At 40.7% G+C, this 576,716-nt stretch overlaps 7 protein-coding genes across 21 annotated transcripts in view; 4 read left to right on the plus strand and 3 right to left on the minus strand.

Annotated features, from left to right (window-relative positions):
- Positions 1-804: 804 nt before the first annotated feature.
- On the minus strand, positions 805-274,842 carry LOC145344976 (calcipressin-2-like). Of its 4 annotated transcripts, none has more exons than XM_080192391.1 (5): positions 274,822-274,842; positions 273,871-274,096; positions 48,783-48,956; positions 41,576-41,747; positions 805-3,775 (listed from the first exon to the last, which is right to left on the minus strand). In XM_080192391.1, exons 2-5 carry the CDS (start codon positions 274,093-274,095, stop codon positions 3,615-3,617), a joined length of 732 nt encoding a protein of 243 aa, XP_080048517.1. In that variant the 5' UTR covers position 274,096; positions 274,822-274,842; the 3' UTR covers positions 805-3,614. The 4 variants fall into 4 exon arrangements, with proteins under 4 accessions (XP_080048517.1, XP_080048515.1, XP_080048518.1 ...); XM_080192389.1 differs by lacking the exon at positions 274,822-274,842 and adding an exon at positions 274,774-274,810; XM_080192392.1 differs by lacking the exon at positions 274,822-274,842 and adding an exon at positions 274,551-274,602.
- A 14,216-nt stretch (positions 274,843-289,058) lies between these two features.
- cyp39a1 (cytochrome P450, family 39, subfamily A, polypeptide 1) lies at positions 289,059-331,774 on the plus strand. 4 transcript variants are annotated; one of them, XM_080192395.1, is made up of 13 exons: positions 289,059-289,330; positions 295,571-295,706; positions 296,476-296,650; positions 297,942-298,091; positions 299,858-299,951; positions 303,942-304,037; positions 306,643-306,733; positions 312,166-312,299; positions 315,299-315,394; positions 318,297-318,406; positions 321,180-321,267; positions 322,091-322,259; positions 331,581-331,774. In XM_080192395.1, exons 1-12 carry the CDS (start codon positions 289,127-289,129, stop codon positions 322,211-322,213), a joined length of 1,497 nt encoding a protein of 498 aa, XP_080048521.1. In that variant the 5' UTR covers positions 289,059-289,126; the 3' UTR covers positions 322,214-322,259; positions 331,581-331,774. The 4 variants fall into 4 exon arrangements, with proteins under 4 accessions (XP_080048521.1, XP_080048520.1, XP_080048522.1 ...); XM_080192394.1 differs by lacking the exon at positions 331,581-331,774 and having other exon boundaries at positions 322,091-324,883; XM_080192396.1 differs by lacking the exon at positions 331,581-331,774 and having other exon boundaries at positions 318,318-318,406; positions 322,091-324,883.
- A 2,554-nt stretch (positions 331,775-334,328) lies between these two features.
- On the plus strand, positions 334,329-359,943 carry slc25a27 (solute carrier family 25 member 27). The gene is made up of 9 exons (XM_080192398.1): positions 334,329-334,697; positions 336,923-337,111; positions 339,070-339,154; positions 345,165-345,287; positions 346,238-346,350; positions 351,006-351,090; positions 353,552-353,644; positions 354,782-354,884; positions 354,969-359,943. Exons 1-9 carry the CDS (start codon positions 334,601-334,603, stop codon positions 355,038-355,040), a joined length of 960 nt encoding a protein of 319 aa, XP_080048524.1. The 5' UTR covers positions 334,329-334,600; the 3' UTR covers positions 355,041-359,943.
- Positions 359,944-370,920: 10,977 nt separating this feature from the next.
- LOC145345466 (uncharacterized) lies at positions 370,921-375,444 on the plus strand. Its single transcript, XM_080193284.1, has 3 exons — positions 370,921-371,012; positions 371,844-372,113; positions 374,246-375,444. Exon 3 carries the CDS (start codon positions 374,287-374,289, stop codon positions 375,034-375,036), a length of 750 nt encoding a protein of 249 aa, XP_080049410.1. The 5' UTR covers positions 370,921-371,012; positions 371,844-372,113; positions 374,246-374,286; the 3' UTR covers positions 375,037-375,444.
- A 2,322-nt stretch (positions 375,445-377,766) lies between these two features.
- pfn4 (profilin family member 4) lies at positions 377,767-390,256 on the minus strand. Its single transcript, XM_080192410.1, has 5 exons — positions 390,147-390,256; positions 386,990-387,118; positions 382,550-382,684; positions 382,012-382,117; positions 377,767-378,139 (listed from the first exon to the last, which is right to left on the minus strand). Exons 1-5 carry the CDS (start codon positions 390,150-390,152, stop codon positions 378,111-378,113), a joined length of 405 nt encoding a protein of 134 aa, XP_080048536.1. The 5' UTR covers positions 390,153-390,256; the 3' UTR covers positions 377,767-378,110.
- A 195-nt stretch (positions 390,257-390,451) lies between these two features.
- Positions 390,452-413,302, plus strand: fam228a (family with sequence similarity 228 member A). Of its 6 annotated transcripts, none has more exons than XM_080192405.1 (8): positions 390,452-390,540; positions 393,400-393,552; positions 395,964-396,041; positions 397,550-397,732; positions 397,805-397,885; positions 401,941-402,028; positions 407,857-408,001; positions 409,348-413,302. In XM_080192405.1, exons 2-8 carry the CDS (start codon positions 393,424-393,426, stop codon positions 409,379-409,381), a joined length of 738 nt encoding a protein of 245 aa, XP_080048531.1. In that variant the 5' UTR covers positions 390,452-390,540; positions 393,400-393,423; the 3' UTR covers positions 409,382-413,302. The 6 variants fall into 6 exon arrangements, with proteins under 6 accessions (XP_080048531.1, XP_080048529.1, XP_080048534.1 ...); XM_080192403.1 differs by having other exon boundaries at positions 390,452-390,536; XM_080192408.1 differs by lacking the exon at positions 409,348-413,302 and adding an exon at positions 406,952-407,015 and having other exon boundaries at positions 390,452-390,536; positions 407,368-407,973.
- LOC145344979 (intersectin-2-like) overlaps positions 410,905-576,716 on the minus strand; it is a 213,215-nt gene continuing 47,403 nt past the window's right edge. The window contains exons 2-40 of one of the 4 annotated variants that reach the window (XM_080192399.1): positions 566,723-566,786; positions 524,187-524,279; positions 519,098-519,161; positions 516,721-516,884; positions 516,317-516,517; positions 511,688-511,784; positions 508,452-508,588; positions 507,788-507,851; positions 505,925-506,062; positions 504,447-504,538; positions 500,015-500,277; positions 498,953-499,102; positions 495,830-495,970; positions 493,978-494,065; positions 492,380-492,519; positions 484,428-484,508; positions 480,405-480,544; positions 479,278-479,723; positions 476,444-476,571; positions 473,395-473,570; positions 470,904-471,048; positions 469,090-469,295; positions 466,229-466,290; positions 464,747-464,913; positions 461,188-461,233; positions 460,623-460,744; positions 459,493-459,589; positions 457,914-458,105; positions 434,713-434,834; positions 434,103-434,209; positions 433,286-433,469; positions 432,312-432,410; positions 430,297-430,464; positions 428,260-428,475; positions 422,613-422,734; positions 418,530-418,612; positions 417,711-417,794; positions 415,977-416,150; positions 410,905-415,281 (exon numbers count right to left, since the gene is read on the minus strand). In XM_080192399.1, coding sequence (XP_080048525.1) covers positions 415,124-415,281; positions 415,977-416,150; positions 417,711-417,794; positions 418,530-418,612; positions 422,613-422,734; positions 428,260-428,475; positions 430,297-430,464; positions 432,312-432,410; positions 433,286-433,469; positions 434,103-434,209; positions 434,713-434,834; positions 457,914-458,105; positions 459,493-459,589; positions 460,623-460,744; positions 461,188-461,233; positions 464,747-464,913; positions 466,229-466,290; positions 469,090-469,295; positions 470,904-471,048; positions 473,395-473,570; positions 476,444-476,571; positions 479,278-479,723; positions 480,405-480,544; positions 484,428-484,508; positions 492,380-492,519; positions 493,978-494,065; positions 495,830-495,970; positions 498,953-499,102; positions 500,015-500,277; positions 504,447-504,538; positions 505,925-506,062; positions 507,788-507,851; positions 508,452-508,588; positions 511,688-511,784; positions 516,317-516,517; positions 516,721-516,884; positions 519,098-519,161; positions 524,187-524,279; positions 566,723-566,759 — 5,394 coding nt within the window. In that variant the 5' untranslated portion in view covers positions 566,760-566,786 and the 3' untranslated portion in view covers positions 410,905-415,123. Of the gene's footprint in view, positions 415,282-415,976; positions 416,151-417,710; positions 417,795-418,529; positions 418,613-422,612; positions 422,735-428,259; positions 428,476-430,296; positions 430,465-432,311; positions 432,411-433,285; positions 433,470-434,102; positions 434,210-434,712; positions 434,835-452,059; positions 454,943-457,913; positions 458,106-459,492; positions 459,590-460,622; positions 460,745-461,187; positions 461,234-464,746; positions 464,914-466,228; positions 466,291-469,089; positions 469,296-470,903; positions 471,049-473,394; positions 473,571-476,443; positions 476,572-479,277; positions 479,724-480,404; positions 480,545-484,427; positions 484,509-492,379; positions 492,520-493,977; positions 494,066-495,829; positions 495,971-498,952; positions 499,103-500,014; positions 500,278-504,446; positions 504,539-505,924; positions 506,063-507,787; positions 507,852-508,451; positions 508,589-511,687; positions 511,785-516,316; positions 516,518-516,720; positions 516,885-519,097; positions 519,162-524,186; positions 524,280-566,722; positions 566,787-576,716 lie in introns of those variants that run through there. The other 3 variants (XM_080192400.1, XM_080192401.1, XM_080192402.1) reach the window with 3 other exon arrangements.

Here is a 576,716-nt window from a genome sequence, read left to right on the forward strand (position 1 = left end):
GATGGGGGCTTGATAGAAATCTTCCCTAGTTCTTCTGAATAGCCTGTAGGCTTTAATTGCCTTTATTCATTCTTAGGAGCAGAGATTTGTTGTCTCCCAGCTTCATGTATGAATGTGGAAATGTGACCACAATGTGTCACATTTCCACAGAAAGATTGAAATTGGGCTTCAGGATGCATCTAAATAATTTTGGGGAAAAATAACTAAAACTTAGCTTTTCGATGGTGGCCAACTCCTAGGGCACTATCCACGCCATGAAATCTCGAGTGGCACATGCCCAGTGCCTAATCTACTCAAATTAGCTCAATTTCTCAGACAGATCCTGAATCTGGTCTTGGACTCCTTATTGCCTTATGAAAGGGACCTAACATCTGTTCTAGGTGAATACCCTGAATGCCTGAAAATTGTAGATGGGTCTTGACACAGATCACAACTCTGCAAAATTGGTCATTTTTATCCATGTTTTACATATGTTGCACTGATAACCAACTTCTACCCCTTAGTATTTCATGCTTTTGTTGCATGTCTTCAAGATTAAATATTCTGCAGTTTCAATGCTGATAGATGTATGTAGAAATGCAATTAGTTAAACACCCCAAACATTCTTTGTTTTGTACTGTTCTTGAAATAAGCAAAATAACATTCTGATATTTAGTCCACCACTATCCTTAAACTGTTTTTCAAATGTTGGGAAAGAGATGTAATTGGACAACAAGTGCTAAACATTTACCTAGTTATGCTAATTGTACCTATTGTATGTTGACATTTTAGGTGCAAGTTCAAAAACTCGTAACAAAGCAGTACTATGGAAATACGAAGAACTTTTTATTTACTTGAAAACCTTGCTTTTCATTTCAACACTCCTGAAAGGTTACAATCACCTTGGGGTGTTCATTAAATGTGTTCTGACATTCATGGGGGCATCTGTAGAAGAGCCCCCTAAAAAGCAATAACCTAATAAGGTGCAGTGTGATTAGTAGCGAAACACAGCTTAGTTGGTACACAAACTAACACACAATAGACTTCTTGCAAAGACAATGCTATGTTACAGAAACAATAAAAATAATATTTTTAAAAAAGAGACTTAATGAAACCATTGCTTTATATGACAAATAATCATGATTATTTAATCACAAAAATTTTCAACTTGTGTCTAAAGAGTTGATTATATTTGAGTAAAGGGATTTTTAAAGTTAAGTTGTGTTTGTGAGTGTGTGCCTTTTGCAAAATCTTAGAGAAGGCACAGGTACAATTCCGTCACAATGATCACAATTTTGAACAATAAGACACAATTCTGTGCACAACCCATATAACAGATATATACCAGACATACATATATAAGGCAATTAATTTATAAAGTATTATTACTAGCACCCATTCAGTGGCAAAGACAAGTAATAACACAAACAATGTCCAACACTAGTATTACTCATAATATTAATATTCTAACTATACACAAAAGCTCTAGGTACTTGGAAAAAGCAGTCAAATCTCATTATTACTAGCTAATTGTTTCTTTAGTTTTGCAGGTCTGTATTTTAGGAAGGGGGCTCTTAAGCATTTTTGACTTCAGACATAACTGTGATCCATGGAACTACTTCCAGGATGACTAAGACAAATCTCTTTGGCAGTAGAATGCCTCCAGACTTGGTTATTTTGGCTTGGATTAGATTTTAAAAATGCCAAAGCTAAGCAGAATTGAGTTCAAATAACAATGATCATCAAAAAGCCATCTGAATGGGCAGGGGGATGGGGGGGTGGGTGTCCAACATTGTCTTTGGAAATCACAGATTTCTTCACTTTAATGGAGTTTCATGGGATTGGTGCCTACAGATATTTAAATCATTGTTTTGATGCAATGAGGTTTGACTGTTTCAGCTTGCAATATTTCTTCATTCAGAATGGCCACATCTTAACAATGGATTTATTCACTGGCTCATTTTTGTATCCTTTCAGCATCATTTTCTCCATTTTCCTTTGTGGCATTTTTGTACACAGGCAACCTAATCCCAATATCTTTCCCTATAAGCATTTTCCTTCATGTGGTTTTAAAAAGGAAAATCCATGAAAGTATAGTAGCTGAATTGAAAGGCTGAGCAGAAACTCAGCAAGAAAGTTGTTTCTCACAACATGCTGGAACACCACAGAAGCACTTACTTATACATTAAACACAATGGTCATTACATATTTTTCATCATCTTTGATAGATACGATTAACTGAGCAAAGCAAAATATGTGTTTAACCAAATAAAAGCAATACTTATGGTATTAAAATTGATAGCTATTACAAATATTTTGTTACATGAAAACTGAAAATATGATTGAAAAGCATAAAACTTAGTTTATTTTACACTGGTTTCTAATCCAGTTTATCTAAATGTTAAATATTGTCTGTATTTCTCACAATGGAGTAGAATCGAAAAGGCTAATTTATTTGTTCTGAATAATGATACGGTTCAGTGTAGTTTTTAGGTTTACTCAATTATGTTACCAGAATCTACATTCCGAAGGGGATGAAGTGAGCCTTTTATTATTACAACATTAAGTAACTTATAGACCATATTTTTCCAAGCAGATACTTGGACACCTCTGATTGTCATGCTGAAGTGTATGTTACTAATGTTAAGTAGCACAATATAAGAAAATGTCAAAAGTTTTTAAAAATCCTATGTTTATGGAAATTTAGTTTTTTTTTAATGTATACCACAGTATGGGATAACAGGTCACCTTGCACAGATTGAAGCATAAATCTGTCATGTAGCAGCACGATAGGGGTCCTTCAGTGCAGCAGGTGATATCATAAATATGGTCTATTGATACTTATCCTGGAAAGATAAGTGCAGACTGGAAAACACATGACTGTGATAATACTTATTTATCTATCTGCCTTTATATTCATGTTATCATTCATTTTTGTTTTAGTAAGTATATTGTACATAGCTTCAATCAGTACATTGTATCAATATTAAAACAGAGTGATAAAATACAAATTACAGTTACACCCTTTCACAAGATTATATTAGAAGATGCTGACATTATGTACTGCACATTGATATAAATGAAAATTAGTCTTTCCCCCAGTATTGCCTATACGTTTTCTACAAATAGTCTCACAGGATTTTCATCAAGGATGTCATTGGCAATTCAGTGCCAAAAAAGTAAAACTCAGACTATTCATTAACCTTTTCAGTTTCTAACCAAGTCAGAGAACACAATAGATGTAAGCACAATATGCCTCAAGACTTAACATCTAATCTAAAGTTGGATCAAGCATTTATATCAAATCATTTAGAACATTAGGTTTCTATGTTCTGAATCACTGAAATGTATTTACCTTGGAATTATAATGCCAAACTTTTCAATTATTTGTGGGTTTTACTAATGTCATTCTGACATAAATGGATGCTTTATGATATGATCAGACACTAGTTTGTATGTTGCAAACAGGCATTCACAGAGTAACTCCTTCCATCCTATTTTGGTAGGCCTTAGAAACACAATCGGGGGCTTAAAACAAATGCTCCTGTGACTGACAGACAAACCTTCCTTTCAATAGAGTACGGCTGTAGCAGAGAGCACTAGATGATACTTGACTGAAAGTGTACACCAGTGTTTCAATTGGACATTGCTGGTGGCAGATCAGGGCGCCTGGTTTGAATTATTTTTGGTTTTGGAGAATTCTTCGGTTCATCCTCATCCTCTGCTTCACTATCACAGACGTGGACCACCACACTAGGAGTTGATTCTGTTCCTGCATGTAATTCGTACTTCTCTCCTGTAAAATCAAAGACAAAGAGGTTACAAATAGGTTAATTAGCTTCAAGGTGAATTCCACCTCAAAGAAAAGTCTTAGAGATACTTGGTTGACTTATTTTTGTGCTACTATCAGTGATGGTCCATAACTCCTGGTTCTCCAGTGTCACATTTAGAGGATACTCCCCCACTTCTCCCTACCAGTCTCCTCTCAGCACTCTCTAGTGCCCTCATAGTCTCCCCCACCCTTCCTCCTACACATGCTCCCCTTCAAACTGTCTCACTCCCAGTCCTCCGCCACTTTTCTGAACTACTTATCTTTAAAACTTAACTTTTCCCTTTCAATATCTCCTTTTAAAAACAAAGGAGGCATTTCTTTCATTCGAGCCCTAGTTACTTCTCATTGGGTGTGCTTCTCAACTCCTGTCTCACCCCTGAGTGAGAATAGTGAGACGAGATAGGGGCTTTGGAATTTCAACGTGGGTAAATCCATCCAGAGTGGCAATTTGCTGGAGATCAGCACCCTGAGGAAGTTTCAGGTTGATGCGTTTTCCTATTTTAGTGAGATATGTTGAAAATCACCATCACAATGCTGCTGTTCGTTCAGTGTGTATTACACATCTGTATGCGAGTTTGACAAAAGCTTGAATTTTTAAAATTATATGGGTGAAATTTGGTGAAACGCAGCAGCTCAAAAAGTGCTGTTTAAAATTGTGCTCTTGACAAATTATTTGCTGTGCCACAGGCAGGAGTGAAGCACAAACCTTCTGAAGTGAAGCCTTCTGAATCAGAAGGCGTTTGACGAGGTGCCTCACAAGAGGTTATTACAGAAGGTCAGGGGGCATGGAGTTGGGGGTAGGGTGTTAGCGTGGATAGAGGATTGGCTGTCAAATAGGAGGCAGAGAGTGGGGGTCAATGGGTGCTATTTGGATTGGCAGTTGGTGACTAGTGGAGTGCCCCAGGGGTCGGTGCTGGGGCCTCAGCTATTTACCATTTATATAGATGATCTGGAGGAGGGAACCGAGTGTATGGTGTCGAAATTTGCTGATGACACCAAGATTGGTGGAACGGCAAATTGTGCAGAGGGTGTGGAGAGTCTGCAGAAGGATCTAGACAGGCTGGGCGAATGGGCCAGGAAATGGCAAATGGAATTTAATGTTGGCAAATGTGAAGTTGTCCACTTTGGTAGGAATAACGGTAGGAAGGACTATTACTTACGTGGAGAAAAACTGCAGCATGCGACAGTGCAGAGGGACCTCGGGGTCCTTGTGCATGAGTCGCAAAAACCCAGCTTGCAGGTGCAGCAGGTGGTCAGGAAGGCGAATGGCTTGCTGGCCTTCATAGCGAGGGGGATTGAATATAAAAGTAGGGAGGTCTTGCTGCAGCTGTATAGGGCACTGGTGAGACCGCAGCTGGAGTACTGCGTGCAGTTTTGGTCGCCGCACTTACGCAAGGATATTTTGGCCTTGGAGGGAGTGCAGAGGAGGTTTACTAGGCTGATTCCGGAGTTGAGGGGGTTGAACTATGAGGAGAGGCTGAATAAACTAGGCTTGTACTCGTTAGAGTTTAGAAGAATGAGGGGAGATCTCATTGAGACATATAAGATGTTGAATGGGATGGATAGGATAGAGTGGAGAGGCTCTTCCCGCTCAAAAAGGACAGTAGGACTCGAGGGCACAGCCTCAAGATAAAGGGGGAGCGGTTTAGAACGGAGTTGAGGAGGAACTTCTTCACTCAAAGGGTGGTGAATCTCTGGAATTCTCTTCCCGTTGAAGTGGTGGAGGCTGCCTCGCTCAATATTTTTAAGACGCGGGTTGATAGGTTTTTGATAGGCAAGGGGATTAAGGGTTATGGGGAGAGGGCAGGAATGTGGAACTGAGCCACGACAGATCAGCCATGATCTTATTGAATGGCGGAGCAGGCTCGAGGGGCTAGATGGTCTACTCCTGCTCCTATTTCTTATGTTCTTTGTTCAAACTGTACAATATGAACACTGCAATAGTTTAAAATGAACAACAGCAGATCATACCCCTTTTCACATCTCTTCCCCTTTTTATTTCTAATCAATATATCTGGAATAGATGGGCAGAAACTAGACCTGGCATATGTGAATGTGGAGCCTCCAACTCCCCAAACAATGTCAGTCAACTAGGAGAGGGCCAGGGTACAGGAACTCTTAAATCAAGTATGTTGATTTCCTCATCCTCCAACACTATAGCTGGTGCTCTCTACTACACTACTAAAAATGGATTGAGGCGCATAAGTGATTTAGGAATTTTGTGGGATTGATACAGAGAAACTATTCCCCTGGTGTCGATCAGGGCACAGTTTCAAAATTAGGCCAGGCCATTCAGGAGTGAAATCAAGGAGAACTTAAGTATGCAAAAGGTAGTGAAAATATAAAACTCTCACCTCAAAGGTTGTGGATTCAGCATCAATTGAAATGTCAAAATTAGGTTGACATATTTTGAAGGGATATAGATCAAAGACAGGTAAATGATATATATTTTATATGTACACACACATATACTCAAGGGGCTTTACGGCCTAATCCTGTCCATATATTCCAAATTAGAAAAACAGTAATAACTTTAATGACCTAGCTATCAGATTCACAGGTCAATGTTTGTCTGGCATGTCTCTATTCACAGTGAGCATTCTCAGTGGCCCTGAGACCCAACAGTTCCTACCTTACATGGTTAAATTTGAGCACTCTATCCTAGACATTACAGAAATAGGGCTGTGTAAAATCAATCCAAAAGAGTGTGGCTATTGTGATTCTTTTCAAATTTAGAAAAAGGCAATTTTTTCCAAAATACTTTGAACAAACAAGTTCAAGATACCATAAAGTGGAAAACGTATCTGAAGAGGAGAAAGAGACGCTATTGTTTTAAAAATCAGCCTTATGGTGGTCTTATGACATATTACGTAGAATTATGGCCCACAATCAAAGATAAATGATGGCAGCAAAATAAAAGGTTATATTAGCAAAATGGAACAGCTACAGTTATGACAGGTTTCTTTAGATTAATGTGCGCTTCTGAGGTCAAGCAGTAAATTTGAAAGGTTGCAACTAATTGAGATTGAAACATATAAGTGATAGTTCGCCATACATGCCTGTGTGTCAGAATCTGTATCAGTCCAAATTTCATTGTAATATACTGGGATTATTTTGTGACTATCTCAGTGATATTCATTTAAGAGTCTCTTTTAAATATTTTATCTAAAGTTAATTAGAGCAATTTTTGTTAAATAAATTTTGTGACCAAAATGGATGCTTCATTAAAATGGAATTATGTGTACCTTGTGCATTACAGCTGCTGCAAGAAAGAAAGTATTGTATTTATATAGCACTTTTCTTGACCACAGTACATCCCAAAGCATTTTACAGCCAATGAAGTTCTTTTTGAAGTGGAGTCACTATTGCAATGTAGGAAACACAGCAGCCAATTTGTGTATAGCAAGCCCCCCAAACCAACAATGTGATAAGGGCTAGAAAATCTGCTTTTGCGAATTTGATTGCGGGATAAACATTGGTTAGGGCATTGGGGATGACTCCCGTTCTTGTTCAAAATAGTAAAGTAGAATCTATCGCATCCATCTGAGGGTGCAGATTGGGCCTTGGTATAACATCTCATCTGGAAGACAGCGGGTGAGATTCTCCAGCCATGCTTTCTCCAAAACCGGAGAATCCCATCCGAGGTCAGTGGACCTTTGTGGTCTACCTGCTAGCTTGTATGATTCCCATCGTGGGCGGGACAGGAGAATTCCCCCCAGCATCTCCAACCATGCTGCATTCTCTCAGTACTGCACTGGAATTTCAGCACTGATTTTTGTGCTCAAGTCCTAGAGTAGGAATTGAACTCAAACAATTAAAACTGAGGCAAGAGTTACAGCTGCTTCTGTAATAAATAGATTTTACAGCATTATGCATTCTAGTTACTTCTAGCCCATCAGCCAGTTGCTGGTCACTCCTGTATTTGCTGCTGAAATCATCATCTACGTATTTGTCTCCTTTGAACTGAAGGTGTTAGGCTGAACAGACCAGCTTAACATCCTCCATAAATTTCAGTTCATCCAATCCTGCCCATGTCCTATGCTGCACCAAATTCCATTCACTTGTCACCCCAATGCTCGTCTTCGAGCTTCGAGTCCCTTAAGGCCTCCAATTTAAAATTCTCACCCTTGTCTTTAAATCCCAATAAGACCTTACCTTCTTCATTTCCAACTGTTTTTTTAACTCTGCAATACTCCGACACCTTCACCTTCTTTTCATTCTGATGTTTTGTACATTCGCTTGTTATTTCATCTCACCATTGGCAGTCATGTCTTTAGCCATTCATACTCTGGAATGTTCTAACTGCTTCTGTCTCATATCTTAAGACCTTCTTTAAAGCCTGCAATCTTGACCATGCTTAGATTACCCCTCCTAATTTCTCTTCTTTCTGCCTTGCATTGATTTCTTGGCAGATTACACCATCTGTTCAGTGCTTGAGGACATTTTTCTACAATAAAGCTTCAGTATAAATGTTGTGGCTTAATTTAGCCACAGTTTGTGCATACTAATGACTCTCCCACATTATCAGTGGATGATCTGGTGATTAAATTGAGATTCAGCTGACATTTGGAATGGTGGCTCCTCATCAGAAGTGGAAGGATCAATCTTCCACATTATATTTATACCACCACCATCACATCTTTAGAGGGAAGTGTCCAGGAGTAGGTTAGAAAGTCAGAGGCCATACTTTAGGTTGGTACAAACTCATCTAGAATTCCATGTGCTGGTGAGTGGGGTCACTGATGCTGCTGATCCCAGTCTTGTGTAAACACCATTTTCAACCAGAAAAAATTCGTCCAGTTGCAGCTGACTCCCTCAATTACCCCAACCTCTAGCAGCTGTTGCCACTTTTTAGGAAATAGGCACACAGCATCTGGAAAAGAAATTAGAGAGTGCAGGTGGAGGTTGCTACTAGGTCTAAAATGAAGTTAGAACAACAGCCACAGAGGATGGAAGCCACTGCTTCTATATATTAACTACTGATTCACAGAACTGAACTTTTAGCCTTGAGTTGGGGGAAGGCATGGAGTGAAGCCAATGTGCCCGTTTGCTGACTCTATCAGTCATCTTTCCTGGTGACAGGATTGGGGGAAGGTTGTTAGGGCATTTTTTTATTTTAAATTTTAAGAAGTTAACAGGATTAAATTGTTTCCCTTGGCAGAGAATTCTAGAACCAGGGGACATAGATATAAGACATGAGGAAAAACACAGAAGGTATTTGGTGTCTGGAATTCACTGCCTGATTTGGTGGTGGAGGCAGAGACCTTGAACTCTTTTAAAACACACCTGAATCTGCTCTAAGCTACAGGGCTGTGGGCCAGATGCAGGAAGGCGACATTAGAAAAGACGCTCGGTGTCTTTAGGCTGGCATGGACAAGATGGACTAAATGGTCTCCTTCTGTGCTGTGACTTATGGTTCCAACTTGGGGAGAAAGCATTTTCATCTCAAGGCTTTTCACTGAAATGGCAGGCTGCAGCTTCTTCAGAGCTGGAGATCCTCCAATTGGCCCTACAGTTCCCTATAGCCAAAAAGAAATTCCACAATAGAGCAATTATCTATAATAGGTCAATTACCCTTCATGAGAATGATTCCTGCAGAAACATTGTTTCTTTGGATTTTTGCCAAAATTTGCTATCCGAATAGATGACGTTTTCTCTTAAACTTTCTGTGACATTGCGTTGTATTGTAACACATTACTCATGCTAAGTATGGCTTGGAGCAGTTTTTGGAGATCTTTGTGACTGATCAGTCAGATCTGTGCTTGCCTAACCAGAATGCCATGCTATTGCCATCATTCTTTCATTGCTCAGGTGTTCTTCCTACATTACAGTAGTAACCATTCTTGCTTTGGTTTATGATGCTTTGAGCATCCTGAAGTTGCGAAACAGTCTATATGAATCAAAGCCTTAATTTAAAACATTCATTTATTCCAATCTTTACATTTGTTCAGCCTAAAATAATCTTCCAATTTAATATAGCTGAATGTTGCAGATAGATGTCATTCCATCACAGAGGACAACAACTGTAACAACCAAGTGTGAACTCAGGGAGGAAGATCTTTAGGAAGTCTGGAATGCCATGGAAAATGGAGAAGATGAGAAAGTGGCAAATTTCCTGCCAGCACATGCTTCGTTATGAATTTCTGCTTCTCTTCTTTCTCATCCTATTCCCTAAATGACTTAGTGCCAGAAAAGTATAATGTTCAAGAACAAAAGTAACTTTCATTCAAAGAGACTTCCATGCACATGCAACAACTATCCAATGAGATAAAACTAAGCTGAAGTGCTGGACCAAGTTTGAGAATACAGAATAACACTACTTTCAGGAGGAGACTCGGATATGTTTGTTTGTTAAAAATCTGGTTTCACTGATGAAGAATGTTTTTGTCAGAACTTTATATAGAATTGCACAGCACAGTGACAGACCATGTTTATATCTATGTTTATACTCCATGCAAGCCTGCTCCCCATCCATAATAAAATTTTGCAATTGAGCACACGGCTACAAGAACTGCAATGTATAACTTCCTAGGATGTTCAGTTATAAAACCGCAATTTTCTCAAACTACTATTTGTTATCCATGGGGAATGAAATAAAATTGATTGCTCACTAAAATAAGGTACTGATCACTTCTGTTAACACACCTACAGACAGTGTATTAGCTTATGTTGCAAATACTCAGAGTGGTAGCATGAAATGACCTTACACCAGAAAATTAAAGAGCCGTTGTGACCTTGTTAGTTCCCAACAGTTCTCTGCCTGTGGAAAGGTTTGGTTGTAAGTCTGGTCGCAACGTGTAGCTTAACTCTTGTAATTGCATCATTTGTAAATCTGAAACTCCAGAGCCACAGCTCTTCGGCCTATTGGAGACATGTGTGCTTTTGTCTAGAGACTTGGGATTACTGGCAAGTGGTTCAGGCTGTTTGGCATCCTGTGATTGATCTTTCTCATTTTCCTCTGAAAAGTGCGTACATTAGGGCATGTCTTTTGAAAATCTAAGAGTTATTGGGAAAAGAGACAGTAACACAATTGCCACTAAAGGTCCTGAACACCTGAGTGAAAAACTGATACACTCATTCCTTAGCAATGCTGAATGCCCATATTAAAATTAAATGTTGGTGGCATAGATCATAGCAATTAATAGTGCTAGACTTCCTTGGGGCAGCAAGGGTCACAAAGCTGCACCAAAAAGCTGGGACTAATCACATTTCTGTTATCTAAGAGACCCTCAGCTGCATATTAGGTCCAGGCAACAGCTAATTAGCTGCCATTGGAGCTTCTGTCCCTTCAAAAGCTGGGAACCTGCCTCAAAGAGCTGCTAATCAATAAAATGGTCCTTCAATTAGAATATTGCCACTGGGAGGGCCCACCTGCCACTGATAACATGGCAGCAGTGGTGGGAAGAGTTCCTCATTGGCCATTTAAGTGGCACAACTGGTGTCTAGATGGAAGGGCTGTTTTCTACGTTCCCTGCCATTGGCAAAATTCCATGGTGACAGATAGCCAATGGACACTCCATGCCCCAACCCCACCTCCCTTAAACATTTTATGTGCCCCTCTCAGTCCATCACCAGGGGGCTGTTAAGATCCAGCCTATCACATGCATGCCTAAATTACAATTTTACTTAATTATTAGAATGAAGTGGCAGCTTCTTGGTCCACTAAATTTACCACTGGAAATGGATATTTTTCTGCAAGCAGAAGGAAAACTGTTGTGACTGTGTTCCTCTTTTTCTAAATGGTAATACTAATTCTAACTGGTATGAACATCAGATGTTATCAACTGGAAAATCCACCCCAATGTCGCAGATACTCTGAATCGTAATGCTGGAAGCAAACTGTTGGTGAAATATGTGATTCATTCAACAGTAATAGCTGAGTAATGCTACAATTTTTAGACGTATCCTTCACAGGGAATGCAGTTATTTATGCTGCTGTGTCTTGTGAATTAATATCTATGGAGGCTGAATTAAAATTGCCTAACGCATAAGTGTTTTTTTAAATCATTTCCTTACTGGGGATCAGTTTGAGGACAAGCCTCAAGTATGAAAATAACTTCACTAATTAATGTCAGGTAACAACTCTTTTCTGTCACATCACATTAATGGAAAAAGGAAAAACTTCCATTCATTATCCATTAATTATACAGAGCACTCCCAGGTCGCTGAATGCTATGAGTTTTATTTTTATTGGATTGCTTTTGAAAGGCTCTGCAATATACTCATAAGAAAGAGTAAACTGCTGTCTCCTCCTCCTCCCATGTTGTATTTAGATGAATTATGTGCTGAATTCTAGTCAGCTCTGTGTTGTTGACTCACAATGTATTTAATGTAGTCTGAGCTCAAACTGGCACTGGAATTAAAAGTATTCTGAGCCACAACAGCTGCTTGTGAAATGAACCTTTCATTGAAACCCAGAAATGAAGGGCAGTAACTGGGACAAAAGTCCTGCAGGAAATCCTTCCTGTATTTTCATATGCATATGACAGTCTGGATCTTACCAGAAAATACTTCTTCTGCTGGGTGTTAGTTTTGTGAATGCTGCACAAAATCTTGATTTCTGACAAACCCAATTCCTGGGTGAAAAATAAGAGTTGAAGAGTAACATTTCCAGACTTAATCTTTCTGCAGTGTGCCAGCTGTAAAACTGTAACGTCTGAATGCCAAGGGCTCCCACCTAAAACAGGTCTTCTGCCATATGAATATGCCAATCTGGCTCCTAATACTTCTCCCAGCACAATGTCAAATTTGGATTTAAAGTGACCTAACTAGTGGTCCTTAAAGGGACAACTGGAAGCAAATGAAGAGCAAGTAAGGTTTAGTTTTTTACTTACCTTAGTAAGGGCTTATGAGGAGCAGCAATGCTTCAGCTAAATTACAAGCCTGTGTTTGAACTTACTTTACTCACCAACCTGTAGGTTGGATCAGTATCATATTATCCAACACTGAGAATTAGTTCTTGAATAATTTAACATCATGCTGGGCATAATATGGTCTGTTGCTTCTTCTATTTCTTATGTACTTAAAGCATGGAAGCCCACTATAAAATTCATCACTGTGGTGAAACGCTCCTCACGTCTGGCATTTTTTTAAACCTGGCTTTTTTTTAAAAAAAATGATTATCCACCAACTTGCCCTCTTTTTCTCCACGTCATGTATTATTTTTAGCTGAGAGATTTTGTAGGGAATTTACTTGCAATCTTTGGCAATGTCAGTATTCAACACCTTTCATTGAGTCACTACTGCTTGTAGTGACTGTGATTCTATAACAAGGGGAGCAGAGCTGAAACACTTCCTCAGTAACAGAGTTCCTACAATGCAGAAGGAGGCCATTTGGCCTATCAAGTCTGCACCGACTGTCTGACAGTGTCTTACCCAGGCCCTCTTTCCTGCCCTATCCCTGTAACCCTGCACACACTTTACCATGGCTAATCCATCTAACCTACACATCTTGGGACACCTAAGGGGCAAATCAGCATGGACAATCCATCCAACCTGCACATCTTTGGACTGTGGGATGAATCTGGAGCGCATGGAGAAAATCCCCGCAGACACAGAGAGAACGTGCAAACTCCACACACACGGTCATCCGAGACTGGAATCAAACTCAGATCTCTGGTACTGTGAGGCAGCAATGTTAATCACTGTGCTTCCCAAAGGCTAACTGCGTTTGAGAACTGCACTTGTGTACACAAATTTATGTTTGAAAACTATGGCACACCAGTGTTCAACTTTGCCAGTCTTCCAATTGTTCCTTGGCAGAGAATGGACGTCCGCTTTCATAAGCTTTTGTGAAGCCACAGGTGCAAGTAGCAAAAGTTCATTTCTCAAATTGCCAGTTAATTTGGTAATATTTAAATTTTACTTCAGAGTCTACAAGCCAGAAAGAGGCACTCAGCTCAACTGGTCCGTGTTAGTATTTATGCTCCACACAAACCTCTCCCACATCTCTTCATCCAACCCTATCAGCACACCACTCTATTACTTCCTCTTTCATGTGTTAATCTAGTTTTCACTTAAATGTATCTAAGCCATTTGCCTCAAAGGTAATTATTATTCCTGTTTAATATAGTGAAAGTAATTTACATTCCAAGCATTACTTCTACTTCACTGCAGCAACACCTTCCACTATCCTGACAGAAACAGATGGCACACCATTCCAATAACAGCACAAGACATCACCAATACCTCCATGACAGAAATAAAAATGTTGCTTATTTTGTGTTTTCTTCTGTTACATAGACAGTCTTCAGTTTCTCTAAATAAATAATTAGTCTGAATGAAGAACTCAAAGGAGATTCTGTTTTTTCCTCCTGGCTAACATAAAGGGCACAAATCACTATTGTTCAATAAACTATGTCCTTAAAATTTTATTTTCTTCCCCTTTTGTCTTCTGGGCAGAATTAATTCTTTAGCCAGAGGATGTCGTCAAATTTCTCTGTATTTGCCAAGAGTGATACAAGCTGCTGGAAGTTTCTACCTTAATTCACCCTAACATTACCAAATCAAAGCGTATTGTATGGAAAGCAGACTGAAGAGTGCTAATCATGTAAGCCACACCATTTGTTAGACTTCAGGCTTCATACTAAGCCTGAGGCCTATGCCGAATGCATGCCCTGATCTCAAGGAATGTGGGTTGGAAGTAAGTATGGCTTCAGGAAGTATACATCAACTACACTGGATGCTCACATGTGCCCAGATGAAGCCAAAGGCCTCCACTAAATTGCAACCCGAGAGCTTGAGAAATATTCTGGTTACTGACTACTATAGGTGCTTTAATGAAAGGTCCACATAAAAGTTTTAACTCAAGGTTGAAGTTACTTTACAGTTCAATGATCAGATTCCGCATCTAATTCTTGAATGATGGCTTAGACAAGTGCATCACTGCATTTACAGACACAAATGGTGGTAATATGAAGGCTGGAGTCTTAGAAATGGTGTGACTTACATTATTAGTGATGAAAGACTCTTCACTAGCTCTGATATTTTCGTCCCTGACCAGTATAATACTGATACGCTGCAGGAAAGGATATCCCAAGGCATTGTACATTGGGGGGACCATGCAGACGCTGTGACAATGGTTGAATGAATACCGCTCAACAATCATCAGGCAAGAGTGTTCTCTTCCTGTTGGGGAACACTTCCGCGGTCATGGGCATTTGGCCTCTGATCTTCAGGTAAGCATTCTCCAAGGCTGCCTACACCACTCACAAAAGTGCAGAGTCTCTGAGCAGAGACTGATAGCCAAGTTTCGCACACAAAGACGGCCTCAACCGGGATCTTGGGTTCATGTCAGACTATCTGTAACCCCAACGACTTGCCTGGACTTGCAAAATCCCATTAACTGTCCTGTCTGGAGACAATACACATCTCTTTAACCTGTGCTTAACACTCTCTCCACTCACATTGTCTGTACCTTTACTACTTGATTACCTGTAAAGACTCGCATTCCAATCTTTATTTTGTAAATTGAGTTTATGTCTTTATATGCCCTGCTTGAGAATAGAACTCCCACTCACCTAACGAAGGGGCAGTGCTCCGAAAGCTAGTTGCTTTTGCTACCAAATAAACCTGTTGGACTTTAATCTGGTGTCGTGAGACTTCTTACAGCATGACACTGCCAGTGGGTGATGCATTATTGTCCAAATGCATTTCAGTTGAATGCAGGTAAAGGCAGCATTTTAACAGCACGAGCCCTGAGCATCAGGATCACATGATTTGTTCCACTGTTGTAGGTATCCAAAGATAAATGCGTAGCCTATGTATTTTGTTGTTCCAGGCTGCATTTTCATTTGATGGTGCATTTGTCCATTGTTTTAACTCTGGCATTAACACTCTTAATGGACAGCCTTTTTAAATGTGATTAAATGTATTCAACTCACACTAACGATACCCATTGGTAGTATACATTGGAAATCTGGAGCAAACTGTATACAATTTATTGGAAAAAGATGTCTAAATTCTGAAAATATGCTACAAGTTTCCTGTCCGCAAAACGTAGTTATTAAATTATTCCTTGAATAAAATAACTAGATGGTGGATCCTGCAATCCACACACAGACTAGTGAGGCCCCGCATTAGGTACGGAGAGTACAACTTCATACAATTACTCCATTAAGCAGAACATAATTTCAAAACATATATCTTGCAATATATGGGAAGCAAAATTCATGAATAAACATCTTGAATCAGTGGGTCCTTTTCTCTTTCAAAGAATTAATATTTTGTAGGAATCAATTAAGACAGTTTATCTGTTGAAATTACAATGATTATTTTCTTAGTTGAAAGAACCTTTTCTAAAAATTAATAAAAATATTGTTATTTAGAGGATCTAGCAATTTTTTTAATAGGATTTAATGAATTTAAAACTGAAATTTCTATCATATTCTGTGAATTAGGGAATCATAACCCTGCAGTTGGCTTTTTGTTCAACTGTCTTTGTTTCATTTTGAGTGACAGACATAGTGAGCTACCATATTCATCATTAATTATACCAAAACGATCAAATTGCACAGGGCATGAACGGAGAGAAGCAATATGCTCTACTCACATGCATAGAATTAGTGATCCTGCCAGGTAGCAGGAAGGTCCATGATCTGGTAATGAAAGGTTAATAAGGAGCATTTGAATCGAGAGTAAAATAATCATTTCATTCCGATCTTTGCTGTTAGCTGCTATCAGCCAAAATGATAAGAATTAAGAGGGTGGTGTGTGATATGGCTAAATTGTCTTTACTTCCGCCCAAGATTAATGGAGAGAAATCTGTACAAATGCCCATTTCAAACTGATACCCAGTGACTCTTGCTGTAAAGTGTACACATGTGGACCTTTGGTGAAGATGTTGAGGTGAAGCCTTGTTTCTTCTCATAATAATATAGCATTGACAATTAAATGGACATACTTTGAGCAAGGCTATGTAGGGCGTAGTGCCTGGTGAGACATGTTTCAGAGGCAGATCATGTCTATATGAAAGAAGGGAGGATAAGGAGTCAGGTTAGACAGAATGGTCAACCAGATGGCCAATGAAATTTAATGCAGAGCAGCATGAAATGATAGATTTTGATAGGAAGAATGAGGAGACACAATACAAACAATTTTAAAGAAGGTGCAAGAACAGAGAGACTTGAAGGTACTGACAGAAATTTCTCAAGATGGCAGAACAGGTTGAGAAGGCTGTCAAAAAAGCATGTGGATCCTTGGCTTTATTAATAGAGTAATCAAGTGCTAAGAAATGGAAATTATGCTAAACTTCTGTAAAACACTGATTAGACTCAGCTAGATGATTGTGTTCAATTCTGGGTATCACATTTCAGGAAATACGTCAAGGCCTTACAGAGATTGCAGAAGAGATTTACTAGAACTGTGCCAGGGATGAGGGGATTACAGTTACGTGGTGATACAGACAAAGTTGGGGTTGTTCCTCTTGGAGGAGAGACAATTAAGATGAGATCTGATAGAATGTTCATGATTTTGATAGAATAAATATGAAGAAACTGTCTCCAGTAGCCAGTACAAACATAAGTAAATTACTGTAACATACTATGAACTGGAAAAATAAAATCTTAAAACATTTATTTGGTAAAAGATGTTTTTAGTCTTTAAAGTTTTGGAAGGAGGCACAAAATTAGATTGGTTGGATTAAATATCCTTTTTAATATCCACCTCTGATACTTACTTCTACCCTCCCAGTTTATACTGACACTCGTCTCCCTCTGTTTCACTGCTGCTCCCAGTTCCTACTCGATGCCCTGCATGATGAAACTCTGCTGCACCCATGGAAATGAATTCCCCATTTCACATAACTATCACAAGAATTATTGTTCATTGAGGCAGCTAAGTTACATTCCCAGGAGGAGCAGTAACATTGTGAGGGGATGGAAATAATTTTGATTTCCAAGCATGGACCAGCGAATGTTATGTCCAAAACACTTACTATCCATACAGAACACAAGTAACTCAGGTCAGAGGATGAATGGAAAGAAGTTAAAGCTTTGAGGACTTCCAGATGGTGGTGCTCTGTCAAACGTCTTCGAAGTCCCAGTCGCATATCATTTCTTTTCTTTGGTTATATCATAAATATCAGATAACTTATCTGACACCTGTATTCGATGAGCAAAATTTTTCTCTAACTAAATGCTGGGAAAAAATTCCCTTCTCTAAACTCCGTTCCCTAACTAGTAACTGCATCCTGCTCCCTGGCAGCAATCCAAGATTAAGCCAGTGTACTTGAAATTTTGATGTCACATTCAATCCTGGACTGAGTTTCTGACCTCATATTCTTACCGTATTTACACTGTCTATTTCCACCTCTGTTAAGTCGCCCAACTTCAATCTTGTCTCAGCTCACCCACTACTGAAACCCTTGTGCATTCAGACAAAGCATACAGGTCATAAAGAGGGAAACGAGAGGGTGCAAAATGTAGTGTTACAGTCATAGCAAGGGTATAGAGAAAGATCAACTTAATGCAAGGTAAGTCCATTCAAAAGTCTGACAGCAGCAAGGAAGAAGCTGTTCTTGAGTTGGTTGGTACATAATCTCAGACTTTTGTATCTTTTTACCAAAGGAAGGTGGAAGAGAGAATGTCCAGGGTGTATGGGGTCCTTAATTATGCTGGCTGCTTTGCCAAGGCAGTGGGAAGTATAGACAGTGTCAATGGATGGGAGGCTGATTTGCTACATTCATGACCTTTTGTAATTCCTTGCAACCTTGGGCAGAGCAGGAGCCAGACCATGCTGTGATACAACCAGAAAGAATGCTTTCTGTGGTGCACCTGTAAAGGTTGGTGAGAGTCATAGCTGACATGCCAAATTCCCTTAGCCTTCTGAGAAAGTAGAGGTGTTGGTGAGCACTCTTAACTATAGTATTGGCATGGAGAGGCCAGGACAGGTTGTTGGTGATCTGGACACCTCAAAATTTGAAGCACTCGAGCCTTTCTTCTTCATACCCATAGATGTAGACAGGACATGTTCTCCTTTCTGTTTCCTGAAGTCAACTTTTTGTTGACATTTGAGGGAGAGATTATTGTTGCCGTACCAGTTCACCTGATTCTCCAGCTCATTCCTATACTCTGTCTCGTCATTGTTTGAGATCTGACCCGTTACAGTTCCAGCATCTGCAGAATTTTGCCTTTTATATTAACACCAACAGCTGTCTCAGCTAAGGCAAATGTCAGAGCTAAAATCTGGGATTGTTCAGGCCCCTAACGTTGAGCTACTCACTAAATAAACCAAATATGGCATCATTGAGTAAACATTCAACGTTCGTAAACCAAATTTCCTGTTGCATTGCTGCAGTTTGAAACAACACTTCTAAAAGCCAGAAAAGAACAGATGAGAAAAGCAGTATCAAATTGTCTGACCTTATAAAACACAATAGGGGGTCAAATTCTTTCAGTTTCTGATGCCATGTTACCCTATAAAAATGCTCAGAGCCCATAAACCTCTGCTTGTTAACTTCCCCATGTTCCTACCCCCTGTTGCTTTCAAGCAAATGTTTTTCCATCACATTTCAAAGCAGTTAAATTGGTAAACAAGATCGCACTGCCTAATTATTTTGCCTTAATGTTTCCAAATATACACTTTAAAGATTTTCCCACACATATTATTTATGACCACTCATAAAAACGCAAAACAATACAAACTTCTAATTTATTTTCTAGAATTGAAAGATAAGTTGGAAAACTTACTAGTAACATTAACCTTAAAAATTCTCAGATTTAGTGAAAGCACAATTTTGAAAGGGTTGGCATTTAATGACTTGAAGTTTACTTAGCATCTTGAATATACATCTCTGGTTGCAATATATCAGTACTTATTTTACACACCAAGACAACATTAAGGTTGCACTGGCCACCTGGAGTAAGAATGGAAAGGCTCAAATTGAGTGCATCAACAGAAGAAAAGGCAGTGCCAAAAACTGCTCATATACCAAGCAGCTGTCAGATTTCACATCTATGAAAGATGAAAAAAGTCATAGCAGAACAAATTAAGAAGTACCCAATTTTCCATTTATTTGGTTGTGTAAATGTTGCTTACACAGCATATGCAAGAACTACACCAATATGGCAAGCACTGCATTTCCAGCTTGTAATGAACACTTCGTTTCCATTACTTGGTGGTTGTTTAGTGGTCCAAAAACTGACAGCACACAGATTAATTTCCAGGTCGGGAAGCTTACTCATGATCTCATATAAGGACAAAACTTTGCACTTTATAGCAAATGTCCCCAGGAGGCTGGGTCTGGTTAATTCAGTTAGCTAAATGGCTAGCATGTGGTGCAGAATGATGCCAACATCGTGAATCCAATTCCCATTCTAGGAGTACAACCTCCGTCTTGCCCCACCACTGAATACGGCATAGAGCATAATTAATGACATCAGGGCTGGGAAATTTGGTGTGTTATCCTGCCAGCCTCCACTGTGGGGAAACACTACATTCCCTCCCCCACCATGGCACTTAGTCTCAAAGTGGGAGAATTCCACCCAATGTATCACCCTAACCTGCTGACCTCTTTAAAAAAATCAAATAGGCACTGCCTTCTTTTCTGGAAGCTGTGCTGCATGCCTCTGAAATGACCTTTTCTGTCTGGTCTCTTTTATCCTCCTTTTAATTGTTTTAAAACTATTTTAGCTTCAGTTTGATCAACACCAGTCTATTATCTTACTGCATGGTAGGCATAGCTATGAAGTGATGGTGCTGAGTTATACTTTATTACCTTTTGGTGGGCCAAAACAAAACTCCATTTTTAACTGAGAATGGCAGTTTAAAAAAGTTTAAGGGCAAATCATTTAAATCTTCTTTATAGCAGTTGCAGTTATTAGGTTTGAAGAATAATTTTAAAACAGCTCTCATATCCTCTCAAATGTATATATTTAAAATTTTGTGTCAAATGCTGTATAATTTTTTTTAAAAATGATGCGTATGTGAAATAGCCAACGGAAATCCTCTTTGTTCGCAGCTGGGATTCTTCCATGCTGCTGAAAGTGAATGGAGTTTAGGATGGAATGCCAAATTCTCCATTCTCACTTCCTGCCCAGCATTTCACTTATTTCCTTGAAAAGGTTTTGATGTCAAAGTATTTTTCGACACAGCTTTAAGAGGTTAACAGAAAGGATGTTCTGTGTCAGGTTAAATGTAACTTTATTGAATATTGTGCTCTGTCAATATTTTCCTTTGCCTTTACTGCTTGGAATTACAGCATTGTAAGTGCTGAGCTTAATCAAACGTCTTTTAACAGATTGCTACTCAATTCGTTTCTGCGCTATTTTGGGGTCTACTTAAATGAGTTATCTGTCATCATAAATCAAAACAAATAATATCCAAACAAACAGAATGCATTTCTCTTGAGAGTCTGGCATTATTTTAATAGGATATTTCCAGTTGCATAAGATTTTAACAGTGCCAACAAATATCACTTTATAAACAGGTTGCCAGAGTTTATATGAATCAGTAAATTGGAATAATGTTTGGCAGTCAGCAAGTGCTTGAGGGCAAGCAAAACTGAGGGCAGAACTTTTTGTTGCAAGGCTTCTTTTTGTAAATAATGATGTCTCATACTGTTACCATTAATCCAATCCACTGAGGTATTAGTACTTCAAAAGCACAAAGTTGAAACTAAGATGGCCTGTGTTGGAACTGAGAAACGTTATTTGACTACTGATACGTGATGTGTTTATTTCAGATCTTCCTCCCTGTGCTCCCAGATATACTGGAGTAATACGTCATACTGTTCATATTGGTCTCTTTCTAGAACTAGAAGGGATAATAGGTCTGATACCTGCTGTCAGAAAAAAATACCTCCTAGGCCAATGAATCCATAATAATGGCATGGCATTCAACCATACCTATGATTTTAAGCAACAATAAATCTGTATTTAATATGAAAAAGGTCATAAAGCACTTGAGAGAGGTGTAATCAAAAAAATGGACACTTAGCTTAATGTGGTGTTAATTGGGTGGTCAAAGAAATATTAAAATGAGCTGCTGAATACATTAGGCAGCTCCGTGCCGAATTCTAGCATGGATTTGATGGCACCGGAAGTCTGACACTGGGAGATGCGCGGAGGCCATGGCACCCAGCAGGTGACCACCGTTCGAGTCTCCTGGCTTGCTGCGCTAAAAAACCAGTGCAGCAGGATGGGAGAATTGCCCCCCCGCCACCTCCAGATTCTGCATGAGACATGTGGCAAGTGAGAGGAATGGAGCTGATTCCACGGGGCCAGAGGGCAAAAATGATAGCTTTGGTCTTCCCAATGTTTAAATGGGGAGATTCTTCTGAGGCCTTTGGTCATCATCAGAGTCGGTCAAGTTTGCTGGCCCCTTTACCCACATCCACCCCTAGTCCCCATTGAAACCAGTGAGCTGCTTCTGGTGACACAGGTTATGCCCACGATTCACTATATTACCATTGGTGAGGCCAGCGGACCAATCTACCAGCCTTCCCAGGTGCACACAGTGTATGGCTCACAAAGATCCTGCCCTGAGTCATGCTGCACAAGTTACATTGAAACAGACTATCACATCATCTCCATGTGGTATTCCAGGAATAAAATTCCTCCTGTCCTCCACGTATATCTATGATTTGTTTTGCTCTCAGGATGTGGCAAATGCTAGTAAGATCACATTTATTATCTACCTCTGGTTGCTGAGAAAGTAGCATTGATCCTATTTCTTGATACTGATCTCTTTTTACAATTCAGTACGTTAATGGGCTGCTCCAAGGGATATTAAAAATCAACCACATTTTGTGAACTGCATACACATATAAACCAGATTTGGCTGGAGTTGTTGTTGCCCTTCTCTGCAGAAACAGTTTTTGAACAACCTGCCAGCTTTTGTGGTCATGCTTTCTCGGTGGCAGACCAGAAATTGCTAGATTAATTAAATTCAATGTTATAACTTGGCATTGTGGGAGTTGAACATATCTAATAGATTGCAATTCTAGTACTATAACCACTACACAACAGAGCTTATTCCTGAAGGCAGTGCTTCTTTTATAAAATTGCAACAATTATTTGAAGTTTTGATTCTTGTAGGTAAAGTCAGTGAGCCAACAAATCAGTTGAGACTAGCCTGAAATACTGAAAACTTTTGCTTCAAATCAATAGAAAGCTGTGCAGCTATCCATACTTACATTCTTTGTGGAAAGGTCACTTTTTTCAGGTCAACAAGCAATGAGTTGTACTGAAGTATTCCCATAGCCCACTCTTGTGACTTTGAACTCTGAAACAATTTTCCTTTTAACAGGACGAGTCATGGGATAGGATCTCGTACATAGCAGACATCATGACTTGGATTTTCATCCTTGAGACAGAAGCAAGGGGGAGGAGGGGTGGAGAGGGAGTGCCGCTTCGAGGGAAAGTGCCTGCAAAGGCAGGATCTTCATTGTGAGCTGGAACTGGGCCGGCTGATGCACAAAGAAGTGTGCAGTCAAGTGCAGGAGCAGAGTTGGGCTGCTTAAAAGCCCCGCCTCAATGGTGTGGGACCTTATTCCAATGAAAAGAAAAACGTAAGGATACTCCAATCCTCATCCTTCACCTCCTCTTCCTCCTCCAAACATTTCCCATCAATACCACCTCATGCTCCCATCAACCTCTACATTCCCTCATGCCCCATAATGCCAAGTGCTTCTCTTCCACCCATCCACTCAGGCCTTTCACATTCCTATGTCCGTCTATCCAATCCCCCCCTATATACCCTCATGATCTTATGTCAAACACTGGAACTTCCATGCCTCTTGACTTTCTGTGCACTTTCTAGAATCAATGAACCCCATTGTATTTTATGGAATGTATAAAAAAAAGTAATCATCGATAACTTTTTCCTGTTTAAAAACAGAATTGTCAATCAAGCAAAATATTTCCTCTGGAGTACAGATGTTCTTATATTCTAATCGCTGTCCAAGCTGTCAGCCCTCGTTTTGTATACTGGGCTGAGAATCCAAACAGCTATTCTAACAGCTGGGATCTTCCTAATGCCTGGAGGGCCTCCACTGAGGCCAAAGCCCAGAAGGTGTTTGGAGCCCATGAGACCACCTACACTTGGCCCTCATCAGATAATTTCAACAAGTTTAAAAGTTTTCCGAGGGAATCTCAAAATGGAGTTGCCTTCACAATCCCCTCCCACAGTAGCAGTGCCCAATTCTTAATCGAGCTGCCATCCTTCCAAGGTAGCAAGCCTAATCAGGAATCTGCCTGCTATCCTGGCATTCACACTACCAGACATGCTAACCAGCAAGTGTGGAACCAGAATCCACCCACTGTCTCCAAGATCTGCAGCAATTTCTTCAATTTTCTCTGCCAATCTTATAGATCATCTCAGTGGCACAAAAATTCAGGCATGTCCATTTCTGTGCATGTATACATGACACAGGGTACAATCTCTGAGTAAGAATGGCAAAACCCAAGGTATCACTGATATTGGACATCAGGCATAGAACCATAGAAATCCTACAGTGCAGAAGGAGGCCATTTGTCCCACCAAGTCTGCACCGACTCTCCAAAAGAGATTCGATCCTCAGAAAGAGCATGATTTCCCTGAAGTAGGCAAGTTATGGAGAGTATGGGTTGGATTCTTCAGCTGCGCATCCGCCAAGACTGGAAGCTTCTGCTGAAGCTCAATGGACCTTTAAATTGTCTGCTGGATTTTCTGTCTCACCTGTTATAATTCCCGAGACAGGTGAGACAGGAGAATTTCGGCCAAAGGATCAGCTCATCCAGCTCTGTGTCAATAAAGGTCAGGTTACAGTGAGGTTACTAGGGACCCTTGGATAACTGAAGAAAGTAAGTGACAGTTGCCTGACATTAGCATTGGAATGATCTCTTTCTATGAGACACTCTTAAATACAAAGATGTAGATATGATAAAGCATTTGATATGATATGAAAATTGTTGGATTTAACTCTTTCTATTTGAGGTAGGAAGGACAAACATCAGAAGGTGTACTGAAATTTTCAAATGGCTGATAACATCAGTAGGTCTGACATATGCCTGACTTAACAATAGAAGGATGCAGCAGGATGGCCAGAAACTAGACATATGGTTGACAGTGGTAGAAGCAGAACCTCTAACAGGAGTGATATTTTTGGGAAATAATTATTTAGACCAGTTACAAAGTGCAGCTGCTGATTGTCGTGTTCCTAGTGGAGTGAGCTAGCTTTCCTCTCCCTTTTGAAGCCCAAACACTTCTGCCTAACATTTGAGGTTTTGCTAATGACAGGTATCTTTGATGTGCCTTAAATGGTCCAGGTGCCCACTTTGGAATGTTAGTGAAAGGACATGCACTCTGATTCCCACCAACTTTGGCAGATTTTTGGGGTAAAAAGGTTACTTTTTAATTAAGATTACTTGGCCAGGTCTACCAATCCATTTATCAGTTCAGATTATTTTAGAGAGTTGTGGAAAAGCTTTTCCAATGAGATGAATGAATTCTTCAGGACTGTGCAATTATTAGGAATGTTCTATAGCCGTCTGCACTGAGCGTGCCAGACGACTGTGTGCAAAGGTGCAAAAAAATTATAACCACCTGCAAACTGTAAGTTTGTAAATAAAAGTGTCACTGAGAATCAACATTGGTCTAAATTACTTGCTTTACATCCCTGGAGGGGAAGCTCAAAAAAAAGTAATTATGGATTAAATCACTGTACTGTAAACTTTTAAAATAAAGGACATGACTTTAGTTTACTAAATATCACATATCCGCAAGCCGACTGACTCCCAACATGATAATAAAAGCTTGACTTGGCCGTGGCATTAATTTTATATCAGAAATGTGAGCAAATCATAGAATAGATTCATAGAAGCACAGGAGGAGGCTATTTGGCCTATTGTGCCTGTACCGTCGCTCTGCAAGAGTTTTCCACTTGATTTCAGTCCCCTGCCCTTTCACTGTTCCCTCTTAAAATATTCCTTTTCAAATATTTATCGACTTCCTTTTACAAGCTTTTATGGATTGTACTTCCACCGCTGAGCTGGGCTTTTCAAGATTGAACAATTCTCTGTGTAAAAGAGCATTCTCCTTCTCCATCCATTCTCCCAACAATCTTTTGGTGACAACATTAAATTTATGCTGATAAGTTACCATTGGATGTAGTTTTTTTCCAAAATTGATATATGAATTTTTTTTATAATTTTGAATACTTTTATTGTATCTCTTATTGTTTAAAACAAAACAATATCAGTTTCTCTGGTGTGACCTCATAATTAAAGCCTCTCACATTATTTTAATGTATCCTTTCTGAAACCTTTCCATGGTCTTGATATACTTCCTCAAGTAAGGAGTCCAGCGTGAACACAATGGGTGGGTGTTTCTCGTAGCAACGAGATTGGGCTTCAACTCCCACAACCTTGTTCCAATTAAATTAATAGAAGAAAATTCAGCCCAATATTGTGGCCTGATAAGTGTTTAACGAGGGTATATTTACCAATCCTGTGTGTGCAACAAGGAGCATTTAGATATTCTAAGGATGTTCCCAAGCACTTCCCAAGGCTTATGATTGAAATTTAGTCACTATTAATCCGTGGGCATATATAGCAGCCAATTCATACAAAACGAGGTTGCATACACACAGAAAATGAGATGAAAGTAGGGGTGGCACAGTGATTATCACTGCTGCCTCACAGTGTTAGGGACCCAGGTTCGATTCCGGGCTTGGGTCACTGTGTGTGTGGAGTTTGCTTGTTCTCCCCGTGCCTGCATGGATTTCCTCGAGGTGCTCCGGTTTCCTCTCACAGTCTGAAAGAATTGTTGGTTAGGTGCATTGACCCGAACCGGCACCGGAGTGTGGCAACTTGGGAAATTTCATAGTAACTTAATTGCAATGTTAATGTAAGACTTACTTGTGACTAATAAATAAACTTTAACTTTTAAAACTTTACTTTAATCTTTAAACTTTAAAAGGCAGTTGATCCATCCGTTCTTATGTTATTAGTTGGGAAATAAATGTTAGCCAGCACACTGGAAGAACTCTCCTTGGATAGTGCCGTCGGATTCTTTTACATACCCCTAAACAGGCTTGAAGCTGAGACCTTGATTTAATGGTCCCAATATTTTGGGGCAGTGTTTTGGAACTGGGTGAGGGACATTAATGATCAGGAAACCCAAAAGCCCAGGTCCCTTCATATGCCATCAACATTTAACTCCAGAGAGTGCATGTTTGATAAAACAGATGCCCTGCCTGGAAGCCAACCAGATTAGCAGGTTTTGCTGTTTTTTTGAGTTGAGGGTGGTGGGAATCAGACTTCAGGAAAGGCCATAGTCAAAGATCAAGGGCAGGATTTTCTAGCCACGCTCTCCCCAAAACCAGAAAATCTCGCCTGAGGTTAATGGACCTTTGCATGGTCTGCCCCATCCCTGCTATGCTTCCTGTGGCGGGTGGGATGGGAAGATTCCCCTCACTCCAGGTATGTTTAGTGGTTGCAAAGATTGGAGTTCATGGGTAAAAGCAAATTACCGTGGATACTGGAATCTGAAACAAAAACAGAAAATACTGGAAAATCTTAGCAGGCCTGAAAGCATCTGTGGAGAGAGACCCTTCAAGGGTCATCCTGACTCAAAATATTAGCTCTGTTCTCCCTCTGCACATGCAGTCAGATTTTTTTTGGTAGACTTTATGAGTGTTCAGTGAATTGGGGGTAAAGTATGGTTGAGAGGGTCAGGTGGCTGTGGGTGGAGGGTGGGGGCGGGGGTTGAAGATTGAGAGATGTTAGATTGAGATCAAAGAGGATGGGAAATTGGGGTGAGATATGACGAGTCAGAGATGGGGGATTGGACAGTGATGGAGATTGTAGAGCCAGGGGAGGGGTTGTTTATTCATAGATTGTTAGATCAACATGAAGCATCCAGGCTCCTCAGTCAGAGGCCAGAGAGAAAGGCACTCGCCTGATGGACTCAGACCTTCTCATCTCATTCTACGAGTCAGTTTTCCCAAGTTCTAGAAAATCTGGCCAAGAAAATAGGAATCCTGTTACAAGATACCCAAGCTCCTTCTAAGGTTTCAGCAATTGACACCCCTCCACGGAGCAGATTGATCACCCAGCACCCATCGCCATCTGGCCTCTGTTAAAACCAGAATTGGATGGATTCAAGGCAAGTTTCATTCCTGCTTCAGATAGTCAACATTTAACTTCCCACCTGACTCAGGCCCATGTCTTTTTGATGGTTAAAATGATCCTCAATGTCTTTATCTGAAAGATAACAACTCTATTTCTGCAACGCTTATTACAGCAATGGACAGCATTGAAATTTATCTTCACATTGTTATCTATTTCCTTTTATATAATGTAGGTACAAAGGTTAAGTACTGTTAAGCTTTAGACTCCTTAACTGGTGTAATTACTCTTTCAGATCATGAACCAGTTATATTGGGCATTTCTTCAAAACACAGTGGGAAATGCAACCAAATTGGCATGAAAATAGTTCATTGTTACAAGATAGAAACAGTGAATTTCCTTTTGGAAGGAACTATATTTTATTGGCAGAAATTAAGAGTCAATTTTAAATAACACAGCTTATATGATATGCATGAGGCCGTGTTACTGTTTTCCTGTTCAAAAATGTGAAGGTGAATTATACTTCACAAATATGGAGGCCTCAATTTTAACTCAGGTTGTGAGGGCAGTGTAGAGGAGCTGGAGGAGAGAGGGGGAAGAGCAATACTCGGCCAAGCTGGCGTGTGGCTTGTGTTATTTTAACCCCCAAGTCTTATTATCATATGCCAGGAGAGAGTCACTCCAAGTCCTAAATGGATGGGGCCATCTCTCCAGCACAGCAAAGACAGAAAATGAGCCCAGTGACACATTTTCAAGTCAGATACAAAGCTGAATATGTTTATCTCAGTCAATTACGTTTTTGCATAAAGGAGTCAAATCTGGAAGGTTCGCTTTTGGACTTACGTAAAGGATCAAATGGCAGCAGTAACATAAAGACCATTCAGCTCGCCCTTTTGTCAGCAAATGATACCACTGATGAAGAATTTAAACATTGCGTGCTAGATTTTACAAGTCAGATGTCAGGAGAGGATGCTTCAAAATTCCATCTGAATCAATAGAATAATGAGTGGAGAAGATTAGAAGTTAAAAAACAATTATTCTTATGTCTCTACCAAACTTGTAAAGAAGGCTTTATGAGCAATACTCTGATTCCAACTGTTTTTAACTAAGAACCCAAGTATTGTTAAATTTAATTTCTAAATGCTGATTGCAAAATTCTGGTTGAGGATAATGGCTAATAAATGCTATCTGTAATTGGAATGTTTTCATTAAATCATGTTTAAATAACAAAAGGTCATTAGGTGATTCAGTGTTTGCTATCAATAACAGTGAGGCTAATTATGCTTGCCATTATTCTTCTATAAATGTCACAACAACTTCAGGTGAGAACAAACATAGAAATCCAATAGTTGCAGTCAGAGTTACACTGGTCCACAATTAGTTTCACAAAAATGGCATGTCACTATCTGGTTCCACAGTCAAATACATTGGGTGGCATGAAATTACTTTATTTACAAGGCAGATAGAATTTAAACGTGTCAAAAAAAAAGTTGCATCATTTCCAGCCCAAGCACCTTTTTAACAATGCAGTTACTCACTGCTATTCAACCTCTCTGGCACTGAAAATTAACTAATACAAAGGTGGAGTGTCATTCTTTCAGATTTATGTATTTGCATGAGATTGTAAGTGTAAAATGGATTTTTAAATTTTTTTCTCTGATACTTTTTCTCTCTCTTTACATCAAATATTTTGCTCCCTCTTGATTTTTTTCTATATATCTGATATTGAATTAGCCACCATAACTTACATTTGCTTCTCACTTTTCTCACTGTTAATTTCACAATCCCTTAGGCAATATATTGATGGCATGGCTCACTGAAATGCCCTATTTTCATTTCACACTTCCAGCAACTTGCGGAGCAACATATCCTTAACATTAAATGATCAAGGGCAAATTGAATAAACAGCAGGTGCCATTTGTTGCCTAGCCGCAACCCATTTTGGGCCAATATTTATCCACAGTAATAGTAATGGAGTGTCCTAAAATTGCACTATCCATTGTCACTGAAAACACCATTAAAGAGATATTTCCCAAAAATGTTTAGCTTGATAAGTTTACACTGGCATTTTCCATTAGAAACATGAATGGGTTTCTTAAAAAAATACTTAATTTCAACCTTGGCCTAGAAATTCAATTACCCTATCCATGCCTGATGCCTACAAAAACATCCAGTTTGGAGAATGACATGTGCACTCATATCCTCTCTAGGTCTACTGCCAGCAACTCAACATTCCAAAATCAAAATTCTCTTTGCAACTGGGCTGTTGCCTGATGTAAATATAGTTTGCAATTTCCCCAACATTCCCCGTGCCCCCCCCCACCTCCAACACAGAAACACAGAAAACAACTTCCAGGCATTATCTACTTCTTGATAGTGGGTGCAAGCTGACTGGACTAGATATTTCAAACATCTTTGGACTATCTGAGAGCAAATTTCCTCAAAGCATCACAGGTGACATGACCATAACATCAGCAGAAGCCTCCATTTACAAACATAAGCTGGGTTCCCATTCAACTTCCACCATAGTTTTAGAAGAGCAAAGAAAGAAGCCTCAAGGAAATTCATCCCCCATCTTTCTTTTAACATAGATTACATTGCAGAAATAGCTCATTCTCCCCAACTGATCCCTGTTCTCCTACGTTCCTGACTGGATTTATTAGAAGCCATCTTGTATTTATGGCCCCTAATTTCAATCTGCCCCACAAGTGGAAACATCTTATCTATCTCTATTCTGACAAACATTTCCAAAACATTCCACGTCACACTTGCCTATATTGAAATGAATTTGTCTGTTATATGCCCATTTTGCAAGTTTATACACAGATTTCCTTTAACTGAAGGCAAAAATCAATTAAGGACCTTTGCAATATTTACAATAAGCAAACAATACTTTGGCATAACAGAGAAATTGGCACATCAGTGCATTTTTGTTAGACATATTGCCAAATGGGAACATAAGTCTCATTTTTATGGAGCCTTTCATTTCCAGATGCATTGCATGTAGAACCTCCCTCCAATAATTTAAACACCCCCTTTCCTTTATTTGACAGGGATTGATCTTTACCAACAAGTTCACAGTGCTCCTAAAATAGAAATCTATCTGCTAATGGTATTTATTAATGGGCCCAGAGGCACTTATATTTGATGGCAAACATGACCTTGGTGGGAACAGCAGTCTTTAAAACAGTTTAATGAGTGACATATATGCTCAAGCATCCCAAAGCAATGATTCATTTTCCAGTAAACAAGCATAACAAAGGCTCACTGGGCTCATTCACAGTTTGGTGCACCCAGTGCCAACGCATTCCACCATAGAACCCTCAAATTAAAAACTTTGGTTCAGTAGCTGAAGCAGGAGAACACATTTTAATTCAGAGGCCCTGTTTTTTTCTGGGTATAATTTCATTAGCTATTGATTAGACTGTCAAATAATTAAGGGTAATGCCAGATGGAGGAAATTTAACTGCACACTAGCCCTGGCTTACAGGAATGGCCTCTTGGCTGCATTAATGGCAGGGTAGAAGTTTGAACGAGAATGTTCACACCATCGCAACTGAGTAAAAAAAGACTGATGCAGTCTACTGGGATAAAAAAAGGTCAACTCTACTACAAATCTTTTAGAGTTGACTCAATGGCTTAATTTTTGTTGTTTTATAGATTTGCTATGTAAATGCTGATGGATCATACATGCTATAATTATAAACATTAACCAAGTACCATCCTTCACGAGTAGTATGATATGTGATCCCAGTAGATGATGCTCCACACTGCTAGAATACTTTCAAAAGATCATCCCCAATAGAAGCATCAGCTGCCTATTTGGTAATGGTGGGGGTTACCACAGAACTTTGTTTTTTCACGTCCTGTGTCACTGGATAGAGATTGGGAGTAAATGGCACAGGTGATTTATGATACGAAGAGGCATGTATTATACATTAAAAGTACTTACCTCAGTGGCACACGCTGAAATGATCATATATTGAAAAAATTATAGAAAACTACTAACTGTGGGAAAATTTGACAAGCGCATTGGGCTGCAAACTCGTAGATTGCAATATAGTAAATTAAGTAATCAATCTGATAGCACATCAAGAGAATTATTTATCTAAGCAACTGCTTCAGTAAAAACTTACATAACATTAAAACATTTTTCATGTTTGAGGAAGGATGTCTCAGACCAAAATAGTGGGATAAAGTTGAAACAATGGGAACAATTTTTACTAAATGTTTTATTCAAGGTCAGCAATAATTTCTGTAATTATTTAAACTGCATAATATTAATGATGGTAAACCATGATTGCCAAGTTATGTTAACACTCACAACACATTATTCCTCCATAAGTAACTGATCCTTTTCACTTATTTAACAGATACCTTGGGCCTGAAATTCTGATCAAGAGAGAGCACAATGAGCATAGATTGCCTCACAAATTGGATATTGCAGGCCTGGCAAAGTGAAAATGTAAAGTGCTGAGAAGCTGGAGGGAAAGACAAAGCAATGTGAGAGGACAGCATGGTGGCGCAGTGGTTAGCACTGCTGACTCACAGTGCCAAAGACCTGTGCTCAATTCCTCACTTCAGGTGAGTGTGTGGAGTTTGCACGTTCTCCCCGTGTCTGCATGGGTTTACTCTAGATGCTCCAGTTTCCTCCCACAATCCAAAGATGTGCAGGTTAGGCTGGTTGGCCATGCTAAATTGCCCCTTAGTGTCAGGATATATTAGCAAGGTAAATATGAGGGGTTAAAGGGATAGGGCCTGGGTAGGATCATTGCCAGTCAGACTCGATGGTCCGAATGGTCTTCTATGATTCAGAAGGGAAAGGAGAGGGCAGAAATTAAAAAAGTAATTTAAATCAATTATGTGAGATCTAGAAAAGAAAGCAAGGACTACAGAATTGCTATGATGATACAAGGACAATAAAAAATGTTGAAATGTTGCAGTAAACCATTATCAACTAATTTCGATATCAGATGGTTTTAAAGTACTAATGTTTTGATAATTTAGCTATAATGCCTTCCTTCCTCAGTGAGTGTAAATGACAGCAGGTGGAACAGGAAGAGGGGTCTGTTTTCATGTTGGAGTTGGGAGTCAGGAGACGGGAAGATTCCTGGCATTGTGATCCTGCCTCCACCCCAGAGTGGAATTTCTCATTGCAGGGAGGGTGTAGTTAGTGTGGAGTTGGCCTACCATCTCTCACAGTAGCATGGAGGAAGAGTCAGAGGACAAGGCTTCTGTGGACTGCCCCTTTCAGAGCAGGAAGCAGCATCACAAAGATGTTCTGCTGGCAGCCTACAGGCTGCGGCTCAATAATTGGAAGAGCAGGCAGAGTTCTCTGAGGCTTTGTGATCTCTGTGAATAATGATGACCACGGAGAAAATGCCACATTGGCAACACGCATGGGAGGGATCCCCATCAGTCCTGCACTGGGACGTAAAAATCCGGGTCCATGGCTCCAGCAGATTTCCCATCAGGTTACCGCTATGATTCAGGTGACCAGATGGAAGAGAACAATCTGAAGCATTCCAAGTGGAGAGAGAGAGAGGGAGAATTCTTTGTAGCAGCCTCATCCCCATATAGTCTTAGTCCCATAATTTTTCCGTTCAAGACGTGGGATGATGTTTCTGAGTTTGGGGTACTGCTGCTCTCACTATTGCAATGCCATCCTCACTGTGTTATTATTCTATTCTTCACACTGGCAGAGTATCACATAGAACCAGAAATTGCCAACATTAGGTACTTCAAGATCCGCTTCAGCATGGTTAGATACAGCACTGTACCACAGGTTCAAGGAATAGGTCTCACCACCAGCATCGGAGGTCTTACAGCTCTGTCGGTAGCCTTGCCTCTGAACCAGAATAAGTAGGCTCAAGCCTCACTCCAGAGTTTGATGGACACAGAAGGAGAGTTCATAATTCTGTTTAGACAGGATGATAATCTGACTGCCAAGCTATAACCCAAGGGAAAAAGAGAGGACGTAGTGCTCCATTCACCTTAATCCAGAGACCCTGGCTCCATTATAATACTTGGAGTGGTCACTGCTCCCAGTGGCTCTTTTTTGTATTAAAGAGCTGCCAGCCTTTGATTGACTGACAGGTCTCAGAAACAAGGCATTTGACCTGCACCAGAAGGTGCAGTGGGAAATCATCCCTGCTGGAACAGTGGAGTTGCCACCAGCCAATGGACAGGCCCACTGCTCTGGCCACTAAATTCTGCTTATTATTTGAGAGGATACCAAACAAGCCTCTGTACTAGTGAAGTATTTTCCATTTCACTCATCTTGTGATTTATCTGATTGGGATTGCCAAATGAAGGAAAGTTTTTCTCTTTGAACCCATATCCACTAGGAACTGTATGAAGCTATTAACCATGGCAGCCACAGACTGAACTCTACTCAAGGCATTCAGTGGAGCTCATTGGGTCTGGCAGCCTTCCATCATTTGAAACCCAAGATTGTTTTTAAACTGACCCCTGTGGTAAACTTTCACCATACACACACAACGGTGGACAACAATAATTAATCCAAAACCTACTTCCTATCAAAAAAAGTCTAAAGATAATTTAAACAATGTTGGGTTCTAGAGCTCAGTGCTGTTTTGCTTGCAAGGTCAAAATTTACTTGCATCAAATTTCAGAGCTTTTCTCCAACTCAATGAAAGGCCAATGTCAATACCAGTTATCAAAAAGCCCCAGAATACCATTTCAAAATCATTCAAAATTATCACGGTGCGACCTTTCATTACTGTGAAAGTGCAGCACAATTCATTATTCTGTGAAGCTTAACTCTGAAATCTTTTTTGAGCCTTGGTAAAATCGATCCGTGCAGGAAAACTATTGGGAAGAATGCTGATCTTACATCAACATCTAAATCTGTTCTTTAACTCATAGACATACTCCTATTATAACTTTAATTTAGAGGCAGAAGATAAAATATCCCTTTGGTGCAGGATGAATGAGAGGCTGTCTTTGTAAGCCTGTGACTGTAGCCAGACTTCTTTGTCCTCCTGATTCAGCACTTGAAATTGTAAATGTCACAGCTGCAGAATCTTTTGAGCTATATTTTCACTTTGCTGTACCAGAAGGTGATGGCAGTAATATTTAATGCTACAACATATTGCCGGTTCCCTGTTTCTTTCTACTAGCAAACCTCAGATAAGGGGGCCAGGGATCTGTGACCTATGCCTGCCCATTTGTGGGTCTTCACATGGTAAATAATGAAAGTGAGGGAAGCACAGCCTCCACTGAGATCCCTACAACTTACACCGCAGGTACCATAATTGTCTATTCAGATGTTGGTAAGAGGAGCTCAGCCAAAACAGCGAAGAGGAGACTAATTATTTTTCAGAGCATGGCCATACTGAGGTTTCATCAGGAAAAATGAACATGGTAAGAAGGCCAAAAAATTGATTCCAAGTGCTAGATGCTTCTTGCTTTTCACTATGGCAGAACCCTGCAGCATAATATACTTCCCCAAAGTGTACGACTCCCTGGAAGAGGCAAGGAACCCTGCCTCCTATATATTAATGCTCCTAAGATTGAAAGCAGGCAGGCATTTCTGAGGTGTGTTGAAGGGCTCATCTGCCTCACTTCCACTAATACAAATGCCAAGCAGAAAGTTTATGCTATAAAACATGATCAGGCATTTAGTGATGGCTACTGTGTAACTACCCAGTGGAATGGAAGTATCTGTAGTACTCATAGCTAGATAATTACTAATGGCCATATCTTATCTAGTTGTTCATTAAATACCTCAAATTGAACATAGCTAAGTCAGAATTATGTTGGAGTCTTGTTTGGGAAATAAATTAAGTAAGCATCTCATGAGGTTAACCATGTAACACATTTAACAACTTGGAGACAAAGCGTAATGTTCCATCATTCAGGCTATAGGCATGATGCCAAACCGAGCCCCAGTATTATTAACAGAAACCAAAGCAAATCAAATTAATTAGCACAGATGAAAAGATGCATGACATTTCTTAAGACTACATTAGTTATGTATTTGTAACATTTTCAAGAATTTTCATCTATTCTACCAAAACTGTTCTCATTCACATAAACCTGTGCTTTATCCTATCTATACTGAATGACATATTCCATTTTCAGCTGTTATCCTTCCATAGAATTGTGTCTGTTTTATAATAATATCACAAGTTAAAAGGTTGCATCGGATTAAGCTGTTTGAAATGTGTTTCTGTTCATTTGTGGTGATTTTCTCAGTACAGGTCACGCCAAAATTGGGCCAATTCAGCACAAAAGACTGCAGAATTTTAAACATAAATTAAGTTCAATGCAACTGAAGTTCCTGCGATCTTCTCTGCTAATTTAAAAATATTGCACTATAGAAGCTGGTCCCATACCCTCAAAACTGGCCATGCCCCTGGATGAATTAATACCACCATTGAGAGTCTCCTCTAATTGTTTGCATTTTCATGCCTTTGAGGAGCCTCTTAAAATTAAACTTGTTCTTTTGCATGCAAGGAAACAAGTTTTAAAAGCTTACCCAAGATATTTTTCTGTTAAATTTACTGAAAACTGGCTTCTGCACCCAATTATAACCAGGAAATGATTCCTGCCTATTTTTTAAGTCATTTTCGGTAATTTAAAATTGGGTGACTCACAGGTAATGGTTGATATGGTCGTTAAAATGTTATTTTGTGTACACCCATTTTAGCTATATCTGTCAATCTGCGAGAATTACCACTTTAAAAATTTAAAATTTACCACTTTTAAGTTTATCAAGGCATTTTTTTCAAAACAATTTTTTTAAAAAGATGATGTTTTAAAACATTCCTGGGCTGCATGAAACGAAGCTCACTCAAAGTGGGTCCCTTAAAGTGAAACATCACCCATTCTTCTGGCAGGGGGAAACTCAAGAGGCAAAATATGAACGTGGAGTGGGTTTCACAGTAAAAAAAATCTACTTGCAATGACTGAATGTCCCACTGAAGGATCAGAGAAACTTCTTACTCTTCACATGTCAACAAGCATGGCCCAGTTAAGAACATAAGAAATAGGAGCAGGAGTAGGCCATCTAGCCCTTCGAGCCTGCTCCGCCATTCAATAAGATCATGGCTGATCTGTCGTGGCTCAGTTCCACATTCCCGCCCTCTCCCCATAACCCTTAATCCCCTCGCTTATCAAAAACCCATCAACCCGCGTCTTAAAAATATTTAGCGAGGCAGCCTCCACCACCTCAACAGGCAGAGAATTCCAGAGATTCACCACCCTTTGAGTGAAGAAGTTCCTCCTCAATTCCGTTCTAAACCGCTCCCCCTTTATCTTGAGGCTGTGCCCCCTAGTCCTACTGTCCTTTCTGAGCGGGAAGAGCCTCTCCACCTCTATCCTATCCATCCCATTCATCATCTTATACGTCTCAATGAGATCTCCCCTCATCCTTCTAAACTCTAACAAGTACAAGCCTAGTTTATTCAGCCTCTCCTCATAGCTCAACCCCCTCAACTCTGCTATCAGCCTAGTAAACCTCCTCTGCACTCCCTTCAAGGACAAAATATCCTTGCGTAAGTGCGGCGACCAAAACTGCACACAGTACTCCAGCTGCGGCCTCACCAGTGCCCTATACAGCTGCAGCAAGACCTCCCTACTTTTATATTCAATCCCCCTCGCTATGAAGGCCAGCATCCCATTAGCCTTCCTGACCACCTGCTGCACCTGCAAGCTGGATTTTTGCGACTCATGCACAAGGACCCCGAGGTCCCTCTGCATCGTCGCCTGCTGCAGTTTTTCGCCACGTAAGTAATAGTCCTTCCTACCATTATTCCTACCAAAGTGGACCACCTCGCACTTGCCAACATTAAATTCCATTTGCCATTTCCTAGCCCATTCGCCCAGCCTATCTAGATCCTTCTGCAGACTCTCCACACCCTCCGCGCAATTTGCCGTTCCACCAATCTTGGTGTTATCAGCAAATTTCGACACCATACACTCGGTTCCCTCCTCCAGATCATCTATATAAATGGTAAATAGCTGAGGCCCCAGCACCGACCCCTGGGGCACTCCACTAGTCACCAACCGCCAATCCGAATAGCACCCATTAACCCCCACTCTCTGCCTCCTATTTGACAACTAATCTTCTATCCACGCTAACACCCTACCCCCAACTCCATGCCCCCTTACCTTCTGCAATAACCTCTTGTGAGGTACCTTGTCAAACGCCTTCTGAAAATCAAGAAAGACCACATCCACCGGCTCTCCTCTATCCACCACCCTAGACACATCCTCATAGAACTCCAATATATTAACCTCAAGTGCATCTATGCCCCGATATTCACATTCACCCCAAATATGAAGGGTCAATACTTTGAGGCACTTGATGCTGCCATCAGCAGAATTCCCAGCATGGAGGGATGTACCTTCTGAGACAGTTCAATGCTAGGTTGGGTACCAACTAGACAGCTTGGTCAACATACAGAGGGCACTAGGGGATTGGCAGGGTGAATGAAGATGGATGAAGTTTGCTGTTACCATGGACTCCATGTGATGAACAGCTACTTCTAACGCAGGGCATTTCATAAGGTGTCCTGGAGGCATCTGACATCATGCTATTAACACGAGTTGGATTTCGTTATAATCAGGTCTCACAGTGTCCTCCTGACTCATATGTATCACATGGCTGACTGTGACACTAACCAGGTATATAACAAGGTCAGGCCCCAGCCAAGGAAACTATACCACTCCTACAAAAAGGTTGTCCTCGGATCAACACTTGCCTTAGAACTGATCCAGAAAGGACCCTGGAGTTCCTATGTTCCTCAACATTTTTTGATCAGGCTTTTTGGACAACAACACCAAAGACTAGAATGTAGCATCAAAATGGGATCGCCTGCACAACATCATCCATAACACTCACTGCTTACAGGAAAAGAGATCAGACGAATGCTGATTAATTTGAGGCTTGTTGGACTGAAATGGAGCCAATTACTGTAACCAAGAGTACAGCCCTTAAGAACCACAAGCAGGTGGTTCTTGAGGGCTAGATTTTCTAGGTGCTCTCTGAGTTGCCGGAATTAAGTCTCAACAGACTATGGCACTGAATCAATCAACACGAGTTGAAACTCTGCAACAGCAAACAATCTACTGCTGAATCCTGGGATGCTAGAGGGATGTACGAAGCAATAAAGAGAGTCACAAGCCCAACAACAGCCAAATCAGCCTTCTTGAAGACAAAGTTCGGGATGATCATTACTGAACCTAGCAAGCAGATGGAAAGTTGTGGGGAGAACTCTCTCTAACGCTATGCAATGGAGAACAATATCATTGAAGAAGCTCTCAATGCCTTCCAGACTTCTATCATGGAGAAGCTGGACAGTGAACCTGCCATAGTAGAGCTCAACAAAGGCCTTCAGCATCTTGCCAGTGGTTAAGTCCCTGGATATGGAATCATCAAATGTGGAAAATTGGCACTGCTGGAGCATCTCCATGAACTGTTACCCCTCTGCTTTTTTTTGGTAGCTTTCAGTAATTTTATTCCATCCAAAAAACTCCAATTCAAATTGAATCTAATTCATGGACCCACATAAGGGACAAACAAGATCCAAGTTGACAGGATGAGGCATTGCACCCCACCCAGGCTTGATCCAATGCTTCATCTTAACCAAAAGGCCAAGATACTTTGAAAAATTGCATCAAGAACAGCCTTGGTTTGACTTCATTGGCTGCCCTGATCCTTTACTCTACCCTAGCCTCGGTAGACCACCACCACAGGTGCCAGCACATCCCAAGTACAATGGGCCAGCCTTGTTACATGTTTGATCACAGTTTCACCCTTTCCAGATTTTGCTTAAGGAAAAATTTGTGCCTCTAAACATGCATAATACAAATTTAATCACCTTGTGCTAAAGCAAAGGAGACTATAACAATGACCGAGGCACCATCTTGTCAAGTATCATGGGGGAGGTCTTTGTTCTGACTAGATTGCACATCAACCTAAAGTCTCAGTGTGGCTTCAGAATTGGCAGATCAACATGACTTTCTCACTTTACCTATTACAGCAGAGTTGCTGCGAACAATGCTCACCACTCTACATTGATTCACAGACCTCTCGTGGCTTTTGATCTCATTGATAGAGAAGGATTCTTTAAACTGTTCTGGAAACTAGGCAGCCACCTAGACTCCTTGTAATTCAACGGAACATGCATAGTTCTGTCACTTATAACAGAGCAACATTAAATGGCTTTAGATTAGTAAAGGGTAAATAAGGGCTGGGTCCTAATCCCAATACTGTTAGGTATATTTTTCTCCATGCTGTGATTGTATGTTTTTGATGACTCAAAATGAGGGGATCTACCAGCAACACCTGTTCAACTTGCTAAGACAGTGCATCAAGACCAAAGTGCATAATGTCCTAGTTCATGAGTTACTGTTTGCTAATAATGAAATGCTGGCATCCCTTGCTGCAGTTTACCTGCAGCATTTTGTAGAGTAGCTTCCCTGGGCTTGCAAGGAGCTTGGACTGACAATCATTGTCAGGAAAACTAAAGTTATGGGCCAGGATGTAGTGACTCCACCTTCCATCAACAACCTCACTCTGGATGTTGTTGTCAACTCCTTGGATCAAGAATTAACAGAAACCTGTCCATTAATGCAGAAATCAGCACCAAGATTACCAAGGTCACAGCAGTCATGTCAAATTTGAGGCGATGAGTATGGTTCAATAGCAAACTAACAGGAAATACAAATCTTGGTGTGTATCAGGTTTGTGTTCTCAGCAACCTCCTTCAAAGTACTGAAGCATGGACAATTTATGCAAGTCAAAGAAAGTTGCTGAATAGCTTTCATCTGCTTCAAATGAATACTGGGCATCTCCTGGCAAGAACAGAGTACTAAAAATTGAATTCCACAAGTATCCAAGGATCCCCAACATGCTTACTATCGAGTCAGCAATGATTCTGATGGCTGGGTTATGTGCACCAAATGGAAATGATGTATGGCAAGCTTGTTATCAGCACAACACCAACAAGTCGCTCACGTTTGCAAGATCTCAACCCGACCGGGATCAGAGTAAATGCATTGGAAGTCCTGCTGCTAACCAGAATATCTAAAGCCAAATAGTCAGGGATGATGTGGAAAAATCAGAGGACAATGAAATGACCCAATAGCAGAAAAGAGAGCCCACCAGAATGAAAAATCATCAGCAGGATTTTCCCAAAATCTGGCAAGTGTCAGATTCAGATTGAAGGAGACTACAACAATTAGACTGTAAACTGGCGTGTATCTCTCCAGATGCACATTGCCGTTGTCCACTCCAGATTTTCTAGCACTCAGTGCACAGAGAATCTGGGGGAATGGTTTATGCCGTCACTCTGGCGGGGCAGGGCACCACCCCCCCCTGCCCTCCACTCACTGGCATCTGTGTGCGCACCACCCCCAACCCCCACCACATATAAGTGGAACCTTCCCCATGGGGCTTTCCTGAGGGCCTGCCCTGGCAATGCCAGCTTGGCAGTCAACACAGGCCACGAGGCAGGTTAAAAAAAATCCCATTATTTTTGTAGAGAATACAATGCAGAAGATATGAAACGACCAGCAACGAGTGTAAGACACTTCTCAGTTAAAACATTCATTGTCCTCATCTTCCTTCTCTACAAAATAGTTTCCTTATTCTTATGGCTTGCAACTCTATACATAGTGATACTATACAAAATGCAAAACTTTGCTATTATTTAATAGCAATTATGAAAGATGGGAAAAAACCTACCAGGTCCCAGTTTTGCCACTGCATAGAGGAGATCATAGTTGATGATTGGTGTGGCGTCATCAATTTGTTGCCAGCCCACAGGCGGTGATGCTGGAGGAGAGATGAGAAATTGTTTTGCTGGCTGAGGAGGTGCAAGATGCAGATTATCTCCATCTGGACCTTGATTTTGAACCTGGGAAGTAAATTGACATCTGTTTAAACCATAATGCAGACTGTATCAGGTGACAGCAGCCATTCACTTCCAAGGTTTGTGTGAACTATTTTCAATGTTACATTATAAGCCTGGTCCTTCTAGCTAGAAACCATAGGTAATTACTTTTTCCAGCTTTCACATTCTATCTCGCTGCTGTGGAAAAGCATTATGTTTAGGACTAAAAATAATCTGACAAGATTTTATTTCAATATAGTGGCTGATGATGAATTTGAACATGTATAACAGGTAATTTTGCACTCTAAAGCAGGTCTTCATCCAGTGGCAGCGATATTGAGAATTTGAACATGCTCCACCATCATGTTCCATTCATTAATCTTGCAAAAGTTACACACTATTATGTTTTATAATGCTTATTTTGCGTTGCAGAAATTACAAAGTTCTTTCAGTATTATGACTCGCAAATGATGGGTTCAAATTGGAGTTTGAAATTAAGAATACTTACATAGGACTTTAAATTTATATTCTTGAGGATTATAAAAACCTACATGCTCATAACGGTCTCTAATAAAATTACTTTCACAATCCCAAGGTAGCTGATCACAACTGAAGCAACAAATGTGGCTTGGGAGGTGAAATGGTATGCTGTGTTTCTACTGCTAAATACTAGCAAGTGAAACCTGCTGGAAAATGAGTGCTTGTGGATATTTGGTAAGGGTAGGATTGGGCTTGACATCAATACCACATATAATATCTTGTGGACAATTATAGTACCCTTTAAAATTACTAGGGGGCACAGGTTTAAGGTGCGGGGGGCAAGATTTAAAGGAGATGTACGAGGCAGATTTTTTACACAGACAGTATTGGAACTCGTTGCTGGGGGAAGTAGTGGAAGCGGACACGGTAGTGACTTTTAAGGAGAGTCTTCACAAATACATGAATAGGATGAGAATAGAGGGATATGGTCCCCAGAAAGGTCGGGGGTTTTAGTTCAGTTGGGCAGCATGGTTGGTGCAGGCTTGAAGGGCTGAAGGGCTTGTTCCTGTGCTATAATCTTCTTTGCTCTTTGTCTCACTATTACATCTCTTCCCCTTTAATTTCCTTATTAACACATTCCAACAAATGCTCGACTAGTTACAATATAACACCATAAGTTAATTATTTAGCATAGTCCATAATAAAGTCACTCTGTCAGGGGATTTCCTCTCCCTCTGGGAGTGACACAGTTTAACAGGAGGTCTCACAACAGCAGGGGCAGATTGACTTTCAGAAATCGGACTTCCGACTTCCAAAGGTGCATCAGTGCAGATCACTTTTCCAGTTCTCACAGGAACACTACACAACCCTTCCTCAGGCTGTCTCATTTCCATACTGCTTTCAACCATCATCACAGGTGGGCATACTCTGAGTGGACTGCCCACTGGTTCTCTAGATGAGTCCTTTCTTACCAAGTGATTGGGATGCTTCTTCAGTATTTTACCTTGAATATATTAGATCATCCACTTTGAATGTTCTCTCAAGCTCTGTTGAATCATAATGTATACTTTAGACACTGCTTCACTTCCACCCTCTCCGTCAAAATTGGAAACTCCAGGTCCAACCTGGTTTGAATATGCCTTCCCAGCAACATCTCAGCAGGAGTTACTCTGGTGGGGCATCGTTCTAAACGTAATTAAAAAATTGTGCTAATCTGGTCTACAGGAATGCTGGTGGTTGCTTTTTCATGGCTGATTTAAAGGTTCGCACAGCCCTCTCAGCTAGTCCATTCAAGGAGGAGTGGCATGGCACAATATGTACATGCTTAATGCCATTTGACGACATAAAATGCTGGAACTGCTTGCTGGTGAATGCTGTCCCATTGTCCGAAATCAACAATTCTGACAAACCATGGATGGCAAACGTTTGCCTAAACTTTTCCACTTGCATTTCATTTCATAGATGTGTAGCCATTTTGAGTACATGCCCACTATAAATAGGAACATTGATTTTGTAAACCCATTCTTGGGCACAATGTAAAGTCTCATCCATAGATGACCTGGCTACTCACAAGGGTGACTGGGGTTGCTGATGGTAACCTCGGTTGTACCTGGTACTGCTCATAGTGTTTAACCATGTTTTCTATGTTTCGTTTAACACAGGTCACCACACATAGCTGTAAGCCAACATTTTCATCTTGGACATTCCTGTGTGCATGCTGTGCAGTTCCTCCAATAATAACTTCTTGCCAGGTATGGCAACCACCCTCACACCCCACAGAAGGACACCATCTTTGTAGCTCAATTCATCCTTCCTTGTTTGATAAGTGAAATGACTTAGGAAGCCTGACTAGAAAGGAACATAACTTTTTATAGAATGCAAAATAAAACCACTACCATGGTGTATACATGCTAGTCTCTGCCTGGAACTACAGTTCAGCAGGCCTATTACCAGGGGAACTCATACTCAACGAGCCCCACAAGGAGATCAATCAATGCTTCCCAATGGAGCTTATGTTTTCATTGTTAATTCTATCATAACTCCAGCCATGAAGAACCATATGCTTAACTCTGGACAAAACTGGATCCCTCTGAGTCCAGTACTTGATCTGTTGCGATGATGTGGGTATAGTGTTGAAGAAATTTAAGGCAAGGATTATTTGTTGTGGCACTGGCAGGTTGGCATACTTTCCACCAAATCACAGAATTTTCAATATGAGCGCCTCGCAAGTAATTTTCCATTATGGGAGCACAAATTCATAGGCCGCAATTTTATTGTTCCATTTGCCACAGGAATTGGAGCAGGGGTGGACCATGGAAAGGCCTGCTGACCTCGGGCAGGATTTTACGCTTTCAGCATAAGCAAAGGCATAAAATCCCGCCCATAAGATCTATCCCAAAGGTGATAATATCCCACTAGCAATATAATTACACTGGTGAAATTAATAAATCCAGGAAATTGGCCATACAGCAATCTTGCCTGATCAGCTTTGAGAAATCCCTCCAGTGCTGACTCTGTGATTTGCTGTTACATCCACATGGCCTTCTTTTGAACAGTGTGCATTCAGACTGGACTGAGACAAAGATCTCCAGCAAATGTTTTTGTTTCCTAATCTATAGGTGCAAGTCCTAGCCAAGGTCACATGCACAGATTTAAATGTGGTGCCAGAAATAAGCTCTGTGTAACAAGGACAAACAAATTTTAATCATTTTCGGTCTGTTCTTCTGTTTTCCTTTTTTTTGCTGTCTTTCATCACTGTCCTTTTCTTGGGTCAGTGCAAATTAAAAATACAGATGCCATTGCCAGTGGTAGCCAAGGTTCATCCTTCCTCTACAGTTGTGCTTCCATTCTTTTCCTAACTAATGTGGGGATATCTGCAGTATCAACCAATTTGCTTCCTACATATGGGTACCAAACAAGTGATTGAAGCATTGCTAAGCATGGCAACTTTTGCAATTCATTTTCCATTGAATTGCAGTGCAAGTTTGATACATTCGTACAAATTCACCACTGAATTTCCAAAATACAGGAAACCATTCATAACATTTATCTGGGCATCTGGGCAACTGCATCCTGCTGTTCCTCTGCCGTAAGCACTTGCTTCTCCATTCTAATGTATACTTTCTGACTTGCTCAATGTTACCTCCTCAAGTCCACTAACTGCATCCTTTGAGATACATGTAGTTGTGCTGGGACTTGGAAATGTTCGCTAGCAATGTGCTATTGAATGCTGACTCATTCTGGGCCACAGGCAGTGGTGACTGGTTGTTCTTTCAGCTTATAATTATAAAAATGGAATGTGTTAGAATTGTGGCTCCAAGAGACATTCAAAAAAGGTCTAGGTTACAAAATGCCAGTGCAATGGTTTTATGATTGTGTAAGAAAGGGATAAGTCATAAAAAGAAACATTTGCAGTTGCATTTGTTTCCATTCTCCCACTATTCTCTTTGCTTTTATCAGCAATAACGTCTTTGGTGGCCTCATTGATGGAATTCAAAAGCTTGAAATCTCTGGTTTTGATCTGTACTTTTGTACCAGAGGGGTGATTTTGCAAACTGTTGCTCCCTCTGAGCATTGCTCCATGTTGGGAGCACTAGATCATGGAAATATTCCAAAATGCCTTCTTGTATTGATAGCAGAGAAGTAATGTTGAGATGTCGAGTAGCAGTCAAGGAGAATCTAACTTCCTATTGTAATCGTCCTCAGGCAGAAAAATGGATCAGAGACATATAGGAGTCAGACTGGCAGACAGAAGTCCCTCTCCATGTCACTTCCAGCCACAATGCCATTCGAAAGGAAAATCGAAGAAATATATTATATGTTTAGAAAAAAATTTAGCACTCATTGGCTTAAGCCTTTTTGTGGGGTTGATATATAGACATGTATATGTATTTTGTTTCCTCCTACCATTTAGCAACAAAATGTCTTTTCTTTTTATGTTCTCACAAGCCACATACATTCTCCCGAATGTAAGATATGCAATTTGCTTCAATGTTTCTGACACTGTGAGCCCGATTTTACCATTGCCCTTTTTCAGATGTGAAAGCTTGGTAAAGTTGGGTGTGAGGCGATTAGCGCGATCTGCGCCCACGTCCACGCAAATGCCCACTTTGCTAAGGCCCAAAAATGGCCACGATCAAAACCACACCCAAAACGGGCACAAATGCATTTGCATGCATTTAAATTGAATTAATGGAATGCCCGTCCAGCTTTACCAGCATTTCCCCCTTTACCATCATGTTCGCGCGTCCAGATTCGACACGACACAGACATGCTCAGCAACGATCTGTTTCTGGCGCTCCAGCTAATAAAGAGGTAAGTTCAGAGCTTCCAATGGCTCTCTGACTCAGGTCGATGGTGGTGGTGGTGGGGGCGGGTCAGATTTATCTCTGGATGGGTGGTGGGAGAGGAGGGAGGCCCAATCATTCTCTGGTGGGGAGAAGAGGGAGACCAGATCATTCTTTGGTGGGGGGAAGGGAGAAGGGAGGCCAGATTGCTCTCTGGTGAAGGGGCGGGCAGAGGCCAACTCATTCTTTGATGGGGAGGAGGGAGGCCTGATCATTTTCTGTTGGGAGCGGTGGGGGAGGAGGGAGGCCTAATCGTTTTCTGGTGGGGGGCGGGGGAGGTGGGTGGAGGAAGGCCCGATCATTCTCTGGTGGGGATGGAGGGAAACCACTGCCACTGTGGGTGATCGGTGGGGGAAGGGGGGGGCCCTGCGGCCACTCTGTGGCAGTCAGTGGAGAGGGAAGGAGGGGACAGAAGGTCACAATCGGTCTGGGTAGTGGTGGGGGTTGGTGGATAAGGGGGACAGATATGTTGTGGGGGTGGGGCGATTGCTCCCACTTTTTTGCTTCCAGGCCACTTTATCCATTTTTTACAGCCCAGGAGCGATGTGACAGGGGTGCATTTTCTATTTTTTTTCCCCCCACACGCACAGTTCAAAGCTCCGATTGGAGCTGCAGCGTTTCAGACGCAAATAAGCCCCACCTACAGCGCAATTCAGACCCTCAATCTTTTTTCAGGTTAAGTGCATTATGGGGGCGATTGAGAACAGGTTTCCAAGTCGGATTTGAATTACGCCCAGATTCAGCACTTAGGATCAAAATGGTAAAATCAACCTTTTCCTCTATAAGAGCACCAGGCAGTGAAGGGGCAACATAAGAGGATGTGACGGGCTCAGTCCTTGAACCCCCCTTTCTCCTTGTAGCAAAGTGGCCACTTCCCCTTTGCAATCAACTATCTGCAACCGACTCATCCACACTGCCACTCATCCTGCTAATGATAGTAACTTAAAGTGTGCAGAGAATTATGAAGTGGATCACTTTCTATTGTCAAAACACCAGAGAAGCACTTCCCAGAAATTTCTTTGTGACAGAAGTGCAATTTTATAAAATTATTCCATATGTTGCCAGACCACCACACTGGACAAATTAAAAACTTGTGGTTTCTGAGAATCTTCAAAACAACAAAATTCTTGTCAGCAAAGATGGCTATGGTCAAGGCACAAAAGGTGATGAATTTTTTTGGAAAAGATCACTCATCAAACATTGCCTTTGGCACCTGCTTGATGTACACTTCATGGTAACTTTGACCAAGACATCATGCAACAGTGTCATGTTAATTGGAAGAACAATGTGCTAACCTTGTATCAACAGTCTGGTCTGTACTGCTAAAATTATTATGTTAGTTACTTCATTATGAGAAGAAAACTTGTGTAGTAAATGAATGAATCACTTAGAAGTAAGTGGTTTTTTTTATAAAATTGAAAATAAAACAGTGGAGGACAGGGTTTTACAGTGCAATGGCACGCAGTCCTTTCAACTTTGAGATCTGGTTTCAAATCCAATGCACACTAATGGGAAAAATCTTTGGATTCTGTTGGTCATAAAATTCTAATTGACATGTGTTCGGGGCAGTCTCAATTACAGCTCACAAAACCATACTCAGTATTAACTGTAACTTCATGAAAAATAATTCAGTACTTCTATTTTGTTCAGATATGATTTCAATATGATTTACAGCAATGGGTTAAGAAAATTTACCAAAAACTTTTCAGCAAGACAGTACCTATGTAATAATTATCCAAACCTGGCCTGAATTAAGCATCCGGATAAAAAGGCAGCATTTTTAAACCTTGTCGGTAGATTTCTGTCTTTACAGCCCAGGTGTTAAACATCATCTGGGCAGCACATGGAAAGGAAAATCTGGCAGCACATTCACACTGTAGTAACAGCAATCATCTGTTTTTTCTTCCATTAAAATCAACAGAAGAAAAACCTAAGGATTCGTAAGGGGCGTATAAACCACAAGGTCCTTTATTTACAAATGTAATAACTAATTGTTTTTAGGTGCCCACCAGGGATACCTGAAACATAAATATTGCATCAGATATCTGTCCCCAAAAGCAGACCCCATTCTGCTCATATTGTGGGTTTTAACCAGTGCAGCTGTCTAATTTCTACCTTAATTGCACTAATTAAACACATCTTATCACATGAGTAAGCCTTTGTCTTCAGTCTCTTTTCCTAATGTATTAATGATCAATGGCTCTGTGATCATCCAAAGTACTGAATTTGTTACCTGTGCAAAGTAGAGTTTTAGCTTTTTCCCATTGAACTTTGTTTCGTGGAGCTCTATTCTGGCACGGGCTGCTACTTTGGAATTGCTGAAGTTAATTCGTACACGTCTGAAACTTTTAAACAGCTGGAATGTGGCATGGTCATCATAGGCCAAGAAAAGCGCCTCAAACTTCTCCTGCATTAAACAAACACAAAGAAAGCAAACTTAAAATCCTGATTTAGTTCACAATTTTAATCCAGATATTTCAATGTTTAAACAATGTTCTTTGACGATATCAAAATTTGCATCCAGCAAAATTGTACAGGTACAATTTCACATTCATGTGAATAATGATCAGCATTCATATATCTAGAACATTCTAAATCAATACAAAATATAAGTAATGAAATTGTTTACATAGAACAATTTAGAGTCTTATCCTTGCAATTGGAAAAATGTTGGAGACCCAGGCTGAGCCTATTAATAGCTGCAATGACTTCTTGAGTTAGATAGTATTTGAAGGGAAAAGCAACTCTGATAACAGATAATTGTAGCAAGCCGTTAAAACCAACGCACAAGTTTTCACTTTCAGCATCTGAATGCAGTAAGAAGTCTCACAACACCAGGTTAAAGTCCAACAGGTTTATTTGGTATCATGAGCTTTCAGAGTGCTGCTCCTTTATCTCCTTCCACAGAATTCCAAAAGCTTGTTATACCAAATAACTTGTTGGACTTCAGCCTGGTGTTGTAAGACTTCTTACTGTGCCCACCCCAACACTGGCATCTCCACATCATGGCTACCACCTGCATGGTAATAGATCAGAAGAGATCACCAGCTCATCGTAGAATCCAAAACCTTTAAATTCCATTGTCAGATATACATGCAAGTAATAAAGATGAAACTTAGTATCAATGGTGAATGCCATGTAAAACAAAAATAAAAAATTGGAAATACACAGCAGGTTAGGCAGTAATGTGGAGAAACATAGTTAACATTTCAAGCTGACAACTTGTCTGAACCAACCTGAAACACTGGGCTGGATTTCCAAATGGGGCACATTGCTGATGAAAAATGTGCCGTGATATTGTGTCAGCAATCCAAATCAGGGTGCGTAAGCTCCAAAAATGGCAGCCCGTCTGTCATTTAGAAGTCATTAATTAACAAGCTATTAAGCTTGTTAACAATTTTTCATTACCTGGTGTATTTTTCTGGTGTCGGACATGAAAAAGTTTAGAAGTCTTTTATGCCAGTTAAAACAAGGTAGCACAAGGACAACTGAAGAGGGCCCTGCCACCAGGGCCATGATTGATGGTACCAGCAGATTCTCTTGGGGAGGTTCGCAGCATCTGTATGACTTTTAATGACTATTTAAAATCCTCTTTGTGCCTACGATGAGTAATAAAGACTGGTTCTGAGGGTAGGGGACTTTATAATTCTAGCCTTGACCACGGCATTACCCCATGATTGCCAGTCCACAGTGCCTATTCTCAGACCACAATTTATTTATTCACACCAAGGTGTGATTGATTTTCCTCTGAGAATGTAGCTACAACAAAAATTCATCACTTTTTTAAAAATATTTACTCAAAGTCCCAATATTGTGGCATCTAAAAACAGGCATGAGAAAATTGCCCTGATAATTGTTGTGAGGGTCTGTAGTCCGGAAGCAAGCTCCCTCTGCATATATGATTGACCTCTTTCCTGTTGCACTGCCATCAGTTGGCCATCCTATGTCTGCTAAGCTGCACTATTATAGTGAGGAGAGGACCCCTCAGTTTTCGTTCCACCTCCTTCATCCCACTGAGGAACATAAAATCCATTCCCTTAACTCTCTACAGATGCTGTCACACCTGTTAAGTATTTCTAGTATGTTCTACTTCAGATTTATAATATCCATAGCATGTTGTTTTTGTGTTAACATAACACTGGTCAATAAAGTTGCTGAAAATAACAGTGATGTATGCTTTACATTGCTTGAGGAGAATTTTGAAATGCGTGCTTCAAAAGAAATGTTACTTTAAAATTGTATTCCCTCCCTCAGTGGTCTATTTTCTATCCCAGCCTTACTTAGCGTTTAATAATATGGATGCTGGTCAGCCTCCATGATTTGGTCAAGTGACCATTCTTCTGTGTGAACTCAGGCAGTGAACATTGACACATTCGACATGATCTTCTGGCTCTTCATGCTGACAGGATCTTCTGGTCCTGCCAACAGTGCACCTTCGTTGTGTGCTTCTGGTGGTATGGTGTGGAATCAATAGGAAATCCCATTGATAGCACCGGGATCAGAAGATCCTGCCACTAAGAAAAATGCCGCAGGGAAATTAGAGAATCCTCGTGATTATCTAGTGATGGAATTATCATTTGCAACCCAATCCACTACTTACATTCAATTACGCACAAGCACTTTCCAGAAGTAGCCACCAGATAGTGATGAACATCAACAATTTTACTTAATTTTTTTGTTTCTTTAATGGGGCATGGAGGTCAGTTATAACACCCTTGCATTTTTATGGGTGAGAGAAGATGTTAGTTATAGTAAAAAGAAAGTATCATGTTGTCCCTTTGAATGATGTATTGAACAGAGGTCTTATCTACCTGTTGAAATGGATATTTATGATCTAGTGACAAATTTTGAGGATGAGCAGGAAGTTCTCCTTGTAACCACATCATTTTTTTTTATCAACAAGACAGCAACAAAAACTGTTAATTTGTCATTTGGTTCAATGCTGTTCATAGGATTTTGCTATGAGCAAATGTCTGCTGCATTCAGCAACTTAACAACAGGGACTGCACTTTAAAGTGCCTCATTGTAAACTAAGCACTTTGGGACGTCCTAAGAGATGTGTTAGGATGCTGCCTAAATGCACATTTGTTTTTAATCTGATAACAGATTAAGTTATGATTATTGTTCTTCACCATAATTTTGTTGCCTTTCATCTTCATTAGCATTTCTTGGAGCCTTTGAAATTCCATCAAATGGTTTAGGAAATTAATACAGGTTTGTGGCCATCCTAATTTTTACCATCTGCATATGACTAATTTCCAAAGATCTTTTGCACCATCCATTCATCAATGGGCAGAAATGGGTTAATCAGGATTCTGTTTCCATTTCTCTGTTCATCCTGTATCCTGAGAATAATTTGCAAATGCATTTGTATAACTCATGTTCACTGCCAATGTCACAGCATTTGAAACCAATGGGAGTTACTTAATGATATTCTGATTAGTGTAAGGTAAATGCTTGCCTTGTCCTGCCTCCCTTTACTCTTGCCTTAGTTTCAAAGGGTGGAGCAGTGAAAAGAAACATATTTTTCTTTAGTCTTTAATATTCTCTTCAAATATATTAATTCTTCAGAGATGCTAAGGCCTCCATTTTCCTCTCATGGATGAAATATTGTTACTGTAAGTATATTCGGAAACATCTTTTATCTTGGCCAAATATTAATTTGCTCATTTGCAAGAACTAAAATGTTGTCTTCATTTGTGTATCAGTAAAACGTTTTGGAAAAGTTGAAAAGTTATACATTCTGAAAGTGTATTTCTGAAATTTATATCCAGTAAATCTGCAAAAAGGCAAAGGACTGGGCTTCTAATGAGCTTATTCTATTGCCAGAGGCTATTCAGTGTGTTAGTCTGAATACTTCCATAAAAGGAGGCTCAAACCAAACCCTCAAAACAACAGTCACCCCATTTTATCTTCATAGCAAGAATGGTAAACGCACCCTCAGTGTGACCTTCTGCAACAACCTTGTACAACATGAACCCAATGTGACTTACTTTGAAGTGAAGCTGAACCACATACTAACCTTCCACAAATACCTGAAGAAGATAGCCACCAACACAAGGTCAATAAACTTTGATCAATAAACTGGCAAACATCATTTTTAGGGGGGCCTCAGCACCTGTACAATGGACTTCTAGCATGGTCCTTGAATACTCCATAGCTGAGTACTGTGCACCATGTATGGACTAGAAGTAGCCACATTCGACTGGTTGATGTTCAAATGAACACTGCAATGAGATGCATCATGAGAATCTTCAAGTTAAACCCAACACTCTGGCTACTCGTGCTGACACACATTACACAATCCCCCACCCCATGATCTATCACAGTGCAGAGACCCTCCTTAAGCTGGAGAAGCACCTTCTCCATAAGGTGGAGAAAATAAACACCTCCCAATCCATCAGAACCTCACCAATGTCTCCCATCTCTACTTGAAGTTACATAAGCACGTTTGGATCCATGCACTTAACCTCATATAATGCAATTTCAACCCTTAAGAATCCTGAAAAAATGAATGGACCTCTCAAGAAGTTACAGCTCAAAGATCTCATACATAAGGTCTTTCATTTCAACCTCCCACAAAGTTCATAGACATCCCTAAAACCACATATGTACAGACCATGGCAGATGTGGATATCTAATGCACCAATAGAAAATTAAGAACTCACTTTGTGCGATGTGGTCACTTAGAACAGACCACGGAACATATAACGACTCAATGCCCAACTCGTAAATATGAAGGAAACGTTACAGCGATACACACCACAATTCCTGACATAATATCCTGGCTTGACCACCCTAATATAAAGTTATAATTGTTTTTCTATACTCAGCCATAGAAAAGAAGAAAAAGGAGAGGAGGCTGAAGTGGAATTCACAGCTACCCCTAATTAAACTCTGTGCTAAACTTTCACTGAATTGGAAGGGCTCTACAGCTTTATCAAAATGGTGCCAGGGAGCACGCTGATATCTGAAGCCCCGCCCCAGTCCCAAAGCCAGCACCCACCATTTGTTCTGTTGAGGAGGGGGAGGTATTTCACATAACCTCAATTCACAGAGGCAGCAGTTGCCTTCAAACAGAAGCAGCTTTCATTACAGGATTTCCAAAGCATGACTCCAGGGCTTTACACATTTGAGGGACCCATTCTGATCAGGGTGGATGATAGAATAGCACAAAGCTGCTTCACCAGGTTGTATGGGTGTCAGGCAAACAGAATAACAGTGAATAATCTTCATGTCCAGTAAGAGATGTAACTTTAGAACACAGTAAGACAATCAATTTCTTCTGGGATTGATTATCTTAATTCAGACAAGGTTTGCAACCTTTTTAGTGGCCTCAATGAAACTCACTCCAGCTTTCAGCGGGTACGAGTTGTGCTGAGGCCTTTTGTAGGTGATGGTGGAATTCCTGGAATGGTCTGAAAATATTCCCAAAGACATCCGTTGACATAAAAGGGCAGGCAGCAGATTTACTCATATTCCCTTCTGCAGGGAGCCCTCACTTCCATCAGAAAGTGGTCAGACTGAAAACACGGGTGGAAGCCGTGCACAACTTTTGTTCCGTCTCATTTCTGGGATTGTAGTCTGACATTCAGTGCAGCCCAAAGCCTTTGAAAATGTTGGAAATTGAAGTATGTATGCATAAGTGTTAGCTGGCCAGTTCATGTCAGAAAATGCTTGTCTACTGATGGATTATAAATGGAGCAATATTAACAAGGAATTACTGGGATAGTTCCAATAACTTTGAAATGACTTTATACCTCCACAAAAATAGCATAGGATTCGCAGCCCACTAATATTATGGTCTATAATGTGTAGTTCATAGCATAACTTCAACTTTAAATTTGACATCACTGCTGCTTGCAGAGGGCAATACTTGTTTAAAAAATTGCTTTCCCCTTAAAATGTTTCTGGCACTGATAAAGACAAAGAGATTCAGCGCAGGTGACAATGACACCAAACTTCTAATGCATTTATGCACATCAAAGAGATAACTGGTTAATGGCCATTTAATAGAAGAATTAATTAGTGGCACAGTCAGAAATAGTGTTCACCTTTTACAGTTTTCAATGAATGGGTGAATTAATTGCATGGGCGAGTGAGACATACGCAAACTAGGATTACATGCAGAAAAATCACTTGAGAATGACAGAGATAATTAAATAAATAGCATGGAACATAGCACTTTACGTGCTGCTGGGTCCTTGAATACAATGGCCAGAATTCTCTGGCTATTCATGCCAGTGAGATTCTCTGGTCCTGCTACTGGTGCACCTTCTGCTTCGAGTACCTCAGCATCATCGGTTGGCTTCAATGGTAATTTCCATTGACAGCGGCAGGATCAGAAGATCCTGCTGCCAGTGGTATTCTACGAGAAAGCATCAATGCAGCCTACTCCCTTAATTCAAAATCATCTGATAATTCATTCAATCTTTTTCATACTAAATTCTAACTTTTGCTTTTTTTGCATTATTTGGTGCACTTGCAACCCAACACCATTCCACCCAGACACCTCATCCTCCACCAACACCCCCACCCACTGGTAATTTTCAAGAGTTTTGCATTGTCATAAAAGCTTTTCTGACATCTGAATACATTACACGGACAGTTTTGTTTTGTCACGAATCTGTAATTTCCTCAAAGAACTCCAGCCTTTTGTCAGACATAATCCCCATCCTTTACCTATGTAAATGTTTCACTATACCTTCTTTCAGGATAGCTTCTAATTTTTCCAGTGGCTTGTAATTTCCTGGATTGTCCAAGTGTTCCTTTTTAAAGTTTGCTTCAGTTTGTTCTATTTCCAAATCTCAGCAGAAACCTTTCATACTGATGATTCCCTAAGGGTAGTGCCAGAACCAAATCACTTTGCTATCTGCCACTTTAAGTGTCCCGGTATAAATCCACCGAGGCCAGTGCATCATCTTCCTTAAACCTCTTCAGCTCATTATTTTATTTTCATCTGTACATCCTCTGGTATTTCTCTTGCTCTCCCACTATAGAAATTCAACTTCCATCCTGGTGATCACAACCTGTAACTTCTTCCATAATCACAGAGAAGAGATTTAATTTTGAAAAGTTGCAAATCCCTTGATATTATGCTACCTTTGTGATCTTTCAATGGCCCTACCATTTTCTTTTGTTAATCTGCTTCCTGAAAATGCATTAATAGAAATGTGTTATATTCCTTTTACTGCAATGTTCTGTTTTCTAACCTAGCTCCAATTCTATTTTAGTACTCCTGACTAGTTCAGAAGAAGGCCTTGCGCACAGTGGTAATATCCTTACCACTGGCCAGATGATCTGAGTTCAAGTCCATGGCTATAGAAAGTGTCCAAAATGGTTGAGGAGTAGCCTGTAAATCTTTCCAAAGTGCCTGATGATGAGTGGGAGAGGTCTGGTCAGTTATACTGCAGAAGGCAATAGCAAACAACTGCAGTACTTTACCAGGCATAATCATACACAAATCCCACGGTCATTAATGGTGTGTGAAGGAGGAGGTGTGGTTTGTTAGCTACTTTTACCTTGTCTTTATATTTGCCTCAATCTGTAACTCTCTCTGTAGTGTAATACTTTAAGAACCGACTCTTTTGTCTTTATCTTACACATTGCTTCCATTGCTGTCAGCATTTCCTTTTCTCTCAGTTACTGTTATTGCCTGTTTAGGCAACACTCCCTGTATAGAGACTGGATTCACTTTTCAGTGTTTCCATTGTACTCATTCACATTTCGATCATAACCTTTACCTACAACATTCTGACTGAAAAGAAAAGTCTAGATTTGTTTGGAGCTACAATTATCTAATCTACTGAATCCAATTAATGTAGGACCATAACTGTCATATTGCACTCTTAGATTTGGTTTATGAATCATTGCTGGCTTATCACACAATGTTTTTCCTCAGCGATTACTGTCATTGCATTGTCTTGATCAACATCTTCAGTGCTATCACAGGATTGTTTTTCTATAGATTGTTTACCTCTATAGACTTTGTGTGTTAAATTGCTTCAGAGATGATGGCAGAATAAGTAAATGCGCCATTTTGTTTCAAGGGTACTGCGCAATTATATATTGGGAGCATGAATTCAGGGAACTATTAAAATGGCACCATTACAGGAAAAGGAAAAAAAATGACTAAGAAAAATGGGGAAAGAAAAATGAAACAGAAGGTATTAAAAAAAGAAAAACCAAGAAAATAACAGAAGAAACAATAAACAAGTAGAAAATCAAGTAGCCTTTATATTAAGCCCTTCCACTTCACAGCCACCACTTGTCAAGCAGAATGGGTGGAGAAGGGGTTAGTAACATATATATGGGAAGGGCAATCATTTTAAACAGCACTGATGATTAGTGATCCAAACATCCCATTACTGAGCAGATCACTTCATTAACATACTTGAATCAAGTTTTCAAAGTACAATTGGAAGCCTGATTTAAAATTCACTGATCATAAGATCATAAAAAATAAGAGCCCATCGCACTTCCTCCACCATTCAATGAGATCATCACTGATCTGACTGTGGATTAAATATCACTTTCCTTCCTGCCTGCCCACAGCTCTTGATTCCCTTTCAATTTTTGCTGTTTTACATTCAGCACTAGCCCCTTTCTCTGACAATTCCCTAAAGACAGCAGCAAGACCTAATCAACCACTTTAAGTGCCCTGGTATAAACCTATCCAGCTACCTTCCAAATGTGTTCTCCTAACAGTATCATAAATTTAACATTTAGATGCAGCAGGATAGATGTGTGTTTTAATTCCATTTAAGGTTAGACGATGTAATTTGAACAGAGTTTTGGATTACTTGCATCAATATCAATAAAATGTACATGGAACGTTTGCCTGAATTAATGTAAATGACTATGTCAATCTTGAATTGATTTATTGTCACATGTATTGAGATGCAGTGAAAAGTATTGTTTCTTGTGAGCTAAACAGATAAAACATATTGTTCATAGAGTACATAGATTTAAGGAAAGGATAGGGTTGAATATAGTGTTGCAGTTACCGATAATGCGAAGAGAAAGATCAGCTTAATATGTGATAGGACCATTCAAAAGTCTGCAGGGAAGAAGCTGTTCTTGAGTTGGTTGGTACATGACTTCAGACTTTTGTATCTTCTTCCCAACAGAAGAAGGTGGAACAGAATATGTCTGGGATGCATGGGGTCCTTGATTATGCTGGCTGTTTTCCTGAGGCAGTGGGAAGTGTAAATAGAATCAAGAGGTGGAAGATTGGTTTGTGCCATGGATTGGGCTGCGTTCACAACTTTGTGTAGTTTCTTGTGGTCTTAGTCAGAGTAGGAGCCATGCTAACCTGTGATGTATCCAGAAAGGATACTTTCTATGGTGCATCTGTAAAAATTGGTGAGAATCATATGGACATGCCAAATTTCCTTAGCCTTATAGAGACATTGGTGGGCTTTCTTAACTATAACATCAGTGTGGAGGGACCAGGGCAGGTTTTGGTGATCTGAACACCTAGAAACTTGAAGCTCTCCACTACCTTCACTTCATCATCTTTGATGTAGACAGGGGCATGTCCTCCACAATGTTTCCTGAAATCTACAGGTATTTTCAGAAAGTATATCAAATGCATGTATCTTTCCTAATTTTAACAATATAAAACACTAGGAGAAACCCATTTCTAAAGTTTTACATGGCATTAGATAGCAACTTTACTTTTGAGCCACTGCATAATTACCCTTGCCCCAAAGTTGTCTGTGGCTGAAACAGATTGTTCTCGGTGTCATATTTAACCTCCAGGTGAGATTCTGAACACACCTACTTAACATCGCCTAACTCTGCCCTTGCCACATTTCATCTGATATGGAAACACTCAACCATGTCTTTGTTACCTCCAGACTTCATTATTCCAATGCTCTCCTGGCTAGCCTCTCATGTTCTACTCTCTGTAAACTTGATACCATCCAAACATTTGCTACCCATGTCCTAACTCTCAGAATTTCTTATTCATCCATCATCCCTGTGCTCACTGGCTTACATTGACTCCTGATTAAACAATCCCTCAATTTTATGATTCTCATCCTCATTTTCAATTTTTTTCAATGACCTAGTTCCTACTTATCTCCTAGTCTCTTCAACTTCAAGATATCTACAGTCCTCTAATTCTGACCTTGAACATTCCTGTGCCTTTAGCTGCCAAAGCCTGAATCTTTAGAATTCCTTCTGTAGACCTCAGATTACAGCTGGGGAGAGGTGGTAGGATAACCTTTCTCCTTTTTGCTCACCTCTTGGCTGACCACAACCATTTATATGCAGCCATATATATATCTTTGAGAAGAAGTGATTTAAACCTTTTGAATACCGAGGCTTTAAAGAATAAACACAGACAAGTTTTCTGGTGAGTTTAAATCAAATGAAAGGATACATGTTTATTTACACAGTAGCTGACATGTTGATGCAACAAAACACAAACACATGAGAAAAGATGGATTCAAGCGATGGAACATGCACCTGTAATGAACAATGTAACAAGAAACGAGTCATACAGGCCTGAAGGGTTGTCTCTCTTATTCTTTGAAGACAACGGAGGGTGGAAATTTCTGCTTTGTTCATATAAAATTGTGGCCAAACATCTGTAGAAAAGGACTATAAAAGGTAAAAACTGCCTGAAATGATTGTCTTTTAGAGACAGGGTTCTTTGCTGGGTGAGCTCCCTGTGTTGTCTATCCAGAATTCTTGGCTGAGTTCTCTTGCAGAATAATGTGTTGAACCCTCCTCTCCTGCTAATGTTGGTTATATGCCAGCAGTTTCAAAATATCCCATTGTCCAGATAATAGATTGGAACTGAAGTGTTTGGTACACAATAGAATGGTTGGTATACATCAAAATACCAGTTGAGACTAGCTCACTGAAATTATTTGACATTCCATCCTTATGATCTGATAGCCATTGTTCTTCAAACCTCCCCTCCATTGAAACGGTGAAGACAGTCAATTTGCACCTGGGAAACATCCCAGACATATTAGGCTGCATTTTCATGGATGGAGTCTCACGGTGCCCCTAGTTTGTACTCCTGACCTGGCTGACTCCATTGCAGGAGTAGGCATATCTTCATCCTCTGCAATTTTTGTGAAGTTGGGCTAGCTTTTTACAGGCTACTTCACAGCCCCTTAGAGATATCTTGAATCATTGGGAGGTAAGTTCAAGATATCTTTACCCTTGCATGCCTTCCCCCTTCCAACCACACCCATAACCCTGCATACCATACCCACCAACCATGCACAATTCACCCATCCCATGACCCTTCATATCCTCTATGCCGAACTATCGCTCTACAATGCCCATTCACCAAGTAAGAAATCTCACAACACCAACTTAAAATCCAAAACGTTTATTTGGAACCATGAGCTTTTGGAGTGCTGCTCCTTCATCAGATGAGTGAACTTCTTACTGTGCCCTCCCCATTCAATGCCAGCATCTCCACATCATTCACTAAGTATACACTCTCCACAGAACCAATTAACCATATAGTAACAATAGCATGTATTAAAAAAATCTTCTAAAAAGTTATTAATAATTTTCTACATTTTTAAAAAAGTGCTTTTACTAAAGTGTGATAAAAGCATCAATAGCAGAAACTAAGCACTTGACACTTCTTTATCTTGTGCCTATAATATTATGAAATTGATAATGAATCACAGAGAAAGAGTTGTCAATCAAACAATGATTTCCCTTGGGTGCAACAGATTAATGGTTATTTAGGCTCTCAGCTAATTGTGTCTTCAACATGTATGGGGTATGAGGGGAGAGGCATAGAACACTGGGCTTTGTTATAACTGTTGTTATTAGTTCAACTGGGACAGAGTCCCAAAGCACTGAGGTGGGCCTTTTATACTGCCTGCCACAGCACCTAGCAGCCCCCGTGGCTGTCTCCAAAATCTGATCATTGGAATTGGGCCTCCTTCCCTCAGACACACACAACCCCCTCCCATCTTTGCAGGCACTTTCTTCCGAAGTGGGCACACTAAGCTGGGAGATTCCAGCCTATTGCATCTGTCTGTCCAGAAAACACAAACAGACATCACCTGACTTTCAGGAATCCAACTTTTCATGTAGTTTTCTTTTTACAAGTATAGCGTCCATGACCCAATTATTTTTATGAGCGTGACATGACCATCACACTCTCTGCCTTTCTGCTTCACATTTTATTCTTAGATGCCCCTTAAAATCCATCACATTGACCAAGTTTTTGGTCATCTGTCCTTATTTGTTTCAGTGCCATATTTTCTCTTGTAATGCCCCTATAGAGTACCTTGAGGCATTTTATTATGTTAAAGGTGGTATGTAAATACAAGTTGTTGCTTGGCATGGTGTGCAAACACAACTAGTTCAATACTAAGCATGTTAACATAAGAACATAAGAAATAGGAGCAGGAGTAGGCCATCTAGCCCTTCGAGCCTGCCCCGCCATTCAATAAGATCATGGCTGATCTGTCGTGGCTCAGTTCCACTTTCCCGCCCTCTCCCCATAACCCTTAATCCCCTCTCTTATCAAAAACCCATCAACCCGCGTCTTAAAAATATTTAGCGAGGCAGCCTCCACCACTTCAACGGGCAGAGAATTCCAGAGATTCACCACCCTTTGAGTGAAGAAGTTCCTCCTCAACTCTGTTCTAAACCGCCCCCCCCTTTATCTTGAGGCTGTGCCCCCTAGTCCTACTGTCTTTTTTGAGCGGGAAGAGTCTCTCCACCTCTATCCTATCCATCCCATTCATTATCTTATACATCTCAATGAGATCTCCCCTCATTCTTCTAAACTCTAACGAGTACAAGCCTAGTTTATTCAGCCTCTCCTCATAGCTCAGCCCTCTCAACTCCGGTATCAGCCTAGTAAACCTCCTCTGCACTCCCTCCAAGGCCAAAATATCTTTGCGCAGGTGCGGCACCCAAAACTGCACACAGTACTCCAGTTGCGGCCTCACCAATGCCCTATACAGCTGCAGCAAGACCTCCCTACTTTTATATTCAATCCCCCTCGCTATGAAGGCCAGCATCCCATTCGCCTTCCTGACCACCTGCTGCACCTACAAGCTGGGTTTTTGCGACTCATGCACAAGGACCCCGAGGTCCCTCTGTACCGTCGCCTGCTGCAGTTTTTCACCACGTAAGTAATAGTCCTTCCTACCATTATTCCTACCAAAGTGTACCACCTCACACTTGCCAACATTAAATTCCATTTGCCATTTCCTGGCCCATTCGCCCAGCCTATCTAGATCCTTCTGCAGACTCTCCACACCCTCCTCACAATTTGCCGTTCCCCCAATCTTGGTGTCATCAGCAAATTTCGACACCCTACACTCGGTTCCCTCCTCCAGATCATCTATATAAATGGTAAAAAGCTGAGGTCCCAGCACCAACCCCTGGGGCACTCCACTAGTCACCATCCGCCAATCCGAATAGCACCCGTTGACCCCCACTCTCTGCCTCCTATTTGACAACCAATCCTCTATCCATGCTAACACCCTACCCCCAACTCCATGTCCCCCGACCTTCTGCAATAACCTCTTGTGAGGTACTTTGTCAAACGCCTTCTGAAAATCCAGATGTAATCTGTATGCTGTGTACAGGCACTCCCATATTCAGATTGTCACTTATCCAAATCAGATATAATTGACTAAGAAATGCAAATTTGCTGAATGTGCTAACTGTGTAATGAAATTTGTCTGTTTACAACCAATAGTATGCAGAGGAAACATCTGAGGTTAAACCTGTCTGTTTGTAACCTTCGTGTCATATTTGACCACTTATTTGCGCCATCACTAAGGCCACCTATTTCCACCTCCCACTGTTTTTGCTGTCATTTTAACCATGAGTATAACATTCAGGTTATAATATTAATCTATGGCCCAAGATGTTTAATAACCATGTCTGTTATTGGCATAAGTTATTTCACACCTCCTACTTTGAATGAGTGCCTAATGTTTGGCGGCTTTTCCTTCATGTGCATTTAATATTTCCTTACATACCACTTCTCCCAGTTTCCCTTTGTTCATATATAAAATTTCTTGTTGAGTGGAAATACCCCATTTTCCTTGATACTTAGATAGGCATCACTGTTCTCTGACTCAGCAATCAATTGTCTTGTCCTTAAATTGCTCTTTGCAGAGCCTCACTCGTACCATTAAATGTCTTTTTCTCTTTTGAATTCCTTACTTTCTTAATTTAATCTCCATTTTTTACCTTGCATGCATTTACAATCACATGTACATTCAAACATGTCCATAGATATATGTGTTGGTATCTTTTCTTGTCATTCAAATAAAGTTTTGACAAAATTTTCTGATTTATTCAGGTGCATGGTATCTCATCAAAGTGGTTATTCTTTGGCCAAGTACCTGGCTAAGAAATGTTAACAGGCTATTTAGCGTTGGAGGGCATCACAGCTGAGCCTCACTGATACATGAACACTTTGCAGCAGGAGTCACTGGATAGTGATCACGGTTGGCTGATTTTTTTTCCCCCCTGCTCAGGGACCAAATACCATTCATATTATCTAAACAATTTACCAGTGGATTATTATATTGATAGGTACAAGTTTGTTCAATATAAACTGAAGACTTGGATCTTGGCATGTTCTTAAGATGTCTTTAGTGACTCATTTGCCAATAACTATGTATGTATGCTAATTTAAGAGAAAATATTGCTGTAAATGAATAAGATAAAGGACATATGATTCCAATAACTGTATTAAGTATAACTAAGAAGTACCCATCTCATTTAGAAATGAAATAAAGCTAGCAAATAATTTTTAAAATCTTACCACGATATTGATTGACGTTTCTCATATCCTGAATATAAATTGTACTTCTGTTGAATGCAGTGTAGGAATATGATTGCTTCCTTAGGGCAGCAAAATTGAGGCATAGGTATATTGTTATGAAGAGGTGGTCTCGGAATAGGATAAATTTCTGCGTAGGTCAAGAACAGTTTGCATTGTAAAGCTATCATAATCCTCACTAGCAAAGTCTGCTAGAACACATAAGAAACTAATAAGCTTGTTCCATACAAGGACACAATTTAAATTTATATTCTAATATAACTTCCATTTCAAATGTTCTATAAAAAATCAAGGTGGGACAGATACAAGGTAAAATAATAATGTGATTCTGTCTCAATGGCACCATCATGTGTCTATAAATGGGGATAATTTAGTTGAAAGTTAAATGCAAGGCAACACAAGTATTTATTTTGGAATGTTAAAGATTAATAATATCTGATATCTGTTAATATAATTGGAGAAGATCCTATGGCACACTCTTGGAGTGCAAATAAATAATCAAACAAGTTATTTACACAGTCTACGTCACTTCACAGCTTTTATTGTGGTCTAATCCTGGGCCAGATTTATCACTTTTTATCAGAAGAGTGGCCAAGTCATGTTTGTGATTGGGAAAAAAAAAATTCTGGAGAAAGATCTCTCTTAGATTTTAACTTTGTGTCATGATTTCTGTGCAATTCTTCTCAACAATGTTTTCATTCATCTTTCCCCAGCTTTTATTGAGAATAAATGACAGAATTCCTATAAGGGAGATTTAACTAAAGGAATAATTAGGAGACATGTGAACAGTCTTGCTAAATTGAGGTTACATCTTGGGATGGAAAGATGGGGGATAAAGGTCAGGTCCATCAATCTTCTAACTTAACATCTGTTTGTCTATGAAGTACACTGAAAGTTCCTCACTTTCATTCACTCACTATTTTAACACTGATATTTTGGTTCCACTAATCAGTAATGCAAAATTTAAAGAAAAATTTTTACTTGGGGCCTTTCAAGTAAAGGCTCCATTTGATGGGCTCAGCATCAGCAAGGGAGTGCCTGCTAAGTGGCAACCCTCCTGCTATTTCATCTCATCTCTTTTCCCACGAGTTGCTGGTGATCCCCTCTTCCGCAATTCCTTTCCTGCCTTTAGTTACCTGCGTTCCTGGATCCCAAGGTGGGTTCATTACCAGCAGCAGCCACATTCTCGGGTGGCACTTGCGGGCAATGGAGGCCTTCTGGTCTCTGATTGGCCGGTGGCTCTCAGGAAATGGGAATTCCACCACCTAATCCTAAATCCTTGGGAAGGCACAATGCTGCCAAGTAAGGCACCTAATTTGGTTGGGTGCAGATCTCCAACCAGTGGGTGGGGTGTATATCAGGAACACTAAATCCAGTCCTATGTGTTCAAGTCTTTAGTGTTGAACTTATAAAACCAAGACTTTATGACTAAGAAGTGACAAAATGCTATTAGTGAGTATTGTGTGTCCCTTCCTAGCCTAAGGATGTTGAGATTAACTCCTCCTAAAGCCCTGGCAAAGATTAACTAGATGAACACAGATTGAAAATCTAACCTGCAACTTTCCTGTTCCTGCATTCCATATGCATTCATCAGCTGAGCCTTGTGCCCAGGTAAGACATAATACTAAATCAATAAAGTTCTCGACACCATAGATTTCCATGCAGAGTACAAAATGGATTTTTGCTGCATCTTAAAATATTTCATCTAAGATCCCACAAGATCTTTCTAAAATCCTATACAGCATTTTAGTACAAAAGAAAAGGAAGAAAATATGTGATATGTATGTGTGCATTTGGATGAGAAGAAATAAAGAAAAGACATTGAAGGGCAGACTGATGGGACTTGAAAATGGCCAATTTAATGTTCCAATGCACAGGCCCAACAAAAGCCTTGATATTGTCTGCCTGAGAGCAAAATGAAAATCTAATTCATGTTCAAGCATAGCACTGACAGCTACTGAGGTCACAGCATGGCACTCAATTGCCTCAGTCTGAAGCAGTTCACGTCTTCAATTTGCTTCAGTGAATGACGCACATGTCTGATATGCAGCTGGAGCCAGCTGGGAAACAAAGCTGCAACAGATGAAGTCGAAATTTTCTGTTTCATTTTATTTTGATTCGCAAATAGGCTGATCTAATATCTTTAGTCGCGAGATTTGTAAACTGAATTTGACTAAAGTGATAGACCTTGACTTACATTAGATTGCTGTGTCCTTTGCTGAATCAATGAAAACATAATAAAACACACACCATTTTTTCATATTCTAGTCTCTTACTAAAATGCCCTGGTACAATTCTGATTTTTTAAAAGCCTAAATATCACTTATTTGTGCTGCGTATCAGAAAACAAATTTATTAATTGTGAATTGGAAATTGCAGTTTATGCAGAATGTATTTGAATAGCAATGATTTCCTGACATTGTCTGGAATATGTTTAAGGGTTGATTCTCCCTGACTGCTGTGTTTTTCTGCAGTTTACATTAATTGAGTAGAATATTCAAATGAGATGATCCATTGTAAAGTTTAAAAAGGTCAATGAGAAAATAATTCTAATAGTTTTAGAACATGACTATCATGAAAAATATTAACTAAAACATACATTCAGACTCAGAGCAGTCATTTAATAATGTTACTGTAATCACTGTTCGTCCATACACTGTGAAATCTTATATAGTGGTGTGATATGAAAAAAAGCTGCTTGAAATACAATAGGATGCAAGGGAGAAAGTCTGATAATTTGTAAATGATTTTATTAAAAAAACACTAATCTTGATGTTTCAGAAGTAGTTTTAGTAAATCTTCCTGTACTGTTGACATGTAAACCACTTGGTTTGTTTTCCATTCATATGAAGCAGTCCTTGTATAATGTGCAATAAGCCTGTCCTCAATTTTTTTTTCAAAATGTCCTTCAGTCAAAAGCTGAGGACGTGCAATGATTAATGAGAATGCAGGAACTACTGAAGCTATAATCAGCTGCAATTTATTGTAGCCTTTTACTGGAACCACTTTGGAGGTTGCAAATCTTTTTATTAAGCCAAACAATAAATCAAATGTTGAGATTTACATAGCAGCATGTGGCATGTTATAATACAGAGGGCCCTTCTTTGCACCCTTCTTGAATTTGCCAAACAAATGTATGGCAGTATGCAGATTACAACCCACAAAATAACATGGGTATAAATTCATTTTGGGCAATAGCAGAAAATAAGCCATGGGGAATTAACAGCTTATTTTGCATGAAGCTCAACTCGCAATTGCTTGTTTGTTCAACTGCTCAAGTCTTTGCAAAAACTATCATTCAGATAATTAGCATGATTGCATGACATCATTCTGTTTGCTACTGAACAATGAAGAAACTCATTTATTTTAATTAATTAATGTGTATGTTAAGATGGCAGTCAGAATATCTTAGTATGTACATAAGGAGGGAGAAAGCGTAGTGCTGCTTCTAGCAGCTTTCTTCATTGACATCATTGAAGAACGCCATACAGGCCACACAAGTGGCAGCCTGCAGCTCTGCACTGGTCAATTGGCAGTGCTGTTATGCAAACAAATTTCTTCCCCTTTGCAGCTGAATGCCAATATTATATTTAGTACTTTACAACATATTGCAGATAAGATCATAAAGAATAGGAGAATGAATGGATCATTTGGCACTTTGAACTGCTGTCTCATTAAATACAATCATATTTAATCTACTACCTCAACTCCATTTTCTAGGCCACTCCCCATATCCCATTATTCCATTTGAAGTATATCAACCTTACTCTTGAACATTCTCAAAGAAAGAGGATCCACAGTGCGCTGGGGCAAATAAATCCAAAGACTCACAATCTTGGCTTTAACTGAAGATGTTTTCATTCCTGTCAGTCCCAAATGATAATGATAACATCCTTATTCTGAGGGGTTGTCCATACTACCGCACACTTCCCTCCCCTCCCCTCTCCCACATCCAGGTTCTGGTTCAGCCAAGGGAAATAACCTCTAAGTTTGTACAGTCAAGCACCTTTAAAATCTTGTATGATTCAAAAAGATCAGCTCTCATTATCATAAACGCTAAAGAATGTAGGCCCAATTTACTCAGCATCTCATTAGAGGACAAAGCCTTTTATCATAGGAACAAATCTCGTGAATTTTCATTGTACTGCTTCTAATGCAAGCATATTCATCCTTAAGTACGGAAATCAAAACTGCTCTCCACACCTACTCTTGTACTGCAATTTCAAGTAACTCACCAATTTCCAAGCCTGTGACTTCTTCCACTATGTAGGATAAGGGCAGAAGGTACGTGAAAACACCAACCTCTGCAAGCTCCCCTCCAAGCCACACAACACTCTGACGTGGAACTATATCGCCATTTCTTCACTGTCACTGGATCAAAATTCTGGAACTCCCTTCCTAACAGCGTTGTTGCTATACCTACACCACATTGACTATAGTGGTCTTAGAAGACAGCTTACCACTATCTTTTCAAGGGCAATTAGGGATGGACAGTAAATGGTGGCCTAGCCAGCAATTCTCACATAACGCAAAAGAATTTTAAAAATCCATTTGAAATAAAGGTCAAGATGCCATTTATTCCTGTCACTTTTATTGGCGAGGTGGTGGCAGAATGGTATTTTCATAAGTTTATAAGATATAGGAGCTGAATTAGGCCATTCAGCCCATCAAGTCTGCTCTACCATTCAATTGTGGTTGATATGCTCCTCATCCCGAATTTCCTGCCTCCTCCCCATAATCCTTCAACCCATTACCAGTTAAAAATCTATCCAATTCCTCCTTAAATTTGCAGCATCCACCACACTTTGGAGCAGCAAATTCCACAGATTCACAAACCTTTTTGAGAAGTGGTTTCTCCTCAACTGTGTTTTAAATTTATTACCGCTTATCCTAAGATTATGACCTCTTTTCCTTGAGTGTCCCACAAGAGGAAGCATCCGCTCTATGTCTACTTTATCCATACCTTTTATCATCTGTATAACTCAATAATCACTGGACTAGTCATCCAGAGATACAGGATTCAAATCCCACCATGGCAGATTCTGGAATTGAAATTACATTTTTAAAAATCTGGAATGAAAATTCTAATCATGACCATGAAACAATTGTCGTAAAAGCCCACCTAGTTCGCTAATGTCCTTTAGGGAAGGAAATCTGTTGCCTTACCAGGCCTGGCCTACATGCTGCTCCAATGTGATTGACTCCTAAATGGCCAGGCAAGTCACTCATTTGTATCCAACAGCTACAAAGACAACATAAGGAATTAAGATAGAGAGTCCACCTAGCATCAGCCTAGGCACTGGAAACTACGATGATAAACCAGGCCTGTCAATCCTACAACATGCTCCTTACAAACCTTTGGGGATTTATGCCAAAATTGGGAGAGCTGCCTCACAGATTAGCCTGATGTTGTCATAGTCACGGAATCATACCTTGCAGATAGTGTCCTAGACACCACCATCATCAGAGGTGGCGGAGAGAGCTTTGGCACCAGGTCAAGTATGGGCAAGGAAACCTCCTGCTGATTACCATGTACTGTCCACCCCCCACCCACCCTCAGCTGATTAATCTGCCTCCTCCATGTTGAACACCACTTGGAGAAAGTACTGAGGCTGGCAAGGTTGCAGAATGTACTCTGGGGAATGTCAATGTCCATCACCAAGAGTGACTCAGTAGCACTACCACAGGCCAAGCTAGCTGGGTCTATGGCAGGTGGCAAGGGGACCAAAAAAAGGGAAAAATATATATGACCTCATCCTAGCCTCGGATGCATCTGTCCATGACAGTATCTCTAGGACTAACCACTGCACAGTCCTTCTGGAGACAAAGTCCAATTCTCCATCATGTTGTGTGGCATTTCCACTGTATTATATAGGATAGACTTTGGAGATTCCACAAATGAATTAAAAAATATAGATTAGTAAATTCTCTGACAAATTATTTTATATTCCTGGCTAGTTTACTCTCGTTCAATTTTTTTCTGAATAACACATTTTTTTGTCATGTTTAGCTGGTTTCTTCAACTCTCCCAATCCTCAGGCTTGAATATGCTTTGCAACTTTATAAGCCCTTATTTTAATCTAGTATGAAGCTAACATCCCTTGTAACACATCTTTCTTGTTGAGTTTTTGCTTGGTATGGATTTCCTTTTTAAATGCTTCTTTAACTATTTCTCACTATTTATTTGCCATGGTACATTTTAGTTCAGTTACCCAAACAAATGCAGCAAGCTCTCCCATTATACTTGTGTCATTGGCTTTGTTTTAAGTTTTCAATTTTCATTTGAGATTGACATATATCACTTTCACACTTATAGTAAAATTCAATTCTGTTCTGATCACTTTTATTCCAGAGCATCTTTTACATTGAGGTTATGAATTAAACTTGCTGAATTTCACAAAAGCATTCCACAAACTCATCTTCCAGGTTACCTTTCCTAATTTTTTTGTCCAGTCTTTGTCAAGAGAAAAGTTCCCCACAATTCCTACATTGTCTTTGTTACAAGCTCTGGTTATTTCTTGCTTAATGCTGGATGCCTAATGGAGCCCATGAAAAAGAACAGGAATACAAACAACTACAGATGAACAGGTATTCAGTAACATCTGTCATACAAGGGCTACACATTTTATGGTGGTTCTGCCATCCATTGTTATTATGGCCTCGATAGTTCAGAAGAGGCGCTATTATGGAAAATGCAAAATCGCCTCCTGCATTTTTGTAAATTTGTAAAGTTTAAAGGGTGGTGAGATGCTACTAACTTGGTAAAACTATTGAAAGCAAAAATTTCAGCTTAGATAGGTAGATGTTTATTTTGTCATAATCGGCCCTCCATGTACTAGATCGGCTTTTAATCACTATCTAGGCAGCCTGTGGCTTAGAGAAAATAGTGAGGTGAAAAGAGAAGAGGTAAAAAAATGACCAAAAAGAGCTGATCTGTATCTTAACTTTTAAGAGCTGTGTCCCTTTGTTCTGGATCTCCCCACTAAGAGGAAAGCACTGTCTTTTAACGACTCTATTTACTAAAGCCTCAATCTTAATTCTACCACCCTCACACCACCCCTGCCATGTTCTGCCAGTAACACCCCCACACTATATATTCTCTAGGGCCCACGAGGAAGCCTCGGGTTTCAAGCTTCCCTACCCCTGAACTGTAACTACATTATCCCACCCCACACACCCCACGATCATTGATCTGACTGCATGGGATTATTCTCATAAGTTTCCTGATTCGACTTCTGACTCGAAGTAAAAATGACCCAAGAACGTTGGTAATTCATGAGAAGAGATATAAACTGCATGATCAGGACTGAAACGAGTGAAAAGGGGGTCTTTACTGAATTTACAAGACACTGCTATGGCAAAAACAAAATAAATAACTATTGGAGGGGCAGGTGATAGCAGCTTTTGTTGCTTTCAATGATTTTGAGCTTTGATAATGAGAGGACATTGATGTGACAAAATGATACGACAGATATAATTGGGGTAAAACTGGTCAATACAATTAACACAAAATGAACCAATAGCAAGCTGCCTAAATTCCATTTCCAACGACATCAGGTTATTGAAATTTCCTCTGGTACATACTTCTCAATAAATTCACTTGTAATTCCTCATAGTTTGATTTCAACAGTCATTAGTCGGTTTACTTTTAATGGGCTAACAAATTCATTAAAATAACACAAAATTTGCTTTTCACAAATAACTTAAGCAGCGCATTCCCAAAAGACATTAACACAAGCACAATAGCCTGATATTTCACTGTTAAAGGTAATTCAGATATGTTCACCTATTGTCTTTCTTCAATTATAGCAAATTCCCAATGCACAACATTCCAAATTTTAAAAAAAATGAAAACTTGTTGTCACATAGATCTTCTCAATCTAGTTTGCAATTAGGGCAACCAAACTATTAACTTGTGTTAGTGATAAAGCAGCAAACTTCCAACTAAAGGATTAGATTGTGAATTGTTGCCTCATTAATGTTGAGCTACCCACTTCCAGAGCTCATGGCTGCCTGCAACTGTCAATGTTATATCTGCTATCTTTAAAACTCACTTGCAGATGTCCGGGTATTAAAGATAGAAGGATGGTAGGAGTTGAGGGCCTGAATGCGATCACTGTCACTAGAGAGGTAGTGCTCCACAGACTAGCGGGACTGATGGTGGACAAGTCCCCAGGACCGGATGGAATGCATCCCAGGGTTCTGAAGGAAATGGCAGAGATGATAGTGGATGCCTTAGTGATTATTTTCCAAACCTCGCTAGATTCCAGGGAAGTGCCGGAAGATTGGAAAACGGCTAATGTTACGCCGCTGTTTAAAAAGGGTAGCAGGCAAAAGGCAGGGAATTATAGGCCGGTTAGTTTAACGTCTGTTGTTGGAAAAATGCTTGAATCCGTCATCAAAGAAGAAATAGCGAGGCACCTTGAGAAGAATTGTTTGATAGAGCAGACGCAGCACGGATTCGTTAAGGGGAAGTCGTGTCTGGCGAATTTATTGGAATTCTATGAGGATGTGTCTAGTGCGGTGGACGGAGGAGAACCAGTGGATGTGGTGTTTCTCGATTTTCAGAAGGCGTTTGATAAGGTGCCGCACAAAAGGTTGTTACAGAAGGGGGCATGGAGTTGGGGGTAAGGTGTTAGCGTGGATAGAGGATTGGCTGTCAAATAGGAGGCAGAGAGTAGGTGTCAATGGGTGCTATTCGGATTGGCGGTTGGTGACTAATGGAGTGCCCCAGGGATCGGTGCTGGGGCCTCAGCTATTTACCATTTATACAGATGATCTGGAGGAGGGAGCTGAATGTAGGGTGTCGAAATTTGCTGATGACACAGAGGTGAGTGGAAAAGCAAATTGTGCGGAGGGTGTAGAAAGTCTGCAGAGGGATCTAGATAGGCTGAGCGAGTAGGCGAGGGCCTGGCAGATAGAATACAATGTTGGCAAGTGTGAGGTTATACACTTTGGCAGGAATAATAGTAGGAGGGACTACTATTTAAAGGGCGAAAAGCTGCAACATGCTACGGTGCAGAGGGACCTGGGGGTCCTTGTGCATGAGTCACAAAAACCCAGCCTACAGGTGCAGCAGGTTATCAGGAAGGCAAATGGGATGCTGGCCTTCATAGCGAGAGGGATTGAATATAGAAGTAGGGAGGTCTTGCTGCAACTGTACAGGGTACTGGTGAGGCCGCAGCTGGAGTACTGTGTGCAGTTTTGGTCGCCGCACTACGCAAGGGTATTTTGGCCTTGGAGGGAGTGCAGAGGAGGTTCACTAGGAGTTGAGGGGGTTGAACTATGAAGAGAGGCTGAATAGACTGGGCTTGTACTCGTCGGAGTTTAGAAGGATGAGGGGGGATCTTATTGAGACGTATAAGATGATGAAGGGGATGGATAGGGTAGAGGTTGAGAGGTTCTTCCCGCTCAGAAAGGACAGCAGGACTAGAGGGCACAGCCTCAAGATAAGTTGGGGGGGGGGCAGTTTAGAACGGAGTTGAGGAGAAACTTCTTCACTCAAAGGGTGGTGAATCTCTGGAATTCTCTGCCCGTTGAAGTGGTGGAGGCTACCTCGCTAAATATATTTAAGACATGGGTAGATAGGTTTTTGGTAGGCAAGGGGATTAAGGGTTATGGGGAGAAAGTGGGAAAGTGGAACTGAGCCACTTCAAATCAGCCATGATCTTATTGAATGGCGGGGCAGGCTCGAAGGGCTAGATGACCTACTCCTGCTCCTATTTCTTATGTTCTTATGTTCTTATAGCAGAGGTATAGAAAACCAGGCAGTCATGAACCAACGGCCAATTCATAGTACAAAGGTCCTGGGTAAACCATTGTCATCTGATGATGAATGCAGCTAAGAGAGTGCAAATATCATTGTCTTAACAAGAGTGTATGTTGATGGAATTAGCACACTCCAGGACCTCTGAGTTGGTAACCTTGTTCTGCCAAAAGATACCAATGGTATGTCTGAGAAAGTGAAGGTGGAAACTGTTCAGCCTTTTCTACTGCATATATTATCTCAATCTCACCACTGTAGGTAAGTATGCTGAAGGTGCAGGTTTGGTAACCACAGTTTGGTATTCTCTGTCAGTTCCACATTCTTTCACTCAGCTTGGGCATAACAGCTGCAGCTTTTATGATGAATGTGTTGATTTCAGCATCAAGTAACAGATTGCTGATGATTGTGGAGTCTAGATATGTGGAGCTGTCAACAATCTCCAGGGTTACATTGTCAATGCTGATAGATGGCAATATGGCAACATCCTGGACCATGATCTTTGTCCAACTGATGGTCAAATAGATTGTCCATTTGCTGCTGCAGATGTTCCTTAGCATGGAACATTAGTGTAGCATCGTCAGTGTTGAGCTACTCTCTAATGTGGACTTGGCACACTTTCATCTTGAATCTCAGGTGAACAAGGCTAAACAGTTTTCTTGCAGTTCTGGTATGAAAGTAGACACATTTTGTAGATGGCCTGAAGGTTTTTAATAGCAGCAAAGAGAATATGCCAAAGACTATGGGTGGAATTTGCCAAAACTCCTAGAGTGGGTTTATCCATGACGGAAGCAAGTTCACCATTAGCTGCTGGCAGGATCTTCCAAATCAACAGCAATTTAAATAGTTCACACATCTCACCACCAGGGAACATGCGATGAGAGTCAACATCGGTGAGACAGGACGATCTTGCTAGTGGGAAAGGCTACCCTACCTTCTTGGTCCCAACGTGGATTTCCAAGATTCCAATGTTGCTCCTTCATAGCTGACTTTACCCATGATGTTGTCACAAGAAAAAGAGACCACATTGAGCAGTTTCAGTGGACAGTCAATAGCAGGTTCCAACACAACAATGATAACTGCAAACCAGGCAGCATTTTCCACCACAACAAAAACAAAAAATGCTGGAAAAACTCAGCAGGTTGAGAGCATCTGAGGCGAGAGAATAGAGCTAACTTTCAAGTCTGCTCCAGACTCAAAATGTTGGCTCTATTCTCTCTCCATAGATCTGTTTCAGATGCCAGCATCTGCATTATTTTGCCTTCGTCTTAACATTTTTCCACCCTTGCTTTCTAAATATTGAGAGTTCAGTATTGGATTTTGCTTCAGTACCCTGTGTGGGAATGCTGGCGAGCACCTGTTCAACTGAGTAATGGAACTATTGGTTTTGATCTGTAAAGATAGTATGGCTAACATTGATACGAGAAAGGCACGTCTGCTTTGAATGAAAAAAGTTAGAGCATAGAACTTTCTGTTCTCACCAGTTTGAGCTTGGTGGAAGAAAACAGGTTTGCCAGCTGAAGACATGCAAAATGCAAGGCACTGGGTGACAGAGCAAGAACAGCAACCAAAGGACAAATAAGGAGCAGGGAGTTGGCCATCCTTGGTTTCTAAGAATGTTCATAATTGTGAATGAGGTTTTGAAATTTTACCGCACTTTTTTTATTTATATAGGACATTTAACTGTTTTTAATGCATAAGTATGATGGTGTCAACACTCATCTCATGCTTTTTGAAAGCATGCTATTCAAATATTTATGAGTCACAGGGGAAATTTAAACAAAGTTTTGATATGTGATCTACTCACTCATTATGGCACATGCTTTCAGTGCATAGTCAGAAAGCTGGGCACCCTGGGTATGGGAGGACGATATTCAGTTCAAAGCTCACCATAAATTTCCTTGACAGTTTGGTGAAAAAGCTTCAGTTTTATTGGCCACATAAAATCCTTCAGTGGGGTCTCTCTTCCTGTTAGAATGTTGCAGTGCACAGCGCATTAGAGTAGGTTCATTGCAAACAGGCTGGGGGAGGCGTGAGGGGTCTGCAGAAGCAGGGGCTGTTTCAAACCAGACCCTGGGAAACTGAGCTACAGGCTAGCCATGCAAATTTTGAGAAGATTAACCACTTTAGGTAGAATTTTCTACTGCAGGCAGATGAACATCTGGAGCTAGATTTAAACTTTCATCTTCCAAAAATGACCTGTCAATCCCTTTTGAAAAATACCAGAACCAGCATTTGCAATATCCTAGTCAGCTTTCTCTTTTTACAACCACCAGGAGAAATCTATAGCCTGGGGATTTTGCTCTTGCTGTGCTGTAAAACTAATGCTATGAAAGGGGAGAAAAAGCAGACAGGGAAAAGCTGAGTATTTTTTAAACAGACGTATTGCTTTTTTGGAATTGTAAACATACATGCAGAGTCTGCACATTCTCCCCGTGTCTGCATGGGTTTCCTCCCTGGTGCTCTGGTTTCCTCCCACAGTCCAAAGATGTGCGGATTAGGGGGATTGGCCATGCTAAATTGCCCCTTGGAGTCAGGTGGATGAGTAGGGTAGATGCATGGTGTTGTGAGAATACGGCTTGGGTGCGATTGTGATCAGTGCAGACTTAACGGGCCGAATGGTCTCCTTCTGCACTGTAGGGACACTATATGTTGAAGAAAAAGTGAAAGTGTTACAGGAACAATACAGATGAGGTCAAACCAGAGTCAGACCAAGGTTAAGATGCCAGAATCCACAGCTTGCTGGGCACAGGTACAGCAAAACAAGTGAAGGGGTGGCAATAAATATGCTGCAGCACTTCATGAAAATAATTCAATTGACTGAAATTAATGACTCTAAAGGAACAAGGTTACTGCTGCTACTATCTTGGAAAGAAGGGGAAGATAGATAGAGAAGATTATACAGATAGAGAAGCCAGCAAAAAAAGGGGAAACTGTCAATGATGGGGATCTTTATTATCCTGATGGCCAAGGGAGAAATGGTAATGGAAAAATTGATCAATGTATGAAGCTGCTAATTAGTATTACCAGCAATAACATGACTGCTTACTGAATTTGTAAATTATTGTTTTAACTGGGAGGAGTTCGCCCAAGAAAATAAGGGTGAAAGTATGGAATTCAGGGAGACTCTGAGGTTCTTGATCAAACTGACATAGGGACAGATAAGGTACTAGAAGTGTTCGCAGCCTTAAAAGTGGACAAAACTCCAGGTCCAGATGAATTGTGTCCCAGGCTGCTGTTAGAGGCAAGGGAGGAGAAAGCAGGGGCTCTGACCCAAATTTTTAATTCCTCTCTGGCCACTGGGGAGGTGCCAGATGACTGGAGATCAGCCAATGTGGTCCTGCTATTTAAGGAGGATTGTAGAGATAAGCCAAGGAGCTACAGGCCAGCGAGTCTCACATCAGTGGTAGGGAAACTATTGGAGAAAATTCTGAAGAAAAGCATCTATCTCCATTTGAAGGAGCAAAGTTTGATCAGGGATAGTCAGCATGGCTTCATCAGAGGGAGGTCATGCCTATCAAATTTGATTGTCATTTTTGAGGAGATGACCTGCTGTGTAGATGAGGGTCGTGCAGTTGATGTAGTTTATATGGATTTCAGCAAAATCTTTGACAAGGTCCCACATCGGAAACTTGTAAAGAAGGCAAATGTGCATGGGATGACGGGTAATCTAATAAACTGGATTCAAAATTGGCTCAGTTGTAGGAGATAGAGAGTGATGATGGAAGACTGCTTTAATGACTGGAAGCCAGTGTCATGCCATAGGGATCTGTGCTGGGTTCCCCATTATTCATCATTAATATAAATGACATAGATGTCTACATGGGGGTTAGGATTCGTATGTTTGTGGATGACACAAAGATTGGCCATGTGGTTAACATTAAGGCCGAGTATCTTGGGCTACAAGAAGATACAGATGGGATGGTCAAATAGGTAGATATGTGGCAGATGGAATTTAACGCTGAAAAGTGAGAGGTGATACAGTTTGGAAGGAATAATTTGACAAGGAAGTATTGCATGATATTAAGAAACACTAGATTGGATTGAGGATTGGCTGACAGACAGAAAGCACAGGGCCAGGATAAATGGGTCCTTCTCTGGCTGGCGAAAGGTAACTGGCAGGGTGCCGCAGTCCTCGGATTTCAACTGTTTACAATTTACATAAATGATCTGCAAGCAGGGACAGAGTGTAATATAGCAAAATTTGTGGATGATACCAAAATAGGTGGGAAAGCAAGCAGTGAAGAAGATATAAAGATTCCACGGATGGATATATAGGCTAGGAGAATGGGCCAAAATTTGGCAGATGGAGTTCAACATGGATAAGTGTGAGATTGTCCATTTTGGCAGAAAAAATAGAAAGGCAAATCATTACCTAAACAGAATGCAGATTCAAAATGCATCCAGGCAGAGGGATCTGAGTGTCTATGTTCATGGATCACACACAGTTGGGATGTAGGTGCAGTATGTAATATAAAAGGCAAATTGGATGCTGGCATTTATTGCAAAATGACTGGAGTATAAAAGTAGAGAAGTGTTGTTGCAATTGTGTAGACCACATCTGGAGCACTGTGTCCAGTTTTGGTCTTGTTTGAGGAAGGACATGGTGACATTGGAGACAGTTCATAGCAGGTTCACCAGATTGATTCCGGGGATGAAAGAGTTGATGTACGAGGAGAGATTAAACAGTTTGGACTTGTACTTGCTGGAATTTAGAAGGATGAGAGGGGATGAGAGGAAAAGCAAATTGTGTGGATGGTGTGGAAAGTCTGCAGAGAGATCTGGATAGCCTGAGTGAGTGGGTGAGGACCTGGCAGATGGAGTATAATGTTAGCAAGTGTGAGGTTATCCACTTTGGTAGAAATAATAGTAGGAGGGATTATTATTTAAAAGGCAAAAAGCTGCAGCATGCTACGGTGCAGAAGGACCTGGGGGTCCTTGTGCACGAATCGCAAAAACCCAGCCTGCAGGTGCAGCAGGTGATCAAGAAGGCGAATGGCCTTTATAGCGAGGGAGATAGAATATAAAAGCAGGGAGGTCTTGCTGCAACTGTACAGGGTACTGGTGAGGCAGCAGCTGGAGTACTGTGTGCAGTTTTGGTCGCCGCACTTGCGGAAGGATATATTGGCCTTGGAGGGAGTGCAGAGAAGGTTCACTAGGCTGATACTGGAGATGAGGGGGTTAACGTATGAAGAAAGACTGAATAGACTGGGTCTGTACTCGGAGTTTAGAAGGCTGAGGGGGGATCTTATAGAGACATATAAGAGGACATATAAAAGGAAGGGGATAGATAGGGTAGAGGTAGAGAGATTCTTCTCGCTTAGAAAGGATAGCAGGACTAGAGGGCACAGCCTCAAGATAAGGGGGGGGTCAGTTTAGATCAGAGTTGAGGAGGAACTTCTTCAGGGTGGTGAATCTCTGGAATTCTCTGCCCGTTGAAGTGGTGGAGGCTACCTCGCTGAACATATTTAAGTCACGGGTAGATAGGTTTCTGATAGACAAGGGAATTAAGGGTTATGGGGAGAAAGCGGGAAAGTGGAACTGATACACCAGATCAGCCATGATCTTATTGAATGGTGGGGCAGGCTTGAAGGGCAAGATGGCCTACTCCTGCTCCTATTTCTTATGTTCTTATCTGATCAAGGCATATAAAATACTAAAAGAAATTGATTGAGTAAATGAAAACCAAATGTTAACTCTATCGGGCATTCTAGAATGAGAGGTCCCAGATATAGGTTGAGAGGTGATAGATTTAAAACTGAGGTGAGGAGGAACTACTTCTCACAGAGGGTGATGAATTTGTGTAACTTGCTGCCCCATAGTGCGGTGGAGTCTGAATCACTGAATGGTTTCAAGAGGGAGATAGACATATATCTACTTTAAAGAAAGGGAAAAGGGGATACGGGGAACAGGTGGGGAGGCTGATTTGAGACCAAGGAGAGATCAGCCATGATCTGGTTGCATGGCGGAGCTGGTTCAAAGGGCTGAATTTGCCTACTTTTGCTCCTAATTCTTATGTTCCTATGGAGTTCAGTGAAGCAAAGGCAGTTTAGCGTGTTTGTCTATATATCTCTTAAGGCAGAAGGGCATATTAGTAGGGTGGTGAAAAAGATATATGGGACACTTGCCTTTATCTATCAAGGCAATGTTTTTAAAAGCTGTGGGGTCATGGGGAGTTGTATAGAATTTTAGAATCATAGAATCCCTACAGTACAGAAGGAGGCTATTCGGCCCACTGAGCCTGCACTAACAGAAATCCCACCCAAACCCTACTCCCATTACCATACGCATTCACCCTGCTAATCCCCCTGATTCTAAGGGGCAATATAACATGGCCAATCAACGTGACCTGCACATCTTTGAACTTTAATGAGGCCGCAGCTAGAGTACTGTGCGCAGTTCTGATCGTCACGTTATCGGAAGGGTGTGATTGCACTGGAGGGTGTGCCGAGGAAATTTACAGGAAGCTTCCTGGGATGAAATATAAAAGTTATGAAGAGAGATTGGATAAATTTAGGTTGTTTATGCTGGAGCAGAAGAGACTGAGGGGCAACATGATCAAAGTGTACAAGATTATGAGGAGCATGGACAAAGTAGATAAGAAGCAGCTGTTCCCCTTAGTTGGAGGGTTAGTCACAAAGGTCCAAGGTAAGGGGCAGGAGGTTTAAGGGGGATGTGTGGAAAAATCTTTTCACCCAAAGAGTGGTGACAGTCTGGATTGCACTACCTGGGATGTTGTAGAGGGGATTGCTTCAGCCTTTAAAAAGTACCTGGATGAGCATCTGACATGTCATAACATTCGAAGCTATGGGCCAAGTGTTGGTAAATGGGATTAGGTGGGAGGTCAGAAATTCCTTGCATGTAGGTGCAAAAGCAATGGGTCAAAGAGCCTCTTCTGCACTATATGAGTCTAGAAATTAACCAATTTATTGTGAACAGGTCAACTCCATGGGCAAAGAAATATAATGTAAATGTGCTAAACTTTTATCCAATAATATTAACATACTAATGTATAGCAATTTCTAAGAGTGGTGTCAGATTCTTTTGATACATAATGTGTTGACTGCTCAGTCTTTCTGCATTTTTGGGCCAAAGATCCATGGTCCTGAACATTGGTGGGAGTGCATCGCAATGGCTCCAACTGCCCTTCCAAGAATAAATGGGGTGTGACTAGGGTGTGTGCTCCCATAAAGTATTGTTAGAGACTGCATTTAAAGTATAGCTGGAAGTTTCAGAGCCTCAAGCAGAGTAAACATTCAGATGTCATATATGAGTTCTGTTTGAGGGAACGGACCTCCAAAGAAATAATTTAAATACATTCCCTTTACAAAGTGAACTACTGGAGACATGTCAAAGTTCTTTCAATGGGATGGTGAGGTGTAAAGAAAAACCAGCATCTCCTGAACCAGTGTACCACAGTTAAGTTATGAAGAAGAGTCATACTGGACTCAAAGTGATACCTCTGTTTCTCCCCCCAACACACAGAAGGAAAATGGTAAAATCAGGCCCGAAGTGCTGAATCTGGGTGCAATTCAAATCCAACTTGGAAATCTGCTCTCAGGCACCCCCACAAGACTTAGCCTGAAAAAAAGTCACAAGTCTGAATCGCACTGTGGGTGAGGCTTATCACACTTGAAATGATCAGATCTTTGAACTGCACGTGTAGTTAGAAAAAATTGAAAATTGCGCCACTGTCACAAAGTTCCTGGGCTAGAAAAAGTGGAGAAAGCGGCTGGGACTGATGGGCCCCACAGACATTACCCCCATCACATAACTGTCCCCCATATCCATGCTTCTCCCCCTCCCCTACTACCCAGACCGATCTTGACCCCCTGCTCCTTTCCCCCCCACTGATCGCCCGCAGAGTGGCAGCAGACCCCTCCTCTATCCCACCAGCAATCCATCTGGCCTGTCCCCCACCACCACCAGAGATCCATCTGGCCTCTCCCCCCACCTCCCCCAACCACCAGCGATCCATCTGGCCTCCCTCCCCCTCCCCCCCACCAAAGATCCATCTGGCCTCCCTCCACCACTCCACCCGCTCCTTGAATGATCAAGCTTCCCCCATCCTCCCCCCAGAGAACAATCAGGCCTCCCTCCCCACCAGAGAATGATTAGGCCTCCTTCCTCCCTCCCCACGCGTCCCCACTGGATGACAATCTGGCCTTCCTCTGCCCTCCCTCCCCCCACCAGACAGCGATCTGTCCTTCTTCCCCTCCCCATCCACCAGAGATTCATCTGACCCACTTTCCTTCTCTCTCCCCCCCATCCTTCCTCACCACTGATCTGAGTCAGATAGCCGTTGGAAGCTCTGAACTTACCTCTTCTGGAGCGCCTGAAACAGACTTTTGCCGAGCATATCTGTTTTGCGTCGAACTTGGACACATGAACACGGCGGTAAAGGGGGAAAAGTTGAGCGGACAATTCTTTAATTCAATTTAAATGCATGCAAATGCATTTAAATCACCTTTGCACCCATTTCTGGGTGAACCGGATCATGGCCATTCCCATGACTCAGTAAAATGGCCATCTGCGTGGACATGGGCGCAGGCACGGGTCGCGTTAATGGCCTCACACTCAACTTTACAACGTTTTTGTGCCTGAAAACGGCGCGATGCAATGGTAAAATCATGCCCATACTGTCAGATCTGTTGTGTTTTTTCTGGTAGTATTTGAGATTTCCAATGTCTGATGAAAGTCTGAGATGGAGGTAGGTACCCTAAATGCATCCTTAGTAGCGCAGATGTTCACCAATGCATTCATTGAGTCAAGAGAGAACCTCTTGACTCTACGAGCTTTGATAGGGTGTTCAGGAAACAGCTGAGTGCAATTTTCAAGACAGAAGGAAAAGAAAAAAGGCATTTAGGCAAGGATCCATATATGAATTAGGGCAATCTTGTTTGTTTTTAAAAATACTTTCTAATTGGCCAATTAAACTCAGCAGAACTTTGGACTATTCTCTTTAAAATTTAGCTCCAGATGCATTCCACAGTAAAATATTTTCAGATTGTACAGGCAATCTCAGAGGGAATTAGTGAATTATGCTACATGACCTTATATAGTTCACAACTACAGACTTACCTCAGTACCTCAATTAGCTATGGTATAAATATACATTCATTGAAGGTCAAAGTTAAAGGAAGATCATGAAGAGCAGATTTAGTGTACAGAAAGATAGAGAATGGTCTTCATCTCCAAAACTCTGGGGATGAGATTTTCCTCTTTGGATCAGCTGCAAGAATCCAATGTGAAGTGGGTTTCTACAGTCCCAATATTATAACAGGGGTCCAGCATAAAACTGACAATGAATTAACAATCTGTCAGATCCTCTGAGAGCTGCTTAAGAAAAGGTTATTGTCTTCATAAGAGCAACATTTTAAATGATACACATCAAATAATTCTTCTCAGGCTGGGAATTCCTGTGTTTTGAAAGCATGAATTATCAATGAGTAAATGCCACAGAGATAAGGCAGATTTAGTGCATTAAAAACTGTTATTGACAAAGTGTTTGGGTGTTTGGATTGTAAGTGTTAACTTATCGTATCACAAAATAAATGTTTGTTTACTGCTTTTAATGGATTTCTACTTGGACACCATTCTTCACTATCAGTACTTTGACTGCTATTGGGTGCCATAGGAAATGTCTTTTTTCTTTCATTATTTTGTGTAGGCATGCTTCCATACATCATAAATGAATAAACAAAAAGAATGGCGATATACATCAATCGTGGAGTAGGAATATGTTTTTCCTACTTCCCTGGGATCAAAAACTGCTAACACTTTTTTTAAAAAAACCTCTGGAACAGTGTATTTAAAACTAAAATATTCTCTCTTTTCATCAACAAAAAATTCCAGTTACTAACAACACATTCCTGTACAAATATGGATAAAATTCCAAATTAAATTAGGAATTTGGCAGCACAGTTTTTCTAAAAACAGCTGCTACAGAAAATGGTCACTTTAGAAATGAAGCCAATTCTTCTCAGGAGGTACATATCTTTGCAGCAATTAGATCAAATCACCAGGATATAAATAGTTCAAGACTGATCCTTCCTGGGCAATGGAATAACATTCTAATCCAAATGCTCTTACTAAGGAAACAGTTAACGTTGTGTTTCTTTCCACTCTCAAAATCTCACCCTTTGAGTACCGGCTTTCAGGGATTCTTCTGTCATGCAACATCTGGCACAGGACCTTGTGTAAGGCTCTGCATTGTAAAGTGACTGTGAGGGAGCTGCTGGAAACATTCATCTCTTAATTTATGGTGTTCGTTTAATAAACTGTTTTGTTAGAATGTGCTTTCATCCTTTGTTCAGTGCTGAAATGGTGCAGCAGCTCCCAGCAGGTCAACATGATATATCCAGCGCACTAAAAGTCTCAAATACTTGATGTTAAAAGTAACTTTGCTCTACTTACTGATAAAACTTTTACCTTCTTTAAAGAAGCAAATTGTTAAAAAAAGACTTGTTAATCTGTAAGAAGCAAGTTGAGACACACATAGTTCCTCACTGGTTCTGCACTTATATCATGGATATCTTTTGAATGGAACGCTGCCATTCCTGCACATGTGGTGCAGGATTGAGCAGTGGCCCATAACTGCATTCCACTGCTGTGACTAGTTTGCAGTGACCTAACATACTGAGGATATGGGGGAAGGGGGAGAGGGGGAGGCTGTGACTGTTCTTCTGTTCACCATTCCTACCAAAATCAGAAACAGATCCAAAAGCATTCTTGGATGAATCAACATTTTATCTAATTTCACTGAGCTATTTATTACCAAACAATGGGGATTAAACAGAAGTGTTGTTGCAGTAAGGGATAACATAGTTACAGGGCATGGATAATGTTCTCTATAGCCCAAGTTTGAGACCCAAATACCATGCTGCTTGCCCATTTCAGGGATAAGGACATCTCCTCAGACAAGACAATCCACTGAGCCAAGAATTACACTCTCCACCACTACATTAACTATCCACTTTGACCAATGGTGCTTTCAGCTGAAACAGCAACCTAACGCTATAACTGGCGACCTGAATTCCACCGAGAATACCGGGTTGACAAATTGGATCAAACTTCAGTTGGAAGCTGTGTAAATGTGTTCCAACTTGTGTGTATGTGTGTGCATGTGCATGCACATGCACGTGTGCGTGTGTATATACACACATATACATGTGTATGGGGAAATTTTCCATTTTCCACTCAGAACCCTCTGAATGGTGTACACTGCCAACAATTATCTTCTGCTTTTTATACAGACTGAACTCAGCCAGATGGCTATTTTACATCTGTCCGAGAGGAACTTATCCTTCTCAGCAGCTTTTTTTTTAAACCAAGAACAACCGAAAGTCTGAAAGAAGGAAATGAGCCCTTCATACAAAGATAACCAGAGTCCAAGATTTGGACTAGTTAGCAGAAAAGGACAGATGTTACTAGATATGTTAATGGCATAGATGATCTGGTACTACAAATGTCCCACTACCAATGCCATTCTGGAGTTAAGATCTATACTTGACCCTGACCCAATGAGTTGTAGTGAGGAGACTTGATAGCAAGGAGTGGTTCCATCCAATCACACCCCAATGGAACAAAGCTGCTCATCAAGATAAGCACTGAATCTCTGCCTTGGAATGCTGTGTCTCACAACCTGAACAGTCTCTGTTTAATTCCCTTAGTGCCACTCTCCTCAGAGGAATTTCCTCTATTCTGCCAACTGGATTGGATGAGTGTCCCAAATGGAAAGATTTTTATGCTGGGATGCATCTTAGCACCACTGTTGACCTGCTGCAGAAAGTGTTGATAAACAGCACAATGCATGTCAAATTTACACTTCAGCCATTTTCCTTATGTCCAGCTATCAACCATTTTGCTGCTGAGTTCATTTGTTTTCCATATGTACAGAAAATGTTAGAGATTCCAGTTCGGATGTCAGAGGTAGGTTCTCTACTCAGAGGGTAGAAAGGGCGTGGAATGTCCTGCCTGCAGCAGTTGTGGACTCGCCAACTTTAAGGGCATTCAAATGGTCTGTGGATAGGTATATGGATAACATTGGAATAGTTTAGGTTAGAGGGTCATTAGATTCGTTCCACTGGTCAGCGCAATATTGAGGGCCGAAGGGCCTGTACTGTGCTGAAATGTTCTATGTTCTTTTGGCACTCAAAAAGAAGCTGTTCCCTGAACAGCAATTATAATTTTTGCACGTGTTCTTTATCTGGCACTTGGAAAAGCAACCAAATTGAGGAGCTGCTCTCGCCCCTGGTGAAATTCACAAATACATGGCATGGTGGCTAGCACTGTTGGGGGGTGGGGTGGCCTGAGCTAGTTAGATGGTCTTTCAGAGAATCGTTGCAGACACAATGGGCCGAATGACCTCTTGCTGCATTGCAGGGATTCTATGGTTGGATCTGGAGGTGCTTGAACAACATGCCTCTGTTCGGAGTCCTGGTGTGCATCTGAACAATCAAGTTGCACAACCATGCAGTGACCAGTGGTACACTAGAAGCTTTCTTTCACCAGCGAGCACCACCAGACATCACCTGTGATATTTGGCCAATAAGGCCAAAACACCTGACATATGTTTGAATGTGGCATTCCATCCCACATTCAAATTCACCCTTAACAAGGAGCAGTCTAATGATATTCCTTTCCTTGATGTACTAATTGAGAAAACTGCTAATGGGTTTTCTAATAATGTCTACTGCAAGCTACCTTCACTAATCAGTATACATATTGGGATTCTTACAACTTCATTTGCTATAAGATCGGCCTTATCAGCAATCTTGTAAATGGGACCAAAGACATTTGCTCACTCTGCAAGTCTGACATCAAAATGGCTGTATCAAAACTATCCTGCAGGTTAATGGCTACCGTGACCAGGTTAATACTCACTGTGTATTGCCTTTGCTCAAGAATGGGCACAAAGCACCACTTTGTCCCAAAAAACGTCCAGTTTACCTCAAATTACTCTGAAAGGTATCTCAGAAAAATTGAGCAACAAGTGGAACTAGCTCTTTCATGTTGCTACTGTGTACAATCCTGAGTGTGTTAACAGGCTCACAATGTAACTTGTTAGAAGCTACACATATTCATATCCCGTCCTCTGCAGGCAAAAGGAATGTATCCAGGCATTGCACCTTGAGGTTGGGGCACTGGAGGTACCTAAAACATGAGAACTTGCACACTGCCTTTCCACCCACCCCATTCTCTATAAAACAACAGATGGATGGGTGCCAAAATTTTTTTATTTAAAAAAAATTGTTGTGCTTATTAACAAGCCAATTGTCCAAAGGATTATGCTGCTCATACCATAAAACAGTTGGTAAGGCCAGGTGGCTGGAAGTCAGAAGGCTGTTTTTTTCAAACTACTTTGTTGAAAAGAGGTGGTGGCCTGTGCGCATTAAAGGCAACCTCCTCAAGAAGTTACCGCTCCCCTTTTGTTTTTCCTGACCTGGCCTCCAAAACTTGCTCCCAATCCCCTTTCCCCTCCCTCCCACCTCCCATTGACTCTGATCCCCACCTCCCTATCACCCAAACTCCTGGAACCAGATGCCATGACTGCCTACTTGCAGTCCCCATTCCTCAGTTCGGGACTGCTGGAATTACTAGAGCTGCTGACCAATCAAATTCACCAGCAGCTCTTGAAGATGGGCTTTCCCCCACTGAGGAACAGAAATCTCTCACTCACTTCCTTCAGGCCACATGCAACACAATTTGGCTGCAGGACAGCCTTGTTGAACATCAGTTGGGGCGGCACTGAAATTTTTTCCATGGGGCTATGCAGTAATGGGCCCTCTCCCCGGCCACTGTTACATTCCTCCCCACATTTTTTCTTTCGGCATTACTCGTACAAATAGATTGAATCTGAGAATAAGCTGTTATTTGAAAAAAAACAACAGTCGGCAGTGAATTAATGTGATGGTTCAAGATAGTCCACCTAAGCATTTTCTGCTGCCTTATACTGTTAACTGTTTATACAGTCAGATTCTGAGAAGAAACAGGAACTCATCCTGTTTCAGCAGATAATTGACACTGAACCTCTTAGTAAACCATCCAAGTGCTTTGTACTCTTCCTCTATCTATTCTCCAACCAGATATCCTTATGTGCAGAAATGTGGACGGAGGAAGAGGGTATCTTCATGAACCTGCGCTGCAAGGTCACATTAGAAACTTAGGAACACAGTGTCCTAAAATTTTCTTTTCAGTCATTTTAATGGTTGAAATATCATGGATGTATACTGGATTTCCAATCTGCTGAAGTTCATCACCAGGAGGCAAACTCATAAAATTACCCCAGGGGTTTCTACATATGATCCAATTTTGCACATTTTAAAAAAATATCCAGTCAGCCAGATTAAAAATAAAGATTACGTTAACATTTCATATTTTTGAAGATGTTCAAGAATGAACTTGGTCATTCTCATTTCAAATATATCCGAGCCTCCTGTTGTGAGAATATCCCTGGAAGCAATCAGTTCTGAATCATAGGAATTGATGCTGATATCACTTTATATCAAAAATCTCCCATAGCTTTCTTCCCTGAAAGTCAGAAATGCTTCCATTCACAGTCTAACAAGATTTAGTCTTACTTAAATAAAGAAAAGTCTGTTCATTCTTTTCCATGTATCTGCTAATGTATTTGTAATTCTACAGTTTGTAAATTTAACCAATCTATTTTCTTAACACAGGGTCAGTCGCTGTTGAAAATAGGAATTAAGGAAACAAATGCCTTAACCAAATCATTCAAGGTAATGCATGGAAAAATTATTCTCTACAATGTGTACCAGTCATCTTTAATTAGTGATTCAATTCAATAGGCCAGTTGAAACAGGTGGGGAAGAAACATTCCAGAGAGGTCAAAACAGGAAAGGCGTTGATTAATTAAACAACTTGTTCTTGAATGTCATATGTGAAAAAAATATGTGAAAGGAGCACTGAGCATGTTGGATTACCTGGGCGAAATACACAGGAAAATGGGAAACGTTTGTTATTGGTGGGTAATCCTCTCTGCCCAATTTTATCCCTTGTATTGCACTCTGATGGCCTAATATGCCCAAAAAGATTGACGACAAAGATTGTCCAATATGCATATAGAATTAATAATTCTGTACACGCTTTAAGATTGTTATATGTACCTCTCTCAGTGCATGCTGAATAAAGGCTCGCGGGTCAGAGGTTTAATTCATAGTTGACACTTAACTATCTGATCTCAGTCAGGAAAATATAATTGGTCTCAATACTGCAGGGCTGGAGGAAGTGGGTATCAGTCAGATCACTGTTCTTTATTGTTAACACTGAGCTCTGCTAGAAATACATCTTGGTAGACACTGCAAGAGAGAGGGATAAATTTTAATTGTAATATTCTCTATAGTCAATTAACCCGTTGAAACTAACATTAAAACAGGTAGCAAGATTTAAGCAGAATGTAGGTACCCAGAAGGAAAGAATGAGGAAATAAGAATACTGGTTTTGTATGCTTTAAAATGGAACACTACTAAAATGGGGAAATAAGAATACAGGTCCGAACTATTCTTTTTCCTTCTGGGTATCTATGGAAGTGTACTGCAGGGAGAGTCAGAATCGTCAGAGGAAGGGTTAGAGGCGAGTCACGTAACGTTTCCAGAGATAGTGTCACTGTTAGAAATGCTGGCAGCAACAAATTAAACTGCCTCTCTTTGGCATGTTTTTCAGTCAACTTGAATTCAAATATCAACCATTGAAAACAATTTCAAAGTGCATCACACAACTGGAACAGATTACCAGAATTTCTGGATAGGTAAATGATCCTTTCTGGAACCAATTACCTTTCTTGTGGGCTTTTATTGGGCCCATTGTGGAACTCACTCCAGCTCTCAAAAGATGCTGAAGTCCCATATCTCCAGAGAAAACGCAATTGGTAAAGCTACCAGCTTAGAGCAGAAATCTCCTATGTAATGCCCCTCCAGGTATGGGGGCGGGGGTGGGGGAGAGGTGGGGGAAGAGAAACTGGTGAAACCAGGGTCTACCCCAAATCTTCACATCTCCACCCTGCCACAAAGCTGCCCCATTTCTGCCAACCTACCCATGAGAGCAACAAAACTATATTTCTTTGTTTTAAAAGTACTTACCTAAGTTATTCCTTTCCAGTTTTTCATCCAGTAATTTTAGCCTTTTAAAATCCATGCTGTGATATTTTTGACATCGTTTAAAAGTGGAACAGCATACGATTGAAATCTGAGAAGTGTCCAGACACGCACAGAAACTACCATTTTCTCAAAGTTATTTATAAATCTGAAAAATTGCATTCGGAAACTTCAACTTCACCTTACTCATTCACACATTATTGCATTTTTCCCCCCAAGAGACATAACTTAATTTACATTTTCTGTTTACAGTGGGTTTAACTCCAAAGCATCCTGAATCAGTAATTTTTTGAATAAGCCTTACATGAACATGAGAAATAACAGCTCAAGTATGTCATAAAAACCCACCTTTTAATAAAATAATAACGAACATTTGCATCAACTCTACTTTCCCATCCTACCTCCATATCCCTCAACTCCCTTAGTGTCCAAAGATCTATAAGAACATAAGAACATAAGAAATAGGAGCAGGAGTAGGCCATCTAGCCCTTCGAGCCTGCCCCGCCATTCAATAAGATCATGGCTGATCTGTCGTGGCTCAGTTCCACTTTCCCACCCTCTCCCCATAACCCTTAATCCCCTCTCTTATCAAAAACCCATCAACCCGCGTCTTAAAAATATTTAGCGAGGCAGCCTCCACCACTTCAACGGGCAGAGAATTCCAGAGATTCACCACCCTTTGAGTGAAGAAGTTCCTCCTCAACTCCGTTCTAAACCGCCCCCCCTTTATCTTTATACTCATTGGGTGAACATCCACAGCCCTCTGGAATAAACAATTCGAAAGATTCACAATCTTCTGAGTGAAGCAATTTATCTTCATCTCAATATGACCCCCTCATCTTGAGACACTGACATCTAATTCAGAATGTCCAGCCTGGAAAACTCAGCATCTACCCTGTTAAGACCTTGAAGTATTTTATAAATTTCAAAGAGATTGTGGCCACGATTTTCCAGCCGAGTTGCGCCAGAATGTATTAGAGCAAAGTGGGGCCAGAGAATCTTGGGTGAGTAATTTAACATGTTTGGTGCCAGCATAAAACCTTGTCAGATCATCCCATGCAACATTCCTGGACATAATCTGGTCCCCATCCTTACAGATCAGCATTTTTAAATGAGCATTTAAATATGCTGAGTTCATTGAAAGGCTGGACCTTTCCTGCTCCGGGGATTTTCTGACCCTTGAAAGCTGCCATAACTGGCAAGAATCGCTTCTGATCTACAGCACAGGCACTCCTGGGCACTACAGTGGTTAGCACCTGGATTCAATTCCAGTCTCGGGTGATTGTGTGGAGTTTGCACATTCTCCCAGTGTCTGTATGGGTTTCCTCTGATTGCTCTGGCTTCCTCTCACACTGTAAAGCTGTACCGGTTAGGTTGACTGGCCTCCAAAAATAGTGTCCCAAGATGTGTGGGTTAGGGGGATTAATGGCATAAACATGTAGGGTCATGGGGATAATGCCTGATGGATGATCTGTCAGAGAGTCAATGCAGACTCAATGGGCCAAAGGGCCTCCTTCTCCTCTGTAAGGCACTATGAAGTGAAAACTACGCATCCTGGCCATCAGGTTTATTTGGTAGCAAAAGCCACTAGGTTTTGAAGCGCTGCTTCTTCATCAGGTGAGTGGGATTTCAATTCACAAACAGGACATATAAAGACACAAGCTCAATTTACAAAATAATGGTTGGAATGTGAGTCTTTACAGGTAATCAAGTCTTAAAGGTACAGACAGTGTGAGTGGAGAGAGGGTTAAGCACAGATTAAAGGGATGTGTATTGTCTCCAGCCAGGATAGTTAGTGAGATTTTGCAAGCCCAGCTCAATCATTTAACAAGTCTATAATAAAAGCAAAAATACTGAGGATGCTGGAAATCTGAAATAAAAGCAGAAATGCCAAAACAACTCAACAGGTCTGGCAGCATATATGGAGAAAGAAACAGCGTTAATATTTTGAATGTAATATGACTCTTTTGGTGATTGAAGTCTAACGTTTAATGAAGTTTAACAAACCTATATCCCTCTGCAGCCTCTTTGCATCATCCTCACAGCCAACTTTCCCATTGAGCTTTGTGTCATGTACATTGAATTATATAGCATCCTTGTTGGCAATCAATATTTGTTTGATTTCAAGTTATTCACCCAAGGATACAATCAGTCTAACTACACATAATTTATTTATGCTACCAATTACAGATCCTTCACTGTTGATTTGTGGCAGAATGAAGTTTTAAAGGAGATTAAGCAATTGTAAGTCTATTGATTGGATTCAATTCTGAGTGGGGTGGGATGGAGGTGGTGGTGTTATTATGGTGGCACTACTCAACTCCCAACACATTTGTCTAAGTTGAAGCTAATTCAACACTCCTATACAAGCTTCTTGGAGCAATTAAGAACTTCAGTCATGGCCAAGAATCTCCCCATGACTATACTGTATTCTTGATATTGTAAAACATCATGATCAGCAGAACTCTAATGCCTGTTAGAGAATTTGAAGCACACTGAGGATGACAAGTCTAAAATTGTTTGTACTATTTCCCTATTTGACCTTTCTTGGGTTAACTGCAATTTGATGTATAGATAGTGTTTCATTGCTTACCCAACAGGTTTGCAAAATAAATTGTAAATGTTTTCACCTCACCAGGCAGAAGACACAATCCAGCTGCCAATTGTAGAACTGACAGACTTCATTTTCCATAAACTTCATGGAATTATGTTGCAAAACTGTTAGAACACCAATTAAAAATGCAGAGTTGTTAAATCCCTAATTATTGAAGAGCACTGCTATAATTTTTAAATTTTGGGTTACGTGATTACAAAGTTTATGTGATCTGAATCCAAGCTTAAAGTTTGTTTTTAAGAATACCAGTTGTAAGACAACAGGAAAGTCAATACAAAATGATTACAGGTTGGTCTCCATGCCACGATTAATCCCATCTAATGGGGCTCAAATATCTGGGTTGGAAATTCAACTTAATTGTACCTATTTACAGATGTGAACTGGACAGTCCCAGTCTCAATTTTGAGAAATTCCACCTTTTGGTGAAGATCAAATGTCAGATCAAGCCCAAGATGGGGTGCAACGTCTTATCTTGTCAGCCAGGATCTTAATTGTCTCTCTTGTGGAAATCATGAATTGCATTCAATTGGAATTTGAATTTGGTGTTTTGGAGCAAACAAAGAATGGATTGGGTTTGACTGGTCTATTCCGAGCATTGGCTTTGTTACTTTAGAAATGGAGTAAAACTTTTTTTTTACAAATTTGGGAAAAAATGTCCCATTATCCAAAAGATGTCCATAAATGCCCAGTCTGAAATTGGGTCAACGCAGTTTTCAGATGCCCATGTTGGCTGCCTAAAACAAATATTAGGTCACTTGCATAATTCATATTTAAAAGACGAGTCAAACATCAGTGATAGGTCCTGCAGCAAAAATTGGGTTGCAATTAATGAGCGGGGCAGGCTGCCACGGACAAGGTATTTTAGTGTTTTATCCAGTCTAAGTAGCAGTCACCAACCAAAGATTTTTTTTTGTAAGACGGGATCATTTCTTTGGTGTAATAGTATGCTCTTCCCAGTTCCGTAGTGCTCCACAGCACTTTTGACAGTCTGCCACGATCGAACTCCCTCTGCCTCCTCCTTCCAACACTTACCTGAGACTGCGGCTAAGTTTGGTAATCTGAAGTTACTTTCTACAAAAATGCAAAACTTCCCATGGAGGCATATCATGTTCCAGCTGCTTACAAAACTTGCTCAGATGAGGCCCGAGGCCCATTGTTAAGTCAACCCCAGGTTTCCCTGTTTGGGAATGTGCGAATTCTGGACCCAAAAATAGACTCCAAAAAACTTTAGTCCAAAATGGGTTTGAAAGTACACTGGGAGTGAACCACAAAGATTATTCACATGTTGACTTCCCCCCTACTACACAAATCAATAGGTAAAATAAATAGAAAGTGTCAGAAAGCATGGTTATAAATAATTCACTCAACAGCAAGAATAGTTGGGGGTGTAATTGTTTGGCATTGACACCATTTTGTAAAACTTCTGCCTAACAGTATGTTGCAAATGGCTCTATTTGTCCCTCATTGGAAAAAACAAGTTTTCCCATTAGGAATATTGCAGAATTTCTGTAATAAATATGACAGAACATAAAGACAATCATGAATGAGGTGCCTCCAGCACCAACATCTTTTTCAAAATAACCTTTTTAAAGCACAAAAGACACAAATCTATGGCATTAATATCAAGTTGTTACCTTACACAATCTCATATATACGGATTTGTAATAATTTGAAATGTTACTGTACACTCCTTATTTGGGCATCACCACACATCGTCACACCTGGAACTACAAGCTCCTACCACTAGATGGAACTTCATATGCTCAGGACATTGCAGATCTCCCAATGCACATCCTCAGCATCACTAATGAACTTTGATAAAAATGTCCTGATTTTCCCAGGACAAAATCATGGGAGAACTATTAGCAGTTTGAATAAAGAAGAAAAAAAAACTTATCCTAAATTTCCACTTATCCATGAGATTGGGCCAAATGGCCTCTTTCTGTAATGAAGGGGTTCTATGATTAGGTTAGATGGTTTAGTCATGGTAAATGTGTGGGGCTATGGAGATTGGGGGTGGCGGGTGAAGAGGGTGTGGAGGGCCTCTGTAAGACACTCTGTCAGAGACTTGGTGCAGACTCGATGGCCCAAATGGCCTCCTTCTGCACTGTACAGTTCTATGATTAGGCAATGACAATATAAATCTGTGGATTTATACTGTGGATCTAGATTTTTTAAAAAGACTCAAAGTCTAGGTGTGGTGAAATTGTGAGGAATAGTCACTTAATGTATTTGTGGCATAAGGTTATTCTTCCTTTTAATTCTGGTGCGACTCCAGTAGCAATATGTAAGTACATGTATATCAGCCCATTATCTCATTCAGTCAACATGCATTCCATCTACAAAATAGCACTGCTTTATTAATGCCATGGTGCTATTGTCCAAATTATTGCTGTTTGTGCAGGTACAAAATGAAAACAGAAAATTCTTCCAATTTAGCAACTGCTATTGTTTGTTACAACTTACTTTTTACAGTACAAAGAAACTGAATTTGGAAATAATGCCAGAACAATCTTTAGAACCCAAAACACAGTCCTGTATGGATCAGGACCTCTTTATCAAATATACTTGTGAGAGGTGCTCTAACATTCCTAATGTAGGTAGGAGAGAGTATTAAAATGTTCAGATACTTTTGGCTATGAATTGTGGTGAGAGGGAGAGAGAAAAACTGGTTTCTGAAAATTTACATGAGGAAAATTTTTTTTGACATTTCTTAATCTGTACGTCCCATGGACATGGTTATTTTCTTCATCAATGCTGGGGATATTCAGGATGTTCAAATACCCTCCCAAAATCCGTATATATACTTTTAAATTGGACCACTTCCTCTTTCAAAAGAATGATTGTGAGGCCAGTTATTAGAAAACTGAAACGATGAAGGATCTAATCAGCTCAGCAAATTCAACCAGTGAAAACTGATTAGTTGGATGTATGTTTCTCAAAATTCATTGGAATATTGCAGTGTATAGTAGTGAAGTTATTGATACAGCAATGAAACATTGTGGAACAAGATACTTTTCCCCCTTTTCATGCACTCTATTTGTCTGGCTAAATTAATATTAGTTTATTATTATGAAGTACTGATATAAAAAAAATTTAAGTAGTTTTTTTTACTTTGGCAAGCTGAAACACAAACAAGTTCAGAATGAAGTCCTGCTTGTCTGTCAAAGAAGAGGAAAAAGGGTTTTGAAATATCCCACCTTTAACTTACTCCATATTCTCCATGTACTAAACAGAAGGCATTGTTTCCCTGACATAGTGCTGATCTGCATCGGTCCCTTGATTAGTAATTTTGCCCTGCTGTATTTTCATGTGATAAAAATTACACAGAAAGGACAGGGTTCATTAAAAAAAAAATGAGCCTGCTTCCTTCCATAACAACTTGCACTGAAATCTAAAAAACAAGCCAAATTATAAGTCTGACAGAAAATAAACCAAACCTCTGACAGAAGGAAGGTTGGGGCTTTGATTCCCTCATATTATTTCAAGATTATGCTTTATAAAAGGCTGACAGTAATTTTTACAGGGAAATAAAAGTATAATCATACAAAACAAAGATAAAATGAAGATTGGCCGTTGGAAAGTATTTTAAAATCATTTTCATATATTTATAAATAGTACGTCACTATACACACAATATTAGCATTGGTTAGTAACAGATGGAACTCTCTGGGGAGTGATAAAACTGAGTGAGTTATATTCCCTAATGTGATAAGTGCATTTATTTTCCATAAAATTAGTCTGCTTGTCTTAGATATTTATTTCAATGTTGTATTGTTTTCATAGCTCAGGCTCAGAACAGTTTTGTATTAGGAGTAAGTTAAGCACAGAAATGAAGGAAAACAAAAACTGGCATTTACGTAATGTCCCTAACTATCTCAAGATATCCCAGAGTGCTGTACCAACAATGAAGTACTTGAGTATTGCTTTAAGCGGAAACAGGGTCCCAGATGGAATATTCTAATGTTGAAGCTTGTTGAATTCGAAGCTAGTTGTGATAAGCATTATGCTGTAGACTTGATTATTTCATCATATTGCTAGTGCTTCATTGATACTGACCTGAAAATATGCCTTAATCTTTATTTGGGGACAATGTTCCCAACTGCACGAATGTGTGATTGTCAATTCACATGCCTACAATTCATTCATGGCCTGGGTGAAAGTAATAAACCATCAATGGTTTTTTTTAATGCTTTGGTCACATGCTCACCAAGAAATCATTTGCATAGGATTCCTTTTACAGGAGAGGAGCCAGTTCCATAATGAAATGGTGATGCCATAACTTTGTGAAACTTATTGTGTCCTCATACTGTATTTTAAATATAAGCTCTCAAGAGGGCCAGCAGGCAAAGTTGTTTAATGGAAACCTGAATGGCCTTGACATTCTATGTATGTTGTACATATTCTAACAAAGCAAATTAAATGAATTGATGGTGAATCATTATAGTTACATGAAATGTGTCTGTTTGATGCTTTCCAGTGTTTGTTCCATTTTAACCCCATGCAGTTGAATTAGTGAAATAATCCTTCTGAAGTTTTTTTTAGATTTGCTTTCACATCTCAGTGATTTATACAGAACACAGTGCAATAGAAGTGGTGATATAAAAGAATGAAAACATAAAACTTGTTCCTAACTGGATGTAAATAATGCAAAGGTGCTCATGCATTTACAGGTTAACACACACAGGTTTCATAATGTTAGTTAAGAGTATGTGCTATTAATATTTTTGGTTTCTTTCATTCCAAGCTTCCTCTTCAACTTTGTTTCTATGCTACTGATGCAGTCTAACCAGACTCCTTTTAAGTCTTCATCAAAACAAACCCAAATCAAATAAATTCAGAGGACAGCAAAGGGAGGGTTTTAGCCAAACCAGAGATTAAAGGATGCCATTATTTTAAGAATTGGGAAGAACTGAAACATCCAACTTAAGAGAAAATAACCTAATTTACACAATCAGAATCACATAGTCGGTTGTCAAGAGAAAAAAAAGTAATAACAAGAGTTAATCTACTACCAAAGGATCAAATCATAATTTATTATTTTACAAAGTACAGTTGCTTCCAGGAAAGTGGAAGGAAAATTCTAAACATGTTGTACAATTAATCACTGCTTCAGACAAAAAACTCTTCACTAGTCCTACACTATTTAAAGCATGTTGTGCACAAGATTGTAATACAGCTATAGAGCTGCATTCATTCCAAAGGAAGCATAAATATCACATTAAATATGTAGTCTAAACATTGAGATAGCTGACAAAGTAAAGGAATATTAAACAGTATACCTTAATCTCTTGACTGGTAAAAACTTCCACATCAACCAGACAGGCAAGCAGTGTAGAAAGCTCACAGTCCATGTTAAGGGCTGGCATCCTCCCACTCACCAAAACTGTACTGACTATAACTTCTTAGCTTTGTAAAGTGCACTTTACAAGCTAACAGACTAGGCAAGCTGCATCAAAAATTAAACCACAAAACTCTACTGCTAGGAGCTTTGTAGCTTAAAGCAAAAGTGCTGCTGCCTCTCAGCCAATAAGTGGCTGATTATTCCTCCGAGCTCTCACTCTGTCTACTGCAGCAGAGAGAGGACTGAACACCCTCTCTCGCTGATGACATCACTGCAAGACTGACATCAGCCAAATCTTTTTTTTAAGTCTTTTATCTTGAGGCTGTTCAGCGAAGCAAACTGAACATGATTATGTGCTAAACTTGAGTTAGGCCTATCCATCAAAACTGTGCTGTCTCCCACAATGCAGACTCTGATTCAGATCTACTGTAACACACCACTCAAATGTTTGCAACCACACAAAAGAACTGTTACAGCATTTCTCCTTTAATGTATGAAACAGATGACATTTATTTCAATATCAACTTTTGATATTTGGAACATTCTTCACCCTAAAATATGTAATTCTCATTGGCTGATTCCCAAAACATGAGAATGATTTCCTGTAAAATCACAGCCATTATAAAACTAATAAAAGCTCAGTTGCTATGAATTTCACTCTGGTAAACAGAAGCAGCTCTACCTGATTTCATTCTGTTATAATGACTATGCCAAGGAGAAAATTAATAAGTGTAAATTTGTAGCCAATGGACATTTTCTTTTGATGTTTTGATATTGCTTATTTTTATATGCAAGCTAAGAGACTGAGACTGTATTTCTTAAAAAAATATTTTGAAAAGCCTTTGCTTGTGTAGGCACTGCACCCAGCTTTCACAATGCACCAGGAACAAACATCATTTGCTCTCAGGCTAACTAGCCTTTGTGTTTCTGAAATGGGTGAACGCTTAGGCCAAGAGCATCCGCAGTTAAATGCTGATGTCTGAAAACAATCAACTCAAGCTATTTTGAACCTTTTTTTTCCAATCTCCCTTCCACCCTGATTTTCCATAATTAATCATCCAAGATACTAACACAAAGGACAACCTTTACCCCAACATACTTTCGCAAAAAATACACTATTTTATGATTCTTGTGGCACTCTTCAATGTTGATAATTTTACTGAACAATTCATTCTCCAACAAGGCTTTGGCATCTGATCATGATGCCTGACGTAAATCATTCAGCATGAGTGTACATTTTCTCTTTCATCTTTGGTGATTAAATGTGTGTGCCATGATGCAATGTGACAGAAATGACGGCAGCAAAAGATGAACATAAACCCTCTGCAGATTTGGATTTAATTGGGCTGCCACATTAGCAGCATCTCAAATACCTAGGCTATGCATTTCCTCAGGCTTTCTCCTGCTGTGCCACTGTCGTCAAGTTTGTGCTGTTATGGTGGTGGATGGTGGAGCAGCAGTGCCTTCAAGGAAATGCCTGGCCCGAGCTGTCACATGCTCATGTGCAACACAAAGCGACACATGCCAGTTTTCAGTGGCTCCTTTATTAAATAATAAAACTGACATTAGTTACAAGAATGTAATTCACCGTCTGACAGACATAATACCATTTTATTCTGACAAATGTTCCAACTAGATCTTAACAACATTCATAATATTAGAATTTCCCTAAAACACTTTACTGTAGGAAATCATGGCAACCAATTTATTCAAATAAAGTCTGGAATAAAAAGTTACTTTTAATAATGATGACTATGAACCAATGGATGGTCATAAAAAAAGACCATCTGGTTCATTTATGTCCTATAGGGAAGAAAATCTGCTATCCCTTCCTGGCCTGGTCCACATGACTCCAAACTACTATATCTATGTGGATGACTCTCAACTGCCTCTGAAACGGCCTCTGTTATATCAAATCAATATTGAAAAGATAAATGGCAATAGAATCGGTCAGTTCACCTGACATTGATAAAGTTCAGTCAACTCTGAAAAGTTCTCCACACTAACATCTGGGATTTCAGGGGAGCTTTCCCTCAAACTAGTCAGACAACAGTTCAACATAGTTGTCATACACATTGAGTCATACTTTACAGCCAAATGTCCCACACATCCTCACCACCATTCCTGGGCATATTCTATTCCACCATAACAGACCCACCAGCACAGTGATATACAGTCAGCAATGGGTGGGTCTTGTAGTCTTTTAACATTGATTTTGGATTCTTGAAGTCTCATGGCTTCAGATAAAATATGGACAAATAAATCTCCTGCTGATTACCACCTACCATCTTCCCTTGGCTAATGAATCCGTACTCCTCCATGTTGAGCGCCACTTGGAAAAGCACTGAGGTGGCAAGGACACAGAATGTACTCCAGGTGGGGGATTTAGAGATGGGAGTAGGAAGAGACCACATGTCCTGTTATACCTGCTCCACCATTCAATAAGATCAAGACAGATCATTGGCTACTCAACTCCACTTTGACGCCTTGTCCCCACATCCCCTGATTCACTGAAAGATCAAATATCTGTGCATCTTAATCTTAAATACTTTCAACAATGGAGCATCCAAAACCATCTGAAGTGGAAAATTCCAAACAATCACAACCCCTTGAGTGAAGAAATTTCTCCTTTTCCAAGTCCTAAATAATAATAAATAATCTAAGACTGTGCCCCCCATGATCTAGATTCCCCAGCCACAGGAAACAATCACTCAGGGCCTGCACTGTCAAGCTCCTTCAGAATTTTCTAAGTTTCAACGAGATCACCTTTTAGGCTTTTAAATTCTAGAGAATATAAACACAATTCATGCAGCCTCTCATTTTAGAGCAACCCTCGCAACCCATGCACCAATCTAGTGAACTTTTGCTTTACCAACTCCAATGCAAATATTATCCTTTCTTAACTATGGGGACCAAAACTGCACACAGTATTGAAGGTGTGGTCTCACCAAAAGGTCTATACAATTGCAATAGGATTTATTTATTTTTGTACTCCCATCTCCTTACAATAATGGCCAGTACACTACTTGCCTTCTTAATTACTTGCTGCAATTGCATGCAAGGGTTCTGTGGTTCCTGTGCAAATACACCCAAGTCGCTCTGAACATCAATATCAAAGAGTTTCATGCCTTTCAAAAAAAGTTGTCCTTTTCTGTTCTCATTACAAAAGTGAATAACCTCACCTACATTCTTTATTCTTTTATTCATTCAGGGTACATAGGCTTCTCTGGCTAGGCCAGCATTCATTACTCATCCCTAATTGCCCTTAAGAAGATGGTAGGTTAGCTTCCTTCTTGAACCACTGCAATCCATGTTGTGTAGGTACACCTACAGTGCTGTTAGGGAGAGAGTTCCAGGATTTTGACCCTGCAACAGTGAAGGAACAATGACATGTTTCCAGTGAGTGACTTAGATGGGAATTTCCAGGTGGTGGTGTTCCCAAGTATCAGTGCCTTGTCTTTCTAGATGAAGATATCATCTCCATATTGCAGAAGGAGGCCATTCAGACCATCAAGTCTGCATTGACTCTCTGACAGACTATCTTACCAAAGCCCTCACCCCTGTCCTATCCCAGTAAATCCACACATTTACTATGGCTAATCCATCAAACTTATACATCTTGTGACAGTAAGGCGCATTTTATTTTTACTATGACCAGCCCACCTAACCTGCACATCTTTGGACTGTGGGAGGAAACCAGAGCACCCAGAGGAAACCCACGCATATACTGGGAGAATTTAGAAATTCCACACAGTCACCCAAGGCTAGAGTTGAAGCCGGGTCCCTGGCACTGTGAGGCAGTAGTACTAACCACTGTGCCACCCTTCCTAGCTAGTTTATGCTCATATTCTATTTTACCCTTATAATCAATGTTTTGGTGACCCTTTGTTAGTTTGAAAAGCACTCCCAATTCTCAGACTTATCATTACTCTCTGTAACAGTATAAGCCTCTTCTTTTAATCTGCCACAATCCTTAACTTCCTTCGTAAGACAGAGATGAATCATCTTACTGAATTTATGTTTTAAATTGAATGTATTTTTATTGAACATTGTGAATTGCTTCTTTAACTGTTTCCTACTATTTATCCACAACATTATTTTTAGGCTATTTACTCAACTAGCCCTGGCCAGCTCATTTAATCTAGTAAATTGACCTTTTTTTAAGTTCTTGTTTATGATTGGAACATGTTGCTTTCACAATTAATATAGAATGCATCTGTACTATGATCATTATTTCCCTGTGGATCTTTTACTATGAGATTGCTCACTAATTCTACCGCATTGTACACTAAAATAACTTTCTCCCCTGTCGGTTCCATAATGTATAGCTCCAGGAAACTGTCACAAAAGCATTCTACAAACTAACCTTCCAGACCACTTCTACCTATTTGATGTGCTCAATCTAAATTAAGTTTAAAGTACCCCATAATTATTATATTGCCTTTGTCATAAGCTCCAATAATTTCTTTTGTAATGAGCTGTCCATTGGAATAACCACTATTAGGAGCTTATGAACTTCCCCCACTCGCATTTTCTATTGTTATTCCAAATTCCACCCATACTGATTCAACTTCCTGATCTCTGAGCTAAGATCCTTTTTCACTATTGTCCTTTTATCATGCACCATTGCAGGAGTCCATTCTTCCATTTCCATCCTACTTTTTAAAAAATGTTACTTCCTGAATTTGAATCATCTTGTAACCATGACTTTGTGATATCAATGTCCACCCATCACCAAGAGGCTTAGTGGCACCACTGATAACTGAGCTGGTTGAGTCCACATCTGCCAGGCTGGGTCTCTGATAGGTGATCAGTGAACTAACAAGGAGGAAAAGCCTGCTTCAACATTGTCATCAATACACCTGTTACAGATGCTTCTGTCCATGACAGTATTAGTGAGAGTGACCACTCTACAGTTCTTGTAGCAAGGCAATTTCATCTTCACACTGAGGACATGCTCCATTATGCTGTGTGGTTCCAACACCATGCTAAATGGAATAGACATTGAACAGACCAAGCTGCTCAAATCTGGGCATCCATGAAACAGTGTAGACCATCACCAGCACAGAATTATATTCAATCACAATCTGTCAGCTCATGGTCGAACATATTGCTCACTCTACCATTACCATCAAGCTAGGGCACTAATCCTGATTCAATAAGGAATGAAGGAGCGTGTGCCAAGAACAGCACTAGGCATGTCAAAAACTGAGGTGCTAATGTGGTAACTTACAACACAGAACTACCTATGTGCTAAGCAGCATGCAATAGTCTGAGATAAGCAATCACACAACCAATTAATCAGATGAAATGTTTGCAGTCCTGCCATATCTGGTCATGACTATGGTGGACAATTAAACAACTAACCAGAGGTGGTGGCTCCACAAATATCTGTATCCTAGTGCAAAAGAAGGTTGAAGCATTTGCCACAATCTTCAGTCAGATATGTTGAATGGATGATCCATCTCAGCTTTCTCTTTGAGATCTCCAACCTCATAGATGCCAGTCTTCAGCCAATTCAATTCACTCCATTTTATATCCAGAAATGGTTGGATACAGCAAAGATTATAGGCCCTGACAACATTTGGCTCTAGTACTGATGACCTGTATTCCAAAACTAGCCGCATCCCAAGTCAAGGTGTTCCAGTGAGTTACAACATTGGCATCTATCTGACATGGTGAAAAAAATGCCTTTGTCTTGTCTACGCAAAAAGCAGGAAAAATCCCATTCAACCAATTGCTGCCACATCAATCTATTTTCAACCATCAGTAAAGTGATGAAGCTGTCAATGGCAGTGCTATGAAGTGGCACCTACTCACCGACAACCTGCTAACCCAAACTCAGTTTAAGTTCTATCAGGAGCATTTGGCTCTGGACTCAATGCAGCCTTGGTCCAAATATGACAAAAGGGCTAACGTCCAGAGTTGAGGTGCGAGTGATCGCCCTTGACATCAAGGCAGTATTGACTCAGTGTGGATTGAACTAAATAGGAATCAGGTGGGATTCTCTGTAGTTGGAGTCATACCTAGCGCAAAAGAAAATGGGTGTGGTCATTGGACGCCAACCATCTCAGTTTCCAGACATCACTGTGGGAGTTTCTCAGGTTAATGTGCTGGTTCCAACCATCTTCAGATACTTCATCATTATCTTCCATCCATCGTAAGGTTAGGAAAGGCGTTGTTTTTGATAGTGATTAACAGTGTTCTGCTGCCCGGTGAAAATTGAGCACTGAAATCTTTTATATCCATGCATGGAGGAAAAATCGGAGGCCTCAATTTCAGATTTCATCTGAAAAATGCTGCAGAGAAATATCTGCAAACCTTATGTACTCACAGCTCTGAAGTAGGTTTAGACCTACCTCTCTTATTGTGGGTGAGCTTGCCCCCATTGAAGACAGGTGGAGAGAGTGTGAGCAGGAAGTATGTCAAGACAAATGATAAAGATGCCTGTCTTGTGTGGGAGTTGAGTGAAGCTGCATATGTGATAATGATGTAAATTGAAGAGATTTCTGCCCAGACAGAGACGTTAGGGCGTGAGTGATGTCTTTTAGTATGTGAGATCCCTGTGGACTGTCATCCTGCATATGAGTGAGGGGCTAATAAGAGTGTGAACTGAGAGGTGCCACTGACACCTCCTCCAAGTCGGGTTTGGGACCTTATCACCCACACTAGGCAGAGAAGGTACTGGCGGGCCTCAGGACCAGTCAGAAGATGACCCAGTGAGGTGTCATTAAACTGGCAGGCTGCAAGCCTCCTGCTTTTGGGGGTCATGCCATGGCTACAGAAATTGAAAGAACTGTCTGCAAGTGTAGTTTAAACATGTTGCCTGGAGCAAGGATCCGATATAGCCATGGCTGGGTAGATGAATCACAGGCACATTTCCAACTGATGCATATTTAGTGAGGCATGAGGCAAACACAGCCTCATTAATACAGTGAAAAAAACACAGCGAAAAAAGCACAGCATGGCAGTTAGCAGAGAAAAAGTCACTTTTCCCACCTACCACCACACTTAGTCCAATGGAAGGGAAAATCCCAATCATTGTCTTCTTCTGGTTTCCAATTTTAACTGTTCCAAGTAGGCAAGCTAGAAGCTTGTCAGAAGTCAGCAGAATCTTGCATTCTGCTGACTTCTGGCAAGTTTCTCGTGATATCAATCCAACCTGGCATTGAGAATCTGGGTGCTGAAGGAGGATGTTTAGGCTTCCATGGCCCAGAATTCCTGGCTATTGAGCCTTCTCCAACTCCCTTCCTATTGCATACCTGAATGTCAGGGTCAGTTTTTCCACTCCCCAACAGTGATCTCCTGCTGTCTTACATTCCTTTCTCGCCCACTGAGTAGTGACCATTTCCTCCAGGTTTGGAGAATGATTAGGCCTATCCAGATTAGGCTGGAGTTAGATTCCCCCCAGCCTTACTCTGCTAAGGTCAGGAGTGAATTGCTACATGGATGAGTCCTGCCCCTAGTTACAATAAGGCCTTAAATGTTGGCAAATCAAGTCTGTGCTTTCCCCTCACATGAAGCCCGTATGTGCCTATTTCCAAAGGGTACAATTGGCTAATGAAGCAGATAGTGAGGTCCGGTCAATGTTTTGCTTGTATCCTGCCCTGTTCTGCAGAGGGACAATTGGAGCATTTGCCATAACCAAAATTGGATAACTCAGCAAAAAAAGAAGTTTTGAACTTCCCGATGTGTATGACACCATTCAGTGCATTGTCACCTGCACCACCAGGGCAGCTAATCACAACAATTATATGTGATGTTTTCACAGTATCACAATAATTTAGAGGAGTGTTAGTGGCCTGCCTTTAATTATTTTAGTGCAGAAGCTGATCAGAGTAAGGAGAGGCTAAACATATGTTTTAAAAGGGCAGAATTTTACTCTTACAGAATCCAGCGATATAATCATTTGAGAACACAAGGACCTTTCTTCTCTCATATCTTATCTAAAGGAATAATTTCCAGTAAGTTTATAGTGCTGAGGGTCACAGAGTAAAGAACTCCAGAACATTGTTAGGACAGAAATGTCAAATCCATTTAAATATAAACTGGGTAGAAACAGATTCTTGGAAATTTTTTGACATAAGCCAATTGTTAGTAACCGTCTCTCTCCCTGACTCAGTACTGTTGTATTTATATAAGAAGAAACACCAGTTACAAGCAACATTTTTCAATCCTTACTGAGTGCAACATCAAGATTCCACTACATAAAATAAGATTTAATGGGAGTATTCGGACATGTGGTATTTATCATTATTGTGTGCTGTACTTAGAAAAGTAAACAGTTGAACAGTCATGCAGAAAATGCAGAATAGGCTTGGCTTCAAACCCAGCTTTGTGCATAACTGAGAAAGGAATGTGCAATTGGGATATTCAATTAAATTGTAAAGTTAGCAGAACTAAATACCACAAAAATCGACACTGTTTATACATTAACCTTATTCTGTACATTTCTGTATTTTAAATCTAGTCATTTTATTGAGCATTTATCAAGGTATCTATTTATAGATTGCACTCATTAAAACTCTATGGCCGGGATTTTCCAGACCCATTTTCAGTGGGCGCCAGGGTGGGCGGGACAGGAAAATATTTGGCAATCACAAAAGGCAATTGTCTGCTCCAACTATCAATGGCAGGCTGCGTTTCCTGCCGCATGTGTCAGGAACATAACATCAATGTATTAGCATCCCTTTAGAAGCCCTACTTGCCAGAATGAACCCTCCATGCTGGATCATGGGTGATTTTAACATGCTTCTTGACTGGATTAATCAAATTGGTATTAATATGGAGGTAGATCCATTCAAAAGTCCGATGGCTGCAGGGAAGAAGCTTTTTCTAGAGTCGGTTGGTATATCTTCTCAGACTTTTGTATCTTTTTCCAGATGGAAGGTGGTGGAAGACAAGTGTGTCCGGGGTGCATTGGATCCTTGACTATGCTGGCTGCTTTTCCAAGACAGCGGAAAGTACAGACAGAGTCAATGGACGGGAGGCTGGTTTGCATGATGGACTGCACTTCATTCGCAACCCTTTGTAGTTTCTTGCAGTCTTGGACAGAGAAGGAAGCATACCAAGCTGTGATACAACAGAAAGAATGCTTTCTATGGTGCATTTGTAAGATTTGGTGAGGATTATAGCAGACATGCCAAAATTCCTTAGCCTCCTGAGAAAGTAGAGGCATTAGTGGGCTTTCTTAACTATAGCCTCAGCATGGAGGGATCAGGACAGATTGTTGGAGGTCTGGACAATTAAAAACTTGGAGTTCTCGATCATTTCTACTTTGTCCCCACTGATGTAGACAGAGGCATGTCCTCCATACGCTTCCTGACATCAATGACTATCTCCTTCATTTTGTTGACATTGAGGGAGAAATTATTGCTGTCACACCAATTCACTACATTCTCTATCACTTTGTACTCTGTCTCGTCAATGTTTCAGATCTGTGGTGTTATCAGAGAACTTGAAAATCGAATTGGTGGGGAATTTAGTCACACCGTCACAGGTGTATAAGGTGTCTAGTAAGGAGCTGAGGACACAGCCTTATGGGGCACTGGTGTTGAGGATGACTGTGGAGGAGGTGTTGTTGCCCATCCTTACTGATTTTGGTTTGTGGTTTAGGAAATCTAGGATCCAGTCGCAGAAGGAGGAGCCAAGCCCATGGAGTTTGGAGATGAGTTTTGGAGGAAAAATGATGTTGAAGGTTGAGCTGTAGTCAATAAAGAGGAGCCTGACATCTAGGCTTTTCAGGGTTGAGTGTAGGGCCAGGAAGATGGTGCCTGCTGTGGACCTGTTGCGGCGAGAGGCAAACTGTAATGGAGCTGGGAGACCAGAATTGATTCATGCCATGTCTAACCTTTCAAAGTACTTCATAATGATGAATGTCAGAGCCACCATACGATAGCCATTAACGCACGCTGCCTGGCTTTTCTTTGGTACTAGGATGATTGTTGCCTTCTTGAAGCAGATAGGGACCTCAGATTGGTATAAAGAGAGGTTAAAGGTGTCTGCGAATATCTCCGCCAGCTAGTCTGCACAAGATCTGAGTGTTCGTCCGGCCAATGCTCAAGGCCAAGAGGCAGCTCTGCCTCCTCCTGATGCAGAGGATGATGAGAACAGAAACAACAGAGTGTACGGATGTCGGGGAGGACTCACCAGATGCTGACATGGAGGAGCTGCACATTTCCTCAGGGATGTTGGCTTGCATTTATTCTCACCTTACTATGGATGCTATTGCCTGCCAGATATCAAAACATTTCATCTTTGTCATTGTGCCTCATAGCTAGTCCGGCAAACTGAAACATACTCAGGGACCATAAAGTCCTCAAGGTAACATGTTATACAGCACAGTTTTGCTTCACCACATCTGCACTGCTATCCCACTGCTCCACGCACCATTGTGTGAAACAACAATGTGTGCTTCTAAAGCATGCTGAAAGTATCCATTGCCCACCAGGTCTGACCATTGGGAATTAGCATCAATGTTAATGTCAGGAGAGGCACAACACTGCATCAGTACATCAAAGAGAGAGATATATGGCCATGACACAGACAATTGCATGGTGAGAGATGCTCAAAGCTGTAGATTTGAGCACCAGGACAAGAGTTAGCTTCGTCAACCTGAAGTGATCATGAGCTCACACTTATTAGTCAGCTTAGAAATTCACAGATGCGGTTACCATACATGAGCGCGTGCATGCTTTGAGTATGGGCTCATGAAAGCCCCAGCAGTTGACAGCATTGATTGAGTTCCAGAATGTATGACCCTTATCCACGCATTAAAAGATCTATCCTTCGACACTACACCTTCACCTTTCAATCCTGCAGCTGAGATGGGAGAACCTCTGCCTCTATGCTACATACACAAGAATGAACATGATATGACCATGCAAAGCATGCGAAAGACATTCGTTGCACAGGTACACTTAAAAGAATGAGGCACCGATGTTGAAATGATCTGAAAACAGCCAGTCACTCTGGTGGAATGGAAGCTGACTACATAGACAAGATGCCCACGATAGCATCAGCAGCAGTAAATGGGGGGAGGAATGATAGTGTGTCATCTGGTTGACGACAACACATCTCATCATGAAAAGGCAGCAATCACAAAAGGAGATGTGGAATAAATGGGATAGGTACAGTTGAGCACATTAGATACATTTTGTGAACACCCATGCAACTATTGTATTCCTAACTTGCCCAAAGATTGGTTAGGTGGATTAGCTATGGTAAATGTACAGAGTTACAGGGATAGAATGGGTGGGGCAGGGGGCAGCTCTGCTTAGGTGAGATGCTCTTTTGGAGAGTTGGTGCAGAACTGTAGGGCTGAATGGCCTTTTTCTGCATTGGATTCTATGAAGAATGATATTTGACTTCCTGAAGTATAACACTATGGACCTGATTTTATCATTTTCATTCCAAATGCTGAATCTGGACGCAATTCAGATCCGACTTGGAAATCTGATTTCAGGCACACCCATACGCACTCAGCCTGAAAAAAATTCGCAGATCTGAATTGCACTGTGGGCAGGGCTTATTGCACCCAAAACGATTGGAGTTCTGAACTGCACATGCGCAGTTAGAAAAAAATTGGAAAAAGCACGCCCGTGTCAGATCACTCCCGAGCCACAAAAAGCGGAGGAAGCAGCCCCGGAGCGAAAAGCAGGAGCGATGGCCCCCACAGACATCACTGTCCCTCTTATCCAACCACAACCCCCTGCTACCCAGACTGATTGTAACCCCCCTGCCCCCTCCCCACCAATCGTCCTCAGAGTGGCAGCACATACCGCAGCACCCTACATCTCCCTCCCAGAGATACATCTTACCCGCCTCCCCTCTCCGAGAATGATCTGGCCATATTCCCGCCCCCAGAGAATGATCTGCTTCCCCCCCACCCCCTCCCCAAGAGAATGATCTGGCCTCACTCCCCCTAGTCTCCAAGAATGATCAGGCCTCATTGTCCTCACCCCCCCAAGAGAATGATCTGGCCTCACTGCCCCCCACAAGAGAATGATCTGGCCCTATCCAACACCACCTCCCACCCCTCAGACACTGATCTGGCCTCACTATTCTGCTGCCCCCTACCGCCACCCCCCGCCCCCCCCCCCCCCCCCCCCCCCCACAACCAGAGGTATATCTGACCTGCTTACCCCCCTAACTAGATAGCGATCGGTCCTCCCTCCCTCCCTCCCTCTCCCCCTGCCCCCGCCCTCACCACCACCGATCTGAATTGGAGAGACATTGGAAGCTCCAAACTCGCGTTGCCAGCAGCTGGAGCGCCCGATTCAGACTTTTATTCAGCATGTCCATTTTGGCGTGATTCTGGATTGGTGAATGCGGTGGTAAAAGGGAGAATGCTGACAAAGTTGGGCGGGCAGTTCATTAATTCAATTGAAATGCATGCAAATGCATTTAAGTCATCATTGCACCCATTTCAGGTGCAAATCGGATTGCAGCCATTTCCAGGTCTCGGTAAAGTGGCTATCTGTGTGGATGCAGGCGCAAATCACGTTAATGGCTTCAATTTGACTTTACCACGTTTGCGCATCTGTTTCGACGCAATGGTGAAATCTGACCCTCTGTCTGGGTGAATCCCTGACATCCACACTGGAGGTGGATGAAGCCAGCTGACTGTAAAGTCATGATATCATGATTATTGCCTTCCTAAGAAGTCTACCTTTGTGGCCATCCTCTTCAGTGCTGACATCTGGAGAACCCCGGCCTGCTGTGGAGCAGGTACACCCTTCTCAGCCTGTGGAGCTGGAGATGATGGAGTCACCTGGGTGGATGGCCCCAGGGTCTCCAGCTGCTTAACACCTTCCCTAGGACTGCTTGGTTGACTCCTTGGGATGGGGCAGCAGGAGTGAAATCAAGCAGCCCCGTATCCCTCTCACAGTGACACAGCTGGGGACCACCCATGGTGACAGCGATACGAGTTTAGTGCAGTGTACACAGCAGGGTAGGACCAATGTCATAGACCAAGGTCTCTATGTCAGCTGCAATCCTGCTAATGTTGACAGGTCAACACTATCACCTCAGATTGAAAAAGAATGGGCTCCTCCAACATAATATTGCAACCTGAGGACTGCAGCTGATCTCTCTTCCTGGTGCTCCCCTCCATGTCACTGAAGCTCCAGCAACTGATTTAGGACTGAATCATTGGACTTGGACTCAGATTCCTGGCCTCCAGCAGACCTCTGAGTGTCGATAACATCTGATGTCCCTGCCTCCACCAGCTGTGGACCAGACTGCACTCACCAGTTTGGGACCTTGATCCTGCTCAGGATCTCTGTCCCACCGCGATGGCTGTATTTGTGCTGTGAAGGCTGTGACACGTCTTCAAGTCTATAATTCCTCATCTGGAATGTCCTCTTGGCTGGAACTGAGAAGCCAACCTATGAAAGGCCCTATGAAAGAAAGTAGTAGAGATAATTACCCGCATGGTAATAACATTGATAGAGGGATAATTTGATGCAGGTTCTTCAGATGGGTGTTTGACACCTACCTCACTGTTGCCATAGGAACAGTCCAAGTCCTTTCTGGCCCGACCTTAACTGTGATGTGTCAAGAGAGTGAGGACCTTGATGTCCAGCACTCCACCCCTTGGTCTGGGACCTCTCCCTTTTATTCTGAATGATCTTGTTTTGCGTAAAAACACATGGATAGAAATTGAGCAAGATGAACGATGCCAGGCATGCCTTATGCCGAGTGAAGCTATGGGTGGGATGAGGTGGTGATCCTTGGAGGAGATGAGGCCAGGTGGAGATGTGAGAGTATGTTTGAGATAGTGGTGAAGTCCCTCAAGGTGGTAGTGAGTGAGATGTCAGTGAATATTTGATGAGTCTGTGAATTTAGATGAGATGGTTGACTTATCCTGGCATCATGAATGAGACTATTCATCCTCTTTTTGCACTAACTGGCTTACCTCTTCTGCTGCATTAGTTGCATGTAGAGCATTCTCTGGACAATTTTCTTCTTCTGCTGCTACTCAAGGCCCAGTACCAACAGTGAGCCACGCACTTATTAGCTGCACCTTCATGATAGTGCAAAGAATCTAACAGCATCTACAGGATTGGAAGCTGTCTGCTTTCTTTACCTGATTCTTTTGTGAATAACATGCCACTGAGAGTTCTATCAAGTATGCATCCCTAATTAAAAAAACTGCAAACAACAACATAATTGAGTGAATGCTTCCTGCATTATAAGGACCATTTTTTTATCTCCAGCCATTCTACTCTCAACAATTGGTTTCAATTCATCACAATAATTTGGAGTACCAAGAGTAACTAGTAACGCTATTGATGTTTATGGGTCATTATTGCCTTCCTAAGAAGTCTACCTGGCGGACATGTGTGTGGCCCAGCAGTAACAAGGGTATAGGCATGCACAGAACTTGACATTGTGATCAATCACAACGGAAGAGGTCAAGAATAATTGCATTGGGTCAGTCCATGACCTAAAACAGATGGACTCAGACAGATTTGTTGCCAGAACTGGTGCTGTAATATATCTTCAAGAAATTGATTGATTGCAATGTTCACATACAGGAGAAGCTAACGATTGAGTGGATGACATAACAAATAATGATACCATCTGTTGTGTGCTGGGCCCAAGATGGCAGCGGCTCACTGTCAAGGACTCCTTTCCAACAGATTATATTTATTGCTTCTACATACTCAAATTCTTGGTTCTGTTGTAACCCAGGCAAACCTAAACATATATCAGGCATGCAAAGTCTCCAGGTAAAAAACTTGCAGAGATGCTTCAGATGTTTCAACTTCTTAGTAACATACATACCCAATTTTGTTAAGGGAACATAATCACTTAGAGACAAAAATAGAAAATACTGGAAAATCTCAGCATGTCTGACAGCACCTGTGGAGAGAGAACAGAGCAAAAGTTTTGAGTCTGGATGACCATTTGTCAGAGCTCTGATGAAGGGTCATCCAGATCAAAACATAGGCTCTATTCTCTCACCACAGATGCTGTCAGACCTCCTGAGATTTTCCAGCACTTTCTGTTTTTGTTTCATATTCCAGCATCTGCAGTTTTCTGCTTTTATATTCACTTAGAGAGAGCTGCTAAGGAAGGATGTAATATATATGTGGCCAAAGGACCAATAACAGGTGTTGGAATCACTTAAACAGGCACTTTTGCTGCAATATTATGACCATCTTGGTCCCCTCTCTAAGGGAAGCTATACTGCATTGAAGAAGTCCAGAGAAGGTTCACTAGTTTGATCCCAGTTGTGAGGAATTTTCTTATGAGGAGAGTTTGAGTAGGCTGGGCTTAAAAGAACTCATTGGGGTTTTGAAGAATGAGAAGCAATCTTATTGAGGCATATAGAATTCTCAAGGGGCTTGACAGGGTAGATGCTGAGAGGTTATTTCTCCTTATGGGAAGTCTCGGACTATAGGGTATAATCTGAGTACGGGGAAACCCATTTAAGACAGAGATGAAGTGGAGTTTCTTCTCTCAATGGGTAATGAATCTCTGGAGCTCTTTACTGTAGAGGACTGTAGAGATTGGGTCGTTAAATATGTTCAAGGCTTTCAGATTCCCAGAAGTGCCAAGGAACTGTCTAGCTGCCTAGAGGTGGCCTCTCACTGACAGACTAAATGGTACTCCAAGGCACTCCAAAAAGTCTATGTGGCATTACCTACCTATCTGATTTCAGATACGGCCACAGGCCACCATGTACAGTAGTTCCCCCTCCTCAACAGTGTCCTGGCTGTTGAGGCCATTTTTTAATTCAGCATTAAAACAGTTGGAAAGAGGGTACATCAATCTTCCAATACACTCTCCCTTATTTTTGTTTCATTAATTCTTCAGATATGGGCATTGCTGGCTGGCTCATCCCTAATCGCCCTTGAGAATTTGGTGGTGAGCTGCCTTCTTGAACAGCTGCAGCTCATGTAGTATAGGTGCACCCATAGTGCTGTTGGGGAGCAAATTCCAGGATTTTGACCTGACAACAGTGAAGGAAAGGTGATATATTTCCAGTGGCTGGGAAGGGAAACTCCAGGTGTTGGTGTTCCTATGTATCTGCTGTCCTTGTCCTTCTAGATTGTAGTGATTGTGGATCTGGAAGGTGCTATAGTGCAACTTGTAGATGGTAGACATGGCTGCTAATGTTTTCAGTGGTGGAGAGAGTGAATGTTTGTGGATGGTGTGCCAATTAAGCGTGTTGCTTTGTCCTGGGTAGGGTCAAGCTTCTGGAGTCTTCTTAGAGTTGCACTCATTCAGGTGAATGCAGAGTATTCCAGCACATTCCTATCTTGTGTCTTGTAGAAAGTGGACAGGCTTTGGGGAATTACCTGACAAGACCACCTACTGCTTCTTCTGTGCTGGAGGGTCACCAATTGGCTCCTTCTGGTCTAATTCTGGAAGAACCACTGCCAGACATGTGGTCCCCACACAGTGCAGACTTTTGACATAATTTGACCATGACAGCAGGGTTCTGAATCCCATGGAGAAAAATCAGCCTGAACTATATGTCAAGCACTTTAAAGATTACTGCTATCATTTTCACCAAGTTAACAGTATTATATTCATCCCTACTTCCACTGCCCATCATCCGAAGTAGCAGATAAAGAGGATAAAGCTGCTTCTGTTGCTGGAAATGTGTCAATGACAACACTTGCACATTCCTCACTTGCAGATCGCGCATGGGATAACACAAGATGTTAGCAATACTGCAACAAAAACAGAAAACATGAGAAATAAAGAACAGGTCCAGCAGCATCTATGGAGAATGACATTCTTATCTCTTAAAACAGAACTGATGAAAAGTCATCAATGTCAATTTTTTTGTTCATCCAAAGGATATGGGTTTTGCTGGCTAGCTCAATATTCATTGCCCACGGAGGCAGATCATGTGATGAAACCTCCAAGAACACATTTAATCGCAATTGGCAACCTGCCCTGACGTCAGGGTCAAATGGGGGTCCCAACTCTGCACTGAGAACAGTCAGTTTTTCCTGGATCGGTTGATTAGTGACCAAGAGGGGTGTACTTGCTGTGCAATTAAGGTCCCAAAGATGCAGGACCAAAAGGCACCCCTCCACCATGTTTTTTAAATTCATTTCTGGGATGTCGTCATCAGTGGCTGGGCCAGCATTTATTGCCCATCTCTAATTGCCCTCAAAAAGGCAGTGGTGAGCTGACTTCTTAAACTGCTGCAGTCAATTTGGCATAGGTATACGCACAGTGCTGTTGCAAGATTTTGACCCAGTGACAGGGAAGGAAATATATCACTTTTCTTTCTCTGTCACTGGGTCAAAATCCTGGAACTCCCTCCCTAACAGCACTGGGGGTATGTGGTATATTTCCAAGTCAAGATGGTGAGTGGCTCAGAGAGGAACTTGCAGGTGATGGTATTCTATGTGTTTGCAGACATTGTCCCTCTAGATAGTAGTGGTTGTGGGTTTGGAAGGTGCTATCTCAGGAGATTTGGAGAATTCCTGCAGTGCACCTTGAAGATAGTACATACTGTTGTTACTTGTGGGTCAGTGGTGAAGGGAGTAAATCTTTGTGGAAGGGGTGGCAATCAAGCGGGCTGCTTTCTCTTGAATGGTGCAAGCTCCTTGAGTGTTATTGGAGATGCACTTGCAGACAAGGGGAGAGTATTCCATCACAACCCTGACTTGTAGGTTATGGACAGGCTTTGGGGGTGGGGTGAGGAGGTGAGTTGTTCGTCACAGGATTCCTAACGACTTACCTGCTCTTGCAGTCATGTATTTATAAGGCTAGTTCATTTCAGTTTCTGATCAATGGTACATCACACAATGTTTAAATAAGGAATTCAGTGATGGTAATGCCATTGAATGTTAACTCTGTTCCTCTCTCAACAGAGTATTTCTAGCATTTTCTATTTTAATTTCACATTTACAGCATCTGCAATATTTTGCTTTAATATTAGTAGTGCTACTCAGTCATGACAGCACAAGCTACATGAACAGAATTTTTGGCCCCCTAGGTACAATATACTAGGCATATGGCATGCTTATAGACATTGCCGAAAGTCATGGACTACTGGCTCTTCAATGATAACAAGGTTCTTACAGCCAGTTCTTACAAGGTTATTACAGCCAGTGATCATAATTAGATGGGACTACTACAGCAACAGACCTTTCTTCATGGTACCATTTCTAGATATGGTATTTTAAATCAAGTTAATCTAGAACAGCAAAAAAACTTATGATTCAAAAATATTGCTCGAGTAAGGTATGGAAGTCTAGCTATTTCCATTGTATGTTTCAGTGAAAGGTAACAATAATGAATTCCAAGAAAATACACACTTCCAATGTTCTGTGATGCCTAATCACAAATGGGATGTACTAGTTCATTCACATCATTTTCAACATGGAATGAAACAAAGTGCTCATCTCTTTCACATGTAGTTCCAAATCCACTATTTCCCAGAACATCTAGATTTATTCAACAGTCTGTGACTTTGTTACTGTAGATGCAGGTTAATTTTGAACATGAGGAGGCCTGCACCATTTGTGGCATACTTTGCAATTATTTTCAATTCTCACACAATATTATCCCCATGCATTACAAGTAACTTTTCATTCACTGCAATGTGATTTATCCTAATTCAAATCTTAGAATCAGATTATCCCTGAACTTCAATTGACATTGTCACAGTATGAAGGATCGGTGTTCACTCTGTTGACAGCTTCATGCCAACTTTGTGAGCGTTGATTGCTAGTGAGCTCTCCTCCCAGAACTACATTTATAATTTGAGGCAGAGTTGAATATGAATTGAGTTTTCCTTGCTTGTGGCTGAGATACAGACTGTGAAATTCCTTAGGCTTTCAATTGCTGCGCTGTCATAGCATCATCAGAAGCGTCAAACATAATCGGGGAAACTACTGCATTTGACAGCGTGACAGAAGAAAATTCAGGGCCAAAATATACCAAGAATTGCAATGTCTGAACTGGTTTAAGATTTGAATATTACTTAAAAGAATGTTCTTCTGGAAATGAGCCATGCTAATAAGGTGCACTTAGAGACTATCCCCAAATGGCCTGTAAAGTTGAGGTGAGCCTTCATCTTGAGTCACAGAAGTCATTGTAATGATGGTGCTCCTAACACGAAGTTGGGGAGGAGACTGCAAATGAGTAGCCCAAGAACAATGAAGGAAAAATGTTAAATGGATAAGGAAGGACCGTGGAGGTATTATATTTTCTCATTCCCAGAAATTCAAAATAATCACACTTTCAGACCACCTGAATGTTTCATTTTGAGTTGAGGGTCTTGATGTGGTTTCTTTTGGGTATACCTATTACTCTAAGAATGTGGCCATTGGCTATGATTCACAAAAACATTTTTGTTTATTTACAAATCTACGTACATCTCAGCATTCTACACAAGGCTACATCCAGGATATACTTTTTTTTAAAGATGCAATTTCTAATTTTATTCTTCTGGCTGGATTTTTAAAAACAAAGACTGCCAGAGGGCTACAATATACAGCCTGCATTCTATCAAGTGGGATTAAAAAAAGATACCCAACCTCTGGGAGCATGAAAGACCCGATATCCTGTTGATTTTATACTATACTGAAACTTCAAAAATGTTTCTGAAATGAGACATCAAAATGCAATTACCTGTTCCAAGACAATGAATACAGCAGACATGGACTGATTGAATTTCTCTGTTATATATAGCCAGCAGGGTACTTTAAGAAACAATGTTACCGAGCAGCAACAAAACTATCAGATGTGTACACTGTTCTGAAGGACTGGTATTCAATCACCTTCACAATGCAATTATCTATATCTAGCTTGATCACGGCTTTCCTGGTTCTCTCCTTGGTTTCACGTAGATTGTGATCATGATCTTTTTCATCTACAACATAGATCTGGATATCATTAGCTATGCCAACTACTTCTTTGCATTCGTTGTATGTCTTGTCTGCTTTCTGCTGAAATACATCACTTTAAGGCCAAAAGCATGAAGTTGTACCATCTAAAGGATATGTTGAAAGTTGTTAATGGCAACAATTTCTAAATAAGCTTCACATTCCACTGCCTTTTCTGGCATCAAATTTGCTGCAATGTTTTCCCCCTCTTCCAGAGTTGGAGTTGGATAGTTATTCTTCTTTAGTATTTGGAATCTCTTTGGCATCCAGACAAACTCTTGGGTATCTATTTGGTTTCTCTCTCAATTATTGAATTTATCCAATCTGTAGGTTCTCGAACTTTCGAATCACTTTTGTTAATTTTTACATCTCTCTTGCAAGCTTTCCTTTTATTTCTATTAGTATTTTACATGAGGGGGGCGGGGTGAAGCACTTTGTTTCTTCTCTAGATCAATGGTCTTCAAAGCATCCAAACATGTCATCAAAAAACTCTGGACACATTTGAACCAGATTTTTTTTTGCTTCTGATTGGAGGCTCCTTTCAACGGATGTACCATCCTCCATCTTCTCATTGTTCACTGATATCAGCTGCAACTCTTTGCAACCACTGAACCCCAAGATAGCAGGACTACCTGTTTCATAGAAAATACAATTAACATCTTTTCCTTTATGTTCCCCTCTGAATTGGATCATTCTGAGTTGTCAAATTTCAGTTTTACCATATGCCATCAGCATAAAATTGCCTGTTTACCTAAAGAAAGACGTTCTCAAAAATAAGAATATACAAATCAGGAGCAAGAGTAGGCCAGTCAGCCCCTTGAGCCTGTCCGCCATTTAATAAGTATATGGCTGATCTGATCGTAACCTGAACTCCACACTTCCCCCAATAACCTTTCATCCCCTTGCTGATCAAGCATCTACCTCTGCCTTAAAAATATTCAAAGACTGCTTCATTTTAAAGAAGAGAGTTTCAAAAAATCACTACTCTCTGAGGGAAAAGAAAATTCCCTCACCGCTGTCATAAATGGGCAGCTTATTTTTAACCAGGAAGAGGAAACATCCTCGCCACATCCACCCTGTCAAGTCTCCTCAGGATCTCATGTATTAGTCAAGTCTTCTGACTCTTCTAAGCTTCAGTGGATACAAGTGTAACCTATCCAAGATTTCCTCACAAAACAATCCTCCCATTCCAGGGATTAATCTAGTAAACCTTCTCTGAATTGCCTCTAATGACACATTATGGTAGCACAGTGGTTAGCATTGCTGCTTCACAGCACCAGGGACCCGGGTTCGATTCCTGGCTTGGGTCACTGGCTGTAAGGAGTTTGTACATTGTCCCCATGTCTGTGGGGGTTTCCTCTGGGTGCTCCAGTTTCCTCCCACATTTTGAAAGACATGCTGTTAGATGCATTGACCCAAACAGGCGCCAGATTGTGGCGACTAGGGTAATTTCACAGTAACTTCATTGCAATGTTAGTGTAAGCCTTGCTTGTGACTAATAAACAAATAAACGTTAAACTTTAAAACATCCTTCCTTAAATAAGGAGACCAATACTGTACACGGTCCTCCAAATGGTCTCACCAATGCCATGCATGACTGAAGCATAATGTTTCTACTTTTTATTCAATTTCCCTTGTAATAAATTATAATATTCTATTAACTTTCCTAATTACTTACCGTATGTGCATTTGAGCCTATTGTAACTCATACACCAGGACACCCAGCTACTTCTGCATCTGAAAGCTCTGCAATCTCTCACCATTTAGATAATATACTTTTGTTGTTTTTCTAAGTTTACTTTGAAATTTTCAGGAAAAATATTCTGGTGTAGTCTGAGCGAGTTCTTGTTACTGTGTTAATATATCAAGCTACTGCTTCAGATTCATAGCTGTAGGCTCATTTCCCATCTTTCTCCTGTCTAAATGGTTATGTCAATTTGGTTTTCCTGGAAACTGTCACATTATGATATTTCATACAGTAGTATGGTTCCTATGTCTATTGTGCCTTCAAACTCATCATCTTCTAAAAAATGTTGGTTTCTTTTCCTTCTCATTTACGCTGTTGCTCTGCCCCTCCACCACCATCTTCGTCTTTTGTTCTGCATATCTTTTCCCAGCTCTTGCACACCTGTTTCACTGCATCAACTCTGCTGCCTTTCCATTGACTTAACTGAAGCTTAGCAGTTTGGGTAGTTAATGTTTTCATCTGCATACTTGTGGCTTCATGTGCTCTGGCACGGTCAACAGTCTGTGATCAATCAATTCAATTTCATTTTACCGTCCATATGAAAATTAATTTTAGGTACACCGCTCATTTGTTAAAAAAAATATAAATTAATGATAATAAAAGAAAATTACCCTATAACATATTTAGTTTTAATTGAAATGTGTTAAAAACTATTCTAATGTATAATTAGTGAGTGAGTCCCACCCCCAAGTTCATTTCCTCATCCATACATCAACTCCTGTTTAAAGTTCTTATACAGAATGGCACAAACAAGTTCAAGGGCCAATTTGTTTACATCTGAGGGACGGTAGTCTTTTTCATGAATGTAACCAGTAATATTACTGAAACAAAAGAGGGAGGGGGGGAATTCTCATTGTTTATGACACTTCACTTCGATCCAAATTCTCAGAGCAGACTTAATCAAGAGTGACCCCTTCATTGAAAACCCTTCCGGCCTGGTTCAATGTTTTTTCTTAAAGAGTCTGTTTTCCTCAGACAACAGAGCAAGGCAAAACAGACAAAAAGGGTAACACGCTCAACAACAACAGAATAGAAGAGTATCATAATTGTACGATGCACTCAAAATGATTTTAGTTTTCTGAGGTAGCATAATCACATTTTGTCTTTGGTCATACACCTGTAACTGTTCCCTCCAACTCAAACTTTTCATCTACTTTTCATCCAGTTTGACCCACAACTACTGTATCATCAGCATATTTCAGGATCATTATGTCACCATGCTCCATACAACCATTTGTAAAAAGGAAGAAATGTAAAGGTGACAGTACAGAACCTTATGGAAATCCAGTAATTGTTGACATGGGCTCAGAGTAAATCCTGGGAACTAATGCCCATTGGGTCCTGTTGTGAACCAATTGCTGATCCAAAGTAGTAAAATTGACATTTTAAATTTCTCAATAAGCTTTAATGGTTGCATAGTATTAAAAGCTGAAGAGAAATCAACAAATGTAGCATGAACATAACTGCTGAATTATCCACACGCTGTTCGATCAGACGGACCAAGGTTAGAACAAAGTCATCCGTTGACTTCCGAGGTTGACAAGCAAACAGTAACTGATCAAATGTGGAAGAGTGTCAAAAAGACACTTTAACACAATACACATCATGACTTTTGAAGTAGGAGTAACAGGTCGGATAACATTCGGCTCAACAAATTGTGATTTCTTAGCAACCAGAATGATAGTGGCCGATTTCCAACTGCAAGGAACAGTATGCATGTCAAACAATTTCTGAAATACCAGAGAGAAAGAAACTGCCAACTGATGACCACATCCCTTCAGAATTTTCCTTTCTGGACTGCATGATTTTCATGGGTTCACTCACTTGAATTGCTTCTCCACCTCCCATTTGTTGTTAGTAACACCAGATCCTACTCATTCACAAAGTGAAGTTGGCTATGGAATCACACATTTCTCAAATTCATCATTTTTAAACCAGCTAAAAAACATTCAGTTTATTTGCAACATGACAAGGATTACCTGTTGACAAAAATATGCATACAATTGCATGCATCTCTGGGATTATTTATCTGAAAATAGTTCTGAAGCCTGAATTTGTATGCATCTTTCACAGTCTGAATTTCCTTTCCCACTTTGATTTTTAGTTCATCACATTTGTCTTTGACCCCTACACTAAATGCAACTTGTCTTTTGCTCATTATTGCTTTAAAGTCCTTTGTTGCCCGGGTTTCTTGTTTGGATAGATCTTAATCGTTTTAGTTTGGACACGAAGTTTATCAGAAGACGATATAATAATTTATGATAACTGTGCTTCTGTTTCTGCTTTCATCCTCCAAATATCCCAATTCCTGTTACCAAAGCAAATTTGCAGATCTTGAGTGGCACCCTACTCCAAACTTTAACCACTTTCGAGCCAGGTTTTACTGATTTCAGTTTTTGTGATACATAGAGAAGAGATCTACAACATTATGATCTGAATCTCAATCCCTGGTCAAATCAAAGGCACATAAGGGTCAAGTATGCAGCAGAAATATTGTCCAGTGTCTTCTCTTCATGAGTTGGTTTGCCAACACACTTAGTGCAGTGTCCATCAAAGCCAAGTCACACTGATTGATAATATCAAGGATAATCTTTGATGAATCTCGAAGACGAGCAGCCATTTCTCGAACTGCATTTGCATGAGATGGTATACATATCAAAATAATGTGTAATTGATTGAATTTAGACAGAAAATAACCTCAACCTATCCAATCTCTCCTCATGGTTACAGTTTTCTTCTCCTGGCAACATTCTTGTGAAACTCCTCTGCACTTTCTCCAAAGCAATTACGTTCTTCTTGCAGTATGGTGGCCAGAACTGTCCAAAATACTCCAGTGTTTTATAAAATTCAAACATTATATCCTTATGTTTATATTCTATACTTCTGCTGATGGAGAAGAACATTCCATATGCCTTCATCACAACCTTGTCTACTTGAACTACTGTCTTTAGGGATCTGTGTACTTGTACATCAATATCTCTCACTTCATTACTCTTCTCAGTACATTCCCATTTACCATATATTCCTTAAAACTGTTTGACCTCCCTAAATGCATTACTTCACACTTCTCTATGTTAAAATCCATCTGCCACTTCATCGTCCATTCCACCAATCTATCATTTGGATAATTATAGCTATCCTCTACGGTATCCAGTACTCTGCCAATCTTTGTGCCATCTGTGAATTTTCCAATTGTGCCCACCATGTCCAAATTGTTAATATATAACACATCAGCACGGGTCCCAACAACAAACTCTGTGGAACACTGTTTGAAAAACTTTCTATTCACAAGGGCATCCATTGACTATTATCCTTTGTTTCCTGTTTCTAACCCAACTTCTGATCCAGTTTTCCACATTACCCTGTATCCCATGACTTTTACTTTTTTGACTAATCAGCCATTTGGAACTTTGTCAAATACCTTGCTAAACTCCATGTACACAACATCCACTATCTTCATCGACACTTCTTGTCACTTTCTCAAGTAATTCAATCAGATTTATAAGGCAAGACCTTTCTTTAACAAGTAAGAAGTCTCACAACACCAGATTAAAGTCCAACAGGTTTATTTGGAATCACAAGCTTTTGAAGCACTGCTCCTTCATCACGTTTTGAAGTAGTGGGTGTCTGGAATTCACTGATGAGGGAGCAGATCTCCGAAAGTTCGTGATTCCAAATAAACCTGTTGGACTTTAACCTGGTGTTGTGAGGCTTCTTACTGTGCCTACCCACCGCCAGCATCTCCACATCATTCCTTTAATTAAGCCATGCTGACCATCCCTGACAAGTCCACGTCTTTCTACATGACAGTTAATCCAATCTCTCAGGATTGATTCTACTAATTTGTTCACCAACACAAGACTGGCCTATAATTGTTTGGCATTTCCTTTGATCCCTTTTTAAACAATGGAACTATGTTTACAGCTCTTCTGTCCTCCAGTAGCTCCCCTGTAGCTGGAGGGATTGGAAAATTATTCTCAGAGCATCTCCTATCTTCCTCCTGACTTCCCTCAGCAGCCTTGGAAACAGTCCATCTGGCCCTCATGATTTATCAACTTTCAAGCATTCCAATCCTTTGAATACTTCCTCTTTCTTTATCATTATCCCATCCAATGTCTCAATGTTCCTCCTGGACTACTAAATCTGCATCATCCCTTTCCTTTATAAGCATGAAGGCAAAATATTCATTTAAAACCCTTCCCACAACTCTGCATCTACACATAAGTTCCCTTCTTCACCTCTGATACACAATAAAACAATCATTTTTCATTTTAGCGAGGCTGATGGTTGCAAGGAGTGTACTTACTGCACTAATGTCTAATTTATGTAAAATAGAAGGGCTGATCAATATGAAAACTTCAAGCAGAGCCATACCATCCAGCTACGTGCTACTCCTCCTCTGCTGGCATTGCACGCTTTAGCAAAACAGACTCTGGCTAGCTTGAACTTCCAAGTGTAGTTAACAAGTGTAAGCTATGAAAATGGCAGGCTCTTAAATGCGCAGGAAGAAAGAGATGAAAGTCTATTCTGTGCATATGGCACACACACACGCGTACAAATATGCAACACACAATTTTATCTTTGTTGCTGACTCATGTGGCCTCCACTTTTGCTGCTTACTAATTGAGCAACTTGGTTTGTTTGCTCTGTGTTTTGCGATGTCACCAGCTGAGAAAGAACTTCAATTGTCTCTGCAAAGAACCTACTTGTGAATGAGAATGAGATTGGTAGGGGTATGGCAAGGGGGCAATGATGCACAAAGGTCTGTGGCACTTGGCTGCTTGTCATGTTTTCAAGCCAGGGCTCTCAAACCATCGGTCGTGACCCCCAATAGAATCACAGATGATGCTTTTGGGTTATGAGCTGCACCCCTTCCTGCCCATTCCCCCCTCTCCCCCCTCAGCAGTAAAAGGAGAGGTACCAGAGAATCCTGTCCAGAGGTACCAGAGAATCCTGGACCCACTGGATCAATTCTATTAAATGGGGTAGGCAGTAAGCCCAATATGCACTTTGATTTCAGAAAACACTTGTAGCAATGTGTTTGAGTAGGCCTGAGATGTTTCTGCATTGATTTTGTGCAGTTAGAGGCCCACAGGTGTAACTCAGTCACAGTCCCAGTATAAGGAAAAATGAGAGTTCATGCAGCTGAACTGGGAAGGTGATTGCACTTTTAAATTTCATTATGCTTCTGCTGCTGTCGTATGCACTCTTTACCCCAAGACAACAACTCTGTTTTGCAGGTACTAGCAATGAGACCAAAAGAGGAAGAGGACTGAATGAGTGAGAGAGAGAGAGAGAGTGTGAGATAGAGACAGCGATTAGGAAGAAAGGCTGCTGAGTGAGTGGGGTGCGGCAGAGGGGTGGTGGGGGGGAGGGCTGGTGCTGCACAAGTGCATGTGGTGAGGGGAGAGAGTTGGATTGCAATGTGTGTGCAAGGATGGGGGAAGAGAAAGGGGCTTCACTTTATCTTCTATCACTGGGAAATATAGAAAGTTTGGTTAAAGCCCACACAAATTCATAAAATAACATTTTAAAAAGTGCTTTAAAAAATTCAAATTTACAACCAATATATTTATTGTATGTTGAGCTATAATATGTGAGCTTTAATAATTATAGACCAAATGTTACTATGCTTCTTTTATTGCTGTTTTGGTGTTGCTGGCATCTGGGGTCAAATTTATTTTCAGAGGGTAAAATGGGGTCACATTGGAAAATAACTTGGGAAATACTGTCCTAGGCACATCACAGCCTTTATAGAAAAATGTTAATTATGTTCTTTCCCCAGGATATAGCTCAGTTTTTGTTCAGCTCCATGGTGATCCACAGTTTTGCAAAGCTGTCGACCACCACCTCCACAGCTGCTATTGTATCTTGCAGTGGTTTATATATAGTATCTACAACAGTCTTATGAGGAGGGTCCACTTCAAACAAAGTAAATAGCACCTGTCTTTGCAGATCTCCCTCAGCATTATCTCCAGAGTTGTCTCAGTGAAGCGAGCAATCCTCTCTCTGGGTGGGTGCTGCTACTTCCTTCAGCCATTTTTATTTGCTCTGAAGCATTTTCCAGCAAAATTCTTCAAGCAGTTAAAAACTGGACATCTCTCCTTTAACTCACAGCAACCTTGCAAAACGCGCTGTGAACTATTATTAATCCAAGAGGATTTGGGAACTTATCTTCCTTCCATGCTCAGTGAAACAGACAGTAGCTTCTAGTAGTTCCATGCTACTGCAACATGATTATAAAATTCTCCTTACATGATAAAGCTGAATCTTACCAGTGCTGACAGCATTAGAGTCACCAATCCTGGAGAAAATAGAAAGGCCCGAACCTTCCATTCAGGATCAGAACCCAGAATGAATAAAAAATACACACTTACCTTCCTCTGTTTATTCAAGGCAATCTTCAGACAGGGGATCCTGCAAAACTCAGTCAGTGCAGGAAACCTCAGAGGGAGCAATGGACAGAATCTATGCAGGACCGGATGGAATGCATCCGAGGGTTCTGAAAGAAATGGCGGAGGTGATAGTGGATGCCTTGGTGGTTATTTTCCAGACGTCGCTGGATTCCGGGGAAGTGCCGGAAGATTGGAAAACGGCTAATGTTACGCCGTTGTTTAAGAAGGGTGCCAGGCAAAAGGCGGGGAATTATAGGCCGGTTAGTTTAACGTCTGTGGTAGGTAAAATGTTAGAATCCGTCATTAAGGAGGAAATTGCGAGGCATCTTGAAGGGAATTGCTTGATAGGGCAGACGCAACACGGTTTCATTAAAGGGAAGTCATGTCTGACAAATTTACTGGAGTTCTATGAGGATGTGTCTAGGGCAGTGGATAGAGGAGAGCCGGTGGATGTGGTCTTTCTGGATTTTCAGAAGGCGTTTGACAAGGTACCTCACAAGAGGTTATTGCAGAAGGTCAGGGGACATGGAGTTGGGGGTAGGGTGTTAGCGTGGATAGAGGATTGGTTGTCAAATAGGAGGCAGAGAGTGGGGGTCAACGGGTGCTATTCGGATTGGCGGTTGGTGACTAGTGGGGTGCCCCAGGGGTCGGTGCTGGGGCCTCAGCTATTTACCATTTATATAGATGATCTGGAGGAGGGAAATGAGTGCAGGGTGTCGAAATTTGCTGATGACACCAAGATTGGGGGAAAGGCAAATTGTGCGGAGGGTGTGGAGAGTCTGCAGAAGGATCTAGATAGGCTGGGCGAATGGGCCAGGAAATGGCAAATGGAATTTAATGTTGGCAAGTGTGAGGTGGTCCACTTTGGTAGGAAGAATGGTAGGAAGGACTATTACTTACGTGGCGAAAAACTGCAGCAGGCGACGGTGCAGAGGGACCTCGGGGTCCTTGTGCATGAGTCGCAAAAACCCAGCTTGCAGGTGCAGCAGGTGGTCAGGAAGGCGAATGGGATGCTGGCCTTCATAGCGAGGGGGATTGAATATAAAAGTAGGGAGGTCTTGCTGCAGCTGTATAGGGCATTGGTGAGGCCGCAGCTGGAGTACCGTGTGCAGTTTTGGGCGCTGCACCTGCGCAAGGATATTTTGGCCCTGGAGGGAGTGCAGAGGAGGTTTACTAGGCTGATACCGGAGTTGAGCGGATTGAGCTATGAGGAGAGGCTGAATAAACTAGGCTTGTACTCGCTAGAGTTTAGAAGAATGAGGGGAGATCTCATTGAGACGTATAAGCTGATGAATGGGATGGATAGGATAGAGGCGGAGAGACTCTTCCCGCTCAAAAAAGACAGTAGGACTAGGGGGCACAGCCTCAAGATAAAGGGGAGGCGGTTTAGAACGGAGTTGAGGAGGAACTTCTTCACTCAAAGGGTGGTGAATCTCTGGAATTCTCTGCCCGTTGAAGTGGTGGAGGCTGCCTCGCTAAATATTTTTAAGAAGCGGGTTGATGGGTTCTTGATAAGAGAGGGGATTAAGGGTTATGGGGAGAGGGCGGGAAAGTGGAACTGAGCCACGACAGATCAGCCATGATCTTATTGAATGGCGGGGCAGGCTCGAAGGGCTAGATGGCCTACTCCTGCTCCTATTTCTTACGTTCTTATTATGTTCTTAAACCATGACATACCTACCTCCCTTCATCTTTTTACAGCAATAGCTACTTTATTCTGCTAAGTAAGAGTTTGAATATCCCAAAGCTTTTGAAAAGCTATGGAGGGAAGGTAATTGGGTAACCAGTTAGGGTGAGCGAGGAGGTGAGGCAAGTGACAGGTTAAGGTGGGTAAGAAGTCACAATTGGATTGGGTCAGGGTGAGCTGAGGGGTCAGGGGTGGGAATTATAAGAACGTAAGAACATAAGAAATAGGAGCAGGAGTAGGCCATATAGCCCCTCGAGCCTGCCCTGTCATTCAATAAGATCACGGCTGATCTGAAAGTGGTTCAGTTCCACTTACCCACCTGCTCCCCATAACCCTTAATTCCCTTATTGATCAGAAATCTATCTACCTGTGACTTAAACACATTTAACGAAGTAGCCTCCACTGCTTCAATGGGCAGAGAATTCCAAAGATTCACTACCCTATGAGAGAAGTTCCTCCTCAACACTGTTCTAAACTGCACTCCCCCCCCCTTATTTTGAGGCTGTGCCCTCTAGTTCTTGTTTCCTTTCTAAGTGGAAATAATCTCTCTGCCTCTACCCTATCTATCCCCTTCATTATCTTATATGTCTCTATAAGATCCCGTCTCAGCCTTCTAAACTCCAAAGAGTACAGGCCCAATCTACTCAAACTGTCCTCATAGGCTAACCCCCTCACCTCTGGTATCAGCCTGGTGAACCTTCTCTGCACTCCCTCCATGGCCAATATATCCTTTCGCAAATAAGGGGACTAAAATTGCATACAGTACTCTAGTTGCGGCCTCACCAATACCTTGTACAATTGCAGCAAGACCTCCCTGTTTTTATACTCCAACCCCCTCGTGATAAAGGCCAACATTACATTTGCCTTCTTGATCACCTGCTGCACCTACAAACTGAGTTTTTGTGATTCATGCACAAGGACCCTCAGGTCCCTCTGCACAGTAGCATGTTGCAATTTTTCACCATTTAGATACAAAGACAAAGAACAAAGAACAACCCAGCACGGGAAACAGGCCCTTCGGCCCAACGAGCCCGCGCCGCCGCATCATCCTACACCTATTCTACCCTGCGTGTCTACGAATGGAACCCCTAACTTAGCCAGATTCAGATTATTTAGATAATAGTCCATTTTACTATTATTCCTTCCGAAGTGGATAACTTCACACTAGCTAACATTGCTCCATCTGCCAGATCCTTGTCCAATCACTTAACCTATCCAAATCTCTCTGCAGACTTTGTGTCCTCCACGCAATTCGCTTTTCCTCTCATTTTCGTGTCATCAGCAAACTTTGTTACCCTACACTCGCTCCCCTCCTCCAGATCGTCTATGTATATGGTAAACAGTTGAGGCCCCAGCACCGATCCCTGCGGCACGTCACCAACTGCCAACCAGAAAAGCACCCATTTATTCCAACTGTCTGCTTCCTGTTGGTTGTCTATGGATAGTCAGGTGATATTGAGGAGAATCAGGAGATCAGGGGCTTTGGATGATGGACGGGGCGGGGGAGGTGGAATTGCAAGGTCAGGGGGAAGATGGGAGATGGGGACTAATCAGGTTGAATCAAGTGTACATGAGGCTCGTAGGAGATGGACAAGGGGTGTCTGTGAGGGGCCCATTGTACGATTACCCAGAAAATAGACTCGGATTTTTCTCTCTAATAATTCCTAGATCACTATCCAGATAAGTAGGTCAAAACAGTCCAAAGTCTCCAACTCTAGATCAGAGTTGGGGACTTTTTCAAAGGAAAGCAGAAAGCAGAAGAACTTGGAAATTCAAACATTGCGCAATTCCCTCACTGGGGGCAAGTAGGTCTGGTCTCCCACTATTCAAAGGCCGGAGGAACTGGGCCCAAATATCTGCAAGTGTTAACATGCTAGTTTGGGTGATAGGAGAGGTGAGGTTTAAAATGCCATCGGGAGGAATAGAACTGCCGAGGGAGAAAGAGCTCCATGGGAAATAATAAGTCATTACTATAAAATTGCACTGGGAACAATGGGTAACTAAGGGGAAACAAATCCACAGGGAAGTTAATGGGAAATAAAGGAATGAAAACTCTATGGCAAATAATGGAAATAACAAAGTTAAAAGATTCAGAGAAAACAATGGAGGGAACAAAGTGAAAATTCCAAATGTCCCAAAGGCATCAACAAAGGAAATAATAACAACAGTTACTGAAGTAAAAAACGTGTTTGCATTTTGCACTTTGAGCAGAAGAATTGAAAACGTTTAATGATTCATTGTGCTGAGCATCAAAAACTCAGTGTGAGGCCATTTTTATGCCTTTAATTGTTCTGTACGGATAATAGATAGGAAATTATCTAATGGTTTGGAGTTGTTTTGTTACATGTTTATCTGCAGTTAATGAAACTGAAGAATTTGACACATTTAGTATTTAGCTTTTCATTATTCTCAGTACAACGTATAACATACTCAGTACAGGCAACAGTCTTTTTCTTTGTTGTCATGGAACCTAACTATGTATAAAAGCAAATTACTGCGGCTGCTGGAATCCGAAACCAAGAGAAAATGCTGGAAAATCTCAGCAGATCTGGCAGCATCTGTGAGGAGAGGAAAGAGCTGACGTTTTGAATCCAGATGACCCTTTGTCAAAGCTAAAAGGCATAAAAAGTGGGAGATATTTATACTGGAGGGGGAGGGAATGAAAGATGAGTCATAGCCATAGAAAGCAAGGGAAAAGACTGCTCATGGCTGTCCACAAAGAGAATAAAGGGTATGAATGGCCAAATGGCAGAGAAGCTGTAAGCCGTGATAGATGGAGATGTTGGGGAGGAATGGGGGTTTGCTGGGGTGGGGGCCACATTTAATCAAGCAGCAGGGAGGTAGGAGGGAACCCAGCCACATTCCTGCAATTGCCCTGATTAAGCCCAATGCAGAAAAGTTCATAAATGGCCTTCCCACCCCATCACCAATTGAAACCTTTGAGTAATTGATGGCCAGAGAAATATCTCATTCTGCCGCCATTGGTATTCAATCAAATGGTCTTCTGGGTGTGGTGGGGCAAGAGGTCCCTTGTTGTCCAGCACTTGGCACCAGATTGAAGGATGCAGCATTGGGTACCTTCCTGACCCCTATCCCTTCCTCATCCACTGTGGACTGGGTCCCTTGCTGATCGGGGGTAGCAGCTACTGGTGTTGCCTACAATTGACAATCTCCAACCTCTGATTGACTGGCAGGTCTTGAGGGGTAGGATTTTCACCCCTGTGGTCCTTGGTCCCAGGGAAGATCTGCCACTGGAATGCCCAACTTAATATGACAGATCCTTTCCAAAGGAGGCGACTCAGGACTCTCATTGTTTCTCCAGCTGGCAGGCAAGATCCCTGTCAACTGAATTAAATACTGCCATTGTATTTTAAGTGGTGACATATTTTAATAGCCATATGTCATGTAAACAGAAGTTCTTCTTTTTCATATTTATGAAAAATATACTTTTTCCTTAGCTCGCAATCAAACAAGGCTATCCTATTATTGTATTTATGTGTAATGCTGTAATTGTATCAGATAGCAACAAAGCCTAGAAGCAATTTGTAATAAATAGGCACCATGCTAATTAGACCATGGGATTAGGGCTTGTTCCATTTGCGTGACTCTAATGTGGAAGCTAATGAAAGCTTTGAAGTCTTGGGAATTATTAGGAATGCAAAGACAGTGTAGCCTGTAATTTTAAAAAAGTCAGTTCTCTTTTGTTACTATTGAAAAGTTGAAATGCATTGAGTTGAATTTGCCTCTAATTTAGTTTAGGGAGCTGAAATTCTGAATGTCATGATCTGGACATTTATGCTGTGACTGTACCCCCTTGCCCTTCCACACTGACCCTTCTGAAGTATGCAAGATCAAAAGAGTGGGGGGGGAGGTAGAACGGGTAGAGAGAGAGGGGGGTGATTTGTCTGGGGGCCCGCAGATGCCCACTTGTTCCACAAAAACTCAAAATACAGGACTCCAGGCCTGGCGTGGGGAGGGAAGCGAGAGCGGTTCTGACCCACCCCAGAGCTGAAAGCATAAGATTGCACAAAAGAAAGTTATCTAATAAAAACTTTTTGAAAACTTACTGACAAATGCAGGTCCAAGCGAACTTTGTAGCCATTCTGCCCCTCAATATCCTGTATCACTTGAAGGTGCCAGGCAATGGCCAGGAACCACCTAGGAGCTGCTACTACTCCACAGCGAAAACTTCACCAAAAGCACAGCAGGAATGTTGAAAGGGATAATAAGTTTAAAAATCATATAAGCTGCAAATTTCAGTCACACAGGGAAAACTACGAGAAAACCACCGTTCTCAGTTAAAACAGATCCACATAAGGGTCAAGGACCATGCCCTCTTACTGTCTCTGCCCTCTTGCTGCTTCTGCCCTCTTTCTGCCCCTACAACTTCTGAATCTTGTGTGGCCTGGCACTACGTCAGTGACACCTCCCCCCCCACCCTCCCCCCACACCACGGTGGCCTGCAGTGTTGTGTGCCCTGTGGCCTTTGATAACCCTAAAGGGCATTATCAGATGAGGCGGGGGGAGGGGGGCAACTTATGGGTGTTACCATGCAGCCAAGCCACAGGGCCGGTGATTCCCATTTTGTTTTTCCTCCCTGCTGCCATTTTGCAAAGAAATGTGAAAATTCAGCCCACTGAAAACATCACTCCTTTTAGTCTCTAAAATGCAATGGATTTATTGAACACATTGTGGTCAATTTTCTCCTCACCATCAGGGCAATAATAACTTGCCTCAGATCCATCTCCACCATCATAAAAGTGGCCTGATTTTCATTCCACTGAACAGCTATTTTTAATAATCACAGAATTTTATCTTTTGTATAGAGTGGTGCAGGCTCCCACTTTAATTACAGAATTCAAGAAGTCCTGATGAGACTCTGAACACGTACTATTGCCAAACACAGGAAATGTTTGCAATAAAACATCAGCAGTTCTGAATTCCATTTGAAGAAACCAAGTTGTAAAATTGCTCAGTGCTCATTTCAGGCCTGAGCATGGAGCAGGCCCCATAACCAAGAGACTCAAGGTCATCCACAAATTGCACCTTGAGCCTCACTAACATTATTTTTGATGAGCTGATTCCACATGTAGCTCATCCATTTGAAATGGTTGATTTTTCGCCAGCAGTAAAGGTAAATCTCATCAAATATAATAATTGAGATACTTGAACAGTTACTGGAGAGCCTTTATCCTCCTGGCTCCACAGTAATTCTCTTTGAAATTATATTTTGCTTTGAAGTGATCTTTTCCTGGCAGCCACAGCAAAAAAAATTAAAAACCATTGAAAAAATCCTCAAGGATGCAGCCCTGATGCCTGCCCAGTTCTGCATAGACCAATTGGCAAAGGGCTCCTAAAACAAAGAAGGACCCTCATTTAAAGTGGCCTAACATCTGTCTTCAGCAGCAGCCAGGGTAGGTCTTTTAAAAATCAGCTGACCCAATTTCATGTTGGACATCTTACAGGACAATAGTCTTCAAAACTGATCATCACTAGCTGCATTAAAGCTAAAATTTGGGAATCACCTAAAAGATGACTGGCATGAAATTTGTGCAGATGATGTTTCATGTGGCCCCTGCTGCTCAGTTTAAAGCAGGCATTGCATCTATTACACATGTAAATGAGGGGTTTCATGTCTGTCTTAGGTCCTCAGCAGTGATGGATGAGACAAATGCTAGGTCTGCCCATTCAAGATTGTCAAACAGCAACTCTGACTACCAGAAAAAAATTAGCTGTTTTCAAGCCATTTTTAAAATAAATACCTTCCTGTGGAGGCTGGAGGAACAGGAGTACTCCTCGTTTAAAGAATACAAGTGCTTCAATATTATTTTTTAACTGAAGGGATTTAAATGGTATAAATCAAGGGTAGGGATTTTGATACATCACTCATTGATGATCTTCATTTGGGCGTGGTGAGCACTTCAAAATTTGAAGACAAGGCTGAAATAGGAATTAGGGTTAAGACCTGTTTAACCAATCTTAACAGTAAATGCCTTTGGCAGAATATACACAAGTTGGTAGGTAAAGGTCAGGATGAACCTCAAAGTGGAGAAGTGTGAGATGATAACAGTTTGAGAGGGAAAACAAGAGGAGGACAGGCAAGAACAGATGTTCCTGTTCATTGCCGCAGCACAACAAAATCACAGGGTCAGGCAACGAGCCCATAGCTTAAAGGATTCCATCTGAGATTCTCTTGTGTTCACTGCTCCCTAGCAACCCATGATCTTCAAGCACAGGAAGATCTGTTAAGACAAGACTTAGAACGCAAAAGAACAAATACATTAAGGGAGTCGGATTCAAGCCTTTTTTAAAAATGTGAGCACAAGTTGATTAAAGTTGTTAAGAGTATATGGGATCCTAAGATTACGCAGAAATTCAAATCAAAAACATAGATCCCGCTTATAAATAAATATTGGTTAGGCTGCAATTATAATATTGTGTTCGGTTTTGGGTGCCCTACTTTAGGAAGGCTGCAAAGGTCACGGAGAGAGTGGAGAAGAGACTAAGTCAAAGGATCAGAGGCTTCAAGTAAGCAAGAAAGACTTGAATAACAGTTATTCATTAATTCAATTCATTAAAATAAAAGGATGTTAGGAGAAAATCAAATGGAGGCTTTCAAAATTATGAGAAGTTTTGATAATGTAAATCAGAAAAAAAATTTCCATTATTCAGTGACTACAGAGCATTGTGAGAACATGCCTTACCAGAAACAGGGGTGGGAGGAAAATCTGTAATAATAGCATTTAAAAAATGAAGTAGGTAAATATTTGAACAAGAAACATTTTAGAAAATAAATCTTTGGAATGGAACTAATTGGATAACTCTTTTAGAGAATTGGCACAGCTACTATGGACCAATGATCTCTTCCTGCGCTGTAAACTCTGTATGACTCTATCTGTAACAAAGGCTTTGTTTTAAAATAGCATTCACACTGGCAGTACAGACACACAGCATAAGTTTGAACAAATCATGAAAAAACACAAAAAATGTTTATGAATTATTTTGGCCAGGAGCCATTTGGAGCAGGAAAAACATAATTGCATGCAAAACCTCTTTCAATTCTATTTGTTGTACTCGGGTGCTTTTGTCTTAAATCAAAGACAATGTTAACTTGTCAAAGAAAGTCAACAGTTCCAAATCTGTTGGGTAAACTATTGTTTTGTAAAGGTCTTTGTTAAAATGCTTTGATTCAGTTTTCAAAACAACTGCACCCATCGTCACAGTCTCCCCGTCACAATTAATTCCATTACTATCCTACTGCTTCATGATGAAAGGAGCATATCAGGTGCATGCTCGAATAATCAACTTGATTAGCATTTAGAAGCTTTCAGTTCCTTCTTCAAAACAGTCATTGTTTAATACAAGAGAACAAACTGATCTTATTTTGGAATATAATTTGTTTTTTCTTCAATAAGGGGGCAAATTTCTTTGGGAGTACTCCCATTGACTGCTGTGACACCACCGCCCCCCGGAAAAACTGAAAAAAGTGGAGACTTGATAAGAGGTCATCATAAAATGTATGCAGGTATGGCAAACTTGGGTCCAGGGAGACTCTTTAGTTCAGCACAAAATTCAAGACACAAGAAGTATAGACCAAGATTAAGGATGTGAAAAAAAAGGAAATTTAAGCAGCTCTTTTTGCAAAATGGCAACAGAATTTCGTAACAGATCACCACTGGCAGTATTGGAATTGGAGCCTATGGATGAATTCCTTTTGGAAGGAGAGTAAAGGATTAGTTTTTCAGAATATCTGTGGGTGGGTTGAAAGGGTAGACAAGATGGTGTTCATCTACCAAGCACTGTCATTATACTGTAAACTATGAGAATATGCAGTATCCATTGTAAAGTAGAAGTGCACTTTTCAATAATCCATTTGTTAGCAAGATATGGCCGGGGGGGGGTGGGATTGTCCCATCCTGCTGCGTTAATGTTTTAGCGTAGTGAACCAGGAGAATTTTGTGGCAACAATGCACAGGATTCACGCATGCATTCCCACCATGATAATGTCTCCTCTGCAACATCAGCTCTGCACCGGAAGTTGGCAGAGAGGTGCAAAATAATCTTAATATTACTTTGCATCCGATTTAAATGCAATTAGCAGTCCTGAAAGCAAAGTCTCCGGGCCCACCAGCCTCTCTCTCCCGTCAGAATATTTCACTCCTGTGAAGCTTGCCGTAACTCCCCACTTTTGGGGAAATAGTGGCCTAACCCCGCTGGAGTGAAGGGAGGGGGAGGAGATTTAATTGAAGTACATATCAAAATGAGGGGCTCTTGATAGAGCGGAAATGGAAGGACCTATTTGTATAAGCAGAGGAGTCACTAGGCGGCATCAATTAAAAGTGATAGGCAGAAGGATTAAAGAGGAGTTGAGGGAAAATTATTTTAACCAGAGAGTGGGGATAGTTGGGGGGAATAGAGGCACAAAGCTTCTAAAATATACAGTGCATGGTTATCAGTTAGAAGCACCATAATCTATGATGCCACTGCCAAGGGCTAAAAAATGAATCTCTTTCAACCGGCAGACATCTGATGGGCTGAATGGCCACCTACTTTGCTATTATTTTCTACAAAATCCATAGTCAATCTCCTCACTTAATTCAATGAGACCCTCAGAAGGACCATTTATATTGATTAACTGAGACATTAAAATAATTGTGCCATTAATACATACAACGAATGGTTGGAGTGAGGAGGCAAGTTGTGTAATGAAACATTTAATCACAGTCGGAAACCCTAGATAAAAGGTCAGGTTTGTAAGACCTCCTCCTCTTGCTCTATCAGGGGATTTCAGAGACTTCTCTGCATTATCCAGTGTCTATAGCAGCTTCACTTGGTGAGCCCCGAGAATTACAGTAAGGGATAGAACAGGCAAACACATGACTCATCTTCACTTGCAGCCGTAGGTGAGGAAGAGGCACAGAGAAATTAAAGTGAGTGGCCGCAATAAGTATTGTTGCCTGATTTTCTTCATTTTTGTACCTGTCTGATGTGATTTGTAGCAGGATGAAAGAGAAAATCCAAGCCTAGCGCAACAATGAATGAAAATCAGGCCCATTATCCAGTCTAATTAAATTTAACAGCATTTAAGATCTATAATTTGCACACAAGCAGGTAACAGAGAGCTTACAGGTATATCTAAAAACTTAGTACAATCTTACAAAGGGCATTGTGGCCTCAACAAATTGGTTGGCAAGCTACGTTAAATTGATAAATATGTGATACAATTATTATTATAAAATAGTATCAGTCTTAATGATAATATTGTGATATAAAACTACAAAATGTAAGAATAACATTGTTCTCATAACAGTAAGGAGGTTGTAGCAATATTATAGTAAACAGCTATGACAATTTACTTCCTTTAAAAGCTGCAATTAACAAATGTTCCACAGTAAATAGAAAGGAAAGTTCAGTCTTTGTATGAGTTACATTTGTTGTCTATACAAATGCTTTACAAGGGCAAATTATGCCAAGGAGTTAGAAAAAAAATTGCCAACATTTGCTCAGTGAAAGATTTTTTCATTCATAAACTACGTCAAACTGCACCATCAAGTATCAAGCAATTCCGAGCTTAGAAAATAAATTCATGATGACGCTGAAAGCTCAGGGCCTCACTGAAACTGTCCTTGGCATTTTCTGACAGATAAAGATACTGATTGGAAATATTTTTAATCGTCTTAATTAATTGGCAGAAGCTGGAATTTGGCTTTAACCTTGAGGTCTGTAATGGATATGAAGAAAAATCATTTGAAATTAGATATTACGAGAAACATTTACAATTTATCACAGCTATATGATTTCTTGTTTATTACCATTTCACAATTTAAACAGATCTAGTGTTACAGAAATTTGTTATCCATATGAAAAGGCGCAATGATAATGAATTCACAGGCAGCCTTATGAGTGGCAGTTTAATGCAGCAATCACAGCTGAACACTACCCTTTCTGTCTGCAGTGCTGATCAATTGGCCTGCACTTGACGTCATTTTCTGAAGCAGAGGGAAAATTGCTTGTTGTTCTGGATGCACTATGAATTATTAATGATAAAGGAAACAATCACCATGGCATAGCAGCAGCTTGACAAAAGTTACTCTTCAGCATACTAAATAAAAGGGTTTGAGGCATAGGCATTCTTTTGGTACTGCTGATTCAGATGAACCAGAGACCAAATCTATATAGCATTCCAATAGTCAGACATTCCTGTTCTACAAAGTTAATTAATACTTCTATAATATTAAGTAAAAATATCTCTAAAAACATCAAAATATACACTTTAACTCCCAAACGAACATGACTTTTTTTAAAATAATAGGGCCAGTTAAAATATTGTAACAAACAAGTTTATTCTGTTACGTGTTTTTGACCTATTGCGTTGAAGTCAAATGATGTTTACAACAGTAATGTAGAACACTGGTGAATATATAACATAAATTAGACAGCAAATCCTCAGAAAGTGAAACAGGAACAATTCCATGCAATATTGGAAAAATGAGCAATTTAGCGAGAAGTAAAATTATAAGAAATGTGGAACTGTTGTTTTAATTGTGTATTTCAGCCTTGATCAGTGCATTTCCCCCAGCAGCTAGAAACGTTGGTTCCAGGTTTCTATGTAGATTCATTTTAGAATCTTACAATCTGGCACAATAAGTACATGTACCAGAACAGATAAAACCAATTCTTACAAGCAACAACAGTCTTAATAAAATAATATACTTGCGCTAACAATGTGTAGGCATAAACCCTTTGAAAAAGTATTACCTGTTGTCATATTAAAATATGGAATGAAGAAATGAGGAAGTGCACTTGTCATGTCAAGACCCTCCTCCCACAGACCATATATTAATCGATCCTATAATCACAGATCCTGTTATCCTGATGAAGTCCATACCTACAATTCATCACTCTTGATTTTCATTACAAATGCCTACATTCCAGCAATTTCTGTTTTTTTGCTTTGTATACAATGTGCATTACCTATTCCATTTATTCTCCCAAGGAAAAGGTCTATGAACTTTCTTCCTGCCCCTCACCCTAAGTTTAAATCTAATAGTATCAGGGTGAAAAAGTTATTGGCATGCAGCAGCATTTTACCTGTCAGATTCAGGTAGTTTGCAAGTAGTCAACTCAGACACTACAACCATAGCAAGAGTCTACACAGTGGTCAGAAGAAGCCAAGTTAAGTTTGAAGCAATAACTTTATGTAAACTTAGAGGCTCAAAGGAGAAGTGCGCCCCTTTCCTCATTGGACTTGCTGGGAATCATTTCTGTGTGACCCCAGCAGTAGTCTAAACCACCCATAGCTTTCCATTCCCACCTGCCTACTGGTTTGATGAAACTCCCACTTTCTTCTGGTAGAAGACATTCAGCATTAGAGATCCCTCGGACCTTGGGCTCTGGGCAGTCAAGCAGATCATTGCTCAGTTTGACCCTTACCTCTCAATTTTTATATCTAAGTTAATTCAACCCTACTGTGCATCTGATGATATTAGTTGCATGACGAATGTTGAGCAGAGCATTTGCACCAATCACTGCTTTTCCTTGCTGTAGGAACTTGTCAAATAGACAGATGTGGCCTTGGTTGAACATTTCATTCAGAAAACCACCTACAATATTAGATCGATCCCACAACATTGCACTGAAGTATCAGGTTGGTCATTATGTAATTATGTCCTGGAATATAGCTTGACCTTCTCACACAACAGGAGAGGCCCATGAGATACCTGACATATAATGATTACTCTGTGGGAAGGAACACAGACCCCTATTTGAGACTGATAATTTTGTCATCTCTCAATTATGTTTCATTGAATATGAATCTCAAATTGTGGCTTTCTTCTACTGCTTTATCAATGCATCAAGGTCCCAATGAAGGAAAGATTTTCAAAACAGAATACAGTTTTCTAAATAAAGGAAAAGGTCATCTCAAGCTTGGATGTAGGATATTGTTCTGGGGATGATGTTTAGCTAATAAACAGATAATTTGGAAAAGAAATGCTGTCATTCCTACTAATAAATTGAATTATCTATGGGGTCAGTAACTGATGCAGGCATGACCTCAGACATCCAATAAAAGGCCCCAGAAAAAAAATGTCAGCAGAGCAGGAACTCAGCAGTATATCTAAAAACTCCATTTTAACCACCCTGTTTCCACTAAGTGGACAAAGTTAAAATCCTACTCTGCCTAAAAATCAAGGACAGGATTAGAGTTGAATGTGATTGTCCCCATGAATCAATTACATGTCTAAATCTTCTGATTACGCACATGAAGAATGGCCACTTGATTTTAGGTTATCAGGCATATACCTCATAACAAGTCATGTAATCATATGACGTGAGTTACTGCTTTCAGAGTATGAGGGCTGGAGAGGGAAATGCAGGAAGAAAAAAAGAGTCTTCACTAAACCGCGCAATACGGTGGAATACTGGTTAGCACTGCTGCCTGAGCACCAAGGACCTGGGTTTGATTCCAGGCTTGGGTCTGTCTGTGTGAAGTTTGCATGTTCTCCCTGTGACTGCTTGGGTTTCCTCTGGATGCTCCGGTTTCCTCCCACAGTCCAAAGATGTGTGGATTAGGTTGATTGGCCATGATAAATTGACCCCAATTTTGGCGGGGTTAGCAGGATAAATGGGGATAGAGTGGGATCGTTGTCAGTGCAGGCTTGATGGGCCAAATGGCCACCTTCTATAATGTAGGGATTCTAATCAGTTTAAATGAACAATTTGGGCTAAAGCATAAATCACCTTTCCCTTTTTTTAATGATGGAGGTAGGAATCAAGAGTCAGGAACTTCCCCAATATTGTGATCCTGCTTCTGTTCCAACAGTGCTAGCTGACAAGCTTTTTATCTCCTGCTGAGTACGGCAGACTGGAGTCGGGCCTATCTTTAAAGCCAATGCTGTGACAGCCAGGTTAAAAGGCCTGCCTCCATTCACAGAAACATTGGCCAAATTCTTCTGATCAATGCAAAGCCTCTCTCACTCTCTTAACCTCACTACCCATCATCCGTCCTTCATCCTTCTCACCAACTATCCCTTTTATATAGTAACTGTATGTATATTATTACGATAACAACATTTGGAAATCTTTGTCAAGCTCAAATCTATCAAAATAAACAAAAGTTACTTGAAACATGAAAAAACATTGTTCTCTCCAGAAGCTCATATATCCGTTAAAGAAATCAAACTCAAATTCCCTCACCAGCTGTGTTAACAAACCATGCAGTGCAAATCAATTAGTGCCTTTGAAGGTAACGTAAAGTTCCTACATGTGTTACAACTTTCAAATAGCCAAGCAAACGGCATAGCTCTTCTACAAAGAATGAAGGAAAGTCATGGGGAGAGTTTAAACAATTAGCTATTGATCTCAAAATGGGCTAACTTTTCAATATCATGTAATGCAGAACAGCACCTTGCCTATTAATCTATTCTAATGCATCTGAATATGTTTCTATTTTCACAATGTTGTTCTTTACTTGACAGCTTGCCAAAAACAACTACCTGAGAAACATGTTATTTAATGGTCACTTACATTTTCCTACCACAGAACATTTCCAGAATGGCATCAGCCATCTCTAAACCCCAGTGTGTCGGACTCCCAAACTACCCTTTTTTCTTGCTCCATTGAAAATTGCTGGAACACAACACAGGTGGGACTTCTGCCTTTGCCACTCAACGATCCCTTTTTATTCTATTTCTTGACTCCATGTATATCCCCAGCCCACATTATTTATAGTCACGTCGTGAAATCATGGCAGTTAACTGGTACACAACCTGGTCCCACAAGCAGCAACCAAATAAATAACCAGTTTTGGTGGGGTCATTTGAGATCTGAATGGACACCAGGAAAGGGAACTCCTCCGTTCTTCTTTGAATAACGTCATGCAAACTTTCTTATCTAAGTGAGAGAAACATGGTATAAAATTTCATCCAATTGACGCAATTCCTGTAGTGCAGCATTCCTTTAATAACTACCCTAGAGCGTCAGGATTAAATTATCGGCTCATGGTGGAGTTTGAATTTTCAACATTGTGTTTCAGGAAAGAGTGCTACAATTTAGCCAATACCAACATCTAAATTTATTGATTTCAAGGGGTAATGAACTGTAGGTTACAAGTCATTCTCCTATTATTTTGGGTAAATTATTCTTGATTCTCTGTATTTGGAGCAGAATTCTACTGCTGCAACAACAAAAATGATTTTCTTTCCTGTCAAATTTACCTCCATTAAATTTGTGATGTACAGTCCTATTGTTAACCAAACTATAAATCACTAACAAAGCCTTTCTCAAACACCATAGAATATCAGTTACTTTGAATTGACTACATTATTTAAATAAATATTACTCTAATTTTTATTTTTTCAGATTTTTTCTAACATTATTCTTGCAATCAAACCTGTTTGTAAATTACTTTGATTTGATCTATTATTGTCACATGTATTAACATAGTGAAAAGTTGTTTCTTGTGCACTATACAGACAAAACATATCGTTCATAGAGAAGGAAATGAGAGAGTGCAGAATGTAGTGTTACAGTCATAGCTAGGGTGTGGAGAAAGATCAACTTAATACAAGGTAGGTCCATTCAAAAGTCTGACAGCAGGAGGGAAGTCTCAAGCAGCAGGGTTGATCCATAAATCATGGAACCTCTGCGATTCACCTTTGGGGCCAGTGTTTGAATCCAGTCAAACTAATCAAGTGACATTATACTTCTCTGCTGGCTGGACAAATCCAGTGCAAAATGATATGGGCCCAAACACAAAACTGCCCATTCTTCAGGCTATATGCCGTGACCTCAGTTGGAGAAGACACAAAGATAACTAATATGAAGAGTGGTAAATGTAAACGGTGGTGAATTTTTGCTGCTTTGCTATGGGTAATTTAGAAAGTGCTAATATTCTTTACATGAGTGAACAGGCGCTCTGTTGTGTTCAGTGCTGGTATATTTTGTTCCTAAATGTTAACTTGTAAGGCTCATGGAATCCTGAAGTAAAACAGACTCTAGCTAATAAAAGACAAACTTGTGCAGGTTGGTTGGATTAGAACTTCAGATATTGTCTGTAAATACTGCACTCTAAGTGATTTGAAATTAATTCTTCTTGGTCATTTGATCATCCAGAAATTGAATGTTGCTGAAAAAAGAACATTTTGTTGAAGCTTTTTGTTTTGCACTGATGACAATTGGAGGAATATCAATATCAGAGGAAACAACAACTTTCTACAGTATGAGAAGGAGGTGCTGATTGTTGGCGAGTGGACTCTGATTGCTGGAGGCTTTGCCATTGAGAAGTCACTGATAGTTAACCACCAAGTATTGTTTGAAATTTAAAACAGGCAATTTGACTGATTGATCAAGGCATTACCTGTGGAAATAACCAGCAAGCGTCTATCACTTGTCTTGTTTAGCTGAATTAGATGCAATGTGCATACCTGTTCTCACTGCCTGCAAAGAACAGGGCCCTGTGTATTAATATATGTAGCTCTCAGTACACATAAGTGCATCACACTGCAAACCCAACTGACAATCGTAAATTTGTCTGTAGCATCACTTTTAGCACACTAAGGATTATTTACAAATGTTACCCGACAGAATCACACCTAATGTTGGACACAGTGTTTTGCATTTTGCAAGTATAGGGTGATTGGATAAAATCTATACTTTGCCTGTTGTGAACAGTGAAAGGGACATAATAAAGAACAAAGAAAATTACAGCACAGGAACAGGCCTTTTGGCCCTCCAAGCCTGCACCGACCATACTGCCCCACTTAACTAAAAAGTTAGATGTGATCTGCTAATCGTTGGGATGTAGGCTCACACTGGAACTAAAATCGTAAACCATATTATTCATTTGTGAGATAGGCAGAATACCTTTTTGGTTTGACAGCAAAACTAAGATCAGCATGTCCCTTCCATTGTTTGCAACGGGCAAACCAAACAGTGCTTACAAAATGTAAACAGTATCCAACACTGGATATGAATCAGTTTTTGGACAACATTTGGTAAATAATCCTCAGCATGCTAATATGACATTAGTATACCTTTAAGAAAAGGGTTTTTTTTAAGTCATGTTCTCTGCAGCTATCATGGCTTGGTTCTTTTTCCTATTGTTGCCAGGCCATCTGCAAGAAATTCTTTTATGGCTACTTCAATGGCTTAAGTGGGGTTTTGTTTATTTTTACTCTGGGACCTTTTATGACCCTGCATTGTGAGGAGAAGATTGATTGACAGTCAAAGTCAGAGGTTCCTCCCTCAAATTAAGAACTAAGGATTCACTTTCAGTTTTAGTTCCGAATGGGTTGAACATCAAGCTGGAAAGCCGTGTTTCTCTCCCTCTATCCCTGGTTTTGGAAATTCTACTCTTAGCTGAAAGCAAGGTTCCTGGCCTTCCAGTAATAGAAAAATCTGCTGTTGGAGATTGGCTTGACTAGAGTCTCTGTAGTATTTTGCGGAACTATTCTGACTCCAAGTTTGCCTGTGAGTGCCTCAAAAGAACTGTAGCATTCAACCAAAGGACTAAATTCCAGTATCACATGAGCATTAGTTTTTGCTGTGTTAAATCTGTGGCAAAGGTTTTGTTTATTGGATTTGTTTCTTTGGAATGGTGTTTAGTTATTAGAGTTTATACAATTTTTTTTGATTGTTATTGGTAAAAGTTATTGCTAATTTCCTTTCCTTACATGTTAACTGTACTCTTAAATAAACTTTGTTTGATAAAAGCTCCCTAGTGTGGTGGTGCAATGGTTAGCATTGCCTCACAGTGCCAGGGACCCAGGTTCAATTCCCAGCTTGGGTCACTGTCTGTGTGGAGTTTGTATGTTCTCCCTGTGTCTGTGTGGGTTTCCTCTGGGTGCTCTGATTTCCTCCCACAGTTGAAAAACATGCTGGTTAGGTGTAGTAGCCATGCTAAATTCTCCCTCAGTGTACCCGAACAGACGCAGGATATGATGACTAGGGGATTTTCACTGTGACTTCATTGCAGTGTTAATGTAAGCGTACTTGGGACACCAATAAATAAACCTAATGGGTCACTTGAATCTAGCTGAAGTGAGACATATCATGCTTACCCTAGCTAAATTCAAAGTGCAAAACCTATGAGCCACATGGACATCATAAAACATTTTGAAGTTTCTGACCTGAATTATAATACTAAAAGTTATGCTGACAAACAATTTAAGATTGTTGGTCAGATTCAGAGTGTGGCTCATTTGCTTGCGCTGGATGCTACACATATTAATAATATACAAGACTCTTTTCTTCACAAACAGAAAGAAGATGAACATATATTGCACCTGTTTCAGCAAAACAAATCAAGTTTTAGCCATTTGCTGGTTTATTCCACAGGGAAATACCTTGATCAATCAGGCTGTGGAGATGCCAGTGTTGGACTGAAGTGGGGCACAGAAAGAAGTCTCGCAACACCAGGTTAAAGTCTAGCGGGTTTATTTGGAATCACAAGCTGCTCGTTCATCAGGTGAGTGATTACTTGATCAGAGTCAAACTGCCTGGTTTAAATTTCAAACAATGCTTGACAGTAAACTGTCAGTCATCATCAACTGGTTCATTCTCCATGGCAATGCCTCCAGAAATCAGAGGCCACTTGTCAACAAATTAGCATCTTCTCATACTGTATAAAGTTGTTGTTTCCCCTGACATTAGTATTCTTGCGATTGTCTAAATAAGAACAAGATGAAAAGCTTTGACAAAATATCTTTTCAGCAATATTCTAATTCATCTTACTTAAACATACTTTATGAAAAGGATTTAAACATCACCATTTAGTTTTCTAAAATATATCTCAGAAGGTAACCAACAAAAAGCAAGAAAAGTGTAATTACCATCAGCTTAACACAAATTTAGCTGTCACCTTACACCAACACAAATCTGCCTATTGTCCCGCACAACCTTTAAAAATGCGGAGGAGGTCAGTGAACACAGCACTGCTATTATCTTAATGGATTCTCAATAAATTGCACCCAAAATGTTTACTGAAAATACAGTGGCTCATCTGAAATTGTATGGTATTATTCTTTCAGAAGTGACAGATGCTGCACACATCCAAACAGGAATATGTGTGTCATCGAAAATTGGGCTAATTTTCTCAGTCAATTTCCTGATGGCTGTTTGGTTAAAATATTTGTTACCTGATTCATTCATTGCCTTCAGGCAGTTGTTTGCTTCAATAATTCTTTTCACCTCTCTCATGGTGGTCAAATTAGTTTTGATCTCAGTTAAAATAGTCGCCATCTTTAACATGAAGCTTTTGAGGAAGCTAATTAAATCCTCTTATATATCTAAATCCTTACTCCAGAACAATTCTGTGTGTTTCTTTCTGTCATTACAGGTAGAAGAATGGCTTTCCAGTAACAAAAAATATGCACTGCTGCCATCATTCGAGCTAAGTTGCAGAACCGGTGCACAAGAAGAAATGAATTAGGAGTAAGCTATTCAGCCCCTTGAACTTGCTCTGCCATTTGATAAGATCATGGCTGATTTGATTGTAGCCTCAAAACTCCATCTTTTGCCTACCCTTTATATCCCTTATCAATCAAGAATCTATCTAACTCAGCCTTAAAAATATTCATTGATTCTAGCACCATTGTTTTCTGAGAAAAACATTTTTCATCTCAATCTTAGATAAAGAGACCTCTTATTTTTAAACTGCATGCCCTAGTTTCTCTCATAGTGGGAATGTGGCATGGTGGGGGAATCTCTCAGCATCTATCTTGTGAATTTCCCTCAGAATCTTCTAAATTCTAATAGATATAGATCTAAATTGTACAACCTTTCCTCATAAGATAATCTATCATCCCAGGAATCAATGGAGTGAACATTCTCTGTACTGCTTCGAATGCAATTATATCCTCTCTTATGAAATGAAGCCAAAACTGTACTCTACTTCAGATGTGGTCTCACCAACACCTTGTATAACTATAGAAAACTTCCCTACTTTTACATGCCTTAACAATAAGCAACAACATTCCATTTGCCTTCCTAATTACTTCCTTTACCTGCAAAATAACTTTTTGTGACTCAGGTACCAGGATACCCAGATCCCTCTCTCCCACCAAGTTCCACAATCGCTCACGATTTAAATAATACATTGCTTTTCTATTCTTCCTGCTAAAGTGGATGAGTTCACATTTTGCCACGCTTTACACTATCTGCTAATTTTTTGCTCATTTACTTAACCTGTTTATATCCGTTCATAGACTCTTAACGTGCAATGAGATTCACACCAGATCAAGGTTAGTCCATGAAGCAAACATTTCCGAAACAATACTTCTGCAGCTTGGAATAACCTGGTGTACTGAACAATATCCATCAACCATGTTAGAATAATTATGGCATGAAATTTTTGTACTTCATGGTGAAAGAGAGGAGCATTACCAACCTATCTGAAGTTGGATTCACAGGAAAAGAGATAAAATAACTTGCACCTATATTGCCTTTCATTTTCTCAGGATCTCCCAAACATTTAATCAACAATGAATTATGTTCTTTAAAAGTGTGGTCACTGGTGTGATTTAGGCAAAAGGAATAGCAGAATCCCACAAACAGCAAATAAATTATATTTAATCTGCCTTGATTGCATTGTTCTGATAGAACAACCTGTGCTTCTGCCATAGAGTCTTTTCTTCCAGCTGAGTGAAAAATTGGACCTTTGTTTAATATCTCAAAGGTAACAACATCCCCAACAGTGCAACATTCACATAATATAAAATGAATTACCATTCTGGTATAATACAACATAACTGAGAAGCAATCGGATGCAGCAGTCATTAGCAGTGGATAGAGGTGGAGAGACTCTTCCCGCTCAGAAAGGACAGTAGGACTAGAGGGCACAGCCTCAAGATAAAGGGGGGGCGCGGTTTAGAACGGAGTTGAGGAGGATCTTCTTCACTCAAAGGGTGGTGAATCTCTGGAATTCTCTGCCCGTTGAAGTGGTGGAGGCTGCCTCACTAAATATATTTAAGACGCGGGTTGATGGGTTTTTGATAAGAGAGGGGATTAAGGGTTATGGGGAGAGGGCGGGAATGTGGAACTGAGCCATGACAGATCAGCCATGATCTTATTGAATGGCGGGGCAGGCTCGAAGGGCTAGATGGCCTACTCCTGCTCCTATTTCTTACGTTCTTATGTTCTTATTCTACACAATATTAAAAGCATAGCCCAGATTTTCGCTCCTAGGTAAAGAGTGCTGAAGTGGGATATTTCCCTGCTCTGCCATACTGACAGGAGAAAAATAAAGACTAGGTGGTTGGATTTTCATTCTTGGAGGGCAGGTTGGATTGTATCTCGAATCGATGGCTCCTGAGATATGTTCAGAGGTTTCTGGGTGCAGTGGTGAGTTGACTAATGCTTTGGCACTTTACTGAAATTATTTAAAAATGTATAATCAAAAAAATCCCTCGAGCCCTCATCCGTCACTACTCCTCAAGCTTCCAGTGACCTATCCATATCAACCTATTCACTCTCAGTCTCCCCACTCATTCTGTCCCTATCCCACCCCCCAACTCAATGGCCCTTCATACCCATTATGCCCTTCTACTCGGTGGCACAGTGGTTAGCACTACTGCCTCCCAGCGCCAAGGACGCAGGTTTGATTCCCAGCTTGGGTCACTGTCTATGCGGAGTTTGCACATTCTCCCCGCATCTGCGTGGGTTTCCTCCAGGTGCTCTGGTTTCCTCCAACAATCTGAAAGACGTGCTGGTTAGGTGCATTGACCCGAACAGGAGCCGAAGCATGGCAACTAGGAGAATTTCACAATAACTTCTTTGCAGTGTTAATGTAAGCCTTACTCGTGACTAATAAATAAACTTTAATATTTAAACGTTACCAAACTCTCAAGGCCTTCATATCCCCATACAACCCTACGACACTCTACGCACCCCCCTGGTCCGCCTCATATCGCCAATGCCAAGCTATCCCCTTCTACCCACCTCACAAGGCCCTTCTTACTCCATGCAAAGCAAAACAACCCACATATCTCAGTAACCTTTATAGCCCATATGTCAACTGTTGCCAACCCAAGCTTTCCACCCACAACACTTTACCCTTGTCCCTTCCATGATAATGCAGCTGGCATCCACCATGGACAAACCTCAGGAACTAGGTTGACATAAAATGCATCTATAGATGATGTCACCATTTTTACAAAAATTCCCTCATCTATTAAAAAACTCAATACATTACAATTTCTTCAACTCACCTTTTACGAAAAGAAACATTTCTATTTATAATCGCTTAGAGCTGTCAATCAAACTGCTCAATTATCAGGCACCCCAATGTGATAATGTCAGGTTGTAAAAATCATGATGAAGCGCAAATCCTGTTAGAACAGACCTTCGGCTCATACAAGCAGATAGAATGAAATATCAGGCACTTCTTTTTTTTAACTTCACAGTTTCTTTAAATTTAAAATCCATCAGAGTTAAATCAATTGAAAGCTTAGGTAGCTCAAATGTATTAATACACTTTTTACACGCAATTGCTTTTAACAATCCCACAGGGTGCCTAAACTGTCCCAAAGGATACCATACATCTCCCGAAGGGTGCCTTCCCTCTGCCAAAGGTGTCCCAGGATCACCACCCTCAAAGTACCCTGCCTCATGAAAACAGTGAAGTCTGGGCTCAGGGCCAGAACTTCTGGACTCGGAACTCAGCCGGCCTATCGCACAGTGATTCTCTCCACCTGCGCAAAAATTCAGGTCTGTGCCTGCATGTCAGGTACAGTGATCTAGATGTCTATCTTTGAGAGACCTGAACTTTTTCATGATGGGATTTAGTTTAGTATTCATGGACAGCTGCACTTGGGGCATGCACTAATAAAATGCTCACTCCCAAGAAAAATGGTTGGACGCGGGGGGGAAAAGAATCGGTGTTGCCAGAAAAGTTCAGGACATGCTGCATTTCGTAGCATCACTAGGACGTGTGCTCCATCCACTGAAAGTAGGTTTGCATGTCCATCATCATAGAATCCTTTAAGCTTTTTATAATGAGGTTCCAGTTTGTTTCTAAAGGAAACTCTGGTCGTTTACCTAAAACTTCAGTGAAAATGTGAGTGGAAGGAATGGTGGGAGCAATGAGAAGACAAGCTCTGCTACTGTCCAAACAGTTTGATCCTGCATCTGACTCCTTTATGCTTACTCAGCAGCATCTAAGCAATGTCTTTAAATACCGGGTTCACAGTGGACATTTCATAACATTAATGTTAGGATTGTGAATTAGTGCTTCTTTTGTGACCACTCCCCGCTTTCTTGTGAAATTGTAAACATGTTCTAACAACATCATCAAAGGAACATGACCTTTCGGAAGAGTTATTCAGCAAATACTTATCATTTGTTTGCAAAGACATACCATTCATTAAAATACATAAGTAGTGATGGAAAGGGATAGGTCTATACCGAAGGGCAGAAGTTATAGCTGGGGGAAAGGTAATTATGAGACTATTAGGCGAGATTTAGGATACATAGGGTGGAGTAGGAAATTGCAGGGGCTGGGAACATCTGAAATGTGGAGCTTATTCAAGGAGCAGCTACTGCGAGTCCTTGATAAATATGTACCTGTCAGGCAGGGAGGAAGTGGCCGAGCGAGGGAACCGTGGTGTACTAAGGAAGTTGAATCTCTGGTGAAGAGGAAGAAGGAGGCTTATGTAAAGATGAGATGTGAAGGCTCAGTTAGGGCACTGGAGAGTTATAAATTAGTCAGAAAGGAGCTAAAGAGAGAGTTAAGAAGAGCTAGAAGAGGACATGAGAAGACTTTGGCAGATAGGATCAAGGAAAATCCTAAAGCTTTCTACAGGTATGTCAAGAATAAAAGATTGGTTAGGGCAAGATTAGGGCCAGCCAGAGACAGCAGTAGGAAGTTGTGCGTGGAGCCTGAAGAGATAGGAGAGGCACTGAATGAGTATTTTTCATCAGTATTCACGCAGGAAAATGTCAGTGTAGTCAAGGAGAATACTACGATACCAGGTAGTAGACTAGACAGGATTGAGATACATAAGGAGGAGGTGTTGGCAATTCTTGAGAGTGTGAAAATAGATAAGACCCCTAGGCCAGATGGGATTTACCCTAGGATTCTCTGGGAGGCTAGGGAGGAGATTGCAGAGCCTTTGGCTTTGATCTTCATGTCCTCATTGGCTACAGGTATAGTGCCAGAAGACTGGAGGATAGCAAACATTGCCCCCTTGTTCAAGAAGGGGAGTAGAGGCCATCCTGGGAATTATAGACCGGTGAGCCTTACTTCTGTTGTGGGCAAAGTTTTGGAACGAATTATAAGGGATAGGATTTATAATCATCTAGAAGGAAATAAATTGATTAGGGATAGTCAACACGATTTTGTGAAGGGTAGGTCATGCCTCACAAACCTTATCGAGTTTTTTGAAAAGGTGACCAAAGAGGTGGATGAGGGTAAGGCAGTTGACGTGGTGTATATGGATTTTAGCAAAGTGTTTGATAAGGTTCCCCACGGTAGGCTACTGCAGAAAATGCAGATGCATGGGATTGAGGATGATTTAGCAGTTTGGATCAGGAATTGGCTAGCTGATAGAAGACAGAGGGTGGTGGTTGATGGGAAATAGTCAACCTGGAGTTCAGTTACAAGTGGTGTACCTCAAGGATCTGTTTTGGGGCCACTGCTGTTTGTCATTTTTATAAATGACCTAGATGAGGGTGTAGAAGGATGGATTAGTAAATTTGCTGACGACACCAAAGTTGGAGGAGTTGTAGACAGTGAGGATGGATGTTACAGTTTGCAGAGGGACATAGATAAGCTGCAGAGCTGGGCCGAGAGGTGGCAAATGGAGTTTAATACGGAAAAGTGTGAGGTGATTCACTTTGGTAAGAGTAACAGGAGTACAGAATATAGGGCTAATAGAAGGACTCTTAGTAGTGTTGACGAGCGGAGAGATCTCAGGGTACATGTGCATAGCTCCCTGAAAGTTGGCACCCAGGTTGATAAGGTTATTAAGAAGGCGTACAGTGTGTTAGCTTTCATTGGTAGAGGGATTGAATTTCGGAGCCATGAGGTCACGTTACAACTGTACAAAACTCTGGTGCGGCCGCACTTGGAGTATTGCGTACAGTTCTGGTCGCCGCATTGTAAGAAAGATGTGGAGGCATTGGAAATGGTGCAGCGGAGGTTTACCAGGATGTCGCCTGGTATGGTGGGAAGGTCTTATGAGGAAAGGCTGAGGGACTTGAGGTTATTCTCATTTGAGAGAAGGTGGTTACGAGGTGACCTAATTGAGGCATACAAGATGATCAAAGAATTGGATAGGGTGGACAGTGAGAGCTTTTTGCTCAGATGGTGATGGCTAACACGAGGGGACATAGCTTTAAATTAAGGGGTGGTAGTTATAGGACGGATGTCAGAGGTAGGTTCTTTACTCAGAGGGTAGTAAGGGCGTGGAATGCCCTGCCTGCAGCAGTTGTGGACTCACCAACTTTAAGGGCGTTCAGATGGTCAGTGGATAGGCATATGGATAACATTGGAATAGTTTAGGTTAGAGGGTCATTAGATTGGTTCCACTGGTTGGCGCAACATCGAGAGCCGAAGGGCCTGTACTGCGCTATAATGTTCCATGTTCTATAATTAAATCACCACATGCAATAAACACTACTTATTGCTTTTCACACTTTTTTCTTCAACAAAGGAAAAGGGTTTGACAAAAAGTTTTATGTGAATAATTTTCTTTTAACAAGTAAATGAGATACGTGCAAAGCCATTTTAAGATAATAAATGTTTTCAGAGCTATCACCCATCCCTGCTAGCATAAATAATACCCAGCTGCCTTACCAAACATTTTGCTCATTGAGAGTGCTGGATTGTAGCTCTTGAGCATTTTGCTTTGTGTACCCTCAGGAACACAGAGCTAAGTCCCAACGCTAGCTGATATTTTGGTCTGCCCAGCCGCAGCTGTGATTTTGCAACAGTTCTCAGCCTGCTATAATGCATAAGTGGATCATTTCACCTTAGGACATCATTCAACTTTCCGCATGAAAAGAGTAGCTTCAGAACATACACTAGCATTGGCATCTGTGGTCACAGAAATGGACCTGACCCCAATCTGTCCTGCTCTACAACCAATGTGTAGAGGCAAATGGTGACGAAGAGCAATAATAAAAGGCAGACCATCAGGAAAAAATGTTAAATCAAAATGACATATTGAGTAATTGTCATAGTGTAACCATTGAAATGATTACATCCTGCTATGGTGGTCAGAGGCTTGAATTTGGTGCAAATATAAATCAGCATGAATAACCTTCTCTCAATGTACCAAAATCAGTATTTGGTTTGGTAAAACAACAAAGACTCATTTTATTATCTGAGACATGTAGAACCCAACTAAGCATTGGAAGACCAAAGACCTCAACAAACTTTGTTCCTAGCTAAGAAGCGATTAATGAAAGTAAACATGAGTCAATTCGAAGCTGACACAGCTGAAATTATAAGTGGGAATGAGGAAATAGCAGAGAAATCTAATAATGGCTTTGTATCTGTCTTCAGGGTAGGAATCATAAAAACCATTTTGTAAATATTGAGAAAATCAAAGGTCTGGTGAAAATGAGGAACTTAAAGAAATCCATACAGAAACATAAAGAAATAGTGCTGGAGAGATTAATGGGGATAAGTGTTGTCAAATTCCTCAGGCTTCATGACCTGAGTTTTAAAAGATGTAGAAATAGTGAATATGTTATAATTACTGCAGACGCTGGAATCTGAGAATAGAGCCAATGTTGAATCTGGATGAGCCTTCATCAGCGTGAATGTATTGTTCTCACCTTCCAGAATTCTTTAGATTTTAGAACAAGTCCAAGAATTGGAAGGTAGCAAACATAAGGAAATTTAAGAACGGAGGAAGAGCGAAAACAGGGAGCTATAATTAGTTTAACATCAGTTGTAGGCAAAATGTTGGAATATTATTATAAGTAAAGGCAAAATATCACAAATGCTGGAATCTGAAACGAAAACAGAAAACGCTGGAAAATATCAACAGGTCTGACAGCATCTGTGGAGAGAGAATAAAGCCAATGTTTCGAGTCAGGGTGACCCTTTGACAGAGCCAAATAGGATAATAGATTATTAGGTAACAAGAATCTTGAAAAATCATAATGAGTAAATGGAATCAATACAGATTTTTGAAAGAGAAATCTGTTAGTGTTTTCTGAGAACGTAAGTAGCCAGATAGATAAGAAACAGTGGATCCACTGTATTTGAATCTTCACAAAGCATCCGATAAGGTGCCACGTACAAAGTTATGAAAAAAGTTTTAACTCATGGATTTGGGACTAATGTATTAACATGGATTGAGGATTGATTATTGACAGAAAATAGAGAGCACAAATAAAAGGAATATTTTCCAATTTGTAGCTGTAACTACTGGGGGACTACAAAGATCAGTACTTGGACTGCAGCTCCTTACAATCTATAGTCATGACCTAGATGGCACAGTGGTACAGTGGTTATACTGCTGCCTCACAGTGTCAGGGACCAAGGTTCAATTCCCAGCTTGGGTTACTGTCTGTGTGGAATTTGCATGTTCTCTGTGTCTGTATGGATTGCCTCCAGTTTCTTCCCAAAGTTTGAAACATGTGCTGGTTAGGTGCACTGCCCATGATAAATTTTCCCTCAGTGTACCCAAACAGGTGCTGGAGTGTGGTGACCAGGGATTTTTACAGTAACTTCATTGCAGGTGTTAATGTAAACCTACTCGTGATGCTAATAAATAAACTAAACAAAGGAACTGAGTGTATTGTCTCTAAATTTGCTGACCATACAAAGTTAGGTAAGAATATAAGCACTTGGGTGAATGCAAAGAGGTTGTAAAGGGATAGAAACAGGTTGGGTGAATGGGCAAGAACACGACAGATGGAATACAGTGTGTTGAAGTTATCCACTTAGGTAGAATTTTTTTTAGTGGGAAGAATCTGGGAAGTGTTTGCATTCAGAGGGACCCTGGGTATTTTTGAATGTGAATCACAGAAAATTAACACGCAAATACAATAAGCAACAATAAATATCTTGCGTGGCTAATACGAAAGCTATACAGAAATGCTTCAGTGGTCATCACAGCTTATTCCCTGCTGCCATCAGACTTTTGAATGGACATACCTTGTATTAAACTGATCTTTCTCTACCACCTAGCTATGCCTGTAACGCTACATTTTGCATCCTCTTCTTTCCTTCTCTATGTATGGTATGTTTTGTCGGTATGGTGTGCAATAAACAATACTTTTCACTGTATACATGTGACAATAATAAATCAAATCAAAGAACTGGTGATGGGCACACAAACCAATTCTAGATTAAAGGAATCATTCATGTTGTTTAATGCTGCGCGAGAGAAGATAATGAGGATGGTGCAGGGAGAGTTAACAAAGTGGCTGCATCAGAGGAGGTTATAGTATGTGACATTTTAGATATGCAGACAACACCATACTCAAAACCAGAACAAAGGAAGAGCTATAGACTGTAGTAGACCTAGTCAAAATCATACTGTCTTCTGGACTGAACTGAATGAGGTAAAGACTAACATTTTGGCTCTAAATGGCAATGGTAAGTCAAGATTGGCAGCATTTCAAATACCTTGGCTTGATTACAACCACTAAGTTACATCCAACAATTAAATCCAACCTACATTAGCTATGGCAAGAAGATTGGCCAATGATTTAAGTAGTGTCTGAAAGTCCAGAAGTGTGAGCATGCAGCTGTATAAACCTCCAGTACAGTAAGTAGTATGGAATATTGTCCTCTATGGATGCAAGAATTGGACTCTGAAGAAAGAGGATGAGAGAAAGATAGCAACTTTTCGAATGTGACTATAGTGGAGGATACTCAAAACCAGCTGGATGGATAGAAAGACAAATTAGATCAAGAGTAGAGATTCAGGAATCAAAAAGTGTTGCTATGTAAAGTTGAAGAGAGAAAGATAGCCAAGTACAGACATTGGAAACAAAGAGCCAACAGCCTTTTTCTGGCATCAATTGAAGGTGAGATTATGAATAAAAACAGAAGTGAAAGAAGACATATTGGATGTGTGAATAACATTGAGATGTGGACTGAGACAGGCTTGAAGAAAGCCAAAGAAGAATGATGATGTTACCAACAATCCAATTACACCCACAAATGAACACAAACAAATGAACAACAAGCAATTAGGAAAACAAATAGTATTGCTGCAAATGGATTGGAGTACTAAGGTAAATAAGTCTTAAGAAAAATATGCAGGAAATTGATGAGGTCATACCTGGAGTCCCATATACAGTTTTCGGAAGTATGTTGTTTTAGGAAGTATCTTTGTTCTAGACCGAGTACAATGAGGGTTCATCAGACTGACTCCTTGGATGAGCTGATCTGCTCATGAAGGAAGGTTGAAAAGAGTAGGTCTATATTCCCCAGAATTTAGAAGAATGAGCGATAATGTAATTGAAATATTAAAATTCTTACGGGGCTTGACAGGGTAGATAAAGAGAGAAATGTTCCCTGTCTTGGGAGTCCAGAACGTCAGACCCCACAGTTTTAGAATTAAGTGTCAGCTATTTAGGACTGAGATGAGAAGAAATAACTTCAGAGGGTTCTGAATCTTTGGAGTGCTCTATCCCAGAGAGCTGTGGATACTCAGGCATTGCCAATATTCGAAATATGTGTCGATTGATTTTTGGGTACTACAGAAATTAATGGAAATGTGGATAGTGCAGGAAAGCGCAATTGAATAGAAAATCAACTTGTCTTCTTGAATGTTGGAGCAGTCTCAAAGGGGAAACTGGTATACTCCAGCTCCTATTCCTCCTGTTCTTTATAAGACCCTTGTCAGGCCTCATTTGGAGTACTGTGCGCAGTTCTGGTCGCCTCACCATAGGAAAGACGTAGAAGCTATTGAAAGGGTACAGAGGAGATTTACAAGGATGTTGCCTGGACTGGGAGGCATGCCTTATGAAGTTAGGTTGAGGGAGTTGGGTCTCTTTTCCCTGGAGAGACGAAGGTTGAGAGGCAACCTGATAGAAGTTTATAAAATGTTGAGAGGAATAGATAGGGTGGATTCTCAGAGGCTATTTCCCCGGGTTGAAATGGTCGCTACGAGAGGACACAGATTTAAGGTGCGGGGAGGAAAGTACAGAAGTGATGTTAGGGGTAAGTTTTTCACTCAGAGGGTGGTGAGTGAATGGAATCGGCTGCCGTCAGTGGTGGTGGAGGTGAACTCGCTGGGGTCTTTTAAAAGGCTTCTGGATGAGTATATGGGGTTTTATGGGATTGGGGGTTATAGATAGGTCTATAGATTGGTAGGTGTTGATGTGATCGGCACAACTCGTGGGCCGAAGGGCCTATTTGTGCTGTAGTGTTCTATGTTCTTACGTTCTTATGACATGTAAAATCTGTTAGTTTAAAACCTGCTGACAACAGAGGACACACAGTATTTGTTACTGAAGATTCCTTCTCACTGGCCTTTGTAGCTAAAGTCAGCAGGCCATTTGGCTAATTTAAAATATCAGCTCAATTTGATGCAACACAAGATTGCACAGTGTAATTATTTCTAAAAGGATAAATTGTTAATTGAAGACAGAAGAACAAAATGTAATTTGTATCAAAATCTGTGTGCACAGTGTCCTTCCCTTGAAGTAAATTAGAATAATTAAATTTGTTTACAAATGACAATATTTGTGGTAAAATCTGAAAATGCTAAAAATACATAGCAGGCCTATCTGCACTGGTAATTGAAGAGGGTTTTTTTTGGGTGTGAGTCTTTATCACCTAAGTATTGGCATGGCAAATCCCTTAAATAAAATCAGCTAAAATTTTATTTAGGAATGTGTAGAACGTTATTGATACAAGCGTGGAAATAACCATTAAAAATATTCACACAAATGCCTAACATGTTTGAATGAAATATGTCAATGCATTTTTTTTAAAACAAGTTTTCACCCATTTAAGATAAATAGCTTGACCTTGCTCAGATAATCAAGAGAAATCTGCTTTATGCATACGAAATTTATGTATTATTGTTCACAGTAATTTTTGGGCTATACACACAAAAGCATATTGATCATTTTAGTTATTCTCATAGAATAATTCTGTGAGAGAAGCTCTCAACATATTAAATTGAATATTGGTAATTATTGTAAATTATAACTTCATATTAAGGAAGGATTGTCCTTAACGGGTGAAATGGGCTTTCCTTGTTGCATACTTTATGTTCTGAGATCAAGACAGGGTTGATAGGTAACAACCAGCAGGAGGATTCCTTGTCCATCTTTGATCTGGTGTCATGAGATTTCATGGGGTCTGGAGTCAATGTTGAGGGCTCCCAGGCCAACTCTCTCCTGACTGTATACCACTGTGCCACCACTCTGGTGGGTCTATCCTGCCAGTGGTAGGATATGACCGGAATGGTGATGATGGTGTTAGGATATTACCTGTAAGGTATATTCCATGAGTGTGAATATGTCAGGTTGTTACTTGTCTGTGTGAAAAACACTCCCAATTTTAGTAAAAGCTCCCATATGTTAAGGGGGAGGATTTGATAGGATGGAGTTTCCTTTGTTATTTTTGGTGCCTAGATCAATGATAGGTGGTCCACCCAGTCCTTATTGAATTTCTCTAGTGGCCGATACTGAGTGGCTTGCTCAGCCAATGATTGCTGTGGGTCCAGAGTCATACTTCTGCCAGACCAGGTGAAGGTGGCAGATTTTCTTTCCAAAAAACATGAGTGAACCAAATGGGTTTTTTATGACAATTGACAATGGTAGCTTTTAGTTCCAGAATTATTAAATGAATTCAAATTCCACCAGCTGCTATGTTGCAATTTGATCCTGTGTTGCCAGAGCATTGTCCTGGTTTACTAGTTCAAGTGGTTTACTTGTCCAAGATGAAGGATAAGCATGGCAAGTTTTGGGAACCTTGGATAACGAGAGATATTGTGAGCCTAGTCAAAGAGAAAAAGGAAGCATTTGTCAAAGCTAGGAGGCTAGGAACACACAAAGCAAGTGTGGAATACAAGGAAAGTAGAAAGAAACTTAAGCAAGGAGTAAGAAGGGCTAAAAAGGGTCATGAAAAAGCATTGGCCAACAGGATGAAGGAAAATCCCAAGGCTTTTCATATATATATAAAGAACAAGAGGGTAGCCAGGGAAAGAGTTGGCCCACTCAAGGACAAGGGAAGGAATCTATGCGTGGAGCCAGAGGAAATGGGTGAGGTATTAAATGAGTACTTTGTGTCAGTATTCACCAAAGAGAAGGACTTGGTGGATGTTGAGTCTGGGAAAGGATGTGTAGATAGTTTGAAGTCATGTTGAGATCAAAAGGGAGAAGGTATTGGGGATCTTGAGAAACATTAAGGTAGACCATGCCCCAAGGCCTGATTGGATATACCCCAGAATACTGAGAAAGGCAAGGCAGGAAATTGCTGGGGCCTTGAGAGAAATCTTTGTATCTTCACTGGCTACAGGGGAGGTCCCAGTTGATTGGAGAGTAGCCAATGTTGTTCCTTTGTTTAAGGGTAGCAAGACTAATCCAGGTAATTACAGGCTGGTGAGCCTCACAACAGTGGTAGGGAAATTATTGGAAAGGATTCTTTGAGACAGGATTTATTCCCACTTGGAAATAAGTGGACGTATTTGTGAGAGGCAACATGGTTTTGTGAAGGGGACATCATGTCTCACGGACTTGATTGAGTTTTTCGAGGAAGATGATTGATGTTGTCTACATGGACATCAGTAAAGCCATTGACAAGGCCCCTCATGGCAGACTGGTGCAGAAGGTGAAGTCGCATGGGATCAGAGGCGAGCTGGCAAGGTGGATACAAAGCTGGCTCGGTCAAAGAGAGAGGGTAGCAGTGGAAGGGTGCATTTCTGAATGGAGGGCTGTGACAAGTGGTGCTCCTCAGGGATCAGTGCTGGGACCTTTGCTGTTTATAATATATATAATGATTTGGAGGAAAATGTAATGGATTGATTAGTAAGTTTGCAGAAGACACAAAAGGTGGATTTGTGGATAGTGATGAGGACCATCAGAGGATACAGCAGGATATAGATCAGTTGGAGACTTGGGCAGAGAGATGGCAAATGGAGCTTAATCTGGACAAATGTGAGGTAATGCATTTTGGAAGGTCTAATACAGAAAGGCAATATACGTAAATGGCAGAACCCTTATGGGTATGGATAGGCAAAGGATCATGATATATAGGTGCATAGGTCATTGAAAGTGGCAATGCAGGTAGAGAAGATAATCAAGAAGGTATACGGCATGCTTGCCTTCATAGGCCAGGGTACTGAGCTAAAAATTGGCAAGTCATGTTGCAGCTTTATGGAAGCTTAGTAAGGCCGCACTTGGAATATAGTGTTCAATTCTGGTTACCATACTACCAGAAGGATGTGGAGGCTTTGGAGATGATTTACCATGAAAAGATTTACCATGATGTTGCCTGGTATGGAGGGCATTAGCTATGAAGAGAGATTGGAGAAACTTGGTTTGTTCTCACTGGAACGACGGAGGTTGAGGAGTGACCTGATAGAAGTCTACAAGATTATGAGAGGCATGGACAGAGTGGATAGTCAGAAGCTTTTTCCCAGGGTGGAAGAGTCATTTACTAGGGGGCATAGATTTAAGGTGTGAGGGGCAAGGTTTAAAGGAGATGTACGAGGCAGATTTTTTTTACACAGAGAGTAGTGGGTGCCTGGAGGTAGTGGAAGTGGATACGATAGTAATTTTTAAGGGGCATTTTGACAAGGACAGGAATAGAGGGATATGGTCCCCGGAAGGGTAGGGGTTTTTAGTTAAGTCAGACAGCATGGTTGGTGCAGGCTTGGTGGGCCAAACTGCCTGTTCTTGTGCTGTAATTTTCTTTGTTCTTTAAGTGTTCTGAATCAATCTGAAATGGAAAGCAGTCGCATAATGTTAGTTGACCTCTTTTTAAGGGCTGACCTAATTTCCTTTCAGTAACTAATCTACAGATTCAGGTCACTGGAGAACTAAAGAATAACAGCTAATTTAGAATAAAACATAAAGTAAATTAGAATGGAGAATTATTATTCAGAATGCACTTCATATATTCTGTACTTTGTCAACAATATCAAATAGATATTTCTGGTGACTCATTGTCAGCTTGTATTGGCTGCAGTCAGAAACCCGACTTTAGAGATAAGGAGTGAAGTTATAATGATGAGGCTTATAAAATTGTTACCTATTTTACCATTTTGATTCTAAGTGCTGGGCAGGCTTGAAACTTGAGTGTTTCACATCCAACTTTTAGATCCGTTCTCAGGCGCCGTCATACGCACTCTGCCGGAAAAAATATCAGCAATTCCGAATTGCGCTGCACAAGCCTGTGGGCGGGGCTTAATGCGCCCAACATTCTGCAGCTCCGATCGGAGTCTCCAACTGCGCATGTGCAGAAAAAAAATTATATAACGCGACTCCTGTGCCACATTGCTCCCGGGCCAGATAATGCCTCCTCCAGTCTCCACAGACATTGCCCCACCCCCACAACATTACTGAGCCCCTTATCCCCCACCCCATCCACCGATCGCACACCCACTCCCCCCACCAATCTCAGGCAGAGTGGCAATGGACTCCCCTTCCCCCCCATTGATCACAGGCAGAGTGGCAGTGAACCCCGCCCCCCACCGATCTCAACAGAGAGCTGTTGAACACTCGGCACTAACTGGAGTGCCTGCTTCAGACTTTTGTGAAGCATGCCAGTTTCACGCTGATTCTGGATGGATGATCGCAGTGGTAAATGGGGAAGTGCCAGTAAGGTTGGGCGTGCAGCCTATTAAGTTGATTTAAATGCAGCCAAATACATTTGAGTGGTCATCATGCCAGTTTCGAACGCAGTCTTGATCACGACCATTTCTGGGCCTTGGTAAATGGCGGGGGGGGGAACCAGCATGGAGGTAGGTGCAGATCACGTTATTCACCTCATGCCCAACTTTACCACGTTTTTGTAAAATTTGGCCCTCTGTCTTTAACTTGAGATAAAATGAAGGGGTCATGTGACTTGCTCTCATGTCTACCTGACAGCAAGACTGCATGATTTGATTGTTAAGAGATTAAGGGGGCCCCAGATTGTTTTACTGGGAAGAAGGTGTAAAGTGTTTACACTTGGTGACAATGGAGCAGCTGGTGTGTTAACAATGAATAGACTGAGCACCTTGAAAGTCCCAGAGAGTTGTTGAAGATGACTGGGTTGCAAACAGTTGCACTTTAAATTGTCCATCTATTTCCAAAATAAGAGAGAAGAGGGATCTCAAAGATAGCTCATTTCTACCTGGAGACAAAGCCCATGAGATTCATGTTGTCATGGAGATGAGCTTAGAGGTGGGCATGTTTCATTTAAGACCCCAAATCCTACAATCACATATTACTTTATAAAAATTCATTAATGAAACATGGGTGTCGCTGGCTGGCCCAAAATTTATCACCGATCTCGAACTGTCCTTCATCTGAGCGGCTTGTTAGGCCATTTAAGAGTCAAGCACATTACTGTGGATCTGGGGTCACATACCATCAAGGGATTCACTTGGATGTCCATAACAGTATCACTTCTTTTGAATTTGAATGAAAGAATCATTTTATGTGACATGACCTCTTAATTTGTTGCATCTTTCATTGATCAAATGAATGGAATGAGCTGTGTGATGTGAGGATAAAGCTGTGAAACTGATGGTTGGCAGGGTGGGTGTAGGGAGAAGATTTGCTGGTGGGATGGGGGGGATTTGCACAGAGGATTTTGCAACTGCCAATTTCCAAGGAGGTTGTAAGCAGACCTCTCAGGTGAACTGGATCTGGATGAAAGCTCATCAAGCATTCATGTCTGCAGCTCCAGGCACCAACAACACATTAGGTTCCTCATCCTCCTTGGATGCTGGCACTCTCCACTTTCTTTTGGTGCCAGCTCCAGACTTTTCTGTAGCTTCATGTTGTCCAAGGCATAGCATAGCACTAGAATTCAAGAAACAATTGCTGAGACATATTGAAGGGCATTTCCAGATCAGCCAAGGCATTGAAACACTTGCAGTGAGCCAATAACTTGCTCTCCTATGGCTCTGGTGATAAGTTGGGTCAGATGGGAGGTGGTGGCTTATTGGAAACATCACTGGTCTAAAATCCAGATGCCGAGGATAATCCTTTAAGGGCATGGGTTTGAATCCCACTACAGCAGCTGGCAGAATTTAAATTCAATTAATTAATGTGGAATTGAAAGCTAGTCTCAGTAATGGTGATCATGAAACTATCATTGATTGTTGTAAAAACCCATCTAGTTCACTAATGCCCTTCAAGGAAAGAAATTGGCTGTCCTTACCTGGTTTGCCCTGCATGTGACACCAGATCCATACTCTTAAATGCCCTGTACCAGGCACAGATTTTAGAAAGTGCTGAGAGAGACTGATAAGGTAATGGAGTCAAACCCAGGAATCATTTAAGAAACAACTGGATGCAATGTGAGGAGGAACGATTGTGAGCATCTTCTGGATAAATGAACTAAGATGGACATAATGGCTCCCTTATCCAGAATCTAGTTGTGATTAAGAGAGAAATTTCAGGTTTTTGTAGCGTAAGATCCACATTTTGAATGTTTTGATCTGATTTGCAAACTAAGATTATGTACTTAGTGAAACTTTGTATGCGTGCAAGGAACTCTGATAGATGCTCCCTTGATTGACAAGAAACAAGGGTATCCCTTTGTAACCTCCATCAGTCTCTGCTGCATCATTTCACTGAATCAGCAGGGAACTCTAATGCACCAGCTACTGACATTTAGGGAACTATGGTAGTGCACTTCCTTCCTATGAATTATTAGGAAAAGCTGATGCCTCTGTTGTCAAATATTTAGACAAATTTATTTCTGCCCCACCACACCCCATAATGAATTACCAGAGAACTCAATGGAATCCAAGCTTCGACATCAGGAATTTCTAATACATCTCACATTAGGCCATCAGGGAGCTCTGAGGTAGTCTACTGTGAATCATTAGAGAGCTCCGAAGTATGTTTCATAAACTGCCAAGGAATTGTAGTTTGCTTCCTTTCCCTCGTAGCACTCAGTAAACATAATCCATCACCTACCACATCATGCTTCCCTTGAGATGTCCAGGACCACAGGGAGATTTCAGATGTCAATCTACTGTGAAAATACTGGAGAAGCAGATTGTTATGTTTTGGGGTTTCCTCTATCCTTCTGCTCCAACTAACTTTGACTTTCATGTTTCAGATTACACCCAAAGGTGTGTTCCTGATCTCCATTGTCCTGGCCATTAGGCACATAGAATATTACAGCGCAGTGCAAGCCCTTTGGCTCTTGATGTTGCGCTGACTTGTGAAACCAATCTAAAGCCCATCTAACCTACACTATTCCAATATCATCCATATGTTTATCCACTGACCATTTAAATGCCCTTAATGTTGGTGAGTCCACTACTGCAGGCAGGGCATCCCACGCCCTTACTACTCTCTGTCCTATATCTATCACCCCTCAATTTAAAGCTATGTCCCCTTATGCTAGTCATCACCATCCGAGGAAAAAGCTCTCACTGTCCACCCTATCTAATCCTCTGATCATCTTGTATGCCTCTATTAGATCACCTCTTAACCTTCTTCTCTAAAGAAAACAGCCTCAAGTCCCTCAGCCTTTCCTCATAAGACCTTCCCACCATACCAGGCAACGTCCTGGTAAATCTTCTCTGCACCCTATTCAATGCTTCCTCGTCCTTCCTATAATGCGGCAACCAGAACTGTACACAATACTCCAAACGCGGCCACACCAAAGTTTTGTACAGTTGCAACATGACCCCATGGCTCCGAAACTCAATCCTTCTACCAATAAAAGCTAACACACGATACGCCTTCTTAACAACCCTATCAACCTGGGTAACAACTTTCAGGGATCTATGCACATGGACACTGAGAACTCTCTGCTCATCTATACTACCAAGTATCATAACATCAGCCCAGTACTCTGTATTCCTGTTACTCCTTTTTTTTAGGGTGCTGGTAAACCAACCAGAGCAATCACATATGGAGAATTGTAATAGCTACTTCAATCCCAAGCCTCTACATGTTGCTCCTCACCTTTAAAATGCTGCACGGCGCTGCCACTTTAGCTCTAAGAGTCATATGGACTCAATATGTTAACTCTGTTCCTTTCCCCACAGATACTGCCAGACCTGCTGAGTTTTACAGCATTTTCTATTTATATTTCAGTTTCCTAGCATCTGTAGTATTTTGCTTTTGTACTCAAACTCTATGTTATTTTAGGAATCAATTACCAAACACATTTATTAAGCAGTAATAGAACAGGTATAGCAGTCATAGTAAAACATACAGTTTACAGCATTCTTGAACTTAACTAGCTCCCTCATGGCAATGGAAAATAATGGGTGGGATTTTATGGCCTCACTCATCCCAAGATCATAAAATCCCACTCAAGGTCAATGGACCTTTCTATGGTTCATTCCTCACCTGCTCCAATTCCTGTGTGGCGGGGGGCGGGGGGGGGGGGGGCGGGGGGGGGCGGGTTCCAACGATAAGTTCTACTTCTATAAGAAGCAATATTAGAATTAATTTTTTATACATCGTTGTACTTTTTCTTCCACGTCTCACCAAATATGCTCTGTGATTTTGTTAATACTCTTCACAAGTTCAGAATCTGAAAGTTACCAATAGCCTATTGTCTCAGCAAAAGCTCCTGACAGTGCTACTGCTTTCACAACAATAAGCTACTAATAAATTCCTCTGGAGCAGTAACCAGAGCCCAACAGAACTCATCAGTCTAATTCAAAAGCTCGCAATCAGATGCGCTCCTAAACAAATCACACAAAATTGAATTTGGTAACTTGATTCCTCCCTCAAGTAAATGAGCATGCATACATTGATTAATCACAAAACCGATATTAAGCTGGGAAATTATTTTTGAGTTAAAACAGTTTTATGACAGAATTGCAGAAGCCAATACCAAGCTAAAGTTTAGACAAAAAACAATTTATTTTTGTCACACAAACATCAAGCCTGATGAAAATCCAACACTAAACTAAGAGGGAAAGCTAAACATCAGTCATGACAATTTTCCACCCTGAGGCCCTGACAGATATTCATCCTCAGAGCATCTGTCAGGAAAAAGATGGTGACTTCACATCTACAACCATTTTTAAAGTTTGGGATTTCCAGGGGTCTCCCCTCCCCCAGTGGGAACAAACCTATGCCTGCCATCAACCCAATGGTCTCACAACAATGAATTATGAGGGGATAGCTTCCCATTTCTTGGGTGTCATTTCTTGCGAACACTCAAAGTCAATGTACAATTTTGAGATCTTCCATGTACAAGGGAATCAATGGGAACTGTAGCAAGGGCCCAAAAACATTGGGGTACTGTAGGTAAGAGACACTACCTACACTACCTGGGATGGTATTTGGGCCTTTGGACCATCAGCAGCAGGAAGGCCAAGCAAATGGCCATAAGCACAACCATTGCCATCCTTCTGTTTCCTGTGATGCTTTCTACAGGGAACAGGTCTGCTCTTGCAGTATGCCCGCAGCATACTAACAGCACAGGATAGAAAATCTAACAATGTGGCCTTTTAGAAAATACATTGCCACATTTTTTGAACCAGCATAATTCAGGTCATTAGTAAGCCCTGCTGTAAATTATTCTTCTTAATCCTGTTCTCCTTACTGATCACATTTATGATTCAGAACAAACTAGAAATGAAAATGGACACACAGAAAGAAAAATCATAAGCTCAAACCTAATTGACATGCATTGCTACACAGTACTGAAACTACATTTCAGTTAGAAAAATGATGACTAATTACCAGAAATGAAATTATTTGATAAGAACATGAACAAGATGGAAATGAAAAGGCCCATTTTTAATCACAGTTTAAGATTGTCCATATTATCTCATAGCACAAAACTGACCAAACCTGCAATCTCTTCTCAGACTATGTTCTTTAACAGGATCAAGGGGGTAAAACAGAAATATGAGCACATATATTATAGTAAAGTGTGCTGATCCAAAGGGACAGCTTGTGTAAAGGTGACAATATATGAGTATCTTAGTATTTTAGTAATTCAGAAATTATAGGCCAGTTCAGCCTAATGTCTGTCATTAGAAAACTGCTGGAATCCATTAGCAAGGGAGTAGTAGCAGGACATTTAGAAAATCATAAAATCAAGCAAAGTTAATGTGGTTAAAGCAAGGTGGATAAAGAAATACCAATAGATATATTATTTAGAATCCCAAAAGGCATCTGATAAGCTACCACATTGAAGGTTACACTGCACAAGATAAAGCTCGTGGTGTTGGAGGTACATATTTCCATGGATAGAGAATTGACCAACTAACAGGAAACAAGATAGTCAGGCTAATTGGGTCATCAGTGCTATGGGCTCAACCATTTCCAATCTATATTCATAACTTCAATGAAGGGACCAACTTGTTCCATAGCCAAATTTGCTGGTGGTAAAAAATAGGTAGAAAATCACGTTTTAAGAGTATACAAAAATTCTGCAAAGAGATATGGATTGGCCAAGTGAAAGTGCAAAAGAGATGGAGTATAATGTGGGAAATGTGATGTCCACTTTGACAGGAAGTATAGAGAAGCAGAAAATTGCTTAAATGAACGGAGACCACAGAATGCTGCAGTACAGGGGGATTTGGGTGTCCTTGCATATAGAAGTCAACATACTGATAAAGCAAATAGTTAGGAAAGGGAATAGAATGTTGAACTTCCTTGCAGTGTAAAGATAGGGAAGTCTCGCTGCAAATATACTGGGAATTGATGAGACTGCGCCTAGAGTCCCATGTACATTTTTGATCCCTTTACTTAAGGAGGGGTATAGTGTGTTGGGAGCAGTTCAGGGAAAATTCCTGATTTCTGGGATGAAGAAGTTATCTTATACAGCAAGGTTGAGACAATACTCATTGAAGTTTAGAGAATGAGGGGTAATTTTACAAAACATAAAATTTTGATGGGACTTGACATGGCAGATATTGACAGGGTGGCTCCCTTGTGAGGGTATCTGCAACTTAGGGAGCTGTTTAAAAATAAGGGCCCTTCATTAAGGATGGAAATGAAGAGGAATTTCTGCTCTTGGAGGGTGGTCCTTCGATTTCTCTTTCCCAGCGAATGTTGGAGTCTAGCTCATTGAATACATTCAAGATCAAGTTAGAAAGATTTTTGATCTACAATTAGTCAAATGTTACGGGGGAGGCAGGCAAATTGAGTTAAGCCCACAATCAGATCACCCTGTTCTTACTGAATGGTAAGAAGTCTCACAACCCCAGGTTAAAGTCCAACAAGTTTATTTGGTAGCAAAAGCCACTAGCTTTCAAAGCACTGCTTCTTCATCAGGTGAGTGGGATTTCCGGCCACAAACAGGCATATAAAGACACAAACTCAATTTACAAAATAATGGTTGGAATGTGAGTCTCCACAGGCAATCAAGTCTTAAAGGTACAGGCAATGTGAGTGGAGGGAGGATTAAGCACAGGTTAAAGAGATGCGTATTGTCTCCAGACAGTACAGTTAGTGAGATTTTGCAAGTCCAGGCAAGTCGTGGGGGTTACAGATAGTGTGACGTGAACCCAAGATCCCGGTTGAGGCCGTTCTCACGTGTGTGGAACTTGGCTATCAGTCTCTGTTCAGCAATTCTGCGCTGTTGTGTGTCGTGTGTCGTGTGCCGCCTTGGAGAAAGCTTACCCAAAGATCAGAGGCCGAAAGCCCATGACTGCTGAAGTGTTCCCCAATAGGAAGAGAACACTCTTGCCTGGTGATTGTCAAGCGGTGTTCATTCGTCCATTATCGTAGCATCAGTGTGGTCTCCCCAATGTACCATGCCTCAAGACATCCTTTCCTGCAGCATATCAGGTCGACAATGTTGGCCGAGTTGCAAGACTATGTACTGTGTACCTGGTGAATAGTGTTCTCACATGAGAAAATGTCGATGATCTGGCATGTCTTACAGAGATTGCGGTGGCAGGGTTGTGTGGTGTCGTTCATCGCCCAAGCACGACGCAACACCATCCGCGCTCTCAAGACCAACTGCAATATTGTCATCAAACTAGCAGACAAAGGAGGGGCCATCGTCATACTGAACAGAATGGATTACTGCAAAGAAGTATACCGACAACAGTTACCCACAGATCCAACCAAAGAACACACGTGTCAACTCAAAAGACTGATCAAGACTTTTGATCCGGACCTCCAGAGCACCCTACTTGCTCTCATCCCAGAAGGCTGGGTAGTTTGCTGCGGACAACGGCCTGTTTGAGCTTGTGCAGTTGTTTGAAGGCAAGAAGTGGGGGTGTGGGGATGGCCTTGGAGAGATGTTTGTCTTCATTAATGACATGTTGAAGGCTCCAGAGAAGATGTCGTAGCTTCTCTGCTCCAGGGAAGTACTGGACGATGAAGGGTACTCTGTTGTGTACTGTGTTTGTCTTCTGAGGAGGTTGGTGTGGCTTTTCGCTGTCAATCGATGAGTCGAGCGCCATATCCTGATCTTATGAGGGCATCTTTCAGCGTCTGGAGGTGTCTGTTGTGATCCTCCTCATCTTAGCAGATCCTGCGTATACGGAGGGCTTGTCTAGGGGATGGCTTCTTTAACGTGTTTAGGGTGGAAGCTGGAGGAGCATCGTGAGGTTACCTATGGACTTGCGGTACAATGAAGTGCTGAGATGACCGTCCTTGATGAAGATGCATGTGTCCAAGAATGCAGCATATTCCAGAATCCATAGTGAGTCTGATGGTGGGATTGAACTTGGTGATGTCATCATACAGTTGTTTCAGCGATTGTTCACCATGAGTCCAAAGGAAGAAAATGTAATCAATGTATCTAATGTATAGCATTGGTTGAAGGTCCTGTGTGGTGAAGAGGTCTTGTTCAAACCCGTGCATGAAGATCTTGGCTTATTGAGGTGCGAATTTGGTCCCCATGGCTGTTCCGTGCGTCTGGATGAAGAATTGATTGTTGAATTTGGTCCAGGATGAAGTAGGTGAGTTGTAAAATTGCATTTGGAAATTGGCAGTTGTCGGTGTTGAGTACTGAGGCAGTTACAGCAATCCCACCATCATGGAGGATGCTGGTGTAGAGTGCCAAGACATCCATTGTGGCGAGGAGTGCTCCTGGTTCAAATGCTCCATGCATGCTGAGTTTCTGTAGGAAGTCTGTAGTGTCACGACAAAAGCTGGGGGTTATTTGTACAATGGGTTTCAGGATGCCTTTGATGTTGCTGGAGAGATTCTCACACAGGGTCCCATTGCCCGATACGACCACAATGCCACACAACCCTGCCACAACAACCTCTGCAAGACATGCTGGATCATCGACATGGATACGATCATCTCATGTGAGAACACAATCCACCAGATGCACGGTACATACTCTTGCAACTCGGCCAATGTTGTCTACCTGATATGCTGCAGGAAAGGATGTCTCAAGGCATGGTATGTTGAGGAAACCATGCAGACGCTATGATAACGAACAAATGAACACCTCGACAACAGTGTTCTCTTCCTATTGGGGAACACTTCAGCGGTCATGGGCTTTTGGCCTCTGATCTTCGGGTAAGAGTTCTCCAAGGCAGCCTTCACAACACACAACGGCACAGAATCGCTGAGCAGAGACTGATAGCCAAGTTCCGCACACATGAGGACGGCCTCAACCGGGATCTTGGGTTCATGTCACACAATGTGTAACCCCCACAACTTGCCTGGGCTTGCAAAATCTCACTAACTGTCCTGTCTGGAGACAATACACATCTCTTTAACCTCTGCTTAACCCTTTCTCCACTCACAGTGTCTGTACCTTTAAGACTTGATTGTCTGTGGAGACTCGCATTCCAACCATTATTTTGTAAATTGAGTTTGTGTCTTTATATGCCTGTTTGTGAACTGAAATCCCACTCATGTGATGAAGAAGCAGCGCTTCGAAAGTTAGTGGCTTTTGCTACCAAATAAACTTGTTGGACTTTAACCTGGTGTTGAGAGACTTCTTACTGTCTTTACCCCAGTCCAACGCCGGCATCTCCACATCAGTGCTTACTGAATGGCACAGCAGATGCAATTGGCTAAACAGCACATTCAGTCCTAATGATTTCGCTGGTAAAAGGATACCAATTTCTGTTGTAATACAAAAGCATAGCCCACAGAATACAGTTGTCAATAACTTAATCTGAATTTCACTTACAGAACAGCAATATTCCATGTGCTCCACCAATGAATATTACCATTTTGTAAGCCAAGACTATAGAAAGATTAAAAAAAACTCCCTAATTAAATAACACATTCAGAAGATATTAGTGCTCTACTCATGTACCCAAGTTTCAGTTCAGGATGGAAAAAAACTTTGCTCATTTATTTCTGTCCCTTAAGGCAAGAACATTATTACTTTTCTTCAAAACTGTAAGCATTAGAGTGAGAACAAACTTACATTTGTTTGCAAGTACTCAGGCACCAATTACTGAAATGAACCGAGCAAAACATTAATACATGCCAGAGGCAAACAGCAATTCAGAAAACAGATTATCCTAAGAGGACGTCAATTGGATATTATCTGCCTCCCATTTACTCACCGTATGCTCAACTTGTTCATTTCTTGTGTTTTTAAGCTATGGAAAGTTTTGATATTTGGCATTGAGCAATGTTAAAAAACATTTAACAGTGCTCAATTTAAATAGCTAGGTTATAATATACTTGGTATGCAACACACCATAGTAAAAGCTTTTCCTGCATCCTATTTTACAGTTGCAGGTATCAAAGATTTAGGCTGTACAATGTAGCATAGATTTTGTACCGAGCTTTGCATATCGATTTTATCTCTGCAAGGTCATAAGAAGTCTAGGTCAACAAAATCTCCTGGGATTTGCAGTTTCCCTATTCAGACACTGTTTCCGCAGGTTCTGTGTAAGTTCTGCATCTTCCGATTCTTGGAAACAAGCTTCCAAGTATAAAATAATTTCCCATTCTAGAAATAAAAAAGATTTGCTGCACAGTCTGATAAAATGACACAAGCTACAATTCTTGATGCACTGCCATCTGCAGGGGCTCATTTGAATTATTTTAAACTTCATTTTTCTCTTTATCTAAGTTGAAATGCGCAGACTCCATTGCTAATCAGTCTTCCAGTAGTCCAAGATTCTAAAATTACCATGAAGGATCTCTCTTGCTGCCTGCTGCTGATATTCCACTTCCTAAAAGTTGACCCCATAGCCATGAAACACACACATGCTGTTTGTAACAGTTTGCAAGATCATTGACAGTGACCACCAAATTGTTATTAAACATTAATTGCACAGGCTGTTTATCACGTTTTATTGTGGCCCTTCTTCAGGAGTTGGGTTGGGGAGTACTAGTACGTGGAGCTTATGTCCAGTATCACTCTTATTAGAATTATTAAAACTAGCAGTGGTTTAAACTTTCATGTTCTTTTGATTTGGAATTGGATTCAAATCTAGGCCTCCAGAACTGAGTGACAACAAGACTGAAAGTGGCATCTACAATAACTGCACAATGCAACACATTGCAGCACAATATTGTCAATGCCACCTCCCTGCAGCATTCAAAAGCTCTTGCACAGAATCACTGGCACAATGCCCAAGAGAGTCTGACATCTAGCCAACTGGCAATATCTGTTGCCCTGTTCATAAGTACTAGGAACAGCGTATAATTATGTGTACAATCACACTTACAGGCCCATTAACAAGTAAATATATTAATTTATCATTTCATACAAGAAATTCAAATTTCATCTTTTACAAATTATTTTCAGTGAATACTCCAGCTTTCCCTCTATCTTGCAGCTGCCTGCATGACGTCAATTAGCTTAGTAGAGTATAATAGGATCGTTTTCTATTTCAGATTCTCTTGTTTCATTTTTGCCATGGTTTCAGAAAACTAGCTAGAACCTATTATCTATCAGCAGCTCCTGCCAGTCTCCCCAACCTGACTAGAAATAAAAGAATGTATTTGCAAATAAAAGGAATGATAGCCATGCAGTTATGCAAGCAGCTTTTTACTGTTTTGTTCAAGTGCAGGTTATTTATCATTTATGCAGAAAGATTCTGCAGCTATATTTACAATAGTTTAATGACCTTGACTTCATTTCACATGAATGCATCAGACTGGTCTTTTAAACTCTTATTAATTACTTCAACTTATTGCCATGTGGAAATGTCTCCAGATAGTCATTTGGGTGATATTTACACTGCTTTGCATTCCCAGACATAGATGGAAAAGGTGATTTTAAAGTCATGGTAAATTGCATTTCTACTTATATGTACAATAAATTGCAGAGCTATACTGCTAGATTCAGCAGCATTTAACTCTCGCACTACTGTACTCAGGATTTATTCTATCCTGATGAGACTGTATTTTGTACACTAAAATATAAGCAAAATTCTGGAAATCTGAAATAAATACCAAAATACTCAGCAGGTCTGGCACCATCTGTAGGCAGAAACAAAGTTAGCATTTTAAGTTTAATATAACTCTTTTTCAGTTCTACAGTCAGAACTTCTGAGTATTTTCAGCATTGTTTTTATTGTGATTGTACTTTGCATACAGTAGGTCATTTTGGGTGGCCTTCTGATAACAAAAGTGAAGACTCCTGGGCAGTGTCCTTTGTTCAAAGGCACTCAATGCCTGATTGGGGGAAGCAGGAGAGCTGAAATTCTGGGCACTCCTTCCCCCATCACTCACCTGAGATCCAGTGACAAGCCTCAGCCTCCAGCAGCAGCCACTGCCAGCTCAGCAGCCTCTGGTTGGCCAGTAGCTTTCAGTGGTGGAACTACTGTCGCTGGGGTCCTTTGGCTGATAAACTCAGCCACTGGCTTGTCAAATGGCAGAGTGAAACAAGATGCAGATGTTTTCCAAAAATGATTCAGCCCATAGATTGCAGCGGTTTTAAGCAAGACCCATCAGCAGTGTTGACCCCCCATAACCCATGACTTTAATTTTAATACATCTCTATACCTTCAGGGGCTATACTCATTGGAATTCAGAAGAATGATGGGAGATCTTGAGGCCGCAGCTGGAGTACTGTGTGCAGTTTTGGGCGCCGCACCTGCGCAAGGATATTTTGGCCTTGGAGGGAGTGCAGAGGAGGTTTACTAGGCTGATACCGGAGTTGAGGGGGTTGAGCTATGAGGAGAGGCTGAATAAACTAGGCTTGTACTCGTTAGAGTTTAGAAGAATGAGGGGAGATCTCATTGAGACATATAAGATGATGAATGGGATGGATAGGAAAGAGGTGGAGAGACTCTTCCCGCTCAAAAAAGACAGTAGGACTAGGGGGCACAGCCTCAAGATAAAGGGGGGGCGGTTTAGAACGGAGTTGAGGAGGAACTTCTTCACTCAAAGGGTGGTGAATCTCTGGAATTCTCTGCCCGTTGAAGTGGTGGAGGCTGCCTCGCTAAATATTTTTAAGAAGCGGGTTGATGGGTTTTTGATAAGAGAGGGGATTAAGGGTTATGGGGAGAGGGCGGGAAAGTGGAACTGAGCCACGACAGATCAGCCATGATCTTATTGAATGGCGGGGCAGGCTCGAAGGGCCAGATGGCCTACTCCTGCTCCTATTCCTTATGTTCTTATGTTCTTATTATGAAGGGAATAGATAGAAGCAGGGAAGTTGTTTCCACTGGCAAGTGAAACTAGAACTAGAGGGCATGGCCTCAAAATAAGGGGGAGCAAGTTTAGGACTGAGTTGAGGTGGAACTTCTTCACCCAAACGGTTGCGAATTTGTGGAATTCCCTGCCCAGTGAAGCAGTTCAGGCTATCTCATTGAATATTTTTAGGGCAAAGATAGATAAATTTGAACAATAAAGGAATTAAGGGTTACGGTAGCATACAGGTAAGTGGAACTGAGTCCACAAAAAGATCTGTCATGACCTTATTGAATAGCGGAACAGGCTCAAAAGGCCAGATGGCCTACTCATGCTCCTAGTTCTTACGTTCATGTCAAGGATAGTTATTCTCAACTCACCTCACATCTGGAATTCACCTTTTCTATGTTCATATATTATGATAAAGACTGTAAAAAGGTCTATGTTCTATTCCAGATGGCCAAGTGATGAAGGATAGAACTGGAGCCACTCATAATACACTTTTAAGCATTTATTTGCAGAGATACAGATACATACCTCCAAAAACCAGTTTCAATCTGTGCCTATTTATGGGGACACAAGTGAACACCCAGTTAATGGCTACTATCTGCATATAATTAAATAAAATTAACAATCTGGAGATAAGTGGTCCTAGCAGAATCCAAACTGAGCATTATTGAGCAAGTTATGGGTCAGTATGTACACTTTCTGGAGCTGTTGACCAACCCTCCATCACTTAGCTAAATTATCACTGAGAGGCACTGAAAACAGAAGTCAATCCCAATCTTCATTAGAAGAATGCTGACAGAATTTCTGCCACTTCTTCAAGGATGGTCTCATTTGTTTAACAAAAAAAACTTTTATTTTTATGTCAGCATAACACACAAGAAAAAAAAACAAACCCTAAAGGTGTAAATTAAATTTAGATTGCAACTTCATCATTCACAGCTTGTAATGTAACCAATGGATGATATCTTAAATCTGCATGTGCAGTGGAATTTAACCTTGTACCGACAATGATAACTTTACTCATTACAAATCTGCAAAAGGTTATTGTTGCTATTTTAATTCCCTGTCAGACTGCCAGAAGTAACTTACTTGTAATAATTTTTTTTACAATGAATTGCCAGGCTGCTCCAGAGTCTTATAAACCAAGAACGAAAATGTCAAATATTTTAATTAATGTCATGAGAGTATAAAAAATATTTTGTAAAGTAACCTTATTTATCATAATAAAGCAGGGAAAGAACAGCGACCCTCTCCCCCACCATGTATACACACAGACACACACCCTCCAAGGTCAAAATTGACTATACTGAAATACCAGCAAAAACTTTGAATTCTCACTAGAATATTGGGTGAGCTCAGATGGCACAGAATGACCTTTCTTCAACAATCACTTCAGCTGTGCATTTGTTTCTAATTGTGCTCTGGATTGCTGCTAAAGTTTGCATAGCACACCAAAAAACTCTGCTCCCTTATTCTTAATTTCAGGTTCTGGGTGCATTCATTGGTTACCAAGGTGACAACGTCCTTGCTTGGAAGTGGAAAAGATTTTCACAGAGCACTGACGTCAAGTGTTCTCAGGTCAAATGTAGTGTGACCAAATACACCATCCTAACAACACTTTTCAGCCCCAGAAGAGCTTGCCCTGCTGCATCAGTGTGACATACTTGAATTTATATATCACAGCTATCGTTATTTTAGTGAGATAACCGGTGTGAAGTGCTGTGGGTCGACACGCACTAATAACTAAATTGAGAATGTCCAAACCTTTCAGGAGAAGAGATGACTTCCATCCCTACAACATGGATTAAGTTACAGCTCAGACTATATAATGAAAAAACAGTGCGCAGAGCCACTGTGCAACTCAAGTCCCAAGCCATTATTATTATACCTAAAAGCAACAATATGCCATTTTTCAAATGCACAAGTATCACCAAGGGAGATTTTTTTATTTGCACAAACTTCACCTCAGGCACTCTTTTTACAGTTTTGTTTGGCCAGCTTGAGGCTAGGAAATGCACACAACAGCACTAAGTAATTTCAATTTTTGATTCTTGAGTCACTATTAAATAAGGCTGGCCACCCCTTTTTCTAAAGGGCATTAGTGAACGAATTGATGATTCAATTTAAAAATGAATTCAGATTTTTAAATTACTATTCTATCAGGTGCCATGGTGGGTTACTAGCCGAGTGACGTTATCACTATGCCACTCCTTCCCCATTTACAGTTGACACTGAGGGACTGGTGGCTTTCAGGTTATCAGCCAGATTAGGGGGAACAGGCCCCATTTGTATGCAAATGAGATCTGCTGAGCCTTACGCACAATTGGCATACAAGCTCCTGGTGCATCCAATTGCTTGCTCTCTGAATTATCCCACACTTAGCATATTGGGCACAGTGCAATTATCAGGTCTCAACAACAAATTCAAGGCCCAAATACCAAAACCCCACAGCTCTTAGGCTGCCAGTGGTTACATTATTAGCTCCATTGTATCACTTGTGTATCGTATCATGATAAGCGGCACGAAGATCCCAATGTGTCACTTCTGCGTCATATTGTGTCTTTTTCTTCCCCTGTAATTTAAGGTTCTAGCAAAATAATTAGCACAAAATTACTGTCCTGCTGCCAGAGGGATGGTAGCATATACTGTTTTAAAATATAACCCATAATCACTTTACTGAGTGAGGATACACAAAAGGACTAGGCACATAGTTTGGTTTGCACAAACAGAAAGAAAGGATCCGAGGTTTGCGTGTCAGCTCCCAGCCACCATTTTCAGTTCTTAAATTTTGTTTTTTTCTTTCTCTCTGGTATTTCCCTTTCCTTTCTCAGGGTAATCATTATAGTTAATATACACACATTTTCTGTCTTGGAGCTGCTTCTTTCCCAGCTCTTTCCCTATACATATCTGCAAATGTGGCTGAAACTGGAAGAACCAGTGACTCTCTGGCATACTAGAGAACTTAAAGCAAAATACTGCAGATGCTGGAATCTGAAACAAAAACAGAAAATGATGGAAAAAGTCAATGGGTCTGACAGCATCTGTGGAGGGAAAATAGAGTCAATGTTTCGAGGCAGGATGACCCTTCGTCAGTGCTGGATCTAGAGAACTTATACTGTGGCAGCATTCACACAAGCACATCGTTTTTATTCAAAAACATAACGTAGAATGTAATCAAGGGGGACCCAGAAAGACTGTCAGTACTGAAAAGTTTCCTGCATACCTTTCCTGTTGAAGAGTTTTGCTTGAACAGTTCCACAAGGTTTTTACGGTGATGGTATGATTTTTGAGCACTGTCTGATATTTCCAATTTTTATGCATCTATTGGAATTTTTCTCATACCACCAGAAATTATGCCCAAAATTTTATGGAAATCAAGATCTTTTCATTTAATGCTTCCATTACATGTAATTAATGGTAAGAAATAAAAATATGCTGAGCTCTGTGCTTTTCTTCCATTTAATGGAACATCTGAATTGGCAGGTGTAGGTGACTTGGCCCTTGAACCTGCTCCACCATTTAAAAAGATCATGGTTGATCTGATTGTAATCTCAACTCCACATTCCTGCCTACCTGGCTGTGTGCTGGTTAGGTATATTGGCCATGCTAAATTCTCCCTCAGTGCACCCAAACAGGTGCCAGAGTGTGGCAACTAGCTGATCTTCACAGTAACTTCATTGCAGTGTTAGTGTAACTTGTGGCACTAATAACTTAACTCTGATAACCTTTCACCTCTTGCTTATCAAGACTCTGCCTTCACTCTGAGAAAGGAAGTTCCAAACACTCTCAACCCTCTACGAGAAAACATTTATCCTCATCACTATCTTAAATGGATGAACCTTTATTTTTAAACAGTGACTCTGAGTTTTAGATTTTCCCACAAGAGGAAACATCCTCTCCACATCCACCCTGTCAAAACTTCTCAAGCCCTTGTAATGTTTTAATCAGGTCGTTTTACTCTTCTGAGCTCCTGCAGACACAAGACAACCCACCCAATCCAGATATTAATCTGAATGGCTTCCAACATACTTTCATTCTTCCTTAAATAAGGAGACTAATACTGCATGTTGTACTCCAGATGTGGTCTCGCCAATGCCTTATATAACTGAAGTATAACCTCCTTACTTTTGTAATCAATTAAATTCACAATAAACAATACATTCTTTTAGCTTTCCTAATTACTTGCTATATCCAAATACTAGCATTTTGTGATTCATGCACTAAGACACTTTGATCCCTCTGCATCTCAAGAGCTCTGCAATCGCTCAGCATTTATTTTTCTTTTTTCCTGCCAAAATGGACAATTTTACATTTGCCCATATTATGCTCCATTTGCCACATCATTGCCTACAGATGCAACCCTTCTCCCTTTAAAGCCCCCTTATATCCTCTTCATGCCTTATTTTCCTACCCATTTTGTATCATAAGCAAATTTAGCAATTATTTCTCTGGTCCTTTCATCCAAGTCATTCATATAAATTATAAAAAGTTGAGGTCAGACTGATCCTTGTGGCACAGCTCTCTTCTCAGATTGTCATCCAAAAAATGAACAATATGCCTACCCTTTGTTTTCTGTTAGCTAGCCAATCTTCTATCCATGCCAATATGTTAATCCCTATATGATGAGCTTTCATTTTTTTTCCAATAACTTTGGATGTGGCAGCTTATCAAATACTTTTTGAAAATTTAAGTATAGCACACAATCTGTTTCCCCTTTATCCACAGCAAGTGTCACTTCAAAGGACTCCAATAGATTGGTTAAACCTGATTTCACTTTCACAAAACCATGTTGGCTCTGCCTGATTAGCTTGATTTTTCCCTCTCAAGTGCCTTGCTATAACATATTTTATAATAACATTTTCCCCATGATAGATGTTAAGCCAACATGCCTGTAGTTTCTTGCTTTCTGTCTTCCTCCTTTCTTTGAATAGAGGAGTTACTTTTGCTACTTTCCAATCTATTTTCAAGAACCTTCCCTGAATCTATGTAATTTTGGTAAATTATAAGCAACACATCAACTATGTCACTAGCCATTTCTTTTAAGAACATTGATAATGTCCATCTGGACCCAGGGATTTGTCAGCCATAGCTCCAGCAGTTTCTTTAATACCGCTTCCCTGATGTTTTGAGTTTGTACCTCCCTTCCATTTCTTGATCTCGCAATTTAGACAAACTAAGTTCATTCGGCTTTTTTGGCATGCATTCAATAGCAAGATTCCACCCAGTCATTCATTCATTTCTGATTTGAACATTTTTATTTCCATTCTGTGGGTGCATTGGTAGAAAGTAGTGGTAATAACAAAGCTGTTGATTTCTCAAGTAAGTCCATATCCTTTTATACCCCCATAAAAATATATCCTAAATAGTCTTAAATTACACATGGTATCCGCTTTAGAGAGCATTTGTCAGTGGCCATTTATTTTTGTGGAAACATTTAGGTGAGTATAAACTGATAAGTAAAAGCTTTTACAACTTCCTTTGGAGTAAATTACAGTATTGCTTCCAATGCAATGCACTTCTGTGTCACACTGGCTACAGCGATGTCACAAATAAGGGTGTAATAGAAGCAGACCTTTAATTAAAAAGGTGAGATTTGTAAGGCATCAAGATAAGTCCTTAATGCTTCCTGATTAGTTAAGATACAAGCATTTTGTTTGATTTCCCTCAGCTCCTTTTGTCAAGTGCCTCGGCTGTCTTTTTCACAACAACGCCCTTGCTGAGCAAAACAACACATGAGTCACTGACTCACAGGCTCAGCTAAAGAACTGACCACTTGGGAGAATAGCAGGTGAGGCATTTATTGCTTCTACCTTGAACTAGGCTTTAAGCCTTTATTGAAAATAACATTTGGCTGACCGAATCTTCATTGAAAACAATAACCGACAACGTACAGATGCCACGATTCATTTTTAAAAATCGAATCGTGTCCACACCGGTCAACAAATATCTGACTACACTGATCCCATTTCCATGCTTGGCCCATAACCCTGCATGGTGGCACAGTCGTTAGCACTGTTGCCTCACAGCTCCAGGGATCCGGGTTTAATTCTGACCTTGGGTGACTGTGTGGAGTTTGCATGTTCTCCCAGGATCTGTGCGAGTTTCCTCTGGGTGCTCCAGTTTTCTCCCACACTGACAATATGCAAGTTGGATGAGTTAGTCATGGTAAATGCATGAGTTTAAAGGGATAGGGCAGGGGAGAGGGACTGGGTAATATACACTGTCAGAAAGTTGGTACAGTCAGCTCTGTAGGGATTCGACGATATTCTAGGTTATGGCAATACAAGTGAATATCTAAACACTGCTTATATAGTACAAGAATTTCTGATCTTTTCAGGCAGAGTTCCATATTCCCACCACCCTAACTAAGTTTATTAAGCTTAAGTTTATTTATTAGTGTCACAAGTAGGCTTACATTAACACTGCAATGAAGTTACTGTGAAAATCCCCTAGTCGCCACACTCAGCACCTGTTCAGGTACACTGAGGAAGAATTTAGAATGGCCAATGCACCTAACCAGCATATCTTTTAGACTGTGGGAGGAAACTGGAGTGCCCGGAGGAAACCCAGGCAGACATGGGAGAACATGCAGACTCCACACAGATGGTTATCCAAGCCGGGAATCAAACCCACATCCCTGGCACTGTGAGGCACAGCACTAACCACTGTGCCACCATGCCGCAAACTAGGCAGGTTACCAGCTCCTGTTTTCCCCCAATCCAGGGTAAAATCCAGCAGCAGAAACAGTGATCCTAAACTGGCACACCACCCAATGGCGTTACAATTTGGGCCACACACTTCCATACGTGCTCCCAGTGGGGCCCATAATTCCTAACCTTAGACTGAGGGGCCTTTTTTTAAGCTCCAAATATGTTTCTGTTCAAGACAATTATTTTTCTCAATGTACAGCATGACTAATATTGTTTTGTACTATTACTCATCTTCCACCCTAAATCATTGACTAAAAGATATGAACATAATATCATTTTATGATCAGCAGTCCACAGAAGAGGAGTATAAAATTAGAACAAAGACAAGTACCCAAGCATCCTAACAACTGAGAGAATTGAGTGCAAATGTGTGGGCAACCAAGCACAAACTAACAGATTTTGGCAATGCATTAAATTTATAAATTGCCTGAGGACAATCCTGATATCATTCGAAAGCACTTGAACGTATTTTGAAAAAATATCAGTCAAAAGAACCCTTGAGGTTTGTAACTGATTTATCTCAATTTTTTTAATCTCTTGCTTTGTGCACTGTGCTTCATGGGGAAACGGTTGCTACATTTCACACACCTGTCAGTTACTGTTAACTTAAATTTAAATATTTTTACTGTTTCATTTACTGCTTCATTCATTTTGTGAAATTACTTGTTGAATTTTGTTGAGTTGGTAAATGCTTCATTTGCCAAGGGATACAAATATAAATCTGAGACCATTTAGTAAACCCTGGGGAGTCACAGTCAATTGTCTAGTCATTAGTCAGTAGATGCAAATCAATTCTGGAATTTGAGTGAATTTTAATGAGACCAATTTGAACTCATTCACAAAGGTACAGCTTTGAAGCAATGGTAGAGTCATTTTAGCAGAATAGTGCTGTTCATTCAGTTGAACTATTTGTTTTCTTTTAGAGTATTTTGTGCCAAAGCAGCACCATTTGTTATAATAGTCTAACATATTTGCATATTGTTAGGAAAGTTGGAATTTTCTTTGTTCTTTGTTCATCGCATTAATTGCAGTGACTTAAGATATAACTGTCAGAGTATCTTGTCTTTATTTTGGAATCCAGCTGACAAAATTTTCCAGTGAGGTAGGGCATCCAGTAAATTGTTGAAAAAATATAATAGCTACTTAAATGGATTGATTGTCAGCCTGTAAATCCTTCCAATATGCCTGATGGCAGGTGCTAATGACAGGAATGTTTCCTGGTCAAACATACCATTTTTCATAAAGTATCTAAAAGAACATTATAAAACATTCCAAAATGTTCATTCCTAGTGACATATATTGCAGAAGATAATGGCAAACCATTGCAGTACTTTGCCAAGCCTAATCATGGACTAATCCATTAGAAGTCCTTGGTCACAAAATTTTAAAGCATTTAGAGAGACTCAGAAGGCTTCTCAATGGCATGAGCCAAGGATTAAAAGGCAACATTTTTCCATGATTCTTCCTTTGAATACTGATAATCTGGATGCTAAATTACATTAAGAATTTTAGCGCTCATTTACAAAAAGTTTCAAAGGCTTCAGATAATAAGTAAAACCAGCTAAATGTATAACTGTGCACAAGGCCACATTATCACACTCTTGCTTTTGATTGGTTCAACTGAGAATTTCTACACATTGCATGCCACCATTTGGAAATGTGGCCATGGGTTACTGGAATGGATGTGATGCACTTAGATGAAAGGCATTGGCTCCTGTGTATCAAAGATTTCTCTGTGAATCTGTGGTAATGTAGCCAAAATATCTGACTGTTTTCTTTCCATCCAGTGGCTGTATGATGTATTTGTGCTAAATCATGTAAAGCTTCTGGCCTAATGACAAGTTGTCCAAGACTTCTGTAATTTTCCAATGACTATGGCCTCAAATGTTGGCAGGCTGCAAATCCCTTCCAGCACTGAGCCTGCTGCACTGTACAGAACAGTGAAAAGGCATGCATTTCGCGTAGGATATAGGACACGCTTGTCACTGCAGCCATTTCTCTAGCCTTCTACATGCAGCTCAAAAATTGAATGCCAGCACTACCATTTCCTCCCCTCCCTCTTGAAAACATTTCCCTGTAAAAGGTGAGCAGAGTTCCCACATATTTCAAATCAGGCTGAAATATCCTGGAAAATGTGAACAAGTGCAACCAGAAGCCCATTCTATTTCCATGGGTCTGCTGGTGGAGTTACAGCAGCAGGCGTCAGCAGAACCAACACCTATATTCAGGCTTATATGCCTGAGGCACGTGAAGTAGTTCAAAAGGTGTATCTAGTGCACCAGTGGGCCAATAGAGTACTATGAGCAGTTTTGATCCCCTTTGGGGGTGATTCTACCAGCGAGCCGAAGGCACTAGCAGAGGCCGGGTTCCCTGCTAGGCACTATTTCACGAATTTCCAACAGCCAGATTTCCAGCACCATCAGCTCCGCACCAGAAATCTGCATACAGCTGAATAAATTATTCAAATCTTAATTTAAATGTCATTTACATTTCAGTCATGGGCCTGGGACTGAAGTCTCACCAGGAGTGTTTCGCTCCAACAGGGTTTACAATAGCTATCCCCTTGCAGGGAGCTGGTGACCTAACCCCACTGGAGTGATGGGGCCCCCCAGAGACTCAGGGGCAAGAGGGGAATACCTCCTGAGCATTGCGATCTTGGCTGTGCCAGTCCAGCCCCCTAGCACTGCACAAGGTGAAAAGTGCCAAATACCCACCAAGGGATTGGGGCCCTGTTGCCCATGAGGCTGGCCTGGGGGGAACGGCGATAGGGCCGGCCAGCTCAATCGCTGCCCAGTGATCAGGAGGCCAGCAAGTCCAGTGCACATGTGCCAATCTCAGCGCTGACAGTTCGGCCATGCACAGTCACCAGCTCAGTCCTATGCTGCTGGCCTCTCCAGCAGGAACAGGCCCCACCCCCTGATTTGTCACATGACTTACACCAGTGCACAGAGTGTGGGAGATTTATTTTGAAAATCCTGCTGAAAAAACGCGAGTTCCACACTTAGAGGTTTTTTGGGAGGATTATTCCCATTATTTCATTGGTGGCAGTTCAGAGAAGGTTCAGTTTGATAATCCCCTGTATGGAAAGACTGCTTTATGAGGAAAGGATAAACAGTTGAAACTCTGTTTATTGGAATTTAGAAGAATGTGAGGTGATCTCACTGAAACATATAGGGGCTTGACAGAGTAAATGCTCAGAGAACGTTTCCCCTCATAGGACAGTCTGGCACCAGAGGGCACAATCTTAGAATAAAGGGGCACCAATTTAATACTGAGGTAAGGAGGAATTTCTTCTCTCAGAGGGTTGTGTGTGTTTGAAGCTCCTTCCACAGAACTCTGGGTGCAGAGTGCTTGTGTATATTTAAGGCTGAGATAGATGGATTTTGGATCAGTAAGGGAATCAAGGGTTACGGGGCAAGTGCAAGAAAGTGGACATGAGGAATGTTGTTTCAATCATGATCGTATTGAATGGCAAAGCAGGCTCAAGCAACCAAATGGCCAACTCTTGTTCCTGTTCCTTATGCTATTCTCTTGGATATGTGAAGTAGCGGAATGGTAACCCATAAAATTTGAATGGTAATCTGACAGGCATTTTTCCCAGGCAAGTGGAGATGGGTTTGTATGTGTGTAAGGGAACCCTGTTCCCCTTTAACCTGTCAAAAAACCAATGAGTGTACTTAAAAAGCCAGTTAGGTACTGTGTTAACCGCAATTCTGGATTTTCAAGCCAGAAGACCTGTTTTGTGATCTGTCAGAAACTCTCACAGTCAGAGAAGAGAGCACAACAGAAAAGCTCCTTTTCTGAAACTGAAAAGCTGGGAAGGTTTTGATCAGTTATACTAAAGAGCTCCAACAATGACCAGGTGAGAGACTGCTGTTCATGGCACTTCTTCTAAGAGAGTGCAGTTACTCTTGCTTGACAGGTGATTGCTAATTTCTTCAACACATTTCACTCAATTTCTGCTGCACTTCCCTGCAGCCAACCTCCACCATGGCAAGGAGCAGCTCATACAGTTCCACCTTGCACCTCTGATAATGAACAAGAGGAGAAGTAACACCATCAATCTTCTCCTCAGTCACGAGATCCTCCACAGAGCAAACAGGATGGATACGGAGACTGAACTGGAAAGAGGCAGGACACCCAACCCGATGTTTACGTGAGCATCAGTTCTCCTGACAATATCTGAGCACCTGTGCCTCTGGAGGTTCAGGCTCTCACAACAGATCATTGCTAATATCTGCAGCCTCCTAGACAAAGATTTCTTTCCCTGTGGAACAGGTGGGCATGCATTGCCTATGACTAACAAGGTGACTTAGAAACATAGAAAATAAGAGCAGGAAGCCTTTTGGCCCTTAGAACCTGCTCCACCTTATTATGATCATGGCTGATCATTCAACTCAATAGCCTGATCCTGCCTTCCCCCCATATCCTTTGATTCACTTCACCACAAAACTATATCTAATTCCTTGAAAACAATATTCTGGCTTCAAGTGCTTCCTATGGTACTGAATTCCACAGGTTCACCACTCTGTGGGCTCTCTGGGTGAAGACATTTCTCCTCACCTCAGTCCTAAAAGATTTACCCCTCTCCTCAAACTCTGACTTTTGGTTCTATTCACCCCACCATTGGCAACATTCCTCCTGCATGTACCCTGTCCAGTCATGTTAGAATTTTATAGGTTTCTGAGATCCCACTCTTCCTTCTGTCTCTGAAGATCCATTGACCCGCACTCCCTCCATTCCCTAGTGTAAAAATTAAAATCATAATCACAGAGTTATTACGGAGCAAAAGGAGGCCATTTGGTCCATTATGAGTGCATGGGCCCTTGAAACAAGCATTACGGATTAGTGTCATTCCCCTGCCTTTTCCCTGTAGGCCTGAATATTATTCATATGCAAGAAACCATCTAATGCTCTGAACTGAACCTGGCTCCGCCACACTTCAAGGCAGTGGATTCTAGACCTGAACTACTTGTCTTGTGAAAAAGCTTTTTCATCATATTTGCTTCTTTTATAAATCAGCTTAAATCTATGCCCTCACATTCTTGACCCTTTTGCGAGGGGCAACAGTTTCTCCCTATCTGTTTTGTCCAGCTCCCTCGTGATGATGAATACCTTTATAAAATCTCTTCTCAGCCTTTTTCTCTCCACAAACAACAGTTCCAATTTCTCCCATTTATCCTCATAACTGAAATTTTTCATTCCAGGAACCATTCTTGCAAACCTCTTCTGCACCTCCAATGCATTCATATCCTTCCTATAGCATGACATCCAGTACCTGCAACTGAGGTCTAACTATTACTTTGTAAAAGTCCAGCATAACCTCCTTGCTTTGTACTCTTTGCAGCTATTAATAAAGCCCAGCATATTACACACATTATTAACTGCTCTCTCCACTTTCCCACCACCTTCAATGATAAATGCACATATACAGATAGGTCCCTCTGCTTCTGCATCCCCTTAAGAATTTTATCCTTTATTTTGTAACGTCTCTCCATGTTCTTCGCGCTAAAATGCGTCACCTCAGACTTCTCTGCATTGAATTTCATCTGCCACCTGTCTGCCCACTCCACCAACTTGTCATGCATGCCTTTTTGGTGTTCTACACTGTCAACGTCACAGTTGACAATACTTCCAAATTGATTGTCTGGAAACTTTGAAACTGTCCTCTGCACGCCAAGATCAAGATTATTAACATACATCAGGAAAAGCAAGGGAACTAAGAGGCCAGAATTGGAGAAGTACAGATATCTCAAAAGGTTATCAGGATGGAGGCAGTTACAGAGGTATGTAGACGTGGGTCATGGAAGAATCTGAAAACAGGATGATTTTTTTTTGAATGGAATCTGCTAAACCAGGAGCCATTGGAGATCAGCAAGTACAGGGGTGTTCGGTGAACAGAACTTGGTACGAGTCGGGTTCTGAATATCAGGCAGTTTAAAAGAAACTTCATAGAATCAGAGGTTTACAGCATGGAACCAGGCCCTTCAGCCCAACTTATCCATGCTGCCCCATTTTTAACCATTAATCTAGTTCCCAATTGCCAGTATTTGACACATATCCCTCTGTACCAATCTTACCCATGTAACTGTCTAAATGCTTTTTAAAAGACAAAATTGTACTCATCTCAACTACTATCTCTGGCAGCTCAGTCCAGACACTCATCACCCTCCGAGTGCAAAAATTGCCCCTCTGGACTCTTTTGTATCTCTCCCCACTCACCTTAAACCTATGCCCTCTAGTTTTAGACTCCCCTACCTTTGGGAAAAGATTTTCACTATCTACCTTAGCCATGCCCCTCATTATTTTATAGACCTTTATAAGATCACCCGTCAGCCTCCTTTGCTCCAGGGAAAAAGGTCCCAGTCTGTCCAGCCTCTCCTTATAACTCAAACCATCAAATCCCAATAGCATCCTAGTAAATCTTTTCTGCATTCTTTCTAGTTTAATACTATCCTTTCTTTAACAGGAAGACCAGAACTGTACACAGTATCCCAAGTGTGACTTTACCAATGTCGTGTACAATTTCAACAACACGTCCCAACTCCTGTATCCAGTGTTCTGACCAATGAAACCAAGCATGCCGAATGCCTTCTTCACCACCCTTTCCACCTGTGACTTGCTTTCAAGGAACTATGAACCTGTACCCCTAGATCTCTTTGTTCTCTAACTCTACTCAATGCCCTTCCATTAACTGAGTAAGTCCTGAGGTCTTACTCCTGTCAGTGTTGGACAGGAGTGGGCAGAGTAAGAATTCTCACAATACCAGGTTAAAGTCCAACAGACGTATTTGGAATTACAAGCTTTTGGAGCACTGCTCCTTCAGGTGTCTTCTGTCATCATGCCAATTTTGTATCCAATTGTCAACCTCACCCTGGTTCCCATGAGATTTAATCTTATGCAACAACCTACCATGTGGTACATTGTCAAACGCCTTGCTAAATATACTTTATAAGATCTGAAAAGTGATCCCAATTTTTTTTCATGAGATGTGGGCGTCTTTGGCTGGGCCAGCATTTAATGCCCATTCCTGGGGGCATTTAAGAGTCAACCACATTGCTGTGGGTCTGGAGTCACATGCAGGCCAGACAAGGTAAAGATAGCAAATTTCCTTCCCGACAGGACATTAGTGAATCAGATGGGTTTTTATGACAATTGACCATGGTTTTGTGGTCATTGTTCGACTTTTAATTCCACTTTTTTAAACTGAATTCAAATTTCATGCCACTGCCTCCCCAAATATCAAGTAATTGGGTTGATTTAGTTTTACATGGTTCTGCTATCTCTGACATCGACCTGTGTAAATATTTAAATCCTCAGCGCATAACTTTTGAATGTAACCATTATCATTCATAAAAGTAGAGTTTACCTGCATTATACTAATAACTACTCTTTAAAATTATTTGATGTAAAGCAATTGGGACATCCTTAGTTGTGCAAGGTCTGTCATTTCTTTCTAGAGCATATAATTGGTAGATAGCTGACTGAAAGTTAACTCACTGTCCTGCTAATTTTGTTGTTAGTAACCATCTTTCCAAACACAGATTTCTCCTTTACTGACATTCAAATGAAATTAAGTGAGCTGATAGTGACGAGGGCTCATTGTATTGAAGACTGTTGCACAAAGTTCTCTTATTAAAGGTATTTTGCTTTTAAAGATTACAAATTCAGAAGGGTGATGATTACGCATTTAAGTGATGCCACCCAGTGGCAATATACTGTAAAAGCGGAGCTAATCTGTAAATACTGAAATAAACAGAAGTAAGTGTAACCCATTCGGCATCCCATGCTTCTTCACCATTTCATAAGATCAAATCTAATCAGATTGTGGTCTTAATTGTACTTCCTCCCTCCCCAGTAACCCTCGACTCCCCGGTCAACCATTTTCCCAATGACAAATGTTTGCCGAATTGTCTTGCTTCCCTTGAGTAGAGTTTTTTGTTAATTAATTTAAGGGATGTGGGCATTGCTGGTTAGGCCAGCATTCATTGCCTATCCCTAGTTGCCCTCGAGAAGGTGACGGTGAATTGCCTTCTTGAACTGCTGCAGCCCCCAACCCACAATGCTGTTAGGGAGGAAATTCCAGAATTTTGAGTGCAAAGGAATGGGCGGGGGGGGGGGGGAATGGATATATTTCCATGATGGCACATTGAACCTACTGGGACATGTCTAGAATCCAGGGAATTTTCGAAGATTAGAATCAATCATCCACTATCTCTGCAGCCACTGCCTTAAAGACCCTCAGATGCAGGCCATCAGATATAGGAGACATGTCGCAGGTACCTTTTCCATAATGATTGTGAATATTTTAAGTTCCTCCCTCCCTTTCCTTCTTAATTTTCAAGTATATTTGGGAAATTTATCTTAAATTTATTTATTAATGTCACAAGTAGGCTTACATTAACACTGCAATGAAGTTACTGCAAAAATCCCCCAGTCGCCACCCTCTGGCACCTGTTCACCTGTACACTGAGGGAGAATTTAGTGTGGCCAATGCACCTAACCAGCACATCTTTCAGACTGTGGGGGGAAACTGGAGTACCCAGAGGAAACTGGAACACCTGGAGGAAACCCACGCAGACACGGGGGAGAATGTGCAGAATCCACAGACATTGAGCCAAGCTGGGAATCAAACCCAGGTGCCTGACGTTGAGGCAGCAATGCTAACCACTGTGCTGCCCCTTGTGTAAATAGTCACAAAATACCTGTTCAACACTGCCATCATTTTCTTGTTCCAATTATTAATTCCACAGTCTCAGCCTTTAAGAGAGCAACGCACACATTAGCTATACTTTTCATTTTCATAACCTTGTAGAAACCAAGCTTTTTCTTGTATTCTAATTTCTTCATCTTTGTTTTTTTAAGATGTTCATTGCTTCTTCCTAAAATTGTTCAATCTTCTGACGTACCAGTAATCTTCACATTATTGTATGCGTTTTCTTTCCATATGATACAATCTTTGACTTCCTTAGTTAGCCACAGATGGTACATTCTCCTCAGAGTCTTTTTTTCTCAAATGAAATATATATATTTCTGAGTATTCATATCTGCTTAAATGTCTACCACTGCTTTTTAAAAATTCTTTCACAGGATGTCAGCCTCACTGGCTAGGCAAGCAATTATTACCTGTCCCTTTTCCCTTGAGAAGGTGATGGTGAGCCACCTTGTTGAACCACTGCAGTCCAGTTTCTCCGCCGTACTTCTTTCTAACCAATTTTCCTGTCCATGTCAGCCAACTCCATCTTCATAGCCTTGTAACTGCTTGTATTTAAGTTTAAGACACTCACCTTAGAAGGTAAGAAATGTGGGTCTAAGTAAAAGTGAAAATCTATCACGTCATGACCACTGGTGCCCAGAGGCTCTTTTACTATGAGGTAATTAATTAAAATTTAAAGTTAATTTGTTAGTGTCACAAGTAGGCTTACATTAACACTGAAGTTACTGTGAAAATCGCCACATGCCAGTGTCCATTTGGGTACACTGAGGGAGAATTTAGTATGGCCAATCCAGCACATCTTTCGGACTGTAGGAGGATTGAACAATTTGTGGTGTACATGGACTTCAGCAAGGCGTTTGATAAGGTCCCCCATGCAAGACTTCTTGAGAAGGTGAGAGGGCATGGGATCCAAGGGCCTTTGGCCTTGTGGATCCAGAACTGGCTTGCCTGCAGAAGGCAGAGAGTGGTTGTGGATGGGTCTTTTTCGGCATGGAGGTCAGTCACCAGTGGAGTGCCCCAGGGATCTGTTCTAGGACCCTTGCTGTTTGTCATTTTCATAAATGACCTAGATGAGGAAGTGGAGGGATGGGTAAGTAAGTTCGCTGATGACACGAAGGTCAGTGGTGTTGTGGATGGTCTGGAAGGATGTCAAAAGTTGCAGCAGGACATAAATAGGATGCAGGACTGGGTGGAGAAGTGGCAGATGGACTTCAACGCGGATAAATGTGTAGTCGTCCATTTTGGCAGAACCAATGGGATGAACGAGTACACTACCAAGAGCAGAAGGATCTTGGGGTCCGGGTCCACAGGACTCTTAAATCGGCCTCGCAGGTGGAGGATGTGGTCAAGAAGGCGTATGGTGTACTGGCCTTCATTAATCGAGGGATTGAGTTTAGGAATCAGGAGGTAATGCTGCAACTTTATAAGACCCTTGTCAGGCCTCATTTGGAGTACTGTGCGCAGTTCTGGTCGCCTCACTATAGGAAGGACGTAGAAGCTATTGAAAGGGTACAGAGGAGATTTACAAGGATGTTGCCTGGACTGGGAGGCATGCCTTATGAAGTTAGGTTGAGGGAGTTGGGACTCTTTTCCCTGGAGAGACGAAGGTTGAGAGGCGACCTGATAGAAGTTTATAAAATGTTGAGTGGAATAGATAGGGTGGATTCTCAGAGGCTATTTCCCCGGGTTGAAATGGTCGCTACGAGAGGACACAGATTGAAGGTGCGGGGAGGCAAGTACAGAAATGATGTTAGGGGTAAGTTTTTCACTCAGAGGGTGGTGAGTGAATGGAATCGGCTGCCGTCAGTGGTGGTGGAGGTGAACTCGCTGGGGTCTTTTAAAAGACTTCTGGATGAATATATGGAATTTAACGGGATTGGGGGTTATAGATAGGTCTATAGATTGGTAGGTGTTGATGTGATCGGCGCAACTCGTGGGCCGAAGGGCCTGTTTGTGCTGTAGTGTTCTATGTTCTATGAAACCCACACAAACAGGGGGAGAATGTGCAGACTCCACACAGACAGTGATCCAAGCCAGAAATCGGACCCGGGTCCCTGGCACTGTGAGACAACAGTGCTAAGCATTGCATCACTGTGCTACCCCCAGTCTGTGAACACATTACCACATCTAAAATAGCCTCCTCCTTGATTAGTTCTAGAATATTACTGCTAATAACTTGTCTATAAACTCATCCTCCAGGTTGCCAATTTGATTTATCTAATACAAGTGAAGATTAAATTGTCCATGATTATTGCAGTACTTTTCTTACAAGCCCCCATTACTTCTTCTTGTATACTATGCAGGGATTTTTTTTTTCTTGCTCTTCCAAACCAAGATCATCTCTTATTACTGTACTAAACTTATCTTTTTGTAACACAGCTATCCCACCACCCTTTCCTTTGTTACTGCCCTTCTGAAATGTCAATATCCTTGAGTAATTAGGGCCCAAATTTGATCTCCTTGCAATAACATCTCTGTTATTAGTATTGGATCAAACTTAAATTTGTACTATCAATTCATCCATTTTGTTATGCAAGCATTCAGATACTTTAATCTGCCTTTTTCTCTTTTCTTCCAAACGCTGACATTATCTACTGCTGCAATCTTATGTGTATATGCTTTGTCCCTTCCAGTCATGCTCTGGTCATCATTACCCTTATCACTACTCTACTCAATTGCTTTGTCCCTTTTTCCTCACCAAATCTCCCCTCACATGATTTCCCCTAAATTATTTCATTTAAAGCCCTCTCCACAGCACTGTTTATACGATTCATCAAGACACTGGCACCAATGCGGTTCAGATGAATACTATCCAATGGTACAGCTCCCTTTTTCACTAGCACTAGTGCTTCATGAATCAAAATGCATTTCTCCCATTCCAATCTTTGAGCCACTCATTAAATTTTCTAATTATATCTGTTCTGGGTGAGTTTTCTGGCCTCCCCATCAGTGAGAAATGGCATGCCATTCGCCAGCTGTGGAATCTTCTAATTCCGCCGTTGTCAATGGAATTTCCCATTGAATCCATGTTGCTGGGAAACCCACGACAGGGGTGCACCATCAGTAGGACCAGAAGATCCCACTGGTATGAATTGCTGGAAAGTTCTGGGCTCAATGCCTATCTGCCCAGTTTCAGGTAGAAATCCAGTGATCCAGAACCTTTGTGGTTCTGTTTTATAATAAAGCTCCCGGCTACTTACATGCCGTAAACATAGTGCCCTCCCTATCCCTATATATGTCGTTGGCACCCACATGGACCACAGCAACTGGCTCCTTCCATTTCCATTACCAGTCCCTCCCCAGAACTTCGAGCAAATATCCTGAACCCTGGCACCAGGCAGGCAGTGTTCAGCACTTTTGCTATTGGTTACAGAGTGGAGTATCTATACCTCTAACAGTACCATCCACCACTGCAAATACATCCCTTTTTATTTCCTCCACTTGAGCAGCCTTTGTGCAAACGAGGGCAGTATCTGTTGGTGTCGAAACACATCGTAGCTACTGTGGGAATAGTAAGAACACACCTGCATGGTTTACTGTGTGTATTAGCTGCACATTGAGGGAATACAATTATTTTCTGTTGCTGAACACGTCTGGCTGCTTGGTTGATGCCTTGATGGCAACATGGGTATGATCAATAATAACTTGAACGCGCAGAATTCCATTGCGGTCTTCACCAGGCTGTTTGAAATCCAGAATCTGGTGAATTCTCCAGCACTCTTGTACGTGTATTTGTCTCCTCCTTAATGGAGCGGCAAGTGGTTCATTGGGAGATGTGACAAATGTCAGCTGTAGACTCCAGTAATGAACTTGCTGGAAAGAAGTTAAGAGCTGTAGTGGTCTCCAGTACAACTGGCATAGGGTACTCAACATATCCTCATTGCATTTAAGTGCATAGTTCTATGATGGCCTTCCTGGAGAAGCATAGTTTCTTCACTATCTCTGATTGGTCCTGCAAACATTCAGATGCACTGAGGGCCTCCACCTGCCTTGCTGTCGAGTCTCCAGTTTTACTGCCTTTTATTGCTGCTGCTGTGGCTGGGCTGCCTTCATTGGTTCTTGTGCAGTGCTGATCCCCTCCAGTGCTTGAGGATAAAGAACTACAGGGAGAATTATTTAAATTGTGAGGCATCCTCTCTCTTCCTTTCAAGTCAGCTTCCGAAGTCCCTCCTGTCAGAGACCAAGATTGTTAATGCCACTTCCTTACATTCTTCACTGAAGAAAGATTATTTCATTAATCTCCAAAGACAACACAGCTCTCTGTGACTCACTTTCCTGCAACTCAAAAGAGTCTGCAGTGAATCAGGTAAGCCACATTTAAGTCACCAGTGTTCAAAGTGCAAGCTTTCAAAGGCACAAGAGACTCGTATCAGTTTCATTTCATTGAGGAAGCTGCATTAAATCCCAGTGAATTTTAAATATTCATGAGTCTCCTGCTGATAAGGGCCAAGTTTCCCATTTGCTTATCCTTCTGTCACCAACATAAATCAAGAGCTGTTTTCCCACCACTCTGACGTAATGCTTTCTGGAAGACTTTGAGCCCCATCAGCATGCCTGCTCCAGCAGGCTTCACAAAATCCAATTCAGTTTTTCTCTACCTCCTTTTTATGTTCTCACTTGCTTTCACTAGTTTTCCATAACAACGCCTAGCAACATGTGACTCAAAGTGCAGAAACAAATATTATGCCAAACTCTTGTGAATTGTCCTTTCTCCACATTCCATGGATGCTCTTACTGATCAGACCAGACACTGATATCAGAAAAGAACTATTTCACTAAATATCAGGTTGTCTAAAGAGCAAGTAAGAATCAAGCCAACTGTGGTAGCATGGCCCCTTTAAGAGGGGAGTGATCCCTGTGGGCCATGTGATGGGCCAGGCCCTCTGGCGTGGGAAGCCAAGCCAAACGTTGCAAGGGTGTGCGACCTGGGTCAAAGAGCATCCTCAGCTGGAGTCAGAAGGAATGGAGAGTAGATGTGTTTTCAGTTCTATCAGACCCTTGTTTGTGTATATCTATTTATCATTGGTCATAAACTTTTCGTAACTTTAAGCCATGTCAAGTCACCCTCAAAATTATTACAGCAATCCATCCCAAGGCTCAAATGAAAGCAAATTACTAGAGATGCTGGGAATAAAAATAAAACAGAAAATGCTGCAAAAACTCAGCAAGTCTGGCACTACCTGTGGAGAGAGAAACAGATTTAAAATTGAGTTTGTATGACTCTTCTTCACAGCAGCACCAAAGGTGAACTTCCATCCCTTCCCAGAACCTCTGCTTGGGCTTTTGGCCAAATTCATGTCAAATATTCAAAATATGCCCCAAGGGTACATTACATTTAACAAGAATGAAGTGTGCCTTGTACATATTTGGTGCAGATTTACGTATAAGCAATCCTGAAGGATCAGGCTGAAAATCTACAATGTGGAGTGTGGTGGGGATAGGGGGTTATGGGGGACCAACCCAGTCTCAACTGGGAAAGAACCTGGGGAGGTTATGGAAGGATAGATTTGTAAATTTATGCTATATCTTAAACAAATTTGGAAAGTCCTGGCAGTCTCCAGTTCCATCAAATGATTGTCATTGAAGCTTCTTTTCAAAGTGGGAGTGATACAGGTTGGAGCCCAGGTAACCCACATCTGCGAATCAGCTTGCAGCCTTCGCACAACTATATCAAGTCCACTAATCCCTGCAGCAAAACAGTAGGGCAAATTGATCAAAGATTTATGATTCTATCACTGAGATAAGAGTGTTAATTTATGCAGTGTAAACACAGGAGCTGGCTCACAGATCCAATCTAAACAAGCAACAATATAATAACAGATTAAGGCACCTAATCTGACAGTAATTGCCTTATTGAGTTTATTGCCTTAGTAAACGATGCAAAAGAAAATGACATCAATTCAGACTTCCAGGAAGTTCCATCTGGTAGGTGATGAGACACAACAGGCAAATTTCTTAAATCACATTCTCAAGAATCTCATATTTCAATGCCACCAGTGCTTGCAATTTTATTAGCTTGTGAAAAGTAAGTCAGGTTCAATTTTTTATTAAGAACATAAGAAGTAGAAGGTCATCTTCTTCCTCAACTCCACCTTCCTGCATTATTCCCATATTACATAATTGTAGTATCCAAAAATCTCTGTCCTGAATACAGTGTACTCAAACTCAGTATTCACAGCTCTCTGGGGTAGAATATTCCAATACTTTGATTTCTCCTCATAAAATTCTCATAATCTCAATCCTAAATGGCTGACCCATTCATTATTCTGAGATTAAACATAAAAAATAGGAGGAGGAGGCCATCTGGCCCCTTGAGCCTGCTCCACCATTCAATAAGATCATGGCTGACCTGATAGTGGTTCAGTTCCACTTACCTGCTTGCTCCCCATAACCTTAATTCCTTTATTGGTTAAAAATCACCAGTGACTTAAACACATTTAACGAGGTAACCTCTACCACTTCAATGGGCAGAGAATTCCAAAGATTCACTACCCTCTGGGAGAAGTTCCTCCTCAATTCTGTTCTAAATTGACTCCCCCTTATTTTGAGGCTGTGCCCTCTAGTTCTTGTTTCCATTCTAAGTGGAAATAATCTCTCTTCTTTTACCCTGTCAAGACCGTTCATTATCTTATATGTCTGTATAAGATCTCCCCTCAGCCTTCTAAACTCCAATGAGTACAGACCCAGTCCACTCAATGTCTCCTCATAAGCTAATGCCCTCATCTCCGGAATCAAGCTGGTGAACCTTCTCTGCACCCCATCCAAAGCTAATATATCCTTTCTTAAATAAGGGAACCAAAACTGCACACAGTACTCTAGGTGCAGCTTCACCAGTACCTTGTACAATTGCAGCAAGACCTCCCTGCTTTTATATTCCATCCCACTTGCAATAAAGGCCAACATTCCATTTGCCTTCTTGTTCACCTGCTGCACCTGCAAACTGAGTTTTTGTAATTCATGCACAAGGACCCCCAGGTCCCTCTGCACAGTAGCATGTTGTAATTTTTCACCATTTAAATAATAGTCCATTTTACTATTACTCCTTCCAAAGTGGATAACCTCACACTTGCCAACGTTATACTCCATCTGCCCACTCACTTAGCCTATCTAAATCTCTCTACAGACTTTGTGTCCTCCGCACAATTTGCTTTCCCACTCATCTTTGTGTTATCCGCAAACTTTGTTACCCTACACTCGGTCCCCTCCTCCAGATCATCTATGTACATGGTAAACAGTTGAGGCCCCAGCACTGATCCCTGTGGCATGCCACTAGTCACCAATTGCCAGCTGGAAAAGCACCCATTTATTCCAACTCTCTGCTTTCTGTTAGGTAGCCAATCCTCAATCCACGCTAACATTTTACCCCCAACTCCGTGCACCTTTATTTTATGCCCCAACTTTTTGTGAGGCACCTTATCGAATGCCTTCTGGAAATCTAAAAACACCACATCCGGTTCCCCTCTGTCAACCCACCCAATACATCTTCATAAAAATCCAGTAAATTCGTCAAACGTGACTTTCCCTTCATGAATCCATGCTGCGTCTGCTTGATTGAACTATTCTTTTCCAGGTGTCCTGCTATTTCTCGCTTAATGACAGATTCCAGCACCTTGCCAACTACGGTTGTTAAGCTAACCGGCCTGTAGTTACCCACCTTTTGTCTACCTCCCTTTTAAAACAGTGGCGTTACATTAGCTGTTTTCCAATCAGCTGGCACCTCCCCAGAGTCCTGTGAATTTTGATAAATTACGACAAATGCATCTGCTATTACTTCTGCCGTTTCTTTTACTACCCTGAGACACATTTCATCTGGACCCGGGGACTTGTGTACCTTTAGTCCCATTAGCCTACCCAGCACTACCTCTTTAGTAATAGTGATCATTTTAAGGTCCTCACCCCCTACAGTCTCATGACTGTCAATTATCAGTATGTTATTTGTGAAGACCGACACAAAAAAACTTGTTTAAGGCCATTTCATCGTTTCCCATTATTAAATCCCCCTTCTCATCTTCTAAGGGTCCAACATTTACTTTAGCCACTCTTTTCTGTTTTATATATTTGTAAAAACTTTTACTATCAGTTTTTATATTTTTATATATTTTACTTTCATAATCTATCTTACCTTTCTTTATTGCTTTCTTAGTAGTTCTTTGTTGTTTTTTAAAGCTTTCCCAATCTTCTAGTTCCCCACTAATTTTGGCCATTTTGTGTGCATTGGTTTTTAATTTGTGACCCTAATTGTGACCCTAAATCCTTGACTACCCAGCCTGGGAAAAGATCCTTCTGGAAACAATGTTGAAGTTCCTTGAGAATTTTCTTATGCTTCACTTAAATCACATCTTCTTCTAAATTCTAAGAAACATAGACCTAGTCAACTCAATCTCTCCTCATGGGACAAAAATGTTACGCCCACAGTACAGTTTAGTGAATCGGTTGCATTTCTGAGGCAAATACATCTTTCACTAAAGCCCTATATAATTACAATAAGACTGCTTTACTCTTGGACTCCAAAAGAAAAAACTCAGCTTCTTTAGCATATCCTAACTCACCTGTATGGTTTAAATAGCATAGTTTGAAATAACTGCATTATGATCGAATAATATGACTGAGAAGGTGTCCAGATATTTGCCATGTATTGGCACAGTTATTTAAAAACTATGGGCAGAATTTTACATTGATCAAGTGGGTGGGCACACAACCTGGAAGCACCTGAAATTGTGCAAGGCAACGTCAGGCTTGCATAGCGACATTACTGTGCACTTGCACGATATTTTGGTCGGCAAGCCCAAACATGAGACCCTCCAAGACATAGTTATTCAATTCCATGCCAGGTTGGTACTCACCCTTGCAAAGCACATAAGATTACCACACTATTTCCAGAACTGCATCCAAATTCAGCCCACTACATCATGCCCACTCACGTGGACCTGCATCCAGGCCTCCTTCATCTGATCGGGTGGCACCATCTCACCATCCCAGTATTAGCATTTCAGGCCGGACACTCACTGCCTTCACTAAAGTGCACAGAGAATCATGAAGCTGCTGTCCAGCAGCATCACCCTCCCACCTACCACAGTGATGGCCTCAGCACACATCTGCAAAATCATGGAAAATCTCCTCCATGGCTCCCTTTGCCTTCTCTGCAACTCTAGGCAGCTGGACATTTTAAACCTTCCTCCAGGTCACCCCAGTCAGCCAATGTGAAAATCAGGTTGTTCCTCCATTCATGCGTGAAAGCAGACACTGCGACCACTTCCACTGATCACACAAATACTATGAGTACAAAGTTCAGATCTTTGAATTATAGAATGCTTACAGTACAGGTGGTGATCATCTGACCTCTCTCTGTAAGAGATACTCAGCTCGCCCCCTGTAATTTTCTTCTCTTTATATAATTATCTAGCTCTCTTTTTAAGGTCATATTTAAATCTACTTCCACCACACTCAAGCCGTGTATTCAAGATCCTAACCACTCACTGCATGAAAAAGATTTTCCTCTTATTGCCTCTGGTTCTTTTATCAGAGTCATCTGGTTTTTTGATCTTCCTGCCAACAGGGAAAGTTTCTCCTTTTCTACTCTGTCCAGATACCACATTATTTCTGAATAACCCTATCAAATCTCTTCTCAAACTTCTATTCTTTAAGTAATAAGCACGAGCTTTGTCAATCCATCCTCATAAATTAAGTCAGAACCATTCTCATGAATCTTTTCTGCACCCTCTCCAATGCTTTCATGTCCTTAAAGTGTGGTACTCCGCATTGCACGAGTGAAGGAGAACTGGTGTTTTATTAAGGTTAGCCATAACTTCCTTGCTTTTACAGTCTGTGCCTCTACATATAAAGCCCATAATCCCATATGTCTTATTAACAGCATTCTCAACCTGCCCTGCTATATTCAATGATTTGCAAACATGGTCACCCAAGTCCTTCCTCTGCTGCACTTTACTTTCAAACTGTGTCCTTTATTTTAAATTGCCGTTCCTGGTTCTTCCAACAAAAATGTATCATTTCATACTTCTCCACAGTAAATTTCACCTGCGCTGTGTCTGCACATTCCAGTTGCAGGTCTTTGACTTCAAGTCTCTCACTATCCTCCTCACAGTTCACAATACTACCAAGTTTTGTGTAATTTGCAAATTGTGAAATAATGTCCTACACTGACCATTCTAGGTCATTAATGTTGGTCAAAGTGTTAGCGCGAGTGGGCGAAACGACCACTACGGACTCAGGATGAAGTTCAATAACGGCACAGCTTTATTTTCTTTACGTCGACGGAGAAGCACAGTCAGGACATACAATCGGACTGTCCTGAAAGCGCTCTGTCCATCCCTTGCAGCAGGCTATAGTTATACCTGAACTTCGGTGCCATATGCGATTCAAATGCTAATACTATATTTACAGTATTCGACCTTAGCCATCCTGTCTCAATGTTTCCAAGTGTTGAGGAAATTGTTTTAGGTGTGTGTTAATTGTTTTGTCTGATTGGTTATTTAATAGTCTAGAACCTCCGGGGTTTGAACCATAGGTGTGTCATTGATCTCAAAAGATGTTTTGAGGGGCCAGGAATGTTTACTTCAGTATGCTAATTTTAGGTGTGCCCATGTGTTGTTTGACTGTTTTAAAGGTGCTGATTTTGATGGGGTGGATTAGTTCCTGTAGGTGCCATCCTGTCCAGCTTCCCTTATGTGCTAGCCCTCATTTGCATTCTAAAAGCATGCTTTTGCCTGCTGATCGGTGTCTGTTACTTTGTGATTCTTAGTGGAGAGCTCTGACGGTAACTTTAGTCTGCTTCCATTTTGTGTGCCCAATTTCATAAAATTTGTTGTCCGATAACAAAAGAAAGCAGTGGTCCTGATATCAAACACTGGGGGACCCCACCTCTACGTACCTTCCCTCCAGCCTGAAATCCACCCAACACTCTCCACTACTGCTTCCTGGCACTCCGCCAACTAATGATATGTACAGTTTCTCATTCAATAATGCCCTAAAAAAGTTTCCCTCAAAAGGCCATTGAGCTACAGCAGAATGTTGGTAGCAAATTTGAAATGACAAGAAAAAAGAAACTTAATTATAATAATTTAATTTGAAAAACACAGCAACTTGAGCCAGCAGGACACAAGTACTTTAAAAATAGGCCCACTTCACGACATTCCATTCTCCTGTCCAATACAAATTCAGTTCCTAAGATATATACATATATATAGCAACAACACTTGAAAATATATCTGTGCTGGAAAGGCTTTGCACGTTCTATTTGCTAAATCAAATTATCTAAATATCCCTCCAGAATTGCTTACTAATCCTTTGAAAATTATTTTTCAAGATTTTCATCTATATTCACTAGCTGGTAATAAAATGTCTTTTGAATGAAATCACATATTATTGTAGTACATATGTTTAATTTAAAAGGCCCATATAACACTAGTATTGTCTAATAATGGATTAATAAGTCTACATGATCAGATTGAGATTATTTTTATACTGGTGTTAATCTGCTTTCAATAAGTGGATTAACACCAATCAAAAAATCCAACTAACCTAGTGAATCACTCAAAGGCAAGATAGCACACGGTCTTGAATTCTTCTTTTTCAGTGTGGGGGCACATCGCTGGTGGAGCATACATCACAAAAACATGTCCCCAAACCTGGCTACTCTTTCATCCTCAGGTAATTGCAATATTTCCAGAGTCTTGTTGGATTGGGAGCAAAGATGTGCTGTGAAGGCCTCTTAGGTATAGTTGTGCCGTGGATGGCTGAAACAATGGTCTGATTTTCTTCCCCTTACCTCCATGGGCCTGCTCACTCCATTGTTCTGTCAGTGACTATACAGGTTTTACCACCAAGATAAAGGGAAAGGCTTCCCTTTGCTGCCTGGGTAACACTGAATATCAGCGAACAACCGATATCCCTTGCATGACAATGTCGAAGATTGTGACAAATACGTCACAGAGGACATTAATCCAATTTACATCTTAATCATAGAAATCAAAGAAACCCTACAGTACAGAAAGAGGCCATTCGGCCCATCGAGTCTGCACTTACCACAATCCCACCCAGGCCCTACCCCCATATTCTTAAGTATTTACCCACTAATCCCTCTAACCTATACATCTCAGGACGCTAACGGCAATTTTTAGCATGGCCAATCAACCTAACCTGCACATCTTTGGACTGTGGGAGGAAACCAAACCACCTGGAGGAAACCCAAGCAGACACAAGGAGAATGTGCAGACTCCACACAGACAGTGATCCAAGCCGGGAATCAAACCCAGGTCCCTGGAGCTGTGAAGCAGCAGTGCTAACCACTGTGCTACCGTTCTGGCCCAAATCCAGAAAACGAGAGAAAATAAAAGGCGGACTAATTCCAAAAAGAATCATCATGGCTGAGTGGGAGCACTAACCTTTACAGCCAATCTGATTGGATATATTCGTGGAGGCTTATCACATGACCATCCATCTCCAATTGTTTCACCCGATCAAAGAACTCTCTGCCCATTTCCAACATTTTTAGAACTTATAAATGGAAACGTTCAAAGAATTTTTGAAAACTTATTTTATAATGGGACAGCATTATTTTTCTATGGTTACTCGGACATTATTAAACTAAAAAGGGTACAGAAGAGATTTACAAGGATGCTACCAGGACTTGATGGTTTGAGTTATAAGAAGAAAATGGATAGACTGGGATTTTTTTTATAGAGTCTACAAAATAATGAGGGGCACAGATCAGCCAGATAGTCAATATCTTTTCCGAAAGGTAGGGGAGTCTAAAACTAGAGGTCATAGGCTTAAGGTGAGAGGAGAGAGGAACAAAAGGTTCTATAAGGGCAGTTTTTTTCACACAGAGGGTGATGAGGTCTGGAACAAGCTGCCAGAGATGGTTGTAGAGACACATACAATTTTGTATTTTAAAAAGCATTTAGACAGTTATATGGGTAAGATGGATATAAGGGATATGGACCAAGTGTGGGCAATTGGGACGAGCTTCGGAGTTTAAAAAAAAAGGGTGGCATAGACAAGTTGGGCCGAAGGGCCTGTTTCCATGCTATAAACCTCTATGACTCTACTTGTAGAATTGTTCAGCTTATTCATTTTTAATAATTTCTAATAATTGATAAGACTCCTGATTTCCAATTGCTTAACTTCAAATTTATTTGAAATTATAGTTGCAGGTTGATGGTTTTTGAGGAAACAAAAACATTCTGTTGATGTTTTGTTTGCATTTCAGTCCCACGCTCCTGATCTACGGACACCCAGTGTCAAGGTGTGGAGGAGAGAGGGGGGGCAGAGAAGATGGAAGACCTCCTCATGAGACTGCTCCTGTTCCTGGCAAAATACGCCATAAACAGGTCCAGGCAGCAGGCAACCGAGGAGGTCATCCAACCCGACTGTCTGCCCCTCTACTGCGGCTACATTCATGGCTGTATTCCTGGAGAGGGCACTCAGCTTACCAGCTCTTCTATTTGTATCTTATATTTAAATAATAGACGATCTTCTATAGAAAACCATTGCAGGGTTAGGGCAGCGGAGAGGGCCTGGATGAAATGCTCAGTGTAGGCTTGATGGGCCAGAGGGCATCTTTCTGCAATCTAGGAATCCGTAAAAACATTGAAGCAGAGAAAAGCAAAGTAGCTACAGCTATTAGCCAAACCTCTCCCATCTCACCCACCACGGAAATCGTAGCAGGTGAAGAGAAAATTTGGTGGACCATTGAGAGGTGCATTGAGCTCAGTCTTGGAATGCGCACAACTGAAGAATCCTGCCCATTGATCTTTTTTGAGCTTTAGCTGCCTTCATGGAACCACTGTTGAATATAAATCAGTTAATTGGTCTGAGTACTCCTGAACCAATGATCAAGAAGCTCATCATGTGAGCAGGGACCTTTGTATCACAAAAATATTTTCTCTATCTGCTCTGAGCACACTCTGACATCATTTATGTTCATATTTTTGCTACATCTTTGCAGCTCCATTGACTCTCTTCCAACACATCTTTCCTCACAGCTCTCATTGCAGAATGAAAGCATCCATTATTTTTCCCTGTTGCAAGTACAGTTGAATTTGACAAGTGTTAAATCTGTTGTGTCCTTTTTTCACTCACATACATGTTTGAATCTTTCCAATTGTGTTTCAGCCATGGATACAGCATTAAATATAGTCCAACTGAAGTCACAAACTTGAAGGAGGCAGTGACAAAGTGGTAATGTCACTGGACTAATACTTCAAAGGCTCAGACTAATAATTTGGGGACACTGGTTCAAATCCCACCATGGTAGCTGGTAGAATTTAAACTCAATTCATAAATCTGCAAGATAATGTTAGTCTCAGTAATGGTGACTATGACAACGATCATCGATTGTCATTAAAAACCCACCTGGTCCATCCACCATCTTCAACATTCACTCCCTCCTCCACCAACACACAGTAGCAGCAGTGTATACCATCAATGAAAGGTACTGCAGCAACTCATGAAGGCTCCTTAGGCAATGCCTTCCAAACTCATGATCTTTACCACCTAGGAGAGGAGATACATGGGAATATTGCTACCTGAACGTTCCCCTCCAAGCCACACAATGTCCTGACTTGGAACTACACTGCTTTTCCTTCACTGCCACTGGGTCAAAGTACTGGAACTCCCTAACAGCACTGATGTAATTACACTGCATGGACTGCAAGCAGTTCAAGAAGCTCACCACCACCTTCTTAAGGACAATTAGGGATGGGCAATAAATGCTGGCCTAGCCAGTGATGCCCACGTTCTGTGAAAGGATTAAAAAAAACTTTGTCTATATCAAGGACCATGGTGCATGCTCTCACCTCACCTTATATCCTCTCTACAATCTTAAAACAGACAACCACACTGTCATTCTCCATTGCTTCTCTTCTGCTGTCCAGCTGAATTGGACTCCCCTCTTTTGCTTGCATTCTCAACAATCCAATGCCAGCCAGAGAATCTACGGCAATGCCTTCACATCCCAGCCCTGACTCCTTCCTAGTCTCTCTCTGTTACATCATCTGAAGACGTGGGGCCAGATTTTCACCTTAGAGGTGGGAGTCAGGAGTCAGTAGATTTGCAGACATTGCAAACCTGTCTCTTGTTCAGTGGTGTTTACCCACATGGGATGGCACAGACAGGCTAGACTTCGGGTTGCAAGCTCCCACAGAAAGCCGAAGGCAGAAGCAGGCAGATTAAAAGGCTCATCTGCATTGGATGGGACACTCACCAGTTCTGGAGGTGAAAGTGAAGCCCCTTATCCTTTACACCTCATAACTCTCACCTACCCCTAATTAAAAAGGCATAAGGGATACTAGCCCAGTTTGAGCATCAGTTACCATCTGTGCAGCCCATGAAGTCAGTCACCATCCACCTTGCACGTACGTACAATGCCTGGCCATCTACAGAGTGGCAGCAAGATTTCAGTCAGTGCGAAGCCCTGCCACTGAAACAGGGTAAGCGTGAGCAAACACATCAAATTCTATGAAATGGCTGCTTGGGGATAGATCCCCTTTGTGAATTACTGCCAGCAGATAAATGTAAACCCTCAATGGAGTTGAAACTTGGATTTCCCATTGCAAATCTGACTCTGATGAATCGTTGATCTCCTGACACAGCAGGAAGCCCTTATGCCTTGATGAAAATCTCTTGCAGCGTGGAAAATTGCAGACAAGTAGGTCATTGCCAGCATTAATTAGCTGATCCTGCCAGTCCCAGGTGGTTTGCTGTCAAACCTGCCAGCCAGCCATTGGGGAAAAGTGCTCACAGAGCCGACTCAACATATAATTTTACCAAGTTCTTCATAAGCGTGCTTCCAATACCACCTCTGCAAGACTGGGAAAACTCCAGCCTTTATGCTTTATTTCTTTTGCATATTAAATGCCTTTCTGGAAAGTGTTCATGAGGAAATTTTGCCTGGTGTTACAGTACATGTTAATATTATAATTTTGTCCAGTCTGATGAAGTCTGATTTACAATATCAAGGGTAGGAGTCTCTGCTGTGTTGAAGAGCAGAGGGATCTTGGGGTCCGGATCCATAGGACTCTTAAATCAGCCTCACAGGTGGAGGATGTGGTCAGGAAGGCGTATGGTGTACTGGCCTTCATTAATCGAGGGATTGAGTTTAGGAGTCGGGAGGTAATGCTGCAACCTTATAGGACCCTTCTCAGACCCCACTTGGAGTACTGTGTGCAGTTCTGGTCGCCTCACTATAGGAAGGACGTGGAAGCTATTGAAAGGGTGCAGAGGAGATTTACAAGGATGTTGCCTGGATTAGGAGGCATGCCTTATGAAGATAGGTTGAGGGAGCCGGGACTCTTCTCCCTGGAGAGACGAAGGTTGAGAGGCGACCTGATAGAGGTTTATAAGATGTTGAGAGGAATAGATAGGGTGGATTCTCGGAGGCTATTTCCCAGGGCTGAAATGGTCGCTACGAGAGGACACAGATTTAAGGTGCTGGGAAGCAAGTACAGAGGAGATGTTAGGGGTAAGTTTTTCACTCAGAGGGTGGTGAGTGAATGGAATCAGCTACCGTCGGTGGTGGTGGAGGCAAACTCGCTGGGGTCTTTTAAAAGACTTCTGGATGAGTATATGGGATCTAATGGGATTGGGGGTTATAGGTAGGTCTATGGCTTAGTAGGTGTACAAGTGATTGGCACAACTAGTGGGCCGAAGGGCCTGTTTGTGCTGTAGTGTTCTATGTTCTAAGTACAGCAATTAGGTCAACTCAACTGGTCTACCCTTGGTCCTTGTAGCAAGATAACTCACTCAGAATGGAGGCACCAGTGAAAACTGCCAATATCCTTCCGACAAACTGGCAAAAAGTGTCTTCAGTTTTTTCTCTTTTCTGGTGCTGTTAGATTTGCTCTGCACTTTCATGCTTAAAATATTCATAATCTCCCCAATATAAATTATTTCTTGAGATTGAAGGTGAATCAAAATAGAATTGAAAATGTATCAAATAAAATGCTGAGAATCAATATTTTCTAGACATGGATATGAACCTCAGCTGATGAAAAGCTATATATATGGAATGTCAATGTTATTCCTTTCTTTACAGATCCAGACTGAGTACCTGAGTATTTTGGGCATTTTCTGTTTTGTTTCAGAATTGAAGTATTTGCCATATTTAGTTTCTTATTTCAGAATTTTTAAAAAATAGTTTTTTTGGTGCACTTTCATATATAAACATAATATTTTAAATGCAGATAGGAGCATTTGGATAGTGTAAAAAAAATCAAATGACAGCAAAAACAGGGAATGTAGATGAACTGGAAACAGAGACAACAGAAGAATAGAATTATTAAATTAGCACCGTATTTCTGATACTTGTCTTAATACATTATAGCCAAAATTATGGTATCAAAATTATTCAAAATATTTCAATAATTTTATCATTGTCATACGTACTGACACTGGGGTAATTATTAATCACTGCCTGGACTGCAAATTGGTAGAGTGAAACTCAAATTGAGAGACTGCAGAACTCTGTGATGTACAAAGAAAACAGAGAACAAAGAACAACCCAGCACAGGAAACAGGCCCTTCAGCCCAACGAGCCCGCGTCGCCCCTTCAACAAAGCATCTTCCTACACCTACCCTGCCCTGTGTGTATGTGAATGGAACCCCTAATGTAGCCAGATTCAGGGGAGAATAGTGTAGGGTCAATTTGGTACACCAATCAGCCCAAGAGCACATCTTTGGGGTGTGGGAGGAAACCGGAGCACCCGGAGGAAACCCACGCAACCACAGGGAGAATGCACAAACTCCCACAGACACAGGCCCAAATCCATGTATCTGCACAGCTAGCAATGATAGTCACTGAGCTGTTGTGGTGCCCGTTTGCCGGTCCAGGATTAAGCATACACAACAACACGGAGTACTAGGCCACTCTCGAAACCTCCAAGAGCAGCCCACGCACGACCCACCGTGTGCATGCCCCTCGTTTGACAACAAGGTGGACCGACACCTGTGGATTAAAAGAGATCTGTAGAAGGATCTGGGGGTCCTGGTCCTTGCTAAAGACACAAAAATAGATAGGAAAGCAGGCTGTGATGAGAAGATAAAAAGTTTACATTGACAGGCTAGGGGAATGGGCCAGAATCTGGCAGATGAAGTTTAATGTGGATAAATACAAGGTTATCCATTTTGGTCAGAAAAACAAAAGGGCAAGTTATTATTTAAATGGGAAACAAAGTCAAAAGGCGTCTATGCAGAGGGATCTGGGTGTCCTTGTGCATGAGTCTCAGAAAGTGGATATGCAAGTGCAGAATGTGAAAGGAAGGCAAATGAAATCTTAGTATTTATTGCAAAGGGTCTAGGATATAAAATTGGAAAAGTGTTGTTATAACTATATAAGGCATCAGTGAGATCACACTTCGAGTATTGTGTTCCGTTTTGGTCACCTTTTTTGAGGAAGGATGTGACGGCATTGGAGATAATTTAGGAGAAGTTCACTAGATTGATTTCAGGTTTGAAGGGGCTGTCATAGGAAGAGGAGTTGAGTAGCTTGGGCTTGTACTCGCTGGAGTATAGAAGAATGAGGAGGGATTTGATTGAGGTATATAAAATACTCAAAGGGATTGAAAAAGTAATTGTTAACCCAATGTTCCTCCTTCTAGAACAGTCTAGGACAAGAGGTCATAGTTGTAGAGTAAGCGGGGGAGGTTCAAGACAGAGATAAGAAGCTACTTTTCACAAAGGGTTGTGAATCAATGGAACTCAGATTGCATTGGATGCAGAATCAATCAATGGATTAAAGAAAGAGATAGGTAACTATTTCACCAAAAGCGGGATAAAGGGCTATGGGAAAAAGGCAGGGAAGTCGAGTTTGGATGAGATGGACATCAGCCATGATCATAAAGAATGGCGGAGCGGGCTCAAAGGGCTGAATTGCCTACTCTTGCTCCTAAATTCCTATGTTCCTGGTACATAAATCACTGTCTGCAGATACAAGTGATTAGTAAGGCAAATGGAATGTTGCAATTTATTGCAAAGAAAATTGAATATAAAAGCAGGGAAGCGCTACTGAAGCTTTACAGTGTCCTGGTGAGATAACGCCAGGAGTGCTTTGTGCAGTTTTGGTATTATTATTTTAAAAAGAAAATCATTTCATTAGAAGTAATACAGAGAAGGTTCATCTGATTCATTTCTAGGAAGGAAAGTTGAATGGGTTAAAACCATTTGAGCTTCAATAAGGTAATCTTACTGAAAAAGTTAAGGAGTTTAAAAATAAAAAGTCTCCCATTTAAAGGAGAGAGGAGGAAAGTCTTTCCTACCAAAGGGTCATTAATGTGTTGACTTCTCTTCCCCAAAAGTTAGTGAAGGTTGGACCATTGAATTTCTTCAAAACTGAGTTAGTTAAATTTTTGATAGACCAGGTGGAATAGAGGTTACAATCAGATCAGCCATGAACTTATTGAATGATGAATGGGCTTGAAAGGTTAAATAGCCTATTCTTGCTCCTAAGTCCTATGTTCTCAAGTATGCTACACCATTGTCCTCAACAGGTGAGTGATCCGTTCCCCAGAAAGCAAATCTGAAATTGATTTGTAAGATGACCATTTTTAAGCGCTAAGTATTTGCTTTCTTTAAAACTATGGTTTTTATTTAGAACTATTCTCACATTATCCTGTTAGCTTAGTAATCATTATAAAATTGTTTCTGTTTCACTTATGCTATCAGCAGATTGATTCTCTGATATCAAACTATGCACTGTTTCTGCAATGCTTCTATTCGTGATTCTGTTGAAACAGTCTTATAAATGCTTCAGAAGAGCTGCCAAGTGATTAAAGACAAGAGTTGCAGAAATGTTCACAGCTTTCTTATTATACATAAAGTAGCTATTAACAAAGAATAGCAGGTTCAATGTTCCACTTGGGGAAGTACTATAAGAGAAAATTTGCAGGTAAATCCATTGAATAATTATTATTCCAATACCGTGTAATTTAGTGCCATAATATATTCTGCATCCAAGAAAATTCTGGCTGATAACAGCTAATTGCATTAATCAGCCAAAAATAGCTACTTGGTCTTTTTGCAAATTCTGGAGCATTTCTGCCAGAAATGAACGAGCAGAATAGTTGTGAAAATCACTTGAAAGGAATGGAATGTTATCAGCTATTGAGATTTTTAAACATCAAGGCACAGGGTTTCTGCAGAGGATTGACTGATTGATTCAATGGTCCTGGCCTTATTTAATTGGTTTAAGTTGAAAGCTAGTTAGGTTATTTGACACTGGATTCATATGATCACAGGTACCTGTGTACCTGAGAATATGATGTGAATATAACAGCAATGTGATGAGCCCTAACAAACAAGTGCAATCATCGTAAATTCCCCATTCCAAAGTGCGAATGGCTGGTGTTGTGGATGAGATGGAGACTGTTCAATTAGCATAAAGAATCACAGAAACGCAAATGTAAAGAAGTTACGGAATTAACTCAGTTACATTTAAATACTGCAACTTCTTACATTACTTGATTTGTCTCCAGATAAAGCTGTAAAAGCTCCAATCCCATTACTTCAGATTTTGGGAAACATGTTTAGCCTTTTACATTGCAATTGCAACCTCGAACCTGGAGAAACAGGAGTATGTAATTTGATTCATCAAGCCAGTTCTGCCATTCTGCTAACTGTGACGTCCTTTAAACCCAATTGTCCACCCTCCCAACATCCCATAATACTTACTTCCCAAATAAATTTCTAAGCTAATTAACCTCAAAACAGTAGCCTTCTACAACAATGCATTCCAATTTCTCAGAAAATCATGAAGAGAATTTTGCAGATTTATTCTTAACTGGCATGGTTCCAATTTTAAGATTATATTCTACCATTCAGAATTACCCTGTTAAAGTGAACAGATGTTCCCCAGACACACTGTCAAGTTCCATTATATTTTAAACACCGCAATCAATTTTAACAGATCTATCCATATTCAACAATTGTTTGCATATCCAGCCAATTCTGAGCCCAAAAAATATGGTTCACGATTTCCAATTAGTTGAGTGTAAAGATGTACTTTCACAGACTTCATTGGTGAAGACAAAAGGTACTTATTAATAAGAATTGTACAGCAGCAGTATGGGCTATGGCTAGCTCCCAAAATATCCCTGCCTGGGAGCCATTCTCACCTTGAGAGTGATTGGTCACCCAGGCCAAGTGAGCCTTACGTCGCTGTGTTGCCCTTAAATGGATAATCACTGCATTGAGGTTCATTCATGTCTCACCTCAAATTAGATAGATGAAAGACTTTAGTTAAAGACCTTGTAATACAACCAATCCTCCAACTGATTGAGGAAAAATCTTTCTTAGCAATAGTAGTGTTTCATTTTCAAAGCTGTTTTTTTTTAACTCATTCGCGGGACATGGGTGTCACTAGTTGGCGAGCATTTTTTGACCATTCCAATTGCCCTTGGAAGGCAATTGAGAGTCAACCACATTGCTGTGGCTCTAGAGTCGCATACAGGCAGATCAGGTAAGGACGGCAGATTTCCTTCCCTAAAGTTTCTATGTAATCATAATACTTGTCAACTCAGAGTTATTCTCATCCGTGACCATGACGATTTGTTGAGAAAGAGAGTAAAAATTACCTACCATGTGGCAGGCATCAACCACTGTATGGGAACAAATACAGAAGCAAATCCTCAAATCTGTCTCCAAACAATAAATGGGCCATGAATATACCTAGAATATTTTGAAAATACCCACGATAGCATTAGTGGCATCACTAAGCATCTCCATCATCACTGAGTAAATTCATTTTTTAAATTTAGCTGGAGCTTTGGCTGCCTATACATAAATGCTGAGGGATCTTGTAAATGCAGATCAAAATAAAAATCTTGCCATGACTACTGCAGAGATTAAATAAAGAAATCTTATTTGTAGAGACACTAAATTAATAGAAAGAATGAAAATCTGAACTAAACTAGGAGGGGAAAAACAGTTATCTTCCAAATAAGTTTTCTGTGCCAAGTTTACAGGTAAGTAAATGGGCAGAGAGACCTGTGTTCTTCAATATTTCACCTCACTGAAAAGACCATTATTCAGATATGAACTTTGGTAAGTGAGGTTTGACCTGATTTTTGATCCTGGAAGTCAACTGCACTTCCCAATCTGGCCCCCACTTACCCACTTTCATATTCAGCAGGGATTGTTGTATGGTGACAAACAGCAAGAAAATGGGTTAGTTTCTGTCTCCTGTATCCCATACCTGAAATGTTCATTGATCTGTTCCCTCCATAGCTGCTGTCTTATCTGAGTTCCAGTATTTTCTGTTTTATTTCAGATTCCTGACACCTGCAATACTATGCATTTTGTGTGCTTCTCTGACCTCTGCCATTGTGAGCTGTCCCTCAAACATGAGGGGCTCACTTCTTAGCACATAATTACTATTGAAGGCCTAGATAAACTGGTAACATTAAATTTGAGGGCTATAATCATTTTGACTGGAGTAGCAGAGATCACAATTACATTCATATTTAAGTTCTGCGAATCATGACAAAGATCAGTCAAATCATTTTTCTGAATATAACACACATTAACCTTTTAGATTAGCCCAAGTCATTTCTGCTTTCAGGTGGTAGATTTCTCCCTAAGGTGAAGCCCTTCACTCATCTGCTCTTTTGATTTCTGGATACTGCTGTTGGTGCTGCACAAACAATCATAGCTATCAGAGTGGATTGTGCTTCTGAGGCTTACTTTAACAAAACATATGCTAATTCCTCTGGACTAACAAAATTCTGCTTAGCTTGCAGAGAATTATTTACAAAACATTTTCTCAACATTGAGTGACATTTTATCCAGGAGGAACCTGATGCGCTCACTGATTACCTCGAAAATGGAAAGCAAGTTGCTGGTAATTTAACCATCATTTATTACAAATCTGATTCATTTTATTTGTTGCTTTATAATTCACACACTAATACCATGAAACTATTTAATGAATTGAAATAGGACTTGCTCAGTAATTAAAGCAGTAATGCAACAATCATGGCAAGAAATTTGAAATAGGAGATAATATTTTCTCAAAGGGGTGACTGGAAGTCAAAGAGCACTAAACTATTTTCTTTATCTCACCAATTTTCTCTCCCCCCTGAAGGGCACTGACCTTCTACAATACCACTTCACATAAGTGACCTTTATCTGAAAGCCTCTACAATCACACCTCATTTGTGGGAATTAAAGTTTTTTTTAAGATTTATTTATTAGTCACAAGTGAGGCTTATATTAACACTGCAATGAAGTTACTATAAAATTCCCCTAGTTGCCACATGCCAGAGCCTGTTCGGGTCAATGCACATCTTTCAGACTGTGGCAGGAAACCAGAGTACCTGGAGGAAACCCATGCAGACACAGGGAGAATGTGCAAACTCCACACAGACAGCAATCCAAGCCCGGAATCGAATTCAGGTCCCTGGTGCTGTGAGGCAGCAGTGCTAACCACTGTGCCATCCCTTAAGATTACAATTACATATAAGATCAATCTGGTCTCAGTGGACACAAATCTAGCAGATGTTGTTGGATAATAATGAACCACAGAGACATTGGTTCATTTTCTTTTACTTCCCATCCGCCCCCCCCCCCCCCCAACACACACACACACACACACACACACACACACACACACACACACACACACACACACACACACACACACACACACACACACACACATTATGATGTTACTGGACCAATAATCCAGGGACCATAACAGTTAAACAGTTATATTTCAGTTTTCAAAAATACCTGAACAGAAAAAGCTGATATCAATAAACTGACCATGAAGCCATCAGAACGTTATAGAACACCAACCAATTTATTCACATCCTCAAGAGGAGAAGACTTGCTGCCCTTACCTGATGGAGCCTGGATCTGATTTCAGTCCCACAACAATGTTGCTTACTTTTAACTGCTTTAACTGTCTCACAGCCATACAGTTGTATTAGTGCAGGTAAGTCATTTACATTGTGATTTAATAATGTGCCATGATCAAGTCATCAAAGTAAAGCAATTCACCTAATTTGATTTTCTGCTTAAATGCGACTATTACTTGCCACTTATCAGCTCAAGCCTGGCTATTGTCCGGGTCTACCTACACGTGGACATGGACTGCTTCAGTATCTGAGGAGTCATGAATAGTGCTGAACTGTCCAAATATTAGCAAACTTCTCCGCTTCCGACGTTATGATCCTTTTGATGGAGGGAAGGTCACTGGTGAAATGGCTGAAGATGGTTGGGGCTTTGGACACTTTCCAAGAGAAACTCCTGGAGTGATGTCCTAGGACTGAGATGATTGACCTCCAACAACCACAACCATCTGTGTCGGCTTCCTCCAGGTGCTCCGGTTTCCTCCCACAGTCCAGAAATGTGCAGATAGGCTGATTCGCAATTGCTCTTTAGTAGGTTAGTCAGATTAGTGGGATAAATGTGTGGGATCACGGGGATAATGTAGGGGGTAAGCTTGGGTGAGGTGCTCTGTCAGAGTCAATGCAGATTCAATGGGACGAATAACCTCCTTCTACACTGTAGGGATTCTATGAACTTACTTTGTGCCAAGTACGACTCCAATCAGTGGAGAGTTTTCCACTGAGTTCAGTTGACTCCAATTTTGCTAGGCTCCTTGATGCCATACTGAGTCAAATGCTCCCTTGATGTCAATGGCAGTCACTCGTACTTTACCTCTAGAGTTCAGCTTTTTTGTCCATGTTGAGAATAAAGTTGCAACGAGATCAGGAGCTGAGTGGCACTGACAGAACCCAAACTGAGGGTGAGATTTTCTCCGATATTGGCAATGGCCAATATCAGGTGAGAAAATCAATGTTGAGGTCATCAACCAGCAAACTGATGACCTAGGTGGCATATTTAAAGGCTGCCCTAACACACACCAAGCATACCAGAAAATAATCTTCACCCAGGTGCACCCCTAGCACAACCATGACATCAAATTTTCATCCTCTTGGCATCACCGTGCCATCTCCTGACTTTACACTAGTCTGCCACCAACTGCCGCCGAGTGCTGAGTACTGCTCACCAGGTGCCTGCCCTTTGAAACTAGTGGTGTTTCATGCCATTCTGGCATCACACTGCCATGGACACATTTTTTAACATATGATATAATGTATGATTCCAGCATATGGGCCCAATAATGGTTTATTACAATGAAGTTCAGAACGTCAAACAGCGGGGAATGTGGTCCACCACCACTGACAGAGTGGGGGACAATCATTTCCTGCTTTTAGGTCAATGTGAATTGAGACTTTGGCCTTCTTAAAATATTTTCCACTCTTGTCGCCGTAAACCCACTCATTCACAGAATCATCTTGTGCCAAATATAACAAAACAAGAATTGTTTTTCAATGCATAGAACTCAAAAGTAGCTTAGTCTATGTTGTTCACATCAAGCTACAAGGAAGGACAAGTGAGAAAATAGGCAGCTGTTGATCTCAGTAGCTTGCCCTATTTCATGGAAGAGAAATTTGCAATTAAAAATGGTCTAGGTAGATCACAATCAGCACTTGCCATTGATAAAACTTGCTGAATGCTTAATTCTGATAGTTTTCTCAGAGCAGAGAGCAAATTAGATGTTGTCTACTTGAAGGAAGAAGAAGCCAGATGGACTCGTACTATTTGTAGCAATAAGTAGAAAGAACATGAAAGCCAGAAATCTAAAATTGAGACAGAAAAGTCTGGGAAAGCAATGCAGTTATCTTCTGAGAAAAAAACAAAAAAAAGCTTAGCATATTTGGTGAAATTCTTCACCCTAAACTTCTGTTTTTATTTATTCATGTAATTGTTCATTCATGGCATTTGTTGCTCATTCCCAAGAAGCAATTAAGAGTCAACCACATTGCTATGGATCTGGAATCAGATGTAGGCCAGACCACATAAGGACGGCAGATTTCCTCCCCTAAAGGGCATTACTGAACCAGATGAGTATTTACAGCAATTGACAATGGTTTCATGCTCTTCAGTAGACTTTTTAATTCAATTTTTATTGGAGTCAAATTTCACCATCTGCTGTGATGAGATTTGAATCCAGGTCCCTAGAGCTTTACCCTGGTCTCTGGATTACTCATCTAGTGACAATATTATTACACCACCACTGCTCCTAATGCATTCTGATGAAGGATTTTTCAGATTTTCAGACTATCTAACCTGTGTGCATTTCCAGCACCTTCAGTATTTATTAATATCCACCCCATGCCAGCCTTAAATCTGTATCCCAGAATGTCCATGCCATCTTAAGAAAATGACCATGCATGTTCCCTTTCTTTTGCAAGTAAACATCCCCTTGTGTATTGGCTTTGTTTCTTCTGCTGCTTTGTGCATTCAAATGAAAAGCAAGATATACTGAGTACAAAGATGTGATAAAAATATCTATGTGCACCAGAGAGATTTTTAAATGTGCCAGTAACAAAAGGAAAGAAGGTTAACAGAGACCAGTAGATAAGGGAAAACACATTGTCAGTTTGCCCTTGCAATGAGAAGGAAGAAATGGTGAGAATGGTATAGTAAAGTTTACTTGCAAAAATGCCCTATCAGAACACTACCTGCATCTAAATGAGCCCAAGGATGAGATCTATTCCAGAATAGAACTGTATTAAGATGACATTTTTAATGCTGGTTTATAATTGTAAATAATAATTTCTTGTTGAGCACTAAAATTCTCCATTCTCTTTTAATTCATTCATGGGATGTGGGCATCACTGATTGGACCAGCATTTATTGTCCATTCCAAATTGCCCTTAAACTGAGTGGCTTGCTAGGTTGTTTCAGAGGGTATTTAAGAGTCTCAGGTAATGATGGCAGATTTTCTTCCCTACAGGGCATTTGTGAGCCAGATGGGTTTTAAATGATATGGTTTCATGGTTGTCATTAGACTTTTAATTCCATCATTGAAGAAAGTACAGTGGAGACTCACAAGAATGATTTCATGGGTAAATAACTGTAGCTATGAGGATAGACTGGAGAGTTTGGGTCTGGTTTCCTTGAAGAAAAGAAGCCTGAAAGGAGATTTGATAGAGGTAGTCAACATCCTGAGAGGTATGGACAGGGTAAATAGTGAGAAACTGTTCAATCTCAAGAGCACATCAATATCTAGAGTGCACAGATTGAAAATAATGGGCAAAAGAAGTCAAAATAATACAAGGGAAATTTTTTTCACCCAGAGGTTCTTTGGAAACTGGAACAAACTTTGAGAGAGCGATGGAGATAGGTTTGAACAAAATATTCAAAAGGGAATTGAGTTTCTATCTGAAAAAAAAATTGCACATGGTTATGGGGATAAAGCAGGGGAAGGGGATGAAGTAGAATGCTGTTTCAGAGAGCCAGTGCAGATTCAATGGGCTGAATGGCCTCCTTCTGCAGTGTAAAGATTCTGTGATTGTGGTAGCTAAGTTGTAATTATTGAGGTATGGCGATGGACCTGTTTCTTTTGAACTGCTGCAGTCCTTGTAGTGACGATGCCCACAACGAATCCCATCCCACCCCCCCCACCCCCGTCCAAGCTGGTATTAAGTGAGAATTCCAAAAAAAAATCCAAAAAGCTTCACAGTCAATGAAGCACTTTTTGAAGCATAATCTTAGCTATGATGTAGGGAACATGGTAGCCAATTTATACACAAAGGTGCCACAAGAGCAATGTGATGACCAAACAATCTTTTCATTAGTGATAAAAATAAAAATGATGAGAATATTCAGGGCTGAATATTACGTTATGCTAAAACATCAATGGGGGACAGAGCCTACCCACAATCATGATGCCTGCCTCACAACAATTTAATGTTGGGAATAAAGTTAATTGCTCCAAGACAAGATTTCCACCACTCTCTTACCTTCGAGCAACCAACCAACTGGATGCTTGCCTCTCAGTCAAGTGCACACAAGACATCCATTAGAATAACACATTGTCTGCACCCCAGGGGAAGCACAGTTTGATTTACAGTCAGGTTCTCTGATGTCTCCAGTCAATTTCACAGTGTTTGTTTACATCACTCAAGTGATATCAAGTGTTTGTGGTTTGCAGTTTTTGAAACTTCAAAGTTCCTGGATGTTTAACACTTATTAGCTTGCTGGCCAGACTTTTTCTCATAGAAGAAAGTGATTGGTGCATTAAAGTGATCAAAACTTTTTTTTACACATGCCACTAAACATTGTAGCATTAATTGGTTCTAGAATAAAATGTACAGTGGATCAATGGACATGGAAGAAACAGAGTTTGGCATGGAGCCATGAGGGGCCTAAGATGGTATGTAGAAGAGCAGAGACTGGCACAGACAGCATGAGGGAATATAGGGGTCAGTGGAAAGGCAAATGCCTGCATAGGAAGCATGAGAGAACATGGGGGTGAACAGGGGGCATGGGCTGGTGTAGATATGGCATGAGGAGCGTTTGGAAGCTGAGGGTGGTGTGAAGAGTAAGGGCTGCAAGGCCTTTGTAATTTTATTTGACTAGGGCAAAGCCCCACAACACTAAGGTGGGCCTTTTAAACAGTCCGTCCTGGCTGCTTCCGCACTTCTTCCCAAGTTCTCAGCAACAAAGATCCTGCCTTGGTGGACAGTTTCTCCTGAGGTGATAGGTGAGCTGGCAATTTTTTCGACAGCTGCCCACCTTGAGGAAGAAAATCCAGGTCATTAATTCTGTTTGTCACCCTACAGATGCTGTCTGACTTCATTTGTCCTTCTTACATTTTCTCTTTCATTTCAGGCATCCAACCTGTGCAGTATTTTGTTTTATTACTGTTGATTCAAGGTTAACTTGTCAGGACACTGTTGAGAAGTGGTCTTTCTCCTGGAATATTTTACTTCCATCAGGAGGGCAGAAGGGACTCAGTTCAATTTCTCATTCAAACAAAGACGGCACTCCATCAAAAATGCATTGGAGTGTCAGAATCAATGAATTTTTACAGCATAGATAGAAATCATACAATCCAACATATATGAGACAACTCTCTGCAAGAGCAACTCACTTAGTCTCATTCCCCTGCTTTTTCCTTGTAGCCCTGCAATACTTTTTTCTTTCAGATGGGAATACAGTGGCATAGTGGCTGTCACTGGACTAGTAATTTAGTTGCAGAGGCTAATGCTCCAGGAACATGGGTTCAAATCCCATCATGGCAGTTGCTGGAATTCAAAATTCAACTAATAAAAAGTCAGGAATATAAAGTTAACCTCAGTAATTGTGACCATGAAACTATCCTTGATTGCTGTTAAGACCCATCTGGTTCATTATGGCCTGTTAGGAAAGGAAATCTGCCATCCTTATCTGGCCTGCATATGACACTAGAGGAGTGTAATTGACTCTTAACTGCCCTCTGAAATGGCCTGGTAAGCCATTCAATTTAAGGACAATTAGGGATCGACAATAAATCGCATCCCATGAAGAAAAGGTAACTCCAAAATGTTTTTTTAAAGGTGTTGAATCTGTCTCCAACACACTCAGGCAGGGCATTCCAAATCCTACCCATTCATTGTTGCTATTGCTTCTTTTGCCAGTCACCTAGCCTTCTTGTCAGCTGAGATACTTGTGCTCAACTTTATGGAGCGGGATTTGAACCCACAATCATTTAACTCTGAGAACTGAACCACAGCAAACTTAAGAAATTGGTGAAAAGGTGTCACTTAATGGCAATATAATTACTTCAGTTACTTTGCTGATGACTGAGAGCAAACTGATAGGTTGGTAACTGACCGATTTGATACTTATTTCTGTGGAAAGAGCATATTGGGTCATGTATTTCTACATTGTCAGGTAGATACCAGTATCCTAGCTTGTTGGAATAGTTTAGTCTGCAGATTGCTAATTTGGCTGTGTGAGTCTTCAATACCACACCTCAATTCCACCATTTAAGTTCAAACAAATCCTTTAACCCTTGAAGTGCAAAGGGGAGTGCGATGATACTCTATCTACTGGAGGTAGAATGATCTTCCTCTGACTTAGCGGTCCACAGGGATGTCAATTATTCCCCACAATGGAAAAAAGAATGGGTGTTTTGAATAAACAATTTTATAGAGACTCAAACTCTCCTTCTGCGAACTAAATTATAAAGAGATATATAATGACAGAATTGTTCAATTGAACAAATATTACCTACTCCCCCACAGGGTAGTACTCTTTATGCATCAGTTAATGAATGAGTACAGTACATCCAAGTCCAGCTAATGCAATTTACATTATACCATCTGTTACAATCCTGATAGAGACTATTAACTTTTAAAGAGAAATGCAAACACCCAGGACTGGATTTTATCACTCCACCTCCCACCCCACACCCCCCACCCCACTCTTGCAGGTTTTCAGCAGGGGGACACATATGACAGGTGGATGTCATTATAGCCTGGCTTCCTCTTTTCTTTCTCTAGGTGTATTAGAGGGAAAAAGCAGCAGGAGCAATTTGTGGCACCAGATGATGAAGAATCTGCTATTTGGAAGGCCATGCATGCTGTCTTTGCAGCACAGATGCATGCTGGGTCACATGAAAATTCCTGTACAAGTCACTGGAAAAAAATGAGCCGTTTTGAAAATGTTTGTCAAACTAGCAGTCGGCTTACCCTGACTAATAAGATGAATGCTATAGGTATCAAAAAATGTGCTTTGATTTAAAAAGGAGAACAAGGAATAATATTTATGTGGAAGTTTAATTTCTCAGGCTCCACTTTTCACTGTGATGGCAATTTTCTGTTACAAAAACAGGAAAGGCATTTTGTTAAGATTAGTATGATACTGTTTAAATTCAATGGCTTAAATGTTTAAAATGTACTAAAATTACTCTAAGTAATTTATTTTAATAATTTTTTGATTAGCAATTGCTACAAAATTTGGATCTATGCAGACTCAAAATGTTACTTTTGTGCTGATTCAATTGCATAAATGCAAAACATGTTTTGGATTTTAGAATTATTTAATATTGAAAATTTGTCTGTAAATGCAATTTGAAATTAATTAAATGGTTTAAAATAAACAAATACTAAAACTCTTACAAGTTCTGATAAGTGTTAGATCCTTGTATGCAGAATTATACTGCAAGTAGTATGAGGGAGAGAATAATTGAAGTCGCCTTGTCAATATCTGGAATTTTGTTTTCAATAACAAAAGATACTAGTTTACATTTTCCATTTTCCATTATATTAACACCCACAGTATTTTGAATGAGATGCAATGGCATTCTAATACCAAATCCAAGCTACCCTGTGCTTTAACTGAAGATGTCTCTTAAAGGGTGAATAATCTGTTATGAATTTTCCATATTTCCATATTATTTTGTACCTTTTATCTTATGCATTCCATTTCCATTTAACTGTAACATATGATGGGCTGAAGAGCCTCTTAACTGTGACATACTCCTACCTGTGTTGATGTCTGCCAAAGCAAAGCGAGTATGCACAACACCACATTTAATCCAGTAAGAAGATTACTGCAAGAATAGTTAACCATTAATGCTTGAGTCACATAATTTTAAAGTGCAGATTATTGGGGAAAAAATACAGTAAAGCTTCTGGAGACAATTTCCATTTACAAAAAGTGCTGGAAAACCGCTGAGAAAAAAAAGCATCTATAAAAATAGAGCTACTCGCTGATGAAATTGCATTTCAACCTGAGTCATTGCTTTCAGAAGAAGGGGAAATGAGACACCAAATAAAAACATATTGGAAAAGGAAAAACATATAGAAAATGAAGCACAGCATTAATCACTATGATAAAAATAGGAAATGCTGAAAATGCTCATCATCTTTTTGGGAGGGGGGGGGGGTAAAAATGGCCCAGATCCTCTGAACCTCTGATCTCCTTACCCAGGAGATATCCCAGAAGTATATTGGTGGACTGCTCATTCAATGATTGCAAGGGAATTGCCTGGGTAGTTTAAACTGATAGGCAATTACCCTGCACTGAGAACAGTCAGATACTCCAATTTAAATCGGAAACTTCAGATGATTCTGACTCTATCAGCAGAGTATTTATCCAGAAAATGTTAGAAGGATTAAAACACCTCTAATTACTGACCCAACATCCCCTCTTAGAGTCCCCTAGATTTCTACCAGCTTTGTTTTATCACTTGGACTAATGTACCACACTCAGCAATCACACTGTGCTTTCACTCAGTGACAGATCTTCAGTCTTGTTAAGAACCATAACTCATTTTATACCAGCAATGATTAAGAATTATGGGCCTCCAACACACACAAATGAACGATCATAAATCTCACCATTGCCATCATTTGTATTTATCATGGCAACAGTGTGAAACTTTGTGCATTTGTGGTAAACTTGAATTTATATCGCATTTTTCTAGATACATCAGTCAGTGACACAATAAAGACTTGAGTGGACATGCAGTTTGTTGATATTGATAGTTTCTTTATCAATCTGAATGGTTTTAATAGTTATGATGAGCTCACTTTTTGGCTCTTAAGACAGAGCTGCTGATTCTTCACCACCACAGATAACATTAAGGATTCTGCATTTTCTTCACCTCTACAATACTGTACTCAATGGGTTTATTGTTATTTTAGTTCAGCTGGGGAGATGAGTCATTTATACTTCATTTGACTCATCTGTAAATAGAGCCATTTTGGAGCAACAAACAGAATTTGAACCAGAATACTCATTTCAGGGCAAAGAAAGCAAATTGCACATGGTAATATTTTTATCATCATGATCTCACTAACAATTATCTGCCTTTCTATTATTAATACAAGTTAAAATATCATGTTTTTAAACAGCCTTTTGTCACTATAAATATCTTTAGATGAATAATGACTTTTTTTCCACAAATAGCTTATGCAAAACAATGTTACATATAAAAAACAGTAAAGGCTTGCTGAAGTAAATAACTTGAAGGCAATAACTAAGTGAGCCTGAAAGGGAGAATAAGAATGGAGAAGTAAAAAGTATGATACCAAATTTGGAAAAAATAGAAAGTATTTCAGCACCTTTATAAAACTTTGGGTCATCTTGAAAACATGGAAGGTGCTACATCATTCAATTTCTTTCTTTTTCTACTCCTGCTGCAATGCTTCACTCTTGTTCCAGGCAGCAGGATTAATTGGACTGAACTCTTGTGTCCACGACAGACAAGAAGGGATTCTCCCCCAGAATAGTGCTGCTGATCTTACCTCACAAAGAAAATCTATAAACATTGTAACTTTGTACCTACTTTTAAGGACAGAAAGTTGCCCACTTTTCTTTGACCTGGAAATTTTCATATCTTCGACAGTGTACAAAAAATGCTTGATAAATACAATGAGGGCAACTTTGAGCCCCCATTAGGCATCAGCATGAATGGTGACACGGGCCCAAAATCTCTCAAGAGTAGGAAAACAAGATTCTCGCCAGCAAGATCTTGTTTCCTGATTTTCCACACCCCTTGCCTTGTGATGAAGCAAGGCTCTCACCTGGAATTTAAAACTCATTACAGGGCTTCCCTGCAATATGTACAATGTCACCGAATACTCATACTTCACCAACATGATGTCATGTTGGCAAGGATTAAAATAACTTCTGCAAAACTTGGAGCTGTTGAGGGGAACCTGCCAGGGGTGCAAAAGTAATATTGCCCCAGCAGGACATGCCTGGGCAGCATCCTGGTATTGCTCTATGGCACCACTGATTTGGCAGAGCCAGAGGTGAGCCTTCACAGGCGTCCCATTGGGATGGGTTCCCCTTATGAATGGTGGGACAGTGGTGCCCCAATTCATATGGTGGCGGGTGGGATGCCCGATGCTTGTGGGGCAGGTGAGGTTGACCTGATGCTTGTGGGAGCATGTTTCTTTTTAGCTCAGATCGGGATGCTGTTTAAAAATGGCACCACAATCTCCGTGGAGCTTGCTGGATCTATCACATCCTGCCCCACCAGAGTGATGGCAAAAACCACACTTTCAGAATCTCAATGAGTGACAGAAAATCTGGAGAGAAAATCTGGTTGTGCACCTGGAGAGATGCACATCAGTTTTCTCACTGCAACTGACAATCTGGCACATTATGAGAAGATTCCACCCAAATGTTGAAACACTGCAATTTTTTTCTTTTCACTGAATGATAACAAATGCCAAATGGTCTTATCATTGAATTATCTCATTATATCTACCAGACGTTTATAAAAATACAGAAATAAAAATCAAAGCCAGGAAAACAGCCCTCTACAGCAATATGGGCTGGGATTTTCAATCCGGGGTCAACAAATCTGCTGTTCAGACAATTCCCAGATCCTGACCCGGTGCTGCATCTGTGTCACTCACACAATGTTATCTTCAAAAGCAGATGCTCCAATTGGGAAGCAAATGGAATGCTGTCGTTTATGGCAAGGGAGTTTGAATAAATAGAAATGTGGGCGTGTGATTGGGAAATTTGCAGAAGACATAACAATTGGCTGTTTAATTCTCTCCAGAACTATATCAATGCTTTGGTTGAGTGGGCAAAGTGGCAAATGGAAATCAATCCACAAAAGTGTGAAGCAATGCATTTGAGGGGACAAACAAAGCAAGGGCATACTCAATAAACAGGAAGATAGTGAGAGGCAATGAGAAAGTAGGAGACCTTGGAGTGCACAGATCCTTAAAGGTGGCAGGACAGCTGGGTGACTGTGTGAAGTTGTGAACCTTCTCCCCGTGAATATATGGCTTTCCTCCAGGTGCTTCTGTTTCCTACCACAAATGTCACATAGTCTTTTCACTGGAATTATCTCACTTTATGCACCGAATGTTTATAAAAATACAGAAAGAAAAATTAAAGCCAGGAAACCAGCTCTCTACAGCAGCATGAGCTGGGATTTTCATTCCAGGGTCAGCAAACCTGCTACTCAGATAATTCTCAGGTCCTGACTCTGTGCTGCATTTGTGCCACTCACAAGGCAAGGAGTGACACAGTGGTTAGCACTGCTGTCTCACAGCTCCAGGGACCCGAGTTTGATTCCAGCATCAGGTCACTATGTGTGTGGAGTTTGTACTTCTCCCCATGTCTGAGTGGGGCTCCTCCAGGTGCTCCGGTTTTCTCCCACACTCCAAAGATGTGCTGGTTAAGTGGATTGGCCATACTAAATTGCCTCTTAGTGTCAATGGGTTCAGTGGGATAAATACGGGGTTACAGGTATGGGTGGGATTGTTGTCGGTGCAGGCTTGAAGAGCCAAATGGCTTCCTTCTAAATGTAGGGATTCTATGATTCTATGAGTTTAAAAACGTGTAGGTTAGGTGGATTAGCAATGATAAATGCACAGGGTTATGTGGATATTGCAGAGGGCCAGGGTGGAATGCTTTTTTGGAGAGTCGGTGCAGGCTCAATGGATCGAATGGCTTCTGTCTGCATTGTAGGAATTCTATGGTTAGGCCACAGTGGGAAATTTGTGTACAGTTCTGGTCACCACATTACAGGAAGGGCATAATTGCCCTATAGTGAGTGCAGAGTAGATTCACAAGAATGTTGCCGGACTTGAAAAGTCCAGCTATGAGCAGAGATTGGCTCAACTAGGGTTGCCTTCCTCAGCACAGAAGATGTTCTATCCTAATTGGTGAGGGGTGACCTAATTGACGTGCATGAAATAACGAGGGGCCCAGACAGGAAAGACTGTTTCCCTTAACTTAGGGATCAATTCTAGGGGTCATAGATTTAAGGTGTTTGGTAGAAAGATTGGAGGGGAATGAGAAAAAATAGTTTCACACAGAGCATGATGAGCCTCTGGAATTCACTGCTGAAGTTGGTGGTTGAGGATGAAATGTTCAATACATTTAAAAGGAAGCTGCATCTGCATTTGACATGCTGTAACCTGCAAGGATATGGACCAGGTACTGGATAGTGGGCTTAAAATGAGTAGCTAGTTTCTTTTTTTCTCTCTTTCTTTTGGCCAACACAAACACAATGGGCTGAAAGATCTCTTTTTATGTTGTTATCTTTCTTTGGTTCTAAGGGACATAAAAGTAGAGATGTTTTGCTACAGTTATACAGGGTGCTAGTGACACCACATTGAGAAGACTGTGTACAGTTTTGATCTCCTTATTTAAGGAAGAGCATGAATGTGTTAAAAGCAGTTCAGAGAAGGTTCATTCTATTGATTCCTGGGATGGAGAGGTTATCTTATGAGGGTAGCTTGTAACCATTGGAGTTTGGAAGAATGAGAGAGATTTATGTAAGTACACAAGATTACATGGGGATTTGATAGGGAGGATACTGAGAGGATATTTCCCTTGTGGGACAGACAACAACTAGGGGACACAGTTTAAAAATAAGAGATGTCTCATTTAAGATGAAGAAGATGATTTCTTTTTCTAAGAGGGTTGTGAATCTTTCAAACTTTCTTCCCTGCGCAGCATTGGAGGCAGGGTCATTAAATAGTTTAGGTAGGTGTAGATAGGTTCTCGACCAAGAAGGGAGTCAAAGATTATCAAAGATTGGTGGAATGTGAAGTTGAAGCTGCAATAAGATTGGTCATGGCCTTATTGGGTGGCATAGCAGGCTCAAGGGGCTAAACGGACTATTCCTGCTCCTAATTCATAAGTAGGAAGTGGGAACTGTCTGCTGAGTGTAATACTCAAAGGCAGAGGGCAGCCATGACTGGGTCTGCTGCTAGCTTGCAGAAGAGAGGAGGCAGGGCATCAATGGGCCAGTAGCTTCATGGCACAGAGAAGAAGGCAAAAGACCAACAAAAAGATAATGTACCCAAATCTGAGACAATAATCCTTACTTCCAAAAATTATTCCTCAGAAAAAACATTACTTGATGGCCGCCCACAGTGAACAACTAACGTACGCCCAGAATGTTTGCGTTTGGCATCCAATATTTGAAAATTATTTTCTGGCCCTTCCCAGCCTATTAATAAGCAAGGAGCTTCTTGGCAGTTTACTTGAGGTGAGCAAGATACTGGCTCGTCCTCACCTTTGCCCACACTTTGAAAATATCAGTATGCCCAGGAGGCAGAATGGACATTGTGACGCCATCCAGCAGCACTACTTTCTAAATGCACACTCCCATTCTTACTCCCCATGGGCAACTGAAAATCAAACTCATGCTTTCAGCAAAGTACTCCAAACTAATAAGGTACAAAAACCGCTGCAATTTTACTTGGCTGTATGTTGCGTGACTGTGCCATAGCATAATTTTAATATATAAAAAATGAGGATGTTAATCAGGAGTTCAGAGCTGGGAAATTGCTTCTGCAAACCAATACTGAACTTGTCCTTTCCCTTTCCTCCAGAGAGGATAGATCATCAGCTCAGTAATTGGAAATGCTTTAAAAGAATGGGTAATTTACAAGATTCCATCACATCTCATTAAGGAGTTAGAACTGCTACTCTAATAAACTACATGGGGAAAGAAGCACTGAAATATCTCAGTCTCAGTGGAAGACAAGGTTGATCTAGAGGTTGTCCCTGTAAAATAAAAAATAGAAATTTTGTATTGGACATTAATGAAACATTTGAATTTGACATACTCAATTGACATGAAAATCTTAATGATACCAGAGAGTTGTTTGCAATATCACTGCGCGTTTATTGAAATGTGTAACTATCGGGGTCTCGAGATAGAAATAGTCATTAACTTACTGGGCAACATTGCTAGGAAGAGACCAATACAAGAACCAAATCTGGTATGGGAAGATTTTGCCGTCCTGTCAAACTAGAAAACCAACATAAAATAACTAACTGTGCAGCAATAAACATAAGCAAAATGGAAAGAGTGATCCAGTTATGAAGCTTAACAAATTTTTGGAAAGCTCCTAAAATGTTAGTTATGTGAAAGGCATCATGTCAAAACGTTGTCGGATTTTGAATGCAGAGAACGCAAGTATTCCTAAACCAAATGTCCACCGTCCAGAAGTCTGAACTAAGGCAAATAGCATTTAATTAAAATAATTTTGATTCCATAAAGCCATAAGAAATAGGAATGCAAGTAGGCCATTTGGTCCCTCAAGTCTGTCTGCCATTCAATAAAATCATGGCTGATCCAATATTTCTCAGGTTCACTTTCCTAACCTTTTCCCCTTAATTCCCTTACTGATCAAAAATCTATCTCAGCCTTTGCCCCACAGCTCTCTGTTTCCAGGAATTTCAAAGGCTCACAACCCTCTAAAAAAAAAGAAATTCCTCCTCATCTTAGTCTTAAATTGGCCCTTTTTATTCTGAAACTATACCCTCTATTCTCAGATTTGCCCATGAGAGGAAATACCTTCTCAGCATTCACCCTCTCAAGCCCCTTAGGAATCCTATATTTCAATGAGATCACGTCCCATTCTTCTAAGTTCTAATGAGTAGAATTTTGCTTAACATAAGTAAAAGGTTAAGCTTATGTTTAACCTTTCCTCATAGGACAATCCCTTCATACGTCTGAGCATTCTAGTGAACATTCTCTAAATTGGCTCCAATAAAATAATGGGGGGGTTGGGAGGAGGCAAAGTGTGATTCAAGCCAGTACAGAGAGTGGGAGGAGTCTATGCTCATTAGGAGGCCGGCTGATGACAGCTAGAGGATGCCACTGTGCATGCGCCAATCTCCAGTGTTCTGTATACAAGTGTCCACAGAACAGAGAGATCTGTCACTCCCCTAAATATCACCCACAACACTCCTCCCATCCCCCACGATTGTTGGCCTCACCGGCCCATCACCTGCTTGCCCCCCACCTCTGAATGCTGGCCTCCTTGGCCCATCACTGGCCTGAAACCCCTTTGCCAATTACCACCTCAATATCCTCCTGGCCGATCGCTGCCCCGACCAATCCCTTATTGCAGAGTACATAGCCCCCCTGCCCATCTCCCCTTAGGTTCTGCACTTCAGACCCTGCCCCCTCCCCTTAGGCCCAAACCCTAGACACTGAGCAGTGCCCAGTGGACAATGCCAGGGCATCTCATGATCAGTGCCAGACTGGCAGTGCCTGGATCCTACACTGGCAGTGCTATGCTGGCACTGTCCCTCCAACCCAACCACCCAACAGGCCTTGACGGCCTCCAGTCCTACTAAAGAGACCATCCCATTTGGCTCCCTTTCCCAGAGCAAAGCTGATTATGCTGGCAATCCAGTACAGGTAGAGTCATACAGTCTCACAGCATGGAAACAGGTCCTTCAGCCCAACTTGTCCATGCCACCCTTTTTTTTTAAAACCCCCAAGCTAGTTCCAATTGTCCCCATTTGGCCCATATCCCTCTTCACCCATTTTATCCATGTAGCTGTCTAAATACTTTTTAAAATACAAAATTGTATTCGATGTCCTGTATTTAATGTTCTGACTAATGAAACCAAGCATGCTGAATGCCTTCTTCACCACTCTGTCCACCTGTGACTCCACTTTCAAGGAGCTATGAACATGTATCCCTAGATCTATTTGTTCTCTAACTCTCCCCAAAGGCCTGCCATTGACTGAGTAAGTCCTGTCCTAGTTCAATCTACCAAAATGCATCACCTCGCATTTATCTAAATTAAACTCCATCTGCCATTCATCAACCCACTGGCCTAATTGATCAAGATCCTGTTGCAATCCAAGACAACTTTCTTCACTGTCCCCTCTGCCACCAATCTTGGTGTCATCTGCAAACTTACTAACCATGCCTCCTACATTCTCATCCAAATCGTTAATATAAAATGACAAATAACATAAACCCAGCACTGATCCCTGAGGCACACCGCTGGTCACAGGCCTCCAGTTTGAAAAACAACCCTCTACAATCATCCTCTGGCTTCTGTAATCAAGGTAGCATCGTGAGAGGTGAGAAACTGAGCATGATCCCAGATTTTCACTTCTCACAATCTTACCCGCTCACCATGCCAATCAACCGACGGGATGAGCTGGTAAGATCACCTCCTTCACAGTACTATAGGTGTGGTCTCACCTTGTTCAGTTGCAGCAAGACTTCACTACTCTTATACTCCAACCCCGAGATGAAGTTCTTGGTTCCAATAAGCAAAATCTGACAGTAGGGACATTGTTAATGTTTTACTAGAGAATGAATATGACACCAAATGATTCAAAAGGACATGAGCCTCAGTGTTAGAACAAATCACTTGCCACATTCAGTAAGTGGAAACAAAGCCAGTGGGGTGCAGAAGAGTCAGAAAATGCTGGAAAATCTTAGAAGGTCTGACAGCATCTGTGGAGAGAGATCAGAGCCAACGTTTCAAGTCTGGATGCTGAGACTTGCAGAGATTTTCCAGCATTTTCTGTTTTTGATTTAGATTCCAGCATCCATAGTAATTTGTTTTTATCTGGATTTTTGCAGAGTTGGGATAACTCCAGAGCCATTTAAAAATGGCAAGTGGAACCCAATTCCAGGATTCCCATGCCCATTCCCAACACTCATTGTGCGTGCTTGGCTGAGAACCCAGATCAACAGAAGCATTAGTTTAGCAGGGAATCTGTTTTGACCAGGAAATTGTTGACTTTGCTCAATTAACATCTTTCAGTGGTTATAAGTCTCGATGTTTATTTAGATAAGCAAAGGTGTTCCAGGAGGCAGAGTCATTGAGCATATGCAACTCATGATCAGAGCATGCAACCATGGAGCATTCTCAAAGTTCAATTTGTAGTGGCCAAGCCTCAGGAAGTCGTCAAGAAGCAAGGGGATGTTGGAAAGATGTCTGCATCCACAAATTGATCACAATCCAAATCAGAGTTGCCAGATGGAAAGCTATCTCTGGCTTTAAATGAACTAGTCAAGAAGAATATTAATGAGCCTGTGCACAGAACAGTTCTTGCACCAATCATTGGCCTGACTGATTGTGCCTCTCAAAAGTGTTGATAGTGAAAGGAAGTAATAAAGTGCACGTGTGCATTGATCCAAAACCACTTAGAGGCATGGATGATGTTCTGCCTCATTGAATAAAGCAATATTGAGAGCTGTGATCACAACTGCAGGTTTTGGCATGATATATTGGATGAATGCCACAGAATAAACTGTCTAATTTCTTGGCCAGGAACTCATGAAATTCATCCGCTGAATGCACAAAAATCTAAGTTCCTATTGAGATTGTACTGTGACCTCGAGATTTTCTCGTTACAGTTCAGCTCTTTAATGACTGGGATGAGCTTAGCTTTTGCAACAAATGCAGATCAGAAACTGGAGGTTCATTGATATTAAACAAAAACTTGCATTTGTTTATCTTCTCAGCAAAATGTTAGGAGAATGTGCTTCTTTTTTAAATTCCAGATTAAGATTCCAGTCTTTAACTCACTCCTGGGTATAACCTATTCTATTTATAAACTATCCCGGTCCACACACCCTGGTTAGTTTCCAGTTTGTACTCACTCCCTAATCTAAGACAAGCATGTATAAGTGGGAACTGATAACAGGATAAAAGGCAACAACCAGGGTTTTTTCTGTCTTAAAGTTTATTTTGGCTACATGGCTACTTTTGATGCAAATGAGTTTTAAAATCAGCCTGGGTTAAATTATGATTCTTTAACAATGAGAGGGTGGCATGGTGGCACTGTGGTTAGCATTGCTATCCCATAGTACCAGGTTCGATTCCAGCCCTGGATGACTGTCTGTGTGGAATTTGCACATTTTCCCTGCGTCTAAATGGGTTTCCTCCGGGTGCTCCGGTTTCCTTCCACGGTCCAAACATTAGGTGGATCGGCCAAGTTAAATGGTTATGGGGCTAGGGCAGAGGGGATGACATGGATAGGATGTTATTTTAGAGAGTTGTTGCAGACTCGATGGGCTGAATGGTCTCTTCCTGAACCATGAGATTTTGTGGGTCTATGGTATTCCATGGTATAAAAAGTTATAATTTATAATGCCTCTTTTTCTGGCTGGATTTTAATGAATTGTAATCCCATTAAGACAATAGAAGGACAGCCAGCCAGCTACAATACACAATACACATTCCACCTAAGTGGCATGAAAAGAAACAGCTTCTCAAAACCCTCCAGGAAGCATGAATGACCCCATCTCTTGTTGGCTTTTAGACTAGTTGGAAACTCTTCTAATGTTTCTGAGGTAAGACATCAAAATGCAATTCCCGGAGTATAAAACAATGACTACAGTGGACAGGATAATTAAATTCCTCTGGAATATACAGCCAACATGACTGTTGAGAACTATTTATCTAACCAAAGAGCAAAGATTAGAAAGTTTTACTGAAAAGCTACAAAGAATCATGTCATTCTCTCTCTCAGAAGTAGTGCACATCTATTTGCAAAATAACCATCTTGAGAACAGAAACCTACTGTAAACTGAGATCTTTTAGGAATGAAACATGGAAATTTGTGCCATACAATTAAACCCAGGAAGACAACTGAACAAAATGGCTGCAAAGTGGAGTCACCACATTGAGACCAGCCAAAAAAGTTAACTGCATTTTTCCTCAATTGTTAATTTTCTTCAAGAACTTTAAAACAAAACCTTAAGCTCATATTCTACTGTCAACAGTAGTGTGTGTGTGTGTGTGTGTGTGTACATGGATCCAAGGAATACGTATGAATGGTAGTTGCAATTTGGTGAGTAGTGTCAATAAACATAACTTATTCTTGTTATAAACTCAGAAAACTTGCCTGATTAATTCTTCATAATCTGAAAGCATATGTAGTGAATCTCCTGCAGTATTGGCAAACATATATCCACAGTAAGTTCACAATAAAACCCTGTACGGCCAGATTGAAGTGATAAACTAAAGAAGTCTGTTTTTACCCCTCCTCGTAGAGTTGTAATAATAAAACATTCAATGTAGGAGAGAGCTAAAGAAGCAACAGTAGATGTAAGAGTTGACCAAAGGTAAGTTAAAAAGGCAGAGGCATTTTTTAATGGCAGCCAGAGAAATAGCAAGATGAAAAGGGTTAGGGAGAGAATGGCAGAGGCTGATCCAATGAGGATCCAATGCGCAACATACAAGAATCAGAGTTAAAACAGCTTTATTTCATCTAAGGCACTGGACCTTAATTTTTACAACATAAATGGATCCTAAATTTCCTCTCAGTTTCAGTAGTGATTGATCTTTGGTAGAACAGACCTACTGTATATCTCCTCCATCATTTGTACTCCAGATTTTGTCCCACATTTCAGGCTAAAGACACTTACAGTAAGTCCCACTTAATGTTGACTTACCTAATGTTGTTTTGCTTTCACATTGTTCATAAAATAACGCCAATGTATTCATTTAACATTGCGAGTTTCACTTAACTCATTTGCCAGACTTCCTGTTTTGTGGCCTGCATGCATACATTCCCCCTATGTCTGTGTGGGTTTCTTCCCAGTGCTCTGATTTCCTCTCACAGCCCAAAAATCTGCAAGTTAGGTAGATTGCACATGGTAAAGTACCCCTTAGTGTCCCAAGGTGCATAAATTAGATGGATTAGCCAAGGTAAATGTGTGAGGTTATCAGGATAGGATGGAGGGGCCTGGGTAAGATACTCTGTTAGGGAGTCAGTGCAGACTCGATGGGCCAAATGGCCTCTTCTGCACTGTAGGGATTCTATGATCTTTTCCCCAGTGCTGCAACCCAAGCTCTCAGTGCCCAAGTCCCTCTTCCCCTAGCTCCCATTCCTACCCTCCATTCTTACTTGTAAATTCCTTGGTGTCCATTGTCACCATTGGCTTCTTTAGCTGTTCCTCTCCCACCTGTTCCCTTGCTCCCAGACTTGCCCTCAGTCCCTCTTCTCCCAGACTCCTCTTCCTGCTTTTTATTCTTACCCTTAAAAGTCCTCGGCGTCTGTTACCACTACCAGGGACTTTCTCAGCTGTTCCTCTTCTCCTGGCTCTCATTCCCACTCTGAGCTCACACTGAAGTCCAAATCCCCATCTCATGGCAGGAGATGGTTGACCAACTTCTGCCACTAGATGGAGCAGTCAATCCAAAACTAGGTTTTTTTTCAAAACATTTATTTACATTTTCTATATTTTATATGTATTTTAACATATATTTTAATTTAGAAGCTATTTCATTTACGAGCTGAGGAATTCAGGAATATACAGCATTTCCACTTATAGGTCGGAATTTTATCATCCCGCCTGCCATGGGAATCAGAGGCGAGCGAGGGGTGGAACATGGAAAGACCCATTGACCTCGGGCGGGATTTTATGGTTTCGGGACGAGCGAGACCGTAAAATCCCACCCATGAGTTTTAACTTTTTTTCTGCTGAGAAATATCCACTTCGATACTTAGTGATTTATTGTATTTTCCCCAGTTAGTGCCAAGGGAGAGCACCAATGATGCTCACTTGGAAGGGGGTGGACCTCAAACTGACCTTCCACACATCATTAATGGAACTAGTGACTGGCAGGGTTCCGGCCCTCAGTACACGTTAACCTGGAGAAATAAATGCACTTCTGGGTGCAGTTACGTCAGCTAGGAACACACAATACTGCACACATGATATAGTATTTCATCTTGTCCTTTATTTTTTCTGGGCAAGAATTGGCTTCAGGAACCTGACTCCTGTTTTAACATTATTTCCGGTGGGAACCAATGATTCACTTAAAGTTATTTAACTGAAAAGTCACAATTTTCAGGAACACAACCACAATTGAGGATTTTCTGTACTTAGTTCAGGAACCATTTATGGTATGGCTGGCATACTTGTCACAGGTGTTGGAAGGAAAATTAATGGTGATGCCTTTCTGCAGTAAGATTCAACTGACTGCGTTGCAAGCTTAATTGAAAATCGAAGCCCAAACATTGCCACCAGAACAGTTCTGTTCTGAAAAGCTGCTGGTTTAGCCCCTCTTAATTAATAATTTAATGTAACTCCAAAAATAGATTACCTGCCTCAGTAGTGCATGCCTATCCCAATGGGGCTGCCATGACTCCAGTGCTTGCAGCTCTGTGATTGGGCCAGCAGTACCCAGAGCTCTCCCGCTGTTCCTAATCAGACAGCAAATTTGGAGGTCGTCAATTTGAAGGCCACCCCCAGCGAGATAACTTCTCTAGTCCTGCTCCAAGCAAATGCAGGCTTGGGACCCCCATTTGGTACCAATATCAATTTCACAAAGCCAACTGGAAAATTCTGCTCAGTGTCACGGCAACGTTTCCCAAACATTTGGCAGTCATTTTATAAAAACAGCACTAATGTTCCTTGTGGGAAGCAAAAACTTTTGAACACAATTTGCTGGTCCCAAGCCAACTCACTAAAAATAGTTAAAGGTTAGAAAGTACTGCTGGTGATGTTAGTGGACAAATACTTGACGTGTTATATGACATTGCCCTGTTCACTATTTTAGCAGAAGCATTAACCAATCATATAAACAGCTTAAGTGTGCATTGCACAGAGGTAAGATTTTAAATGATATTAACTGCTCAACTCTCAATATGGTTAAGTTATTTCCATCCTCTATCCATTACATGAGATGTCATCTCCTAGTGACATTATGTGAATGAAGCTACAATTCATGCAATAATCACTGGTATTGTCCTGTAACAGTACTAAAACCACAGAAGACCAACTGTGTGTCACAACTGCAACTTATAAACTATTGACAAAAATAAAGATGAAATGGATAATTATCAAGTCAGAATTCCATGTGAGTATAAAAATTTGAGCTTTTTGTGACTTCCTGGAATTTGCTAACAAAATAGCTAACAAAATTTGCTAACAAAATCCTGATAATCAAAATCAAAAGCTCTTACGAGGAAAGGCTGAGGGACTTGAGGTTATTTTCATTGGAAAGAAGAAGGTTACGAGGTGACCTGATTGAGGCATACAAGATGATCAAAGGATTGGATGGGGCGGAGATCCTTTTACCTTGGATGGTGATGGCTAACACAAGGGGACATAGCTTCAAATTAAGGGGTGGTAATTATAGGACGGATGTCAGAAGTAGGTTCTTTACTCAAAGGGTAGTAAGGTCGTGGAATGCCCTGCCTGCAGCAGTTGTGGACTCGCCAACTTTAAGGGCGTTCAAATGGTCAGTGGATAGGCATATGGATAACATTGGAATAGTTTAGGTTAGAGGGTCATTAGATTGGTTCCACTGGTCAGCGCAACATCGAGGGCCGAAGGGCCTGTAATGTTCTATGTTCTGTGTTCTAAAAAACTTGGCAATGTAACAATCATCTTCATGTTCCTAAATTTAATGGTGAATGAGACTGAACTCATACATTTAGACTTTAAAACAAAATCTAAAACTTTTGCTAACCTGATCATTACCATCCTATCAGTTTATAGTGTCTCATAAGTGTCTTGCAAACTACATGAATTCAGAACCAACTATGAACAGAAGCTGATTCAGTTGAAATTGTAAGATTCAGACTTATTCAGGAGAAACATGTCGACTTCCCTTGGAAAATACACGTTAGGAGAGCCACCCCTGAAGAAAATTTCACAGCTAAAGTGCAATGAGATAGTTAGCCAACATGATACAACTATTCTTCGCTGCAAAGACTGGGCAAACTTGGAAAGAAATTTATCAAGAATTGAAGGCAAAGAGGTTATGTTTTAAACTGTCCATTTATTTTCAACATAAAATAAAGTTGGAGTGTCAAGTATGGCTAATTAGGATCACTACCTGAATACAAAACTCATGTGATTCATGTTGCCAAGATAATGGATTTCAATTTGGGAAGAGTACAGAGGAAGCCATTGTAACATCAGGCTTTGCTAAAATATTACTGATTATCACAATCAAGTTAGCCTATCAGTATCCAGTATGAGACAGACATCTAGAGGATCAGTGTCTTTATGGTTCATCGTGTTAGAATGGAGGGGAGAAGCTCAGACTTGGTTTAGAAAGCCCGAATGCGCAGCAAGCTAAAACAAAACTGCAAGATTTGCCTAACTTTAGCTAGAGAGAAGACTCCAGAAAATCTCTCAAAATGAAAGACAGTTCTGGGCCAGAATTCTCCCATCCCGCCTGCCACTGGAATTTTAGTAGGTGGATTGCGGACAATGTGAAATCCCACTGACAGTTGGGTGGGAATTTCCAGTTTTAGACCAGCACGGCCGGAAAATTCCGCCCCTGGAGTTTAAAGTTTCTAGGCTGGGAAAGGAAGAGATCAAAAGTAAGCCCTTGGAAACTATGATTCATTTTGGACCGATTCTAGGAGAATTGAATGTCTACATAAAGGGCAGTGAAACACATAGCTGATGATGGATTTTTGGATGAGCTAATATCACAATTCTGTGATTTAAAGTATAAGTTACTTACAAAAATAGTGTTTATTCAGTATAGCTTTTAGTCTTTTGCTACAGCAAACATCTTAAATTGTGAAACTTAGTTAATATCACACTTTTAATCATTAATTGGAAATTGAATTTCTTTTTAAAAGTATTTTGTCTCTGCAAACATCATAACAGAATGGAAAAGAAAAAGGCTACTTAATAATAAAAAAATTATATATCGGGTAGCTCTTTTAGTTGAAGGACTCATAGAACATAGACATAGAGCGGAATTTTACTGACATGCCAGCTGCGATTCCGGGGGCAGGCTCGGCTCGGAGAACGGCATTCTCCGTTGGCCTCAGGCGGGATCGTGCCGGTAAAATTCCACCCATAGAAACATAGAAGATAGGAGAAGGAGGAGGCCATTTGGCCCTTTGAGCCTGTTAAGAGCATAAGAAATAGGAGGAGTAGGCCATCTAGCCCTTCGAGCTTGCCCCGCCATTCAATAAGATCATGGCTGATCTGAAGTGGATCAGTTCCACTTTCCCGCTTTCTCCCCATAACCCTTAATTCCCCTGTCTATCAGAAGCCAATCTACCCGTGACTTAAATATATTTCGCGAGGTAGCCTCCACCACTTCAACGGGCAGAGAATTCCAGAGATTCACCACCCTTTGAGTGAAGAAGTTCCTCCTCAACTCTGATCTAAACTGCACCCCCTCCTTATCTTGAGGCTGTGTCCTCTAGTCCTGCTATCCTCTCTAAGCAGGAAGAATCTCTCTATCTCTACCCTATCTATCCCCTTCATTATTTTATATGTCTCTATAAAATCCCCCCTCATCCTTCTAAACTCCAACGAGTACAGACCCAGTCTATTTAGTCTCTCTTCATAGACCAACCCCCTCATCTCCTCTGCACTCCCTCCAGGGCCAATATATCCTTCCACAAGTGCGACAGCCAAAACTGCACACAGTACTCCAGCTGTGGCCTCACCCGTACCCTGTACAGTTGCAGCAAGACCTCCCTACTTTTATATTCTATCCCCCTCACTATAAAGGCCAACATTCCATTTGCCTTCTTGATCACCTGCTGCACCTGCAGACTGGGTTTTTGCGACTCGTGCATAAAGACCCCCAGTTCCCTCTGCACCGTAGCATGTTGCAGTTTTTCGCCTTTTAAATAATAATCCCTCCTACTATTATTTCTGCCAAAGTGGATAACCTCACACTTGCTAACATTATACTCCATCTGCCAGGTCCTCGCCCACTCGCTCAGTCTATCCAGATCTCTCTACAGACTTTCCACACCCTCCAAGCAATTTGCTTTTCCACTCATCTTCGCGTCATCAGCAAATTTCATCACCCTCCACTCAGCCCCCTCCTCCAGATCATCTATATAAATGGTAAACAGTTGAGGCCCCAGCACCGATCCCTGCGGCACTCCATTAGTCACCAACCGTCAACCAGAATAGCACCCATTGATACCAACTCTTTGCTTCCTATTAGACGGCCAATCCTCTATTCATTACGATCATGGCTGATCATCCGGCTCAATAGCCTATTCCTGTTTTTCACCATAACTTTTGATCCCATTCACCCCAAGTGCCACATCTAGCTACCTCTTGAATACGTTCAGTATTTTGGCATCAACTACTTCCTGTGGTAATGAATTCCACAGGCTCACCACTCTTTGGGTGAAGAAATGTCTCCTCATCTCCGTCCTAAATGGTCCATCATGAATCATCAGATTGTGACCCCTAGTTTTGTACTCCCCCATGAACATCCTCCCTGCATCTACCCTGTCTAGTCCAGTTAAATTTTATATGTCTCTATGAGATCCCCTCTTATTTGTCTGAACTCCAGCAAAGACAATCCTAACCTGATCAATCTCTCCTCACACATCAGTCCTGCCTTGCCTGGAATCAGCCTGGTAAAACTTCGCTGCACTCCATTGAGAGCAAGGACACCCTTCCTCAGAAAAGGAGACCAAAACTGCATGCAATACTCTAGGTGTGGCCTCAAGGTCCTGTATAATTGCAACAACACATTCCTGCTCTTGTACTCGAAACCTCTTGCATCGAAGGCAAACATACCATTTACCTCCTTTATCCCCTGCTGCACCTGCATGCTTACCTTCCGTGACTGCTGCACAAGGACACCCAGGTCCCACTGCACACCCCCTCTCCAAATTTACAGCCATTCAGGTAGTAGTCTGCCTTCTTCTTTTTGCTTCCAAAGTGAATAACCACACATTTATTCAAATTATACTGCAACTGTGATTGATTTGCCCATTGTCCCAACCTTGTGGTTGGCACGGTGACACAATAGTTAGCACTGCTGCCTCACAGCACAGGGACCTTTGATTCCCAGCTTGGGTCACTGTGTGTGGAGTTTGCACATTCTCCCCATATCTGCGTGGGTTTCCTTCAGGTGCTCCAGTTTCTCCTCACAGTCCAAAGATGTGCAGGTAAGATGGATTGGCCATGCTAAATTCTCCTTCAGTATATCTGAACAGACACCGGAGTGCTGGGGATTTTCACAGTAACTTCATTGCAGTGTGAATGTAAGCCTACTTTTGACTAATAAATAAACTTTAATTTACTTTACTGTCCAGATCATTCTGAAGGATCTCTGCAACCTTGTCACAGTTCACTCTCCCACCCAATTTGGTATCATCTGTAAACTTTGAGATGTTACATTTTGTTCCCTCAGCCAAATCATTAATATATACAGCGAATAGCTGCGGTGCCAACACCGATCCCTGTAACACTCCACTAGTTACAGCCTGCCAATTTGAAAAGCACCCATTAATTCTTATGCTTTGTTTCCTTTCTGCCAGCCAGTTTTCTATCCATCTCAATACACTTCCCCCAATCCCATGTGCTTTAATCTTGCATGATAATCTCTTATGCAGGACTTTGTCAAACGCTTTCTGGAAGTCCAAATATACTACATCGACTGGCTCCTCATTGTCAACTCTAGTAGTTACATCTTCAAAGAACTCTGACAGATTTGTCAAGCCTGATTTCCTCTTCATAAATCCTTGCTGACTCTGTCTGATCCTGCCACTACTTTCTAAATGTTCTGCTATAAAGTCCTTGATAATGGATTCAAGAATTTTCCTCACTACAGATGTTAAGCTTACTGGTCTATAATTCCCTGTTTTCTCTTTACCTCCCTTTTTGAATATTGGAGTGACATTAGCTACCCTCCATCTCCTTCTCAAATGGATTAGTAATCACAGATCCCCCATATAAGTTCTAATACTATATAAGATTCATGTTTTTTTTATTGTTGTACCAAGTGTGGGTGTTGCTGACTGGGCCAACATTTATTGGTCATTACCAATTGCCCTTGAGAAACTGGTGGTGAGTCACCTTCTTGAATTTCTGAAGTCCATGAAAGTGGCGCATGTAAAGCATTTTAATGATGCTTAACAGTGTCTGCTTCCATTTTGAAGCATGGAAAAGGTACAAGTACATAGGAATCAGGGACATATGGAAGCAGGAGCATGGAGAGAGAAGAGAGAAAGTACTAGGGGAGCAGGAGCACAGGGTTAGCACAGCACATCTGCAACTGCTGATGTTCATGCAGCTATTCACGACCACAGCTCCCTGAGAGGTCACCCATACCAACCACCTACGATCTGCATTATGGATCCTCTGAAAAGTCTCTACAGACTCTTTGGGGCTTGTGCACTAACCCCTATTTTAAGATCTTTCTCATGGGACAGAGAGGCCCATTTGTGATATTCACTTAGAAATAAATTGTGACTTGGTCAAGATTCATTTATTGCAGAGCTCTGCCAGAAATTGACTTCTGTCATGTTTCTATATTTGTGAATTTGACAGCACCCTGACCCTCCCAGTCTTTAAGTACTGCTGAAGGAAGCCAACACTTATACTTTTAATTGAAAATGTATACCAGATTTACACTAACACCCCACAAATCAGAAAGAAGCCACTGACATGGAGATCAGAGGTTCACTGCTGCCTAGAGTACACTGATACAGTTACAACAAAAATTGACCTTGAAAATCAAACCTCTTTCTAAAGCTCTGGAAAATTCTTCCTAATCCACAAGCTATGATATCGATGGTGGAATTAATCCAACAGCAGCTGCAGCCCTTAATAGCATTAAAGTGGATTTAGTGCACTTTGATTACTGTAAACAGGAGACCTGTAGTTATTGACTTTTGACTGCAAATGCATTACATTTGCTGCTGGTTTTGCTTTTTGTAAATTGCTTGCATGTGATTTAATGTTATGCGTGTTAAACAGAATCAATTGTTACATAATCCTCAACAGGAGAACATGGAAACAAAGAGAACATCCTAAACTTTGATTTGATTTATTGTTACATGTATTAAAATACAGTGAAAAGTAATTTTTCTTGTGTAATACAGACAAAGCATATCGTACTTAGAGAAAGAGAGAGTGCAGAATGTGTGTTACAGTCATAGCTAGAGTGTAGTAAAAGATCAACTTAATGTAGGTCCGTTCAAAAGTCTGATGGCAGCAGGGAAGAAACTATTCTTGAGTCAGTTGGTACATGTCCTCAGACTAAGCTAACAACTGAAACACCAGCAGCTACACTCAATAATTCAACACACTCCTAAATGGTCTCCACACTTTCTACCCTCTGTAAACCTGAAGTCATTCAAAACTTTACCATTTACATCTTATCTTCCACAAAGTCTCATTCCCCTATCATCCCTGTGTATTGGTTCCTAGGCAAACAATGTGTTGATTTTAAAATTCTCATCCTTATTTTCAATTCCCTCCATGAACACAGTAAGAAGTAATTTGAAGACATTGGCTCCAAAAATCTGCAGTCATTCTTGGATACTGTAGCTTTAATTTCAGCTAGAATCTATTGGAAACAAGACTGGGATCCAAAAAGGAGAAGTTCAAGCCTTGCTCCAAAGAATCATTATGGCAGATTTTCAGGGCCACTGCATTACAAGACATTGTTGATTAAAAGCGAGGAAATTGGTGATAATTGTAACAACTCATCATCTGTCTCTTGAATCAAGGACTATTCAATTTAGATTACAAAGTTCTACCATAGATCTTCACATTAATGAACAGGCCAAATTCTCACATGGAAGCTCTTTGGGCACATGGGGCAGGACGTCTCGAGAGAAAATGGGATCTGAAGTGCAGTAATGGCTTTTCTATCCTTTGTTCTCTGCTGCTGCTGCTTGTCATCATTAAGATGTCGCGACTTAAGGTATGATGCAGCTTGATGGACAACCTGTTGACATTCTGGATGATTGGTAGTAAGCTCCTTGCAGCCATTAATATTAATGAGGCCATGTTTCAACAAGAGCTTCAGAGTGTCATCAAAGCATTTACTTTGTCCTCTCCTGGAATGTTGGCCATTTGAAATTTGAGAAAACAGGACCTGGTAGGGGAGATGGCTTTTGGCCATCCAGAAAGTGTCCACTCCATTAAAGTTGATTTTGCATGAGTTTTGCCATGTTTATGAAATGGACTTCAAGAAGGACACTACAGTGTGTCCGATGGTCCTCCCATTGAATCTGAAGGATGCAGTGAAGATAACGCTGATGTGTTTTCCTTGCACTCTGTCTGTTGCTCATACACAGTCCAGGCCTCAACACTGCACAGAAACTTCAAAACTTTGTTGATCTGCAGAGGTCTTTATTATCAAAGACTCAGTTTGCAAAAAAGCTGAGCTAACACACCTGATCCAATGTTGGATCTCCTCATCAACAGTGGCCTTTGGAGACAGGTGGCTGCTGAGGTGAGGGAAGTGCTCAATACCTTAGAGTCTCACATGCATCATATATGGGAGTGGACTTTTTGGCTGATCAGTTGTGGATTGATACAACTTTGGTTTTGGCAACATCTAAAGGACAGGTGAAATTTCTAGGATACAGAATTGAAGAGATCAAGAGTGGCTTGCAAATCCAGTCCAGAGTGGGCATGACTCCACTGATCATGTATATCAATGATGGTTAATTTAGTTTTGGTACACAGGTGACATTTATGTGGTATTTAATACTGACACCAGAGGGCAGTTGATTTTTGATGATGTGACTAGCCACTGATTCAAACACTATGAGGGCTATCACACAGCCTTGCTTCAACTTGGTCCAGATTTTGAAGGCATCTGTTTTAGATCTCCCACCCTAGACAGCTACTGTCAAATCATTATACAGCTGGGGTAGGATTATAATAAGTTTCTTGGACATCCAAATATTTGGGGCACAATCTATAAGGCTTCATAATCGGAGTCAAATGCTTTGGCCAGTTTGATGAATGCAATGAAGACCTCCTGGTATTGTTCCCAAATTTCTTATTGAATTTGTTTAGCAGTAAAGCTCCTGTTAGAGATTTCTCTGGAAGGCTTAAAGCTACAAGATTTTGTCATGAAGTAGGTGATTCAAGAAAATGCATGTCAGGATTTCCCCTACTGTGGATAAGGCAGAAATACCTCAATAGTTTCCACAAGTATAATTTATCTCCCTTTTTCAAGATAGTTACAATTGTCATATTCCTGAAGTCAGGAGTTGGGAGAGCTCTTTTTCCTCCAAAATACATGAAGGAATCTTGATGTGAGAAAAGACCCATTAGCTATGAAGACCTCCACTGGAAAACTATCAGGGCTGTAGGCTTTATTGGTTTTCATTCAGTTGATTGCTTGTTGCATCTTCTGCATTAATAGTGGCTCACTCATGGATTCCACCACAGGATACAGGATACTAGTGGCCATCAGTACAGTGTGGATTCAGAGTTGAAGAGTTGTTGAAAATATTCTTACTTGTGTTGATGGATGGCATTGTTATCCTTAAGAAGAGGAGCACCATCCTGTGAACAAAGGAAATTTTGTCAATTTGACTTTGGTCCTTAGATGGCCTTGGTGACTTCAAAAACACTTTGTATGACTGGTTCGAAGAAAACAGTTCTGAAATACATGACCTTCTAGAACTAAAAGGAGCAGCCTTCATTGTCAGACAGAACAACCCAAAGACACATCTAGACAATAAGCTTTCTCTCTTCACCATATATCCTAAGAGATACAACAACATTCTGAAAATTGAAGGGATTGCTGTGTAGCTAGACAGAGCAGGTGTTTTTTACAAAATTTACCTCCCTGGTGGTAGACTCCAGCAATCTCTTTAAGCAGCCAGCACAGTGGCATTGGGATCCAGTTATCCTGGAAACAGCAGGCCTGACAGCAGACCAATTTCAGCAAGATAGCCCTGAAACAGGCATTACCATTACTTTTCTGAATAGATATTTTAAGCATTAGCCCCGAGTGTCATGATTTCAGCCTTTACGAATTTGGCAACTGATGCATTTAGAGTGTAAATGCACATGTGGACACCTCCAATCTTAATGGATGCTGTGCCATCCATTTTACACTTGTATTCACACAATCAACAAATTAATAGCCATCAAGTACAAGCCCAAGCTTTTAGCAACAGTGGGTGAAATTGATTCATGAAAATGGCACAAAGTGTTCATATCTTAAGGCCTTTAGTTGTTCTTAAAAATTTCTGCATTCTTAAGTGCTGCAATATTAATTTCAGCAATTAAAGAGATTCAACCAGCCCAACATTATTATATATGATGCAATTATATGGTCTTATGTATTTCAATTTAATAAACACCAGTTTATTAAATTGGACTGCAATATATTAGACATATTTTCTGCAACACATTTTGAGGGATTATTGATTTTGTTTTACATTTCGTAGCCTGTCAGTGTCTCTCCATGGAGGAACTTAGGAAAAAACATACCTTTAATCCTCACAATACTGAGCAATTTGTGCACTTTTTTAAAACTATTTACTTTCACAATTACAAAAAAATTATGAAATGGATATGCTAGTTATTCTGAAGCAGGACAACAGCAATTCAGAGAACCAATAAACATCGCACAGTTCATTACAGTCTCTGAATAAAACAAACAATTACCGAAAGTAAGAGTCCCAACATTTAAGCCAAGTGTCAGTGAACAAGCAAATATTTATTAGCAGTGAACAACCCTGTTTATTGACAGAAAGTGAACTTATTACCTGATTATGCTTCATGTTGCTCATTGGCACTAAAAGCCAGTGTTGGAAATAATAAACATTTGGTAAACATTACTTTCCGGGTAATCAATTGCTGTCTGAGCATTATAGTCAATGAGGAGAGTAAAAATAATCCTACAATCATTTTTGTAATATTTGTTATTTTTATCTTTGGCAAATGAGTCTATCTGTTGTAATTAATTGCAGTTGAATTTCCAGTATGTCTAGATTTACTTTAAATACTCTTGGTGAAATGCTCTTGCAAGGTAAGAAATCTTCTATTGAACATTTGTACTTTATTATCAGGAAACTGTACCCAATTTCACCATCGTGTTGTGCCCGTTTTCAAGCGTGAAAACTTGGTGAAGTTAGGCATTAGATGAGTAGTGTGATCTGTGCCCGCCTCCACGCCGGTTCCCCCTTTATCAAGGCTCGATCGGGACCGCGGCTGAACCAGGTGTGACAGCCATTTAAATGCATTTGCCTATCCACAATCAGTGCGAAACAGACACGTTCCATACAAGTCCGATTTGGGCGCTCCATCATTGAAGGTTAGTAAGGAGGTAAGTGCCGAGTACCCAGCGGCTCTCTGCTCGAGTCTGCTGCCACTCTGCTGCGGGGTGGAGGTGGGGGGTGGATCCGATGGCTCTCTGCTTGAGATCAGTAGTTGGGGAGACAAAGGTGGATCTGACGGCTCTCTGCATGAAATCAGTGGGGGAAAGGCGGTCCATTGTCACTCTGTCCATGATCAGTGAGGGTAAAACAGGATCCGCTGCCACTCTGCTGTGATCAGTTGGGGGTGGGGGGCACAAGAGGGGTCCACAATTAGTCTGGGTGGCAGAGGAGTGGAGGGGATAACGCAGTCAGTAATGTTGTGGGGGTGGGGTAATGTTTGTGAGAGCCGGGGGGAGGCATTATCTGGTCTGAGGGGGGTGTGGCAGAGAAACAGCATTCTATTTCTTTTGTGCATGTGCAGTTGGAGGTGCCAATCGGAGCTGCAGTGTTTTGAGTGTGTTAAGCCCCATCCACAGGCTGGTGTAGCACAATTCGGAATCGCTGATATCTTTGCAGGCAGAATGCGTATGGGGGCGACTGAGAATGGGTCGAAAAGTCAGGTCTGAAACAGTCCCAGTTTTGTCCACTCAGCCCTTAAAATCAAAATGGTAAAATAGGGCCCTCTGTTTACAGGAGGAATGCCTTGTCATTATTATAAATATTATCTTACAATGTAGCACAGAATGTTGAAGATTAAATGCACTGTGCCAAAGAATGAAAATGAAATGAAATGTCACCACTATCCCAGAGGAGCATCAGCTGTTCTATGCTTGTTAGCAAACCTAAAGCTCAAAATTTTGAGGGTCTTTAGCAGCATGGAGACAAAATTTCACAAAAGGGATAGAAAGCAAAGAATGAACAAAAACAGAAAATGCTGGAATATCTCAGCAAGTCTGACATAATCTGGAAAGAGAACAGAGTTAACATTTCAAGCCTGGATGAGTCTTCATTTTTTTGACTGGGAATTACCATTGACCAGCAACTGAACTGGATAGCCATATACATATTGTGGCTATAAGAGCAGGTCAGAGGGTAGGAATGGAGTTACTTGTCTCTTGACACCTCCCTCCCCCCCATAGCTTATTCATCATCTACAAGGCACATGTCAGGAGTGTGATGGAGTACTCTCCATTTGCCTGGATGATGCAACTCCAACAACACTCAAGCTTGACACCATTCAGGACAAAGCAGCCTGTCTGATTACTACTCCTTCCACAAACATTCACTCCCTGGCAATCTTCTCTCATGATCACCGAAGGCCTTCTGGTCCCCACCTTCCCAAACCCATTGAATCACGGCATATCTCAGCCCACTCCTACCACTAATCCCTCCAGCACAACATTGTTTTTTTTAAACTTTATTCCAATCTAATCGTCAAATTAAAGCCAATTCAGAGTCCCAACAAGTTGGGACATTCCCGATCCAAGCTGACAAGACAGGGCTCTCACCTCCTGTCTTGGGCTTGATCTACATGATCCAAGCTGATTGGAGTAGGTGTAGCTGCTCCTCCAAGGTTTGATCTCATTTGCATCTTAGCCAAAAGGCCGAGATGCCGCTTTAAAAAAATTGCTTCAAAAGAAGCTGAAATGTAATCCAATGACCTCAAGCAAGTGCAGCACGTCGATACTACACTTGATCTTAGCCAAAAGGCTGAGATAGACAGTGACCCGAGCCGAAAATCAAACCCAGGACACTATACAAATGATCCCTAAGAGTATAATCCAGCACAACATCTATCACTCTGGAAACTTCTCTCTACCTTGGAGTTTCCTTTTCCATGTCTTAAATTGCAGTAAATATTATTCAGAGTAATTTACTTTTAAAGTCAGTCTTAAGTAAAAGGAGGCTGGTTTACCATTAGCACAGCACTGATGAATACCCTGCTGAGCAGCCAGCAGCGCCAAGAAGAATTCAACTATGAGACAGACACTTGATCCCCCCACACTACAATCATGATGATGAGGTGGGAGTACAAAATTTTTGCACTGCTCACCTCCAAAAGAACCAGTGTAGATAGGTCATGAAACCTCATGCCCGAAAAGCAGGGTAAGCCAATTATTAGCCCAGCATGTTCAAGAATTGCAGTTGTGGAGGCTGTTCCACTGTTAAACCAGTGTAAAATCATTTGCACCCCAATTTTACAAATCTTTTATCCCAAAACTGGAACAAGTTTTCACAAAATTCCAAGTTAAAGATTTTACATCATTGTAGGAATTCACTCAGTTAATAACTAAGTTCATTCTACCAAAATATTTGAGTCTTTGAGATTCTTGAAGGAATTTTGAAGTGTTAGAAAGGATTCATTTACTAATTTTTCAGAAATGTGGCTCTCTCTCATTTTCTAGAGCATGTATAGCAAGTTCAGTTGATCCACACCTTCCATAGGCCAAGCCTCGATCAGAAGGACTTGGGCCCCTCAAGCATTGTCAGAGGAAGGTCTTCTATGTGCCACATTTCCCATGCCTGCCAGCTGATCCACAAAGGCCTGAAGTTCAAGCGTTAAATTCACCAATAAGCTCAGGCTCATTGTTGTGAGGCTATGCTGTATTATTTCTGAAAATGTGATTTTTTAACTTTCAACTGACTATAAATTTTGCTATTTGAACTAACACAGAGCAAACTACTTAAAATGCAAGGCTATAATCCAAGGTGGAGGTGAGAAACCAACAAATCAACCTCAGTGGAATGTGAAGAAAGAGGCATTTCCTGTAATCGAGACACCCATCAAAACCTGTAAAGGTGTAAGAAAGAGATATTAAATATGAAATGTACTGGATATTGAAACAATGGCTGCCACAGATAGACAGAACCAAAACCTTTTTGGAAATATACAATGTGTGAAGTATTTCAAGGCATGACAGCCAACCACTAAAGAGAGATTGCAAGTGACACAGGCAATGTCAAGAAAGTCTTCAGCAGGAAACTCCCTCACTCCCTTTTGCAGTAAGCCTGTTTCCAGTTCAAGAAGCCAACACAACCAAAAATCTACCATTGAACAGAGGTTCTACAATAATTACAACATTTTCTACATCTGACTTTTAACCCAAATCAGCTGTGATCTTTAAAATCTAGGTTTCAAGGACAATTAAAGGACACTTAACCATACATTCTTTTATCTTTTCTTCAATTAGACTCCTGGTAACTGTTTCTATCTGCGTGCTTGTGGGCCTGATTGACTGCAAGAGAGCCAATGCTTGACATTGCATATTTATGATTTTCCTTGAATAAGAAAACCGTTTTTGACTGGCTCCTTATTGTTCACAGCTTAAATAATTAAATACATTCTGATTTAAAAAGGGCATATCCAAATGTGACCAACCAAGGAGATTGAATAGAGGGGAGCCAGCTCACCCCTTCTCACCTGGACATCAAAATTGTGGACTCAAAGGGAGCACTGTAGATTTTACTTCCATACTTCAATCAAATTTGCACTTGAACAGCTCAGTGTAAAATGAAGTTCAATGTAGGTTAAACACAATATACTGCACTTAAATATTGGAATTAAAGATAGGAGAGTTGTACTAGTTCTCAAAATTACTTTTTATTATTTAGTATGAGATTACCATTGTACCCTTTAAAGCAGCTGTGAGAAAAGATATGGTGAAAGATGGTAGAATGTTGACAATGCAGTTTGTTCTTCTATCCAAATTATTAAGAACAGCCAAATTGCTTAATTCTTTCATCACTTTTACCCAACCACTATTCCCACAATAGGGCTCCCTCAGTGAAGATTCACGCTACTCATTTCCCTAGCCATTGGCTGAGAAACAAAAACTTCTTTATCAAACATGATTGTAATTAATTATCTTAAATACATAGAAAATATCTAGAACATAACTGCTCACAGTTTGGCTTACAGTATATGTTAAACTACTTTAGCAATAATTAGAATAGTTATGTGTGTATTGCTTTGCCAAATGTAAGATATATTTGACTGCAGGACAAGATGAAGGTTAAGTCCATCAACCTACTCACAATTAGACATTAAGATAGAGTACCCAACCAATTGTGTATTCCATCCGATCACATCTTAAACAATTTTGCTTCAGTTTTATGCTTTTGATTACTTTAAATTTTGGGAACTAATACCACGGTATTTGTAGGATCCTTTTATCTGCAGTGACAACCAATATGACACAACACTATTTAAATGACATTGTCTAAATATCTACAACTGAGCATTATCAATAACTTGCCAACGTACTGGCTGCAATCTTATCACCGTTCATGATAGCATGATCTTCCCATGCCACTGCAACGAATGGTGATTTGGCTGGCCACCAAATTCTCTGACCTCACTGCAGCACAAGCATGGTGTAAATGGCAAGTTGGATCATGCCCATTGTGTCTTTAACAGAATAGAATGTCCCAAGGCACTTCACAGGAGCATTATCAAACAATGTTTGACACAGAGTCAAATAAGGAGATATTAGGACAGATTATCAAAAGCTTGATTGAAGAGGTAGTGCTTAGACTAGAGTTTATCTTAAAGGAGGAGAAGAGATAGTGAGGTCTTAGGAAGAGAATAACAGAGCATAGGACCTCTGATTTGATTTGATTTATTTTTGTCACATGTATTAGCACACAGTGAAAAGTATTGTTTTTGTGCACTATACAGACAAAGCATACAGTTCTTACAGAAGGAAATGAGAGGGTGCAGAATACAGTGTTACGGTCATAGCTAGGGTGTAGAGAGAGATCAACTTAATGCAAGATAGTTCCTTTCAAAAGTCTGATGGCAGCAACGAAGAAGCTGTTCTCGAGTTGGTTGGTACGTGATCTGACTTTTGTATCTTGTTCCCAATGAAAGAAGGTGGAAGAGAGAATGTCCTGAGTGAATGGGGTCCTTAATTATGATGGCTACTTTGCTGAGGCAGCGAGAAGTGTAGACAGAGACAATGGGATGGAAGGCTGGTTTGCGTGATGGATTGGGCTACATTCACAACCTTTTATAGTTTCTTGCAGTCCTGGGCAAAGCAGGAGCCATACCAAGCTGTGATATAACCAGAAAGAATGCTTTCTATGGTGCATCTGTAAAAGTTGGTGAGAGTCATAGCTGACATACCAAATTTCCTTAGTCTTCTGAGAAAGTAGAGGCATTGGTGGGTTTTCTTAACTATAGTATCGGCCTAGGGGTACCAGAACAGGTTTCTGGTGATCTGGACACCTAAAAATGAGAAGCTCTCGACCTTTTCTACTTCATTTCCATTGATGTATGTTCTTCTTTACACTTCCTAAAGTCGATGATAATCTCCTTTATTTTATTGACATGGAGGGAGAGATTATTATCACTACACCAGTTCACCAGATTTTCTGTCTCATTCCTGTACTCCGTTTTGTAATTGTTTGAGATTCGACCCACGATGGTGGGGTCGTCTGCAAACTTGAAAATCGAGTTGGAGGAGAATTTGGCCACACAATAATAGGTGTACAAGGAGTACAGTAGGGTATTGGGAACACAGCCTTGTGGGGCACCAATGTTGAATATGATCATGGAGGAGGTGTTGTTGCCTTTCGTTACTGATTGTGGTCTATGGGCTAGGAAGTTCAGAATCCAGTCGCAGAGGGAGGAGCCACAGCCCAGATCATGGAGTTTGCAGACGAATTTCATAGGAACAATGGTATTGAAGGCTGAGCTGTAATCACTTAAGACAATGTTGCCAATCAGAGTATCACATTCTTCTAACATATAAAGGAGGCATGATTTGGGGATGTGGTCAGCTGTTTACTCAATTACAGATTTAAAAAAATTGTATATTTTGTGTTCTTAATTTCTTTTTGAGTCGATTTTGAAAGTGAAAATTAACTTCCATATTATTTTTATCTCAAATTTACAGGAGGGTGGAGATAGAATGTAAATTAGTAATTTAATATCAGGGTTATAGTTTCATGCATTAAACATGAACCAACTTGAGATTTGTCATGTCACAGGGAACACAGCATGCACATGAGATTAGGTTTTGCTCGTGGAAGGATAAACAAGACAAACTACTCGGGCTAATTAGTCTATTTCTGGGTTATAATTTGTACATCATCAATGTAATTCTATATAATCCCAACTCTTTGAATAAACTGCATTATCCCTAAGAACTTTAAGTGTCATATACAGATAAACGCACACATAAGAAGGGATCTTCATCGCAATGAGGAATCTGCAGAGTAGTGTCAGGCCAGTCAAGCCTGGAAAGTGGTTGGAGGCAGCCATGGGGCAGGCCAGGTATGAAAGGAGGCAGTTTAAAAAACCTGCCTCAGTGCAGTGGGACTTTTGTCCCAGCTAAGAGAGAAACAGAAAGGTGCCACAGCCTTCACTCTTCACCCCTACACATTCCCCATGCCTCATCAATGCCACCTGAGCCTGAGAAAAAACATTGCTTGATTGACTATTGTCAATTTCACAGTGATTATTTACACAAGGTTAAGAGATTTCAGGTGCCTGCAGTTTCAGCTATCAAAACTGCGATTGCCACTTTTATTGCTCTGTAGTAAAAAAGCTTTTTTAAGCTTGGAAATTTATCAATAAATCAGTTTTTAATTTTTTTGTACATACCTTTTCACTGTTACCATATCGTTCATTGCTTTTATACATTGCACTGCAGGTAAGTGCAGTGGCCCAGGGGGCATGAGGTGCTGTAGGTTGCGGATATGGCACATTTTTAAAAATTCATTTATGGAATGTGGGTATCACTACATTTATTGCCCGACCCTAATTGCCCTTGAAAAAGCCTTCTTGAATGGTTGCAGTCCTTGTAGTGTAGGTAAATCTGCAGTGTTATTAGGGACTGAGTTTCAGGATTTTGACCCAGCAACTGTGAAGGAACAGTGACATAGTTTCAAGTCAGGATGGTGAATGGCTGGGAAGGAAAATTCCAGGTGGTGGTATTCCTACTTGCCCGCTGACCTTGTCCATCTTGATAGTAGTAGTCATGGGTTTGGAAGGTGCTGCCTGAGGTTCCTTGGTGAATTCCTGTAGTGCATCTTGTAGATAGTATATGTTGCTGCCATGATTCATCGACGGCGGAGGGAGTGAATGTTTGTGAAAGGCGTGCAAATCAAGAAGGTTGTTTTATGCAGGATGGTGTTGAGTTTCTTGAGTGTTGTTGGAGCTGCATTCATCCAGGTAAGTGGAGAGTGATCCATCACACTCCTGACTTGTGCCTTGTAGATGGTGGACAGGCCTTGGCAAGTCAGCAGATCAGTTAATCACAAGACTGCTAGTCTCTGACCTGCTCTGGTAGCTACAACATTTATATAGCTAGTCCAGTTAAGTTTCTGATCAACATTCCCCTGTATTTTAATAGTAGGGGTTCGGCCATGGAAATGCCATTGAATGTCAAGGGGCAAGGTCAGATTTTCTCTTGTTGGAGATGGTCATTGCTTTGCACTTGTGTAGCGTGAATGTTATTTGTCAGCCCAAGCCTTGATATTATTCAGGTCTTGATGCATTTTAACATTGACTGCTTCAGTATTTGAGAGTCATAAATAGTGTTGAACATTGTGCAATCATCAGCGAGTATCCCCACTTCTGACCTTGTTGACCAGCAAGGGGCATGCATGCGGCAGGTTGTAGTGGGCTGCTCTTGGACGTTGCTTCGGGAGTTGCCTATTGCTTCATGTCGTTAGTGTGCTTAAACTGGACCATCTCGAGGGCAACATGACAGCTCAGAGACTATCTCTGTTGCTGTGCGGACACATGGATTTGGGCCTGTGTCTGTGGGAGTTTGCACGTTCTCCCCGTGGTTGCATGGGTTTCCTCCGGTTTCCTCCCACATCCCAAAGATGTGCTTTTAGGCTGATTGATTGAGTAACAAATTGTCCCTATATTGGACCTCCCTGATCCTCGCACATTAGGTGTAGACTAAAATCATGAATAGGTCACTGAGACAATGGGACGGCGGCGCGGGCTCGTTGGGCCGAAGGGCCTGTTTCCCGTGCTGTGTTGTTCTTTGTTCTTTGTTATGTTGGAAGGCAGGTCATCAAAGAAGCAGCTGAAGATGGTTGGGCCTAGGACACTAGGCATACCCTGGCATGGAGGGCACAAAGAGGTCCTTTTGGATTTACCTTTTAAACAGTCCCCGAACACAGGATGGTTCATGACTCCTCTGAGAAGGAGTTCTTTTAAACCTGGCCCACCTCCATGAAAATTGCATAGGTATAGGAAATATCTATCCACACAGTGGAGCCAGCCCTACCAGGGGTGCAGGGTCCAGGCATTTGACCCTTTAATACCCATCCCCAAAAATAGGACCACCTAGAAAAAGGGGTTCAAGAATACCAGAACCTGAACTATTCACCATTTTTAAAGGTATCCTGAGCCACCCCAGCTCAGTGAAAATCCAGGCTGTTGTTTCCAATTCTGTATCTTAAAGAACTCTAGTTTAAATATGCCACATTAACAATGAACATCCTTGAAACAAAGATAAGCAAATAACCAAACAGGCCAATGTCAAGTGTGCTAGGGAGATATTGAACATAAATGCATCACTTATTCCAACATCAGTTCTTGCAACATTACATCATCCCAGGGCACACCATCAAACACACTGTCTATTTATACATCAGAATGTGCAATGTGACTAGAGAAGTACCAGTAAGTCAGGATTTAAGTATTGATAATGCATCAGTATTTCTAATTTCAAGATTATTTATTTTTATGGCTATTTGAATTTATAGCTAAATTACAAGCTTTAATATCACAACGTGATTAGCTTCCAGATTAATCACCCACCACCAAAATTTACATATTATTACTCAAACTTGATGATCCATTGGCAACAAATGATATTGACGAGTAAAATATTTTATTACTGCTATAGTTATGTGGTACTGATTTTAAAAGCTTAATTAGTGTTTCGAGGGTGCAAGCAACTGACGAAAATTAGGTTCAGACGTTAATTAGATTTTGAACTTATGCAGCAATATTTGCCAGATCACCAGAAGTTAAAAAAAAGTTTTGTGCTAAAGAAGTAATAAAGGTACAGAATAGAAGGACTGATAGATAAAGTTAAACTTACTCTGCCCTCTGTTTTACTTACTTTAGTCACCACATTTAACAAAGGCCCATAAATGGATGCTGAAAAGTTTATATAGGTTTGGATTACTGGGTGGATTATCCCTTAAGCACAACATCACTGGTTTTGTTTGTTATCATCATTCTTCCACGAACATTGCCAACCTCATCATGTTAATACCAGGCCCCATTCTTTTCTTGGTATTATTGCTGACAAACGTTGGAGCTGCCATTCATTCAGCAGAGATTTTCAAATGCATGCAAGTTGTTAATTGAAAGAAAATAGTTTCCAAGCTCACTGTGTTACTCATTATAGTACAGAAACCCACATTTCTGAAATAGTTAGCAAATAAAAACAAGCTTATCTATTCAAACTGTTTCTTGATCAGCCTTGTTATCATAAATGTTTACCCTTGTCTTGCAGCACACATCGGAAGTTGAGGCGTGCATTTAACAACATTATTTCAAATGATCACAGCAAGCACAGGAGTTTGATGGGCTAGGTGAGGCAACCAGCCATGGGCATGCAGTCTGCAAATTGCCTGAAAGGTTGGACGATTAAATTCAATTTCGAAATTCAATCCACATTTGAGGACAAACAGAACACTCAGAAAACCACCAAAAGTAAGAGTGGCCAATCTGTATGAGTGGAAATACCGAAAAGAAGTGTATCACATGATGTTGTGAGAACAATCACTATTCTTAATCAGTATTTCTAATTTGCTTCCTTCAACATTTAACAGATACTGGTCTAAAAATCAATTGTGCCTATGATAGATAGTATGAGTTCCATGGGGAATCTCTAATTGACCTCCTTGTGGGGCTCATTGAATATGAGTTTCCTTGTTAACAGGTAATGGCCTGCCCTAGAACCCATCATCTGAACCCTTTACATGACAGATACCAGGAAGGATCTGCAGAACTATTGTCCCAGTTGGGGCTCACGTGAAAAGTGTTGTACTGGTTGGAACTCGTGTGTTCTGGATGGCAAAACCCCAGAAGGTGATAGATAACTTACAATGGACTCCATTTTCATTGGAAGGGAGATTGTTTGCTGCTGAATTAAGGAAGGTATATGTGCTTTGACATTGTGATTATATCAGCTTATTGTTTTAATAATTGATCATTGTGAAATTATAATGTATTTGGATTGTAATTTATAATGTGTTTGGAATGTAATATATTTGAATGAATTGTTTAAATAAAAAGAAAGTTGGGACTTAAGTACATACACCACAGAGTAGTGGCTTCATTTTGCGTTTAACAATAAGTAATGTAACTTTCCAGTCAGGTCACTCCAGCCAAGAGTTATTACAGTGCTTAAAAACCCAGGAGGGGACCCCCCTGTGGGCCTCATTGAATACAAGTTTCCTTGTTAACAGGTAATGGCCTGCCCTGGAACCTGTCTTGTTCCTATTCATGTGGACATAGCGATCTCTCATGTGGCCCCTATCATTAGACAGGTATGCACCCACATTGTGTTGGCTGTGTATCTTTTTGTGGGGGGGAGGGAGGCAGGAAGTGGAGAATTGGGCATTAACGATACCACTTGAAGACAGGCCACATCTCCTAAAAATGGCCAGTGCATTCTACCTGCAGGCAGCAGCAAGGACACCCCAGGGGCAAAAAAATGGCTGCAAGCATTGCACCTAGATTCTCTGGAACAGCCTTGAAGACCTCTAAGCTGGCAGTCAGCAGGAGCAGAGAGATGATGGTCACAAGTAAAATGTACAAAGGAAATGGGAAAATACGGCCGGAGAGGTGAAGACAATTGTTAAGACACAATATGCTGGTTGAGAATGATTTGCTGATAAATATTTTTATAACCTTACTTTAAGGAAAATAATGCTGTTGCACCAGCTCATTCCAGATTTTTTTTCCAAGCAAATAACAATCAATTGTTTATTGTACACACACCATCATGTGTTCACTACTGAAAAATTCTAGATTTTCTAAGTGCACTGAACAACAGCTGTGCAAGAAATCTCAGTTTGTAAATGACATGGAGCTATACTCTAAATCCTTTTGAATATAGGTTTAACTGACTTTGGTGATCTTGAGCTGATGGGTGGTGTAACCTTACTAGAAATTTGGAATATAATCAAAAACATCTCAGTTATGCTGATACATGCCTGGAAACAATCCCAAAAGGTCTAAAGTTAAGCTTGGACCATTTCCAGTGGGATAAAATCTCCATGTTCTGTACATCCTGGTGCCAAATAACCTCAAAGTGCAATTTTCAGTTGCCCTGAACTATTGAATCACAGTTAGTCAACAAAATTGATTACCTTTACACAGATTCATGAAAATAAAGTTTCCTTCACATTTTAACCTCATTTCCAGTCACCCTCTCTCTCTCCGTCTTATATTTTCAAACTTATCATATCCAGAATAGAAAGTTTCCATGTTCAAGTGCAGAAATGATACTCGAGAGATTCCCAATAAAAAGGAGGCAAATTAAATCAGCGTTAGGAATTTTATCAACAAAAATTGATTCCCTCTTTATCTCAGTACATTCCAGCACATTAAATGCTGGGCTCTCCTAAGGCAACATCCTTTCCCAGCCACTTCAAAGAACCAGCTTTAAATTGTTGAAGGAAGAGCTGTGATAGATATACTGTATTATTTATAGCTTTGTTTCAACTATCAAAAAGGAGAACTGATTATTTCAACGATCACTACCATTTCTTTGAATTCATTACAGACCGATGTTTATTTCCCTTGTCCCCTTTTTGCTTGAGAAGAACCATTGCACTTGTGTGATACATAATAGATATGGGTATGATGAAGTTAGACTTGAACGTCAAGGTCTTGTAATGGTTTTGAACTTGTTGTCCAAATGCTGCAGTCAACAGAAGCACAAAAATTTCAGGCAGAATCTGGATCCATCAGCTTTCCAGCATTTGGCAAAAAGAGTGACAGATTGCACCCTGAGGATAAGTGCTATAACATTACTGCAAATAGTTGGTGCCTATTGATTTTTTAAAAATTAGAAAACTTGAGAATGTAAATAAAATCCTTTTCAATTCAACTTCACTCTTTATGTTATTATAATGAAAGCTATTTATTACCTTCTACAATTGTTTTTGAAGACAAATTTAGCGTGGGAAGTTGAACACTTGGCACGGCTTCCCTATGGTCTCACGACAAATCCTGGGGAAGGGGATGGGTGCTGATACACGTAGAGCCTACAATCGTGGTACCCATCCAGTATGACCATCAAAAGATCAGCACAAAATCATACCTAATGATGGAGGCATGCAGCCAGCCAATTGTGTCACAAATTAATGCACTATTTTTAATTTACCTTTTGTGTTGCATGTTAACATCTGAAAAGTATTTTTTAAAATTAACCTCAAGGCACACAGCACAGCAAGTAGCCAGTTTAGAAGTACCACAAAATTCCTCAATGCCACTTTGCAGTAACGCATATGACCAAACTCAGGTTATTAATTCATGTTATTCAAAGATAGACATGTTCACAGTTATAATGCTTCATAAATGAAATTTCTACAGCATATATATGTATTCACTCACGGACATTTGGCTTTTAAAAAATAGTCCCAGCAAGGGTTACCATTTAACCCTGTCACTGCTGGGGCTACAGAGCTCCTGACCAACCAGATTGGCTTGCAGCTCTCTAGGGCAGGACTGCTCTGCAGATGAAGGCAGACGTCCCACTTAGAAACAACGAAGGCTGCTCTCAGAGTAATATTGCTGTGGGGCAGCTGGGTGGAAATGATGACTGGCTTAAAGGTCAAGGAATACAATATGCTGTAAAATCCAACTCATTGTGTGGGGTTGTAGCCATTTGTAGATGAGACCAGGTCTGAGTACCATGCAATAAGAAGCAATAGCATGCAATATTACAAATGTGCTTGAAGTACTGCACCAATATAAACAGGTCATTAGGCTCTGTTACAGAAATCTCAAATAATCAGGAATTTAAGACACTGATAAAACTACTAGCATTAAAAGAACTGACTCCAGATCCAAGTTACAGACTTACGGGGCACAGTCTGCATAAAGACACATATAATCACAGTAAGAAATTTACACAAGTATTTCTGATTTAAGCATGTGTTTTAGATTTTAAATGTATTTTAAAGTAATCTGTACACTTTACCCAAAGGCAGGCTGCTCCACACCACGGTGGGTGAAGACTGAGAGAGACGAACCACATTCTATGGAACAATGAAACCACAGAATGTACATATTTTTATCAGCAAAAGTTATAGACTGTATATGGGTTCCCAAAGCCACAGTATGAATAGATCTGTTCAATTTGTACTGATAAGACAGTGCTTCTCAGTCATGGGAATATCAACTGTTTGACTCGACCACTGATGTAATTGAGAATTGGTGAGAACAGTACATTTTGAACTCTATAGTTAAGCATCAGGGGTTGCTAAGCAACAGGGGGAAGCAGCATCCAGATTCTATGGTCCAACGAAATTCCATGATATCAGCAGGTAGAACGTAATCAGCTAAAGTATATGACAACTGTTAACAATGATTGATTTGTACTAATAACTGATTCATAACTAATGGGAAGGCAACAAAGCAAATTTGAAAATGTATAAATGATGTATTGTAACCTCAGAGTGGTATTAGAATGCTGAGGGTCTTCTCATCAGAGAGGTGTTCCATTGCCCAATGCTATCTCTCCCAGCGATCATTGGTCAAATAAAGATACAACTTTAACCAGGATACTGATGTCACGAGTCTTTGTATTAGCTAAAGTTAAGCTCAATGCTTAGTCTCTGAAAAAGAACACACAACCAACTCCAGTAATGATCTAAAGATGCAGAAATGTACTAGTAACTGCAATCAACTCAATACATGGAATAGCCCTTTACACAGATTACAAAATAATTATCTAATATACATTAGCTTATTTGTAGAATAAGGAACCAATTGATACAGATAGACTTGTTTAGTCCACTTTTGATCCAATACGTTTTAATGATCTCATGCCTTATTCCAGGTTAACTCTACAGCCAAAGTTTTAATTACCACTACTGTCACCAGCATATCATTGAGACCTATGCTATGATACAGTATGCTGCCTGAATTCTCCAGGTACATCTTTTTTGATTTTGTGAACTAATCTCTAAATACTGAATTTGCTTCTTGCATCATTTGCTTTACTGTATTTGTGATTCTATTAACTGTTTTCCTCTTAACCTAAGTAACTATCTGTGCCTTTGGGCACATGCATAATAGTAGTAAGTGAGAAAAATGCAGTGGTGTGCTAAGGGCAAGATTCAGGGTGAAATGAGGGATAAACAATTACAGTAATATTAAACTACCACAAAATAATTTTTCTCGTTGGTTGTCTTTTGCTACTGTTGACAGAATTTAACATTAGCTCTTCAACTCTAACTGGATTATTCATTTGGTCAGCTTTAGATCACTCAATGGACAAGCAATACTATGAAGCAACTCCGCCCATAATGGGTAGGGCGGGGGGGGGGCCATTGCAAAATAGGAAGTATGAAACAAGTTTTGATGCGAAAGGATGATCCGTTATATGAAAAAATATAAGCAGGTATTATTAGTATTTAACAGGCTGGACCATAACCAACAATGAAATATAATTCAGTGTTTGCAGAAATATTTTTTTGGAGTAGCCATGTGAAATCTTAGCCTGGTCCATCTTGTTGAAAATGTATTCAGACATGGTATGATTAAGCAATAGACTGTTCTAAACATTATTAATTACTAATTAACAATGTATTGCAAGTTGCTGAATCTTTCCCCTCCATCTGACTGCTTTGGCATTTAGTATTAGTTTCTAACGTAATTACGCTCAGCAGTTCTAGAGATGTCATAATCTACAGAGCATACTGCCTCTTTTTTTTTTATAAAGGACATATATTGTGGTGTCAGCACACAAATGAAATAACTTTATAGAAGCTATTAGTTTGTCATAAGCGATCATCACAATTTGTCCCACAATAACACTGATTTATTTCATTCACTGCCTAGAGTAATTGCAATGATTGGCAACCACTAGTGTAACAAATTATAATGGTTTATTTGCAAGTAAGTAAACATATACAAAGTACTTTCATGATGTTAACGCTTCTAAGAAACTGGTGAAAAAGATACAAAAGTCTGAGAACATGTACCAACTGACTCAAAAACAGCTTCATCCCTGCTGCTATCAGACTTTTGAATGGTCCTATCATATATTAGATGACCTTTCTCTTCATCCTATCTGTAACTGCAACACTACATTCTGCACCCTATCCTTTCCTTTTTCCCTATGTACTCTATGAACAGTATGTTTTGTCTGTATAGCTCATAAGCAGCATTATTTTTCATTGTATCCCAACACATGACAATAATAAATCAAATCAAATGAAGGGGTAGCTATGAATTATTAACATCAGTAGTTAATTATTTTGAATTTCATCATCATGGTGATGCAACCTGTTTCCAAGATCAGTGCAGCAACTTGGATTGAGAGAACTTAGAGCAGGCAGAAGCCCATGTTTGGCACTGATACCCCACACTTCTTCCCCATTGGCTGATTGGATCACATGATCCAATAATCTTCCCAATATCCACCCCATAAAGGAGCCAGTTACGACATTACTGTAGTGTCAGGCTAGAAATTATCAATTTGCTGGATGTGCTATGCCATTTAACAAGATTTGTAAAAGGAATTTGTAAAAGGAAAAAACAATGAAGCGTTTGCAACGTAGTTCATGGTGGTACTCAAGAAAGTGACTTTTACTTTTAAAAAATAACTTTTTAAACAAACTGTCAAAACATTGAGTTGCAGTAGTTCGCTCAATTTTAATTACATCTCAGAACAGATCCATGAAGTTAGGAAGCTTATGCCAAGACTCCCAAAAAAAATGTGCAGTTGTTCCTTTAGAGCTATGTGGCTCTTAACAGTTTATAATACCAAGGGAAAAGAAGAATTGCACTTATAATTTTTTTTCTAGCCTAAGGACATCTCAAAATGCTTTATAACCAAAGGGTAGTCACTGCTCTAATGTAGGAAAACACGATATTCAAACTGAGCACAGCAAGGTCCCATAAACAGGAATGTGATAATGACCAGATAATCTGCTTTGTGATATTCTTTGAGGGATAAATATTGGTCTGAACAATAGGAAGAACTCCTTTGTGCTTCTAGAAAATAGTGTCCTTTAAATCCTTTACATCTACCTGATGAGTCAAGACAGTGTCTTGGTTTAACATCTCATTTAAAAGGAGCCAACAAAATGTGTAAATTTTTACAATAAAATATAACTTTCCAAATAGTTGCAAAATATTCAACTTTACTCTCTGGAAGAATCTGCTTTTCCAAAAGAGATTGACTACTAGATACAAATAACAATCAGAACAAAGTATAAAAACAAAGAGTTTGCGGCTGCTGATATAGTATGGGAAAATCCAGGAGTGTGCAAAGTATCCCTGCTCTAAGTTCTCTCAATCCAAGTTGCTGTACTGATCTTGGAAACAGATTGCATCGCCATGATGATGAAATTCAAAATAATTAACTACTGAGGTTAATAATTCATAGCTACACCTTCATTTGATTTGATTTATTATTGTCATGTGTTGGGATACAGTGAAAAATATTGCTGCTTATGAGCTATACAGACAAAACATACTGTTCATAGAGTACATAGGGAAAAAGAAAGGATAGGGTGCAGAATGTAGTGTTGCAGTTACAAATAGGATGAAGAGAAAGGTCATCTAATATATGATAGGGCCATTCAAAAGTCTGATAGCAGCAGGGGTGAAGCTGTTGAGTCAGTTGATACATGTTCTCAGACTTTTGTATCTTTTTCCCCAGTTTCATTGAACCATTCAGATGAGTAGTAACCTCTCTGGGACAAACCAACACAATTAGATATCTTCTCTTAAAGGATAGAATATATAATTTTTTTTCTGTACCAATCTCCTTAGTTTCAAGCCTGTAAAAAATGATGAAATTAATATTTACATCGATTACCTGCCGGTTCTTGTCTTAGACAAGACTAATACTATCAATCAGCTTTGTCTCAGTTTGTAGCACTCTCACCTCTAAGTTAGAAGGTTGTGGGTCCAAGTCCCACTTCAGAGAATTGAGTACGAAAATCTAAGCCATCACTTCAGCACAGTACTGAGAGCACGCTCCAGAGGTGTCATCGTTTGAATGAGATATTAAATCAAGACTTTGTCTGCCCTCTCAAATGGATGTAAAGGATCCCATGGCAATATCACTGATTCATTCCATTCACTAATTGTAGTAATTGCGAGGATTGGTGACCACCAGTCCTAAAATGTGCAGGTTAGATGGATTGGCCATGGTAAATTGCCTGTTAGTGTCCAAAGGTGTGTAGGTTAGGTAGATTAGCCATAGTAAATGCGCAAAGTTACAGGGATAGGATGGGTGAGAAGGGTGGGCCTAGGTAAGAAGCTCGTTCAGAGAGTCAGTACAGGCTTGATGGGACAAATGGCCTCTTTCTACACTGTAGGGACTCTCTGGTTCTATGATTCTAATATTTTGAAGAGGAGCAGGGAAGTTATCCCAGTGTCCTTGCCGATATTTATCTCTCAATCTATATCACAAAGAACAAATTGTCATACTTGTATTTGTGAGTCTTTGCAGTGTGCAAATTGATTGCTATATTTGTTTTGTTAGACTAGTGGATACATTTTAAATGTGCTTCACTGGCTGTAACGTGCTTTGGGATAGCCTATAGTTGTGAAAGGTACTATACAAGTGTAATTCTGCCTTTTTTTTTCACTGCAATAGTATATTTGCTGCTAGCTCCTTTACTGACCAGTCAGTCATGTGGCCAGGAAAATGGAGTGCAAAATTCTCACTATCATGATTGGTGCCACTGACGGTCTGTAAGTGAGTATGCTATTTATATTAAGTAAAAAATTGAAACCATCTTAAAAAGATAGTCTTCATGTAAAAGGGAAATGTTTTCTGAATTCTTATTAATACATGTTTATGTAATAACATAAACTCATGTTATTCATTCATAAAAATAATCATGCTACAAAAACATTCTGATGTGGGCTCTCTCTTTTCCTGTCTATGAAATCAGCCCCTCTTTTAAAGATCAATTATATAACCATATTTTGGAAATATGGCCTTCAAACCTATATGATTATAGAGCAGAGACACTTTAAATAGCATTATTCCACCACATTTAACACAGAATAGGGCTGATTCACTAAACGCAAAACACAGACGGCACCTATTTTAGGAGAAAATAATCGCTCTGTAAAGGGCTGGATGTATCCCACAACAAATCCACCTCAATGAAAATAGCCTAGCCTCAGAGTGCATAATTTGTAGTCCATAAAAGGAGGAACAAAACAAGGAAATAGAAAAACAAATCTACATCACAAATAGGAATGTCTAAATTCAGATTTTAACTCTGAGGAGTATAAATCTGTGGTCATTGGACCTAAAGAGAGATGAAAAACAGCAGATGAGTTGAAATACAATAACTCAAAATGTCCGTGCTAAGGCTAATGCTTAAGTGAAAATACAACTTTAAGCTCCAACTCAAAGTACCCAAACAGCTTAACTTGGCTGTAAAAAAAAGACATGGGGTGGGATTTTATAAACATCATTTTATATCCATCAGGAATGAAAAACTGAGTTATATTCAAAATATTTTGAACATATGAAATGGAGCAGAAGTCAGAAGTCAACCATTTGGTTCCTCAAGCCTCCTCACCATTCATTCAATCATTGAATCATAGAAACCCTAGAGTGCAGAAGAAACGATTCATCCCAGCAAGTCTGCACCAACTCCCTGACAGAGTATCTTATCTAGGCCGTCTCCCCACCCTATCCTGTTATTCCACACATTTTCCATTACTAATCCATCTTACCTACGCATCTTAAGACACTAAGGGTCAATTTAGCAATCCACCTAACCTGCACACCCTGGGATTGTGGAAGGAAACCAGAGCACATGGACAAACAACTGGCAAACCTGAGGAGAATGAGCTAACTCCACACAGACAGTAACAAAGACTGGAATTGAACCCAGGTCCCTGGAGCTGTGAGGCAGCAGTGCTGACCACTGTGCTGCCGCAATGAGATCATGATTGAGCAGTTTGCGTTTCAAGTTCTACATCCCCATCTACCCCTTGACGACATTGGATCCCATGCCCAATAAGAAACTATCTACTTCCACCTTAAAAATATTCAGTGACCTCACCTCCACTGCCTTCTGAGACAGAAAGTTCCAAAGTCACACAACCTTCAGAGAAAAAACTTCTCCAAATTTCTGTCCTATAAGGATGACCCCTAATTTGTGCCCCCTAGTTTTGGACTCAACCACTAGAGAAAACATCTTTTGTATATCCACCTTATCTAGACCATTCAGGATCTTATTTACTTAAATTAAGTCACCCCTCACCCTTCTAAACTCCAGTGAAAATAAACCCTGTATGTTCAACCTTTCTTCGAAAGACATTCTAGACATCAATGTGGTAAGCCTCCTTTGAACCCACCTTCAACATGCTTACATGCTTTATCACAGAACGATACCAAAACTGTACGCAAACCAGAATTTTACACACAAACCATCCCTCATGATCCTGCCCGCCCAATCCAGACACAATTTTAAGCTGTGGCAGACAGGGTCTTGGATGGGAAGTCTGCACATGCCCCAATTAAGATCATTAAGTAGCCATTTAATGGCTCCTTATGGGATGTTTCACACCTAGCCTTAATTTTTAGGCCGGCAGGCAGAAACTCTGAGGGTAGATATTAGAAAAAGTTCTCGCTTGCAAACACAGGCAAAAAAGGGAGGTGCAGGAGCGTGGGATCGCTGCCATCAGAAGGCGCCTTTAGAATAGTATACCCTCCCCTCACAGACCAGAGACCTCAGGTCATCCCATCCATCACCCCTGGCCTACCCCCAGGCATTATTCCCAACCCTCCCATCCCCAGGGTCCTGATACTTAACAGCACTGTGGTTCCTGGGACCTTGTCTCAGGTACAGTGCTATAGTATCTCTTACAGCCACTGCAGTGCTGTGCCTGGATGGGCTGGAGAGCTGTCAGCCAATCTAATTGGACAGCAGCTCCCCAAGACTTCCTTTCAAGTGTGGGTGGAAGTGCTGCTTGCTATCAATCAACACTCACTTGAGTGCAAAATGACAGCAGGCTTGTCTGAGTTGGGGGGAGGGGGTGGATGCATTCCCCACTGAGTCTTCGGATGATGGATGCTGAGCACTTGTCATCCTGAAAATTCAGGCCACAATATTCAAAATGTGGTCTCACCAATGACCTGTCTAACTGAAGCATATGTCTTTTTATTTCAATTCCTTTTGTATAGTATAGGATAGAATTCCATTTGCCTTCCTAATTACTTGCTGCTCCTGTATACTAACTTTTTGCGCCTCATTCACTTGAACACCTAGATGCCTCTGCATCTCAGAATTCTGCAGCTGTTCTCTATTTAAGTAATACCCTTTTTTTCATTCTTTCTGCCAAAGTGAATAATTTCACATTTTCCCATACACGCTCCATCTGCCAGATCTTTGCTCACTCATTCAATCTATGTATATCTGTCTGCAACTTCCTGAAGTCCTCTTCACAGCACAATGTCCTCCCTACCTTTGAGTCATGTGCAAATTTAATGGCCATACTTTCACACCCCTCTTCTAAGTAATTGATATAAAGTGTAAAAAGTTGAGACCACAGCACATAACCCTGTGGGATGCCACTCATCACATCTACACATTTATGCACACTCTGTTTTGTGCCAGCAGCTAGTCTTCTATACATGCTAATATTTTACCCTATGCACCATGAGCTTTCATTTTCCACAATAACTTTTGAAATGGCACCTTATCAAATGCCTTCTGGAAATCTTAGTCTTCAAAAAGAGCAATAACTTGAAATGGAGCAAAAAATGGGTAAATTTTTTTTAAATTAATTTAAAAAGATGACTGCTTACAGATATTCTTGAGATGATTTCTAAACTGATAGTTCTGGGTAATGGAAGATTTTTTTCATGTTATCAACTATCACCTATGGATCAGTTGGGAGCACTCTTGCCTCTGATATAGGAAGTTATGAATTCAAGTTGCACCCTGGAGACCCGAGTTCAATAATCTAGGCAGATGTTCCAAGGGAAGGAGTGCTGAACTGTTCAAAGTGTGAACTATCGGATGTGTCATTAAGCTGATGTATCATTTGCCCATGCAGGTAGACGTAAAAGCACTATTTCAAAGGACAGCAGGTGTCAGGTCAATATTTAGCCCTCGATGAACATCTCTAAAACAGATTACCTTGTCATCATCACACTACTGTTCATGGGTGCTTGTTGTAGACAAATAGGTTGCCACGTTCCCTATGTTAGAAAAGTAACCAGAAAAATACTTAATTTGGTTTCAAAATACTTTAGAATATTCAGAGGTCATAAAAGGTGCTACATAAATTCAACATTATCTTTCTTACTTTGCAGCATGCAAATAATAAAACCTTGATAGGAGGAGTCAAGACAATGCATCTTGGGAAATTCTAAACTTTAAGAATTCTGACCTTTGGATTCCCATGATGTTTTCAAAAGCTAAATATCTTAATTCTTTAATACTATTAATTGATTAAAATAATTTAGGAGAATTTTGTTTCTGAACTTGAAATTTCACATTTCAAGTAATCAGTTACCCGTAGCAGTCAAATCATTTGTTTTACATATTGCTATGACGTTCTCTCTTGATTTCGATCCATGGGAATAATAGTATTTCATTCTGCCTCCACAAGATATGGGGGTAGAAATACAATTACAGGCTTCATTGGCAGTCTATATATCACCCAACAAAAACATTTTGTGCAGACAAAAGCTACAAAACTGACATTTCTTCAAATAACAAGGGTGGTTTGAGCTGCAGGCAGCAATGAAAATCAAGACAATGAAGATATCTTCTGTGCATCAGTTGTTTTAAAACCATAAATCCATTTATAAAGAATGCATTTACGATTTCACCTAGTGCACAGAGGGAATCTTTTCCATAGGCTAATGATATTGTTTCATCTGGTACCACAGTATGGTGTCTACGTTAGGTGAGCCAAAAAAAGTATCCAATGGATATAATACGATTTTTTTAAAATTATACCATCACTGAAAACCTTTGTTTAAAAAAACAGTTTTCATAAGAGAGTGTTTAATCGACATTTTAACTTCAGTTTTGAAAAGAGTAATGTATTACTGTTTTTCTTGGTCACAGTGCAAAAATAATGCAACTATACATTTGCTATAAGTTAAAGTATTGCATTGTATGGTGGAAAATCAGGAAGTTACACCAACAAACTTTTGTTTTCAAATGAAGACATTACCCCTTTATATGTAATTTGCTGTTAAATAACGAGTGCTCTATACTAGAACACATTCCCACCTTGTGAAGGCCATTTGAAGAACGGTATTCTCACAACATCCTGCTGTTATGCATATAATTAATTGTATCCAACAGAGTCCAGTATACAGAGAAATCTCCCAGTTTTCATCATTATTGGAACGAAATCAGTACACCATGGCTCATGTGTCAGACTTGAAATCAGAGACAATTTGACACATATCAAGATAAAGGTGCTGTGTGTACAAACAGTACTTTGAGCATGATTACTACTGTACCTAAATCAGATTGTGTTTAGAATAAAATGACCTGAACTTAAGCAGTCTCTAATAGCAATGGACTATGAGTTGCAAAGTCATAAAGGTTGAGTACAGTCTGTGCTATGATCAATGATGAACTTTCCCATTGTAATCTACATGGGCCAACAGCATTGTTGCCCTGAAACTATTAAAGATATGTGGACTTTTGCCAGAAGCCTGCAGGGTGCTAACACCTGTGCCCAAGGCTAACAAACCATGTTCCTAATATGTCAATTATACTGAAATTTTATTAGAGTTGACTTGTTTCTAACTTTGATGCTTTTTAAATCTAACTAAATCAATAATAAGCCACATTTGAACTTTAATTTGGATACATGATTTACAGATTAAAGGAAAGTTCCCAAAGATTATTATAAATTTACTTCAAAATCTAAGCTCTTTTCATACATCTGGAAATGTTCTACTACTTTTGACACAAACAAGAACAATGTTAAACTTTCTTGTTGGGAGTAAAATGGATGAGTTTCAGTCAAGCACCCATTTTACTTAGCACCTGATTTTGTTCTCCAAGTATGGTGCAAAACAGGCAGCCAACCAAAAAACACTGTTTCCTGCTGGGTGGGTTAGATTTAAATTATCCCTAAGTTTTTCAAATAAAAATGGGCATTAGAATTTCTAAAAATAAATGCATCTGCTATGCATAGTAGATTTTTGTACAACAGAAGAAATATTAGCATTGAAAACTTCACTCACATCTTAATACTTCTCTGAGATTCAACCTAATGTATTTTTCAAATACGCCAGTGCAAGAAAATGTAAAGCAATTGGCTCAGTTGTAGGAGACACTGAAGTCTGCTTTAAGGACTGGAAACCAGTGTCCAGTGGCATACAACAGGGATCTGTGATGGGTCCTGTAATATCTGTAATTTACATAACCTACATAGATGACAATGTGGGGGTAGGATTAATAAGTTTATAGATAACACAAAGATTAGGTAGTTAACAGTGAGACTGAGTGTCTTGGGCTACAGGAAGATATAGAGGGATGGTCAAATGAGCAGATAAGTGGCAGATGGAACTTAAACCTGAAAAGTGTGAGGTGATACACCATGAAAGGAGTAATTTGACAAGGCAGTATCAATGAACGGCATGACACTAAGAAATTCTACAAAACAAAGGGACCTTGGTGTGGTTGTCCACAGATTTCTGAAGACAGAAGGGCATGTTAATTGGGTGGTGAAAAAGGCATATGGGACACTTGCTTTTATCAATCAAGATGTGGATATGCCAGCATTGGACTGGGGTAAACAGTAAAAAGTCTGACAACACCAGGTTCAAGTCCAACCGATTTATTTGATAGCACACTCACTAGCTTTCAGGTTATTAATTCACCTGATGAAGGGACTAACCCGAAAGCTCGTGAGTGTACTATCAAATAAATCGGTTGGACTTAAACCTGGTGTTGTCAGACTTTTTACTGGGTTTATCAATCAAAGCATAGATTACAAAAGCAGGGAAATCATGTTGTAGTTGTACAGAACTTTAGTGAGGCCACAACCATATTTTTGAAAGGATGTGATTACACCAGAGTGGGTGCTGAGGAGATTCACTAGGATGCTGCCTGGGATGGAACACTTAAGTTATGAAGAAAGGTTGAATAGGCTTGGGTTGTTTTCACTGGAGCAGGAAAGACTGAAGAGTAATCTGATCAAGATGTATAAGATAGAGGACATGGACAAGGTGGATAAGAGCAGCTGTTCCTTTTAGTTGAAGGGTCAGTCGCAAGGGTACATATGTTCAAGATGAGGGGCAGGAGGCTTTGGGAGGATGTGAGGAAAAATGTGGTGATGATTTGGAATGGGCTGACTGGGAGAGTGGCATGGCGCATTGCCTCACGTCCCGTAAAAAGTACCTGGATGTGCACTTGGCATGTCATAACGTACAAGGTATGGGCCAAGTGCTGGTAAATGAAATTAGGTAACTAGATCAGGGGTGGGATTTTCTGGCCGCGCTCACCCCAAAACCAGAAAATCTGACCTGAAGTCAATAGACCTTTCCATGGTCAGCCCCTCACCTGCTCCCATTCCCATGGCAGGCAGAATGGGAAAATTCACCGCTAGTTGTTTCTTGTGTGTCAGTGCAGATTCTATGGGCCAAAAGGCCTCTTCTGCACTGTGATTCTGTGAATTTCAATAATTAAGAACATAAACATTTTTCCGCTCTTTAGGTCAAAGGCTTCCAGAATGAACCGCTATGCATACATATGATTGAAGAAATGTTGTATTAATATATCTACAATTACAGTGGCTTACAGTTATCATTTAACATAGTGCTGAACAGGATTATTTCAAATACATTAATCCATGCAGTCGTTTTTGTCTAACTATGCTGAAGTAAAAAGGTTTTACATTTCTTTTAGAGTGGGCAATTATTATGTTGCAATAAGTTAAAGGCACAACTCGTATGAGTCTTAATTTGCCATCGTATTCTTGTTTTATAAAACAGGCATTGCGATAATTAATTTAGAAATGCTGATAGACACTGGAGTTTGAGTCACTGCTAAATTCAGGTCCTTTATTAAAATTGGACCCAGGCAGTTGTCTGAAATGAGCACAGAGACCATTACAAGCCCAGGCTCCTAATTTTCTTTTTGTCCTAATCATAACTTCCAATGGAAACGATCCCATCTCGGGAATTTGGTACATGGACTGGAATGACCACCCACATAAACTTTGAAATAACTCCACCATTCTTCAGCAAATAAGCATTCCCTATCTAAATTTTGGAGCTGGAAATTGATAAATGAAATTAATCACCACCACCCCATATCCTATTTTAATATGAGGAAAACAAGAGAGACTAACCAAAAGATACAAAACACACATACTTGCATGCAATTTAATTTGGTGTTTTTCCAAAGTACTTCTACTCATACACATGTTTTATAAATGGTTCTTGTCCCATCAGAAATGGCTGAGATTCTGCTCAGTATGGTGTCGGATTAACATGAAACTGATGTGGAGATGCAACTTTTCCACACTGCTGGTGCTGGCTGAGAGGTATGGTGGCTGCAGAAGTCAGTTAGATATATTTTTAAAATACTAAAGTGCCTTAGCTACCATCACTATTAATATTATATTTACCATTGATGGAAATTTTCACACTCAAGAGAAAATACAAATCTATTTTGGTGAATTACAAGATCTTTTCACGTATTTTGAAAACTTAAGCTTTAATAAGTAGGCTAATAAGAAGTGTTCTAATTCTCTGAACTCATTATCTTTTAATTTGTATCTTTTAATTTCCAGTTTAAAGCACGTTTTCAGAAAGTCATGAGCGTTGTGAGATCAATATTTATCTATTGAAGTATGATATTTCTGAAAATGAATTTGCTAAGAGTTCTAAAACAGCAACATAATTTTCAGAGTATAATATGCGTTTTTATTATACTATGTATAATATGCATTCTAAAAGCTAGGATGCATGTTATACATAGTAACACATCAAAATGAGTTTTTTGCAGCTGGTATAGATCATCTTTTCTGAATGATTTGTAAATGATAATGCGTACCTACTAGAAATGTTGTGTGTTGATGGTATTTCTTTTGAATTATTCCTGTTGCTAAGACATAAATAAGAACTGACTCCTGTTTTTATTAATTTTTGGCATTTATAAACTTAATTTTGAAAGGGACAAGAAGCTAATCTAGGCTTTTTTCTACATTTATTTACATATATAGAAGCACACTTAGAAATGCTCATGTTTAATATATTCAAAGAATTGCTGTCTTCAATGTACACAGTTCCTATTAAATGGTATCACCGCAGATATTGTCTTCCCTTCATTAACCATGGCAGTGGCATTGTCATACCAAAGAATGTTGTCTTCTGAACCATCCATGGCAATTGTGAAACAACATTTCTAAATATCACACTGAATCAGGGATGGATCAATTGCATTCCAGGCAACCTTCTTGGTCCATTGGTCAATGAATAAGACATTTAATTTCTTCTGGTTGCAAGCTGGTGTAAATCATGTGTTCCAGGGTAGAGCTGCTCATTCCATTTTATGTGCATCTAATGTTTAAATGTTTGATTGCAGTTCATCTCTTGCAACTGCCCTGTCATGTCCCCAGGAATAATGGTAAGATCTGCACATTAAAAATTTAAATTCAAAACATTAATGCAAAGAACCCTGCCGTATAATAAATGACCCACCACGGTGAATAGTTTTGTTGAGAAAGTAATAATCAGTGAGCAAACTCAGTGAGATTAATTTGCTTGACAGGTGCTGTATTTTGCAGGTGATTGTATTTTGTCCTGAGAAGAAACTGATTGGCTCCAATTCCAAGTGTATTTGAATGGAAGCCTACGAAGGCTGGCCAAATGTACTTTACTGACCCAATTTAGTATGTGTCGACTATTCCAACGATGGATAGGCATTATAGGTGGTATAAGGCAAACTTGATTATTTTGTTCATGAAGCTTGGAGTATGTATTGTGTTTGTGCATGTATTACATTTGGGAAATTATGATACTGAATTATATTGCATTCTTATCCACTCAATTTTCTACTTATACCAAGGTTTGGACAAAGAGAAAATTACATGCCAGACATAAAATGTTTCAATATTATTCCTCATTAAACCTGTAATAATGATGCAATAATAAACATTCATCTTCACTCATGAACAACATTAAACAATAAAGACTTGGAAAGCACTTCAGTATGAAAGCAGCAATACCCAGTCAAATTGCATGCAATAAGGCATAGCAGAGAGTAATTCAGAATATATAGTTTAGCCTTGGGAGTTAAGATAAAGGTTGTAAACAGCACAAGTTTCATTCATATAGTGGGAATGTCATTTGGACACATTTGCTCCTGATATTTTCCAAAAGAAATGCTTTACACTTAAATGTTGGCCATACAATTCATTTAATTTTAATAAGTGGTAGAGTTTATTGTCAGCTTAGGAGCCGATAAAAGCTTTCATATCGGAACTAAAGTTGAGGATTTACATTTAACTGCAATGGGAAATTCAGCTCACCTTTCATTGTACGAAGAACTATTTTACTAATGTAAAAATACTGCTGTGACATTTTTGTGAATTCTAGTAAAAACAGCACTGTAATTGTTACTCATCCTGGAATTCACAGGGCCCACACTGCTCTCTCAAAATCTGGAACTCATTTGAATCAAAATTTTTTACATATTTCACGTACTGTTCACTTGGGAGCTAAAAATGTTCACCAGACCCATGAATAAAAATAGATTACTTTATTTTTGGGAGCTAAATAGCCTTACATTTAGAGCTTTAATCCATATTTGGGTATGAATTTCAATAGGGCAAAGAATTCAGAAGAAAATGAAAATAAATCCAATTACATTATAGTTAGTTATTATTGACTTTTAAATTGTTTTGATATCAACAGTAAAATATATATTCAATTAATAGATCTTTGTGTAGTAAGTGTATGTTTTTATATATTGTATATATATTTCTATTTTGTGCAAATTGAGTTGTACATCTTCAAAGCTGCGCCAAGGTGTCACACTGTAGAAACAAAGTTCTTCAATTAAACTCTACATAGAACTTTCTATCTGCCAGATTGTTGGACAGTGACCCTTGGAGAACTACAGTAGTGGTTTTGCACCACATCCAAAAATAGCACAGGTCAGTAGTTTTCTTCAATGTGCTAAAAATAGTATGATGTTTACATGTGCTTTGTACTGTACTTTGCCCAGTTGTGCTATATGTTTGTCACTTGGAGGAACATATCACTGTGTTATAAGTGTAAGATCAGCGTTCTGTAAAAAAAAGTGCCAAAAATCACAGTGGGGGAGACAAAGCATTTCACATATAAAATGGAAGCATTTTTCTTGAAGCTGAAGTCACTGCATTTTTAAAAATAATTTTTGTAATACTAAAAAAGACTCAGTTTTTTTCAATTTTGAATGACTGGATTGGAATCTGATGTTCCCTGGCATACTACATTGGCATAGTTAGTGCCCTTATCGATTAGTGGGGTCATTCAATTGTTTCAGAGCATTACCACATATTTGCTATAAATCAGCCTTGATTGGTGAGCAATACTATGATCAGAACATTCAACATTGTGTTCTCCTTTGCTAAACATGCGGGACGACGGGATGGGAACCTTAGTGTGATGAAGCGAACACTGAGAATTCAAACTTTCAAACAGCTAAACATGAATCCCGAAGAATTTACAACAGAAAGAGGCCAGTTAGCCAACTGGTCCATGGTGGTGTATATCCTCCACACCAACCTCCTCCTACCCTACCTCATCCAGCCCTGTGTGCATATCCTTCCAATTGTTTCTTCTCTGTGTACTTGTCTACGTTCCCCTCAAATACATCCATACCATTCACCTCAATTACACCATGTGGTAATAAGTTCCACATTCAAACCGCGCTATGGGTAACCAGATCAACAGCCATTTGCATCATTCAGCAGTCATCACTAATAGAAGGCTACAAAGACACATTGCCCAGGTCCTGTTGGAAGATTGGGGGCTTATGTCAAAACTCCTAACACAAATGAAGATTTTCTGGAGTCATAATTCCCATTACCTCTAATAGGCATTTACTAATACATCTTTACTGTTTCCTTTGCCCTGAATGCTTTATCCGAGATAATCTGACGCATTTATAGTAATTAACACAAACGGCACCAGGGCACATTGGTCCACTTTTCCAAGATTTCACATCCAACCGCATCCTTGTTACTAATGGCCACACATACCCTTCCTTGCTCGTCTTCAAAAACAGACTGATGGACGTTGCAGGCAAAGAGTGAGGTCGGGAGGTCGTTGAAATCCGTTATCTCATCGAAGTCTTCCTGCGACAGGATGTGTTCATTGGGATCGCGAATGTCCGCCGCTCGAAGGAGCAAAAAATTGCCGGCCGCAGCTCTGTCGCTGAAACGTTTCAGGTTCCTCATCCCTGCAAACGGATCGTCTCCTCTCATCCTGGAGAAAATGCAAAGTAGATGGTAAGTACAGCCTTGCACCAAGCAGTAAAATAGCATCGCTTCAATGGAAATATGACTATCGCAGACCCTTTTCAGAACGATAACAAATTATCAGCCTACAGTGGCACGCGTGTTGTGTTATTCTTGGTGCACTGTTTCCTATCTGCCAATATCGAAACAGCGAGACCCATACAAGAGACAAGAGATTTCCACCAACAAGGTTTAAGCAGAAACTGACCATGATCAAAAAAAAAACAAATCATCCATGTAAACTGATTCACCAGTGACTGTGTTTCACACTTCATTCCAGACTGATTTCCTACAAATTGATTCTACCCCCTACAAAAAAATCAGCTGTTCCAGCTTTATCCCGGAAAATAGAGAAAAAATATGAAACTAGTTATTATGAAAGAGCTGGAAACCCCTTTCCGACAGATGTGCTTACGCCGCACCGTCAATAACATGTCCTGTTGGAGTCGGTGCTTTAAGCACCATTGGAAATCTTCAAACAGTTCAGATGTGGAGCTGTCATTCCGGCAGCTGCTGAGAATGAATTATTGTCATGCCTAGCTCCCGGGGTAGAATTGTTAAAAGCCTTCACCGGCTCCGGCAGCACCGAAAGAACACATTACTGCACTCTGAACATGAAACACAATCTGCCCGAGCCTCCCGTACCTGCCTGTGTGTCCCCAACTCTCCGTCTCTCTCCGACTATCACCTTACCTCTCAATCAGCCCGGCCTGACAGCTGGCCCGGGGAGAGGAGGGGAGGGCGGGCTGGGGGGGGGCGCGAGACCCATTGACATGTCCCACAGCCGCCGGCCAACTAGCCAATCCATTGTAGCAAACGCGCCAGCTGGCGCTGATCGACAGGCGCCTCGGCCAATCGCCACTCGCCTGACCCTGCTTTGCCGCTCCGGACCCAAGATCGCCGACCAACCAAAGCAGAGAGAGAACAGTGGAGGGCGGGGCTCCGGAGAGAGACCGAGGGGGCGGGACCACCGGCTGCTGCTGTCTGATGGAGACCGAAGCTCCTTCAGTGGACTGGCTCCACAAACTGAGGCTGTGCTGACAGAAAGCTACCTCCAAATGCTGCCTATTATGTTTTTAAATCCTTGGCTAGGACAATGTTCTATCCTAATTTCCCTGGAGAAGGTGGTGGTGAGCTGCCTTCCTGAAACGTTGCAGGCAATCCGCTGCAGGTACACGAACAGTGTTTTTTGGAAAGAAGTTCCAGGATTTTGATCCAGCAACGGTAGAGGGACTGAGACACAATTCCCAAGTCAGGATTGTGTAAGGCTTGCAAGGTGGTGGTGTTTCTATACATCTGCTGCCCATTCCCGACGTCAGGGGTTTAGATGGTGCTTTTGAAGGAACTTGATGAGTTACTGCAGTGCATCTTGGAGATGTTGCACATTGCTGCTACTGTGCTGTGGGGGGAGGCAGTGAATATTTAAGTTAGTGGATGAGATGTTGAACAAGTGGACAGCGTTGTCCTGGATGGTGTCAAGCTTCTTGAATGTTATTAGTGGCATTCATCCAGGCAACTGGAGAAAGTTCCATCACATTCCTGGCTTGTGCTTTTAGATGGTGGTCATGTTTTGAGAAGTCAGAAAGTGAGTTGTATACCTTGGAAACTTTTCAGACTGTGATCTGCTTTTGTAGCCACAATTTTTAAATGGCTGGTCCAATTCAGTTTCTGGTCAATGGTATCCTCCAGAATATTGATAGTGGAAGATTCAGCCTTTGAATGTCAATGGGAGATGGTTAGATTCTCTGCTGTTGGAGATGGCCATTGCCTAGCACATTTCTTGTCCAGGCCTTGCTGCATATGGACATGGACTGCTTCATTATGTATATAGTGCAAATGGTATTGAACGTCATCAGCGAACATCTTGACTTCTGACATTGGAGTCGTTGGTGAAGGTCATTGATGAAGTCATTGAAAATGTTTGGTCCCGTGACACTACGCTGAGGAACTCCTACAGTGATGTCCTGAATCTAAAATGATTGACTTTCAATAACCACAATCATCTTCCTTTGTATTAGAAATGACTGTAACTAGTTTAGGCATGCTTCTCATTGACTTCATTTTGCCAAGATTCCCTGTTGCTACCTTAATATCAAAGGAGCCACTCTCACTTCCCCTCTTGTGTTCAGTTCTGTTGTCCATGTTTGTACAAAGGCTCGAATGAAATCAAAGCCAAGTGATCCTGGCAAACTGAGCATCAGTGAGCAAGTTATTACTGTGTAACTGCCTCTTGATAGTACTATCGACTACACTTTCTCTGCATGATTGGAAGTAGATTGATGGAGTTATAAGTGGCCAGATTGGATTGTTTTGCTTTTCATAGAGAGAAAATATCTAGACAATTTTCCATATTGCCAGCCTTTGTTGTAGCTCAGCTGGGAAATGGCTAGTTCTGGAGCCCAAGTATGAAGTATCATTGCCAGGATGTTATCAGGGTCTATAACCTTTGCAGTATCCAGTGCCTTCAGCCATTTCTGTGTTGTCAAATAAGAGGCAGAGAGTGGGGGTCAATGGGTGCTATTCGGATTGGCGGATGGTGACTAGTGGAGTGCCCCAGGGGTCGGTGCTGGGGCCTCAGCTATTTACCATTTATATAGATGATCTGGAGGAGGGAACCGAGTGTAGGGTGTCGAAATTTGCTGATGACACCAAAATTGGTGGAAAGGCAAATTGTGCGGAGGGTGTGGAGAGTCTACAGAAGGATCTAGATAGGCTGGGCGAATGGGCCAGGAAATGGCAAATGGAATTTAATGTTGGCAAGTCTACAGAAGGATCTAGATAGGCTGGGCGAATGGGCCAGGAAATGGCAAATGGAATTTAATGTTGGCAAGTGCGAGGTGGTCCACTTTGGTAGGAATAATGGTAGGAAGGATTATTACTTACGTGGAGAAAAACTGCAGCAGGCGACGGTGCAGAGGGACCTCGGGGTCCTTGTGCATGAGTCGCAAAAACCCAGCTTGCATGTGCAGCAGGTGGTCAGGAAGGCGAATGGGATGCTGGCCTTCATCGCGAGGGGGATTGAATATAAAAGTAGGGAGGTCTTGCTGCGGCTGTATAGGGCATTGGTGAGGCCGCAGCTGGAGTACTGTGTGCAGTTTTGGGCGCCGTACTTACGCAAGGATATTTTGGCCTTGGAGGGAGTGCAGAGGAGGTTTACTAGGCTGATGCCGGAGTTGAGGGGGTTGAGCTATGAGGAGAGGCTGAATAAATTAGGCTTGTACTCGTTAGAGTTTAGAAGAATGAGGGGAGATCTCATTGAGACGTATAAGATGATGAATGGGATGGATAGGATGGAGGCGGAGAGGCTCTTCCCGCTCAGAAAGGATAGTAGGACTAGGGGGCACAGCCTCAAGATAAAGGGGGGGGTGGTTTAGAACGGAGTTGAGGAGGAACTTCTTCACTCAAAGGGTGGTGAATCTCTGGAATTCTCTGCCCGTTGAAGTGGTGGAGGCTGCCTCGCTAAATATTTTTAAGACGCGGGTTGATGGGTTTTTGATAAGAGAGGGGATTAAGGGTTATGGGGAGAGGACGGGAATGTGGAACTGAGCCACGACAGATCAGCCATGATCTTATTGAATGGCGGGGCAGGCTCGAGGGGCTAGTTGGCCTACTCCTGCTCCTATTTCTTATGTTCTTATGTCCTTATATCAAGTGGAGTGATTTAAATTGGCTGAATATTGGAGTTTTTGGAGGAAGTCTCAAACAGATTGGATAGAAGGGAACCAGTAGATGTGTTGTATTTGGACTTCCAGAAGGCATTCAACAATGTACCTCATAAAAGATTGTCATTAAATATGAGCCCATAGTGTTGGAAGTAGTGTATTGGCACAGATAGAGAATTGGCTAATGGGTAGGAAACAATGAGTGGGGATAAGGGGTTCTTTTTCAGGTTGGTGATCTGTAACTTGTGGAGTTCCACAAGGATCAGGGGGATCATCAGTTAGCTCAGTTGGCTGGATGGCTGGTTTGTGATTCGGAGTGACAGCAACAGCATGAGTTCAACTCCTGGACTGACTGAGGTAATTCAAGAAGATCCACCTTCTCAACCTTGTCCCTTGCCTGAGGTGTGGCAATGCTCAGGTTAAATCACCACCAGTCAGCTCTCCCCCTGAAAGGAGAAAGCAGCCTATCGTCATCTGGTACTGTGGCGACTTTACCTTCCAGGGATCAGTTCCGGGACTGCAACTGTTTACAATATAAATTAATGAATTGGAGGAAGGAAGTGAACAGTTGGAAAAGCAAGTTGTGAGATGGATACAAGTAATTTAGATTCAATAATACAAAAAGAGATATTGATAGGTTAAGTCGATAAAATGTTAGCAAATGGCGTATAATGTGGGAAAATGTTAAGTTGTTCATTTTGGAAAGGAGAACAAAAGAACAGTATTATTTAAATGGAAAAAAACTGCAGAAAGCTGCAACACAGAGGGAGGGGGTACTTGTGCTTGAAACACAGAAAGCTAGCGCACATGTGCAGAAGATAATCAGGAAGGATAATGGAATGTTGGCCTTTATTTCAAAGGAACTAGGATATAAAAATAGGGAAATCTTGCTGCAATTGTACAAGGTACTGGTGAGACCACATCTGAAGTATTGTAAGCAGTTTTGGCCCCATTTATGAAAAGATATTTCATTGGAGGCAGTTCGGAGAAGGTGCACTAAGGTGTTCCCAGACATGGAGGGATTGTCTTATAAGGAAATGTTAAACAGGTTGGGACTCTACTCATTGGAATTTAGAAAAATGAGAAGTGATCTTATTGATGCATAGAGGATTTTTAAGGGGCTTGACAGGGTAAATGCTGAGAGGATATTTTCCCTTACGGGAGAGTCTAGGACCAGAGGGCAGAGTCTCAGAATAAAAGGGTGTCAGTTTAAATCTGAGATAGATAGATTTTTGATCAGTAAGGGAATCAAGGGCTAAGGGAAAGGGCAGGAAAGTGGACATGAGGAATGTTGGATCATCATGATCCTGTTGAATGGCACAGCAGGCTCGAGGGGCCAAACAACCTACTTCTGTTCCTATTTTTTATGGTGTTATGGCATCTGTGATGGAAACCTCAGGAAGAGGCCAACCGGTCACTGATGACATGTTGGTCATGCTAGTATGAGGAATATACCAGGCCATGAAGTTACAGATTATTGTTGCCTATAATCCTACTGTAGATGATGGCCTACCATGACTCACAGACGTCCAGCTTTGAGCTGCTACATGTGTTGTGAATTGATCCCATTTAGCATGGTGATGATACCACACAACGCAATGGACAATTCCCTCAGTGTAAAATCAGGATTTCAGCTTCACAACGACTGTGTGGTGGTTATTCCTACTTATATGGTCATGAACATTTGGATCTGTCACAGATAGATTGTTAAGGAACAAAAACAGAAAATGCTGAGAAAACTCCACAGACATGACAGCACCTTCAGAGAGAGAATAGAGCCAATGTTTCGAGTCTAGATGACCCTTTGTCAGAGCTAGAATAAGGACAAAGTTTTTGTAGATTTTTCTCTCTCGTTGATTGCATTACTGTATCTAATTCAAATATTTCAACCAGCTTCTTAATTAAAATATTACCCAGGTGCCTTTATGAGAAGAATAAAGTATGGACACAGATTTATATATTAGATATAGTTAACCCGTAAATTACCCGTTATGGGTATACGAAACACCCAGGATTCAACTATATTACCTGTAAAGATGGCTTGGTAGGTTGTAGATCCGGTCTGTGAGTCCCTCTGGTTTGTCTTCGTGAAGGTGTTTCTCACTAGCCATTGCTTGCTTGCTTGCTTCCTTCCTTCCTTCTCTGGTCTGGTCTCAGTCATCTCCCATCTCAAGTCTTTGCTCCCAAGGTGTACAGAATGCCTATTTAATCCCCCCGTGGCCTCATGCTTTTTCCACCTGCCCTTGGTCTTCGGCAAATGGGGTCTCAGGAGGAGGAAGGGAGGGGAAAATGGGGTCTCAGGAGGAAAGGGGAGAGGCCTCAGCATCCAATGATCTAGTTGATGACCTGTTGACAGGACACCTGAGCCCGCCCTGGATGCCTTGGCATCTAGCCCCATCCAGGCTGCAGACAATTGGCTAGGTGCATGTCAATTAGGAATGATGATCAGTTGATAGGTTATCAACAGGGCAGGTCCAGACATGGGAGTGGTGGGGCAGTCTGACATGAGGGGAATGGAGGTGTCAGATATCGGACATCCAGAGGAAAGTAGGAGGAATTGGACATGGGATGGGGGATGAAAGAGCTGGTCATCAAGAGATGGGGTTTGAATTGGGTCAGGAATTAGCGGCTGGTAGCATTGGTCCAGCAGGTTGAGTCGGAGGAGTCAGATAAGGTCAGGCTGGGGAGGGTTTGGGCCATGTCACAAGGGTATGGGGTCAGGTGAGGGAGTAATCCAGGTCAGGTCACGTCGTGTTGGAGGGTCAAACTGGGGAGAGCAGGGGGATGTCTAGCCAGTTTGGGTGGGTGGGCAGGGGGAATCCCAATCAGATGTGGGGTCAGAGTAGAAAACACTGGAGCATGGGGAAGTGTGGGCAGAGGTATGTGTGGGCAATGTGGGGATTGGTATGGATATGTAAAATAGTTATGCGGAAGTTAGAAGTGGTTTTATTTCTTCTAACTTTTTTCAGAGTAACTATTAGCATAATAATGGCAGCAACCCTCTGGAATTAGCATTTTAAATCATTTTGTCGCAATTATCAGTGCAGTGCAATTAATTGTCCTGGGGAAGTTAGCGCTTTTAGACAATTAAGTAAACCCTTGTCTGGGAACCTCAGAGAAGTGTTCCCTCCAAATTTGCCACTGGGAAGTCAAGAAGTTAGAAGCCTTTGTATCTTTCTCCACCAATGTATGCCAGACCTGCTGAGTATTTCCAGAATTTTCTGTTTTCATTTTCTTCAAACTTATGTGCTTTTGTCAACTAGACCCAATAAATCATTTTTGATAAATTAAGATTACCTTCTGAGCTATGAAACAATAATGGATTCCAGTCTGATGGAGCCCAATAAAAAAGAATGTTTGGTTTCAAACCAATATTGAGGCAGATTAATTACAGAACAACACAGTCAATCATTTCATCCACTTTTATTGCTCCTCTTCTGTAATCCATCAAAAGTATTCTTCACCCCTGGTTCCACAACCTTTCCCATGGCATTAATGTGTCTCCTGCAATGTCTTCAACTGTGTGACCATGTGATAATCTCCACAACAACATGTTTGGTGCTGCCTCATATGTGATCAAAGAGAAGTTATTGCAGACCATTGAAACAGGAGGGCAAGGTTGATACTGGCTTCTGCACACCTCCCCACAGAGACACTGTGTGATGTTATTAGATCTGGGAACTTTAAAAGATTTTCTCATGGTATGGATTATAGTGAAGAATAAATTTTACAAGATACCACTGCTGTGACAGAGTGTCAAATTTTATGGCAAAAGACATGTTCAGATTTTCCAAGAGGCTGCCTGGGGACTATTGTAAGCCTAGTTAAAAGCTTTGAATTTTAAGCTAATGTATCCCATGTCACAAAACATGCTGGAGTTTTCAATGTGTCATGTCCCTAAGACGTGAAAAAGATCATAAACTGTTTAAATCAAACCTTTTTTGCTTATTTAAAAAGTGGACATTGTTGAACCAAAATGTGGTTGCTACAGGTCACGTGATTCACAAATTGGCTACAGTTTCTGGAAATTTCCAACAGCAGTTACAGGACAAAAACTCAACCCTCATCCTTGTGGAATCTCACACCTCTAATTTTGAGGACACATTATAATCAATGGAACCAAGCACCAGCAGTCAGTCTTTCTCCCCAGCCTGGTCCAATAACAAAGGGAGAGCCAACAAAACTCGATAAACCTGCATATGCGCCACTAGCAACCATCTATCTTTTAAGGCGAACAATGAATTTTGATCAGAGGCACTGAAACTGCTTTTTAGCTTGCAATTGACTCATTAATAGGTAACATCACATGAGCTAAGCTCTTTGTCTTTGGATTTTGCATTTAATACTGCATTTCGAAGCTTACAACTCAGTCTGCTGTTTAAACTCTAGCCTGCAAACACCACTGCAGTACTCCAGGCTGATCAACTGCTTCCATCAAGTCTAAGCCTCCTTGAAGCTGATTTCTCTGGTAAATTCCTGCCATCGCCTGTGGAACTGACCAAGTCTCTGTATGTAAACCTCCTCTCACGATACCAATATCAACTTTAAAGGAATTCGGTAAATCCTGTTTCAACTAGTTGAACCTACCTAGCCCGTAACTTTTCCATGAAGAAATCTTCACTGGACTCTGACTTCCTGGATTCTGGCAATCATGTGAACCAATATTCATATCTGATTTTTTAAAAAGTTATTCATGGTTGTAAAGTCTCCTCTTTCCTACCTCCTTATGAAGTTGCAAACACTGGTTTTGAATGTGTGAATAAGCTATACTTCTGATTTAACCGATTAAAAATTGACTGTAAAAGTTGCTATGGGTATGTAAAGAGAAAAAGGTTGACAAAAACTAATGCAGGCTCCTTACAGTCAGAAACTCGAGAATTCATAAATAGAAATAAAGAAATGGCCGAGGAATTAAATTCATTGCTTCAGTCTTCACAAAGTTAGTTGTGAATAATATACCAGAAGTTCTGAAAAAAACAAATTTTTGTGAGTAGCTGAAGGACATCAGCATTAGTAGAGAAATGGTTTGGGATAAATTGATGGGATTGAAGGTGAATATATCTCCAGGTCCTGATGATCTTCATCCCAGAGTATTTAAAGAAATGGCCCTGGAAATAATAGATCCACTGGTTGTTATTTTCCAAAATTCTTTGGACTTTGGACTGGTTCATACAGATTGGGGGGTAACTAATGCAAGCCTACTTTTCAAAAAGGGAAGTGGAGCCTAACATCAGTACTGGGGAAGTTGCTAGAGTCTATTATTAAGGATTTTGTAACTCAGCATTTGGAAGGCAGTGGTGTAATCAATTAAAATCAGCAAAAGGGAAATCATACTTGACGAATCTATTGGAATTTTTTGAGGATGTAACAAGTAAATAGAACCAGTGGATAGGGTTTATTTAGACTTTCAAAAGGCTTTCGACAAAGTATCACATAACAAAATACTATGTAAAGTTAAAGCACATGGGATTGCATGCAATGTTTTGCGATGGATAGAAAGTTTGTTAGCAGATGGGAAGCAAAGAGTTGGCATAAATGGGTCTTTTTCTGATTGGCAGTCAGTGACTAGTGGGGTCCCACAGGAATCTGTGCTAGGACCCCAACTGTTTACATTATATATTAATAATTTGGAAGAGGGAACTGAATGTATTATCTCCAAATTTGCAGATGGTACAAAGTTGGGTGAGAGGATGAGCTGTGAGAAGGATGCAGAGATGCTTCAGCATGATTTGGACGGACTGCATGTGGAGCATATGCATGGAAGATGCAGTATAATGTGATAAATGTGAGGTTATTCACTTTGGTAGCAATAATAGGAAAACAGATTATTACTTGAATGGGTGTAAATTGAGAGAGGTGGATACTCAGTAAGTCCTTGGAGTCCTCATTTATCAGTTGCTGAAAGTAAGCACCCAGGTACAGCAGGCAGTAAAGAAGGCAAATGATATGTTGGCCTTCATGGCGAGGGGATTTGAGTATGGGGGTAGGAATGTTTTGCTACAATTGTATAGGATGTTGGTCGCATCTGGTGTCATTGTGTGCAATTTTGGTGTCCTTATCTGAGAAAGGATATACTCACTATAGAGGAAGTACACAAAGGTTTACCAGGCTGATTCCTGGGATGGCAGGTCTGTCATATGAGGAGAGACTAAATCAGTTAGGATTATATTCACTAGAGTTTAGAAGAGTGAGAGGGGATCACATAGAAACTTATAAAATTTGAACAGGGTTAGATAGGATAGATTCAAAAAGAATGTTCTCAAAGGCGGGTGAGTCCAGAACTAGGGCTCATAGTTGAGGATAAGAAGTAAGCCTTTCAGAACTGAGGCGAGGAGAAATTTCTTCACAATGAGAGTGGTGAATGTCTGAATTCACTGCCACAGAATATAGATGAAATCAAAATGTTGTCTGATTCCAAAAAGAAATATGGGAGGGAGGAGGGAATAGGAGACTGAATTCAATGATCAGCAATGATCAAAATGAATGGCAAAAGGGCTGAATGACCCACCGTTGCTTCTAGTCTCTATGTTTCTAAAGGTGGCACGGTGGCACACTGGTTAACACTGCTGCCTCACAGTGCTAGGGACCTGGATTTGATTCCCAGCTTGGGTCACTGTCTGTGTGGAGTTTGCACATTCTCCCTGTATCTGTGTGGGTTTCCTCTGGGTGCTGCAGTTTCCTCCCACAGTCCAAAGTTGTGTGGGTTAGGTTGATTGACCATGCTAAATTGACCCTAGTTTCAGGGGGATTAGCAGTATAAATATATGGGGTTACAAGGATAGGGTGGAATTGTTGTCGGTGCAGACTTGATAGACCATGACCTCCTTCTGTACTGTAAGGGTTCTATAATTCTAACTCTAAAGAGTTTGCTGTGAGTCACTTAAAATTTAACCTCACAAACAGAGGTATCGCAGAAACATGCTACAGCCTACTGCAAAAATTAAAGCATCTCTTCTTACAGGCAGACAACAAGAAAATAACATTGTTTAATACTTTCCCCATCTGCGTGCTGCAAGATTTTTAGTTGGAGGTTTCTCTTTTAAATTTACTGGCTGGTTTCATCAAGATTTTCAAATTCACCACTTCCTTTTACTGTATACATCTTTGTGTTTGATCCACTGAATTAGTCATTCATTTTCCTGTAATAGGCGATGCATTTTGGATTACTGTCAGAGGTGAGTTTTTAATTCCTCCTCAGCTCAAGGCTACCTTCATTGGTCCTGATCATCAGGTCCATTTTGGCAGTATGGACATAAGATGATGAACAAAAAAAAAAAATTGTAATTTCTTTAGGCTACTGAATCTATCTTGTGTTCACACACAGTCTTTCTCATGTCTTGTGACAGAATGGTAAATGGCAGTGATCACATTTTCCAGATTTTGGCCAGTGCTATGTTTCAGGGTTGAACAGATCTGGGCACTTTCATCCCAATACTCCTAATAGCTGGTTGTTACAGGATCTGCTAATGATACTCAAAGTATCAGTAAAAGCAAACATTGGCACTTCCAAATGTTCATGATGCTTCTTTCTCTCATTGGTGAAACACTAAGAAGAAACATGCTTCAGTCAGTATGGCCCATAATAACTTAGTGGGAAACCTGTTGTATACATGGTGAAACATTCAGGGTACTGTTCACAACTGTTAATTTTCCAGGGTGTAGGCCACATGTGCATCAGCTTTTTCAGGGAAATGATTACTCAGTTAGTAGAGTTAAATTGTGCCAAGGAATGAATTGAGCAAACCAGCATATGGGGCAGCACAGTGGTTAACACTGCTGCGGCACAGCGCCAGAGAACCAGGTTTGATCCCCACTTGGGTCACTATCTGTGTTCAGTCTACACATTCTCCCTGTGTCTGTGTGGGTTTTGTCAGGATGCTCCGGTTTCCTCCCGTAGTCCAAAAGACTAGGTGCATTGGCCATGCTAAATCCCCCCTCAGTATACCCAAGCGTCAGTATACCCTTTTCCAAGGCAGCAGGAAATATAGACAGAGTCAATGGATGGGAGGCAGGTTTGCCTGATGGATTGGGCTACATTCACGACTTTTTGTAGTTCCTCGTGGTCTTGGGCAGAGTAGGAGCCACACCAAGCTGTGATACAACCAGAAATAATGCTTTCTATGGTGCATTTGTAAGAGTTGATGAGAGTCACCGCTGACGTGCTAAATTTCCTTAGTCTTCTGAGAAAGTAGAGGCTTTGTTGGGCTTTCTTAACTATAGTGTTTGCATGGAGGGACCAGGACAGGTTGTTGGTTATCTGGACACCTAAAAACTTGAAGCTCTCGACTCTTTCTACTTCATCGTCATTGATGTAGACAGGGGTATGTTCTCCTTTATGCTTCCTGAAGTCGATGACAATCTCCTTTGTTTGTTGACATTGAAGGAGAAATTATTGTTGCCGCACCAGTTCACCAGATTCTGTATCTCATTCCTGTACTCTTTCTCATCATTGTTTGAGATCCGACCCACTATGATGGTGTCATCAGCAAAGTTGAAAATCAAATTGGAGGGGAATTTGGCCAGACAGTCATAGGTGTATAAGGAGTACTGTAGGGGCCTGAGAACACAGCATTGTGGGCACCAGTGTTCAGGATGATAATGGAGATGACATTGTTGCCTATCCTTACTGACTGTAGTCTGAGAGTTAGGAAGTTCAGGATCCAGTTGCAGAGGGAGGTGTCGAGGCCCAGACCATGGAGTGTTGAAGGCTGAGCTGTAGTCAAGAAATAGGAGTCTGACTTAGGTGCCCTTGTTATCTAGGTGTTCCAGGGTTGAGTGCAGGGTCAGGAAGATGGCGTCTGCTGTGGGTCTGTTACGGCGATAGGCAAACTGTAGTGGATCCAGGTAGTCTGGAAGGCTGGAATTGATTTGTGCCATGACTAGCATTTCGAAGCACTTCATAATGATGGATGTCAGAGCCACTGGCCGATAGTCATTAAGGCACGCTGCTTGTTTTTTCTTGGGTACTGGGATGATGGTCATCTTCTTGAAGCAGATAGGGATCTCAGGTTGTTGTAAAGAGAGGTTGAAGATGTCTGTGAATATCCTCCCCAGCTAATCCACACAGGATCTGAATGCACATCTGGGTACCCCACCCAGGCCAGTCACTTTCTGTGGGTTGACCTTCCAGGAGGCTGCTCTGATATCTGCAATGGTGGCCCCAGATACAGGTTCATTCAGGGCTTCCAGAGTTGAAGGCATGCTCTCATTGACCTCTTACTCAAAACAGGTGTAGAATGCACTGAGCTTATCAGGAAGGGGTGCATTGGAGCCAGCAATTTTACATGCCTTCATTTTGTAACCTATGTCTGGCACACCTTGCCATAGCCGGCAGGGGTCGGTGTGGCCAGCCTGGGACTCTAGCTTGATCCAGTACTGTCTTTCAGCATCTTTGGTGGATCTTAGATCGTATCTGGCTTTCTTGTATCCGTCAGTGTCGCCTGACTTGAATGGCTCAGACCTGAACTTCAGCAAGCAGTGGATATCCCTGTTCATACATGGTTTCCAGTCGGGAAATCAATGTTGCAAGAAAATGCAAAGAGAGGGGGATAAAGTTCTCACCACAGAGATCACGTTTTTACTTCCTAATTCAGCTTTCCCTATTTTTATTCTGATTGCCTCTTGACTGATTTTGCTTTTGCTTGTCTGTGCTGCCATCTGGTGTTGTGTATGGATTGCTGCAACAATTATTGTAATGTCTTTTACCTTGAAGGCTACTTTTCTCCACCAAGTGGTAAGAGTTAGGTACTCCAGTGATGACATTTAAATCCATTTCAAGTACATTCCCTTCCGCTTAAAACCGGAGTATTTGTGCAAAAGAAATGTGCCCACTTTTTACAAAGTAAACAACTCCTCATCACTTTCCATACTCTGACCTTTCTCTCCCCTTTCTTTCAACTTGCTTCCTTCCTCTCCCTCCTGCCCCTTTTACTCCCCCACAATATTTACCCTTCCCACATACGCCACCATTACTCTTGCGTCTTTCCCTAATTCCCTGCTCTTTTCATTGCCTCCTCTTTCTGCTATTCCACTCCTCATTTCCCTCCTTATTCCAATTGTCCCTTCCCTCATTACCTCGTCGTCTCCTGTTGTATTGTCTAATGAAATCACTAACTACATGCATGACATTCCCTTCCTCGCCTCCCTCTTCCTCTGCCTTTCCTTTTCTCTTGTCCCACCCCAACTCCTCTCCGTTGTCCCATAAGCACACTTTTCTTCAACCTCTGTCCCCCCTTCCCCCTGCTTACTCCTTGACAAACTCTCCTTTTCTGCCCTCATTCCCATTATCCTCCCCTCCTCTTTTTATTTTTCTCCCTTTCCTCCTTTACCTACCTTCCCTCCCTCTTTTCTGTTACCTCCTCCCTTACCCAGTTCTGGCACCATCACCTGTCACTCACACTCTTGCATCTCTCTACTATACTGTTATGATTCTCACCAGCTTTAAGAGATGCACCATAGAAAGCATCCTTTCCGGTTGTACCACAGCTTGGTACGGCTCCTACTCTGTCCAAGTCCGCAAGAAACTACAAAGCATCGTGAACAAAGCCCAGTCCATCACACAAACCAGCCTCCCATCCATTGACTCTATCGAAACTTCCCACTGCCTCTGAAAAGCAGTCAGCATAAGGACCCCACACATCCCATACATTCTCTCTTCTACCATCTTCTGTCAGGAGAATTACACAATAGTCATTGCCTCTCATACCATTTGTTTCAAGAACAGCTTCTTCCCTTCTGCCATCAGACTTCTAAATGGACCTACCTCTTATCAAACTGATCTTTCTCTACACCCTAGCTATTACTGTAACATTACACTCTGCACCCTCTCCATTCTTTCTCTCTTATGTACTCTCTGAATGGTATATTTGCCTGTACAGCACGCAAGAAACAATACTTTTCACTGTATATCAATACACGTGACAATAATGAATCAAATCAAATGGTCAGTAACTGGGGGGGGCACAGATTTAAGGTAAAGGACAGGACGTTTAAAGGGGATTTGAAGAAAAACGTTTTCTTCCAAAGGGTGGTGGGAACCTGGAACTCACTATGAGAGAGGGGGGAACCCTCAGCAGTTAAACGAGAACTTGAAATGCCTTGATAGCCGGCACGGACACGATGGGCCGAATGATCTATTTCCGTGCTGTAAAACTCATGTTGCTGAAAATGGAAGTAGCCGAATTGAATCCCTTTGTGAGAGAAAACAGGCTTTGCAAGTTCCGACTGTTTTCTGCCCCTCCCCTCCCCTCCCCTCCTCACAGCCACCCCATCCTCCTGCGAAATATCTGCTGTGGGCCGCTTGGCCCTGAGCTGTTTTGAAGGTTGCTGGAGTGGCGATGGATGTTGCGGGCTGCGCTGTGCTCCTGGTTCCCATGCTGCTGGCCCTGGCCGCTGCAGCCCTGTTCCGCTGGCAGTTTAAGCAGAGGGAGCCCAGCGAGACAGCGGCTCCTCCTTGCATCAGCGGCTGGATTCCCTGGATCAGGGCTTCTATCCGCTTCGGAAAAGCACCACTTGAGTTTATCGAACAAGCCAGAGCAGAGGTAAAAATGCAAGCATTACCATTAAAAAGAAAGCCTGTCTATTAACCTGTAAGTGACAATTATATTCTTTAACAGAGCCTCAGAGTAGGAGTAGATCTGCTCCTGGCTGTGGAAGAGGAGGCATTGTGTTATTTTCAATGTGACACAGGCACTATGTTTCTCGATATGAGTCAGCCGGCCTGTCGAGTGTTTCTCATTTTGGGCAAACTGTAAATTCTTTAAGATGTATCGCTGTTTAAAAAAAAACGCAGCGTCAGATATGCAAATCTGTTTGTATTTTCCTGCTTCCTGTTATATTTATGTCTCAGATGGCCCACTGCTGGCTCAGTTAGTAATTGCATTGCTTGATGGGAAGGTGAACCAGGAAGATCACAGCTTTATGTTTTATATTGAACTGAATAAACTGCTCTCAGCAGGCTACCCTTGACCTTGGGTGAGGTTAAGGGGTGAAAGCAGACATGATTTTGGTATGGCTTAGATCTCTTCAACTCTGCAGACAAGAAACTCAGCCTGTCCTCAAATGTTGTCAGAACAAAACTGGTATCAACCCATACCTGCGCAGCCACCTTCCCGTATACAGAAATCATACAGTGAAGAAGGAGGCCATTCAGCCCATCGAGTCTGCGCAGACAACAATCCCACCCATATTTACCCCTGCTAGTCCTTTCTTCCTACACATCCTGGGACATTAAGGGGCAATTTAGCATGGCCACTGCAGCTAACCTGCATATCTTTGGACTATGGGATGAAACCGGAGCACTTGGAGGAAATCCATGCAAACACAGAAAGAATGTGCAAATTCCACACTGACAGTGACTCCAGCTGGAAATTGAACCCAGATCCCTGGCGCTATGAGACAGCAGTGCTAAAATCACTATGCCACCATGCTCCCCGTAAGTTGATGGAGGGACTCTGGAACATGTAAGCATTTCCCATGCCTTGGCAGCCATCTCCCTTAAAAGGCCGCCGTCGACGAGGAGTCAGTTCAGCCTTTCGCAAACTTACAACAGCGAGCATTTGGCAACAACGATCTTTGCAAGTCAACAGTTGTCTTAGTGTTCAGAGCAATTGTCATCACTCCACTACTGTACTGCAGTGAGATCTGGACTGTGTATTGGTGACATGTAAGAGTGCTAGAGAAATTCCATTTAACATTGCCTCTGCTGCACCCTCCAGATTCAGTTGCAGAATGGAAGAACAGATACTTATGTCCTTCTTCAAGCCACAAGCTTTCAAGAAAAACACCTGCGAAATCAACATCGATGAACTGCACATTGTGTCCACATGGCTGAAAATCCATCATCCCCATCCCCCTCCGCAACCTGGTTCTTTTTTCTCAACTATTGAATGGCCAATATTTCAGGAGAGGACAAATAAAATGCTTCCAAGATATTGAAGCTCACATTGAAGAGCAGCAACGTTGACATTACCGACATTAAGCTGCATCATGTTTTTAGTTCCGACACCTTTATGTGAGGCAGATTGATGGCATGGAAAGAAAAGGAAGCAAATCCCACACTCCCGATCCCACTGCCTTTTGAGTTATCCTGCCCTATGTGCTTAAAAATCTGTTGGTCAGACATTAGCCAGTTCGAACTCTTGAAGACTCATGGCAGAAACATGATTCTGCTAAACATAGAATCGGGGGCAGCCGCAGGGTGAATGTGCAGTCATTTGCTGGATAACCAAAACATGAATTTTATCCCAGTCAAAATTAGCTTCTTCAGGAGAGCAGAAATTTTGGTAGGGATAAAGTAACGCTGTCTCCCTCCCCTCCCCTCCCCCAGCTTATTTAGGCATCATGAGAATAAACACTTGCATTTATATAGCACCTTACATAACATCAGAATGTTGTCCTAAAGTCCTTTATAACTAATTAATATTTTTGTAACAAAAACAGAAAATGTTGGAAAATCTCAGTAGGTTTGGCAGCATCTGTGGAGAGAGAATAGAGCCAACACTTCAAGTCTGGGTGACCCTTTGTCAATGTCATAATGTAGGAAATGTGACAGTGAATTTGTGGACAGCAATCAGCAATGAAATAAATGACCAAACCAAGTGTTTTTGGTGTTGGCCGAGGAACAAACGTCAGCCAAGCCCCTGGAAGAAATCCCCTTCTCTGTTAGATAGTGCTGAGAGATCTCTTACATCCACCAGAGAGAACAGAAAGAGCCTCACCAGAAAGACCATACTTCCATTCTTGCAGCAATCCCTCCGGGAATAGCTGGCTCAGTACCATTTCATTTCAGTAGTTGAAAAGAGCTGCTTGTTTTCTCAACTCCTCTTGTCAAAAATTCCATCAGCAGTTAGAATCCAGTGAGCAGTGGCCCCTTGATGTGTTTGGGAACTTATAATTGGACCTTTGCTTTCTTGTGATGCAAGTCATGTCAATATCAAAAAAGAGGAGATAATGGGTGTTTTAAAAAGCATTAAAGTAGATAAGTCCCCAGGGCCTGATGGGGTCTACCCAGAATAGTGAGGAAAGCAAGGGTGTAAATTGCAGGGGTTTTGACAGAGATCTTTGTATCTTCACTGGCTACAGGTGAAGTTCCAAAAGACTGAAGGATAGCCAATGTTGCTCCATTGTTTAAGAAGAACAACAGGGGTAACCCAGGAAATGTAAGACTCACTGGCCTATCATCAGTGGTAGGGAAATTATTGAAAAAGATTCTTCGGGGTAGGGATTTACTCACATTTGAAAACAAATGGACTTATTAGTAATAGACAGCATGGTTTTGTGGTGTTAGAGATGGAAAGGTGGTAGGACTGGAGGGTCTTAATGACATTACTGTTACTAGAGAGGCGGTGCTCGACAGACTGGAGGGGCTGATTGTGGACAAGTCGCCAGGACCGGATGGAATGCATCCGAGGGTTCTGAAAGAAATGGCGGAGGTGATAGTGGATGCCTTGGTGGTTATTTTCCAGACGTCGCTGGATTCCGGGGAAGTGCCGGAAGATTGGAAAACGGCTAATGTTACACCGTTGTTTAAGAAGGGTGCCAGGCAAAAGGCAGGGAATTATAGGCCGGTTAGTTTAACGTCTGTTGTAGGTAAAATGTTAGAATCTGTCATCAAGGAGGAAATAGTGAGGCATCTTGAGGGGAATTGCTTGATAGAGCAGACGCAGCACGGTTTCGTTAAAGGGAAGTCATGTCTGACAAATTTACTGGAGTTCTATGAGGATGTGTCTAGGGCGGTGGATAGAGGAGAGCCGGTGGATGTGGTCTTTCTTGATTTTCGGAAGGCGTTTGACAAGGTACCTCACAAGAGGTTATTGCAGAAGGTCAGGGGACATGGAGTTGGGGGTAGGGTGTTAGCGTGGATAGGGGATTGGTTGTCAAATAGGAGACAGAGAGTGGGGGTCAATGGGTGCTATTCGGATTGGCGGATGGTGACTAGTGGAGTGCCCCAGGGGTCGGTGCTGGGGCCTCAGCTATTTACCATTTATATAGATGATCTGGAGGAGGGAACCGAGTGTATGGTGTCGAAATTTGCTGATGACACCAAGATTGGTGGAACAGCAAATTGCGTGGAGGGTGTGGAGAGTCTACAGAAGGATCTAGATAGGCTGGGCGAATGGGCCAGGAACTGGCAAATGGAGTTTAATGTTGGCAAGTGCGAGGTGGTCCACTTTTGTAGGAATAATGGTAGGAAGGATTATTACTTACGTGGTGAAAAACTGCAGCAGGCGACGGTGCAGAGGGACCTCGGGGTCCTTGTGCATGAGTCGCAAAAACCCAGCTTGCAGGTGCAGCAGGTGGTCAGGAAGGCTAATGGGATGCTGGCCTTCATAGCGAGGGGGATTGAATATAAAAGTAGGGAGGTCTTGCTGCGGCTGTATAGGGCATTGGTGAAGCCGCAGCTGGAGTACTGTGTGCAGTTTTGGGCGCCGTACTTATGCAAGGATATTTTGGCCCTGGAGGGAGTGCGGAGGAGGTTTACTAGGCTGATGCCGGAGTTGAGGGGGTTGAGCTATGAGGAGAGGCTGAATAAACTAGGCTTGTACTCGTTAGAGTTTAGAAGAATGAGGGGAGATCTCATTGAGACGTATAAGATGATGAATGGGATGGATAGGATAGAGGTGGAGAGACTCTTCCCGCTCAGAAAGGATAGTAGGACTAGGGGGCACAGCCTCAAGATAAAGGGGGGGCGGTTTAGAACAGAGTTGAGGAGGAACTTCTTCACTCAAAGGGTGGTGAATCTCTGGAATTCTCTGCCCGTTGAAGTGGTGGAGGCTGCCTCGCTAAATATTTTTAAGACGCGGGTTGATGGGTTTTTGATAAGAGAGGGGATTAAGGGTTATGGGGAGAGGGCGGGAATGTGGAACTGAGCCATGACAGATCAGCCATGATCTTATTGAATGGCGGGGCAGGCTCGAAGGGCTAGATGGCCTATTCCTGCTCCTATTTCTTATGTTCTTATGTGAAGGGGAGATCATGCCTCACTAACTTGATCAAGTTTTTCAAGGAAGTGACATATGTATATATTGACTTCAGTAAAGCCTGGTATGAAAGGTGAAGTCACACAGGATCAGAGAACTGGATATAGAACTAGCTTGACCATAGAAGACAGAGGGTGGCAGTAGAGGGGTGCTTTTCTGAATGGAAGGCTATGACTAGTGGTGTTCCACAGGGATCAGCTGTGTGACTTTTGTTGTTCATAGTATTCATAAATGATTTGGAGGAAAATGTAGCTGGTTTGATTAGTAAGTTTGCAGACGACACAAAAATGGGTGGAGTTGCGGATAGTGAAGAGGATTGTCAGAGGATACACCAAGACATAGACCGGATGGAGACTTGGACGAGAAATGGCAGTTGGAGTTTATACAGGCAAGCGTGAGATAATGCATTTTGGAAAGTCCAATGCATGTAGGAATTATACAGTAAATGGTAAAACCTTTAGGAGTATTGACAGACAGAGAAATCTGGGCATTCCATGTCCACCAATCACTGAAAGTGGCAATGCAGATGGATAAGGTAGTGAAGAAGGCATATGACATGTTTGCCTTCATCGGTCGGGACATTGAGTATAAAAATTCTCAGGTCATGCTGCAGCTGTACAGAACCTTAGTTAGGCCTCATTTAGAATATTGTGTACAATTCTGGTCACCACACTGCCAGAAGGATGTGGATGTTTTGGAGGGGATACAGAAGAGGTTTACCGAGATGTTGCCTGGTCTGGAGGGTATTAGCTATGAGGAGGGGTTGGAAAAACTTGGTCTGTTTTCACTGGAATGATGAAGTTTGGGGGATGACCTGACAGAGGTTTACAAGATTAGGGCATGGACAGAGTGGATAGTCAGATGCTGTTCCCTAAATTAGAAAAGCCAAGCATTAAGGGACATAGGTTTAAGGTGCGTGTGAAAGATTTAGAGATGTGTGAGACAAGTTTTTTACACAGAGTATGGTGTATGACTGGAACGCAGTGCCCGGGAAGGTTCAAGCAGCATTTAAGGGGCAATTAGACAAATACATAAGTAGGATGGGAATGGAAGGATACAGACTCCGTAAGTGTATGCAGTTTTAGTTTAGGCAGGCATCATGATCGGCACAGGCTTGGAGGGCTGAAGGGCCTTTTCCTGTGCTGTACTTTACTTTGTTTTTTGTTCTTTGAGTGTGCTCTAAGTTTGACTGTACTCCAGTCACAGAAATGTTACAAAGGTTCTTGATGTCACTGGCAGATCTTGGGCGGATGTCCAGCATAGGAAACTCACTGGTGTTTGCAATCCTGAGAGAATCTGACACTAGTGCTGACTCAACCTTGAATATGTTCAATGATCCAGCCTCCACTGGTTCTGGGGTAACAACATTCAAAGATTACTGATCCACAGAGAGGTGAAATTCTTCTTATCTCAATCTTAAATTGAATAAGATTTATTTGGAAACTCAACTTTTCCTCACAGAACAACCATTCATCCCAGAAATCAACCTTGTGAACCTACTCTGAACTCCCTCCTTAAATAAGGAGGCCATAAATAAACACAGTATTCTAGGGTGTGGTCTCACCAATGCTTTGGACAGTTGTAGTAAGACCCCCCTGCTTTTATACTTCACCCCTTATAATAAAGGCCAATGTATCACTTGCAATGGGCTTTTCTTCCCACTCTCTGCTGAAGTCCTAAAAACACTTTCAATTGATAGTTCGTTATCTATTAATTGTAATTGTATCTTCTCAAGGATAAACTTCTCAGATTGTACTGATTCATTCTGTTACACTTCCTCATAATTTTTTTCATTTGTAGTATGGAGCAGTTTTTACTGTGGTAGCTGCTGGAAAGAGACTCACCTTCATTACCGAAGAGGAAGATTTTGAGTTATTTTTTAAATCTAAAAATGTTGACTTTCAAGAAGGAGTACAAGAAGCTGTATGGCATACTGGTAAGACATAAGTGGAAAGTATAATTAAATGTATTTCAGCTTGAGATCACTTTAACCTGAATAAGTCTTTCAGTCATTTAAAACTGTTCCATCACTCTTTTAGACCATGTTTCCTTTAACTCTGCTCTCTGTCTCATACCTTATAACCAGTTTACATCTCATAATGTTCTGTCCAGTTCTGTGTGCATTCATATTTACTCATAATCTCTTGTATGGAGCTTGTTGCCATTATTTTGAGCCACACACTAGCTGTTTAACCAACTGAGCTAACTGACCTCCATACCCCCTCATTCTGCATTAAATCACATCTGCCATGTGTCTGTTGAGTTTTGCGAGTTTGTCTGCATCCTCTTTTAGTTTGTTGCTATCCTCCTCAATATTTACCCCATTTCCGTGTTTAATATCACCTTGAAAACTTTGAAATAATGCCCTGTGTACCCTAGTCTAGGTAATTAATATATATGTGGGGAAGAGGAGTAATCATAATACTAATCCCTGGGGAACAATGCTCTATACTTCCTTCCAGTTTGAAGAACAACCATTCACTGTTACTCTCTATTTTCTTTCACTGAACTAGTTTTGTATTCACTTCGTCACTCCCTTGAAGCATACGCTTCAAATTTCCTAGTAAGTTAATTATGCTGATCTTTATTAAATACCTTTTAAAAATTTGCCTGCACAATGTTTGCTACACTACCTTCATCTTCTCTTCCTGTTAGCTCATAAATGTAATAAACACGTTAAAAATATTTTAATTACTTGTCAACAGCTTCTATTAACAGAAATAGTTTTTATAAGAGCCACACAGCAGTTCATGACATGTTGAAAGGGAGGCTGGCTCCATTTAGATTGCACCTATTCTCCGCTAATCTGTCTAAGGAGTTCAGTGAACATCTCGTGCACCTTGGAACCAAAGGCACTGATAACTTGTATGACCTCATCTGGTATGTAACTGCAACTGTAACTTAATGCAAAATTTCTCTGTGAAATTCATATGTTACAAATACCAACTTCCATGTTTGTCCATCTCAATTGTGTCATAAAATCCTGATTTTAATAAATGCTACATTAACCTGTGCTCAATTTGGAGATATCCTATATATTTTTCAAAACCATACATTATGCTATTAGAACATAGAACACTACAGCACAAACAGGCCCTTCGGCCCACGACTTGCGCCGATCACATCAACACCTACCAATCTATAGACCTATCTATAACCCCCAATCCCATAAAACCCCATATACTCATCCAGAAGTCTTTTAAAAGACCCCAGCGAGTTCGCCTCCACCACCACTGACGGCAGCCGATTCCATTCACTCACCACCCTCTGAGTGAAAAACTTACCCCTAACATCACTTCTGTACTTTCCTCCCCGCACCTTAAATCTGTGTCCTCCCGTAGCGACCATTTCAACCCGGGGAAATAGCCTATTGAAAGAGTGTACATGATGAGGACATTTAGACAGAGTAGTCTGGCCTGATAGCTAATTATAATAAAACCACTCAATTTTCTTTCAAACAGTAGAAACAATTTAACCTTGTGGACGTTTGACAATAATTCAGAGTTCTGTTAGACCCTAAATAATCCTGCTGACTCTTTTGTAAACCCTGTCTCATGGAGCAATTTTTTTTTGAATATGAAATGCCCACGTGTTCCAATGTGGCACAATCATCATGCAGAAAAGTAACTTATTTTGACGTAGCCAAATGGTTGCATCTCAGTAATTTACTGCCTGTGATAACAACTTTTTGCTCAAAGGCATTTGTCCTTGTTATGTCACACAATGTACAAAAAGATCCTATTACCTGATGCAAGAATTGTAAAACTTTCTGCTGGGATCACCATGAATTTATTTTCACTGTGTAATGTAATGGGAATATTGACTGCCCTAGGGACACACAGGATAATTGCGGTGCTTCATCTGCTGCCTTAGCTGAAATAAGAACATTTTTAAATTTGTACTGAAAATATTGCATTTGTGTTTTTTTTCTTGTTTCAGAAGTGCTTTTAATCACAGCAACAAAGGCCTCCTAATGTAAACTTCCTCAGTTACACAAAAATAAGAATTAGAATTTAAATAAACATTGATGGACCCATAGTGAACACAGCTTGTGATTCTTTTCAATAAAAACAAACTGAGGCATGTTATTCATATTTGTGTATGGAATTTTATTTTTGGGGGATAATGAAATCCTTGTACAAGAAGTTCATTTTTATTCACCTGTTGACAGGCACAGTATGTTTCCTGCAGTTGTGAACAACCTGTTTGGAAGAGGCATCTGTCCAACTGACAGAAACACAGTTAGAGAGTTTGAAGATCACTTCCAGAAGTTTGATAGGGAATTTGAATTTGGTTCCCAGTTGCCAGAATTTTTACTAAGGTAAATGATCCACTTTATTTGAAGCATATATCTGGAGTTAGAGTTAGCAAGGCTGAATTTTCTATTGGGGTTCTCATGCTTATTCACTGCAATTTTGGCCAAAAAATCCTTGGAAACGTAGAGTAAATGTTGAGCCTAAGCAATTAAAGGTTCAGCTCTGGAATATTTTAACTCTTCAGTGGTTTTGAGTGTTACTTGCTATTGTTGTTCCAGCACTGTTCTTAGAATTGTAGAAATTTACCCATTGAAGGTAGCCATTGCATGTGTGCCAGCCAATAAAGGAATGTTTTGTTTCCTGATTCTTGGTCCATAGCCCTATAGCTTCCAATGCTTCAAGTGCATATTCATGTATTATTTAAATATGAGGCTTCTGTGTTAACCATCCTTTTGAGCAATAAGTTGAAGACACTTACCATCTTCTGGGTGAAAAAATATCTCAACTCTCTCTAATTCGTCTACCAATTTGGAGTGCTGCTCCTTCATTAGGTGAATGGAGAGCTGGGTTCACAAATGGGGCATATATAGACACAGACTCAATTACAAGATAATGTTTGGAATGTGAGTCTTAACAGATAATTAAGTCTTTACAGATGCAGACAATGCAAGTGGAGAGAGGGTTAAGCATAGGTTAAAGAGGTATGAACCGTTTCAAACTAGGACAGTTGGTAAGATTTCATAAGCCCAGGCCAAATGGTTACAGGTAGTATGACATGAACCCAAGATCCCAGTTGAGGCCTTCCTCATGTGTGCGGGACTTGGCTATAAAGTTCTGTACACATGAGGACAGCCTCAACAGGGGTCTTGCGCTCATCTCACACTATCTGTAACCATTTGGCCTTGGCTTGCGAAATCTCACTAACTGTCCTGGCTTGAGATAGTTCACGTCGCTTTAACCTGTGCTTTACCCTCTCTCCATTTGCATTATCTGCGCCTATAAAGATTTGATTATCTGTTAAGACCTGCATTCCAACCGTTATCTTATAATTGAGTCTGTGTCTATATACACCCTGTTTGTGAACCCAACTCTCCACTCACCCGATGAAGGGGCAGCGCTCCAAAAGCTCGTGCTACCAAATAAACCTGTTGGACTTTAGCCTGGTTTTGTGAGACTACTCACTGTGCCTACCCCAGTCCAATGCCAGCATCTCCACATCATTTAAATCTATGCTAAACTCTGTGTTAAAATCCTTCCTATCCATTCTTTCTAGGTCCATCAGAATTTTATTTACCTCTGTTAAATCTCCATTCAGCCTCTTCTGCTCTGAAGAAAACAATATCAGCCCATCGAATCTTTCTTAATAATTAAAACTTTCCAGTCCTGACAACGGACTTGTAAATCTCCTCTATACCCTCTCTAGTACAGTCACATCTTCTGTATCCGGCTTAGTGCAGTCAAATCCATTGTATCCTCTCCAGTGGACTCATATCCTTTGTATCATCTCTGGCACAGTCACATTCTGGTAAACATGTTAAACAGTTTCTGGGAGACATTTCGTCACAATCATTTTGATAATCATTGTACAAAGAACAAAATCAGCCCGGGAAACAGGCCCTTCGGCCCAACGAGCCCGCGCCGCCATCTCAACACCACCAGTCCCCCTCTCCCCCCACAACCCCTGTCTAATGTTTTATGGCCATCCAGATCGAGGGAAACTGATTTAGGGACAATTGTAGTGCAAAGGTTTCCATGATAATCATGCAGTGACTCATCTTCATCTAAATAAGTAAAATTCTGTTCTGTTTCTCATTTCAACTTTTATCTGCAGGGACTGGGCTAAATCCAAGCACTGGCTTCTGTCTTTATTTCAAAGTATTGTAGCCAAGGTTGAAAAGATGAAACCCGCTGATGACAACTCAAAGGTAACACTGGAATTTCTAATGATATGAACCCACCTTAGAGTAAATGCCACCAAAACTGAAATTGTTTATTTGAATATAGCAAACATATTGAAACTTAGAAATACTATTCACATTGGCTTTGCAACTTTAAGTATAGAAACTCTATTCTGTACAATTCCTGTTAAACTGAAAATATCATCATTCATACAGCAGCATGGTGGCTAGTAGTGCTGCCTCACAGAGCGAGGGACACGGAATAATTCTGGCCTCGGATCATTGTCTGTGTGGAGTTTGCATGTTTTCCACATGTCTGCGTGGGTTTCCTCTGGGTGCTTCGATTTTCTCCCACAGTCTAAAGATGTGCAGGTTAGGTGGATTGGCCCTTCTAAATCGTCCGTTTGTGTTAGGGGGATTAGTGGGGTAAATACATGGGTTACGGAAATAGGGCCTGGGTGGATTGTGGTCAGTGCAGGCTCGATTTGCCGAATGGCCTCCTTCTGCACTGTAGAGTTTCCATGATTCAGGCTGGATTACAACTGAATAGTGTTTTAACAAATCAGTAAGATGGAACAGTAAAGCATGGTGATTTTATGATGCGTTAAAGTAAATTCGTAGAATCACTTACTATAGTGAATCAAATTTTTCAACTAATTTCAAATTTGAGAAGTTTATATGCAGTGCTTATTGATCTTATATTTTAATTTTGTATACATTTTAATGAGTCATATTTCAGGGAAAGGAATAATATAGCTATAATAATATAGTTTCGCTGGACTAAGAGCAAGCTTTCTCTGTGGCGTAAACAAGAGAATTTCACCCCTTTCGTGGATGCTTTCCTGATACTTCTTTAACTTTGGTCTTCATCTTCACTGGTCTTACTTTAATATGAAAATGTGGAATATACTGTCAAATAAAGCATTTATTGATATTTTAAAAAGAGCTGGATGAATATATTAGTCAGAATGGATTGAAACATTGCTGCCAGCCTACGCAATGTCCAGTGATTTCTGTAATGCTCCTTAAGTTGCCTTGAGCTTCCATACCAAGGAAGGCATGAGGCTGGAATGAATAATGTAGAATGTAAGGTTAGATAGATATTGTCTTGCATTCTCTTTGTGGGAATCGGGAGAAACTTTGCAAAATCTTTAAGTATAATGATGTGTTTGTGCCGTAAATGGAAAAATTTGCTTTTGTATTTTGTGCTTTTGTAAAAGTTTTTATCTGCTTTATTACTGATCATTTAATCATTTCAACAGTTTTATTTCCTGACTATATTTATATTGTAAGAGCTGTGTAGCTCAGCTAGTACCATTTCTGAGCCAGAAGGCCTGGGGTTGAACTTCCAATCCAGGACTTGTTTGCTCAGGAAGAAATGTTTATGTAACTCCAAGCAGGTTGTCAATGATTGTAAAATCCTTCCTACACTCCACACCGTTCTCGAACAGAGACAAGACTGTGAAGCTATTTGAAGATAAGCAGAGCGAACAATGTATGTTATACCCAAGTGTATAAAAAGACTTGTATGTAAATGGAGAAAGGGACATTTATAATTTAATTAAAACTTTTGAACTCCGTAGAGTTTGTAAACCCATAATACTGTCAGACAATGAAACTGGGGTGAAGCACAAATAGAACTGCTGGTGGAGTGGCTTGATAGTAAAGTCAAGAATCATTCATTTATTTGGTAAATATTTAAGAAGATGATATAACTTCGCCAGTGTAACCACAAGTGTAATAAATTGTTCATTTTCTGGTAGTCAAGTGTTTTCTAAAGAAATTAAAAATGTACCATTGTACTGGCCGTTTAACCTTCACAGCGAAGTTGATACATGTTACGGTTTTTATCTGTGGAAATGTATTTGTTTGATAAGGTTCCCCATGGTAGGCTATTGCAGAAAATGCAGATGCATGGGATTGAGGGTGATTTAGCAGTTTGGATCAGGAATTGGCTAGCTGATAGAAGACAGAGGGTGGTGATTGATGGGAAATATTCAACCTGGAGTTCAGTTACGAGTGGTGTACCTCAAGGATCTGTTTTGGGGCCACTGCTGTTTGTCATTTTTATAAATGACCTAGATGAGGGTGTAGAAGGATGGATTAGTAAATTTGCTGATGACACCAAAGTTGGAGGAGTTGTAGACAGTGAGGATGGATGTTACAGTTTGCAGAGGGACATAGATAAGCTGCAGATCTGGGCCGAGAGATGGCAGATGGAGTTTAATACAGAAAAGTCTGAGGTGATTCACTTTGGTAAGAATAACAGGAGTACAGAATATAGGGCTAATGGAAGGACTCTTAGTAGTGTTGACGAGCAGAGTGATCTTGGGGTACATGTGCATAGCTCCCTGAAAGTTGGCACCCAGGTTGATAAGGTTGTTAAGAAGGCGTACGGTGTGTTAGCTTTTATTGGTAGAGGGATGGAATTTCGGAGCCGTGAGGTCATGTTAAAACTGTACAAAACTCTGGTGCGGCTGCATTTGGAGTATTGCGTACAGTTCTGGTCGCCGCATTATAAGAAAGATGTGGAGGCATTGGAAAGGGTGCAGAGGAGGTTTACCAGGATGTTGCCTGGTATGGTGGGAAGGTCTTCTGAGGAAAGGCTGAGGGACTTGAGGTTATTTTCATTGGAGAGAAGAAGGTTACGAGGTGACCTAATTGAGGCATACAAGATGATCAAAGGATAGGATAGGGTGGACAGTGAGAGCCTTTTACCTCAGATGGTGATGGCTAACACAAGGGGACATAGCCTTAAATTGAGAGGTGGTAATTATAGGGCGGATGTCAGAGGTAGGTTCTTTACTCAGAGGGTAGTAAGGGCGTGGAATGCCCTGCCTGCAGCAGTTGTGGACTCGCCAACTTTAAGGACATTCAGACGGTCAGTGGATAGGCATATGGATAACATTGGAATAGTTTAGGTTAAAGGGTCATTAGATTGGTTCCACTGGTCGGCGCAACATTGAGGGCCACTGCACTGCGCTGTAATGTTCTATGTTCTAATGTTTTATATGATTGGCCTCACTAAAAACAAATCAAAGTGATCATTATTTTATATTTTTGAAGTTTCACATTTTAATTGGTTTGGCTAATCTAATATAATCACAATGAAATACTTTTAATTTCTTATACATGTGAAAACTTCACCATCTTGATAAGTGAACTCTGATTCTTTCCTGGCATGATGTATTGGTTCATATTTCAATGAGTGCTTTCCCCAGTGGTGTACTACGGCGTCAGGGAATATAAACATATCACTGATGAGTGTTATGATGGGGTCACTACTTGGCAATTGCTGCATTATTAGACAAATAGATAAATAATTAAAGTCTCAGTAGGTCAAAACTATTTCATGCTACTGTGTAGGAAGATTCATTACTCATAAGAGCAAAAGTCATAAAAATTAATGTCAGTACACCTGGGAAGGAAGATGCCTTCTCTAATTGTATTGGGGAGGGATCGAGGCCTCCAGTATTTGTTGGCATAATTTATTCCCAGGAAATGTCACAAAAACACATGTTAGTCCTTGAGTATCTTGTAATTGCTAAACTAAAATAAATTAACATTTTCTATTTTGGTCCTCCAATGTATTGAGATTGTAGTGGCCATTACTTAATTCTTGCAAATGTATGAAAAGACTGCTTTGGAAGGAAATATAAAATCTTATTTGCAGTTCTCTATGATTATCTCTGTCATCAAACTGCATTGTTCCTACAATGCTTTCTGAAGATTTAGTATTTGGAAAATTCGGTTATAAGCATGGTAATGGCTACAGGCATCCTTATACCATGGACCAACCAATAGCTGATAAAATAACTTTTTATGAAAGATGAATTTCATTTAATTTTTGATCAGATTTCCTTTTGGAAGTGGATTATGTTCTTACTGCTGCTAATACCATTTGGTACCTATGACATTTTATGGGAAGGAACTTCTTATTCCTGTTAGTTTTTACTTTGCATGTTAAGTAACTGTTACTTTAATAGTGTTAACACCAAAAATTTATATATTTTCCAGACTTTGTTACAGCATCTTTTAGATACTTTGAATGGGAACGCTACTGCAAATTACAGTCTACTGATGCTCTGGGCTTCCCAGGCCAATGCACTTCCTGTGAGTACCATATTGAAATACCTGTCTACGATTCCGTGCCCAAAACAAACCAATTAAGATGCTCGCAATTGTGAAATCATCCAGATTTTGGGATACCTTGGTTCGTCTGCCCTTCAGAAAATCTGAACATTGTGTCAGTTATAGCTCGATTGGTAGCACTCTCACCTCTAAGTCAGAAGTTTGTGGGTTCAATTCCAACTCCAGAATTTGAGCACAGCAACCTGTGCGGCCAGTCCAATGTAGTACTGCAGGAATGCTGTTGGTGGTGCCACCTTTCAGATGAGGTGACACAAAAGCAGACACAAAAGATCTCGTGACATTATTTTGAAGAAGAGCGGAGGGTTATCCTGGGTGTCCCATCAAATATTTGTCCCTCAATCAACATTACAACAACAGATTATTTGGTAATTAAAGATTATTTATTCGTGTCACCGCAATGAAGTTACTGTGAAAATCATTGTTCTTTATGGGAGTTTACTGTGCATAACTTGGCTGCTGCATTTCCTGTATTACAACAGTGACCACATTTCAAAAGTACTTCATTAGCTGTGAAGTATTTTCATTCATGATAGTTGTGAAAGAAGGCAAGTGTTTTCAATCTGAGTGCAGGATTGGTTGCAAAGTGCTTAGGACCAATTTGTTTTTATGATTTAAGTTCTGCATTTTAATCAGAAGATGTTTGTCAGCTGCAGGTACTTTTGGAACTAAAACGAGTCCTTTCTTTTGAGTAGCCTTAAATGCATTGCTATATTCTATCGTTCTCAAATTTGTGTTTTAAACATGAGCATCATTGGCAAGGTCAGCATATATTGCCCATTCCTCATTGCCTTTTAGAAGGTGATGATGAGCTGCCATCTTGAATCACTGTAGTTATTCTGATGTAGGCATATCAGAGCACTATAAGTTCCAGGATTTTGACTGAGCAACAATAGAGATATATTTCCAAATCAGAATGGAATGTGACTTGAAGGGAAATTTGAAGGACACAGTGTGCTGCCCTTGTTTGTCTAGGTAGAAGAAGTTGTGTGTCTGGAGGGTGCTGTCAGAGGTGTCTTGGTGAGATGCTTGAGTGCACATTGTATCAGCAATGGAAGGAATGAAAGTTTAAGGTGATGGATGGAGAAAATAAAATAGGTTGTTCTGGTTGTTGTTGAACCTCTTGAATGTTATTGGAGCTTTGGTCATCCAGGTAAGTGGACAGTGTTCCATCAAACTCCTGACTCGTGCCTTGTGGATTGCTGTTGGGCTTGGGGTATGTTACTCACTGCAGAATTCCCAGCCTCTGACCTATTAGTTGTCCAGTTAAGGTTCTGCTCGGTGGTGATGGAGGATTCAGCAAAGGTAATGTTGTTGAACATTAAGGGAGATGCTTTAGATTCTCTCTTGCTGGAGATGTTCGTTGCCTAACACTTGAGCATTATTAATGTTACTTGCCGCACATCAGCTCAAACTTGATTGTTGTCCAGATCTAGATTTCATTATGTTAAGAATGTGAGATTTTATAAGATAGTTATGTTTTAAAAGGGAGCATGTGACCTCCTGCTTGTTCTGTCCATGACAAACATGAATTGACCAGGTTACCATGGGGACAAGGGGCTTAAATCCCCAAGTTCTTTTAAACCCATGCATCAATTCTAATACGCAAAAAAGGCAGAAACAGTTGCCGTGACTTTGGGCAGATTTACTGTCTCAGAGATTTGAGATGGGGAGAGAGTATCCTGGGTATAGAAAGACGGTGATGGCAACTGTGAAGGTCAGCAGAAGGGAAAAAGCCGTTTTCTTGATTAGCTACCAGACAGAATGCGTGGGGGAGGATGTTTGCTGGTCAAAAAGATGGAACACTAAATTTAAAGACACTGGAAAATCCTTCCTGGTTTGATCTGGAGATGGAATCAGCAGAGTGAGCCATGATGATGGAAATTAGTTCAGTACTTCTCAAGAGTGAGGGAAAGGACTTCCAATGGTCACTTAATGCTATGACACTGCAAAACAGGGGAAGCAAACCCATTGAAAGCTGGGAATAATTTTGTCCTTTTCCTGTAAAGATTGCAATCTTGTAGGGATCATGCTTTAAAGTATAAATACAATGTGAGGTTTTTGATTAAAGGATAATAAGGCGTGTCTTTTTTGTACTTTATTAGTTGCCTACTAAGTAATTTTTAGTGACTTGAAATCAATGTTGGTTTTAGGTTTTTTTGTTACAGTAAAAGTCTTAAAAACGTGAAATCTTGTTGTATCTCTTTAAATTGGTCACAGTGAACATCCCCTATTCTGACCTTATGATGGAAAATCATTGACGAAGCAGCTGAAGATGGTTGGGCCTAGGATACTAACCTGAGAAACTCCTGCAGAAAGGCTCTGGGTCTGAGATGATCGAACTCCAGCACCCACAGCAATCTTCCTTTGAGCTAAATAAGGCTGCAACCAGTGGAGAGTTTTCCCCTGATTCCAATTTTAATTGATGACCCAAGATAGCTGAATTGGCTTGCTTACATTTAATCTAATAAAAAGTGTTTTGTGCCAGATGTTCCATTACTTGAGTACATGAGTTGCTAAAAATAGTGAACATTGTAAATATTTAAATGCCGCTGTTTTTATTTTCTAGATCACATTCTGGACTCTTACATTCATTATTTCGAACCCATTTGTTTACAAGACCGTTATGAAAGAGCTCTGTTCTGTCTTTGGTGATCAAGGTATTGTTTAGAAACTTGACTGGGTGATAAAAGCATTTTGATTACATCTTACTGACTATGATAATGCGTCGAATTTGGTCTATTTTCCGAAAATGCTATTCCAATTACAAATTCTTATCAGTCTATGATGTTCTGTGGCATCTCTGATATCATTTCCTTTACTTAGTGGTTTCCTGACCTACGTGATCTTTACTTCTGTATGGAATAAAAACCAAGTAAAGGTGACCTGCCAAAATGGGTGCAAATTGTTGAGCAGAATAAATATATTTTATATTTATAAAACACACATATAGTCCTAAACCAAGTTAAAAAATCAAGATTCCTTGCTAATTTTAGACTTGGGTAGAGTCATGGAATCTTACAGAACAGAAAGGACCCATTTGGCCCATCACTCCTGTGTTAGCCCTTTGAAAAAGGTATCCAATTTAGTCCCTTGAGCTCTATAAATTAGTTCTCTTTAAATAAATACCCTGTTTGAACGATGGTATTGAATCTGATTCCACCAGTCTGTCAGGTAGTGTCATGACAACACCTTGGGCCCGATTTTACCATTTTGACTCTAAGTGCAGAATCTGGGCGTAACTCAGATCCAACTTGGAAATCCTTTTTGCCTGAAGTTGTCTCCTTTTGGTTCTAGTTTTTCCCAACTAGTAGAAACATCTTCTCCATGTCCAGTCTATCTAGCCCTCGCAGTATCCTGCAAGTTTCAGTAAGATTCCCCCCCTCATCCTTCTAAACTCCAATCAGTACAGACCCAGAGTCCTCAACCATTCCTCATACGACAAGTTCTTCATTCCAGGGATCATTCTTGCGAACTTCTTCTAGACCCTTTCCAAGGCCAGCACATCCTTCTTCAGATATGGGGCCCAAAACTATTCACAACACTCAATGGGGTCTGACCAGAGCCTTATACAGCCTCAGAAGTACATCCCTGCTCTTGTATTCCAGCCCTCTCAACGTGAATGCAAACATTGCATTTGTCTAACTGCCAACTGAACCTGTACATTAATCTTAAGAGAATCTTGAACAAGGATTCTCAAATCCCTTTATGCTTCTGATTTCCTAAGCATTTTCCCATTTAGAAAATAGTCTGTGCCTCCGTTCCTCCTTCCAAAGTGCATAACCTCAACTTTTCCACATAGTATTCCATCTGTCACTTCTTTGCCCACTCTCCTAGCCTGTCCAAGTCCTTCTGCAGCCCCCCTGTTTCCCCAGTACTACCTGTCCCTCTACATATCTTTGTATCATCTGCAAACTTAGCAACAGTGCGTTCAGTTCCTTCTTCCAAATCGTTAATGTATGTTGTGAAAAATTGTGGTCCCAGCACTGACCCCTGAGGCACACCACTAGTGACCGGCTGCCATCCTGTAAAAGACACCTTTATCTCCACTCTCTGCCTTTTGCCAGTCAACCAATCCTCTATTCATGCCAGAATCTTACCCTTAACACCATGGGCTCTTAACTTACTTAAGTGTCTTCTATGTGGCATATTGTCAAAGGCCTTCTGGAAATCGAAATAAATGATTCTCCTTTATCTAACTTCCTTGTTACTGCCTCAAAGAACTCTAACAATTTTGTCAGACATGATTTCCCCTTGACAAAGCTGTGCTGATTCAGTCCTATTTTATCATGCACTTCCAAGTACTGTACCAGCCTGCTTCAGGAGAGTTCTATCTTGAACCTAATGTTTCAGTCCATGACCAACAGATACATCACATTTATCTCAGTAGCTCACTCGCTTTAGCTGTGTATGTTAACAATGAGACATTTTCAAGAATTGCCACAGCAGGTGCAACCTTTGGTAGACTTTGAACAGTCTGGGGAATAAAGGGGAGTAAGTATGCCTAACAAACAGAACAATGCTGCTGCTCTATACGTGCAAGACTTGGACTGTGTACCAGTGTCATGCCAAGAAGCTCAATAACTTCCAAATTGATCTGCCTTTGGAAGCTTCTGGAGATCATATAGTTGGACAGAATTTCAGACATTGCAGCGTTCAGCTGAGCATATGAAGCCTCTACACCATTTGAGACAATCATATAGCCAGAATGCCCCAAGTGAATCTTCTCTGGAGGTCTTGAGCCTGGGGCACTACCCTCATGGCTGTCAAAGAAAGCATTATTAAAAAACACTCTGAAAGCTTCGTTCAGGAGTTTTGGTTAATGACGTTGAATCCTGGGAGAAACTCATTGAGGATTGCTGCACTTAATAGTACCAAATTTTTAAAAATTCCTTCAAAAGAAAGCACACAACAGATGCAGAGGAAATCCTAAGCAAATAACTCATCCACAACATAGTTGTCTGCACTATCTTATTGCAGGAGAGCCTTCCAGGCAGGGCTTAGTTGTCAAGGTGTGCTGCAAAGACCACCAGGTGTGCTGCAAAGACCACCAGGTGTGCTGCAAAGACCACCAGGTGTGCTGCAAAGACCACCAAGTGTGTTGCAAAAAAGATTCAAAGTGATTCAAAATTCATCTAGTTAAACTAAAACTAATTTTCACCTTCAGCTCTGTAATTGGCATTTCCAAAAGCTATGAATCCTGGGCTTTCTGCACGTGTACCAGCTGGGAAAGAGTGGCATATGCGTGGTTTAGATTTTTTTATGTTGGTCAGGCCATGCACATGATCAATGGGAATTGGAAATGAAAACCAAGGTCCCATGTGCCCATGTGAGAAGCAAAAACTCAAAAGGGCACAAAATGCTGGGAAAAGTGAAAGGACAGGAAGAAGTTAAAACAGAGTTCGCAGTAAGGGAAGAAGACAGAAAATAGGAGGTGTGTCTCAATTTTTTTTTTATATAGTGCAGCAGTGTGCCATAAAAGGTTGGGAACCACTAACCTATGTAATCACAGGAACCCCAAGAAACACTGCTTGAGATGAACATGGTCGTTTTTGCTTCAAAGGATGAAAAATAAATCAACTAAATGCACAATTGAAATCAGGATCAACAGATATAAATATTTAATTATGGAAGATTAATCAGAAATCATTTTTAATTGCTTGACAGCTGTAATTGCAATATCTTATTATAACACATGTATACGCAAGTCTTGATTGTACCAAACTTTTAATCTAACACAAAACACCTGGAGAAAAGGGCAAGGGTGCCTGTTGACCAGCAGAGTGTGTCACTGCTAACTTTCATCATGCAAATTGTTGCTTGTGTTTCAAATACCATGGGCGAGATTCTCCAGCCTCACAGCCACGTGTTTCCCGCCAGTGGGGAGTGGTGCATTGTTTGCTACTGGGTCGATTCATGCCGCTGTCAATGGAAATTCCTATTGATGTCACCCCACGCCGACAGGAAACCGATGGGTGGGGTGCGCTGCCAGGTGGACAAGAGAATTCCCCCAGTATGAACAACTGGAGAGTTCCAGCCCATACAATATTTGATCTTCTATTAATGGGGACCATGTAACTGCATAAAATTAATTGAATTGTAATATTAGACATCTATAACAATACACAGGTTAAAATAGTAACTGGCGTGGTCACTATGCAGCTGTCACATTCATTTGTACTGCTCAGTTGAGGGACTTCATAAACTAATGAAATTTTCAAACCCGGTTTACCTTCCCATTGCCACAGAACAGCAACAAGACATTTCCGTCTGTATATTTCATAGAATCCATACAGTACAGAAGGAGGCCATTCAGCCCATCAAGCCTGCACTGACAACAACCCCACCCTATTCCTGTAACCCCACACATCTACCATGCTCATCCCCTCACATACTTGGTTGTCCTTCATGGTTTCTGTACCTGCTGATGGAATTTTGTGTGTGATATTACCTCTGGACTCAAAAAGGAAAAAAATACAGAAGTCTGAGGTCACGTACCAACCAACTCAAGAACAGTTTCTTCCCTGCTGCTGTCAGACTTTTAAATGCACTTACCTTGCATTAAGTTGATCTTCCTCTACATCCTAGCTATGACTGTAATACTATATTCTTCATTCTCTCATTCACTTGGAAATAAGTGGACGTATTAATGAGAGGCAACATGGTTTTGTGAAGAGAAGGTTATGTCTCATGAACTTGATCGTGTTTTTCAAAGAAGTGACAAAGATGATTGATATGGGTAGGGCAGTGGATGTTGTTTACATGGATTTTAGCAAGACCTTTGAGAAGGTCCCTCATGGCAGACTGGTGCAGAAAATGAAGTCACATGGGATCAGAGATGAGCTGGCAAGGTAGATACAAAACTGGCTTGATCAAAGAAGTCGGAGGGTAGCAATGGAAGGTGCGTTTCTGAATGGAGGGTTGTGACAAGTGGCATTCCTCAGGGATCAGTGTTGGGACCTTTGCTGTTTGCAGTAAATATAAATGATTTGGAGGAAAATGTAACTGGTTTGATTAATAAGTTTGCGGATGACACAAAGGCTGGTGGATTTGCAAATAGAGATGAGTACCATCAGAGGATGCAGCAGGATATGAATCAGTTGGAGATTTGGACGGCGAGATGGCAGATGGAGTTTAATCCGGACAAATGTGAGGTAATGCATTTTGGAAGGTCTCAGACAGATAGGAAATATACAGTAAATTGCAGAACCCTTAAGAGTATTGATAGGCAGAAGGATCTGGGTGTATAGGTACGCAGGTCACTAAAAGTGGCAATTCAGGTAGAGAAGGTAGTCAAGAAGGCATACGGCATGCTTGCCTTCATCAGTCGAGGCATTGAGTTTAAAAATTGGCAAATCAAGTTGCAGCTTTATGGAATCTTAGGCTGCACTTGGAACATAGTGTTCAATTCTGGTCGCCACACTACCAGAAGGATGTGAAGGCTTTGGAGAGGGTACAGAAAAGATTTACCAGGATGTTGCCTGGTATGGAGGGCATTAGTTATGAGGAGAGATTGGGGAAAACTTTGTTTGTTCTCACTGGAACGACAAAGGTTGAGAGGCGACCTGATAGAAGTCTACAAGATTATGAGAGGCATGGACAGAGTGGATAGTCAGAAGCTTTTTCCCAGGGTGGGAGAGTCAATTACTAGGGGGCACAGGTTTAAGGTGCGAGGGATGAGGTTTAAAGGAGATGTACGAGGCAGATTTTTGACACAGAGGGCGGTGGGTGCCTGGAACTCATTGCTGGGAGAGGTAGTGAAAACAGATAAGGTAGTGACTTTTAAGGGATGTCTTGGCAAGTACATGAATAGGATGGGAATGGAGGGATGTGGCCCCCGGAAGGGTAGGGGATTTTAGTTAAGTCAGGCAGCATGATTGGCGCAAGCTTGGAGGGCCGAAGGGCCTGTTCCTGTGCTGTAATTTTCTTTGTTCTTTGTTTCCTTCTCTATGAACAGTATGCTTTGTCTGTAGAGCATGCAAGGGTCAATATTTTCTACTGTATGTTAATACATGTGACAATAATAAATCAAATCAAAATCAAGATATTTTTAAAAAACTGCAGGTGTACATTTTTTTTAAAATTTCCTCAGGTAATAAAGAGATCAGACTGGAAGAGCATGATCTACAGAAGCTCCCATACTTGAAATGTTGCATTTTAGAGGCAATTCGTTTGCGAGCCCCAGGAGTTATAACTAGAAAAGTGGTGCAGCCATTGAAAATTAAAGTGAGTTACCTATGTTGTTGCTGCTTTCAAGCAAGACGAATGTAGGTATGTACAAATCACTCGAGCTGTGCTGGGAACAAACATGGAAAGATCAGCTGAGACCTCTTGAATTTGATTAACAGGATGTCAAAAATGTAGATTTACAAGCCTGGAACTCCAGGAGTAAAAAGAAAAGTATTGAGCTATTAAAAGAGCAACTGGAACATTGCAAGGATTTGTCACAAGGACAAATCTATTGAAATCAAATGTGATATGCAGAGAGAACACAAAAGACAGATACTTACAAAAGCAGTACAGATAAGATTCTACAGAAAATAGATTTTATTGTTATACGGTTACCCATAACTAATCGCTTGTATAGCATCAAGGCTTATCTGATTAATTCTTTTTATAAGAAGCAGGATAAATATCGGGTTGCGAATGGGATTGGTAGTTGCAGGGCTAGGTGCAGACTGTAATCCAAGGAGTGTAATAGTTCCTGCGGTTTGGGAATTGTGAAGAATATTTGTCTGGAGGACTGCAGGACAGGACAAGATCATAGTGATGTGAGAATTACACAATATATAATTTTTGCCTCAGGAGATTAAACGGATGGGGTGGGTCTATGATAAAGATATCATGTGACCTGTGGAAAACAGGTTCCAGATGAACAAAATGGCATTTTCCTACTTGATACTTTTTTGTTTCTTATTTTAAAATAAATATCCCACATATCTAAATTTATACTGTGCTAGTTTGCATAAAATGAACAAAGTGTTAAGTTTGAGTTTTTTTTGGCTGTGGGTGATTTTGGTTCTTGCATCTTCGATCACTCATGGGCAAATTGAGATGCTGTGTACCTTCGAGACTGTTTGTTTATTGTACTTTTGAGATGTGCTTTCAGTAACGTGCCTGGAATCAGAATCAGTGTACCCTAGTCTAATGAATATTTTAAAGTTTCTGATATTTACCTTATATTTCCACAGGATCTCATTCTCCAGTCTTTGAATGAGAAAGTTTTTTTTAACCTTGGTATAAGATGAAAAGTTATTAAACAATTGACAAGGAAATAATCTAAAAAGGGTAATATAATTATATATGTTCATAGCAAAATATCCAATATGTAAAGTTTTAACTGGGGAAAAAATAGCAGAGTTGAAGTCTATTGATCATAAATGATCTTATACAGATAACATTTAAAAAGAAAACACTTTTCTTTCTTGAAGTCTTTCTGTGGGAAAAGCTTGCCTGTCTAATCTTTTCCTGTTAAGCTTCTAATTAGTTCAACTATTTTCTACCATATGAATTTAATGAACAGATGAACATGTGTATCCTTCTACTATTAACCATGATCTGAATGGATTTTCATAACTTACATTCAAATTCTAAAATAGTTGGCTGTTAAAATTTAACTTGATAAGTCAGGAATGTGTTTGTTCAAGAGTACTTTCATACTCCCTCAAGCCCACAGTTTCAAAATCGAGTTTGAATTGACCTCACATTTGCATAGTTGGACATGGATTTGCTGGTTTATTACTGTAGCTGCCTTTAAACTCCTTTGGCCTGATTTTAACTTGGGGATGAAAGTTATTCAAACATCCCTTTGGCAGTGTGGGGCACAACAGCCTTTAACTCCCTTGTCTCATCTGTGTAGATCTTAATAGTATCCGGCCCAAAATCAGTGATAAGCAGTCGGGGGGTTGGTGGGTGGGGGGATTGGTTTGGGAAGTGGCCACCAAGGACCGAAACAATCATCCCTAGCACCCGGGTAAATTATTGGAATGGATCAGGAGGCGCTTGCAAATAGATGAGACAAGGGAAGCTGGGGAAAGGGAGGCCAAAACTTTCCTTATCAGGACCAGGTGAGCAGGAGAATTCCTTTGGGCTCCACGAGCAACTTTTTTTTTTATACAAACCACTTATCTTTTCAGTTTCCTGGCCTCAGCTTCTTTGTTCCCTTTAGATTGGTCTGATGGGGAAGCAAATTAAAATCGTAACTTGCAATAAGAGAGTGGAACCTTGGCTGTGTGCCTGATTTCCGAAGGAGTACCTTTATCCCCTGGCATTTTGTTCCTGGATTTGAAAGGAAAATAGTTGAACAAATGTTTTGTCACACATGTCATCCTCCATTTTTTGCTTTTTGTGACAAACATATTACACAGGCGAGGAGATCCATCACTAATTCAAAAGAAATGTAGCTGAACTATCTCAGGTGTGCACAATAAATTGGATGTCGTAAGTGCAGATTTGAATATTCTAAAACAAAAAAAATGCAGGATTGATGTTCAGTGAATTCATCCAGTGCGGAGCTGCTCATCATGATTAGGCAATGTGGTCACATTTCTTGCTTAAATAGCTAATTTCAACCAGTATGATAGTACATTGGCCTCATTGGGCAGGATTTTATAATCTCACTTATCTCAAAACCATAAAATCCTGCCCAAGGCCAATAGACCTTTCCATAGTCCACCCTCACCTGTTGCGATTCCTGTGGTGGGCAGGACAGTAAGATTCCTGCCCCTATCTTTGGAACAGTAAAGAGGAACGTCGATCAGAGATCCTCCTTTTAATAACCATCTAATGAATACTTCTGGGAATAAACTAGAAATTTTCTGGGAAATGGATCAGACTCAGCTATGAAGCTTCCATAATTGAATATCACTGTGACAATCCTCACATTGTACAACAGTCAGCTTGTTACTGATAATATACAGATATTGGATGGTAGCCAGCACCTATGCAACCAAAACCCACCACAAGGGTATGGATGATTATTGGGGGTGAGCAGGAATGTAGGGTTGAAGTTACAGTCAGATCAGTCATGATCTTATTGAATGGTAAAACAGGCTCAACAGGCTGAGTGGCCTAATCCTGTTCCTAATTCATCTGTTCTTGTGCAGAAGCTGATTAAATACCTTTAGGAGAACAAACGAAGAAACTACAAACTATAAAAAAATTGAAAAATAATTGCACCTGTACATCTTCAGGAATTATGTAATGGCAAAATCTTTTTCCTCTAGAATTACATTGTTCCTTCTGGAGACATGCTTATGTTGTCAATTTATTGGGCACACAGGAATCCAAAGCATTTCCCTGAACCTGAAAAGTTTCTTCCCGTGAGTATATTTGAGCATTTTATTATTGATTACCTTTGGATATGTGTAACAGAAATGCTTGCCAGTACCTCATGTCTACATAGCAAATAGAATTTTGAATCCTTTGGAACAGTAGTAGTATTTTCAGCTTAATACAGGAATAGTTCCTTGGTTACAACAAAAGCAAGTTCATAATTTGGACTGATCTTAATCAACAGAAATTAGGAACAACAGTGAAGTACAATTATAGATTTCTAGGGTATTTTACAAAACTTTCTAAGTCATATAGCAGTTTATTGAAATAATGGACCGTTCCCTGGTCCGCCCCTCGCCCACTCCGATTCCCATGGCGGGTTGGGAATATGCTGGAAAAATATGATGCTTAAATCAGGGTCAGATATATTGAGGCACAACACTAATAGCTGTATTGCAGTTGTGCTAATTTGTCGATTTTCTTTATTTCGTTGTTCCATACTTACCTGCTCCCTTATCTTTTCCTCAGCATTTTTGCTGTCAAAACTAATTCCTAGCTATCTTATTTCTTCTCCATTGCCTGCCAAGTTTTCCCAGTTTGTTTTTTTTCATAGGTCCTGGTAATCTTGATGTCTTCCCAATGTACTATGCACCAATTAGATTTTTTTTTGTTATTTTTCATCTCTGTTCAACTATACTGACTATGACTCTTGTCATCATATTCTATAGGTATATGAAGAGAAAAAGATTGCTGAAGCCAAATGTAGGCCCCTTACAGTGAGAAACAGGGGAATTTATAATGGGGAATAAAGAAATGGCTGACCAACTGAACACATACTTTAGTTATAATGTCACAAAGGAGGAATCAAATAACATACAACAAATGTTGGAGAACATGGGTTTAGTGAGGGGGGGAAACTAAAGGAAATCAGTATTGGTAGGGAAATGGGGTTGGGAAAATTGATGGGATTGAATGCTGATAAATTCCCAGGGCCTGATAAAATGCATTCCTGAGTATTTAAGGAAGTGGCCACAGAAGTAGTAGATGCATTGGTGGTCATCTTCCAAGATTCTGTAGACTCTGGAACAGTTCCTATTAGATGACTGGAAGGTAGAAAATGTAATCAGCCTGTTTGAAAAGAGAGGTAGAGAGAAACCAGGGAATTATAGACCAATCAGCCTGCCATCGGTAATGGGAGAAATGCTAGAGTCCATTATAAAAGATTTAATAGCAGAGCACTTGGAAAATAGTGGCAGGACCGGACAGAGTAAGCATGGATTTACAAAAGAGAAATCATGCTTGACAAATCTACTGGAAGTCTTCAAGAATGTAACTAGTAGAGTTGATGAGGGGGTGTCAGTGGATGTTGTTTATTTGTATTTTCAGAAGGCTTTCAACAAGGTCCAGTTTGAGAGGTTAGCCGTAAAATGAAAGTGCATGGGATTGGGGGTGGGTGGAGCTGATGGGATTAGAGATGGATAGAAAACTGATTGGCAGACAGGAAACAAAGAGTAGGAATAATCAGGTTTTTCCTCCCCAAGTGACAGGCAGCAACTAGTGGTATACCAAAGGGGTCAATGCTAGGACCCCAAGCTATTCACAATGTATATTAATGATTTAGATGAGCAAACTAAATGTAATATTTCCAGATGACATAAAGCTGGGTGGGAGAGTTAGCTGTGAAGAGGATGCAGAGTTGCTTCAGTGTGATTTGGACATAAGTGAGTGGGGAGATGCATGGAAGATGCAGTACAATGTGGATAAATGTCAGATTATCCACGTTGGTAGCAAAATCAGGAAGGCAGGTTATTATCTAAATGGCTGTAGACAGAGAGACCTTGCAACAAGATTTTACTGAAGGTAAGCATGCAGATGGCATTGAAGAAGGCAAATCATAGTGAGAAGATTCACGTGGGTCTGCAATTTGGCGAAACCAGCCTCTGTGTTCATTTGGCAACACAATCTTGACCTAATTTTACTGTCTTGGGGTCAGATCGGCTGCCTGTCAGGGAACAACAGGCAGCCAGTTAAAGTCAATTATTGGTAATCACAGGGCCTATTCAGGCCCTCTTCTTGTGCTGACTGGAATTTTATTAAAAATTAAATGATGGGAACCTAATTCCCATTAATGAAGTGTTTAAATTCAGTTAATTTAAAAAGGAAGTTAGCATCAGTAGTGGCAACTATGAAACTACCGGATTATCATGAAAAACCATCTGGTTCACTCATGTTCTTTAGGGAAATAATTCTGCTGCCTTTATCCAGCCTGGCTTATGTATCACTCCAGATCAACAAAATGAATGAAAATGGAAGATTCTAGCATCTCTTTCCTTTACCTAATTCCTTCTAAATGTAAATTGGGAGTACTAGATTTGATCTTTCTTTACATTAGGTGAAATTAAATTTATATTAGTTATTCACCACCAAACTCGATTCCATACTTTTTTTTTGGTAAACTTTTATGTCAAACAGTGTTAAGATTTCTGGTTTAAGGTGTAGTGATGTATTTTGTGATTGAATAAGTAAGATAAATTGATTGTAAGATTCTCCCTGAACCTTTTCTCCAGTGTAATAAGTTTCCACAAACTCACAATATTAGCCAGGTGCTCAACTTGAGGAATGAATTTTGCTTTCCCCCTGTTTCCACAGTAGTTGCAACCAGAACTATACAAAACTTAGTGCTTAATATACAATCACTTATACTTATCACTTTCTGGGACTTGCATCCTATTCTTTTGCTTAAGAACTTGTTTGTTTTCTTTACTGTTCCTGTAACTGTACAGTGTCAGCAAACTATCCACAAATACCCCTAACTCCCTACCCTGTTTTGTCTGCTATAGACTATCATTCCAGCTTATTCTTCATTTGATCGATTTGTTAAACGTTTATCTCTGCTTTCCATCCACAGTTTGGTACTTGACTTTGTTTTATTTCCACACAATCATGCAGAAAAATGTCATCTTCCTGCAGGACCGATGGAAAAAGGCAGATATAGAAAAACACGTTTTCTTGGATGGCTTCATGGCTTTTGGAGGAGGCAGATATCAATGCCCAGGAAGGTAGGAGACAGGCTCAATATCATGTTTTTCAGTTATTGGCTAAAATGTTAAATATAACATTGCAATGTATCTCTAAATGAAGCTGGTAGATTAATGCTGCAGACATTTTAGGGTGGGAATGTGTGGTTAGGCCATGACAAGTAATAGTCCTTGAGTTATTTCATAGAATCTGCCAATTATAGATCAGGTCTTAACTAGAAAAACATTTTTATATTTGTTTCAAAAAAAAATGTCTGCTTTGCCTCAGTGATAATTTTATTTCACATATGAACATACTTCTGAATGCTTTTGAGTAGTACAACAGAGTAAATAACTGTTGGCTTTGAATATGAAGATCTGTGCTGTGGAAGTGTGCTCAACAGGAACCAGACTAATCAGTCCAAATTATCTTGGCATCAAGATATTGATAAACATGCTAGAGTACCAGGTAACAAAATTAGTGTTTGATTTATTCAACTATTGTAAAGCAGTAGCCCCATGTATTATATATATGTTAAAAATATCAGCAATCCTTGTCATAAAATAGTGCACCTCTGATTCACTATGAACAAACAGAAATGCAAATACCATGATTAACCGATAGAACTATACCACAAGATGTCACATTTTAAACAAAAACATGACTGCATATAAAAATTAAACAAAACTATACAGGGAGGTTGTACAGGAGTGGATCATGAAGGGGATTCATGACAGTGGGGGGACATATTGGGGGTCAGCTGGGGGAAGGCCCTGATGCAGGCAACTTATGTTGGGGCCCAGTAGAACATGGCGCTGATTGGATTTCCACCCCCCCCCCCCCCACCCCACAATGTCATTGGGGGTGGGAGAGAGAGTGTCCTGATGCACCATGAGATTGGGGCACTCTTGTGAAATGACAGCTAAGTGTTCAGAAGCCAGTTTCACCAGCATGTTTAATCTCCACCACCCTTTACTGGTGTCAAGCTCCCAATTCCCCCCCAAAAATTGACTGTGTCAAAAGATTGTGATGAGGAACAAGCCTGAGACACTGGTGTAGTTCACCCCATGTTTCTTGCCGTTATGGTACTTAGAAATCTTTGGAGAAGGTTCTGTCCCACATTTCTTGTTCACCTGCTGTACGTCTTATGTTTCATTTGGTCCACCACCCTTGCTTTCTCTTACATCTGCCTCAAAACCGAAGACAACATAATTGTTGCTGACATTTTTCATTCATTAAACATCAACGCATTTGAACTCAGTGACTACGGAATAAAAGAATCAGAACAAAACTACCTGACTAGGAACGGTTAAGGACATATGAAAAATGAATCTGAGTCATTAGCTGCTGGAAGAATAATCAAAGAAAAAGCTGTCTTAATCAAGTCATTGAAGGATTGCAAAGTTGGTTTCAGTCACCATTTTCCCCTTGCTGAGAATTTACTGGAACCAAGGAATTCAATAATGAGTCCATATTAACATGAAATAACTAAATTTGAGGGGCACTGGATGCTGCTGCTGAATTTATATGGATGCAAGCCAGCACACACCTATGATGTATATACTTTTTTATTCTTCCCACAACTCATTACCACTGACTCTCATATACAGTTGCTATAAGGTTCTGAAGTTATGTTCAGCTCAAAATGTTAACTGTTTCTTTGGTCTTGCGGGTTGAACCAGGTAAACAAACTTAAATTACGTTCGGACAAAGAAAAAGGGGGCAGCTCCCCAAAAGGAGGGGGAACAGCCCAAACAGAAACAAAAAGTACAAAGGAAACTTAAGACACGTCAAATCAAAATGTGATTATCGGGGTCTATAAGGCACCTCAGCCCCTGCGGTGCCCAACGGCCACGGAAGGCTTCGACAGTGCCCACAGACACCACGTGCTCCCTCTCCAGGGACACCCGGCCGCGAACGTAGCCGCAGTAGAGGGGCAGGCAGTTGGGACGGACGGCCCTGTCGATCGCCCGCTGCCTGGACCTGTTGATGGCGTGTTTCACCAGGCCCAGGAGCAGGTTCATGAGGAGATTGGCATCCCGACCCGACCCTCTCCACACCGGGTGTTTTTTTACTCCACAGATGCTGCCAGATCTACTGAGTGTTTCAGCACTTTGTTTTTAAGCACAGATGTTAGATGAATTGATACTGCAATGTGTTGCCCTGTATAGCTTTTTCTCAGTTGGATTTCACTTCTTTCCTAGTGCACTGAAGCATTAGCCTTAAAAGATTGAGCAACTTAACAGGGATTTGTGCATGTGTCTGTAAAGTTACTGGAGATTGAAGAAACTTTCCAATCTATCAAAGGCATGATAAGGTCATGCCAGCTGACCAGGAGCTTCAGTAATAAAAACAGAGTACCTACTTGCTCAGGAGGTCTTGTGGTGCAGTGGGTAGCATCCCTGCCTCTGATTCAGAAGCTCCAAACTCAAGTTCCACCCAAGGACTTGATGGCCAAGAAAGATATGTTCATAAGGTGGTCAAATATCTTGAGTATCAACTTGCAGAATCCTTCCAACATAAACAACACACCAATGGTGTGACCAGAGCAGGAGACTCCTGGCCAGCCATGTTTGATGTAGACTGGTGCCCCACAAGCTATATGACAGGCTAGGGACTTATTCCAGAAAAACCTTTGCTGTGGGGACAGATGAAAGTCTGAGAAACTACAACACACTGGCTCAGAGCTCTTTAGAAAATACAAGTAAAGCTTCAATAATCTGATTATTGGTGAAATATAGCTGCTAATTACTGTCTAGTTATCTTATATTGAGCCTGGTTTCTGCTTCAAATAGTTATTTTGTTTCCTCATAGGTGGTTTGCATTGCTGGAAATTCACATGTTTGCTGCTCTCATACTTCACAAATATGAGTTTACTCTATTGGATCCTGTCCCAAAAGAGGTAAAGCAATATAAATTGCATGCAAGCCAAATAATTTGGCAGATTCATAACATGTTAACTATTTTAATAGAAGTGGGCACATTGTTGAGCTGTTCATGAGAGCTCCAATTTCAAATCTGATGATGGTCATACAGCCAATGCAAAGAGTCATAGCTGATGCAGAGAAAGATTGGCCAGCAAATTATAGGTTCAAAAAGGCAACATCTGAAGCATATTCTGTTCAAGTGTCTGGACAATCTTCACATGCAAAATAATAAAGTACTATTCAATCTTTTTAAATCAATTCCAAAATCAGTTTATAATTGGAAAACCAACACCATTTTAACTCAGCATGAATTGGCTTCCTTACTGGAAGGTCGACAGAATGGCAGATATGGGAATTTGGGAAGTGTCTAGTGCAGCATGGAGCTCTTTTCTGAGGTGTCAGCTGAAGCATACAGTTGAGATAAAGTACAAGAGGTTGAACTCTGCATTTTAACCATGTATATCTGATTGGAATGCATAATGTTGATCTGAGAATAATATTAAAGCTACATCTGGCTTCTCAAAATCATTAAGATAACATTTGTTTGATCTTGTGTTCTCATAAAAAGCCATTCTGGAAATGCTAGAATATATAGTATGAATCATACAGTATGAGGTAACATGCCACATATCTCAAACACATGTAGAATTGTGGTTCATTACTGTATTCTGTTGAATTAATTGTGTGTGAGGTAGCTGTGAAAACTGCATCTCTCCATGATAGCAATGTAACAGAAACTGTTGTATATTTAAATTTGTTATTGAAATTTGACATCGATTTTTCTTTCTCTCTTTTCAGAGTCCGCTTCATTTAGTAGGAACCCAGCAGCCAGTGGGTTCTTGCAGAGTCGAATATAAATGCAGATGGCCATTATTTACATCAAACCTAACAACTGTACTCAAAAATAGATCTGATCAATGATTTTCTTTCCTGTACAATGTAAAAGCAATAACCATATCTGTCTGAGGTACATCATGCAGAATCATGTGCATGTTAGATAACAAAGATTAATAATTTCACATTGACATAGTAATAGTAGAGAAGCCCCTCATGATCAAAGGAGGAATCAGAAAAGATTAAAGCAAATTACTGCAGATTCTGGAATCTAAAACAAAAAAAAAACAAAATCTCAGCGGATCTGACCAGTATCTGAGGAGAGAGAACAGAGCTGACATTTTGAATTTAGTGACTGTGTCAGAACTGGTAAAGATTGTTGGGGAACTCAAAAATTATCCACATCCTTCGCTGCCTAAAGGCACAGAAGTCTTCAACATAAAAGCTCAGGTGCAGAATTAGGGCTATGAAAATAAAGAGAATTACTAAAAGGTATTACTTGCAATTTAATAAGTAGCATTATTAGAGAAGCTGAAGTATATGTACCATTGCATGACTATAACACTGATAAAGAGTTCCTGCAGGCACGATGGGCAAGAGCACCCACAAGCTAGTGAAGTACTTAAATCCTGCAGAAAGCAGGATTCAGAACAGGATCAAAAACCTTCCAATACAGTGGGTGAGATATTTATCAAATTACATTCCATGAGAAGCTACATTAAGTTTAGCTCATTAGCATCTCAGTTCCTTTTCTCCCCACTTGTAATAATGCTTTGTCGATAAAAGACAACAGAAGTAAATGTTTGTGGGAAACTGGTTTCAGAAAATGAAGTCAAATGTGCATTCTTCTTACCTGCTTTGACCTTTCTTCAGCATTCAACACATTTGATCTCTTCCACTATCTCTTCTATTCTACTACTTTTCCCCCCATGGTCCATCTCAGTTGGGCTGTTTTTGCACAACCATCTTTGAGGTCCACTGAGGGTTAATCATTAGTATTCTCCTCTTCTTCTACATGGTACCCATTGCTAGCATCATCCAAATGCATAGGGTCACCTTTCACAACTTGCTGTCATCTGTGCATTACCACAATTTGTCTCATTGCTATAGACATTCAAACAGGGATGTCCACCTATCGAATACTGTCATGAGTGTGACTGAACTACCTACAGTTTACCACTGATAGGTGCAAAGACAGGGATCCAGATCGCATCACCCCAATAATGGCAAATGGTGAGGCTAATTTATTTAGTGCCACTCTGAGCAGGGATGAAGCTTTGGTCTTCAGCAAAGCATTGAAATCAATAAAACTCAGAACATTCTCACATCCCCAGCTCTGTTATCTAGCCTTTCATTTGTAACTCCTATCACTCACCCTCAATTCCTATCCCAACCACCCACAACACCACCCTCTCCTTGACTCTGCGCAAACCTCTCCCAGCACCACGCACAACACCGAATCAGGGCACTTCCAGAATCTTTATTCCACCAAAATTTGAGAGTTGGGGTGTTGGACAGGGGCAGTTGTGAGCACAGCCAGTGATACTGAGGGTTTCTGGAATTAAAAGTTGGTTTAAAGGAGAAGAATGAAAGCACTTTCAAATTCTTAAAACGGCACTAGTGCTTATAAACAGCTGTGAACACTGACTAGCTCCTAAAAGTGCTTAAGGGGAGGCAATAGCCTGGTGGTATTATTGCTGGAATATTAGTCTAGAAACTCAGCTATTGTTCTGGGGATCTGGGTTCAAATCCTGCCACGGCAAATAGAATTTTTTAATTAAAAATCTACTGATAACCATGAAACCATTGTTGATTGGTAAACCAGATAGGTTTTAGAGCCACAGCAATGTGGCTGATTCTAAACTGCCCTCAGCCATTAAGGATGGGCAATAAATACTGGCACCCATGCCCCACAGATGAATACAAAAATCCAAACATCTGTTCATCTTCCTTATTTTACTAGACGACACTTTAACATTGGAAAATCCACTTCCCCATTTATTTAATTTTATGTACTTATTTCAAAAATAAATCAAAATATAACTGAGGATAGAAGCAGTAGTTGCCTAGTCTAACATGTCCCATTCACCCATATACAGTGTGCTCCCTGACCTATAACACCTCTTGGTACAGCAACATTTAAAAAACTCATTGTTTTCAAATCTCTCCTATAGCTAAACCTTCCAAAATATCTGCACTCCTCCAGCTCTGATTCCCTGCACAAATTATGTGCTCCACCGTTGTTTGCTGTGCCTTCTGCTGCCTAGGTTGTTAAATGTTCCTTATAACCAACTATGTTGACCTAACATTTCTCAATCTGGTATGGTGTCAACTTCTGTTTGATAAGTCCCCAGTGAAGCACCTTGGGCTATATTCTACATTTTAGGTGTTACGTAATTGAATGGTATTGAGACTTAATAGGGACAAGTGCAAGATACTGTACATTGTATCCTATTTACAACACTGGAACAGGAGTGTATTTCCATTCCTACAGGTTTATCTTTAGCTTGAAGCATACAAGAGGACAAGAAACTTGGATTTAAAGCAATTAAAAGGTTGAAAAGTAGTAAAACATATAGTGGTGAAGTAGCGAACGTGTAAATACCAATTTATTGTTGCTAATTCTTTGACCTAATGTCAGAAATATTAAATCTGTTGTTAAAAATATATTAGAATATACATTTAAACAATGCATTGATCTGGAGAAAATATCTTTTGACGTGATCTGTATAATTTTTGTCAGCAATGACAAAAAGATTGGACCTAATGTATTTAGATTCATTTTCAAACAATTTAAAATTGTCAATTTGCAACAAAACTTGACAATTTTTCTGCTAATGATCTGATGGATCAGCTTCCAATTTGCTGATCATTTAATCCAAAAGTAAAGTATTACAGATGCTGCAAGTCTGCATTAAAAGTAAAAATGCTAGCAATATTCAGCAAGTAAGAAGTCTCAACACCAGGTTAAAGTCCAACAGGTTTATTTGGTAGAAAAGCCACTAGCTTTTGGAGCACAGCTCCTCCATCACTCACCTGGTGAAGGAGCAGCACTCCAAAAGCTAATGGCTTTTGCTGCCAAATAAACCTGTTGGACTTTAACCTGGTGTTGAGACTTAGAATCATAGAAAAACTACAGCACAAATAGGCCCTTCAGCCCACAAGCAATCTTATCTGTACCTACTAGGCTTACCTATAACCCTCAATCCTATTAAGTCCCATGTACTCATCCAGAAGTCTCTTAAAAGACCCTAATGAATTTGCCTCCACCACCACCGACGGCAGCCAATTCCACTCACCCACCACCCTCTGAGTGAAAAACTTAATCTTGACATCTCCTCTGTACCTACTCTCCAGCACCTTAATGTCCCATTGTGGCAGCCATTTCAGCCCTGAGAGTCCACCTGATCAATACCTCTTATCATATACACCACTATCAGGTCCCCTCTCCTCCTTCGTTTCTCCAAGGAGAAAAGGTCGAACTCTCTCAACCTAACCTCATAAGGCAATGCCACCCAATCCAGGTAACATCCTTGTAAATCTCCTCTGCACCCTTTCAATGGCTTCCACATCCTTCCTGTAATGAGGCGACCAGAACTGAGCACATTTCTCCATGGGGTCTCACCAGGGTCTTATACAGCTGCAGCATTATCTCTCAGCTCAAATTCAATTCCTCGATTGATGAAGGCCAGTACACCATATGCCTTCTTAACCATATCCTCTACCTGCAAAGCCGATTTGAGAGTCCTATGAACCCAGGCCCCAAGATCCTTCTGATCTTCCACACTGCTAAGAGTCTTACCCTTAATATTACATTCCTTCATCCCATCTGACCTGCCAAAATGGACCACTGCACATTTATCCAGGTTGAAGTCCACCTGCCACTTCTCCAGCCAGTTTTGCATCCTATCTATGTCACGCTGCAACTTTTGACATCCCTCCAAACTATCCACGACACCTCCGACCTGCGTGTCATCGGCAAACTCACCACCCATCCCTCCACTTCCTCATCCAGGTCATTTATAAAAATCACAAACAGCAAGAGTCCCAGAACAGATCCCTGGGGCACCCCACTGGTGACTGACCTCCATGCAGAAAAAGACCCATCTACAACCACTCTCTGCCTTCTGCAGGCAAACCAGTTCTGGATCCACAAAGCAACTTCCCCTTCGATCCCATGGCCCCTCACTTTCTCAATAAGCCTTGCATGGGGGACTTTATCGAATGCCTTGCTGAAGTCCATATAAACCACATCCACCACTCGTCCTTCGTCAATGTGTTTAGTCACATTTTCAAAAACTCAACTAGCTCGTAAGACATCATCCGCCTTTAACAAAGCCATGCTGACTACTTTTGATCATACTATACTTTAAATGTTCATAAATCCTGTTTCTCAGGATCTCTTCCATCAAGTTACCAACCACGGAGGTTAGACTCACCAGTCAATAATTTCCTGGGCTATCTCTATTCCCTTTCTTGAATATAGGAACCACATCCGCAATCCTCTAGAACTTCTCCTGTCTCCACTGATGTCACAAAGATCATCGTAAAAAGTCTGACAACACCAGGTTTTAGTCCAACCTATTTATTTGATAATATACTCACAAGCTTTCGAGGGACACCCTCTTCGTCAGGTGACGAAGAGGGTGTCCCTCGAAAGCTTGTGAGTATATTATCAAATAAATAGGTTGGACTAAAACCTGGTGTTGTCAGACTTTTTACTGTGTTTACGCCAGTCCAACGCCGGCATACCCACATCACAAAGATCATTGCCAGAGGCTCTGCAATCTCTTCCCTTACCTCCCACAGTAACCTGGGGTACATCCCATCTGGTCCCGGTGACTTATCTATCTTGATGCTATTCAAAAAGTTCCAACACATCCTCTTTCTTAATGTCCACACACTCAAGCTTTTCAGCCCACCACAAGCCTGCACTACAACCACCAAGATCTTTTTCCACTGTGAATACCGAAGTATTCATTGAGCACCTCTGCTATTTCTACTGGTTCTATAGAAACTTTTGCACCGTCACATTTTATAGGTTCTTTTACTCTTCACCTATTTGTAGAATGCCTTAAGGTTTCCCTTGATCTTACCTGCCAAGGCCTTCTCGTGACCCCCTTCTGGCTCTCCTAATTGCCTTCTTAAGTTCCTCCCTACAAGCCATATACTCCTCTAGATCCCTAACATTACCTAGCTCCCTGAACCTTTCGTACGCTTTTCTTTTTGAAAAGATTTGTTACAACTTTTGTGCACCACAGTTCCTGTAACCTACCATAACCTCCCTGTCTCATCGGAACGTTGTCATGCAGAGCTCCAGACAAACGTTCCTTGAAAATCTGCCACCTTCGGTACATTTTCTGGAGAATACCTCCTTCCAATTTATGTCTCTAATTTCCTGCCCGATGGCTTCATATTTCCCCTTACTCCAGATAAACACTTTCCTTGCTTGCCGGATCCTATCCCTCTCCAATGCTAATGTAAAGGAGATAGAGTTATGATCACTACCCCAAAATGCTCTCCCACCGAGAGATCTGACACCTGTCCAGGGTCATTACCCAATACCAGATCAAGTACAGCCTCTCCTTTTGTAGGCTTATCCACATACTGTGTCAGGAAACCCTCCTGAACACACCTAACAAACTCCTCCCCATCCAAACCCCTTACCCTAGGGATATTCCAATCAATATTTGGGAAATTAAAATTTCCCATCATGACAACTGTTATTATTGCAACTCCCCAGGATCTGTTTCCCTATCTCCTCCTCAACATCCCTGTTACTAATGGGCAGCCTATAGAAAACACCCAGTAAAGTTATTGACCCCTTCCTGTTCCGAACTTCCACCCACAGAGACTCCGTAGACAATCCCTCCACAACGTCCACCTTCTCTACAGCCATGACATTATCCCTGATCAACAGTGCCACTCCCCCACCTCTTTTGCCTCCTTCCCTGTCCCTCCTGAAACATCTGAGACCCGGCACTTGAAGTATCCAGTCCTGTCCCTGAGACATCCAAATCTCTGTAATGGCCACCACATCACATTTCCAAGCAGCAATCCATGATCTAAGCTCATCCACATTGTTCACCACACTCCTAGCATTTAAATAGACACATCTCAAACCTTCGGCCTGAGCGCTCCCCTTCTCCGTCACCTGTCTATCCTCCCTCTTACACCGTCGACAATCCCTCTCTATTTGCGAGCTAACCTCCTCGCTCCCAGTCACTTCATATCGATTCCCTCTTACTGTGTTTACCTCAGTGCAACGCCGGCATCGCCACATCAATACTCAGCAGGTCAGGCAGCATCTGTGGAAAGAGAAAGAATAAATGGTTTATGCCATTTTGTGTCCAGCATAACAATAACTAAAATTCCAGAAATAGAACTGTACAAAGGGATAGGTGAAAAGAAGTGTAAAGTAACGATAACATGCCAGTTGCTAAAGGCACTATCCTGTGAGAAACTAGGCCATGTACACCAGCTAGGATTTCCTACCACATATCAGCACTGGTGCAGACAATTTGGGAGATGACCCACCCACCTTTTATTGCTGTATTAAATGGAGAAAGTCAAAAGTGGAGGGCCAATAGTTTTAATGCTGTAGTAGCCAATCAGCTGTTTCCAACCTAACTGTCATGTGATTGCAACATCACATGACCAAACCTCCAACCAAAGTTGGCAATTTTATTCCCAGTCCAAATTCAGTCAGTTGATTAGATGGAGTTTAATTGGTTGCTGAAGCATCCAGTCTAAATCTGAATAAGCATAATTCCTGAAGACAAATGCTAATCCAGAGCAGAATTCCTTCTACTGCTTTCACAACTACACCAGAATTTTTGTGATCAAATTTTTTTGTTTCATTTAATCTCTTTTGTAATCACAGTAATCTTTATCAACTTGTCATTGTATTGTACAAAATTTACAGTGCATTGGAGACGATGTGGAGATGAAATAAGATGCTACATGTCTTCTAGTTCACCTAAGTTTGAAATGATCACACTTTAGACTCAAAATGCTGGAACGTTATAGAGTTATTTCTTGCATCTCTCCATGTGGCTGGTGAACTGATACATTGTTACTCAACCCGTGAATGCACTGTGACAAGTGAATATAGCTCTCCGGAATATTTATTCACGTAACAATTCATTTCTGGTTCTTTACGAATAATATGCATTAATGCTATTTTAAAAAAATGCCTCTATAGCAATAGAATTATTCCAATCATTAACTTTCTTTACTAAAGGTTAACAATTGATTTTTTATAAATTAATTGAACACCTTAAGAATCTTTTATGGGTGTTTTCTTAAAAAAATCTTATCAAATGAAATCTAAATACAGTATAAAAGCAAATTATTGTGGATGCTGGAATCCGAAACCAAAAGAGAAAATGCTGGAAAATCTCAGTAGGTCTGGCAACATCTGTAAGGAGAGAAAAGAGCTGACGGTGAGTCCAGATGACTCTTTGTCAAAGCTCTACAGTATATCCACTGGTTCCCCTTTATCCACAGTGCATGTAATTCCTTCAAAGAACTCAAATTGGTTAATCATGATTTCCTGATTTCCCTTTCGCAAGACCATGTTGACTCTACCTAACTGCACACTTTGTGTCTCTCTTTTGAGTAAAGGAATTACATTTGCTATTTTGCAATCTAATGGAACCTTCACTGAATCTTGGGAATTTTGGAAAATTAAACCAATGTATTAACTATCTCATTAGTAAATAATTTCAAGACCATAATGTGAAGTCCATCTGGATTTGGCAACCCACAGACCCAGCAATTTTGTTTAATACCACTTCCCTGCTGATTGTGAATTTCCTGAGTTCCTGTTGCCCTTCCAGAGTAGAAATGCCATTTCCCTAGTAATTGACATAGGTTAAAGGTAAAAGGGAGAAAGTTTAAAGGAGAAGTGAGAGGCAAGATTTTATTTACACAGAGGGCGGTAAGTGCCTGGAACATGCTGCCGGAGAAGGTGGTAGAAGCAAATATAATAGCAATGTTTAAGAACCATCTTGATAGATACATGAATAGACAGGGAATAGAGAGATATGGACCACATAAAGGAAATAGGTCTTTAGTTTAGAAAGGCACCATGTGTCGGTGCAGGCTTGGTGGACCAAGAGGCCTGTTCCTGTGCAATATTGTCCATTGTTCTATTTCCTAATTTGCAGCTATTTCTGGGCTATTTGTGTCCTCTAAAGTGAAGATTGATGCAAAGTATCTGTTTAATTCACCTGCCATCTCCCTATTTTCCACTGTCAATCCCAGATATACTTTCTGTAGGGCCAAATCTCACTTTATTAGCTCTTTTCTCACTTAAATATGGTAGAAACCCTTAGTAGTCATCCTTAATTCCTAGCTATTTTTCTCTTGTACTCTCGATTTTCCCTCCCTCACCTTTTCATATTCTCTCCAAGCTACTGATCGGCTGCCTGTGTTTGTGTAATTGTATGCTTTTTTGACACTGTTTTTAACTTTTTTAGTTAACCACAGATGATGGGCCCTCCCCTTGGAATTTTTCTTTCTCATTGGAATGTGTATATTCTGTGTATTCTGGACCGTCAGGGATTCTAGAAGCAGATAACAAGAGGTCATATTTAAGACAGGTGAAAATGCTGAAGTTTCGACTGAGTTATTGTCACAGAGTTTGGCCTCCATCAGTATGATCCTAGAATAAGTTTCCTGAGATAAACTGCAGCTCCTTGCAGCTCTGTCATATGCTGTAAACATCAGGTTTCAGAGCAAATTTCCTTGGTCACTATATTTTTCACACATTTAAGAAAGAACTTCTGGCAGAGTCTGAGTGGGATGATACTACTCTGTGCTCCGGTATCAAACTTCAGCTTCAGATTTACGGTGGTCAGCCTACGTCTCATCCTCTTCCTGATTGGAATGGTTGTATGAATTTTATTTTTCTGGGAACTGTCGCATCCAGATGTTCAGGCAGTTGTTTGGTTCCTAGGACTATTGTATTCTCAAACTCATCATTATTTTCCAGGATCTAGATGTTTTTACTTTTCATTCACCCTGTTGCTCAGACTCCATTCTTTCTGCTCACCTTTTCCCAGTGATTTGGCTTTCCACAAGCTCTGCAGTTTGATCCATATGCAAGACATTTCCTTCGTCCTGTAGACTTGTGATAGCCTACAGCTCTTGCAAATATTTCTATTTGGTGTGCATTCTCTTGTTTTTGTTGCACTACATCAACCCTGTTGTCTTACCCTTGACTTAACGGAAAGCCAGCCATTAGGTAGTCAGCGTCTTCATCTGTCTTCTTGTGATTTCATGTGCTCTGGCAATACCCAAAACCTACAATGTTGTGAGCTCGTCCTTTCCAATTGATTTTTTTTATACTTCAAGGTATGTAAAACCCCATGTTAGCTGATCCGTTAGCCTTTCATCTGTGTCTTTGAATTTATAACTTTCTGGTGACATTTTTCAATCTTGTCAACAGGCTCACCTGATTCCTGCACCAAGCCTTGAAATTCATTTCAGGAGATCCGAAGATTTGATTTGCAACCCAGATTAGTGCCAGAAAGAGACAAACAAGTGACTGATTCTGGCTGAAGGTGGGGAGTTGGCATGGTGCACTGGCTGACAAAACTGAGCTGCTGCTGGGACAGCTGGTGGAGGGAGTGTATGGACCAGCCTGGGTCAACAGCACATTAACCTGGGCTTCAATTTAGAGCTGGAGGTTCAAAAATGCTGCTGGGATTTTTTGCTGTCACTTTCACTGACTATCCCAACTATTTATTTAACTCTCTCTCTCCTGCCCACTAAAACTGATCCTTTCTCTTCACTGGTGCATTTTAGAAAGCTACTCGATGTCAGTCTGCACTTTTTAAAAATCTTCTCAAATGCGTCCATGATATCACCAACCTCACATTCATCATGGGCTGGTCAGCATCTTGTGTGTTCATTGTCACGGCAGCCATTTAGACTTTTCATGATTCACTGTTTTCGTTCTCTTTTTCTCTCTCTAACATTGGATTTTTCTAAATCTAATGCAGCATTATATCTGATTAAAACATTTTGGTTTTCATTCACAGATACTCTCTGCCACCAGGTTATGTCTTTTGGTTCCCATAAGTTTGAAATAATCACACTTTAGACTCAGAATGCTGGAATTTCATTAAGTGTATTTCCTGCATTTTGTCATGTAGCTAGTAGACTGATAGATGTTATTATTTGGCACAGAAACTGCTGAAGGCACTGGAAGCTACAAAGGCTTTTGTCCTGACAAAAATGTAATGAATAGTAATGGCGACTCATGCTCCAGAACTAGCTGTGCTGCTAGTCAAGCTGTCCCAGTACAGCATACAACATTTACCCAACATTGTGGAAAATTGCCCAGGTTTGTCTCATCAGCTCAGTCTCGATCACCTACAAAGTGACGGGAAATATTGTCAACAACACCTAGGTTACATCAATGCCACTGGACTCCTGACCTCATTAAAACATTGGTGCCAACATGGACAGAACAGCTGAACTCAAGATGTGAGGTGGAAGTGACTGCCCTTGACATCAAGACAGCATTTGTACTCTGAAGAAGTCATACAGACTCAGAAGTTAACTGTTTTTCTCTCCAAAAATGGTCCTGGGCCTGCTGAGTTTTTCCAACATTTTCTGTTTTTATTATTGAAATCATTTGGAATTAGGAGGAATATACTCCACTGGCTAGAGTCATATCCAGCACAAAGGAAGATGGTTGTCATCTTTGGAGGTCAATCATCTCAGTCCCAAGACATCGCTGCAGGAATTCCTCAGGTAGTGTCCTTGGTTTAACCATGAATCTTGGTTCAGCTGTTTCATCAATGACCTTCTATCCCTCATAAGGTCAGAACTAGTGATGTTTACGACAATTGCACATTGGTCAGCACCACTCACAATTCCTTAGATACTGAAGACGACTGTGTCTGAATGCAGTAAGACTTGGACAATATTAAGGCTTGGGCTGATAAATGGCAAATCACATTTGTGCCAAGCAATGAACATTTCCATTAAGAGAAAATCTTACCTTCTCCCCTTGGCATTCAATTGCATTACCATTGCCGAATCCTCGATTATCATCATCCTGCAAGTTATCATTAATCAAAAACTGAGCTAGGCCAACCATATAAATATTGGTCTAAAGGGTGGCACAGTAGCACAGTGGTTAGCATTGCTGCTTCACAGTTCCAGGGACCTGGGTTTGATTCCTGGTTTGGATCACTGTCTATGTGGAGTTTGCACATTCTCCTTGTATCTGCATGGGTTTGTCGGAGTGCTGTGGTTTCCTCCCACAGTCCAAAGATGTGCAGGTTAGGTTGATTGGCTATGCTAAAATTGCCCCTTAGTGTCCTGAGATGCGTAGGTTAGAGGGGTTAGCAGGTAAATATGGGTGGGGCTGAGGTGGGATTGTGGTTGGTGCAGACTCGATGGGCCAAATTACCTCTTCCTGCGCTGTAGGGATTCTATGATTCTACAGCATGCCAGAGACTGGGAATCCTATGGCAAATAATTCACCTTCTGACTATTGATGCCCCCACCCCCTGCCCCCACCTCATCAAGCCTCATTCAACTGCATCCTCTAATCCCATGACAAAGGCAGGATATGCATGGGAACATTATGATATGCGGGTTAGGTTGACTGGCCATGCAAAATTGACCCTAGTGTCAGGGGGATTTGCAGGGTAAGTGTGTGGAGTTATGGGAATAGGGCCTGGGTGGGATTGTGGCAGATGCAGACTGGGTGGCTTGAATGGCCTCCTTCTGCACTGTAGGGATTCTACAGCCTGCAAGTTTCCTAACAAGTTACCCACCATCCTGACCTAGATTGCCATTCCTTCACTGTTGTAGGATCAAAATCCTGGTTTTGGGGGGGGGGGGGGGTGCTGGTGCTGACAGCAATTAAGGAATCTGGGTAGCAAATGCTGGCCTAGACCAACAGCACCCACATCCCTTAATAGAATTTAATAAGGGACTGCAGTGCGGCAGTGAATATAGCACCCGGGAATACATAGTCACATAACAAATAGTTCCTAGCTCTTTACTGATAATACTGCAGAAAATACACAAACGTCAAGAGTTTCCGATTTGCAAAGAGAGAAGTTAGCTGCTGTTTTGTTTGTCCCTCTACCCGGTCTCATTGCACTTGTTTCAGGGTTTCTCCAGCAGCACTGGCTGCTGTGGGAGACCCTGGCAAGTTGACCTCGCTGCTGCTGCTTCGCCCAGAGCCCTGCAGTCTGGGAGAAGCAGCAGATACACCGCACTGCGGGTGGGGAGGCAGCTCTGAATCGGCAACATGTGTTGTGCTTTCGTTTTATCTGAGTCGGTGATTGTCAGTCACCGATGAGGTTTTGTTTTGAGTGGTGGAATTGCAGGGTTTGCTATGCTGCTGCAGTCAGTTTTGCGTTTTGCGTTTTGAAGATAACGTCCCTGTTTTAAGTTATTTTCAGGTTGCTGCTGTGTCGGGTCCACTCCGCTGCGGTTGCAATGAGCGAAGAGGTCAAGCACTGCCCTCCCCGGGACATAACCTCGCTGCCAACCAAGTTCGTGCTGACGGCCTGCGCCGCTGCTATGGCAGAATTAGGTGCAACTCTATTTTGTCCTTTCATTTTTTTTAATTGGTACTCAAATATTGTGCTTTCATCAACAATCCAACACCGTCAGCTTGACTGGCCCAACAAATGCAGCAAACCCATTGGCTTGAATGAATCACACAGACGCCACTCAAATCCAGGGGGAAGGGAGTTCTGTGCAGTGTTTGGTAATCGGCATGTCAGTCATTGGGTAGTGGAGAAGTTCAGCAGGTTGGAACGAATCAAGTATACTTCCTTGTCTGTCCTGGGCATAGTATAGGCCCATTAATTTACTATCAAAAGTAGATAGAAAGCTATCTAAGAAATAAACTTAAAGGAGAACTGTATTTAACTGAGAAATTGCCAACATAGATTTATATTCTGCTCAACATGCCGAACATATTTGAAAACATGCAGTTGCTGGGATATATTTGTATATTTTTGGAATCAGCCTCTTGATAAAGTTTTAGGAAAGATACTTCTTGTAAAGCTAATTAAGAATGTAGAGTATGCCACAGGATTAAGTAACTTGGCTAAGAAATACCTAAGAAGCAGAAATCTGAGCAAGGAACAGAATTAAAATAAAGAGACCACTGCTTATAGCCCTTTTATTAACTATAATGGTGAGTTTGATTCAACCACTAGTTAGTTGTAAACTTATATAAATGCTAAAACATACAGAGAGTGGGAGAGGAAAAGGATGAAAATAGTGACTTACATAAAGATTTAGATACAAATGGGCAGACACATCAAATAAAAATGCTCACAAGTGCAAAACAAGCAAAAAAAAGTGATGTAAATACAAAATAAAGGGCATAGAATTGCTATAAGAAAACTCTTAGGTGTGATTTTATGGTCCCACTCATCCCAAAACTGTAAAATCCCACCAGAGGTCAACAGACCTTTCCATTGTTCACCCCTCGCCCACTCTGTTTCCCGTGGCCGGAGTGGGTGGGGGGGGGGGGGGGGGGGCAGTAAAATTCCAGCCAAATTTGAGTCCCAGAAATAACAAGACTTGTCAATGTGGAGAACCAATTAAAAATGCAAATCAAACGTGTGATCCATAACCAAAAACAAGTATGGAGAGAGTAGGCAGATTTTCAGGAACATGGGCTGAGATTCCAGAAGCTCTGTGGAGTTAAATATTGGCTGCAAGGAGTCTCAAGTTAAAAGGGCAGATGATGAATACAATACTGTAATACAACTCCGGAAAAATATGGCAGAAATAGAAGTGAAACGCCAAGGAGACTTTGAAAACTCACATGCCTTAACAATTGCTTTATATCAAAAAGCACACATTTGTTGTGGACAAGTCAATGTTTGTGGAACGTTCCAGACATTATTGTGATCTGTATCTTCTGACTTGCAATACCAATAAGGGCAAGGACAATGTCCCAGTCCCAGAGATTTACATGAACAAATTATGTTAAAGGTGCTATATCAATACAAGTTGTTACTGTCAAAAGAAGAACTTCCATTTATATAGTGTGGGGTCTATGTACTCCTGATGTGTTAAAGCATTTCACAATTAATGGATTACTTTTGAAGTGTTGTCACAAAAGCAAATCTATAACAACGCATTATATTCCTAAAACTGGTATTGTTTGGAAGTTTTTTCTGCTGATTTGAATTTGTCTCATTGCCGAGGTCAGATTAATTTTTTTGACATCATTTTTATGGTGACATTTAACTAATGTAAGTACATCTGATTTTAGTACCAGAGTTGTTGAATGTGACTATGAGGTAATTTTTTTACCCCTAGGAAATATATTCTGCATTTTCGGAGAGTTTTAGTTTCTATCAATGATACAACGTTGAGTAGTGTGAGGATTTATGATAATGCAAATTTCACATTAAGGTGGTGGCAATTTTTATAGCTATGATTAAAATTGTTATCCTCTTGCCCCATCAAGAAGGGAAGGAGAGCATGTCCAAGACACATCCTCAGTTTGCTCAGGTGGTTATAACTGTCTAATACCATGTAATGTTTCTGAGGGAAAACTGAGGTTAAGATACTCCAGAATTCCAAACCCACAACCTCCTTCATGAGACACAAAGATCAGTTGTTCATTTGATTTCTAATAGGGTGAATGCAAAATATGTATGGGCCATGTCATTCCAGGGTTACGTTTTACAAATGTTAACATAAACATTAAAAGCTGGATTTCAATTTATTTGCTTTGCTGCTTCCGTGACCCATAATTGCCTGGTTTGAAATTTATTTCTTTGTTCTTAGTGACGTTTCCACTTGATTTGACCAAGACAAGACTTCAGATTCAAGGAGAAGCATCTCCTAGACGATTTATAGGTGGTCACAGAGCAAAGCCCTATCGAGGGATGATTCAAACAGCAGTTGGAATAGTGAAAGAAGAGGGCCTGTTTAAACTCTGGCAGGGTATTACTCCTGCCATCTGCAGACATATAGGTGATTAACTGACTAGATTCAGTGCAGCCCTTCTATTTCTTAATGCATGATCATTCCTTAAGTAAAAAATATTATTATTTCACTGTTTTGCCACATGTTGCCAATTATTGAATGCCAAAATTTCTTGTATAAAATTGGAATACAAACTTGGAAGTAGGATATTCATTTCTGCTCTACTTGTGGCAGTAGAACATGATGAGTCTAAGTTTCTTTTTGAAAGTCAACTTCCCTGTCTTACAGAATCATTCTGGTTTAGTTAATGTGACAGTTTGGTAAAGCAGGATTCTGAATATTTGGCAGGAATCGAGAAATGATAGCATAAATAACTGAGAAAAGATGCATGAACACAAGGACTCCAGGACTGTACAAAATTGCCCTGGGACCACACAGTTCAGATAAAAGCCCCCTTTTTGAAATACCAGTTTTCAGATTTAAAATTTGATCTCTAAAGCACTAATTTTCAAATGTATTTGCCTGACCAAGACTGTTCCTTCTTAAAATCATGTACAGCCTGCTCAATTGTGGAGTGTAGCCTGATCTTTAATTTGGGAAGGAAAGTGTCTAAGTGTATTCCAACTATATCTACATATATTTACAGTGTGAAAGGTGCTTTTACTTTTAATTATCTTTTCACATAAACAGTAACTTGGAAAAAAGTGTTTTTAGTTTCATTCTTTTCTTGAATTTTTAGCTGCAATGTGAGGATCATTCAAGGTACTTCCATCAAGGTTGCAGCTGGGACTGAGTAACTCATTCCTATCAACATGCTGGCTGATTGCTTTTGCTAGACATTGTTTGTCCATGCATTGCTATAACACCTGACAATCCATCTGGCCCAGGGTGGGGAGAATGTAGTTTAAAGCTTCTCAACAATTTTAAAGTTCTCTCACAGGAACAGTTGAATTAACTTCCTGCCAATAGAGAAAGTCTTGGCCTTTGCAGTAGATGTGAGATTCAGAATAGTAGACATCAACCATACTGTACCACAGCCCATAATGACATTGACTTTATTTAAGTAAAAATATACAATGCCTCTAAAATTGAGCAAGAGTACATTTTCTAAAGAAGTTCAAAAAAAGAATTGCTGGTCTACAATACATTGCCAAATTAACACCACAAATCTGTTTGCACTAATTTCCTGGCACTACAAATTATATATTTTTCAGTATTTGTGGTGAAATTTGTACATTCAGTACTGAAGGAATAGGGTGTGTTTATGATAAGTTATATTGATCTAATTTTCAGATATGTTTGTAAAGAAACGTCATCTTCAATCATCGGGTAAGAGAATAGTGTGTACCAGTATTTTGGCACTTATAGAAGATTCTGACATAAATTGTCTTATTCTGTTGCATATTTTTCATTGAAGATTGTACCTATTTAAAATGTATTATTGATTTTACTTAATACTTTTGTTTAGAATGCTACCATAAATGTTTCACGTTATCCTGCCCATCATAAACAAGAAAATTATTTAACTGAACGTAAAAGTTCTGTGAGTGATTGAAACTGAATTTGCATTGGTGAAATTTAAGATCCAACTTATATGCAACCATGGCAGCGCAGCAAATCAAGTTGCTTATGTGTGTTGCCACTGAATATAGGCATGCAGATTCCAATTCTACTTTGGTTGAAATTCAGATCCTGGCTGCAGTGCCATGGGGTAGTGTCAAGTGCAGTCCAGACATCTCCTATTGAGAGAAATAAGGGAGTCTCTTTTTTGTATCTTATAATTGCTAATTGAAAATAAATGGAGGCTTGACAACAAGCCATCTACCTTCTTCTTAACGGCAAGAGATGTGTAATCCTGAGAAGGAAAACTGAGATTGGGATGGAAAGCCATTTTTAAAAATGGCTCAGTGTGCAGAAAGCAAAGAACAGATCATTTCACTTTCCTTTTATTGTTTGTATTCTGAATGTAAACTGATACTTTTTGTTTCTTGTATGGCATGCACTAGTGTATTCTGGAATGAGGATGGTTACCTATGAAAAACTCCGTGATTCTGTACTTTGCAAGGATAAAGATGGCACTTTCCCACTGTGGTAAGTGCAAGTTTAGTACAAACCTATAATCCATTATGTCCTTATACAGATTTGGTTTATGTGTCTGTACATTAAAATTCTTTAAAAGTATCGACTGTTTACACAGATGTTAGAAGTTTAGACCACTAACAGTAGCAAGGAAATCAGTCTGCAAAAATTTTTACAATTACTGGCCCAAATTTTGCCATAGCAGAGCTGAATGAAAAGCATAAAATTATTATTTTTCCTTCTTCTTTGTAAGTTGAACTTTAACTTATAAAGAAGAATGAAATAATAATTTTATGCTTTTCATTGTGCCCTGCTATGGCAAAATTTGGGCCAGTAATTGTAAAAATTTTTGTGGATTGATTTCCTTGCTGATGTTAGTGGCCTAAAATAGCTATTCCATGAATGAACATTTGAGGCTACTGAGATTGAAACTTTGCAACAAAATACTTTGAAAAACTTTAAATTGAAAATAATGCAGATAAACTAACAAGAAAAATATAGTGGTGTGAAGGGAGGAGGCGAAAAGATTAAAGTAAATGGTGAAGATAACTTAGTCCAGTAATACAAATATTGGATTCATTTGTCTCTGACGATGTGGCTCAGTAAAAAGTCTGACAACACCAGGTTTTAGTCCAACCGATTTATTTGATAATAGACTCACAAGCTTTCGGGGTTAGCCCCTTCATCAGGTGAATGGAGAGTTCTGGCCTCAGACAGAGCATATAAAGCACAGACAGTTTAGAGATTACTGATTAAAATGCGAATCCTTACACCTAACCTGCTGTTCAAGACCTGAAGTGGCTGACAATGTGTGTGGAAGGAGCACTGATCACAGGTTACAGAGATGTGTATTGTCTCCAGACAGTACAGTAAGTGAGGTTTTGCAAACCCAGGCAAGTCACGGGGGTTACAGATAGTACAACATGAACCCAAGATCCCTGTTGAGACCGTCCTTGTGTGCAGAACTTGGCTATCAGTCTCTGTTCAGCGACTCTGCGCTGTCGTGTGTCGTGAAGGCCACCTTGGAGAATGCTTACCTGAAGGTCAGAGGCTGAATGCCTGTGACCACTGAAGTGTTCGCCAACAGGAAGGGAACAGTCTTGCCTGGTGATTGTCGAGCAATGTTCATTCATCCGTTGTCATAGCGTCTGCATGGTCTCCCCAACGTACCATGCTTCGGGACATCCTTTCTTGCAACGTATCAGGTAGACAATGTTGGCCGAGTTGCAAGAGTATTTACCATGTACCTGGTGGATGGTATTCTCACGTGTGATGATGGTATCCATGTCGATGATCCGGCATGTCTTGCAGAGGTTGCTGTGGCAGGGTTGTGTGGTATTGTGGTCACTGTTCTCCTGAAGGCTGGGTAGTTTGCTGCGAACAATGGTCTGTTTGAGGTTGTGTGGTTGTCTGAAGGCAAGAAGTGGGGGTGTGGGGATAGCCCTGGCGAGATGTTCGTCTTCATCAATGATATGTTGAAGATTCCGGAGAAGATGTCGTAGCCTCTCCGCTCCGGGGAAGTACTGGACATAAGAACATAAGAAATAGGAGCAGGAGTAGGCCATCTAGCCCTTCGAGCCTGCCCCGCCATTCAATAAGATCATGGCTGATCTGTCGCTGCTCAGTTCCACTTTCCCGCCCTCTCCCCATAACCCTTAATCCCCTCTCTTATCAAAAACCCATCAACCCGCGTCTTAAAAATATTTAGCGAGGCAGCCTCCACCACTTCAACGGGCAGAGAATTCCAGAGATTCACCACCCTTTGAGTGAAGAAGTTCCTCCTCAACTCCGTTCTAAACCACCCCCCTTTTATCTTGAGGCTGTGCCCCCTAGTCCTACTGTCTTTTTTGAGCGGGAAGAGTCTCTCCACCTCTCTCCTATCCATCCCATTCATTATCTTATATGTCTCAATGAGATCTCCCCTCATTCTTCTAAACTCTAACGAGTACAAGCCCAGTTTATTCAGCCTCTCCTCAGAGCTCAACCCCCTCAACTCCGGTATCAGCCTAGTAAACCTCCTCTGCACTCCCTCCAAGGCCAAAATATCTTTGCGCAGGTGCGGCGCCCAAAACTGCACACAGTACTCCAGCTGCGGCCTCACCAATGCCCTATACAGCTGCAGCAAGACCTCCCTACTTTTATATTCAATCCCCCTCGCTATGAAGGCCAGCATCCCATTCGCCTTCCTGACCACCTGCTGCACCTGCAAGCTGGGTTTTTGCGACTCATGCACAAGGACCCCGAGGTCCCTCTGCACCGTCGCCTGCTGCAGTTTTTCGCCCCGTAAGTAATAGTCCTTCCTACCATTCTTCCTACCAAAGTGGACCACCTCACACTTGCCAACATTAAATTCCATTTGCCATTTCCTGGCCCATTCGCCCAGCCTATCTAGATCCTTCTGCAGACTCTCCACACCCTCCGCACAATTTGCCGTTCCCCCAATCTTGGTCTCATCAGCAATTTCGACACTGTACACTCGGTTCCCTCCTCCAGATCATCTATATAAATGGTAAAAAGCTGAGGCCCCAGCACTGACCCCTGGGGCACTCCACTAGTCACCATCCGCCAATCCGAATAGCACCCATTGACCCCCACTCTCTGCCTCCTATTTGACAACCAATCCTCTATCCACGCTAACACCCTACCCCCAACTCCATGTCCCTCGACCTTCTGCAATAACCTCTTGTGAGGTACTTTGTCAAACGCCTTCTGAAAATCTAGAAAGACCACATCCACCGGCTCTCCTCTATCCACCGCCCTAGACACATCCTCATAGAACTCCAGTAAATTTGTCAGACACGACTTCCCTTTAACGAAACCGTGCTGCGTCTGCTCTATCAAGCAATTCCCTTCAAGATGCCTCGCAATTTCCTCCTTAATGACGGATTCTAACATTTTACCTACCACAGACGTTAAACTACCCGGCCTATAATTCCCCGCCTTTTGCCTGGCACCCTTCTTAAACAACGGCGTAACATTAGCCGTTTTCCAATCATCCGGCACTTCCCCGGAATCCAGCGACGTCTGGAAAATAACCACCAAGGCATCCACTATCACCTCCGCCATTTCTTTCAGAACCCTCGGATGCATTCCATCCGGTCCTGGGGACTTGTCCACAATCAGCCCCTCCAGTCTGTCGAGCACCGCCTCTCTAGTAACAGTAATGTCATTAAGACCCTCCAGTCCTACCACCTTTCCATCGCTAACACCCGGCAAATTATTCACGTCCTCCTCCGTGAAGACAGAAACAAAAAAGTTATTCAATACCTTAGCCACATCCCCATCCACTACCACTAGGTCCCCTTTCTCATCCTCTAAAGGACCAACATTCACCCTAGCCAGCCTCTTCCTTTTTATATATTTATAAAAACTCTTGCTATCCTTTTCTATATTAAGCGCTAGCCCAGCGTGATGAAGGGTACTCTGTCCACTGTGTCCTGTGTTTGCCTTCTGAGGAGATTGGTGCGGTTTTTCGCTGTGGCGCATCGGAACTGTCGAAGCCCACAGACAATCTCACAATGCTCCACTTCTCCAGTTTCCACCCTAAACATGTTAAAGAAGCCATTCCCTATGGACAAGCCGTCCGTATACACAGGATTTGCTCAGATGAGGAGGATCGTGACAGACACCTCCAGACCCTGAAAGATGCCCTCATAAGAACAGGATATGGTGCTCGACTCGTAGATCGACAGTTCCGATGCGCCACAGCGAAAAACCGCACCGATCTCCTTAGAAGGCAAACACAGGACACAGTGGACAGAGTACCCTTCATCGTCCAGTACTTCCCCGGAGCGGAGAAGCTACGACATCTTCTCCGGAATCTTCAACATATCATTGTTGAAGACGAACATCTCGCCAGGGCTATCCCCACACCCCCACTTCTTGCCTTCAGGCAACCACACAACCTCAAACAGACCATTGTTCGCAGCAAACTACCCAGCCTTCAGGAGAACAGTGACCACAATACCACACAACCCTGCCACAGCAACCTCTGCAAGACATGCCGGATCATCGACATGGATACCATCATCACACGTGAGAATACCATCCACCAGGTACATGGTAAATACTCTTGCAACTCGGCCAACATTGTCTACCTGATACGTTGCAAGAAAGGATGTCCCGAAGCATGGTACGTTGGGGAGACCATGCAGACGCTACGACAACGGATGAATGAACATTGCTCGACAATCACCAGGCAAGACTGTTCCCTTCCTGTTGGCGAACACTTCAGTGGTCACGGGCATTCAGCCTCTGACCTTCGGGTAAGCATTCTCCAAGGCGGCCTTCACGACACATGACAGCGCAGAGTCGCTGAACAGAGGCTGATAGCCAAGTTCCGCACACATGAGGACGGTCTCAACAGGGATCTTGGGTTCATGTCGTACTATCTGTAACCCCCTTGACTTGCCTCGGTTTGCAAAACCTCACTTACTGTACTGTCTGGAGACAATACACATCTCTGTAACCTGTGATCAGTGCTCCTTCCGCACACATTGTCAGCCACTTCAAGTCTTGAACAGCGGGTTAGGTGTAAGGATTCGCATTCTAATCAGTAATCTCTAAACTGTCTGTGCTTTATATGCTCTGTCTGAGGCCAGAACTCTCCATTCACCTGACAAAGGGGCTAACCCCGAAAGCTTGTCAAATTAATTATTATTAATTATTATCAAATTAATTATTATCAAATAAATTGGTTGGACTAAAACCTGGTGTTGTCAGACATTTTACTGTGTTTACGCCAGTCCAATGCCAGCATACCCACATCATGACTACTATCGATGTGGCTCAGGGCTGTGGGTTGTAGGGGAGAGGGATGAGCTAAAACGTGCTTCTTCAGAGGGAGGTGAACTGCCTGCTTTTAATGTGATTATATAAAAGTAAAGTGGCTATTTAGATGTGGAATAGGGGAAAAAGACAACTTAATCTGCCCAACCTAAATTTATAAATCTATTCATTAACACTGTTGTTTGTGGGAGTTTGCTATGCACATAATGTCTGCCATGTTTCCAACAGTACAACACTCACTAAATACTTAAAGCATTTGATTGGCTGTAAAGCATTTTAGGGCACCCTGATATTGTGAAAGGCATTATATAAATTCACCTTATTTTTAATTTTAAGTCATTTTTCCAGCTTGCTGAATTCAGTGCCGCTATCAGACTTTTTAGTGAGGTTTATCTTCGGAGGAGGTAATTTTAACAAGGCAATGTCTTGCGATGCATTGATAGGGACCCTGCCTCAACCAGAATCTCCAGGTGCAAGTCCAACTCCAGAACTTGATGGCAATGGAAGGTGTGTCCATAACGTGGCTAAGGAAATTGACCATCAAGCTGTAAGCCCTTTCTTTACACCTACAGCAGATGGTAACAGTAGGGGAGTCTCTGGTTAGCCGAAAGCTGCAAAATGCAACGGCTAACCACTGCAGTGCCTTACCAACCATAACCTTGGAACAACACATGAAAATCCATGCCACCAGTGCCCTTATAGGGCACGGTACCATGCCCTACGTTACCATGCCCTAAGGAGGTACCTGAGGAAAGAGAGAACTAACACTAGAACTAAAAGGGATGAAAAAAGTATATCTGTTTACAAAGCTAACAGATACACAGCTGACTATGAATGCAGTATGACTGGCTGCTGATCTTTTGTTTTGGTGAGTTTTGTCACTTTTCAGCCAGACTACTTCAAGTGTCCCTTATATTTTGGTGGTTGGGGCATTAAAAATCAGAACCAAAAACTGTGTTTCACTCTGCTGCAAGCAAGTTTCAGGTTAATTGATTGCTGCCCTGATGAAAAATCATCAGCACAAAATGTTAATGCTGTTTCTTTCTCACCAGTTGGTTTTTTTTATACCTAATTGATTGTTGACATCATTTGGGATATGATAAACCTCAGGCTTAAGCTTGCCTGGATGATGAAGGAAGGAAACTAAATTCTCAAGGAAGGGATGCAAGTGAAAAATAATTTAAAGATCAAGACTATTAAAGATAATATTATGTTTTGTCCTTTTTTTGGGCAGGAAAGCTGTGTTAGGAGGAATGCTGGGTGGAGCTCTTGGTCAGTTTTTGGCCAGCCCAGCAGATCTGGTGAAAATCCAGATGCAAATGGAGGGGAGGAGAAGGCTTGAAGGAAAACCACCCAGGTAAGCCACATTTCTCACATGTATTTATGATTTTTGATCTGAATTTGTGAATTTTGGAAAATAACTTTTTAAACAGGTGTCCTGTAGTTCAGGACATGAGAACAGAGATTGTCCATTTAAGACAGAGGTGAAGGAGAACTTCTCTCAGAGGACAGTGAATGTGTAATTCTTTACTGCAGCCAATTGTAGAGGCTGATTCATTAAGTATGTTCAAGACTGAGATAGACAGATGTTTAGTCAATAACGGAATCAAGGCTTACGTGGATAAGGTGGGAAAGTGGAGCTGAGGATTATCCTATCAGATTGTCATGATCTCATTGAATGGCAGAGCAGACTCGATGGGCCGGTTGGCCTACTTCTGCTCCTGTGTCTTATTGCATAACAAGAATAGACTATGCAGTCCCTCAACCTCTGCTCTGCCATTCAGTCAGATCATAGTTAGTCTCTACCTCAACTCCATTTACCCAGCTGAGCTCCATATTTTTACCCTAACGAACATAGTTGTATATTTAAAGTGATGCCCCCGCAACCAGAGAAAACAGTTTCTGTAAACACATCCTAGTCAATCTTTTTATCATAAGAATCTCTTCACTGAAATCAGCGCTCAGGCTTCTGTACTCAGGGATACAAATCTGTCTTTGGAATTTAATGCTCCAGGATTATCTATAGGCGGCAGCATATCCATTCATAATTTAAACATTTGAGGCCTTTTGATATCTGATACTGGCAGGCTATGATTATTTCTTGGCATAGCCACTGACAGAACCTCTCACTTATTGTGTTGTGTACTGGCTGATTGCACAATAACTTTATGTTCAGAATACAGTTATTGGGAGGTGATGCATTTCTTTCCTAAATAGCTCAATAGGAATCATTTGCGTGCGCTTCTTTCACACACAATAACATCATGGTTTTATACTATTGTGTGTGATGTATTATCTTAATTTTAGAGTCCATGGAATCACCCAGGTGTTTGTGAAAATCGTGTCGGAAGGCGGTATCCGTGGTCTTTGGGCTGGATGGATACCAAATGTACAGAGAGCTGCGTTAGTGAGTCTGGGAGGTAACCTAAGATGTGGATTTTTTTTGTGTGTTCAATTTTATAATAATAAACATGAAGCCTAAAAATATTTCTCAAAGCCAATGTTAATAAAGTTGGAAGTATAGAGATGGAAGGCAGATAGTTTGCCTTCCCTGGACTCGACTCTTTGCCAGTCTGTCCCACAGCCATACTGCACTGGGGAAGCAGGGAGGGGGGACGTAAATAGAGACAGTGGGACTTCATGTCCTCACTGAGGAGGAAGTACTGCCCTTGGTAGCTGCCATCCATTCAGATTGGCCAACATCCCCAAGTCTTTCGGTCTTGGCAGCACCAAGAGAACATTAGCAGGTGCCAGAACAGCAACTAGCAACTGTGGCCCAATGGATCTTTGCAAACAGATACTTTTGGGATGTTAGACAGGGAGAGTTTGGAAGTGGTGGGGCGGCAGTGGGGGGCAGTGATTGTGGGTGCTGGTGAGTAGAGGGTGTACTGTCTTAGAGAGGGGCTTCCCCCCAGTCTGCAAAGGGCAGCCCCTGAGGATTGAAGACTGTCTTCCTTGCGCTTAGGCTGCTCACTCCCACCCGACTGCAAAATCAACCATTTTATGATGTGGGCAGCATATTTTCAAGTCAATTGACTTAGTAACAAGAGGCAGAGGAGGATTTTGGGAGAAGTCGACTCAAGCACCTCGACTTTACTATGGGTAGCTGAAGAACCCCTCCAGTAAGGGTGAAGGTGCTTAGTTGGTCAAAGACCAATTATATCCATATTAGAGAGGAACTAGTGAATGAAGATTGGGAATAGCTATTTGAGGACAAATCCACATCTGGCATGTGGGAGGCTTTTAAAAGCCAGTTGATTGAAGTGTAGGACAGGCCTGTTCCCGCAAAAATGATGCTCAAAAATGGCAGGATTCGGGAACCATGGACGTCAAGGGAAATTGTAAACTTAGTCAAAAGGAAAAAGGAAACAGATGATAGGCCTAGGTGTCTAAGAACTGGCAAAGCCTTTGAGGAATATAGTGAAAGTAGGAAGGAACTAAAACATGCAATTAGGAGGGCAAAAAGGGACATGAAATGTCTTTAGAAAACAAGGTGAATCCCAAGGCTGTATATGCATATATTAGGAGCAAGAGGGTAGCAAGAGAAAGACTAGGCCCACTCAAGGACAACGGAGAGAACTTATGCATGGAACTACAGGAAGTAGGTGAGATCCTTTATGATACTTTGCATCAGCATTCACCAAAGAGTGGGACATGATGGTCAGGGACAGGTTTCTGAATGCTCTGGAGAATGTCAATATATCGAAGAAGGAATGTTGGGTTCCTAAGTTGCGTTAGAGTAGACAAGGCCCTGGGGCTGGATAGGATCTGTCCCAGGTTACTGTGGGAGGCAAGGGAGGAAAATAACAGATATCTTCCATCCTCTTTCACCAAAGAGGAAATTCCGGAGAACAGGAGAATAGCCATTGTTGTTCCCTTGTTTAAGAAAGGAAGCAGGGATAATCCAGGAAATAATAGACAGTGAGCCTTACGCAGTGGTGGGGAAACTTTTTGGAGAAGATACTGAGGGAGAGGATATATGCACATTTGGAAGCAAATTGACTAGTTAGTGACAGGCAGCATGGTTTGTACAGGGAAGGTCATGTCTCACCGTCTTGACTGAGTTTTTTGGAGAGATGACAAAGATAATTGATGAGGGAAGGGCTGTGGATGAAGTTCATATTGACTTTAGAAAGGCATTTGACAATGTCCCACAGCACAAACTGGTACAAAAATTAAAATCACATGAGATTCGGGGAGAACTGCTGGATGGATACAGAACTGGCTTGGTTGTAGAAGACAGAGAGTAGTAGTGAAAGAGTGTTTTTCAGAGTGGAGATCTGTAGTTGGTGATGTTCTGCAGGGATCAGTGCTGGGACCTCTGTTGTTTGTTGTACGTATAAATGATCTGGAGGAAAATATGAGTGGTCTAATTAAGTTTGCGGATGACACGAAGATTTGCAGGAGATTGTCAGAGGATGCAACAGGATATAGATAGATTGGAGACTTGGGCACAGAAATGGCAAAGGGAGTTTAATTCAGACAAATGCATGGTGGTTCCTTTTAGAGGATTAAATTTAGGTGTGAATTATACTGTAAATGACAGAACCCTTGGGCATATTAACATACAGAGGGATCTGGGCATGCAGGCCCACAGTTCTGTAAAAGTGGCAGCACAGATGTCCGAGATGATTACAAAGGCATATGGCATGCTTGTCTTCATCAGCCTAGGCATTGAGTACAAGAGTTGGGAAATCATGTTGCAGCTATATAAAATGTTGGTTAGGCCGCATTCGGACTATTGTATGCAGTTCTGGTCATCATACTACCAGAAGGATGTGGAAGCTTTAGAGAGAGTGCAAAGAAGGTTCACCATGATTTTGCCTGGTCTTGAGGGTGTTGGCTATGAGGAGAGGTTGAATAAACTAGCATTGTTTCACTGGAAAGACGGAGGCTGAGGGGAGACCTGATAGAGGTGTATAAGATTATGAAAGGCATAGACAGGCTAGATAATCAGAGGCTTTTTCCAAGGATAGAAGTGTCAATTACAAGGGGGCACAGGTTCGAGATAAGAGGAGGAAAGTTTAAGGGCAGTGTGTGGGGACGTTTTTCATGCAGAGAGTGGTGGGTGCCTGGAATGCGCTGCCAGAGGTAGTGGTGGAAGCAGGCACATTAGCAACATTTAAGAGGCATCTGATTGGGTACATGAATAGGGAGGGAATAGGGGGATACAGACCAAGTAAAGGCAGGGTTTTTTTTAGTTTAGTTAGGGCATCATGATAGGCACATTTGACTCTGATCATTTGACCTTGAACCTTTTTGCTTCTCCTTTGAATCATATGATCAGTCATTCAGATTCTGCTTGCTCCTGTCCATGACAATTTATTGTTTGATGAATACAAAGTAGATCGCTACAGATAGTTTAATGACTATTAAATGTGGTGACACAGTGACACAGTAGTTAGCGCTGATGCCTCATAGCGCCAGGGTCCCCGGGTTCAATTCCAGCCTTGGGTGACTGTCTGAGTGGAGTTTGCACATTCTTCCTTTGTCTGAGTGGGTGTCCTCTGGGTGCACTGGTTTCCTCTCACAATCCAAAGATGTGCAGGTTAGGTGGATTGGCCATGCTAAATTGCTCATTAGACAGGTGAGCCATGGGGTTACGAGATAGGGTGAGGGAGAAGAGTTGGGTAAGGTACTCTTCAGAGAGTTGGCGCAGACTCAATGGGTCGAATAGCCTCTTCTACACTTTATTATTCTATGACAACTTGGGAGTCAATTTTGATTGCCTCATTGGGGAACAACAAAGTGGGGTGTGGCATGAGCTTGATAACCATTTCATATGCGGCAGTGCACCATATGAAATTATCCATTGCCAAGAAATTTGCTGCATGTCTATCATCTTGTAAAGTTGGAAGAATTCTGCTGTTGCCCACAATGACATGAGCCAAACACATCAATGAATTCTCTGCTCTGAGGTAGTTTATCTGTTTGAGTGTGTCGTGGCAGCATTTGGTCTCAGTTATTGCACAGGTTGAAAAAGAAAAATTAGCTTGTATTTCTGCTTCTGATCGTTGTTGTGATCCCTGTTGAGAAATGCATATATACAGACATTGGACAAGGACAGAGTTGCGTGTTAGTCACTGATCCACAATTCAATGATCTGCCATATTTGTAGACGAAGCACATCTATAAGGATGATAGCTCAGTGACAATGCATCTATATTCCAGCTTGAATCACCATCAGCTTCACATCAGCAAAGGAGAAAAATATTTAAGTAGAAATGTTTTATTACACCTTTATTTTAGGAGCCAGAACAGCCTTGCCTTGCTTTAATTGTCATCTCATATACAAGTATGTAGTCATGAATTTTGATGTTTATGCAATTGCTGTCTTGTTAGGGCTCTGGACCAGAATCCGAAATTACATTAGGAAGTCAGACTAGACCCTAGCAATTTTTCTATTTTGGTATAAATGTGAAGATAGCATGCTTCATTCCAGGAGTAATTCCACTGACAAATTAGGATTATGTCATAGTAAAGCAAACTTTATTTAATAACACAGTTTAACTATAATTCCAACTTAAAGCTTTCAGAGACATTTTGTGGAAACAGCAGCTTGCAGACTTGTATTTAAACAAACCCCAGCCAGAACTCAAAAATCAGTTTTCTCTCTGCTACATACCTAGCTCCTCCAATTAGCCATATCATCGCATGACCCTGTCAATCTAAACTCACTTTCCATTCCTTCAATCAAAAGCCCAAAGGGACCTTTACATTTTGTAAACTAAAGTCCATTAGCTCTCTCCTAAGTAAACACTAAATGGCTAAAATGTGTATTATATTACTTTCCCAACATCCAACCTGTATTTTTTCCAGACATACTGACTGCCTATAGAAAAAAAGCTGAACTTCAAAACAGTCCCCTTAAACATATATAAAAAAAGATGGAATCAGTTTGATAGATACTGTACTTTTTCATCAAGACCATGTCTTAAACAAAAAACAAAGAGGTATCTTTTACAAAATCATGCACTGTTTCCATTATATTAGGCACTTTTCGTTCCATTAAAGATTTGTACATTCATTTTGCATTTCAATTTTTGGACCTTATTAATGATGGTTTTGTTGTTAGATCTAACTACCTATGATGTCGTGAAACAATTTTTACTGCGGAACACCACTCTGAAGGACAACAGTTTATGCCATGGCTTATCAAGGTACCAACTTTCTCCAAAGCATCTCTTTTACTCAGTTATACAGATATGCACTAGTTGTTCGTTTCTTTCAGGTGTCTTAAATTAGAGCCCTGCAGCACTGTATATTTTTCCCACAAGTACCGTAGTCATTTGGCATCAGCATTATTTGTCATTGATTCTCATGTATGATTGATTACTGAAGAAAGATGAAAATATATGTTGTGAAAATCCTAGTGCCAGCCCTCTTTGTCATTCAAGCCTTTTAGCTACTCTACAATTTTTACTTATATGCTAGTTAAATTTGATTCAGGAATCGTCTCATCATATATACCATTACACAAGAAACGTGTGGAAATCCAATACAAAAGCAAAATTCTGTTTTTATTTCAGATTCTGGAAATCTGAAATAAAAATATAATGCTGGAAATATTCAGCAGGTCAGGCAGCATCTGTGACAGAGAAACAGAGTTTTAACGTTTCAGGTTGATCACCTTCTGTCCCGTTAGTCTACTCTTTATCACAGTAAAGTGATGGAAGGAGTCATCAACAGTGCTATCAGGTAGCACCTGCTTAGCAATAACCTGCTCACTTGTGTTCAGTTTGGGCTCTGCCAAGGTCATTCAGCCTTTGACATCAAGGCAGCATTTGACTGATTGTAGCATAAAGAAGCCTAGCAAAACTGGAGTCGGGGGGAATCGGGGGAACCTCGCCAATGGTTGGAGTTATCGCAAACATGAGAGAAAGTGTTTGTGGTTGTTGCCTTTCCAGAACATCACGGCAGGATTTCTTCAGGGTGGTATCCTAGGCACAAATATCTTCAGATGCTTCATTAATAACCTACTTTCCATCATTAGGTCTGAAGTAGAGATTTTCATTGATGATTGCACAATGTTCAGCATCACTCGCTACTTCTCAGATACGGAAGTTGTCTATATCCAAATGCAGCAAGACCTGGACAATATTCAGGCTTAGACTGACAAGTGGCAAGGAACATTCATGCCACACAAATGCCAGGCAATGACCATCTTTAACAAAAGAGAATCTAACCATTGCCCCTTGACATTCAAGGGCATTACAATCACTGAATCCCCACTATCAACATCTTGAGTGTTATCATTGACCAGAAGCTCAACTGAACTAGCCATATAAATACTGTGGCTACCAGATTAGATCAGAGGCTAGGAGTCCTGTGGTGAGTAACTCACCTCCTGACTCTGCAAAACTTGTCCATCATCTCCAAGGCTCAAGTTAGGAGTGTGATGGAATACTTGCACTTACCTGAATGAGTGCAGCTCGAACAACACTCAAGAAGCTGGACACCATCCAAGATAAAGCAGCCCGCTTGTCTGGCACCCCATCCACAAACATTCAATTCCTCCTTCACTGACAAACATTAGTAGTAGTGTGTACCATCTGCAGGAACTCACCAAGGTTCCTTAGACAGCACCTTCCAAACCCACAACCACTAACATCTGGCAGGACAAGGGCAGCAGATTCATAGGGACACCACCACTTGGAACTTCCTCTCCAAACCACTCACCACTCTGACTTGGAAATGTATCACTAGTCTGTCATTGTCATTGGGTCAGAATCGTAGATCTCTTCCCCAACAGCAACAGTGCCAATATCTCAGGGAATGGAGTGGTTCAGGCAGGCAGCTCACCACAACCTTCTCAAAGGCAACTAGAGATGGGCAATAAGTGCTGGCCTAGCAGCAACACCCACATCCCACAAATTAATTTTAAAAATTAGTGAATGTGGAATCTTATTTTTGGGTTCTGTGTAACTTCTGGTTAAAATTCAGGTTTTACAACCCAAAGGAATAAAGGAAAATTGTGCAACTAATTTTCTTTATTAATAGGTTTCAGTCAAATAAGTCAGGATTTTAAAGTTTGCATATTTCAAAGAAAATATCTTTGTCCAAATACAAGACCCATTATTGTTTAAAGATGAACTGGTGTATATCAATTTGGAAGACCACGAGAAAACAATAATTCTCTTTCGTTTCTCCTCTATCTCAGTACATACACATTACCAGTAATCATCAGAATGGTGTAAAATGGTGGGTACAGTCATGCATCAAATGCGCTCACTTTCTAATGGGCCAGTCAATTAAATTCAGATATTCCACTCCAATGAGCTCCTAATCGTAGCAACTTTGATATAAGGCTGTGGCAAGTGGAAACAGAAGGTTCTGTGATATAGGGCTATGAGGTCAGGAACAAAAAGCTCTTCTTGAGCTGGTCAAATGACATGTAGACTGAGACTTGGGAGAAAGTCACCCACTCACGCCCTTTGTGGCCACAGCAAAGTATAGCCGAGGGGAGACAGAAAAAACTGGGACATTTGAAGGGTAACTTTAGTTCAGTGAGGAATGACACATTCCTTTTTAGTTCAAGCTACACTGAAGATGCATCTTTTTCATTTGCTTTGTTATGAATTAACACTTTGATACTATTTTTAAAGAACAACTTGTGCTCAGCATTTGCTCAGGTCTAGTTGCTGCTACATTGGGAACTCCTGCTGATGTCATTAAAAGCAGAATTATGAATCAGACACGAGATAATCAAGGAAGGTAAGTGCAATAAATTCAGTTAATATCAAGGTAAAAGTGTCCCTCTTCTGTTGGATTGTTTTTTGGGAGCGTGGTGAGGTGGGGGAATGAATAGTGCACCTCACCCAACAAGATGGTTAGAGTGATTATAGGAAGTAGTCCAAGAGTAAAGTGATATAAGAAGTCATAAATTTAACTTATTTTATGAATACTCCCAATGAGAGTTTGTAATAGAATATGGACTAGAATATGGAATAGAATAGAACCATTATTTACAGTGTATAAAGATGTGTCTAACCTGTAGACATGTAGAAAGCCCCTTTTCAGATGCAAGTGTCTTAGTCACACTGAAAAGCAAGTGCTCTATTTAATCAATACTGGAAATGTCATTACAAAGAGATCAATTGCATCATTATCAAAATTTAATCTTTGGCATATTGCTGGAATATATTTTTTACTGCTGTTGTAATGCTTTTCAAAGTTGAAGCATTCTTGATTGAAATTTTCCATTAATTGTACAAGTGCCTGTGCACAACATAATATCCTCCTCATTGCACACTAAATAACGTATGATCAATCCACCTTATTAAAGTAGCAGCTGCAATTTTTAAATGTTTCTTTTTTGATGACACAGGATATTGCTTGAACTATTTTTAAAATATGCCCTTATTAAATATAACATTTTGTTGTACATAACAAAATGAAAAGAAAATACCCAAATCCCTTAATTTGATTTGGGCCTGGTCATTATAACTAAATGCGTGGGCAAAAGAGGAACAAAGGTATCCATTTATTTTAAAAGCTGGCTGCTTTGATAGTAGTAAAATCATCTACATGACAAATTGGTCATGTGCTTCAGAACTGACAGGTTCAGGAAACAGAATCATCATCAGGAATATCATGGCACAGAAACCCTAAAAACACATTCTTTAAAATTGTATTTTTCACCTTAAGCACTTCAAATTTTATTTTGTGAAATAAAATTGTTGCGTAGAGTAGGGAACTATGACTTTGCACCTCATATGAATTTGCCCTTACCTCATTGCACATTGCAGTAAATCTAAAAAACTTTGTGCAGAAATCTTTCTTTAAAAGTTGAATTTTTAGTTGTTAATTTATTCTAAGATATCTCCATTTTTGTTCATTCCTTGCTACTAGGGGTTTACAGTACAAATCCACGATCGATTGTCTGATGAAGACTACCGAGAGAGAAGGATTCATGGCATTGTATAAAGGATTTCTGCCAATCTGGGCAAGAATGGTAAGTGTTTATATAACATTTAAAATACATCTTTTTAATGTTGGTGTGTTTTGTGTGTTAACTAGGTTTTAATATCTGTTTCAGGCACCATGGTCAATGACATTCTGGCTCACATTTGAGCAAATCAGAAGACTCACAGGTGTCGATTCATTTTGACACCTCTTCAGAACTGATTCCGATTTAACTTCAGTGAAGAACTGTATCATTCAGCACCATACAGCTTGGGGCTAGGCAGGAAATGAAACATGTCCCACTAAAACTACGTCACCATGGTTGCCCTGGCTGTCAGTCTGGATTTTGCAATAAGCACCAATGTTTAAGTTGTTAACTTCACAAGTTCAGTGTTCTTTTGCTTCAGGAAGTTTCAGTTGTACATCACTATAACAATTAAAACAATGGAAGTTTTGTATTAATTTGATGGCAGTGAAAGATGTGAAGACATATTGTAAAACTACAGAGGGCTAAGTTAATTAATAACTGATAGTACAGACCCAACAAAGGTGGAGTGCGGCACAGTGATATATATGTTGGGATGGAGTTGCCCTGAGAATGCTCATCATTGGCTGCAGATCCCGCAAAGTCTCATTGCATCAGGTCAAAAATTTACCATCTTTCCCCACTTGATGAATCAATCCATGTTTACCACCATTTCAAGGAAATATTGAAGATGGCAAGGACGCAGAATGAACCCTGGGTATCAGATTTCAATGCTCATCAGGAGCGTTCAGTAACACCAGATTAAGGGCAACAGATGCATGGGAACCTGTAAAATCCCCAACAAGCTCTACACCATTGTGCCTTGAGAACTATATCACTGTTCTGGGATCAAAATCCTGAAACTTTCTGCCCACAACTGTAGGTTTACCAGCACTAGATGACCTGCAGCAGTTTAAGGCAGCGGCTCATCATCATCTTTTTGAGGACAATTAGGGTTGGGCAATAAATGCTGGCTTTGCTATAAATGTCCGCACCTCATGATTTTTTTTTCCAAAATGCCTTCAGAGCTATAGTTGATTGATATCCTTTCCCATTCCAACAGCAGCATTGATAAGATGATTTGAATAGATTCAAACACAATTCCATTAAATGAAGCAAAGTATTATTGGTGCTGAAATATGAAATAAAAATAGGAAATGTTGGAAGTACTCAGCAGTTCAGGCAAAAAGATCACAGACTTCAAATGTTAGCCCTCTAGATATTTTTAAATTTTATTTGTGTCACAGGTCGGCTTAATTTAGCACTGCAATGAAATGACTATGAAAATCCCCAAACTGCCAACTCTGGCACCTGTTCAGGGATACTGAGGGAGAATTTAGCACAGTCAATGCACCTAACCAGTATGTCTTTTGGACTGTGGGAGGAAACGGAGCACCCACAGGAAACTCAAACAGACAAGAGGAGAATGTACAGACTCCGCACAGAAGTGACCCAGGCTGGGAATTGAAACCAAGCCCCTGATGCTGCAAGATAGCAATGCTAACCACTGTGTCTCCCCTGTTTTTATTCCGTTAAATGAGTCCTCTAATTCTTTATGATTTTTACAAGAGACCATGCCAAGTGCAAGTGTCATAGGCCAGAGGGTTTCCAAACAAAGTTTGGTGTTGACCTACAGAATAGGATTACCACCTCGTGACTAAATGACATCTGTTTGCTATGCTACTCTTTTATCCTTTGATGCATTTCCTAAAACAAATAAACACACATTTTAAACAATTAACAGGGTAATGTAATAAATTAATATTTAATTGTCATGGGCATTAATGTTGAACAGTTGTTTCATAAAGATACGAATAGCTAGGTCCAAGATCAAGCTTGAAAATTATTTATAGTGATCCATCACAGCTTTCAAAAGGGAATTAATAAGGTAAAAAGGGAAAAAAGATTGAGGCTATAGGAAAAAGGCAGGGTAGTGTGACTAGCTGAGTTGCTCTAAGAAAGCAATGATGGGCTAAATGGTCACCTTCTATGCTGTAATCATTCTATAATTCTGTGAAGATTTCTAACTTGGCTGTAATGATTGGTTGGTTGAAAGTGATATCCAGTAATATTTGTAGTTTTCTTCTATCCTGTTTAGGATTTTTTTTGGCTTTCAATGTTGTCTTTTTGACTGAATTATTATAATTGCCAAATACATGAAATATTTTCCTCTGCTCAGTTAAATTTCCTGCATAATTTGTTTGCAGATTGGATATAGAGCCTTCTCAACAGTAAAGAATTTGTAAAGAAAGATTGCTTCCTGACATTGTTTAGCTTGTTTAGTGTAGTTCAGTTATTAAATGTTCTTTTACTTTTGCTAAAAGAATCCCAAGTCTTGGCACTCAAATGAAATGCACTTTATGGAATTCCACTTTTCACCATTTAGCATATTTATCAGTTTGTTGTTTTGTGTAGCCAGTCCAGTTTTTCAGTCAGCTGTTGCCCACTGATACTGCAGTGTGTCTCTCCATTATCTTGACATTCATTTTACATGGACTTATCCTAAACTCACTGCAAAGTTCCTCAATATCTTTCAGTACTTTTAAATTTCTCAGTCTCACTGTTTGCCTTGTTATGACTGTTATACTGGAATTACAAAGTATAGGGTCTTCACCTTTCTCTTGGGCTTCCAAATAATTGCTGATGGAATGTGAACTTCCAGCTTGGACTATGACACATCTCAGTATTTGGTTGGAAATAGGCCATTAATGTTTCATTGGCTTAAGTGTGGAATTTTGTTAACCAGGTCTCTGAATTATTTTATCAAATTTATTCAAGCTGTTCTGCAATACCGCTGCTAATATACAGTATGAATTTATTCTAGAACTCAGGTAAGTCAATTGGATATCAACTTTTTGGCTCTTTTTATGTGGAAAAACTTTGATTATCTCAAGACCAGTTTCATAACAGTATGATTACATTTTTAAAATTGAACATATTGCTATTCTGAGTAAATTTCACACCAATATAATCTGCAGTGCTAGAGCTATGCGTCTAAAGAATCAGTTTTTTATGCTTTGTAAAGACTGTCAAGCCTTCATTTTGCATTGGAATAGTGGGACCATTATTTCTTTGAATAATAGTGTTGGATAGCTGTTTTCTTCAATATCTCTTGTTATGTTTTGCTCATTTCGTGATATTTTGATGGATAATGTTCTCATTGCAGCCTAGATTTGAGTTTTATAATTTTGGAAAGTTTTCACACAACAAAACAAGAGCTAATGGGAGCCAGTTTTCCATATGATTGACTTTTGGAATTTCAGTTTTAGAGATTAAGACAGAATGGCTTTACTTGCCAATTATCTGCCAAGTCAGTCTGTCCATTGCGGAGATAATTGATTCTATTGCAAGTTGGAAATAGTGTGAAAGAAAGCTGTTTGTTATAGTAGTTTGAAACAACAAATATCAATATTTGAGTCGCTTAAAGTTTATAGAGGATGCCGAACAGCGATATTGTACACTTTATATTTCATCGAACTCAACATGATCAGTTCATCCAAATCACTGACATTCATCAAAATATCTTCTTGATCACAGATCAGAAGGCTTTTCTTTTCTCACTTCAATAATTATCTTTCCCTTGTTTCTGTTGCTTTCCATGTATCTGTGGCCATCTTTTCCATGGGGAAAGTGCTATCAACAATCGGATGAAGTTTACCTTGGCGTACAATGTGAGGCAGCACGTTTTCTACGAATGCACTCACTAGCTCAGCTTTGTACTGAAACATACAAGAAAAATTCTGCATCAGAACATATTCTTTAAAGAACAAACACTTCACGGTCATTAATTAGATTTGGAAAGCCACCACTAATTTTGTACATAAACACAGCAGCCAATTTCCAAGCAGCGGGGTTCTTATAAGTAGCACCAAGATGGAATATTTCCCAATTGCCTACCGAGAATACTTAGGAAGCTCAAAGCCGCTTGCTTGGCATCCAATCCACATTAGAAATTTACCCTCCACCACCTAGAACCATATTACAAGATTCATTACAGTAACTTGCCAGGGTTCCTTAGCCAGTATCTTCCAAACCGGCAAATTCTTTTACCTAGAAGAACAAGAGTAACAAGCACAGGGGAATATCACTGCCTGCAAGCTCCCCTCAAATCACATAACATCCTGACTTGGAAATATATTATTTCTTCATTGTCACCCGGTCAAAATCCTGAAGGTCCCTCCCTTACAGCACTGTGGAGTTACCAACATCAGAAGAACTGCAGGAGTTCAAGAAAACAGCTCACCATCATCACGTCTCGTGATTGGCAATAAATGTTGGACTCGGCAGTAATATCCAGATCCCGCTAATTAATTTTTTTAAAACTGTTTTTAGTGTTGGTTGAGGGAAATTTTAACCAGGAGACAGGCAGAGCTCCATTGTTGCTTTTTGAATCATGCCTTTTGTGTTTTTATATTCACCTGAGCGGTCAGATCGACGTCTGTTAGGCATCTGCAAAAATGCCACACGCTCTGCAATCTAGTGATTTAAGCATAAAATTTAGGCTGACAATTCAGTAGAGTGGGGCTTGAACCAACTTTTTGATTCAGTAGTGAGTGTATTTTCACTTAGCCACAGCTGAAAGAGGTCAACACTGATAAAAGTTTCTAATTACTGTCACAAGGCTTCATTTCCAAAGCAAAAAAAGTCATGCTTTAATTACACTACAGTGGAACCCACTGTTGTGAGATAAAATGTACAACTGCTGTGTCGGCAGTGCTAAAAAATCTCATTCTTATATCTAATGCTTACAAGCTGAAGCTTTTAAAAAGATATCACTGTATGCTTTACAAGTTTATATAGTTACCGTGCATTCATGCCCTGATTTTTTTCTTTGAGCAAAGATTTCTATTCAGTACATCAGCTCAATTAAACAATTATCATTCTGCAAATATCAGAATATCCACAGATGAAATATTCTTAATATTAGAAAAGAGAGATGCCACTTCTGAAGAACAGGTATGATAAAGAGGACCTTTCACCCCCAGATACATCACCTATATTTGGGAGCAGAAGGACACTGTAAGTACCATTAATAAGGACGTTCTGTGGGATGAACTGGATACAGGCAAATGTTCTGCTGAATTCCTTAGAGGGACTTCAAATGTACAATGAAAATTCGCTGAACTTTATTAAGACTCATTAAAAGTTTTAAAAAAGGCATGTTTCTTCAGTTCTTTATGTTAGGCAGAATGGACCCTGAAAATTCAATATATCCATTGTTAGATATGATTCCTGAGTTCACCAATAAATACATTAACCAACCACTTCAAGATAATCAGTGGGGTTTACAACCTGCGTTATTTATACTTATCAGAAGGATGATGTATTCATATGCGGGGACCCATTCTCTGCAAAGAGAAGGAACTTGTTCAAGCCTCGCTCCTTTTTCTGAATAAGTCAGGAGCTTGTATAGCTTTTCGTTCCCGTGCATTCTCCATGATGTGGAGATGCCAGCATTGGACTGGGGTAAACACAGTAAGAAGTCTCACAACACCAGGTTAAAGTCCAACAGGTATATTTGTAGCAAACGCAACTAGCTTTTGGGACTGGCTGTCGCACCCACCTGACGAAGGAACAGCCAGTTCCAAAAGCTAGTGGTGTTTGCTACATATAAGCCTGTTGGACTTTAACCTGGCGTTGAGACTTCTTACTGCATTCTCCGTGACCATGTCTCAGCCAGAATTAACTTGCCAACAAATTAGTACTCTTTTGTCTTGCAGCATAAGTTGTGATTGTTTGAAATTTGGCATTCTTGCACTTGTCATGATGAGTGCAAATTACAAAGCTTTGGCAACATACCTCTTCAGCAATATTCAAATGTAAAATTTATACATTAATGCACATCTATATTAAACTATCATTCCAAATTCTATTATGAATAGATTTGTAAATTAGATTAATATCATACTTTTAAGGGACGTGACCGTAACACGGTAGTTAGAAGACTTCCTCTTTTGAACAGCAATTATTTCAAGATATCTCCATGTACGTCACTAGCTCCCAGTTGTCCATAAAGCACCCATCTTCCATCAACAGCTAGGCACTTGACATTTTTTTCCCAAAAGGATCCACCAATGCAGTCCAAAATAACATTAACTCCTTCACCTTTGCAGAAAATATAGCAAGTTAAATCATATTTCATGGATTAAATGGTTCAGCGTTTATATTAATTTTCTACATAATTCAAAGTATTCCATTTTCAGAGTAATTAAACTTTATCCTCCCTCCTCCACTCTGAGGTTGAGCCTTGCCTTTGGGAGTGTACAAGTCCAGTGGAATATTTGGTTTGGGATTCCACTGCTTATTGCGTCAGGCAGGTTTGGCAATGGGAGCAGAAAATATCGTGAGCAGTCCAAAGTAAACTTTTACATTGGCAGAAAGTTTGCTGTAATCATCATCCCCTCCCTGCGTCAGGAGCTGTCTACACTTCCCACTGTTCAACATGGGAACATCATTAAGTGGCACAGTGGTTAACATAGCTGCCTCAGTGCCAACGACCGGGTTCAATTCTAGCCTTGGGTGACTATGTGGAGTTTATACGTTCTCCATGTCTTCCTGGGTTTCCTCCCATAGTCCAAAGATGTGCAGATTAGATGGATTGGTCATGCTAAATTTGGGTAGGTGATGGCCTAGTGGCAATATAGCTAGACCACTAATCCAGAAACTCAGCTAATGTTCTGGGGACTTGGTTTGAATCCCACCAGAGCAAATGGTGGAACTTGAATTCAATAAAAAAAAAATTGGAATTAAGAACCTAATGACCATTATAAACCCATCTGATTCACTAATGTCCTTTAGGGAAGGAAATCTGCCGTCCTTACCTGGTCTGGCCCACATGTGACTCCACAGCCACAGCAATGTGGTTGACTCTCAGCTGCCCTCCAAGGCTAACTGGGAATGGACAATAAATGCTGGTCAGCCAGTGATGCCCATGTTCCATGAATGAATTTTTAAAAATTGCCCCTTTGTTTCCAAGAAGCATAGGTTAGTTGGACTAGCCATGGTAAAATGTGGAGGGTTACACGGATAAGACTGAAGGAGGGATACTCTTTTGGAGAGTTTCTGCAAATCTGATGAGCTGAATGGCCTCTTTCTGCATTGGGGGATTCTATGATTAAAACACATTTCCATCTCATTGTCAGGTCCATATGCAGTAATTGCGGCTGCAATTCTCCCAAAAAAGTTCTAAGTGCTTAATTCACGGGAAAACTGGTATAAATCACAAAAGTATTTTCAGTGGGAGTTCACTTTAGAATCTCCCACACTCTATGCAATGCAGAGGACATAATTGTGAATATAATTAAAAACCTGGTGGGGGAGGCCAATTCGCACCAGATTCGGACAGTTCTGGAACTCTGCGCATGCACAGTGGTCCTGGACTGTTCAGCCTCACATTTGCTGGCCAGCTTGATCGCTGGCCAGTCGAGGACCCCACAGTGCTGCCACCCACCCCCCCCCCTGCCAACAGCCCAATCGCAGCTCCCCGATCATTCAAGGGCCAGCCTCAACCCCGACATCCATTCCAGAGAGCCCCAATCTCTATCCCTCCCCACCCAACAGTGACAAACCCACTCCCCCCACCTTTTTGTCCCCTGCTGACTACCCCCCATTGGCAAACCACCCCCCCCCCCCCCCCCTCCTACTGACCACCCATCCCAGGCAGGATCCCCCACTGACCACACCCCCCACAGCCCACTCCAATCACTGGCCTCCCTTCCTCCAGCCCCAATTGATCCCCATGCAGAGCAGCAGCAGGATCCCCTACTCTGACGATCACCCTTAAGCCCCGGCCCCAGGCCCTGCTCCCTTGGTACTGCCCCATGCCCGGAGGGCACTGCTAAGGTGCCCCTGGCATGGGCACTTTGCCCCTTTGGTAATGCCAGAGGCACAGGCTAGCACTGCCTGGATGCCCATGCCCAGGACCACCCCACGACCCCCTGGAGGGCTCCTGATTGTCCCCAGTGGGGTTGTCCCACTAGTTCACCGAAAGTGGGGAGCTAGTCTGAACCCCGTTGAAGTGAAATACACCTGACGGGCTGGGAGATGCAGAGAATTCAGTCCCGGGCCTGCTCATCACATTAAAAAGAGATGTAACTATTTAAAATGACTTATTTCCTGTTCCTGCTCTCCCATATCCCCTATCCCATCGTAAAATCCATTCAGGGTGGCATGATGTCAGAATTGCACAAATCATGGTGCAAAAGGCTTGCACTTGGCGAGCACCTCTCTGAAGGGTGCTCAGAGGTGAATGCAACACTCAAAGTGGCTCTGCATATCAAGGGGGTTGTCGGGGGGGCGGGCGGGGGTGGTGGGGATGACTGGACACACACTCAGGGGTGATGCTGGAGAGCAACTGGTGGAGTTTATTTACAAAGGTGAATACTATGTACTATTCACCTTTGTAAATAAACTCCACCAGTTGCTCTCCAGCATCACTCCTGAGTGTGTGTCCAGTCATCCCCAACACAGTCAGCCCCCTTGATATGCAGAGCCACTTTGAGTGTTGCATTCACCTCTGAGCACCCCTCAGAGAGGTGCTCGCCGTGCAAGCCATTTGCACCATGATTTGTGCATAAGTGCTTAACACCTGTGCCAACGCTGAGCATCTAGAGCTTCTTGATCTTTCTAACCCTGCTGTTACATCTTGGTGCATCCCCAACATCCACAGTACAGATGGAGGCAGCTTGCTGTCTGCCACGCCATTGTCTGTGATGACCTTGGCGAGTTTCCTCTAGAGGGCTAAGATATGGAGGGCCTTGGCCTTCTGTCAGGGTCCTACTGTGTGCCCGTCCACCTTCCATGGCCTGTGGAGTTGGAATGGTCACAGGAAGAGGGTCTTTGGATGGATGGCACACTCCTGGAGTCAAGTGGGTGGATGGCACTGAGCTGTGCACCAGCTTATCATCCTCCCTATGGGTACCCAGTGGCTTCTGGCTTCTTCCTTGGGCAGCTCAAGCAAGCCTGAGAAGCCCTGCCATCCTCTGTTGTAGGCACTGATGGATCCCATCAAGTACCTGCACCATGGAGTACATGGCCCGCAGTAGTACAGGACAAAAGTCTTGCATCAAAGTTACCATGGTGGGCACCATCCCAAGCTGTGTTGACTTGGGTGTGTCATGACAATCACTTCAGACACAAGATGAACAAAGTCCTCCATGCAGCCTTTCAATCCAAGCAGTGTACCAGACAATCGTTGCCAATTTTCCCAACTTTGCTTTAGGAGCTCCAGCAATCCAGAGGCTCATCATCTGATTAGGACTCAGCAGATTCCTGGTCTCCAGCAATCCTCCGAGTGTTGGCACCTGCAGCTGCTCTGCGATTGTGATCATGAAGCTACTCTAGAACAAAGCCCCATCAAGGTGTCTGTGTGGGTGAACGGTGATGGTTCTTCTATATTGGGGCCCATGAATCCCTCCTCTGTACTGCTGTGGGGACCGGAGTTGAGGACCTGGCTGGTGGACTCCCTGGGCTGCTTTCCAGATGTAACTGCAAAAGAAAGTACAGGGGATGAGAAACAGGAGACATGATGCACAGCATTGTTGTCTGATGGATGATGGATGATGCTGTGCTGGTCCACAAGGTTTATCACTGCTGACCTCAGCATCAGTCAACATCCTACCCAACCAGCTGAATGGCTCTGACCTGAAGTCTGTGAGGACTTTGAGTTCTGGCATCCCTCCACCCATCTGGTATCGCTCCCTTTTAATATGTGCCAACTTCTCCTGTGTGAAAACAGAGTTTTCACACAGATGAACAGGACATGTACCAGGGCAGGTGGTAAGGATGCCTGGCACATGTGGATGGTGAGTGGGACCTGTGGAGTAATGAGGACACAACTAGCAGGCGACATGAAGATGTGCATGGGAGAATGACTGGTGTTGTCCCTTGAGCTGAGATCCCTGTAGATGTGGAATGGATGTGTGTGAGAGAGAGAGAGAGAAAGAGAGAAAGTCAAAGACTGATGAGGAGAATGACGTACAGTGGCAGAACGGAGATGATCATTCATCCTCTCATGGCTGTCCTCTTCTGCAGGGCATTGGTACTCATGAGCACTACTGCTGGCTCCCACGCTGGGTTGGTGATCTTGCTGGGCTGGTTTTCTTCCTGAGTGCAGCAAATCAAATTGAGCATCTACAGTGTCAAATAGTTCTCCAGGGAAGCTCCCGAGCCATCACTTCCCAGTGACCTGAGAAATGTGGCCAATGTGCACTAGGGTGGCCTTTAAATGTGGTGCCTTAATGATTACAGCATTGAGGTGATGGCAGGCCAGGTGAATCAGAGGCCAGTCAAATGGCATGAAATCCATTACTGAAGACCTTTGGCACTATGCACTATATGGTGGGGAAAACTGCCACTGTCACTGATGGGCACAACTCAGCTTTTCCCATACACCATCAACTGTTGCTGATTTCTGGGAAAATCTCGCCATTATGTTGAGATCGGAGATAATTATGGAACAAGAGCAAAGAACTATGTCAAAATATATCCAATTCCATAAGACTTCCCTTGATGGTAAAATAGATAAGCTGCTGGTTATCCATACAAACTCCTGATTTCAGCTTTAGTCTCAGTTAGGCCTCGCATCATCTTATTAACTTTAGCCTTCGGTATAGCCTCAAGTGATTACTTGGCTCAGAGGAGGTGGATGGAGATGCGGCACAGATTGCAGGGAGCACAGTATCAGCATAAATTGAAGCTGAAACCTATCCAGAAATCCCTGCTGTGGGCTTTGAATACAGATGTGGCTCCACAACATGCACCAAAGATCACAGGAGCAGGCATTTGGGCAAGGTTACTCTGTTACTAGAGAGGGGGTGCTCGACAGACTGGAGGGACTGATTGTGGACAAGTCCCCAGGACCGGATGGAATGCATCCGAGGGTTCTGAAAGAAATGGCAAAGGTGATAGTGGGTGCCTTGGTGGTTATTTTCCAAACGTCGCTGGATTCCGGGGAAGTGCCGGAAGATTGGAAGACGGCTAATGTTACGTCGTTGTTTAAGAAGGGTGCCAGGCAAAAGGCAGGGAATTATAGGCCAGTTAGTTTAACGTCTGTTGTAGGTAAAATGTTAGAATCCGTCATCAAGGAGGAAATAGCGAGGCATCTTGAGGGGAATTGCTTGATAGAGCAGACGCAGCACGGTTTCGTTAAGGGGAAGTCGTGTCTGACAAATTTATTGGAGTTCTATGAGGATGTGTCTAGGGCGGTGGATAGAGGAGAGCCGGTGGATGTGGTCTTTCTTGATTTTCAGAAGGCGTTTGACAAGGTACCTCACAAGAAGTTATTGCAGAAGGTAAGGGGGCATGGAGTTGGGGGTAGGGTGTTAGCGTGGATAGAGGATTGGTTGTCAAATAGGAGGCAGAGAGTGGGGGTTAATGGGTGCTATTCGGATTGGCGGTTGGTGACTAGTGGAGTGCCCCAGGGGTCAGTGCTGGGGCCTCAGCTATTTACCATTTATATAGATGATCTGGAGGAGGGAACCGAGTGTACGGTGTCGAAATTTGCTGATGACACCAAGATTGGTGGAACGGCAAATTGCGCGGAGGGTGTGGAGAGTCTACAGAAGGATCTAGATAGGCTGGGCGAATGGGCCAGGAAATGGCAAATGGAATTTAATGTTGGCAAGTGCGAGGTGGTCCACTTTGGTAGGAAGAATGGTAGGAAGGACTATTACTTACGTGGCAAAAAACTGCAGCAGGTGACGGTGCAGAGGGACCTCGGGGTCCTTGTGCATGAGCCGCAAAAACCCAGCTTGCAGGTGCAGCAGGTGGTCAGGAAGGCGAATGGGATGCTGGCCTTCATAGCGAGGGGGATTGAATATAAAAGTAGGGAGGTCTTGCTGCAGCTGTATAGGGCATTGGTGAGGCCGCAGCTGGAGTACTGTGTGCAGTTTTGGTCGCCGTACTTACGCAAGGATATTTTGGCCTTGGAGGGAGTGCAGAGGAGGTTTACTAGGCTGATATCGGAGTGGAGGGGGTTGAGCTATGAGGAGAGGCTGAATAAACTAGGCTTGTACTCGTTAGAGTTTAGAAGAATGAGGGGAGATCTCATTGAGACACATAAGATGATGAATGGGATGGATAGGATAGAGGTGGAGAGACTCTTCCCGCTCAGAAAGGACAGTAGGACTAGGGGGCACAGCCTCAAGATAAAGGGGGGTGCGGTTTAGAACGGAGTTGAGGAGGAACTTCTTCACTCAAAGGGTGGTGAATCTCTGGAATTCTCTGCCCATTGAGGTGCTGCCTCACTAAATATTTTTAAGACATGGGTTGATGGGTTTTTGATAAGCGATGGGATTAAGGGTTATGGGGAGAGAGCGGGAATGTGGAACTGAGCCACGACAGATCAGCCATGATCTTACTGAATGGCGGGGCAGGCTCGAAGGGCTAGATGGCCTACTCCTGCTCCTATTTCTTATGTCCTTATATCCTTATGTCCTTATGTTCTTATGTTTTCTTCTTACCCCCTGTCTGTAAACAGAAGGTATTTTGAATTTTTTTGTTAAGAACATGTGTTGGTATATTTTTCCAACCCCTCAGCTTTTGTATGATCTAATTTTACTAATAATCTCACAGCAAACTCAAATTAGGATTAACTCAGATTAGTTTATTTTCATGAAAAGCAGAGTTAGAAGAGCAAGGGTTAGAGGAAAGGAGTGTTTGTAATACAACAACCATAAAGAAAATGAATATCAGTTCAGAGTTCCAGAGTCTGAAAGTCAGGACCCAATGAGGAAGCCTTTCATGTAGACATTTGATGTTCTGCTGGCTGGAGACCAGTATTGTAAGATTTACTTTTTCAGGTGATGTTGGTGCAGAAAGATGGAGACGCAGCAGTTGCATCAGTTCTGTAGGGGACAGTGCTAAATCTTCCAGTAGCGTCAGTTTAGATGGGCTGGTGTACCAACCTGGGCAGAGTTTGCTTCTATGTGACCTCCCAGTTGGATGTTAAACAGCAAACTGGCTACACAACTCAGAAAGGTAATATTAAGCTGCTCAAAAGGTCAACGTCTTGTGTCATGTGATCTCCCTTCTCCACAGTGACTTCAACAAAGCATGTTTATCAAGTGCCTGGAGTTTAACTTTGTTTTTAGGACTGATAATGTCTCAGCCATTATGTGGTGGGGGTGCCATTCATGTTGAGGGTCTGGTGTTTGGGAAGCCATTGCCTCAGCAGGCCCATAGACTCCACTAACAAGGTTGGCTTCTTAAATGCAAATAGAACTCCTGCTGCTGTCTTTGAAATTGGTCTGTACAATCCCAATGGTATATTAGAATCAACTTAGGCAAAGTATGACATTCCCAGAACTGAAAATTCTTTTGTTGTGGAGACCATTGGAGATAATTTTCAGACTGAAGGTCAACCATCTTAATTGTCTTTGTTCAGCAGAACAGTCCTGTTCAAAAGTAAGAAATAGTATTTAAATATTTCCAGGGTTGGTTTTTGATCCATGATCCAACCCAACAAGAGCATCAGTTTAACTCAATTGACTAATCAAAATTGCAAACTTTTCACCAGTGACAACTAAAGTGGTAACTGTGGTTGGTTTTAGTTCCCTAGCCTAGAAACAGTAGGCCATTGGATTTGGGCTGGAAGTATTGTGGGGATGGCACCATAGCATGCTATCAGAGGAGAAAACCTAGTGGTATAGCTGCCCATCAGATGGGCAATTGAGCCATTTAATAGCCCAACTATGACCACTTCCTGCACCTTTTGGTATTTTGCCCGTATCAGGAAGGCCTGCTGCCATGTGGGGAGGCTGCCTGGAAAACCCTTCTGGTCTCTTTGTTGGTTGCAAGGTGGAGCCTTCTTCATGGGCACATCATGGCCCATAGAGGGGCCCCCCCATGGCAATGCTCACTCCTATAGCAGTGCCACCACCCGCGCACTATAACCTCTCCCCCAGTCATTAGGGCCTTCATGCTAGCTGCTCTTCTTGGACACCTTACCACTGAAGCACTGTCATCCCTGAACTTGAACTTTAGCAATGACCACCAGAAGGAGTGACACTGCTGAGACTTCTGAGCTGTTTGCTCTCTGATTGGGCCAGCAACTCTAGAGGACAGGTCATTGTTCTCAATTAGTCAGCGATCCTGACAGTGGCCTATTAATTTGCAACTGCTAGCAACATGCCATCCAAGGGTCCCACAGCCCACCAAAATCAGTACCCATTTTTGGCTATGGTATTAGGACTTAAAGAATAAACTGAAAAGTTTAAATCATTGTGGCTAATCACAATGTCCTTAGCACCAGTCCAATTAGATCAGTTAACTTAGCTTAAACTTAGTTTACGTGGAAGATTTGTGTTTTTTTTTGTTATTTGATAAGATGGAAATCTATCCCCCAGCTCCATATACCTTCATATAATTGGAGGGTTTATCCTGAAAAACACAGCATTATATTGTGTTGCTTACTTCTGCATGCTCTATTCTATAAGGAAGTGAATAATAACAAAAGTATCATGACCTGTATGTTAGCCGCCAGTGGAGGTGTACAATTGGCATTGGTCTGTAGGGAGGGAAAAAATAAGGTTTCTGATTTTTATCCTAGGACCCACTTCTGGAAAGAATGCTTTGCATTGGCATTGGAAGAAGGCAGGATCAGATTTCTAGATGTTGTATATTAACATACTCAGTAACAATTTTTGTGAGCCTTCCATGGGCAGTATGGTGGTTAGCATTGCTATCTCACGGTACCAGGGACCTAGGTTTGATTCCTGGTTGGGTCACTGTCTGTGCGGAGTCTGCATGTTCTCCCTGTGTCTGCTGATGTTTCCTTCAGGTGCCCTGGTTTCCTCCCACAGTCTGAAAGTTGTGCTGGTTAGATGTATTGGCCATGCTAAATTCTTCCTCAGTGTATCCGACCTGAAGCCGGCCGGAGTGTGGCAGCTCAGGTTTTCACAGTAACTTCTTTGCAGTGTTAATGTAAGCCTACTTGTGATTAATGAATAAATTTTAACTTTGATTTATGGTAGTCCTCGAGAAACAGCATAAACAAAGTATTCAAGGTATACTTGCCACTGTTGCAGTGGGAGATCTCTGTCTACGCTGACTGAACAAATACCAGAGGAATGCTACTCATAACAATAGACTGATCTTTCAGCAAAGGAGCTCAGAGATTAAAAAAGAGGAAAGAAAAATTTGTATCATTATACTATTACATTGGCATCATTTTGAGTGGACATATTGCAAAAAAATGTATTCATATGAATAATATAAATAGTGTCAGAGGGACTAGCAGGGTAAATAAATGGGGCTATGGGCATCAGGCTTGGATGGGATTGTAGTTGGCGCAGACTCAATGGGCCAAATGGCCGCCTTTTGCACCATAGGGATTTTATGATGATTCCCTAATGCTGCTTTTTTACGATAAGGAAGTATGGAATTAGAGAAATATTATCTGGCCATTCAAACCTGCCCCTTGTCAGGGGCTTTTGCAATCTTCCATTCATATTAATGCAATGGTAATTCACACCACTGGCCAGAAATAATATCACCTTGCGCATAATCATGTGTTATGGAACTACTTGTAGTCCAAATGTGGTAACCAAGCATGAATTCAATGCCTTACATTTTTTGCCATTCCATTCATGTCGGCAAAAGTGATGAAAATCAATAAGCTGGACAAAGAAAATTGGGTGTATTTGATTTCAGTTAAGGATTTGCTTTTTATTGTTAAAAAAAGTTATTCAACACCAGCAATGTGAGATTAAACATTATGTAAATCAAGTCAGTAAATGAAATGTAATGGATAGTGCTGTGTTGCTATAGCATCAAATTGAAATAAAAAACATCAACACATTGTTAGTCCTTTGAGGGCAAATAAAGATTTTGCATTGTACTAAATTATCTTTATTAATCAAACTTGGTTGTAAAACTGAAAAATAAATAGCTTGGAGATGAAACTTAATTTAGTTGTCCAGTCAGTGTCATAGACTGATTCAACATTACTGGTGTTGTGGGATCTTATGAACATAGGTAGTCAAGGATTAAATGAAGTCAAAAGGTTAATTTAGTAAAGGATTTGAGTTTCTTCCGTTTACAGAAGCACTCGTGGTCTACATACATTCATAGTTTGGAAGTGAAACAAACAGTCTAAAAAAGTATTATTTAGGGGAGCAACTTATTAAAAAGCAGAAAAATTGTCTATTGAAGGTAAGAAAACATTTTGTTTTTGTAAGTTAACTTATAAAATTAACAAAAATGTGAGTTTCTGTGGTATTAGAAAATATTCTGGAATGTAGTTCCTACGTTTGGAAGAACCCACGGTGCAAACGCAGAGCATTTGACATGCCTTTCATTTATTTATACGATGCAAATCTACGGAGAACATCTAAATGCAAGAGATTATTCTGATGCCTAAATGTGGATGACTGTTCCTCCTCCTCTGTCTCAAGGACAGTGATTTGGAACAATGATCTACTGACTCAGAAGAACAAGATTTTAATTAATTGATGTTGGATCTCTGGAATTAAAGGAGGGATCATATCAATCTTCAGTTGTTGCAATCTGTCCCTTCTGTCCAAATTAGATTTCCTTTTTGTATATCTATATGTTGGGCTATAACTTATTTTAACTGGTTTGTTCAAGTGCAATTTACAATCACTGTCTTGAAAATATCTTCAAAACAATTTTTTTTGCTCAACACTTCTCTTAACTCTTAACATTTCTAATTATTGGTCGATATCATTTGTTCCCACAGTGTCCCTCCCCCAACCTTTGTAATACCTCCAATGTTTTGTGTGTCAAAAGTGCATTATAAATACAGGTGGTTGTAAGCAACAGCTAAACTTTGGATTGTACTCAGTCTCCAAGCCACTATGCCACTTTGACGTAACACAGCAACTTTTTAACTAGAACAACCCTCGGTGTTGGAATTTTAAAATTTTTGATCATTGTGAAACTAATGAGTTTTGGTTATTTTAATGCGTCTGCAATTGCCAATTATTGCAACTAAATTTTCAGTGATTGTTTTATTCAATACAGGCGGAAAAATGTTCTGTTCATGGAGATATTTTATTTCAACTAGATGATCACCTTTGAGATTGCATTAGAGATTCAAGCCCAAGAGAATGAGGCTGGGAGCAGAACGAACAGGGAGAGTGAGACCAGCAACAAGACTAGTCAGAAAGAGCGAAGCCAGGGCATAGCAGTGGTCTCTTGCTCTCTCTGTGTGAAACTGTGAACAGGACGGGAGGACAAAGCAATTTAACAGTCACATCATATCAAAAAGTGCCATCTGGGCTGAGTCAACAGGTAAACGTTTAAACTTTATTTATTAGTGTCACAAGTAGATTTACATTAACACTGCAATGAAGTTACTGCGAAAAATTCCCTCTGCCACACTCTGGAACCTGTTCAGGTACACAGAAGGAGAATTTAACACAGTCAGTACACCTAACCAGCACATCTTTTGGATTGTGGGAAGAAACTGTAGCACCCAGAGGCAACCCACGCAGACACGGGTGAATGTGTAGACTTCTCACAGATAGTGACCCAAGCCGGAAATCGAACTTGGGTTCCTGGCGCTGAGGCAGCGGTGCTAACCACTATGCCCCTGTTAGATATATTAATATGTACCAACATTTGTAATATAATTTTTTTTATTTTTAGCCCTGACTGTTCATCCCCGATTTCAGAAGCAGCTTCAGGAATTTTCTAAAATATTCTATATCAATCTCACATATAGATGTTTCACATCATTACACAACTTTTCCCTCCAATTTGTCCGGACTAAGACCTCTCATTTCTCTGCAGTTTGCTCTTTTCCAACCAACTTTAATTGTGGCTTTGATTTCCTCCTCTGTTACTACAATTGTTAAATCATTTTTACCATTAACTTTATGCATTTTAAAAAGAAAATACCTTTAGAATGTCAGTCACTGTGGAAGGAAACCAGAGATTCCTGAGAATCAACCTATAGTATAAGATTAATTAGTAGAAAAGCAAAGTAAGCTAATTTGATGAAATATATATCGAATTTAACTGATTGTATGTTCTACATTGTTTAAGTTAATTAATTGGATCTGGGAGTTAAAACTATCTGAAGGAGATAGTAATATTAAAAGCTTCTGAATTTGTAGGGCTACAGGGATGGGCCGGGAAAATGAAACTAATTGGATTACTCTACAGAAAACCTTTTGAATCAAATGGCCTCCTTCTGTCCTGTAATGCAGACTGAAGTTTCACTCTAGGGGATTTGGGATTGTTGCCATACCATAAACCCACCTCTGAGGGTTGGGGGTGTGGTAAATAAGGGTAATTATGGGGAGGGATTTCACAAATTGGCATGGAGACAGGTTCCATGTCCAAGTAAAGAGTTGAGCTAGCTCTTAAAACTGGAGAGCCAATTAGATATCCTCCAGCCTGCAATGGATGGTAAGTATCCAAGGAGGCATTTCAACATGGAGTTACATTCCTTGCCACTTTAATTAAGCAGAAAAAGGAGCCAGGCCATTGCTGTAGTTGTGATTGGGGAAGGGGGCGGTGGGATTCCTGTAAAGGATAACAGTTTGCTCCATCACCTCGCAGGCAAGAAGCAGAAATACTGGTGGGTCTGCTTTCAGCAGTTGGCCTTTTTTGTCAGTGCTTTGCAAGACTCAGAGGGTGGGATTTACTGCCTTGCTTGTCCCAAAACCTTAAAATCCCATCTGAGGCCAACAAATCTTTCCATGGTCCACCCCTCACCCGCTCTGATTCTCGTGGCAGGCAGGACGATAAAATTCTGGCCTTAATGTTCTTGTCTAGCCACCCACCTTGTGGGGGCAGCTAATCTTACCAGACCTGAACTCACTTTGGCCAAAATGGCCAGTGACAACAATGGTATTGGGAAAATGGCTTGTGCCAGTATTTTCAAGTCACATCTGCGTCTGCTCTCAACCTTGGCTGGACTTGAACATCCTACCATCTTAAATTCCCACCTCCAGCAGCCTACTTTCTTTATTTTTAGAGCTTAGGGTTATATCCTTACCTGACTTAGTTGTTTAAAATCTTCTTGCCTGTCTTAACTGTAAAGGTCCTTAGATGAGATTGGAGTGGTCTCAGCCTGGTTGTTAATGAATTCAGTGCAAGCCATGTATGTCAATAATTATGCTATCAGTCACATTGACAAGTGTCTACAAAATAACACACTTAACTCTTGGCTTCCAAAATTGGGATTGATAAGGTAATTGTTGAAACGGTAATAGATAGCTCTAAACTACATTTAGTCCATCCATTATTTGATCTGAGGGTTCTTCACAATGTCAATAATTATCTCATTGCTCCGTATCTTAGGTGCACTGAGAACTTAAAATACAGACGATGAGTTGAAGAGGTTCAGTTCTGAACAGGTGCATTTTCATTCTGATTTTAACAAATTTACTAATACTTGGTGTCAAATACTTCAGCAGGTGTGTTGGGGGACAACAAACTACCTAATCGTACAGTCATGAGCAAGTTGACAAAAGACTCAGTAATGCTGACAGTGGATGCACATTTGAAAAACAAGAAAGAAGATGTGCTTTTATACAATAGACTGGACCATCTGTACCATGGCCATCGTATTGTCCTCTCAACATTACAGCAAGAAAGTACAACTGTATCAGACGACCTTCAGAATCTGTTAAGCCAAAAACAAGTACTCCGAAAATTTAAATTAGATGATATAATTAGGCAAATAAAGAGTTTCAGTAAGGGAGACAAAGCTGAGAGTAAATTAAATGATGAATTGTTGGCAAAAGGAAGGAATCCTTTGTTTCTTGGCAGAACTAAAACGGCTCCTCCGTCAACAGATAGTAATTTACAACCTAGAGAGCGACGAGCAAGCTTGTTGAGTACCTGGGCTGGATTAGATGGGAGAACCAGTCCTAATTCTTTCCTTCAAGATGAATTAGATGGAAGATTTCCTACAAATCAATACATGAAGAAAACGGGGTCCAGTAATGGCTCTTCAAGGCCTTCTGGCTTCAGGAGGTCCAAATCTCTCGGGGGGAGAATTTCAGATGGCAGTGAGCTCCAGTGTTTGACGCACAAAGAATTACGTCGTTTGGCCAGCATTGACAATATTTATCAGAAGGAAATGGAAAGGCAGAAACTTGACCGTTTACAAGAACAAGAGAAGTTCAGGAAATTCTTGGATGAGAAAATGAAAGAGAAAGTAAATGACTTTCTAAAGTCATTGGACAAAAATGTGAAATAACATGCCTATAAATAAGTTGTGTATATATAGGGCATATTTTGGATATACAAATAAGGAATTCTCATTTAACAATGGCATCTGATATATTTACTCTTTTCAGGCGCTCTCAGATATGTTGTATATTCCAAAACTGTTATTTAGTTTTGTTCTCTCAGGTATTCTACAAAGAGAGATTGCTAACCTCTACTCAATTTTAGATAAGGATAGATGAAAATTACTGGGCATATCATAACATACTGCAATACTACTAATACATATTTGAAACCTGGTGACCTTTACAAATTTGGCTCTTGTCAATCATTATCTATTAGGGATGCAAATATAATGGCATTAGATGGTAGCATAATAGAAAATCTTTAATGCGTTGTCGGATCTCTTGGTGTACCTTTTATTTTGCACCAATTCATTCAGGGTTTGCTATTTTGGGAATTGAATCATGAATTACTAGTTTTGGAATGGTTGCAATTAATTTCAATGTGACGTGCCAACCTGCATGGATCACTGCTTACCAAATTATTTTCCAATGTGACCCCATTTTAACACTTGAAAATTAGCGTGAGTCCAAACAGCAGCAAAAAAACAGCAAAGTAGCAGAATAGTAACATTCTGTTGACAATTATGAAAGCTTGTATATTATAAATATGAACATCTGTGACTTTAAGGTACTTTAAAAAACTGTTCGTACTCTGCATATGTTTCAGCCAGATACTCTATATTTCCCATTGCCAAAACACTCAATCCAGCCCCCTTCCCCTCCCAACTCCATAAACACTCCACAGCAATCATTCTAAGCCTGTGCCCCTCCCACAATATATTTTATAATCAGCCCCTCTCTCTCCCACCCAAAACCAGTAATCATACCTTCTTCCACTTTCACCCCCAACCCTACTGCCCCTCATCCACCTTTGGTCTAGTTACCAGTACCTCAGAAACAGAGTCACCGCCCCACTCCCTCCATGGCGAGGCACTGAAATCTTCATTCACATTGGCAGAACCAGAAGATCCCGCCAGCTTGAAAGGCTGGAAAATTCCAGCCACAGTAAAGTTTTAAGTTTCCACTCACTTTCCTATTTCAGCCTCACAACCTCCAAGTTTTTTCTGCACTCAGTCAGTAATTGGGTTACACTTGTTAATTTTTGTCTGCACCAACTCAGTGCACAAACATCCAGAGTCTCTGGTACAGATCATTTAGGTGTCTTGTTTGCTGAATTCACTAACTGTTTTCATTGTAACACCTGTGACATTGCTTTACTATCTAACCATGTTTCAAAAATAATGAGTGAAGCTGTTTGGATATTTAAGTACAAGATATTGCATTGTATAAATAAAGCCATTCTTATCACACTCTCTTTCATAATCTTATTCTGCTGAATATTTGTAAATGATTTGAATTTCCAGTTCATTTTTTGTTTCTTTATAAACACTTTCAGTCTTTCAATGCCAAAAAATCTCAAAAAACTGAAATACCAACACTACCACACATGGGCTTGGTTTTATATGGAGCCTTTTGCATTCTGTGCAAAAAGGTTTGCATATATGTAGCGCTCTTCATGGCCTCAGTATGTCACTTCACTGCTGCCTATAATAGTGTCATGAAACCTTTTATGTCCACGTAAACAGGCAGGGAGGGCCTTGTTTCTTCTTGCTCTCATTCAAAAGTCAAACTAAGAAGCCACTAAAACAAAAATATGCCCCTTTCAAGGACTGCATGGACCATTCTTTTGCCTGCTGCCAATGAGAGACTGATACCTGCGATGATATTAAATTTAAGCTTTTATTTTATTAGAGCAAGTTGGGCCAACCAGATGTGCTGGAAAAATGTGTGCAGTCAGTTTAAACAAAGATTCAACAGGAAAGGATCCCTGGCTAATTTATCCAGTGCTTGGGGGCTGAAAACCTAGGCACTACTACTCATAATTCAAAATTTTGTTCACTTCCCCAAGTTAATATAACAACATGTAGCTGTGCATCTTGAATTTGAAAAAAGACAATCATTAAAGGCAGAGGCTAATGGAAATTGATTAAAACAATGAAAATAACTCTGGTTAGAGGAGGAAGATATTTAGAATTGGAAAAATTGAACAGGCTGGGGCTTTAAGAACCTTTAGAGGTGACCTAATAAATTTCTTTAACATTATGAATTGCTTGGACAGAACAGCGAATGTGGAGAATGAGAGGATTCCGCGTAATGCTCTTGGGACCTGTGTTCAAATCCCACCATAGCAGAATTTAAAGTTCAACGGTGACCATGAAAGCAGTGTTATAAAAGCCCATCTGATTTGTGACTTCAAACCCACATATATGGTTAAATACTCTCTGAAATGGCCAGCAAGCCACTTATTTCAAGACCAATTAGGGATAGGCTACAAATTGCTGGCTCAACCAGTGATGCCTATGAAAATAAAACTTTTACTTTAGAGAATCCAAAACTAAGAGACCTAAATACCAGACTGTTATCCAAATGAAGTAGTTGAGATAAAAATGAAATCTAGACAAGGATAGAAATTCTCTGGTCTTGCATTCAGCCAAATCTCTGTCCACAGCAGTGGAACCGGAGGATCCCAGCTGCAGGTGGGGTCGAAGAATTCCAGCCGAGATGAGGTAGATACAATGGGAGGAGACTCACATGAAATATAAACACCAGTATAGACAAGTTGGGCTGAATGGCTTGTTTCAGTGCTGTATATTCTATGCAATTTTATGCAATAACAAGCAACACAGATGATAATACACTTTCTGACAAAAATACATTTAGTTAATTAAAATAGGAATACAAACACACAGCTGGAATGGGACATTTCAGTTTGTTAATGGTGTGAATAAGCAATTTTACATTAGTTTTTGAATTTTACCTTAATAAGAAAAGCCCTTAACAGATTCCTATGGTGATTTACAAGTTTTGCTACATCTTGCAATGGAATGTTCACTCTGTATATGCTATAGAAATAGGTGGAATCGAATCCATGATGTATGTGGTCTTTAGAAGAAGACTTGATTCACCAAATGGCCTTTTCTCATTCTTTTTTACGTCTCTATATATCACCAATAAATTCACAAACTAGTCCTTGATCCTTTCATACACCCTTTGACTTAAAGTAATCACCTGAAATGAGGAAATAGATGTTTAGATGATTTACTTTTTCACAATAGTAACATAATCATGCTGTATCTTATGTGAGACATACATATTTATGTAGGTTACACTGCTAAATGCTTTCACGATCAAGTATTTACGGACTGGCAAAATTATGTATTTTCTCTGATTCAGTTATTACAGAAAGCTGAAATTAATTTTTGCAAATATGCTAGTAGGATCTAATACTTTAGAAATTCACTTAAACAAAAAATAAATTGAAAAGAAAAACCTTTTTTACAGTGTTGTTTACAGAAGTAGCAAAATCGGAAGAACAAGATATAGAATCAGTTTTAGTGGCAACAATAAATAACAAACAAAAGTAGTTACTGGTGGGAATGTTTATAGTCGTCCTGACAGTAGTTATAATGTAGGACAGAGTATTAATAAAGAAATAATGGGGACATGGAAGAAAATAATCATAGGAGATTTCAATCTTCACATAGATTGGATGACTCAAATTGGTAAAAGTAGGCTGGATAAAGAGTTAATGGGGTGTACTCAGGACAGTCTCTTGGAACAACATGTTCTGGAATCCATTGCAGAACAGACTGTTTTCGATTTTGTAAAGTGTGATGATACAGAACTCAGTAATAACCTCACAGTAAAGGTAACAGTGATCATAACATGGGAGAATTTTACATTCTGGGCAGAATTTTAAGCCCGTCTTAGCCTACAGCATAAATGGCGATTTGGGATCAAAATCCCACGAGACTCAGGAAACAAAATTTGCGTCAGTGAGATCTTGTCTATGTTTTTCCCTGCCCCTCATTGGTGATGTACTGAGGTTTCCATTATTTCAATATATTTTAAGAGATTTAAATATTGTTAAAGACTTCCCAGCCATATGACCGTTTATATTTATACGTTGTTGATGTCAGTCAAGCAAGATAGATATAAACAGGAATCGGTTGAGGGGAACCCACCGGTGGCAGCAAGATAAGTATAGCCCCCAGAGGGTTGGGAGAGAGTCATACCCAGCGTCCTGTGTCCTTGGGTGAAAGGGGGGGGTGGATGGGTGCAGTGGAGGAAATTTATATTTAATTGGAGATTGGGGAGTCTTTTAAGGATGGGGGCCCATTCTCTGTGGAGCCAGTGTTTTCGGCTTTATCACGCCTCCCCCCACTACAGTGACGGTGAAAACCATGCCCCTCATTTTTTTTTTGCACAGAGTGCACTAAAATCTGGAGAGAAAACTCATCTGTACAGTTGAAGAGCTACACATCTGTTTTCTTGTCTCAGCCAGCATGTTTGTACAATGAGGAGAAGATTCTACCTTCTATTTCAGGGGGAAGAATTTGTGCCTAATACTAGAATCTTAAATTAAGTAAAAGCAATTACAAAGCTATGAAAACAGGGTTGGCTAATATGCAATGTGGGATATAGGTTAAAATGTAAAATAGTAGAGAAACAGTGGTAGATGCTTAAGGACTTACAGGTACTTCATAGCTCTTAACAAAGGTATATTCCATTGAAAGAAAGATCCTACGAGAATGATGCATCATCTGTGACTAACTAAGGAAGTTGAGGATGACATCAAATTGAAATGGTGACCCAGAAAATTAGGAAAATGTTAGAAACCAACAAAAGATGACTAAAGAGGGAGATATTGGAGTATGAGAAAAACATAAAACTGGACAGTAAAAGTTTCCATAAGTACATAAAAAAAGGAAGAAAGTAGCTTAAGAAAGCATTGGTCTCTTTGCGGCGAGACTGGAATTGATCATTGGAAACAAGAAAATGGCAGAGATTTTGAACAAATATTGTGTGTCTATCAGTGGTACCCACCCAGTGTGGCACAGCACATTGGTGTGCTGTGAAGATCCCTTAATGTGCTGTGAAAAAGGATTCAAAATGATTCAAAATTCATGTAATTAAACTAAAACTATCCTTCGCCTTCAGCTCTGTGGTTGACAACCCCAAGACCTGGTGAATCTTGGGCCCCCTGCAATGTGCTGGCTGGGAAAGAGCCACAAATGCGTGGTTTAGATTTTTTATGTTGGTCAGGCACATGATCAACGGGACTGAATACAAAGGTTCCATGCCCTTACCCAAAAAGCGAAAACTCAAAAGGGTGCAAAAACCCTTGGAGAAGTGAAAGAGACAGGGAGAGGTTAAAATAAAAGGCAAGAAGACAAAGAGAAGTTAAAAATGAAGTTCCCAGTAAAGGAAGGAGACATATAGCTCACATAAAAAGCATCCCAAGAATAGTGGAAAATCATGAGGCAAAAGGGAGGGAAGAACTTAAAAGAATCACGATCATTAGAGAAAAGGTCCAAGGAACTCTAATGGGACTAAAGGCTGATATGTCCTTGGTCCTATTGACCTGAATCCTGGGGTGTTAAAAGAAGTGGCATGAATAATAATATGATCCTGTCTTAACTAACACCAGACCCTGGTTTTCCTGTTGTAAGAAACTATAGCACAACATTTGTTTTGAAGTGGTATTACAAAAACAATTCTTGGGTGCCCACCATTGGCCTGCAGTGGGATTATTTTGTCCAGTTGTTGTCAATGGGGTTTCCTGTTGAATGCACCCCCACCGCTGGGAAACATGTGATGGGGGTGTGCCATTAGCACGCTGTGGAAGATCCCACCAGTGTAAATGGCTGGTAAATTCCTGCCATTAATTCACAGATATGTTCTGCGTAAAAAGCTAAAAAAATGCAGTGTGCCAAAACCAACCAAATGCAACTCAATTCATCAAATCTTTTCAATTTAAAGTTGATAGATAGCAATAGTTCTTTCACAGCTTTTGTTGTTATTGTCTGTAAACATTTCTTATTCAGATCAATCAGGTTTGAAGCACAGCCAGTTCGTGGTTAATGCTTCCAAAATTGCTTATATTTTAGAAAGGTGCCAGTAAGTTTGAGAAACGCAAATGTAACTATTCAAGAAAAGAGGGCGGGAAGACCAGTTAATCCAACATCTATCACTGGGAAATGTTAGAAGCCATTATTAAGGGCATAGCAACAGGTCATTTAGGAAATCATATTACAATGAGGCAAGTGATTTTGTGCAAGGGAAATCATATTCATGAGTCAGAATCAATAGTCTATACCACAGAGATATATCCTACAAAACCACAAAGCACTTGCACTATTCCCCACAAACATGATACTCCTGCACAATTCCATAATATGCTATTCTTTATTTACACAGTGCTGGTTAGGAGTCCTATCTGACCCCTTTGTTTATTCACCCCTGTGTTTCATGGGTGGAATTCTCCTTGCAAGAGTTCAGTGCATTCCTCTTCTTGTCTTGTTCAGTTTTTTCTTTGTGTCTACATCTAGGCCTTCACCCTCCAGCACCACAAAGTTCTCCTTTGTGTGATTATTTCCTTTTTGTTGGTACTACTTCCAGGTCAGAGTTGCAGGATCACATGGACCAGTATTTCTTATTGTCCAAGAAATTTACAATTGATCCCTTTACAATGAAAGCAATTTTTAAATGACCATTTCAAATATTCTTAAAAGCAATTACAGATTCCACAGATATTTTAAAGGAATTATGGATTGTTCTTACTATAATGCTTCTGAGTCAAAGGTTGTCACACACTCAATACACACAGTATTAAACATTCCAAAATTAGGTTGGGGTCCTATCTATTTCTTTGAACCCAAAATTGCATTGCCTAGCCATTTGTGTATGAGTACTGGTCACCTAAATTGAGGCCTACTCAAAAACTGCACGTAGTGAGTTACAAAAAAAAGTCAATGTTTATATTGTTAGTGTTACAATTGCAGTGTTCACAGTGAAAAACAGATGCAGGCAAAAATAAGGGTCCACATTTCTTGGCCTTAACTTCAGCTGTCTTACAAACTCAATTTCACAAGACTCACCAAGTTTCTCTGCAGCTTCAACACATACACTTGGATACATCCCCTCCCTGTAAGTAGCACAAATAACATATGATCCTGTCTTTACTAACACCAGGCCTACGTTCTCCTGATGAAAGAAAACAACAACCAACTGTTAAACAGTTTAATTCATAACACAATATCAGTTTTGAAATCGTAAACAATTGCTAACTCAGTTAGGCCTTTCAGAAAAGGCTCAAAATACAGTATACAACACTAAACCAACTGTAACTCAATATCTCCCATCTTTTAATTTTAAAGTTGATAAATATTAAGTTTGTTTAACGGGTTCAACTCTGGCCTTGGGTCTCTGCCTTTCTGCACTATAGGGATTCTATGATCGTTTTTGTAATTATTTTCCTTAAATAGGTCTCATTCAGATCAGTCTTTCAGCACAACCAGTTCATCTAATGATGAACAAAAAGACCCCACAGTAAGTACAATTGAAAGTCTGAACATAGATTGAACAAAAATTCAATGAGCCTATTTTAATATCAATAATAAATATATTTCAGCTTACATGTTTACCGTACACTGAATATCTATCTGCTCTGACACATGAGTAGGTTATATTCTTAAAGTAAAGGCCTTCATCTCGGAAGTTGCTTGGCTGGTTGAAAGCGTTCAGGAAGGCATTAATTTGCCCTTGTTCCAACTAAGAAAAACAAAGTGTTTCAAGTTATTGAAAATTCTTTCACTTTACTGAAATCTACTGTTAATGAACATGCCTTACTTTAATACAGGAACGGTTAAGCATAGTTCAACACAACCTGTAATTGTTGAATATTTCATTCATACCTTGAAATTTTGCTATAAGAATGACTTGGAATTAATTGCTCATCAATATGCCCACTGCAGCACAGATTTTCCTGTATAGATGCAGAATGCATTAAAAAACATTTTTAAAAATGATACGAATGAAGCTTGCTTTCTCCACCCAATTTTCCAAAGTGAGTTTATTAGAATGCATTCAGGTGCGTAAATGTTGGGAAAAAGAAACAACATACCAGTGAAGACTGTTTCCCATAGTCATTGCCAGGCCAGTCTGCAAATGGTGGGCATGGCCGATCAGTGCATTGTTGCTATTGATATAGCCTAGCATGCGTTTATTCGTACAGTGCTACCGATATGGTTGATTGTTTTCTCTCCCAAAAAAACTACCATCAACACAAACCTTTTGAAAACCTACCCTTAATCCATCCATCTTGTCCAACCACAGTTCCACATCAGACTTCCTTTTTCTACTGCAGTCCTTGAATGTCATACTGTCTGTCAATTCAGTTAATGGTAGTGTGTTGGGGAGAGTTACAGAACAAAGAGATCTAGAGGTACATGTTCATAGCTCCTTGAAAGTGGAGTCACAGGTGGATTGAGTGATGAAGAAGGCATTTGGCATGCTTAGTTTCATTGGTCAGAACATTGAATACAGGAGTTGGGATGACTTGTTGAAGTTATACAAGACATTGGTAAGGCAACACTTGGAATACTGTGTGCAGTTCCGGTCCCCCTATTATAGAAAGGATGTTATTAAACTAGAAAGAGTGCAGGAAAGATTTCCTAGGATGCTACCAGGACTTGATGGTTTGAGTTATAAGGAGAGGCTGGATAGGTTGGACTTTTTTCTCTGGAGTGTAGGAGGCTGAGAGGTGATTTTATAGAGGTCTATAAAATAATGAGTGGCACAGATCAGCTAGATAGTCAATATCTTTTCCCAAAGGTAAGATAGTCTAAAACTGGACAGCATAAGTTTAAGGTAAGGGGGAGAGATGCAAAAGTGTCCAAAGGGGCATTTTATTCACACAGAATGTGATGAGTGTCTGGAGCAAGCTGCCAGAGGTAACAGTAGAAGCAGGTACAATTTTGTCATTTAAAAAGCATTTAGTCAGTTATGGGTAAGACGGGGATAGAGGGATATGGACCGAATGAGGGTAATTGGGATTAGTTTAAAGATTAAAAAAAAGGGCAGGATGGGCTAGTTGGGCTGAAGGGCCTATTTCCATGCTTTAAACCTCTATGACTCTATGACTCTTTGCCCACCTTTCCCAAATGTTACTGCTCAAATCTGGTCAGCTTTTAGGTTTCTATCAGCATTATTAACTTCCTAGCTATGGTAGCGTGGTCAAGTGGTCTAAACTACCAGAATTATGTTCCAGCCGCTAAGAGGTGTGGGTTCAAATCCCAACACTGTCAGAATTTGTTAGTCTGTTCAGCAAACTCCTCTTGATGGGTGAAGGCCACTAATGTCTGGACAGACCCAGTGGAGGTGGTGCATATTGGTATGCAGTTGGGAGGGAGTTGCCCTGGGAGTCCTCAATATTGTTTATGGACTCCATGAGGTCTCATGGCACCTAGTCAAACATGGGCAAGGAAATTTCCTGCTGATTACCACATACAGTCCTGCTTCAGCTGATGAATCAGTACTCTTCTGTCTTGAACACCACGTGGAGGAAATACTGAGGCCGTTAACAGCACAGGATGTACTTTGACTGGGGGTCTTCAATGTCCATCACAAATAGTGGCTCAGTATCAAGTTGGCTGGATCCTAAAGGACCCAACTAAACTGCTAGACTGAAACTGTGGCAGGTGATGAGGAAACCAACAAGAGGAAAAAACATATTTGGCCTTATCCTCATGAATCTGTCTGCTGCAAATTATTTTGTGACTGTGTGGTGATCATTCCTATTGATACCAATGTCCCATCTTCAAATTGAGAATATCTTCCATTGTATTGTGTAACACTACCTTTGTTCTCAATGGGATAGACATCAAACAGATCTAGCCACACAAAACTGGGCATGCGTGAGGCACTGTGGGCCATCAGTAACGATGTAGAGATGCCGATGTTGGACTGGGGTAAACACAGTGCAAGGTTCGGCTTTCGGAAATGGTGCACACACCTGACGAAGGAACACCGTTTCCGAAAGCTTGTGGGATTACTATCAAATAAACTGGTTGGACTTAAACCTGGTGTTGTCAGACTTCGTACTGTGGCCATCAGTAACAGCAGTATTGTACTCAACCATAATTTGTAAACTCATGGTCCAGCATATCCCCTACTCTACTATTACATCAAGTCAGGGGATCAACTCTGGTTCAATGAAGAGTGAAAAAGGCATGCCAAGAGCAACAGCAAATATACCAAAAAATGAGGTGTCAACCCGGTGAAGCTACAAAGCATTGGAATAGCTAAGCAATTGCATAACCAACAAATCAGATCTTGGATGGAATTTTCCTGTCCCACCCATCACGGGAATCATAGTGGATAGACCATGCAAAGGTCTGTTGATCTTGGATGGGTTTACTGGCATTGGGTTGAGCGCGGTTGGAAAATTCCGCCCCTAAAGTCTGAACGTCTGTCACATCCTGCCATGAATGATGGTGGACTGGTGGAGGCTCCACATACATCCCCATGCTCAATGATAGAGAAGCTCAGCACATCAGTGCAAAAGAAAAGGCTGAAGCATTCGCAACAACCTTCAGCAAGAAGTGCCAAGTGGATGATCCATCTCAGCCTCCTCTGGTGGTCCTGAGCATCACAGATGTCAATCTTCAGCCAATTTGAATCACTCCATGTGATATCAAAAAACGGTTGAAGGCATTAGACACTGCAAAAACATGGGCTCTGACAATGTTCTGGCAATTGTCCTCCTTTCTTTACATCTGGGCAATTTTCTACTTTGTCAGATTGATGCCAGAATTGTAGTTATAATGAGGCAGCTTGGCTAGAGAAGTATCCAGTTCTGGAACAAAGATCTTCATCACTACAGCCAGAATGTTATGGGGGCTCACAGCTTTGCTGGAACAACACACTTAGCCATTTCTTGATGTCTTGGGGACAGAATTTATTGGCTGAACATGTGATAAGGGACCTCAGAAGGCAGCTAAAATGAATCATTATCTCGACATTTCCAGCAAATTTTGTAGCTCAGTCACTGAAAACTGACACATGCCTTGGTCACCTCCAGGCTAGATTATTCCCAGCTCCACTCTCTACTTGACATAAAAGGTAACTTGTCCAAAGCTCTTTTGCAGGTTTCTTATAGGTTTAAGATGACATAGAGTCAGACTAGTTGGACTGTTACGCTGGGAACTAAAAATAAATTAAAATAATGATATAAAAGCATAGGTGCTCCTAAATACCAACAGAAAATAAAAACAAAAACAAACTTGGATTACGCTTGCAAAACTAGAAGACACCTTTAAAGTTACAATGCCTCAAATACAACTGGATAAAAATCAGTAGTTAATTTCAGACATGAGTAATGGATGTGAACTTGACTCAGAGCAAATATTTCTTCTTCACATAATATATTGTCACACGCTGGAGGATCACAATATAAATAAAACAACCTTCAGAAGTAGCAGTGGCAGAGTCAGTTAATTTCATGCCAGTCATTAATGTCACATTGTTTGTTACACACCAAGTGTAAAAGAGATTTTGGCTTCAAATGCTGTCAGGTCCCCATGGTCTGCTCCCTTGTGTTAAAGAGTGAATTGGTAACAAAGCATCATTACAGCTTCATTATTCTTATACCTTGCAATCTGCTTCATGTCAATTGGAGCCAAAGGAGTTGCTTTTGATTTCAATCAGTACATTTTAATGCTACAGTAACATGCAGTTTCTTGGTTGTGTACTTCTCTGTTTGCAATTAAGGGACAGAGCCAATTGTTATAGATAGAATTTAAGGAACAGGTTGTTTGCACCTCTAAGCTATTTCTTATGCAACTCAGCATATCACTGGAAGCTAGGATGGACTGACCACATTGGAATTTGAGATTTTCCCAGTGTGCCAATGCATAGTCCCATGTTGTCACCTTGTGAGAATCCTGAAGAATCACACATCCTTTAGAGATCAATCTGCCCCTTCTGAAACCAGGGATTTATTTTCTTGATGAAACAAACATTACAATCTGAAGGTATTGAACTCATCACCAAGTATAGCAAATGCAACATTCTTACTTTGAATCCAAGGGAGGCTGTCACCACTGAGGCGTTTTTCAAACTTATGATTGCGCAGTCTTGAACATGGTTTGTTGCAAGAAGAGACTGAGTCAACAAATCTTGGTACTCACTGAATTTAAGTGTATCCTATTAAGAAAAAAACAAGCGTAATACTATAAAATAATTCTAAACATTAAAAGCATATTTTAACCGACGCAATAATATGGGCGTGCTTGTCTTCATCAGCTAGGGCATTAAGTACAAACATTGGGAAATCATGTTGCAGCTATATAAAATCTTGCTTAGGCCATATTTGGAGTACTGCTTGCAGATCTTGTCACCACACTACCAGAAGGATGTGGAAGCTTTGGAGAGAGTGTAAACAAGGATGACCAGGATGTTGCCTGATCTCGAGGGCATTGACTGTGAAGGAGTGAATAAACTAGGATTATTTCCACTGGAAAGATGGAGGCTGAAGGGAGACCTGATAGAGGTCTGCAAAATTATGAGAGGCATAGACAAGGTGGATGGTTAGAGGCTTTTTCCAAGGGTGAAAGTGTCAATTACAAGGGGGCACAGATTCAAGCTGAGAGGGGGAAAGTTCAAGGGAGAGGCAGTGGGGAAGTTTTTCACGCAGAGAGTGGTGGGTGCCTGTAATATGTTGCCAGAGGTAGTGGTAGAAGCAGGCACATTAGCAACATTTAAGAGGCCTCTGGATAGGTACATGAATAAGGAGGGAATGGAGGAATACGGACCAAGTAAGGGCTGAAGGTTTTTTTAGTTAAGTTAGGGCATCATGATCGGCACTGGCTTGGAGGGCCAAAAGGCCCGTTCCTGTGCTGTACTTTTCTTTGTTCTTTGTTTTCTTCAGTGTTAAGTTTGGTTTCTTGGGCATCATCATCTCAAGCATTCACTTTTTAATAACTTCTTCTTTGAAAAATAATAGCATAACCAACCAACTAACTAGAAAACTGTTAGGTAATGATCATCTTGAGCATCCTCTCCAACTCTTCCACCCAGCCCAACTTTCAGTGCCATCATTGTCACCAAGTCCTCCACCATCAACATCCTTAAAGTCACTACTGAACAGAAACTAAAATGAGTGGACCAGCCATCTGAACATCCTGGCACCAAGCGTAAAAAGAGGCTGGGCATTTTGTGACAGCAGACCTGATCATTTGATATCTATTTACGATTGACAAAGTTGAAGTAAGATAGGTGAAGGAATTCTCACAACTCAGTTGTTTGGGAGCAGCACACTCAAGAAACCCAGAATAGAGCAGCTGGTTTGATTTGGATCCTGGCCTTTGCAGTGAATTTTAACCCCCAACATCAGAAGGGCTTGAGAGTCATAGAGATATATAGCACAGAAATAGGCTCTTTGGCCCAACTTGTCCATATGCCGACCAAGTTTCCTAAACTGAACTAGTTTTGTTTGCCTGCATTTGGCCCCTATCCCTTTAAACCTTTCCTATCTTGTCCTATTGTGTTGTACATACCTCTATCACCTTTTTTGGCAGCTCATTCCATACATGCGCCACTCTCTATTTGAAAAAGTTGTCCCTCAAGTCCCTTTTAATTCTTTTCCCCTCACTTAAACCTTATTCCCTCTAGTTTTGGACTCCCTTACCATGGGAAAAAGACCTTGATTATTTGCCTTATCAATGGCTACAGTATATGTAATTTATTGGATGCAACTCACCAAGGTTACTTTGACAGCACCCTCTTCCCTGCTAAGATCAAGGATGAGGTCTGTCAGGGTTCATATCTCAAGAGTCATATTGGACTCAAAATGGTAACTTTTTCTCTCTTCACAGATGCTGCCAGACCTGTTGAGTTCTTGCAGGCGCTTTTCATTTTAATGTCAGATTTCCCAACAGCTGCAGCATTTTACTTTAATTTTCATGTGCCTGACCACCAATCCAGTAATAGCAAGCAAGTGGACGGGCAAGCAAGCAGACAGGCAAGATCCCACCCTCAATACCTCCTCCGCCGTCACTCAGCCAGTGATGGGGTGGAACGGTGGCAAGAACTGCTACCTCACAAGGGAGTCAGGGTTTGATTCCATCCTCGGGTGTCTGTGTGGAGTTTGCACATTCTCCCTGTATCTGCGAGCGTTTCCTCTGGGTGTTCCTGTTACCCTCCCACCGTTCAAACTTTTAGAAGAATCTAAATTTAGAATTTAGAAGAAGGATCTCATAGAAACGTATAAAATTCTAACAGGGTTAGATTCAGAAAGAACGTGCCCAATGGTGGGGGAGTCCAGAACTAAGAAACAAAGGACAGAGAACAGTATAGCGCAGGAACAGGCCCTTCGGCCCCCCAAGGAGGTTAGATGGATTGATCATGTTAAATTGCCTCTTAGTGTCAGGGTAAATATGTGTGGTTAAGGGGACAGGCACAGTAAAAAGTCTGACAACACCAGGTTTAAGTCCAATGCGAATCTAATCAGTAATCTGTAAACTGTCTGTGCTTTATATGCTCTGTCTGAGGCCAGAACTCTCCATTCACCTGACGAAGGGACTAACCCCGAAAGCTAGTGAGTTTACTATCAAATAAATCGGTTGGACTTAAACCTGGTGTTGTCAGACTTTTTACTGTGTTTACCCCAGTCCAACGCCGGCATATCCACATCATAAGGGGATAGGGTCAGGATGGGATTGTTCACGCCCACTGGGCACTGCAGGGGCTGAGGTGCGTTATAGACCCTGACATTTTGATTTGATGTGTTTTAAGTTTCCTCTGTACTTTTGTTTTTGTTTGGGCTGTTCCTCTTCCTTTTGGGGAGCTGCCCCTTTTACTTTGTCCTAATATAATTTAAGTTTGTCTACTTGGTTTGACCTAAAAGAAACTGGGATTGTCGTGGGTGCAGGCTTGATGGGCTGAATGGCCTCTTCCTGCACTATAGGGACGCTTATGATTAGAGAAATCAGAGAGCAGCAAGACAATGAACACCGACAAGTCCCGCCCCTCGCGCATTCTAATTGGACAGACTAGGAGGGCCGGCCCCTGGAACGCAGCCAGCATTTTCCGATTGGTCAGTCAGGCCCCGCCCGCGACAGCATTGGTCCGACAGCCTGTCAATCACAGCGCCTCACTGTCAAACGGTCGAACAAGCCCCGTCGCCATAGCAACTGCCCCGCGTCTCGCGCGCACGCGCTCTGCCCGTTTTTACCGACATCCCGGCGGACGGTTATTTATTCCACCAGCCCCGCCGTCACAACCAAAACAAATATCTCCTCCGCTGGGCAGACAGTGTGTCAATAACACACACACAACTGGGAAAGCACGTCCGGCTGCCAACCATGAATCAGTGCAAGTCGGGGCGACGCTGAAGTCGGGCGGTTTGAGCTGAGCGCGGAGGGTCGTTTGCTTCGACCGGCCCTGCCCTCGCGCGCGCGCCCCCGTCCGGGGCCGCGTTCACGCGCAGCAGGAGGCCGCGCGCAGGTTGTGTGGACGCGCGGCGCTGGCGAGGGGGGAGGCGGCGGCGGCAGCGATGAGTTCATGGAGGAGCAGCAACTCGGGTCACATCAGTGTCCACCGGCCGTACTGCAACACCGAGGAAGTGAGTGAGGGGAGGGGAAACATTGACACGGGTCAATGTCCTCCTGCATTTCCCCCAGACCCCGGTGTTATCTGGTTTCTAACTCCCGTCACTGACTCTCTGTCACCGTAAACCCCCATACCCAGCCTCTCTTCCCCCTCCCCCCGGGAGCCTAAGTTGAGCATTTCCACCACCTTGGTTTTTTTGGTTATTGGAGGGGGGGGGGGGGGGGTGGCACCTTACCGGGAGGGAGCTGTCCAGCACCCGACTCAGTGGTCTCAAACTGGCAAGTCCGAACTTGCCAGCGGCTTGCATCCTGGATGGAGAGGTGGGACAGGGAGAGAGGGCGGGCTCATGTTTGAGCAGCTTTCTTTTGCTGGCCTGGGGGGTACATGGTTACGGTCGAGGTGACAACAAAAACTTGCATTTTATTCCCGTGCTGGGTAATATTTGTGATGTCAGGATAGAGTCAGAGCAGCCTTATCACTGAAAGTTTAACAATCCGAGTTATTTAAAGTTTATTTATTAGTCACAAATAAGGCTTACATTAACGCTGCAATGAAGTTGTGTGAAATTCCCCTAGTTGCCACACTCCGGTACCTTTACGGGTCAATGCACCTAACCAGCATGTCTTTCTATTCCTTGTATTCCTTTTTTTTCCTCAAAATACTTTGTTATAACAGCGCATTCGATTAATTAAAGGATGCAGTTACGTTGTAGTTGCCGTGTTGCTGTGGAGAAAAGTATTTTGCGCTCTTGTTCAAGTTTGTCTATATCCCGACTCTCGGTGGCTCATCCCACTTTGGAGTCAGGTTGACTCCAGAGATCTCACTGAATAACACCTTCATGGCCTTAACATCCTTTCTAAAGTAAGGCGCCCAAGAATGGGCACAATTCTGTGGCCAAACTTAGTATGTGTATAGCTGTTGCATTGGGTCTTGTTTTTACGCCCATATGTTGGGACTCCCAATTTTTTTTACAGCATAATCAACTTGTCTGCACAATTTTAACATTAGATTCTGTGGGGAAGTGCCACAAGTTTAACCAACATGAGTTCCAGATTTCAGTGTGTTGGCTGGAGGGTGATAGAAGTGGGGGACCCTTGCAACATTTAAGTTTTTACATGAGCACCTGAAATACCATGGCATAGAAGGCTACAGGCCAAGTGCTGGACAATGGAATTAGAATATATAGGTGCTTGATGGCTGGTACAGACACAATGGGTTGAAGTGCTGCTTTCCATGCTGCACAATTCCTTTTTAGTCCAAAACTATAATTTGTCATTTAATCAACTACTTACGTTGCTGTATAGCATTTAATACACATGCCTTAGTTTTTAGTAACAAACCTCACTTACAGCATTAAATTATTTTTATATATATCTTATTAAATACCTTTTCAAAATCCAGGTAATTAACACAGTTTCCAATCCTTTATCAATTCACTCTGATTTATCCAAAGAGCATTTCAGACATGATTTGCCTTTTATAAATTCATGCTGAGCCGTTTGAAATGATTCCGAAGAGTCATTGTTGATCTTTAACTCTCTCTATAGAAGCTGCCGGATCTGCAAAATTTACCCAGCCCTTCCTTTTTACTTTTCAGATTTGCAGCATCAGTTTTTTGCTTTTATTTTAATATATTAGCATTCCTCCTACTTACAAATTCCAATGTGTTTTGAAAACCTATATACATTAAATATGCTTCATTCCTTGTATTCAACCAATTTGCCACTTCAAAAAAAAACTTTATTAAATGGAACCAATCCTTGATTAGCCCATACATTCCTAAATGCTCACTAATATTATATCGAATAGGGATCTTAAAAGTTTATGCCACAATGGCAGAGATGTGTGTGCTTTGATGTAATCAATCTTTTTGACAATGCCTTTGTTCCTCCATGCTAAGGTGCCACAGTGGTTAGCACTGCTGCCTCACAATGTCAGACACTGAGGTTTGATTCCGGCCTTGGATGACAGTGTGGAGTTTGCACTTTCTGCCCATGCCTGCATGGGTTTCCTCCTGGTGCTTTAGTTTCCTCGCACAGATTTGCAGGTTAGATAAATTGATCATACTAAATTGCCCCTTAGTGTCCAAAGATGTTACCTGGCTACGTGAGTTCTAAGAAATATTCTTCTATAGTATCTTGAGATGTTTTACTATGTTAAATACAAGTTGTTGTTGCATATGTCTCTTATTGGGCCAGGTGATTATTCCTCTAGTTGTTGGTGAAGCTCTTCAATGTTCTTACATCAGCCTGTTCCTACTTCTTTTGGGGAATGCTGCTTCATAGGTGGAGAAAGATTTTGTTGTGTAGGTCTCTGGATTCAGAGGTACAGCTTGCCTTGGGATGCACTTATATTGTATATGTACATAGAGGGAGGAGCTTTATATATATGTTATTAAATTTATGAAAGAAACTAGGAGAGAAAAAAATTATAGTGAATGGGATGTAACATATAACTGGACCCACCCACAATGTTTTGAGGTGATTAAATTCAAAATAGCCTTGTTAGTCCTGTGTGTCCAGTTATGCTCTTCGGATAAAATTCGTACTTGTATTTTTTGCATGTTTGCATGGATGTTAAAGTTGATTTGTGCATTTGATCTGACTGTTTAACTCTGGAATGAAGTAGTGTTGGTTTCCATGGAAGTAAAAGTCTTGTAATGCATGAAGTATAACTAAGTTTAGAAAGTGCTTAAGACATCTTTTGAATGTTGGTGAAACTGAGCTTGTTCCTGGGCACCAAAATTTGGTGTTACAGACACTACACAGAATACTGTATGATCTAAATCCTTTGGTTCAGAACAGCATTAAATACATCTCTCATCAAAGTTATCAGGTCAGAGTTTTCAATTGTGCACTCTGTTACTTCTTTTATAGACTTCTACTGCAAGCACATGTCCAATGAAACCTCTTTCAGCACAAAGGCATGCTAAAAAAGATCTCCCAAAAAAATGTCAAAGTGCGTCTGTTTGGTCAACAGAACCGAATTGTGTGAACTGGCTCTCAAGGAAGTCTTTCGCATATCTCCAGGTATACTTAAAAAAAATGCTGAATGCATATACAGAAGCTACATTAGCTACATCTAATCGCATTCTGCTGATCCTGGTTCAGTGTTGCATTTGAAGCTCCAGATGCAAAACGGAGTTACAAATGGCTGTGATGTATAGGGAGAGTTGCTTAGTAGGTTGACTTAATCATGAATAACACACACTGTCATGATCTTGCTAGAAGATCAAAAGCTGGTTGACACTTTTCACAATGCCATGTAGTCAGCATTCCTGGTGCTTGCCTTTGGACTACACTGAAGATGTAGACTTTGGAGAGCATGAAAATTGTAAAATTGCAGTAAATAGGACTAACATGTCTTGATATTTGCATTCAAACTTTTCCAGCCGTTTCTTCATGTGTTTTTAATGTCATATTTTGGTGCTGAAGTGCTTTTGTCATTTTCTGCATTAGCTTTTTAATTAGGTTTGACATATGACTCAGTGAAGCAGGTAAACTGATTACATAACAATTTTTATGAACGAAACTAAAAATACAATCATTATTGTACTTTTTCCAGGGGATGCTCAGTAAAGTAGAAATTGATGGGAGACAAAACCAATAATGTGATTCCAGATAAAATAATTGCCCAAGATCACAATCTTGTGTTAGATCTGTCCCATCAAAGCAGGGTATCTGATTGCATTACCTTATCACTGTCCAATAAATTCTAATTAAAAATAACTACACAGTTTGATCCTGTGGTGTATTCTTTGCTGGAAGTGGTATCAGTCAGAATGCTAATATATGGGTGAGACTTGTTTTCATGTATCAATATTTAATTTTGCTTGAAACACTTCTCTATTATAACTAACCAGTAAGGGCCTGTGGTGGCATGGTTACAGTAGATATTTTCTATAAGTGTGATATGTAAATTGGAGTCTTAAAATGTGATTAAATTATTTATGCTCCATAGTGAAATAATTTTAAAATCTGTATGAAATGAAGTATTGAATGAAATTTCTAAAATATCTGAAATATTTTGCAGTAATTTCACAAATTAGGTTAACATTTTTCTTGATTTAAATCAAATCGGATCAGATCAGAGTGAATTAGTTTTGAATTTATTTTGACTGAAATGGCAAGCTATCATTAATTCTTAACCATGACTGTCCACAGAATATTGCAGTATTGATTTTCAGATGCTATTGTTCTGAAAGGTGACCCTTTAGGTTGGGTCTTACAATTTTCAGATGTTACTCAATGGTACCATTACCCTTTGGATCAGAAAGTCGTGGGATTAAGTCCCACTTCAAAGCCCTGAACATGTAATCCAGTGCAGCAATGGATTGGTGTCACATTTTGGAGATGCTGTCTTTCAGAAGAGATATCAAACCAAATCTCCTTCTGCCCTTCCAGGTTGAGGTAAAATATCCATGATACTATTCAAAGCAAAGAATGGGAGTCCTCCTAGTAACCTGAGCAACATGTATATCTCATCAAACAGCACAAAAAAACTGAATTTTTCTGATAGCTGTCTGTGGAAACTTGCTGTGAGAAAATTAGCTGCTTTATTTCCCAATGTGGCAATTATGACCATGACCCTGGTTTTAAAAAGAAGGCAGGTACAGCATCTTGGAATCTAGAAGTCGGCTGGGCCTTATTTCCATGATTTATTTTCTGACTGCTGCCCAAATACTGCCACTTCCCCTACCTGGTTGGTGGTGAGGATTGAAAATTTCTGAGAATTTGGAAAGAGACCACAGCAGTGACCCAGCAAGCTTAGAGTCCTGGCAGTCAGAAATGTGGTGCTTTGAAAGTGTGATTGGACAGACCCCAAAGATATGGGAGGCATTGTTTCCTTTTGACTCACAAAGACACTTGAAATAAAATTTAAAATGTACTTGCCAGATCCTCGTCTGGCCATGATCTTGCCCCTGATATGTTTGGCCTCATGATGATGGTGTCATTGGTCTCCCACTTGGATACAATCTGAAATAGCCAGTTGGGTCACGAGCATTATCAAGACCTAATCTGTTATATAAATCACATCCTGCCAGCTTGGATCGGGTGTCTTACTTAAAGCAGGTTGATGCTGCCCTTATTTAACCTGCTCCCATGCCTGGTATTGGATAGGGTGGGTGGGGGTGTTAAAATTGGGGCTCATACTTCATTGCCTGTGATGCTCTTTGAGATGCCCTGAGTTTGTGAAAAGCACACTATGAATTTAAGTTCTTTATTACTTTCCTTATTAATGGGCTAAGGCATCATGATACGTCTTCACCAAAGGGTGTTGGAATAAAAATGCATAGGAAGAATAAAATATCTGTAAAACATTTTCATCATTTCTGAGCCTTAAAAAAAACTTGCAATTGTAATTTTGTATGAAAATACTGAATGTTTAAATACTCGGTCAGCAAGCAGTCTAATATTTACTAAATGTCTGTGTTTTGCAGGCTAAAGCAGTTAAGGAATCCTGTGAAGTTAATGCTCTCTGTCAGCCCTTGTATGACATGGAAGAGTACTTTATTAAGGTAACATAAACATTTTGCTGCTAATTTGCAAAGGAAAACATAGATCAGGAAATTAAAATTAAGATCTTCCATTATAACTGCATTGTTTCTGTTGTATGCTTTCCTGACCTCCATGTTTATATTTTACTTCCCTATGTCACCAGCATGAAGACAGCTCCCCCGTAATGTTGCTTGCTTTGCACTATGGTAATGTTTCCTCTGCTTAATTGCCTTTAATGAAATTCTTTATTCAATTGCTGTAAGATTGGCCTGAGAAACAGATGTTCCTTTGGAGCACTGGAACCAACATTGGAATAGAACAGAGATGTACCTCTGGGTTTAAGACTAGGGTCCGAGCAGAAAATGTAAATTGCACAGTTGAAAGGACTTCAAACATGAAAGAGGGGGAGTGAAGTAACTGGATGAAAATTTAAAGTACAAAAATGGTTCCTAACCTATTTGAGAAGTTACAATATGACCCTTTTGTATGTTAAACATGAGTGATGAGAAATGTAAGTATTTTAAATAGCAATGAACACAGCACCAGCAAAACATCTACAAGGTAAAAAAGTGAGAGGAAAATACCTTCAAGGGATATGAACAGATTGAAAAGAATTATCAATTCAAACTTCTTTAGTTCTTACACTTTGTGCATTGTTATATAAGACAGATGATTTATAAGCACAAATTCAGCTTAAAGTTGAGAAATATAGAAATCTGGTTCCAAGCTGAGCATGATTGGGAGTTACATATTCCATATTTTGGGGTATTTAGAAAGGACAGGAAAATAATAATATTAATATTAATAAAACACACAATTGCAACCGTTGAAAAGATTTTAATACGGTTAACTTGTAGTGGAAACACGGCTAGAATTAAGGAACAACAGAAGATCCAAAATTCTGATTCTTTATAAAGGTTGTAAATGCTGGGTTCAGTGAAGCTGTTGATACTCATTTTTTTGTTAGTTAAAGGTTTCAAGGACAATGGATCAAAGGCAGGTAAATGGAGTTGAGGGACAGATCAGTTGTTGTTTTATTGAGCCTGCACCTGACATTCAGTGTGCTGTTCCTAAGATAACCTAAGTTTCATTACCCGTTAGGAAATTCAAGTCTAGATGTGTTGCATATTTCCTCCTGGTAGAAATGTAATAACAGTAGATTCTGAGTATAGAATGATAGGATTCCCTACAGTACAGAAGGTGGCCATTTGGCCCCTCGAACCTGCATCGACAACAATACAGGGTTGCGTCTCCGTAAACCCACAAATTTACCCTGCTATTCCTCTGACACTAAGGGGCAATTTACTATGGCCAATCAACCTAATCCACACATTTTTGGGCTATGGGAGGAAACCCACACAGATATGGGGAGGACATGCAAACTCCACACAGGCAATCGCCCAAAGCCAGAATCAAACCCGGGTCCCTGGTGCTGTGAGGCAGCAGTGCTAACCAATGTGCCACTGTGCTGAGTATTGGCATTGTTATTTCATTTGTAAACAATTTTCCTGTCTCTGACTTTCATTAGGAGTTGGATAAATATTCAACCTACAAGGATATGCTAAACCTACGAAAGAAAGAACTCCTGTACAAGAAATGGAATGACTGTGTCTATGAACCAATACAGTGGAAAGTCAAAGCAAAATTAAATCAATCAATTGAAAGAAGACGTCCTTCAGTTTTACAGTATTTAGACTACTGCAATAAAAAGGTATTATTTGGCAACTATAACTGATTTCCATAAGTTATATTTGCACATAAACATCAAATTATCTTTTAATAGGAACCTGTGTTTTTGGAAGAATATAACCCAGATGACTTCAACCCATTTGTCCACCAGCTGTGCAAACCTCGTAGATTTAAGGTATAGTTTTATATGATTTTACAGCATTTGGCCCTTGTTGCAATTATTATGACTTATTGCTGGTACATGAAACTACTGCATACTGCTTGAGTGAAAATCTATTTCAGATGACATAAACATTGGCCAGGTGGTTAACAGTGAGGCCGAGTGTCTTCAGCTACAAAGAGATATACATAGAATGGTCAGATGGGCAGATAAGTGGCAGATGGAATTTAATCCTGAAATGTGTGAGGTGATACACTTTGAAAGTAGTCTAACAAGGAAGTAGTCAATGAATGGCATGACACTAGAAAGTTCTGTGAAAGGGAGTGTTTGTCCACAGATCTCTGAAGACGGAAGGGTACATTAGTAGAGTGATGAAAAAGACATATGGGACACTTGCCTTCATCAATCAAGGCATATTTACAAAAGTAGGGAAGTCAAATTGGAGTTGTAAAGAACTTTGAGGCCACAGCTGGGGTAGTGTCTGCAGTTCTGGTTGCCACATTATAGGAAGGATGTGATTGCACTGGAGCAGATGCATAGAAGATTCACCACGATGCTGTCTGGAATGGAAAATTTAAGTTGGGAAGAGAGGTTGGGTAGACTCAAATTGTTTTCATTGGAGCAGAAGAGACCGAAGGCAACTTGTTTGAGGTGTACAAGATTATGAGAGACGTGGACAGAGTAGATAAGGAGCAGCTGTTTCCCTAAGTTACGTAAGAACATAAGAAATAGGAGCAGGAGTAGGCCATCTAGCCCTTCAAGCCTGCCCCGCCATTCAATAAGATCATGGCTGATCTGAAGTGGATTAGTTCCACTTTCCCGCTTTCTCCCCATAACCCTTAATTCCCCTGTCTATCAGAAAGTTGAAAGGTCAGTCACAAGGGGATGTAGGCTCAAGGTAGGAGCTGGAGGTTTAGAGGTGATATGAGGCAAAACCATTTTACCCTGAGGATAGTGACGGTCTGGAATGTGCTGCCTGGGAGGATGGTAGAGATGGGTTGCCTCACATCCTTTAAAAAGTACCTGGGTGAACACTTGGGACATGGTAACACTCAAGGCTAAGTGCTGGTGGATGGGAGTTTGGATGTTTCTTGCATGTCAGTGCAGACTTGAATGGCTGAAATGCCTCTTCTGCACTGTATGATTCTATGAATGTAGTTTGTTCATTTCAGTTGTATAGCTTCTCATGAATTTTGGACTACGCTATTGACGTTTTGGTATGCTAAAACCTAAAGTTGTATGCAGCACAATTTTGCAAGACGATTCAGAGCATGTTCACAGTTACACAAATGATGGATTTGGGATTTTATTCCGGTGTTTCCGTCTAGTTTGATATGCCGAAACAATTGACTGACATAATTTATTATATTTCAAATATATATTCCAAATTATATTCATTTGAGTTAAAGCTGAAAAAATGCCATGAATTTTTTCAAAATGACACCCAGTGTTTAAATTAAGCATTTTTGTAATTTGACAACTTTAAGAAAGAGAGTGGTTGTATTATCATCCAACGTGCGTGATTTCACCAATATGCGCAATCATGGCATTAGTTTAGGGCTTCAGATGAACCATTGTTAGATAATTATCTTGATTTGTGTGGTTTTCTCTATTGAGATAAATATTGAGGGTTCCTTTGCTTTTTATAGAGTCTTAGTGGTTACAGTAAGAAGGAGGCATTTTAGCTGTTGTGTTGGTTTTCTACAAAGTAAACCAGTTGTTATTGGACAGCAGGGGGATAAGTTCTTTGTTAGCCACCAGGCAAAATGTGAGCGAGAGCTCAATCTTTGGTCAAACCAGGATCCGTGGATATTTTAAGGTTTAAGGACTGTGGACGATTCACCCTGGCATGGTCAGGTGAAGGAGTTGCTGAAGTGAATCTTGCTGCTGCAAGTAAGTTTGAGAATTATCAGGAGACTAACGGAATGATTTTTAACACACACTAACATTACAACTCAATGAAACGTGGCAAAGTGACTCTGTGTTGGAAGTTGGGAGTAACTTTGCAGTGGTTAGAAACTACAGTTCCGCAGAGAGTTTGATGTAACATAGAAACGCGTGTGTTTTCCCCAAATCTACTGATCTTCCAGGATCTTCTGATCTTGGCTGTCAAAGAAGAAGTGCACTGCACAGTGCAGAGTAGAGTTGAGGAGGGAACGGGGAAGAGAGAGACAGGACTTGCCCCTTGTCCAGAGAGTAGGGGAATTATCCATCAGAAGTTTAGTCTTCCCAGGCAACTCCCACTTGGTTCCGCACGTCAGAATTTACATGGTTTCCTGATTACATTTTCAGTTGCACGCCAAATCTGGAGACAAGAAGATTTGGCTCTTCAGTTCTACGGAGAGTATATGTAATGTATAAAGAAGGCTTGAGATTTGTCATTGGGTTAGGAAATAAAGCAAAGGAGGGTGTTTGTTTTCTCGTGCTTAATGTATGAGTTGACTACAAGTAATATTTAGTTGACTTTAATTTTTTTTACCATAAAAATTTTGCTATTTAATCTTGTCATGTGATCCTTTGAGTCACCCACTGAGAATTCAGATGTGTTTTTAAAAGTTCAGAGCATCTATAGGAGTTATAGTATTTTTCAAAAGGAAACTTGGTTACACGGAAAAAAATATAAGATGTGCTCAAAAGCTAAGAAGGGGAGGAGATGCTTTTGGAGTATAAACGTCACTGCAAGCTCAAGGAACAGCATCTTTTTTTGTTTTTATTCCAATTCAGTCAAATCAAGTCCATTTCAGAGTCTCAACAAGTTGAGATCCAAGCTGACAAGACAAGGCTCTCACCTCCTGTCTTGGGCTTGATCTACAAGATCCAAGCTGATTGGAGTAGGCTTGATCTCATTTGCATCTTAGCCAAAAGGCCAAGATGCCGCTTTTAAAAATTCCTTCAAATGGAGCTAAAATGTAACGTATGACTTCAACCAAGCAAATTTTGCAGTCGAGTATCCTGCATTTGGGGACGTAGCAGGCATCAGCACACCCGAAGTGCAATGGGATAACCTCGTCCTGGGCAAACCACACGCTTGATCATGGTTTCAACCCTGCCGCATGTCGATACTACACTTGATTTTAGGCGAAAGGCCAATGTGGTTCAACAATTTCAGACTGTAAACTTTGCACTCCTCCCCCCACTCCCATTTTGTTTCCTTGTTTCAAGTTTCAGTTTGTTCCTCCTCTTTTTGCTTTTGGGTTGCAGCTGTTGATTGCTCTGCCATTTGCACACCCTCAATATATGTTCTTGTTTCTTTAATTTCGTTACTATTCCCTTTGGCTCTGCCCCACCAATGTATGTCAATTCACGTCTTCTGCCATATCACAGTCTTTCACTTTTCCTTTCCCACTCTCCCCATTTGAGCTACTTGAAAACCTATTGTATTTCAAACATAAAAATCAGCTTCTTCCCTGCTGCCATCAGATTTTTAAATGGACCTACCTCGCATTAAGTTGACCTTTCTCTACATCCTAGCTATGACTGTAACACTACATTCTGCACTCTCTCCTTCCCTATGTATGATATGCTTTGTCTGTATAGCACGCAAGAAACAATACTTGTCACTGTACATGTGACAATGATAGTTCAAATCCAAATCAAACCATTTCCAGTTTCGACGAAAGGTCACAGATCTGAAGTGTTAATACTGTTTCTCTCTCTTGCCATAAATGCTGAATATTTCCAGTTTTTTTTCTTTTGTTTTTTTTTATTTTCATGCAGACTAGTTCGGCCAAATGGCTTATTTCTGTGCTGTGTTTTCTATGTAATTCTACATAAGTGACCTCCGAGGCTGCTTTCTTTCTTTCAGTTGAAGAGCTTTCCCCTGCTATTGTCTCTTGCAGCTGTGTGGTGATACAATTAGAATTGATGTAAGACTGTTCAAATAAGAATAATTGGTGTTTCTAATATAATTACTGAAGCTTAATAGAATAATCTGCTGAGAAAATTGCCCAGTAGTTGGCGTGAGAAAAAAATCTTTTGTTCCTTTGTATTTCAAGTATCAAGATTTGTTGAATGTCATTTTTTTGAAATACATTTTGATGGTATTTCTATAAGATTTATTATTTCTGCAGGAAAGGACTTCAACTCTCAATGATCCTCTGCTGTGGCAGAGTACAAGCAAGAGTATTGAAAACAATGCTATATTACAATGTCAAGAAGGTTTGTGGAATTCATTTAAAAATTATAGTTCATTTCATTAGAATAGCTTTCCAGGTGGAAAAATCAGACCATTTAATTGGTTTGTAGGGAAGTGCTTCCATTTCACACTGTTTGAATAGTTATGTAACTACAGTATGCTTCAACCTTCAGATACAAAGCAAGATGGATTTAATACTTTACTGTTGATTCTTTATTTTTGAACATACTTAAAATGGACTTTGTAATGAAAAGTAAGTCCTTAATCAGCAATTTGAATAATTTCCTGCAAATAATGAAACAGTTTATTTTTGTATTCATACAATATTTTTATTGTCAATCTCAATTTGGGCCAATTTAATGTCCTTCAGTTGATAAATCAGTGATTCTGAAGGTAGCCTATCAATTTAGAAACTATGGCTGGAATTCTCCAATTGTTCACACCTCGCCATCACTGTCAGTGAGGACGGAGAATGTGGCACTCAGCAAAATTTCTGTTCACTGCTGCGGGCTGGGAGAATCCGGCTACGAGTGAGGTTGGAGAATCTGGCCCTATCTGTCAGAAAAGAGTTGTAACATTGATTTTTGGAAAGTTGATGACCAGATAAATCACTGTCCTGTAAACATTACAGAAAAAGAGAAAACAGTGTGGTGGCACACTGTTCTAATCCCTGTTTGAACTTGTGTTTTTGCACGTCTGGCCTCCAATGCCCCAATATTGATGGTCCTAAATTCTGAAATCCCTGTTCTAAACCTTTCGACTACCATTCTGACATTAACAATTTTCTTGAAAATCAATCTCTCTGAAACTTTTTGTTAATTGTCCTAATAGCCTCCCCATGGCTCTATATTCATTTATTTGATTATGCTTCAAAAAATAGCCTTGAAATATTTTCTATATTAAGTATGTAAGACAAAAAGATGCAGCTGTAGACCCTACACTCACTCAATCCTGCTCTGCCAGTCTGCCTCAACTCTGTTTCTTTGCTCGCTTGCTGCCTTGATTATCAGAGTGAACATAAATCTCTCTTAAATACATTCACTGATGGAGTATTCACAAATTCTAAAGATTCACAAACTTTCAATGGATTCTTCAGCCAGGTGAAACAACTTCAGTGTCTGCCCTGTCACACCCCTTCAGAATCTTGTTGCTATTTTTATACATTCATGTATATATCTGAGTTAATATTGGTAGAGTGATGAGGGCTGAAAGTCTCATTCTCTGTCCCTCTGAAAATTTTGGTACATTAATTTCGCAAATGGGCCTAATTCCAGCAAATAGCTGACAAATTGCTATTAAATTGCAGTGGGAATATGTAAGGATAGCTGGTTAGGAAATTAGAAGGTATTTTGCATTGCCAACTCCTGGAAATTAGGTTTAATTGCTGGAGAAATATGACCCTGCAATCTCTTCCCTTGAAAATTTTCTTTTTGATTTAGATGCCATAAATGAAAATAATGCTTCATCTCTAGCAATAATTTTTTTTTAAATTACTTATTTTTGAACAGAAAAGTAATCCAGAAAGCTATAGGAAAAAAATGGAAGAGCCAGGTGGACCCCTGCTGTCACTTAGCTCAGCTTGCCTATTTTGGAGAAATTCTGGGACTTCTGCTTAAAAAAAAAACTCTTTCCTCATTCTGATTTCAGTTATATAAATATTGCAGGCATCAAAGGATCCCATTGGAAGACAGTTTGACGATAGCCAGAAATAATATGGTTAGCTGATGAAAAGGAACTCTCATTTGATAGCTACCCTCTGAAAGAAAGGCTGTGGCTGTTACATTCTGGGTAATAAAGGGGTATAATGCCAGACAAAGACCATGCTTTGTTCCCTGGCCTCCAGGCATCCCCATTACCACAATTGCCACCTGGGACCCCAGGATGGTAGTCTGCCTCCCTGGAGCAGGGGTACAGGATGTTTCACAGAGGGTAGAGGGAATTTTGAAGAGCAAAGGGACCCAGGCTGATGAAATTATACACATAGAAGGAAGAGCAGGGGGGATATATGTAGGCAGTTCAGGGAGTTGGGGGCCAGGTTGAAGAGGTCCCAGAGGACTGGAGGATAGTGAACGTGGTACCGTTGTTTAAAAAGGGTAGGAGGGATAACCCTGGTAACTATAGGCCGGTGAGTTTGACGTCAGTGGTAGGCAAGTTGATGGAGAGGATTCTTAAGGATAGGATGTATGAGCACTTAGAGCGTTGCGATCTGATTAGGGATATGCAGCATGGCTTTGTTAAGGGCAAGTCTTGCCTTACGAATCTGGTAGAATTTTTTGAGGAGGTGACAAGACTGGTTGACGAAGGACAAGCCGTTGATGTCATCTATATGGATTTCAGTCATGGTAGGTTGGTTGAAAAGGTTAAGGCTCATGGAATACAAGGCCAGGTATCTAGATGGGTTGAGAACTGGCTTGGTAAGAGGAGACAGAGTAGTAGTGGAAGGGTTCTTTTCTAGCTGAAGGTCTGTCACTAGTAGTGTGCTGCAGGGCTCAGTACTGGGATATCTTCTTTTTGTAGTATATATAAATGACTTAGAAGAGGGAGTAAGTGGTGTGATCAGCAAATTTGCAGATGATACTAAGATGGCTGGATTGGCGGGCAGTGAGGAGCAGTGTCTGGCAATACAATGGGATATAGATAGGCTGGTATATTGGGCAGATATATAGCAAATGGAGTTTAATCCTGATAAATGTGAGGTGATGCATTTTGGCCAAAATAATGTAGGGGGAAGTTATATGATAAAGGGTAGACCTATAAAGAGTATAGAAACGCAGCAGGACCTGTGGGTGCAAGTGCACAAGTCTTTGAAGGTGGCAGTACAAGTGGAGAAGGCTGTGAAGAAAGCTTATGGTATGTTAGCCTTTATAGGAATGGGTATAGAGTATAAGAGCTGGTGTCTAATGTTGCAGTTGTATAGAACGTTGGTTAGGCCGCATTTGGAGTTCTGCGTCCAGTTCTGGTCACCTTACTACCGGAAACACGTGGAGACCCTGGAGAGAGTGCAAGGGAGGTTTACCAGGATGCTGCCTGGTATGGAAGGACTGGGTTATGAGGAAAGATTGAGCAAATTGGGGCTGTTTTCCCTTGAAAGACGGCGACTGAGGGGAGATCTAATAGAGGTATATGAGATTATGAAGGATATAGATAGAGTAAATAACGGTAAGCTTTTTCCTATGTTAGAAACGCACAGTACCAGGGGCCACAGGCTTAAGGTGAGGGGGGCGAGGTATAACACGGATGTTAGAGGGAGGTTTTTCACACAGAGGGTAGTGGGGTTATGGAATGCTCTGCCAAGCAAGGTGGTGGAGGCAGGCACGCTGGAGTTGTTTAAGAGTTACTTAGACAGGCACATGAGTGGGTTGGAGATGGAGGGATATAGGAGATTGTTTTAAATAAGGTTCAGTAGCCTTGGGACATCCCTGGTAATGTATAAGGATATGGAATGATACTAATGTTTTTCTCTTTTAATTCACAGGTTTTAAGCTGGTCCGCCTTGTTGTCCAACAAGGGGCATACACGCGATGGGTCGTACAAGGGCTGCTCTTGGATGTTCGAGAGTAGCCTAGTACTTCATCTCGTTAGTGTACGCTTAAACTGGACCAGATGCTGGGCAACACGACAGCTCAGTGACTATCAGTGTTTGCTATGCAGACACATGGATTTGGGCCAGTGTCTGTGGGAGTTTGTGCGTTCTCCCTGTGCTTGCGTGGGTTTTCTCCGGGTGCTCCGGTTTCCTCCCACACCCCAAAGATGTGCTATTAGGCTGACTGGAGGTAATAAATTGTCCCTAAATTAGTTTTCCCTCAATGTGGAATGCCATAAGCATAGATAAGGGTCATGGGTGGAGGGGGGACTGGTAATGTTAAAATGGCGGCGTGGGCTCATTGGGCTGAAGGGCCTATTTCCCGGGCTGTTTTTGTTCTTTGTTCTAATATCTTGGGAATTATCTCTGAGCAGAAGTTTAACTAAACCCTATCAACATCATGGCTGTAAGAGCAAAATCTGAGCATTCCGATGACAATACTCTGTAACCTCAAAACCAAGACTGAGCAATTTACTTGGTCAGCACCCTACTACTGGGGCCAGTGTCTACCCCATTATCAGCAGTACATCTCTAACAATTTTCAAAGGTTGCTTCCTGATACTTCCCACAATCTCTACTACTGAGAAACACGTGGATCAATGTTAAAGGAACATCATTATTGTCTAGTTCCTTATCATCATAACTTGGAAACTGTCGCAAATTAGTATTTTTCCATAATGCTACGAGAATGTGTGGTGGGAGGGGCAAATGTCGCATAAGAAACTTTGATGAGTTCCTGTAGTTCATCTTGTAGATGGTGCACATGGCTACCACTGTTTGTCAGGAGGAGCAATTGAATGTTTGTGGAAGAGGTGGCTGTGTTGTGCTTTTTGTGTGTTGGAGCTGCATTCGTTCAGGCAAATGGAGAGTATTCCATTACTCTCCTGACATTTTCCTTGTAGATGGTGGACAGGCTTAGAGTCATGGAGTGAGACACCCGCTGCAGGATTCCTTGTCGATGACTTTTTAGTGACAGTATTTATATGGCTAGTCCAGTTTAGGTTTTGTCAATGGCAACACACAGTGGAGGACTTAGAGATGGTAATTGTGGTGTCTCGCTCTTAAAGACAGTACAAAATTGAATTACCTGACTTGAGAGACTAATGGGGAGCTGAGAGTGATCACATCAGAGGGATCTCGGGCAGAATCATCTAGAAGGCATGTTTAGTAAAATATAAGGATAAAATATACATCACCATGAACTGCTCCAGGGCAGTTCATGGTGATGTTGGTGTGTAGGACATGATTTTTTTCTGGCATAAGCCCCTATGTGTTAATAAGGAGTGCTTTACAGGATTGACCCCAGTGCCTACGGTGATGCCAGATGTCCGCCTGGTTTCATTCCTTTTTACTTTCTTCGTAGTGGTTGGCTGCAACTGAGTGGCTGAAGAGTTAATCACATTGCTGTCACATGTAGGCCACACCAAGTAAGGACAGTAGGTCTTCTTTTGATATTAGTGAATCAGACAGGTTTTTATGACAATTGGTAATGGTTTCATTGTTCTAATTCCTGATGTTTTATTGAATTTAAATTCCATCATCTGCTATGGTGAGATTTGAACCCAGGTCCCCAGAGCATTACCAATCCAGCGAAAATATCACTGTGCTTCTACCCCTCCAAAATGGCAATAAATGTACAGTACCAGTGACTGACATTGCAAAAGCATTTTTTTAAAAAATACATAAGGTTAATGGTAAATATGATTTAACAATTGTAATGACATAAGAGGAGGAAAATAAAGTCAAAACTAAAGTTGATTGCAGTTTGCTCTTTTCCAGAGAAATGAGAGATCTTAGTCTGGGCATCATGGAGGGAAAAGTTGTTTAATGATGTGAAACATCTGTGTGAGTTAGAAACATTTTTGGGGTTGTTTCTGAAATCAGGGATGAAGTCGGGATGAAAAATAAAAAAAATTATATGACAAATATTTGTACATACTAATATATCCCACAGGGCATCATGGTAGCACAGTAGTTAGCACTGTTTGTGCAGAGTCTGTACACTCTTCCGGCGTGGGTTTCCTCCCAGGGTCCAAAAGATATGCTGGTTAGGTACGTTAGCCATGCGAAGTTCTCCCTCCAAGTACCTGAACAGGTGCTGGCGTGTGGCGACTAGAGGATTTTCACAGTAACTTCATTGCAATGTTAATAATGTAAGTCTTCTTGTTTCACTAATAAATAAACTTTAAAACTTTGATAATTGAACATTTCCTTCAGCATATTGATCTTAATTATTGAACATTATATGTAAATGTTTACCTGCCCCAGGAAAAGTTTACTCATTGGAAGAATCTGAACAATTCCAAAAGTCACTGCTCCCTCTGGTTCCGCTGGGTCGCCAATATGTTGACAGCATCACATGGCTCCGTGTTCCACTAGGTTATATTGAGAGTGAAGTCCGACAGAAACACAGGTAGGGAATACTTTGCACACTATTCATACTGTTATTTCTTCCTTTGTCATTCTTTTGTGTTAAAGTAATTTACGTATTTGACTTTAAAATAATAGTCTAATTTTCAACTTGTGCATAAATACAAAGATTAAAACAATTAATTATATAGGCTGTTTGAAATTTTATCAGAATGGCAAAATGTAAACCAAGTCTCATTGTGTCACTGGAAGTATTTTAAACTTTTTCCTTTTAATCATCTTTATTTTTAAATCATACCTGGCACAATGACAAAACAAATGCATTAAATCAACTGCTGATTTTGTAAGTGTGGGTGTAAAACTTGATATTCGGTTTGTAGTAAATTGTAATCTTAATTTTGTTTGTAGTTTCAAATTCCCACACTGTCTTCCAAAGGATTTCAATAATGCCACAGTTAATGTTCTAGCATGGGTTTTACAACTAAAAATGTACTTGGCACTTGAATTAACAATGCAAACTTGACTGTGTAGAAATTAGAGTGAATGGATTAATTGGCAAATTGCAGGAAGCAAATTATTAAATAGTGCAGAATGAAGTGTTACAGTCATAGATAGAGTGTAGAGAAAGATTAACTTAATGTGAGGTAGGTCCATTCAAAAGTCTGATAGTAGCATGGAAGAAGCTGTTTATCTTTTTCCCGATGGAACAAGATGGAAGAGAGTATGTCCGTGGTGCACATGGTCCTTGATTATACTGGCTGCTTTTCCAAAGCAGAGGGAAGTGTACAAAGTTTGTGGATAGGAGGCTGGTTTGAGTGATGGACTGGGCTTTGTTCACGACCCTTTGTAGTTTATTGCAGTCTTAGTAACTAGTGATGGAATTAGATTCAGTAATCATTTTCAAATAAGTTTTGGTTAAATAGTTGAAAGGGAAAAAATAGGGAGAAACAACAATGGATTGGGATTAATTGGTTATTTATATGAAAGAGTTGGCACTGGCACAATAGGCCAATTGCTGACTGTTACGCTGCAATTCTATAATCCTTAAAACCTACCTCTAACAAAGTTACTTCCTTCAGTTTATTGCCAGTTATTTTGTCTAATACTTTGGGTCCTTTTATCGCATTAAAGCATTACACAAATGAAAATTGGTGCTGCAAAGTTCAGTGCTGCAGAATATCTACTTAATTTTATAAACAAATCAATGATTTAAGGTTAAACATTCCATTTCTCTGCAGATGCTGTCCTGCCAAAGTAATTTTACAATGGCTTGCTTTTTAAAATTTCTGGCATCTGAAGTATTTAGCTTGTGTGCATGTTTGATTAACTAGTTTAGTATGAAATTGTACATTAGTCTTTTAATGTTTATTTTATTTTGTCTACACAAAGGAAACGCATGATGTGGAGAACTAAATATCTGTGACTTCATCTTTTCACTGGGAAGATGCAGATTTGTAAGAAGCTTTTCTGAGACTGACTTTGGGTATTGCAGATACTTCCTGCGGTATGGAGAAGCAGACATTCCAGATTTAATGCATGGCTAAAGATTTGCCAATTCCTGAATATTGTCTTAGGCCTTCTTGTTACCAGCTAACTGGTAATAAAATGTTAATTATGAAATGCAATGACTATTATTGTTTAATGACTGATGTAAACCTAAGTCTTCAAAGAGCAGAGAAAGCCAGAATCTGATGACAGACAATATACTACACAGAATTAAAGACACTTCTGTTCTTCATTACTTTAGCAAAGAATTGATCAAACACACTACCCGCTAAATGTATCAATGTTTGCTAAAATGGAAAAATTTAAAATACCCAAGATGCTGAGGATCTAAGGCCATGGAAAAAGCTGGAAATGCTTGGATCTGCTTGTGTGGCTTTCTGGAGGAGGATGGAAGACCTGAAACATTCTCTTCTACTTCTCCATGGATTTCACCTATTTTTATTTACAGATGTTTGTGGTTTAGTGCAAATACATCTGGGGTAGAGAGACTAACACGACCAAATAAATTTGTTAGCTCTCTGTGATGACTCCATGCATAGATAGCAAGAGAGCTGCAGATAGATGAGATAATTCAGGCAGCAGACCACTTATATATGGATGAAGCTGAAACAATCTCCTCCCAAAAAAGTGGCAACGCCATTAGAATAAAAAGTGTCCTAGAAACAGCAAGGAAATTTACCCGCTATGTTCAAGGGAAAGACAATATTATATACATACAAGAACAGAGAATGCTGGAAAATCTCAGTAAGTCTGACAGCATCAGTGGAGAGCGAACAGAGTTAATATTTTGAATCTGGATGACCCTTCGACTCAATGTTAACTCTCTTGTTGCTGGCTGACCTGCTGAGATGTTCCATTTGTAATTCTAGATTTTTGCAATTATGAGCATATCCCAGAATCCAGGGTAGAATTTGAGTTGGTCTTATTCAATTATCTTTAATATTTACAATTACTTTGTTTCCTTATCTTAAAAAATTCTAAATTCAAGTTCAAAGGAAGGCAGAATTGAATTGCGTAAAACAGGTACTCAGTTCAGTTACTATCAGTTTCTTACAGGATGGGTTAGGGTAAAATTATTCCCAAAGCATAAAAGAATTTCTGTGGATCAAATTACATTGCTGTGTGCTTAAAGACCAGATTTGCATAATATCAAAGGTGGCAGTCAAACCTAACATTTAGAATTTTTAACATGTAGCTGAACCATTGAATCAAGCTTGCTTTAACATCAATTTAAATGAATAACATCTCCAACAATGCAGAACTGTCCATACTGAATTGAAGAATTGACCTAGATTATGCATTCAAATTCTGGAATTGGTTTTGCATTGCCCAACTATTGTTCAAAAGGTGACCCTTAGCTTATTGCTATTATTTCCATTAAGTGAAATGTGAACACAAATACAATCCAGTAATTTAAGTGTCAATTTTATTGACAATGTATTTTTGAGAATGATCAAACTGCATTCTATACAATGAAATTGAAGCTACAAAATATCAAGCAACTGAGACATACCACAGTAGTGCAAAGAGATTCTCTACAGCAGACTGCATAGAAAGGGCAGTGGCATAAAAACAGATTAAAAAGAAATGTTTTACATGATTTTTTGCAAAGAATAAAAGAACATACATGCCAAGACTTTAAATATTAAACTATATAACTTCCAGTTGCATTCCTCCTTTAAACCCTATTTAACATGCTTGTTTTCAATACTAGTAACAGTTTGACAGTGGTTTGACTGAACTTTCAGAGGTTTAATACCTCTGTTTTTAAAATCATTTACAGCTATTGCTCCTGTAGGTAGGAAAAATATTTGGCAAAATAGACATTCCCTGTTCCCTTGTTTATAATGTACATTTTTGCACTCTAGAAAACTAATGCTGCATAGCTTGCAGCTATTTTGGGTTTTCGTACATTCAAATTTAAAGGTCAGTTGCAAACATTTTAAATGACCAATAAATATGCCATATTGTGGCATGGTCTGGCAATCAATGCCAATTTCCTAGCAGCTTGGTCAACTGTACAAGTAATTGCTTTCAAGATAGTTGGAAAATAAGTCAATAATAAATCATGGTATTTGTATAGCATCTTCGTTTGAAATTAATAATTTTTAAAGAATGATCAGAATCCTCATGGGGAATTTCTTCACTTTCTATTGTATGCAGTGAAATTATTACAATAGCTAGAGTAGTTTTCAGACATTGCAGCAGCCAGACATTGCTGAGGTGCCCAGAGGATTTCTTCACAAATCTAAACATAGCGGTAATCGGGAAACTTTGAGAAGTTTAGGAGACCCTTAATTGAATCCTTAACGCTGCCACCTTTCATTGCAAGTTCCTGCTTGGCCAGCAGATTAGAAGAGTAAAAGAATGGACTTGTCAGTAATGGGTTCTAACTCTTCATTATAAAGTCATTTTTAATATACAACAGTGATAAAGGTAGTCACCGTCCACCCAACATCTCTGAAGGTAAACCTAGGTTTTGCCCAAAAAAATGTGAAAGCCTGGCGTGGGTTTGAACTGCACTCACCAAGAAGAATCTACAAACAATATAGTACTGTGCTGGGTTGGCTGTATAATCATGGCTTAACATCACTTGTTGGGGGTGGACATTGAGTAAAATTGCAAGTTTTACTCTTGGTTGCCATTCACTGGATGCCTTGTGGAAAATTTCCAAGCATGCAATTCAGCTCTTGTTTTTCACCAAAATCCCCCCTTCTCCAATCACAGTACTCAATTGAGCTCACACAGACAATGTGGTCAGTTGTCCGAACTATCGGAATTGTTGAGACTCTTGAACTGTATAACAATACTTTTTGAAAAAGGAGGGGGATGCAGGAAGAACACTTTAGAGACTCAATTTGGGAGGATATGAGGTAAAATTTCCAAGGGGGTTTGCCTAAGCTCACGCTGTAATTCAATTAAAACTCTGGAAAGGTAAGCTTCCATTAATTTTACATTGGTTACAGCTGACATAATAGAACCCCCATGAAAATTTCAGGTGCATATTTGATTTACTTAAAATATTTGAATATGGGTTTACTGGAAACCTATTCAGGTGATGCATTACATTTGATTCTACCTTCCATGAACTGCATAGCTCTGATCATTATCTTTCTCACCGAGTATCAACGAATACATTTAAATTAATGCATTCAGTCTGAACTTGAGTCAAAGTAATAATACTGTGATATCACATGAGCTTGCAGAGATAACCTGTCCATTATTATGAATGTACTTTGTAGATCTCTCAACTAAATGGAAGGAAAATTGTTAACTTATGGTGTCTTTACATTATTGTTGTGATGAAAGGTCATCGACATGAAACTTTCTCTTTTCAAGACGCTGCCAGACATACTGAGTACTCCAACATTTCTGTTTCTGTTGTGGTTTTCATTTACTGAACCACCTGTCCTATCAATGAAGACTTTGGCCAGGTTTTGAAAGTTAAAAATTTGCACGAGAGCTTTGTTTTTCTAGCTGCAGGATAAATAAAGAATTCCACAGTAGTAACAGCTCCCATATATAGCCTGCAGCAGCACACACGCACACACAGCCTTATTGTCCACTTCCATTAGATTGAGCTGCAACAATCAATCTTGCATCTTCCAAGAGTAAGGAACACATAAGGAAAGTTTCAAATTGTTTCTTCAGTAGTGAAAGTGGTATATCTAACAGCACTGTATTGTGATGAACAGTCTATACTGTGTTATAAATACATCAAAGGACAATACTTGCACTTTTAAAGTTAAGTAGTTTTTTAAAAATTAATTTTTATGTTCAAGCAGGAAATCCAAAAGTGTGGCAGTAAGTTCAAAATAAATTTTGCATTTGAAATTAAGGCAATGTGAACTGTTTGAAAGCCCATTGCACTTCTGCAGGAACAGAGTCAGCAGAAAGCATTTTAACCACTACATATACAATATTTCATTAGAAAACTGACAATTTAACTAATTGTGGATTTTCCAAAAACATTGACTAGGAATAATGCCAGAAGAAATGAGATAGATACTGGTAAATAATTTGCCCGCTTACTTCTTAGTGCATGCCTTCACTCAGTGAAAGGAATGCTGGCAGGACATTAAATAGAACTAGATAATGGTAATTGCTGATTGACTGGTTCTACATTTTGGAGAGAGAGATAGGTCCATATTTTAGATGTAACCCTTCATAGTTACCTGAACGATTAGTTTTTCATTTTCATATTCTGTCCAACCTGCTGACCATTTTTATATTTCTAGCAATCATTTTAGAACGCGTTAAAACAGCCTCCCTAAAGTCCAGACTAAACTGATCTATGGTTTTTCAAGTAAATATGATCAGAAGAGAAAGGAACCCAAGAAGTCATTTCAGCCTCTTATCACCTCTCTATAACCATTCTCTCTCACTCAGTCCAAACAGATTTTCTGCTGGAAAAGCTACACTAGTTAAATGATGTACAAGTACAAAACATACATAAAAAAAACTAACCCAAGATCTTATATATGCAATATAAACAAATCTAATAAAGGAGCTGGCACCTGAGAAACTAGTCATCAAATTTGGTCTGATCTGATAAAATATCTTACTATAAAATCTGAAATTTCAAGGTAATACCACTGAATTTAAAACTACTTTCACCAATGTACAGAAAATTTACTGAAAGTGACAAAGCCATTAATTTGTGTGCTTCTATAATCTGGAGATGGACAAATATTTTGACATCTGACTAAATAAAAAGAAATATTTTTTCAAACACTAGGATTTCAGTTTACAAACTACCGGAACAGAGACAAGGAATGTTGCATTATATACTGTTAACTAGACAAAAACTACTTCCAAGGTAAAGATTTCTGAATGCACTGCTTTAATAATGTACAAAAAACAATTTATATTTGTTTTTGTTCAGTGCAACAACGAAAGTTCTACAAAAGTGATTTTTAAATTCAGTAGCTGTGGATCTCTTAATCAGTTTTCAGCTGTTATAAACAGCTCACAATTCCACCAAATATCCTGAGATATTATGACCCAGTGTACATCACCCTTAGCTTATTATTTACTGCATAATGTCAATTTTTTACTCCAACTGTTCAGTTGAAAGTATGTCCAAACTCTGTTCAGTTATTTCAAAAAATGCTTCTCAAAGCACAGTTTTTGTAATTACAGAGAAACATCCAGTCAATTCAAAAGTCGTTTGTTTTCAGATTTACAAAGACTCAGTTGTTGCTTGACTTCTTGGACTTTGCATAAGTTATTAGTCCCTCATTATGTTATGTTTAATGATAAATCAGCAGTGAAGTCATTGTGCATTTTGAGTAATTCTTAGCCAGTAAGGCTACCTTCAAATGGGAGAAACAATCATCCTCCTTCATTGTCCACACTGCTGAAAGTTGTATTTAATGTTCCTCATTGATCACCGATGGAAGTTTACATTATTTGAGGAAAATGGGCAAAAAGTGGCAAAAAAACAAAAGATTTTTAATTTTACCACAGTAACAAAACTGGCACCTGTTTAGGTACAACCATTGCTGAACATCACAGTGTACGTTGGTTGTGAGGTTTCATTTGTTAAACTTTCTCCATAATCCTAGTAAAAAATATTTCTCTAATTGTTATCCATAGATGATTGCCATTATTTTAGTCATTGAACATTCAAAATCCACATAGTTCTGAAACCTGAATTTCAAAGTAAGGTCTTCTGTTCATACAGCTGAAGATCAAGACGAACCCATACCTCCCCAGTCGGGACTTCATGTAAAAGAAGGCGCTTTGTAGTCGGTCCCTTGCCTTCTTGCTCCTTTTTGATTGTTGCTACTGGCACCTCTGTCCGACCTAGAAAATCTGGCCAAAATATGATATGTTTAATCATTTCTCCATTCCCCACTATTCTTTTTTTTTCTGTTCCTTAATGCATAGCTTTGTGTTACAGCATTAAATCTGCTGGTGCCAAAGGACCTCTGGTATTTCATTCCATTTGCTGGATTAGGGAAGGCACTGGCCTTGCCCAATTCCATACATGGTACTGCAGCAGATGCTACTCGATACTGATGAAGAGCAGATTTTCCTTACCACAGCCCAAGATGCAGAAACCAACTGTAAAGCACCTAGCAGTGCCCTGGCTTATCAACGACTGGAATAAAACCACGAACTATCCAAGTGTGTGTCTAAAACATAAGATGGGAAGGCTATTTACTTAGTGAGCAATCTGAGAGCTTTCACTCACTTAGTTTGTAATTTCCTGATACATTGTCCATATACTGAATGTATATTGACAAGCAGTTAGTAGTATAAGATAAAAATTACCATAGTTGCTTTCCATATTATTTTGTTATCTCACTGGACTACGTTTCCTTCAACTGACAGGAAAAATTACTTTTCTGTGTCTGATTTGTTTAAATAATCCTTTTGCAACTATTCAAACAAATTCTATTTTTAAATTGCTCTCAATTTCCTCACTGGAAGTAGGTATAGTGAGTGGAATGACATGTGGAATGTTATTACAATGTTGAAAAAGTGACTTTTACACCAACTCTTACCATCGGGTGAAAACTGATCTCTTTCAAAGACTGTGATACACAATACATCTTGGTAAATGTCCTTGATAAAGAACTGGCAGTTAAAGCTCCACTTTGGGTTCAAAGTGTCTGATAGTGTTCTGGTCGTGTAACATTGGGATCCCATGGTGACTTCACAGTAAGGATTGCTCTTTCCTAATGACATGGACCAGACAAGAGGACTTAAGTGGCATGCAAACCTGGATTTCAAACAGTGCTTCCACAAAACATTGAATAAAATATTCATTCATTAGTTCTGACTCGTCAGGAGATACCTTTATTTACAGAAAAAGACCGTGAACAAGTTACTAAATTTCTACAGCATGTACTCTTGTACAATCCTGCCCTGAACATTCTATTGAGAACGGTTGGGTGGGACAAATATTTGATCTGATAGCTCTTGAATAACCTGTTCCATTTGATGATTTATAAACATTCAAAAAGAACATTAGTCAGACCTACTTTCCTAATGGTGCAGCTCCAATTTCAGAATTTTGTGCACTCCTTTTGAGTAACATAACCTTTCTTACTAACATCGTGTGTTCATCAGCATTAAACATTCAGACTCTACACAACCACTCAGCTCATGTTTGATCATTTTACAGTACAGAAGTCTTGAAAAGGCATTGTCAAACATGTAGTTATCCTAATTTGCATGTACACATTTCTACCTGAAAACTCACCTAGGACCATGTTGCTCAAATTAAAATACAAATATTGAAACTAATTGCATCTGGACTTTCTGCTGATTGTATAATGTCAAGGATAATTGTATATATTTCTCACGGTGACTTAAATGCATATGATTGCGAACAGTAAGTCATTGTCACTGTCTTAGCAGTATTCTCTAAATTATTCTCATTGTTGCAACTCTTCACCCTGTCTCACAATTGCATTTCCTCATCAAATATAAACCTAGGTGTATGCTTTTGGTGAAAAGAAACAAGAAAATGTATATTTTAACATTGCAGAGTATAAAACAGGTCGAACAGCAACCTATTTAGAAGTGTAGGGATCCACGCCTGATTAGACCGGATGGTTGTAAACGTCCACTATAAGCTGGTTGGACCATCTGTATTGAGTTCAGGCCTCACTTCAATATGGTTCCAGCACTCATTTCAGATGTGGGCTTGTAAATTAGTTTGCACTATTAGAATTTGCAATGCATAAGCTCCAACTGGCTTTTTCCCCCTGGGTTTTGAGATTCTAACCAAACGTTCCTTCAAGTGACTGCTGGAGACCATTCAAAGCAGAATCAAAAACTTCAGTGGTATGTTGTTAGAGTTGAATTTAATTTGAGACTGAATGAATCGAGACCCTGCCAGGTTTTTAGTTAATCTGCATATTTCATGCTCACTGGAGTAATCACTAATGCCCAATAATGCCCAATCACTAATTACCCAATAAATTGGGTAAAATTCCAAGTGCCAGGTACAATTTCTAAGAAAAAAAAATTATTTTTCAATAACTGATCATCCATGAAAATAAATGAAAAACTGTAATTAAATGGAAAATTGAAATTACAATCCGTGCCCATGTCTTTTCAAATTTTGTTTACAATTAATATTTTGTAGCAGAAATGAATCACCAGGAAACAAACTCAAATAATATACAAATATAAATTGTAATAAACACATGATTACACTGTTTGTTTGTTAGCTGTAGAACAATTTGAAAAGCTGTCAGAGGGAGCCAAAATAATTATTGCACTCTTACCATTTGCCCTGCAGGGTTTCAGTTCTGTTGCCTCAATAATGCTCACAAAAAGTCGCCCTATTCCACTTGACTTCTGCGAGCGTGCTGGAAGACAAAAAGCAAGGTGTGTAGAAAGATAGTTTTTAACAGATGTGCTAGGCCTAAGCAGTAAATCTATTAAGGAACATCACTGTTAAATTTTATGTCACAGATTAGAAAGGTAAGGTGTTGCTCAGCATCAGGCAGATATAAAAGCTGAGGCCAGGTACTCCCTCACTGGAGGGAAGGAGGAAAATTGAAGGACATTAATCATCTTCATCCAGCAGCTATTCCAACTAAGAACTAGGAGCAGGAGTAGCTTATTTGGTCCCTTTAGCCTGTTCTGCCATTTGATAAGATAGTGCTTTCATCTGATTGTGGCCTGTGCTTTCCTGTTAACTCCCAGAGTTTTCGACTCTTGTCAGTCAAGAATATATCTAACTCAGTCTTGATTATATTCAATGACCAGACTCCACTGCTCTCTGGGGAAGACAATACCATGGACCCTGTGAAAAAAATTCTCCTTGTCTTCTTCTTAAATGGGAGGTCCCTTATTTTTAAATTGTGTCTCCTAATTCGAGTCTCTCCCACAAGAGGAAATATCCTCTCAGCATCCACCTCATCAACTCCCCTCAGGATCTTAGGTTTCAATCAGATCACCTCTCATTCTTCTAAGCTCCAATGGACACAGACCCAACCTAATCTCTTTGTGTCCTTAATTGAGGGATGGGAAATATAAAAAGTTTCAAAAGGGGAAGTGGGTTAAATGAAGCAATAAGCAGATTACTTTTAGATGCATACCTTGATAAGCTTTTTCACGTTTCCCTTTCTCAGTTTCTATAAAATGTTCTGATGCTGCTTTAATCTTCTGAACCCAGGCAGTCCTATTGGAGGAAGTGAAGGAAAGACCATAAAAATATTGGTCAAACTTGTTCATAAATGTTAGCTTGTTGTTTTGAAATAAGACAAAGTTGGGGATACAAAATGATGTTAAGTCCTAAAAGAAAATAGCAACATCTTGGAAACATCTGAAAGTATTCCATATTTTTGAATTATTTCTAAATTTCAGTTGTTGTGCAAAGAGGTAAATATGATAACTCCTCTGCACATAATGTTGATGAAGTATATGGTTGCAAGCTGAGCATTGGTCAGGAAACTGGGTGAACCAAAACAGGAGGATTTCAATATCATTTTACTGCAGGAATAAATGACACCAGAACACCTTGAATGGTTTAGTAAACAAACAACTTTTGTTTCTTATATAAAAGCAAAATACTGGAGATGCTGAAATCTGAAACAAGAACAGAAAATGCTGGAAAATTTCAGCAAGTCTGACAGCATCTGTGGAAAGAGAATCAAACCAACATTTTGAGATTGGGTGGCCCTTTGTCAGAATTTCTGACAAAGAGTCACCCAGTCTTCAAATGTTGACTCTGTTCTACCTCCAAAGATGCTGTCAGACCTGATGAGATTTTCCAGCATTTTCTGTTTTTGTAGCCTTAACTTCTTAGTCATTTTAACTGAAAACAAATCCCCTGAGTTCGCCATGCAAATGCAATTGAGTATCAGATTAATTAAGCTGACAAGTTGCTATGGATGTCATATTTTACAAACCTGTGCTTTTAAAAAAACTTTCAATATGGCAAATTGCTTTTTGCTACACATACTGTAATGGAATCATTCAGCTTAAATGCTACAACCTTTTTTTCGCAATTAATATTCAAGGACTTGGTAACAGATCTGTTAATAAATGGGGCAGGAAAGAGACAAATTCAGTCAGGTTAACAAGTCTTAAAGTGACCATGCAGTGTGTTTTTTTCATTGGTGATCGTTTGTGAAGAATAATAAAAGAACAAAACAGGCAGGACATGAAGAAGCACCAGTTTTTCCCAGTCTAGTTAACAACATACTGGATTAATTTTAAGGAAGTAAATCAGCCAACCAGCATATGGGTCACTGCAGATTCCAAGCCAACAAACTGCACATGTTCAAACAGAAAGGCAAAGTGCAAATGAATAGCAACATGAAAAACAAGTTGGATTATGCAATAGCAATGAAGATCAGGTAGCAATCTCCTAGTCACCATGCCATACCAGATACAACAAATTGGCAGCTTTACTGTTCGGAGTGGTCACCTAGAATAATTTCCATTGCAATCAAAGAAATCACAGCCATTTGTCCTTTTGTCAGTGTTTGGTCTTCAATTATGCTAAGCCCTCTTCTCTTTTGAAATCATCCATCTTTCTGATTAGATATGTTTCTAATTCCTTTTTAAATGTTGTTAAAGTCTCTGCTTCAACAATCATTCTATGTTCTAATAACCTAATGTGCATTTTTTAGCCCAATTTCCTCAACATCCCTCCAGTGATAATGTTCACGCTGTGTCAATTTCCCAGTTACCCAAATTGCCTTTGAAGCTCTCTTTCATTTCTTCTGCTCTGTGATATTTAATTGGCCATTCTAACCCATTTGTTGCTCTCTTCCTTCTAATTTCAACCTTAGTTCCTGTTGCAACGTGCTATTGAAAACCAGGTACATGGAAAGAGGCCAATAGCTGGGCCCAACTAGTCTGCGTCAGTATTTACCTTTCATTTGAGCAAAACCAACTGTTACCAGATACTTTGATAAGTGTCTATAACTCCAACATGCATTCATATCCATAGTAACAGGTGCGGCAGCTTAGGAACAACAATAGCAGCAAAGGGCCAACATTGAGGAAACATCAGAATGAGAAAATTGATCTTTGATTATAGTCCATCTCCTCATCCCAGTGCATTGACAAAATAAATTAATCACCCTTCTATTTGGTACAAAGAATGCGGAAGTTGAAAATTTTGTCCATTTTAATGCCTGTTAAATTAAAAACTGCTTTCCCCTGCAGTTTCCATTCACCATCAGTTTTATAATGAAAAATAAATACAAGCTTTTGCTGTCCTTCAATCTTTTTGCTCGCACGTTCTTTATTTATGTGTTATTAGTAGTTTTTTTTATTTTGCTATTACTAGCCATTTCTGTTTTTCCTCTTTATTTCACATACCTTTCCTATTCTATTATTCCTTTTCACTCTTTCTCTGATTTGATTTCAATGCCACTACTAACTCCCAGCTTTGTCAATCACCATCGCCTACTAATATATCTTCATGATATTGTGACGCAATCCTTGCTTGCTGGCTCTACATCAATACTGATCATTTACTAACTGAAGTACACAAACTGCTTTCATTATTCTAGCATTAATGGTATCACAAGTTTATTTCAAATGGATTTTAAAACTATTCTTCCATTGTATTTTGTAAACATCCACAATATGAACTTCCCATATAAAGACCATAATTGTACATTGCATTTTTGTACTCTGAAAAAGGTTCAAAAATTTATTCCTCAAACTTACTAATTACTAACGACAGACGGATGGAGATTTTTGATGGAAACTTGTGAAAGGCGATAGTAATTAGGTGAAATAAAAACAGAAAATGCTGGAAATATACAGGTCAGGCAGCATATTTGGAAAGAAACAGAGTTAACATTTCAGGTCAATGACCATCAGATGAAACCTAACCTGTTGCATATTTCCAGTATTTACTGTTTTATTTATTGTTTTATTTCAGATTTCCAACATCCACAGTATTCTACATTTAAATTAGTAATTAGGTGGTTACGTTGATGGTCACTAAGAGATTCAAAAGCAATCCTGGAGTTTGTTAAATTTGAAATATTCTATGGTGTAATCCTTTTCTTTAATAATAAAATCTATTTGACTTTTGGATACATATGGCAGGACAATCACAGTGGTTCGAGTAGTCTTAACAGTGCAAATGTTATTGATTGTAACCTGAAAATGTCTACAATTATGTAATTTAACACAAGTGAAAACAAACTTGTATTTGAAGGTTGTGACAGAATGATTATAGTGGCATTTTTACTGGAATTTAGGAATATATTTGTACATTATTAAAAGCAAATTTTAAAAAGTTAACCATGAAATAGGATTTTGATATACATCAGGACAGGGTTTTTATGTTTGTGACAGAATTAAAACTGGGGTTTAACCTCAGGGAATAAATAAATGGTTAACATGCACTAAAATGTCAGTTATTGAATTAAGGTTTGTGGCTAACACTTCAATTGAACAATGTAATTAAATTAGGAATAAGAACAGAGAGTATAGTCCAATAACCTATTTAATTGAGTAGATTCATAACTATTCCTGCAAGAAAATAATAGTATTTGAGCAACTTGTGTTTGGGATTCAGCTGATTTTACTCTGTATTTAGTTAGAAGAGCTGTGCGAGAGAATTTGAGAACTAAACGTTCCTTTCTCTTTCTCTCTGCTTTACTCTTCCATGATAGAAACATAGAAAATAGGAGTAAGCCATTCAGCCCTTCCAGCCTGCTCTGCCATTCATTTTGGTCATGGCTGATCATCAAAATCAATGTCCTGATCCTGCCATCCCCCATATCAGTTGATACTCCAGCTAAGATAAGTACTCCCATATATTGGAAATCACAATGCAAACCCGTATCATTTAATCCCAGAGCTATTGCTAGTTTACTAACACAGTACACTTGTGGCCTGTTTGAACAGGCAACTTTTCAAATGGGTCAAAATCCTGGCATTCCCTCCCTAACGCCATTATGGGTCAATCCACAGCAAGTGGATTGCAATGATTCAAGAAGGCAGCTCACCCTTCTCAAGGGCAATAAATGCTGGCCAGCCAGTGACACAAATGTCCCACGAATGAATAAAAATAAATAAATGACATTCTGTTCAGAACGTGGGTTATATCAATTATGTTAGGTTGTGCAATGCTGTAGTTGCTTAGACCTGTGAAAAAGAACTTGCTAACAATAATACATGTAATTAAATAGATTGCTGCTACTTACCTCTCATTTAGAGATTCAACTCTGAGTGTGTACACTCTATCAATGTGTGAAATGTGAAAGACCGGATCATCACTTGATGGATCAGTTGGCAGTTTCACAAGAACTTCATTCAAGAAAATAGGCTAAGGAAATCAGAAATAGAGAATGTAGGTCAATATTCTCACATATTGCTGATCATATGGAGTCAGCAACACAAGCTTAAGAGATGTCAGCATCCTGGAAAAGCCTCTCCATGAGTCTTTGGAACTCTCTTCCCCAAAGAATGATGAAAGCAATGTCATTGAATAATTTAAGATGTGGAGATGCTGGCATTGGATTGTGGCGGACATAGTAACAAGTCTCACAACAGGTTAGTTTATTTAGAATCTTCAGCTTTCGGAGCATTGTTCCGAAGGACGTGATGAAGGAGCAGTGCTCCAAAATGAGCTGTTATTCGGGGGAGTCCATGATGTGCAATGCTCGTGGAAAGATATCTCAGAACATTTGACTTGAATGAAAATAGTCGAGAACAAAATAGTACTTATCGTGACTTAGCACGGTATGCTGGGCCTTTCCTTTGGTTTGTTTTCAACTTAACATACATACTGAGCAGTAGTAGGCATTTCGGCTCTCGAGCCTGCTGCGTCATTCAATAAAATCATGGCTGATCTGATTGTGGCCTCAACCCCCCATTCCATCTATCTCTGATAACCTATGATTTCTTGTTGGTCAGGAATTTATCTATCTCTGCCTTAAATTATTCAATAAGAAATCTCACTACACCAGGTTAAAGTCCAACAGGTTTATTTGGAATCACAAGCTTTCGGAGCACTGCTCCTTCATCACGTCCTTCGGAGCAATGCTCCTTCATCTCAAGATTCTAAATAAACTAACCTGTTGTGAGACTTGTTACTATGTCCGCCACAATCCAATGCCAGCATCTCCACATCTTAAATTATTCAATGACATTGCTTTCACCATTCTTTGGGGCAGAGAGTTCCAAAGACTCACGGCCTTTGAAAGAAAAAAAATTCTTCTCATTTCTGTCTCAAGTAATCCCTAGTTTTAGTCTCTCCCACAAGGGGATCCTTTCAGCATTCACCCTGGCAAGTATCGGCAGGATCTTATATGTTTAAATAAGATGACTTCTCATTCTTCTAAACTCCAATGGATACAGGTCCAACCTTTCTTCATAACATAATCTACCCACCGTCTTAGGCATCAGTCGACTGAACCTTCTCAGAAATGCTTCGAACACAATTATATTTTTCCTAAATAAGGCAACCAAACGGTACTCGGTATTCGAGATGTGATTTCACCAATGCCCTGTACCACCATAGCAAACTATCCCTACTTCTATATTCCCTTCCTTCATGAGAAATGACAACATTCCATTTGCCTACCTAATCACTTGCTGTAACTGCATAACTTTTTGCTATTCAGGTACCAGGACATACATATCCTTTAAACCAATGCGTCAATTCTCTCAACAGCCATTTCTTTTTAAGACTCTGGGATGAAGACCATCAGAACCTGGGGATTTTTTAATTCTAATAATTTTCTTAGTACACTTACCCTGGTGATCATAACGGTTTTAAGTTCCTTGCTCCCCTTTCACTTCCTGATTCACAATTATTTCTGGGATGTTATTCATATTCTCTACAGATACAAAATATCTGTTCAAGTCATCCACCATTTCCTTATTTTGCATTATTAGTTCCCCATTCTCACTCTAATTAGAGGACCAAAGCTCACTTTATTTACTCTTTTCCTTTTTAAATAGCTGTAGAAATTCTTATTATCTGTTTTTATATTTCTAGCTAAGTTTCTCTTATTCTCTTAATTTCTTCCTCCTGATTAATCTTTTAGCTCTGCTCTGATGTTCCTTATATTCTGTCTAATCTTCCGACCTGCCATTCATCTTTGCAGAATAATATGCTTTTTCTTTCAATTTGATACTATCTTTAACTTCCTCAGTTAGCCACAGATTGTGCGTCCATCACTTAAAAGTCTTTCTTTCTTACGGGAACATGTCTTTTCTGAGTATTCTGAAATATCTCCATAAATGTTTGCCACTGAATCTTTACTGACTTATTTCTTAACCTAATTTCCCAGTTCACTTCAGCCAGTTTTGTCTTCATGGTCTCATAATTGTCCTTATTTAAATTTAAAACACTAATCTTAGATCCACTCCTCTCTCCCTCAAACTAAATGTGGAATCCAGTCTTATTATGATCACAGCTACCTAGGCATGCTTCACTATGAAGTTGTTAAATAATCCTGTCTTTTAGCACATTACCAGATCTGGTGTAGCCTGCCCTCTGGTTGGTGTTGGAACATGCTGCTCTAAGAAATTATCCTGAAAACACCCTATGAACTAATCTTCCATGCTACTTTTGCCAATCTGTTTCATCCAATCTCTACGAAGATTAAAATCACCTATTATTAATGCTTTACCTTTCACACAAGCCCACATTATTTATTTCTTCACAACACCCCAGAGTGTCCTTACTGTTAGGAGGTCTATAAACCACTCCCACAAAGTGACTTTTTACCTTTACTATTTCTCATTGTTACCCAAACTGAATCTACATTTTGATTTCCAGAACTAAGATCATCTTTCTGCATTGTACCAATGTTTTCCTTAATTAAAAGAGCTACACCTCCGCCTTTTCCTAGCTTCCTGTCTTTCCTAAACGTCATGTACCCTTAAATATTCAGGACCCAATCTTTGTCACCATGCAGCCATGTCTCTTTAATGACTATCAGATCATACATATTAATTTCTAAATGTTGTCTTTTGTTTTGTTATGAATGCCATGTGCATTCCAATACAGCCTTTAGTTCTGTCTGTTAACTATTTTTGTAATGGCTAACTTTATCTTCTGGTGCATTGTTAGCTTATACCCTCTGACTCTTCTTGCCTTGTTTCCCTTATTTCCACCTTGCTTTCTTGCCTTGTCTCGTCTATTTAACAAATCTTCCCAAATTTTCACTATATAGTTTAAAGAACTCTTTACTACTCTGTTTATGTGGCTCATCAGAACACTCATAAGAACATCTGGTGATTTTCGTCCCAACATCCTCCCTTTCCACAGTTCTGGTGCCAATGCTCCCTGAGTTGAAATTCATTTCTCCCACACCAGTCTTTGGGACATGCATGTAATTCTCTGCTCTTATTTACTCCACAACAATTTCTTCTTGGCTCAGGCAGTAATCCAGAGATTATTGCCTTTGAAGTTTTGCTTTATACTTTGTTTCCTAGCTGCTCATATTCTCTCAACAGAAACACTTTCCTAATTCTGCCTATGTCAACGGCATGTACATGGACCATCATCACTGATCCTTCCCCCTTTCACTGCAAGTTTCTCTCTAGCTCAGAGCAGATGTCCCTGGCACCAGACAGGCAACACAGGCATCATGACTCCAGCTCCTAGCTACAGAAAATTGTGCCTATCCCTCTGACTATACTGCTTCCAAATAGCACCACATTCTTATGAACTCTTCCCGCTTGAATGGCTTCCAATGCCATTTTGCGCATTCATCCTGAAGAAACCACTTTCATCCATACAGCCTGCAAGAATCTTGAAATTGTTGAACAATTACAAAGATTGAGGCACCTCCATTTCTATCATCTGGTTTGCCATGCCTGCCTCACTTGCAGCCACACCCTTCTGTCCCTGGCCACTGAGGAAATTGGGAGACACTATCCTAAGGGACGTGACTATGTTCTAGTAAAAAGTTTCCGGGTAACTTTCCCCACTCTTGATGTATAGCAGTTTCTGTAGATTAGCCTCTAGACCAATGACTCTGAGCCGAAGTTGCTCAAACCACAGACACTTACTGCAGGCATAATTGCCATGGATCACAGTGGTATTCAGGAGCTCCTACAGTCTGCAAATGCAACACCTCACTTGCCCTGTCATCTTTATCACATTAACTAATTAATATAGAATTAATAAATACAATAACTAAACATTAATTTATAATTAATACTCTTGCTCCCAATAACCCTTACTACTGTGACTAAACCTTACCACTAGTAATGAAAACTTACAATGTTAGTAGATTACATAAGCTTTGAAGATGAACAAGCAAAATATTCACCAACCAATCATGAACCATGAAGTCACACTGATTTCTCTCAAAATGTGGCCGTTCCACTTTGGAAGCAAAGACTAGACTGGATTTGATAGCTTTTCAAACTGGTGGCTATTACATCTGGGCATTCTTTTTACCCGTTCCTCTAGATGATTTTAAAAAATTTTATTCCTTTCTCAGCGTTACAAAGCCAAAGCGCAAATTGGACACAGCAAGCCCTTAATCCATCTGCTTGCTTGCTCCAAAAACTAATTCAAATTCAAACTGAATTCAATTCATGGTTTCCACAAAAGGGACATACCAGATCCAAGCTAACAAGGACAGGCATGACACCTGAGCTCAAAATCAAAGAGTCAGGATGAAAATGATGACTGAGAATTATGAAGACAAATTTTCATCAAGGTTCTGTTGCTTCACCTGCAGTACTGGCACATTACAGATGAGTATCTGATTCATAGGGAGTTTGATTCTGACTGGCCACTCGGATTTCTGTATAAAATATAGGATTATTGGCAGCAAAACCAGTTATTAATAAAACTTTAGTCAGGTGGTGGGTCCTGCCTTTGGGTCGTCTTTTCACCAGCTCTTCTAAGTGGTGCCTCCAGGTCCTCTTTTTGCCTGCTCTAGTAGTTTTTAAAGCTACCCACTTGGATCCTTTCAACACAGTGTGGCTGCATGGTGGCAAACTGCCCCATAGCGCCTGGGACCCAGATTTGATTTTCGGCACGGGTCATTATCTGTGCAGAGTCTGCATGGGTTTCCTCCGGGTGATCTGGTTTCCTCTCATAGTCCAAAGATGAGCAGATTAGGTGGACTGGCCATGCCAAATTGCCCCTTAGTGTCAGGGGTACTAACTAGGGTAAATGTATGGGGTAATGAGATTGTGGTTGATGCAGTCTCGATGGACTGAATGGTTTCCTTCTACACTATAGCATTCTATGATACTATGAACAATTCTCTCACCCACAACAGTTCTATGTCTATGGCTGGAAGAATTCAGCTGCTGGGTCCTAAACTCTATAATCTGTTCCCAAAATGCCTTTGCCTCTCTCTATCAATCTTGCTCCTATAAGATAGTCTTTCAAATCTGAATCTTTGACCAAATTGTTGATCATCTGACCCAACATCCCCTTATGTGGCTCATATCAAATGTTCCTAAGAAGTGCCTCAGAACAGTTCAGTACATTAGAAGTGCTATATAAACACGAGTTGTTGTTCAAATATGATTGAGTGTCTTTGGAAGAAAAGGGAGAAAACACTCAGGCTTTGTTAATATTGCTGCCTGCCATCAATAACAGCCACTAGCTTTCGGAGCGCTCACTGCTCCTCGTCAAGTGTCTCACCTCACGAAGAAGCAGCAAACGCTCCGCAAACTTGTGGCTTTTGCTACCAAATAAACCTGTTGGAGGTGTTGCAAGACTTCTTATTGTGTTTCCCCGTCCAACGCCAGCATCTCCACATCATGCCATCAATAAAACAGTGCTAATTCTAAGTTTGCAAGACACATTTGAATCATGCATTTTAAATTCACTTAAGGTGATACTTATATTTATTTCTTCCAACGTACCGTTTTGTACATTTTAAACTGTGAATTACATTTGGAACTGAAGAGTTTTTCAGAGCCTGATGAGATAAACGTTTGTTTTGCTATGTAGGTGAGTAGCAGGAAATCGTTGAAAAGGAAGCCATATAACTCTTTGTTGCTCTTTGTTTTATAAAGTTTTCCACTGTACAGCAACTTCCGTGGTCCCAAGCAGTTTGTTATAGAGTTAAAAACAATGTGCTAAAAAAAAGAGCAGATAATAATGTTAAGTTAATCAACAAACGAGATCTTTTACAAAATGCAAGTGGGCAGAGAAAAGGATGGTACAGGAATGTGATCAAAAATAGAGTTTGTAATTATTTCTCGTTCTGAATACATAAAACATTTTGGAAATATCATAGTCAACAACAAATCATAATCTAGGTGTATTCATATTCTTCAGAGTCTTCTACTGATAGAGTTCCAAAAACCACTCTGAACCTGTTGCAACTACGGTGGGATTCTTGCAGAAAGGCAGGCAAAACAAATTTTCCTCAGATTTGATTAGTTAGGCTGGCAGTCAGTACAGATCTCCACTTTATGGGACATGTGAAGCTCCAGCTGGTAGTATAACATGGTCAAGCTATAACACAGGATTACTTGCATGTTAAACATCAGAAGTAGCGTGTGATTGAGCTAAGTAATCCCACAACCAATAAATCAGATCAAAGTTCTGCTTTCCTACCACATACATTCACAAATGATGTTGGACATTCAAACAACAGGCGGTGACCCCACAAATATCTCCAACTTCAATGACATTCATTCCCATAAACAATGACCAGAACATGTGTGCTGACAATGGGTAGACTGTTAGTCTCCAAGTCACAGTGAAGGGTTAGGGTTGTAAGATTTTGTTAATGTTTAAACTATTTTAATTTCAAAATAAAATGTAGTTGGGGGTCTAGGGAATAGGTAATTAGCATTTACACTTGATAACAAGGCCCATGTCATTCATTATGTCATAAAGATAGCCTTTGAGAAGAATCCATAGGGATCCATTATAGGATTTCTTAAAATTTCACTGAATTTCAATGACAGCTTGGTCTGCAAGAATCTGAGATAGAGACAGAAGAGAGAGAGAGAGGTATCAAGTCTCTATTGTTCACCATGCAGGATATGGGTGGGAGCTGATGCTTGGATTGAAGGGACCAAGTTTGTGACGGATAAACAAAGCTAGATGATTTGTCTACTTTTGGCTCAAGGGTGGGACCTCCATCCCTCACTGTGAAAGTCAGTTCGGGGAGTAGAAGTTATCTGGCTAGTAAAGGAGCAAAGAATTGCTCTGGGTTGGTTCCTAGAGAATGAAGGTCTAGTATAATAATGGAGGGAGAGTTTCAGTAATTTTACATATTAAATGGAGGATCTTTTCTGCAGTTTAAAGTATAAATTGCCTCCTGAAATAATGTTTAGTTAATGTTGTTTTTAGTTTTTGTTACAAAAAAAATTAAACTGGAAAACTTGTCATGCCATTCACTGGAAGTTCAATTTTCTTTTTAAAAGGTCTCCATGGGGGTGGTGTTCCAATATTGACAGACAGAATCAAAATTTCGTGGCACTTAGCAACGGAGTGGGTGGTGGTTAAGGTAATCATTACTGGGTAAATACTTAGCATTTTTTGAAAGGGTGGGAGGTTGCTGTTGTAAATCCACTGACAAGAATGGGAAAGAAAGAACATTGGATGTATCACTTTGGAAAATATTATTTTTTTGGTGTCATGCAGTGACTTCAGTGGAGAAATTGCAGGCTGCCTGACAGATTCAGCTAAGATACAAGTATTGTTGCTCACTGCAAGAAACAATTGGAAGGTGGCGTGCTGGATGGGAGCAAGCACTTGGGGACACATTATTCTCAATGAATTTGAGTGGCAGTCAGATTGACTTAACAAACATACTGTCTTAATTACAGAGGTGCTGAATGGCATCAAAACCCTACCTGCCCCCATCAAGGCAGCTGCTGGAATATTAAACTGATATTGAACATTTGCACACCAGATAACAGAAGCAGCCCGTACATCCTCACCTCTGCCAGTCCGTCACATTGAACATGTGACTGAATCCACTCCAGCCTGTCGGAGTTTTCTTTCTCACGCACACCTTCATTTACCTGGGAACATAGCTCCTCTGCACGCTCCAATGCCAACATCAAATGGCTGAGGTCTGCATGATTCTCTGGAGTGTTTTCTAAAATCTGCAGTTATTGTAAAGTGAGTTATCAATAGAAAATAGGAACTTTGTGGTCTGCTTTGCATAATGCGGATGTAATAATCCCATTTCTTCTACAAATAATATTTGCATTTATGTAATTAATGCCTTATTACAACAAAATATTTCAAAGAGTTTTGTGCAACAAATCACACCTTTGATTATCAGATTTTTTTGCAAATATCCTGGTCTGATACTATAACATATCAGAACTACCAGAACTTCTCACTTTTTTGTATTGATGTCCTATTCCAAAGTTTTCCTGGAAATATCCCACAGAAATGAGCCTTGTATAATTCCTTTGTTGCAAAATGAATGTGAAAGTTCCTTGCTTTAAATTCATTTTTCAGTTTGAAATTAACTATCTCAACATCATCCTGTGAATCTTCCCTGGAGCAATCCTTAAAAAGTCCAGAGCTCTGTTAAATTTCATATGGCATTTTCATGGAGTCAGAATATTGGTTGAATGCAGCTATTTGAGTAAGTGAGTATTTAAGATGCCATTTAAAAAACAAAGTCACCTTCCCTACCTACATCAGCATTTCAATGGGGTCAACAGAACATAAGCATTCTTAGGAACACGAAAAGCCCAATGCATCCAATGAGCTGGCTGCTTTCTCCCTGATCTCAACCTATTTACCCACATTTTCAACATACTGCTCAAACTTTCTCTTTCTCACACTGAACTGCCTCTAAGATCCATTGATATTATTGACTCCTTGTGTTAACCTATTTCACAAGTAATTATCTTCTGTGTAAAAACTGACTTCTCTTAATTTCCGAACATCTAAAGTTGTTGCTTTCTGGCCCTTTTAGTTTGGATTCTGGGAAGCTGTCACTGCAATCTGTCCCTCTAAGTTGCAACCAGTCAAGCTGGTTCTCTTATTTCAGGGCAGAATAAAAAATCCATTAAAAGTTAGTTCTATGATTCAACCACACAGATTTATTGGTATAAACATTGGGAGCCAGCTTCTCAAATCTGGACGAAATGAATGCCAAAGTAAAGGTGATTTAACCTCTGACCTTCAAAAGTAAAAGTTTATTTATTAGTCACAAGTAGGTTTACACCGCAATGAAGTTACTGTGAAAGTCTCCTAGTTGCCACACTCTCACCTGCTCGGGTATACTGAGGGAAAATTCAGCATGGCCAATGCACCTCACCTGCACATTTCTGGAGTGTGGGAGGAACACAGTAAAAAGTCTGATAACACCAGGTTTTAGTCCAACCGCTTTATTTGATAGTAAACTCACAAGCTTTCGGGTTAGTCCCTTCGTCAGGTGAATGGAGAGTTCTGGCCTCAGACAGAGCATATAAAGCACAGACTGAGGCCAGAACTCTCCATTCACCTGACGAAGGGACTAACCCGAAAGCTTGTGAGTTTACTATCAAATAAAGCAGTTGGACCAAAACCTGGTGTTGTCAGACATTTTACTGTGTTTACCCCAGTCCAACGCCAGCATATCCACATCGTGTGGGAGGAAACCAGAGCACCCGGAGGAAACCCACGCAGACATGGCGAGAATGTGCAAATTTCACACAGACAGTGATCCAAGCCAGGAATCGAACCCAGGTCCCTGGTGCTGTGAGGCACCAGTGCTAACTACTGTGCCACCGTGCTGCCCGATTCAGTTGGAGAGAGCTCTGCTGAAGTCAAGTAATGTTATGGAAAACAAAATTTCACAATGCTGGGGTGTGTTTCAGTAAAAATCTTTTTAACAGGGTTTAAATATACAAGTAGTCACTGCAATGGATAATTTTTAAAAAATGGTACAGCTGAAAGACCAATTGCTAATCTTATGCTAGATCAACCCACTTTACAAAAACACACTTACATTTTTAATAATAAGTGGATAACGTGTAATCCTCTGCATAGGCTTCAGTAAGAAGCTGGACAATGGCATTCCTTTACACCGAGGGTCAGAAGCCAATTTCTGCGGGAGAAAAAGTGCAAAAACATTGAAAATGAACAACATTCGGTGTTTAGTTATGTCATAAAATGCAAATCAATATATTTCAGACAAGAAAGAAGAATCTAAATCTTATTAACAGATCCACATTTTTGGCGTATAATTTGAACTTTGGTGCAGGGAACACAATCTCAAAAGGTCGGAGGTTTAGCAAACATGAAGAACTATAAAAAAACTTCAGGGGATAGAGATAGATTCGTACTTCAGGGAGAAATCAAATAATCAAATTGGATTAAACATTCAATTTGAAAGGCTCTGACAGATGCGGGTGAATGTAGAAACCTGGGATACAATATATAACCCCATAAAAATGCAAGATAGGTGAAACAATTAAAAGGTCAATATAATTTTGGGTTTTATAAATTGAAATGGTGTAAATGTTCACAGAAATGGTGAAAAAATGTGCATGCAACATTAGCTAAACCATATTAAGAGCATGCCTGGAGTTTTGGGTGCTTCATTGTAGAAAATTCTACCAAACTAGAATCTGATAAAGTTCAGGAGTCCACCAAGTAACTTGAAAAGTCAAAGCTTTTATTCTATCATAGTGAATGATGAAGATTAAGTGACACAAGATATATTTTTCAGATTTTATTTAACAGTCTTCAATATAGCACTAGTGCACAAGAGGGAGGACAAAAAACTATATCAGAAGATCAGTTTTGAACTTCACAAATTGATCATAGGCAAGTAGGAAAGTATGCACACTTCCTCAAGACAAACGCCAAAATTTGAATTTTAATGTAGGCTGGTAGAACAAGGAATAAGTTTACAAAGCTTATCTACATAACATACTTTGGAAGATTTTTCAAGGAGAAAGAAAAAATATTTTTCCGTACCTTAAGATAATCTTTAAATTCTGGTTCTTCATCAGTTTTCTGCTGAAGTATAGCGGCTCCATTTAGCTGACAACTGCAAAATCGGATGTAGGCCTGCATATGTGATAGCTCTGCTGCCAGAATATCTCCTATCATCTGCACTGCCACCTTCTCCCCACCAGTCTTCTTCCTCACACGCAGAGCCCTAGAACCCAGATAATGGAACTCATGTATTTGCCGTATAACCCAAAGTAAATATGGCACGAACTTGGTGCCATTATGACTCAATGCCTTTAGATGAAGGAAAATCACTAACTGAGGAACTTATGCAACATAAAATTTAGGTTGTGGGGTGACCACATTCTGAAGAGTATGACATTACCACTACCTCCCTTCAGTTACTTTCAATAACTTAAAATCAGGTCACTTACACAAATCAAAATGCAATAAACCTTTTTTCAGCTGTATAAATCAAACTGCACTGAGTTACCATTAAATACATCAAGAAAGTGTTTTTTAGAATAACTTTGTTTTAAATGACACACTAAGATGTTGTCCAGTTGCCCTGGTCGATGACAAATTTTATATTTGTTGACATTCAAACGAATTTGAGTGGAACATTGAAAAAACACATTTTTCAAAACCACTGAAATACTGGACACAATTTGTGCCTGAGTCAAAGTGGAAACTTCAAGCCAACATCTCTAATAGCAAGAAGCAACTGTTTCCCTAATTAGTAAAATGTTGATGATTCCAACAGGAAGAACGTACCCCATAAGAAAAAGAAAGCTTACACTTACAAGGCAAGACTGCCCAGTCAAAATGCATGCACACTTACTTGAACAACTTGGTGTTGGACATAATGAGCTCTTTCCAGTTCACAAAGATTGTTCCCAGCTCAGTTTCTGTCAGAAGCCCGGATTCTGCCATTTGCTTTTGGAAAACCTGCAATGGGAACATCCAAATACACAGTTCAAGCGTACAAGCTGAGTTTCATTTTCAAAGATCACATTTCTCTTTGATCACATAACCCTTCGTTTCTTCCAGTAAATAAAAACTGATGCCCACCTCGAGCCCCTTAAAAAACAACTTCATAAACTTGCGTTTCAAAATATGATTAGTTGTGCAAAAGCAGATTGTGTGGTGGAAACAGTGCTTGATTGCAAAATCATAAGGCAGCAAATCTTATGCTGCCTTAAACTAAATTAATTTCTTAAGTTAATTTCTCTATTCAGTTGCCTTGTTGCATGAAATGCCACTATGTGTCTGTGCATCATCCTCATCTGAGAGAGAACTGCCTCCCCAAGAAGTGGTGCCTGGGCATGTATATGTCACATCAGCAGAATGAAACTGAACCCAATTTTCAACACAGATTTGAACAGCGCACTGAAGCTTGTACAGTCTCTGCTCAATTTTATAAAATACATTAGTTATTCTTTTTGCCTTACCTCTAAAACGAGTTGCAAATCATCCATGTATCTCTCTTCAGTCTGAATCAGTTCATGAATATAACCCTGACGTTTTCTTTCCATAGGTGACATAGTATCAAGTGATTGGAGGTCAGCACACCCTGCAGATTACCAAAAGTCCATTATCGATTGAACTGCAAACATATTTGGCTTATACCTGACTTCAATCTCACAAGCCACTCATTTGTGCCAAAGATCTACAAAGATAGTGCAGCAGTTCAATGAAAATATAAGAAATAGGAGCTGGAATAGGAGCCAATAGGTCTTTTCTGCCATTCAACAAAATCACAGCTGATCTGATTCTGGCCTCAAAACGCCATGTTCCTGACTGCCCTCCAAAAGTCTTATACATCAAAAATTTGTCCAACTCAATTCTGAATGTAGTCGATGACACGGCCTCCAAAGCTCTCTGGGGTAAAGAATTCCAAAGATTATTGACGGTCTTGGAGAAGAAATTTCTCCTCACCTTCATCTTAAATGGGAGACCCTCTTATTCTGAAAATATGCCCCTAGTTCCACATTACTCCATGAGGAATAACATTCTGTCAGCATCTGCCCAGTCAATCCTCTGCACGATCTCTATGCTTCAATAAAATCACCTCTCATTCTTCTAAATTCCAATGAGTAAGCCCAACCTGCTTAACCTTTCCTTATAAGATAAGCCCTTCATACAAGAATCAGCCTATTGAATCTTCTCTGAACTGCTTCCAATGCAACTATATCACTCTGATCCCCTTGCATTGAAGGGTGAGTTTCCATTTGCCTTCCTTATTACCTGATATACGTGCATGCTCACTTCTTGTGATTCATGTATAAGAACACCAAGATCCCTGTGCAACAAAGCAGTGTCTGTCCATTAAACCCAAGTGGACAATCTCATATTTTCCCAAATTATAAGCGACCTATTATTTTTTCCCACTAAGTCATCTATCTCTCTGTAGACTCCTTGATTCCTCTTCACAACTTGCTTTCCCATCTGTGTAGCATCAGCAAATTTTGCTATATAATCCAGTTGGTCCCTTCATCCAAGTATTATTAGAGGTTGTAAATAGTTGAGGACCCAGCATCAACAAGTGAGATGCCACAAGGATCAAAAATTTGGCAACTTAAAAATAATTCATTTGTCCCGACTCTCAGTTTCCTGCTTATTAGCCAATTCTCTAGCTGTGCTAATATTAAAAGAATATCACATGAAGTTTTAAACATGTTAAAAATATCACTCCCAACAGCATAATGTCTTTTCTTATGCAATAACCTTTCAATGGCACCTTACTGAATTCTTTTGGAAATTCAAATATACCACATCTCTGGCCTTGCCAGCAATAACTATATTATCAGAACAATTTTTGCTGTAAATATTTTAAAGCCATCCATTCAAACAATGGCATCCAAAACAATATTTAAAGGTTATTGCTCAAAGTGACGGGTTTACAGTTTATGAATAAGAAAAATATCATTTTTATTAGATGAGATTTCATGATTTATAATGATATTTTGAATTATGTATTCTTCATGGGAACTGAAAATCGGTGGCATTGATCTTTTTGCTATTTTAACTGGTCATGTTGTTCTCCCCATTCTGAGAGATATTACTGAGGACTGTATGTTTTTGAGCTTCACATATTTCATAGTAGCACGTTTAAATTATACAAAGCACAAAGAACAACACAGCACGGGAAACAGGCCCTTCAGCCCAACGAGCCCACGCTGCCATCTTAACATTGTGAGTCCCCTCTTCCACCCATGACCCTTGTCTACGCTTATGGCACTCCACATTGGAAACCAGATTGAGGGGACACTAATTTATGGACAATTTACACCAATCAGCCTAAGAACACATCTTTGGAGTGTGGGAGGAAACCGGAGCACCCGGAGAAAACCCACGCAAGCACAGGGAGAATGCGCATTATGTGATACTTTTCTATCACAAACATTTTCTTCCCCCTCTCAAACAATAAAGCAAGAAATTGCAAATGCATCTGCTGGAGGCAGCCCAAGTGCAGGCACTTTTCCTCATTGACCTGCAGCTGTTCTCCATTTCTGTTCCTCACAGACAGATGCATATTAACCAGCAAATTGAACATGTCAGAAGGTTCAGAGCACAGCCACATTAGGATTAATTATTTCTCTCAAGGGATATGTTTACCTGTGGGGCAAGACCAATTCTGAAACCCAAAAGTGGTGTATAAACCATTACTTTGGTCCATGTTCTTAATATTTCTGAACTTCTCAGCCTTTTGGCCAAGATCAAATGTAACAGATCAAATGTGACAGATGAGCCATGATCTTATTGAATGGCGGGGCAGGCTCGAAGGGCTAGATGGCCTACTCCTGCTCCTATTTCTTATGTTCTTATGTAATATCAACATGCTGTGCTTGGTTGAAGTCATTAGGTTACATTTTAGTTTCATTTGAAGCAATTTTTAAAAGCAGCACCTCGGCCTTTTGGCTAAGATGCAAGTGAGACCAAGTGTTGGAGGAGGAGCTATGCCTACTCCAATCAGCTTGGATCATGTAGATCAAGCCCAAGACAGGAGATGAGAGCCCTGTCTTTTCAGCTTGGATCGGAAATGTCAACTTGTTGAGACTCTGAATTGGAATAAAAACAAAAAAAAAGCATGAAATAGACACTAGAACACTTGCATATTTTCCAAGTATTTGCAACTTTTGTTTTTATCAAAAAGACTGGTAGTTACAGGAATTTGCAACAGAACTGCATATAGAACAGTTACACTCTTGCCCATTAGTAAACTTACATTGCAACATTTATCCAAGTATAGGCCTGTATGTCCAAATCAACGATCTGCACATCAGATGTACAACCAGTGCCAACTGGTAGTAGTCCACAGTCTCATTGGTTGGATTGAAAATGAGTAATCAAGACAATTCCTACATCCATTGATAGAGGAGTTTATCTCAACCATTGCATAAATAATCAGTTGTCAAGGGTGAAGTAGGATTTACAGAAAATCTAAACTTGGTGGCTTTCAACTATAACTGATGTTTAGAAACCTGCCATTATTGGGACAACTATCATGCAGTGACTTGAAGCAGCAGAGAGAATAGAAAGAGAATAATAGGAGCATTCAAAATCAATTAAATTAGAATATCTTATCAAACTTTATATTTTTAAATTAACACATTTGCTTCTTCCACAAGACAGAACTAAATATCATGCTGATATACTGCAGCATGCCATAAACAGTTAGCTTCATGGTATAACTTGCTTCCAATGCTTGTAATTACCACTGGGCAAAATCATCAAAACCGTCATCATAGAAGCCAATTTCTGACTGATGGGTCCAACATTGATATTGTGAAGATTCTATTTTTTACATAACAAAATTTCCTCCTCCTTCATTATGGCTAAAGGAAGGTGAGCAGTGTGAATTCATTAGATGATAGAATAATTACAATAAGATGGTCATTTGGCACATCTCTGATTCAGAAAGCCCCTACAATCCCTGACTCTTGCATCTAATAGTTTCTTAACTGAATCTGGAGTTTTCACCTCCAGCATTCTATTTGGAAATCTATTCCATGTTTAGATCACTGTTTGAAGAACATTGTGATTTTAGTCTTAGACTTACTTTATAATAATTAGGCCACTCGTCCCCTCAAGCCTTCTCCGTCATTCAATAAAATCATGGCTAATCTGATCTTATCCTTGTTCACATTCTCACCTACCCCCGATAAATTTTCAAACCCTCGCTACCTATTTCCAGCCTTAAAAATATTAAACGGATGATAGTTCCAAAGACATACAACCACCTGCCACCTACGCGCTCCCCCCACCCCCCTTTCTAGATTCTCCACAAAAAGGCAACATCCTCTCCACAAACACCTTGTCGGGACCTCACAGAATCCTATATGTGATAATCAAGTTGTTTCTTATTCTTCTAAACTCCTGCAGGTACAAGCCTAGTCTGTCAAACTTTCCCTCATAAAACAACCCAACCTATCCGGACATTAATTGAGTAAACCTTCTCTGAACTGCTTCCAACCCAGTTATACCCTCCCTTAAATAAGGAGACCAATACTGTACACAGTATTTCATGACTCATCACCCTCATGCCCTGTATTATGGAAGCATAACCTCCCTATGTTGGTACCCAATTCCCCTTGCGATAAGCAATAACATTCTGTTAGCTTTCCTAACCACTTGTGAAACATAAATACTAGCCTTTTGCGATTCATGCTCTGAGACACCCAGATCCTTCTGCATGACAGAGTTCTACAATCTCTCAATGCATAGAATATTATGCTTATTTTCCCTGCCAAAATGAACAAGTTCACATTTTCCCACATTATACTCCATTTTCCAGGCCTTTGCCCACTTACTTAGCCTACCGTTTGTAGCCTCCTTATGTTCTTGTCACAACTTATTTTCCTACCTATATTTGTATCATCAGCAAATTCAGCAACCATACCTTTGCTTCCTTAATCCAAGTCATTTATGTAAATTGTAAAAAATTGAGGCCCAACGCTGTACCCTGTGGCACACCACTCATTACATCCTACCAACCACCTTTTCAGATTTATTTATGCCTACTTGCTTTCTGTCAGCCAGCCAATCTTCTATTCTTGGCAAAATGTTACCTCTTACATCGAGAGCTTTCATTTTCAGCAATAATGTTTGACATGGCACCTTACCAATATGAATTCAAAACTGCTTCCCTTTGATAAAATAGAAGTGCTAACCAATGTGCCACCATGCCAGCCTGGTTCTAGGTTACAACTCAATTTGAATATTCTGGATATAGGTCTTCCATTCCCCATCTGGTAAACATTTCTAAGACAATGTCTCAGATATTTCCTTTCCAAACTGAAAAAACAAAGTTTCTCCAGTTGTTCCTTACGGTGTAAACCTTTTACGTATCAGATCAGCTGTTACTGTACTTTGCTGCCTCCAAGACGCAAATGCCTCCCTTACTTCTTGGTGATCAGATTTGGGTGTAATACTTGAGTACAGCTTGATCACAACTTGTTGTTTCACTCTTTTGGCTAACGTAAGTCGACATGCTTTGGCTAATTGCTGCTCTGCAATGGTTAGACATGTTTAGCATTGTGTCTGCAAAAGCTGAGTAAGTCTTTTTCAACTCCATCTTTAGCTATTTCAACACCATCCATGAAGTAGAAATGCCATCCATTTTTCCTTCCTTCATTTTTACTTAAGCTTATTACAATTAATGGGAATGCAACAGATGTAATTTTTCAAATCACACATATTCTGGCTTGCAGTGGGCTGGGAGACATCAGTGAAGTCCGTTTCATGGGCTTCCCACTGGGTGCCACGGCCTCCGCGAGTCTCCCAGACTAAGATTTCCAGCGTAATCAGCTCCGCACTGGAAATCAGCATGGAGCTGATTACAATATGGGAATCTTCATTTACATTTGATTAGTGGGCTGGGACTGAAGTCTCCCGGCCCGCTAACATCCTCCCGTCTTTAGAGTGGTTCCCTCCAGTGGGATCTATTCCTGTTCCTCACTAACAGGGAACAGCCAGCCCAAATCCGCTGGCTCATTGAGGCCCCCCAGGAGGTCAGGGGTAAGGGAGGGGGTGCCCCTTGGACAACGTCAACCTGACACATCGGGGCTGGCCCCAAGGAGGGCTGGGAGGCCGGCGATGCGGTGTCAGAGATTCATTCTGGAAATCATGCTAACCAGTGGGGTTTACTCCCATTTTTTCGCAAGTTGGGCACTTAGAATTTTTTTGGGAGAACCCCAGCCTAATTCCTTTCTTTCAATGTCACTAGGTCCATATCCTGGAATTTTCTACCCAATACCATTGTGGGAGTGCTAACATCACAAGGACTGCAGTGGTTGAAATAGGGCCAATCCTAACCTTGTCAGGAGAGCTAGGGATGGGCAATAAATGTCAGCCATAACCACATCCCATGAACAAATATAAAAACTAATGTAGATCTTTCTTAGTTGAATGCAGCATAGTTCCTCAGGCTCAATGTCAATGTTCACTTGTGTAAATCAATCAGTGTGTCTTTAACTGCCTAGTATCTCAGTGAATATGATACTATCCAGGGGTTAATAGAAAACATGTGATCCCATATTTTGTAGCAATCTCTATCAGGCTTTGGTATACTATAAACTACTGAACAAATTTATTGAACATAAAATAAGTCAATGAACTGGAATCAACACAAAATCAGAAAGATCTAGACATGTGTTTGCTAAATCCAACCAGAAAGAATCCACTATGTAGTTAATTCCATTATTAGGTTTCAATTTTTGCTATGATCTGCATATCCCGCACTTGACTAATTCTTAAAAACCGAGACAGACCTCCTCCTTCTCCTTCACTCACACGTTACAAAACTTGTAGTGAATGCAATAGATGCTTTTTCCTCACAAGTTTCTTATCTCTAAGCCTAATCGAGGTTCCAAAAACCAGTAGGTTTATTTGAACTTAAGATTGAAATCATTGAAAAAACTGAAAATAATTGATTAACAGTTTCAAATGTTGATGTGACAGATGGTGGAAAGAAAGGAATTTCAGTAAATTATACTTGCACCACTTAGCTAATAAACTGCTGCATGGGTTTCAATGCAACTCGAAATCAGGTAGTTTCTAATCTGCCAATGTATTGACAAACACAGAAGATGAAAATGACCTCCATAATCTAGGCTGTTGAACATGATGCTCTTTGAGTGAAATGGTCTTGCTCAACTGTGCATCTGGAGATAAAAGATCCTGTGATATTCCTTGCAAAAGAGCAGGAATTCTCCCATTGCCCTGACCAAAGTTCATTCCTTAACCAAACCAGAAGCATATTGCATCAGATTTGGCTGTAGTAGAGTTTACAGCAACTGCTGAGAGTTGGACTTGCTCATTGAGCAACTGAGAGGGTAACAATGTGTAAGCTGATAATGTTGTAGAAAGGTAAACAGGATATCTAGAAAATTAAATGATTGTGAAATAAAAGTGGAACAACTGAAAATAATGTGGAAAGAAAAGAGACTCTGTGCTAAAGCTTTCTGCCTTGCACTCATCAGGACAAATACAAGATTGTCAAATTTCAAATGATCATAACAGTTTATACTATTTATACTACAGGAAAAAAAGTGCAAGTTGGTTGGCAAGTTTTCCCTGATTTGATGAGGCCACGAAGAAAGCAGTGAGGTGCTGCATGCTTCTAGGCAATTCAAAAAAGGCACAAGACTTGAACATATTCCTTTTGTTTACATCGCATAGGTCTGTGTGTGAATGTATGTCACATCGAGCAAGTGTAAAGCAGCTACATTTTGAGCTTGAATGATTGTCTTAAATCAATCATTAATGTAGCTATTAACACAGAGGATTGCTCAGCAAGTGCTGCCCAGTCACTGAATCACATCTAAGAACAGATCATCATAGAATCATAGAAACCCTACAGTTCAGGAAGAGGCCATTTGGCCCATCGAGTCTGCACCAACCACAATCCCACCCAGGCCCTACCCCCACATCCCTACATATTTTACCCGCTAATCCCTCTAACCTAGCATCTCGGGACACTAAGGGGCAATTTTTTAGCACAGCCAATCAACCTAACCTGCGCAAGTTTGGACTGTGGGAGGAAACCGGAGTACCCAGGGGAAACCCACGCAGACAAGAGGAGAATGTGCAAACTCCACACAGACAGTGACCCGAGCCAGGAATTGAACCCAGGTCCCTGGAGCTGTGAAGCATCAGTGCTAACCACTCTGCTACTGTACCGCCCATTTCTGTTTTGGGTTTTGCAAGTGCGGGCTCATTGAGTAGTCTGTACTTTGTCTGTTACAAACATAGAACCATAAAATCCCTACAGTGCAGAAAGAGGCCATCTGGCCCATCGAACCTGCAAGATAACAATCTCATCCAGGCCCTATCCCTGTAACCTCTGCTAATCCCCCTGACAATAAGGATCAATTTAGCCTGGCCAATCCACATAACCCATACATCTTTGGACTGGAGAAAGATGTTGTTTGATTTGATTAGCCACTTATTGGGACATATGGCCTACATACTTATGTGGTAGGCAGAGCATCTGATTGAGCAGACAGTGTAAAATACCACTCATGTCGCCACTTCATTGGAGCAGCATGAAACAACTTGCTGAACCTGTTGTTCAAATTCTTTGAGATACTTTGTCTTTCCAGGGTAGTTTGAAGTAGAGCAGGCACTTTCCAGGTCTGAAAATGGGACCTTTGGCTCATTTTACACTTGGCATGATACACATCACATGATAATCTATAAGCGCCCTATAATGTATATTGACCGGTGAGGATAGGTTTGCAATAAGATAGCAGTGGAGAGCCCATTAGCGGATTTGTCAACTAGCATGTGGAGGAAAAGAAGTGCATTAGATTACTCCATTTCATAAGTGAGTTTGAGCATTGGGGTGCAGCACATCAAGATGTGTGAGGAATTTTTACACGTGGCTACAGATTCAGAAGATTGTGAATGTATCCTCTCCATACTAGAAATATGTATGGGTAGGAGGTTAGGGCTTGTTCAATTAAACTTATCACTCTGGTAGAAATGGATGAAAATGTTAGCGAGTGCTAGACCTAGAGGGTATCCATGGCTACACTATTTGGGCGTAAGTGGTTCCACATTGCTTTATCCAAGGCAGTGAATGGTGGTGGACAATTAAACAACTCACTGGAGCAAAAGGCTCCATGATGGATGTTTGCCGACAAGTTCAGCACAATTTGTGATTCCTCAGATACTGAAACAGTCCATGTCCAAATGCAGATATTATCCAGGTTTCAGCTGACAAGTGGCAAGTAATGTTCATGCTAATCAAGTACCAGGCAATGACCATCTCCAACAAGAGACAAACTAACTACCACTCAACATTCAGTGGCATTACAATTGCTCAATTCCCCACTACCAACATCCTGGGATTACCACTGACCTGAAACTTTTACAGATGCACCATAGAAAGCATTCTTTCTGGTAGCATCACAACTTTGTATGTCTCCTGCTCTGTCCAAGACTGCACTAAACTACAAAGGGCCACGAATGAAGCTCAGTCCATCAGTCAAACTAGTCTCACGTCCATTACCACTGTCTATACTTCTCGCTGCCTCGGAAGGCAGCCTGCATAATCAAGGACTCCATGCATCCCAGACATACTCTCTTCAACCTTCTTCCATCACGTGAAAGATACAAAAGTCTGAGGTCACTTATCAAGCAACTCAAGAACAGTTTCTTCCCTGCTGCCATTAGACTTTTGAATGGGCCTATCTCATATTAAGTTGATCTTTCTCTACACCCTGGCTATGATTGTAACACTACATTCAGCACCTTCTCCTTTCCTTCTCTATGTACGGTATGCTTTGTCTGTGTAGCACACAAGAAACAATATTTTTCACTGTATACTAATATATGTGACAATAATAAATCAAATCAAACCAAACTGAATTGGACCAGCCATATAAATACTGTGGCTTCAACAGCAGGTCAGAGGCTATGAATCTTGTGACGAGTAACTCACCTCCTGACTCCCCAAAGCCTGTCCACCACCAATAAGGCACAAGTCAAGAGTATGATGGATCCACTTGTCTGGATCAGTGCACTCCAATAGCATCCAGGACAAAGCAGCCCATTTGAGTATCACCCCTTCCACAAACATTCACTCCCTCCATCACTGACACACAGTGGCAACAGTATGTATCATCTACAAAATACGCTGCATGAACTCATCAATGCTCCTTAGATAGCACCTTCCAAACTCATGACCACTACCATCTAGAAGGACAAAAGCAGCAGATACATGTGAACACCACCTCCTGAAAGTTCCCCTCCAAGTCACACACCATCCTGACTTGAAAATATATCATTTCTTCGCTGTTGTTGGGTCAAAATCCTGAAACTCTCTCTCTAATAGCACTATAGGTATACCTATACCATAGGGCTTGCAGCAGTTGAAGACGACAGCTCACCACCACCTTCTGAAGGGTAATTAAAGATGCGCAATAAATGCTGACCTAGACAGTGACACCCGCATCCTGTAAATGAATTTAAAAAAAGTTATCACATCGTTAAAAAAACTTAGACTTGTAATGAGAAAACTGAACTTTCTGTGATGAGCTTAATTTGTATCTACCACTCAAATACACAAATTGAATAGAATTCAATGCATGTAAAACATGAGACAAACAGCAAAATGCCATTTTCACGAAGTGGAGTGCTGCAACTCTGACAGTAACTTTTGGATATTGGCATTTAACTTTGGTTTCAAATTGCTGTGCATTTATGGTTAAATGAAATAATGGCAAATACTGTTATCCACATCATTTCTTTGGCAGCAAACTCTTGCCCAATAACTGGTAATTTATCTAAATTGTTGTCCATGGGATGTTGCCAAGCATAAATTAGTTTCAGATTTGCCTTCAGAACACTGGACACCCTGAAGTCATGAAAGATAAATATGTATTTACAAAGTACTGCGTAAAAAAACCATAAATTTAGACAATGATATGAGAATCAACAGCTAGCAATATGGGCTTCAAAAGATTTAGTGAAAGCAAAGATACTCATGAAGGTGGTTAATTTATAGATATGATAAATCTGATGACAACCAATTTACCCCATCACATCTTTTCAGTTGATCTGAAAGACTAATTGAAAACTTAAGAGATTCTGATTTCAAAGAATGAAGGTGCTAGAGCTCTTTAACTTTGGGTTAGCTTTCCATTATTGAGTACAGAACAATCAATTTGAAGTTGCCAGTGGACCCTTTCAAATTTTATTTCACAAACTGACCATTAGGTTTGATGGTATATTTGTAAACCACTTCGAGTTCCCCGATTGCCCATTGGTGACAGTATAACAATGTTCTCACCTGCCAACTGGTTGGTTTATGTTGGAACAACTGAAGGCCATCAATTGTTCAAAGAATCCAAATAAACTGGCACAACAAGTTGCTCAATGAGAATAAAACAGCAAAACTGATCTTTGAATAAGAAATGCAATAGTGATAGCATGAGACGGAAACCACCGTTAGCCTAACATTTAATCTGGAGTTTAGACAAGGCCAGAGCCATATAAACTCAAAGGAGTATCTACTAGGTTGTGAAGAATTAGACTTAATCTTCATTTAGAAATAACTGAATGGATGCTTGATGTTCTGGGCTACTTTCATAAACTGCAGTGATGTGAAATGATCAGTGTCTCCTCATCCTGTCCACTAGCAAAGCATAAGAAAATTAGAACACCTAAAATTCAGCGTAGATTCTACTAATCAGAATTAAGGAGATTCCTCCCATTCCCTTCTCACCAGGGAATCTTTCAAATCACGATGAAACAGGTTTAGAAAGATTCTTTTGTTCAGACCAAAACTGTTTGTATCAACTTTGAACATTAAACTTGACCAAGTTCAATAGCTCAAGGTCAGATTTTGTTTGCAGGGGAAACAAATAACAAATCAGTTTTCCAACTGGGCATTAAAATCAATGCAAGTTCGCCAGTGACTCAGCTTGTAAAGATAATAACCTCAGCTTGAAAGGTACCTGAAGCGGATGGCAGTTACAGAGGAGGCGTGATTTCAAGGCTGCTGGGCAGAAGCAGGAGCCAGCCATCGTTGTGCACCCAAGGGAAACAAGCCCTTGGCGTGAGTTGGGAGGGGGAGAGAGTGGAGGTTCTCAAACAATATGTCAGTGTGGGAATCTCAGTATGACAGGAAGAGCCAGGGCAAGAGGGACCTGAGGATTTCATCCTACTTTTCTGGAGGATTAATATCATTTACTTACCTTGGCCTTTTCTATCCACTCTGTCATGTGCAACAAAATATCTCTGGCAACCTCGATGTTCAAGAAATCACATTTCTACAGCAATTAAGTTATCAGCTTACAACATTAACAATTAAATTAGACCTTCACTTGTCCAAAGTGGGAGTTTTGGCCCACTTCAGAGCTGGTGAAGGTAAGATATTACCTGGTGAAAGTAGTATTTCCATGAGTAAGTGGACTGATCTCAAACAACACTTCCCCTGGTCAAAGGAGCAGGGTGGACTTAAAATCCATCCAATATGTAACTAAAGCATATAGAAGGTTCTGGGTTTGGTTCCAAGTCTGAACTGACATCAGCAATGGTGGCAGCAGAAGTGTTGCTTTGCCAAAAATGGGAAAACACGGGCTTCTGATCAATACCATTATACCTAATGGAAACAATTTGTGTGGGCTGCTGGTTGGAACAGGATGATGCTCAGAAAGGATCCACCAAAAGCAAAAAGGCCTAGTAACATTGGCTTTTACTCATTTACAACTTAGTAAAAAGTACCCTGAAATATGCAATTTCTGGGCTGGATTATCTGATGGATAGAGTCAGATCTGCCCCTAGAAGCATAGCTTAGATGGCACAGGGAGATGAAGTGATGGGGAGGTTGTCTGGGGCTGCCCCAATTGTTTTAGGTACCAGGCCCTCAAGCCTTATAACCCCACCCACATCCCATAGCTCCTCAGACTCTCTATACCAACTCAATGTCAATAAATGCCCCTATTCACTGCCCATCACCCCTCATATCTCTATGCCAACAATGCTGATTCAGTCCCTCCCATCTGCCAAGTCATGGTCTCATGGTAAACATTGTCTGATTTCAAGAAGAAATTACTATATAGCTCTTGGAGCTAAAGGGATGGAGGGATGAAGGGGAGATCAGGATATTGAATTTGATGATCAGCCATGATCATAATGAATGGCAGAGCAGGCTCGAAGGTGCAAACTGCCTACTTCTAGTTTTTGGGCAAAATTTTCCACCACCAGAATTGTAGAGGGTAGGGGTAGACCAAGATCTGTTGATCTCAGGCAGGAATTTCCGGCCTTGAAGCGAGCATAGCCATTCTCTATGTTTCTCATAACTTCCAGGCAAACTCCATAGCCACTGTGAAGGTTTAGTCATTAAGGGTGTTTAAAGCGGAGGTCGGTAGATTTCTAGATCCCAATCACATCAAGAGATACGGGGTTAATGTGGAATGATGCAGTTCAAAGCTCAGCCATGATCTGGTTAAATGGTGGAGGAGGCTCAAGGAAGTCAATTAGCTTACTCCTGCTCCTATGTTCCACTCACCCAGTAACTACCAGTGGGCAGGCCTCAAGAGCCAGGAAAAGAAATCTAATAATCTTATTATATAGCTCACATTGCTACACAAGTAACAGAGAAAAATACTCATATTTATAAAACCTAAAGATTTTAAAGTAGTTAATCTGTTATAAAAATAAACAAATTTCTACTCAGACCCAGATCAAAAAGTTAATTCTTTAATCTTCTTTAAACTGTTATTCAAACTGTGAACTCCGAATGCTCTGCTGCGATAATTGTGGTTTATGAAACTCAGCCAAACATTCATAACGGCATGATGATGACCCTTGGGGAAATGTCAACAAAGTGTTCTACTTATACTGCATGATCAGGTTCTAACCTAATCCTGTCACCCAAAGCAGTCAAGCAGCGTTACTTTTATAATTTTATAACTCTCACTGACAGCCTTTTTTCATGTTTTAGAAGCAGGGCATTTTAAAAATCTTCAGTTTATGATAGATATACAGACCTTATTTTCTGTTCAAGGTTAACTCCATCAATTCACAACTCTTGCACTGCAGGCTAAGCTCTTTGCAACAGCTAAAATGGGATATGTTTAAACCCAGCCTTGAGTTCAAGTGGCCTTCCCAAGTTCGGGATTCACTCCTGGGTAATTCATGTCCTCAACTCTTTTTCTCCTGGCAAAAAATTGGATCTGTCAGAAATGGGGTAGGGTTTTCTGTACTAGAATCCTGTTTTCCATTTTTAATGGTTTGTGGGAATCAGGAAGACTCCATGAAAATCCAGCCTTTGCTGTCCAGGTCACACATGAGAAACGGTCACTTGGACAAAGTACCAGAGGGTATCTAGCAGTCCAAACAAGAGTTAGCACTTTCAAGTGGGAAAGAGAGAAGAAAACAGGAAAAATTGACAATCAAAAAAAAAGAAACACACAGTTTCTTATCAGTCACGGAACTGAGAAGTCAGTAGGAGGATGGTGGAGAGGTAGAGATGGATGTCATTAGTATACATGCAGGACAAGACACAATACCTGTGGTTAATTATGCCAAGGAATAGTTTATACGCAAGGGATGGAGTAGGCCAAATATAGATCCTTGAGATCCTCTAAAGGTAATATGCGGGGCAACAGGAAAAACCATTGCTGAGATGTTTGGTTACAATTTGATGGAAGATTGGATTCAAGAGAGGATTGTTCCACTTAACTGGTAAACAGAGAAATGCTGGAGGCTGATGGCATGGGTAACTGTCAAAAGCTGTGAATAGTTCAAGAAGAGAAAATGCGCCAGAATCAAACATGGACAAAACAAATATAACTTGGAACTTTAACCACTTTGGAAAGAATCAGTCTGGTCTTGGGAAGGGTGTTTATGCCCTATTGACCTAACATCAAAGGTATGCATTAATATGGCATAGTTAATGTAATAAAATATCCCAAGGCTATGGCAGAAGCATAATCAGGCAAAATCTGACAATAAGCTAAATTTGTAAATAAAAAATCTCAAACTTTGGGCAAAAGAACAAAAAAATGAGAAGACCATCTAATTAAGGAGGGAATAGTTGAAATAAAGGATTTAGGAGCATAGGTGTGGAGGACATTAGAAGCTACTTTGAAGGTGCAAAAAGATAGAGTGAGCTATCCCACACAAGATATGTAATGCATTACCACAAAATTACAGGTAAGACCTGACTGTGGACTATTACTTGGGTTATAGACTGCTAATTTAGGATGGCTATACTGTTCTTGAAAAGTGTGCCATATGATTCAACGAGATGGTAACTGGGAAACTCATGGTATAGACTCTAAAATAAATAGGTAAGATCTTTTGATAAGTTTAGAACAATAAATACAACTGACAGGACAGATAAGGAATAGCTTTTTCCAAAGTAGGGATATCTAAAATCAAAGGAACATGATTTTAATATTACAACTTAGCTGCTTAAAACTGAATCTGTAAGAAATATTTTCATACAAAGGGTTAAGTTCAGAAATGTGGAATTAATCAAGATTTAAATGTACAATAAATATTACCTGTGAAATAAGGCTTTTAAGTAATATGAAGAAATGGTAATGAATTGGGGAAAAAAATAGAGCTGCAAAAATTGAAAGAACGTTGAAGGCTTTCTGAGCCAACTGTTTCTAGATTTAACTAACAAGTTCACTGGATATTAAGTCTTAAGTTTAAGTTTACTTATTAGTACCGCAAGTGGGTTTGCATTAACACTGCAATGAAGTTACTGTGAAAATGCCCTAGTCGCCAACTCTGGCGCCTGTTTGGGTACACCGAGGCAGAATTTAGCATGGTGAATGCACTTAATCAGCACGTCTTTTGGATTGAGGGAGAAAATTGGAACACCCAGAGGAAACCCACACAGACATGTGCAGACTCCACACGACACAGTGACCCGAGCCGGGAATTGAACCAGGGTCCCTGGAGCTGTGAGAATCAGTGCTAACCACTGTGCCATTTAGACTTCAGAAAGTTGTCAATGCATGGCATTGTTTTTCCTAACTTTTATAAAATTCAATTTTTATTTTTAAATAAGTAGTTGGGAATTCATTACTATTTCTTCAAGGAAAAGAAAATTAATTCAAATAGCTTCCCCCCTTCCACATTACTATAGATGGGTTTGTAAGTTGTAACAATGGAATAACATGTCTGTGTGGATTTTATAATTCCAATTACAAAACACTTTCTATTTGTCAGCTTGGCTCAGTTGGTAGTAATCCTGTTTTTGAGTTAGAAAGTAATGGTTCAAGTCCCACTTAAAGATTTTAGTACATAATTTAGGTTGACACTTGAGTGTATGACTGAAGGAGTGCTGCATAGTTGGAGATGCTGTGATTGGATTGAAAAGTCAAACCAAAGCCCTATCTGCCTATTTTGATGGGCATTTTGAAGAACAGGCGTTCTCTCAGAGTCCTGGCCAAAATTCCACCTTCAACCAACACCAGTAAAAACAGGTTAACTGATTATTAATCACATTGTGGGACCTTGTTGTTTGGAAATTGCCCATCGTGCTTGCCTGCTATCAGTAATAACATTTCAAAAGTGATTGATTTCTGGGCAAGCCTTCAGGGTGCCAGAAAACATGGTCAGGAACCATATAATTTCTTTTGGTTTGACTATTTTTTTTAAATGGACATCTTGTTAAGGACTCAGGTCAAAACTGCCAGGAGTTCAGCAAATGAGATACTCCAGTGTACTGTTTTATCGTGTGTATGTACAGTAACTATAAGAAAATCTTTTAAACTTTTTGCTTTCATAAGAGGTGTAATATACCTCAAATATAATCATAACTCAATTACTACTGGTTAAATGCCAAATGTGAAATCAAAAATTATTTATATACAAATCCTAGGAAAACGTGGAATTCACTTTCATTATGTTAAGATCATTTTCCACGTGGGCATGACTGACAGAATCCAGTTTGCAGTAAAGCACATTCTGCTTGCAACTTCTAACAAATGTCAAATAGTTGTTGTTTTATTTTCAACACCTTTGTGGACAACTGAATATTGGATCTTATCCTCATAAACTGCCTTTTTCCACTTTGCAATTCACTCTGTTAAATGATGTTCAATTAGTTACGAGTTTTCAGCCCAAGGTTTGGCCAAGCAGCGTGTTTGTCAGGAAAATAAAACTACTTAGGACTAGAGTTGCCCAGTCTGCAAAAGACTGAAAATTCATGCAACTTCTGAGTAAATTTATTACAAATTTGTTTCATTATAACAAACGGAATCTTACTTCACTGTAGATAATTTTTGTGGCTTGGCTAAAATTGCAAATACAAGGAATACCATCTTGCTTGGGTCCACAAATGACTTGAAACATCTAAGGACCTAGATAAGGTAAACTGATTATTTCCTCCAGCACACTGTGTCAACTGCAGGTCTGTAGTTAAGATTACTAATTGTACCAAATATGTTGCTCAATAGTTTAATCTGATGAGCATTTATTAAGTGGAACATCCACACCTGTGCTGAGCATCATCTCTTGTATTTACAGACTTTCTGTTAATCAGATCACTCAGTCTTGAGAAAGTTTGTGATGAGTTGTCAACTGCTGTGGCTGACAGCTACGCAGTTCCCTCCCCTTGCAGGCCAATTAAGTGGCTAAGAATTAAAATTGTCCTGAGCTAACAAACAAAGCCTTTAAATGATTTTTGCACTTTTTATCTGTATGTTAACAAGCGTCTCTGAATATAACTAGAAAAAGGCCGATAAATGAGAAAAATACAAAATTCAATCAAGGTGATTGTTAGACAAAGACAAAATAGAAAATTCACACTCTTGTACCCTCAAATTCATATATTTAATGAAAACTTGCATAGTACAATAGTGATAAATGCATATACACGCAAGTCCATTTATATGTAGATCTGATGGAAGCAGTTTCTTCATGTAAGCAAAACTCTTAATAAAATTCCAGTTTGTCTTTGATTTCGGTGCCACTGGTATAGTACACGGCAATTCCTGTATGTGCAAATTTGATTATAAGCAGCATTTATGACCTTTGCACTCAGAGTAATAACAAGATACCACCGTGCTTGCATAGTTGTAAAGCTATGTCTTAAAGTTCATGCTAATACTTAATGGAAAATATTATATTGCATCTGTAGGACTCTGTCTTCAATACTTAGGCTTAATATTGAGCAGGAACTACACACTTCTCAATTTGTTTAATTGGTTGAAACTTTGCTGGAAATAGTATCTTGCGCTAAGCAGAGATGAACTAACTTGACCAAAACTAAAGTCTAATCTACCCGGTTGAATTATCCACCTTGGTTTAAAGCTCCACTGCCTATAATTACATTTTCCATCTAGAATAGCTTCACTGTAAATAAATCAGGTTTGAAATAAAACTGATATGTCTTCATGATTGTTTCTGGAGGGAACTAACAATGGCGAGTGTACAGTTTATGCATTTACAAAACTGAGATCTGCTCTTGACCTCTAATTCCTATTAGTAAACCAGAGTTCAGGTACAAGAACATGGGTTAGCCACATATGTAGGCCAAACACTGCCATTTTTAAGTCCCATTGAAAAGAATTACCTTCAAAGTAAATTCTATTTCAATTTAATTTACAGGGAAGGCAAAAAACAAAGTCATTTGGCAGTGCAGCTTTAATGATAATTTAATGTATTGCACTGCACTGTCCAAAAACAAAAAGATTTATCAAAATGGTGCATCATCTGTTAGTTTAAGATGAGCTAAATCACCAATTAACTCAGAAATTATGTGGAATAACTGGATTAGTAGTAAAAAAATATATACACAATACAAAAAGGTGCCATACCACATTTCCTTTTTCTACAATACATGAGCATTCAAGTCTAATGCTTCCACTTTGTGATAATAAAATGGATACAATCAATCCAAGGTCGTGGTTTCTGAGATTTCCAAGGTTTATGTACAATACTATGTAACCTCACAAAATATACATCACCACCTTTGGACTATCTATAAGACACGCTAGCTTTATGAAGGTGCAAAATAAACATGTGTCTGCTTGTTCCAGCTATCTAACTTGATGAAGAATTAAAAAAGCAAGCATGCCAAGATACAGTAAAGCTACTGATTTTCTTAATGCAACTGATAAAGACTACCTTTATAGCATAGCTCCCTTCAATTAGTCTTCAACAAAGACTATTCCCAGAAAATAGATTCTGAAGGAGATTTTTCCTTCACCTTGTCACATAGCAACAGATTCAGACATTACCCAAGAACTTTTTTAACTCTTTAACCCATACAGGAGTTTTCCCTTACTAGCTTTTATTGAGGACTGCAACTCAGCATCCTCTTGCTCAGGTTGCCATTCTCAGGAAGACACTAACATACTGCACCACAGGGTGATGGAACATGTGAGCTTAAATACAATGGCATCACTGAGGTACTTTCTTAGTGGAGGCCAGGCATTTCGCCCACACAAATTGGGAATGGAAAGAAACAAAATCGGTAGATTTACAGCTTTACTGAAGTATTTTTATTTGAACTATGCATGCTGAGGTAGTCCTGCCTCCTAATATTATCCCCTTGTTTTCTCTCATTGGATAGCAAAAGGAGGAGACATATAGCCATAAATCTCAGTTCAGTTCTGCACAGCTGAGGAGGGAATACATATAGAATCCCCAGGCGTGTACGGAGGAGAAAATATCGAAAGAGTAAAGGGCCAAGAGGGGCCCTTGTTTCATGTTATGAATTGCACTGCCATGGATACACTCTAATTAATACAGTACAGTTTAGAGAAATTCGATAATATGGAAAAATTTCCATGTATGTGGCACTGTATTGAATATGTTAACACAGCAGTTCGACTGACAAAATGTGTAAATGGTCGACATGAGCGCCTGGAATAAAATATTTGGCTGTGGTCTCCAGTCACTGAACTTGAGATGGGTATCCAAACATGGCTTAATGGGTTGAAGAGTTAAAAAAGATTCATCAGGACAGGGCAAGCATAAACACTTACATTTCAATGGCTATTATTAATACTAATAGTGGGTCTTTTTGTGACAACATTTTACTTCGGAGCAAGGAAAGCCCATCTTACAAGGTACAATATTCCAATGATTGCACAAGGTCTAAATTGTCTGAATGATGGGACAAGAAAGCACAGGAACACTGAAGGCAACAGGGCAGAAAGCCACAGAAAGACCCACTATCCTTCCTTTAAATCAACTTGTGAAATACGAATTAATAGGGCTTTCACTTTCAGGGACAGGGGAAAGAAAACATCAAGGTTAGTTAAAAAGTTTTTTGACATCTTTGCAGGTAAATGTGATGAGGAGCAACATATTTTAAAACCACCACTGAATTTTCCACCTTACTACAGTTGTGTAACAGGTGAATAATCAGATGGGTTCAAAGCTGTGGCCTCGATTACAATTACACACAAAGATTGTACTCATGGGAAATTCATTTGGTTCACTGTTAGCTGAGTAGCTTATGTACTAAGATCACGAGTTACCCAAGCAACCAAATAACTGAAAGCCCTATAAATTAAATGATAGATATTATTTAATCAGTTTTCTGCAATATTTAATAAATAGGATTAATCATGCGGCATTCGTTTGATCAAGACTGTGTGCGTATGCCCAGCGTCCACCCTGTAGTGAAACTGGGGATAGTGGGTCTCTTTGAGGGCTTTCATACTCTGACTTTGAGAAGAAGGCAACAATACGGTCCTAAAAAATAAAATGAGGAAACAAAAATAAGAAAACAGAACACATTTATAGATGAAAAGGTAGAAGTACAGAAAGAAAGACACAGTAACTATGGACAATAAATGAAATTTCAAAGGTGTATACAGTTTTGTGTCAGAAAGTGAAGAGTTAAGAGCAAAAATTCACGAATTAAGGAAGGATGACCATGGTAAAATTATGTTAAAATTTTACATATTTAGATATTTCTGTAAGTTTTAAATAATATTTCCTAAGGAAGACATTAGTATAAAATTATATAATCCAGTTATAAAATGGTTCAACATCAGATCGTTTTGTACAATGTGCTTTAAGCCAATTTTACAGGCCATATCTAATGCTGGAATGAGGAACAGAATGATACAGCTTGAGATTTAAACAAGCTTTATCACCCGTCTCATCAGCTATGAGTTCTTATAACAAAACAAGGCATTGGATCAATGATGTAGTGCGTTTGCCAAAATAATATCACTTTAAAGAAACCAATAGTTATGATTTTTTTCCACTTTTCCCTTTGTTTCTAGCAAAAATTGTTGGTTCCTCCTGCTCTCCTGAAAGCCTTGATTCTTGTTTTGAACATAAGAAATAGGAAATTTGAAATTTAGAAATTTTGGGTTATGGTATCTTGAGTGCTGATCCTGCATCCAACTGAACATTCTTCAGGTGAACCCTGTCACTGAGCTGCTCAATGGTGGAGATAGGGGTGGCCACTGTCCCTGGGTTCAGTCCTGTCCTTGCTCAAAGGCTATTCAGGTAAATTTTCCAGGGGGAGTTACTTGATAGTAACAAGAGGCCAGAACTCAGACTTTTTCCCTTCCCTTGCTCAAGAGCTTTTTGGTCAGCTGCAGTGTCCTTTTGCCTCCCCACCAAGATCAACTAACTCAGCGTAGATCAAATATTAAATGATCTACGATCATTTAATAATCAAATACTAAATGATCTAAATCCTGGCTTTTATGTTGTTGCACACTTACCAACCAAACTACTGAAACAAAATTATATTGATAAAAATTCAAAAAAATTAAGACACAAGTTGACAAGTCTACTTGGTAATGTACTTGAGTTGTTTGTTGATCGGCATTCACTGCAGCAGAGAAGCGAGTTTCTGAACAAGAAGTCAGTGAACAATTCTTCATGTAAAGGATTTTAGAATTCTCAAAGTCTCTCCCTCAAAAAGCTGAGAGGTTAGATTAATGGAAAATTTGAAAAAATCAAACTGACATTTTTTTTTGTTAGGCAAGGCTATTTAGGGCTCTGGAACAAGGGCAGATAAATAAAATAAGACACAAATCGGCCAATTAAATCATCGAACAGACTTGTGTCCCTATTCAAGTTGTTACTCCATCCTGGTAGACATTACTGTGAAATAAAATTTGCTGCTTGAATTTGTGAAACCTCTAACTTAAAAGTAAAATCACAGTGAGGGCTAATAGAGACTTAGCAGCCAACTGAGAGCAGGAGTAGGCTGCCTTTTCATACACAGGAATGATATTCAGCAACCAGAACAAAAAATATTCTCTCCACAATTAGTGGGGCAACGTGAAGTTGCAATCCTATTTCATCTGTAGGTATGAAGTGATGAAAAGACAGTGATGGCTGGGCTTTAAGTCTGACCACGATACCGGTCAGTGTCAGAAGTAATTATGTTTCAGTGACATTAGACATATTCCCTTGAGAACTGGAAGAAAACTCACCTAATCATTAGATCACAATTTATAAAGCTACTTTTGAAGCCATCCATTTCTGAGTTTTACCATACCCAACCCCAAAATTTTCTTCTGAAGTCAGACTCTTGCTTTGGTAAGGCTTCGTCAGTACTGCAAGCTAAGACAGCGAGGCAACTCAAATCACATACAGAACCACAGCTGAGTCAAAACGTGTTCTCATCAAATAGCCAGAAGTAACTGGATAGTGTTCAGGAATAAGAACCTCTCCTCGTTTTAACTTCCACTAGCTCAGAGGACTGAGTTAATGGCAATGACCCCACTATTGCCCAGCTAAAAAACAATTGCTGGTCTGTATGCTTTAGTAATGCATCAGGTAATGAATGATACTGGGCATTCGTAGCAGCTTGAAATAAGTGAATTTTATGCAGAGCCCTCCATGAATTGAAACAACATTGGAAAATTAATGTAAAGCTTGCAAAATGACTTTTTTCCAGAACAGCCTGTCAATACAGGTGAATCTCACAGATCACTGAATAGCCATACTTAAGAATTAAGTTCATTTCAGTCACATTCATACCGACCAATGGTCAGCGCGAAGTTTATAAGCATGACTAATTTATTTACCTCTATTGCAACTAATGATCCTTCTTTGAATGGGTTTGCCACCTGTAATGGGTCAGCATTTTTATACTGTAGCTGCATTTCCTTTAATTTCTGATAAGTGATTGCTCTTCAGGGAGCCAGCAAGCTCTCGATAGATCTAAATGGCCTCCTGTGCCATTATGACTCTGCGATCATTTCTTGCATCAGTCTGGATTTTGCTCCAAAAATGTCAGTTCAAATGTAACATTTTTCAGCACAATATGTTTTGTTGTGTCAATTTTTGCCAATGATCTTGTTTTTATTTGCACCACTGATCAACAATCAGGTTTTCAATTTACACTGTCTAATGGGCCTGCTGTGTTTTCTCAATGTTTGCTATCTTATTTTAGATTTCCAGCATTTGTGTTTTTATATCATTTTAGATGAAAGACAGGCAGGCCACAAGGCAACAGAATGAAAAACTAACCTTGGTTTGCAAATTTTTTAAAAGGGCCAAATTGCTTCCTCATCAGGTTAAATTTGTATGGACTATTTTCACTTGATGTCATCACACTGATCTTTTTATCTCTTATCTGGCTGCACTAGAACACAGTCACAATTGATTAACGCACTATTTAAACTTTATTTTTCCTGTGTTTGTCTCTCAACCGTGTAGGATAATATTTGAATAGGTTTTCATTACTTACACTGCTGACTTGGATCCGACTCTGTGGTTATCTTGACATAATTGGAAGGGAATAAGCCGTTTATTCCATTCAGCTCTCCCTGCCACCAATCAGGATCATCCCTGTTTAGCACATTAATTAACTGTCCTTTAGAAAAACTGAGTTCATCTTCATTCACGGCTGTGTAGTCATATATAGCTATGACCTGACACACTGGGAAAGAAAAAAACATTTTGAAATCCACTGAGTGAGTTTGCCAGAAAAATCATTTGTGTCTAAGTATATATTGAGCATGCATCGAGAGAAACTACACCTCAAAAAAGGCAAATGACAAATTAAACTGCAAAGGACTACCAGTGTTGAAGAATTAGAGACATAATTATGATTAGGAGAAGGTTTTCAAATAATTATAAAGACACAATGTACAAACCATAATTAGGTTTGCAAACTTTAAAAAATATATATTCAATGGCCAAACATACTGCTCACCCTGCTGCTAGATTCCTAACTTGTAATTCCCTCCCCAGTGCCATCAAAAGAGCCACTATTACGTTCTCAAAGCAATTTGGGATGGATGATGCACTGCTAATGTTACTGGATGAGTAATCCAGTAACAAATTCTCCTGTGTCACAAAACCCTTATGTTGACTCTATGAGAAGAGGCGAGAGAATAAAGAAGATTAAAGGCCAATTTAATAGGTGTGTTTGAAATCATGAAGGGCACTTATAAATAAGAAGTAACTGTTTCTAGTGACAGGAGGTTCAATGACCACAGTACACATACTTGAAATAAATGAGAAGAAAGGTGATTTGAGGAAACTAAAATAGCAAATGATGATCTGGAAAGCACTGCCTACGCCAGTAGTGAAAGCAGATACAATGGTCAATTTCAAAGGCAACCCGGTGAATCAGGTGGCACGTAGCTCAGTGGCGGCATGGTGACTCAGTGATTAGCGCTGCCTCTCAGTGTCAGGGATCTGGGTTCGAATCCCAGCTTGGGTTACTGTCTGTGTGGAATTTGCACATTCTCTCTGTGTCTGTGTGGAATGCTCTGGTTTCCTCCCACAGTCCAAAGAAGTGCTGATTAGGTGAACTAGCCAGGCTCAATTCTCCCTCAGTGCACTTGGAGGTGCTGGAGTGTGACGACTAGGGGATCTTCATAGTACCTTCTTTGCAGTGTGAATGTAAGCCTACTTGTGACTAATAAATAAAATAAATACTTAAAGAAAAACATTTTCAGAACTGTGGGGAAAGAGCAGGGTAATGGAACTAATTGAATCATTTTTTCAATGACTTGGAACAGGGGTGCTGAGGAGAATAGATTCCTTCTCTGCTGTATTATTCTATGATTACAACAGTGGCCGAGTACTTCATTGGGGCGGTGAGACATCCTGAGGTGTGAAAGATGTTAAATACACTGAAATTCTTGCTTTTCCAAATGGAAGCTCAACAAATCTATGATTGAATTAACACTTTAAAATATCTTAAAAGTTGATGTCTATCCTTACAGGGATGAAACACTACTTTTCAAATCTAGTCTTGGACTATTAAGAAAACACACATCACACACTAAAGCCATTAGAAAACTCATTCAGCTCACCTGGAGTTGGAGCTGGAGTGGATTTTCCACTACTTTGCCCAAGCAGTTTGACATGACTAGCAGGAAACCATCCTTTTTGACGCTTTTTACCTCTGGCCTGCAAATGAAAAAGATGATGAAAAATGAAAACAAGTAGTGGAATGAAAAATATTTCTCAGTATGTTCAGTGTCACAGTTCAATTTCATCCTTATTCTGTTGCAGCTCCTTTTTGTTAGATGGTGCTCCATCCAACAGCTGAAAGTGACATGAAGTCAGCCAAGAACGTACAGGTATAACCTTGCAGCAAGAATCAAAGACTCAAAACTATTTTTAATTACAAACGTATTTGTTGGTGCAACTTTCTTTTTTATTTTCTTCCTGCTAAATACATGACTTTCCTGAGGCTGTGTGAATACTGTCTTCCCATGTGAACTGAGTACACATGCATGGCTGGAGTTCTGAAATAGTGGCATTACTATACATAAGTGATAGATGAAGTAGACTAAATGAAATGCTATTCATACAACAGAAATATCATGATAACTACCAACTTGGACATGTAGCACCGGAGCTAAATAGCTGACTGATTGGCCAATGTGATTTTGTGGAGCAAGGAGAGGACATTTGGACAGTAATTATCCCTCTGAGGTAGGCAGCCAAAAATTCCACATCATATTCTAAATATTTACCCTAGCTGGTTCCCTTGATACTAAGGGGCAATTTAGTATAGCCAATTCAACTAACCCACACGTCTTTGGACTATGGAAGGAAACCAGTGCACTCACAGGAAACCCATGCAAACATGGGGAGAATATGCAAACTCCACATAGACAGTGACCCAAGTCAGGAATTGAACCCAGATCTCTGGCACTGTGAGGCAGCAGTGCTAACCACTGTGCCACACGTACCTGATTCTGATCTAATTCTGATTTTTCTGGAGGTACTTCCACTTATCTTCTCAATTCCTCAAAATGAGTAATATTTTGTTTGTAGCTTGCCAGCACAAAAGTTAGATGAAAGCTATCATAATACACACGTATTTGATTTCTTCATGCCACAAAAACACACTGATCTTGAAATAATGGCAAGTGACATTTTTTGTGTTTATCCATGCTTATTGTACAAGTACTGACATTATTAAAGTGCTTACCTGCAACTCACCCTGCCACCATCCAGAGGCATTTTTCTTCAGAATAAGTATTAACTGGCCTGGGATGAGGCTGAGCTGCTCAGTGCCAGTTGCAGTATATGCTATGGTTACCTGAGCAATTTCTGTGAGAAAGTATTAGACGAGTTACAATGTAAGTCATCAAGCGAACATTAGACTCAATCTGGCTAATTTTAAAATCTATCATCATTACATACTTCATTCCAACGTAGATGGAAAATATTTTTAACTGTGCAATAAAATACAAATTAATGGCATTGGTGCAACCATCGATCAAATCACTGTACAGCCAGCTAAGGGTTTCCCATATTACATCTTGCCTTCAGAAAGAACAATTAAACCAAAAAAATTTTTCCAATTGCATTTCTTTCCCTTTAGGAAAATCTATTTTATTAAATCATGACTTTAAAATATCCAAATGATGTGTTAAGATGTCAAGTAAGCAGCAAGTACCGAACCAAATTTTTACGTGAACTTCAGTAATAGCGGTTTTCATATTCTTAAACATTAGCACAACTTTTACTGGATGGATATATGGCAGAAATACCTGGCTTCTTGTTTAATGTTCCTGCTTTTCCGGAACTACTTGATCCCTGACCAAAGAAACAGCAATTAGAATTAAAACAGAATTTTCATTCTATGGGATATTTAGGTCTTCTCTTTTTGGATGTTACGGTGACACAGTGGTTAACAGTGCTGCCTCAGTGCCAGGGACCTGGGTTCGATTCCCAACTAGGATCACCGTCTGTGTACAGTTTGCACCTTCCCTCCATGTCTGTGTGGGTTTCCTCCCACAGTCCAGATGTGATCTGGTGGCCATTACAGAGACATGGCTGCAAGGTGACAGGGACTGGGAGCTGAATGTCCAGGGGTATCAAGTGTTTAGGAAGGATAGGCAGGAGGAAAGAAGGGGTGGCGTAGCTCTGCTGATTAAGGATAGCATTAAGGCGGTAGCAAGGGATGATGTTGGAGCCAAAGGGCAGAAAGTGGAATCGTTGTGGGTGGAGATTAGGAACAGCAAAGGGAGGAAGACGCTGGTGGGTGTCGTCTATAGGCCCCCAAATAATGATCTGGAGGTGGGGGCGGGCTGTTAACGCGCAAATAAGTGCGGCGTGCAGGAATGGGACGGCCGTAGTTATGGGGGATTTCAATCTGCATATTGATTGGTCGACCCACGTTGGACGCAGTGGGCTGGAGGAGGAGTTCTTGGAATGCTGCCGGGATAATTTCCTTGAACAGTGTGTGTTGGAGCCGACAAGGGAGAGAGCTATCTTGGATCTGGTGCTATGTAATGAGGTGGGTAGAATTAGGGACCTTGCGGTGAAGGATCCTCTTGGAGAGAGTGATCATTGTATGGTGGAGTTTCTGGTGCAGATGGAGGAGGAGAAAGTGGGTTCCCGGACACGCGTCCTTTGTTTGAATAGAGGGGAGTACGATAGGATGAGAGAAGAATTGGCGAATGTTGACTGGGGGAGCGCGTTGGAGGGAGGGTCTGCTGAGGAGCAGTGGCGGATCTTTAAGGAGATCTTTCTTGGTGCTCAGCAGAAATTTATTCCGATGGTCAAAAAGGACCGTAGGAGGAGAGGTAATAAGCCGTGGATAACGAAGGAGGTGAAGGAAAGTGTTAAATTAAAAGCGGAGGCGTTTAGAGTAGCTAAGAGTAGTGGGCGAGAAGAGGATTGGGAAAGGTTTAAATGTCAACAAAGATTGACAAAGAAGTTGATAAAGAAGGGTAGGAGAAACTATGAAGCTGGGCTAGCGCTTAATATAAAAAAGGATAGCAAGAGTTTTTATAAATATATAAAAAGGAAGAGGCTGGCTAGGGTGAACGTTGGTCCTTAAGAGGATGAGAAAGGGGACCTAGCGGTAGGGGATGGGGATATGGCTAAGGTATTGAATAACTTTTGTTTCTGTCTTCACGGAGGAGGACGTGAATAATTTGCCGGGTGTTAGCGATGGAAAGGTGGTAGGACTGGAGGGTCTTAATGACATTACTGTTACTAGAGAGGCGGTGCTCGACAGACTGGAGGGGCTGATTGTGGACAAGTCCCCAGGACCGGATGGAATGCATCTGAGGGTTCTGAAAGAAATGGCGGAGGTTATAGTGGATGCCTTGGTGGTTATTTTCCAGACGTCGCTGGATTCCGGGGAAGTGCCGGAAGATTGGAACATGGCTAATGTTACGCTGTTGTTTAAGAAGGGTGCCAGGCAAAAGGCGGGGAATCATAGGCCGGTTAGTTTAACGTCTGTGGTAGGTAAAATGTTAGAATCCGTCATTAAGGAGGAAATTGCGAGGCATCTTGAAGGGAATTGCTTGATAGAGCAGACGCAGCACGGTTTCATTAAAGGGAAGTCGTGTCTGACAAATTTATTGGAGTTCTATGAGGATGTGTCTAGGGCGGTGGATAGAGGAGAGCCGGTGGATGTGGTCTTTCTGGATTTTCAGAAGGCGTTTGACAAAGTACCTCATAAGAGGTTATTGCAGAAGGCAAGGGGACATGGAGTTGGGGGTAGGGTGTTAGCGTGGATAGAGGATTGGTTGTCAAATAGGAAGCAGAGAGTGGGGGTCAACGGGTGCTACTCGGATTGGAGGATGGTGACTAGTGGAGTGCCCCAGGGGTTGGTGCTGGGGCCTCAGCTTTTTACCATTTATATAGATGAACTGGAGGAGGGAACCGAGTGTAGGGTGTCAAAATTTGCTGATGACACCAAGATTGGGGGAACGGCAAATTGTGCGGAGGGTGTGGAGAGTCTGCAGAAGGATCTAGATAGGCTGGGCGAATGGGCCAGGAAATGGCAAATGGAATTTAATGTTGGCAAGTGTGAGGTGGTCCACTTTGGTAGGAAGAATGGTAGGAAGGATTATTACTTACGTGGTGAAAAACTGCAGCAGGCGACGGTGCAGAGGGACCTCGGGGTCCTTGTGCATGAGTCGCAAAAACCCAGCTTGCAGGTGCAGCAGGTGGTCAGGAAGGCGAATGGGATGCTGGCCTTCATAGCGAGGGGGATTGAATATAAAAGTAGGGAGGTCTTGCTGCAGCTGTATAGGGCATTGGTGAGGCCGCAGCTGGAGTACTGTGTGCAGTTTTGGGCGCCGCACCTGCACAAAGATATTTTGGCCTTGGAGGGAGTGCAGAGGAGGTTTACTAGGCTGATACTGGAGTTGAGGGGGTTGAGCTATGAGGAGAGGCTGAATAAACTAGGCTTGTACTCGTTAGAGTTTAGAAGAATGAGGGGAGATCTCATTGAGACGTATAAGATGATGAATGGGATGGATAGGATAGAGGTGGAGAGACTCTTCCCGCTCAAAAAAGACAGTAGGACTAGGGGGCACAGCCTCAAGATAAAGGGGGAGCGGTTTAGAACGGAGTTGAGGAGGAACTTCTTCACTCAAAGGGTGGTGAATCTCTGGAATTCTATGCCCGTTGAAGTGGTGGAGGCTGCCTCGCTAAATATTTTTAAGAAGCAGGTTGATGGGTTTTTGATAAGAGAGGGGATTAAGGGTTATGGGGAGAGGGCGGGAAAGTGGAATTGAGCCACGACAGACCAGCCATGATCTTATTGAATGGCGGGGCAGGCTCGAAGGGCCAGATGGCCTACTCCTGCTCCTATTTCTTATGTTCTTATGTGCAGGTTAGGTGCACTGGCCATGCCAAATTCTCCCTCAGTGTATCTGAACATGTGCCAGAGTGTGGCAACAAGGGATTTTCTAAGTAACTTCATTGCAGTGTGAATGTAAACTTAGTTTACTTTAACTTCACTTTTTCTGGTCCCCCCCCCTTCTATCTGGTCTGATACCACATCATTGAAGAAAATGAAGACATAGCCTACTCCAAGCTTCCTGACACTGCCTGTGAATAGACATGCCAGCTTGACTCTCCCTATCTATTCTCCCTTTCCTTAAAGCACTACCAGAATTAAGAAGTTTAAATTTGGGGGTGTTTTATTCAAGAGATTGATATAACAACTTTTATTCACCCAAATTCAACTCACTTTCAACACACTAAAATAATGAAAAAATTTATTTAACAAATATACTGCAGTTCAGACTAAAACGTTTCGTGATACGTAGTCATGAAACGCAAATAACAACATGGTAAACTTACATCTGGATCCTTCGGTTTGACATAATTTGAAGGAAAAACACCCGTTCTATCTTCGATAACTCCTGTCCACCATTCACCTTCCTTCTTAGTGACCAGAACAGTCTCACCTTCCATGAAGGTTAAATCTCCAGCTTCAACACTTTCATACGGGTATAGTGCAACATACTCTACAAAAATAATACAAGATTATTAAAAAAGATGCATGCCACAACCAATTTCTATCACCTAAATAAATAGATGCATGCCACAACCAATTTCTATCACCTAAATAAAAAGATGTATGCAATTATTTTCAAATAGCTAAATTGAACAACTCGAATCTTCCTATTAGGCAAGCTGATTTTTGCTCCGTTTCCCCCACCCACACCGAAACAATTTTTGTTCATGCCCTCTTCTTTACACAGTGTATTGTGCTTCTTTGCAAGAAGAAGAAATCATCTCTTCCCACGCTTCAATTTTCATCAATTGCTTTGCCCCCCTTCTTTAAGATCTCCTATTTGACTGGCCATATGCATCTCCCAGGTTTACGCAGCAGAAGTAAAAGGTGGAAACTATTTGTCTTTGAAAATGTTACGTAGTTTGGAACAAATATGGGTCCTGATCCAGATGGCTGAACCAGTATGTGATCTTACGGGAAGTAGCCAGTTAAAGTTATTCACATTCCAATTAAGGACCAGCAGGCAGGTTCCCGAAATGGGAGCCAGGATTCCACCATGGTGGGATCTGAACCCTTGTCCAGGGCCATGGGTGACTAGTCCAAATCTGGAATTGAAAAGTTTAGTCTAATGGTGACCATGAAACCCATTGTTGATTGTCCTAAAAACCCATCTGGTTTACTGATGTCCTTTGGAAATTTGCCGCTCTTACATGGTCTGGGCTAAATGTAATTCCAGATCCACAGCAACGTCATTGACTCTGAAATTGTGTGACAAGTAATTCTGTCAAGGGCAATTGGGATGGGCAACAAACGTTGGCTTTGCCAGCGAAGCCCGCATGCCACAAAAGCATAAAGGACAACAAATAAAAATAAACAGCAAATACAATTAAAGTTAAACACTATTAGTCCATTGGTACAGTAAAGTTTCTTCATAAGTGGCAATGCCTATGTAATGTTACAAATAATTCCTCCAAACTTTCCTTTTCTGATTTACATTGTGTCAGGTTCTGCCTGAGGTTGTGTCAGCTTCTTCCAGATTTTTGGGAACTAGTGTGAAAAAAAATCCTGTTCCAATTTACTCTACAGTATATCTAGCTTAAAAATTCATAATAACTCTCACTTGACCTATACCATCCTACTTCTGATGTGGAGAAGACAAATGGAAAATAAATTGGGGGAAAAATATACTTATTTGGAAGTAATGGCTGGCAAGGCTAGAATTATCCTCTGTTTTTCTAGCAGTTATATTACATACATACTTTTGCATAGAAAGTTCTGTTAAGTTAAACTTGGAGTCATAAAAACTAGTATTGGAGAAGTTTTACCTTCTACTGGTTGGGAAATTGGACTGGATCTCTTGTTGACCTGAGCATAAACAGGTTCTGGTCTGTGGACAAAAGTTTATACAGTTCAGCAAGGTCAATAATTTAGTGCAAGAACAGAAAATGCTGAAAACACTCAGCAGATCAGGCACCATCTGTGGAGAGAGAAACAGACTTCACATTTCAGGTTGAGGACTTTTCATCAGTTCTGGTCCTTGAACTGAAATGTTCACTCTGTTCCCCTCTTCACAAAATGCTATCTGGCCTGCTGAATGCTTCCAGCATCCAAAACATTCTGCTAAAATTATTTGATTTTTGATATGAAACAAAATGTAACATTGTTAATAATTCATAATACTCACAAATGGCATTATCTTAGAAACTAATTTAAAAACTTTTGTTCAAAAAGTGGCCAGAATATTTCATCCCTATCCCAGGAGTGTGCTGGCAGGCAATGGGGATGGGGGACATGTAAAATTGGATAGCATGTTTTTCCATTTATTCTTTTGTGCAATGTAGCTGTCACTGGCTAGGTCAGTAATTGTTGCTCATCTCTAATTGTCCTTGAGAAGGTGGTGGTGAGCCACCTTTCTGAACTGTTGCAGTTTTTGTGATGTAGACACGTCTATAGTGCTGTTTGGAAGGGAGTTCCAAGATTTTTACTTAACGACAGTGAAGAAACGTTCCAAATCACAATAGCTTAAGGGGAACTTGCAGGTAGTGGTGTTCTGATGCATTTGCTGCCCTTATCCTTCTAAATAATAGAGGTCGCAGGTTTGAAAGGTGCTGTTGAAGGAAGCTTAATGAGTTACCTTACTTTGTTATGTATACGGTACACACTATCACCATCGTGCATCAGTGATGGAGGAAGTGAACGTTTAAGGTAGTAAATAGGGAACAATCTAGCAAACTGCTTTGTCCTGGACAGTGTCGATCTTTGAGAGTATTGTTGGATCAGCACTCATCCAGCAAGTGGGCAGTTTTCCATCATACTCCTGACTTGTTACTTGTAGATAATAGCAAACTTTGGAGAGTCAGGAGGCGAGTTATTTGCCATGCTAAATTGCACCTTAGTGTCCAAAAGATGTATAAAGTAGATGGATTAGCTATGGTAAATGTACAGGGTTATGGGGATAGGGCAGGGGGAAGGCCTGAATGGGATGCTCATTTGAACAGTTGGACTCTATGGTTTTAATACTATCACGGAAAATGTAATTGTGACAGGTAGATTAGTGAGTGCGAGGTCAACTAGGCTTTTCTCTCTTCGTTCCTTTATCACCTGCCGCAGACCCCGTCTAGCGGCTATGCCCTTCAAGACTCAGAAGAAATGGTACGACACAGCCATGCCTGGTGGTGAATATTGAAGTTCCCCTATACAGAGGGCATGACAGAGGTCCCATGTCCTTTTCCCATCCACATCTGATGAGATTTCACAGGAGTGTGATAAGTGGTGGACATCTGTCCATGGTCCAACTAATCTTAAGTGATTAGTTAATAGACAGAGGAGATTCTCCTGTCATATGGCAAACTCTGTTCCTCATTTGGTGGACTAGCTGCAGTCCCTACGGAGCTATCACTCCTGGTGGTGCTATCGGGCTGGAAAGCTACCAGCCATCTGATTGGTCCCCTAAGATACTGTATAATTATAGCATGACAAGTTTTGCATGATGTGGAGATGCCAGCCTTGGACTGGGGTAAACACAGTAAGAAGTCTTACAACACCAAATTAAAGTCCAACAGGTTTATTTGGTAGCAAAAGCCACTAGCTTTCGGGCTGCTGCCCCTTCATCAGGTGAGTGGGAGTTTTATTCACAAATGGGGAATATAAAGACACAAATTCAATTTACAAAATAATGATTGGAATGCGAGTCTTTACAGGTAATCAAGTCTTAAAGGTACAGACAATGTGAGTGGAGAGAGCGTTAAGCACAGGTTAAAGAAATGTGTATTGTCTACAGACAGGACAGTTAGTGAGATTTTTTGCAAGCCCAGGCAAGTTGTGGGGGTTACAGATAGTGTGACATGAACCCAAGATCCCGACTGAGGCCGTCCTCATGCGTACGGAACTTGGCTATCAGTCTCTGCTCAGCGACTCTGCACTGTCGTGTGTCATGAAGGCCGCCTTGGAGAACGCTTACCCGAAGATCAGAAGCCGAATGCCTGTGACCGCTGAAGTGGTCCCCAGCAGGAAGGGAACAGTCTTGCCTGGTGATTGTTGCGCAGTGTGCATTCATCCATTGTCATAACATCTGCATGGTCTCCCCAGTGTACCACGCCTTGGGACATTCTTTCCTGCAGCGTATCAGGTGGATAACTTTCACCGAGTTGCAAGAGTATGTCTTGTGTACCTGGTGGATGGTGTTCTCACATGAGATGATGGCACGGCCTGCCTGGACTTACAAAAAATCTCACTAACTGTCCTGTCTGTGGACATACACATCTCTTTAACCTGTGCTTAACGCTCTCTTCACTCACATTGTCTGTACCTTTAAGCCTTGATTACCTGTAAAGACTTGCATTCCAATCATTATTTTGTAAATTGAGTTTGTGTCTTTGTATACCCTGTTTGTGAATAGAACTCCCACTCACCTGACAAAGGGGCAGCGCTCCGAAAGCTAGTGGCTTTTGTTGGATGTTAATCTGGTGTTGTGAGACTTCTTACTAAGTTTTGCATGGATAGTTTCCATTCTAAATGTGGACACTGGAATTTATAATGGAAAAAAAAGTTATCAGAAAATGCACACGGTTGTACAATTAGAATACATACGCATTTCTCATTAAATATTTCATTAGCGGTTCACATTATCAATTCCTGATTTCACTCATGTGCCAGAAATAGACATCAAAAGAAAAAAAGAACTTACTCTACTGATTTCTGTGTATATTCAGTGATAACCTTGACATATGACCTGGGAAACCAGCCCTTTCCACCACGAACCTCTCCGAACCACCAGTTGTCCTGTTGCTCCAGGACATCAATGACATCGTCTTTAGAGAAATTTAAATGATTCTCCTTCTTTGCCGTCCACGAACAAAGTGCCAGTGCCTTAAAAGCTTTTATATTTTCAACCTACAAAAGTTGAATTTTTAACAACTTATTTTGGAGTACTTTCCTAATAACAAAATAAACACTTAAGGATAACACAAAAAAAAGCGCACCTTAATCAAAACAAAAGGAATGCAGAGACAGCTGGTGACTGTTGATCACCCATAAAGATAGTTTCAGGGGCAAAAATGCGTGCTCTGGTGAGCAGGATGGGAAGTGGGGGAGGTTAATTCCTAGATGGCACACAGAGAGAGAGAGAGGCGGGGAGGGGCGGTGTGGTGTGGAAATTCTCCGACCATTCACGGTGGCGGGATTCTCCAGTCCTGCTGGCACTTCCTTTCCCAGGGCTTTGCAGTGACATCAATGGAAAATCCCAGTGATATCAGTACAATTCTCCCAGTGAACAGCGTGACATCTCCCACTGCCAAGAAACACATGGCTGGGAAGCTGGAGGATTTTTCCCAAGAAGTAAGATTGTTGAGACAGAAAGATGGAGCAGCTGCGGTTGCTGTTCATAAGTTGGCCGCAACAGGTGTCTCAATGGGCTCAGAAGACGCAGAGAGGCACAGAAGATGGCTATAGGAGAAGTTAAGCAGTATTTTAGGCTGGCATGAGCAAAGCGGCAGAGTCATGGATTGAGGTTGGGATTAGGGGAAGCATTATCATGAGACATTCTCGTCCCTATCTACATCTATAACCTCCTCCAGTCTCTCAGCCTTACAAAAACTCATCCAATTCTGGCCTCTTGTGTTTCCTCCATTCCCTCGGTCACTGACAGTTATGTTTCGAGTCATTGAGGCCCCAAGATCTAAAATTTCCTCCCTGAACATTTTTTCCCTCTTCTTTATGAACCTCCTCTAACCCTATATCTTCAAACAAGTTTTTAATCATCCAGCTTAGTATTTCATTCTTTGACTTTTTGTCAATTTTTGTCCCATAACATAGCTGTTAAGCAACTTTGGAAAGTTTCCACCAATAAAAGCAGCATATGATTTGAGATGTTGTTAAAAAGAGTTACTACTGTCTGCGTAACTCTGTGGGGTTAAACCATCTTGTTACACTTAGAATGTGTCGCTGAGAGTTACACACAGCCAGATTTTACTGCATTAGCGGAAACATATAAACAAGAAGCGTGTGCAGATTTAAAGTACACAACGTTAGAGTTTAGAAGAATGAGGGGAGATCTCATTGAGACGTATAAGATGATGAATGGGATGAATAGGATAGAGGTGGAGAGACTCTTCCCGCTCAAAAAAGACAGTAGGACTAGGGGGCACAGCCTCAAGATAAAAGGGGGAGCGGTTTAGAACGGAGTTGAAGAGGAACTTCTTCACTCAAAGGGTGGTGAATCTCTGGAATTCTCTGCCCGTTGAAGTGGTGGAGGCTGCCTCGCTAAATATTTTTAAGACGCGGGTTGATGGGTTTTTGATAAGAGAGGGGATTAAGGGTTATGGGGAGAGGGCGGGAAAGTGGAACTGAGCCGCGACAGATCAGCCATGATCTTATTGAATGGCGGGGCAGGCTCGAAGGGCTAGATGGCCTACTCCTGCTCCTATTTCTTATGTTCTTATGAACAGAGTAAACAAAGTACTTTCTTTCAAAGAATAGTAAGAAGGTACCAGGCAGACATACCTGATCATAAATAGGTGATCCAGAACCAGGAGGAAGAGTTGGAGTAAAAGCAGACTTCTGCCAAATGGGACTGCCACTAATCCCAGAAAAGGCTCGACTAGACTGAAAATTCCCTTCATCAGCCACTTTACTTTGAGCATGAGGTCTATTGGAAAGGAGGAAACAGACATTTCATCGGACCAAAATTCTTGAGAAAATTTATAACATTTAATAATAATTCATGTGGCATGGAACTATACTTTGCATAAGAATTGTCAGGTTATTGAGCTATTAGCCCACTTCAAAAATCTGCAATAAACACTAACCTTCCTATAACCAAGTAGCTTCAGTCTTATTTGAATATTCCATACAATGTAACTGGGTCATTGTATTATAAATACTTAATTTGAGGGAAAAATGGTGAAACAGTTTTATAGAAATATTTGTGGGGGGGGTGGGGTGTGTGTGTCTGCGCGCGCGGTGTGTGATTCTTCCAGCCTGCAGTGCTGCTTAAGAAGGTCAATGGGCCAGGAGGCTCATGTTGTTTAGTGGGCTTCCCATTGGGCACCACGGCCTCCACGCAGCTCCCGACGCCGTCAGCTCCCTGCCAGAAATTAGTACAGAGCTGTATAATTTATTGAAATGAGAACTTGCATGTAATTAGCGGGCCTGGGACTCAAGTCTCCGGGCCCAATAGCCCCTTCCCGACCCACTCAGGAGTGTTTCACTCCAGTGGTGTTCCCCATTTGCAGGGAGCTAGTTGCCAACCCTGCTGGAGGGGCAGCGATGCAGGGTCGTAGGGCTGACCAGCGATTGGGAGGCTGGCAGTGTGGGGCTGCTGTGCTTGTGCCAATATTGGTGCTGCCAGATTGGCGCATGTGCATGGCACGTTCAGCACTATGCTGTTGGTCTCTCCAGTGGGAATAGGCCCTACCCACTGATTTTTGGTGTGATTCATGCTAGGGCTCTCTGTGATTCACAGAGTGTAGCAGATTAATTTTGAAAATCCTGCTGAAAAAAAAGTGGGATTTTCTCCAGTTTTTATGCAAATCAGACACCTAGTTTTTTTGGGGAGAATCTTACCCATAATGTTATTATCCTTTCATTGGCTGAGAGTTTCATTGGTGAGATAGCATTTGTGGCCTGTTCCTAATTGCCCTTCAGAAAGTGGTACTGAGCCACCTAGTTGAACAATGGTAGTCTATATGGTTTGAGGACTTTTCACAATGAAGTTAGGAAGGGAATTCCAGGTTTTTGACCCAGCAACAGTGAAGAAACAGTGACACAGTTTCAAGTCAGGATGATATGTGACTTAGAAGGGAATTTTCAGGTGATAGTGTTCCCATGCAGCTGTTGCCCTTGTCCTTCTAGGTGGAAGTGGTCACAGATGATAAGGTGCTGTTGAAGGAGGCACACTGCTATCATTTAGTCCCTCTAACAATGATGTACAATGTTTAAGGTGGTGGGACTGGGTACTGATCAAGCAGACTCCTTTGACTTTTATTGTGTTGAGCTTCTTCACTGCTGTTGGAGCTGCATTCATTCAGGCACATGGACAATATTTAATCACACCGCTGAATTATGCCTTTATAATGCTTTCTCTTGTGTATTTTTAAATTTTGACTCCAATCTTTAAGTACGAATCCAATGTTCAGAGTGGATCGGACAGATCCAAATCCATCTCCTTGCTTGCCCCAAAAACCAAATTCATATTCCAATTGAATTCAATGCATGGTCCTACAAGAGAGAAAATAAGATCCAAGCTGACATGATAAGGCACTGCACCCCATTTTGGGCTTCATCTGATGCTTGATCTTGCTGTCAGATAGCAACTCTTCAGAATTCTGCCATTCACACTATGTTCAGACAAATCTTTTGCTTTTTTTGTTTACTTATCCCATTAACATCCCTTTGGCCTGCACAACCAACTCTTTTGTCATTTTATCTCACATCTTCACAGACTTTTCCTTTTGTTCTCTTCCCCTTATCACTTTAAATTTCTAAACTTCTCGATTTCTAATGAAAGATCATTGATCTGAAACATTAACCCTGTTTCTCTCATCATCGTTGCTGCCTGACCTGCTGAGTATTTCCAGCAATTTCTGTTTTTATTTCAGGTTTTCAGTTTTGTAACTGGGTTAAAATTTTTTTCCTCTGCAGTACATCAACAAAGGATGAATGTTGGATTAACAATCTAGGATAAACTAGCCAAAAAGACAACAAAGCAAAACACTGGGCAGAATTCTCTGGCCTCCCTTTGGTGTATCTCTTGCAGCAGGAAGGAACATACATTTGGCTGGCGACCTGATTTGCAGTCAGAAAGTTCAGGTGATAATTACACAAAACTAATGTGGAAGCTTCATTTAGAACCTTTCTGAAAAGAATGCTTCGCACAGGGCGAAAGCACTAACTGTACTATAATGACTCAAATTTTAATTATGTTATTACATGACATGAATGCTAAAATTCAAGAATATTTTAATATCTTAAAATGAACAACAGAAAGACAAACCCAGGAGATGTTGAGGTAGTTGAAGCAGGTTTTGCAGGTGGCAATAAAGCTCTTTTGGGGGATAATGGAGCTTCACTCTCTGTCATCTTCTCTACATAGTTCATTGGAAACCAACCAGATTTGCCTCGTATAGTACCATACAGCCAGCCTGATTCCCCTTCAGTTGTTTCATCAACCTGTGTGTTACAGAATAAAATTAGATGATTCTGGAGTACAATCTGGTAAGAAAACTCTCCTCATGAATTTCAATTCCCAGCAGTTATTGCATCAACTGCTGTCACCAACTGAAAGAAAACATACACATAAAAAACCATACATACACAAACTTTCAGCCATCTTAATAGAATGCCAATTGTAGGCAATGGAAAAATTACTGATCAAAGGAGTGCACATTGAAACACAGCAAATAGGAATAAGTCATTCGGTCCTTTGAGCCTGCCCCATCATTCCATGTGATCATGGCTGATCCTCTATCTCAACACTATGCTCCAGCACTATCCCCATACATTACCCACTTAACACGCTTATAGTCTAGAAATCAATTTCCTTCTTACATGCACTTAATGCCATGGCTTTCACAGTGTTCTGTGATGGAGCATTCCACAACTTCACCACCCTGCATGAAGAATTTCTCCCCATTAGTCCCAAATGGCCTACTCCATATCTTGAGACAGTGACTCCTTGTTTTAGACCCTCCCAGACACAGCAAACAACATCCCTGCATCCAGTCTGTTAGTCCTGTCAGAATTTTATACATTTCAATTAGATACCCTCTTATTCTTCTAAATTCCAGTAAATACAGGTCCAGTCCAACCAATCGCTCCTCATTTAACAATTCTGCATCCTGGGAATCAGTCTGGTGACCCTTGCTGCACTCCCTCTATGATAAATACATCCTTTCTTAGTTAAGGAGGCCAAAACTGCACACAATGCTCCAGGTGTAGTTTCACCAAGGTCCTGTACAGCTGCTCCTTGCTCCTGTACTTAAGTCCTCTTGCAATGAGAACCTACATACCATTTGCTTTCCTAACTGCTTACTGTATTTCCATGCTTGCTTTCAGTGACTGATGTATTAGAAAATCACATAGCAACTCTTCAAAATTCTGCCATTCACACTATGTTCAGACAAGTCTTTTGCTTTTTTTGTTTACTTATCCCATTAACATTCCCTTTGGCTTGCCCAACCAGCTCTTTTGTCATTTTATCTCTCACATCTTCCACAGACTTTTCCTTTTGTTCTCCTCCCCTTTTCACTTATATTTCCAAATTTCTCCATTTCTAATGAAAGGTCATTGACCTGAAACATTAGATCCCATTGTACATCAACATTTCCCAATCTATCACCATTTAAGTAATTCTGTCCTGTGTCTCCATCCAAAGTTGATCACTTAACATTTATCCATGTTATACTGCACCTGCCATGAATTTGCCCACTCAACTTGTCTCAATCACCTTGAATTCTCTTAACATCCTCCTCCCACTTACATTTGCTTTTGTATCATCAGCAAACTTGGAAATACACCTTTTGATTCCCTCATCCAAATCACTGAAGCATATGAACAGCTGGGGCTCAAGCACTAATCCCAATTGGACCGTATCCTACCACTTCATTAAAAACCCATTTATTCCTTCTCTGCTTCCTGTCAGCTAACTAATTCCCAATCCATGCCAATATATTAACCCCAATAGCATGTGCTTTAATTTGCACACTAATTTCTTTATTAAAACCTTTCTGAATATCCAAACACACCACATCCACTAATTCACCCTTAACTATTCCACTAGTTGTATCCTCAAAAAAACTCCAATAGTTTGTCAAACATGATTTCCCTTTCATAAATACATGGTGAATTTGTCAAATCCCACTGATTGTTTCTAAGTGTCCTATTTTGCAATCTTTATTGTAAACTCTAGCATAACTCTATTTAGGATATTGTTTAGGATACTGTTGCAATGCATACATTTGCTCCTTAAATATTAGCCATCGCCTATCTACCATTAAGCTTTTTAATTAAGTTCCCCAATCTATCTTAGCTAACGCATGCCTTATACTTTTATAGCTTCTTTTGTTTGGGTTTAGGACCTTTGTTTCAGATCGGAGGTCTTCATTTTTCATCCTAATGGCTTTTTATTATTACTATTATTTATTAGTGTCACAAGTAGGCTTACATTAACACTGCAATGAAGCTACTGTGAAAATCCCCTAGCTACCACATTCTGACACGTTCATGTACAGAGGGAGAATTTAACATGGCTAATGCACCTAATCAACATAAATTTCCGACTATGGGAGAAAACTGGAGCACCCAGAGGAAACTCACAGAGACATGGGAGAATGTGCAGACCCTGCACAGACAGTGGACCCAAGCCGGGAATGTGAGGCAGCAGTACTAAAGACTGTGCCACCGTGATGCACTAGTTCACACATGAAGAAAGGTAAAAACCAGTAAATATTGGTGTCCATGAAACCATATATCAAGTAGAGATTCAAGCGCAGAGTGAAGGGGAAACTTGGTTGAAAAAGGGGAAATTTTGGCTGGAATTTTCAGGCCATTCAGGCATCTTCTGTTCTAGCTGACAGCGAGCCTCTGCAGTGGGTTTTCCTGGCAGAGGGGAATGGAAATCCCATTAACAATGGTGGGATCAGAAGATTGTGCCACTGGCTACTTCCGCTGCTGCAAAATATGTCATTGAGGGTGGGAGGGGAAATCCCACCCCTTGTCTCCAGAAACACAACAGTTAATAAAAATCTTATTTCCAATAATTTGACACCACAATCACATTGTGTCCCTCACAAGGAATGGAAATGAATTTCCATGGGCTACAAAACTCAACATTAAACATCAACAGGACTGTGTGCGAAGGCTGTGTAAATTGTGGGAATTATTTAGTCAGCTAAACTTGGAAATACGTTGAGTTTTTGGAGACCCATATTCTATCTGGCCATACATTTTGGTTTCAATAGACTCCATGCTTATCCAATGATGAGACTTGTGAACACAAAATAAAATTAAAATGAGTAACTAGTTTGATTGGAAAATGAACCTACCTCTATTAGAACTCCAGCCTGAAAGCTTAGTTCATCATTATTTCTTGCTTCAAATGAATATAATGCTCGATAATTCATCAAGACTGCAGACTTTCTAGGTGGAGAGACTTTATTTTTGTTGACTGGCACTGTTGAAAACATAGATACAAAACAAAATTAAGGAGATTGTGATGAGGTATGTGATTAAGAACTTAGGAAGTTGATAGCTGAGTAGCAATGTAATGAAGTGCAATGTAAAGCGTCATGTGGTAGGACAATGTGATGAAAAGCTCTGAGTAGTTTCATGAGGTGATAGCATATAGGCTCAGCCCTTTAGTTTGCTGAGTGCTCAACCTCTATTGTGCAGAAAATCAGACACAGGATATTTAGAGTGCAGTAGAGATCATTCAACCCATTGAGTCTACACTGGCTCTTTGACAGAGTATTTTACCCATGCTTTCTCTCTTGCCCTATCCCTGTAACCTCACACATTTACCATAGCCAATCCATCTAATCTACACATCCTGGGACACTCAGGGACAATTTAGAGTGGCCAATCCAACTAACCTGCTCATCCTTGGATTATGGGAGGAAACCGGTGAACCCGGAGGAAGCCCTCACAGTTATGGAGAGAACGTGCAAACTCCACACAGTCAATCAAGGTCAGAATTGACCTTGGGTTCCTGGAACTATGAGACAGCAGTGCTAAACACTGTGCCAGCCTACTGTCCTGACACAAAGAGGGAGGAAGAAATCAAAATTGAGGAAAGCAGCTGGAAAAACTACAAACACAGAACTCCTAGGGACATGTAAAAATATTGACAATGTATGGTCAATAAACTCTATTAAAAAGAAACAAGAAAAGTGATTTGCATAAAATGACCTGGAATAAAGCACTAATGCAAATAAACAAATTGAACCATTTAGGAGGGATTTAGTAAACTCAAGTATACAAAAGCATTTTTGTATGCTTAAAATGCTTGAGCAATCATTCCCACTGAAGGCTTTCTTACTCTGAGAAATTCAAATATTGACCAATTAAAGTTCTCAACTCTATAACTATGAACTAAAATGACACAAGTCATCAAGTTCACTTGCAGAATGCACCAATTTTTACATGTTCATGACCAACAGAGTACCATTTCTTGTTCAAAAACAAAATTATATGGATGTTGGAAAAAACAGGAAATTCTGTTTTTACATTCGGCAAGTCTGGCAGCATATAAGGAAACAAAACAACAGTTTTCAGGTTGATAACCTTTGTCAGAACCATTATCACCTGAAATGCTTACTCTGTTTCTCTCTCCACAGATGTTGTCAGACCTGCTGAGTATTGTCAGCATTTTCTGTTTATATACCAAGTTTTGTTTGTTCATTCTGCTCATCAATGAAAAATTGCCAAACAAAATCTTCAGTTGGGCTAATATTGGGAGAGGGAAAGTAAATTAATTGTGTATTGGCATGATTTTCCTAAAAAGTACTCAGCTGCTGAAAACAATACTCAAATGGATAAGATAATAACCCTGACAACATGTACCCTATGCTGGCAAAGAAAATAAGAAAGGAGACAGAAACACCTGAGATTAATTCTTTAATCCTCCTCTGATATGCAGATAGTGCCAGAAGTCTTGGGAGTAGACAGTTTAACTTATTTAAGATGAAGGAAGATAACCAGATGATCAGCTACTCTAAAATCAGTTTTGTGCAAACAGATTTATGAAAGGATGTTGCCTTTAATAAAAGTTACGTTTTTTGAAGTAGCGACTGAATGAAAGATTGTGGGACAATTTTCCCATCCCGCTGCGCTGTGTTTTTAGCGCAGCAGGCCGGGGGATTTAGGCAGCGCCAATCTGTGGGATTTGCCCTAGCTGTCCAGACTCGAGCATGTCGCCTTGCACCGGGTTTTCTGTGCCGTTAGTTCCACACTGGAAATTGGCGCGGAGCGGTATTATATATGCAGAGGGCAATTTAAATGCAATTTAAATGGCATTAGTGGGCTCAGGACTGAAGTCTCCAGGTCTTCTAGCCTCTCCACCACCCTCCCCCACCACCAAGAGTAGCTCATTCTACTGGGGTTTACAGTAGCTCCCCACTAACGAGGAGCTGGCCGCCTGACCCTGCTGGAGGGGAGGGAGGGGCAATTGGGGCTCCCCAGAGGGTCGACTGGGGTGCTCTCTGGGCATTGGTACCTTGGCAGTACTACTTGAGCCCCCTGGCACTGCCCAAGAGGCAAGGTATCAATCTACAGTATGGATAGAAAGGATTAGCCTTAATGAGTGTCATTACTGAGTGCCGTAAGTGATATTAGAAATATTATACATCAGGGATCTACAAATACATCCACCCACCTTCCTCTTATTGATGACACAAGAGGGAATTTGACACATGGATGGAAAATAAGAACTTGCATTTATATAATAACTTCTGTGACTTCAGTGTTTCCCAAAGCACTTCACAGCCAATGGAGCAGGTTTATTTTTTTAAGTGTAATCGCAAGGTAGGAAACATGCCAGTCAGTACGTACACAGTAAGATCCTACAAAACAGCACTGATCAGTTTTAGTTCTTAGCATGTCAATTGAAATTAAATATTGGATAAGACATGAGACAAACAGCCTCACTCTTCTCTGGATAGTGCCGAGATCTTTTACATCTATTTAAGAGGGAAGACATGCCCTTGGTTTAATACATCACCGAAAAGAACATGACTTCAACAGTACAGCATTCTCTCAGTATTGTGATGAAGTGTCAGCCTGGGTTAAATGTCAGTGTCTTTGGAGTGGAGCTTAAACCCACAACCTTCTGACTCAGAGGAGAATACATCACACTGTTCTAGTCAGAACCCAATATATTTACCTTCTTTCCGAGATCCATACGTTGGCTTATCATCAAAGTGTTTCAGTACATCCTTCAACTTATCTTGTACATCGGTCTTTGATTGACGTTTCTCAGACTCATCACGCTTTATTGCTTCCTGTCTTCTCTTCTCTTCTTCTTCACGCTGTCGTTTTTCCTCTGCTTTTCTGAGAGTCTGTGCTTTCCGTTTTCCTTCTTCTTCAGCTTCTCTTTGAAGTTGGGCAAGTCTCTTTTTCTCCTCTTCTTCACGATGACGTTTTTCTTCAGCCAGCCTTTTATTTTCTGTTTCTATTTCCCTTTGTCTGGCAGCAAATGCTTCGGTTTTCTGATTTTCTTCTTCACGGATTTTGTCTTGGAGCCGTTCTTCTTCCAGCTTCTGTTGCTTTATTTCTTCTTCTCTTTTGATTCTTGATTTCCAAAGATTTTCTTTTTCTTGCTTTGCTTTTCTAAACAAAAGGTAAAGATTAACTTTTATAACAAACAGATGCTGCAAAATTGCCTATGATGGTCTGTTTGGATAAGCCTTTTGTATTGACATATGGGCCAGGAATTTCAGGATCTTTTTACACAACATAGTAAATTCAAATCAATTGATCTATAAATGTCAATAAGTTATTACATACAGACATAAGCAGGAAAATGATAATGCCATTTCACATGAACCACAAAATGTCCTGGATCTGGGGCAACCTTCAGCTAGGAAATTTGGGAGAATCACAGTGAAACAATTTCTTCCAGTGAGTGAGGGAATGAATGATTCATATTGGAATGCTTCAAATATAGTTTCCGATGAGTTGAAATGACACCGATGGCAACTAATTAGCTGTTTAGCTAGGGGAGGAACCAAGAAGCAAGTTAAGTTAGAATTATCAGAAGCAGCGGTCTCAGCCAATGAATCAAAACATCCTGCAATAATATGCAGCAATTTTGTTTGAATTTATTGCACCTCTCTCCCACTCTTGATCCTCAGGTCCCAACTAAAAAAAAGTACCAATCATTCACAATTAACATAAGCATTTATACAATTTACAAACTGCAGTGATTCTTTAGAATTCAAAAATTTTCAACTACAATCTTTAGAAACACAAATTCACTCATTAAGCACTAAAAATTATAGGCTAATTTACCTTAAAGCATCCTCCTCTTCCCTTTTTTTCCTTGCTAGTTCATCAGACTTTTTTCTTTCAATGGCTTGAATTTTATCATCTTTGATTCGATACAGTTGCTCCAAGGCAAACTGCTGTTTGCTGTAGCTTTCTCGTAGTTCCTGTTGGATTATACAGAGCAACATAACTGCTGCTGAATATGCTTCCTTACAACTGCTGCTTACAATTAATATAAATTAGTCCTAAAAGTGCAAATGGCACATGCATCTTACAACAACCACTGAGATGGAAATGCTGAACGTGCACAGGCTATGACCCTGCACTCATTGCAGCCACCACTTGCTGCACACAGAATGAATTTTAAAGGAATAAAGTTTTAGGCATTGTCGCCATAAACCCCTTAATTCACTACATTGTTTGTATAAAGGCAGTTGTCATGTTAACTGTTTAGGAAAGTGTGTTAACAAATGATACAAATTAATTAAACTGCACAGAAAATGGGACAAATCTGCAGAGCATGAGGAGGAAGATATACTTTGAGATGTGAGGTCATTCATTTTGACAGGAATAACAGCAAAATGGACTATTATTTAAATGGTAAAAGAAATTGCAGCATGCTGCTGTGCAGAGGGACCTGGGTGTCCTTGCACATGAATTGCAAAATGATTGGTTTACAGGTGAAGCAGGTAATTAAAAAAGCAAATGGAATTTTGTCCTTCACTGCTAGAGGGATGGAGTTTAAAAACAGGGAGGTTATGTTGCAGGTGAGGCCATATCTGGAGTGCTGTGTGCACTTTTGGTCTCCTTACCTAAGAAAGGATGTACTGGCACTGGAGGGGGTGCAGAGGAGAGTCAATAGGCCGATTCTGGAGTTGACAGGGTTGGCTTATGGCGAAAGACTGAGTTGACCAGGACTATACTCATAGGAATTTAGAAGAATGAAGGGGGAATCTTACAAAAATCAGATAAAATTATGGATAAGATAGAAACAGGGAGATTGTACTCACAGCCTCAAAATAAGGGTGAGCAGATTTGGAACTGAATTAAGGAGGAACTTCTTCACCCAAAGAGTTGTGAATTTGTGGAATTCCCTGCCCAGCTGGGGCTACCTCATTGAATGTTTTTAATGCAAGGATACATAAATTTTTGGACAGTAAAGGAATTAAGGGTTATGATGAGTGAGTGAGCTGAGTCCATCTAAAAATCAGTTATGATCTTATTGAATGGCTGATCTTTTCATGGATCATTGATGTGGAAGCATGGGAGGTCTAGGGATGAAGATAAGAATAAAGGTAAGTAGTTATGCTACTGGATGAGTAACACAGGCTTGAGCAATAATCCAGCAGGTGTCAGTTCAAAATCAAAAATATTTAGAGAAATTTTAAATTTTGGAAATAGAAAGCTGGTGTCAGTTAAAGTAACCAAGAAAGTGTTGGGATTGATCTTCAAATTGGACAGGTTCATTAATGTGCTTTAGAAAAGTCTTTGTGTGACTCAGACTACAGTAGTTGATTTTTTAGGATGCTTTTGAGGGTATTTAATATATTAAAACGTAACAGCAATGGAACAAATTTTAAATTGTTATTTAATCCTTGCTTGAATGTTACCATTTTAATTTGGAAAGGAATGATCATTCCTTACTTAGAAGTTGAACTATTGAAATAAAGACTGGAATTATCTGATTGTTCACTGATGGCAGACTGTCAGGTCCCGACAGCAGCATTCCACTGCAGGCTTCAATGCAAATTTAAGGCTGCAGAGAACTTGTACTGCTTGAAAAATTAATTTACTTCTGAACCAATGTGCCACATAGATCATTTGGATAAGTGCTATTTCATGATTTGGATTATAGGTCTGTAGATGCATTATTGCTTTTAACTTTGAGATTTATTCATCATTTATTCATCATGGGGTCAGCAGGTTTCTGCTCTGGTTCAAGTTTTTCAAAGACTAAAGTTATATTTTTTCTGGTGCAGTTTACCCAGCTTCTTGTAGGAATATCTAAAACTGTGTGTCAACAGCAAGTGATGGAGAATGTCCACTGACCATCTTCTAATGGATAAACACTTTATTCAGCAGGAAACTACTCCATACTTCACGTTATCAAAGCAAACACTACAATGCAAGTCTCCATTAAAAAACAATGGCCCCAATTTTCCCATTGACATGTTGTTGCTACCAAGTCATTTTAAAAACGATCAAAGATTTGCACTGGCTATGTCCAAGGATTCATTCACATTTTACAAGTGGCAAAACATTTGAGAGGTTCCAGTGTGGCTGACAACAGAACAGGACCACATTATTTGTACATTTTTTATTCAATATTTCCTTTTTTCTTAGTTTAAGAAATTAACACCACAGAAAGGATGGATATGTAAAAAATGTTTTTCTCATTAAACATCAAATCCAGTTATAAAAGAAATCTGAAAACAAAAAAAAAACATCTGAAATACTGTCACTTATTTTACTAAGGAATTCTGCGTCTAATGTTCCCTTTGACAAAAACAATCTGACACCCTTCTTCTCAATGCCTTAACCCACCTTAGAATTTCCAAACCCAGCCACATTATTATAGTTAAATGGAAAGCAGGTTCAGAGGGGAAAAAATGGACAAATCTTTTTCAGTTGCTTTCACTTACTTCTTAGAACACCTTTGCAATACTTTATGGGCAGAATATTGGAAGCAACACTTTTCCCCATCAGCCAAAGAATGGTTGGCTGGAATGGGAGAGATCAATGGGTAAAGGCTGACAGATCATTTTCAGAATTATCTCAATAACAGAACAAAATAAATTGAGTCTTTATTTTATTGTTTGCTATTAGCTTTACCATTTGGATTGCACTATAATTAAATAAATTTTACTGTCACAGAAGGAAAAATTGAAGCCAATGTGTAAATAATTAAATACAAGCAAAACAGCAAGGAAAAAAAACAAAATGAAAATCTGAGATTAATAAAATTAAGTGGAAACACAAAGATAGAAAGCATTAGTAAATCTGGTATTGAAAACAACAGCAGCCAGCAATGAAGTATGACTGAATAGAGCACATGGTATGCAATGATGGACAACTGATGCCTATGGGAATTGGAAAGTATGGATTGTGCTTTACTGCTTACTATCATTTTGTTAATATATCACAGGCACAGCAACTCCATAGAGGAAAACTAAAGTGAATAGCTCCTGTATTCAGAAGATACTGACATTGTTCAATAGTACTTACGATCTTCATCCTCAATTATACATAACTGATGTAGCACCGTCACAATCCAGCTCAAGGAAATTTTGCAGGATACTCTATCTATGTTCTTACCAAGACCTCACTACATAAGTATAGTTATTTTTTAAAACACAAAAGTAACACCACAGGCATTAGAATTCTTAATGACATAGATGCTCTGAGAATTCATAAACTGATCTGTTTTGTATTAGTTTACCCCTGACCACTGGTTCATTTACTAGTAGTGAGTGGATTGTATAGTAGTACATTTATCAATTTAGGGTAATTCCAAGATAATTTTTTTGTTTGCCCACACCCACTAGCAACTGATGCGAGATGGCACCCAACTTGTTTTATACGGCACCCTTACACAGAGGCCACACTCCTGAGGTGAAAAGGCATACTGCTTCCAATGTTTGAACATTATTTGATTTGCTAACGTGGCAAAATTTGCTTTGTAAAGTGTTCTGTTTCTCAAGTGTCTAACTAGGTTCTCACTCATGTCGATCATATTTTCTGATTACAGTATGCAACAGCCAGTCTATGCATGACTACAGTTGTGGTTCTTTCATTATACCTTATCTAATCTAAGAAAACAGTAATTTTAAGTATATTCCTTATGTGAAATTAGGAAACACGCCTCATATCTAAACTGATCAATCAATTTATTAAGTTAATAAGTCCCTGAAAAATTTCTGGAGTTTGCTTATAATCATGCTCTGGTGCACTGAGGATATATCATCAATAAAGCACAAATGGGTAAATGACTACAGAAACAGTAATACATGAAAGCGGGAAGAGAATATGACTTTTTCAGCAAATAACCTTCAATAAAAGGAACAAGCTGCTGAGACAGCCCAGCAGAGAGAGAAGGCACTCAAGTACAAAGTCGTCCAATTCCTCACACTGCAAGATAACAAAGTAGGGAAATAAATAAACAAAAGATAAGTTGTTCACTCAATGTGCAGCAATTACGCTGCAGCCAACAACAAAATATGCTTAAGGAATGCATTACAAAAGGAAAAGAAAGAAGCATTAAAAAAAATTCAAACCTCTCTCAACTGGCTGTCAAGTCCAACACCATTTCAGACAGGACTTTTGCCCCTTCAAATGTCACCAAAACCAGAGGCAACAGAGTACATTAAACTGGTAAACTTGTTAAATTAATGTATTACCATTAAGTAGATGGATTAATGATTTCACAATTGTCCTAATTTATACTGAATTCATCATAACCTTTAATTCTGCCAAAAACAAATAAGCAGGAATTTCCAGGTCACGACATACATTGGTTTAAAGCTTCAGAAAAAGTCATGTGAAATTCAGAGTGAACTGAGTGAATTCAGTAAAATTTAAGTGATTAGTAAAGAAAATTAATAGCTTTAATCCAATGCAAAAATAGACATACCAATAGTTATATTAACATATGTTACAATGGCAAATTGAAAATATATTGCGTATTGTGAAAGCTGATCCAAAATATTTCAGAATATTCAGAATAAGTATATTCCTGCTATAAAGAAAAATTCTAAGGAACAGACCAACCATCCCTGCTTAACTATGTTAAGGAAGGTATCAAGCTTAAGGAAAAAATATATACCTGTACAAAGATCAATGATAGGTCAAATATTTGTTCAGATATAAAGAATAGCAAAGAATGAATAACAGGTTAATCAGGGGAAAGAAGTTAGAGTATGATAGGAAGTTAGCTAGAAATGTAAAAATGGATAGTAACATTTTCTACAGCTATGTAAAAAGGGAGTAAGTAAGATGAGTGCTAGTCCTCTAGAGTGTGAGAATGAGGAGTTAATAGTAGATAAGTAAATGGCAGATGAAATGAACAAATACTTTGTTACTGTCTTCACTAGAGAAGGTACATAAAATGTTTCAGTAATAGCTGTAAGTCAGGAAATGGAAACAACAGAAACACTCGGTGAAATTACAATAACCAGGAAGTGACACCAAGCAAACTGGTGGAGCTGCAGGCTGACAATCTCCAGGTTCTGATGGACTTCATTCTAGAGTTTTAAAAGAGATGGCTAATGAGGTAGTAGATACATTGGAGTTAAGTTTCCAAAATTCACTCGGTACTGGAAAGGATTCATCAAACTGGCAAGTAGCAAAAGTGACCCATCTAGTCAAGAAGTGGTGGAGGCAGAAAACAGGAAATTGATCATTAAGAAGGTTACAGCTGGGTACATTTAAGAAATCAAGGTAATCGGCAAGAGTCAACATGACTTTGTGAAAAAGAAATCATGTTTAACCAAGTTATTGGAGTTCTTTGAAGCAGTGCTGTAAATGGCTGTACTTAGATTTCCAGAAGACATTTGATAAATTGCCATAAACAAGCCTATTCTGGAAAATAAAAGCTCATGGTGCAGGGAGTAACATATTAATATGGATAGAAGATTAAGTGATTGGCACAAAAGACGGTTACATAAATGGGTTTTTTCTGATTACAGTAAAAAGTCTGACAACACCAGGTTTCAGTCCAACCGATTTATTTGACAGTAAACTCACTAGCTTTCGGGTTAGCCCCTTTGTCAGGTGAATGGAGAGTTCTGGCCTCAGACAGAGCATATAAAGCACAGACAGTTTACAGATTACTGATTAGAATGCGAATCTTTACACCTAACCTGCTGTTCAAGTCTTAAAAGTGGCTAACAATGTGAGTGGAAGGAGCACTGATCACAGGTTAAAGAGATGTGTATTGTCTCCAGACAGTACAGTAACTGAGATTTTACAAACCCAGGCAAGTCACGGGGGTTACAGATAGTGTGACATGAACCCAAGATCCCTGTTGAGACCGTCCTCATGTGTGCGGATCTTGGGTTCATGTCGCACTATCTGTAACCCCCGTGACTTGCCTGGGTTTGCAAAACCTCACTTCTGTACTGTCTGGAGATAATACACATCTCTTTAACCTGTGATCAGTGCTCCTTCCACTCACATTGTTAGCCACTTTAAGACTTGAACAGCAGGTTAGGTGTAAAGATTCGCATTCTAATCAGTAATCTGTAAACTGTCTGTGCTTTATATGCTCTGCCTGAAGGGGCCAACACGAAAGCTAGTGAGTTTACTATCAAATAAATCGGTTAGACTGAAACCTGGTGTTGTCAGACTTTTTACTGTGTTTACCCCAGTCCAACACCGGCATATCCACACCATTTTTTCTGATTGGCAGGATGTGATGAATAGAGTCCCACGGGGGCCTCAACTTTTTATAATTTACATCACTGATTTAAATGAGAGGTGTGAAACCACCTTGCAGATGACACAAAAAGTACATAGGAAAGCATGTTGTGAACAGAACATATGAAGGTTCAGTGAGTGTGCAAAAATCAGGCAGATGGAGAATAATGTGGGAAAGTGTCAAGTTGTTCACTTTGGCAGGAAGAATAAGAATAAAAACTGAAACAGAGAACGACTGCAGAATTCTGAAATTCGGAGATCTTGGTGTACTTGTGTATAAGTCATCAAAAGTTAGTGTGCAGGTCGAACAAGTAATTAAGTAAGCTAATGGAATGCTCTCCTTTTATTATGAGAGGAATCAAATGTAAAGAAAAGTATGCTATGTTTCAGTTATACAGGGCACTGGTGAGACCACACCTTGAATACTGTGTACAGTTTTGGTCTCCTTATTTAAGGAAAGATTTAAGTGCTTTGGAGGTGGTTCAGAGGAGGTTTACTAGATTGGTGCCTGGGATGAGCAGGCTGTCATATGATGAAAGGTTAGACAGATTGGGCTTGTTTCCATTGGGGTTTAGAAGAATGAGGGCTGACTTGATTGAAGCATACAAGATCCTGACATGGTAGATGTAGAAAGAAAGTTTCCTCTTGTCGATGAGTCCAGAACTATGGACAATGTTTTAAAACTAGGGGTCACCCTTTTAGGACAGAGACAAGGAAAAAAAGTTCTCTCAAAGGAAGGCACTCATTGAATATTTTTAAGGTGGAGGTAGATGGATTCTCTTGCCTAACTAGAATCAAAGGTTGTCAGGGACAGATGGAAGTGCAGAATTTGAAACACAAATAGATCAGTCATGATCTTCAATGGTCAAGCACGCTTAAGGGGCTGAATGGCCTGCTTCTGCTCCTATTTCTAATGTTTGTATGTACATAAGTCAAACTGTAAAGTTCAGAAGGGCTGACTAGTATTTCAAAGTACTGTCAATTCAGATACATTCCAAAATATGTGTTAGGATGTTAAGACAAATTGGGAGGATCAATATTTGTATTATATATAAGGCAATGCATTACAAACTGTACACCAAATATCCACATGTAGACATACATAATGTAAATGAAACAATGAGATGTCATCCAAATCGACATATGAGCACAATATTAAATTCAACAGTTTACTGCTGTAAGAAATTTAGCATGTAGGTGAATTATAAGACAAGAGAACCTGTTAGAAACTTTCAAATGGTCAATTTTCGCTTTACAGAAGATCAAAGGTTTGAAGAAACACCTGAAAATTATGGACACTACATTCTCCTTCAGTTGATTTACGTAATCTTTTTGTGCAGGTTCTGATACAGGTTTTGAAAGAGAAAATGTCAATAACATGAAATAGAAGTGCTACTATAGTTGTAGGCTGCTTAAGTCTTTAGAAAGTGCCCATACTTCTGTTCCTTTAGAATTCCATTGTTTCTCCTCTTTGAGGCTGATGAATCATAAGAAATAGGAGCAGGAGTAGGCCATCTAGCCCCTCGAGCCTGCCCCGCCACTCAATAAGATCATGGCTGATCTGTCGTGGCTCAGTTCCACATTCCCGCCCTCTCCCCATAACCCTTAATCCCCTTGCCTATCAAAAACCGATCAACTCGCATCTTAAAAATATTGAGCGAGGCAGCCTCCACCACTTCAACGGGCAGAGAATTCCAGAGATTCACCACCCTTTGAGTGAAGAAGTTCCTCCTCAACTCTGTTCTAAACCACCCCCCCTTTATCTTGAGGCTGTGCCCCCTAGTCCTACTGTCCTTTCTGAGCGGGAAGAGCCTCTCCACCTCTACCCTATCCATCCCATTCAACATCTTATACGTCTCAATGAGATCTCCCCTCATTCTTCTAAACTCTAACGAGTACAAGCCTAGTTTATTCAGCCTCTCCTCATAGTTCAACCCCCTCAACTCCGGTATCAGCCTAGTAAACCTCCTCTGCACTCCCTCCAAGGCCAAAATTGTTATGAGTCAGCCCCTGATTTAAGTCATTTAAGTTCCCTCTCCCCAACTTTGATTCATATCCTAAGCAGTACAGTCAGTACAGTATTTTTAATGGCCTACTCAAGATCTAGTTTATCCCAATGTTTGTTGGTGCTTCTTTACATTATTCTATAATTTTCCATTGCTTTCATTCTGTTTCCTGTATTCTTTCCCATAAATTGTGTGATTCAGTGTTAGTCTATCATTCTTCACTTCATTGCTTTCCATTTTTAGTTTGGTCTCTGTAATTCATTGCTATTTCTATTTCTCTTTGCTTCCCTGTACCATCTTTTCTCAGATATCCATTTCTGCATTTGTTACTCTCTGATTTTCTCTTTCAGCATTCGTCTCTCTCACCTATTTTTCTGTTTGCGTTTTGACTCAAAATGTTTCTGTTGTTCACTTCTGTTCTTATATTGGCTGGATAACTTAAGAATGCTTTTACCTTGCAGCTGACTATGACCGTCTAGAAGTCATGACCACTTGGATTAGTCTCCAATTATTTAAAATTCTAGAAGCGATTAAAAATTCCAAAAAGAAACTTCACCAGCTTGAAAAACCAGCTGCAATAGTAGAATTGGCAAATCTTACACATACAATAGACTCATCTCATGAGAGTTGCCCACAATATTCATTAACCAGCTGCTCAATGTGCATTACAAAAAGTTTAGTCCTACAAAAGCAGAAGTATTGATATAACTGCCACATTCCATTTCCTTTTTAACTCTGTATCAGTTATTTAAAGGCTGCAAGGTTTTTGACTCCTTCAAAACAGTTCAAGGAGTGTGAGAGAACGAGCATGCAATGATTTTAAAATGAATTAATCAAGAGTGGATTCTTTACTAGTGTACAGGTTCTCTTTGGAAAGGAAATCTTTTGGTTCCTCCATCTCCACTCTCATCCTAACCACATTCTGCTGAGTTCAGGAGCTGTGCGACATAGCAGAATACATGGATTAAAAAGTGGGAGTGGTGGGACAATCCATGAGAATGATCAAATGAGGACAAAGAGAACATGAGGTTTCAAATACAGGTGGTCAGGAAGGCGAGTGGGATGCTGGCCTTCATAGCGAGGGGGATTGAATATAAAAGTAGGGAGGTCTTGCTGCAGCTGTATAGGGCATTGGTGAGGCCGCAGCTGGAGTACTGTGTGCAGTTTTGGGCGCCGCACCTGCGCAAAGATACTTTGGCCTTGGAGGGAGTGCAGAGGAGGTTTACTAGGCTGATACCAGAGTTGAGGGGGTTGAGCTATGAGGAGAGGCTGAATAAACTGGGCTTGTACTCGTTAGAGTTTAGAAGAATGAAGGGAGATCTCACTGAGACGTATAAGATGATGAATGGGATGGATAGGATAGAGGTGGAGAGACTCTTCCCGCTCAAAAAAGACAGTAGGACTAGGGGGCACAGCCTCAAGATAAAAGGGGGGCGGTTTAGAACGGAGTTGAGGAGGAACTTCTTCACTCAAAGGGTGGTGAATCTCTGGAATTCTCTGCCCGTTGAAGTGGTGGAGGCTGCCTCGCTAAATATTTTTAAGACGCGGGTTGATGGGTTTTTGATAAGAGAGGGGATTAAGGGTTATGGGGAGAAAGCGGGAAAGTGGAACTGAGCAGCGACAGATCAGCCATGATCTTATTGAATGGCGGGGCAGGCTCGAAGGGCTAGATGGCCTACTCCTGCTCCTATTTCTTATGTTCTTATGTAACTATCTAACATATCAACAGTTAACATAAAGAAAAGGTCAATAAAGCAAAAACGTTCAGGATCTCATCTCAAGGATAAGTGGGCAAAATAGATATTTTTCAAAATTTTAGTAAATGTCACTCTTTGCATGGACAGTTAAAAAATATTGTATTATGGAACACTATCTTCAGGGCAGTTCGGCTGCTAATTGATCTTTTAAAAATATAACAAACATCTTTTAACAATGGTAGTTTTGCCATTTGGAGCTGTGGGGCATGGTTTTGTGGATGCTTCACCCCCTGATGGCATTTCCACAACTGCAGAGTAATCAGGAAAGATATCAAACAGGGACCACATACTTATGGGAAAGGTGAGAAACAAAGTGGGTAATCCCTTTCAAGGTGAAAATTGCAGACTTGCTGACTGAAGCGAAAACTACATCTCCCTGAGACATTCTGAAAGATCTTCCAAATGTCAACTCAAAACAGCCCTGCTGGAGCAAGCAGATTCAAGGCTGAGACAAAAATGCAGAATCGGACAAACATTAAAATATATATCCCATCTCAAATAAAATAGAAGCACTTGTTCAGTTAGCTCAGTAAGCGAAGTGGGAGGGTTCTAACCAGCTAATGAGGTTTTTAAACAGAATACATAAGGCATTGACAGGAATACCAGTAAAGAGTTAAATGATTCTTGAAACAAGTTAATAAGCTAATGAGAGAATAGTTTACACATGTGAATACAGTAAGAGAATTAAACAATTATGATTTTAAAACACACAAACTGATATTTTAAAGTATTTTAAATATTGTATGAATCATTATTCATTTCAGCCAAAAGCAGGTTACTGCAAAGGATGATGGTAACAGCAAATAGTTCAGAGCCAAAGGCCTGGGAACCCTGTAGTTAGCAAAATTCATATCAGAAAGTTTCTTATGCAGGAACACTCATTGCAACATTTATGAATAAGTGTATTCATTGTCTAAACTTAGGATGGAAACGTGCCCAGACGCAGGATCATGTATCTATCCAGTTTGGCAGTGATCTGGTGGGAACATCCACTTTTACCCATGTAGTAGTGTCTAACGTAATCAAGCAACAAGGAAGTGAGTTTAGCCAAGATGGGAATTAGGGTCTGGATTTAATGGACAAATGAGATATTATAATGCAGGATGGTAAAATGCAATTGACTGAGATGAATGTCAGGGATTATCATTGATGTGTGCATACTAAATATAATTGATTTTAAGCTAATGTAAGGTAGGAATGATTGATAAGAAAAACTATAATTGATCTGTTTTTGATTGTATATGTCAGATTCATCAGAGAGATTCCGTCACTCTATCTCAAAGCTACTTTACCCATTTGGTAATCTTCTTGCAGCTGTTTGTTTTTCTCTTAAATAAATATTACATTTTTATACAGAGATATTTGCCTTGTGAGTTTTGTATTGTCCAAAGTTAAGACAATGCCGGTCATTTTGATTTACCCCAAATCAGTAAGTAACTGAATCAGTTACTTACTGTTTTGGGGTAAAATCTTAATTTTAGACAGTACAAAACTCAGGAGTGAAACTGAATCATATAGACCAGCAAAATTCCAGTATCAGTTCCACCTCTGATTAGTCAACTGATCTCAGTTCAGAATACTAAAGTTGGCCTCAGTATCCCTCACCTGGGGAAATAAAAATAAAATCAAGCAAGATTCTAGGTCCTGAATAAAATCCAGTGATCTAAAATTGCACTTACTAGATGAATAAAAGGGGAAATATTTGTTCAAAGTGATTATCCACTTTAAAGGTCCAGAAATGGAATTAAAATTTAGAAAGATTACACGTTTTTTTCCCAGTTTTGAGTCGGATCCCTTGTTAACGACACTGTTTGGATATTACCTGAAGTTGAGTGTTAAAAGCATCCATTTCAGAAAGTTTGTCTGCTGTCTCTTTCTCCAGGTCATTCAGCTGTTGCCGAAGTCGTTCACAAGATTCTTTCCTTTCTGCATGGTTCCGATTCAACACCATGAGACTTGTAGCTAAAGAACACAAACTTTCTTCAATCTAGAGAGCTCAGAGGTACGTAAATCAGTTTTTTTTTCATACAAGAGTAGCCACTGCTGTGCTTAAGGGAGGAGATAATAGCACTGTGGCAATGTCATTTGGACTAGTAATCTAGAGACCCAGGCTAATGATCTAGGGGAATGGGTTCAAATTCCACCTTGGCAGCTGGTTAATAAATCTGGAATTAAAAGCTAGTCTCAGTAAAGGGTGCCATGAAACCATTAGGTTGTCATTAAAAGACATCCGGTTCACTAATGTCCTTAAGGAAAAATAATCTGTTGTTCTGACCTGGTCTACAAGTGACACGAGATCCACACAAAGTGGTTGACTCTTAAATATCCTCTGAAATAGCTGAGCAAGATACTTATTTTTATGAAAACCACTGCAGAAACTTCAGAATAGGATAAAAACTGACTGGCCACTTGGAATTAAATTCTTTACTCAGAGAGTGGTTGGGGTGTGAAATGCACTGCCTGCTGTGATAGTGGAGTCAGACACTTTAGGAACTTTCAAGTGGTTATTGGATAGGCACATGGAGCACACTAGAACGATCGGAAGTGGGATAGCTTGATCTTGGGTTCAGACACAGCTCGGCACAACATTGAGGGCCGTTCTATGTTCTAAATGAAATGAAAATGAATCCTCAACACAAGTCTTGGGCAAGGAAATGTCCTGCTGATTCACATTTACCACCCTTCTTCAGTTGCTATGCTCCTCCAGGTTGAACAACATTTGAAAGAAGCACAGTGGGTACAGAATGTAATCTGGACTTAAATGTCCATTGTCAAGAGTAGCACCATTGCTGACTGAGCTGCACAAGTCCAGAGTGTCACATCTGCCAGACTGGACCTGTGACAGATGGTGAGAAAATCAACAAAAGGGGAAAACTTTCTTGGCCTTGCCTCACTCATCTACCAATTGCAGAAGGATCTGTCCATGACAGTATCTGAACTGACAAGGTCCTTCACACTGAGGATACTGTGCATCGTATGGGCACTACCATTCTGCTAAATAGAACAGATTCAGACAAATCTAGCAGCTCAAAACTGGACATCCACAAAGTGGTTTGGGCCATCAACAGAAGCAGAATTCAATTATAATCTGTAAACTCATGCCCTGGCATAACCCTATCACTTTGTTGATGATCAGGAGCAGTCTGATGGATTGGTAATTGGGCAGGTTGGATTTGTCCTGCTTTTTCTGGAAAGGGCAAACCTAGGCAGTCTTACACATTGCTGGGTAGATGCAAGTGTTGAAGCTGCATTGGAACAGCTTGAATAAGGGCGCAGCCTGGTTGTGGAGCACGTCAGTACTATTGCTGGAATAACCTTTGGAGTGTCAATATCTAATTGTGGCTCCATTTTGTCCATACACAAATGAAAAATGAAGTACAAGGGGAATAAATAAGCTTTTAGAGAATGCAGCATACTCACTATGGACAGAATTGGGCTGAAGGTGTTTTATTTGGTCATCCAGTGCTTGCTTTTCAGGAATTAACTGAGTCAGCATATTCTGAAGCTCCTGGAAGAACACAAGTAGAGGAACAGGTTTTAGCTGGGTTCTAAAAAAAACTTTAGCAAATCAACACTAAAATTAAACACAAAGATAAAAGGCTGCCGTATGGGCAGTTGGGCTCAGCTCCAGCTAATTGCCTGATGCAGATCTGAGTGGCTTCCCACTTCACCTACAATCATTCTCCCTGATTCATTCCTGTTCCATCTATCTCCACACTTCTAATGAATTCCAATGTTGACATCAACAGTTTAGTTGGCCTTGATATTAACTCCATCCTCACAATGGGCAAGAAAGTCCAGAAAAAGTGAAATTCATGGAACTTGGCCCCACACACTGCAGCCACTTTTATGCCATGGGTATCAGGGTTTCCAATTCCCTGCCACGAGGTGATGAAATATTTATTGACATATTTAAATTGGGCTCATATAGTGCAATTGGGTGTCGAATTCAAATGAACTGATGCTGTAAAATTGGCCCTCGCAAATCAATATACTATCCCTCAGTAAAATCAAAGCAACATACTGTGGATGCTGGAAATCTGAAATAAAAACAGAAAATGCTGGAAAAACTCAGCAGTTCTGGCAGCATCTGAGGAGGGAGAGAGAACCAGTGTTAACACTTCATAATCCATATTATTCTTCTTCAGAGCTAAAGAGATAAAAACGTAATGGATTTTATGCTGTGATGGGGACATGGAGTTAGTAGAGCAAAATAGGTTATAGGTGGGTAGGAACTCAGGAGAGATTTTACAAAGAGGTCTTGAACCCAATACAAAGAAATCATCATCATAGAAATCATAGAACCCTACAGTGCAGAAAGAGGCCCTTCGGCCCATCAAGTCCGCAACAACCACAATCCCATCCAGGCCCTACCCTCATATCCCTACAATATTTTACCCCCTAATCCCTCTAACCTAAGCATTTTAGGATACTAAGGGGCAATTTTAGCATGGCCAATGAACCTAACCCACACATCTTTAGACTGTGGGAGGAAACCTGAGCACCCAGAGGAAACTTGCGCAGACACGAGGAGAATGTGCAAACTCCACACAGACAGTGACCCGAGCCGGGAATCAAACCCAGGTCCTTGGAGCTGTGAAGCAGCAGTGCTACCCACTGTGCTACCATGCCTCTCCAAGGTACCATTAATGGTGGTGTTAAAGACTAAAGAAAGTGCCAATCGTGGCATAAAGACAAGGTAACTAGACCTGGAAAAATTTATCGATTTTGCTTCCAATTTTCACCCCTCCCTTACCTCAATGTGGTCCTTCTGGAGATTAAGGCAGGAAAGTGGAGCGGGGAATTATCATATCAAATCAGTTATGATCTCATTGAATGGCGGAGCAGAATGAATGGGCCAAGTAGCCTATTCTGCTCCTGCGTCTCATAGTTTCTTCAGCAGTATAAAGTCCATCACGTTTCCATTTTGTTCAGAAGTGAAATCGTACAGATTTTTAATTTTTAAAATTAACTCTGTTTCTCTCATCCCAGTTGTTGCCAGATCTGTTGAGGTTTTTCTGTTTTTGCTACCATTTAGTAGTATACTGACAGAAACACCTATGATACTGTGTCACTGTGCCTCCCTTTAATCTGTGTTAAAATAGTGCAAACTGAAATCAGTCTGTCCTATCTTGGAAGTTATTCCAATATAAAAGATTTGAAATTGTTACCCTTATTCAAGAAATTGTTTAGATTTGACTAAACATGGTGCTTTGACAATATATTTGTCAAATAGAGGCGAGTCAAGCTAGAAAAGAAATAAAGCACCCACCTGGAGCTGTTGCTGTAAATGGTTCACCTCTACTCGCCTCTGATCATGTTTCTTGTTTACGAGATTCAATTCATTTTTTTGAACTTCCTTTCTGCTTTGTACTTCTTGCACTCTGCTTGTCACATTTTGCTGCTTCTCAGTCTGACAGAGATTAGAGTTATGGTTACATTTGGGAGAAAAAATTGAAAACATTAACTGCACTGAGCTAACGAAAAAGTACAATGGCACCACATCTATGTGGACCAGGTGGACAGATACAGATAATTTTTGAAAATGAAGCACTGCACCACATTGCCATAATGTTACACAGTAATAATCAAAAGATGTACATAACTGATTTTCTAAGTTTAGTTCCTTTGGTGGAATATCCTGCTCTATCTACCCACAAGTTTGTTAATCTTGGTGGGAGCTACGCCAAGGGAAATCTTATTTATTCAATGGTGTGCTGCGGTTTTGCACTTCCAGCTCCCAATGCATTGTAGTAGATGTTCTCATAAAAATGGTCCCATCAGGTGCAATAAAAAGTCTTACAGACCCATGCATTTATTTTTAGATAGTTAACTCAAAGAAGATTTAAAAATATTCCTTGCCTTAAGAAAGCACCTAATTTTATACAGTATTCTGACTAAATTGACAGGGATTATCTATGCACAGTCAATGTCAGCAAAATCTGTAAATACTATAGCTTTCAGATGTCTGATCTTCTCTAGAAACACAGAGGCCATGCATTTTAAACAGTGCTTTAAGCAAATTAATTTTGAATGGAGAATTATATGATAAACTTTAAAAGTTTAAAGTTTATTTATTCGTGTCACAAGTAGGCTTACATTAACACTGCAATGAAGTTACTATGAAATTTCCCTAGTCACCACACTCCGACGCCTGTTCCAGTACACTGAGGGAGAATTTAGCATGACAAATGACCTAACCAGCACGTCTTTTGGATTATGAGAGGAAACTGGAGCACTCGAAGGAAACCCGCGCAGACATGGAGAGAATGCGCAGACTCCGCATAGACAGTGACCAAATTCAGGAATCGAGCCCAGGTCCCTGGTGCTGTGAGGCGACAGTGCTAACCACTGTGCCACTGTAAAAAAGATTGTCATTAAAATTTCATGGACCCACAACAATGTTGCATTCAATTTTATCAATTTGTTATTTTTCAGATAAAAACAAGTCTGGATGAACTAGATAGGATCACAATTGAATCTAATAAGCATTCATTTTTCAGCACAGCTTCAATCAATAGCCAGTGAACTGGTCAATATTTTTCAAAATGCTGTGAGAATTTTAAAACTACATTCTCAAAATATCTTTGTTCTAAAAATGCTGAGAATTAATTAATTACTACGCACACAAAGTTGTCTTTAGGAAACTAGACTAACTGAAAATGTACAATGAACTCTGGCTGTGTTTTAAGGCAACTGCTTGCTTTGTTATTTTTAAATATTGTACATCAATGATGAGAAGACGGTGCAGCTTTCCTTTCAATGTGCTCATTTTATTAGTTCAAATTCACATTTTATACATTCAAATATAGAAAACTGCAATTCAAATAGGGAGCTGTAATTGTGTTTGCATGTGTGGTTGAAAAATTATCTAGTGAAGATGTTGAGAGTGTGGTTACCAAATATCAAGTCAATGACAGAATTTTACTTCTGTTAAAATTTGTTCCAATGGGTATGATAGGTTGGATGAAAGGGGACAAGTCAGAAGATATTATAATCTAGAATGAATCAGATTTTCCTGATATTGAGTCCAGGTGCTCTCGATCTCATCAGCACATTTAATACAGTATTTGAAACATAGGGGGTGATTCTCCTAAAAGTGCTGAATTGGTGGGAAAACTATTCCAGATCACGACTGCTTTGTCAGTGCAGCTTCTCACCCAAATCTCCCCCGAATCTCCCCACTCTATGCACTGCAGAGATCCCAATCGTGAATCTCATTAAAAACATGGGGGCGGGGTCTATTCACGAGTTTGACAGCTCTGGAACTCTGCGCATGTGCAGTGGTCCTGATCTGACAGAATCCCCAGCTTGGCCCACAATGCTAGGACCCCCAGACTGCTACCCCTCCAGCCCCTTCATAGCCTGATCGCGGCCACCTTAACAATTCCATTGCCAGCCCTGACACCCCACCCCCACCCCCCCACAAGATGTCCAGCCCAGCCCACTCCACTCCCCCCACCCCCCCAACAGTGGCGACTCCCAGTAGACTACCTGCCAGCCCAGACCAATCCCAATGCAGAATAGCAGCAGGACCCCCTACCGCCACCAATCGCCCCTAAGGTCTGCCCGCAATAGGCCCTGCCCCTTGGTACTGCCCAATAACCGATGGGCAGTACCAAGGTATCCCATGGGCATGGACACTTTGTCCCTTGGACAGTGCTGGGGGCAGAGGCTGGCACTGCCATGGTGTCCACACCCAGGGACACCACCCTAGAGGAACCCAACTGGCCCCCCTTCATTCTAGTCTCCTGCTTGTTCCCTGAATGTGGGGAGCTACTCTAAACTACACCAGAATGAACTACTCCTGGCAAGGTGGGAGATGCTATTGGGCCCAGCAAGTTTCGTGCCAGGCCAGATAATCACATGCAAAATATATTTAAAATGCATTTAAAAAATATTCAAATTACTTACCTGTCTTCCTGCCGGTTTCCAGCACAGTCTCAACTGCGACTGTTCTCCGGTTCTGGGAGATGCACATGCATTCCCGGTGCATGCGTGAATCCTGTAAAATGGCCGACACGCGATTCTCCGGACCGCACCCGCCAGAAAAGTTGCAGGTCACGATGGGAGAATCGGGCCCATAGAAACTAGAAGCAGAAGTAGGCCATTTGGCGCTTCGGGACTACCATGTCATTCATTTTGATCATGGCTGATCGTCAAATTCAATATCCTGATCCCCCTTCCCCCCCATATCACTTTAGCCCCAAGAACTATATCTAAATTCTTCTTGAAATCAGACATTTTGGCTTCAACGTGAAGAAGTGAGGAACAGGTGCCTGTAAAAGAATTTTAATGATTTTGCATCTATGATCTCAACATTAATTAATTAGAACAAAAACAGATTCCACATGAAGTGTGAATCATGCTTGTCAGGTTCTGCACTTCTACTTACTAATGCCTCCAGTTCAAGTTCCAGACTTTTCTTTTTGGCTTTTAACTGAACAATCTCATCTTGTTCCCGGTTTCGTTGGTTGAGGAGTTCTTGTCGTCGGATCCGCTCCCACTCAAGCTGACGCTGACGTTCAAGTTCCTGCTTAGCTGCCTAAATGTGCACAACAAATGCAACTGTTGTTAGAGAACACTGGTTTGCTAAAATAATTCAAATTTACAATTCTAAATTGGGAACAAGAGAATGCTCAGTAAGCTGCCAAACAAAAAAAAAATGTTTTTTTAATCATTAAAAAATTGAATTTAAAAATATGTCAAATTAGTTTATTATTGGCATTACCTGAGATAACAATTCACAAGTCTCATTGCCAGTGAATATATGCTGCCAGATTGAAACTGTTTCTGTTACATTAGGTGTTATTAAATGCAGAATGCGGTGTTATTAAATGCAGAATGCAAACATTTATGCTTCACACCAGTTCTGTACAATACAACTCTCCTAATTTACACAAGTTATCAGAACTCTATGAAGTAAAGCCCAATTTTACTATCTAATGCTCAACTATCTCGAGGAAATTCCACACAAATACCACTTACATATTTGTGCATGTATAAAGGAAGCAGTTTTGGATTTTGAGAGTGGTAATAAAACCATTATGTGAATGGAGCACACAACTTCTGGCTGTAATGAGTTATTAAGCCACAGTTCACTTGGAGTTTACTTTCTTAAGTTGTACATCTTAAACATATAGGGTCAGATCTAGAATCAAATCTTTTGATTTATTTTTCCTCCATGTTAAATATCCCAGCAACCTCTGCCAATATTGAATAAAATAGCAGTCTGGAGCGACTGTTCAAAAATCCAATCACACTCTCCCCACGGCCATGACATGAAGTCATGAACTTTACAATCATACAGTTGCAATCTGACTTCAGAGCACAGCAAATTGAAGTTGAGGAGTTTAGCCAATTCTTTCAAAATAAGGTAAGATTCAGATTCTTCCACCTTATACTTACAGAATCTAGAAAACACACTATTTCCAGTTTTAAAATCTTGATTACAAACCTCTCGTTTTTCGATTTCTTTCCTTCTTTGCTCTTCCTTTTGTCTTTCCAACTCGCGTTGCTTCTCCAGCCGTTTTTCCAAATCAAGCTGCCTTTTCCGTTCCTGTTCTTGCAGCTCACGCTCCTTTCTCTCCTGCTCCTCCCTTGCCCGCTGTGCTCTGCGATCAGCCTCCCGTTGTTGCTGTTCCAGAAGGGTCTGACGCCTTCGCTCCAGCTCTGCATTCCCTTTTTCATAGTTTGCTTTTCTTTTATCCTCAAAAGTGACTGTGAAAAAATGAAGTACAGGTAAAACTTCATGCACCAGCAGTGAAAACCTAATAGGGCTCTACTTGCAAATCCTTCCATTTGGACCTTCGCTAGCTTATTTTTGACTACTTGTTAAAGTTTATTTATTCGCGTCACACGTAGGCTTACAGTAACACTGCAATGAAGTTACTGTGAAAATCCCCTAATGGCCACACTCAGCACCTGTTTGGGTTCACTGAGAGAGAATTCAGCAAGGCTAATGCACCTAACCAGCACGTCTTTTGGACTGAGGGAGAAAACCAGATCACCCAGAGGAAACACACGCAGACACAGGGAGAACATGCAGACTCTGCAGTGACCCCTAGCCAGGATTCAAACCCAGGTCTCTGGCACTGTGAGGCAGCACTGCTAGCCACTGTGCCACCATGCTGCTCCATGCTTGCTGTTTTTGTCTGCGCATTAACAACATTATGCCTTTACATAGTTAAGTTAATTAAAAGCTATCTATATTGAAACGGCCATCTATTTTTTGATTCAAAGTTTTTTTTCAACAAATGGTAGGAGTTGAAGACACTGATGTTTGTTACATGAAACATATCCCAATGTGATCCGAACAAGGTCAAAAAATTACCTTCCAATCCCACTCATTTTAAAAAACAGGCAACATTTTGTGTTGAACTAGATTATAAAAATTAGCCAATATTCTTCTAACATCAGATGTTTTAGCACTCAAAGATCTACAAGATAAATGGGCAGACTTTTGTGTGTAAAATGCTTTTACTAGAAAAATTATATTAGGAGATCACCCAGAGTAGGTAATCTTCATATTAGATATCACACATACAGGGAAACTAAGAGAATGAGCTCTGAAATGCAGTTAACACCTGTCAATAGGTTGTACTCTTTCAATTATATTATCTTGTGCAGATCTCAATGCAATCAGCAATGCTTAGAAGACAAGCATAATTTAATATTTAAGAAAATGCTATTTGGTTTATCAATTCGGACTTGCTTTAGTGATGCCCAGGTAGCAACTGTATAACATGTGAAATGACTCAAACTATCCTCTGCAGTTAGTGCCAGCAACTGACTAACAACTTAGATATACTCAAGTAGGCAAACTGACAACACTGCAAGAAAGGTGAAATTCTGTCATCCAAACTGCCAGTTTCCTAGTAATTGTTATAATGCACAGATACAGAAACAAGTGTATCATTGACTTCTTCACATTTTATCAATAAAAAGAAACAGGAACTAACAGAAAGCCCTGACTTTTTTGTTCTAGTAACGTTTTTGGACATATTCACTGCTCACAAAATGGGAAGTACGCCAAATCTGCGACATACAAACAAGACTGACATTATTTTATCCCTGCCAGTTGTACATTTATTGGTTATAGATCACTCCAATCAATGGACAGAATGGAGTGAATGAAAAACTTAAGTAAAGTTACATTAAATAATATGTATTGCCATATAACGATTAGACAATCAACTGGCTGCCAAACTGGAAACAGAACTATGCTCTGTCCAAAGCAACAAATTAAAAAGAGTGTGTAGGCATGCCACACAAAACCTTAACAGAATATGGTTCACAGAATTGTTATGGTGCAGGTGGTGGCCATTCAGCCCATTATGTCAGCACGGCTCTCCAAAAAAGCATTTTGACTTTGTGCCATTTTCCTGCCTTTTCTCCAACCCTTGCACATTATTCATATTCAAATAATCATCCAATGTCCTCTTAAAGACCTCATTTAAATTTGCCTCCACCACATTTCCAGGCAGTGTATTCCAGATTCGAACCACTCACTATGTGAAAAACTTATTCTCACATAATTTTTGTTTCTTTTGCAAATCATTTAAATCTTCTGATACTTTTACGATCTGCTACAGTTTCTCCCTTTCTACTGTATCCAAAGAAACCCCCTTGATTGACACACCGCACATCATCCACAAACATTAACTCCCTCCATCACTGATGCACAGTAGCAGCAGTGTGTACCATCTACAAGATGCATGCAGGCACATGGATATGTCATGGTAAATATGGGGGGTTGTGGGATTAGGACAGAGGGGAGGGATGCTCTTTTGGAGAGCTCGTGCAGATTCAATGGACCAACTGGCCTTTTTGTGCACTGTAGCAATTCTATGGTTCTAAGTCAGCAAGGCTCCTTAGATAGCATTTGCAAACCCCTGATCACTCCCATCAAAATAAACAAGGGCAGCAGATACGTGGGAACATCATCAACTGGAAGTTTCCCTCCATTCTGACTTGGAAATGTATCGCATTCTTTCACTGTCACTGGGCCAAAATCCTGGCACTCGCTCCCTAACATGTGGGAGTAGCTATCTCACATGGACTGCAGCAGTTCAAGAAAACAGCTCACCACCACTTTCTCAAGGTCAATTAGAAATGGCAATAAAACTGAAGTAGTCAGTGGAGCCTACTTCCCTTTAATGTTTTTTTTTAATCTAGTTCCCTCATGATTTTAAACATCTCTATCAAACCTCCTCGCCAATCTAATTCATAACTGACGTTTTTCATCCTTGGAACCATTCTTGTAAACACCTTCTCTCTCCAATATAATAAGAACATAAGAAATAGGAGCAGGAGTAGGCCATCTAGCCCTTCGAGCCTGCCCCGCCATTCAATAAGATCATGGCTGATCTGTCGTGGCTCAGTTCCACATTCCCGCCCTCTCCCCATAACCCTTAATCCCCTCGCTTATCAAAAACCCATCAACCCGCGTCTTAAAAATATTTAGCGAGGCAGCCTCCACCACCTCAACGGGCAGAGAATTCCAGAGATTCACCACCCTTTGAGTGAAGAAGTTCCTCCTCAACTCCGTTCTAAACCGCACCCCCCTTTATCTTGAGGCTGTGCCCCCTAGTCCTACTGTCCTTTCTGAGCGGGAAGAGTCTCTCCACCTCTATCCTATCCATTCCATTCATCATCTTATATGTCTCAATGAGATCTCCCCTCATTCTTCTAAACTCTAACGAGTACAAGCCTAGTTTATTCAGCCTCTCCTCATAGCTCAACCCCCTCAACTCCGGTATCAGCCTAGTAAACCTCCTCTGCACTCCCTCCAAGCCAAAATATCCTTGTGTAAGTGCGACATCCTTCCTAAAATGTGGCACTCAAAGCTCTAGCAAAGGTCTAACTAGTGTCTTACACAAATCCTTGCTTTTGTACTCTACACCCGTTTAAAAAAGTCCAATATACTATGCTTTATTGACTGCTCTATCCGCCTTTCCTCCCATCTTCAGTGATCTATACATCTGCACATCTAGGTTCCTCTGCTCCTACATTCCTTTAACAATTGTATCCCTTATTTTATACTGTCTCTGTTTTTCCTACCAAAATGCATCACCTCACACTTCTCCACGTTGAACTTCATCTGCCACCTAGTTATCCACTCCACCAATTTGTCCATATCCTTTTGAAGTTCAACACTGTCCTCTTCACAATTTCAGTCTTTCCAAATTTTGTATCATCTGCAAACTTTGAAATTGCCCCTTGCAAACTAAGATCGAGATCATTAACATATATCAGGAAAAGCAAGGGTCCCAATACCAACCCTCTAGGCAACTCCACTGTAAACTTTCTGCAGCCCAAAATATATCCGTTAGTCATTATTCTGCCAATTTTGTATCCACATTGCTATCATCCTTTTCATTCCATGAACTATAAACTTTCTCACAAGTCTGTTGTGCAGTACTGTACTGAATCCCTTTTAAAAGTTTGTGTACACCACATCAACAACATTACTCTCATCAACCTGCTGTTACTTCTACAAAAAGCTGCAACAAGTTACAAGCAAAGGAATTTAGAGTAGAAACCTTTAAATTTTACATCATGCTAATATGTTACTTTTCTATAACTTATATCACAATAATGCTATTTGCTGTGTGTTTGATAGTGTGCATGGGTTGGTGTAATGTGCACTTTAATAAGCAGTCCTTATTATGTTAGCAACCTATGCTGACTATCACAATGCTTGTGGTCTGCACCAAACAAACAGTACTGCATTCTGTAATGATTTGTTCAAGTTTGGATGTGTGTTAGACATTCACTATTAAACTTTTGGACAAGTTGAGAACAGCAATTATAATCTATTCTGTATTTAATACTCCAACATATTCATACTGGAAAGAAATAAGACACATGCAGGTTAGTAGATTTACCAGGTGACTTTTTTTGGGCATCCTGGATTTCCTGTGCTACTTCCTGATACTGAGCTGGGGTTCCATTTATTCCATCGCCCAATTTGCCTGATCTGAAGAGAGAAAAAAAACAGAAGAATTACAATCCTCTCCAAATTTTTATTCATATGGCTATAAGCGCTTTCTGTGTGGTTTCAATGAGTTACCCAGATGATCAACTATGTCACAAATTTCAAGCGGCACACGTAAGCAGAATCATAGAACCCTACAATGCAGAAGTAGACAATTCGGCCCATTGAGTCTGCACTGACCATTATCCTACCCAGACGCTAATCCCGTAACCCCACGTATTTACCTTGCTAATCCCCTGACACTTGGGTCAATTTAGCATGGCCAATCAATCCAACCTGCACATCTTTGGACTGTGGGAGGAAACCAGAACACCCGAAGAAGACCCACGCAGCCACAGGGAGAACAGTGATCTGAGGCCGGAATTGAGCCTGGGTCCCTGGTACCGTGAATCAGCAGCACTAACCATAGCACCACCCCAAAATGTTAGATTCCTTCTATAAAATGGAGTCAGATGCAGTAAGAGTGAAGGAAACCGAGCATCCAGTTTTATAACAGAGTATTACTGGATTCTCTCTGAATAGAAATCACCCATTTTTAACTTCATAATGTTTTAAAAACAGCGAGAATGAACATCAAAACGTGGAAAAGAGAGGTTGCTCGTTCTAAGATCCATTCCTTTATCGGAATTCTGTTCTAAGGTTTTGTTCAGGTTGCTCCTTCTGAAGTTAAAATAGCCAAATCAGCATACCAACAATACAGTAATTTTGCGTCTGCCTTTCAGTATGTGATCTGGAACAGGACAGGATCAATATTGAGCATTTTTCTCTTGTAAATGTAGAGGACAGTAGTATTTGGGATTGTTGTAGGTTTCAGTTGCAGAAGTAACATATTGTACTTGGTATTAGCTTCCTCATCAAATGAGCTGAGCACCAAACTGAAGCCATATATTACTTGTGGTTTGATATTTAAATTATGTACAATCTTCCAAGATACAACATTTTTGTCTTATGGCAGGCTCTAAAGTGCTGAAAAAGTAAGCATCAGGCAGAAGGGGAAATGTTCCCCCAAACATCATTGAAAAATAAATGGAATATTTCCAGCACTCACATCTCCCTTCAACAATACCTAATTTGCAAACCGTGTTGGGCACAAGTTCTTTTCCACAATAAATACTGTTGAACATTTTTGCTGCCTAATCATGTCAAGCCCATGTCCTACCGTATGATATCTAAATCTTTGTCCTTAAATGACAAAGCAGTCAGCTTTTGCCAGGTTTCCAAGGGACTTGTATGATAGTGGATCCTTGGATGAAATCCAGAGGTTGGCTACATTCATAGAGCTCTACTCATTGAAGAAGCATTGAAGAGTATCAAGAGGGATGAAAATAAAATGCATTTCACCATCCTGGACAAAAGAGAGTCACTCACCTGAAAGAGGGGGGTGTCAGTTCTGGGGGAAGTGTGAGAGGAAGAGGTTGACCAGATTTGGCCATTTCGATCAAATGCATTGCTAAAATAAACTCTTCTGCTCTGAGCTTTCCGTCCTGATCAACATCTGCTAGGTTCCTGTAATTCAACAGTATGACAGAAGAAGAAGCTTAATGTATATATTTATGTTGGTTTTCTAAACAAAGTACTTTTTTTAAACATCTGGACATGGTGACTTTAAAGCATAAAGCAAAAAAAACATTTTGTCAAAGATCATAATTTCATGCAACAATTTATTCAAAGGCTGCCAGTTTCACTAGGATCTTTGCAATTCATTCTGGTGGGTAGCGCCCAATCTGGGGTCATTTAAAATATTTTGCAATCTTCTTTAAATGCTTTCAATTTTTCATTCTTCAATTATTTTGAAAGTGATCAAGGTTCAAGGCACCAAGCATTGGCTAGACATCATCATGCAAGCTGGGAAGGCAAATCAGGACTGCTCAAATATACTTCCGGACCACTGGTGAGGCAGTGGCACCAACAAAAGTCTTGGCACTGAAGGGTTCTTGCTTTCCTATTGTACTGCAAAAAAAATGAAAAATGTCTTCATTTTGTTTTGATTTAACTGAAAGCTTTTTAAACCCAACCCTTGTTTAGCTTCCCATTTTCCAAGTGGTCTTTGCCAGCCACAAGTCCCAAACACTACTCTCCATTCTGACTGCAGATTACCATTTGATCCATACACACTATGCTCTAATATTTCTTGTACTATTTTTAGTTATTCAACATTCCACATAGGTGCTGATATCAATGGGAACTACCTCTTCACCTCTGCCTTTGGGTTGCCGGACATCCAATATCCAGTCCTGGATGAACCACAATTTCCTGTGGTTGGTTAAACATTAGTAAGACTAAAGCCATTGTCTTTGGCCCTCCAGCATAAACTTCGTACCCTTGTCAACGATTTCAAGGCTGCCCCCACCCCCCCCACCCCTCCTCCCTCCCTTACTAGTTTCCACCAACACATCTGCAAATCTCTCGGCGGTCTCTCTATCCCACATTAAGCCCCGAGGACTCACCAACTCTGTCCTTGCTAACCTATGTTGACATCTGCCCTTTCTCACCTTCAGCAATTTATAATTCTCATCTTTGTACCTAATTAACTTCAAAGGCTGATTCATCCCTGCATCTATAAGCTCATCAAACTCTGCACCTTCCAGTCCTTTTTTTCTCCAACTTCAGCCTTTTCTGCATTCACCCTCGTCACTCTATGATTGATGACATTCCTTTCAGCTCCAGAATTTCCTCCCTCTCCATAAAACCAACCTCTTTGACCAAGTTTTTGGTTACCTTTACGACAGCTCCTTCTTTGAGTCAAGACCCAATTATGTCTGATTACACCTCTATAAAGTACTTCCAATGTTTTTCTACATTCACAGTGTATATAAATGCAGGCTGTTGTTGGCAGCTGCTTCTTTACTTTCTTTCAAAGGTCTTCTAGAACCGCTCTTCTATCATGTTTTCAACACTAATTCCCATCACCACACTATCCAGCTCATGCTTTCATTCTTGTTAAACACCTTGAAAAGTTCACTTGGCATGAGAAATGCTGCATTATGACTGCCATTTCTTTTTAGTAAGAACACAGCAATTTTTCCTTGTTGCATTTCAATCAGGTTGCAATTTATAATACAGAACATAACAGCTTTTAAAAATCACCAACTGGAAATGTCACACTGTGTTAAATCTTATAACAGTCAACAAACAGTGCCTTGAATTAAATCTGAAAGCCCTTTAATTGGTTAGCTGTACTCTGTGTTCACAGAACTTCTGTAGGGACTGCACAATTACAGCAGAACTCACCATATGGTAGCAAGTTGGTTGTGTGACAAATTGGACTGTAAAAGAGCATTCCTGGCTTGGGGGCCTGAAAACAAAACAAAATCATTAGCAGGCTAGCCAGCATATTGCACTTGCAACAATCCTGCATTCTGTTAATCTTCATCATTTGCCTTGTATAATTTTTACTGTTTCTGATCAAAACATTTCAATTAACACTCTAGTAACCATCGGTGCCAATAAAAAATAGAAGAGAATTTCAACTGTTATTGTCCATTCAGCTTTAGCTTTAATCATCATTTCCAATCACAACTGGACAAAGGTCAAGCAAGTAGGCAGTTGCACCAAGTTCAGGTATTAATGCAGCATCTGATTGCTGGAAAAAAATTACCATGAAGGTTCTGTGAAGTTTCTGGGGCTGTGTTTTAAATATATCCCAAAACAAATGCTCGCTTAACACAAACATTAATACTTTCAACCATGTATATATTCTCATGGAATTAGAATGGATGTCTTCTGTGAGGACATCCTCCTAGAGACAGTTCTTCAGCCAGTATTTCCAAACAAAACCAATGCGATGAGATAGGTGAGCTCCTGAGTGCTGTGGTATGATTACTTAAATCACCAAGTACTAAGTTAGCATCAAAGAAAAAACTTCAACCATCATAAGCACATATACTTTACTGACCTGAGAGATAACCACTCATGGATTTATCAAGGCTATTGAATAATTGTCGATATTTTAGCCTGGTGGGCTGAGGAACTCCCCAGTCAGAGGAACTAACTTTAGGTGAGGCGAGAGAAGTAGAGGATGATGACGAACTGCTGCAAAAAGGAAACAGAAACATGGGAAGCTAAAACTTGGAAATCATTTCAATAACAAAGTTTCAAAGCATTAGTCCTTATGTTATTGATAGGAAGATTAAAACCCCTGCAGTAACTAATGCTAAAAACACAGGCTTGAGTTAAGCAGTTTAATATAGTAAAAAGAGAAAAACAGACACAATGGGCCAAATCTTGTCCACTGCCAGAACGTTGGGGCCAATCTTTGGATGGGAATCTAATTTCCTAACAGGCAGGCTTTTCCAAGGCTCTTTCCCAAGGCAACGGTACTAGAAGGCTACCTCTATGTTCCCTGACCAATTAGGGATTAGGAATGTAATTATAATCATTACGCTCTCCTTTTTTCACTTAATTGAAAATTCTTACAAAAATTAATGGGAGGATATTTAGTATCCAGAATTAATTAACTGATAATGAAATCACACCTCAATCATGTTTTATTAAACAAGCTGTTAAATACCATATGAAATTGGCATTCTTCTATTTTTATTGAAACTGGAATTGTTAACGATCTTTATAAAAATAACACAACCTTCTGTGCTTACTACTTGTACCATCTGGCTTATTCAGTAGGGAAGGGTTGAATGAGAAATTTGCAATAGTTTCAGTTACAGTTTTCATTATAGCCCCTTTTCCAAATCTTTCTAAACATGTTTTCTCATAGAATCATACAGCGCAGGTCTTTCAGCCCATTGAGTCCACAGTGGCACATTAGAAATACCCTGAACTCCCACCTAATCCCATCTGCCAGTGTTGGCCATAGCCCTGAATGTTACAATGTGCCAAGTGTTCATCCAGATACTTTTTAAAGGATGCAAAGGAACCCTCCTCTACCACCCACTAGGTGTGCATTCTAGACCATCACCACCATCTGGGTAAAAAAGGTTTTCTTCACATCCCCCTCAACCTCCTGCCCCTCACCTTGAACTGTGTCCCCTCATGATTGGCCCTTCAACTAAGGGTAACATGTCAGCAGCTCCTGATCCACTTTGTCCATGTCTCTCATAATCATGTACATCTCGATCAGATCATCCCTCAGTCTTCTCTGCCCCAATGAAAACAACCCAAGTTCCCACAACTTTTCTCCATAACTTAAACGTCCTATCACAGGCAACATCTTGGTGAATCTCTCCTGCAGTGCAATCACATCCTTCCAATAATGTGGCAGCCACAACTGCGCACATAGTACTCCCATGTGGGATCTTGTCAAAGATTTTGCTGAAATCCATATAAACTACATTGACTGCACTATCTTCATCTACACATCTGGTCATCCCCTCAAAAAGTTCAATCAAATTTGTTGGGCATGACCTCCCCATCCCTGATCAAGCATTATCTCTCCAAGTGGAGGTAGATGCTCTCGTTCAGAAGTTTCTCTGATAGTTTTCCCACCAATGATTGAGAGATGCACTGCCCTTCTTAAATAACAGTCTCAGAATAACACCCCCCTTCTTAAATAGCAGAACCACATTAGCTGACACCTCCCCCATGGCTCAAGAGGAATTGAAAATTTGGGCCTAAACCCCTGCAATTTCCTCCCTTGACTCCCACAACAGCCTATGGCACAATTCAACTTGTCCTTGCCTATTATTGTAGGCTTAATTCTAAGCCTATCAACTTAGAATTGAGTTCTAATTTGCTCAAAAGTCTCACAGTCTCTCTCTCTCTGAATTCCATACTATTGTCCTCATTCTCTTGGATGAAGTCGGATGTGAAGTATTCATTCAGCACTCTACCAATGTCCTCTGGTTCCACCCACAGATTGCCCCCCTTGGTCCCTAATGGGTCCTACTCGTTCCCTGATTATCCGCTTCCCACTGACGTACTTAAAGAACATCTTGAGATTTTCCCTAATTTTACATGCCAGAGCTTTCTCATATCCCCTCTTTGCATTCCCAATTGCTTTTTTAAGCTCCACCCTGCATTTTCAATACTTCACTAATGCCTCCACTGATTTGCTCCCTTGTACTTTTTAAAACCTTTCTTTTCCTTCTCAAGCCTGAATTTCTCTGGGTTTGTTATTCTTACCTATCACCCTAAAGGGAACATGTTGGGCTTCCTCCCCATTTCCTTTTTGAATGTCCCCCACTGCTCTGCAGATTTTCCCATTAGTAGCTCATGCCAGGCTAGATCCGATCTTTTTTCACTGAAGTCTACTCTCCACCAATCCAATTTTTTTCTTGCAGCTTGTCTATTTCCTCATCCATAACAAGCTCAAATTGTACCATATTGTAATCGCTATCACTAAAATGCCCCCCCTGACCATCTCAACACCTGTCCAGCTTCATTCCCCAGAATCAGGTCCAGCAGAGCTCCCTCCCTTGTTGAACCCTTCACATATTGATTTAAAAACTTCTCCTGTAAATATTTCAGGACATCTACTCCATCCAAGCCCTTAACACTATGTATACCCCAGTTAACGTGGGAAAGTTAAAATTACCTAGTGTAATAACCCTATTGTTATTGTTTCTATACAACTCCATAAATTGAGCACCTATCTTCTCCTCAATATTCCTCTGACTATCTGGGGGTCTATAATAAACACCTAACAATGTGGCTGTCCCCTTTTTATTCTCAGCTCTATGCACAAAGCTTCATTTGATGCCCCCTCCAATATATCATCTCTTCTTACTGCAGTAACTGACTCCCTAACTAACAATCCAATGCCTCCTCCTCTTTTACTTCCTTCCCTGTCTCGCCTGAAGATTCTATATCCTGGAATGTTGAGTTGCCACTCATGTCCTGCCTTCAACCATGTTTCTGTGATGGCTACCATATCACACTTTCAGATGAAAAGTAGGAAAATAATTTTCTGACAGTCTGTCAAACAAGAACAAAGAACAAACTTTCCTGGCTTAGTGGACACAAAATATAAATCATTACATTTCCGATTCAAAAGTGCTGCTTTGTTTCTAGCTGATTTAACAGTTTCAGCTAGAACTAGAATTTGTACTTAAATGACATTTACTCACACTCAAAACAATATGAGATGACTAAATCTGCAAAACTCATTTCCTGTGGAATCGGCCCAAATCTGCAATGGACAGAGCAATGTACTATTTTTAAAAATTGTACTTGTACCTGCTAGAGCCAAGATCAATCAATGACTGAGCCTTGTGCAGGCCAGTGCCTCCAAATCCTGCTAATGGCTGCCTCAGAGGCCCAGTGTGGGGGAGTGCTAAAAAAAAATGAAAAGTTAAAAGTTTATTTATTAGTCACAAGTAAGCTTACATTAACATTGCAATGAAGTTACTGTGAAATTCTCCTAGTTGCCACACTCCGGCACCTGTTTGGGTCAATGTGCCTAACCAGCACATCTTTCAGACTGTGGGAGGAAACGGGAGCACCCAGAGGAAACGCATGCAAACACAGGGAGAACGTGCAAACTTCACACAGACAGTGAGCCAAGCAGGAAATTGAACCAAGGTCCCTAGCACTACGAGGCAGCAGTGCTAATCACTGCGTCAGTGTGCCAACACCATGACATGAGAAACAAAGGTCGAGGAAGAAGTACAATAATAGATACCCTTATTTTTCAGCAACTTATCTCAAAACTTCCCTCCATGTAACTGCTCATTATTCTATCAAGCACAAGCAAAGTCATGCAAAGGAAGCTGGCTGGCCTAAACAGGTATCTGACCAGTTAAAATATACAGTAGTGTGCAGGCAACTTAAAATAATTAAACCATGGATACAAATGTTGTCTTAATTCAAGTACTGTTACAGCTAAAATAAAAAGCTACAGACTTATAATTGATGTGAACTTTGGTGGCTAGACTTAAAGACAGCTCTCAAAGTGTGAAGAACATATAGATTCCTCTAATTTACTTCCACAGTCTCAAATTCTAGCCAATTTTTCCATTGAAAAAACAACAACCCTTATGTCTCTAGGAAGCTGTAACTGCACAGTAATTACATCAATTGTGTGTACAGAGAGACACTTCAACTACAGAATATACTTCACAGTCAGGGGAGAAGTTCATGTCATTGTGGATATGTTGCAGTAACAACAAAAGTGACAGACTGCAAATCAATACCTGCAATTTACTGTTCAGTGCCTGGTCATTAGTTAAACCCACCAAATAGGGTCCAGGGATGGAAGTAGTTGCACAGTTTAAACTACATGAATAAATTTGTTGGAGACAAAATGCTGAAAACTGTTGAGGCAGAAAAGGAAGCTTACAGTGGGAAGGGATGGATCCAATTGCTGTGGAATAGCATGACAAAGCAAGAACAACTAAGGCAGGCTTGTCCAACCCTCAGTTTCTTCCACACTGGGGGGTGGGGGTGGGGGGGGATGGGGTGGGAAAGGGAGGGGAATGGGGTGGGGAGGGAAAGGGAAGGGGACGGGAGGGGGAGGACATTGTCAATGAACAAATTCCAGAAAGATAAGGTTTAGCACAGCATTAAACATGAATTTCAAAAACAAAAGCCCCACGTATGAAAATAAATTACTTGGTGAGCAAAACAAAAATCACAACTATAAACTGATAATTAAAATAAATCAATGAATGAATAAAGATGAACATTAAATATGAAAGCACGATTGCATGTGCGCGTCCAGATCACTCCCAGTTTCAGGATGCTCACTCTTACCCAATGTGAGAATGCCTGTTGGTGGGTGGGAGTGAGGACAAATAAGAACCCCAGGACTGTGAGTGAGCTAGATACACATTCTCCCTTCCCTTTCAACGTCTGCTTCCCCTTTCTCTATTCTTAAATGGTGAGAGGTTGGGTAGCGTTGATGTTCAAATGGACCTGGGTGTCCTTGTTCATAAATCGCTGAAAGCTAATATGGATGTGCAACAAGAATATAGGAAGGCAAATGGCACATTGCCCTTTTTTGCAAGAGTTTGGAATACAGAAGCAAACAAGTTGTGCTGCAATGGTATAGAGTTTTGGTGAGACCGCACCTGGAGTATTGTGCAGAGTTATGGTCTCCATACCCAAGGATGGATATACTTGCCACAGAAAGAGTGCAACAAAGGTTCACCAAATTGGTCTTTGAGATGGCAGTCTCCGGGATGACTCAATTTATTATTTTTTTTAGAGCTTAGAAGTAGGACCAGTGATCTCATTGAAATATTCAAAATTCTTACAGGGCTTGATAGGTTAACTGCAGGAAGGATGTTTGTCCTGACCTGGGGATTTAAAACCAGGGGACACAGTCGCAGAATAAGGAGATAGGCTATCTGTCGTCAAGGTTAGGAGGGACTTCTTCGCTGAAAAGGCAGTGAATTTTTGGAATTGTCTACCCTAGAGGACTCAATTATAGAGTATATTCAAGTCAAAGAATGATAGATTTCTTGATATTAAAAATAAGAGATATAGAGATGTTGCACGAAAATTACTTCAAATAGAAGATCATCTATGATGAATGGTGGAGCAGAGTTGAGGGGCTGAACGGCCTTCTCCTACTCCTCTGCCTTATGTTCCTATGAAGCAGAATATTGCAAAAGGGGAAATATTTAGAAGGGAGAAGCTTGTTAGGCTAAATGTATCGAAAAGAAGAAACAATTATATTCTCAGACAAGTACAAGTACTTTCTGGGAGCGCCTGGGATGTGGATGAAAAGAGCCAGTATAGCAGCTAAGTCTGCCGATGATTGCTAGGGAGATAAGAAAGTCAAGGGCTATGCGGGACAGTCATGAAAGTGGAATTGAAACCACAGCCAGATCAGCCATGGACTTAAATGGCAGGGCAAGCATGATGAGCTGAATTTCCTACTCCTGCTCCTGATCCTAAATTTCTATGCCGGTAGCTATTTGAAGCAGTTAATTTGACTGTCTCCAGTTTAAGTTAATGCCATGTGAAAGCAAAATCTTGTTCAAATGCAATTAAACCTGCGACCTATATGATTTTAAAACTTCATTGTGCTTTAAGTGATTACAGTTATTAACAGAAATGTGTAATTTTTTAATTAATGCAAGTCAATTAAATGTTATTAATTCCTTACTCAATATCAAAATGAGAATGTCAACAGAAAGTGACCAAACTAAAACCATAGTAAACTTTGTTTTCTGGCATTGTGTCAACCCAAATTTTCGAGTAACCTTAATTTCTATGAACAGTTCAATTTTTATTAAGTCAGTTACTTAAAACATACTACCGTTTTTTTAACATGCACACTACTTTTATCTTTGGGGAATAGTGGGGAAATGATGGAAGGAATCTGAAGCTGATTATCTGCCCTTTAAGCCACCATTATGAACTTGAACTCAGAACTTCTGGTCCAGAAGTAGGGGTGCTGCCATGATGCCACAGGACCTCCTTATGTTCAATGATAATGCATTCTTGAAAGAAAACTAATAAAACAATAGATCTTAGGCTTTACACTGAAATTATTAAATTATTGCATCAATTTAACAATGATACACACAACTGTCTATGAAATTAACAGTTGATTTTTTTCTAAACAGTCTCAAGGTCCTGAAGGCAACTTTCAGAATAACTTTCAACATCAGTTGTGATGATTTCACTGTGGATCCTTGACTGCACAACTGTTGCTCCTGTCCGCTAAGCCCCTCAAAGACCGAGCAGCACCTTGCCTTGTGTACAGAATAATCCAACTCCCCATTTGCTGGCATTTTTGATTAACAGCACCACCCATTCCCTGAGGATCCTTGAGATTTTACTGAATTTTGATTATCATCATTTTGGCACATTTATCGCAGATGAGATCTACAAATATATTCATGAATTAAGGATTTGGCGAGTGGATTATGGGAGATGATTTTACTTTCAGGTCACTGAGCTTTCGTAACCATCAAGAAAAGGCAAATAAAAATGCAAAATGCTGAAAATACTCATCTGTGGAGAGAGAAACAGCGTTAATGTCAAGTCCTCTCACCTCACCATCCAAGGCCCCAAAGGCTGCTCTTAGCTGAAAAAGCATGTTGCATGTACTTATCTCAATTTAGCATACTGCAGTCACTGCTCATATACAGTCTTCTCCACACTGCAGAGACCAAATGGATTGGGTGTTTGTGTTGAGGAATACCTCCGTTCAGTCCTCATACATGACCCAAGCTTCTGGCAGCCTATCATTTTACTCCTCCACCTTGCTCTCTGTCCTCAATTTATTACAATGTTCCGATGAAACTCAATACAAGCTTGAGGAACAGCACCTCATCGTTTGATTAGGTGCTTTGCAGCCATCAGGATTTAATATGCAGTCAACAATTTTAGACTATAATCTCTGCTCACTCCTGCCCCACCACTCCAAAGTCAATGTTGCTTTAATATAGCAGGAAAGAGGAGGAAGTATAAAAGACTTAAAAGACCCCAATAGTACACCTCATGAAATACTTTACAATTAAAGTAACAATCTGTCTGATAACAGCAATATTTGGCACAGGAGTAGCAAATTGCAGCTCTAAGCAGCCGTATTCAGTTCAGATCCAACTAGATGTCAGTGATTCAACAGGATCCTTTATTTCTCAAATTGGCTAAATTGGATGGAGACATGAATGTAATTGAAAGTTAAAACTCCCAATTGTCAACACAATCATTTGTGCTTTTTTTTTGTGAAACAGTAAAGAACTTTACCTCATTTTCTCAATGGAAGATTCAAGATAAAGGTCTATGAGAGCAAATATAAAAAATTGAACAAAACTGCAAGGAATGTTTCGTAAAAAAAATGTAAATATGGTTTGAAATAATGCTATCAATTAGAGATCAAAATACAACAATTCAATTTGTATTACTTACTTGCAGAAGTCTGTGCAGATAACGGTGGAATAAGGATAGATGTACCATTTGGCAATGTTGACGCATTAACAGCAGGTAGCAGGGGAACTGACATACCCAAAGGTGGCATGGACGTCATTGATGTCAATGATGATGTGGGACCCAAGGAAGCAAATGAAGGCATGTTTGGTGGGACTGATAGATTTGGCATACTTCCCATCCCTATTTTGGAATTTAAATATGAATAACTTGTAATTCATCATTATGGACAATTCCTTTAAATACTTGCTTACAAATATGTATCGCTCAAACATATCTCTTTTAATGCAAATACAATAAATTCTGCGTGAACATGGTACTAAAATATGAGGAACCAAATATAATATTTTAATAATCTATTCTACACTCAGGAAATGTTTATTTACCAAATCGTGCAGAGCTTAAAGGTGAAGGGATTGGCGGCTGTTTCATAATGAGTGGAAGAGTGGGGGGCACTGGGTGACCTTGAAGGGTCATCTTGATCAGTTTCATAGCTATGGAAAATTCTTGTTGGTTCATTTTTCCATCTTTGTTCAAGTCTGCTAGAGTCCTATATGGAAGGGGAGAAAAAGATCTACAATTACATTACAAAGTTTAGTGGATTCTAGACATTACTCACAGCTGAAGTATTATTGACATAAGATTTAAACATTCAATTAATTTGAGAAATCACACTGATAATATATGTATTTCCCAAACTCATTCCATTTTCAAGGCAGAAATTAGATTTTAATGGTCTGAGAAGATTCTGTACAAGACACCTAAAACAATAACTTGCACCTTAATCCAAAACAAATTCAAAATACTTTACAGGGCCAGAATTTGACAAAAATAATAGGCTGGTGAGATAGGGGATATCCCTTCCTAATTTCAATGTGTATATGTATCTACACCAGATGGACTGCAATGGTTCAAGAACTCAGCTCACTACACTACCTCTCAATGGATGGGCAACAAATGAGACTTTGCCAATGAAGCTCACACCCAATGAAAGAATTAAAGAAAAGAGATGAAACGTTTGATTGAAGAGTTAAGTTTTAAGAGGAATGATAAAGGAGGAGGCAGGTATATAATTAGAGAGGTTTAAAGAGAAAACTTCAAAAGAAGGAAAACGCTGGTGTAAAGTAAGAAAACAGGTAGATCAGGAGACTTGTCCATCAGTATATTCCCAATGAATGAGAATTGACAAGTTTTACTGTACCTGCAACTAAACTAAAAGAAGATTGCCCCAAGCATAAGCCCAGTTTTCAAAAAGTTGGAATAACACAAATGCAATGACCAGCTCTGCCACAGATTTTCAAGTTATTCACTGCAGAAATTCAAAACATTTAGCATTCTGAGTAAATCTCATTTATTGACACCGTGTTCCACACGATTTTAAGAGAACATGTAAAATACTGTTTTATGTGCCAGAGCAATTAAATACTTTATCAAGCTGTATTGTTTACTGGTTACTATTTTACAACAACAACTAATATTTAAAAAGCATATTTAACTTAGAAAAGAATCTCTCACGGTACTTCATAGGAGTACTGCCAGACAGAATTTGATATCAAGCTACATAGAGATTTAACACCGATGACCAAATGTTTGGTTGAAGAGGTAGGTAAGAAGTGACATAAAGGAGAGAGGTGAAACAAGGGAATTCCCAGGCAACTGATGAAGGAGCAGCCTTCAAAAGCTTGTGATTCCAAATAAACCTATTGGACTTTAACCTGGTATTGTAAGACTTTTACTGTGCCCACCCCAGTCCAATGCCAGCATCTCCACATCAGGCAACTGAAAATGTGGCTATCAATGGTGATGTGAAGGAAATCGGGAACATGCACAAGGCCAGAATTGGAAAAGCAAAGAGATCATAGGAGGGATGACAGCTGGAGGAAGTATAGAGAGCAGTAAAGTAATGGAAAGATTTGTACACAAGGAGAAATTAAATTTATTATCCATATTGAAGATTCAACTAAGATCTCAGTGAAGTTTACTGTGGAATTATGTTGCTTAAAGCAGTGAGAGCTATATAGGTTCAGCAGTGGTGAATGCACATTATTACTGGTGGTGGCAATGGTGAGAATAATCTGAGATATCAAATAAAGAATAGCACACAAGAATCATATTAAAACAACATCACACCATATTGGTCCTGGTGCATGAAACAAGCCTGAGCAACGTTCACACATTGAAAACATTATATCTGTAGTTTTCATACAACATCCCAATAAAAGTTTAACAAACACAACATATGCAAAAGACAAAGGACAGAAAAACCCAATAACTGACCAGCAACCAAGTCACATAAGAACAACAAAGATTTTCTTTGTGAATGGAATAAACGGGGTGCTACAAATGTTCTTACTGACAAGACAGATTGGCCTGATTAGTTTAAATGATGGTTTCTACAAACAACAGATGAGGTGTCATTCACTTCTTTGGTCACCAATTTGAAAAATCCTTTAAAGAACAAAACCCCAGTCACAATTTAGAACATAGAACATAGAACACTACAGCACAAACAGGCCCTTCGGCCCACAAGTTGCACCGATCACTTCTATACCTACTAAGCCATAGGCTTATCTATAACCCCCAATCCCATTAGATCCTATATACTCGTCCAGAAGTCTTTTAAAAGACGCCAGCGAGTTCGCCTCCAATTTGAACGCATTAGGCTGGGTTACACATTTTACAATTTATTTACTTGTCTCAATGCTAGTAGTTAAAGTACAATAAAAGAAATGACTGTAAAAACAGTGACAGGTCAGTACTCACCATATTTCAGCCAGTACTACCTTTGGCAATCCAGATTGCAGAAAGAAATTTCGGGCTTGGTCACCTGTTAAGCGTTAAAATAAATGCATTTGAATTAATAGGGAAGGGATTGATGTGAAGTAACAGCTCTACAGATACACCTCAATTTGAATCTTAGGAAAAAAAATGTGTAAACAATCACAAACCATTTGTATGCAATGATGTATCTTACCCCACGTAAAGTATACTTCGGTCAGAGGGATCATCATGTCACTGTTGCTGCACTGGCCTAAAGACTTATAACTCCATCGCTGTCCACCCCACTTACAATGCGACAGACACCCTAGTCCATAGCCTCCACATCTAAGACCTGAACTCCTAAATGTTCTCCATGCCAGCCTCCTAACTTTCATAAAATACGACCTCACTAAAATGAGAATACTTTTTTAACAACTTTGATCCGGTTATTATTATCAATTATTATTATTGTCCATTATTGTCACATGTAATAACATACAGTGCAAAGTATTGTTTCTTGCACACAACACAGACAAATACTGTACATGGAGAAGGAAAAGAGAGGGGGCAGAATGTTACAGTCATAGCTAGGGTATAGGGAAAGATCAACTTAATGTGAGGTAGGTCCAATCAAAAGTCTAATGGCACAGGGAAGAAGTTGCTCTTGAGTTGGCTGGTATGGGTCCTCAGACTTTTATATATTTTTCCTGATGGAAGAAGGTGGAAGAGAGTATGTCCGGGGTGTGTGGGGTCCTTAATTATGCTAGCTGCTTTTCCAAGGCAGCGAGAAGTGTAGACAGTGTCAATGGGTGGAAGGCTGGTTTGAATGATGGAGAAGGTTTCATTCACAACCCTTTGTAGTTTCTTGCGGTCGTGGACAGAGCAGGAGCCATACTAAGCTGTGATACGACCAGAACTTCTTCACTACTGAGTATCCCATTCTCTGTGTTAAGTAACAGAAGTCAGACATAATCTTGCACAGAGCTCTGCACTTTCCTACCATGTATCTTTAGCTCCACTGACTTTTCTGTACCCCAACTCATTGATGAGAAAATCCTTGTCATTGTGCTCAAGCTGCTCCATGGCCTAACCACACTCTTTTCAGCCTGTGGACATACAATTTCCTGTTCAGTGGGTTTGTTCCCTGTTTCCACCATTTCTTCCGGAGTTGAGGGGGTTGAGCTATGAGGAGAGGCTGAATAAACTAGGCTTGTACTCGTTAGAGTTTAGGAGAATGAGGGGAGATCTCATTGAGACGTATAAGATGATGAATGGGATGGATAGGATAGAGGTGGAGAGACTCTTCCCACTCAGAAAGGATAATAGGACTAGGGGGCACAGCCTCAAGATAAAGGGGGGTGCAGTTTAGAACGGAGTTGAGGAGGAACTTCTTCACTCAAAGGGTGGTGAATCTCTGGAATTCTCTGCCCGTTGAAGTGGTGGAGGCTACCTCGCTAAATATTTTTAAGACGCGGGTTGATGGGTTTTTGATAAGAGAGGGGATTAAGGGTTATGGAGAGAGGGCGGGAATGTGGAACTGAGCCACGACAGATCAGCCATGATCTTATTGAATGGCGGGGCAGGCTCGAAGGGCTAGATGGCCTACTCCTGCTCCTATTTCTTATGTTCTTATGTTCTTATCACTATCAAAGTTCTTTCAGCCATTTTAGATGCATCCTCTAGAACACTTTCCCAATAGTTCTCTGTCAAGATGATTTTGTATCAAACCTGGTCAACAGATGCTGGAGCGACACACAAACTTTGATTGTGGCCAGGGAAGAATGCAGAATACCTCCAGAAGCATGAGCCATTAAGACTAAATTATTTGTGTGGACGCTCAAAGGATAATGAAGTACAAATTGTGTGTTGTAAAGGTACCATAATTAGGTATACTTCTGTACAGCCAGCTCAGATGAGGCTGCTGCAGCATCAAGGGGAGATGGACAGTTGGAGCGGGAGGAGGCTATTTGGTGAACTAGCGATAATATCACTAGACTAGCAATTCAGAGGCCCAGCCAAATTGTTGTGGGGAAAATTGCTCAGATATGTTTAGTCTAGAAAAAGAAGAATAAATCCAATCTAGTCAGCATCCTCTTGATCTTCAAAATGATGGAAGGTGCTATCAACAGTATTATCAAGCAACATTTACACAGCAATAACCTGCTCATTGATGTTCAGTTTGGGTTCCATGGACTACTAAACTTCTGATCTCATAACAGCCTTGGGACAAATATGGACAAAACAGCTAAACTCAAGAAATGAAGAACTGAGAGTGACTGCTAGAGCTGCATTCAACCGAGTGTGGCATTAAAGAGCCCCTGCAAAATTGCAGCAATCAGGCAGAAACTCTTCCACTGTTTGGAGTCACGCTTAGCACAAAGGAAAATGATTGAGGTGGTTGGATCTGAAACTGAACTGGAGCAGTCACATAAATACTGTGGCTACAAGAGCAGGTGAGAGGCTGGAAATTGTGAGGCAAATAATACTGACTCCCAAAATCTGTCTACCATCTACAACAAAACGTCGGAATACTCTTCACTTGCCTGGTCCAGATGATGAGGTTCAACAGCATTCAAGATTATTGACACCATGAAAGCAGCCTGTTTGATCAGCACCTCAACCACCAACATAAACATTCACTCCGTCCACCACAAGCACACAGTGGATACAATATACAGGAGTACGGTATGCAAGAGGTACTGCAACTACTCAGCAAGTTACTTCAACAGCACCTGCCAATCCCATGACCTCTGCCAAGTTGAAGATCTAAGCAGCAACACACGAGAACACTACCATCTGCAAATTCCCCTCCAAGCCACAAACCATCCTAACTTGGAACTACATTCCATTCCTTCACTATTGCAGGATCAAAATCCTGGAACTCCCTGCCCATCGGCACTGTGAATGTACTGCCATCAGGTGGACTGTAGCACTTCAAGTAGGTGGCTCACTACCATCTTTGCTGGGACAATTAAGGGTGGGCAACAAAAGTAGGCTTAGCCAGCAATGCTCTCACATTGCATGAAAGAATAAAGAAACTCTTGAACCTGCACCACAGCAAAAGCATATTTTGGAAACAGTCAGTTGGCTCATTCACTATTTTTCAATAAAGAAATTTGTGCAATGAGCTATGGCTTCTGGCGTAAGATGTTCCCATAATTACTTACTGGTCATGCTTAAATAGTAGGTTTTAAAATGTTGTAACCTGAAAGATGGGAGTCCTGCAGTGCTGAGATGTAGGAAAGAATCATAATTTATTTGAAACTGTGCTACATACGTGGTAGCACTGCTGCTTCACAGTGCCAGGGACCCAGGTTCAATTCCTGACTTGGGTCACTCTCTGTGGAGTTTGCATGTTCTCCCTGTGTCTGCGTGGGTTTCGTCCGGTTTCCTCCCACATTCTGAAAAACGTGCTGGTTAGGTGCATTGACCCAAACAGGCGCTGGACTGTGGTGACTAGGGGAATTTCACAGTAACTTCGCTGCAGCGTTAATGTAAGTCTTATTTGTAAATAAACTTTATTCTTACTTTTTAATTACGCTTAAAACAAAAAGCATACTAACTAAAATTTGTTGACAGTGATACACTGGAATCATTAATTGCTATTACTGATAGATATAAAGTTTTTTTTTAAATTTTAAATAGGATAAAGACTATTTATTCTTCATAAAAAGAGAGTATGTGCAAGCTTTTTTTCAAGTTGAGTTGTCAAATTAAAAACATTTTAAAACAGTTTTCAGCAAAGCAGTATTGACTTAAAGATTCAGAGTGGCAAAAGATATATCCTGGTACATGAAAAAGGGAAAAGGAGAGGGAAAAAAAAATTAAAAGCTGTTGATAATCTACTGAGTTATATGAAAACCCTTCAACAGAGTTAGAACAACTAATCACTGACTGATGTAGCTACAAACTGACAGAGGGTAATAGTCATGCTATTCTATAGTTCTATTTTTCCTACCAAAGTGTCACCAGGGTCTACTAGATTAGTGCATCATGTTATACTACACCCCTTGTAAACGCTTGCACAAAGTTTCCTGTCCCATTATTTGAGTGGGGATCAGTCAGCCCTTCTATTAAAATTAGTACCATCCCCGCTGACCATTTAAAATGCTTTTTAAGCTTCAATTTCAAAGTTACATCAAAATTGGTTGCAGTTAGGCTGCAACAAGCGTGAAATACCTCCTCGCAATGTTCTCACGTAAATTCTGATCAACCGATCTGGATTTTGTGGTCAGCTGACCTTAAAGAAAGCTGCCCACAAAAATCTAATACTCTCTGTGGTCTGGATTTTCCTCTTCTGATTTACCTTTGCTGTCAATGAATGGGATCTCTGGCACTCAGGAAGAGTAAGATCATCCAGCAGGGTAAGCAGCTAATTATATTGAAGAATTATCACAAAGAGCAAATGGTAGAATGCAATGATTATTCCTTCACTATTTTACAAATTTTTCAAAGTGAGATGTAACGATTGGGGAATACCCATTACAAGCTGAAATGTCATAAACAACATTGAAGAAATAATTTCTATTTGGAAAAATGGTAATAAACAACTATAAATTTAGCTTTTCAGGGCCAGGGTGGTTATTCAGTCACAGTTACGACTCAGTAGGGCATTACAACCTCAATAAAAAGGTGTAACCTCTTGGCAGGGTTTCAAGAGGAATGTTACAGCACAAATGAGGGAATCCTTGTCAATTCACTAATGTCTAAAAATTGCCATCTATGGAGACTTAAAACTGTTCAACATGTCAAGCAACAGATCACTGAGAGCTACTTATGGATATTCACAGTTAACTGCTTATGTGCAGATGATAGAAATTGCCAACAGTGTCACAGACAAATGGTGAAAAATACTCACTGTCTTGCCATCATTATAATTGCAAAATCTGGACCACTGGTCTGTACTCAAATGTACTCCTTAAAGTGCAGTATTACCACAGACTCTACATCAGATTGAGAAATTTACATTGACTCAACACAAGGACACCAACATAGTAATTGGCAATCTACGATGGTCATACAAAGAACATGCTAAAGCACATATTTCATTTTGACACACTGATGTACTGTCAAAGTTATATGGGGCACATACCTGAAAGCAATCCTCCAAGTGGTTTAAGACTTAAAAATTGCTGGTCATGTTTGCTTCGTTCATCAGAGGTGATAGCCCACATATTTGGACCACCTATAAAGCAAACAGACATAAAAGTAAACACACAGATCATTTCCAATTACACAGACTGTGGTTCACAAAAGCATGGACTTTACAATCTTCATAGTGGGTATAATTATACCTGCTGTCCTTCATTCTCTATCCTGAGATCAAGATTATTATTGAGTCAACATTCAAAACCCCAAGCTCGCCATTACCCACAACCTCTAGCTGCATGTCTGACTGCAACTAAGAGTTTCCAAACCATTAATTCCAGAAACCTTTTGTGATTCTATTGACTCTGGCCTATTACTCATACAATTCCCTATCACTCACACTACAGTAAATAGTCTATCAGAGTAGGGAGCACTGTCAGAATAAATAGAAACAAAGCGCTAGAAAAATTCAGGAGGTCGGGCAGAATCTGAGGAGAGAGAAATAGAGTTAACTCATCAAGTCTAATCTGACTCTTCTTCAGACAATATGTATTCTTCTCTGAAAAAGACTCAGATTGGACTCAAAACATCTCCACAGATGTTGGCAGACTTGCTGCATTTTTCCAGCACTTTCTGGTTTCAATGCAGATCTCCAGAATCCACAGTATTCTGCTTTCATTTTACTGTCAGAGTCAAGTTCTGTAATTCATTAGCTGGGAATTTCTTCAAACATGAAGTTTTTCAGTACTCCGAATTAAGTTATGGCAGTGGAGTGAGTGTCGCTTCAAGGAAATTCCCACAATTAACTTTAACGGCATCTCACTTAACATATGACTCAATCAATCTATCAATTGTTTGCTGGAGCAGAGGAGTGAAGGAGCAGAGAGAGAGATAAGAATTTACCTGTTAAAAACCTGTTTAAATAAGTTTAAAGCACTTTGTTCCTTGTAGAACTGTTTAAATCATTTAAAAGCATTTTTGCGGGCTTTTTGTATTTACCGCTTTAAGAATTCTGAGGGAGTGGTTAGAAGGGCCAGCAAGCTTTAAATCAGCGCCAGGTTTAAAAAGAGGCCTGGTATAGACAGCGGGCAGCGTCGGAGCGGGCAGTGGAGTGAGAGGGAAGCAGAGTGAGCTACTAGGGCTTAAGATCAAAAGGGCTTGAGAGAAAAAGGGCCACGTAAGTTCGTGTGGAAATTTTCAATACTAGTACAGTGAATAATGGAGGGGAATGTGATGTGTTGTTTCTGTATGATGTGGGAGCTGGTGGACCCCAGGGTCCTTCCCAGTGACCATGTCTGCAGCAAGTGCAGGTTGCTGGAGGAGCTCCAGCTCAAGGTAGATGAGCTGGCCTCTGAGCTACAGACACTGAGGCTCATCAGGGGGACAGAGGGTGCCATTGTGAATGGGGTGCAAGTGACATCCACCCCCCCCTAGACGGGCTAACTCTAAGGGTCAGGAACAAGAGGGGGCTGCTGAGAGGAGGAAGGGGGGTGGGGAGCGGAGGAAGGGGGGTGGGGAGCAGAGGAAGCGGGGTGGGGAGCAGAGGAAGCGGGGTGGGGAGCAGAGGAAGCGGGGTGGGGAGCAGAGGAAGCGGGGTGGGGAGCGGAGGCCTCAGCCTCTCAAATCTGCATAACAGGTTTGAGGTTCTTGCTTCCAGTCTGGACGAGGACGAGGGAGGTGAGGTCGGTGAGCAAACTGCACACGGTACAGTGATGCAGCAGGACATAGGCAAGGAGAAGGTGAAAAGGAACGTAGTAGTGATTGGGGATAGTGGGGTGAAGGGTATTGACACTGTCCTTTGTCACAATGACAAAGTGCACAGAAGGGTGTGTTGTCTGCCTGGTGCTTGGGTCCGGGATGTCGCATCTGGGCTGCAGAGGAACCTGGAATGGGAGGGTGAGAATCCGGTCGTTGTGATACATGTGGGTGCCAACGACATAGGCAAAATGCGAACTGAGGATCTGGGGAGGGAGTATGAGAAGCTGGGAATGGAATTAAAAAGTAGAACCGACAAGGTGGTTATCTCTGGGCTACTGTCTGAACCGAGTGCAGACGGGCATAGGGTTGATAGGATTAAGGAAGTGAATGGGTGGCTCAGGGATTGGTGTGGGAGGAATGGGTTTGAATTTATGGGGCATTGGCATCAGTACTGGGGTAGGTGGGACCTGTTCGGGCGGGATGGGGTTGGTCTGAACCATGCTGGGACCAGAGTGCTGGCAAATACAGTAAAGAGGACTGCAGACAGGGCTTTAAACTAATTGGGGGGGGGGGGCGTAGCTCTGCTGATTAAGGATAGCACCAGGGTGGTAGCAAGGGATGATATTGGAGCCAAGGAGCAGAAAGTGGAATCGTTGTGGGTAAGAACATAAGAACATAAGAAATAGGAGCAGGAGTAGGCCATCTAGCCCTTCGAGCCTGCCCCGCCATTCAATAAGATCATGGCTGATCTGTCATGGCTCAGTTCCACATTCCCGCCCTCTCCCCATAACCCTTAATCCCCTCTCTTATCAAAAACCCATCAACCCGCGTCTTAAAAATATTTAGCGAGGCAGCCTCCACCACTTCAACGGGCAGAGAATTCCAGAGATTCACCACCCTTTCAGTGAAGAAGTTCCTCCTCAACTCCATTCTAAACCGCTCCCCCTTTATCTTGAGGCTGTGCCCCCTAGTCCTACTATCCTTTCTGAGCGGGAAGAGCCTCTCCACCTCTATCCTATCCATCCCATTCATCATCTTATACGTCTCAATGAGATCTCCCCTCATTCTTCTAAACTCTAACGAGTACAGGCCTAGTTTATTCAGCCTCTCCTCATAGCTCAACCCCCTCAACTCCAGCATCAGCCTAGTAAACCTCCTCTGCACTCCCTCCAAGGCCAAAATATCCTTGCGTAAGTACGGCGCCCAAATCTGCACACAGTACTCCAGCTGTAGCCTCACCAATGCCCTATACAGCTGCAGCAAGACCTCCCTACTTTTATATTCAATCCCCCTCGCTATGAAGGCCAGCATCCCATTTGCCTTCCTGACCACCTGCTGCACCTGCAAGCTGGGTTTTTGCGACTCATGCACAAGGACCCCGAGGTCCCTCTGCACCGTCGCCTGCTGCAGTTTTTCGCCACGTAAGTAATAATCCTTCCTACCATTATTCCTACCAAAGTGGACCACCTCGCACTTGCCAACATTAAATTCTATTTGCCATTTCCTGGCCCATTCGCCCAGCCTATCTAGATCGTTCTGTAGACTCTCCACACCCTCCGCACAATTTGCCGTTCCACCAGTTGGTGTCATCAGCAAATTTCGACACCCTACACTCGGTTCCCTCCTCCAGATCATCTATATAAATGGTAAATAGCTGAGGCCCCAGCACCGACCCCTGGGGCACTCCACTAGTCACCATCCGCCAATCCGAATAGCACCCATTGACCCCCACTGTCTGCCTCCTATTTGACAACCAATCCTCTATCCACGCTAACACCCTACCCCCAACTCCATGTCCCCTGACCTTCTGCAATAACTTCTTGTGAGGTACCTTGTCAAACGCCTTCTGAAAATCAAGAAAGACCACATCCACCGGCTCTCCTCTATCCACCGCCCTAGACACATCCTCATAGAACTCCAGTAAATTTGTCAGACACGACTTCCCTTTAACGAAACCGTGCTGCGTCTGCTCTATCAAGCAATTCCTCTCAAGATGCCTCGCTATTTCCTCCTTGATGACGGATTCTAACATTTTACCTACAACAGATGTTAAACTAACCGGCCTATAATTCCCTGCCTTTTGCCTGGCACCCTTCTTAAACAATGGCGTAACATTAGCCGTTTTCCAATCTTTCGGCACTTCCCCGGAATCCAGCGACGTCTGGAAAATAACCACCAAGGCATCCACTATCACCTCCGCCATTTCTTTCAGAACCCTCGGATGCATTCCACCCGGTCCTGGCGACTTGTCCACAATCAGCCCCTCCAGTCTGTCGAGCACCGCCTCTCTAGTAACAGGAATGTCATTAAGACCCTCCAGTCCTACTACCTTTCCATCGCTAACACCCGGCAAATTATTCACGTCCTCCTCCGTGAAGACCGAAACAAAAAAGTTATTCAGGACCTCAGCCATATCCCCATCCCCTACCACTAAGTCCCCCCTTTCATCCTCAAAGGGACCAACGTTCACCCTAGCCAGCCTCTTCCTTTTTATATATTTATAAAAACTCTTGCTATCCTTTTTTATATTAAGCGCTAGCCCAGCTTCATAGTTTCTCCTACCCTTCTTTATCAACTTCTTTGTCAATCTTTGTTGACATTTAAACCTTTCCCAATCCTCTTCTCGCCCACTACTCTTAGCTACTCTAAACGCCTCCGCTTTTAATTTAACACTTTCCTTCACCTCCTTCGTTATCCACGGCTTATTACCTCTCCTCCTACTGTCCTTTTTGACCAATAGGAACAGCAAAGGGAGGAAGACGCTGGTGGGTGTCGTCCATAGGCCCACGAATAATGATCTGGAGGTGGGGCGGGCTGTTAACGCGCAAATAAGTGCGGCGTGCAGGAATGGGACGGCAGTAGTTATGGGGGATTTCAATCTACATATAGATTGGTCGACCCATGTTGGACGCGGTGGGCTCAAGGAGGAGTTCTTGGAATGCTGCCGGGATAGTTTCCTTGAACAGTGTGTGTTGGAGCCGACGAGGGAGCGAGCTATCTTGGATCTGGTGCTATGTAATGAGGCGAGTAGAATTAGGGACCTTGCGGTGAAGGATCCTCTTGGGGGGAGTGATCATTGTATGGTGGAGTTTCTGCTGCAGATGGAGGAGGAGAAAGTGGGTTCCCGGACTCGCGTCCTTTGTTTGAACAGAGGGAAGTACGGTAGGATGAGAGAAGAATTGGCGAATGTGGACTGGGGGAGTGCGTTGGAAGGTAGGTCTGCTGAGGAGCAGTGGAGGATCTTTAAGGAGATCTTTCTTGGTGCTCAGCAGAAATTTATTCCGATGGTCAAAAAGGACCGTAGGAGGAGAGGTACTAAGCCGTGGATAATGAAGGAGGTGAAGGAAAGTGTTAAATTAAAAGCGGAGGCATTTAGAGTAGCTAAGAGTAGTGGGCGAGAAGAGGATTGGGAGAGGTTTAAATGTCAACAAAGATTGACAAAGAAGTTGATAAAGAAGGGTAGGAGAAACTATGAAGCTGGGCTAGCGCTTAATATAAAAAAGGATAGCAAGAGTTTTTATAAATATATAAAAAGGAAGAGGCTGGCTAGGGTGAACGTTGGTCCCTTAGAGGATGACAAGGGGGACTTAGTGGTAGGGGAATGGGATATGGCTGAGGTCTTGAATAACTTTTTTGTTTCGGTCTTCATGGAGGAGGACGTGAATAATTTGCCGGGTGTTAGCGATGGAAAGGTGGTCGGACTGGAGGGTCTTAATGACATTACTGTTACTAGAGAGGCGGTGCTCGACAGACTGGAGGGGGCTGATTGTGGACAAGTCACCAGGACCGGATGGAATGCATCCGAGGGTTCTGAAAGAAATGGCGGAGGTGATAGTGGATGCCTTGGTGGTTATTTTCCAGACTTCGCTGGATTCCGGGGAAGTGCCGGAAGATTGGAAAACGGCTAATGTTATGCTGTTGTTTAAGAAGGGTGCCAGGCAAAAGGCGGGGAATTATAGGCCGGTTAGTTTAACGTCTGTTGTAGGTAAAATGTTAGAATCCGTCATCAAGGAGGAAATAGCGAGGCATCTTGAGAGGAATTGCTTGATAGAGCAGACGCAGCACGGTTTCGTTAAAGGGAAGTCGTGTCTGACAAATTTACTGGAGTTCTATGAGGATGTGTCTTGGGCGGTCGATAGAGGAGAGCCGGTGGATGTGGTCTTTCTTGATTTTCAGAAGGCGTTTGACAAGGTACCTCACAAGAGGTTATTGCAGAAGGTCAGGGGACATGGAGTTGGGGGTAGGTGTTAGCGTGGATAGAGGATTGGTTGTCAAATAGGAGGCAGACAGTGGGGGTCAATGGGTGCTATTCGGATTGGCGGATGGTGACTAGTGGAGTGCCCCAGGGGTCAGTGCTGGGGCCTCAGCTATTTACCATTTATATAGATGATCTGGAGGAGGGAACCGAGTGTAGGGTGTCGAAGTTTGCTGATGACACCAAGATTGGGGGAAAGGCAAATTGTGCGGAGGGTGTGGAGAGTCTACAGAAGGATCTAGATAGGCTGGGCGAATGGGCCAGGAAATGGCAAATGGAATTTAATGTTGGCAAGTGCGAGGTGGTCCACTTTGGTAGGAATAATGGTAGGAAGGATTATTACTTACGTGGCGAAAAACTGCAGCAGGCGACGGTGCAGAGGGACCTCGGGGTCCTTGTGCATGAGTCGCAAAAACCCAGCTTGCAGGTGCAGCAGGTGGTCAGGAAGGCAAATGGGATGCTGGCCTTCATAGCGTGGGGGATTGAATATAAAAGTAGGGAGGTCTTGCTGCGGCTGTATAGGGCATTGGTGAGGCCGCAGCTGGAGTAGTGTGTGCAGTTTTGGGCGCCTTACTCACGCAAGGATATTTTGGCCTTGGAGGGAGAGCAGAGGTGGTTTACTAGGCTGATGCCGGAGTTGAGGGGGTTGAGCTATAAGGAGAGGCTGAATAAATTAGGCTTGTACTCGTTAGAGTTTAGAAGAATGAGGGGAGATCTCATTGAGACGTATAAGATGATGAATGGGATGGATAGGATAGAGGTGGAGAGACTCTTCCCGCTCAGAAAGGATAGTAGGACTAGGGGGCACAGCCTCAAGATAAAGGGGGGGTGGTTTAGAATGGAGTTGAGGAGGAACTTCTTCACTCAAAGGGTGGTGAATCTCTGGAATTCTCTGCCCGTTGAAGTGGTGGAGGCTGCCTCGCTAAATTATTTTTAAGACGCGGGTTGATGGGTTTTTGATAAGAGAGGGGATTAAGGGTTATGGGGAGAGGGCGGGAATGTGGAACTGAGCCACGACAGATCAGCCATGATCTTATTGAATGGCGGGGCAGGCTCGAAGGGCTAGATGGCCTACTCCTGCTCCTATTTCTTATGTTCTCATGTTCTTAATCTCATTAATCAAATATCAGCATGATTTATAAATATGTCCACCAGGTGGCAATGCAGCAATCCTTTCCTTGGAGAAATTCAGGCATGGAGATGATCAAACGCAAGGTCGATAACTCAGTCTGCAAGATGCAGAAAGGCTCAGGAATAAAACTGTATGTGCAATCCCATGGAAACAGCATTAAATTTGGTAATTATAGGCCAGCTAGTGACTGCAAAGATGCTCAAATCTAAAGTAAGTGATAAGTGAGAATCTGGGGACAAAAAAAGTCTTCATGGATTCTGAAAGTCTAAACTTACCTGACAGAAATCTTTGAAGGGCTAACAGAAATAGACACTGACGATGCAGTGACTGCCATATAACATGGCTTTTCAAAAGGCCTTTGATAAGGGACCATATCGCAGTCATGACTTGTGGAGGCAGGAGACAAATGGCTATATGGTTAGCAAATTGGCTCAAAAAAAAAGAAGAGGGGCCAAAGGGAGAAAGCAGCGCTCCACAATATTCAGTGCTAGCATTGTTATTCATAATTTACATTAATTGTTTAGAATTAGGAACAAATACCTCAATATCAAGATTTAAAGATGGGCATAGCTAACACCGAGAAATAATGAATAGAAAAATGTACTGGTAAGCTTGCAAATTGGACAGTTGAACAGCAAATTAACTTTAACTTACGCGTGGGGTGATATACTTTGGTAAGAAAAATAGTAACAAACTGTATCTTAGAAAACAATGAACTGAACACGAATTGAAAACTGGCCTTCAAATAGAAAACAGAGAGTTGGAATAAATGGGTCCTTCTCAGAGTGGAAAGATGTAATTAGTGGAATACCGCAGGGATCAGATCTTGGCCCACATTTGTTCACTATTACATTAATGACCTGGAGGAAGGAACAGAATGTAAGGTTTCCAAATCTGCCAAAGATATGATAGGTGGACAGGCATGTCGTGATGAGGACATCATGATTCTGCAACAGGATATAGATAGATTGGGTGAGTGGGCAGAAACCTGGCAAATGGAGTTTAATGTGGGAATGTGTGAGGTCATGCACTTGGTAGCATGAGTCAAAAGGCATATTATTATCAGGTGATTTACGAACAGAGGGACTTGCATGTTCCAATGCATGAACCACAAAAAGCGAGCAAGCAGGTTCAACAAGAAGTGAAGGCGGCAACCGGCGTTTTGGTCTTCATTGCAAAAGGGTTGAGTTTAAAAATTGGGATGTTGGTGAGGACTCACCTGGAATACTGCATACAGTTTTGGTCCCCTTACCTTAAAAAAGGATATAGTAACATTGGAGACAGTCCAAAGGAGATTCACCAGGCTAATTCCTGAGATAAGGGAGTTGTCCTATCAAGAGAGACTAAATAGTCTGGGTCTTATTCCTTGAAGTTCAGAAGAATGAGGGGTAACCTTATTCAAACACACAAGATCCTGAGAGAGCTTGACAGGGGAGATGATGAGATGTTTCACTGGCGGGAGAGTCTCAAACAAGGAGGCATAACCACAAGATAAAGAGCCGATCATTTAAAGCTGAAATGTGTAGAAATTTCTTCTGAGTGTGATGGTTCTCTGAAATTCCCTGCCCCAAGGGGTGGTGCAGGCTGGATCATTAGAAGTATTTAAAGTGGAGGTGGATAAATATTTGATTGATCAAATAGAGGGCTATTGGCACAGAGGAGGAGTTGAGACTGACCTAGATCAGCCATGATCGTACTGAATGGTAGGGCATGCTTGAAGGCCTGATGGCCTACTCCTGTTTCTATTTCTTGTGTTCTTGTAAAAGGAATAGAAGCGTGTAGAGATCCAGTGATACAGATAAGTAAATCATTAAAAGCAACATTCCAAGATAACAAAGCAATTAAAAATACTTAATACAGCACTTGGGATTACATTCCAAGAGTATGGAATTCAAAAGCAGTGAAGTGACTGTGCAGGACTCTGGTTAAATTACACTGAGAATACTATGCACAATGCTGATTTGCACCGTATGAAAAGGATATGGAAGCTCCAGAGAAATAAAATGTACAAGAATGGTAGCAGAACAGAGATTACAGCTGGTGGGCAAGATTGAATAGGATGAAGCTTTCTTCTTTAGAATAGAGAAGAAATGAATACACCTGATAGCAGTTTTAAAAATAAGGACAAGTTTGCACAGTGTAGATTATGGAGGATGTCCCCACTCATGGAAGAATCCAAAACCTGGGGCCATAAATACAATATTATTACTGAAAAAAAAAAATCAAACAGCAAAACAGGAGTGTTTTTTTACTCAGTGCTCAGAATGTGAAACTTATTACTATGGTAAGTGATTGGAGTAAATAGCTTGGTTGCTTTCTAAAGAAAACTAAAAGAGTAAATGGGAGAAAAAGGGACACGTGGAGTACCAGCAGAACTGGCTGGACCAAATGACTGCATTTAATAATTGCCTCCATGGCAGATCTGATTCGCATCCCAGACTGCATGGAAGGCAGACTTTGTTAGACACAATTCTATGAAATGAGTTGAAGACATATGTAATAATTCACTTAGCCCAGCACACAATTCTTGTCCTGGAGTGAACACACAATGATTCCCACCTACCATCCGGAGTTAAAATTCAGGGCTTGATTTTAACCATCAAGTTGCGCCCATTTTTGGGCGTGAAAACATGGTAAAGTCGGGTGTGAGGCGAGTAGCATGATCGTGCCTGCCTCCACGCTTCCCCCTTTACCAAGGGCTGAAAATCGCTACCGTTGGGACTGCATGCATTTAAATTGATTTAATGGATTGCACGCCCAAACTTACTGGCATTTCCCCCTTTACCACCATATTCACTGTCCAGATTTAGCGCAAAATAGACACGGAGGCAACGGGGTAGTCCGCTGCCATTCTGCGTGTGACCGGTGGGCAGGGAAGGGGGCAGCGATCAGTCTGGATTATTGGGGGGGGGGTGGGGGATGTTGGGGTGATAAGGGGGTCATTAATGTTCTGGGGGTGATGCAATGTCTGTGGAGGCCAGGGGAAGGCATTATCCGACCTGGGAGCGATGTGGCAGGGGAGCGTTTTTCTATCTATCTTTTTTTAACTGCACATGCGCAGTTGCTGGTGCCGATCGGAGTGCAGCGTTTCGGACTCATTAAGCCCCACAGGCTTCTGCAGCACAATTCAGAATCGCTGCTACTTTTTCAGGCAGAGTGCATATGGGGGTGCCTGAGTACAAGTCTAAAAGTCAGATCTGAAACACTCCTAGTTGGGCGAATGGGATGCTGGCCTTCATAGCGTGGGGGATTGAATATAAAAGTAGGGAGGTCTTGCTGCAGCTGTATAGGGCATTGGTGAGGCCGCAGCTGGAGTACTGTGTGCAGTTTTGGGCGCCGCACCTGCGCAAGGATATTTTGGCCTTGGAGGGAGTGCAGAGGAGGTTTACTAGGCTGATACCGGAGTTGAGGGGGTTGAGCTATGAGGAGAGGCTGAATAAACTAGGCTTGTACTTATTAGAGTTTAGAAGAATGAGGGGAGATCTCATTGAGACGTATAAGATGATGAATGGGATGGATAGGATAGAGGTGGAGAGACTCTTCCCGCTCAAAAAAGACAGTAGGACTTGGGGGCACAGCCTCAAGATAAAGGGGAGGCGGTTTAGAACGGAGTTGAGGAGGAACTTCTTCACTCAAAGGGTGGTGAATCTCTGGAATTCTCTGCCCGTTGAAGTGGTGGAGGCTGCCTCGTTAAATATTTTTAAGAAGCGGGTTGATGGGTTCTTGATAAGAGAGGGGATTAAGGGTTATGGGGAGAGGGCGGGAAAGTGGAACTGAGCCACGACAGATCAGCCATGATCTTATTGAATGGCGGGGCAGGCTCGAAGGGCTAGATGGCCTACTCCTGCTCCTATTTCTTATGTTCTTAGTTTCAAGTCTGCCCAGCACTTAGAATGAAAATGGTAAAATAGGGCTCTTAGTGGTATCTTTTCCAACTGCTCACTTTGAGAGCATCATTCTTCCAGTGTTTCCTTATTTTGCCCCTCAAAAGGTTGGACCTCAGAAACCCCCTTTTAATCTGATATTTCTTCTCAATGATATATAAATTGTGGGAAATCAGGTTAAGTTTTCTTTGACATTAGCAACCATATATTTAATCACTAAGTAAACCTGTAACTTGGATCTACAGCATTTTAAACATAACTTGACAATTTTACCACGTTCATATTTCAGACTGATTAGTCAAGAAAATGAAGAGTTGTGGTCCTGCAAAGTTTTCAAAGGAAATTACAAACGGGCTAGCATACAATTAAGACTGTGTATTTTGTTACTTTCAGTTTCAAGGGTTTAAGGCTGTCATTACACTGGGATCTGAGATGGTTATCTGTTTTGAGTGTGCAGTAACAGGTCACCTGTACTTATGCTATCATTCAACTTGAAATGCTGGTCCTGAACATACAGGGTACACATTTCATGGATATCATCATGGTACAATGATGCACATAGGATTGTTCCTGCACATTTCATGCTAAATGGGTTGGGAATCTAAAAATGTACAGGAAGGATTCTATTTTGAAGCAAAACTGAACTGCGAGGAGAAAGATCCATGCAGTTGGCACCCCTAATGCCATCCAACAAAAAATTCCAGCAAGATATACTGCCACTTATACACTTGAAAATGGTGGGAAATCCTTAATTTCCTTTGCTTTAACATACTTGTCAGATTGAGTATCTGGCTTCTGATTTTACTGCATTTCTGTATCACGCTTCATTGGGAACAGTTCCAAATGTGTTAAAAATGGCAGTATAATTGCACCCTAAATTATGAGGAATGTACGAGGAAATTGCTCCTCATAAAAAGGTTTTGAAGTGACCTGTTTGGAATCTTCAAACAATTAATAAATAAACTGGCTAAAGGGCCACTATAGAGAAGCATTTCAGTCTTTGCTAGTTCTAAATCATGATGTGGAGATGCCGGGGTAAGCATAGTGAGAAGTCTCACAACATCAAGTTAAAGTCCAACAGGTTTATTTGGTAACACAAACTTTCAGAGTCTCACTCCTTCTTCAGATGAGTAAGGAGTTGTGTTCACAAACAGGGCATATACAGACACAAACTCAATTTACAGGATAATGGTTGGAACGTGAGTCTTTACAGATAATCAAGTCTTAAAGGTACAGACAATGTGAGCTGAGAGACGGCCAAAGAGTGGCCCTTTAACCTGGTGTTGTGAGACTTCTTACAGTTCTAAAACATGCAGAGATAATATTTGCTTACTGCTAGTTGCTTCTGCAAGGTATAAGGGCACACATCATATCTGATACACAAAAGGGGTCACCAAATATATTGTGGTCCAAAGGCAATTTGAGATACATTGTGTGTCATTCTGTTCAATTTAGTCAGCTTAATACTTTGATCAGGTGAAGGATCATTAGTATCCTTCCTAATCTAAATCTGTATGGGCAAATCCATCCTATGTATTGACAATCTGTCAATGGCTGTTCAGAAAACTCTTACTTATATTTTGTCATTGGTTCAATATCAAATTGAAAGAGATTTAATGATCTGCAATTGGCTTTATGTCAGTCTCAAGACAGCAGAAATACTACATTACACCTCCAAAGTCAGCAATTGTGCTGCAAGGAACAATTTTATATACAGTTAGCACAGGAGAAACATCTTTGCTGTGCATACATTTTGAGGAGAATAGCAAAGATTTTAATTGTTGTTAACGTGTTATTCATGTTCATATTGCTCAACTTAACTGTGTAACATTGATTCATTCATCTGTTGGTTTATAACCTTAGCCACACTTTCATCCTTACACACTTTCCTGCCACAATTCTGCTACACATAATTCCAGTCCAATTGTAAAATTCATTAAAATTTAACCACCTTTGTTAGTTATCTTGTTTGGTTTATTCTAACATGTAACACTGACACTCCCACCATCACTTCAAACTTCATTTCCCAATTGCTTCAGAACTGTCTCTGTTCAGCTTGTTAATTTTAGTTGCCCCTTCATATTTTGCCTCATGATAGCCACTTGGGCAAAGTACCCATTGAATCCTAAATCTAGCAAGGAGCCAACATCTTCTGGAAAATAAGGGAGAGCAGAAAGCAAATATAAAAAAAAGTTCCTGTGATTGACCTAACGCAATCACAGCAAAAAGAGTCAGACTGACATGTTAACACTCCACAGTGAGAAACCCTCTTACCCATCACGTAAAGATATCAAACTAATAATAAAAGACAGCTGTTAATCTGTACTAATGATTGCCTGTAAAACCAACCAATATTGGAATACTGCAACCTCACTCTTGGTTTGGAAGATAAGATCTTCTTTATTTTAAAATTTTCAATGCTCAGGGAATCATAGCTTATACCAGTGCCAGTGACGTGCTCATTAATGATTTTATATGGGAATATGATGGAGATGAGCAGCTGTTTGGCTTGAATGCAGGAAGCAGGAGCTGAAATGGGTTTAGTATTTTGGGTCTCATATTTTCTATTGATCTTGGCACCAGAGTTTTGAAACTTCATTATTTTTTATTGTTACTGAGGTGAGATTGAACTGACAAGTGAATGTCTCCAGCACAGAAGGAGATTTGGCCCTTTGTCTATGCTGACCCTCTGAAGGAACAATTCAACTAGTGTCACCGCGCTGTCTCTGAAGTTCTGAAGACTCTGAAGCTAATACTGTTGGAAATATCTTTTGTCAACATTTTGAGATAGGCTTTTTTTTTGCTAAAAGCAGCACTGCAAGATTAAATGTTTTATTATTTTATTTCACTAAGTCAGCATTGTGCACTTTCTTCCTGCTGGCCTTCAAAGCTCAACATTTGAGTTCAACAACTTTAGATCACAACCTCTGTCCCCAATCTGTTTCATTTCTTTTTGGTTTGTTTCTTTCATTTCTCTCTTATTTCCTTTGTTTTTCGATGGCAACTATTCAGAATCCTGCCATTCACACTTCCTCTAGACACACCTTAAGTTCCTTCAGTTAGCTTTTACCTCAAGCTTCTTTACTTGTCCAATTACCATTCTTTTTAGCCTTGTGACATGAACTCTTTGGTCATTTAATCTCTCCTGCCATTCAATCTATCACCTACCTCCCTTTTGTCCTTGTTTCCACCAACTACACTATGACACCAATCCTCTGCAACTATCTTAGTTTTTAATGATAACACACTGGTAGTCTTACAGAGACAGAGATGACAGTGTGCTGAGCGGGCCACTGCACATCAATCATACTGAGATTAGTAAATGTGCAGTCACTCCTCACTGATAGCCTCCATATTGTTGGCCAGCATTGTGACCCCTACAACGCTGGTTCTTGGCTCTCCCAGCGGTCCAATCGCTGTGCCCCTGACCGTTCCTGGGCTCAGCCCCAACTTGCCCCAGGCCCAGCCCCCATTCCCCCGTCCTCCCTTCCCCAGCGATCCCTATGCAGAGTGGCAGCAGGGCCCCCTCCACCGCCACTAATCGCCTCCTAGGCCCTGCCCCATCAAGCCCCACTCCATATGCCCAGCCCCCTTGCACTGCGCCATGTTTAACAGGCAGCACCAAGATGCTTCCTGGACATTGGCACATTTCTGCTTGGGCAGTGCCAGGGGACACTGGCTGGCACTGTCAGAGTGCCAATGCCCAGAAGGCACCACCCCCATCGCCTGACTCTCTGGGGGCCCCAATTGCCCCCACTTCACTCTACCAGGGGTAGGCTACTAGCTCCCCGAGTGGGGAGCTACTGTAATCTCCATTGGTCTGAAATACTCTAGTGGGTGGGAGACGCTGTTGGGTCCGACGACTTCAGTCCTTGGCCCGCTAATCATATTTTAATTATATTACGCTGACCATGTAAATGGTCTTTGCACCTCCCTGCCGATTTCTGGCACACAGCAGATGCCACTGGAAATCCAACGCTGGGAAATGCAAGCAGGGCACGAACACTTGTGCGAATCTCACAAATCAGCCAATGCAAGAATCTCCCGGCCTGCTGCACTAAAAAACAAACGTAGTGGAACGGGAGAATTGCGGCCATCAACTCCGCTCCTAATCACTGATGCTACCACATTTGATTTTCAAGTTTGCTGACGACACCACCATAGTGGGTCGGATCTCAAACGAAGTATAGGAACAAGATAGAGAATCTGGTGAGCTGCTGCAGCAACAATAATCTCTCCCTCAATATCAACAAAATGAAGGAGATTGTCATCGACTTCAGGAAGCGTAAAGGAGAGCATGCTCCTGTCTACATCAACGGGGACAAAGTAGAAAGGGTCGAGAGCGTCAAGTTTTTAGGTGTCTATATCACAACAACCTGTCCTGGTCCCCCCATGCTGACACTATAGTTAAGAAAGCCCACCAATGCGTCTACCCTAATGAAATTTGGCATGTCAGCTATGACGCTCACCAACTTTTACAGATGTACCATAGAAACCATTCTTTCTGGTCGTATCACAGCTTGGTATGGCTCCTGCTCTGCCCAAGACTGCAAGGAACTACAAAAGGTCGTGAATGTTGCCCAATCCATCACGCAAACCAGTCTCCCATCCACTGACTTTGTCTACTCTTCCCACTGCCTCAGCAGAGCATCCAGCATAATTAAGGGCCCCATGCACTCTCTCTTCCACCTTCTTCCTTCGGGAAAAAGATACAAGAGTCTGAGGTCATGTACCAACCGACTCAAGAACAGCTTCTTCCCTGCTGCTGTCAGACTTTTGAATGGCCTTATCTTGCATCAAGTTGATCTTTCTCTACACCTTAGCTATGACTATAACATTACATTCTGCATTCTCTCATTTCCTTTTCTATGAACAGGGTGTTTTGTCTGTATAGCGCGCAAGAAACAATACTTTTCACTGTATGTTAATACATGTGACAATAATAAATCAAATCAAATCACACCTGCTTAGTGTTGTCAGCAATTTTATGTTTATATCCTCCACATCTGATCTCTGAACCATGCAGAGTGACAGCACTGTGATGTGACATGGAAGCATGCAAGATCTTCACACCTGAGCCCTCAGTCTTTGCACATGAAGCACATACACCTTCTCCAACAGTGTAAGACATTCACGGTTAAGTTAGTACTAATAATATTCCCTAGCATTCAGTTGCATTTTGCCAGCGTGAAGCCAAGCGTATGTGAGTCCTTCTTTAAATAACAGGCAACGTTAGCCATGATTACATCCTTCCTCTTCAAAACATTCATACCAACAGTCATTCCCAAACTCTGGTCCCACAACTCCAACTAGTCAATTCAGTAACACTGGCCAAACCTCAGACGATGACCACTTGCCTCAGACTCAGTTTAGCTGAACATTCCAGGAATTAGGAAGAAAGCTTCTACAATCGTTTTCCCAAGACTGTACAACGACTCACTGTTGTACATTGACAGTGCACAACATGTACAATGATAATGGCCATGGCCATGACCATGACCATGACCATGGCCATCACATAAACTTGCATCTACTTAGAAAGGTGGTGGTGGAAACATATTCAATGGAAAAAACATGTTTAAATAGCATCCCACTGTGCTATCCTAACATGCAATGAAGGAGTACAGATATCTTAAGTCAAGTCTTTAACCACCCATAATTTCTGCAGTGTCACAGTAGCTATGATGCAAATCCAACTATCATTTGAAGCATAGAAACCCCTTCAATATAAATTCAATTCTATGGATTTTTTTAAAAAAAATTTTAATCCATTCTTAAAGCTACTAAGCAATTGTTTGAAATTGTTGAAGAAATCCAAGTGTTTGCCATGTGAGATTCAAATGCTCCTAATTACTTAAAAAGGCCACATCACAACAGTGATGACAAATCATGCTTCAAATGCAAAATGACTCTTACATATTAAACAGTAGAAAAAAAACAGATCAATATCAATTCAAAGTAAAGTTTCTCTCCATGATTAGAGACTCTGTAGCATATATGTAACATACAGATGTTTGTAACAATTCAAAATGATTGGCAATATTAGCCAATGCTGAAATTTAATTGCACCTTGTAACAATAACCTTTTAGAAAACCATTTTCCAGGTTCAAAATTGAACATGATTAGAGGTCATCTGGAATATAATGAAAAATGTCATTCTAACATATTATTGTAATTACTGTCAACAAATCTTTGTCTACATGAAAGACTGCTATAGAACTGCACTATATTCTGGGCAGCAAGAACTTCTGGAAGGACAAGATTGGCGGATTGAAAGTTTTAAATGTGATAAACAAAGTAATATTTAAAACTTAGATGTGATTTTACATGTCTGATGTGATATAGTATAGGTTTTTGGCATTAATGGCTAATACGTTGATGACGTCAACTCAGTCAGACATTGTCCGGCAAAAGACATAGGAAAAAGTAAACTTTTACAAAGCTAACAAACCAACAAATGACTGAGCAAGTTACATATGTAACTATGATCAAGTAAAAATTTCAGGCCAGTATGTGTAGAGATAGTATGTGCAATAAAACCACTGAAAGCTTGCAAGACCCTAAGACAATCAATTATGTGTGAGAAAGATCATTCAAGCTATTTAGTGCATCCATCCAAAAGCACCTTACAATTCTCCACCCCAAATGCAACAATTCACTTCCATCACTCAATTGGAAAGCCCATTGATTTGCATTACATTTAATTTCCCAATGTTCCACCTAAACAATTGCTTTGCTCTAACCATTCTAGAATTTCGAAGCTTTTTCCTCTAAACCCACTACCCCTCTCAATTTGGTGCCATGAGTGAAGCTGACCATTATACATGAAGTTTCTGAGTCCAGATTACTTACGTAACTGAGAAACTGCACAACAGCGAGCACTGAATATTTGTCCTCTTACAAAACTTATGAACTTCACCAATATGAATCATTTCTCCCCACCTTGCAGACAGTTTCTTATCTATTTCCAAAGCTTGCCTTGATTTGCCACAGATTCGAGTTTGAAAAACAACTTCAATGAAGGACTATATCAGAGGTGGCACAGAGGTTAGCACTGCAGCTTCACAGCACCAGGGACCTAGAACATAGGATGTTACAGCGCAGAACAGGCCCTTCTGCCCTCGATGTTGTGCCGACCAATTAAGAAAAAAGCAATGACCCGCTAACCTAAACCATTCCCTTTCCATCCATAAACCTATCCACGGACCTCTTAAACGCCCCCAAACTAGGCGCATCTACAACTGCAGCAGGCAGGGCATTCCATACCCTTACCACCCTCTGGGTAAAGAACCTACCTCTGACATCCGTCCTATAACTACCACCCCTTAATTTAAAGCTATGTCCCCTCGTGCTAGCTTTCTCCATCCGAGGAAAAAGGCTATCACTGTCCACCCTATCTAAACCTCTAATCATCTTATACGTTTCAATAAGGTCTCCTCCTAGCCGCCTTCTTTCTAACGAAAACAACCTCAAATCCCTCAGCCTCTCCTCAAAGGACCTTCCCTCCATACCAGGCAACATCCTGGTAAACCTCCTCTGCACCCTCTCCAATGCCTCCACATCTTTCTTATAATGTGGGGACCAGAACTGTACACAATACTCCAAGTGCGGCCGCACCAGAGTTTTGTACAATTGCAACATGACGTTGCGGCTCCGAAATTCAATCCCCCTACCAATAAACGCCAAGACACCGTATGCCTTCCTAACAACCTTATCGACTTGAGTTCCAACTTTCAGGGATCTATGCACATATACACCTAGATCCTTCTGTTCGTCAACACTATTCAGAGTCCTACCGTTAGCCCTATACTCTACGCATTTGTTATTCCTGCCAAAGTGAATTACCTCACACTTTTCCGCATTAAACTCCATTTGCCACGTCTCGGCCCAGCTCTGCAACTTGTCCAAGTCTCTCTGTAAACTATGACACCCCCTTCACTATCTACCACTCCTCCGACTTTGGTGTCATCAGCAAATTTACTAATCCATCCTTCTATACCCTCATCCAGATCATTTATAAAAATTACAAACAGCAGTGGCCCCAAAACAGATCCCTGAGGCACACCACTTGTAACCGAACTCCATGATGAATACTTTCCATCAACCACCACCCTCTGTCTTCTATCAGCTAGCCAATTCCTGGTCCAATTAACTAAATCACCCTCAATCCCATACATCTGCATTTTCTGCAGAAGCCTTCCACGGGGAACCTTATCAAATGCCTTACTAAAGTCCATATATACTACGTCAACTGCCTTACCCCCATCCACCTCTTTGGTCAGTTTTTCAAAAAACTCAATAAGGTTAGTAAGGCACGACCTACCCTTCACAAAACCATGCTATCTCCAATCAATTCGTTACTCTCTAAATAACTATAAATCCTATCCCTAATAATTCTTTTCTGATACTTTGCCCACAACAGAAGTAAGACTCACCGGTCTATGATTCCCGGGAAAGTCTCTATTCCCCTTCTTAAACAATGGGACAACATTTGCTGTCCTCGACCTGGGTTCGTTTTCCAGCTTGAGTCACTGTGTGGCGTTTGAAGGTTCTCCCCGTGTCTGCACGGGTTTCCTCCGGGGGCTCTGGTTTCCTCTCAGAGTCTGAAAGACGTGATTAGGTGCATTGACCCGAACAGGGACCGGATTGTGGCGACTGGGGGAAGTTCACAGTAACTTAATTGCAGTATTAATATAAGCCTTACTTGTGACTAATAAATAAACTTTACTTTTTAGATGTCATTTGGAAATTTGGATATGCCACCATGAGAAGTCTTCCCACCATCAACGTGTGTAATGGTTTTTAGGCGTCAAGGCAGGAACTTCTCCTTCAAAGTTTATATTTTCTAATAAATTATTATAATACAGATAATCAAATTTACTCTGATGACCAGTTCCATTTTTGCTTTTCAGGAAAAAAAATGGTGATACCGGGGCAGGGGAGTTCAATTGAAATATACAGAAAATTATTTTTGCACAAACACATTGGAGTCTCAACCTGCTGCTCCACTTGCCTGAAAATTTTTAAATAAAAACAAATTCATATTTCTTTGTTGTCACTGGAACAATGTTCTTTTAGTCTTCACTAGCTCTCTTGTACAATATCTGTTACTTTATTTCTCTAAAAAAAATTCTATTGTACCTAAAAGCAAGTAATTTTACTGAGATAATATTGCTTTACATCATCATTGTTACATTTGAGAGTTATGGCCATTTCAGACACTCTTCCGTTTCAAGGTGCCCATAACACTCTCACGTGTTTTGACACATTACATTATTTACTGAAAAACAATGTGATTCAAGAAAATGGTCACAGAATTTCAGTTTGCATAACAGTGTTCATGAATCTAGACAGCACGCTCACTGGGTCACCTTGTTATTTGCTGATCCAACCATAACTTTGAATGGAAACTTTGAGTAATTCAGGATGACAGAAAAGGATGGAGACTTTCTTTTACTGATATCACAATGCTGCCACTGAGTACATTTGGCACAGTGATACCAAAAAGGAAAACCTCAATTAAGGCAATGCATTGTCAAAGTGTAACAAGAAGTAGTGCAACTGGTAGTATTGATTCTCATATAATAACTAATTCAAAATGTAATTTGCAGGCGCAACTCACATTTGAGAGGACAAAATATATTATTGCTGGGCATTTTCAAGGGTCGAGCTGTCATGATATTAATTTTAACATAGCCACCATTCTGCTGAAAACCTGGACCACATCAGATTATCCATAATGCAAGTGAGACAATATTTGTCCTCTTACAGAAAGCTATGTGCCAACTAGGGTATGGAACAAATGACAAGTTTCCTGAATGAACATTTAATTAGTGTTGGTGTTTACAGTATAACAATACCTGAATGCTGTTTGTGTAACCAAACAACTTGCAAACTTGACCTTAACAATGATGCATGCGTCAAAGATGATTTTATCTGTACTGTAGTCAGGAAGTTCAGGCCCATGCCTAATCTAATATTGCCTGCATTCTGCAAGTGAACAATCTCTATAAGTTACATACATTACATTGGATCAGTGGTAACACCTTGAAGTCAGAAAATTGCGGGTTTAAGCCCAGTCCAGAAACTTTGAGTGCAGCACTGATGAAGGACCAGTTTTTCAAATAAGACAAAAAAAAACTCACTGGCTCTCTCAAATAAATGTAAAAAATCACATGGCACTATTCAAATAAAAGCACGGTGCTTCTGCCATATCCCAGCTAACCTTTCTGTCCCTCAAGCAACACAATTAGAAATAGATTGTATGATTATTTGCGTCATTTATTGTTCGTTGAACCTTGAAGTGTGTAAAGTAGTTGTCAAAATTGTTCAATTAAAAGTTACTGTACGTTAGAAGTATTTATTTGGCTGCAGTATTTAAATGCTGTATCTGAAAGACTTAATGTTAACATGTATTGATACAAACTAACTGAAACCAAAATGTTTTAAATTCATTTCTGAGATGCAGGTGTCACTGACTAGACCATCATTTAATGTTTATCTCTAATTGCCCTTGAAAAAGGGGGTGGTGCACCACTTTCTTGAAGTCCATGTGGTGTTGGTAACACTCACAGTGCTGGCAGGGAGGGAACATACTTGGAAATGATTGGCATTATTACATATTTGCATCTTAATGTTTTAAGCCTAGATTATTGTTGCCCTGAAATTTCATGGCATGAATCTCCATCCCTATATAGCTTGACTTAAGATTCAGGCTGCTGATATTGTGGTGGGGATTGAACAAAAGCATTCAAACTTTGCACCAAATCTCTAACCTCTTTCACTGTCTCTATGTTGTTAAACTAGCTATGCAATCCCCAGTCACTTTCTTCCAGCTAACTATTGGGAAGACTGAAGTTATTGCATGTAGCACCTAAACTGTGTACCCTTGCCATGGACTCCAAGCCACTGGCTCAGATTGAAGCTGACTGTTCATAACCTCTAGGACGTATTAGACCCCAAGCTAAGCTTCCAATCCCATATCCTTGCCATCTTCCAACTCATGAACAGTGCTGAGCTCTCTGTTAACTATATTTAATTGTGTGCTTGAACTGTGGATTCATTTATGCTCTTACAAATTGGAACAGACTAAACCTGTGGTTGCTGGGTTAGTAGGTACATGTTAGGGTGTATGGGGTGTCAGGGAGGGGTAACACCTCTAGTGGGAGAACATGTGTCTTTTTCAGGGCGGTTTGTCCACCGTTTGTCCCCACCTGGCACTCAGTTCTCACCTGTGGCTCCCTGTAGCTGTTTGCATGCAAGAGCGGCCACATCCCGGGCAACGGCTTTGGCAAGCCGGCTAAACCAGGTGACGGCAGCTGACTGGTCACAACCCTCGGTGAGATAGGGAGATGTCTATCCCAGCACGTGAAGACAGATTCCAGCGGATTGAGCAGACGGGACCAATGGAAGGTCCAACGGTCAAGAAGGCAGTCTCTGCAAGCGTCGTGGTACGCGAAGAGCAGGACAAGACACAGAAGACGTCCTGGTCAGCCACTGCGCCTAGTCCCATCTTCAACCGTCTTGACTCTTGTTTTGCCACTGGATCCAGATGGGAATTGGGAAGGAAGAGTGAAGCTGACGCTGCACAACTTTCCTTCACTTTAATCCAAATCAAGGGCTAGTCTCGACACCATCATCATCGTCCTGTTAAACCTTTGAAGTCCTGTGGCAATGGGCGAGCGACAAAGCAGCAAGTGTGGAGACACTGGGAGCTGTAGTCACGGACCTGCACACGACGGCTCAGGTCTAATGGTTGTTTTCCGCTGACCGAAGTAGCAATGAAACTCGGCATCTACCAGGGCAACTGAGCAGTCCTCTTCAGGAACACACTACTCACCTCCGTAGAATGAGGAAGGGGCTAGAAAAGGTGCCCTAAACACTGCCTGCGTCACTACACCCTGGCCAGTTTACTGCAGCTGGTGGGGATCCCATCTTGCAGTCAAACAAACAAAACACAAGATGACACCATTCACCACTGGCACTTGGAACGTGTGCTCACTTTTGGACAACCCTACAGCAAACATACCAGAGAGAAGAACAGCCTTAGTTGCAAGAGAGCTTGCAAGATACAACATTGACTTTGCAGCCCTGTGTGAAACTCGTCTTGCCAACGTAGGTCAGTTGACCGAAACTGATGGTGGATATACTTTTTTCTGGAGCAGTCACGGCAGCGATGAGCATTGTGATGCTGCAGTTGAATTCGCCGTCAGGAGTCACCTTGTTCGGAAACTTGCTAGTCTACTCAAGGATGTGAACGACCAGCTTATGACATTACAGCTTCCGCTACAGAACAGAAGTCAAGCCACCCTGATCAGCGCCTATGCCCCCGCAATGAACAACCTGGACGAGATGAAAGACAAGTTCTACAAAGAACTAGATGCCCTACTATCAGCAGTGAGCAGTACCGACAAGCTGATCTTGCTTGGCAATTTCAATGTAAGAGTAGGGTGTGATTCTGCAATCTGGCAGGGAGTCATTGGGAGACATGGAGTGGGCAAGTGTAACAGTAATGGCCTACTCTTAATGAAGACCTGTGCAGCACACAACACAACCTTCCCTTTGCCTACTCGTAACAAGACCTCCTGGACGCAACCCCGCTCTAAACATTGGCATCTTATCGACTATGTCATTGTCAGGAGAAAAGACAGGCAGGATGTCAGAGTGACCAAAGCCATGTGTGGTGCTGACTGCTGGACAGATCACAGGCTCACTGTCTCCAAAATGAGGCTCCACATCAGACTCAAGAGGCAACCACAAGGAAGCACGGTTATGAAAAGAATCAATGTGGCCAAGCTAAAAAACCCCAGCATAGCTTCAGCGCTGGCTGAAGACTTAGAAATCAAGCTTACTGACCTGCACCTCGCAGGCAGCGTTGAGGACGACTGGGAATGCTTCAGGAATGCTGTCCATTCATCTGCACTGAAGATGCTCGGGCCCTCTAGCTGCAAGCAGCATGACTGGTTTGATGGAAATGATGAGGAGATACAGGCTCTACTTGTTGAAAAGCACCGTCGTTATCAGACCTGTCAGAACGACCCATCATCAGCTGCCAAGAAAAATGCTTTTACTAGTGCTCGCAGGACAGTCCAGAATAAACTGCGTAAAATGCAGGATACCTGTCTGAGCGCCAAGGCAGATGAAACACAGGGATACGCTGACAGAAACGACTTGAAATGGCTCTATGAAGCCCTCAACACTCTCTACCGACCTCAATTTCTCGGGAGTTCCCCCCTCCTGAGTACAGATGGTACAACTCTCATTACAGAGAGGGCTCAGATCCTGCAGAGATGGGCTGAACACTCTGAAGCTGTCCACAACCAACCCTCAGCTACTAACGGTAGCAATAGACAGGATTCCCCAGGTCGATATCAACAGCACCATGGATGACCCGCCGGTAGTAGCCAAAGTCACGAAAGCTGTCAGCCAGCTATCCAGTGGCAAAGCCCCAGGGGCAGATGCCATATCCGAGGAGATCTACAAAGCTGCTAAGTCCTGTACTTATCGAGAAGCTCACTGAATTGTTCCAGTCCTTTTGGAAGCAAGGATCCATTCCTCAGGAACTTAAAGATGCTTCCATCGTACACCTCTACAAGAGGAAGGGCAATCGGCAAGTATGCGACAACCACTGAGAAATCTCGCTGCTCTCCATCACAGGAAAAGCCCTCGCAAGAGTCCTGCTACATCATCTGGTCACTCATCTGGAGATGGATCTGCATCCAGAGTCACAGTGTGGCTTCAGCAAAGTTCATGGGACTATTGATATGAGTTTTGCTGCGTGACAAAGTCGGGAGATGTGTCGGTAGATTGCACTTCACTGTATAGGAACATCGAGGGATGAACTCAGCAACAAAACTGAAGGTCGACAGCGCTGTGGTACTCACTACCCTCCTGCATGCCTGTGAAACGTAGACTGTGTATCGAAGGCATGCAAGACAGCTCAATCATTCCCACATGACTTCTTTTCGCATAATATTACACATCAGATGGCAAGACAAAGTACCAGATACTAAATTTCTCTCTAGGACGTCTAACATCAGTCTACATGCTGCTGATGAGAGCGCAGACCCGGTGGGTAGGTCGGTCATGTCATCCATATGTCAGACGAGCGCATACGCAAGCAGCTCATAAGAACATAAGAAATAGAAGCAGGCCCTTCGAGCCTGCCCCGCCATTCAATAAGATCATGGCTGATCTGTCGTGGCTCAGTTCCACATTCCCGCCCTCTCCCCATAACCCTTAATCCCCTCGCTTATCAAAAACCCATCAACCCGCGTCTTAAAAATATTTAGCAAGGCAGCCTCCACCACTTCAACGGGCAGAGAATTCCAGAGATTCACCACCCTTTGAGTGAAGAAGTTCCTCCTCAACTCCGTTCTAAACCACCCCCCCCTTTATCTTGAGGCTGTGCCCCCTAGTACTACTGTCCTTTCTGAGCGGGAAGAGCCTCTCCACCTCTATCCTATCCGTCCCATTCATCATCTTATACGTCTCAATGAGATCTCCCCTCATTCTTCTAAACTCTAACGAGTACAAGCCCAGTTTATTCAGCCTCTCCTCATAGCTCAACCCCCTCAACTCCGGTATCAGCCTAGTAAACCTCCTCTGCACTCCCTCCAAGGCCAAAATATCCTTGCGTAAGTACGGCGACCAAAACTGCACACAGTGCTCCAGCTGCGGCCTCACCAATGCCCTATACAGCTGCAGCAAGACCTCCCTACTTTTATATTCAATCCCCCTCGCTATGAAGGCCAGCATCCCATTCGCCTTCCTGACCACCTGCTGCACCTGCAGGCTGGGTTTTTGCGACTCATGCACAAGGACCCCGAGGTCCCTCTGCACCGTCGCCTGCTGCAGTTTTTCGCCCCATAAGTAATAGTCCTTCCTACTGTTATTCCTACCAAAGTGGACCACCTCGCACTTGCCAACATTAAATTCCATTTGCCATTTCCTGGCCCATTCGCCTAGCCTATCTAGATCCTTCTGCAGACTCTCCACACCCTCCACGCAATTTGCCGTTCCACCAATCTTGGTGTCATCAGCAAATTTCGACACCATACACTCAGTTCCCTCCTCCAGATCATCTATATAAATGGTAAATAGCTGAGGCCCCAGCACCGACCCCTGGGGCACTCCACTAGTCACCATCCGCCAATCCGAATAGCACCCATTAACCCCCACTCTCTGCCTCCTATTTGACAACCGACCCTCTACCCACGCTAACACCCTACCCCCAACTCCATGCCCCCTTACCTTCTGCAATAACCTCTTGTGAGGTACCTTGTCAAACGCCTTCTGAAAATCAAGAAAGACCACATCCACCGGCTCTCCTCTATCCACCGCCCGAGACACATCCTCATAGAACTCCAATAAGTTTGTCAGACACGACTTCCCCTTAACGAAACCGTGCTGCGTCTGCTCTATCAAGCAATTCCCCTCAAGATGCCTCGCTATTTCCTCCTTGATGACGGATTCTAACATTTTACCTACAACAGACATTAAACTAACCGGCCTATAATTCCCTGCCTTTTGCCTGGCACCCTTCTTAAACAACGGCGTAAGAGTAGCCACTTTCCAATCTTCCGGCACTTCCCCGGAATCCAGCGACGTTTGGAAAGTAACCACCAAAGCATCCACTATCACCTCCGCCATTTCTTTCAGAACCCTCGGATGCATTCCATCCGGTCCTGGTGACTTGTCCACAGTCAGTCCCTCCAGTCTGTCGAGCACTGCCTCTCTAGTAACAATAATGTCATTGAGACCCTCCAGTCCTACCACCTTTCCATCGCTAACACCCGGCAAATTATTCACGTCTTCCTCCGTGAAGACCGAAACAAAAAAGTTATTCAAGACCTCAGCCATTTCCCCATCCCCTACCACTAAGTCCCCCCTATCATCCTCTAAGGGTCCAACGTTCACCCTAGCCAGCCTCTTCCTTTTTATATATTTATAAAAACTCTTGCTATCCTTTTTTATATTAAGCGCTAGCCCAGCTTCATAGTTTCTCCTACCCTTCTTTATCAACTTCTTTGTCAATCTTTGTTGACATTTAAACCTCTCCCAATCCCCTTCTCGCCCACTACTCTTAGCTACTCTAAACGCCTCTGCTTTTAATTTAACACTTTCCTTCACCTCCTTCGTTATCCACAGCTAATTACCTCTCCTCCTATGGTCCTTTTTAACCGTTGGAATAAATTTCTGCTGAGCACCAAGAAAGATCTCCTTAAAGATCCTCCACTGCTCCTCAGCAGACCTACCTTCCAACGCGCTCCCCCAGTCAATATTTGCCAATTCTTCTCTCATCCTACCGTACTCCCCTCTGTTCAAACAAAGGACGTGTGAACGGGACCCCACTTTCTCCTCCTCCATCTGCAGCAGAAACTCCACCATATAATGATCACTCTCCCCAAGAGGATCCTTCACCGCAAGGTCCCTAATTCTACCCGCCTCATTACATAGCACCAGATCCAAGATAGCTCGCTCCCTCGTCGGCTCCAACACACACTGTTCAAGGAAACTATCCCGGCAGCATTCCAAGAACTCTTCCTCGAGCCCCCCGCGTCCAACATGGGTCGACCAATCAAGATGCAGATTGAAATCTCCCATAATTACGGCCGTTCCATTCCTGCACGCCGCACTTATTTGCATGTTAACAGCCCGTCCCACCTCCAGATCATTATTCGGGGGCCTATAGACGACACCCACCAGCGTCTTCCTCCCTTTGCTGTTCCTAATCTCCACCCACAACGATTCAACGTTCTGCTCTTTGGTTCCTATATCATCCCTTGCTACCACCCTGATGCTATCCTTAATCAGCAGAGCTACGCCCCCTGCTTTTTCCTCCCTCCTATCCTTCCTAAACACTTGATACCCCTGGACATTCAGCTCCCAGTCCCTGTCACCTTGCAGCCACGTCTCTGTAATGGCCACCAGATCATATCCATTTGTGCTGATCTGCGCCACCAGCTCATCCACTTTATTCCGAATGCTTCATGCATTCAGATAAAGTGCCTTCATCCCAGCCTTCACCTGGACCCTATTTGCCAGAACACCACCAGCCATACTCACGCCCCCTACTCCCTTTATTATTGGGACATCCTCGGCCTCTTCTCTTACCTGTACCGTCTCCTTAACTTTAGCCCCCGTAACGTCACCTACCCTCGCACCCTCCCCCCCCCCGCACAATTAATTTAAAGCCCTGTCTACAGTCCTATTTACACGATTCGCCAGGATTCTGGTCCCAGCACGGTTCAGACCAACCCCATCCCGCCCGAACAGGTCCCACCTACCCCAATACTGATGCCAATGCCCCATAAATTCAAACCCATTCCTCCCACACCAATCCCTGAGCCACCCATTCACTTCCTTAATCTTATCAACCTTACACCCGTCTGCACTCGGTTCAGACAGTAGCCCAGAGATAACCACCTTGTCGGTTCTACTTTTTAATTCCATTCCAAGCTTATCATATTCCCTCCCCAGATCCTCAGTTCGCATTTTGCCTACGTCGTTGGCACCCACATGTACCACAACGACCAGATTCTCACCCTCCCACTCCAGGTTCCTCTGCAGCCCAGATGCGACATCCCGGACCCGAGCACCAGGCAGACAACACACCCTTCTGTGCACTTTGTCATTGTGACAAAGGACAGTGTCAATACCCTTAACCCCACTATCCCCAATCACTACTACGTTCCTTTTCCCCTTCTCTTTGCCTATGTCCTGCTGCATCACTGTACCGTGTGCAGTTTGCTCACCAACCTCGCCTCCCTCGTTCTCGTCCAGAGTGGAAGCAAGAACCTCAAACCTGTTATGCAGATTGAGAGGCTGAGGCATCTGCTCCCCACCCCCCTTCCTCCGCTCAACAGCCCCCTTCCTCTGCTCCCCACCCTCCTTCCTCCGCTCAACAGCCCCCTCTTGTTCCTGCCCGTTAGAGTTAGCCAGTCTAGGGGGGGTGGATGTCACTTGCATCCCATTGACAATGGCACCCTCTCTCCCCCTGATGAGCCTCAGTGTCTGTAGCTCAGAGGCCAGCTCCTCTACCTTGAGCTGGAGCTCCTCCAGCAACCTGCACTTACTGCAGACATGGTCACTGGGAAGGACCCTGGGGTCCACCAGCTCCCACATCATACAGAAACAACACATCACATGCCCCTCCATTATTCACTGTAGTAATATTGAAAATTTCCACACGAACTTACCAGGCCCTTTTTCTCTCAAGCCCTTTTGATCTTAAGCCCTAATAGCTCACTCTGCTTCCCACTCACTCGGGGAACTCTCTGTTGGAAGGCGCTCGCATGGAGAGCAGAAGAAACATTTCAAAGACACACTCAAGACCTCCCTGAAGTCGCTTGACATTGACACTACCACCTGGGAAATGCTGGCACAAACTACCTGGCGCTGCCTCATCCACAAGGGCTGTCAAGCTTACGAAGCAAGGTGCATTGCTGAAGCACAATTTAAGCATGAGCTGCGCAAGTCAGAGCCATCAGCACAACAACTACAGTGCCTAGACAAGTCTGTTCAGTACGTGCCAGGACATTCTGTGCCCAAATTGGCCTGATCGGTCATCTTCGGACACACCGTGTCCAGCCTCAAAATGACTAATGGTATTGATGTCCTCATCGACGACGATGGACGAACAACAAGTAAATGTTTGAAATGCTAATACAAGCGTGTAAAGATTGGCTCTGTCCTTCACCACGTGACTTTCTTGACAATTCAGATCTACCTTGGCATACGTGCCACTGAAATCCTTAGTCAAATCTTTGAAAACTTTGAATTAATTATTCTGATACTATCCTGGTTGCTCTCCCATCCTCCGCTCTTTAAACTTCAGCTCATGGAAACCTCTATTGCCTGTATTCTGCAACTCCCCTCTGTTCTTGTCGACCTGCATCAACACTTGGCCCTTCAATACCTCAAATTCAAAATTCTCAACATTGTGTTAATCCCAAAAGAAATTCCATGGTGTGTGATCTTATTCCCAGTTTAAATAAGCTTGGAAGTGTTATCACTGGCAGGGCTGCAGCTGCATTTCTGAATGGAACTGTGATTAAAAAATAGTCCAAATTACCATCACTGGTTTCCTCTGGACTTCTCCCACAAATACAACAGATGCTGCTTTTAATGAGCACACATTTTATGCCCAGCATCCGTGAAGTCATAGTCCGGGGAAACAGGATGAATTCTGTCATAAATATGGAAAAATCAGAAACAGCTTCAAAGTTCAAAGCCAAGCAATTATTAACGATACAAACATCTTGCACTTGCTTTCAAGAACGAAGTGTTAATTGGACCTCTAATCCTTTTGTAAAGATGTGAAAAAACAGAACATTTCTGCAGAGCAATAGAAAAACAAGAGTGCAGAATTATATTAATTAACAATACTGCAAATACATTTGACAGGTACCAAATGCAATGAAACTAGATTGTAAATTTTCCAGTTAAGCAGTTTAAGAATATGAGAACTAACACAAGCCTGATTGAGAAGACTTTGTACGTGTAGGGGGATACTTCCCAATAATTTACGTACACAGCTACTAAATTTTACAATCAGGTCAATGTGGAATATTTTCCATTTTCTACTGATGGCATGGAAGTATGACAAAACTCAAAGAATCCTGTACTTTTAAGGGGATTGGCACTGCACCTTAAAACCAGACACTTGTCCTCCTTAATGTGGATTAACACCTAACGTCACAGCATGCTTTACAATCACAGAATGATATGACACATTTGGGGGCCGTTCAGCCCATTGCATCTATTGAGATCTTTCGAAGAGCTACTCAATTAGCCCCACTTAACAACTGTTTGCCTTCTAAGTGTTTCCTTTTCAAATATTTAACCAAATCTATTTTTAAAGTTACTACTGAATCTGCTTTCACCATCCTTCAAGCAGTGTATTCCAGATCACAATTCAGTACTCAAAAAGATTTTGCCCAGGCTCTTTTACCACTTACTGTAAATCCAGATCCTCCGAGTACCTAGATACTTCACGGTATGTACAGTACTTTGGGGTTTTCTTTGGGATGTCAGGAAAGGCATTCTATAAAGGCAAACCTTCCTTTATTGACGCTTCCTGCCACTGCAAACAATTTTTTCCTATTTACTCTGTCAAAACTGTTCATGATTTTGAACACCAATGTTAAGTTTCCCCTTATACCTCTGCTCTAAGGGGAGCAACCCATCCCAAAAGAGAAACAGGTGATTGATTGGCCCTCTTTAGTGATGTATCATAGTATATTTCTATGCCACTGGTTGACTTAAAAAATTACAATTTCAAACCAAGGAAACATTTTCAAAATTGTCTGAATCAGTTACATGATTAGTCCTCAAAATTAATTATTTTCCTGATGAGCTCTATGCTCTTATTTAAGAAGAGGGAGTGCGGATGGAATAAAAATAATTCAAAAGATTCAATATTAGGGATCTATTTTTAAATCTTCAAACTTTACTGTTCCAGAATTGGAGAAAAATAAACAATTCTCATGATTCACATCCAACGTTGCATTATGTTTGGAAAGAGATAAGCTAATCTTGTGATTTCAATCAGGCTGATCATGTTGATCATCACTCAGTAACTTTTGCATAAAGTATTCCACTATTACTTGTCCTTCAGTGTGAAATTGTTCACAGCTCAACAACTTCAACAATGGCATTTGCACTTGGATGCAGATTCAGAACAACGATTTCCAAACCTTAATCTTGACACAGCTCACAATTGTTCAAATTTTCTCAAATAGCTGTATGCAACAGATTACCCATCTTCTAGCTAATCCCAAAGACAGTTTACAACTTTAAGGTAACAATAACATCTTGCATTAACATTATGGCTTTAACACAGCAAAACCTCTTATGGACCTTCACAAAAAAATTAGGGACTAGTCTCCGCAGGGAAAAGAGCTAGGGGAGCTTAATGAAGGAGTGCTATGACATTGGGAACAGAGGATGAAAGAGTTAGAGATTTAGAAAGAAAATATCTGTACATAATGATAATTTTGTAATCAATCTTCAAATTTCACATCACTGATTTGTTCTGCTTCATTTCCCAATACTAAAGAGTGGGAAAGAGTTTTGTTATTTTGTGGCCAAAGTTAAATGCTTTGAGATCACAGGTTAACTTTTGCGACTGTTTAATTTCTTGTTTTCTTAATAAACCAAATTTGTAAATGACAACATAAACCACGTGACAAACGGTTGTCTCTTTGGTTAGAAGACAAGTCACCTCATGTAATTTCCAGTCAACATATTACAGTTCCTCAGATAGTGAAGCAGACCCTGTCCACATGCAGAAAGATCTGACATTTTGGTTGACTGAAAAGTAGCAAACAACATTTGCGTCATGTATGGCAGATGGAGTTTAATTTAGATAAAGCGAGGTGCTGCATTTTGATAGATTGAAACAGGGCAGGACTTACTCAGTTAATGGTAGAGCGCTAGGGCGACTTATACAACAAAGAGACCTAGGGGGTAGGTTCAAAGCTCCTTGAAAGTGGAGTCACAGGTGGACAGGGTGGATAAGAAGGCATTCAGCATGCTTGGTTTCATTGGTCAGGAGTAGGGGCATCTTGTTGAAGTTCTACAAGACATTGGCACACTTGGAATATTGTGTATGGTTCTGGTCACCTTATTATAGAAAGGATGTTATTAAATGAGAAAGAATGTAGAAAAGATTTATGACGCTATCAGGAGTTGATGGTTTGAGTTATAAGGAGAGGCTGGATAGATGGGGGCTTTTTTCCCTGGACCCATAGGAGTCTTGGGGTGATCCTATTGAAGTCTATTAAATAATGAGGGGCATAGATGAGGTAGATAGTCAACATCTACTCCCAAGGTAAGGGAGTCTAAAACTAGAAACATAGGTTTAAGTTAAGACGGGAGAAATATAAAAGGGTCCAGAGGGGCAATTTTTCCAGAGAGGGCGATGAGTGTCTGGAATGAACTACCAGGGATAACAGTAGAGGCAGGTACAATTTTGTTTTTAAAAAGCATTTAGACAGTTACAAGTTTAAGATGGATAGAGAGGGATATGGGCCAAATGTGGGCAATTAGGATGAGCTTAGGAGTAAGAACTGGAAGGCATGGACAAATTGGGCCAAAGGGCCTGTTTCCATGCTGTAAACTAAATGACTATGACTCCAGTATCTGTGCAGGGGGCCAGCAATTTGCTGAATCCTTCCAGGACTTAGAATACTGTGTGCAATACTGGTCACCCTATTATAGAAAGGATATTATTAAACTAAAAAGAATGCAGAAAAGATTTACTAGGACGCCACCGGGACTTACTGGACTGAGTTATAACGAGAGGCTGAGTAGACTGGGACTTTTTCTCTGGAACGTAGGAGGCTGAGGGGTGATCTTTAGAGCTCTATAAAATAATGAGGGGCACAGGTCAGCTAGATAATCAATACCTTTTCCCAAAGATAGGGGAGTCTAAAACTAGAGGGCATAGGTTTAAGGTGAGAGGGGAGAAATACAAAAGGGTTCAGAGGGGCAATTTTTTCACACAGAAGGTGGTGAGTGTCTGGAACAAGCTGCTAGAGATGGTAGTAGAGGCGGGTACAATTTTATCTTTTAAAAAGCATTTAGATGGTTACACGGGTATGATGGATATAGAGGGATATGGGCCATATGCGGGCAATTGGGATTAGCTTACGGGTTTTAAAGAAAAAAGGGTGGCATGGACAAGTTGGGCCGAAGGGCCTGTTTCCATGCTGTAAACCTCTATGACTCTACGTATGTGCCAGACAACCACCATCTCCAAAAAGAAGATGCCTAACCACCTGCCCTTGATGTTCAATGGCTTTAGCAAAATTGAAGCTCCCATCATCAACACAGAATCATCAAATCCCTACACTGCAAAAGGAGGCCATATGGTCCATCGAGTCTGCACCAACCCTCTGACAGAACATCTTACCCAGGTCCACCATCCTGTCCTATCCCATGGCTAATCCATCTAACCTACCCATCATGGGAAACTATGGGGCAATTTTGCGTGGCTAATCATCCTAACCTGCATATCTGTGCCACCCTGGTGCTTGCCACTCGCAAGAGCCAAACTGGACCAGCCAAATAAATACCATCACAACAAATTCAGTTAAGAATTTGCTGCAATTCTGCTGCAAGTAACTCATCTTCTCACTCCCCAAAGAGCTTACCACTATCTACAAGGCACAAATTAGGAGTGTGATGGAATACTGTTCTTTGCCTAGATAGTGGTAGCTACAAGTTTGTTGTCATTGGCCGTGGTACTTCAAAATCAAGGATGACATCAATCAAGTTTAGTGAGTTTTCAGATGACTGAGGAGTCCAATTCGGGAGCCCCAAGTTCATCCATCGTGGGAGCACGCAGTTGCATGAGAGACTGGAATTTTCAGCCCTAGATTGGCTTCCCTGTCTTTCCTCTGCAACCACCCTTCTGCCTCGCTGTCAAGTCACTAAGCCTCATAGTGGTTTGTGCCTTGATGGACCAACTGGAGCTATGCCAAGTCACCACAGCCTTCTCCTCCCCAGTCAAAGGCATTAATGCCTCCTTGCTTTTGGGCGGTCTTGAACATATCCTTATAACTTTTCATTTGGCAGGGCCAAGGGCTCATGGAACAGTTGCTGGACATCCTTTGTTTGGTGGGGGGGGTGAACAGCCAGACGTGACAGTCCAAATTGGTATCAAACTATAGGGAGAAAAATGGATGATGTCCTGCAAGCTGAGTTTAGGAAGCTGGGAAAGAGATTAGTGAGCAGGACATCAAAGGTGGTAATCTCCAGATTACACCCAAGGCCAAATCTGAGTGAGTATATAAATAGGAAAATGTGCCAGATGAATGCATGGCTGGAGAGATGGTTCAGTGGGGAGAGATTCAGATTTCTGAGGCATTGGGACCAATTCTGGATAAGGGGGTATCCTCAAGCTTGGTGGTCTACATCTGAACAGGACAAGGACAAACGTCCTTGCAAGGAGATTGGTTAGTGTTGGTTTACATAGAAACATAGAAGATTGGAGCAGGAGGAGGTCATTCAGCCCTTCAAGGCTGCTCTGCCATTCATTACGATCATAGCTGTTCATCCAACTCAATAGCCCAATCCTGTTTTTGTCCCATAACCTTTGATCCGGTTCCCCCCAAGTGCTATATCTAGCCATCTCTTGAATACATTCAATGTTTTGGCATCAACTATTTCCTGTGGTGATGATTTCCACAGGTTCACCACTCTTTGGGTGAACATATGTCTCCTCATCTTTGTCCTAAATGATCTACCCTGTATCCTCAGACTGTGATCCCTGGTTCTGGACACTCCCACCGTTGGGAACACCCTTCCTGCATCTACTCTGTCTAGTCCTGTTAGAATTTTATAAGTCTCTATGATATCCCCCCTTCATTCGTCTGAACTTCAGCAAAAACAATCCTAGCCTAATCAGCTCTCCTCATACATCAGTTCTGCCATCCCTGGAATCAGCCTGGTAACCTTTGCTGCATTCCCACGGGAGCAAGAACATCTTTCCTCAGAAAACGAGATTGGCTGGGTAATGGGAACCTGAAGACAGATTCAGTTAAGACAAATACAGACAGAATGCGGGAGACAGAAAATTGGCGAGTTGCTTTGCAAAACAAAGGTCAGCAAGTGCACAGCATAGGAAATTGGCAGTGTTGAAGGGTATATATTTAAATGCAAGGAGTACGCAAACAAACGAGCTCAGGGTATGGATGGACCCTGGCAGCATGATATTATCACAATAACGGAAATTTGGCTTAATGAAGGGGAAAATATGATAAAGGGCTTTCAGGCAAGTGAAAGGAGGGTAAAGAATATGGGATTGAGCATTATTGGTTAAAGAATCTATTACAGCTATGAGGATGGATGATATCCTAAATAAAGCATAAATAAGGTCATGTGGGTTAAGCTCAGAAATAAAAAAGGGCAACCACACTGCTGGGAGTGCACTACAGCCCTTCAAAAAGCGAGAGGAACATAGAAAAGCAAATATGTAGGCAAATTTCTGAGTGCAAAGCCAGTATGGCAATAATAGTTGGGAACTTCATCTATCTGAATATCAACTGGGATATGAATAGTGTGAAGGGCAGAGAGGGCACAACATTCTTAAATGGCTTTCAAGAGAAATCATTTAGTTAGCACGTAACAAGCCCAAAGAAAAGGAGTACAATTCTAGATTTAGTCTTGAGAAATGAAGCTAGGCAATGGATGATGTAGCAGTGGGTGACCATTTTGGAGACAACATCAGTTAGATTTAACATAATTATGGAAAAGGGTAAAGGTAAAACAAGAGTAATGTTCTAAATTAGGGAAAATTACAAAGGTGATCTGGTGAAAGTGGACTGGATACAGCTACTTGAAGCAAAATCCATGACACATCAGTGGGAGGCATTCAAAAGTGACATTCTTACAAGCACATTGTTGGCACATCTTGCAGACAAATAGAAAGGGTGATACTACCAAATACAGAGCCTCTGGTTATCCTGGTTATCAAAAGGCAAAAAGGGTATGGTAAAGCAAAAGAAAAAAAGCTTATGACAGTCACAAAAAAAAGCTTATGACAGTCACAAAAAAAAGTCAGGAAGCCTAGAAAATACAGGGATTAGATATTGGTGGTTTGGTGGTTGACTGAGGCAGAAACCATCAACTCATTTAATAGGAACCATGATCTGTACCTGAAGTGCTATGATCTGCAAAGCTAGGACCAGTGGCTAGGAGGTGGAATTAGAATTAAGCTTGTGTTTTCTTCAGCCAGTGCAGATACAATGGGCTGAATGGCCTCCTTCTGCTTCATAAAGTTTCTATGGTTTGATGGTTCTATAAATGCTGGTCGTGCATTTATAGAATGCCCAAATCCCATAAGTGAATAAAAATAAAGGTTATCTGTCCGACCCTGAACAATAACACATTACATATATTTTGAGTGCATTGTCTCAAATCAGTTTACACAGAGTGCAGGTTGTTCTGAGAGACGTCCATAGTACTGAGAAGTGTTCTTAATGTGAAGCACTAGAAAGATGTCTGGTACAGAGCAAAAATATTATTTTATGACTGGATTGTTTTGCATGTTGCAGAATGCACAATGTTTTTATTTAATTTCTAGTAGATTGCATATACAACAGAATCACAGAATTGTCAGTGCAGAAGGAAGCCATTCAGTCCATCAACTCCGCATCAGCTCTCTGAAAGAGCAGTCTATCCCACAATCCCACCTTAACAGAATCATGGGATCTTTAAATATGAAAGAGAAAAAATTAGAATTTATATAACATCTTTCATGTCCATTGGACATTCTAGTGCGTTTCACAGTCAATTAGTTACTTCAAAATCTAATCATGGGAGGGGTGATTCTCCCAAAAATGCTGAATTGGCAGGAAAACTGTTCTAAATACTGACAATTCTGTCAGTTCAGCTTCTCACCTGAATCTCTGCATTCCGTGCACAGTAGAAATCTGTCCCAATCGCTGCACTCCCTCCATCCCCGATTCTGTCTGCAGAGTGGTAGCAGGACCCTCCACCACCACTGATCACCCCTAGGCCCCGTCCACAATAGACCCGTCCCTTTGGTACTGCCCATTGGGCAATGCCAATATGCCTACTGGGTGCCCATGCCCAGGGAGCACCAGCCCCCACTGCCTGACCCACTCGGGGGGCCCGATTGCCGCCCCCCCTCTTATTGCAGAGGTGTTTCCCACTGGTTCCCCTAACATGGGGACATAGTCTGAACCCCGCTGGAATGAAGTACTCCTGGTGGGGTGGGAGAGGTCCTGATAATTACCTAATATACATATTTAAAACAGATTAAAAACAGATTTAAATGACTTACCTGCCTTCCCACTGGTTTCCAGCATAATCTGACTGGCGGCTGTTTGCCAATTCTGGGAGATGCACATGCATTCCCAGCACATGCGCAAATCCCTGTTCGAGGCCGCAGATGTGCGTCTCCCACCGTGACCCAGCAGAAAAGTTGCAGGTTGCAATGGGAGAGTCGTTTCTACTGAGTCAAGTACAGCAGCTAATTTATATGCAACAAGGTTCCACAAAACTCAATGAGTTAATTGACCAGGTGATCAGATCTGTTTAAATGATATTGTTGACCTGGAATTGGAGAACATCCCTGTTACTCTTGGAATAATGTGGACATCTTTTGGGTAAATCTTTTCCAGGCAGACTTCTCTACCCCTCTCAAATGTCCTCCCATTTACTGTGGTAAAGCTGATACACTTGGCTGCAAAACCTGAGTTAGCTTGTTCCAATCTGTGATAATACAGTTACCCAAATCGAAATGGATGCCACGGCTATTGAGCTCAACTGTGAAACCTTCTGCAGTTGACTTACCCTGCCAATACCTTTCAAAACTCATAGATGAGGAATAATGGTGGGGCAACATATCGGAAGGCATTGGGATTGTGTGGAATTGTGCTTCAGCAAAACATTAACACCTTCAGGAAAAGGGCAGAGGGGAAGTCATTGCTGTTCTGAGACATAAAGTAAGGGAGGAGTCACTGAAGGTGTAATAATTAACTAAAAATTGAACAATCTTAAGTACTTTAATGCATCATTCCTTTTAGGATGAGTTAACTTTTATTTTGAACAGCTATATCCATTTTAAAGTTTATAGATTGTCTTTGTGGCATAAATGAAACTTGAAATCGACCATAAAACTGAAAAGCTATTTAGCGTGTTCCTGATCCACACTTCAAAACTTTATTTTAAGGCAATTTATTTGCACACTTCAAAAGTGTACTAGGTACCTAACTCGTAATATATTTTGCATAAGTTAATAATTCTTAAATTTCTTTTCGCATTTTATCAGCATTAGAATTTAACGAAATGTTGAACTTTGTTTTGAGCCATGGATCCCCTCATCATTGGTACACAAGACATGATTAACTACCAACGAAGTGACTAGAGTTTTCATTCCCCAGATGCCTACATCTTATATTGCCTGAATACTAATATGCTTCCTTGTTGTTGAACATATTGACATATGTTAACAAACTTTATCAGGGACTGTAGATTGCAGGTTCCCACCCATAATTTTGTAGAGGAACTGTTTTCAACTCCACAATGTTTGCTAAATCATCAAGGGTGCATTTCCCCAGAAGTATAAAAAGTGATTTCATCCACAGAAAATCCATATCCCAATTTTCTGGCTCAAGGGTGGCAAATGTAGAAGCTTTGGGGTAGTCAGAGAGGGGATGTACAAATCACTTGTAATCACGTAATGAATTCATGACCCTTTTAAAGTACACAACCTTTTTAAAAAATAGTCACCACATCTCCAATTGTTATGTAACATTCATTGAACATATTTTAAACAATATATATCAGAAGAAAAGGTTTGCATTTCTATAGTGCACTTCACAGTCTCAGGGCATCCCAAAGCACTCTGCAGGAAAGTAAACACTGATTGTAGTTATTGCTACAATGTAGGAAATGCGGTAGTTAATGGGCAGAGTGGCTAGTATTGCTGCCTCACAGTGCCAGAGACTCGAGTTCAATTCCAGCCTCGGGTCACTGTCTGTGTGGAGTTTACATATTCTTCCCTTGGGTGCTCCTGTTTCCTCCTACACTCCAAGGATGTGCAGGTTAGGTGACATGGCCATGTTAAATTGCCCCTTAGTGTCTAAGGGGGGCTAGGACAGTAAATATATGAGGATAGGGTAGGATTGCTGTCAGTGCAGGTTCGATGGGCTAAATAGCCTCCTTCTACACTGCAGGGATTCTATGATTGTTTGATAATTAATGTGCAGCAAGCTTCTACAATTGGCACTGAAGTAATGATCAGATTGTCTGTTATTTTCTGAGTGATGTTGGTTATGGGATAGATTACTTTGAGGATACAGAAGAACAAAGAAAAATATTCCCTGCTCAAATGATACACTAAAAGCATCCAGGAGCCACACTTTTTTCTTGGACCCTGCTCACACCTGTTCTTTAAAATGCAGCTCTGGACATTATAAAGAAATCTGCTATTTTTATTTATCGTATCACAAGTAAGCCGTGGCTCATTAACAGCATCCCTATCACTATCCAAATGTTGAAGTGCAGATAAACACAAAGCAACAAAGAGATACATTCATCAGCTTATCATCCCTTCCTCAGGGCTATAATTAATAAAGAGAGCAGAGCTCAAAATAGTTAACACAAGGAAGGAGCAGATGATATATTCGGAAACTTTCCAAAAACAGTCAAAACACGAACTGGTAAGAGTTCACAGGTATGCATTATTAAATCTAATCCACTGGTACAAAAGAACACTCGTACGTGTTTATTCAACTTGTACAATGGAAAACATAAAACATAGGAGCAATTCTCCCAAAAAAAAATTCTAAGTGCTGAATTCACATGAAAACTTCAGCCATAAACTGTATGTGTAACAAGAGCCAGGAAATTTAACCTGCACTCACCACTACACCAGGAACAATGTGTGATGATAAACAAGATTTTTTGGTTGATATTTTATATTAATAATGACTCCTTTCATTCTTAGCACAAAATAAAAATCAGTCTATTTCATTCACATTCAATAAGGTTCCAATCAAAAGGTTACTCTGCAAGAAAAGGGTTCCTGGAGCTGTGCTAATATATTAGCATGGAGGGAGGATTTGTTAACAAACAGGAAGCAGAGAGTAGGGTTAAATGAGTGTTTTCAAGTTGGCAGGTTGCACTTACTGGAATGCAACAGTGCTACAGCCTCAGCTATTTAAAATATATGTTAATGGCTTAGACAAAGAGGCCAAGAGTCATGCATCCAAATTTGCTGATGATGCAAAGGTGGGTGGGAATGTAAGTTCTGAGGAGGACACAGAGAGGCTGCAAAGAAATGTAGACTGATTTAGGTATAGAGTGAGCAACAAAGTGGAATATGAAGTATAATGCAGAGAGTGTGAGGTTATTCACTTTGACAGTAAGCAGAATATTTTTTAAAACATGTGACACTTGTAAATGTTAATGTGCATGGAGACTTGGGTGTATTTGTACAAGCAACACAAAATCAGCAGGCAAGTATAGCAAGCAATTTGGAAGGCAAATGGCATATTAGCCTTCATTATGAGGGACTTGAGTGTATGAATGTGGATGTTTTATTACATTTGTATATGCCTTTGCTAAGACCACATACAGAGTACTATGCACAGCTTTGGAAGGGAAGGGTACACTTGCATTTGAGGCATCACAACGGAGGTTCACTAGTTCAGTTCCTGGGGTCATCATCCCACGATGAGAAGCTAAATAAACTGGGGTTATATTCTCTGGAGTTTAGAAGAATGAAATTCGATCTTATTGAGACATACAAGATTCTGAGGGGACTTGACAGGGTAGACAATGAGAGGTTGTTCTAAATCTGAAGTATTTGCACATAGTCTCAGGGTAAGGGATCATTAATTTAGATCTGAGATGAGAAGAAATTTCTTCACCTAGAGGATTGTGATTCTTTGACATTCTTTATCCCAGTGGGTTGTGAATGCTCCAACGTTGAGTATATTTAAGGTTGGAATAGGCAGGTCCTTTGGTCTCTCAGGACTTCAAGGGAATCATTCTTCCTACCAAAATTCATCACTTCACAATTCTCTGTGTTAAATTTCACCATGCCCTTGTGATGTCTGTTCCTTACATCTTCTTTATCAATTACATTTACAAGATTTATGTCATCTATAAGATTTAACATTTTGCCCTGTATACCTAAGTCCTGGTTAGTGATATCAAAAAGACTAGTGGTTCCAATATCAAACCCAAGGGGCAAGTGCACATACTTCCCTCCAGTCTAAAAAGAACAATGGTATACCACGACTCAATTTTTCTGTGTCTTTGTCAATTTTGCATTCCATGTGCTGTGCCTGCTACAGAGGACCTGTGGCATGTGTGAATAGGAGAAAAAACAGTGAGCTTTCCAACCAATCAGCCTGAAGTACCATATCCTCACTGAGGTACATGGAGTCTACCAGACAGAGATAGAAGGCACAAACAGAAAAAGCAAAAAAAAAGTTTTAATATCGCAATGCTAATTAAATTCTGAAGAAATGAGACTAAACACTAATAAAATTCAATTTTCAATACCAGAAAAGTTGTTTGACAGTAATTATGACTGATCATGTCTTTTATTGTCATGGAATGCACCAATTCAAACTTTTTCTGCCTTGTTTAATCAGGTCACTGTTTCACTTTCTGTGACAGGGAACAGTGCAAAGGATGGGATAGGAAGAAGTAAACAAGATATACCTGGACAAGCTAATATATAAAAAAAATTAAAATGAAGTTGGAAAGGAAATAATACTTTCCTTGAATTAGCCTGCATGAGATGGACATTAGTAACAGTAATCCTAATAAACTGTTAAGTGAGGTTGGATGTACATAACTTGTTGGAAACTTGTTTAAACCATTGTATTATGTCAAAATGTTGTCTGATTTAGACTGCAGAGTGTGCATCTGTTTACTTCAAGTTTACTAAAAAGCTGATACCAATCTATTGTACACAGATCTATCTACTGAATTTCAAGGGGAAACGCTGAGGAGGAAAAATCTCCACCGATTCGCAATCACACTGCAAACAATGTGAAGTAAAGAATAAACTGCTTACCATTCATGACTGTGGGAAACTGAGCCATCATGGTCATGAGTGCGCCTTGCTAGCTATCAGCCATCTGCAACAAAAACAAGCTCAATTAATTATGCATCAAGGACAGACACCAGCCCGCTGCCCTGCTGAGCTGGGAGAATGTCAGCTCCCTTTAGCTTACACTTCCGATAATGAACAATGCATGGGCCCAGGCCTGTGCTGATCAAGCAAATTCAAATATAGAGAAAATAAGAGTTCATAGGATAGGCAAAGCAAATAGGAGGGCATTCCCAAAAAATATAAGCATACATGTATACAAGTACTATTTGCTGGATGAACCCAAAAATATTAAGCAAGCAGGGGTGCACAATCCTTCTCTAATTCACACAGTAATAGTTTGGGGTTTAAATCAACTACCTTATCTCTCACAGCCTTGACTGGATTTCCCAGTAAAAATACAAACATTACTCTTTGAAAAAAGAATCTTTATGATGACTTCAGTATAATTATAACAGAAACTGCATTACATAGAAATACCACCTGACATTTGAAGATAAAAGTGTTCAGTACTCACTTTTCACCTGTCCCACTGCCACCTGCCGCCCCCCCCACCACCACCACATAATTTAACCATGGAAAGTGCCACTGTTCTATACATGGTGGAAATATGCGGGATTGCACAGGATGCAGAGTTCATTCCGAGGGTGAAGTCAACTCTCTAACTGAAAAACCAAGTCACAAGTAGAATCCTGCTCAAATGTCACTGCAACCCACTGACAGGAACGAGGAACAGGCTGTATTATTTTTCAGTAAAACACTCTGCTCCTATTGCATGACACGAAAGCAAAAAAAATCTCTGCACATTTGATAAGGTAAGCGCACAGGCTAGCAGTGCAAAATATGAGGCAGAATGAGGGCACCTAATAAAAATGACAGAAGGTACAATTAATGTGGTTTGAATGAGACAGAAATATGCAAATATGACATGTGAGTGGCTTATACCCAGATTAGAGCTCTGGTATCACAGACTTGAACGAACTCATTTATCTTTATAATGTTGAACTGAGGGGTACAACTCTGCTTTTAAAGGCAGCTTCCTTTCAAACATAACTCAAACAAAATTTTTTATCCGTCATGTATCTAGACTGTTTGTATTATAACTATCAAATGATTGATTTTCTTCTTCATTGGATAAACATTTAAGCCTCTGCTTTTTCCCTTTCTTTTACTTTAATTCTCACCAATCATAATATGAAAAACCATCCTCCACAAAATCAATTCATGCCCCCATCAGATTCCAAGAAAAGCATCTAACAATAACATTCCAATGAATAATTTTCCAAAGTACAACCAGCATTCATATTTCCTTCCCTGCCACACAAAACGCTAAAAGTGAAATTACTGCATTACAAATTTGAAAGTTCACAAGAAGTCAGGTTCATAAATTCTGTCCCTTTCTCACCTTCACAGAAAGAACTACAGTCCAATGCCCCACCAACCTCTGAAAATAGAATGCTGCATTTTCCAATATTGGATCGTAGAGGGGTAAGATGCAAGGGGGGGGGGGGTGCGGGGCATGGCAACCTAGGGTTGCATTGACGAATACCATTCAGAACCTCAAAGGTAAGGGTTTGCATGGCAATTGTCCAGAAACGTGAACTTCTTCTAGGCAACTGCCCTACAGTGGGAAGCATCTGAAAATGTGATTTAAATCACAGACTGCAGATGACTCTAATGGGGTTACACCAATAGTTACTAAGAAAAAAGTTGGGAATTAAAACCTCTTCAAATTTCTGGGTAACTACTGTTTTTGTTACTTGAGCTCCACTACTCCATTCATTCCAACCTCTGGCTGCTCCCAGGGCTACCCAGCCTCCACCCGATTGTCGAACACCTGGTGCTTCCTGTTGTCACACTTCTCGCTTCTCTCCCAAATCCTTGCTTGCTTGCTTCCTTGCACTCTGCTTTTTCTTGTGGCCCCCTTGCTTACTCTGCCATCTTGGTTTTTTGCTTCTTTAGCCGGCACCTTCACAGCAGGCTGAGAGAGAGCACCCACTCTGAAAATAAAGGAGCACCCATTCGTCTTTGCACTACTCATTACTTGTCCAATCAAAGACCGATTCACTCTCTAATTTGCTGCAGATGGGTTCATCTGCAGGTGGAAACACGGCAGAGAAGTGACCTGTCATTGGAGGATAAGATTCTTACAGATCTTTCAATTGACCTAGTTTAAACATTGAGACATGAGCTGCATACAGAAGCTTTGGGGGCTATGGGCCTGGCCTTTGATAAGCCTGGTCTAGAACCTTCATCATTTTGAACACCTCTATCAAACCTCCTCTCAACGTTCTCCTGTCTAAAAAAAACCAGTTTCTCCAATCTTAACTCTAAACTGAAATTCCATATCCATGAAACCACTTTCACACATGTTTTCTGTACTTTCTCCAAAGGCTTCACATCTTTCCTCAAGTGTAGAATCCAGAATTGAAGACAATACTCCAGTTGAGACTAAACCATTTTTTAAAATACAGACTCATCACAACTTCCTCACTTTAGTACTCTACACAAAAAAAATCAAAGGGAAGTTGGGTTTCATCATACCCAACACCCCAACTGTAAACTAGGACACCACCATAGAAGACAAGGAGCAGCAGTGATGTCCCATGCTATGTTGGTGTGCTTCTATAAAATTTGTGGCCAGCCATAATCACCCAATGACTCATGTTGAAATGTCTGTGTGTGTGTCGCTGTTCGGTGAGAACACTTTTGATATGGTTTTGGTGCATATTTTTACTTGTTAATGGGATGTGGGTATTGGTCAGCACTTATTGTCCACCTCTCAGTGCGCATGAGAAGGTGGCTGTGAGCCAACCTCTGGAGCCACTCTAACCCAGGAAGGATACGTCCACAACAGTGCTTGCAGGAAAAGAGTTCCAGTAGAAAGTGCTTGATAGAGCAGACGCAGCACGGTTTCGTTAAAGGGAAGTCGTGTCTGACAAATTTACTGGAGTTCTATGAGGATGTGTCTAGGGCAGTGGATAGAGGAGAGCCGGTGGATGTGGTCTTTCTTGATTTTCAGAAGGCGTTTGACAAGGTACCTCACAAGAGGTTATTGCAGAAGGTAAGGGGACATGGAGTTGGAAGTAGGGTGTTAGTGTGGATAGAGGATTGGTTGTCAAATAGGAGGCAGAGAGTGGGGGTCAATGGGTGCTATTCGGATTGGCGGATGGTGACTAGTGGAGTGCCCCAGGGGTCGGTGCTGGGGCCTCAGCCATTTACCATTTATATAGATGATCTGGAGGAGGGAACCGAGTGTATGGTGTCGAAATTTGCTGATGACACCAAGATTGGTGGAACGGCAAATTGTGCGGAGGGTGTGGAGAGTCTGCAGAAGGATCTAGATAGGCTGGGCGAATGGGCCAGGAAATGGCAAATGGAATTTAATGTTGGCAAGTGCGAGGTGGTCCACTTTGGTAGGAATAATGGTAGGGAGGATTATTACTTACGTGACGAAAAACTGCAGCAGGTGACGGTGCAGAGGGACCTCGGGGTCCTTGTGCATGAGTCGCAAAAACCCAGCTTGCAGGTGCAGCAGGTGGTCAGGAAGGCGAATGGGATGCTGGCCTTCATAGTGAGGGGGATTGAATATAAAAGTAGGGAGGTCTTGCTGCGGCTGTATAGGGCATTGGTGAGGCCGCAGCTGGAGCACTGTGTGCAGTTTTGGTCGCCGTACTTACGCAAGGATATTTTGGCCTTGGAGGGAGTGCAGAGGAGGTTTACTAGGCTGATGCCGGGGTTGAGCTATGAGGAGAGGCTGAATAAACTAGGCTTGTACTCGTTAGAGTTTAGAAGAATGAGGGGAGATCTCATTGAGACGTATAAGATGATGAATGGGATGGATAGGATAGAGGTGGAGAGACTCTTCCCGCTCAAAAAAGACAGTAGGACTAGGGGGCACAGCCTCAAGATAAAGGGGAGGCGGTTTAGAACGGAGTTGAGGAGGAACTTCTTCACTCAAAGGGTGGTGAATCTCTGGAATTCTCTGCCCGTTGAAGTGGTGGAGGCTGCCTCGCTAAATATTTTTAAGACGCGGGTTGATGGGTTTTTGATAAGAGAAGGGATTAAGGGTTATGGGGAGAGGGCGGGAATGTGGAACTGAGCCACGACAGATCAGCCATGATCTTATTGAATGGCGGGGCAGGCTCGAAGGGCTAGATGGCCTACTCCTGCTCCTATTTCTTATGTTCTTATGTTCTTATGTTGGCTCAGGAAGAAAGAAGGAATGTTGATATATTTTCAAGTAGGATAATGTGCGTCCTGAAGGAACACTTGCAGGTGGTGGTATTCCCAAACATCTGATGCCCCTGTTCTTCCATTCAGTAAAGGTTGAGAGTTTGGAAAATGCTGCAGTACATCTTGTAAATGATGTATATGCTGCCACAGTGTGCCAGTGGTAGAAGCAGTGAATGTTTAAGGTAATGATGGGCTGCCAATCAAGCAGGTTGCTTGGTCCTGAATAGTTTCAAGCTTCTTGCGTACTGTTGGGTCTGCACTTATCCAAGTCAGTGGAGAATATCACATCACACTCTTCACTTGTGCCTTGTCGATGGGGAAAGAGAGTTGGCAAAGTATGGAGGTGAGTTACTCGCTGCAGAATTCTTGTTGACACTGCATTTATGTGGTTTGTCCAGTTGAGTTTCTAGTCACTGGATACTCCCAAAACACTGATCGGTAAGTTTCATTCTTAGTAATGCTGTTGAGAAAAAGTGGTTATTCCATTTTATTGGAGATGGTCATTGGCCGACACTTCTGTAGAACATTACTGACCACCTATCAATCTAAGCCTGAATGGTACCTAGGTCTTGCAGCATGTGGGCATGGACTGCTTCATTACCTGAGGAATAGCAAATTGAAATGAATCCATTTGTGAACATATCTCTTCTGATCTCATGATAGATGAATATTGAAGACAGTTGGGTCCTAGGACACTATCTTGAGGGATTTTGGCAGCAATGTTCTGGGTCTGAGATGAACAGGCTCCAACAACAACTCCAAACAATGGACAGCCTCCTTCATTCTCAATGCTTCTGCTTGCCAATTAATGCTGAATGTGTCCATCATCTAAACTATGAATTTCTGTAGGTGAAGACAGCTTTCATTAGTCTTTTTCTGCTGATTCAAATCTATCCTCCAGAAACGCCAAAAAGTGCGCACCACTGTCTTACCCATACTACGGACTTTCAAAAGGAATACTTCTGTTATACTGTACTACCCAGTCCAAAAGAGGAAAAGGTATTTAACCTTTTTTATACCTGAAAGTCAGTTCAAGTCTAAATACTTTCTGTTTCAAAATGCCCGAGTAAAATGTTTCATTTTTGATGTTTGAGAACTTCCTTTGTTTAAAATTGGGGCTTTCTCTGAGGCTTAACTAACAGCTAGAGTTCTCAAGCTGCTCACACCAGCAGCATCTTCTGGTCCCACCGACAGTGCACCCACCATATGTTCTCCAGTGGTGTGGGGTGCAGCCAATGAGAAATCCCATTGACAGCTGTGGAAGCAGAAGATCCTGCCACTGGCGAACAAGGTGCTGCCGCCCGCCATAAAAAACACACTGCTGTGAGGCCACAGAATGCCTCAACATTTTACTTTTCAGAATAATTGTTTATCTTCTCAATTTGCTCATATAATAGCATGAAGTAGGCGATGTGTAGCATTTAAGAAACCCAAAGGATCTTATCAGTAAGCTTTCCTTCCTGCTTAAAAAGCTATCATCATTCCCAGTTGCTCTGGTTGTGGTCAATTATCTTTTTTCATGCCAGACAGACATAACTGTCTGACCTATTCTAATAGGATAGATGTACTGTAAGGAAACAGAAGTTACAAATATTATGATCAGTGCTCCCCTAGGTTTTACTGGGTTCCTCCCTATTCACAATTTCATTTTTTCCTTCCAACTTTCTATCCACAATTCTGAAGACGCTGATGACATGGTGAAGGATCACTGTGTAGCCACCAGCCCAAGTGGCTGAACTTCACCTAAATACTGTTACTGAGTATTGAGTATGCCAGGCTTTACCCGACTTTGGAGGGAGATATACCTTTCACAGGTGCAACTGTCCTTGATAGCATTTGTTGTTATAATAATGTGGAGACAAAGTCCTGTCTTCACATTAAAAACACCCTCCACCATGTTGTGTGACACCACCACCATGCATTCAGCACCTCAAAACTGGTCCTCCATGAGGTGCAGTGTTAAAAGTAGGAGCTGCACCATCCTTCAAGGTGAACAGATTCATTTCAATAGCCAAAGCAACTGAAAAAAATTGAACATTTTGCAATTAATGAAAAAACATTCATAGTACTGGATGTTATTGCTCTCTAAGTAAGGTTTCTGTTGAAATATTAACCCTGAACATCATGGCAAAGCAGGATGTAGGAACAGTTAATTAGTACAAACAAGTGAAAAGCTAATTTAAAACAAACATCAAAAGCAACTTCAAGTAAAAATTATAAATTAATCAAAAAAATCTAATGTCGAGGCCAAAAATTGTTTCGGCGGCAGACCTTGTGGCAACCAACGCTGACTGAACTTTACGCACCATTAACATCCCTTGTGCAGCAAATTGTATTCAGCTTTCAACAATAACACTACAAACAATGTCACACCTGGAGCCTGATTTATGCCATGCCCAATTATTATTTCATTGATAACACATTTTATCCGTCTTTCTGTCTCTATATAGAGAGGGGAATAAAGAGGAAAAGAAAGAGAATGTATTAAGAGTGAGAATTAAGATGGAGAAAAATGAGAGACAAATAAGGAAAACTGACAGATGGGGGAGGCAAACTGCATGGGAGTGGGGGGCAGGGGGGGAAGAGAGAGAGGGGGGCTCTACAGGGATGGCAATCAGAGGTGGCGGGAACTCTGTAAAGGGAGTGATGGGGGAGAGGGGAGGGGGGGAGGGAGGTGTCAGGAGAACTTCCCTGGTGAGTTTAGACTCCACCACCCTACTGGCAAGAATCACATCCTGGCTCCTTTCTTAGGACTAAGAGCCATAAGTTTGCGACTCGCAATGCCCCCAAAAAGCTAGTGCGATTATCTCCCATTTTCTCGCTCATTCAGCACTCAGAATTACTTCAGTAAAATTCCAACCTTAGTATGCATGAATCTGCCCCAACACATTACACCATTGAGTGAGGTGGTTGTAAAGAATTTTCACAGGTAAAAATGTGTTGCAGACTTTTATGTCTGAAGTCTGTAACAAGTTACAGAGACAAAAACTAACAAAGTTTCAATCTTATATCATAAAACAGAAGCTATGACTAATTTATTACAAAATGTGTCTGCGAAGACATACATTTTTAAAATTTATTAAAATCAAAACTACTTCAGTGAGAGGTTTGCGTTTCTGATTGTTAAATGACTGGCTTATTCAATCACGTTCAGGATTTATCGGCAATTTTCTGATCTGGAGAGAATTGAGAGGGTATTTAGGGGATGTTCCTGTAATGTTGGATCTTTAAGATCATATACATTAAAAAGAAAAAAAACTGTAACAATAGGCAGTTAAGATGCTAACAGCAATTTGTTACAGTTTGTCTCAGCAAACAAAAAAATTTCACCTGCCTGTTGCTTTGAAAAATCTTTGATCACTTTCATGCTTAAACTGAGAAGAAGTACAGAGGATTAGAGAGGGTTTTTGAAACTGTGCCATTAGGCAGCAAAAGACACGAAGAATGGAATGCAGGAGACAGAATTGGTATGGGCGTGAATCAGTTCAGTTAGAGTAGCATAGCCATTATTTCTACATGACTAAATGAAGAAAAATTATAAAAGTTTAGCTACGTAAATGCGATCATAACCATTGTTTTACATGCCCACTCACTGTGAATTAAGCCTCTTAACAATTGAACAACAACAGCTTGCATTTATGTAGCAGCTGTAACATGGTCAAAAACATCCTGAAGTATGTCAGAGGTGCCGCATCAAACAAAATCTGACACCAAGCCATAAATAGTCGGGTGACTAAAAGCCTGGTTAAAGAGATATGTTTTAAGGAACGCCTTAAAGGAGGTTTTGAAAAAAAGGGCCATAGAATACAAGAACAAGGAAGTCATTCCGAGTCTTCACAACTCTTTGTTTAGGCTTAAGCTGAAGTATTGTGTGCAATTCTGGGTTCCTTACATTCAGACGAATGTCAAGGTACCAGGAAGAATAGAGAGCAGGTTCACCTGGATGAAAACAGGGATGAGAGAGTTATGTCACAGAATTACAGAAAGTGAGTTTATTCCTTTTAGAGTAGAGAAGGTTAAGGGGAGAATGAACTATTCAAAATTAAGGGGCTTTGATAGAGCAAATATGGAGAAACTATTTTCTTTGGCTTTCAGTCTGTAAGCAGAAATCATAGATTTAATGTAATTGGCAAAAGAACTAAAGGGGAAATGAGAAGATATTTCCTCAGAATATTGTTCTTAAGATCTCGGATACATTACCACACAATGTGAAAGGGTGGTAGAATCAGGCTTCTCTGGAACTTTTAAATAACAGTCAGACATGTACTTTATTCATTTTTTTTATTGCCCATCCCTAACTGCCCTCCATTTCAGAAGGCATGTTGAGAGTCAATTACACTGCTGTGGTCTGGAGTCACATGTAGGCCAGACCAGGTACGGACAGCAGATTTTCTTCCCCAAAAGGATGTTAGTGAGTCAGATGGGTTTTTACAACAATCAACAATGATTTCATGGTCATCAGTAGACTTTTTATTCCAGATATTTAATTGAATTCAAACCTCACCATCTGCCAAGGTGGGTTTCAAATCTGGGGCCCTGAGCATTATCCTGGGTCTCTGGATTGCAAGTCCAATGATAATACCACTACCTCCCTATATTTAATATTTAGTTATTAAATTCAGACAAACTTCATACATACAAAAAACTGTATTTTTAAAATGAAATTATTTTGTGAAAATGTTTTCTAACTCACAGGATCTAATGAGGCACGTGGGCATGCATGTTGCAACATATTCTTTCAAAATCTGGCGCGGTGGATAATCCTGCACCTTGCTCCCCCACATACAGATGTCCCAATAGGAGTTTCTGTCAATTGTTGTGACCCCTGTATGGGGTCATTGGAGGTTCATTCCCCACCCTTTCCAACAAACTTCAAGACAAAACATGGCAGTCACTGATGCTGCCTCTACAAAGTTCGTTCACTTGCCTCCCCTCCAAGCTGGGAAATAAATAAAATCGGGTGCACCTACAATGGGACTTTGGAGCCAGTCCCTGGACATACCCGCAGTGTCTCTGTTCCACAGCCACCATTACAACATCAGAGTTCGAGGCCCCAAAATCTCACCCCTTAACCCCACTGGAGGGTCACAACACATGGTTTGAGAACCCCTTGAGAAATTGCAGCTCTGGCAAGAGATTTGAAATAGCAAGACTAAATCTGCTGAAATAGAGGACAAGCATTGGGTTAGAGTCGATTTTAAATTATGAAATATTTAATCAGGAAAGACAATCTCCTCTGGTTCCAGAATCAGTGTTGAGAAATGATCAATTTCAGAATGTCACTCAGAGTGAAGAGCAGGGTTAGGAGGTTTTTTTTTTGTGTAAAACATGATGGAGTGCAATGGGCAGGGAAGTAGACAAAAACAGTGGGATGAATTTTCGGTTGCTGTAGCAAAAACCTGGCACAACTGGATAGACTAGGTAGCCTCCTTCTATGCTATAAACTTTCAACAGTCGTATAGGAATCTAATTGTTCTCAAGCGTGTTACAGATCCCAGTACAACATGTTGGAAGTTTAAATATATGAGCCTCAGAATGAAAGTTTCACATCTACAATCATCACACACTGAAGCCCTGATCTTTATTGTGCTACAGTGAGTGAGGGAAGAATGTATCCCAAGAGGAAGAGAGGAAAGGAAAATGAGTGTCACAAGTTCCACAGACCACAATCATTCATTTCACAAAGGTTAGTTTTACAGCAATATATTTGCAGACTCAAGAA

Source organism: Carcharhinus amblyrhynchos, chromosome 7 (genome assembly GCF_965287045.1).
Source record: "Carcharhinus amblyrhynchos chromosome 7, sCarAmb.v2.hapA, whole genome shotgun sequence".
Taxonomy (NCBI): domain Eukaryota; kingdom Metazoa; phylum Chordata; class Chondrichthyes; order Carcharhiniformes; family Carcharhinidae; genus Carcharhinus; species Carcharhinus amblyrhynchos.

What these genes read in the sequence shown, in the direction of transcription:
- LOC145344976 (XM_080192391.1), bottom strand. Translation starts at nt 274,095, where the DNA reads ATGAGAGGAGACGATCCGTTTGCAGGGATGAGGAACCTGAAACGTTTC. An exon ending in TTGAAGACGAGCAAGGAAGG is followed by an intron (nt 48,957 to 273,870) that starts GTATGTGTGGCC and finishes TGTTTAATGCAG; the next exon opens with GAGAAGTTTGAGGCGCTTTT. An exon ending in AGTGGCAAAACTGGGACCTG is followed by an intron (nt 3,776 to 41,575) that starts GTAGGTTTTTTC and finishes TTGATTTTACAG; the next exon opens with GAGAGAAGTACGAATTACAT.
- cyp39a1 (XM_080192395.1), top strand. Translation starts at nt 289,127, where the DNA reads ATGGATGTTGCGGGCTGCGCTGTGCTCCTGGTTCCCATGCTGCTGGCC. An exon ending in CCGCTGATGACAACTCAAAG is followed by an intron (nt 299,952 to 303,941) that starts GTAACACTGGAA and finishes TATATTTTCCAG; the next exon opens with ACTTTGTTACAGCATCTTTT. An exon ending in TTCTGTCTTTGGTGATCAAG is followed by an intron (nt 306,734 to 312,165) that starts GTATTGTTTAGA and finishes AAATTTCCTCAG; the next exon opens with GTAATAAAGAGATCAGACTG.
- slc25a27 (XM_080192398.1), top strand. Translation starts at nt 334,601, where the DNA reads ATGAGCGAAGAGGTCAAGCACTGCCCTCCCCGGGACATAACCTCGCTG. An exon ending in TGCGTTAGTGAGTCTGGGAG is followed by an intron (nt 346,351 to 351,005) that starts GTAACCTAAGAT and finishes TTTTGTTGTTAG; the next exon opens with ATCTAACTACCTATGATGTC. An exon ending in TTATGCCATGGCTTATCAAG is followed by an intron (nt 351,091 to 353,551) that starts GTACCAACTTTC and finishes ACTTGTGCTCAG; the next exon opens with CATTTGCTCAGGTCTAGTTG.
- LOC145345466 (XM_080193284.1), top strand. Translation starts at nt 374,287, where the DNA reads ATGAGCAAGTTGACAAAAGACTCAGTAATGCTGACAGTGGATGCACAT.
- pfn4 (XM_080192410.1), bottom strand. An exon ending in ATTCAGTGTACGGTAAACAT is followed by an intron (nt 382,118 to 382,549) that starts GTAAGCTGAAAT and finishes TTCTTTCATCAG; the next exon opens with GAGAACGTAGGCCTGGTGTT. An exon ending in TGAAGCTGCAGAGAAACTTG is followed by an intron (nt 378,140 to 382,011) that starts GTGAGTCTTGTG and finishes TCCTCATTTCAG; the next exon opens with GTGATTACTTTAAGTCAAAG.
- fam228a (XM_080192403.1), top strand. Translation starts at nt 390,468, where the DNA reads ATGAGTTCATGGAGGAGCAGCAACTCGGGTCACATCAGTGTCCACCGG. An exon ending in TAGACTACTGCAATAAAAAG is followed by an intron (nt 397,733 to 397,804) that starts GTATTATTTGGC and finishes ATCTTTTAATAG; the next exon opens with GAACCTGTGTTTTTGGAAGA. An exon ending in GCAAACCTCGTAGATTTAAG is followed by an intron (nt 397,886 to 401,940) that starts GTATAGTTTTAT and finishes TTATTTCTGCAG; the next exon opens with GAAAGGACTTCAACTCTCAA.